This window comes from Pongo abelii, chromosome 5 (assembly GCF_028885655.2).
Source record: "Pongo abelii isolate AG06213 chromosome 5, NHGRI_mPonAbe1-v2.0_pri, whole genome shotgun sequence".
In the NCBI taxonomy this organism is placed as follows: Eukaryota; Metazoa; Chordata; class Mammalia; order Primates; family Hominidae; genus Pongo; species Pongo abelii.
The window spans coordinates 169746664-170291680 of record NC_071990.2 but is presented as its reverse complement, the minus strand read 5'-3'; the positions used below and the strand labels follow the sequence as shown (position 1 = coordinate 170291680).

At 46.7% G+C, this 545017-nt stretch overlaps 5 protein-coding genes, 2 long non-coding RNA genes and 2 pseudogenes across 45 annotated transcripts; 5 read left to right on the top strand and 4 right to left on the bottom strand.

Annotated features, from left to right (window-relative positions):
- Nucleotides 1–97400: 97400 nt before the first annotated feature.
- Nucleotides 97401–102834, bottom strand: LOC129060152 (uncharacterized). Its single transcript, XR_008526601.2, has 3 exons — nucleotides 101036–102834; nucleotides 99977–100112; nucleotides 97401–99863 (listed from the first exon to the last, which is right to left on the bottom strand). It is a non-coding gene; the product is annotated as an uncharacterized LOC129060152 (long non-coding RNA).
- Nucleotides 102835–225786: 122952 nt separating this feature from the next.
- FRMD1 (FERM domain containing 1) lies at nucleotides 225787–252219 on the top strand. Its single transcript, XM_063725105.1, has 14 exons — nucleotides 225787–225999; nucleotides 229900–229990; nucleotides 237912–237991; nucleotides 238666–238742; nucleotides 240462–240648; nucleotides 241763–241918; nucleotides 242358–242423; nucleotides 243535–243709; nucleotides 244258–244554; nucleotides 246179–246243; nucleotides 247954–250697; nucleotides 250872–251088; nucleotides 251359–251630; nucleotides 251868–252219. Exons 1-11 carry the CDS (start codon nucleotides 225787–225789, stop codon nucleotides 248194–248196), a joined length of 1650 nt encoding a protein of 549 aa, XP_063581175.1. The 3' UTR covers nucleotides 248197–250697; nucleotides 250872–251088; nucleotides 251359–251630; nucleotides 251868–252219.
- An 8099-nt stretch (nucleotides 252220–260318) lies between these two features.
- Nucleotides 260319–331608, bottom strand: KIF25 (kinesin family member 25). 8 transcript variants are annotated; one of them, XM_054558480.2, is made up of 15 exons: nucleotides 331383–331608; nucleotides 317877–317942; nucleotides 313646–313768; nucleotides 310971–311109; nucleotides 308186–308289; nucleotides 304921–305009; nucleotides 301914–301950; nucleotides 287529–287596; nucleotides 274930–275004; nucleotides 271742–271891; nucleotides 266324–266500; nucleotides 264835–264986; nucleotides 262909–263100; nucleotides 262345–262500; nucleotides 260319–260587 (listed from the first exon to the last, which is right to left on the bottom strand). In XM_054558480.2, the coding sequence occupies exons 1-15, from the start codon at nucleotides 331452–331454 to the stop codon at nucleotides 260418–260420; spliced, it is 1770 nt and encodes a 589-aa protein (XP_054414455.2). In that variant the 5' UTR covers nucleotides 331455–331608; the 3' UTR covers nucleotides 260319–260417. The 8 variants fall into 8 exon arrangements, with proteins under 8 accessions (XP_054414455.2, XP_054414456.2, XP_054414460.2 ...); XM_054558481.2 differs by having other exon boundaries at nucleotides 260319–260544; nucleotides 331383–331522; XM_054558485.2 differs by lacking the exon at nucleotides 271742–271891 and having other exon boundaries at nucleotides 331383–331528.
- Nucleotides 308295–309284, top strand: LOC100460382 (putative uncharacterized protein KIF25-AS1). Its single transcript, XM_003776965.5, has 2 exons — nucleotides 308295–308623; nucleotides 308726–309284. The coding sequence occupies exons 1-2, from the start codon at nucleotides 308370–308372 to the stop codon at nucleotides 309015–309017; spliced, it is 546 nt and encodes a 181-aa protein (XP_003777013.2). The 5' UTR covers nucleotides 308295–308369; the 3' UTR covers nucleotides 309018–309284.
- On the top strand, nucleotides 331489–333399 carry LOC103891039 (SUMO-interacting motif-containing protein 1). The gene is given in 7 exon segments (XM_063725302.1): nucleotides 331489–331668; nucleotides 331805–331854; nucleotides 331887–331978; nucleotides 331981–332139; nucleotides 332263–332390; nucleotides 332475–332562; nucleotides 333176–333399. Coding segments are annotated over 7 exon segments (921 nt in total).
- Nucleotides 333400–336769: 3370 nt separating this feature from the next.
- AFDN (afadin, adherens junction formation factor) lies at nucleotides 336770–490136 on the bottom strand. Of its 31 annotated transcripts, none has more exons than XM_054558455.2 (35): nucleotides 489470–489835; nucleotides 450847–451042; nucleotides 445167–445282; nucleotides 443291–443454; nucleotides 440162–440322; nucleotides 435168–435325; nucleotides 418053–418164; nucleotides 416324–416491; nucleotides 413488–413532; nucleotides 410422–410516; nucleotides 408940–409202; nucleotides 405012–405081; nucleotides 400122–400240; nucleotides 396246–396307; nucleotides 395919–396124; nucleotides 393938–393958; nucleotides 393047–393192; nucleotides 392616–392710; nucleotides 391925–392190; nucleotides 390117–390260; nucleotides 388407–388605; nucleotides 384409–384512; nucleotides 382258–382344; nucleotides 365414–365479; nucleotides 365134–365207; nucleotides 364550–364668; nucleotides 361688–361882; nucleotides 360636–360727; nucleotides 360104–360289; nucleotides 356421–357422; nucleotides 354121–354156; nucleotides 346072–346206; nucleotides 342399–342918; nucleotides 339491–339575; nucleotides 336770–338900 (listed from the first exon to the last, which is right to left on the bottom strand). In XM_054558455.2, the coding sequence occupies exons 1-35, from the start codon at nucleotides 489572–489574 to the stop codon at nucleotides 338747–338749; spliced, it is 5766 nt and encodes a 1921-aa protein (XP_054414430.2). In that variant the 5' UTR covers nucleotides 489575–489835; the 3' UTR covers nucleotides 336770–338746. The 31 variants fall into 31 exon arrangements, with proteins under 31 accessions (XP_054414430.2, XP_054414432.2, XP_054414431.2 ...); XM_054558457.2 differs by having other exon boundaries at nucleotides 445167–445279; nucleotides 489470–489824; XM_054558456.2 differs by having other exon boundaries at nucleotides 443291–443451; nucleotides 489470–489810.
- LOC129060151 (uncharacterized) lies at nucleotides 409165–413354 on the top strand. 2 transcript variants are annotated; one of them, XR_010140402.1, is made up of 3 exons: nucleotides 409165–409274; nucleotides 411837–411858; nucleotides 413031–413354. It is a non-coding gene; the product is annotated as an uncharacterized LOC129060151 (long non-coding RNA). The 2 variants fall into 2 exon arrangements; XR_008526599.2 differs by having other exon boundaries at nucleotides 411837–412033; nucleotides 413031–413288.
- Nucleotides 490137–490358: 222 nt separating the features above from the next.
- Nucleotides 490359–494806, top strand: LOC100435881 (putative uncharacterized protein AFDN-DT; annotated as a pseudogene).
- A 25744-nt stretch (nucleotides 494807–520550) lies between these two features.
- Nucleotides 520551–526005, bottom strand: LOC129059837 (uncharacterized; annotated as a pseudogene).
- Between the last annotated feature and the right edge of the window lie 19012 nt (nucleotides 526006–545017).

The following is a 545017-nucleotide window of genomic DNA, read 5'->3' as shown; positions in this document are numbered from 1 at the left end:
GGACCAGAGGGAGAAGGAGGAGTGTGAGCCGGAATGGAAGGTGCTGGAAGTGCCTGTCTGGTAGGCTGTGGCTCTGTGAGGAAGCAGGGCTGGCTGCATCTGCATGACTCTAGACCTCACCCCGGCTCTCCCCAGCCATGCCCCTCAGGTGAGCATGGAGCACCCTGCACCCAGAACATGCTTCTACCTTCCACGCCCAGAGCCGTGCCCCTCAGGTGAGCATGGAGCACTCTGCACCCGGCACACGCTCCTACCTTCCATGCTCAGGCTTGCTGCTCAGGTGTCTACATGCACACCACTGGCGCCATCGGGATATGGGATTGCCGAGCGGCTGGGTGAGCTGGTGGGCCTCCGTGGTGACTTGTTCATCTGGCACCTGCTGTCTCCTTCATGCAGGCTTGCAGGTGTATCTTCAGTGATGCATTTCCAAACCCCAAACCAAGCATCAGGCCATAGCCAATCGACATGAGTAGCCAAGGGTCTAGCAAGCATCTGTGGGTTCCTCTCTCCACGCATGCTAGGTGCACCTCTACCAGCACCTGCAGAGCCCTGGAGGGCCCCTCACCACAGCCTTGCAGGAGCCCCCGCTCCTGGGGCTGCATGGGCCTGTCTGTCCTTCAGAACGTGTGTGTTCCCAGCTGTGTGTCCTGGGCTGCTGCAGAGGACACGACCTGGGGCTTCAAGCAAGAGACTCATTGCCTGCGGCGCTGGAGCTAGAAGTTCAGAACCCAGGTGGCGGCAGAGCTTTCTCTCTCTCTCATCTTCTGGGGTACAATATACTGAGAGTTTGTGTCCCTCCAAATTACCGTGTTGAAGTCCTCCCCTCCCCAAAGTGACGGCATTAGGAGGGGCCTTTGGGAGGGGCTGGTTTCTTGAGGGTGGAGCCTCATGGGCAGGGTGAGTGCCCTTATGTAATGTCCTACAGGAGGCCCAGAGGACTCCTCACCCCTTCTACCATGTAAGGGCACTGCAGGAAGATGACATTAGGAAGCAGCGCTCCCCACACACTGAACCTGCCCTGGCCTTGGACTGCCAGCCTCCAGAACCGTGGCGGGTAAATGTCTGCTGCCGATTGGCTGCAGAGTCTATTCTCAGAGCTGCCTGAGCAGTCTGAGACGTGGTGGTCTCTGGCTCTTCGTGGCATTTCTGGCTTCTATGGAGACAGGCCCTGCAGTCTCTGCCCCCATCAGGACCTGGCTGTTCTCCCTCTGTGTGTCCCACAGTGCTCCCCTCTCAGGTCTGTCCTCTTATCATATGGACACTCTCATATTGCACTAAGGGCCACCTACCCCACTGTGACCTCATCTTAACTTACATCATTTTTTTTTTTGAGACAGAGTCTTGCTCTGTCACCCAGTCTGAAGTTCAGTGGCACAATCTTGGCTCACTGCAACCTCCACCTCCTTCAAGGTTCAAGCGATTCTCCTGCTTCAGCCTCCCGAGTAGCTGGGATTACAGGTGCCTGCCACCATGCCTGGCTAATTTTTGTATTTTTAGTAGCGACAGGGTTTCACCATGTTTGCCAGGCTGGTCTCAAACTCCTGACCTCAGGTGATCCACCCACCTCGGCCTCCCAAAGTGCTGGGATTACAGGTGTGAGCCACCTCGCTGGACTTCATTTGCATCTTAATTGTAATTGCAATGACCATATTTACAAATAAGAACAGATTCACAGGTTTCAGGGGCTAGGACTTCAGCATATGGATGGTATGAGGAACAATTCATTCCACTGCACCAGGCAAGGCTTTCTGACCCTCTGGGCTGGACACACGTGCAGTCCTTGCCACCTCTGCCCTCCTCATTCCCGATGTCACACCGTCCATGGATAAACCTCCTGCCTGGACCATGAGCACCTGTCATTTAAGAGTGTACAAATCGGAGGGAGTTCTATGTGGGACACTGAAGTACTGGGCCTTGTTTCTAGGGGAATGCCAGGGAAGACACATTCTGGAACTTTCTGAGCACTTAGGATTTGCAGTCAAATGAGAGCCTCATAGTGTTTTCATGTAGAGAAGAGAAAATCAACGCTAAGAAAGTATTGCTCTTAAATGCACAGCCACACAAAAAGCCCTGCTAGATGCGATGGAGTGGTTTCCATGAACGTGCCCTGTGCTCCATGTGGGTTGACTCATGCCTGGGCGCACTGACGTCCATACCCCGACCACAGCACACGCTGACCCACAGAGCCCTTCAATGGAGCCTCACTGAAGTTACCTCCAGAGAGGAGAACACCACACAGTCACAATTTATGTCAGCAGAAGGAAAATAAAGTGCATAGTTGAGGCCAACATACTAAGTTAAAAAGTAGATTAGAAAACAGATTTTATGGAGCCAAATGTGTGATGTATTCAGAAAAACATTCGTGGCAGTGACGATGTGATGTGGTAAGATGATGGGTGTCCCACACATTTGTGTGGTGATGATGTGATGTGGTAAGATGATTGATGTCCCACACATTCGTAGCAGAGACGATGTGATGTACTAAGATGATTGATGTCCCACACATTCGCGTGGTGACGATGTGATGTGCTAAGATGATGGGTGTCCCACACATTTGCAGCAGTGACGATGTGATGTGGTAAGATGATTGGTGTCCACACATTCACGCGGTGACAATGTGATGTGCTAAGATGATGGATGTCCCACACATTCGCAGCGGTGACGATGTGATGTGCTAAGATGATGGATGTCCCACACATTCACAGCGGTGACGATGTGATGTGGTAAGATGATGGGTGTCCCACACATTCGTGGCAGTGACGATGCGATGTGCTAAGATGATTGGTGTCCACACATTCACACAGTGACAATGTGATGTGCTAAGATGATGGATGTCCCACACATTCGCGGCAGTGACAATGTGATGTACTAAGATGACTGGTGTCCCACCTGCTTTCACATTTCCCAGCATAGGGAGGTGTTTCTCAGAGAGATAAGTGTGCTTTTCCTTTTCAAACTTCCTTAGGACCAGCTGCAACCTAGCCTGAGGCATTCCTTGAAACTTCCAAAATAGGATTTTAAAACTTACAGAGAAACAATGATATTGCAAGTCAGGCTTTGCTAAGGAAGAAAAGTGACTTCTGAACCCCAGAAGGCCTAGAGGAATGGAAGCCAGGACTCAGGCCCCAGGACACAGCTCCGGCTCGGCAGGGGATGATTAGGGAGCTCTTGCTGCCAAGAGAAAGCTTTGGAATGGCTGAGTGAGGGTTGACCAGGCTTTGCAGTGGCAGAGCATCACTTCCCATGAGACCGCCTTCCCTCCCCACCTGTGGATGACAGAGAGGCACAGAAGTGAGCACACACAGAGTGGGTGGAGAGGTGCGGCCCCAGGGCTGGACCTGCCAGGCTGGACAGGACCGCGTGCAGCCAATTGACCCTGCATTGACCCTCCCTGACACCTGTGTTCCTGGTTCATAAATAAGAGCAACGGTCGTGTTCACGTGACTTGAAGAGGAAACTCGGGGATCCGGTGTTGTGCCTGCTGCTCTGAAAATGAGGCGCTGCTGTTGGGAGGCTTGGTCTGCATGTGCAGCCCCTGGAGTTTCCAGCTCTGAATATGGACTTGCTTCGCCTGTTTCTCATGTGTACACTAAATGATGAAATGCTTGCCACTAGCTTACCCTTCAGAGGAAAGGCATTTCCCAACACGGAGTCAATGATGTTGATGAGGCTTTCAGAAACTCCACACAGACCATCAACATCAAACGACAAGGTGGTGCTCGCGTTTTCAGTGCAAGGCGCCCCGTGTGTCTTGTGCTGAGCTCGGTGTCGCTTGTGTGCCACTGTCAAAGGCATCAGTCGGCAGCCCACGAGGCGTCTGTTCCGCTTTTACAATTAGTGCTGGGACTCTTTGAAGCTGCAGAAGATGCCTCCGAGGGCTTCTCTGAAAGGCCCAGTTGTATTCAGCGTGGTTATTTTTGGAGCTGGCTGGAAGAAAGATCTGTCTAGATGTAGTGCCTAGAAATCGGCGTAGATCACAGCTCTCACATCTTCATTAATTCCAAATGAATTAATTCACATTTCCATCAGCATAAGGCACTGAGTGAAGGATGATTGATGTGCAGTCCCAGCTGCAGCCCCCACAGGAGCACACAGCGGCCTTGAGCACGCCCTCCCCATCCCCCAACCTCTGTAGGAGGGACATAGACAGGATAGGGCTGGGCCTGGGGCGGAGGACTCTGAGGGGGGAACGGGAGTGACACTGGATGCTGGCAGAGTCTCTACATCCTGTGGCTGCCCCCCAGGGCTGGGCCTCACCCTCTGTGACATTACCCACCCCAAGCACCCAGCCTGGGAGGAGAGGAGGAGCGAGCCCAGGGACCCTCTGACCCCGCCCAAGCCCAGGGACCCTCTGACCCCGCCCAAGCCCAGGGACCCTCTGACCCCACCGGGAGGAGAGGAGGAGCGAGCCCAGGGACCCTCTGACCCCGCCCGAGCCCCTGGTGCTGCTTTTTGCTATTGCCCTGGACAAGGGAGCCCAGTTCTCAAGCTTCCTTCTCCGCGGCAGTAGAATAAGGGGACAAGTGTGACCGATGGGATTGAGGCCAGAGGAGCCCAGCCTGGGACCAGCGGGCCATGGAGACTCTACCCAGCGCAACCTCGGCCGTGTGTACAACAGACAGCGAAGCCCAGATTCCGAGGCTCACTCAGCATGATGGGTCAAGGATTGCAGATCCTGCTCAGCCTAGGAGGCAGGAGACCGGGCGGCGAGTTCGCACAACCTTGGCAGATGATGAGCTTGTGGGGGGAGAGGCTGCCCCGTGGGGAGGGTCCTGATGAGCTTGTGGGGTGAGAGGCTGCCCTGTGGGGAGGGTCCTGTCCTCGCAGGTGGACACCCAGGGGGCTCACGGCACCATCCTCTCCTCGGCGGCTGTGGCAACACCACGGGGGCTGCTGAGCTGTTCTTGACACTGCCTGTTCCATCTCCATGGGTGGCACCTGCTTTCGAGGTGGCAGAGGAGATTTGCCACCACACAAACGTAACTTGCCTGACATGTGATGCTTCCTGCCTTCTGCAAATGCCTTCTAGTCCCTGGGAAAGCCCAGGAAAGGGATTCCACTGTTGGCATTTCTGGGTCCCACTAACAGAGACTTGAGACATTTCTAACTATGCTCTGTGGTGGGTGAGCCAAAACTTGTCCACTCACGCGACGAGGTCTCTGGGGTGCTGGGGAGCCTCCCTCTCATTCTGTTTCCAGCCCTCACAAGCTCTTGCTCCCTACAGTGAGCTCAGAAGCAAACACGCACCATTCTCCTCCTTCCTGTTCTCTCTGGAGAGTACTCGGGAGGGTGTGGTCTGGATGGGAGGGTGTGGTCTGGATGGGCGGTGCCTGTGTACCACTTGCAGAAAGCAGGAACTCACAGATGACCTGGGCTTGCTAGTTAGATGCTCCTTACCAGGACAGGAGCAAGTGCCCCAAGAGACGTGAAATCACGCCAGTGTTTGTGGTGACTGGAGAGACCTCTGCAGGAGAGGAGCGGGCCGCTCCGTGGCTCACCCTGTCTTAGATAAACCACGGTGGTGACTGAACAGATCCCCTGCAGGAGAGGAACGGTCTGCTCCGTGGCTCACCCTGTCTTAGATAAACCACGGTGGTGACTGAACAGATCCCCTGCAGGAGAGGAACGGTCTGCTCCGTGGCTCACCCTGTCTTAGATAAACCACGGTGGTGACTGGTCAGACTCCCTGCAGGAGAGGAACAGGCCGCTCCATGGCTCACCCTGTCCTAGATAAACCATGGTGGTGACTGGTCAGACCCCCTGCAGGAGAGGAGCAGGCCACTCCGTGGCTCACCTTGTCCTAGATAAACCATGGTGGTGCCTGGACAGACCCCCTGCAGGAGAGGAGTGGGCCACTCCGTGGCTCACCCTGTCTTACATAAACCACGGTCGTGCCTGGACAGACCCCCTGCAGGACAGGAGCGGGCCGCTCAGTGGCTCACCCTGTCTTAGATAAACCACAGTTCCTCTGCCTCCACTTCTGGGCTAATGAACAACAAACACATAAAACAGACAAGGACATTTGGTCACAATAAGTATTACTGAGATTTAAAATGAGGTGGGATGACAGCAAGTGACCAGCCACCTGGCCCCTCCTGCTGGAGAGAGGTGTGGGGTCCCCCACTCCCGCCTGGTTCACAATGCAGCTGCAGGAGCAGCACCCCCAGAGCTGCCGTCTATCACCTGCGCAGCCTCGGTCCTGCACAGCCCTGTATCATGCGGTTTTGCAAGATGGTGCTAGGGGTTTGGTTTTATTCTAACTGTGTCAAGCAATCAATGGACAGATTTTGAGCAGAGAGAGGCATCATCTAATTTAATTTTGCTTTTCAGATGCTCCTATCTTCTGTGTAGACGACGGATTATCATTGAGAAGAGTGGAATCAGGGAAACCAAGATGCAGCCGAGGCTATGGCCATGGTCCAGGTGACAGGTGATGGAGACGTGGGCCAGAGGGGAAGGAAGAGGGATGAGAGAACTGGATGGGCATGGTGCACGTGATGCCATAGAATAAGGTGGTGCATGCAATGTAGAATAATATGGAAAATGTGATGATAAAGTAGAATGAGCATGGCCCATGGGTGTCGACGGAGAAGAGCGTGGTGCATGTGACGTGGGGTGAACGTGGCTAATATGATGTTGTAGAATAGCGTGGCTCATGTGGTGTAGAATGGCATGGCCCATGTGATGTAGAATAACATGTATTTTTTGGAATCTCATTAAGTTTACATTGACTGTAAGTCTATCCATTGGAAATGCTGAGTAGGCAGTTGGAATTCCTAACTGGAAGCTCCTTGGAATACGAAGCACTGGAGAGAAAGTTTGGGAAGTCACTGGCACTTGGATAGAACTGGTTGAGGTCACCCAGGGAGATGGCATAAAGAGGGGAAACGGGGACCCAGGACTAAGCCCTGAGTCACTCCACTCTCTGTGGGTTTAACAGAGGAGGAAATACTGCTAATAAGCGTGAGGAACCAAGAGTGAAGAGGCAGGAACCCCGGACACTGTGCTATCAGAGACAGGAGAAAGATGCTACTCTCAGGAAGGGAGCTGCCGCTGGTGAAATGCTGGAACGCAGCCCAACTAAGGCGACCCATGGGCTCCTGAGGAAGGATGCTCCTGAGGAAGGATGCTGCTAGACTGGGCTGGGGAGGAAGTGGGAACCCTCACACCTGCTAGCTCTCCCAAGAGCTACTGCTGCTCAGGGCTGGGGAGAAGGGAACATTGCGTGGCGTGCGGTTTGGGGTCCAGCTAGCGGCCTGTTTTTGCAGGTGTTGGCTCCTGGGGCCAACACGTGCTGGTGGCCGTCATCGTCTCATCATCCAGCCCTACAGGGAACCCTGAGGAGAAGACAGGCCAGGTCCGCGGAGCAGGGTCTTTGCTTTGTGGACGCCGTACAGCAGCCGCAGAGCTGTGCTTGACAGGCCCTCGCCCTCATCCAGCGAGGAAGAGACGAGGAGCTCCCCTCCAGTGGCCCTGTTTGTTGAGACGTGTGGGGTTAAAGTATCAGCTAAAAGTGAGGAGGGGGAAAGGTGTGTGTGTGAGGGCAGAGGAGAGCTGTGCAGGGATCGTCCTGGGACGGGGAAGACGCTGGCGGTGCCGTGCCACTTTCTCCGCAGCTGCGTGGCCGGACCCAGAGTGCGAGGCTTGCTCCCCTTGGATGGGTGGAGACTTAGAACGAAATGTCTCCAAATGGCAACCAGCACACACTGTAGCCAAAATTACGAGATATTAGAAGTCTAAATTCATAAAATTGAAGACAACGAAATGTTCTGCCGATGGTCCTGTGTCACGCACATGCTAATAGGCGCGGCCTCGCCGGCCCTGGAGCCCCCTGCACTCTGCTGGGATATTGCAAACCAATCCACGGAGCGGGGCAAAGGACCCAGGGCAGACGTGGGCAGTCACGGTGAAGTAACAGTCACGCATCACGGAGCACGAACTGCCGCTTCCCGTGGCTCCAGCACATGTCAACCTTGAGTCCTCCTCGTGGTTTTGAAAGCAAATTTAATAATCATCTTAAAGACTTTGGTGGGATATACAGGAGTTGAAGCTTTGGCAGTAGTTCCTTTGTTCGAGAGCAGAGAAAAATTGGAGCGAATAATTCAAATACAGCAGGAACTCAATTCTCCATTGGAATTATTTTTCATCCTTTCAGTGAGGATTAATCCTGATTACGTAATCTTTCAGAATTAAGATTCAGTCTATTGTGATAAAAGAAGGCTTTAGAATCTCTCTGAGCATCCTGTCACTGAGCACCGGAGAGCCAGCCCTTGGCTTGGTCCACCGCCCCCAGCTCACATCCCACCCATCCACGTCTCTCTCCTCCTGTCCCCTCAGCCCTGGGCCTCTCTGAGCTAAAGGCAAATGTCCCTCATCGTTTTCCTGTGGTGTGACTCTCAGGCCTCGCAGAGAACAAGACGGAGTCCAAGGCACTATGGAGGAAACTGGGGCCTGTAGGGGATCCTGGGGACAGGCACACCAGAAACTTTAGGGGACCCTGTGGGCTGTAGGGGACCCAGTGACTATAGGGGACCTCCAGACTTTAGGGAACCCCAGGGACTGTAAGGGGCCCTGCAGACTACAGGGGACCCAGGTCTATAGGGGACCCCCAGACGGTAGGGATGTTGGAGACTGGAGCAGCCAAGAGGGGCCCCTTCTCCCTGAGACTCGTGCTGTCACAGAGTTGCTCCCTCCAGGCTTGGGAGCGTGGCAGAGCCAGGTCCCAGCACACAGACGAGCTCTCCTGGCTCTCAGAGGGAGTCTGGTTAGTACCATCGTGGCATCTCTAGAATAAGGAATCAGGCAGGAGTGCAGAGACGAGAGGAAGGACACTGTTCCGGAAAGGCTCTGAAGGAAAGACACTCTAAACATCAGAGAGAAGCTCTTAACTCTAACAGGAGCTGCAGTTACACAGAGAACAGAGACTCCTCCGCCCCGAGCTGAAACGCCGCCTGCACTTCCCAACACCACCTGGAGAAAGTTACCCATCCCTGGAACCACAGGTGTCCCCCTGTAAGTCCAGCTGAGGCTGCCTTGGCTCACTGAGGGCCAGGCTGAGAGGGGAGGATGCTGGCCCAGGCGGCCCTTCAGGCAGCACCTCTGGAGTCTGAAGCCCTGAGTTTAAATCTACACCTCCACATGCTTATCTCGGGCAAAGGATGTTAGCCTCTCCGCCCCCAGTTCCTTCTCTGAAACAGGATGTTCACCGTGTCTCGAAAGCAGGGCTTGGAGAGGAGGGAATGCCAGCGTCGGTGGGATGCTGTGTTCCTGGCACACAGGATGCCCTCAGAAAGCAGTTATAGGGCCAGGAAGCCCGGCTGCTAATTCTGATGCAAACTCCCTTTGCCTTAGTTTCTCTGCACACAAAATGAGGGATCTGGACGAGTAGATCCGTGTGATCCTCCCCACTGTGGGGAGGTCCCTAAGCTGTGCAGCTCAGGCCCAGGGCATGTTTTTAAAGAGAAAATGCAACTGAAGCAACACAAGTATGCAGAAAGGAAGAGAAAGAAGAAAGAAAGAAAGGGAAGAAAGAAGGGAGGGAGGGAGGGAGGGAAGATTAGAAAGAAAGTTTATTAATGAAATCAGCAATTGCCATCCTGCAGTGGCAATTTGCAGTGCCTGCCTCTGCAAACCATCTGCGGCCTTGGCTTTGCCTTTCCTCTTCCAGCTGCACTGCTCCCTCTTGCTCCCCCATTGCCTGGGGTGCAAGGGATGTGGGAAGCTAAGACTCATGCTTTCCCGTGGTCTCTGAGGTGCAGATGCTGCCCTGTCCTGCAGGCCTCAGGCTGGAAAGGCCACGCAGAGGCCATTGCAGGGCGTGAAGGGGTGTGTGTTCCTGGGAGGGGCATGTGCAAAGGGCAGCTTCAGCTTCAGGTGCCAGAACCTAACTTTCTGCCCCTATTTGCAGACCTGTCCAATTCAGACCCTTGCCGAGATTAAGATTTCTCAAGTTAAACAGTCAATTAAACAGGATTGCATTTAGCCAGTCCTGTGGGTTAAACATTAAACCAGACCAGAGGAAAAGCAATCCACAATGAGACATTCTTCCCTCGTCAGGACGTGCCCCAGCTGTACCATGTCCTGTGGGAGCTGTGGACACATTTATAGGAGAAGACAGAGACCTGGTGGCCATCCTGTCCATCCAGACTGGGACAAGGGACAGGGATGGGGTGTTCCTCACACTGACTTAGGGAGAGCAACCAGGTGCTCTCTGAGGATGGCCACCTCGTTTCCCTGTCCTACTGTCCTTGTGTCCTGGGGAAAGGCAGCAGCAGAGTTGGGGGCAGGGCGGGGCTGGGACCTGTTCTTGTGCCAGGATGGGGGGGCTCTTTGATCCACCCCTGGGCATTGTAAAGGGTGGGAGGGGAGTCTCTGGGCTTGGGTAAGAATACTCCCGTGCGGGATCCGTGCCGGGTTTTCAGGAGACTGGTGACAGCTCAGTGGGTGACTGGGGCGCTGTGTGCTGTGAAGGGAACCCAGCCCACCCCCTGCACCCAGCGGCTGTAACTATGGTTCTTCCCATGGTGCTGGGCTGGGTGGAGCCCAGACGGCCAATGGTGTGGAGAGAATGGAGTGGCTCCCTCAGCAAGCCCGGTTTTTCCTTTCATTAGGCTCTCGGGGGGGACTAGGACAGTTGACGTTGAAACAAAATGCCAGGGTGTGTCTCCCCAGGCAGTCTGATGGCCGCCTGCTCTTCCCAGGGTGGCAACTTCTGCTGAGTCCCGTGTCCCACCCCACACCCCCAACCAGGGCCCTGGCCCGGGGACACAGCCAGTGTGGACAGCGATGCAGGTGGGGACCCTGGATGCTGGCCTAGTTACCTCTCATTCTGATGCAGCATAAAAGAAAACTCTTGTTCCTGCTTTTGGATGGGAGAAGCAAAAGCAATTGCCACTGTCCCCGTGAAATATGAACATGAAACATGAAGCAATCGGCACCGTCCCCAGGAAACATGAACTTGACTGTGAGCTGCAGGAGAGTTCTCGGTGGGGACCTTCCTTCTCCTGGAAGCCGGGGGTCCCCAAGGCCCAGGCCTAGCTCTTCAGGCATCAGCCCGAGGGTGGCTGTGGGGGTGGCTCCTCACACAGAAGTCCAGGCCCCCCCTTCTGTGGGCTGCAGAAATCTTTAAAGAACCCGTCCCAGTGTAGGACTCATTCACACAAAGGGCCAGGGGCGTTGGCTCAGGTGTTTTGGTGAAAGGAGAACCAGAGCAAACGCCTTGCAAATCACACCACAGTTTATCACTTACAGGAAAATCCCTGAAGAAGAAAAGATGTCATCACAGGAATGTCAAAACTGTTGTTATATAAATAAGAGATTTAGTGGAAATACCTTCCTCCTCTTAAGCCTCTGCACAGACTTGCTAATTTGACAGACAAGCCAAGCGTGAAGACTTCCTGGATGCTTAGTAGAGGGTCACAGCTCTCTTGGAAATGGAACAGGAAACTTCTCGGCACCATATTCTATTTGACTTGTAATATGCCACTTAAATCTCCCATGCAGTACTGTGAGACGAATTTCTATAAGCTTTTTGTGTAAGGAGGGTTTCATACCTCACTTTTGTTTTTTAAAAACACATTTACTATAAATGTGAGATTTTGGTACTAAAGAAAACAGGATTTACTGTGCTTTGTCCATTCCCAAACTAATTTTGTGTCTTTGCTCCAGCAGCCAAGCAGTTAAGTTGCCCCATGAAAGGGGGAGAGATGCGCCTGCTGGAGTTTATCTCTTATCGGCTTCAACAGGGCGGCACGGACATGAATAAGCTGGTTTCTGCAGCTTTTAAACTGAGACAACTACGAAAAATTCTCTAGAATGGCGAAGAGTTGCAGGAGACGATTGGCTGGACTTTCAGTGAAAGGTTTTCCAGCCTCTAAAAGAAAGCAGAGACTAGTTTTCAGCTTGTAGAATAGTGCCTTTGTAGGGCTACTCCTAGTCAAACCGCATCACACGCGTTCCCAGCACTTCCTGTCAATCAGGGATCATCTCCAGCAGGAGGGTTGGGTCCCCACAGGCAGAGAGCCAGGAGCGGCTCTCGGAGCATCTCTCAGGGATTTCCTCTAGGGCTTTACCTGTGGTTGTGTGTTTTGTTTTAGGGTCGAAACATTTAAATGTTTAAGGATGTTTGGGGAGGGCAGTGCACAGGCTGGGGTTGGATTGTGCAGTAAACAAGTGAATGCAAACCTCATGTATGTGAAGTCCAGTATTTTATTCCATTCAGCAAACAATAAAGTAAGAGACCTGCTCTGTCTCTTAGAGCCACCGCTGATGCCTCCATTGAGAGGCATCGATATGAACAGACATCAATATCATGTCAATAAAAGGGGCAGAGCCACGTCCTTTCACTGCCTTCGCCTTCAGCCCACCCAAGCCAGCCCAGGCTGCCTGCATTTGCCACAGCCCTGTGGAGCTGGGTCGCCACCTCTGGGGCTGTTCCTGTGACGCTTCCGTGTTGCTGCTGTGCGTGTCTAGACACCATGGGATTCTGAGCACTGGCGTTGGGCTCTGCTGGGCCTGTGAATGAGATTTCTCCTGGGCCAGCTGGGACCCCATCCTGGGGGGCGGACAGTTCCGAGCTTTGTTTAGACAGGTAATACGACAGCATTTCCACATTACATGGATGTTCTCGGATTGTCTCTCACTTCTACTGTCCCGGGGCGAGGTGCCTGGAGGGAGGGAGGATCCCTCGGCAAGACACCGTCCTCCAGGTCCCTGCAGCCTGCACAGGAAGCGTGTGGCCACCCAGGCAGATTTCAGCGGGAATGAGGATTCCAGCGTGTGTGCGTGGCCCTGTGTGCATATCTGGTTGGGAAGGGAGTGGCCGCCCAGGGATTTCAGAGGGAACGAGGATTCCAATATGTGTGCATGGCCCTGGTCCTCCAGCACCTGAGTCTCACCTGCCTTGTCTGGCTGCTTGGTCAGCCCAACCAGAGCACAGGTCCTCTCAGTGGAAGGATTGGGAAGGTGAAATGGCCGGGCACGGTGGCTCACGCCTGTAATCCCAGTACTTTGGGAGGCAGAGGCGGGCGGATCACCTGAGGTCGGGAGTTCGAGACCAGCCTGACCAACATGGAGAAACCCCATGTCCACTAAAACTACAAAATTAGCCGGGCGTGGTGGCACATACCTGTAAACCCAGCTACTCTGGAGGCTGAGGCAGGAGAATCGCTTGAACCCGAGAGGCGAGGTTGCAGTGAGCTGAGATCGCGCCATTACACTGCAGCCTGCGCAACAACAGTGAAACTCTGTCTCAAAAAAAAAAAAAAAAAAAAAGAAGGAAGGTGAAGGCAGATGTGGACAAAGCATCTTTCACCCTCCCAGAGGGTGGCCACCTCCCTTTACGAAGTACAGAGAAAATGTCAGCTTTTTACCTAGTGAAGCCCAGCTCGATGGGGACAGGCTACTCTAAATCCCCTCACCCTAGAATCAAGGACAAGCCCCATGCACTTGGCAGGAGGGAGCAGCCTCATTGATCTGGGTTCTGTATCCCATATCGAGAGCAGTCCCTCGGGCACATGGACTGGATGCGTGGGAGCCTGAGCTCTGGATAGAGAGGTTTGTTTTTTCCTGGAGGGGCAATGGTAGGAACCTCTATTGACCAGACCTGTGATGCCGGCTTGTGTTTTGTGTCGTTTGGCAGGATTCCCACCTGTAGCTTGTCAGGCACGGCTGGCCTGTGGGGGGTTTTGTGACCGCAGTTGATGGGAGTTGCAGGGTGTCCACTCAGAGGAGCCGGGGGGCAGGAGTCTCCCCCATCGCTGAGAGACAGGACAGCTTCCCCTCCTAGGACAGCTAGAACCCACTCAGGAGGCTGTGAGATCGGGGGCCACTCGCTGGTCCCCCACAGTGGCCATGCCCTGTGACGACGCATGTGTGTGTGAGACGACATGGGGTGTATAGTGTGTGTGGTGTTGTGTGTATGTTGTGTGTCGAGTATGTGTGTTCTGTGTATTATGTGTGTGTATGGTCTGAGTTTTGTGTGTGTGTGTGTGTGGTGTGGTATACATGCTGTGTGTGGGGTGTGTAGTGTGTGTGTGTGGTGTGCATATTACGTTTATCTACAGTGTGGTGTATATGGTGTGTGTAGTGTGTGTGGTGTAGCTTATATGTTGTGTGAGAGGAGTGTGGCGTGTGTGGAGTGTGTATTATGTATGTGTGGTGTGATGTATATGATTTGTATGGGGGTGTATGTGTGTAGTGTGGTGTATATGATGTGTGTGAGGAGTGTAACATGTGGCATTGTGTATTATGTTTGTCGTGTGTGTATATGTTGTGTGTGTGGTGTATGGTGTGTATGGTGTGATATGTATGCTGTGTGTGGTGTGTGTATATGATGTGTGGGGTGTGGTGTATTATGTGTATATGGTGTGTGTATGGTGTGGTGTGTGTGGTGTGGTGTGTATGTATGTGTATATGGTGTGTGGGGTGTGGCATATTATGTATATATGGTGTGTGTGGTGTGGTGTGTGTGTGTGGTGTGTGCGGTGTGGCGTATTATGTATATGGTGTGTGGTGTGTGTGTGTGTGCTGTGAGTATATGGTATGTGGGGTGTGGTGTGTGTATATGGTGTGTGTGTGGTGTGTGTATATGGTGTGTGTGTGGTGTGTGTATATGGTGTGTGTGTAGTGTGTGTGTGTGTGGTGTGAGTATATGGTATGTGGGGTGTGGTGTGTTATGTATGTATAGTGTGTGTGTGGTGTGTGCACATGTGGTGTGTGTGGTGTGTGTGGTGTGCAGGGTGTGTGCACATGGTGTGTGTGTGATCCTGTGGTGTGTGTGGTGTGCAGGATGTGTGCACATGGTGTGTATGTGATCCTGTGGTGTGTGTGGTGTGTGTGGTGTGCAGGGTGTGTGCACATGGTGTGTGTGGTGTGTGTGGTGTGTGTGGTGTGTGTGGTGTGCAGGGTGTGTGCACATGGTGTGTATGTGATCCTGCGGTGTGTGTGGTGTGTGTGGTGTGCAGGGTGTGTGCACATGGTGTGTGTGGTGTGTGTGGTGTGTGTGGTGTGCAGGGTGTGTGCACATGGTGTGTGTGGTGTGTGTGGTGTGTGTGGTGTGCAGGGTGTGTGCACATGGTGTGTGTGGTGTGTGTGGTGTGTGTGGTGTGCAGGGTGTGTGCACATGGTGTGTGTGTGATCCTGTGGTGTGTGTGGTGTGCAGGGTGTGTGCACATGGTGTGTGTGTGATCCTGTGGTGTGTGTGGTGTGCAGGGTGTGTGCACATGGTGTGTGTGGTGTGTGTGGTGTGCAGGGTGTGTGCACATGGTGTGTGTGTGATCCTGTGGTGTGTGTGGTGTGCAGGGTGTGTGCACATGGTGTGTGTGTGATCCTGTGGTGTGTGTGGTGTGCAGGGTGTGTGCACATGGTGTGTGTGTGATCCTGTGGTGTGTGTGGTGTGCAGGGTGTGTGCACATGGTGTGTGTGTGATCCTGTGGTGTGTGTGGTGTGTGTGGTGTGTGTGGTGTGCAGGGTGTGTGCACATGGTGTGTGTGTGATCCTGTGGTGTGTGTGGTGTGTGTGGTGTGTGTGGTGTGCAGGGTGTGTGCACATGGTGTGTGTGTGATCCTGTGGTGTGTGTGGTGTGTGTGGTGTGTGTGGTGTGCAGGGTGTGTGCACATGGTGTGTGTGTGATCCTGTGGTGTGTGTGGTGTGTGTGGTGTGTGTGGTGTGCAGGGTGTGTGCACATGGTGTGTGTGTGATCCTGTGGTGTGTGTGGTGTGCAGGGTGTGTGCACATGGTGTGTGTGTGATCCTGTGGTGTGTGTGGTGTGTGTGGTGTGTGTGGTGTGCAGGGTGTGTGCACATGGTGTGTGTGTGATCCTGTGGTGTGTGTGGTGTGTGTGGTGTGTGTGGTGTGCAGGGTGTGTGCACATGGTGTGTGTGTGATCCTGTGGTGTGTGTGGTGTGTGTGGTGTGTGTGGTGTGCAGGGTGTGTGCACATGGTGTGTGTGTGATCCTGTGGTGTGTGTGGTGTGCAGGGTGTGTGCACATGGTGTGTGTGGTGTGTGTGGTGTGCAGGGTGTGTGCACATGGTGTGTGTGTGATCCTGTGGTGTGTGTGGTGTGCAGGGTGTGTGCACATGGTGTGTGTGGTGTGTGTGGTGTGTGTGGTGTGCAGGGTGTGTGCACATGGTGTGTGTGGTGTGTGTGGTGTGTGTGGTGTGCAGGGTGTGTGCACATGGTGTGTGTGGTGTGTGTGGTGTGTGTGGTGTGCAGGGTGTGTGCACATGGTGTGTGTGTGATCCTGTGGTGTGTGTGGTGTGCAGGGTGTGTGCACATGGTGTGTGTGGTGTGTGTGGTGTGTGTGGTGTGCAGGGTGTGTGCACATGGTGTGTGTGGTGTGTGTGGTGTGTGTGGTGTGCAGGGTGTGTGCACATGGTGTGTGTGGTGTGTGTGGTGTGTGTGGTGTGCAGGGTGTGTGCACATGGTGTGTGTGTGATCCTGTGGTGTGTGTGGTGTGCAGGGTGTGTGCACATGGTGTGTGTGTGATCCTGTGGTGTGTGTGGTGTGCAGGGTGTGTGCACATGGTGTGTGTGGTGTGTGTGGTGTGCAGGGTGTGTGCACATGGTGTGTGTGTGATCCTGTGGTGTGTGTGGTGTGCAGGGTGTGTGCACATGGTGTGTGTGGTGTGTGTGGTGTGCAGGGTGTGTGCACATGGTGTGTGTGTGATCCTGTGGTGTGTGTGGTGTGCAGGGTGTGTGCACATGGTGTGTGTGTGATCCTGTGGTGTGTGTGGTGTGCAGGGTGTGTGCACATGGTGTGTGTGTGATCCTGTGGTGTGTGTGGTGTGCAGGGTGTGTGCACATGGTGTGTGTGTGATCCTGTGGTGTGTGTGGTGTGTGTGGTGTGTGTGGTGTGCAGGGTGTGTGCACATGGTGTGTGTGTGATCCTGTGGTGTGTGTGGTGTGTGTGGTGTGTGTGGTGTGCAGGGTGTGTGCACATGGTGTGTGTGTGATCCTGTGGTGTGTGTGGTGTGTGTGGTGTGTGTGGTGTGCAGGGTGTGTGCACATGGTGTGTGTGTGATCCTGTGGTGTGTGTGGTGTGTGTGGTGTGTGTGGTGTGCAGGGTGTGTGCACATGGTGTGTGTGTGATCCTGTGGTGTGTGTGGTGTGTGTGGTGTGTGTGGTGTGCAGGGTGTGTGCACATGGTGTGTGTGTGATCCTGTGGTGTGTGTGGTGTGCAGGGTGTGTGCACATGGTGTGTGTGTGATCCTGTGGTGTGTGTGGTGTGCAGGGTGTGTGCACATGGTGTGTGTGTGATCCTGTGGTGTGTGTGGTGTGCAGGGTGTGTGCACATGGTGTGTGTGTGATCCTGTGGTGTGCTGAGCAGAGCGGCTGCTTGAAGTGGGGGTGGGGAGTGAGGACTGCAGTCACTGTGTTCACTGGCGCTCACATGCTTAAGGCACAAAACAGATGGCCTGAGGAGTTGGCCCCTGAGTTCTTAAATAAGAGAACCAGGGAACAGGTAGGGCAATTTATTAGGGCAATATTTTTCCTAGGGAAGGAAAATAGGACCCAAGGAAAAAGAATCACAGACTGTCATACGTGCTGCCATACGGCTGGCGAGGCTCCCTCCAGGAGGCACAGCACGGGTGTCAGCGTGGACACGGCTCTGGCTTCTCAGGACCACAGCCTGCTGCCCGCAGCCTGCCAGGGAGAAGTGGGAACCAGGGAGGCCGGGCACAAAACACCTCGCCCGTGTCCCTGGATCTGGGGTCACCGCATGTTGTGTGGGTCCTTCCCTACTCTACTGTTAGCTGTAATTGGCTCTGAGCTTCTACTTTCCTGCCCCAAATCAGCAATTCCTCATGTCCCCCATAATCCTCATGTCCCCCCAACCCTCATGTCCCCCTAACCCATCACTCTAGAATTTGGCCACATGCTTGACAGACCTCTCAAGTGCTTCCTGAGAGCCCAGCACATCCCGGGGACCCTCACCCAAGGCCCTCCTGGGAGACCCAGCTCTCCTTTCCTGCATCACAGTCACCAGAGGGGCTTGGGGCTCCCTCACCCTCCTGGAGCTTGGGTCCCTCTCACTGTCCCTGAGGCTGGGGTCTCTGTCACCATCTTCAGGGCTGAGGTCTCTCTCACCATACTCAGGGCTAGGGTCTCCCTCACTGTCCTTGAAACCTGCATCAGCTCCACCTCCCACCGTCTCTCTTCTGTCCCGAGGCAAACTCCTTGAAAATTGTGTCATTTTCACAGCCCACGTTTCCTCCCTCCAATTCACTGTTTGGTTTTGCCTTTGGTTAATGAGTTTTAACCAAATAAGCTATGCATAAACATCATGACTCTACCACTACAAATGGCTTCAAGTGTGGCAGAAGACCAGGAATCCAGCACCTTGTCAACCCACATAAGAAGTGCTAGGCCTTGTAGGTCCTTCTGGAGGGACTCCTCTCTCTCCCCACCCCCAGTGGTGGCTGCTGCCCTCAACTTTCCATTGATCTTCCCCAGCCTAAGCCCTGCCCCCCTAGGCCAAGGACTGGACACTCTCATTGGCCACGCACAGTTCTGTTGATCAGCATTTCCCACACTTGTAAATTTGGTCTTTTGATGTTCCACATCCTGCTGTCTCATTTTGGTTTTAACTTGCGTTTCCCTAATGACTGCTGACGCTGAGCTCCTTTTCATGTATTTGCAGGCCATGTGGACAGCCTCTCTCGCGCTGTTTCTGCTCAAGTTCTCTGCTGAGATTTTCTTTTGGTTTGTCTTCTTACCAGTTTGTGGGAAATCTTGTTACATTCTTGGTGTGTGGGTGTTTATTGAATGTGTGGATTGCAAGTTGCCTTCCCCATGCGGAGCTTGCCTCTTCCTCTCCTAATGGTGTATTTTGATGAACAAAAATTATTAATTTTTCATAAAGTTCCATTTTTTTCAAACTTATTTATGATTAGTGCTTTCTTTGTCCCATTTAAAAAATCTTTGCCGAATACTTTCACACTGTTGTTGGGAATGTAAATTAGTTCAACCATTGTGGAAGACAGTGTGGCCATTCTTCAGAGACCTAGAACCAGAAATACCGTTTGACGCAGCAATCCCTTTACTAGGTATATACCCAAAGGAATATACATCATTCTATTATAAAGATACATGCAAATATATGTTCATTGCAGCACTATTCACACTAGCAAAGACACGGAACCAACCCAAATGCCCATCAATGATAGACTGGATAAAGAACATGTGGTACATATATGCCACGGAATACTATGCAGCCATAAAAAAGGAAGGAGATCGCCTCCTTTGCAGGGACATGGATGGAGCTGGAAGCCATTATCCTCAGCAAACTAACACAGGAACAGAAAACCAAACACTGCATGTTCTCACTTATTAAGTGGGAGCTGAACGATGAGAACACATGGACACAGGAAGGGGAACAACACACACTGAAACCTGTCAGAGGGGCAGAGGGAGGGAGAGCAACAGGAAAAATAGCTAATGGATGCTGGGCTTAATATCTTGGTGATGGGCTGATAGGTGCATCAAACCACCATGGCACATGTTTACCTATGTAACAAACATGCACCTTCAGACATGTACCCTAGAACTTAAAATAAAAAATAATTTTTAAAAATCTTTGTCTGCCCATCTTCTTGAAGACAGGCCTGTGTTTTCTTCCTGATTGTTTAGTGTTTTACCCTCCACATCTACACCTTCAATCTACATGAAATCAACTTTCAGAATGGTAGTTTGAGGCAAAAGAAAATATTTATTTTTCCCCTAAAAATACACAATTGATCCAGCCCTAGTGTTTTTGAAACTGTCTTTTCCTCAATCTGTTGCAGTGATCACTTTGTCGTATATTAGGGGACGTGGGGGGTCTGTTTCTGGAGCTCTGGTTCCCTGCCTCGGATCTGTTTGTCTTCTAGCCTGCATACTGGAAGAGTCTGACTTCCAGCTTTGTGATCTAAGATCACTTATTTTCTGTAACTGGCCCTGTACATTTCAACATACATCTTAAAATATTGGAATCACCATGTCAATTTTAAAATGTGTGTCCCTCTCCCTGCCCCCTCCAAAAAATATCACTTGTGGATTCTTTTGAGGGATTCCATTGAACCTGAAGGTCTGTTTCTGGAGAATTGGCATTGTCAAGTGGTCGAGGCCATGTCGAGTGGTTGAGGGTCCCGCAGCAGCAGCTGCTGCTAGGCTGGGTGCACATACTTCCAGAGATGTGCCTGGCCTGGATACGAGAGCACCTGTGGTTTTAACATTTATTGCACACCCTGCACACAAGCAAGATGGCATGCTGCAAGCTCTGTGTCTCTGGTCCCACAAGACAACACGGAACCAGAGCCCCCCGCCTCACTGTAACCAAAAACCAGGTGAGTTGCTTGCCGCATCCAGAGTTCCATCAACAAGAGTGAGTTCTGATACAAAAACAGTGAATTTATTCTGAAGCTATAACTTGGGGAAGGGGCACAAGACGTCCTGCCTTTAAATGTGCTGCTTTACCTTTGCAGCAGAAAGTGAACTCTTTTTTAAGGTAAGAGCAGAGGGCCTCTGCTAGCCTGGTGCCTTATCTACCAGACATCTGAGGTGGCACCTTCCTGGTGCTTGGGCAGAAATAAGTTGTAAAAGTGGCCAAAGGGGCATGCTTTCCCGATGGCTCCTGGTGGAGGAAAATCTGGGGCAGCTCGCTGGAGGGTATGCTTTCCTCTGCAAATCCGGAGAGAGCTGTCTGGGCACACAGGGTTAGAAGAACTTGCCCGTGGGGAATGTCTGGTGAGGAGGAGGTGAAAGGCTAGATTTGCATTTCTGAAGGGCTTAGTAGGAAGTGAGCAACCAAGGAAAAGAAGAGAGAGAGGGAAAAACTAATAAACCACCTCTTAGGAAAAGGGGGTACTCGGTTACACCATGACTGCACGAGCAGCCAGAGGCTCTGCTTTCGGGAAGTCCCCCCCATTCTCTGGCAGTGGACTCTGCTGCCGGGAAGTCCCCCCCATTCTCCAGCGGCAGACTCTGCTGTTGGGAAGCCCCCACTCCCCTCCCCCTTCTCCAGCAGCAGATTGGAAGCCTGTAGCTGTCCCCTGCGGGGGTGAGGTGGAGACTCCCACCCTCATTAAAAGCAGGACGCTACTCCTCCCACAATCTCCAAGGGTTAGAGGCCACTTGCTAAGACCAGCCAGACAACGGCAAGCCTGACCTGTGGCCGGTGTGGGTTCCTGCAAGGGTGTCAGGTGCCATGGCAGAGCCAATCCCCTACAGAGACCCTTCTGCACTGGTGAAGCTTCCTGCCTCTCTGTCTCACCTGTCCCCCACTCACAGTGACCTTCCAAAGTTTGCTGACAGCGTGTCAGTCCCCAGACACAAAACATCTTTAATGTGCAACTCCTAACACCATCAAGTCTCCTCCAACAAACCATCACTTCTGATCCACGGAGAATGTTAAATCCTAGTATGGATATGAATCCACTTAGGTCGCATCTATTCCAGGACAATGGAAAGAAGGGTGGGAAGGAGAGTGAAGAATGAATTCCAGATGTAGCCATCCCATTGGGTTTTCACACATCCACAACCACCAGCCCACATGCTTTTGCCTTTAGATTTGGGGCATTTGGGAAACAGCCTTGGTCTTCGGATCTCTGTCTCCTCTCAAGCTACAGAGAGCAGGTGGGAGTGGAGTGCCAGGATGCACCGACCAGGGGTCCCACAGAGGCTGTGGTGTGTGATGTGGGGGGGAGGCTGCAGCGTTTCCTGATGTGCCCACGTGTTCCTCGCCATGTCCAGTATTGTCTCGGGTCAACATCCTTCATGATCCACATGGGACAGTCGCAGCCAGAGCCCCTCCTATAACACAGAGCCTGAAGCTCCTATCCCTGAGTCAAGACGGCCACCTAGTGACGTCTCTAACCCTGGTCTGCTGATGCCCAGGGGGTCTTCTTGTTAGGAAGGGACGATTCTTCCAGAATCACAGTTCTCTGCCTTCAGGAAAAAGGGGCTGAGAAGGTAACAAAGCATAAAACGCAGTGTAAAGGTGCAGGAAAGCTTTGGGATTTAAAACAGAGGGAGAATTGGAGGAAGGATGTGAGCCAGGGTGTCAGTCCAGTGCCTCCCAGGAGGACAGTCGCTCGGCCTGGGGGGTGGGCCGGGCACCTCGAACTCCTTATCTGGCTCAGGTGGGCCCATCCCTAATCCTCTAATTAATCGGTGTTTGTAGAGAAAGACCGTTTTCCTGCGTGGTGTCTTCCCAAATGCCTTCAATTCCACAGCACTTTGGTAAATATGTTTAGCAATCCTCTCATCCAACCAGCATGTCAGGGCTCAGCACACAGGGGCAGGGACTGCCCAGAGTACGAGGAGCCTTTTTACACGGCTTGTCATGTAGATTTTAAAAAATCACTTGAGGTGGAAAGTGCTATATGGTTTCCAAAGACAAGTCCCAACTCCTGACCCTTTCATGAGCTGGAAGCGGAGCTGTCAGGGTGCCGGTGGTTAGGAGGCGAGGAAGGAACGGAGGCCTCTTCTCCGACCGTCTGCATGTGCCACCAACAGCTGTGAGTAAGTCAAAATAGACAACGTGCAGGAAAACAAAGTCAGCCCCACAGTTTTGCGACCGCTATGGGGAGAGTCACGTGGCCAAAAGCCAGCTGCCTACTTTGGAGAGCGTTCTGTGTTCTGGGGCCTGTTTCATCACATTTTTTTCAGTTATCCCTCATGTTTTTAGAATTTTTTCCCCTCCTTTACAGTATTCTAAGTGAGGAGGAACATTTGTGTTTTCTCTTGGTGGTGAACGTGCACGTTTCAGGTAATTTACAACTTAAAATCCTGGAGACTGGGGAGGGAAAGAGCTGAGGACAGGTGGGCTGCGGTGAGGGGCGCTGGTTCACATGGGCGCCTTTAGGAGAATCCCAACAGCACTAACCTAAAGTGTCTGCATAATTAAATTAATGACTTTTAAAATGTTGGGGAATATATTGCTTATTACAGTTTTGTTCTCACTTTAACAGTTGTAGGGGCCCCAACACCTCTTCTTAAGAAAGTTAGTTTGGCTTCTCTGTATTAATATTTAATATCCAAGCCAGATAAATATAGTTTATAAATTTAACAGAAAATTTAACAACTTTATAATTATAAATCTAAGGAACTTAAAGAATCACAAAGTAAAAGACACTTGGATAATAAAAATGGAGTAAAACAAATTTACATTTAATTATGTTCACATCTAAAGAGAAATATTAGAAGGGATAGGTAGGAAAAATACGTTTTTAAATATATTTTGTTGTTTTAAAAAAATACACGTGCTTATTTAATTACAGCACTGTTCTCAAAGTGTGGCTCAGCAGAGAGCCTGGTCTTAGACCCTGGGAGGATGTTCAGGTCCCACAGATTGTTTCTAACAGGGAGATGGGGGGTGGGGGGCGGAGAAGGAGGTTCAGCTATTCTGAAGCTAAATATACATCAGTTTGGGAATAAGAGATGCGGAAAAACCAGAGCTTGTCTTGGGCTTTCTTTTCCACCTGGCAGTGATCATCTGCAGCAGCCCACAGAAAGGCATCAGGCCGCAGACAGACTTGAGGCTCTAGCCCGCCCGTCCCAATCCCCAGCAGCGGCATCTGTGCGGTCCCACGCCGGCTCCTGCTGCCAGCCGAGCCCTGAGGTGGGGGTGCGGCCTCTGAAGGCACCAGGCTAAGGGGCTGGAAACCACTGTCCAGTGCCCACTCTCCGCGCGTGTCTTCAGCTTTTCGGGGGAGACTGTGCCCACATCTCCACCTCGTTGGAAGCGTTAGGCAGTTAGAAATCAGCCTTCGGGAAGGCTTCGTCAATTTCCTTCACGGAGAGAACCCAGGAGCCTGGTGCACCTCCCCTCTGAGGCTGCGGGGAGCTTTGCGTCTGAATTCCTTCTCCAGCGTGAGACAAACCGCCCGCTCTGTGCTGCCTGAAGGGTACTTTTCAAAGTGAGGAACCCGAGGACACGCGTCATGGTGTCATAATCCACCAAACACATTTGTCGGACGGTTTTCCTTTTCATCTTAATCTCAAGGAACGCATATTTACCGCTCAAGTGCAGAGCTGAGCCTGAAATGCAGGCATCACCCGCCTGAGGCTCCGGCCTATTAAAATATTGACACTGCTTTGCACTTTTTTCATTGTAAGGAGTCTCTTTCTAGAAAATAATAAACTTGTATTTGCAAGCACAGGTAAAAGGGCACTTTAGGCTTTAAGATGCTGGTAAGTTTTAGTGGCAGAAGATGAATTTGCCCCAGTCTGGTGATTCCAGACTCTGGGATCCGGAATCAGGAGGCCCTCCCTTCCTGCAAGGTGAGTCCCTCTGGGCCTGGGGCCAGGACTCAGCAAAGTGTTAGCCCGTGTGACGAAGGACTCTGAGGAGAGCCCAGCAGAGCGCATGGCTGGTCTGAGCCCAGGCTAATTTTTTTTTCTATTTTAATTTTTTTTTAGACACAGTCTCACTCTGTCGCCCAGGCTGGAGTGCAGTGGCACGATCTTGGCTCACCACAATCTCTGCCTCCTGAGTTCAAGCAATTCTCCTGCCTCAGCCTCCGGAGTAGCTGGGATTACAGGTGCCTGCCACCACCCCGGCTAATTTTTTATACGTTTAGTAGAGATGCGGTTTCACCATGTTGGCCAGGCTGGTCTTGAAATCCTGACCTCAGGTGATCAGCCTGCCTCGGCCTCCCAAAGTGCTGGGATTATAGGCGTGAGCCACCATGCCTGGTCTCCTTTTTCTTTTTCTTAATTTGTTTTTTTTTTTTTTTTTTTGGAGACAGAGTCTCACTCTGTCACTCAGGCTGGAGTGCAGTGGCACGACCTCGGTTCACTGCAACCTCCGCCTCCCGGGTTCAAGCGATTCTCCTGCCTCAGCCTCCTGAGTAGCTGGGACTACAGGCACCCATCACCACACCCGACTCATTTTTGTATTTTTAGTAGAGATGGGGTTTCTCCACGTTGGCCAGGCTGGTCTTGAACTCCTGACCTCAGGTGATCTGCCTGTGCCTCCCAGAGTGCTGGGATTACAGGCATGAGCCACCACGCCTGGCCCCAGGTTAATTTTTAACATGACTGTGAACTCTCAGAGACTCCTGAAGAATAAACAAAAGCCTCTCCCACCTCATTGTCCCCGAGGGAGAGAGCCCGGTGCCCTGCGAAGGAGAGGCTGAGGGTCCAGAGGAAACGGGAGGCTTTCCACGGCCACTGCAAGTGTTTGCTTTAAACAAATATTTCAAAAGTCAAGATCCCGAGAGCAGCCATATGCCTCCTTCTGAGGACCCATGAGTCTCTTTCATCTGCAGTTTATTCAGTGGGACATTGGCCTTCTCAGACTTCTGAAGGTCAACCAGCCGAAGCCAACACACCCTCTTCAAATTGACTCACAGCGCAGGCCAAGTCCGCCTGAGTGGAACACACTCCTGAGAGTGAATTTCCTGGAAGAACGTGGGAAAAAGGCAATTTAAAGAGGAAATTCTGATTTTCTTTTCAGTGTTTGCCCAAGTAAATATCCACAATTATAGGATAATTTAAGTTTATCCTTACCTTTTCTTACATAACAAATCTACTTTTATAACATAAAAGTTATAACAAATTAACTTCTTGTTTGAATGCACTTTGTGTTTTGAGAGCTAGTAGTTTTTCAAAAAGGCTTCAAAGCTTGTTCATCCTCAGCCTCACTTGCTGTCCCACAGGGACTCTGGTTATTGGGATATCTGGGGTATCGTGGGATACACGTGGCTCAGCCCATGGGGCATTTGTATGTCCAGAAGGGACACGGCTCAAGGCAGCCTCTATGGTCAGGGGATCCCACTCTTCTTCTGTGGACGTCCCCCTTTCAGGGCGCATGGGAGCAGCTTTGACACAGTGGCTGTTCCTGGTGCTCTCCCCTCTCACTCTGGTGGACTCCCCAGAGCTCCGTATCACCTGCCTCTGCGGGGTATCACCTATCTCTGCGGAGCGTCACCTCTTGACCTGCCCTGGCAGAATCAGGTGCTCCTGCACAGAGGAGTTTGCTCCCAGTGATGGAGGTGTCACATGCTGTCCTGAGAGCTGAGATGGTCGATACAGTGTTCGAACTTCACAGAGCACATCAGGCCCACAGGAGTAAAAGGAAGAACTTTATTTTCCAAAGCGTCCCCTTGCCTCCCTCCTGGAGCTTGACCCTCTGTAAATGAGAACCATTGGCTCTTTCCAGTGTAAATCAAAGTGTGTGTTTACAGATGTCCCTGTGAAAATGAAACTATCTGGACCCTGCCTTTCATAAGCAAAAAACCAAAACGAAGTGTCTGGTGAAGGCCATTCCTTGGGTTTCATTCAGCACCCACGAGGCTCTGGGAAGAGCCCATCCATGTGGGAGATATTATTACCAATGGACCCGAAGAACAATCGGTGGATGACAGGGTGGACAACATGAAATAGACAAACCAGCATCGGAAGAGGGCCCGGGCCATGCCCCCTGCCCCGCATCCCCCACCCACCGCCCTACAAGGTCAGCCTGTGCAACGTCGGCTGCACGCACACGGCCCCTCCAGGTCGAGGGGTTTGGGTCGGTGCTCAGAGCCATGCAACTGCCCTTCCAGAGGTGGACAGGCTCCAGGGGTGCCGGCCAGCCCTGTGTGGGCCCGAGAGGGCCGTGGAGGCAGGTTCCAATGCGTGTTTTGTTTGGGGCTCTCTAACCTGTGGAAGGAAACGCCCAGCGGTTTAAGCCAAGTGAGGGGAGGGCTGGGGCTTTACCGGCAGTGCCAGGGTTCCCGCGGAGACCCAGAGAGAGAACTGGAGGCCCCACCCCTCCAGGACCTAAGCCTGAAGCCTCCACCACAGCTGACAGCTTTCCTGTGTTTCCCGGACTGCAGCTCCTGAGAGCATGCCGACGGTCCTGCTGCACACGCGGTCAGCTACAGTGTATACAGGATCAAACAACTTCCCTGATCTGATCTGAGTTGGTCAGGGAGCTGTGCAGGGACGACAGGCTCTGGGAAAAAGCACGATACGAACATTAAGATAACAGCCAAGGCCGGGCGCGGTGGCTCACGCCTGTAATTCCAGCACTTTGGGAGGCCAAGGTGGGTGGATCACCTTAGATCAGGAGTTCCAGACCAGCCTGGCAACATGGTGAAATCCCATCTCTACTGTAATCACAAAAATTAGCTGGGCGTGGTGGCGAGTGCCTGTAATCTCTGCTACTCGGGAGGCTGAGGCAGGAAAATCGCTTGAACCTGGGAGGCGGAGGCTGCAGTGAGCCAAGATCATGCCACTGCACTCTAGCCTGGGCAACAGAGTGAGACTCTGTCTCAAAAAAAAAAAAAAAAAAAATGCACCTAAAATGAGATGCACAAGGTGCTAGTCACTGATCTCATGGAGGGTGGAGGAGGAATCTGAAGGTGTCGGATTGTTATTTAATAGAGTTCTAACCTGGAGCTGAACAGGCACTTAAGGAGCTGAGCCAAGTCCTCACCTTCTCACAGGGAAGCCAGGCCCACAGGGGACAGTGTAAAGGAACACAGCAAACTTTCACCCACACTGGGACAGTATTCAAGGCCTCGTGACCCACAGACCCGGGCCGCGCTCTGCCTCCCTGGCTGGTCTGTAGGGTGGAAATGCTCCTGACAGGAAGGCTTGATGGACTGTGAGTATTTCTTCCATGACGATAATATTTGAGGTTTAAAGAAAAATCACAAGTACTGGAAAAAAAAAAAAAAGAAAGAAAACACTATGAAGTAGAAAAAGAGAGAAAAAGAGCTCCATGTTTCCATAAATACTTTTTTTTTTAACTTAATTTTAAGTCCTGGGATACATGTGCAAGATGTGCAGGTTTGTTTCACAGGTAAACGTATGCCGTGGTAGTTTGCTGCACAGATCAACCCATCACCTGGGTATTAAGCCCCACATGCATTAGCTCTTTATCCTGTTGCTCTCCCTCCCCCCATGTCCCTGCAAATGCTTATAAAATTAAACAAATAAGTTACCATATGTTAGGACATTAGGAGTGCTTTTGGGGCAGGCATATTATAATTAAGTGGTTATGTAAAACTTTAAAAAACGTGATTAGTTTCCACTGTTTCTGTTCTTGTTTTCATCTCTAGCAGAAAAGCAATTCAGAGTCAGTCTCAGGGAGCAGAGAGAAGGCTGGGAATCTCAGCTTTGCTGAAGGTAGTTGTGGGGCTTTGAGGAAGTCATTTAATTTCTTGACACGCCGTTTGTGCACGGGACTGACCCCATTGGCTTTCTCATATGCCTGTCCTGGGTAGCAAAGGCATCCGCACGCATGAGCTGTGGTGGGTATGGTGATACCTGGTGAGGCACGTGCTCCATGCACCACGGATGCTATCTTCTTTAGGTATGTTCTGAAAGACTTGACTTCTCGGCCGGGCGTGGTAGCTCACGCCTGTAATCCCAGCACTTTGGGAGGCTGAGGTGGGCGGATCACAAGGTCAGGAGATCAAGACCATCCTGGATAACATGGTGAAACCCCGTCTCTATAAAAAACTACAAAAAAAAAAAAAAAAAAATTAGCCAGGCGTGGTGGTGGGCGCCTGTTGTCCCAGCTGCTCGGGAAGCTGAGGCAGGAGAATGGCATGAACCCGGGAGGCGGAGCTTGCAGTGAGCCAAGATCGCGCCACTGCACTCCAGCCTGAGTGACAGAGTGAGACACTGTCTCAAAAAAAAAAAAAAAAAAAAGACTTGACTTCTCTACATTTTAGAATACGCTCACTTTTTATTTGAAGGATGGTCAATTGAACACACCCCAATTTTGGGCACCTATTTGCACAAAAATGACCTCATACAGCCATAAAGCACACACAGTGAGGCCAGAAGCATTTTAAGTTAAAGACATTCACTTCATTTATTTGTGTTTGCTATCATTCCCCTGCAGCTTTTGCATTTAGTAATTTTTATTTTTCCGTATTGGTTGTTTCCCACAAGCTTTGGGTGACTTGATGGGGGCTGTGTCACTGTGGACGTTCTCTCCTTTGTACGGTGTCATGGAGAAGACTGTCACATGGACAGGGAGGGGCCGGGGTCGCCATGCACATCTCTTGTCCAGGGAGGGGTCTGGGCAGCTGAAAGTCTGATTGTCCTACCCCCTGGGCCACGCTGAGAACCATCATCTGATGTCTTAACTACCAAGTGATTTGCCCTGCTATGAGCTCATATCCTTATAAAATGAAAATTACCCATAGGAAAAGGTCATTTGTTTACCTAAACAGGACTTAAATTGTGACTGATGTTCTGCACTGAAGGGATGGTCAGAGAACACCAATTCCCTCCATGGGTCAGCGTCCACGTGCATGCCTGCAGGTCCTCACCATGATTCTGAGTGACACAAACTCGCTGTGTTGAATGGACTCTTTTCCTCACCATTTCCATCCCCCTCCTCAACAAGCACAGCCCCCTAAAACCACCTCCATGTTTAGACCTTGGTCTACCATGGAGCAGTCCTCCACAACTGTATAGATCACCCCGACAGGTAAACTTGTGATCCTGGCAGAATTAAGGATTCTTTAAACAGACATTTTCTAGATTAAAAAAGAATCATCTTTCCCTGGGGTTACTAACCTGAGAGCATGCTAATCTGGGTGGGTCATCCAGGAATGTGGAAATTGTCTGAAGAATGAAGCCAAGAAGAAAATGACAACATGAGAGACAAATGGGGAATGGGGAGAGGAGAAAGGGAGAGAGACAGAGACAGAGGGAGAGAGATAGAGACAGGGAGAGAGACAGAGACAGAGGGAGAGAGACAGAGAGAGGCAGAGGGAGAGAGACAGAGACAGAGGGAGACAGACACAGAGAGAGGCAGAGGGAGAGAGAAAGATGGGGAAGAAACTGAGACAAAGGGAGAGAAACAGAGAGAGACAGAGGGAGAAAGACAGAGAGGGGGCAGAGGGAGAGAGAGATGGGGGAGAGATTGAGACAGAGGGAGAGAGACAGAGGAAGAAATACAGAGAGAGAGGCAGAGGGAGAGAGAGAGGCAGAGGGAGAGAGAGAGAGGCAGAGGGAGAGAGACAGAGACAGGGAGAGAGACACAGAGAGAGAGGGAGAGAGACACAGACAGAGAGGGAGAGAGACACAGACAGAGAGGGAGAGAGACAGAGACAGAGGGAGAGAGACAGAGACAGAGGGAGAGAGACAGAGAGGGAGAGAGACAGAGAGAGGCAGAGGGAGAGAGAGAGAGGCAGAGGGAGAGAGAAAGATGGGGGAGAGATTGAGACAGAGGGAGAGAGACAGAGAGAGGCAGAGGGAGAGAGAGAGATGGGGTAGAAATTGAGACACAGGGAGAGAGAAACAAAGGGAGAAAGAGAGAGAGGCAGAGATGGGGAGAAACAAGGATAGAGAGAGAGATTGATACAGGGGGAGAGAGACAGAGAGAGATGAGGGAGAGATTGAGACAGAGGGAGACAGAGACAGAGAGAGACGCAGAGAGAAAGAGACAGAGAGGGAGACAGAGAGAGGGAACCTGACTCTGCACCATTAGTGGTGCTGGCTCGAGACCCTGATTCTGTGCCTCTTCCTCTGATTCTGTGATGCATCTATGATCCTGCTCAGCTGTGAGCCCATAACACCCCTGGGTTCTAATCTGAAAGCTGAACATGTTAGCCTGTTTCAAGACGAGTTCCCATCACTTTGAACTAAGAGATTCTGTCAACTGAATGATGACCACATTGATACGTTTGGAAAGGAAAGCTTTATTTCTCATAAAGGGCTGCAGCCTGCAGGTGGCCATTCTGACCACTTGGGAAGGGTAGCCTCCAGCCAGAAGCTAGAAACAGACATGTAGAAGGTGGGAAAAATAAGACAGGGATTGATTGAGCAAGGTGGCCAAATATACATATTCAATAAGCTATGGGAGGAGTCATGAATATTCATGAAAGGAGAAATACATCCATGTGCAATTGAGTTTCATGCCCCTTTATGGGTCCCATGTTCAAAAATGGCCACATTAGCATAATCCAAGGGTGGAGTTTTTGTCCCTGTGATGTCAAAAAGTGAAGTAGAGGACACGAAAACCAACTGTGCATCCTCAGTAGACTGGCCAGAGCCACTCTGAGGTCAGTGGTCTCTGTCAGGAAGGAATAGCAGTCAGTGGTTTTGTCAAAACTGCAAAGGGAGGGGCAGTGTCAGGCAGTTGATTGATATCAATGGCAGAGCCTTTTGAAAGGGCTGGTTTCTACCCAGTCCTTAGGGAAGGAAGGCTAATGGTGATAAGGCATGTCTGATCTGTCCTATCATGGCCGAGAACTCAGTTTCAAGGTTTCTCTGGGGTCCTCTTGACCAAGAGATGATCTGTTCAGTTGGTTGGGGGCTTAAGATTTTATTTTTATTTCTCAATCCTGACTGATATATGGCCCTTGACTTGCACTACAGCCATGCCTCTATTTGTATGTAGAGGGCTATGTCTGAGCTGTCTGACTGCTCAGGACAAGTGAGATGGGGGTGCAGTGCCTGGACAGCAGCTTCAGGGGTCTTTGCATGCACATGGAGCAGGCCAGTGAGACCTTGAACAACAGCTTTCCTCAGGTCTAAGGAATAATAAGTAGGAAACAAGCCAGATGCCAGAAAAGCACATGAATTAAGAGTGTGGGAGCAAAGAACCCAAAGTCATCCTTCCGAAGAGGATGGAGCTATTGTCCTTGGTCACTTAATGCATAAGGATGGGTCAGCTGGCTTAGGTAGACACCAGGGTTCCCCAGAAAAACAGAACCAGTAAGATGCATACATAAGGTAAACAGAGAGGATTGGCTCATTCATTACAAGGATTACGGGGGCTGGCAAGTCCAAAACCTGCAGTGTGTGCTGCAGGCTGGGGACCTGGGAGAGCCAATGGTGCAGCTCAGCCTGAAGGCCGTCCACTGGAAAATCCCCTCTTGCCTCGGGAGGCAGTCCTCTTGTTCTCTTCAGGCCTTCAGCTGACTGAAGGAGGCCCACCCACATTACGGAGGGCAATCTGATTTACCCAAAGTTCACAATGTAACATCAATCTCACCAAAATCACCCTCCAAGTTAACACATAAGATTAACTGTCACAAGTCCATCCCATGTCAACTTGGCACCAGACACATTTCCTTACACCATGCCCAATCTCCAGGTAAAAACGATAACAAGGCTACACTTTTGCCTAAAATGGTACAACCATCCTACATGCAACCAAGTATGCACAAACTCCCTCCTCAGAAGAGGAGGCAAAGTCCTTTAGTGGCATTTAATCATCTCCCTGATATCCTGTGACTTACATGCTATGATAAAAAGGGGACAAAAGAAGGAAGGAAACAAAGATATTTGATACCACATATTCATAGCAAAATAGAGAGGAAACACTCAAGACAGTGGAGCCCTTGATTCTGTAATTGGTCCAATGGGCAGAGCTGGTACTCACAATGACCTTCTTCTGTGTTTCATTTGCCTGCAGCAAGACCTTAGCTGGTCGCAGTTCTGTATTTGCTGGGGTGACCCAAACCTTCATATGTGGAGGGTCTGGGCCATTCGTAGTCTGCCTGGATTGGGTTGAGGTGGTTTTCCATTGACAGTAATCACAGGCATGGTAATACCAAGAGAACACCCTAAGGGTTCTCCTGTATTCCAGACACAACCTTCCTTGCCTTTACTCTAAAGTAGTAGCCCAATTTACCCCTGGTAGTCAGGGTCAGGCACCCAGCCAGCACTATAACCCTCTTCTTACTTAGTCTGTTGACTCAGAGGCATGAGAATCCCTGAGTGGCAGGGTAGTATCTTAATTTCCAGTTCAGTGGATCATCACTGTGTCTCCTGGTGGAAGCATGCCTCCCTCTGGAACTCAGTCCTTTTGTAACTAAGCATTCCTCCCCTTGGCACCTATGCTCTAGGCCAGCAGATAATAAGTTTACAGGACAGGAAGCAAACGTGGTGCTCCTGGGTCTCCAGTGGGTGACAGTGAGTGGTGCCACTCCCACTTCCACCCAGGATCAAGCCTTCTGGTAGACAAACCCTCCCTCCATCAAACACGCTCTGAAAATAAAGGCTGAGTATCTAAGACAGAGATGTCATCCTTCATTCCCCTCCCACTAGGGAAATGAAGGGAACATCTCAGAGCACTGGGGAAATTAACTTTGAGCTTTGATATGGTTTGGCTGTGTCCCCACCCAAATCTCATCTTGAATTGTAGTCATGGGAGGGACCCAATGGGAGAACATTTAATCATGGGGGAGGTTATCCTTATGCTGTTCTCGTGATTGTGGGTGAGTTCTTGGGAGACCTGATGGTTTTATAAGGGCCTTTCTCTTCACTCAGCCCTCACTCTCTCTCCTGCCACCCTGTGAAGAAATGCCTTCTGCCATGATTGTAAGTTTCCTGAGGGCTCCCCAGTCCTGTGGAACCACGAGTCAATTAAACTTTCTTCCTTTATAAATTACCCAGTCTCAAAAAGTTATTTATAGCATCATGAGAACAGACTAATACAAGCTTCTTCCGAGGAAAGTGAGAAGACTTCACTTTTCTAAATTATGTCTGGATTTGGCTGGGCATGGCAGCTCATGCTTGTAATTCCAGAACTTTGGAAGGCTGAGATGGGACGATCGCTTGAGAAAAACAAGTAGGACAATGATTTCCCACTGACTCCAGGCCAGGGTCATGGGTGGCTGGAGCTTGTCCCGGCAGCCCAGCCCATCCCACAAGGCAGACCCTGTCCTGGGCAGGTCTCACTATGTTGAGCCTGGTCAACATAGTGAGACCCCATCTCATAAAAAAAAAAACAAAACTAAAAATTTTTTTAAAAGTCTGTTTTAATTTTATAAACCAAGACCATAAACCTGTCCTTAAACACTTCAGATTGAGAGAAGCAACTGGTCCTATTACCTTGGTTTACAGGTGGAGAAACCAGAGAGAACCATCTAGTTGAGCACCACATTGAATTGATATTGATTCCAGCACTTGAACTCAATTTTTCTCATTCCTGGTGAAGTGTCCTTTGCAACACACACAATGAAAAGCATCCAATCACATTCATCATGCTTGATACTCCTTATTAGTAAGGTTCAAAAGCCGATAAGAAAGAGAGACATGGCTTTGATTTCCAATTTGTTTGTTGAGGAGACATATCAGATTCATTGTTCAGAGGTGACAGTGGTTGTGAGACCTGGGGGCCCTGAACACACCCTAACTTGTATTATCACAACAGGGGCACACTGCTCCTGATTGGTGCTTTTCAGCTTGGCCATTCCTGTCCTTCACAGCCCCTGGGGGAGAGAGGGAAACACAGCTTTTCCTTATGTTTGGAAACTTGTGCTTCCTGACGCGATGTTAGGAATTGGTCATCATGCTGCTTGTGGGAACAGAGATGGACAAGGGAGACCCAGAAGGCCCATCCACGGCCTGCAGTGTAGACGCAGCAGGTCCTCAGATGATGTCATTTTGTTCAATGTCATTTTGGTATAATGTTGATATGAAAAAAATAGAATTGCCACCAGGGCCACTCTCTGGGTGGAGCTCAGGGCCCTCTGGGTTCCTCCCACATCCCACAGATGTGCACAGGCTCCAGCCACCCATCACCCTGGCCTGGAGTCAGTGGGAAATCATTGTCCTACTTGTTTTTCTCAATCCTTCTTAAATGTCTGTATAGCTCACATTTATTTCCATGTTTCATATGAGGAGTGTTTTGGTCTTTGTTTCAAGGTATGGTGATAATGTTTTTTGGCCAGAAATATGTTGTAGAAATGTAACTCTTGTTTCTATCAATTAACCAACGGCAAATTGGTTTTGTTTTATGTCATTTCACCTCAAGTTGCCATTTCCGAGTGTCAGAGCAGGAGGAACACCATCATCTTGGACAAGCCCCACCCCTTTCAGTTCCAGCTCCCTTTCCAGCCTCCTGCATTTCAAGGAAATCATTTCTCTTCCAACTACAAGCAGCCAGAAAGAGCAGACAGTAAAACACAGATAAGACAGCTCTGGCACCAAGGGAAGTGGGGGAAAGTCTCTTGGGTAATGGCCAAACTTCACCCTCATACAATGGGCCCCAGTAAAACAGTAGGCCTTAATAAGCACGTTGCTTTCCCTTCCGGTGCACTAAGATAGGGAAGCTAAAGGCAGACTAGGGGGTGGGGTGGGGGAGTGTATGCCTGCAGCTGCAGAAAGGCACAACTCTCCCTCCCAAAGAAGCACAACAAAGAAACACAGAAGCAGCCCAAGCCTCTGATAAACTCTCCCTCCCTAAATCCTTAAAAACTCTTAATCTGTAAGTGGTGCGTCTTCTGACCTAACTTGGTCAGAGTTCCCTCCCAGGTTTGAAATGTTGACTGTTAAGCCACCCTTCGTGTTTCTCTCCTTTTTCTATAATTCTCACACTGAGAGCCTATCCCTGATGTCCAGTGAGGACCTACTGTCCCAAAGCTCTGTCTCTCCAGCACCTTCTCCAGCAGCATTCACACTGGCTGAAGGACCCGGAGCCAGCTGGTGAGGGGTTGTCCTCTCTGAAAATGACCTCATGTGGCTCTGGAGCCTTGAGTGTGAGACCAGAGGAAGGGCCCAAGGTCATGGCTCCCAAGAGGAAGAAGCTCGTGTCCAGCAGCCTGTGATGGTTCTCACTGGTACTGGTTGAGGGTGCCTTGCACGGCGGGCACTGTGCCAGCTGTGTGGGCATTGCCCCATCTCCACTTCTCTACCCTGCACGTCAGCAAGAGCAACTCTGGAAGAAATCAAGACAGAGGTGAAGGGCTGCCCAAGCTTTCCCACAAGCTCGCATTCAAATCCAGTTCTCAATTTAAAACTAGAAATCTTGATGATCACCCCCTCATACAACCTCTAAGGTGTGGGTCGGTGAATGACAACATACACATATTTCAGGTTTCCTTTATACAATTCCAGGCTTTCCACTAAAACAAAGAAGGACTAGGCCTTCTGGAGAAGGAATTTTCATGGTAAGATGCCCACCTCTAATCTCCGGACTCCTGTTAGCAAAGTGTGGTCCACTGGCCAGCATCACCCAGGACCTTGTTAGAAGGCAGAATCCCAGGCCCACCCCAGACCTTCCAAATCAGAGCCTGCATCTTAGCAAGAGCTCAGGTGGCTCAGATGCACATGAGAGTTTGGGAAGTCTTAGGTCATAAAGGGCAAAACCTTTGGTGATATTGAAAGATCGAATGCCTACTATAAAGTGTTTGATTGGAAGGCAATGCTCCGGAACCCTGAGTGTCCATTTAATATGCTCTCTCAAGTTTTTCCACAAAAGATTGAAAGAGAACTCAAAGAATTAGGTCATTCTTTGTCACTTGAGGTGCAATCTAGTTTTGTAAGTTTGCTAAGAGATTGAACAATTAAATAGTTATAACTACAAAACATTAAGATGATGATGATCAACAGAAAGAATGAGAAAAGGTATATGATTAAAAGAAAAGCACCACTTCCTTAAAGTCCTGGATATTTTGATTCTCTTTTTCTATTTTTCAATTCAGAGTAAACATTCTCTTCAGTTTGATGTTTTATAGTTACAGAAGAATATGTAATCATTGTAGAAGGTTTAGAAAGTACAGGTAAGCAAAGAAGGAGGGGGAGAAGGAGAAGGAGGAGAAGAGAATGGAAAGGGAGAGAAGGGAGGGAAAGGAAAACCTCTGTGGTCTCACTAGCCAGAGAAGACACAGCAGCTCCCATTTTGCTCTAGGTACTAATACTTAAACACTGAAACGTGTGCATATTTACAAATGAGGAACTGGATGATGAAACTATTGTAAAGTAAGTTTCCACTTAATAAATGGATCAAGGACTTCTTCCCAAAGAACATTTGCTTTTGATCTGATGACAAATAATAGAACTACTGATATAATAGTAATAAAACTATAGCAATTTTTCAGGTAGTAAGAGTAGAGGAAAAAATTAAGGTCAGAAAGGGCAAGGCATTTTTTTGAAACTTGTCAAAATACACAGTCCTTCTGGGAAGCCGTGTTCAAAACTACTTATTGATAGCAATTAAAAGTCTTTACAATGATTTAGAGCAGTGAAGTATTGAGGGAAAACTAAAAAACACACATTTGTCAGCAAAATGCCTTTTCCAAGGGAAGGCATGGTGCAGCCACCTTCTCTTTTGGGATGACTTTGTTACTGCTCAGGATGGGAATTCCTGGATTCCAGGATCTGCGTTCTGGCAGGAGCTCCCATCTGGGTGAGGGGTCAAGGAGGGGCTGACCTACGAGATGAGCGAAGGTTGGCCTGGACTTTGGTGGAGAGCTCTGGACCCGTGAGATTTTGAGGTGTATGGGACATGCATCCGTGTCCCAGTGTCCCCGTGTCTGGGATCTCCAGGCTACCTCTGAGACAACACAAGGTTAGGGCAAGTGACAGCCTGTTTACTGCCCTTCTTTTCTAAATTTGAAAGAAAAAAAAACCTCAAAGATATGTTATATTCTGGCCATAAAAGCCACAAGCCTTTGTCTCCTGGCTGGTGTGTCCGTCCCCTTTAGCAGCAAGTCTGTACCTTTGTCCTGTGGAAGAGCCAACATGGATTCTCAGGCTGTGAGCAAAGCCCTCTATGCAGACAGAGCTCCAGCCGTGGCAGGCGGCTTCTCATCACTGCCCACCGGTTCCTCTTGGGCCTTGCCCAGCCCAGGTGCTGGGAGGTCCTCAGACAGCGCTTGCTGAGTGAAGCTGAGGCCTGGGGTGGTTTCAGCAGTGGCTGCCTCCAGGCTGCCCAGGCTTCTTGCCCTCACCTCCCAGATCACGAACCAACCCACAGTCCTTGCTAACTGACAGTCCTTCCTAACCCACAGTCCTCCCTAACCGCCGCCCCAGGTGCTTCTCATCTGTCACCTTTGTGTTTGTTCTGGAAAAATTCCCGAGCTGCATGGAGCTCCCTGCAGCCTTCATAGGTAGGTAGAGTAGGTCCTGGGAAGGAAACAAACCCGGGAGATGTAAGTGACCCAGACAGTGGCTTGCACTGATCCGGGGCCCCCTACACCCCTCCCTCCCTGGGCGAGAGTCCTCGAGATGGGAAAGGCTCCGAGACGGGAAAGGTGCTGGCTTCTCCTGTCTTCCTGAAGTGCAGGCGTCCCCCACAAGGCTGAGCTGTACCAGCGGAACTGCACTGTGGAAATGTGGGTTCCCATCACACTGTCATAGCCAATGCCAGCTCCCCTGGATTTCTGTGGGAGCGACTTCCCATCCCTGAACTAAGACAGCACAGGCCTCATGATGTTTGGATACTGCTCCTGTTCACAATAAATATACCTCATGGACAGGTGCACTTTGGCACCATATGGCACCCACATCTTATTCATTCATTTATTCATGAGAATAGTTTCTCACCTACCAAGTGCTGTGCACTGCACCAGCCTCAAACAGTTGGGAGAGGACGTCCTGCCCAGGAGCAGCTTAGGCTCAGAGCAGAAATGGCACTGTGAGTCTAGGGCCATTAAAATGGACAGGGGCAGAAACCCAACTGTGCGTGGAGGATTAGTTACAATGGAGACTGTGACGTGGACTCAGGCCCTGCCCCACTGGGACAGGAGAGCACTCACGGTGTGTTGAGCAAATGACTTAATAAAATCATGAAATCATGTATAAATATTTACAATAATTCAGTAAGTCATTAGATTGTTAGATTTAGATCCTGTGTGGCAATGAACCAGCTTTATTTTTCAAAGCAATTATCCATGTATTCTAATCTTGTCCTCATGCTTTATTTCATTAAGATGATCTTCAATCTCTGATATCCTTTCTTCTGCTTGATCGATTTGGCTGTTGAGACTTGTGTGTGCTTCATGAAGTTCTCGTGCTGTTTTTCAGCTCCATCAGGTCATTTGTGTTCTTCTCTAAGCTGGTTATTCCAGTTAGCAATTCCTCTAACCTTTTTTCAAGGTTCTTAGCTTCCTTGCATTGGGTTAGAACATGCTCCTTTAGCTTGGAGGAGTTTGCTATTACCCACCTTCTCAAGCCTACTTCTGTCAATTCGTCACACTCATTCTCCGTCCAGTTTTGTTCCCTTGCTGGCGAGGAGCTGTGATCCTCTGGAGGAGAAGAGACATTCTGGTTTTTGAAATTTTCAGCCTTTTTGCACTGGTTTCTCCCCATCTTCGTGGATTTATCCACCTTTGGTCTTTGATGTTGGTGGCCTTTGGATGAGTTTCTGAGTGGACGTCCTTTTTGTTGATGTTGATGCTCTTCCTTTCCGTTTGTTAGTTTTCCTTCTAACAGTCAGGCCCCTCTGCTGCAGGTCTGTTGGATTTTGCTGGCGGTCCACTCCAGATCCTGTTTGCCTAGGTATCACCAGCGGGGGCTGCAGAACAGCAAAGATTGCTGTATATTCTTTTTCTCATAAAAATTTAGTCCAAGGAGAAAAATAATCCTCCAACCAGTCAGTTACCATCCTTCTAAAAGCCACCAAAAAGCCCCAGGAAAAGCCGCCAGTCATCAAAGAGGCCAGTTCCAATCAATGGCCTTTGGGGGCTGGGGGAGGCATAGAGCTCCTCGGCATCAGACCTCCGGACGGTGTCAGTAAGTACACAGTCACCCCCCACACAGGCGCCAAGGCAGTCGGTTTCACCACCGCCCAGGACGCACGGGCACCCCAGGAAACACAGCCAGCGGGTCGAAGCCCACCTCGAGGACCTACTGAGCTCTAGGCTGGTGGGACTTCTAAGTATGTTTTTCTTTGTTTGTTGGTTTAATGCGGCAATTATTTCTAGCCTAAAACCACAAACTATGTGAGGTTTGCTTATTCTAACTTAACAACAATTTGAGGTTTCCAGTTTAAACACTGTTATCTAAAAATGTATGATCTAAGCACTGCAATGTAAATTTTTATTTCTGTTTGTTGCCTTATTGATTTCATTACCCAACGGCATTTTCCAAACTTGACATATTTGACACCAAAGATGCTCTGTGGACTCTGTGATACGGATTTACACAGCAACGGAGATGCCAGGTGCAAGCCCACATCTGCAAGGAGCACGGGTTGCTTGGCAGCCAGTTTTCTCCAGGATGAGGGCTGTCCACAGTGACGTGGCACGGTGGGGTGGGGGGAATCCTGAATTTCCTCTTCCTTGGCATCAGGTGGCTCTGCCGAAGCTGAAGCCGGAAGCGAGGGTTGAAAAGCTCCCTTTCCACAATTATGCCTCAGGCTTTTATTGCCCTAACAGAGCAGCCATCTCTCTGGCATTATCAAAGCCTCACAACCTCCCTTTGCAAGGCAACACTGGCGTGAGGGCGGTGCCCAGAGAGCTGATGTTGATCCCTGGATGCAGTGCAGCCCTGGAACTAATTTCCTGAGCTTGCAGAGAAATGGCAGCACGAGAGCCGCTGACCTCCCTGGCCCTCACCCTCCATCTGTCCCATGGACACCAGGATTTTGCTCTCCTCTGAGAGCCATTAAGGTAGCTAAAAATAATTAGAGAGCTCGTCATAAACGCGCAGTGTTATGTAAACAGTGCAGGAAATCCCCCATTGAGCAAATAACACTAAGACAGTCTTTATGAGCCAGCGATGGGTGAGAAACAGAGCTCAGGTTTTCTAGCATCAGCCCTTTACTTCAAAAGTAAGTTGTAATACCAACAACTCTAATAAAAGTTATTCTCGTTTCGATCATTCTCACCTCATTCATCAGTGAAAAATAGAGAATTGGCACAATTCGGTGATATAACTGGAACTATGCGTTTCAGAACAGCACTGCATTTCACAAATTAATAACTTTCCCAAAGACTCTTAAATTCAATAGAATGTTCAGCTCTTAAGCAACATCTCTCCAGTCCGTGAATTATAGAGTCTTAATATAAAGTAACAGGACTTTCTGTATGGAATGCCTTACTCTGAATACCTTATCAAAAATATTTTACAGCATCAATTACACCTTACACACTGCCAAGGGCTCAGGACACAATTGTGTGCATATTTTACAGGAGGCTTTTTTGCAGATAGAGTGGAGTCCAAATTTACACACACCCAATGTATATGCACTGCTTTCCCTATGCATCTCTTAGGTGTGTCACTCTAACAATGCAACATGAACAACTATGATGCTCGGATATGAGAATTACCAACTCTCTAGAAGTAATTCTGATTTAATTGGGAAGCAACATGGTCTATTAAAAATTAACACAGACTTTGGAGACATCCAGTTGTGGATTCAGTTCTCTGTCACCCTTTGAGCCTACATTTTCTCCTCTATGAAATGGGGCTCACCCTCCTCCACCTCCATGTTTCTGGCTGAAGGTTGGATTCGAGGCTGTATTTGAGGTGCAGGCTTGGGAAGCCTGGGAGTGTAAGCCCATGATGTGCAGGTTGCATTTCTGCTTTTATGGTTTACAGATAATAATAGAAACATTAGGTGTAGTGCTTGTGCTGTGCATGTCTGAAGCAGTCATAGCTGCCACACGAATAAGGAGGAATCAAGTGGTGTGTTCCTGTGATTCTGGGCATCTGAGAGCTGACGTGTGATGTCCTCAATCCACACAGCTTCTCAGATTCAAAAGAAATCCACCTTCTTGCCCCAACCCTCCCACACTAGCTTGGTTGTAGGAAAATCACTCAGTGGTCATTCAAGGCTACAAGTTGTATTCAGCTGCTTAAGTGAATATTGGATTATATCTTTGATAAGCTGTTTTTCCTACCTCTCAAATACACAGTATGCTTTAAATAGAAGAATGGTTTGTAGCAGATTAGATTCGGTTCATGAAAAGAGTAATAAAAATTCAGTTCACTCCCAACTGTGTATTTTTTTTAAATGATTCGATAATAGCCACTTTGGGGGTTGCTTCTGATGATTGAAAATTCCTGAAAGTTGCTTTGAACATCCCAAAGAAGGCTGCTCTAGCCAGAAATTTCGGGTGCAGGTTAGAACATCCCAAAGACGGCTGCTCTATCCAGAAATTTCGGGTGCAGGTTAGAACATCCCAAAGATGGCTACTCTATCCAGAAATTTCAGGTGCAGGTTAGTCTGACAGCCAGCTGCCCCGGGGCTTTTGCGTTTTTGTGTGAATTGGATTCAGATTTCTTTTTTTTTGAGCCATGTACTTTTGCTGAAAGCCTTGCAGCTTTGAAGGGCTCTGAGTTTACTCAGCGCTGGAGCCAGTATTGTTTGAACTTGGTGTGTACATGTTAACAGACAAAGTTTTGTTTCCAAGCGTGACTGAATTTTTCAAGTAGTGTAAACCAACTTCAGTCCATAAGCTGTTATTTCCATTTCAGTTAACAGTACACACAGCCAGGCCTGTGGAGAGCATCCTGTGTACTAAGGCCAAAGCTCATCTTTGAAATTGTGAACTGGGTCGACGCTAAGGGACCTTAAACAGTGAGCAGTTGTACAGTGGCAAGAGTGGGGATGGGGCCGCATGATTGGATCCGTCCGGTTTGGGGATGGCCCAGAGCGGAGGGGGTAAAAATTGAGGAACCATGAAATATTGGCACTGCCTGGTTTCTATATGGAGAGTATCATCCCCTGTAACTCAGTGCTGTCCTGATGGGGCGGGCACCCCTGGCCCTGTGAGCCCTTCAGCCACGAGAGCATCTGCAGCGTCGGCTGCTGCACTTGGCGACCCTGAGACGGAAGCAGGCTCCTCGAGAATCTTCGGAGAGCTACGCAGGGAAATGGAGTTTATGTTGAAGGGGTAAAGCATTTGTATGACTTGCCGGGGTAGTGTGTATAAAGCTGTAGCATCTCAACCTCTTCAATATAAAAAATACCACCTCTTCCTTTAAGAACTAATCTTTTCTTCAAAATCAGAAAAATAATAGGCAAATCTGTCTCACTGTGCAAAGTTGTAGAATCTATTAAGACCACCCCCACTCACTTCTTTTTTCATAAATTCATCCAACCCTGGGATTAACTAACTCTTTCTCACCATCTTACAAAGCCAAGGAAAGTCAGCTTTTGCCCAAAGTGAAGCTCAGCTGAGACAGGACCATCCCAGTAATGGAAGCGTTCGCACATATGGTTGGAATAGACTGGACCATCCCAGTAATGGAAGCTTTCACATGTATGTTCGGAATAGACTGGACCATCCCAGTAATGGAAGCTTTCACATGTATGTTCGGAATAGACTGGACCATCCCAGTAATGGAAGCTTTCACATGTATGTTCGGAATAGAAAGGGTAGTTTACAAACACTGAAAAGGTGCCTGTGTTGTGTTCATATGAGTGAGAATGAAAAAGAAAACCTCCGATGGTGCAACAGGTGCCCCCCCACTTCCCCACGAGGGCCTTGTGCTTCCAGGAATCCCCCTTCCCACTGAGGGTGAAGCAAGGGCCTCATGCTTCCAACCCCCATTCCCACTGAGGGTGAAAGGACAAGGGCCCTGTGCTTCTAGGAACCCCCATTCCCACTGAGGGTGAAACGACAAGGGCCCTGTGCTTCCAGGAACCCCCATTTCCACTGAGGGTGAAAAAAGGACCTTGTGCTTCCAGGAATCCCTCTTCCCACTGAGGGTGAAACGAGGGCCTCGTGTTTCCAGGAATGCCCCTTCCCACTGAGGGTGAAACAACAAGGGCCCTGTGCTTCCAGGAAGCCCCCTTCCCACTGAGGGTGAAAGGAGGGCCCTGTGCTTCCAGGAACCTTGCCTTCAGCTACAGAAAAGGGGCCCTCTCCATGACAGTGGTTGCACGTTCATCTTCATTTCCAAAGGCTCAGGTCAAGGGCTCAGATTCAGAAGGTTAAAAATCTACCCAAAGCATTAATTATTCACAGCAAAACTGGTATAGGAGGTGGGGTCGGGGACAGAGTGAGTATTTTGTGGAATCTTTAAAGAGTTTGATTCCTTTCATTAGTGCCATTGTTTGCTGCTGTGCACTGTTTCTGGTTGGGATGGAGAGGAAGGCTGGGCAGAGAGAGGGAGAGAGAGAGGATGGAGAGGAAGGCTGGGCAGAGAGAGGATGGAGGGGAAGGCTGGGCAGAGAGAGAGAGAGGATGGAGGGGAAGGCTGGGCAGAGAGAGGGAGAGAGAGAGGATGGAGGGGAAGGCTGGGCAGAGAGAGGGAGAGAGAGAGGATGGAGGGGAAGACTGGGCAGAGAGAGGATGGAGGGGAAGGCTGGGCAGAGAGAGGGAGAGAGAAAGGATGGAGAGGAAGGCTGGGCAGAGAGAGGATGGAGGGGAAGGCTGGGCAGAGAGAGAGAGAGGATGGAGGGGAAGGCTGGGCAGAGAGAGGGAGAGAGAGAGGATGGTGGGGAAGGCTGGGAAGAGAGAGGGAGAGAGAAAGGATGGAGAGGAAGACTGGGCAGAGAGAGGATGGAGGGGAAGGCTGGGCAGAGAGAGAGGATGGAGGGGAAGGCTGGGCAGAGAGAGGGAGAGAGAAAGGATGGAGAGGAAGGCTGGGCAGAGAGAGGGAGAGAGAGAGGATGGAGAGGAAGGCTGGGCAGAGAGAGGATGGAGGGGAAGGCTGGGCAGAGAGAGAGAGGATGGAGGGGAAGGCTGGGCAGAGAGAGGATGGAGGGGAAGGCTGGGCAGAGAGAGGGAGAGAGAGAGGATGGAGAGGAAGGCTGGGCAGAGAGAGGATGGAGGGGAAGGCTGGGCAGAGAGAGGGAGAGAGAGAGGATGGAAGGGAAGGCTGGGCAGAGAGAGGGAGAGAGAGGATGGAGGGGAAGACTGGGCAGAGAGAGGAAGAGAGAGGATGGAGAGGAAGGCTGGGCAGAGAGAGGAAGAGAGAGGATGGAGAGGAAGACCGGGCAGAGAGAGGAAGAGAGAGGATGGAGAGGAAGACCGGGCAGAGAGAGGGAGAGAGAGAGAATTGTTTCCTGATGAGAACTGATGCACACGCAGGCAAAGGGGAAAAAGGTGCCTGCATTGCACATTCTCAGAGGAGCCTGCATGTTTGATGATAAATAAAATATTTTTTCCTTCATTTCCTTACCTAAGCCGAACTTGCTCCTCTTCTCCTTTTTATTTTTGTTTATGTATTTGTTTCTCGAGAGCACAGCTTTCTTTGTGATCCTCAGGGTTTCTTTTATGTTTCTTGGGATTTGCATTTTCCAGACCTAGTGCTGCTGGGAGACCTCAGGTTGGGGCAGTGGCTGGGCCACCCAAGCTGCCTCTGCCCTCTGCCCTCTGCCCTCTGCTCTCTGCCCTCTGCTGTGTGCTGGGCAGCCTCGCGGAGCTAGATCCTGGGACCCAGCTGTAAGCGCTCGGCTCAGTGCTCAACTCTCACTGGGCCGAGATAACCAGGAAGGCATGAGTGATAGGCACAAGCCCACCCTTGCAGGCCCCGTCGGGGTGGTGGCCCTGAGCTCCACATGGAGGGCGTCCTCCAAGCCACTCACCATGTGAGAGCCCTGAGGGTGGGACGGCTGCGGCCTCCTGCTTGCTGGTCACAGAGCCAACCACACACTCCAAGGCAGGGTTCCTGGAAGCCGAGGCCTGCGCAGGAACCTGGGGGGATGCAGGGGTTGAAGAGGAACGACCAGGGCTTGGTGGGTGAAGGGCAAAGGCCCGAGAAGAGAGGAAGTTCTCACCATAATTAGAATAATTAGAATGCTGACTCCATAATTAGAATGCTGACTCCAGAGCCCGAGGAAGTGAACTTAGCCCCGGCCCTGTTTTTGAGCAGGCTCTGTGGAATATCACCCAAAGGCCACGGTTCTTCAGCAGAGCATGTTTGGGACCTACTTGTTGAAGAAACATGGAATCCAAGGAATGGGAAGCTGGCCTGAGAACGGATGTATCGATGCTGTAACCACACATGTATATGGTGGATTTGTGTTTGGTTTTTGTCTTCAACAAAACCTCACATACTCCTCAGGAAGTTACCTTGGGAACAAGTGGCTATGGCTGTTGGGGGAGAGCCAGGCTTCCTGCAGAACTGCTCCCTTTTAACATGTGTATACACTGGAGTTCCACACAGGGTCTCCTTGGCAGAAGCCAAGCAATGACAGCCACCTTCCCAGGCCTCATTTCACAGTGGGAGACCCAGGACCCGGTACAAGCAGGGACTCGGTGACCTCCTAAAACCCCCACAGCTGCATCACCACACTGAAGGCCTGGCCTGGGTGCTGCACTGTAGGGGCCCAGCCTGGAGCCCTCTGGCTGCTGCCCTCTCCATGGGGCACAGGCTCCCCAGGGCAGAGGGACTGACCACCCACCCAGCCCCATGCCCACTCTCTAGGCCAAGCCAACACCTGGACCTGGAATTCCTGCCCCATGTCTTGGGCTGGCAGGGTCTGTGCCAGCCTACCCCTGCTCAGACAACCAAGGCCCACCCGTGCTGCCAGTGTGCACCCCAAGTCCCAACAGGAGGCTCTGGTGGAGGGGTGCTTGGAAGTGAGAGTGGGGGTGTTGATGTGCACACATGCATTCGAGACCCCCTGCAGCGTCACTGGAGGGAGGCGGAAACTGAACCCAGAAACAGACAACGGCGCCATGTGCAAAGACGGAACTCCAACCCGCAGCCCAGGATGCCAAGCGGGAACCCCTGTAACGACTGACCCAAGACGGCCGGGACTTGATGAATAGCTGACAGCTGCTGTTTGTAATCTGGGTCTGCAGATATTGGAGAAACCTGAGAGGCGGCAAGACCCCTTGGTTTTCTTGCTGGGACACTTCTCATTTAAATTAGGCCCAATTCCTGAGGAATTAAAAAGATACTTACTGATTTTCCAAATATCTCCTTTTCAGACCACCAACTGAGATGAGGAATGACTGTGCTCTTTCTAATTAGACATGGGATGCTTCCCTAGGCCCGCTGACCTGATCCCTGCCCATCTCCTCCACCAGCACCTGCCCTACTCCGGACACCATGGGAAGCTTCTCTGGGTGACCCTCCCTAGGCCCAAGGGCTCCCCTTGCTGATGTCATGTTTCCAGTTCATCAGCCACACAGACTCCGGAGGGAGGTGCCAGGTATGGGAAAGTGAACAGGTCAGGCCCTGTTTAAAACTCTCCAAGACGTCCCTGACAAAGCCCAACCGCTCAGGTGGCTCAGGCCCTGTGACCTGAGTGGATGTGATTCAGCTCACCAAGTCCGTCTCACATTCATTCCCCTACTTTAGCTGACCTTATTTCCTTCTCTTGGACGCTCCTCTCTCCTACTGCAGGTTTGCATAGACATTGGGACATCCTCCCCCACACACCCTCTTTATCCAGCTGATTCTGGTCATTCTCAGGTCTCAGCCAAAATCATATTTCCTCCTGACACTTCCTTGATCACAGGAGGCTCAGATGGACACGGCGCTGCTGCACCTTCCCCATTAACACCTGCATACTTATTGGAAGGGCTGCTTTAACCTGTGTCTCCCCCACTAAACAGCAGGCTCTGCAGATCACAGAAAAGACCCATCCCCAGCACCCAGCTCAGTGCCTGGCACAAAATCCACAAATGCTGTGGGTAAGCCTTGTTGAGAGTAGCTGGGATCTCATGATTTTACTGTATGCATATTTGAATTGTGCTTGAATGTGACCCTGTGGGAACAGGGAGCCTTTCGCTCCACTGAGTTTCACATTGCCGGTGATGGTTGAGGGAAAACTCGCCATCAGCTCCTCTAATGCCAGGAAACCCCCAGACGCAGCCCCCAGGGCTGGAACTCTGTGATCCTCCTTTGCTTTGTCAAAAGAGGCGCTTCTTTTCCTGTTCCAAAGGTTTTCTTTCTGTGTCAGTCCTTGTGAAAGCAAACAGAGAAAGTCGTGGACTTGGATCTTCCTTTCTAAAAATAAGCTCAGTACTGGAAAATCTCTGGCTTAAGCTTATCATTTCTCCCAGAGCCACGTGCAGACACATCGCACCAGGGAGAAACCACTTACAGTTCACAAAAGACACTTCCAAGCCCTCACTCAGTAAAGGGCTCCCATAGTTACTTTGTACACAGCTAATTCATAGCCTCGATAATCTCTAGAAAGTCAACAGTTCTGTCTCATGTAGCGATCTTAGGCCAGGGTCCACATAAACCCCCCAGAAAAGGATGGAGCAGGAGGGCACAGCAATGTGGAAACACCCTACAAGCAAATCTCGTCTCCCCCTGGGGATAAAGTTTGAAAACAGATTCTGCTCACACAGGTGGGCCATGATTCGGCTCTGATCCAAATTGCATCCTGAACAATTCCATCTCCTCAGAAATGGAGATGTGTATCAGTTAGGATTCAACTGTCAGTGACAGAAAACCCAAAATGCCAGTGACTTACACAAGATAGACATTGATCTCTCTCTCTCACGGTATGAAGTCTGGGGGTCGGCAGTTCTGCACCTGGCCAGCAGCACCATGGGCACCTGGGGCCAGCTCCTTCCATATAGCTCCACCATTTTGAACAAGTGGTCCATCTGTGCAACCATCCATCTGCCCATCTAAGCATCTGCCCATCCATGTGTCCATCTCTCTGCCCATCCACCTACCCATCCACCTATCCGTCCACTGCCCATCCACCTGGCCATCTGTAAGTCCATCTGTCTGCCCATCCATCTATCCATCCATCTATCCATCCACCTATCCATTCATTTGCCCATCCATCTTTCCATCCATCTATCCATCCATCTTTTCATTAGTCTGTTCATCCATCTATCCATTTTCCATCCATCTTTGCATTAGTCTGTTCATCCATCTGTCCATCTGTCTGTCCATCATGCATGTTGATGCATTTATCATTGGTTGAGTGCCCATGATGTGCTGGCACTTGCCAGGAGCTGGGTTATATCCCAGTCATCCAGCCAGGGATAGAATAGTAAAGAACGGCCCACCTCTCCCCTTAGGGACACTCTGTGGTGTCACCAACATATCTCCGACATCATCACATCCCGCCAGACTCATCATGTCACCATGCTTAGCTGCACGGGAGTCTGGGGAATGGGATCTTTGCTCCTGGGGATCATATAACCAACTAAAATTTAGGGTAACCATCTAGGGCATGAGCTCCTCTTCCCCTACCTGCTAGCAGGGGAAGCCACGGGTGCTATGAAGGGAGCCACTCCTGCTCTAAACTCAAACCCCTGCCTGCATTGGGGCTCTTGCTTCAAGAGCAGAGGAAGTGTCAAGCAGAAGGCCCCTGCCTCGGCGCCTCTCCTCTCCTCTCCTCTGTGGTGTGATGCTGCTGTGTGCCACTGCAGCACGATGCTGTTTTTACCCGCTAGGCAATTCTCCATAGGATAACAAAGATCCCAGTTGGCCTGGAAACACCTCTAAGAGCCTCCTGGGGTTGTGTCATGGTTACAGGTTACATGTGTACGTGGCTGTGCCACAGTGCCCAGTTGTTTGATTGAACCCCAGTGTAGATGTTGCTGACAGGTATATTTTAGATGCGATTAACATTTAAATCAGTTGACTTTGAGTAAAGCAGGTGACCCTCCACAGTGTAGCGGGTCTCATTCAATCAGCTGAGGGTCTCCAAGAGAGAGGCTTCCCAAAGAGGAAGGCATTCTGCCTCAAAATTGCACATAGAAACCTGCCTGGGCCTCTAGCCTGCTGGTCTGCCCCATAGTTCTCAGGTGTGTAGGCCCCACAATCGCATAAGCCAACTCCTTAAAGGGAAAGTCTTAACATACATATATGCTGTGAATTTTGCTTCTTTGGGAATCTGACTGATACAGCCCTTATCTTTAACAGCACTAACTCTCCATTTTCTAAACTTTTATTTAAGAAAGACAAAGTTTTGGAGGGCCTAGGGATGTCAGTTTAAAATAAAAAGATGCTGAGGCCGGGCGCAGTGGCTCACGCCTGTAATCCCAGGACTTTGGGAGGCCTAGGCGGGCAGATGGCGAGGTCAGAAGATCGAGACTATCCTGGCCAACACGGTGAAACCCCGTCTCTACTAAAAATACAAAAAAAATAGCCGGGTGTGGTGGTATGCCTGTAGGTGGGACCTGTAGTCCCAGCTACTTGGGAGGCTGAGGCAGAAGAATTGCTTGAACCTGGGAGGTGGAGGTTTCAGTGAGCAGAGATTGCACCACTGCACTCCAGCCTGGGCGACAGAACAAGACTCCATCTCAAAAACAGAAAAAATAATAATAAATAAAAAATAAAAATAAACAAAAGGATGCTAAAGTATAGTTGGTCCTCTGGCATTGATTTGGGGCCCAGAGCCCTGAGAACAAATATTTATTACTTTCAGTCCATGAAGGGGAAGGGCATGGCTTCACAGCTTATCCCAGTTTTAACATAAGCTTTGAGTTGGAGGAGAAGAAAAGAGCAAGTTGCCTCATTTATTCAGACCCCAGGCTTAGAGCTCAGAAAAACCACTGGAACTATCAGGAAAATATCCAAGCACCAAAAAGATGCTGTTTTCTTTAAGCCAGCTATCTTCTGAATCTAACACACTTGAAAAGAAGGGATGTAAAAATGCATTATGTACTTCAGGTCCTGGGCCAGATTTTGTGTGTAATGTTCTTAAGCTCAGTTACAAAAGTGGAGACCGACTAGCTGAGAGAGCTTTAGAAATTTCAATGGACACGTTTCCTAAGGAAAAAGCAAAATAAGCAATTTGAAGAGAAGCTGGGAGTTGATTGAGGAAGCTATTGAAATACAGTTGACCCTTGTGCAACGTGGACTTGGACTGCATGGGTTCACTTACTCACAGCACTTTTTTCAGCCAAACACAAATGAATATACAGTGTTCATGGAACTTGAAACCGGCATGTACAGAGGGCAGACTTTTTGTATATTCAGGTTCCTCGAGCTGATTTTGGGATGTGGGTGCAGGTTCTGTTCTATGAAGGGGTCCTGGCTCCAATGCCTCACCCCCTCCAGGAGGTGACTGTCCTTCAAACTGAGCTACTCTGTGCCCAGCACCTGCAGGGCGGCTGCAGAGGAAGCTTCACAATGCCTCTACAGAATCCCTGCACTTCCTGCATGGCCGTGCTGTGATGGTGCCGTCCACTGGTTGCCACCTGAATGTGCAGCTGGGGCTAGAACCCTGTTTGTCCTCAGACACCGTGTGCAGCCTGACACAGGGGTATCCTCTGTCTAAATCCCTTATTATCCAGATTCTGAAAAGAACCCATCATGTTACCTATTTTAGAGACAATTGCACCGCACACATATCAGTGACATTATTAAGGGCTTTGATAATTTTTTCAAAAATCCAACCAAAGCTGCAAACCTTTGTCAGTGGCCCTGCAGACTTGGTCTTGTGTTTCCTTGGTGACGATAGTTTGACGTATATTTGCTATGTGAAAAACAGGCCAGGCTCCTGAGACGTCTGGATGGAGTTGAGGGAGCCACACCCATGCATTGGTCTCAACACCAACCCTGGCAAGAGGGTCCCCAGAGGCAGCCGGTGCACCTGCGAGAAGCACGCCCTCCACAGCCCTCCGCCTCCTACTCAGAGGCAAGGCCTCAGGCCGCGTTCCCTGCTGAGCCCCCTTTGTGGTGAGGACTTTTCCACATCAAACTCTGCTTCCAGCCATTCCTTCATCGCTTTGCACCTGGGAAATCCTTCAAGGTAATGCTTCAGCTGAAGAAGCACCAGGAGGACCGGCTTCCTGAGTGCGGGCTCCAGGGTGGAGTCCAGGGCCAGCTGGGTGCAAACCCGGCTTTCCTGAGATCTGTTCTAGCGTTGATCACAGGAGACGCTGTCCTGCCGCCACCACTGTCATCCTGTCGCAAACCCGCCTCCCCTCCTTGCCCTCCGCAGCCCCCAGCCCCAAGGCATCTGTTTTATTCCTGAACCAAGGCTGTCGGAGAAGCACCTGTTTCCCAATAGACGCAATGCAAGGTGGAGGGTGTAGGCCACACCTCACCCACCCTTCAACCCGAATGTCCAAGGAGATGTGTCTTTATTTCAACTGAACTGACGTGGGAGGAGGGGTTACTGGCTGATCATTAGTCCATGGCGATTTAAAAACCAGTCAATGAGCAATGCAGTCCTCCATTTGGTGGTGGTCAGCCCTTGGGTGAGCTGACCGCAGGCCCCTCTGCTGACCACAGATCCTCGGTTCTCATCACAGACCCTCCCCAGTCCACAGGCCCCTCTGCTGACCCTGAGCCCCTCTGCTGACCACAGATCCTCGGTTTTTATCACAGACCCTTCTCAGTCCACAGGCCCCTCTGCTGACCACAGGCGCCCGGCTCTTCAGGGCCCTGCCTCAGGACACTCACTCAGTGCTCTCCTTTCCCTGCCACACGGGCTGAGGGCAGGATGACTCACTCTGCCCTCGGCCTGCAGGCCGCTGAGGCCTGGAGAACGTGGCTGGGAGCCCACACTGACCCCTTCAAGCCTGCCCAGACTTCACAGCGTGCTGCCAGCCGGGCCTGCAGGTGGGAGCAGGGCTGCCCTGACCAGCCTTCCCCTCAGCCCGTGCCCCGATGATTTCCTCTCACCAGGGAAGCCTGGCCCTGCCTTCTCCCCTGTGTCTCTGTCCCTTCCTTTCCCAGTGACTCCCTGGAATGTGAAGGGTGGGCTTCCATGCCCAGCGCCTCTCTCCTTACTGCCAGCAGCTCCATGATAGGGACCTCACAGCCTTTCCACCGAGCTGGTATTGATGCTAACACAGGCAGTGATATCATTGTGTGTTCTCTCTCTCAGGCTTCCCTGCCTAGCATCGTTCTGTTTACCTGACTTGCATGTCTGAAGTGACTGTCCACGCTGTCTCTTTGCATTTACCTGGCTAGCGTGTCGGAAGGGACTGTCCACGCTGTCTCTTTGCATTTACCTGGCTAGCGTGAGGGAAGGGACTGTCCACGCTGTCTCTTTGCATTTACCTGGCTAGCGTGCGGGAAGGGACTGTCCACGCTGTCTCTTTGCATTCTTTTGTAATGATCTTCATCTCACCAGGGATGCTATTTGCTAAGCAGGTTGTATATAGAAAATGCAAAATAGAAATGCTCATTAATATTTCTAAAAAATATTGGCCATGTCATAAAAAGTAGAGAAGAAATAGGACCTGTCGTCGAGTCTCAAGGCTCCCTATGCAGTAGGTGGAGAGGGTTGTGGGGGTGACCCCTGGGGCCTTGGAAGGGACTTCGCCCTCACTCCCTCATCTCAACAGCGCACCCCATATTTCTTTCTATGGAACAAAGTTTTGTTCCAGTAAGAGATAAAACACAAATGCCCCAGGGAGACACAATGCAACATTTAAATACATCCTAAAATGCTTCTTTCTATCAACCACAAGATGTAGTTTTGACTCGTTCTGGGAAATACTCACACTTGGCATTTCAGAGAGTTTCCCAAAAGACGCCGCTTGTATATAAAAGATACAATTCCCTTTATATACCCTTCACCTCCCACCAGTGTTTCTGTTTCTAATGCTAAGTACAGCTTTGTTGTTAAGATTTTAAAGTCTAATTCAGCCTATGGACTTTATGAAAGCAATGTTGTTTATATGATTCAGTCCTTCAAGCATGGAAATGGTTCCACATTGGTAAGAATTCACTAAAATTTCCATAAAAAATCCCCACCCAGTGCCATGCCAAGTTACCAGACACTGATGGTAAATTCTGAGTAAGTCAAGCCTGTCGGCATCATCCACAGGGTGTCAGGTTGTGACTCGTCCTAGTAAACACACTTGCGTTTCAGAGATTATACTTTGCTGGATTTTAGTGAAATTAACATGCATGTAAAGCTGATTATTTTTGCAGCGATGATTCCATAGGCTCAACCCCCAACCAGGTCAAAGGGAAAAAATAAACCAAAGGAGAAAATGAGACTTAAACCCTCTCCATACAGAGAATCATTTGTATAAACTCACTCAGTTCCTCCACTATCCTGATACTTGAAACCATACACATTTTGTCGAAAAGATGACAGAAATTTGGAAAAATTAAGGCATTCATCTAGATGCTGTTTGTAAAATCTCCAACTCCTGGAATCGTTACTCCTCCTCCCCTAGTTATCACACCATGATCCTTCTGCCCTAGTTATCACACCGTGCTCCTCCCCTAGTTAGCATACCATGCTCCTCCTCCCCTAGTTAGCACACCATGCTCCTCCTCCCCTAGTTATCACATGTGCTCCTCCTCCCCTAGTTATCACACCGTGCTCCTCCTCCCCTAGTTATCACACCGTGCTCCTGCCCTAGTTAGCATACCATGCTCCTCCTCCCGTAGTCAGCACACCGTGCTCCTCCTCCCCTAGTTATCACACCGTGCTCCTCCTCCCCTAGTTATCACACCGTGCTCCTCCTTCCCTAGTTATCACACTGTGCTCCTCCTCCCCTAGTCAGCACACCCTACTCCTCCTCCCCTAGTTAGCACACCGTGCTCCTCCTCCCCTAGTTAGCACACCATGCTCCTCCTCCCCAGTTAGCACACCGTGCTCTTCCTCCCCTAGTCAGCACACCGTGCTCCTCCTCCCCTAGTCAGCACACCGTGCTCCTCCTCCCCTAGTCAGCACACCGTGCTCCTCCTCCCCTAGTCAGCACACCGTGCTCCTCCTCCCCTAGTCAGCACACCGTGCTCCTCCTCCCCTAGTCAGCACACCGTGCTCCTCCTCCCCTAGTTATCACATGTGCTCCTCCTCCCCTAGCCGGCACACCGCGCTCCTCCTCCCCTAGCCGGCACACCGCGCTCCTCCTCCCCTAGCCGGCACACCGCGCTCCTCCTCCCCTAGCCGGCACACCGCGCTCCTCCTCCCCTCGTCGGCACACCGCGCTCCTCCTCCCCTCGTCGGCACACCGCGCTCCTCCTCCCCTCGTCGGCACACCGTGCTCCTCCTCCCCTAGTTGGCACATCCTGCTCCTCCTCCCCTAGTTGGCACACTGTGCTCCTCCTCCCCTAGTTAGCACACCCTACTCCTCCTCCCCTAGTTATCACACCATGCTCCTCCTCCCTTAGGCAGCACACCGTGCTCCTCCTCCCCAGTCATCACACCGTGCTCCTCCTCCCCTAGTTAGCACACCGTGCTCCTCCTCCCCTAGTTAGCACACCCTACTCCTCCTCCCCTAGTTAGCACATGTGCTCCTCCTCCCCTAGTTATCACACCGTGCTCCTCCTCCCCTAGTTATCACACTGTGCTCCTCCTCCCAAGGTTGCCACGCTGAAAGCTGGTGTTGGCCATTGGAGGCCCTTGCATGGGAGCATGTGGGGGTGGCTGTTCTCAGTGCGAAAGAGGAGGAACTGAACTATTCTTCCTCAGAGTACAATTGGAGACAACTAAGCGGATGGGTGTCCATGCTGTAAGTCCCCCAGGGGAGCCCCCCAGGGCCTCCAGGTCTGGCCCATGCAAGAAGGCACTTCTTCCCGAGGGTCATGCCCCAAGAAGACCTCAGCCGGCTTAGAGAGACACCTGTCATTGGAACTGAGGACTGAACTGGTTTCCACACTGAGCTTGTGTGGGTGTTTTCTTATTCCTTACATCTTACTATTCCTTGCATCTGCCTGCAGTGACAGTGATGTTTTTTACGTGCATGGAAGCTTGGTGAGGGTGAAGCCTCAGTGAGAAATACCTTTATCATAACAGAGCTCTCTGCGTGAATTTAACATCTTGAAAAGCAGTTGTTTCTCCACTTACAATAACCTGTGTCTCAAAAGGAGCCTTGAAAGATGGGGATTTCCACAGAGATGTGATAATACAATGATACTTATTTCAGGTATGGAGCCACGAGGAAATTCGTAGGGAGGATTGTCACTGCACTTGTGCTTGGGTGACAGCGACAGCCTGTGGCATGGTGCGGTTTCCACCTGAAAGTCAAAACGAAGATGACTGTGCCGCAGCCCGTGACAGACGCAGCCGGTGTCAGGGGAGGCAGGGGCAGCCCCAGGGAGCCGGTTCTGGTTACGCCACTTTCTGATGTGTGTCCAACGCTCGCCACATCTCATCCAGCCTCTCCATTCCACTGTTAATAAATAATGGAGTTATTACTGCTATTTTAAAATATTTAAAATTTTTCTGTTTTAATTCTTAATATGGTAAATCTTGACATACATAATTTACATATATACATTTTTCTTGGAGAAATCTTTCAAAACGAAACAATTAAATGGGGGTTGGAGCTGAGAGAAGGCTGGGTGCACTCGCCTCGCTTTGTGCCCTGAAGGTCGGGCTGCACCACGGAGAGATTCTTGGCTGAGGAAGTGGCTCTGACAGCATCAGGAGCCATGGATTCGGGGCCTTGGTTTGTCTCCCAGAGCTGCCTTTGCTGCTGGAAGAGGACAGCCTCTCCTAAGCAATGCTCCCGCAGGAGCTCCCTCAGGCTGTTTTCCCTGCAGGACTTCTGAGCTCAAGGACAAAAACCAAATTTAAGTAGCAACACCTAATTTACTCATTTATAGGTCTTATTAGAATGCCAGATGAGCTAAGAATCTCCTCTTGTAACTCAATACATTAATGTTAAACCCCTGTATGTTCTGAAATCCGAGATGGCCAGTGAGTATTCCTAAGTAATTCAGAAATTGCAGTTTAAATGCGGACCCTCAAGAGCGTTAGAAATTCCTCTCTTCAAGGTACTAAATGCAGATGAATTGGCCTTATGTTTGGGTTGCCTGGGAAAGGAGGAGACAAGGAGAGGAAAATAGGGCATGGGACCTCCGGAAAGTGCTGGCTGGCCAGAATTTCGCTGCAGCTGTTGCTAGTAGCTGACCTTGGAGCTGGTCAGTCCTATTCACATGACAGCTGTCACCCTTTAGTATTTCCGATGCTGTCCCCTAAACTGATGCCTCTTCACTTCTGTTTCTCTTTCATTGATCACAGTTCTCAGATGTCTCATAGAAATTTTAGTCATTTTGCCTTATAGACCAAAATACCCCACAAACTAAAACTTGAAGAAACGTATTTAAAGCTTAAAACTGCATGAGGGCTTTGGGACCCCTTCACATTACACTCAGGCTGTAACAGAAGGTTAACCAAACCCTCTTGCCAAGTCCCCGCGTCTGCTATCCACACTGCTGGGGTCCCGAGACCCCTTCAGGGGGCCCACAAAGGGAAAACTATTTTTATCATAATGCTAAGCCTTTTTTTAAGCTGTGTAGATATCCTACTGCTGGTGTATAAAAGCAATTGTGGGTAAAACTACTGAATCCCTAACCCGAAGCAAGCTGAGTGCCAACCGCACAAACAGCTGTGGTCTTCACCACCTCCCGCCTGTAGGAAAAAGAAAAGCCGTTTTCACCTAAGAGTGTCCAGAATCAAGCAGTGAGGCTCGTTATTAACTACTTAGCCTCAATCCATGCAGGCTTGTCTTTTTAATACTCCGCGCTGTGAAGTGGGAGCTGGATGAAGCATTTCTCCACATCAGAGTCACGTGATCGCTGTTGTGGGAAAAGCACTGAGGCCATCGTTCCAGTTACCCGCTGAACTCGCTGTTTTGGTTATCTTTTTTTCTTTAAATGGAACACAGTTTTTACTTGAAAGAACAACCGATAGACAAACTATGGTATTCAGACCTAGCTAGTTAACAGCCTGTTTCTCCAAGGGAAAGAACTAGTAGTATTTGTGGCTCATGATAAAATCTGAGCGTTTGAGAAATGTTAGAATTTTGGGTCACTTTTATTCATCACCTTGAGCTTGACAGTTTTACAATATATAGAGGCTTTTTTTGTGAGATGGGTGGCAATATTAACAACTGTGGTTTTTTTTATAATGTGTAATTTAAGTGTGAAAGTAAACAAAGACCAACTCAGTAGGAACACGCAGAGGCTGTGTATTCGGGGCTTGCTGTGGTGGGAGCGTCGGTCACCACTGCGAGTGTTCAGCACAGGCTCAACGGCAGGGGTCCGGGGTGTGTGTCCAGCGGAGACTCAAAGGCAGGGGTCTGGGGATTTATGATGAGAAAACTGAAGGTCCCAGGTGAGCCCTGCCGGAGGCTGCTGTCTGGGACACTGGAGGCGAGTAGCTGGAATCGGAGCATCCTATGGAACTGGCCAGGGAGTGTATTCAGCTTTCTCTGGTTGGTGCTAAGTGGGAAGCAGGGAAACAGTGGAGAAAGCTGTTAGTCACTGATCAAGCCCTGCCATCTTGGGTCAGCTATGGTGGGGTCCTTGTCCCACCTCCTGCAGTCCTGACTCCTGGACAGCAGGCTGGCCTCTGGGGCTGGCGTTTGCAGATACTAGGTTAGGGTCAGGTTTCCTGGGCAGGCTGCTGCAGGTGTGGGTGAGAGTTCGGGCTTTTCTGTGGTCTGCCCAGCGTCCCTTCGTATATTCAGTCTCTCGGAGACGTCTGCATTTGGAATTTCTGCACATCTCAGTAAACCGATATTTTCCAAATGGTGAACACATGAAGTTACAAAATTAGGCCTGGGTAAAAGGCCCATTCAAAGGGCAAGATAGACAAATGAATATTAGCGTAGGAGAGAAGGAAACGTTCACTGATGTGGCTTCGGATTCTATGTGGCCATTAATCACTTTAAAAACTATCACTTTTCAGGTTTTTGTAAAGATTAAAATAAGAATATCCATAATAATCCAAAAAAGTTCTTAAAATATTCCTTTCTCCCCCTACATACATGTATGTACACACACACACACACACGTCTGGATTTTCCTCATGTATTCCCCCAAACGCACCATAACAGGTGGAATGCAGAGGCAGCTGGGTGAGTCCAGCTGTCTTCCATTAAAGCCAGACAGAGATTGACACACATGTAGATTAATGCCACTCTTCTCACTGATTTCTTTTCTCTTTTGAAAAATATAGTTGGTTTTAATAAAAATATGTTAACACATAATGGATTTATTATTGTTATTTTAAAATGAATTAGAATATTTAAAACATTTTCTGTTTTAATTCCTTATATGGTAAATATTGACATACAATTTACATAAACAAATAATTTGGGATCCTCAATGACTGTTAGACCATAGAGGGCACTGAAACCAAAGTCCGGACCCACTGTGGGTTCCACACAGCCTGAGGTTCTAACCCAGTCATTTTATTTTTCATCTTAGACCAGCATTGCTGAACTTTGGCTGAAAAATTGAGTTATTTAGGAAGATTTTTAGGAAAATGCAAGTACCTAGAGTCTCCTCCCAAAGTTCTTATTCAATTAACCTGTGTTGTGTCCTAGGTACTGATACTTTTTAAAAGCTTCTTGAGTAAATTTTTAGTGGTTAGCCAGGGTTGAGAATCAGTGCCCGAGGCCAGTGTTACTTGAGGTGGGCGCCATGAGCTCGCTGAGACCGGAGTCTCTGGAGGGCCCCAGCAGCCTGCATTGTGAGTCGCGCCCCCAGCGAGTCTCATGCGCAGGCGGTTTGGGAGCTGGTGAGTCTCAGGGGCAGGCGGTTTGGGAGCTGGTGAGTCTCAGGGGCAGGCGGTTTGGGAGCTGGTGAGTCTCAGGGGCAGGCGGTTTGGGAGCTGGTGAGTCTCAGGAGCAGGCGGTTTGGGAGCTGGTGAGTCTCAGGGGCAGGCAGTTTGGGAGCCGGTGAGTCCCGGGCGCAGGCGGTTTGGGAGCTGGTGAGTCTCAGGGGCAGGCGGTTTGGGAGCTGGTGAGTCTCAGGGGCAGGCGGTTTGGGAGCTGGTGAGTCTCAGGGGCAGGCGGTTTGGGAGCTGGTGAGTCTCAGGGGCAGGCGGTTTGGGAGCCGGTGAGTCCCGGGCGCAGGCGGTTTGGGAGCTGGTGAGGCTCAGGCTCAGGCAGTTTGGGAACCCCTGAGTCTCAGGCACAGGCAGTTTGGGAACTCTTGGTTCCACGTGAATCCACTCATCCGCTCTGTGCCTCTCACCTGTCAAACAAGTTCCTCATCAGACACAAGCAGCCCAGACGCCTTTTCCATCCTGGGAAGAAGCAGGTGAGCTTCCAGGATCCTGCCCAAGATAGGACCCTAGTGCGGAGGCCAGGTGAAGAGGAGCCCTGAGGGAGGGCCTCTGACTTTGATCCAGGTGCCCGGGACAGACTGAAATTATCGGACAGCAGCAACCGCAGAGATGCTCAGATGCAGAGATGTCGGCCAGTGAGGCTCGCCCAGGTGGCCACTCATGATTTTCCCACTTCACAATCATTGCATATAAGAGCACTTCGTGGAAACACTGAAGCCAGGGTGATTACTGTCAGCGTGGTTCCTTGACTTGCCCTCTGCTGTCCACTGCCCCCAGGCCCATGTGACAACCGCAACTGCCTGCGCCGAGGGAACACGGCCGACTTAGCGCCGTGCGGAAGCAGAGCACGTGCTTCGCAGACAATGAAATGACTCTCTGCACTCTGAAATCTTTGAACATGTGCACCTCCTGAGGCTTCGCTGTGGTTTTAACTTCTATATGCCTTAAATTTCCCAACAAACGAATAAAATTATGAATATAAAAATAAATGGAAAAGCGCTAGATGTGCAGATATTGGTCTTCCTGTCTATGTTGTTACAGAAGGGTTTTGAGAATTAAGGTTTGCAAGAGATTTTTAAAGTGAAATGTTGGCAATTAGAGGTCTCTGGGGCAAAACAAAGCAAGGGACATGTTCATCGCTTTAACCAAGATCCTGGAGAGAATACAGGACCTTGTGATTGGAGTTCTGGTGCTCCTGGATTTAAAAACTAGTCAAGGCTCATAAGATTAGAAGCATCGCGTTAGGGACCAGAGCTACATTAAAAGGGTGGGGCTGGGCTCCCCTCTGCTCATTGCTGGAGCATTTAGGATGCAGCCATGGCCTCAGGACCTTCATGCGCTAATTCTGGCGGTAAATTTGTTTTTAAAAAATCATTAAACAAACAGGCAGTCTTCATATTGAAATATTTAACAGGAAATTGTGTCTTGGATGAAGGTAGTATAAACAAAAGTACTTCCTCATCAATTAGATTATCATGAAGCCATCAAGTCAGACTTTTACTCAGTTGGAAGCAGACAGGTGGAGGTCACTGAGAAAGAACGAAGACGGCCAGTGCCTGCCCTCCTCCAGCTCCTGTAATTAAATCCACACCCTGAAGCTAGTTTGGGGTTGTTACTGCTGCTGCCACAATTCAGGTAAGCCAGCTGCTCGGGCCCAGCGCCGTCCTGCACTGTGTGTGATGCCAGAGAAGGTCTGCACAGGTGCCCAGTGGTCGGCCCCTGTCTGCCAAGTCAGACGGGCACACCCGACTTCACCTGTGATTCATTTAAATGTGTGTTTTAAAACATCCCTGTTACTAATTGTACTGGCCAATACAGTAGTTACTACCCGCACGCGGCTATTTAAATGTTAATTAAAATTACATGGAATTCAACATTCAGCTCCTCGGTGTCACTCGCTTCATCTCCAGAGCTCAGTAGCCATGTGGGAACAGCAGCTTTGGCGTGGGACGGCGCCACAAAGGAACGTGGCCTTCAGTGCGGGCTTCTGTTAGCCTCACTTCTGCAGTGACTCACACAGATTGGGGTTTAATGAATGACTCCAGTGATGTAAGGTTGGGGTAGTGACGGCATACTACATATTGAAGGTGAAAAGTAGAAAAAAGTAATAAAGTATCATCTAGAATCTGCCACCTCCCACACCTGGTGATCTTTCTATTAATATATGTGTATTTCCTTTATGGAGACTTTCTTTTTACAAAAAAAAATGAGATCACACACACAATCCTGCCTTTTTCCACTTCACAATATTAGATAATATCTTGCATTTATTAATATCTTGAACTTATCTCCAGCGGCAAGAATCAAGACTTTGTTTCTAAAACTCAGGTGGGGATGGGGGTGGGGCGTTGTATGGACTGAGAATGAAACAAGAAACTCTGAGGCAGACAGCCCTGCGTTCGAATCCCTCCCCTGCAGCTACCAGCAGTGGGCCTCTGGCCAAATCACTTTGTGTCTCCAAGTGCAGCATTGTGAATGGCAACACTAAATTTAAGTGATAGTGTGTAGCTGAAGGGGTCCCTTGAAACTCAACAGTTAACATTGTTGGGCAAAGTTGAAAAGGAAAATTAGTGTCTTCAGTTTGGCCGGGAGGATACAATTTCACACTGGGTGGAGAGGCTCTGAATTCCTGCTCCCAAACAATGTGTGCTTTGATGGATTTCTGCGGTGTGTTTTGATGGATTTCTGTGGTGTGTTTTCTTGCTTTCCTTTTAACTGTGCAGGTTGAAACCTGGGTTTCCCAATTGGCTCAACTGCTTACAGTGTTTTGTCTATGAAAGTCTATTAAATTATTCATCTGAACCAAAAAAAGATTGTGTGAACAACAGCATGGCCTTGCTGGGCAGATAAATAGAAATAAAAACATATAAAGACAAGCAAATGGGTTTTGTGACTAAGGAGCTCGCAGGTTCCTAGAACCAGGTACTCAGGACCTCCCTGAGCCATCAGAATAATTCGCATGCTTCAGGCAGGGAAAGTGTTGGCCAAACTTTTAATAACCTGTGTTCAGCTTAACTGGGAGAGCTGCCATGGGGCTTCTCCCTCCCTTCTCAGTGCAAGGGGCCATATTCAAGCCCACGCTGGATAATAGGGTGCTAGCATACAGCGAAACCAAGCCGGGCTCTGGACATGTTACTGCGACAGCAGCCTGCACATCCCCAGGAGCCAGACCGGGGCACAGCCTCGGAGCTCCGCTCCCAGGCTGAACCCTGCACCTGCTCTATCACCTGCACCATCTCCCTCCTCTCTTCTGGACCTCATACTTTCTTACTTTCCTATGCCTGTAAATGGTTTGCTGTGACCAGGGAAGAAGAAGGAAACACATTGAAGTCCTTGTCCTGCAAGGCCTGAGTCTGGAAAACTGTCTCAGCAAAGCAAGAGCCAGTGGTGAGATCACTTGGCATTTTCCTGGTTCTCCTCACCGATATCAGAGTGAACGCAGGTGGTCTGAAGCCCCTTGCACATTCTGTGTGTGTGTACGTATGTGTGATGCTCTACATGTTCAATTGAAAATAACAGAAAAGTACATTATTTTGTTTGTTTTATATGTAAGGAGTTGAGAACTTCGGAATTTAGAATTCAAACATATGCCAAAATATGATGGAAAGAAATGCATTGGGCCAAGTCTTACAAGAGGAGGAAGGGTAGGAGGAGATGAAGGAAGAGGAGGAGAAGGAGGGGGAGGAGGAGAAGGAGGAGGAAATTCTTTGCTAAGGCTGCTCAGGGAGGAGTGGGTGAGTTAAGAAGCCGTGAGCAGTATAACATCTAATGCTCATAGCATTTAGTTGTCCAGCCCATTCTGCAGGACAGAAGCTGACAGCTGTTGCACCTCGGCCAGAGTAAGTGCACGCAGATGCTGTGACGGGAACGGCAAGCCTCACTCCCCTTCCTGAGAGAGGTCACGTCCCAGTCCCAGCACCTTCAACAATAGAAGTGGGGCCTGGAGCTGATGCAATGAAAGGGTGTCACGCTGGGCGGAGGTGTCTATTTGATAGTTGTGAGTTGCTATAGCAATAACAAACATGTCTCTCTTATTTTGAACAGAAGGGACACATTGCAAAGAGCAGGAAGTCTTCCGTCATGATCCACAGTCTCTGTTGGGTTGCAGTAGTCATCGTGATGCTCATAAACTGAGAAAAAATATATATGTCTTTTTCACTTAATTGGCAAATATTACACAAGTATATAAATTTCACTTTTTACAGCTAAGGGCTGCATAGCCATAACTTCTGAGCAATTTATTAAGGTTGAATAAAATTGATATAAGGAATCATTTTATAAAATAAAATCTTGTGCAAATGTGTATGTTTTTATTTTATAAAGTGCATAGCTAATAAATCTGTGTCTGCCCCACACATCGCTTTCTCGTTTCTCGTTATTCCGGCATTCAAGCACACACATGCACCAACATGCACATACACACATGTGCCCAAACACATACATATATTTATGCATGTTCACACATACACGGACAAGTGCACAGCACACTGTGCCTCACTACTGGACAACGAGGTTAGGTAGGTCGACTGCACAGGAGTTTCTGTACCATCTTACGTGTCAGCCCAAAGACCTAGAGGCCACTGAAACAGAGCGAAGTGGCATTGCTTTTATTTCACGTGAGAGTCTGTTTTTACATATACAAAGCCTGCCCCCCTTTGATTGGATTACCGTGTTTATCACTCAGTTTTGGCCACATTTGGGCAGTCTCTCACCCTTTTTAAGTTGTATTCTTGATGTAGATATTTGAAAAGATGGAGTCTATGATGATAGGTTTTAGTGAATCAGCTGAAAATGTTTGATATATCATTAAATAAGAACACAGTTCAGGAAACCTAACTTCAGATACACCAATTGCTGAGACCCAGGGAGAGTGGTTACTATGCTGGCCTCAAAGTTGCAGGATGAAGATCGGTCAGGTTAAGATGAAAGGAAACGTCTCAGGAGTTGGAGACAAACAGAATGGTTAGAAAAACAATTTTTTCATTGTGTCCAGTGACCTGGCTGCCTGCTGGGTCACCGTGTACTTTTCATTCAGGTGAGTCGCATAAAACCATGGTGCGGCTTATGGAGCCAGACCCAGCCGCCCTCCCCAGACCTCGGGGGACTCGGGGTGAGGAAGCTTCCTTGGCGCATGGCATCTGGGCTTGCTGAGGGGCTTGCTCTGCCTCAGTCCTCATATCTGTCGGTGACCGTACCCTTATTTCTGTTCCATGCCATTCCAAGCACAGCCTGGGGGCCTGTGTCGGCTGTAATCAGAGCCTTTGTGGACCAGCCTGCTCCATTCTGCATGATTCTAGTGGGGCTGCTCACCAGTCCCACTGTCCCTGGGCACAGCCTGGCTGTCCAGAGAGTGCTGCACCCCTGAACACAGCAACTGGGCCAAAAAGCAGTGCATGTCCCTAGCAAGCCAACTTCCTTTTTCTAGAATTGATACAAACACTGGAACAAATAGAACCCTTCGGCTTCTGAGATTATCAGTTGTACACATTACATCCACCTGGAGTGGTAGGTGTGACATAGAAACAGCCTTCTAAAAAATGAAGACAATGCAAAGAAGAACAAAGGCAAGAGATAAAAGTAGGGATATGCCTGGGTTGAGCACCTACATCCAACCATGCCTGAAGTCCATATTCTTCTTAGAATTCTGTTACATGAGACAATAAATTAATATTTTTGCTTGAGCTAGTATGAATTGAGTTTTATCACATGCACAGGAAGAATTCTTGCACTTTTCCTTAATGTTGCCCAGACATCACTTGCAGGAGGTATTATTTACAGGAGAGTTTTACTCCAAGTGTTCAAGGGCTTATCACACAACATCAGAACTAAGAGCTTACATTTTAGGAAGACTTATCTTACCAAGCTCTTTGGCTATTTCTATTCCTCCAGCCAGCTCCTCTCTGTCTCTTTTTCATGTCCCCAGAATAGCCAGGCCATAGCCATTCCCATTTTTAATGTGACGACCTCTTGAACAGAGACTGAAAGCTAAAGTCACATCTCCCATATGACTCAGCAGCTCTGATTGCAGGTAGCATTTAGGTTCTCTCCATCAGAGGCACCTGTGCCAGACTCGCAAGGTGGGATGGGATACAGGCTTCTGCAAGAACAGTCCCTAAGGACACGGAGGAGGTTCTGGGGCCCAGGCATTGGCTGCATGAGGCTGTGTAATTCCAAAGTTGAAAGCTGCAGCAACACCTTCTGGGGACCCAGTTCTGGGGTAACAGCCCCCAATGCACCAGGCTTCTGAGTGAGGAAGAGGCAGCTGCTTCCTTGGGATCCAGTTCTGGGGCAAGGCTGTAGGAACTGTTTCTAAAAGCTCAATGTCAATTCTACTTCTTTAGCTCCTCCAGTGCCTCTATAAGCCATTGAGTGCCCCCAAAGTAAATACCCTTCTGCTTAGAAGTGCAGATTCTGATTCTGTCATCTGAGCCTCAACCCCCAGCCAGCAATTCCCACAACTTAGGTGGCTCAGGGCCCTCTCCCATTTCAACATCCTCCATTCCTCCATAGCTCCCGCACTGGTCCCTGCTTATGCCTTGTGTGGGTTATTTAACCCTCTCTGCCTACCTCAGTGAGGCCCTGGCGGTCACCCTCACAAAGCCTGTTTCGGCCCTGAAGAAGTTTTGCTGAATCGAGCTCCTGGAGTCCCAAAAGCTGTGCCGCCAGTCCGGAGCTACCCACACTGGCTTCCCGCCCCACAGTAGCGGCCTCTGGCATCAGTGAGGAAGACCAGATGGAAGATCTGAAGCCCTTCCCTGCCACCACCGTCTCCCCTTTCCCACCCCTTCCTGCCACCACTTACCACTCTACCCTTTGCTAAGCACTGAGTGGGCATTATTTTCCTTATCCATCAGCCCGAAGAGGCAAATATTCTGGCAGTGTTCCAACAGATGGTGTCTATTCAGGGTCACCTGAAAGAGTTCCCACTGTCACCTCCATGCCTTCTGCCCTCTGTGGCTGCCCAGTGGTGGGGGGCCCTCACCCCACACTCAGAAGCTGGAGCTCTGGGGTAAGCCCGAGCCTGAGGGGGAATGATGTGAGGAGCCTGGAGAGCACTGGGGAGATGCTGGGCCCAGAGAGGCATCAAAGACAAAGCCAGGTGAGCACAGGGCCGGGGAGGGCACCATTCGCTGATGGCAGGAGGAGCAGGTGCAGCCACCACAGTCACACCTGAACTTGACTCCGGCTGCCTCCCCCCGACAGGAGGATGCCAAACCAGGGCATCTCTGGCTTCCCTGTTGGCCGGACACTGAATAGTGGTAGGGCTGAAGGATTTCAAAGGAAAATAAAGACCTAAGCCCAGCCATACGCTTTGTGTTAATTTTCAGAAGAGATGCATTGACAAACAGAGGTACAGAACCCAAGAAGAAAGGAAGACTGGTTTGAGGCACTAGATATTGGCAGCAGGAGGAAACTAGCCCAGAGTGAGCCAGTGAGCAAAACGCTGAACAAAACCTGAAGCTGCCGAGTCCAACATTCACCAAGTGCAGGCCCTAAAGGGGCATCATCGGGTTCCTGACTGAATGTGCTCTGTGGGCCTCTGGACAGCACTTCCTTTCTCTTCCCACCCTTCTGGAAACTTCCCATCTCCCACCCATCCCTGGCACCAATGGCCTGCGGCGATGCCAGCTGGGCCCCCTGCCCAGACACATGTGTGCACTGTAGGGCCCTTCGGCCTCCAGGTCCATGCTCTTTCCATGCCTCCTGCCAGCTGCCCTCACTGACCTGGGGCTCACACCACAGTGTGCTCTACCCTCAGAAGGAAGATCCACTGAGGGGCTTATGCAGACCCTCGAGGGGCTCAGGGCTTGTTGAGTAGGGAATTCCTGGGCCCAGGATGCCTGGCCAAATCTACAGAGTGCAGCAGGCTCCAGGGCTCCCAGGGACGCACCGTGGGGTGGGGCTTGGTGGCCAAGCAAGGCCAGGGTGAGGTCCTCCCAAAAGCAGGCCCAGAGCATGGCCCTCTTGGTTAGATCTGAGGGCAGAACTAAGAGGCATGTCCTGATGGGATGTTCTTTGGCAGCCTGTGAATACTGGAGGAGAAATTAGGTTTAAATATAAGGAGCTAGAAACAATCTATAAAGAATTCTTCCAGTCATTGAGAGTGTGAAACTGTACACAGTGGACTCAGGTCACATTGCCTACCCAAAATAAAAACGCAGTCCTCCAGGATTGCTACTGATAACACAGCGTCTACAGTAAAGAGGACATCAGGCTTTTCTTTTCTTTACTGACATGAACGGTGCCAAATACAGTTTATCAGAATTCCTGTGTATGTGGTGCAAAACTGTAGCTGGGTTACACACAACACGTGCCTCTGTGTGTGTGGTTTGTGTTCTACGCATCCCTGAAAATCAGACCATGTCTCAGGATGTGTTACATCTTGTCCTCAGAAAGTCTGCAAGCACCTTGCAATCATACACACTCAGACTATACATACAAAAGAATGCATAAAAGAAAGAGGAATTGCCAGTAGAAGAAATTCATGGGCTCCTGAGCTAGTTGGTAATCCAAGGGATACAGGAGAGTTACTCATGGGAACACAATGGACAGTGTTGACGTCGAGTTTCACACATAATAAAAATGAGGGCACTAAAAGCAAATTCACTAATGGATACGGCCAATTTAAAAGGGGTCAGAGCAGAGGAAGACTTGAACAGCTCTGAAATCGTATCGTTATGGACAAAAGCAACTTGGTGGAGGTTTTCCCAAAGGAAACGAAAAAATTATAAAAAGTTGCATGCTATTACAACGAAGTTTTCTATATAAAATATTTCCTAAAATCAGTAATAAAAATCAATTTTGGTAATGCATGCTAGATTGCTTAATTAACTTTTAATTTTCTCTATACAAGATTTGGCACATGAAGAGTCAACCAAAGGATACACAGACAACAATTACAGGGGAATAGTATTTTAGAGGTGTGTCAGCAGCTAATTAGTCAAAATATGTTTTTTTCTGGAAGTTTAATATGATTAGCTTTTCATTAATTGGATTATCAAATAGTCCATGAGCCCATTTATTTCTTCTACTTGTAATTATAGGAAGGAGATGGGCTGGAAACATAGCACCACTACCTGTCCTGGGGGCCCAGGCTGTGCACCTGCCTCCATGGAGCCCCAGGAGCTTCAGATGCTTCCTAGGAGGAGAGGCTGGGAGGAGGAGGTAGCAAAGCTCTTGAGAGTGATTGACAGTGGGGGCAACCCATCTCTACACCAGGTCACATTGATTCCACAAAGGCCTTAACATAAATTGAAAATCAGAAAACACTAGGATGCAGACATCCTATTTAATGAATATTATATTTCTTAGGATCTTGGATCATTTGTATTTTTTATCACACAGTGGACCATAACAACTATTTCCCCAGATGGGATGCTGTTGATTTTTCTAATCTAAAAGCATTAGATCATAAATAATTGGTATGACTTTCCACAGAACGCCAGCTGTGCCGCTCCTGATATCTGGGTGTCTCTGAAAATCCAGGGTCCATGGGAACAAACGTCTTTACATTGGCTCAAAAACCCACAATGAAAAGCCAGAGCGCTTCAGCCTTCTGCGTTCATCCGATAACAAGCCCAATGGGAACGGATGCAGAGACTGGGGAGAGGCAAAGGGGACTCCACCTGTTTCTGAAGGTCCCACCGGGCACACTCTGTGTTTTCTGTGGGCACCATGGTTCATGCTGTAGTCAGGGTACATTTTCTGAAATGTGTATGATGCACCCAGCATAGTGCTGGGCCCTGTGCAGAAGCTGTTTCATTTACTCTTCACAAATGAGTGGCTGAGATGCAGAGGCCAGAGGACCCACCAGGTTCACAGTTCAGATGACTTCTGGTCTTGCCCACTGGAAGCGGGGATGGCTCACAGCATTCCTTGTACATAGACTTTCTCCCTGGCAGGCACCCAGCTCTGTTCCATGTCACCTGGGTCCCTCTTGCCGTTGTCTTTCAAAAGGCAGTTGAGATGGGAAATTCTGGCTCTGAGCCCATCAATCACGGCCCCACCAAAATGAACATTTCAGGTTCCAGAAGCAGGAGGCCTCTGGGAAAGGGCGTGGGGTGGGGGGGGGGACCCAGTGGAGGGCGGAGCCCAGCAGTGGAAGGCTGTGATCCAAGGCTGTTTCCGGATTCCGCCTCCAGGACTGACCAGGCAGAAAGACTCCAGGTCCCCAGACTGTATTTGGTGAAATTCCTAAAACCCAGTGGGGAGTTGTGTGAAGCAACTCTCACATTCACTTGTTTTTTTAAGCATTATATCAGAAGACATTCTTACAAGATGAATATGCTGAAATCATTTCCAGAAAAGTTTGATTTCCTTCTGCTAACCATTCCTCATCCCTAGAGAAACTGAATATTTCTCTTAGTATGAAGAGCAAGCATGTTAATGCTGCCTCAGATAGGAGCTGGTTCAGGCCTCCCAATGCTTAGCATTGTAAAACTCAGGTTTAAGTTGAGTTTGGCATTTGAGTAAATCCTTGCCTGTGCAAGATACTTCATGAACGTTATACTTACCAGTCCTTTTCCCAGGGGTAGGGTAAGAGAGATTAAAAAATCTGCAGTAATGGTGTCTTATGAGCAAGCTGTTGATTTATAAGTAGTAAGCTGCACACACTGTTGTGTGCCATCTGTGCAGCCTGTGCAGTGAGCTGGTGAAATCTGACAAATCAAGCTAGGGCAGGTGAGGGTTGTGCTACCATCACGGTGCTTGAAAAACACCCCAAAATATAAATAGAAATTTCCGCAGTTTCTAAAACAATATCATATTGCATAGATTCCAGACTCATGCTTTTGTTTTTCTAGCGAGAAAGAGAAGCATGAAGGTTGCTTTCTTTGTTTTCTGTACAGGTGATGAACAAGGCACGTCTTTGCCGTGGATTCTGCCTGCACAGAAGACCTGAGATTTGTGATGTCAGGCCAGTCCCTAACAGGAGGAATTCTCTCCATGTCGCCTTCATTTAGGATTTTTTTAAATTATAGTAAGTATAATAAAAAGAGGAACAGCTGATTTGACTCCATCCTCTTCCAAATGAACTATTTCTGTATATCTTTTGCTTTGGTGCTTAATTGGAAGTGAACTGTTCATGGCATTGAGAGGAAAACTAAACTACCCCCCAGGGAAGGTGCCCTCCAGCGGCACTTGCCAGTCACAGGGTGGGTCAATTCCACTCTCCCTGAAGAAGGTGGTACTTTTGCTTAGAATCATAAGAGACAAAGGACTCTCAACTGGATTTGCATGACATCTCATGGCAGGGTTCCCAGACTTTCTAAGGAGCTGTTTGATGTCAGAATACATTGTGCTGGCTGCTCACGGGTAGCACAGGTGTTCTCACTGTCCACTAATTGAAATGAACAACCAACAAAAATGACAAAAAGCGAATGTGAAATCAAGAGGACTCTGAAAACACATCTCTACTTTGTCAATCTCATGTGTATCTACGGATACTGACATCACAGTGTTAAGTGTCTGAGTGAGGTGTTGTTTCTTCTGCAGGTTGTGATGTGCACTTGGGTCCCGGGACTCTTGGGAACCCTGGCTCCAGGCACCACCGGCTCAGGGAGAGGCCTGTATTGTAAATATCTTACATCAGATGTTTTGCACAACCTACTTAGTTGTGTATTTTATAAAAGTAAATCTTTCCAAGGTTGAGAATATTTATAGGTATTATACTGTACTTCCTAAATAGGCTAATTTCAGAAGAATAAAAATTAAAAAGAGAAGATACGAAGGTCACTAAACAGGTGATGGGAAAGGCAGCCTGAGGTCCTCAAAGACCCCATCCCTAGGAGACATTTGTAGGTGCCTGGAGCCACTCCAGACTCTCTTCCCCCTACCTTGGGGCCACAGCAGTTCTCTCTGCCTTGCTCCATTGTGGCTTGGGGATGTATGATGAAGGAGGCCACGTGAAGCTACTGACGAAGGGGTCTGGGGAGCCCGGGCATCCCACACCCCACAGTTACCCCAGCAGCCTGGCGTTTTAAAGCTCTTCCAGCCCACTCCCAGGCACCCCTTTTTCATCAGGACTTCCCCCCAGTTTCCCAAACAAGCGTGAGTGACAGCCTTTATCCACCGAGCTTGCCGGGCACATGTGCTCGTGTTCCAACCAGCAGGAGACCTGGGAGGGAAGCGGGCGTGTCCTGCCCGTGACGCGTGGCCTGATTCACCCTGTGCTCTCCCTCACCTTCCTTCTTCTGCTGAACCTATGAAGAGTCCCCTGCCCCCAACACCCACCCAGATCCCAGGCTCCACATCAACTCTGTGTCCACCCTCGACAGGGCAGGTGTGATTTCTGTCCTGTGCCGCCTCAGATCCTGGAAAGCGAGGGTCATCCATTGAGGGTTCCTGACCCTTCCCCTCCAAAGGCCGATCCACATGCAACCAAACAACTCACTTCGGAGACTAAGCGGAGATGCAGACACGCTGGGAGGAGGCCGGGTGGGCACTCCACGCTGCCCTGAGTTTACCTTCGATTCTATCGTGAAGAGATTCGGTGCAGACATGCTAGAAGTTGTGAAAATTGTCCTAGTCGATCATGATAAACCTCCACCAAACTCAACACAGTGACGAGGAAGGGGCATTCAGTGCCTCTGCACCTCATCACACAGGCGAGCTTGCGGCAGAGTGCTTCTTGCTGCTAATTGTTCTACCCATTGTCTACAGGAAAAACAGCAGCCTCTTGGAATGAAAACCACATTCTCCCGCCCATCACAGTAAGTGTGGCCATGTGTGTAATTTCTGGACAAAGGATGGGAAAGAAATGAGGGCACGGCTCTGGGAGCCCTGCCCGAGGCTGCGTCCTGGCCCACAAATTTCCAGAGCAGTCTGGGCCCTGTGACCAGCCCCGAAGTCTCTGCACCTGACCTTCAAGAGAGACAGAAATAAACTTCTGCCCTGTTTAAACTCCTGACATTTTGAATATCTGTAACCAGAGCCAAACCTAATTTTTAACAAATGCAAACTCCATCTGATGGTGAGATGAGTAAAAAGGAAAATTTATTTATTCAACAAATATTTATGTATCAGGCACCTGAAACATTGCTCTTTAGTGTAGTTATACACAATGATAATCTAAACAGACAAAAGTCCCTGTCCTCATGGTTCTTGTGTTCTGGAAGGAAAGAAAGATGATAGGCAAATGAAAGCAGAGAGTTGAGTGATTGCAAATGATGGGGCTGCCGTGGGGAAAGACAGCAAGGCGAGGTGTTTGGGGTCTGGACGCAGAGAGCCCTGAGCCGACAAGAGGTTCCCATGCTGCTCCGAAAGAAGCGAGGTCCCTCAGTGACTACACGGGGCCAGGAATTCCTGAAGAATTCTCATTTACTCTGTTACAAATTAGGTAGTTCATTTAAACTGTGCTTGAAGTCATATGTGTTATTATTGAAAAATCAAAGAGAAAAGACTGGAGGTGATTAATACAATAAGATAATATGATATCTAAGATGCAGAGCATGAAAGGAGAGAGCTTTGTTTCTCTCAAAAACTAAGGCGAATGCTTTGGAAAGATAGAAACTCTGCCTGCTTTACAAAAATTGCTGTTGACTTAGGACCAGATGGAGAAATCATAAAAGTCCCAAAGCGTGTTTGTCTCTGCAGGGTTGTGAAGTCCTCACCCTACTCTGCGGAAATGAGCAGAAAATTGTCGGAGAGTCATTCGGCGTTTGTTCATGCAAGAAAGACACAAACCCCAGTGAGTTCCTGCCGGAGAAAAAGGCTGAGTCCCCAACAAAATATTGTGTCTAAGTGGCCATGGAAATATTTAGTTTCTGTTGGTATTTCTCTTAATGATTTCATGTAATCGACAATGAGCCATTTGGAAGATACCGAAAGGGAGGGCCCTACGGTGTCAATGTAGCTCTGTCCAGTGGGCTCCCTGTCCGTGATGGGGTGGGGCTGTACCTTCTCCGATACCGGCAGGCGGGGGTGCGACAGCAGCAGGCGGTTGGTGGGGGTCTCACCCCACACAGGGTGTCATGGAAGCTTCCAGAGGAGAGGGAGTGGGAGCTGCATCATGAAGGACACTGAGGTTGTCCTCAGTAGCGTGTACACAGACGGAGAACATGAAAGAACTCAGAATCTTCTTAGAGCCCTCATGTGTTCTGTGAAATGGAGCCCAGGGCTCCCCTGGAGGGGCAGAAATGGTGAGTGACTGGGCTGGGGAGGTGAACGGGTGGATGGGGTCAGATCACCAAGGCCATCACCTGCCCATGCCTCCGACCTTCCCCGCCAGGCCCAGAGGATGTTTGGCAAGGTGGAGGCCTGCTCACCTCTGAGTTTGGCGAGGTCCCTCTGGCAGGGGTGGAGAAAGGGTCGACAGGTGACTTGTGCAGGGCAGGCACTCTCCAGGGAAGGTCATTTGGTCGAACTTGTGCTTGGGAGTTTTTGGTGCACAGGGGATAACTGGAGCCATGGAAATGAGAGGGAGAGGCAGGGGTCAGGTGCAGGAACAGAGCCCAAGGAACACCCGCATTTAAGGGACAGAGGCCCCACAGACAGGAGGAGAAAACCCAGTTCCACCAAGGTCACGAAGCCTAGGAAGCCGGGATTCCCATGGTCAGTAGTATCAAGTGCTGCAGAGATGCTGAGTACGGGTGTGGTTAGGCGGCTGGGGAAGGGTGAGAGGCACCCCCAGGGACCTCGATGAGAGCAGTGTCAATGGGAGGCAGTGCGGAGACACAGGGCCCAGCGGCTTCCAGGGCAGGTGCCGGGAAAAGGTTGCCTGGCAGAGTGGCTGCGCAGAGCTGCACCTGTGCACATTGCAAACGTGGACAAGAGTGTGAACAGCTCCCCTGGGGCCTGGCCACGTGCGTGTCCACCACGGCGCTGTCCTGAGTAGACGCGCTGTGAAGGGAAGGCAAGAATTAGAGAAAGAAGGGGACCCAGTGTTGAGGGATAATTTTCTAACCACATATGAAATGTGACTATTTCTACGCACCCAAGGAAAGGCCCGTCACAGAAGCAAACGTGGAGACTGAGGGAGGAATCGCTGGTGGAGAGTGAGCCCGAGGAGGCCTGAGACAGTGCTCAGGCAGAAACGTCCTTAAGTCAACGAGCATCAGTCAAACCTGCGAGTGACCCATGGAGGCGTAAGGCCACATCTGCTGACCACATCAGACCAACACCCTTTTCTCTCTCATTTGAGCTCGCTGAGCTGAGGCTGGACAAGAACATTTACGTGGAAAAGTGTTAGAAGGAGGAGGATTTTAAATCTTATGCATGACTGGCTTTAGAAAGTTTAGCCTTGGGTTTTAGATCTATTTTCAAAACCTGACCTGCGTGACTCCTTATTTCTTTTTTGTGACGACAGCTTCAGAAATGTTGGGAAATTGCTTATGAAGTGATGTAAGTGCAGTGATTAATGTTGAGTCAAACTGACATCATGTTATAAATGCCATGGCTGATTCCAGGCAGGGCCACTCATTCTTTTTCTCCAGCTTCTATCAAATGGAGTAAGTAGTGTAAAATACGTCACAGGTTGGACTTGGAGACTTTGCCGCGTGCCTTTCCTTTTTTTTTTTGAGACAGAGTCTAGCTCTGTCGCCCAGGCTGGAGTGCAGTGGCGCCATCTCGGCTCACTGCAAGCTCTACCTCCCAGGTTCACGCCAGCTCTACCTCCCGGGTTCACGCCATTCTCCTTCCTCAGCCTCCCGAGTAGCTGGGACTACAGGCCCCCACCACCACGCCTGGCTAATTTTTTGTATTTTTTTAGTAGAGACGGGGTTTCACCGTGTTAGCCAGGATGGTCTCGATCTCCTGACCTCGTGATCCGCCCGCCTTGGCCTCCCAAAGTGCTGGGATTACAGGCGTGAGCCACCGTGCCCAGCCCCTATATTTTTTTAACATTAATGTGAAGTGAAGATACAACATGGCTGTGAGAGGGGCAGAAGTCACAGCTCAAATGATGGGCATCCCATTTTCCAAACCACCGGGGTGGGAAGTCAATGAGGCAGCTCAGCAGGTGCCTCGGGGAGAAAGAACTGGCTGGCGTGGCTCCGTCGGGGCTCTTCAGGCGTCTGGACTTTGCAGTGTCATCTCCCATGGGGGAAGCCAACGCGATCCCACTCACAATGGGCCTGAGGGGGTGCTGCCCATCACAGATTCATCTGTCCTCCAGGGCCCACGAGGGGCTCTCAGAGCTTTCATCCTCAGATCCCCGGATCCAGGCGGTGGCTCTGTCTGGAGAGGGGCTGACTGCAGAGAGAACTCCCACAGGACAGGGTTGAGAGACAAAACGGCTGGTGAAACTGCTGGAACATGAACACTCAGTAGGCGCTCAGCATTGTGTGCACTGCTGTATCTCAGCTTCATTTTGTTTCTTTTTTCGGAAGCTCCACCCTGTCTCAGCCTTCTGCTCCAACTCACCACACTGGCCTGTCAATTTCATCTCTGAAACTGAAAATTTCTCAAATCCGCTCATTTCTCTCTGTTTAAGCTGCAGCCTCCAAGACCCCGGGCCCTCACCCAGCCCCAGGCTGATCCTCGGTCCCCCTGGGCATGAGGACCCACATCAGGTCCCCGGCCACCCCAGGACCACAAGGAAACCTCCAGAATCCCAGCAGGAGGGTGGTTTCTACCCCTTCAGGATTAAGTCGGGAGAAGCCTCCCTGACCCTCCAGATGCCCACGCAAGTGTGGACCCCGACCCCGCCCCACGCAAGTGTAGACCCCGCCCCCGCCCCACACAAGTGTGGACCCCGCCCCCGCCCCACGCAAGTGTGGACCCCGCCCCTGCCCCACGCAAGTGTGGACCCTCCTGCTCCCTGCCCCCCACGCATGCTGTGCTACGTTCCAAAGTGTCTCCAGACTGGGGACCCTGCAGCGCCTCTGCCCCTCTCACGCCCTCCGGCCCTGCCCGCTGCCCCACTGCCCCCCTGGTTAGCCAGTGAGCACCAATGTCCTCTGTCTGTTGTTCTGTATTCTCGATGGGATAGGCACCAACAAGCGCTTACACAGTACAACGAGGCAGTAACGAATATCCTTGCCCTGCCACCAGCTTAAGAAAAACAACTCTGGACCCAAGGCGGGGCTCCTACCCCTGCCCTCCCCTGAGAGCTGAGCCCTGCCCTGAATTTGTGCTCGTGACGGCCTTGCTTTGTTATAGTTTATAGCATACGGCTGTGCCCCAAATATGTTCATAGTGGGTTTTGTGGAGTCACCTCCGCTAATTAAGAGACATTCATTACAGAGTAGCTTGATAATCTAACAGTTCTCATACCAGTAGACAAGGAATAAAAATTACATTGATTTGCTAATTATTCTCCTGGGCCTGACTCTTAGAGGTGAATTCTGTGAAGATTTGGTTGAAGTCAAGGAAAGACGACAAACTTGCAGAGACGCTGAGATGTGCTTGTGCTTCTCGCTTTGGTTGTGTGGGAAAGGCCTGGTGGATTCCCTGAGACCTGAGGTTCCCGAGGCCACGCCCCTGATCTCTGATGAATTCAGGGTGACAGGACTAGGTCACACTTCATTAGAATCGTGAATTCACGTGGCCATGTTATTCTTTGTAAAATAAAGACAGCTTGAATTCTTGATTTAAAATTTGATGTTGTATTTTTGATTTTCTTTTTTTATTTCAAAACTTAATTATGTCTAAAGATACAAGCAGCATAAACAATAATCGTGGGACTCACTGATCTGAGATTCCCCAGCAGTCAAACCACATAGACTGAAAGGAGGGTGAGGGCTGCAAGGAGCTGGGGAGAGGGAAGAGGAGTGAGTGTTTAATGGGGACAGAGTTTCCATTTGGGAAAATGAAAAGGTTCTGGAGGCTGGGCAAAGTGGCTCACACCTGTAATCCCAGTACTTTGGGAGGCAGAGGTGGGTGAATTGCTTGAGTCCAGGAGTTCGAAACCAGCCTGGGCAACATAGTGAAACCCTGTCTCTACAAAAAATACAAAAATTAGCTGAGTGTGGAGGTGCATGCCTGTCTCCCGGCTACTTAACAACAGAAATTGTTTTCTCACAGTTCTGGAGGCTGGAGTCCGAGATGAAGGTGTGGGCAGGGCTGGTTCCTGGAGAGGGCCGCCTCCCGGCTTGCAGAGGGCTCTGCCTCCCTGCTGTGCCCACACAGGTCTTTCCTTCTTCTGTGCACAGAGAGAGAGAGAGAAAGAGAGAGCTCTCCAGCATCCCTTCCTCCAAGGACACTAATCCCATGGGGTCAGGGCCCACCCCCATGACCTCGTCTAACCTTAGTGATCTCCCTCAAGGCCCCATCTCCAAAGCAGCCACACTGGGGCTTAGGTCAGCCTAGGGGTTCTGGGGCACAGAGTCACTTGGGGCACCAGGGAACAACGAGGCAGGCTGTCACTGCACCCTCTGCTGGCAGGAAGCACAGTGCCAGGCAGGACCCAGCAACGCTGGAGGGTGGGATCCGCAGGGCATGTTTGGGGCTGCAAGTGCACACCCAGCTGGGGGCCAGGGCCCCCATAAGGAGGAGACCCCAGGCTCGGGCACACCCTCCCATGGCCACAGGTTTTTAGGGCCCCCACCCTCACTGGCCTGATCACCTCCAGGGGCCCGAGAGCAGCACATGGAGGGGCCTGGCTCCAGTCTCCACCCAGCACCCATTTTGCTGCTTCCTGCAGCAAAAACACAGCAAGGAGAGGCCCTGCTCTGGGCACAGGCTGCAGAGCTCAGCTTTCAACTGTGGGTCCGGGCAGCATGAAGGCAGCTCAGTGGGAAGGCTTGAGCAACAGGACCCTGCAGAGGCGCCTTCCTAGGGAGCTGCCACATGTGGCAAACAAAGCAAGGTCTCACATGCACACATGCAACCTGCACAGACACACACAGAGTGTACAGACACACATGTACAGACACACATGCACATACACATGCACACACACATAGCGTACAGACACATGTGCAGACACACAGAGTGTACAGACACACATGCACAGACACACACATGCATACATACATAGCATACAGACACACATGTGCACAGACAAACACAGAGTATACACACATGCACACACACCTGCACACACACATAGCATACAGACACATATGTACATATGTGTCTACATAGCATACAGACACATATGTACAGCATACAGACACATAGCATACAGACACATATGTATACATAGCATACAGACACATATGTACATAGCATACAGACACATATGTACACAGACACACAGAGCATACACACACACACATGCACACACAGCACATATAGACATGCATACACACAGGAACATAGAGACACATGCACAGAAACACACATGCACAGATACACACAGAGCATACAGACACAAAAATGCACAGACATACCACACACAAAAAACACAACACACACATACACACAGACTTGCAGCACACAAACACACAGGGACACACAGCACACACACATAACAGACACATGCCCATATCACAGACACTGAAGATGGAGCAGAATGTAACCTCTAGGGGGGAAGCTGTGACCCAAGCCCGGCCTTGTCTCTGTGGGGAGCAGGAGGCCGGGAAGCAACGTGCTCAGCCCCCTGAAAACACGGAAGGATGAATGCGAACTCCAAGCTTGCACCAGAGGGTTTTGAGGCTCTGGCTGTCAGTGTTGGTTTAGTAAGAGTTGCAGAGCCAGCACGTGGTAAGCTGAGGCCTCTCCCACCAGGCTGCCCCTGCTGCCGCTCAGGTCCAGCTGCCCCAACTCGGGCCCTATGGTGGCAGGGGCCCTCCAACATCCTGACTGTCACGGCAGAATCTGTAGCGGCTTGTTCCATGGAGGTGTCATAGGCACAGCCAAAGCTGGTTCTGCAGGGGCAGGGCTGAACAGGACACCCCTTTCATATGCCAGACCCCTGCCCCATCTCCACTGGCCGTGGTGAGGAAGTGAGGCAGTGTCTCCCATACCCCCGACAGCAGTGGGGCCAGGGAGGCAGGGCGGCTGGGCTCTGCATCCTCCGCTTAGTGATTGCATCCCCCCGACCTCACAGGCCTAGCCCACCATCCCCAGGAGGCCAGGCTGCCTCCGAAGATTTGGACGAGAGAGAGACAGAGACAGAGATGCAGAGAGACAGAGAGAGATCGAGGCTGTTTACTGGTCACTTGGGTCCAGGCCCCTTCAGCCCCTGAGCCACTGGCAGGGGCGTCAGGCCCAGTGCAAAAAGTTTAATAGGCAAGAAAGAAGGAAGGAAGAAGAAAGCAGCTCCCCTGTACAGAGCAGAGGGAGGGGGATTCAAACAAAGAGAAAACCCCCGTGTGGGACGGAAAAGTGGCTGCTTATACTGGGATGCTGGAGGAGGCGGTGTCTGGTTTGCCTAAGGCCGAGGGGATTGGCTTGACCAGGTGTGTCATTTACATAGCCTGAGAAAACCCTGGCCCTCCCACCTTAGTCCTTTAATATGCAACTGCAGGTCGCCATGATGTTCCCAACGTTTGGTGTTATCTGGAGGTGGCCATGAACTTGGTACACGTGCTGGCAAGGAGAAGACAGCGGGAATTGCCATATTGAGGGACCCAGTTTCTAATGGCCAGCATTTGCATATCAAAGCTTGCCAGTCCGGCCCTTCAAGCCGCCTTTTCTGTTGGAAAAGAGATGGTTCGGGTGTTTTTTATTACAGGAAAGTTTACACCAAGAACCTTTACCTTTACTATCTGCCTAAACATTATTTCTTAATAACTCCTGTACAGGGTCTTGGCCTCTGGAGCCAGCAGGGCTGAGGTTCCATGGAGCTGGGAGAGAGGCCTAGCCTGGGACCCTCACCTGGGCTCTACGCCTGGCCCCTGCTCACTTTTCCGGAGTCCTTCGTTGGGGCACTGGGAGACACAGTCAGCAATCCTTTAAATTCCCATTTTCCTGCGTGTGTCCCTCCTTGGCAAGGGACCCTCACGGGGCAGGAGAAATAATCCCACATTGGAAGCTGGCCCTTTGCATCCTTGCATGGAATATGAACATTGCTCCAAAATCCACAGTGATCAAAGGTGAGTACCATGTGTATTTTACTTTAAATGAACTTTTCCACTAATAAGCAGCATTTCCTTCAAGTTAGTCTGAGTTAACAGTGCTTTACTGTAATTTATTTTTTCAAGCTTATAGAGATAGATTTATGCTTTCATTTTTCTCTAGAGATGTCTGTTTCCTAGAAAGGGTTTAAATCCCAAATTAAAAAAAAAAATACTATCTACCAGATGAAGAAATGATGCAGGCTACCTCCAGCCTGGAATTGAATAAATGAGATTTTTGTTAAACCTCCAGTGATGGTGCAAAGTCATAAGCAAGTTGCCCATAGGGACACACCAGCTGCCACGTGGATTCCGCCCTGAAGAGGCATCCACTGCCGTGAGTGATATTTATGTAAAACAACCCTCAGTGCCGAGCAATGAACAGAGCATTCTCCTGGGAGTGCTCGCAGCGGCTGAGCGGGGACAGTTGGGTGGATGAGGGGAGTCAGGGATGGGACGTGAGGGAGGGTCCGCCATGCTAGGCCATAGCAGAAGCTGGGCAGAAAGGCCTGGAGCGTGAGGCTCGCTGTGGACACAGCTCAGGGCATGCCAGAGGACACAAGCCAAGGACAGGGGAGGGCGCTCCGGGAAGGAGGAAGGGACTGTGTTTCTCTCCAACGGACGCCGAGACAAATGGCACTGACTGGTGGCCTTAACCAGCAGATCTACCCGCTCACAGAACTGTAGTCAGAGACCCATGATCTCGGTTCCAGGTGCAGGCCGGTGCACAGAACTGCAGCCAGAGACCTGTGATCTCGGCTCCAGGTGCAGGCGAGGCGCACAGAACTGCAGCCAGAGACCCGTGATCTCGGCTCCAGGTGCAGGCAGGGCAAGCTCCCCTGAAGGTCCAGGAAGGCTCCTTCCAGCCTCCTGACGCTCTGTGGGGCTCTAGGCCTCCCCTGGCTGCAGCCGCACCTCCCGGCTCCATCTCCACACTGCCCTCTCTGTGTGTCTGTGACCAAACCCCTCTGTTTTTCTCCCACCCCGAGGCCTGTGATTGCATTTAGGGCCCACCAGGCAAATCCAGGATCAACTCCTCCTCAAGAGATCCCTCACCTAATCCCATCTCTTACCATGTAAGATATTTGTCACAGGTTCTGAAGATTAGGAAGTAAAAATACCTTGGGAGAGGTCACTTTTCAGGGCTCCACGGTGAGAAAATGAAAGAATTGGGCTTCTGCCCCCTCTCCCTTCCTTAGAAAGATCAAATACAGGAGACCACAGTAAGTGGTCCCTTAGCGGGTAGAGTTCTAACCCTCCTGTTCATGAGTGAGCACAGGACTTATGCTGGTTCAGAGCCCGTGCGAATCTCCCGGCAGGTAGAGGGAAGGGCTTACTGGTTCCACGTCAGAGCAGCCTTTCCTGATGAGCTCTGCAGGAAAATGAAAGGGCTGTGGCCAATGGCCCTGGCTCACCCGTCATCCGTCATGCCTGCTTAGCAGGATGCCATAGAGGGCCCCGGCAACCGTGCAGAATTGAAAGACTTGTTACATAAATGCTGCTTGTGTTTTTTTAACTCAAAGAACCAAACGAGTCACTGGACATTATCCCAACTCATTCTAAACGTAAACCCTTCTCATCCTGATCTAGCACCCGAGGTCCTCCGAGGACGTGGCCTCCTTCGACTGGAGCCTCTGTCTTTCCTGTGCCATCAGGTTGGTCTTTGCCAGCCCGGCTTTGTGTGCCTTGGTGATTTTTCATGCATAACTCATGAGGTGCCTGTGCTGTGTTCCTTGAATCAAACGCTTTCCTCCGAGCAGCACTGAGGAAGGGCAGTCTTCCCAGGCCTCGATGGTGTCTCAGAAGGCAGCTCCTAAGTCACAGGTAAAATCCCCAGAGGCACTAGATTAATTGCTCTGGAAATTGAATCCCTTTATTGCGTTTTTCCAAGAGAAGGCAAGTTTCTCCACTCCTGGTAATCATTCCCCCTGCTCTCCAAGCAGGAGAGAAACTTAGTCATCCTTTCAGTGCCTGGATGCTGCCAAGACACTGGCCACAGCCATCTCCAGCCAGGAACTGGCTTTGGCCTTCCCGAGAGCTCTTAAAGCCACACCATCCTCCCAGGCATCTGGAAGTGCAGGCCAGGGTGGGGCAGGGGTGCTGACCTGCCGGTCGCACTTGGCTTTCAGCTACTGATGGCCTGGAAACCCTAAGGTGGCCCCACCCCATCCCTGCCCAGCCTGACTTCGTGCTTGAATCGATGTTTGAGTCACTCGACGCTCAGGCTCAGACAGAGGCCTTAGGTCACTGACTTGCCAACACCATGACTGAGCTTGTGGAATTAATTATTTAACTGGTGTTAACATCTGCTAGAAACTGTTTGCTCTTCCGATCCAAATCATTTAAGTGGAGAGATCAGGTTGGGAGGGGCTATCCATTTTTCCTTTCCTGACACATTCTTCTACCTTCAATGATTTCTTTTGTTGTTGTTACTACCAAAGTATCTTCAGTATTTACACTGAGGGCACAATCAAAGAGCTTCAGGGATTAGAAACGGGCTGAACTGGCTTAAAGAGAAGGAAACAGGCCGGGTGTGGTGGCTCATGCCTGTAATCCCAGCACTTTGGGAGGCCGAGGTGGGCAGATGACGAGGTCAGGAGATCGAGACTATCCTGGATAACACGGTGAAACCCTGTCTGTACTAAAAATGCAAAAAATTAGCCGGGCATGGTGGTGGGCACCTGTAGTCCCAGCTACTCGGGAGGCTGAGGCAGGAGAATGGCATGAACCCAGGAGGCGGAGCTTGCAGTGAGCCGAGATCACACCACTGCACTCCAGCCTGGGCGACAGAGCCAGACTCTGTCAAAAAAAAAAGAAGAAGAAGAAGGAAACACTGATAAATTCTCTCCAAATGCTTTTCTCACCTCACAAGCACCTAGAAGGTACAGCTGTGTGCTGGTTCCAGAGCTGCCAGCCCTTGGTGGGGTCTGATCTTGGTACCATGAGGAGGAACTCACGCTTACCACCAGGGATTTTAACTCGCAAACATTCATAGCAACTCCACTTCAAAAGGTTACTTTTACCCCACTTTGCAGATAAGGAACTGGAGACTCAGAAAGGTTATTCCAAGTTCCCCAAGGTCATACAGCAGGTCCGAGGTGGAACTGAGATTTCAACAAGGCCCACCTGACTTGGAACCCGGCTCCTGGACCACACCCGCACCCATGTGTGTGCATGAGCGTGTGCTTGCACGGGTATGGATGTGATCTGCGTGTGAAAGTAGATATTAGGAAATGTACCATCCTGGCTTCCTATTGGAGAGAAGTAGGTGTATTTGAGGAACTGATAAACTATGTTTAAAAACTATAAATTCACGTATCTCAATGTTTTTTGTCTTCACAAAAATCAAAGAAAATAAAGGTAAACACTCTTAATGGTTGTTCAGAATCCAATAGTTTGTATCTCTGTGGTCAAGAAGGGTGATTTATCTGTACCTATCCTTGTTTCTGAATCATTCCCTGTTTGGACCTGTGTTTTAAATATCTTTCTGTCAAAATTTCATAGTCATGCTTAGATCGAACAATTCTCAAGGCCGAATCCATGTTGCAAAGAAATCTTTCAAAGAGATGTACTCTCTGCTGCTGTCTTTATTCGAGGCATGAATCATGAATAAAAGGAGAAAGTCCATTTATTTGCAGTAGGGAGCCACCATACCACACCCAGTTGGGGACATAGTAATCAGAGGTTATCAAGGTTCCCAAGTCCTTCTACCAACAACCTAAACAAACAGAGGAGTTTTCTAAAACACAGAAAAGTTACAGTATGTTGGATCCTGTGTGTGCATGTGTATGTGCACGCACACATGTGCATGTGGGAGGGGTCCGTGTGTGGGGGGGGAGTGCGTGTGTGGGGGTGTGTGTGTGTGCGTGTGTGTGCTGGGCTGCTTTCTTTATTCTTTGGCCAGGCTGCTCTTTTTAAATCAATAGAGGAAAGGAAAGAGAATGGTCACATCTGTTCCTAATGAAAACACATGTAAGGACCAGGAAACAGCTTCTGATTGAATTCAGATGCTTTAATCAATAACCATCCCCACCAGGAGGCACGATCTTCCGCTGCAGAGGCATGGAGAGGAGGTGCCCCGTCAGGGCCCCCTGCTCCTGCATCAGCCAGGGCCAGAACCTTAGGTCCCAGGGAGGGGTTGATCTAGAAGGACAGGCAAGCAGCCCATGGACAACATCAATCACATTTCACGGGAACAGAAAAACCGTTTGACCTGGAGATGAGCTACCAAGGCTTGGAACCTCCTGGAAGCAAACTCCTGAAAAATATTGCTCCAAAACAGGACAGAAATGTAAGGAAAGGCGAGAAGACGCAGAACCCTTTGGGCCGTGAGGCTGACTTCTTGCAAGTCACCAGCATGCCCCGGACCTCGGCATGGTGCTGAGTGGCACCTGGCAGGGCTGTATTTTTTTCTGTTAAATATAAGATCCACAGCACAGGGATATGACAACTGGACACTTTATACAACCTGAAAAGAAAGGCAGCAAAACCCCATATTTATGATGCTGGTTTCTAGAAATATTTTATTGATTTTATTTTGTAATAAAGTTAGTGAATATTGGCAAAAACGTTGTAATATGTTAAATGCTATGAGAAAAATTACCTACAGTCTCATCACTCAGAATTATAAAATGGTAACATTTTGATGTAAGTTGAGTGCATGTATGTGTGTTATCAGGCACACACAGGGGTGCTCATGGCCACATAAATACTCATACATTGATAGTATTGCTAGAGTATGGTGTACAGCTAAGGTATCCTGGAAAATGGTATTACATCATGACTTTTAATAGCTGTGTAACGAATAGCCCACCCCACATATCCCAGGTGCAAGGGTAACATGGTCCAATCTGTTATCATCAGACTTCTGCATTGTTTTTAATATTCCAGATAACTCCAAAATAATTATCATTATTATAAAGTAACAATTCTTTATGGGAATTACTATAATAGAAAATTATGTTTTCAATGAAGCCTTGACTGTCCTGCCATTGCAGGCAAAGCAGGTGTGAAAACCCCGCCTGCTGCAGAAGGCTGGACTCTGTGAGCTCGTCCGGCTGCCCCCTGCACTCTGGATTTTGCTAGCATGACATTCACCACACAGGATTGTTAAGATCTGGTAGTTACTTTCTTACTAGACTGCGAGCTTCAGGAGGGTGGAATCCCACTCCTCTTTTCACTGCTCCCAGTGCCTGTCATGAAGAATCTGAGTAACACACGTTTTGTTTAACTCACAGGTATGTTTGTCAACTATCCACTGAGGGCACAGCATGTTCTGGGCATTGTGCCAGCTGCTGCAGACACGATGGGAAACGAGAGCCTCCCTGCATTCTAATAGGGAGAGAGAACATTCATGTGCACAGACACGCACGTGTATATATGCACATGCACGTGTGTCCACACACTTGTGTATATGTTCACATACCTGTGCATGTGTGTGCATGCACTCACATGCACACAGATATACGCACATGTACCCATACACTCGCATGTGACACACACATGCACGTGTGCCATGCACACTCACATGTGCACGCACATGTGTACCCACACACATGCAACACATACCTACACATGTGCCCATACACACTCACATGTGCACGCATGCACATACGTACACACTCACGACATACATACGTGTGCCATGCACTCACATGTGCACACACGTACATTCACGTGACACATACCTACACGTGCCCGTGTGCACTCACATGTGCACACATGCATGCACACCTGCTCTGCCAGTGCTATGAGATAAGATGCAGCACAGCAAGGGCACAGGCAGCAGCAGACCATGGGGCTGCCGTAGTGGGTGCTGAGGGAAGCTTCCCAGGGAGGTGACATTTAAGTGGGACTTGAGGGGAATGAGTGAGTCTGAGGAAGAATGTCCGGGACAGAAGGCAGCGCGTGGTGAAGGCTGGGAGGTGGGAGCATGGTTGGCGTGCTGGAGCAGCAGTGGGAAAATCAGTGTGCACAGAGGGCAGGAGGGGCCAGGGCAGGGAAGCAAGCACAGAGAGGCAGGCAGACACCAGGTCATGCTCAGCTTTCTGGGCCATGGTGAGGGCTAAGAACTTATTTGGAGTGATAAGAAGCCATTGGAAAGCTTTAAGTAGATTAACATAACTAGATTTAAAATTTTAAAGGCCACTTGGTTGTTGTGTTGAGAATAGGCTATCAGGGAGTGTATCAGTTATCCACTGCCGTGTAACAAATAACCCCCAAATATAGGGCTTAACACAACAGTAAAAATCTGCTATGGACTGAATGTTCGTGTCCCCCTCCAACCTCACAATCATGTTGAAGCCCTAATCTGCCATAGAGGGGTATTCGGAGAAGGAGCCTTTGGGAGGGAATCAGGTTTGGATGAGGCCATGAGTGTGGAGCCTCATGATGGGATCAGGGCCCTTGCAAGAAGAGGAAGAGATCAGAACTCTCTCTTCACCTTGTGAGGACACAGCAAGAGGTGGCTGTCTCCAAACAAGAAAGGGAGCCCTCACCACACACAAATCTGCTGGCAACTTGATGTTGGCCCTCTCAGCCTCTAGAACTCTGAGAAACAAGTGTTGTGGTTTAGGCCTCCAGCCTCGTATTTTGTTACAGCCGCCCCCAGCTGACTGAGGTCCGTCTTCACCTTGCACAGCTTCTGTGGGCCAAGAACCCAGGAGCAGCTTAGCCAGACTGTGATGGCTCAGGGTCTCTCATGTGGTTGCAGGAAAGACATCAGCCTCATCTTAAGGCTCAGCTGAGGCTGCAAGATGCCCTTCCAAGGTGGCCCACCCACATGGCTGGTGGGCTGGTCCTGGATCTTGGTGGGAGGCACCCGTTTCTCCCCACAGGACCCTCTCCACGGGACTGCTTGAGCGTCCTCACAACATGGCAGCTGGCTTCCCCCAGGTACAGCAATCCAAGAGACCAAGTCAGGAGCTGCTGTGCCCTGGGACCTGGTCTTGGGAGTCACCTGTCACCTCTGGGAGCTGCTGTGCCCTGGGACCTGGTCTTGGGAGTCACCTGTCACCTCTGGGAGCTGCTGTGACCTGGGACCTGGTCTTGGGAGTCACCTGTCACCTCTGGGAGCTGCTGTGACCTGGGACCTGGTCTTGGGAGTCACCTGTCACCTCTGGGAGCTGCTGTGCCCTGGGACCTGGTCTTGGGAGTCACCTGTCACCTCTGGGAGCTGCTGTGTCCTGGGACCTGGTCTTGGGAGTCGCCTGTCACCTCTGGGAGCTGCTGTGCCCTGGGACCTGGTCTTGGGAGTCACCTGTCAACTCTGGGAGCTGCTGTGCCCTGGGACCTGGTCTTGGGAGTCACCTGTCACCTCTGGGAGCTGCTGTGCCCTGGGACCTGGTCTTGGGAGTCACCTGTCACCTCTGGGAGCTGCTGTGTCCTGGGACCTGGTCTTGGGATTCGCCTGTCACCTCTGGGAGCTGCTGTGCCCTGGGACCTGGTCTTGGGAGTCACCTGTCACCTCTGGGAACTGCTGTGCCCTGGGACCTGGTCTTGGGAGTCACCTGTCACCTCTGGGAGCTGCTGTGCCCTGGGACCTGGTCTTGGGAGTCACCTGTCACCTCTGGGAGCTGTTGTGCCCTGGGACCTGGTCTTGAGAGTCACCTGTCACCTCTGGGAGCTGCTGTGCCCTGGGACCTGGTCTTGGGAGTCACCTGTCACCTCTGGGAACTGCTGTGCCCTGGGACCTGGTCTTGGGAGTCACCTGTCACCTCTGGGAGCTGCTGTGCCCTGGGACCTGGTCTCGGGAGTCATCTGTCACCTCTGCCAAGCTCCATTCATCACACACGAGCTCCAGTTCTGTGTGGGGCAGGCTGCACGTGAAGGGGTACTAAGAGCTGTCCTGGAGGCTGACCCCCACAGAGAGGAAAAGCAGGGGTGGGAGACTGGTGAGCAGGTGCATGCAGAGTGTGGGAGCAGGACCCACGGTGGTGCCGGTGAAGAGGACAGGAGTGGGTACTCTGAAGGCACCATGTGGAGGTCAAGTTAGCTGTGAAGTATTGGCTGGGATTGATGTGGTAGTAAGAGAGCATCAGGGATGACGCCAGCATCTTCAGTGGGAGCCCAGTAGAAGGGCTATTTACTGAGAGAGGAAACTCTGGAAGAAAAGCACTTTTTAGAAACCACTTATTTTTGTGAAGCTATATCTATGTCCAGTGGTACTAGTTTTCCATGTAGATAGTTCATAACCAGGTTGAGTCAGGATAAGTATCCATGCTCCTTCTCTGAACACCTTCATTGTGGAAGAATTTGGCTGGATCAGCAGCAGGAAGACCAGATTCTCACCCCTGTGCTGTCCCTGCTTTGCACAAGCAGTTCAGCCCCTTGCAGGGCCTTGGTTTTCTCACCAATAATATAAAATACTGGACTGGGTGTAACGTTCTCTGAAAGTTTTTGACAAAGGCCAAGAAGAATTCATTGCTGACAGGATTGTTATGCTTTGAAACCTATACTTAACATTATATGCATCTGTGCACGTGGAGCAATTAGATTACTAAGGCAGAAAAATGAAATTAAGCTGCTAAGAAACATTATTTAGATCTTGAAAATATTCTTATCTTTTGCATGAGTCTCTAATTTCAAGCAATTGATTATAACAGAAAGATATAGATTGATCCATGACAGTCACGAAATAAAACTGTAAAGAGGGGAACCAAGCTCTGAGATTTGTAGTTTGGGCCCCAGTTAAAGTAGCATCAGCAAAATGGAGGAATAGGTGGCTCCAAACTGTCCCCCTTCCCCTCCCAGAAACATCAAAAAACAAGCAGAGGCAGCAACTAAGCAAATGTTGACAAGAAACAGCAACTTGAAAACAAGAAGAAACCTCTTAGGCCGCTTTACTCTCCCTGCCCCCAGCCACTTGAAGAAGAGGCTGTCCATGTTCCCAGTGTGGGAACCCAGCCCTCATTGTGGAGGGAGCAAGCAGGCCTTCTTCACAAATCACTGTATCTGTGTGTTCTAACCTGCCCAGGAGCTACTGGAAGGATGAACACAGATGTTCTTTGTTTCACCTAAATAGGAACTGAGGCTGGAAAAGCTGCAGGCATGAAATCTGGAGCTGAAAAGTATAATAACTGAAATTAAAAATTCACTAGAGGGCATCAATAGCAGATTCTAGCAGCCAGAAGACATAATCAGTGAACTTCAAGATAGGATAATTAAAACTATTGTCTAAAAAACAGGAAAAAAAAACATGAAGAAAAATAATCAGGGCCTCAGGATCCTGTAGGACACCACCAAGTAGGCCAATGTACATCATCTCTGACCACTATGAATTGAAGCTAGAAATCAATAACAGAAGTAAAACTAGAAAATTTTAAAATATTTGGACAATGTTTTAATTGACAAAATTTTTAAAATACATATTTATGGTGTACAACATGATGTTTTATGGGAATCCTAGAAGAGAAAGAGAAAGGGGAGAAAGAATATTTGGAAAAATCATAGCCCAAAACTACACTGTTTATTCCTATTGTTTAGAAGACTAACTCATTTAAAAATCATTATAAATCTTTGGGGGCTCACATATATAAATATGTAGTTTGTAACAGTAACACAAATAGGGAATGGAGCTGCAGAGGGGCAGAGTTTTTGTATCCTTCTTAAGTTAATATCAATTCAAATTAGTGTTATAAATTTAGAATATTAAATTTAATCCCAATAATAACAGTAAAGAAAATATTCAAATAATGTCTAGGAAATGAAAAGGGAATCAAATGGTTTACTACCAAAATAATGTCAAAAAGAAGGCAGTAATTAAGGGAATAAAAGGAAAATCTATAACATACACAGAAAACAAATAGCAAAATGGCAGAAGTTCTTTCTTATCAGTAAAAATGTTAAAAGTAAATGAATTAAACTGACTAGTAAAAAAGCGGTGATTGGCAAATGGATTTTAAAAATGATTCAAATATATGCTGTCTTCAAGAGGCTCACTTTAGCTCTAATAACACCAGTGTGTTGCAAGTGAAAAATAGAAAAAGATAGTTCATAAAAACAACGACCAAAATAGGCTGGTGAGCCTGTTACTAACAGACAAAAATAGGTTTTAAGCCAAAAACCATTAGAAGAGATAAAGAAGAATATTTATGTATTGATAAAATAGTCATTTCCTCAAGAAAATTAACTATTATAAAAATATATGCACCAAACAAGAGCCCCAAAATATATGAAGCAAGCACTGACAAAATTGAAGGGAGAAATAGAATTCTACAATATGAGCTGGAGACCTTAACACTCCATTTTTAATAATGTATAGAACTCCTAGTCAGAGATCAATAAAAAGATAGAGGACTTAAACGGCACCATAAACCAGCTAGACCTAACAGACACGTATAAGAACATGCCACACAACAACAGCAGAAAACACATTTTTCTCAAGTGCACATGGAACATTCTCCAGGATAAACTATATGTTAGGTCACAAAACAAGTCTTAATACATTTGAAACGTGAGCACTGCATGTTCCTGATGGCATTAAGCTTCTTAGTGTACACAGACAGGCAGCCTAGAGGTTGGGCTACACAGGCTGCGGGACAGTGCATAAGACAAGATGGTGGCTCCTCAAAAAGTTAAATGTAGAATGACAATTTGACTCAGCAATTCCACTACTGGGCGTAGACCCAAAAGAAGTGAAAGCAGAAACTCGAAGGATGTCTGTCCACCTGTGTTCACTGCAGCCCTGTGTCCAACAGCCAAAGGTGGAAGCAGCCCCTGAAATAATACAAAGCCTCACCTCTGACTACTATGAAATGAATCCAGAAATCAATAAGAGAAATAAAGCTGAAATATTTATAAATATTTGAAAAGCTTCTTGACAGATTTTTAAAAGTATATATTTATGTTTTATCACATGATTTTTTCATATATGTGTACATTGTAAAATGGCTAAATTGAGCTAATTAACATATGCATTAACGCACATACTTATCATTTACTTGCAGAGAGAACACTTATTGTCTACTCTCTTAGCAATTTTCAAGTATATGATACAATGCTATTACTATACAGTCAACCCTGGAACAACATGGGTTCGAGTTGCATGGGTCCACTTAAATGTGGATTTTTTTCAATAAATACAGTTGGCCCTCCGTATCCATGGGTTCCACATTTACAACCAAGTGAGGACAGAAAATACAGTATTTGCAGGGTACAAAACCTGCAGATATAAAGGGCCAACATTTTGGGTATGTAGGTTTTACAAGGCTGACTGCCAGACTTCAGTTTGTGTGGATTGTGGCATACAAAGAGGGTCCTGGAAGCAGTCCTCTGCATATACTGAGAAACAACTGTTGTCACCATATTATACAATAAATATGTTGAAATTATTCCTCCTGTATGACTGAAATTTTGTATCCTTTGACCAATATCTTCCCAATCCCCCTGTATCCTCCAAGAACCATCATTCTACTCTCTTCTCCTATGCATTTACCTTTTATAAATGTCACATATAAATAAGATCATGCAGTATTTGTCTTTCTGTGCCTGGCTTATTTCACTTAGTATAATGTTCTCCAATTCCATCCATATTGTCACAAGTGACAGAATTTCTTTCTTCTTAAAGGCTGTATAGTATTCTATTGTGCATATACAGTAACATTTTCTTTATCCATTTATCTGTTGGCAGACGCTTAGGTTGATTTTAGAATCTTGGCTACTGTAAATAATGCTGTAATGAACATGGAGTGCAGATATGTCTTCAACATACTGATTTCATTTCCTTTGGATATATACTCAGAAGTGGAATTGCCAAATCATGTGGTTGTTCTTTTGTTAATGTTTTGAGGAAGCTTCATGCTGTTTTCCACAATAACTGTACTAATCTACATTCCCACCAACAGTGTACAAGGCTTCCCTTTTCTCTTCATCTTTGCCAACATGTTATCTTTTTGATAATAGCTATCCTAACAGAAGTGGGGTGATATTTCATTGTCCATTTTCTTGATGATTAGTGATGTTGAGCATTTTTTCATATACCTTTTGGCCATCCAAATGTCCTTTTGAGAAATGTTTGTCTTCTTTTGAGAAATATCCATTCAGGTTTCTTGTTCATTTTCTAATCAGATTATTTGTTTTCTTGCTATTGAGTTGTTTGAATCCCTCATATATTTTTTATATTAACCCATTATTGGATGCATAGTTTGCAAATATTTTCTCCTGTTCCATAGGTTGTCTCTTCACTCTGTTGATTATTTTCTTCGCTGTGCAGAAGCTTTTTAGTTTGATGTAATTCCATGTATCTATTTTTGCTTTTGTTGCCAGTGCTTTTAGGATTCATATTAAAAAAATTGATCGCCCAGGCCAATGTCATGGAGCTTTCTCCTTGTGTTTTCTTATAGTAGCTTTACAGTTTCAGTTCTTATGTTTAAGTCTTTAATCCATTTTTAGTTGATTTTTATATCTGGTGTGAGGTAAGGGTCTAATTTCATTCTTCTGTATGTGGATATCCAGTTTTCCCAACACCATTTATTGAAGAGACTGTCCTTTTCCCATTGTGTGTTCTTTGTTGAAAGTCAATGAACTGTAAAAGCATGGATTATTTCTGGGCTCTCTATTTTGTTCCATTGGTCTATACATGTGTTTTTTGTGCCACTGCCATATTGTTTTGATTACCATAGCTTTAAAAAACTGTTAGAACAAATAAACAAATTCAGTAAAGTTGAAGGATAAAAAATCAACACACAAAAATCAGTAGCATTGCTGTATACTAACAATAATATATTTAAAAAAGAAATTAAGAAAACAATTCAATTTACAATAGCTAGAGAAATACTTAGGAATAAGTTTAACTAAGGAGGTGAAATATCTGTACACTGAAAACTATAAAACACTGGTGAGAAAAACTGAAGAAGTTTTTATAAAAAGATATAAAGATATTCCATGTTCATGAATTGGAAGAATTAATATTGTTAAAATGTCCATACTCCCCAAAGTGATTAAAGATTCAATAGAATCCTTAACAAAATTCCAATAACATTTTTCACAGGATTAAAAAAAAAACCCTTAATTTCTTATGGAACCACAAAAAACCCCAAGTAACCAAAGCAATCTTGAGCAAAAACCACAGAGCTGGAAAAATATCACACTACTTGAATTCAAAATATGTGGCAATTAAACCATACACTCTTGACCACCATTGGATCAATAAATCACAAGGGAAATAGCAAATCCCTTAAGGAGGCCGCGACCTGAGCCACAGGGTCCAGTAACACCTTGATCTTGTATTTCTAGTCTCCAGGACAGAGACAGGAAGTTTCCATTGGATAAGCTGCCCAGTTCATGGTACTTGGTTGTGGAGGCCTGAGCCAGCCAGGACAGACCTCAAGTGCTCAGATATGCTCTGGTCTCTCCTTGCCCTCCCCTAGATTATCCCTCTCTGTGCTAGCTCCCTTCTGAGACCACACCTCTCTTGTCACTGAAAAATGGCAGGACCACATCCTGCTGCTTCATTCAGTTCACACCAAAACCGCAGAATTGAATCCTGATTCTGATTAGTCTAACTTGAGCAAAACATTCATGGCTGAACCAAACCCTTTCTTCAGAGGGTTCCAGGCTTGACCCCTTCCTCCCCTGGAGATGGAACCCGAATCCATTCAACTGAACCTGCGTGACCCGAGAGTGGGAGCAGGAGGAATCCCCCAAAAGAAGTCAGGGGCTGCCAGGAGTCGGATTCGTGGAGGCCAGGCACCAAGAAGCCACAAGTCCGCTGCAGTGCAGGAAGGTGGATTCACAAAAAGGCAGGAATCTTGACTGAGGTACCACAACTGTATTCACGTTGCAATTGAAGGACCACTTGGGACGTGGAATTCCAGGGAGGCCACCCAGGTCTGCCACCCACATTCTTCTTTTTCTTCGTGGTAACTGTATCAGTATTCAGCTGTCAACTATGGAAGGAAAATGGTGCCCAATTATTCCAGTTCTCTTCCGTTCCTAGCTTAACTGATTGACCCGAGTTGGGTGGGGGTCTTGGGTTTGAGGCCTCCTCACAGGCCTATGGAGAAGAGGTTTGGATACCAGTGGAGACAGCTTGGTCCATATGCGTCTCTGAGAGGAGGGCATCCCCCCTCTAGACGGGCGAGGCAGCAGGTGGCCACCTGGCTCTGAGCTCTGAAGCCTGGCCTGAGTGCTGAGGTCTTCCTGTGGCCATCATAAAAACAGGCCGAGGCCAGACGAGGACAACAGTAAACAAAAATACATGTAAGACTCCACAGCCAGCAGGGGCTTTTGACCTTTGACCACACAAAACTGCCTGTCATTTTTGTACCTTCAAAGATAAAAGGCCACGTCCTTCCCTTGGAGGCCTCCTTCACAATTTGTTCACAGGGAAATTCCTCGTGGGCCCCACGATCTTTACCCTAAGAGTTTTGTTGAATTTCACCCTGACAACGTAAATTACCAGCTTATCTTCACAGGTACAGGAGAAAGATGGGGCCAGGAGTCATCCCTCTGCCCACCTGAGACAAATGCCTATTAGTGCAGGTTCACAGAGTGAGACAATGTGTAATTGACTATTCCTCTGCTGCCTCCTTTCATATGTAAAATGTGGATTCAGTGAATGCTGATCAAGGCCTCAAAAGAATACAGCCATTGCTCCTTTTTTCCATTCGCCCCTCCCAACTTTTTTTCCCTCTTTCCCCGGCTGCCTTCTCTTTCCACTTTATATATTGAAGTCCCCAAACCCTCTTTGGACAAAGCAGAAATCTCAGATGTTCCTGTGGTTTTGTGTTCCTTTTTCCCAGGCACATCCTCAGTCTTGGCAAAATAAACCTCTACATTGAGACCTGTCTCGGATACTTTCTGTTTATGGTAGGTTACAACTGTGCCTTATGATCTGTGCACCAACGGTTCATTTCTGATACGTCATCGTACTTGCAGCAGGATTGCCCAAGAAGGTCAAAAGGCCTTTGCCCTGGCCTCAAGGGTAACCTGCAATGTTTTGCATTTTTCCAGGAGTTTGGTGGGAATAACTCGGACAGCCCCGTATAGGTCTGGCCTGGCACTGTGTCAGCCGCATCCCTCCCACTGTCTGCCTTAGACTCCTTGCAGTCGTCCATTTGCTTCTGTCCAGGACTGTCCCTCAGATTCAGAGCTCACAGCAGCTCAGCTGCCACAGCCCTGCCTTAGGAGTGTCAATGAAAACAGCCAAACTCTAAAATACTTGGAGAGATTTATTCCGAGCCAAATGTGAGTGACCATAGCTCGTGACACAGCCCGGGAGGTCCTGAGAACACATTCCCAAGGTGGTCGGGGCAAAGCTTGGTTTGTATGCATTTTAGGGAGACAGAAGACATCAATCAGCACATGTGAGGTGTACGTTGGTTCAATCCAGAAAGGTGGGACAATTCAAAGGGCAGGGAGGGCTTTTGGGTCATAGGTGGATTAAAAGATTGTCTGATTGGCAATTGGCTGAAAGAGTTTATCCAAAGACCTAGAACGAATAGAAGGCAGTGTCTGGGTCAGGATAAGGGGTTGTGGAGACCAAGGTTCTTATCATGCAGATGCAGCCTCCAGGTAGCAGGTTTTAGAGAGAACAGATGGTTAGTGTTTCCTATGACTTAAAAGATGCCAGACTCTTAGAGGATTCTCTCCTGGATCAGGAGAAAGACTTGGAAAGGGAAGGGGGTTCTCCAGAGAATGTAGACTTTCCCCACAAGAGACAGCTTTGCAGGGACATTTTAAAATATATCAAAGAGGCTGGGCACAGTGGCTCATGCCTGTAATCCCAGCACTTTGGGAGGCCAAGGTGGGTGGATCACTTGAGCTCAGGAGTTCAAGAGCAGCCTGAGCAACATGGTGAAACCCTGTCTCTACCAAAAATATAAAACCTTAGCCAGCTGTGGTGGCACGCATCTGTGGTGACAACTGCTTGGGAGGCTGAGGTGGGAGAATTGCTTGAGCCCAGGAGGCGGAGGTTGCAGTGAGCCAAGACTGCACCACTGCACTCCAGCTTGGGCAACAGAAAGTGACCCCATCTTAAAAAATAAATAACCAAATGGTAATAATAATAAAAATCTGTCAAAGAAATATATTTGGGGGTAAAATACTTTGATTTCCTTCCTTTCTGAGGCTGCTTAAGACCCCATCCTATGTGTGAACTATACCATGTTAATCCATCCGCCCACCCAGGAACACGGGGCTGCTTCCACCTTTGGCTGTTGGACACAGGGCTGCGGTGAACACGGGTGGACAGATGTCCTTCGAGTCTCCGCTTTCACTTCTTTTGGGTCTACGCCCAGTAGTGGAATTGCTGAGTCAAACTGTCATTCTACATTTAACTTTTTGAGGAGCCACCATCTGGTCTTATGCACCGTCCCGCAGCCTGTGTAGCCCAACCTCTAGGCTGCCTCTCCGTGTACACTAAGAAGCTTAACACCGTCAGGAACATGCAGTGCTCAGCGTGGGTTTTAACTTGTCTCAGTAGAATGAGGATTACTTTAACTCAATACCAGTTCTGACTGCACAAGGGGGCCTGCCCTCTTCCTTTCTCTCCGGCATGGAGACCCAGCAGCTGGGTCCCGGCTTCTCCAGCCCCAAAAGGCCTGAGCCCCTGCCCTGGTCCATCCCCTGGTGCGGTGGCTAAGGAGGGCAGGTGGATGAGCTGCACCACCGGGCCCTGGCCAGGGCCTCCACCCCAGAATGTCTTGGGGCGTGGCTGCCGCCTCCACTCAGCACAGCCATCTGTACTTTAGCGATGCCAAAGAGAAGCCACCAAGCTCAGCAAACACCCTGCCTGCCTTTCACACAGGATCCCTGAGCGACACCTGTGCTGGGAGCAAGCCCTCCTCTGAGATGGCGACACCATCAATCCTCAGCCTTTTAGTCCAGGAAAATATGTCCTTAAGGGATCACCTCCCCAGGTGTCTGACGGGGGTTGCAGAGCAGCACTGAGGCCTGTGTGTCCATGGGCAGGGTGGACGAGTGGAAGAATTCTAAACTCCCAGAGGACGCCTGGGGTGAGGTGAGCCCTGGGGGTGAAGGAGAAGGGAGCACGGCCAACTTCTCTACCTCTTTTCCGTGCATCCTCTGGGATGCTTCAAGAGGCAGCTCTTGAAGGCAGGAGCTGAAGGCTTAGTGCTTTGCAGGACCAGCTGTGATGGTCACTGGCAGACAGCACCAAGGGACCTGGGCACAGGACTGAGGGAGGCCACTGGGCAGGGCTGAGGGCATCCCACGAGGGCCACCTGCACAGGGGGTCCCTCACAGACCCTTCGGCCCTTAGACTCCCAGTAGGAGGGTTTTCCAAAGAAGTGAGGGGAGACTGGGCCAGAGGTGACAGTCAGGACATGTACAGCACACGAGCCGTCACCACGGAGTGCACCTGCCGTTTTGTGGGAAGCGTGGCCAGTGCTCCAAGTGGGCTCCTCCCTGGCCACATGTACCTCCGTTTCCCCATCTGAAAAACGGGCAAGACAACAACAGCCGCTTCCTCACAGGGTTGCGGCGGGGATTATCCGAAAAGCCCACACTGCCACTTGCAACGAGTGAAGGGGCCAACACACCGCAAGACATGGCACCTCCAGCCAGCTTCCCTTCTGCAGAAAATTCACAGGACATGAGACAAGGGAATCAACCCAGTTCCTCTCCTGCTTCCTGAGGGCAGCTCTCCCTGAATGCCGGTTATAATAAGATCGGTGAGTCCCCTCAATCACAGAAATATAAGAGACCATGGACGCCACAGGGCTGGTTCTCTGCTTTGCAGTCTTGCAGTGGGTAGCAATGCTGAACACCACACCGTGGAGGAGGCTGAAACACATGCGCACTGAAGCCAGGAAGAGGCTGATCTGTTCCTGGGATTCCTGGACTGAGCAGAATGAGGAAGGGACCACAGCAGAAGCTCCTTCCCACCCTCCCCACCCCCACAGACCCTGCTTGGGAGTGAAGGGGTCACCAAGCTGCTGGGGCCCTGCTGGCCCCCAGGCTGGCTGGGCTGTGGCCTGTACTTGTGAGATCTCAGAGAGTGGGTCATTCATGTCACTATGGAGGGTGCAAATCTGCAACGAATCGTGTCGTCTTCAAGAGCCTCCACCCCCAGATCACAGCGAGAAACATATCTGTTTGGTCCACTCACTCAGCTCACTGCAGCTGAATCATCTTCACCTGCTCAGGTAGCACGGGGTCCTCAGGTAGATGCTTACCAAGTTCAGTAGCACAGGGTCCTCAGGTAGATGCTCACCGTGTTCAGGTAGCATGGGGTCCTCAGGTAGATGCTCACCGTGTTCAGGTAGCATGGGGTCCTCAGGTAGATGCTCACCGTGTTCAGGTAGCATGGGGTCCTCAGGTAGATGCTCACCGTGTTCAGGTAGCATGGGGTCCTCAGGTAGATGCTCACCGTGTTCAGTAGCACAGGGTCCTCAGGTAGATGCTCACCATGTTCAGGTAGCACAGGGTCCTCAGGCAGATGCTCACCATGTTCAGTTCCACCTGATGCACAGGGAAGGGGCTTCCAAAAGGCAGAGGGGTGGCATGGACTTGCCGGAGTCTGGTGTCTCTGGTCTCCTGGCAACATCTTGCCAGCCCTTAAGCTCACCCGGACATTCATGGCCAAGCACAACTGGAGGCCACGCAGCCCATTCCCTGGTCCAGCCTGGGCCTGTGCCCACGGAGCCCCTGGCTGCAACTCCATTCCACTCAGACCCTTGCCTCCCTGCTCCTCCCCTGCGTCCTTTCTTCTCACAGCAGCTTTTCCTCCCCACGCCACCTCCATGTGGCACCAAAGCTGGTGGGAGAGTTCCCAGCATCGCCCTATGCTTGTCTAAAGTCCACTCAGTTCTGAATCTCGAATTCTGAATCCAGAGTTACTACGTGTTTGGTTGCCAGCTGGCCCAGGGCAGGGGAATGCGTTCACGTATTCGGGGGGACGAGACGGGGTCGCTGCACTCAGCCACATTATGCGGAGTTCATCTGGGGAAGGAGACAACTTTCTCCTCAGTCTGGGAGTTTTCTGGGGGCAAAAAAGTTTTGTGCGTATTGTTCTTCGTATTGTAATACAACAGAAGGTCGAATACTTTTTTAACAACGTGGAAACTTCCATCGCGATACTGCAGGTGGACCTCTTGCTCTCTTCCTGCCTTTCCTTTGGGCTGGCTCTCAGGAAGTCACGGCCAGCTTCACGTCTTTGTGCTGGGTAAACACACGGGCTATTTATGTTGGCACCAGCAACCGTACCTGCCACAACCTCGAGTGATCTAAAGCCCTCTGGGTCTTCTGGGCACAATGCACTATTGACTCAAAACTCTGCCTAATAGCACATCCTGCCTAGGTAGAAAGCAAAGCTCTAAAAGCCAAATTGACAAGCACAGATTGCTCAACTTCACGGGCTGTTATCTGCCCTGTATGTTAAAGAAAAGCTGGTGCCATTGAGCAATAGCAAGAACATGATCCGTTTAAAAATCAAGCTAAGAGTTTCAGTAAATAAATGACATTTTTAAACTAAAAACTTAGTAATAAAGCTTTTATAAGAACATGCCCATCACATCACCATGCTTTTTTATCTGCCAGCAATTTAACATCTATGGCAGAACAAGGAAAACAATTAAAATAATCAGGAGACATGGATTAAAATCTCAGCTTTGACTCTACCAAGCATTTGATCCCGGCCTTTCAGTTTCTGTAAAAGGGGGTGATGGTGCCCACTTCCAGGCAGATGTGAGGACTTAAAGAGATGGAAGATGCCAGCCCCCATCCCAGGGCTCAGCATCTAGAAGGTGCCCAATCCGTGTCTCCTTTTTAAGGTCTTGGCAGACAGAAGCTGTGGTCCCTGAGGAACTTACATACCCCCAACAGGAATCAGCCTCCAATTCTAACTCACAGAGGAAGACAGGGACCTCGGGGTGATCGGCACACGTGATCCTGGGCTCGCGGGAGCCACAAAACTGCAGTTCTTATGCTTCTTTGGGAGCCAGAACCCATTGAGAATTTGATGAAAGTGCCAGACTCTATTCCCAGAAAACAATAATAATAACTGTGATAATCCACACATCCAGAATGGGGGCCTTAGAGACCACTCCCCACATGAAGGCTCACCCCTGGAACAAGCTCCAAGCCCTACCTTAGGGGGTTCACAGAAAGGGAACTCCAGAGACCATGTGGCCTGCCCCACCTGAGCACCTGAGCTGGAAGTGTGCTCAGGGCTAGAGAAATATCACGGCAGGGTCAAGATGAGATTCGGGCTTCCTGCGCTTCATCTGTGGAGCAGGGGGAGGAGGAGGGAGGAAAACCATGAGAATGTTGTTGGCAAAGCCAAAGAGAGCCTGTTTCTGTTACTGGAAGGAGTGGAGGCTGCCATGGTAGGGCTGCTGGGAGCACTTGCTGAGCCCAAGGTCCACCCTGAGCCTGGCACTGCCCTTGCTGGAGGCAGGGGAACCACTCAGACGCCGCCCAGCCCGTGTGAAGCAGAGACTGTGGCAAAGACGGGACACATCGCCATTTACTAAGTAACTCATTACGCAAGCTGTTTAACAAGTGACATCAAGGAAAAGTTGCAGGAGCTATGAGCGTGTCTAACAGGAGATTCTGACCCCAGGGGGGTTTAGGGCTGGAATTCGCCTTACGTTAACCAACCCTCGGGGGTTCGCTGAGGACCTGGGGGGGAGCAGCTCCAGGGGGCTGCAGGGATGCCACATGGTAGGTTGAGGTCATGGTGGATTTGCAGACACTGCATGACAGGGATGGGGCGAGGCCATCATGGAGTCGCAAGCCACCAAACATCTCACGTGCAAACACTCTGTGAGGTGTCGGGGGCACGACTGGGAAGAGGCCCCAGGGTGCCTGGCCTTGTGGTTTACAGGTCGGTGTCGGGGGCACGACTGGGAAGAGGCCCCAGGGTACCTGGCCTTGTGGTTTACAGGTCGGTGTCAGGGGCAGATGTGCCAGGCAACCAAGGAGGAGGCCCAGGAATGGGGTAGTGAGGAAGGTGGCGTGAGCCGACAGCTTGCTCAAGTCGGCTTCCAGGGAAAGGGAGAGGCTGTGCCAGCAAGGGGGACTCATTGGCAGGGACCCTTCCCATCCTCAGGATGCCATGGCGGGTGGGAACCGGGCACTGAGGTGTGGGAAGCTCCTCTGAGACTCTCGAGCCCCCAGAAGCTGCACTCCTGTTTCTCTGCCTCACCTGCTTGTACCTGGCTGCTGAGGTTTGAATGTGTCCCCTCCATGACCCAGGCGTTGCCGACGTGATAGTGTTGGAAGATGACTAGCTCCAGGTCTCCTCCCAGTGAAGGGGATCAAGGCCGTCGTCACACAAGAGGCTTCCTGCCACCTCCAGCGCCCTCTAGCAAGAACACAGCCAGGAGGCCCCAGGGACGCCGGCGCCTTGACCTTGCACCCCCAGCCTCCAGAAATGCGGGAAGGAAACTTCTGCTCTTCACCCTCACCCAGGCTCAGGATTCTGCTGCGGCCACACAGCAGACTTGGCCACCAAGGCCCCCCCCGGACCCACTCGACCAGAGGTTTCCCTGCTGCAGACTGCCCGGGGCTGCTGCAGAGAACCGCGGCCTCTGAGGACACCACTCAGGGCAGGGACGTCCAGCCTGGCGGGTCCTCAACCCGGCACATGCACAGCACAGCACGTCCCCAGCCGCCAGGCCCGCCAGCTTCTCACCCTCTGAGGAGTCAGCCTCCGATTCTAATTCACAGAGGACACCGGGGACCCCTCCCTGCAGGGCGACCTGGAGCTGACGGCGGCAGTGTTTTGGAGTTGCGGGACCCAAGTCACATTTGAACTTGCGGGAACTGCACGGCCTTGGGAAAACGACCTGTCTAGGAGACTCACTCTCCTCACCCGTCAAATCACAACATCCCCCGTGGGGACTGAAAGAAAATGGGCAGCCCCTGGGCAGTGCCTGGCGGGAACAGCGGTCACCGTGGTGGACGCTCCAACTCCGGCCTCCCCTCTCTCCTCCCAGCTCCAGGTCCTTCCTTCCCGAACTTTGCTCCTCGTCCTCCTCCCACAGCACGGGCCCTCCTTCTTCCCAGCAGCTCTGCTCCCTGGTTCCAGGACGCCCTCCTGCCCACCAGGCCCATATCTTCTGCAGGAGTCCCCCAACTCCACCTTTCTCTTCAACACCAGCTCCCTGCACCGCAGGGATTCGCCTCTTCTCCCGCCACAGACTCTCCCTGGACAATGCCTGAGCGTTTACTGCCCCCGTTCCCAAACCCTGTCTCCAGCCCAGTCCGTCTGCCGGGTTCCGTCCCAGGGCGTCCCCTGGTTGCACCCCGGCCCCTCTCAACCACCTGGGGTGCTCGTCTAGGCCACAGCTGAGTTACCCCTCCCTCCGCTCTGCTGAGGTCCTCATCTGGTCCGTGGCTTCAGAATCACTGCTCTGTTGAAAGTGGGGTCCTCCCTCCTTTCTGCTTCATGTGGAAGGATCAGCGTGTCTGAGCCTCCTGCCTTCGTGTCCTGACGGTCACTCACAGAGACCTTCCTCCCCCTCCTGCCAGCCCATCTCCTGCCACACTTGTTGGACTCGCCGAAGTTGGAGGCTGCCCATGTGATTTCCTTATTTGTAAACTTTCAGTGGCTCCCATTTTCTAGCTGAGGGGGGCCTCGCTCTCCGACAGGGCATCTCATCTCAGATGCCTGCGGCCCCACTGCCCGTCCCACCCGTCCTCCCTCCCACCGCACGGCCAGGCCAGGCACTCATCCCTCCGGCTGTCCTTCCCTTCCCACTCCCGCCGCCTCTAGGAAGCCCCCGCACGACCCCACGCGGCGCCCTCGGGAGCTTTCGTATCGCTCTGGACCCACCACCTGAAGAATGTGTGTGCGCGTCTGTTTCCCCAGCGCTGCCGCGAGCACCCAGCATTACGCTGTCACAGGGCGGGTACTCCTTGACATCTTCTATGACGTTTTGGTAACTAACATATTTCCCATGACATTAATTAGAGATTTAAACATGCAACAGGGATGAGACATCTACCTTTTTAAATTAATGCCGAACTCCTAGATAAACTGCATTGGAATCCATCGCGGCTGTGACTTTCCAGGGTTCCCCTTGTTTCCTGGGACTAGGAAACGATTCAGAGATGCGTGGACACCGCTGGGGGCTGCGCCCTGGGCTTTCTGGAAACAGGCAGGTGACACCTCCCTCACACAGCACCGGGGCAGAGGCTCCCATTGTTTTCCATGTGACGTTTCAAGTACAAATCTGCTCTTGTGGCTTAGCCTGAGGAAATTAAGTTTGCTCTTGTTAAGAGAAAAATATACTGTTAGGGTGTTGGTATTTCTTTCCGTGGCCTATAATTAAAGATGTCTTAGGCTAATGCAGCACTCCCAGTGAGAGGGAAGCGTGATCTTTAGAGACCTGGGTGCTTAAAAACAAATTTCCGGTGGGATGATCATCTGAGCACTGCTAACAAAAGGCTCATTCTTAGTGGAAGGGAGCAGGAAGAGTAAACTGTAACTAAGGATGCCCACGGTGGGGAGGGCGGGGTCCCAGGGAACGGCTTCTTCATGCCCACAGCTGCTGAACTCCAGCGGTACCGAGCATGTAACAGGTGGCGAAACTCTGTTTAATTTAATTACATGGGAAATTAAATACATGTAAATATTTTAAAGATAATTTAACAACAACAAACAACAAAAAAGCCACATAGCACTTCAGCCCCAGAAGTCCTCCAAGGACCAAAAGGTTGTCTTTAGGAGTCGGAAGAAGCGCAGCAGCCCCCGAAGTCATCAGCCCCAGGCACTCCCGCCAGAGATCACAGCACTCCCCTCCCAACCTGGGACTGTGCAAAACCTGCCCTTAGGGTGGGGGTGGGAAGGAGGTGGTGTTTGCTTTTTATTCCCAATGGAGAAGAAAAAGTTAGTATGTATTCTAATTTTTTATAATGAACGGACTATATCCTTCTGAGCAGCATTTAATCATATGGTGTGCCTGGGACGCCTCAAAAGGCAGATTCTTACCAGCCAAATGCTGGTATGGGGGTGTCACTGTGGCCCACACTCAGGACACAGCCATGGCCTGTCAGCTTTCAGCTCACAGAACAGCTGCTGGGCAGAAACCCCAGGAGGATGGCTGCCCACCTTTTCCTCAAGGCTGTAAGTCCAGAACATCTTATGCCCTCCCCAAGGAGCCTCCCCAGGCACTAAGTCACCCCAATTAAAGGAGGCTATTCATTAGGTGAATATATGACTCAAATTTATCCTCATATCGTTCCTATTTCTCCCTCTCTCTCACACACGCGTACACACACACACACTCACCATAGTTTTGGTATCTGAAGGGGCAGAATGGCTGGACCATGCACACCTTGTAATAACCCTCCAGTTAAAAAAAAAACAAAAGAAACAAAAAAACCCAAAAAACAGCGAACCCTCCCCTTTCTCTCCACAAGCCCAGTGATTTTAAACCGAAAAGAGTTCAGGGCTCCTGAGTCCGTCGCAGGCAGTGGCTTGAGCCCTGCATGGAGCCTGACCCTGGAGCTCTGCTGAGGACCTGCCCAAGGGCGAGGGGCAGGGGCAGAAAAGCCAACTCAGGACACTTACACGAAGTTTTAAAACCAGCACCTTAAACACAAACTATTTACAATGTGGCGATTCTTTTCGCTTCATCCTAACAGTTACCTCCCTCAAGCGGCCGCAAGGGTAACCACATGGCTTCTGGAGTCACGCAGGTGCGGCTGACATCCAGCCCCACCTCCTGCGAGCTGCCTGCATGCGCCCAAGCCACCATGTCTTCCTCTGTCACGGGGGACTGTGGAGATAATCCCACCTCCCGAACCAGCCTGAGCCCTCCACGAGAAAGTGACAGTGCCAGGCAAATGCCATGCTCTCGCTAAGTGTTGGCAACCTTACTCTTGGCATTTACTGAGCACCTACAGCTAACAACATACTAAATGTCTCAAGGCCTGCCTCAACTATCACCTCCTCTAGGGAACCGGCTGTGCCCTGACCTCGAGGTCCACCTGCCACCTGCCTCCACCCCATCAGTCTCCCTCCTGGATGGTGGCATGACCGCCAGCCTGCCAGATTCCTGAATTCCAAACCTTCCTACCTGCACCCGGCCCAGCCCCCATGCCATGGGAGTGGAGCTGACTGAACACCTACAATGTGCCTCCCAACACTGGCTGCCAAACGTGCAAAGTTGAACAGAGTGCAGGACGCACACGAAGGCAGACCCTCGCAGGCGGGACATCAGGTGCACAGTGCAAGACACGTGAGGCCGCCGACCCTCGCAGGCAGAGATGTCAGGTGCACAGCGCAGGACACGTGAGGCGGCCGACCTTTGCAGGCAGGATGTCAGGTGCACAGTGCAGGACACGTGAGGCGGCCGACCTTTGCAGGCGGGATGTCAGGTGCACAGTGCAGGACACGTGAGGCGGCCGACCTTTGCAGGCGGGATGTCAGGTGCACAGTGCAGGACACGTGAGGCGGCCGACCTTTGCAGGCGGGATGTCAGGTGCACAGTGCAGGACACGTGAGGCGGCCGACCTTTGCAGGCGGGATGTCAGGTGCACAGCGCAGGACACGTGAGGTGGCTGACCTTTGCAGGCGGGACGTTAGGTGCACAGTGCAGGATGCATGTGGGGACAGAGGCTCGCAGGAGGGACATCAGGTGCACAGCACAGAAGTATGACCACCAGGAGGGAGTGAGGGCTGAGTGAGGTTCCGGAGCCAGCTATGCAGTGTAACCACAGCCTCGGGGGCTCAGGGAGAAGGTCTAGAAAAGCCATCGTAAAGTCTGGGCAGAACCCCAACTCGCAGCACCCTCACAAAGCTTCTATCACACCCCGGTCCATGGGAAGGGGCTTCTGCCTGGGTTTCATGAAGTGTGTCCAGCTCCATCCTGAGACCCTAATGCCAGGACAAATGCACCTGCCCGGGTTCCTGCCTCCCACCTTCCCAGCAAGTAGCTGGATTCCATGCCCATCCAGAGAGCCGTGAAGCACCGCACACATACTCATCATGGGTCCCCACTCCCTGAAACTCCTGCCTGCAAACAGCATATCCCCTTGAAGGCAGTGCTGGCCCAGGTCAAAGTCAAGCCAAGGTTGCATGGCCTTTGGACGTGGCTCCCCTCACCCTGGATGGGCACGCTGGGCCCAGGGCCACCTAGCTTCACTGTCCTGCTGAGGTCCCTGGCCACAAGGCATGGCCTTTGAGGGGGGACCTCTGCTGAATATCCACACCTGTGTGTGCTCCATGCTGCCCTGTCCACACCGCAGTCTCTAGTTACTTCTCTGTCTGCAGCACCCACTCGTGGGCAGCTGACAGCACAGAGGATCTGACCTGTCTTTGGTCCCCGATGCCTGGCAAGCAGCAAGCCAAGGGTGCACCCCATCTGTGTGTCAGCAATGTTGTGAGACTGTTAGCCTGATGTCATTTTGTATCCCCTAGACTAGGACATCCTGGTGCTCCCACCTGTGAACTCAGGAGGCACTGGTGGCTGGGTAAAGGGAGGGGGCACTGCTCAGCTGGGGAAGTCAGAACTGAACTGTGGTCCTGAGTGTGGGCACAGAACCCCAGGGTGGGCTTCCTGACCAGGGAAAGTGACTTCTCCCCTGGAAATGGCTCCCTTACACCAGAAGGACATCTGGTTACCGGGACAGACTGAGGGAGCACCAGAGATGCCAGGGAACTCTGCACCCAGCGAGACGGCAGAGGAGAAGGGACAGAGAGGACGGACTGAGGGGCTACTTCCTCCAGGGCCGAGGCCTCCTTGCCAGGAGCGAGCTGGCATGGACCTTTCTGAGCCATATTTGTCTATAAGATGCTGCTCACAGGTGTCTGGAAACCTAAACGCCATGCAGGACATTTCCATCTCACACGTCTACACCAAAGAAATCACTTTATTTGGGATGACTTCTGGAACTGTATAAGCCTGGTGTGTAAACAATTTGGACTTTTCCAATGAGCCTCAAATTATGTCACTTACTCCTTCAATTCATGAGGCCATCCTCCATCCTCCCACTGAGGACACTGCTGACATTTTTCCTACAGATATTAATTATATGATTGGTGACCCAGTCCTGTGATTTCCACATCAGTGACTGGAAAAAGCAGCCTAAGGCATCCACCCCATGCCTCTTCCCAGCAGGCTCTCTGAGTCTGTTCCTGCAGCTTTTAACATAATCTGACCTTCAGCTGCTCCCCCACCCATCCCCGCTTGCTGGCCATGCCTCATGGAGGCGGGGCGGACTCGAGCATATCATGTCTGTCACCAGCCTGAGATGCATAGGATTCTTCAGAATTGCACCTGTGTTTCTAGCACCTCATTATTCTCCCTTCACCTGAAACAGCCTCCCCAGCTCAGCCCCTTCTTCACCAAGAACACCTAACACCACGGACCTGGAATCATTCTTCAGACCAGCCCAGACATCCCCTCGATGTGCCCGCCCCCACCCTAGCTCACATCCTCTGAAAACAGTGAGTCCAGCCATCTGATGGCCCAAGAGCCCTGCCAAGAGTGAACCAGAGCAACGGGCTTTTCTCAGGACGTTTCTGCAGCCGCAGGGCCCAGGCACAACACTCAGCTCCTAGAAGTCAATCAGAAAGAGTTGCTGAATGCATTTTTAAATTTGCAAATGTAACATAAATCTTGATTTCTCATTTCATCAAGATTTCTCATAAATCTTGAAAATAGATCATTTACAATAACCAATAAGATGGTCACCTAAACACAGCTAATATTTCTATAGGTTATTTTAGAATCATAATCTTTATATTAATTAAGATAATTATGTATCATCTTATTACATAATTATTATCCTTTTGCACATAAAGTCTAGGGATAGATAGGTTTTTATGGGAAGTTCAACAAGAAACAAAAGACATTTCTTTCAAAGATTTTCATTCAAGAAGAAAAATATTAGTGTATGAAATAATGAAACTGCCTCAAAAAGCTTAAAAAAAGACTAATAGAAATTCTTGATTTTACAGGATGACAGATTAAAAAAAAACAACTTGAGAAACACAAGCCCTCCCTCCACTCATGAGATGAAGGAGCTGGTGAAAATGGGCTGAGCCCAAATGAACACTGGAGTCTGCGGAGAACGCATGTGCTGACATCACAGCCTGAATTTCCAGCACGGGTTTCGTGCTCACTCCCACGAATTTGCACATGTGACTGAGGAGGTAGCATGAAGAGGTAACTGCCTGATATGGCTAGGCTTTGTGTCCCCACCCAAATCTCATCATGAATTATAGTCCCCACAATCCACATAACCCCCACGTGTCAAGGGACAGACCAGGTGGGGGTAATTGAATCATGGGGGCAATTTTCTCCAAGCTGTTCTCATGACAGTAAGTGAGTTTTCATGAGATCTGATGGTTTTATAAGTGGCTCCTCACACTTTGCTTGGCACTTCTCCTACCTGCCACCTTGTGAAGAAGGTGGCTGCTTCCTCTTTGACTTTTGCCATGATCATAAGTTTCCTGAGGCCTCCCCAGCCATGCAGAACTGTGAGTCAATTAAGCCTCTTTCCTTTATAAATTACTCAGTCTCAGGAAGTTCTTTACAGCAGTGTGAGAACAGACTAATATAGTAAATTGGTACTGGGAGTGGGGTACTGCTATTAAGATACCTGAAAATGTGGAAGTGACTTTGAAACTGGGTAATGGGCAGAGGTTGGAACAGTTTGGAGGGCTCAGAAGAAGACAGGAAAATGTGGTAAAGTTTGGAGCTTCCTAGAGACTTCTTGAATGGTTTTGACCACAATGCTGATAGTGATATGGACAATGAAGTCCAGGCTGAGGTGGTCTCCGATAGAGATGAGGAACTTCTTGGGAAATGGAATAAAGGTGACTCTTGCTATGCTTTAGCAAAGAGATGGGCAGCATTTTGCCCAGCCCTGGTGGAACTTTGAACTTGAGAGAGATGGTTTGGGATTGGAATTTATGTTTAAAAGGTAAGCAGAGCATTAAAGTCTAGAAAACTTGCAGCCTAATGATGGGATAGAAAGTAAAAAAACATTTTTCTGAGAAGAAATTCAAGCCGGCTACAGAAATTTGCATAAGTAACAAGTAGCCAAATGTTAATTGCCAAGACAATGGGAAAAATGTCTCCAAGACATGTCAGAGGTCTTCATGGCAGCCCCTCCCATCACAGGCTGGGGGGCCTAGGAGGAAAGAATGGTTTGGGGGGCTGGGTCCGGGCCCTTGCTGCTTTGTGCAGTCTTGGGACTTGGTGCTCTGCATCCCAGCTGTGGCTAAAAGGGGCCAACATACAGCTCAGGCTGTTGCTTCAGAAGGTGCAAGTCCCAGGCCTTGGAGGTGTACATGTGGTATTGGGCCTGCAGGTACACAGAAGTCAAGAATTGAGGTTTGGGAACCTCTACCTAGATTTCAGAGGATGTATGGAAAGGCCTGGATGTCCAGGCAGAACTTTGCTGCAGGGGCGGGGCTTTCATGGAGAACCTCTGCTCAGGCAATGTGGAAGGGAAATGTGGGGTCAGAGCATTCAGACAGACTCCCCACTGGGGCACTGCCTTGTGGAGCTGTGAGAAAGGGGCCACCGTCCTCCAGACCCCAGAATGGTAGATCCACTGACAGCTGCACAATGTGCCTGGAAAAGCCATAGTAACTCAATGCCATCCCATGAAAGCAGCGGGGAGGAGAGCTGTACCATACATAGCCACAGGAGCAGAGCTGCCCAAGGCTGTGGGAGCCCACCTCTTGCATTAGTGTGACCTGGATGTGAGACATGAAGTCAAAGGAGATTATTTCAGAGCTTTAAGATTTGACTGCCCCACTGGATTTCAGAGTTGCATGGGGCCTGTAGTCCCTTCATTTTGGTCAGTTTCTCTCATTTGGAATGGGTGTATTTATCCAATGACTGTAACCCCATTTTATCTAGGAGGTAACTAACTTGATTTTGATTTTAGAGGCTCATAGGCAGAAGGGACTTGCCTTGTCTCAGATGAGATTTTGAACTTGGACTTTTGGGTTAATGCTGAAAGGAATTAAGACTTTGGGGGATCGTTGGGAAAGCATGATTGATTTTGAAATGTGAAAGAGGCATGAGATTTGGGTGGGGTCAGGGGCTGAACGATATGGTTAGGCTTTGTGCCCCCACCCAAATCACACCTTGAATTATAACCCCCATAATCCCCATATGTTAAGGCAGAGACCAGGTGAAGGTAATTGAATTATGGGGGTGGTTTCCCCCATGATGTTCTCGTGATAGTAGTGAGTTGTCATGAGATCTGGTGGTCTTATAAGGGGCTCTTCCCCTTCACTCAGCACTTCTCTCTCCCACCACCATGTGAAGAAGCCCCTTGCTTCCCCTTCACCTTCCACCATGATTGTAAGTTTCCTGAGGCCTCCCTAGTCATGCTGAACTGTGAGTCAATTAAACCTCTTACCTTTATAATTTACCCAGTCTCCAGCAGTTCTTTACAGCAGTGTGGGAATGGACTAATACCCTGTCCAGGCCCAAGGACTCTCCAGACCTCCCCTTTCCTTCTACCAGTCACCCACTAATCCCAGGATCCACCCAGTGAACCTTTTTCAATAAAATTACTGCCATGCAGCCAATACGGAGAGGCAGATATGAGCTGGACGACTTTCAATATCAAGCTTTTCTTTTCTGAGAAACCCGGTGTCATAGTATTGGCTTCTAGCACATCATGCAATGAGCCCCTTTTACTAGATACCAATAGTAGGAAACTTATAGAAAGCAAAAGAGCCAATTTCATGGCACAAAATTATATGAAATAATTTGTCAACTAATTCAGTTTGTTTTGTGTACAACAAAATGAAAAGGTCTTGTCCCTCTGACACTCTCACTTGGAAATCCTGTCTTGTCCTATATAGGAAATGTGAGACTGACATCAAGAAACACAAATCCATCACAAGGTGATGTTAGAAATGCACCTGCCAGGAGACAGGAGGCCATGCTCCCATGGATGAGGGGAGGCAAGGCTGAGCTCACTCTTCCTGCCACGGAAGGTGGAAGTGTGGATAAATTGGCTCTGCAAGAACAGGCCACCTTAAACCAGATGCACTGTAGAACAGCCAGTTAGGGAAATGTTCACTTTAATGGAACATTAATACTAATAGACAGGCCGGGCACCATGGTTCACACCTGTAATTCCAGCACTTCAGGGGGCCGAGGCGGGTGGTTCACTTGAGGTTAAGAATTCCAGACCAGCCTGGACAATGTGGTGAAACCCCCATCTCTACTAAAAATACAAAAATTAGCTGGGCATGGTGGTGCACTCCTGTAATCCCAGCTACTTGGGAGGCTGAGGCAGGAGCATCGTTTGAGCCCAGGAGGCAGAGGTTGCAGTGAGCCCAGATTGTGCCACTGCACTACAGCCTGGGCAACACAGCGAGACTCCATCTCAAAAAAAAAAAAGTAACAGATGACAGAAATATTCCCCAGAGAAATGAATTCCTCCCCCACAGAATGGGAGGGGGGAAGCGGCAGCAACAGCTTTCAAGTTTTATCCTGAATGAGTTCATTAACAACTCCTCAGCACTGACTGATCTAAACATCCACTTCTTTATCCAGGGGTGTGCAGAGACAACTTGGTGAATAGCCACTGCTTCAACTAAGGGGCTGAAACCAGAACATTCTCTCGCATTTTTAGGAGAGGCTGAATGAACTCTGGGCAAGGGTTCATTCAGTTGGGGTGGGCCCCATGGGTGGTGAGTTCCCCCCAGTCCAGGGCCAGATCTTCATCCTTCTGGTCCCAGAGCCTGAAAAATGAGCCCTGGAGTGGATTTGCCCCTCAAAGGCAGACTGGCATTAGCCCAACACAGAGGCCTGGTGTGGAGAACTGAATTCCAGAGGAATCCTTTGCACTTGGAGAAATAAAGCAGCTGCTCTTCACGGAAGGCGGCCGTCAGAGCGCGTGGGGCCAGAACACTGCTGGTTGTGCAATGGATCAGAGCTATGTGGAAAGTTCCATGATTTAAACATTTAGAAATAAGAAACACAATTCTCTCAAAGTAAGCAAAAGGTGGTGAGAAGAGAACGTAGTGCTTGATCCAGCCCATCTCTCCGAGCGCAGTGCTAACGCCTGCTGCCGCCCTGAGCATCCCTAGCAGTCGACTGTGGCCGGAAGTCCTTTTTTTGTGCTTATTCTAACAATGTCATCCTGCCACATCCTCCCCCAAGTCTCTCCCAAAAGACAAAAACAAATACTCTTCCAAAAAGAAACATCTTTAACCATTAAAAAAAATGATCAGCAAGTTGGACGTAAAATGTTGGCACATACTTGCAATTAATTTGCCTGAGGGTTGGGTGACAGTGATGCCAGGCTGGGCAGCATCGACCTTCACAGCAGGGCTGTGCCTGGGTGGTGCCCCTGCCAGGGCAGGCTCAGAAGAGCCCCCTCCCGGCCAACCGTTTCTGCCCTTCCCTGAGTCCTTCTCTCCAGGTGCACCTGCGCTCCGGGGTCACTCCAGTGTGCTCGGTTAGGTGAAGGCCTGGCCTGGACCTCACACATCCCGGAGCCCGTGAGCCTCACCTCACGCATCCCGGAGCCCGTGTGCCTCTTAGGTTGATGCGGCCTGAAGCTGTTGAGGCCCAGTGTCAGTATGTCCTTGAGTCTGGCTTTCAAAGGCCATCTGTTTGAAACCCTGCCCCAAAGAGTTAAAGAAACCAATGACTAAAAGAACTTCTTGAGTTTACGGGATGGCAGATAAAAAAGGAAACAACTTACTGAAACGCTGCCACTCCCTCCACATATGCGATGAAAGAAGTAGCCGAAATCAGCTAGAACCAAACGGCCCACTGGAGTCCGCAGAGAATGCGCTTGCTGATGTCACAGCCTGAATTTCCACCGCAGGCTTCATGCTCACACCCTCGAGTTCGCACATGCCACCCTTGAGGCAGCGTGAAGAGCTACTGCCCAGGCCCAGGGACTTTCCACCAGTCACCTGCTAATCCCAGGATCCAGCCCCCGAGCCTTTTCTAATAAAATCACTGCCATGAAGCTAGCACAGGAAGACAGATCTGAGTGGACTCGTGTCTCCCTGGACGATTTTCAATAGCAAACTTTTCTTTTCTCAAAAATCCAGTGTCATAGTATTGGCTTCCAGTGCGTCAGATAGGGAACCCCGTTTGCTCTACAGGGTCCTTGATTTCAGGACTTTCAAAGGAGGTTCATCCTACAGGGATGTGGGGCCGTGTTCCCGAGTTCCCCCACAGTCTAGGTACTGATGGCAACCACTCGGAGGGGATTTTGGGAGCTGGTGGAGAATGTTTCTGTGTTCAATTTCCACATTAGGATGAAAGTATTATTCTACTAATGAGATGAATTTGCTCTCCTGCTGCTCTTTTTTTCCCTTTTCTTCCGTTTCCCCCAAGCACACAGCGTTGGTGGTTTGGAGAAACACCCCTGAGCCAGCCTCAGTGCCCCTGGTTCCAGTTCCAGCTCCGCCATTCGTGTTAGGGCCTAAGGCAAGCTCCTCCGCCTCCGTAAGCCTTGTTTCCTCAATACAAAGTGAGAAATAACAGGAGTTTGGTTCTAACATGATTCTGAGGAGTAAACAGAAAAATTGCATGTGAACCACTGTGGACTGCCACCCTCGAGGCAACGTGAAGCACTGGCCACTGTGGACTGGAAAAGTCACAGAATCTATAAATTTAGAAGACAGAGCTTTACTTCTAAAGGAGGGTAGCTTAGCCTGTGGGCCAGAAGAAAGGCCTCCAACCAAAACCAAAACGCAAGCACTTCAGGAGAGGGAAGGAGACAGGAATTCATGCTGAACAGGCTGGCTGGGTGCACATACTCACCAGGCTGCAGGAAGAGCCATGGATATTCATGAAGGGGGGGTTGCAAGTGTGTGCAGTTGGCTAACACGTATGTTACATAAGACCCATGCTCATTTGGGTGTGGAAACTTAACATTTAACTGTATTTCAATCAGACGCTGTCCATCAAAAGGTGAAGCAGGGACAGGAAGATACTCAGCACACAGCCTCCGTAGAGGGCCAGAGCCACTCTGAGGCTGGTGGTCTCTTGTCGGGAAGGGATGCTGGTCGGATGTTTAAGTCTGCAGTGGGGGAGGCTTTCCAAGGGGCCCGTTTCTGTATAGTCCTTAAGAAGCCTGGTGGTGTTAGAGAGTGAGGCAGGGAGGGGGCAGAGCGAGGCATTTCGTATAAGGTTTCTCAGGGATCCCCCTGACCAAGAGGGGTTCATTTAGTCAGCTCTGGGGCTTAGAACATTATTTTTATTCCTCACCACCTGTGCAGGTGCTCAGTAAATGCTGGCTTTACCTGGTGTGAGTTCCCCCAGGTATGTAGGACCAGCTTTGGACTTCAGCAGTTAACAGAAAGGTTTTTGATTGTAGAAAAGAAGCCCCAGGGACCCGAGGTGGGAGCCCAGGAGCACAGGCCTGGGGGCATTTCTCTTTCCAGGGGCTGCTGTCCCCATTGTCCTGAGCCCACACATGGGCCTTGCTGTTCACTCACTGTGGATCATCTGTGCTGCTGCCCCACACGTGTGCTACGTCTTTGACATATGTTCCCTCAATCCCAGGATTTAAAAAGCAGGGAAGTGGAGCCAGGGGGAAATGAGCAGCCAGGGACATCACATCCCTGGGGTCCACAGCACGGGTCCCCATGGCCTGAGGTCTGAGAATCCTGCTCCCATGGGACTTCCCCAGCCCCAGCACAGAGAGAGATACAGGGAAAACCCAGGCTTCAAAGTCCAAAAATCTCTAGGTCATAGCTTGGCCCCTCATATCTGTGTGATCCCAGGCAAGTTAGTCAACCTCTCTGGACCAGTTTCCTTAGCTGTAAAATCCGGGTGATACCAGTATCGTAGGCTAGTAATCAGGATTTAGATGAAGTGGATAAATACACAGACAAATAAATAAATGAGCGCTCATCAAACTGTAGCTGGTCATTACTATCAGCAAGAGAAAAGTGTGGGGCTCACAGGAAAGCTGGCCCCGCAGACTGTTAGTGCAGAGACGTCTTAGAAGCCGTGACCCCAGCACATTCTCCGGAGCATGACTATGGATCGCCTTCCACAAAGGCGCACCTCTCACCGTCCTGCCAAGGGGAGGCCCGCTTTATCCCAGGCACAGGCTAGAGGCCTAAGGCACGACTCGGTGGAGGGACTTCCCTGGACTTGGGCCGGGATCATGTGTGGCTCAGGCTCTGATGCCCATAGGATTTACGTGAAGCCAGCTCAAGTCCAGAAATGACTCACCTGCTTGCTGGGCAAATTCTGATTCTGCCCAAGTGGCCTCAGCCCTGACTGCAAGATACCAGTTTTAATCTGCACCTGCCCATTGAACGGAGACAAAGCGTCGGCCAGGGGCTATTTTAGGGTCTCAGCCGGGGGCTATTTTAGGATATCCACCAGCACCCACAGCCCACTGAAACCTGTGTCTCTCTGCAGGCAGGAGGCAGCCCCGTTTGTAGGAACTCTTCTTTTGTGAATAGTTTCTCAGCAGGCATTCTGATTAAGAAAGAAATCCCTTTAAAAGCAGAAAAATCACACGCTAGAATTTCTAGGTATTCTCATCAACTCTGCTGGAGCAAACAGTTACAATCATTTACATATATTTAAATAGATTTAAGTTAAATACAGTTTAACATTTTTTAGGATTAGATTGGCCAACTCAGCTTAAAAGGCTGAATAGATGGAAACTATTAACAGTTGAAAATATTCTTAAATAATCGCTTAGCTGCTGTTGGGACTCAGAAGACAATCCCCCAAAATGCAGGCCTCAGCAGCAGCCTCAGAAGCGAACGGTTTCCCCCACCTTCTCCTGCCCTCCGTGCCTCTCAGCCCCATTCTCCGCTGAGGCGCCACAGAAACAAGACTCCCTGTTCCTCCAGGAGAGTCATAGGAACCAGGACCCTTCTCCCCAAAGCCAGCCATAAAACCTGGAAATAGGACTCCCACTTTCCTCCACCTTTCTCTGTAAAAACTGGCTGTGAGGAAATTATTAGACCTACCTTGTTTGACTGAAGGTCACCAGACCCCCGTTCCAGAGAGGGCCCTGCCCCACAAAGGGAAGGGATGCTCCCCAGAGGGGCCGGGAGGAACCTGGACAGAGGGGCCCTGCCGCCCCCTCCGCCCGCCCGCGTTAGGCCCTGCCGCCCCCTCCTCCTGTCCGCGTTAGGCCCTGCGCCTCCTCGGCCCGCCCACGTTTGGTCAGGCCCTTTCTGTCCAGGCACATTCCTACACGGTCGTCCACACTGCCTTGAGCCCAAGTATAGAGATGGTCAATTCCCCTCCAATTCCCCCGCGTCTTTGGGTCTTCAGTCTGAAGGCCTCTGTATACAAGTTAATCAATTTGTGTGACTGTTCTCCAATTCACCTGCCTTTTGAGAGTTGATTTTCCAGTGAACCTTCGGAGGGTGAAGGGAGAGCTTTCCTTTCACTCCACACCTCAAAAGCTCCTTTTTCCCCCCAGGCCTGTTCTCTAGCTCTGATGCTGGGACTCGCAGCTGGGACTTAGAAGGCTCTTTGTTTGACCCAGAGGGGCGCGTTCCTCCCAGAGGAGAGAAGCTGGCACCGCACCATCTCCCTGGCCAGGTGGCCCCACAGGTGGTCCTCGCCTCAGCTGTGACTCCTATCAAGGGTCCCTCTCCTGTCAGTTCAGTGGCGGTGGAGGGGTGCGTTCTCCCACAGTCAGGGGAAGCTGCTCATCAAAAATTCCCTCTGGCGTCAACCACAGGATCTTTATCCACCGCAAAAGGGAACAGAAGTCAACCCCGGAACCAGGTACTGCGGGGGCCCAGGACGGTCTGACAGAGCTTTGGTGTGGAGGGAGAGTAGGGCAAAGCCCAGAAAAGTTCATAGGTAGAATTCAAATTCGTTGGTGATTAATTGGATGTTAAAATTAAGAAGAGGAGAAGGTCCAAGCTAATTTTCAAATTGAGACTTTGGGCAAAGGGGAGAATTGTTCTGTGACGAAGGGATAAGCTGTAGAAAGAGAAGCGGGTTTAGATAGACAGCAGGCCAGGGAGAAGAGAGAAGGGTGATTTCCATTTGTAGGCAACACTGGCTTTGAGCTGCTTAAGGAACATTTAGATGAAGATGCACTGGAAGCCATTGGATTTGTGGGTATTGAGCTCAGGAATGAGGCTGACCCGGAAATGCTGCAAATCTGCTGCACAAATATTCACTACGCCGCAGGCAGGCGCTGCATTAGAAACACAAGAGCAGGCAAGCAGACGTTACTCTATGGGTCAGATAAAAGAATAACAACCACCGCTTCATTTATAGGGCGCTTATAATCTTCCCCCACTGGGCTGACTGCCTCATTATTTCACGGACTCCTCCCACGAACTAGCTGAGGTCCAGGACTGCTTTACAGTCGGGGAGACGGAGGATTGGAGTCATCTGCCCGGCACACTGAGTAAGTGTGTAGAATGGGAAGCAGATTCCCGACGGTCTGACCCCAGAGATGTGCACAGCGCTTGTGGTCAGCACCGGTGGATGCTCGCGAGGAGTCTAAGGAGACAGAGACCGAAAGCTGCTGAGCTTCGCCACGTGGATCTGCTGCGGCCCCCAGGGGAGGGTCGGGGGGAAAGTTACTTATAGTGTGAAACCATCAGCTTCTCCTGGTTTGCGATTTGAATGCCCACAGGTCAGGGCACGCTTAGAAAAAGTTGGGCCGGGCATGGTGGCTCACGCCTGTAATCCCAGCACTTTGGGAGGCTGAGGCTGGCAGATCACTTAAGATTAGGAGTTCGAGACCAGCCTGGCCAACATGGCGAAACCCCATCTCTACTAAAAATACAAAAATTAGCCAGGCGTGGTGGTGCGCATCTGTAGGCCCAGCTACTTGGGAGGCTGAGGCACGAGAATGGCTTGAACCCATAAGGCAAAGGTTGCAGTGAGCCAAGGTCACGTCACTGCACTCCATCCTGGGCAACAGAGCAAGACTGTCTCCAAAAAAAAAAAAAAAAAAAAAAAAAAGGAAGAAAAAGAAAAAGTTTGACTGTAAGAAAAGAAGAGTTTGGGGCAGCATAGATCATAACGCTGGGCCCCGGGGAGAAGGTTTCTTTCTTTCTTTTGGAGGAAGAGATGCAAGCAGGTGAGAAGAGGAGCGATGGGAAGAGCGAGGGTAGAGACACAGAAGACATTTGGTGGAGACAGTCTGAGAAACTGCGCTCCAGGTGCAGGAGAGAAGGAGGAGCCTGTGTGGGGAAGGAGGCAGGAAGGCGCAGGTGCGCCAAGGGCAGCCGCCAGATGGGGCAGCCAGGCAGGGCTCTGGGCAATGGGGTTATCTTGCTGCCCTCAGTGTATCAAATAGCACTCAGTTTCCCCTAATGACAAAGGACAGATCAAGGTGTGTCAACCTAAAAAACACACAGAGAGAGGCCCTCTAAAAGCAAATGATATTTATTCGGGAATAGGGCACTGCAATGGGAATAGCATGCCATAGTAAACTATGTTTGTATTCCGAAGGATGAAGGAAGACAAAGTTATTAAAGGAAAAATGAGAAGGATTATATCATTGTTTTGAGAGAATTCTCTTTGGCTACTGGGATCAACAAAAAGAGCGGGGCCAGTCCAGGGTTGAACAGGCACTTGCTGGGCAGATGTGCCTTTTGTGTAAGGTGCAATGGGCCTTTGTGCAGGCTTGCATCATTCGCAGAGTCTATCTATCGTGATTGTTTTCATGCTTAGGAACCCTCCTTTCATGGCTTTTCCTGTATTATTTGTCAGGGTTTTCAACACAAGTGACTCCATTTTGATTCTGGTAACTTTCACATTCCTCTTTTGATCAAGATCTTTCTCTGATCAACCATCCTGCAGTTAGGTTTTGATTTTCCCTCGGTGCCAAGATGGACCTGTCTTGATTTGGTCTGGTCTGCTTTACTTTGGAGGGAGTGACTGGTGACAAGGAGTCAGTGTTGAAATCCATTCAGCCACATTTGAGGAAGAAGGGAGGCCTGGAGGGAGTGGTCCTCAGACTAAGCCTGCTTGGAGTTCAATTTTGTTAAGTTGTTATTAAGCTCAATTCCGTCTGTTGTGTAGGTGTTGGCTATCAACTCAAAGTGCTGGGCCAGCATCCTTCTGTTAGGAGTTGTACTTCTGTAGAAATTTGACAAGCAACAGATACAAAATGTAAAAAGGACAATAGAAAGTAAAATTAAGAGTAATCTCTCAAACCCAGGTTATATCATGGTTTTGAGACATGAACGTAGGCTGAAAGGCCACCAATTAAATACATTAAATGACCACCCTCTGTCAAGTTAAAAAGGCGTTAAGACAAGTAAGAGTGTCATTGCAACGTACAGTCTTATTTCCATAATCTTAGGAAAGGCTGTCTATAGTGTGAAACCATCAACTTCTGCTGGTTTGCAAAGTGAATGTCTCTGGTTATGGCATCAGGAGGTTTGGTGAATTTTTTGTTTGACTTATACATTGGGGATCAGATTTGTTCCTTAAAATTAATCTAGGTTCAGCGTACAGGACTTCAGGAATGGTTTCCATTTTTAGTACATTTATGGAAAAAAATTGGATTGGAAGAACCTAGAATTTAGGATTTAGTCTAGTCTGTAGGTAGAAACAAGAACTCTAAAACAATGCACAGAGCTATAATCTAATAACAGGTGTATTGGCAGGTTTTCTCAGAAATGTAACTTCTTCTCTCTACATTAATCACACAGGAATCTCAGACTTTAAAATCTCTTGAGGCTAGAAAGTCAAACTAATACTGACTATAGTTCTACCTACTGTCTCGAGGTTCCTGGGCCTGCCAGAAAGTGACAATTTTAGTGACTATAAGATCCTACTAACCCTTATAAACAGGCATTCTATGCACATCCCCAAATGTGATATTTCAGACAAAACCTTGGCAATATAACCAATGTTTTCAATTGTATCCTCTTTTCAAGGGAGAGTGAATCCATATTGAACTTATGCGAATAGCCATATTGCCAAAAAGTAATGAGAATAAGAATACATCCTGACAGTTTCCAATCCTGGCAGAATCAAGTAGGGAGAAAAAGGAAATACTTCCATCTTTGTTCACAAAAGTATACTTCACCGAGTTACCATAAACTGTAGATAGCTTAAGAGAGAAAATTTCCTTAAGTCTGGAGAACAAAAAAATTTCCAACAATGTCCCAGATGAAAGTCATAGAAATATTATCTCCATCAGTTATTCAGCTTATGTGATTAATTTTTGTTCTGCTTGATGTCCATTAGCAGCTTCATGAACCCATCCATTTCCTCATTAACGTTCTAAAAAATCTTTAGTCTATTGATCTTAAAGTTATAAGAAAACTGTAATTAAGAGTAGTTGTTAGAGTCTTTTCACGAATCTGACTGCACATGCTTTCAGACAGAGACTTAAAACAGTAACTGTGAATGACAGAGGGTTAGAATAGCCATGGTTATAAATCTGAACAAAAATTTACCATTATCAGAAATTGACAAGAAAACTTGGTTATTTTGTGGCATACAGCATAAAAAAACAGAATTAGGACTTGATGATATACTAGACTTCTCAGAGTTTTGTGCAATTTTGGAACATTCGTATCAATAACATACCCATCAATGTAACTGAAGGAATTGCTAGCATCTCTCACCATCTGACAGTGCTTACCATGCAATTTGCCAAAAAAGCCTAATCATTTAATATTTCTACAAGATGAGAGAGACATCTTTTTAGACTCCCTAAGGGCCTGAATGGACAATCTATAATTTTAGGTCAAAACTACTTAATTTAGAATTTTGATATTGGGGAAGCCCATCAAAGATACCAAAAGTGTTAAAAATTTGATAAAAACAGAATCACAAGTCATTGTGGAAGTAATAGTCATTCATTTAACCCACGTGATAGAGACTTTAATAGCAATACAGAAAGTTACATGGATTTATAAAGAAACCTTAACCCTTTCAAAGCACAGTTTTTCTAAGTAATCAAAAACCTAATAAAGACAACTGAGGAAATTATCTTGATAACATGTAAAATCTTTGTTTCTTTAGGCATGTTACCAAAAAGTTAAAGAAAATCCTCGCGCAATGTGATGGCTTCTCGGAAGCCCATTTTGATAAACTAGAAGTCAAGCCTGATGGAAAAGCGACTTGAATTTAATAAGACACAGAAAGAGTGTGTGTCCAAGGTCATTAGTGTAGACCACGGAACACGAACAACATCGCTAGTATCTTGAGCACGGGAACACATGGCCTTTAGTAACAGCATGATGAGCTTCCTGTTCCATGGAACAATTCAGACGTACTGAGAAAAGCCAGGAGTTCAAGTTGTACTGAATTTATATGCCTTTCTAGGGTTTCAAGACAGAATTTTCAGTGTCAGGTTATAACAGCAGACAAAACCAGAGAAAAAAGTTATAGGAGCTGACAAAAAAATTAAAGGAGAGAGTCAGTACTGGAGCCTTCTCAGGGGAGAAAGAGCTGAAGGCAATGGTGCATGGCTGGCAAATCACATACAGCAAGAAACAGCAGAAGGGACACTTCTGAACATGAACCTGAGAAGCTTCCGGAGAGAAATTCCACCCTGAGAAATAAAATCATTATTCTCAATGAAGAAAACAGCATTCCTAAGCTGAAACTAGGGACATTAAATGGATCTCAGAAAAAAAATTGGCAGAAACAGTAACTAAAACAGGAAGAAGCTGCCCTTCAGGAGATGGTTGAAAATGTAAAGAAATAGACTTCAGAATTAGAAATCAAAACCTTTTGCAATATTTACCAAGAGCAGATCAATATTCTTGTTTAAAATCTTGTTGTTCTAACATGGGGGGAAAATTTTAGCTTTGTATCAGTGTATTTTTTTTTCTTTCCCCCTCGTAAAAAAAAAAAAAAAAGAGAGAGAGAGGTTATTGGGTGGGAGAAAGGAGAGGAGCAGAAAAGATAACTACTGGGTACTGGGCTTAATACCTGGGTGATGAAGTAATCTGCACAACAAACCCCTGTTATATAACAAACCCTTCCATGTACCCCTGAGCCTAAAATACAAGTTAAAAAAAGATACAGATATTGCTATGTTGCCTAGGCTGGTCAAGTTTTGTATCAGTGTATTTTTAATATCAAATCTCAATCTTTAGATGGACATATAAATAATTTTCTTTTAATTATAGCCAACTTGATTACACACACATTCCTTTGATAAATTTATCCTTCATGAACCATTTGTGACATGCACAGACCTCCCACTACACACTTAGACTTTCTGCTCTGCCCCATATGTCCTCTTTCTTACATAACCAGTTATTTTACTTTAAGACAAAAATGCACCACTCAAGATTCTTTCTCCTACAAAATTACTCTCTTTTTAAACTTTTTTTTACCATAAATACAATTTTATGTTTAAAACTCTTTTCATATCTTTGTCACCTATTTACCAGTTTCTATCTTGCTTCTATTTTTTTCTTTAATCCATACTTTGAAACAACCTTTTAAAATAAGCTCTGAATTAGACAGAATTGCTCTTTTTTCAATAAAAAACACACTTTATGCCTTCCTCATTTTTGTCATTAAAAGCACATCTTAATTTTTGGCACACTTTGTATATAGAATCATATATATATGCACACACACATACACACATAAATATATAAATCTAAGTTTTAACTCTTAGTAACCTTAATTTTTAGTTAAAACCAAAGCAATTTTGAACTCTGTCCAATATTAACATTTTTTCTTATTTGAGAATCACCCAGACATTTTATGGGTATCCACAACTTAATTTAACATGACGTTAAAACTTTACATGCAAAGCTCATTCATAAATGTTTATCCCATTTAAATTTACCTAATTTGTTTATTTTTAATGGTTTACCTATATTACTTATGAAAACTAAGATATTAGACAAAGCTAATCATTTTGTTATTTTCCTAGTAACCATTTTTCTAGCCTATGAATATAATGTACTTCACCTAAGTAAGAAACTTAAAGTAAAATACATGGATATTTTGGTGATGATTCAGAAGATACAGCTAATTTTCTTAAATCAATAACATTATATTAGCCTTATTTATCAAAGAGTTACACAAACAAATATTATTCTGCTTTTAGGCTGAGTTTATAGTTTTATAACCTTGTGTCAAACCGTGACACCTTAAGTGAAGACAAATATAAAACTGTCTGACCAGCAACCTCAGGAAAAATGTATGCTGACAATTTTAAAAACATTCCTATTTTTATTTTAACAACAATTTTAAAACCAGCTTATTTATCAGTTACTGAAGTCATGTGAACTAAAAGATACTTAAGTTAATTACTATATAGTTTAACAACTTCTATGAGCACTTATTTAAGCCAAACTGAATAAATTTTCTTAAGGAATTTTTAGCTGATTATGCAAGATTTTACTATGTAGACGTAATACATAACATCATACACATGGATACATATAAGTACACCTAAACACACATATGTACACACAAAGATCTTACAGTTTGCATTTTAGGATTTTAGTCATGAGACGGTAAACATACCAACTCATCAGTATAGAAAAGACAGTTAGACCCAAATTATGTTTCCGACAAATTGGGACACCTTCACGTGGCTAAACTTTTTTTTTCCTGACAGATAATCTAATGAAGGTGGTGGACCAATGTTTTGGGTAAAGCAGTTTCCATAGCAGTTTGACTTTTAAAGAAAACTTTGTTCTTTTTTTACCGTTTGTTCAGTTTCAAATGAGTTTAGGGTTAAATTTTCAGTGTTTACATTTCTGCTAGGGCTGGCTGAATTATATACAATAAATTCTCCAAGTGGCCTTGGACTAGCAATAAATCTATCTTGTTTTACCAGTCTGGTTTGGATGACTAGTCTATGCAGGCAGGGAACCATTTTAGCAGAGTTTTTTTACTTTTCTGCCCCTTCATGGCAAGACAAAACAACTTTTATGCCAGACAGAAATATTTTTATATTTTTTCTGTGAACTCAAGATTTTGACCTGTTTGATCTTAGGGCCTAACTTTTATAAACAATTTCTACTACTTTTTCTTTTGTAATGTCATTCCTTCAATTAACTGTTACATTACTCTAAGCAATTGTTAGTCAGGCAAACCTAAATTTACATTTCCAAAAGGTGTCTTGGTTGTTGGTTGCCATGGAGGTATGGTAATTTGTAAAGTCAGTAATTTGAAAGCCCTTTAAGACTTTTTTAAAACCTTGTCTGGCATGTCATAAGCAATGAATTTTATCTCAACATCTGCAGAAGAGTCAGCAAATGCAAAGTAGGAAGAAAAAAGTGTGTATATATAGAGAGAGAGAGAGAAAAGTTAGAAGACTCTACAAGTTAACTCTGTAGCTGTAGCCTGAAGGAAAAATGAGCTTGGGGAGTTCAAAAGATCCCCATTGCCGGAGCGGTAGCTCACGCCTGTAATCTCAGCACTTTGGGAGGCCAAGGCAGGCAGATCACAAGGTCAGGAGTTCGAGACCAGATTGGCCAACATGGTGAAACTCCGTCTCTACTAAAAATAGAAAAATGAATTGGGCATGATGGCACGTGCCTGTAATCCCAGCGACTCAGGAGGCAGAGGCAGGCAAATCATTTGAATCCAGGGGGCAGAGGTTGCAGTGAGCCAAGATCGTGGCACTGCACTCCAGCCTGGGCAATACAGCGAGACTCCATCTCACAAAAAAAAAAAAAAAAAAAGGTCCCCATGATGACCAATGATGTAAACACATGCGCTGGAGATGCTTGTAACCATTTGGAGTCCCAGAAAGCTTGGTGGGCCTTAGTATTTGAGAATTCCATTTCATTTCTTCAAGAGCCAAGAAAAGCCCATAGATCCTGTGGAGCAGTGTCAGGAGCTTGGGTCAGTGTCTTAGACGGCGGCAACTGCCGAGTGGCTTCTAGTTAGCCATCCCACACCCACCATGAAGAACGTTTGTGTTTGCTCTGGGAAGATTTTTTAGAAACAATCAAGGGGAAAAAGAGCCAAATTATTTACAGATGCACAAAACTAAACCAAAATGAGCCAACATCAGAGTGCTCACAAAATTCTAACCAGACACTTCGATCCAACAAAACATTATGTCGGGCAGAAAGAGTCCAAAGTCAATCCACCCAAGAAGACAAGAGCCTCAGAGGCAGAAGGTAAAATCCACAGGAAGCATGGCACTCAAACCAGAGGGGCACTGGCCTTTATACCCGAGAGAACTTGCCAAGAAGGCAAAAAGTCCCCCATTATCCCAGAAGGGGTGTGAGCTCTTTTATTTCAGGTGGTCTTATAACCCAACCAAATCCCAGACAGAGTAAAAAAGCTTCTACCGAAATGAGGGCGGCTCAGCCTGAGAGAGGACTCACCCAGGCAGAAGAGGTGATGGAATCCCCATGGAAACAGAGAGCTCAATGGGGTCCAGTGAGAACTGCACACAGGTCCAAGAACCGCCCATCATTCCAATCGTGATGTTTCTTCAGCTCCTGCACTGCGCACCATCTTTGTCAGCCTAAAGAACAAACAGAGACAGGCCCTCTAAAAGAAAATGACATTGATTTGGGAATAGGCATTGCAACCAGAATACGTGTGCCATAGTAAACTATGTGCACACTCAGGGAGGTAAAGGAAGACAGAGGTTTTTAAAGGAAAAATGAGGATGGAGGTCACATCATTGTTTTGAGATAATTATTCTTAGCTACAAGAATCAATAATAACAAGGGTGGTGCCAGTCCCAGGTTGGACAGGCAGCTGCTGGGCAGATGTCTGTACTTTTGTGTAAGGTCTAGATGCTCTTGTATGAAGCTGTGGGTTTTGCAGAGTCTTTTGTGACAGTTCCTATTGTCAGGCATTCATACATAAGAACCCTCCCTTTACAGCCTTTCCTGGCTCTATTTTTCAGGGTTTTAACGTAAGTGACTCCATTTTGATTCTGACAACTTTCACAGGGGAACTGCTTCTGAAGACACAACTTAGTGAGCAGGTCACTTCCACGTGTCATCTCTGATCTTTGTCTGTTTAAATCTAAGCAGAACCTCATGGGTGATTGGGAGAGACCCTGGGAGTGAATCCAGCTCTGGATTGTCACATCAGAGAAGCCCAAGAGTAAACCCTGTCCAAAGAAGGAGGGACCAGGGTGGCCTGGGCCTCCCTTGCTACACCCCAGGGATTCTGCAGAAAAATCGCAGGCCACAAACACCCTCAAAACATGCGAGAATCACCAACACGCCACTCAACCCACGTGGAAAATCACCAACACGCCACTCAACCCACATGGAAAATCACCCACACACCACTCATCCCACGTGGCATTCATTTTCCTGAGACAGAGTGGTTCATGGGGACAGAGGACACACACTGGCCCTGCCGAAGCTTTATTTTTAAGTCAGTGAATGTTAACATTCACCTGAAGAAAACTTTACATTTACTTCATTAAAGCAGTTAAGCTTTTCCAAAATGAGGATCTTTTTCTTAGCACACATTTCCTCCACCAAGGCGAATATTTTGTAAGTGCACCACACTCTGCCCTCCGGTTCTTCTTCCTCCCAGGCCGTAATGCAAACATCCAGCAATCTCACCTGCTCACATTCATTGCTCAGTGTTGAAATGTGATAAAGCAAAGTGTGATTGCCACCACAGGAGTAACGAGGACCGGTGTCCTGAGATCCAAGCTACAAAAGGCTACATCGACCTGGGGTGTAGGGAATTCTGCATGGAGAAGCGACGTCTGTGCCAGACTTGGCTGTAGGAAGTCTCTGCTGGAACACCTTGCTCTGTAATGTAACGGGCAATGCCCCACGTGGATCGAGTTTCCCATTTCAGTCCTCATCCTATGCCGTCTGCCTCAGTGGGTGACACAGCCACACGCTAGCAGTGCAGGCTAAAGCCTGAGCATCAGCCTTGATGGGCAACTCAGGAAGTCTCTCACTTAATGACCGTATTCAGGAAGTCCGCCGCTTAATGACCGTATTCAGGAAGTCCCCCCGCTTAATGACCGTATTCAGGAAGTCCCCCTCTTAATGACCATATTCAGGAAGTCCCTCGCTTAATGACTGTATTCAGGAAGTCCCTCGCTTAATGACCATATTCAGGAAGTCCCCCCGCTTAATGACCGTATTCAGGAAGTCCCCCGCTTAATGACCGTATTCAGGAAGTCCCCCGCTTAATGGCCGTATTCAGGAAGTCCCCCGCTTAATGGCCGTATTCAGGAAGTCCCCCGCTTAATGGCCGTATTCAGGAAGTCCCTCGCTTAATGACCGTATTCAGGAAGTCCCTCGCTTAATGACTGTGTTCAGGAAGTCCCCCGCTTAATGACCATATTCAGGAAGTCTCTCGCTTAATGACCGTATTCAGGAAGTCCCCCGCTTAATGACCGTATTCAGGAAGTCCCTCGCTTAATGACTGTATTCAGGAAGTCTCTCACTTAATGACTGTATTCAGCGCTTTCTATGAGCAACCCTTATACAAGCTTTGCAGATAAAAAAGCTAAGAATGTTGACAAAATCATTGTCTTTGTGGAGCTTACATTTTCTCACCCCCATGACTCGTCGATCCCCAGGTCCTCTGGACTTCACTTCCTAGGCCTCTCTCAAATCTGCCCCCACTCTCCAGCTCCAGGACCACCCTGCAGCCTCTGCAGCAGCTCCCCAGGCCCCAAGGTCCCAGCTGCACCCTCTCAAATCCATTTCCCATGTTGCAGGAAGAGTAAACTTTCTGTACAGAGGCTTGTTCATGTCCCCCCAATGCCTTCTCAATGAAAATCAGCCCTTCAGTAAAGCCCTCTGGGTCCCCTGAGGCTGGTCTCCTACCTACAGCTCTGGTGGCACATCCTGCCCCTGATTGTCCTGCCCCTGGCTGCTGGCTGCTTCACTGGCCTCGTCTCTGTTCCTCAGACGCTCTGTCTCTTCCCATCCCAGGATAACCCAGACCAGTCTATCCTCCTGCAACCCGCATAGCAACCTCCTATCCCTCGCACAGAGCCCCCGTCACCCCTGGAGGGAGGCTGCCCCTGTTATTCACCCTCTATGTACTGAGCTTTGACAGTTTGTCTAGAATGTCTCCTCCCATTAGACTGCACAACCACAGCAGCCAGGATGTCACCATTGCTTCCCTGGGGCTCAGCCTCGGGTTCCCTGGAAGGGCTCCATTAATATGTGGGTTGTCGTTCTGTTCCTACAATTGTTGGACTGATCATCACTCCCCTCGTTGCTGCCTTTAGAAGCCATGCAAGAGACAATGGATACACTAATGTGACTCCATCTGGGACCTGAATGGCCCATCTGACAGGTGGAGGCTGGGTGGAATGTCCCTGGAAATGCTTTCTAACTCGCTTCCAGAGCACTCACCCCCGGCACACTCACCTCCCCTGCACCTTCACCCAGTGCGTTGTGTGTATCTCATCCTGACTCTGATTCCTGCTGGCTTGGCTACTCTATGACCCTCTGTCCTGGGATATCCTAGCTGAGTTTAAGGAGAAAGGTCTCTGTGAGGTGGCCTCTCCCTTCCTCTCCACAAGGCTGGATGATTCATTTGACTGTTTTATTAAAATGGTGATACGGTTTGGCTCTGTGTCCCCAACCAAATTCATCTTGAATTGTAATCACCGTGTGTCAAGGGAGGGACCTGGGGGTGGTGATTGGATCATGTGGGCGGTTTTTCCCTTTCTTTTCTCATGATAGTGAGGGAGTTCTCATGAGATCTGGTTGTCTGACAAGTGTCTGGCGTTTCCCCTGCACACTCTCTCTCCTGCCACTTTGTGAAGAGGTGCTTTCTGCCATGATTGTAAGTTTCCTGAGGCCTCCCCAGCCATTCAGAACTGTGAGTCTTGTGTTCATAAATTACCCAGTCTCAGGTAGTATCTTTATACCAGTGGCAGAAGGGACTAATACAAATGGTTTTATAAGTTGTTTTCACATTATGGAGACATGACCTTGGGATGAGTCAAGGCAAAGACTCCGTTGAGTAAAAAGCCACTTTACGTCCTCATGCAGATTTGCCTGCAGGTTGAGGTCACAGGCAGTGGTGCTCTGGGCCTCTGGCTTCACCTGTGCAGAATGGGAACAGGGCCATGTGCCTCACATTGGGATTTACAAAGACATAATCCTAAGAAGGCCACCCAGCTATGACAGATGCCTGTGTGGGGCACTGAAGCCTGCTTCTCTGACTTTGCCAGGGCTGTCCTCACACAAGATCGCACACCGGGTGACTTAAACCATAGAGAGCCGTTGCCTCACAGTCCTGGCCACTGGGAATCTCAGATCAGGGTGTCAGCAGGGTTGGCCCCTTCTGAGCCTAGATGGAGAATCTGCTCCAGGCCTCTCTCCTTGGTGTGTAGACGGAATGTTCTCCTGTGTCTCTTCCTTGCATGTGTCCAAATATCCCGTTTTTATCAGGGCAGCAGTCGTACTGGGTTAGGGTCTACCCAAATGACCTCACTGTCACTTGATTACTTCTGCAGAGACCCTATTTCAAATAAGGTCGCAGTCAGAGATACTTGGGGTTAGAACTGCAACATATGAATTTTGGGGACACAGTTCAACCCATGACAAGGTTGGCATAATAACAGTAATAATACCCCAATGCAAGAGGGCCTGGATTTCAGTTCTGAGCTCAGTACCTCTGTCTCAGTTTCTCCTATATAAAATAGGCCTAAATATATCTATTATATGCGATTGGAAAGACAGAGTCATAAATGTTGCAAAAATGTTCTGAGCTGTTTGAAGCCCTGTACAGCCGTACAATTCACAGCATACCTGGCTGCCTTGTGTGGTCCCGTTGACAGTGCTGGGTCTGTCCTGGACTTGGAATACAGACGACACACAACCACCATGAGCCACAGCCTCTGGTTGAAGTAAGACCCCTGCCCATAGCCACCCAGGCTGAGTGGGTGCCAGCGTCCGAACAGGGCTCTCCAATCACGGAGCCCCTGCGTGGCGGAGGGTCTGCCGAAGCCCCTGCGTGGTGGATGGTCTGCCGTGTTTCCTCACTTCTGCTTTTTTAATGAGAATTGAATCAAAATGAAAGGAAATTAATTGCATGGTTGAGGCAACAAACCATCAAACAATCTTCAGCAGACTTTAGTTGTTGATTTATTTTTAGATAATTATTGATATGGGGACAGATAAAAAGACACATTTATCATAAGGAGCCAACATTAGGAGCAACACCAAACTCAGGCAAAATGATCACAACGTAGTGACAGGGGTGGTTCTTCGAGCACTTTGGTTTCTGTGCGCTTCATCCCACGTGCCACACCGTGCCACACGCTGAGCTCTCCATATGGTGACTGCATGCTGTGGAGATTTGTGCACCCCACCCAGGGAGTGGGCAGGAAAGTCAAGCATGAGGTCAGTTCTTGGGTCCAGGATGATGACGAGGCCCAGCCCTCCTCACAGGAGCGGCAGGAGTTTCAACATATGATGTCAGCGAGAAAACATCCCTCATAAAATAAAAATGACATAACAGAATGATGTGGTCCTGGTGGCTGAAGGGAGTGACTCTCTTTCCAAACACTCTTCCATGCTCTCAGAAACCATTAGTCATGGCCCATCATCTCCTGCCATCCACCCTTTAATTAAATTTGCTCTGCTGATGGCCTCATTAGCAAACATGACAGCAGGTTAAAAGAGGGAAAATAATTATCAGAGAGTCCATGCTTTCACAGTAACCCAAATAAAAGCTTATATTTGGCAGAGAAGCTTTCACCAAATAGACAAGATCCACCTGACCACAGGAAGAGACGCACGATGTTGTTTCTCCTCCCTGGAGTCTGAAAAAATAAGACCAAATCCACAAAATGCCAAGTCCTATTTAGTATTCCAAAAACGAAAGTGCCTAATTGCTACCTCCTCTGTCAAAACATACTCTGCTCTTAGTTTTCCAAGCTGTATTGTCATACATGTCATTTCAAACTCTGGAAATCCTCTATGACATGCACCAAATGGACCTACCCACCTTCAGGTAAATCGATGTTCATTCAGCTAATATTTCTGTGTAGCTTCTATGTGCCAGGCCTGGTGCTAGACTCTAGAAACACTATGTCGAGAAGACAACACTATCCCAGACCTCAGGGTGATACTTGAGTTGCAAACGTCTCGTCTTTAACGAGGGAGCTGGGAGTGTAGTGCTGGAGGCTCAAAGCCTGACTTCCACCCCGGGCTCTGCCGCATTCCAGCTCTGCAGCTGTGGGCAAGATTCGGTCTCACTGCCTCAGCTTCTTGGTCTATAAAATGGTGATAATAGTCCCTGCCTCATAGAGTTACCAAGGGAATGAATGTGTTCAGACATATGAGGCACTTGGAATGATGCCTGATGCTTGCCAAGTCATGAATAAATATCAGTCATTCATCACCATCATCATCGTCGTCATCAGTGTTGGCTTTCCAGCATCGTAACTCTTTTCATAATATTCAGTGGAGTCCTGGCAGCAAAGAAAATCTAGAAAGAAAAGCTGTACTAATATGGCTGAACGGAAATAATTTCAACACTTCATTTTAAAAAGCCAAGTGCTTTTTAAAAAAATCAGGCTTTATTTACCTATCAAATGATTTGTAATCGAATTTGATTACTCATTTTTCCCATGAATGAGATAAACAATGCTTACTTAGAAAGCAATCTTAAAATTATTTGTTTAAAAATCTAAATGTCATCAAATAACCCTGGAAGTAACTCTCAAAATAAAATAAATTTCCAGAAACTTTTTACCATCCATGCAAAACTAAAGAAAGTATTCTCTCAATTATGCCAATTTACGTGTGATAAGTAAATGGCAAGAAACTCCATGAAAATGTGCAATGCTTTTCTGAGGTCTGCATAAAAAGTGATGGAGGGTGCTCTTGGAGTAAATAAATCAGCTTCTAGTTCCCCTAAGTGATAACGACAAGAGGCAGACAACCCTAAAATTAAGAACTTCGAATCACTGACCCCTGAAGAATTCACTGATACCTGAAGAATTCACAGAGCCCAGCCCAATTACCATGTTAGTCTCCAAAGCCCCAACGTGACCTATCCGAGGTGAGGGCAGCAGCCAGCGGACCTCCCTGGGCTGTTTGGAGTTTTGCAGACAGTCCTGCAGGTCTTTCTAAAGCTCAAAGTTATCCTACATTCCTCAGTAGTGAGGGGACTGAGCCCAGTCACAGTCTCAAAGTTTACAATTGTTTGTTTTAATCATATTTCTGGTGCTTACATGAAATTAATTTAAAGGTACTGGAAAGTAACCCACAAATTTAGGTTTCCAAAGAACTGTACAGAAACTATTATGTTTCAATCCACAAATCACTGGAAGTTGGGAGTTTTACGAAGCACTTTGTGACATCAAAGCTGATGTTGCCCCAGCCCTGTTTTCTCCACGCCGGCCTCTCTCCTGCCTCCCCCGGAGGGCACTGCCACAGAGCAGCTTCCTCAGTGCTTTGACCTCAGCTTGTTTGTGCAGTCCAGCAGCAAGCCTTTATCTGGGGAATCTCCAGCAGTCAGAGCGCCAGCCCTGCACACAGCAAATGCACACCACAAGAACCAGCTGACCTACATACTCTAAAAGCAATGTGAGGGTTCTGATGTGTCAAGCCATTAAAAAGCCCTGTTTTCCATAACTTAGCCTTTCCCAGTCCTCACCATGGGCTGTTGAAATCTCTTCTTGCTCCAAACACCAACAGCCACGTTTGCCTCTCCCGTCTTTCCAGGAGAATCTGCTGCATGTGGTAGGTTGTTAGACATTCTCCTCCCACCGTCAGCCAGCAAGCCCCTCAGTGCAGCAGTGAGATTCTGCTCGCCTCTCGACACCTTTCTGTGTCAAATACGAGGCCCTGAGTCAACAAATACCAACTGACTTGAATTTTACTTAAAAACAAGCAGGCCAGGTGCGGTGGTCAAGCCTATAATCCCAGCACTTTGGGAGGCCTCGGTGAGCAGATCACCTGAGGTCAGGAGTTCGTAGACCAGTCTGGCCAATATGGTGAAATCCCGTCGTGAGAATCGCTTGAACCTGGGAGGTGGAAGTTGCAGTGAGCTGAGATGGTGCCATGGCACTCCAGCCTGGGCAACAAGAGTGAAATTCCACCTCAAAAAATAAATAAATAAATAAATAAATAAATAAAAACAGGCCAACTCTTGACTGACCAAGGTGAACCCACTCATTCCTTTTCCACTCCCAATATCTTCCGTAACTCCCAAAATTCCATGCTCCTCAGTTCTTCTGGAAAACAGAGACACAAAGAAAAAACTCAACCTTAGGAATAAGCAGAGGTGCCTGTCAGCTTAGAGGTCTAAAAAGAAAGTCACAAAAATGTGTAATATATCCAAGTAGAAAAAAGCCACTTTCATTCTCTGTGTTGGAAATACAAACATATAAACACACGCTTGAATTTATCGTGTGTTAGACAAAGGGAAGTGCACACAGATCAGTGTTTGTGAACACATCAACCTCACTAGGTCTGAGACTTGAGCCAGGAATTCCGCATCACAGCTGCATCTGAGGGAACCGCCCCACTGCTCACCTCCATCTAAATGAGTGTCCCGCTAACCGCAGGGCTGGAGCCACTTCAACCTGGGCAAGCTCAGATTTTCAGTTCAATCTGCACCAGCCATACCAAGAAATCATCACACTTTCCTCTTGAGAATGTGGAACGGTGGCCAACTAGTCTTACCTGGAAAAAAATATTTTAATATCTTTTATGTTTGAGTGATCAGGAGAGGCAAAGAATAGGGCGATTCTAACAGTGAGGGCAAGAAGATTGCCTGGTGCATTCAGTAGCTCGTTCCTTTCCTTTATTCTCATTTGAAGAGAGCTTTTTAGATGGAGCCATAATGTATTTCCCGTAGCCTTTTCAAGTTTCCATCCCAATTGATGGAATTTAAGGTGTTAAAAAGCATTCTCTAATGGTTAAAACATCACCGAGATCAGAGCACAAATTACCACTTCTGCCTGGGAGGGTTAGCTGTGTTTAACCTGTAAGCCCTCAGTCCTCACCACAGGTGGGGCAGATAGACCCTCAGAGGGAGGAAAACCGCAGTCGTAATTGAGAACATGGCGCATACTCGTGCGGCAGGAGGATGCTCTGTTCTTGGGGTTGGCATTGCCTGAAACACAAAGAACCTCCTCGTTCATATTCTAACGACATTCACGGAAAATCAGAAGCAAAATTGCCAGGCTGAGGAAGACTCGTGGTGCAGGACTCAAAGAGAACTTCGAAACTATCTTGAAAATAAAAATAATTCCTCATCATCGCTCAAATAATTGATATGCCCTACGCTTTGGTTGTCAGTGTTCAACATGGGAAAGCAGCAGGCACCAAACGCAGTCTTGACCCAAACAAGTACCCGGCCCGTGATTCCAAAATGAAGACCTGACCCCAGTGTCAGGGCAGAGCTGAGGTGGGCAAGGGTCGCTGGGGGGCCTGGCAGGGGCTGCTTCTCCCACCCCACACCCAGAGAAGGGCCTGCCAGGCTGGGGGGAAAGGGGGGCACTGGGGACACTGGGGAGGAGCAGCATGGGGAGGGGAGAGACTCAGCCCACCAAGGAAGCCGCCCCGTCGGGGGATGGAAGGACAGCCAGGGTGACAGTGAGGCTCCTCACAGACCAGGTGGAGTTGCCATGTGTCATTGATTATTAAACCCATGGCATTCCCAACATTCTGGCCTCTCTAGAGTCAGGCTGCTTGTTACAGACGATGGGGAGGCGGTCGTGACTGAACATCCTTGCCTCCTCACGAGTGACCTCGGCCATGCTGCCGTTACCGCCACTGAGCCATGGGCTTTGCCTGGCAGAAGCCTCAGCCCGCAGAGGAAGGGGCCTCTCAGGCACTCGAAGATCAAAAAGAAGAGCCACGGGGTGGGGCCCAGCACAGGCCCCTGGGCCAGAGCCTCTGGGATGAAGACTTCTGCCCTCCGGGTGCTCCAAGGTCTTGGCCCCAAGTTAGGAACAGGTGACATGGTTGTTACCCCATAACTCCTTCACCAGACAACCACGCCCCCCAGTGCTTTCACCCGTAAACTGCATAAGGTTTAGGAAATAAAATGTAAGTCCTGGTTGTTGGCTGAAAGCATTCGGTGGACGCCACCAGGTAAGATCGAAGAGAGCGAACATCAACACCTGCAAAACTGTTGTCAGGGCGGGAAGGAAACCCTGGAGGCCAGGCGGGTGCTCTGTTAAGAAGTGCGTGTCGACAAAGCCTTCAGGGACACAGAGGACGGTTGCAGACACCACCCCTCACCCAAGATGACCCAGCCTCCCGGCTTCCCAGACTGTCCCTGTTTTAGCACTGAAAGCTCCTCTGTCCCAGGCAATCCAGACGGCTGCTCACTCTGTCATCAGTGACTTTAAGGAACGGGGACAGGGTCTCCCACCATGCTTCAGGGAGCCCTTCCGTTCTCACCACTACAGTTTCCTTTTTATGCATTCACAAGGATGACATCTGACAATCTGGACCCGAATTAGCCCTTACTCTTTCTGTAAGAAAAAATTTTAAAAGTCTAAATGGTAAGAAAGATTTGACTCGATTTAATTGGCACCATTTTTTGTAATGAAATAGGAAATTGTGGTGTCCATCTCCCCATCGATGGCTCTTAGATGCAGTCATATGTAGGACTCACTCCAATTATCAAAGTAATTAGCGGCTGAGGAAGAAAAGACTCCTCCTTCAGAGCTTTCAAACTGCGTTACTTTAATTGAATATTCTCCTTTAGTCCAGGAAAGGGGGTACGATAAAAATAACAAACATATCAGAGAGGAAGAAAAGTGAAGAGATTGAACAAAAGAAGGCCGAGGGGAAAAATGCATTTTCCTATAATAACAACCATGACTAACATTAATACAGCCCTCTAAGGAAGGCACTATTACCCTCCTCATTTTATAGACAGGGAAACTGAGGCACAGAGGAAGTAAGCCGTTTGCATAAAGTCCCATGTCCGAATGAGATTGGTGTCACACACAGGCTGCCTAGAGCCCGTGCTCCCAACCCCAGGAGTTCACCCCAAATAGCCCAGAAGAAAGTGTTCTTCCCCACACCACTGGCTTTGTCCTGGAGAAGCCCCTGAGCTCACCTCAAAAGGGAGCCTCCTCCCTGCTAATGGAGTTTCCAAATCAATATTCAACCAATTCAATCAATACTTGTTACAGGAGAAAGCGGAGCGAAGCTTGCAATTGTCTCTCTGTTGTGTACCAGATGCTCTCCTGACACTCCGTGCAGGCCTCACAGCCACTGTGGAGCAGATGCTGTTTGCTCTCTTTGTGTATAAACAGACTGGAGAGGTTAAATGGCCCAAATTTACAGAGGTGCTGAGTGGTGGAGCTGGAATTTAAACTTAAATCCATCTTGGCAAAGCCCAGATCTTTACATCACATCAGTGGTCTTCAGCTGGGGTCTTCAAACATAGCACTCAGAGTGATGAGTGAGAAGATAATCACGTGGCCGTGCGTGGTGGCTCACACCTGTAATCTCAGCACTTTGGGAGGCTGAGGCAGGTGGATCACCTGAGGTCAGGAGTTCAAGACCAGCCTGACCAACATGGTGAAACCCCATCTCTACTAAAAATACAAAATCAGTCAGGCATGGTGGCACATTCCTGTAGTCCCAGCTAATCGGGTGGCTGAGGCAGGAGAATGGTTTGAACCCAGGAGGCGGAGGCTGCAGGGAGCCAAGATTGCACCACTGTACTCCAGCCTGGGTGACACAGTGAGACTCCATCTCAAAAAGAAAGAAGATAATCACATGTGTATGCATGGGTGTGTGTGCATGTGTGTGCACGTGTGCATGTGTGTGCATGTGTGTGAGTGTGCGTGTGTGTGTGTTCACTTCACTGGTAGTTTTTTTAAATTAGTGATTATAAAGATGAAACTTTTGATGTAAACATTTACAGTTGAAAGACATTTTAATAGACTGGCTTTTTAAAGTCAGCGTTAAATTTTTTTTTAAGTCAGTGTTTGTCAACATTGAACCCATTTTAAGGGGATTCTTACATGACTCAGCTTTGAGACTCCAGGCACCATTGCACCTGCCCCACTTGCTGAGGGCTGGCATTCAACGACTTCTTCCAGTGTTTGTGCAACCAGCCCCACCATGCCAGGGAGAAGACAGACACGGTGAGCATTTCTGGAGCTCCACCTCTTCGCCTTGTGGGAACACTTCATTTGGAGAATCAATAAAATCCAGCATTTTGCACCTACTTCCTTTACCAAGCCCATGCTCCGGCAATGATAGGAGAGGATTAGCTGCTTTTGTGGAAAACTGTTTGCTTAATCAAAAACAAAAAACAACTAGATTATTAAATCACTTCGCGTCTTGCTGGGCGGCAGAATCTGTCACGTCAACGCCAATTTATTTTTTCCAGAGGGCAGACGTGTCCATTTCAGAAGCACTGGGGTTTGGTGTTGTTGCTTTCTTCTGCCCTGTGGGGGCTGTTGCTTTAGCTGCAGAAGCTGGAAGCGGGTCTAACCCATCCCTGTGGTCACGTAGCAGCCTGCCGAGTCTTGGCTCTGTGGAACCCTCTGCTTGGCGACCCCTTCCTGCTTGAGGGAAGATGACCAAATTAGGAGCAGCTGCTTCCACTTCCAATGTAACAGCGTAGGAACATGTTCAGCCCACTGTGTTTCATGGGCTTGCAAATGTCTGCCTTTGTTAAAGGAGACAGAGGGGGTCAGCCCCCTAGCGAAGTGATGTTACAGTGATGAGCTTTATGCAGTTTAACCAAATGGAAGGATGACTGGATGAGCTGTGTTGACTTAGAAATCAAACAGTTTCTCCAGGTTTACCAAGGCTCCTGAAAATGTGAGTGTTTAGCAACCATAGACATCTATTCTCTAAAAAGCACACTTCACTGCCTTTAAAGGAGACCTCTCTTTTGAAGTCTCTGCAGCTTTTATTCTAGGTCGTCATGCAACACTGTTGGCAAGTCCTCTGGCAGGTGGGTAGGTCCTGCCTTGAATACCAGAGCTGAGCTCTGGGAGCTGGGGCATGGGGGACCCCGGGCCCTTCTCTGGGGGAGTGGAGAGCGGCAGCCCGTGCTGTGCTGGCTATGCACTAGTCAGCACAAACCCATAAATGAGAGATTAGCAGTCTGACAGCAAATCTGAAGAATAAATCTCTGGTGTTTACAAGGACGTTTTAGAACAGTGAGTAATGCAGAAGTGTCTGCTCCTCTGAGTCAGGAAGACTGACCCACAGGGAGCCACAGCTTACAGACACAAAGCAAAGGACCATTAACAAGCACGGATCAACACTACTGCTGGATGGGGGGCTCATCCCCAGGTGGGGAATTTTTTTTTTTTTTTGGCAACACCTGGCAAGAGCTTAAAGAAGTCACAAGAGAAGATGGCCTCATTTCTGTAAGTGCCAGAAAAAGTGCGTCAAGTGAGTCAAGTTTAAAATCACACCTAAGGTACGTTTCAGGAAGTGACTGTTGTACTTTGTAGGACATTAGCCTCCTCTCGGTCTTCTAAACACTTCCTCACCAGGCCACACTCCAGCTGTGTGAGCTGCAGTCAGACCTCATTTTAGCCTGGGAATAAGAGTGGGCTGCCAGACCCTCTGATAACCTCCACCTGCCGGGGCCACCGAAACGTGGACTTGTGGCTACTAATTCAGGATGTTTTCAGTAATTTGAGTCTGGCTTATCCTACTGTACAACATCTCCCCCTGGAACTGCCATTTTACACTGAAGAGGTTGAGGCTTAACGTGGAAGTGACTATGGAATTCATACCTGAAGTGAGTAATGTATCTGAAAGTAAAGCCCAGGACTCTTGAGGGACAACATTTTCCTGGAACTCATCTCATCTGGGCAGACTCCAGGGCACTGATGCTGTTGGAGGGTGGGTAAATCTCCATGACTGTTCTTCGGGGTTGACAGTGATGTATGTGTTGTTAGGACCGAGGGCTCTCTGTGCACGTGGCTTAGAACATCTGGATGGTACATGCATCAAGCATCCGGGCTTCTGAGCAAGGCATACCTCCTGGTCACAAGGTGGCTGCAGCCTGCTGACAACCGTGTCAGCAGCCACCCTTCCCCATCACCTTTGCCACTGCCCCACCCTGTGCCCGTGGCCTTGCTTTTCCTCTGCCCGGGATGTCCTTTAATGCAATTGCAGGTGCTGAATATAGATTGGGACTGCTTCCAGAAATCTCATGACTTCATTTTGCTGAAAGGAGACAGAGGTGGAGATTGTAATATCACTTTTCTAGGGAGGCTGAACCCTCTGCCTCCTCCTATAAGAAAGGCAGACATTTGCAAGCTCATGAAAGCTATTTAATTCATTTTGAGAAGTTGAATTGCTTCCTGAAGTCTCGTGACTTTACTTTGCCAAAAGGCAACAGAGGTGGGCAAAAGATGAATCATTTCTGTGTATTCAGCTGGGGCAGGATGGAAGAGGAGTCCTGATTTGAAGCATTTGTCAACTTTCAGGGTGCAAATTTTTCTCTCATGACCACTTCAAGCTACCTTAACATCAGCCTCTCAAACTTCCTGAATGTTTAGCTGATAGGAGCCTGCTCCAGTGCACCTGACTTTGCACTGACCCAGGAACGTGGTGCTCGAAAGGCAGACTCCTCCACCTGCCAGCTGCCATGGATGGCTCCTACCAGGCAAGAACTGCAACAAGCGTGTGCACCGGGGGGATGCGAGATGCAGCAACACAGCATGTGCACCAGGGGAATGCGAGATGCAGCCTGGTGGGGCAGAACTGAAACACAGCGTGTGCACCAGGGAGATGTGAGATGCAGCAACACAGCGTGTGCACCGGGGGGATGCGAGATGCAGCAACACAGCGTGTGCACCAGGGGGGATGCGAGATGCAGCCTGGTGGAGCAGAACTGCAACACAGTGTGTGCACCAGGGGGGATGCAAGATGCAGCCTGGTGGAGCAGAACTGAAACACAGCGTGTGCACCGGGGGGATGCGAGATGCAGCAACACAGCGTGTGCACCGGGGGGATGCGAGATGCAGCCTGGTGGAGCAGAACTGCAACACAGCATGTGCACCGGGGGTATGCGAGATGCAGCCCAGTGGAGCAGAACTGCAACACAGCGTGTGCACCGGGGGGATGCAAGATGCAGCCTGGTGGAGCAGACCTGAAACACAGCATGTGCACCGGGGGGATGCAAGATGCAGCAACATAGCGTGTGCACCGGGGGGATGCGAGATGCAGCAACACAGCGTGTGCACCGGGGGGGATGCGAGATGCAGCCTGGTGGAGCAGAACTGCAACACAGCGTGTGCACCGGGGGGGATGCAAGATGCAGCCTGGTGGAGCAGAACTGCAACACAGCATGCGCACCGGGGGGGATGCGAGATGCAGCCTGGTGGAGCAGAACTGCAACACAGCGTGCGCACCGGGGGGGATGCGAGATGCAGCCTGGTGGAGCAGAACTGCAACACAGCGTGCGCACCGGGGGGGATGCAAGATGCAGCCTGGTGGAGCAGAACTGCAACACAGCGTGCGCACCGGGGGGGATGCAAGATGCAGCCTGGTGGAGCAGAACTGCAACACAGCGTGTGCACCGGGGGGGATGCGAGATGCAGCCTGGTGGAGCAGAACTGCAACACAGCGTGCGCACCGGGGGGGATGCGAGATGCAGCCTGGTGGAGCAGAACTGCAACACAGCGTGCGCACCGGGGGGGATGCGAGATGCAGCCTGGTGGAGCAGAACTGCAACACAGCGTGCGCACCGGGGGGGATGCGAGATGCAGCCTGGTGGAGCAGAACTGCAACACAGCGTGCGCACCGGGGGGGATGCGAGATGCAGCCTGGTGGAGCAGAACTGCAACACAGCGTGCGCACCGGGGGGGATGCGAGATGCAGCCTGGTGGAGCAGAACTGCAACACAGCGTGCGCACCGGGGGGGATGCGAGATGCAGCCTGGTGGAGCAGAACTGCAACACAGCGTGCGCACCGGGGGGGATGCGAGATGCAGCCTGGTGGAGCAGAACTGCAACACAGCGTGCGCACCGGGGGGGATGCGAGATGCAGCCTGGTGGAGCAGAACTGCAACACAGCGTGCGCACCGGGGGGGATGCGAGATGCAGCCTGGTGGAGCAGAACTGCAACACAGCGTGCGCACCGGGGGGGATGCGAGATGCAGCCTGGTGGAGCAGAACTGCAACACAGCGTGCGCACCGGGGGGGATGCGAGATGCAGCCTGGTGGAGCAGAACTGAAACACAGCGTGTGCACCGGGGGGATGCGAGATGCAGCCTGGTGGAGCAGAACTGCAACACAGCGTGCGCACCGGGGGGGATGCGAGATGCAGCCTGGTGGAGCAGAACTGCAACACAGCGTGTGCACCGGGGGGATGCGAGATGCAGCCTGGTGGAGCAGAACTGAAACACAGCGTGTGCACCGGGGGGATGCGAGATGCAGCCTGGTGGAGCCCGGGAACCCAGGACAGAGTCCATAGATCGGTCTCACCACATGAGCATTTGATAAACAATGTCACACTCAGCTTACCGTGCACGTGGGCTGCTTGACCAACACAATCAGTGTCCTGTTTTCCTGTGAATTATCATTGGATTCTGATGACATAATTATTTTACAATCTTTTTTTCTAAAAATGATATTCATCTTCAAAGAATGCAAAATGAGATCACAAAAACATAGAAAACGCCTTCTTTATGTTGACTATCACCAAATAAAAGGCGTGCTTGGCCCTTATTTTAAACCACAAGGAGTACATGTCCAAATACTGATGGACGTTTTCACTCTGCTGTATGAATTCTTCAGGAGCCGACAATGAAATTAGATCACTCCACTTCATTTGAAACATCTTTCACAGACAGCAAAGCAAACACACTGATTGTTCTTTTTTCCTTAATGGAATGTATAATGTCTTTTGTTAAAATCAATTGAAAACATCTATGTTTACAACATATGACAAGACAACACGTGTTCAAAACACGTGGCAAGACGTCCTGCCTCCTGCAGTAGAGTTTCTAACCAGGCTTCTCACCAGACACCTGAGTGGGGAAAGACTTTGAGGATAAGAATGAGTCACTGTGACTCTCTGGTGAACTGTGTAAGGCTGGAAGAATGTTTGGGAGTCCTGGGATCCATCTCTTGCCCAAACACTGAGTCACTGTGAGGCTCTGGAAAAGGGGGCACACATGCCCCTCTGTCTAGTTTCTCCATCTTCCAATGGGCCATGGTCATCTCTGTTCACCCAGGTTAAGGAGCGGAAGGTGGTGCGCTACAGAAAATCCCCAAAGCTCACTGAAACTGGAGGCCCCGCCACCCATGACTGTTGTCAGGGGCCTGGACAAGGGAAGCTACTAAGGTGAGGACACAGCCCACTCTGAGCCTGATTCCCAAAGGGGCTTGGCTTCTGTAGGATTTAATCATTGGAGGGAGTAACACAGTGGCAGCCATACCCCAGACCTGTGAAAAAGAAAAGAAAATGCCTCTGTCTGTGGCTTCGCCAACTTCCCACAGAGGTTGCAGTCATACAGATGAACAGCTCAGCATGTCAGTACCTGCTTTGAAGAAATGGGAAGAGTTCTTGCACCTGAAAATCAACCAGTCCCCCAGTTACCATCACACTGGCCCACCATGCAAATCCCCCGGATACCATCCAACTGGCCCACCATGCAAATCCCCCAGTGACCATGCACTGGCCTGCCATGCAAACCCCCCAGTGACCATGCACTGGCCCGCCATGCTGTCCCATCCTTCTGCCTGGTGCACGCCCACACTCTCCTGCTGTGACTTTTTCAGCCACAGGTGCTACCCTGCGTGCACACACTCACACACTATAACTTTCTCATTCATGGATGCTGCCTACACACTCTGCACTGTGTTGAATTAAGTTTAGCCTAAAGCTGCCTTCTTACACATTTTACGTTTGGCCTGAAGGTTTCTGTGTACACAGTGAACTGTCACCTAACTGGACATGGAAACAGACCTAACCCACTCTTGTACCAATCACTGAGTTTCAGCCAATCACAGGCAGCAAACTGTTCGAACTGTGTTCAAAAGGGCAAACACTGAGCTGTAACTGACCAGCTGTTTCTGTCCTTCCTCTCTGTTTTCTGTGCCTCACTTTCCTTTTTTGTCCATAAATTTTTTCCACCCCGAGGCAGTGCCAGAGTCTCTCTGAGCCTATTCTTGATCAGGGGCTGCCTGATTGGTGAAGCATTTTTCCTCAATTACTCTCTTAAATTTAATTTGTCTATGATTTTTCTTTTCTTTTTTTTGAGACTGAGTCTCGCTCCATTGCCCAGGCTGGAGTTCAGTGGCGCTAATCACAGCTCACTGCAGCCTTGACTTCCCTGGCTCAGGCGATCCTCCCACCTCAGCCTCCCAAGTAGCTGGGACTACAGGCGTGTACCACCACATCAGGATAATGTTTTTTAAAAAAAAAATTTTGGAGAGACAGGGTTTTGCCGTGTTGCCAAGCTGGTCTCCAACTCCTGGGCTCAAGCAATCCTCCCGCCTCAGCCTCCCAAAGTGCTGGGATTACAGGCATGAGCCACCGTGCCTGGCCTTGTCCAAGGTTTTTCTTTTTAACAGTTGTCTCGCAGACATAACACCCATAATTAGGAACATCATTCTGAAGCACAAAATCCAATTATATGAAGTGGAACTTAATTGGAAATAAGACGTTCATTATAATTTCACTGGGATATTCTGGGCTTTTTTTACAACGTGGGGTTTATGTGCTTAGGAGGCCAGATTTTTTTTTTCTTTTTCTTTTTACACAACCTGGTCATCACTAAGAGAAGGGGCCAGAACCGCTGTTGTGAGAATCGTTTCACGAGGCAGAGATGCTTCATTTTTCCACTAGAACAAAGTTCTCAAGAGAAACCACATTCATTGCCATCTAATCCACGAGCACACGTGTCATTTCATTGTCGTAGGTTCACCCCTGCAGATGATCAGCTTAACAGTTTGCTGAAAGGCCCTGTTTTATGTACATATGTACATATGCCTCTATGGAAACAAGTCTACAATATTTGTAAGAATTTAAAATACACTGCATTGCACTAGCAAAGCCTAGTTATGGCAGTGACTTTTGTTCTGACAAAGAAAGAAAGAGACTTAGACATCAAAGTGTAAATTGGATCCTACCTAATACGCTCCCTTTAAGTAGTTCTCCCAGCTGTGAGCAGGAGCTACACACTGTCCATTCACTAGAATCGCTGTCTTCAAAGATGGCCCTAAAAGCTGGTCACCTGCAGAGGTTCATAGAGCATCTATTCCAAAGCTCAAGGTCAGGAACTCACTTCTTCAAAGCTGAAATGCTCTGTCTAGTGCTGTGTGGTCTTCGGGCTATTCATTAGCAAGCTCATGCTGTTCTGTGGGGCCAGGGCTGGGTGTTTCCTCTTCAGTGTCATTTAACCCTGCTGGGTTTCAAGATCCTCACCTAGAAAATGAAGGAGTCATTTTACATGGTCTCTAGGATTCCTCCTACCACAATGTGATGAAGTTGAAATTCTGTCTGAGAAAATGCAACTGATGGTAACTGAGACAGGCAGCAGGTTATGATCGTGGAGCTGGGGTGACACATGAACACCAGTGGTGTTTTCTGGCACGGAGCGGGCCTTGGTAAGCAGGCCGAGGATGGGGAGAAGAGACACAAAACCTCCCTCGACGCGCTCCTGCCACTGGCCCTTCTGCCAGCTGAAGAGAGGGCATCACCTCTGGCAACAACACCTGTGATGTCAGGGATGCTTCTGAAAAGATAACCCTAAGAACCTCATCAAGTAATCCGAGCAACTCTGGCAGGAAAACTGCAAAGAAGAGAAAGCAACCCACGAGACAGCAGTGGAGCCGGAAGACCCTCCAACATGCGTTAGAAAACTTTCAGCTTGGGGTCCCCACATAGCTGCAAATTCTCCGCTTGTCGTGCTTCCCATATGAGGTCATAAAATCCCAGGATGAAAGCCAGAGCTTTGATTGATTGCCGAGCTGAGATGATGTGGAATTCAGTAAGAGAGCAAACATTCCTTTCCTTGCCCTAAACGTCCAGGGCAGGACAAATATTTATAAGATTTAGCACTTAGTCCATTTCCATGGCTCAAAATGCATTATGTCTGTCCCAAGTAAGACCACACATTTCTTTGTGACATTACTAATTCTTGGGAGCCCTGTGAAGCTGAAGTTTAAGGAGAGAAAATGACCCATGTTGTTGGTGTGAAATGATGTGACCCACTATTATGTTGCATGGTCTAGACCCCAAATCCAAGGTCTAATTCACCATTCACCTCCATTCTGGTTTGCCTGGAAGCTCTCTGCCAAGCAACAGAGCAGGAACGAGGCAGCGTTCCCTGCCTCCACTTCCCAGTCTGTAGAGAAGGAGGCCACATGTTATCATAGCCCACCTGCCTTTGAGTCTCTACACTTTGTGTTGCTATTTCAGACAAATTCTGCAATAAACATCTCTGTGCAAATGGGCTGAGTTGTTGAGTCAAAGAGCAAAAGCGTTCATCATTCTAAAAGATAATGCCAATTGAGCTCCAAAAATTAGGCCAATTTACCCTCCCCCAGTGGTAAATGAGAGTCCCTGCTTGCACCTCCCCTCGCCAGTTATGGGAAGGGTTTACCTCTCTACCAGTGGATGCGTGAAGACTGACTTGACATCACTTGAACAAACTATCCTTTATCATGTGAAGTTCAGTATATTTTTAAATATTTAATGGCTCTTGGTCTCTTTCTCTGTATCTTTGGCCATTTTTCAACATTTCATTCCTTGTTAATATGTATGTGTATTGGAATCATAAGTCTTTTATTTTCATATTTGTTAAAATATCTTTTGCTAGTTGAATGTTTGTGTTTGACTTTGTTTACACACTTCTTCCTGTCAGGAATGTTTTTATTTTTATATGGTAAATGTTGTCAACGTTTTCTTTCATGTTTTTTGGGATTTGGGTCATACCTTCTGTACCCCAATATTAATCGTATATTTTTTGTTTTCCTTCTAGGATTTTGTGGTTTCATTGTTAAAAGTTGCACCGTGATCCAGTCGGACTTAGTTTTGGTGCAGGGAATGAAGTATGCTGAGGCGTTACCGGAAGTACAACATTCACTTCCTGCAGTTGTAAGAGTGTCAAGAAAACTGTGAATTTTTGAAGGAAAATACCAAGAAACTGCAGATTTTCTATGATAGATTTTTTTCCCCTTTTAACCAACTCAGAGAACTCAATGAACAATTCCCTCCTGCTAAGAAAACTCCTATCTACACGATACCCTGGGAGGTGCGGGTCACCCGCGTACGGGACTCAGAGCTGTGCCTAGGCAGGGATCTGCGCCCACGTGGCACCCAGGGCACGACAGAGGCCTCAAGACGCCCTTTCTTCAGCTCGACGTCCAGCCGTGCCTCAGGGTGCCATCTGCAGGCTCAGGCTGCCACCTGCTGTGTGCACAGGCAAAAACAAGCCGAACCAAAACAGGTTTCGCCTAGAACACCTTTGACTACAGACAGCAATCATCACTACCTCTAAGGTTTTGTTCTGCTTTGTTTTAATTTTTTTGCAGTAAGAACACTTAGCATGGGCTCAACCCTCCTCACATAACTGTAAGTGTTGACCTCACGGTGCTGTTCGCTCTGGGGACAACGTTGCACAGCAGATCTCAGAGAGTGTGCACTCGCGTCCCTGACACTCCCATGGAACAGCAGCCCCTCTCCTCGCTGCCCCTGCCCGGCTCCCGCCGCTGCACGGCTGCCTCTGTGGCTCTGGGGACTCTAGGGGCCTCACGCAAGAGGAATCACACAGTGTTGGTCTGTTTGTGATTGGCGCATTTCACCAAGCGGAACGTCCTCAAGGTTCACCTCTGCAGGTGACATGGGTGAAAACGGCCTTCCCTTTTAAGGTGGAAGCATATTGCATTCTCCGTCGGCACGTTTTCTTGATCTAGTCGTCTGTTGACACTCACAGGTTGATTCTGTATCTTGGCCACTGTGAACGGTCCCACATTGCACATGGGAGCGCAGACATCTTTCTGAGATCCTGATTCCCATTTTTTGGATAAATTGGAACCTTTGCACACGTTGATGAAGCCACTGTGGGGACGGTGATATGGAGGTTCCTCAAAAAATTAAAAACAGAACTAACAAATGATCCAGCAACCCCGTTTTTTGTATTTTGAAACCTACAATGTGCCAGGCACTGTGGTAAAAACTCTCCCGGCGCCACAGCAACCTCTGTAGGTGGGTTCAGTGGGGACCCAGCTCGGAGTCCTCAGAGACTTTCTGTGATGCCACAAAACCCTGTATTTTAACATTTAACACCATGTCAACGGACACAGAGATCCCATTCCGAAATGGAAATGCTGGGGAGAAAATCGATGTTTGAGTGACTCTTGCCACCAAGGGCAATATCACCCTGCGTCAGATGAGCACGTGCCCCACCCAAGTGTAAGGACAGATGCACAGGTATTAATTCTCCCAACAATTCCTCATCGCTCAGTTCTGTGTCCAATCTGCTGTAAGACTGAGATGTTTTAAATATCCTCAGAGAGAGGCTCACAATCCCATCATCTGCTAAACCCCCAGCAAGCCTTCTCTCCTTACACTGCAATTAAGTGCACGGTGGTGCTGATGACAATGGAAATGATGTTGGTGACAAAGACGGCTTCTGTTCATTGAATGCTCTCACAACCAGCCGACATATACTGTGTCATTTAAACCTCATAACATCACTATGAAGGAGGTGGCCCTGTGATTCTCTTCATTTTACCAATGAAGAAACTGCCGTAAAGAAATTAAGACCTTTACCCTGAGATACACACATCTAGGAGTGACCGCAAAAGGTTAGCCACTTTAATCATTCCTTTGCCAAATTTAATCCTGGACATCTTATACTTTCCATAGATGTGTGGCTCAGAGAATAATGAGGCTTCAAATATTAAACCAATGAACAAATTATGGAAGATATTTTTTCAAAGCAAGGCAAAAATTACAGAATGCCCCTCAAAGCGACATGTGAAAGGCATTCTTACTTCTGTTACTTAGGGTGATTCACACATTGTTCTCCTTCAGAAGAGATATTTGGAATTTCATTCTAGAATGCTTCCCTAGTCGTCTCCCCATTTCAAAGCACAGCACATAACACGTTTCTTAGTTCCACACCTCCTTCAGTGTGAGAGGCTTATAGTGCTATGTCTCATCTACATCCGCCACTCCATCTGGTCAGGAGAAGCCACTGCGTTTGAGGTGATTTGTTTCAACAGCCGTGGGAAATGCATCCAGCAGGGCCAGGTCCGGGTGGGGCTGGGGCCAGCACCTGCTCCATGCTCCCCCAGTGATTCTGAGATTCCATGTGGAGACTCCAGGGCTGGGAGACCTCTAAGCCTGTCTTAAACTCATATGATCCATGTGATTTGGAAAGGAACATGATACTCTCGACTTGGAGATGAAAAGGACCTATGACAGGAACCTGTTTTTGGAATCTGTATTTCTTTTTTTTTTTGAGATGAAGTCTCGCTCTGTCACCCACCCAGGATGGAGTGCAGTGGTATGATCTTGGCTCACTGAAACCTCTGCCTCCCAGGTTCAAGTGATTCTCCTGACTCAGCCTCCTGAGTAGCTGGGACTATAGGCATGTGTCACCACACCCAGCTAATTTTTGTATTTTTCTATTTTTAGTGGAGATGGGGTTTCTCCATGTTGGCCAGGCTGGTCTCGAACTCCTGACCTCGTATCACATCACTTTTGACTTATGTTGTTTGTGTTTCTCTCACCTCTTGCTAGACTTTAGGCTCCTGAACTCTGAAGTCAGCAAGACTTCACATGTGGTCTGTGCATGTGCTTCAGATGCAGTCGGCACTCACCACATGCGTGTTCAACACGACAAATACTAGTTTAGTGTCTACCACAGGCTGAGCATCCTGAAAATTCAAAATCTGAAATGCTCAAAATCCCAAAATTTTTTAGCACAGATATGCCGCCACAAGCAAAGAATTCTGCATTGTCTTCATGTGACAGGTCACAGTCAAAACACAGGTGCAAAATACACCGTTTATTCAGCAAGGGGGTTCCAGCGTACGGTCACATTTTAACCAAGCCCAGCACTGTTGGTGGATACTGAAGATGCCGCTGTTCCCTGCAGCTGCTGTCTGATGGCTGATGCTTCTGTGCTGCTACTAACCCTGGACTCGTTACTCTTCACTGTTTTAATGGGATGGAGTGTTCCTTACTGTTATGTACTCTGTGTAAGTAAGCATGAGGAAATGACTGCTTATTGGTAGCAGATAAATTCAGAGCCAGGAGTGATGGTGATGTGAAATATTCCCAGCTTATCCGTATATGTGGCTGAGATAGTGACACCTTTGCTTCCTAATGGTTTGATGTACATGAATTTTGTTTTATGTCTCAAATGATGTAAAATGTATACACTTACCTCTAGGCTATGTGTACACGGTGTACATGAAGCATGCATTTGGGCTATGTGTACACGGCGTACATGAAGCATGCATTTGGGCTATGTGTACACAGCGTACATGAAGCATGCATTTGGGCTATGTGTACACGGCGTACATGAAGCATGCATTTGGGCTATGTGTACACGGCGTACATGAAGCATGCATTTGGGCTATGTGTACACGGCGTACATGAAGCATGCATTTGGGCTATGTGTACACAGCGTACATGAAGCATGCATTTGGGCTATGTGTACACGGCGTACATGAAGCATGCATTTGGGCTATGTGTACATGGCGTACATGGAGCATGCATGAATTTCATGTTTAGGCTTGTGCTGGACCCTCAAGATATTTTACTATGTATATGGAAATATTTCAAAAGTCTGAAAAAACTCTGAAATCTAAAACACTTCTGGTCCCAAGCATTTTGAATTAGAGGTTCTCAGCCTGTATGAGGCAGGATTGGAAGAATAAGCCCCGGATATTCTGCACACCATTTGGGAAACCTGATCTTCCACGATAGAAACCACCTCCCTGAGTCTGTGTGAACCTCTGGTAGAAAATGTATAGAGGAAGAAAAATAGATGCAGCACTTTTCACATGCAGTTATCAAAGCTTCCATCCAGTCCACCCAGAGAAAGTGGGCAGTCCTGCCCGGGAACGCCCATCACATCCATTCCAGAAGAGCTCAGTTTTCTACCGCCCACATGTTCCCAAGAGCCAAAGTTCTCCAGCCCCTAGAATCTTTAATTAGGCTCTCTAGATTGTCACAGGAAGAGTGATTAGTGGGGCCACCTCCCAGAAGATTCTCAGTTCTCAGTGGGAATCCAATACTGTATATTTACATTTGGGGTGGGAAGGAGATTAGGTTAACCTCCTTTGATATTTTCACTTAATCTTCAAAGCAATCACAATATTATTATATCTTTCTCAAGATCACTGCTTTGCTATTCTATTTAATCCAAGCAATTTGATTAATGGAAGGATTTAGGATGGTTTAGGGCCTGCTGTGAGCCAGGCTGTTCATTTAGCGAGTGGAGCCATAATGGATATGCCTGCCAGGGCCGCAGCCCTGGGGACACTTCCTCTCTTCTCATTTCCAAAGCAGGACTTCTCAATCTTGTTTGGATTATTAACTAGACATGAGTCTTTTATGGAGTTGATATTTTTTGCATATTCAGAAAAAATGGATCACCCCTTGGGGCTGCATTGCGGTCAGGAAGGTGCAGAATGAGGCCACTCAGGTGTCCTCAGGCATCTTTCCTTGGCACCGTGGTAAACCTGCCCTTGAATAGACCCACATCTGAGATCAAGGCTGCTCCGGCTCAGCCTGATCATGTTGTGCAAAAGCCCCAGCCCAGTTGGAAACTCCACACTCTCCAGAGCTGTCTCAGCACAAGAGCGCTGCCCTGAGGCAGGAGAGTTGCTTGAACCTGGGAGGCGGAGGTTGTAGTGAGCCAAGATCATGCCACTGTACTCCAGCCTACGTGAGAGAGCAAGACCCTGTCTCAGGATAAAAAACAAAAAACAAAAAAACAAGTGCCCTGTTGAAGGACATGGTCCAAGTAGGAGCCATTACCTACTGACTGAGGAGGTGCCCTTGGGCTCTGAAGGAGCAGCAGAGATACCCAGTAGTTTCAGGCCTTGGGTGAGACTCAGAGATGTGCTGGCTTCAGGTGTGACCTGGCACATTCCCAGCTGTGGTGGCTACAGGGCGAGACTCCTTCTGCTTGAGAAAAACAGAGAAAAAATAAAGGGGACTTTGTCTTGCACCTTAAGTCCCAGCTCAGCCACAGTGGGACAGAGCACCAAGCGGGCTTTTGGGGTCTCAATTCCAGGCCTTGGCTCTCAGGCAGCATTTCTGGACCTGTCCTGGGCCAGAGGGGAGCCCCCTGCCTGGAAGGGTGAGTGCCAGGCCAGGCAGCATTCGCCACAAGCTGACTGAAGAGCTCCTGGGCTTGAAGGGAGCACTGGCAGCAGCCTGGCAGTATTCCTGTGGGTCTGTGGTGGTGGTAGCCATAAGATGCGGCTTCTCTCCCTGCAGAAAGGGTGAAGAAGAGGGGGAAGAACTGCATCTTGTGTTCTGAGTGTCAGCTTAGCCACAGCAGAATGCAACACCAGGTAGACTTCTAAGGTTTTCTGTTCCAATCCCTGGCTCCTGGACAGCATCTCTGGATCTGCCCGGGGCCTGGGGGAACTCATTGCCCTGAAGGGAAGGACACAAGCCTGCCTGGCTTCACCACCTGCCGATTGCAGAGTCCTAAGACCTTGAGCAAACATAGGCAGTAGCCAGATAGTGGTTATAACAGGCCTTGGGCAAAACCCAGTGCTGTGCTGGCTTAAGGTCTGACCCAGTGCCATCCCAGTGGTGACCCAGTGCTGTGCTGGCTTAAGGTCTGACCCAGTGCTGTCCCGGTGGTGACCCAGTGCTGTGCTGGCTTAAGGTCTGACCCAGTGCCGTCCCAGTGGTGGTAGCCACAGGGGTGCTTGTGTCACCCCCCTCCCAGCTCCAGGTGCCTCAGCACAGAGACAGAGAGACTCCATTTGTTTGGGAGAAAGTAAGAGAAGAGAATAAGAGTCTCTGCCCTGGTAACCAGAGAGTTCTTCTAGATCTTATCCAAGACCACAAAGGCAGTACCTTTGTTGTCTCTAGACAACATAGTCTATAATAAATACCTATCTCTTCAATGCCCAGACACCAATGAACATTCACAAGCATCAAGACCATCCAAGAAAACATGACCTCACCAAACAAACTAAATAAGCCACCAGGGACCTATTCTGGAGAAACAGATATATGACCTTTTAGAGAAAGAATTCAAAATAGCTGTTTTGAAGAAACTCAAAGAAATTCGAGATAACACAGAGAAGGAACTCATAATTCTATCAGGCAAATTTAACAAAGAGATTGAAATAATTAAAATTATTAAAAAGATTCAAGCAGAAATTCTGGAGTTGAAAAATTCAATTGACATACTGAAGAATGTGTCAGAGTCTCTTAATAGCAGAATCAATCAACGAGAAGAAAGAATTAGTGAGCTTGAAGCAGGCTATTTGAAAATACACAGTCAGAGGAAATGAAATAAAGAACAAATAAGAATGAAGCATGCCTACAAGATTTAGAAAATAGCCTCAAAAGAGAAAACCTAAGAGTTGTTGGCCTTAAAGAGGAGGTAAAGAAAGAGACAGAAGTAGAAAGTTTATTCAAAGAGATAATAACAGAGAAATTCCTAGACCTAGAGAAAGATATCAATGTCCAAATACAAGAAAGTTATAGAACACTAACCAGATTTAACCTAAAGACTACCTTAAGGCATTTAAGAATCAAACTCTCCAAGGTCAAGGATAAAGAAAGGACCCTAAAAGCAGCAGAGAAAAGAAACAAATAACATAAAATGGAGCTCCAATGCATCTGGCAGCAGACTTTTTAGGGGAAACCTTACAGGCCAGGAGAGAGTGGCATGACATGTTTAAAATGCTGAAAGAAAAAAATTCTACCTTAGAATAGTATGTCCAGCAAAAACGTCCTTTAAACGTGAAGGAGAAATAAAGACTTTCCCAGACAGTCTTTAATGAGGGATTTCATTAATACCAGACCTGTCCTACAAGACATACTAAAGGGAATAATTCAATCAGAAAGAAAAGGATGTTAATGAGAAATAAGAAATCATCTGAAGGTACAAAACTTAGTGGTAATAGTAAGTAAACAGAAAAACACAGAATATTATAACACTGTAACTGTGGTCTCATCTTAATTAGAAAGACTAAAAAATAGATCAACCAAAAATCATAACTACAACAACTTTTCAAGACATAGACCAGACAGTATGATATAAATAGAAACAATAAAAAGTTAAAAAGTAGGGAACAAGATTAAAGTGTAGAGTTCTTATTAGCTTTCTTTTTTCTTGTTAGTTTGTTTGTTAATGCAAGCAGTGCTAAGTTGTTATCAGCTTAAAATAATGGGTTATAAGATATCCAGCCTCATGGTAACCACAAATCAAAAAACATACCACAGATACACACACAAAAAAAAGAAAGAAATTAAATTATACCACCAGAGAAAGTCACCTTCATTAAAAGGAAGACAGGAAGGAAGGAAAGAAGGAAAAAAAACTACAGAGGAGAAAACAAGAAAGAAATGAAACAGGAAACAATGAAATGGCAGGAATAAGCTCTTTCTTATCAATAATAACATTAAATGTAAATGGACTAAACTCTCCAATCAAAAGACATAGATTGGCTAAATGGATAACAAAAACAAGACCCGATGATCTGTGGCCTGAAAAAAAAAACACACTTCACCTATAAAGACACACATAGACTAAAAATAAATAGATGGAAAAAGATATTCCATGTCAATGGAAACCAAAAAAGAGCAAGGGTAGTTATACTTACATGAAATACCGAGTAGATTTTGAGACAAAAACTATAAGAGACAAAGAAGGTCATTACGTAATGACAAAGGTGTCAATTCAGCAAGAAAATATAATAATTTTAAATATATAGGCACCCAACTATGGAGTACCCAGATATAGAAAGCAAATATTATTAGAGATAAAGAGAGATAGATCCCAATACAATAATATCTGGAGACTTAAACACCTCGCATCCATCATTGGATAGATCTTCCTGACAGAAAATCAATAAAGAAAACATTGGACTTAATCTGCACTAAAGACCAAATAGATCTAATAGACATTCACAGAACATTTCATCCAAAGGCTGCAGAATAAACATTATTTTCCTCAACACATGGATCAGTCTCAAGGATAGATCATATATTAGGTCACAAAACAAGTCTTAAAACATTAATAAAAAAGGAAATAATATCAAGCATCTCCTCTCTGATGACAATGGAAAAAAACAGAAATCAATACAAGAGGAACTTGGGAAACTATACAAACACATGGAAATTATACAAACACAATATGCTTCTGAATGACCAGAGAGTCAATAAAGAGGTAAGAAGGAAATTCAATAATTCATTCCTTGAAACAAATGATAATGGAAACCCAACATGCCAAAATGTTTGGGAAACAGCAAAAGCAATACTAACATGGAAGTTTATAGCTATAAGTGTTGGCATCAAAGAAGAAGAAAACTTTCATATAAATAACCTAACAATGCACCTTAAAAACTAGAAACGCAAGAGCAAACCAAACCCAGAATTAGTAGAAAAGAAATAATGAAGATGAGAGCAGAAATAAATGAAATTCAAATTAAAAAACAATGCAAAAGATCAATGAAACTAAAAGTTGGGTCTTTGAAAAGATAAACAAATTGACAAACCTTTAACCACACAAAGAAAAAAAAAAAAGAAGACCCAAATAAGAAAAATCAAAGATGAAAAATGAGACATTACAATTGATACCACGGAAATTCAAAGTATCATTAATGGCTACTATGAGCAACTATATGCCAATAAATTGGATAATCTAGAAGAAATGGATAAACTCCTAGATACATACAACCTACCAAGACTGAACCATTAAGAAATCCAAAAGCTCAACTAACCAATAACAAGTAATGAGATTGAAGCCATAATAAAAAGTCTCCCAGAGAAGAAAAGCCCAAGATCTGATTATTTCATTCCTAAATTCTACCAAACATTTAGAGACAAACTAAAACCAATCCTACTCAAACTATTTCAAAAAAGCAGAGGAGGAGGAAATACTTCCAAACTCATCATATGAGGCCAATATTACCCTAATACCAAAACCACACAGACAGATTTAAAAAAAAATCTACAGGCCAATATCACTGACGAATATTTATGCAAAAATCCTCAACGAAATATTAGCAAACCAAATTCAACAACACATTAAAAAGATCATTCATCATGTCCAATTGGGATTTATCCCAGGGATGCCAAGATGGTTTAGCATACGCAAATCAATGTGATACATCAGATCAATAGAAAGAAGGACAAAAACCATATGATCATTTCAATTGATGCTGAAAAAGAATTTGATATAATTCAACTTCTCTTCATGATAAAAACCCTTAAGAAATCAGGTATAGAAGAAACATACCTCAACATAACAAAAACCATATACAACAGATCCACAGGTAGTATCATACTGATTGGGGAAAAACTGAAAGCCTTTCCTCTAAGATCTAGCACACGGAAAGAATGCCCACTTTCACCACTGTTATTCCACATAGCACTATAAGTCCTAGCTGGAGCAATTGGACAAGAGAAAAAAATAAAGAACATCAAAATTGGAAAGGAAGAAGTCAAATTATCCTTGTTTGCAGATGATATGACCTTATATTTGTAAGAAAAAAAAACAACTCCACCCAAAAACTATTAGAACTGATCAAGAAATTCAGTAAAGTTGCAGGTTACAACAAAATCAACATACAAAAATCAGTAGAATTTCTATATGCTAACAGAGAATAATCTGAAATAGAAATCAAGAAAGCAATCCTGTTTATAATAGCTACAAATAAAATTTAAATCCTAGGGATTAACTAAAGAAGTGAAAGATCTCTACAATGAAAACTATAAAACATTGACAGAAGAAACTGAAGGGGACACACAAAATTGAAGGCTATTTCATGTTCATGGATTGGAAGAATCAATATGGTTAAAATATGTATACTACCCAAAGCAATCTACAGGTTCAGTGCAAACCCTATCAAAGTATCAATGACATTCTTCACAGAAGTAGAAAAAAAACCTAAAATTTATATGGAATCACAAGAGACCCAGAATAGCCTGAGCTATCCTAAGTAAAAAGAACAAAACTGAAGGAATTACATTACCTGACTTCAAATTATATGATAATACTGTGGTAATCAAAATGGTACTGGCATAAAAATAGACACATAGACCATCAGAACAGAATAGAGAACCCAGAAACAAATCCACACACCTACAGGGAACTCATTTTTGACAAAAGTGCCAAGAACATACATTGGAGAAAAGACATTCTCTTCAATAAATGGTGCTGGGAAAACTGGATATCCATATGCAGAAGAATGAAACTAGACCCCTATCTCTTACCATATGCAAAAAAAAATCAAAATGAATTAAAGGCTTAAACCTAAGACCTCGAACTATGAAACTACTAAAATAAAACCTTGGGGAAATTCTCCAGGACATTGGTCTGGGCAAAAAATTCTTGAGTAATACCCCACAGAAAAGGTAACCAAAGCCAAAATGGACAAATGGGATCACATCAGGTTGAAAAGCTCTTATGCAGCAAAGGAAACAATCAACAGAGAGACAACCCACAGAATGGAAGAAAATATTTTCAAACTACCCACCTGATAAGGGATTAATAGCCAGAATGTATAAGGAGCTCAAACAACTCTATAGGAAATAATCTAAAAATTCTATTAAAAAGTGGGCTGAAGATCTGAGTAGACATAGAAAAGAAGACATACGAATGGCAAACAGGCATATCAAAAGGTGCTGAATCAACATCATTGATCATCAGAGAAATGCAGATAAAAACTACAATGAGATACCATCTCACCCCAGTTAAAATGACTTTTATCCAAAAGACAGGCAATAACAAATGCTGATGAGGATATGGAGAAAATTGAACCCTTTTACACTGTTGGTGGGAAAGTAAATTAGTACAACTACTATGGAGAATAATTTGGAATTGCCTCAAAAAACTAAAAATAGAGCTGCCATAGGATCCAGCAATCCCACTCCTAGGTATATATCCAAAACAAAGGAAATCCGCATATTAAAAAGATATCTCTGCTCCCATGTTTATGGCAGCACTATTCACAATAGCCAACATTGAGAAGCAATCAAGTTGTCCATCAGCAAATGAATGAATAAAGAAAACATGGTACATATACACTATGGAGTACTATTCAGCCTTAAAAAAGAATGAGATCCTGTCATTTGCAACAATGGATGGAACTGCAACTCATTATGTTAAATGAAATAAGCCAGGCACAGAAACACAGACTTCACCTGTTTGTGTTATCTGTGGGAGCTAAAAATTGAAGCAATCGAACTCATGGAAATAGAGAGTAGAAGGATGGTTACCAGAGGCTGAGAACAGTAGTGAGAGGGTGGGGTGGTGGGGCAGGGGGAGTTGGGATGGTTAATTGGTACAAAAAATAGGAAGAGTGAATAAGGCCTAGTATTTGCTAGCACAAGTGACTATAGTCAATAATAATTTAATTGTACATTTTAAAATAACTAAAAGAGTATAATTGGATTGTTTGTAATACAAAGGATAAATGCTTGAGAGGATGGATACCCTCATTTACCCTAATGTGATTATTACATATTGCATGCCTGTATCAAAATATTTCACGTAACCCGCAAATATATATACCTACCATGTACCCACAATCATTAAAAAATAAAAACTAAAAACAAGTGTCCTATATTCCAGGACAGAACCCAATGTTTGAAAGAAAATAATGGAGAATATGAGACGAAGAATTATTCCGAGCTTTGAGGCCATGTAGCTACCTGGCTGCCTCAGAAGAATTCACTCTGTTGTGCAGCAATCTCTCCCATGTGTTCTCAGCATTTGGGATAGACCAGTGAGCAGAGCAGTCATATCTGCCCCTTGGAGCTCCGCTTTAGCAAAGAAAGAGAAAATAAACAAAGATGTAATAAATAAGCAAGATTATTATCAGAAATTGGCAAATAGAGTAAGAAGTGATTTTCCTGCCTTTCCTGCACAAATTGTACTTCAACATAACCAAATAACCCTGGATGATGACACTATTTCTTTTTTGAAAATTAATACCAGCTAATAATGATGTTGAAGGAATAACAGAAATAAAAAATTTCCACTTCTAATTTTAAAAATATTAATTCATCAATAGATAAAACCACTGGACAATAGGTTGACACAGAGCCTCATAGCAGAGAGCTCCAGCTGTCCCAAGAGCCCAGTGCCAGCCTCAGCATCCCTAAGAGCGGGCCTACCCAACATAGGGTGCTTCCACCCTGGCACAGGGGAAGATCACAGCCCCACCAGGAGGTGTTCTTGTCAAAATGTTCAGCCTGAGTCTCATCAAGCCTTTAGTGCTAACTTCCAGAAATGGGAGTCACAGAAATAGGGGATAGAGGAACAAGCTAAATGACACCAAAAAAGGGAGCAAACAGAAAGATCCAGAAAGTGAGACCTTCCACAGTACCATTGACTAGTTATCAACAAATGCATGGCATGAAAAAAAGGAGAAAAGGGTAGGGAAGCTCAAGAGGAAAAGAGACTTGTAAGATTTCACATTGAAATGCACCTGAGGGCTGTCAACATCCAGACAGTTTTCAGCCAAAGATGTGTGGAACACATTGTGGTTGAAAAATGAGTTTATTACTTCCTGCAGGAAGGGTGACCTCTCACTGGTGGGGGGTGGGAGTGTGTCAATGAAAGGGTGTTAGAAATAACCTGTCACAGGATGGGAGTTTGCTGGAGTAATTTGGGGAGGGTCTCAGGAAGATGAGGCCCTTCCCCACTAGGTTAGGTTCTGTCAGGAAGTGGGGGCAAGTCTATGAGTTGGGGAGGGCCAGTGAACCTCCTCCTGGGGAGGGCAGAGTGGAGTAAGGGTAAGGCTGGAGCCAGCACTCATTTAATCAGAGAGGAGCATTTGATGTCTGTGGGTTGCAGAGTGGCTGGGCCTCAGGTGGGTTTCTGTGAGCCTCTGCCCATCCACCAAAGCAGCAGGTTCAGCTGGGAGCTCCAGGGAAGCTCCTGGGTGCTTCCAGCTGCTTTTGTTCTTTCTCAGTATCAAGTTTAAAAACTGAATACAATCGTTAAAAGACACTTTTAGTTCATCAAAAAAGATAGATTATGGGCCGGTCACAGTGGCTCACGCCTGTAATCCTAGCACTTTGGGAAGCCAAGGCGAGTGGATCACTTGAGCTCAGGAGTTTGAGACCAGCCTGGGCAACATGGCGAAACTTAGACTCTACCAAAAATACAAAAATAGCTGGGTGTAGTGTCGCATACCTGCAATCCCAGTGGCTTGGGAGGCTGAGGCAAGTGAATTGCTTGAGGCTGGAAGGTAGAGGTTGCAGTGAGCTGAGATAGTGCCACTGCACCCCACCCTGGGCAACAGAGTGAGACTCTGTCTCGAAAAGAAAAAAAAGAAAAGAAAAGGTTGATTATGGACGAATTACTAGATATAAAAGAATTGATAACGTTACCAGGTGTGATCGTAGCAATTTCTTTGTATAAGAAAAAGTCCATGTCTTTTAGAGAAGCAGATGGAATTACATGGCAGTAAAAGGACACGGGATCTGAGATTTGCTATAAAATCCTATGTAATAACAAAAAATATGGGTAGATGAAGCAAATGTGGGGAAATTGTGTAGACTCCGCACCCCCAGAGCATGAGCGCTTTCCTCAGGAGGCTCCCTAGCCCTTGTGGGTGGGGGGCACCCTCCCGAAACTCTGCCAGCCATTTTTCATATTGAGGGCAGGGCCATGCTGAGGCCTCCTGGGAGCCGCAGACTGCAGAGGGCACCAGCTGCCTTCTGAGAGTGAATGTGATGTTGGCTCAGCTGAGTGCCTGGTGGAGGACACAGAACCTCCGGAATCTGGGGCCGGCCCCTGTGCCACTCCCTGGGGGTTCACTGCCTGGTTACTCTATCCCTCCTTGTCTCAGGAAGACAAGAGGTGGATGAACTGACCTCTAGGTTCCCTCCCCGTTTTAGGTTTCTACCATGGGTTTCATGCCTTCCTCACTGCTGACAGAGAGCCTTTGCTTGGGCGCACTTTAGTTGGGCTCCTGAACCTTCTAGGCCCACCACCGTGCACCTCCTCGCAAGGTCCAGTTTTAGTAAGAACCCTGCAAAGTCAGTTTGGCAAGAGCCCCCACCCCTGATATCTGATCACCTTCAATATCCAATCTGTTTCCTTATCATACACCTTCTCCCAGGTGACATCTGATCACCCTGCCTGGACTTCAGCAAGAATCCTGCTGGGTCAGTTTAGCCAGAATCCCCTGACCCCTGATGTCTCCTCTCAGTCATTTTCTATCCCGGAACCACCCCCCTGCCTTTTGGCTGTAAGTTCCCACTTGTCCGTGCTGTGTTCTGAGTGGAGCCCACTCTCTCTTCCCTACTGCAAGCCCTGTTGCCATGGTCCCTGTACCTATGGCATTGGTCCTGAATGAAGCCTTCCTCACCACACTTTAACAAGTGTCACTGAATATGTTTTGTTCAACACTACTAAGATTCTCTTTAAAGAAAATACTGAATTCGTTTCCAGATCTTTTACGTAGGAATATGCCTTCAATCTTACAATGTTCTCGTTTCCTGACTACTTCTGATTTTTCCCCTCTTCCTTCTTAGACGTCCTGGTCTGACAGTGAATTCTGCAGATGGTGAGGGTTAACGCCTCTATGCACATAACTGTTTCATCTCCAAATGCAAAGGTTTTGCCATGAATCATATACACAAATGAAGCAAGGAAAAGCAATAACATCTTTTAAATGTTTTAAAGTGGAAGTTTAAAAGTCATTTCTGACACTTATTAAGAACACACAAACTTTGTCTGAATAAATGACAAATTCAACAAAATTGCATCCAAAAGTGTAATCCCTATGAAGTCACCATTCAACACAGTTTATGTATGGTCTTCTGTGCTAGGTGCTGGGTGTCCAATAGCAAAAGAGATGGACATGATCCCCCAGCTACAGGAGGTGTGAGGAGAACGTGGTTTGAAACAAGGAAGAAATGGTAAGGAGGTGCCTGACCAGCAAACGGGCACATCACAGAGCTCAGGTGTCTGACCTGCAAGCGGGCACATCACAGAGCTCAGGTGCTCAACCCACAAACGGGCACATCATAGAGCTCAGGTGCCCGACCCACAAGTGGGCACATCACAGAGCTCAGGTGCCCGACCCGCAAGCGGGCACATCACAGAGCTCAGGTGCCCAATGAGCAAACAGGCACATCACAGAGCTCAGGTGCAATCCTGAAGTTGGGAAGACATCGAAATATGTGTTACAAGGGAGTAAGCAGCCCAAACTCTGTCATGAAAGGCTCCGTCCAGCTGCATGAAGGGTTAGGAGAGGCGTGTCTCAGACAAGGGTTCCGTAAGGTCACAAGCCACAGTTTTAAAGAGTTAGAGGTTATGAAAAGAAAAGCAAAAGAGCCGCACTCTCTCCTTTTAAAATCTTGACAGATGAACCTTTATAATACCAAAATTTTTTTAAAGTATTTAAATATATAGGTTTCATATAATTAAAACATTGACAAAATATCAAAAATGACTGAATTTAGTTATTATAGCACAAATCTGAATATTTTGTTGAGCAGTTGGTGATATTTGGATAAACATGGGGACAGATAAACATAATAATTATATATTTATTCTATACTCTTTCTTGCCTTTCAACAAATACTAATTAAGTTGCTGTAATTAAGATGTTCATACAATCTATGTTCCATTGAGAGTAACAACAAATTAGACAGCATTTATGGAACCATTTTAATTCTAGATGGATTTTGCTAATTATCATAGAGAAACGGTGCTCTGTTGAAGCAGTAGCAATGGAATTGTCAGTGAAATTGTTAAAGCAATACCTCCTGTTTTGTGCCACCTCCTGTTTTGGTGGCGTATGGACTGCATCTAAAACAGCGGTCCCGTAAGATGATACGCCGCATTTTACGGCCCCTTTCCTATGTTCAGATGCACTTAGATACACAAGTACTTACCGTTGTGTTACAGTTGTCTACAGTGTTGAGCAGCCACACCCTGCACAAGTATGTGGCCTGGGAGCAATGGGCTGTACCGGACAGCCTAGGTGTATAGAGGGGGGCTGGGCCTCCCAGGTTTGTGTAAGTGCACTCCATGGTCTTCCCACAAAGACAAAATTGCCTAATGATTCATTTCTCAGAGCATATCCCCATTATTAAGTGACTCCTGACTGTATTTAGATTGAGAGATACACAATTTTTTAATTTTTATGACAACTGACATAATAATTTTGCATATTTATAGGATATAACATGATATTTTGGTACATGTATACATTGTACAATGATCAAATCAGGGTAATTAGCATACCCATTATCTTAAACATTAAACATGTATCATTTCTTTATGATGAGAACATGCAAAACCCTGTCTTCTATTTTGAAATGTACACTGTTGTTAACTCTAGCCATCCCACCATGTGACATCAGAACTTATTCCTCCTAACTGTAGTTCTATGCCCTTGCCAATCTCTCACCATCTCCACTCCCTGCAACCCTCCCCACACTCTGGTAACCACTCTTCTATCTCTCACCGTCCCCACTCCCTGCAACCCTCCCCACCACCATCCCCACTCCCTGCAACCCTCCCCACCACCGTCCCCACTCCCTGCAACCCTCCCCACCACCGTCCCCACTCTCTGCAACCCTCCCCACCACCGTCCCCACTCCCTGCAACCCTCCCCACCACCGTCCCTACTCCCTGCAACCCTCCCCACCACTGTCCCCACTCCCTGCAACCCTCCCCACCACCATCTCCACTCTCTGCAACCCTCCCCACCACCGTCCCCACTCCCTGCAACCCTCCCCACCACCGTCCCCACTCCCTGCAACCCTCCCCATGCTCTGGCAACCACTCTTCTACTCTCCACTTCCATGAGAACAACTTTTTAGCTTGCACGTGTGAGTCAGATCATGTGGTATTTGTCTTTCTGTACCTGGATTATTTCACGTGACACAATGTCCTTCTGGTTCATCGTGCTGCTTCAGATGACAGGATTGGAGTCTTTTTATGGCTGAGTAGTATTCTCTTGTCTATACATATCCACCACATTATCTCTGCCCACTCCTCCAGTGTTGGACATTTGGGTTGATTTCGTGTCTAGGCCTTTGTGAATGGTGCTGTGGTGAACGGGGGAGTGCAGGTGTCTCTTTGATGTGCTGACTTGAGTGGTGCCCAGACTATGGCCTTGTGTGGGAGAGACTGGTCTGTGAAGGAGAAGTGCGTCACTCAGTCCCAATCGCCAGGCTGTACCGAGGGCCTGCCACCTGCTCTCAAGGGTCATAAACCTCCTCTAAAATAAAGTTGTAACACCACAGGGATTTCAAGGGAAGCTTGGGTCTTCCTTGCTCACACACTGCCATGCGTTGAGTGTATGTGTCCCTTCAAAATGTAGATGTTGGAACTTAAGCCCCAAGGTGATGGTATTAGAAGATGGACCCCCCCGGGCTGGGCGCGGTGGCTCAGGCCTGCAATCCCGGCACTTTGGGAGGCTGAGGTGGGCGGATCACAAGGTCAGATCGAGACCATCCTGGCTAACACAGTGAAACCCTGTCTCTACTAAAAATACAAAAAAAATTAGCTGGGCGTGGCGGCGGGTGCCTGTAGTTCCAGCTACTCAGGAAGCTGAGGCAGGAGAATGGCGTGAACCCTGGAGGCGGAGCTTGCAGTGAGCCGAGATCACACCACTGCACTCCAGCCTGGTTGACAGAGCGAGATTCCGTCTAAAAAATAAAAAAAGAAGAAGATGGACTCCCGGAAGGGGATTAGGTCATGGGGGCTCTGCCCTCATAGGTGGGATCCGTGCCCTCATAGGAGGGCCTGAGGGAGAGAGTTCGCCCCCTTCTGCTCCTCCACCTGCTCTGATGTCAGGACACAACCACAGGTGCCAGCTTGGAAGCAAAGAGGAACCCTCGCCCCACACTGAACCTGCTGGCACCTTGATCTCGGACTTCTCAGCATCCAGAACTGTGAGAAATCAATTTCTGTTGTTTAAAAATTACCCAGTCTAATGTATTAGGAGTGGAAATGGATGGAGACATACACATCACTCACTTCACTTACTTCACTTCTCTCACACCCAACCCTGTATGACTCCTACCCTACACCCCCGAGTCCCGTACATACACCCAGGCTGGACGGGCTTGACCCACTCACCCCTGCACCCCCGAGTCCCGTACATACACCCAGGCTGGGCGGGCTTGACCCACTCACCCCTGCGCCCCCGAGTCCCGTACATACACCCAGGCTGGGCGGGCTTGACCCACTCACCCCTGCGCCCCCGAGTCCCGTACATACACCCAGGCTGGGCGGGCTTGACCCACTCACCCCTGCACCCCCGAGTCCCGTACATACACCCAGGCTGGACGGGCTTGACCCACTCACCCCTGTATCCCTGAGTCCCGTACATACACCCAGGCTGGGCGGGCTTGACCCACTCACCCCTGTACCCCTGAGTCCCGTAGATACACCCAGGCTGGGCGGGCTTGACCCACTCACCCCTGTACCCCTGAGTCCCGTACATACACCCAGGCTGGGCGGGCTTGACCCACTCACCCCTGTACCCCTGAGTCCCGTACATACACCCAGGCTGGGCGGGCTTGACCCACTCACCCCTGTATCCCTGAGTCCCGTACATACACCCAGGCTGGGCGGGCTTGACCCACTCACCCCTGTATCCCTGAGTCCCGTACATACACCCAGGCTGGGTGGGCTTGACCCACTCACCGTTCTGGCCCAGAGTCGGAGAAGCAGGGACTCTCGGGCTCCAGCCCTGAGATCAGGCCCAGCAGCGGGGCTGCACTGTCATCACAGGGACTGATGGGGCCTGCCTGACCACCAAGTGGCTGCATCTGACGGCTGGATGTCCACGCTGGAGCAGCGACTTCAGATCACCAGCCACAGGGCTCCTCTTCTGCGCCAGTCCTGCTGCCTACACTGGAGCACGTCCTTCAAATCACTGGCCACAGGGCTCCTCTTCTGCGCCAGCATGCCTACCGTCCTGCACACCCTCCTGCGCACCCTCGTGCCCCCCCTGCTCTCCTTTCTGTAGGGATTTCACTTGCCTCGTCGGGAGGTGAGGAATGGAGGATGTGACCATTCCTGCAGGGACTGCTTCTGGCAGTGGGGAGCACAGCTGCAGGACCTCGCACCAAGGCCATGGCTGGCCTCAGGTTAAAAGCATTCTATAAACCAATTTGGCTTCTCACCTAACCCAAAGTTCTCCAGGCTTTGTCAGTGTTTAGCAACAAACACGGTCGTGTGAACAGCAATCATTGGAAATGCAGCTTCCCTATCCCCAGCGGCTGCAAAGCCCTCCCCTGGGTGCTCCTGGGTCCTGGGATGTGTGGAGAGAACACGTGCAGGTCAGCCCTGCAGGTGCAGACACTTCTCCAATCCCTGTGGCCTCAACCCAGAGGCTGCAGTGTCCACCCCTCACTCGGTCCACGTACCAGTGGCTGCAGTGTGCATCCCTCACTCGGTCCCCGTACCAGCGGCTGCAATGTGCACCCCTCACTCGGTCCACATACCAGCAGCTTCAGTGTGCATCCCTCACTCGGTCCACGTACCAGTGGCTGCAGTGTGCATCCCTTACTCGGTCCATGTACCAGCGGCTGCAGTGTCCACCCCTCACTCGGTCCACGTACCAGCGGCTGCAGTGTCCACCCCTCACTCGGTCCACGTACCAGCGGCTGCAGTGTGCATCCCTCACTCGGTCCACGTACCAGCGGCTGCAGTGTGCATCCCTCACTCGGTCCCCGTACCAGCGGCTGCAGTGTGCATCCCTCACTTGGTCCCCGTACCAGCGGCTGCAGTGTCCACCCCTCACTCGGTCCCCGTACCCGCAGCTGCAGTGTGCATCCCTCACTCGGTCCACGTACCAGCGGCTGCAGTGTGCATCCCTCACTCGGTCCACGTACCAGCGGCTGCAGTGTGCATCCCTCACTCGGTCCCCGTACCAGCGGCTGCAGTGTGCATCCCTCACTCGGTCCCCGTACCAGCGGCTGCAGTGTGCATCCCTCACTCGGTCCACGTACCAGCGGCTGCAGTGTGCATCCCTCACTCGGTCCACGTACCAGCAGCTGCAGTGTGCATCCCTCACTCGGTCCACATACCAGCAGCTGCAGTGTCCACCCCTCACTTGGTCCACATCCCACGTCCCAGAGCCTCATGGGGATGCAGCTGCACATTGGCCTCTGTCCAGAGTGTGCAGGAGGAGAGGAGAGTGTCCGGTTGGGGGGCTTGGCCCCTGTGACACCCTAGAGAGGCACCTGAGGCTGTGCTCCACCATGCTTTCCAGGGTTCAGGGCATTTTCTAGGATGGGACTTTGTGTCACCTTCACCCCTCTTTGCTTTGCATCCCAGCCATGTGTCCAGAGGACAGACAGGGGCTGGATTTCCACCCAACGCCAACCGGTTCGGGGGCATCTGGTCCAAGACCTCAACGTGTCTCTGAGTTCTCCAGGCACGTGACACTCAGCGGCCAGCAAGGGCTTCACAGACCCAGGGGCAGCCAGCAGGGGTGTGACACCAGGAGGAGGCCATGCCCGCAGAGACTCCGGCTCTGAGTAGCCAGCAGGGGTGTGACACCAGGAGGAGGCCATGCCCGCAGGAACTCCAGCTCTGAGTAGCCAGGAGGAACCTGCAGTGGACTCCTTCACGGATGACGGTGCAGGAGGCAGAGCTGAGAACCAGTCGGTCAGCAGGGGGCAGCTCCGACGGCACAGTGAACACCTGAAAGAGAAAGTCACCATTGCAGGTTCATCCACTCTGCCTGAGGACGTGAGCAAGTGTCCCCAGTAATAATGTCCATTTGACCCTAGACATGCTTTCCCAGTATTCATTAGTGTCCACTGGACCCTAGACACGCTTTCCCAGTATTCATTAATGTCCACTGGACCCTAGACATGTTTTCCCAGTATTCACTATCAGATGAGAGTGTGCAGGTTAGAGTTTGCCAACAGAAGGTGTTCTACACAGTTGAGATTTGGTTCTTTTGTTTTGTTTTTTGTTTTTAGAGACAGGGTCTTGCTATGTCACCCAGGCAATTATTATTGGATAATAACTCTTCCTGCAGAAAATGAAACTGCAGCTTGGGTTCCACAGCCTTATTCCCGTGCTGCCTCCAGTTCTGGGTGTCTGAGTCAGAGGAACAGCCTGGCCTGCAGACCTGACCCTCTCTCTCAGTTGCGTGTAGGCATCTGCAGGCTTATCCAGGGGGTCTGGCGGGCCCTGAGCCTTTGGCTTCCTAGCCAGCTCTGGACAGTGGTGCTGCAGGCAGGCCCAGCGGGCTGCGCTTTCCTGACTCAGCTGCTGGATGGCGGCCTGCAGTCTGTGAGCAGCGCCGGATTGACGGCCCTGCCAGTAAGCTCCATCTGACCCCACAGCTGCTTCTTTAACTCCTCCTTTTTCAGCGACCATGCAGTATTTACAAGGCACATTCAGAGTTTATCTTTGAGACCAATTGCAAATCAGAGCGATTATATTTTAAATGTTTTAATTAATTCTTCTAAAGTCCCTTTTCCTGAGTTACTGTCAGTATCAAGGCAGAAAGGGACCCCAGCTCGCCTGGAATCTCAGGCATCAGACAACGGTTCCGGGACAACCCAGTAAGTGGAGAAGCACCGAGCAGCCACCAGATGGCAATGTGGAGTCGACGAACAGGACTGGGCACAGGGGGGCCGCCAGACAGGCGAGGTGCCCGGCACCCTGATGTGCGCCGCATTGCACCTGCGGCCCGGGCAGGCGTCCGATTGCCTCACATCCCACCAGTCGTCTTATCAGCAGGCGGCTCCAATGTCTATGAGGAAGGCAAGGGGTGATTCATACTGTGCAGCTTTCAGTAAATCCTCCCAGCTTGTTCCCAAACCCTGAGTCCCGGCGTTGAAGTTTGAGAAACAGCCGCAAAGCAGGATGAAACGGTGCAGCCCATGGGCTGGACGCGCTGATCTTACAGGGATCAGCCACGACTGGAAAACACAGACGTGCTGTTTCTCCTCAACAGGAAGCCCGATTCTGGGGAGTGCCTACAGCCCCGAGTGGGGACAGCAGTTCCAGGTGGAAGGTGGTAAGTCGCCCTCTGTGATGCAAAAGCACTGAGGTCAAACCTTAGGATCCCAGCGCAGCTTGAGGTGAAGGTCCCTGTTCCCTTCCAGCCTTGAAAGGAGAAATTCCCAGGAAGACACAGGAAACAAGTTTGCATCTTACAGGAAAAGAAGCTGAGCCATCAACAGCCAACTCCTGTTAAAGAATCCTGTATCCCTCATGCATCTTTATTGAGTGCCTGCTGTATGCCAGGCAGCTTTGGCAATGGGGTTACAGTGAGCAGAACAGCCCTGGTGCCCACCACTGGGGAAGGTGAGACAGCCCACAGGTAACTCCAGGTGTGGTCAGTTCTAGGAGACAGGATGCAGGGTCAAGGACACCGAGTGGGCCCTCCTCCAACAGCCAGGTGACCTGAAGTGCCGACTTGAGGAATCAGATCAGCTGGCTGAGAAGGAGGCAGGAAGAAGGCTTTCCAGGTGGGGGGAGAGGGAGAGCCAGACAGAGGCCAGTGCGGCCGGAGCTTAGCAGGCAGGGAGGAGAGCAGCAGGAGCAAGGCGGGCAGAGAGGCAGAGCAGACAATTAACCCTTCCTCGGACACAGGAATCTCCTAACTTCTCTCCTCCAAACTCTTCCCCAACCCACTCCTGGCCTCAGCCCCCCGCCCACCTGAACCTGCTGCTATCAAGGTCACGGTGACCTTCTCATTACAGCAGAAGCCTCTCTGTCCGCATCTATGTGACCTCTGATTACCTTCCCACTTGCTGACCATCGGCTCCTCCCCAAAACACACCTGTCTCAGCTGCCCTGGAAGATCCCCCCTCCTGCTTGCAGAAAGAACTGAGCTTTGCCTCCACCTGGAGACCCAGAGCTCCTCCCCGCTCTGCCCTGATGCCTGCACTCAGTGAGCCACTTCCATGAGCCTCCTTTCCATTTAAATGCCTTTGCTGTAAAATGGCGCGGGGAGCGTTGAGTTTGAGCTGGGTACAGTGTAAGACCTCGGTCCTGACCTGGGAGCTTACGATCACAGGAAGCAGGCAATCAGCAGAGCAGCTCCCAGGCAGCGTGACGGGCCTGGAGCACAGGTGGAGAAGCAGGGCAGGAAGGCTCACAGAAGGGGATGTTTGGGCTGTGTTTTAAAGGATGTGTAGGAGTTCGTTGCTCACAGGAGAGGCAGTGAAGAAAAAGAAGTGGCAGGGACAGGCCCAGGGGTGTGAGACGGTGGGAGTTAGGGAGGGTGCTGCAGGAGCAACTGGGAAGATTGGGTGAAAGGCACATGGGGTCGACCTGGAGATGAGCTTTGGAGCCAGGACACAGGTCCTGAGCTGGGCTCTGGCCTCCTGTGAGAGCTGCCTCCTGTGCTCCCTCCAGCCACAAATCCTCAGTAGGTCTCCTTTGAGGAGGGTGGGGCTATGGTTAGACAGGGGTGCCTGTCGCCCACGGACAAGGCATGATGCTATGTCTATAGAGAGCATGGCACAGCTGCTGGCACCCCGTCAGGTGCTGCTCTTCTCACAGGCGCAGCCCTGCTAGCTCCCACCGCTGCTCCGCACCTCCCCTGCACCCTGGAGCTCCTCCAGCGCCACGCTGCTGCTGAGGAGATGAACTCCCCACAGGACAGGATGGGACCGTGCGGGAATCACCTTCGCTTCCCCAGCACAGAGGAACATTACAGATGCTTGCTCACTGCCTGATGAATGAATGAAGGACGGCAGGAAGCCCTGGGGAGGCTCCAAGGTGCAGTGCGAGGCCCAACGCGGGGAAGCTCCCGCCAAGTCCCTGCTGCCCCAGCACAGGCAGGACAGGCCCCCGCCTGCCTCTCCCCCAGCTCAGATGCTGACCTGGGGGTTAATTGCTTCGGGTCTTTGAAGTCTTTGAAGTTGAAACACCTGAGCCTGCTGTGGAGCCCAGTTAATCATGGCCCTTGTCGCTAATTGCTGTGAGCACACAGATGGCCAGATAAGAACTGGGAAGAAATGCCAGGGTCTGGGGGCTGCACACACCCCCACCTCACAGGCCTTGGTAGGTGCCGGTGGACGGTTTCCTTCAGGGAAGGCTGATCGCAGCCACGTCACCAGATGGTCCCAGCTGGGACGGCCCCTGGCGTCAACGCTGTCAGGGTTGCCAACCAGTGGTCTTCTCGTGGCCGACCACGCGCCTCCACACTCAGCCGCCAACGTGTCCACATTTCCTGAGCCAGGTGCTTTGGGAGAGGCCATCTCCTGGGTCTCTGGCCTCGCAAGTTTCTGGGGCAAACCCTCACATGCATCCCGTCCGATCTCATTGGTCAGCCATGTCTGCCTGGGTCAGGTTCATGCATGGTGTGAGGGGGCAGCAGCCGGAGAGCTGGAGTCAGACCAGCCAGGGCCTGGCTGCCTGTCCTGGCTCTGGGACTTTTGGTATCATCGACGCAGGTAGGGAGCAGAGACTGGAGCTCAGCACAGGGATTGCCTCAGACACCCAGACACCGTCGGCTGGCTCAGAGGCCTCCATCAAGGGGAGTGGCCAACCCCTGCTCCTCAGAACTCCAGGTTAAAGTCATCAAAGCCTGACGTGGAAGAGGAAAGGAAGAGACAGTCTCTTCGCACCTGTCTCTGGAGAGCGAAGGACCCTGCCCGCAGCCTGCTGGTGGTGCCTGGGCAAGCTGTGCTTCACTGTCAGAGAGAGGGAGACAGAGACAGAGACCCCTTCCCTCCATCAGAGGCAGACAAGGGCACCACCTCGACAATCAGCTTCCTCAGCCAGAGCTGGGGCCACCTGGAAATGAAGCCCAGGAATTTGCTCCTCAGTATTTTCCAGGGTAGCTGTTCTTTCAACTACTGCGTCACTTAACCACACGTCACAAATAACTGATGACCATTGACGGTTGGACGGTAAAGCTGACCTGAGGGGTGACCAGCCCTCAGCCACCCCTGACCCGCGTGGTGGCCGGCCCTCAGCACCCCCGCCCTGTGGAATCGGTGCCCTTGTGCCACCCCCCTCATTTGGCTTTTTGACAAAAAGAATGCAGCAAAAACGGCTTTGGAGATGAAGACATGAGAGGCCCTGCCCGGCCTCTGGAACGCTCTCTTCGGGGGTGGTTTCGGCAGAAACCAGCAGGTGTGAGGACGTCCAGGCAAAGGAGGAGAAAGTGCTGGTCAGGCGCGTGGAGGCAGGGGCCCAGCTGAGGCCTCAGACACTCCAACCAAGGCCTCCCCGTAGGCCTCCAGCTGGGTCAAGTGTCCAGCGGCCCCGGCCCTGGCTGCCATCTGACGGCAACCACATGAAGGACCTCGAGCAAATCTGGCCCGCTGTGGCCAGAGCAGCCACACAAACGCTGGCAATTAATGAACCATGTTTAAGCCGCGGCACTTGGTGGCGGTTCATGCACAGCACAAGGTAACTGGAACAATGATCGATTCACTTTTCCAAAATAAGTGGCAGAGTCAGAACATGCTTCCCACTGAGAGGCAAAGTCTGTGCCCCCACACCCTGCCCTCCTCGTAGACAGGCCTTAGCAGCTAGCCGGTGCCTGCAGAGGAGGTGAGGCCACCTGACTTCCAAGGCCTAGGCGGGGCCGGAAAGGCCAAGTCACTTCCACCTAGTTTCCTTCAGGTGTGGGAAGTCTGACTGCCTGGGGGCGCCAAGTGGGAGAGGGCTCAGCCGGACAGGGCTCAGCCAGATAGGGCTCAGCCAGACAGGCTTGGAGCATGCCGCCTGCCAGCCGCCAGCCTAGACCACCAACACCTGCTCTCAGCAGCTGTGCTCCAACCCTGCTTCTCCTCCCCTTTGTTCCCGCTGCTGCTCGTCAATACGCACTGTCCTCCCACACTGTCCTCCTGCGTTTCTCTCTGAGAAGCGAGGATTATAAATGGGGCATGGGCTGAGTGGCAAACACTGGCTTCCCTAGGCCTGGCATCTGCTGCAGGTGAAGCTTGTTCCAGCAGCCTCTGCACTCACATTGCACCTGGAAAACCACCCACCTACTATTCCTGCATTTTCATCTCAGAGCAAGTGGGGCCAGGGAGGGGGCCTAAAGTCCCCCAGACTCAGCCCCCCATGCCACCCTCTCTGTGGAGAGTTTCCCCATTTTACCCCACCCTAGGGGTGAAGCGCCTCTGAATCCCGAGCCAGGGATGCCTCTGGGCTGCTGCTTAGAGGAACGTCCTCTGTCCAGCAGACGGGCTCAGCAGGGTGCTTGGAGGCCAGAGGCAGGGTCACTGCTGGGGATGATGGTTCTAAGACTTCGGCTCTTGCAGGCGTCCTAATGGGAGCTCACACTCCTTGAGAACCTCCTGTTCCTGCCACACCCCTTGGTTTCATCTAGTGCTTCTGGCTGGTCTTCCAGTCACCCTCCGCCTTCTTCCAGGCTCTCAGACACCAGGCAGCTGTCTCTGGGAATAAAGGGATCAAAAGAGCCCCCCAGCACCGCCAAGGCCGGGATCCCCAGGCTCCACACGGAGCCTGCGTGGATTTTGTGTGCCCAGGGCCCCTCTAGCCATCCATGGGGACCCTTCGCTTTTGTCACCATGGAAAGTGCCCTCTCCCACTGTGAGGCCCCGGGCACGGTCACTGCACATCAGCTGTACGATGTGGCCTTGCTGACATTTCCAATCCTCTGAGGGCCTCCCTGTGTTTTTAGGGACTAAGGTTTTATGACAAATGAAAATCCCTTTGTGTCAAAACACCCAGGAGGCACCCCGGGAAGAAACTGCTGACGAGAGAGCCGAAGGGTTGACCGCAGCTGTGCAGCCACCACTGCAGCTTTTAATCAACCTTCTGGAGGAGCCATTTCATAGATGAGGAAATTACAGAGGGAGGTCACTTCTCACACCTAGAAGGAGCCAGAGGCAAGACACCAGCCCGGGGCCAAGCAGCCACGAGGAGGTGCAAGCTCCCCTGCCATCGGGCTGGAGGGAATGTGACCTGTGAGTCTGTGATGGTCCCATGCACGCACACTGCATGGCTGTCTTTGCTGGAGGCCTGGCTGTGCCGTATTGACCCTGATGAGTGTGGTGCACAGGGTGCCATGTCCCTATCTCCACCCACTAGTGTAGCTCAGAGCCAGTGTTGGCATTTGTTGAAGGCACATTTTAACCTCCACCCAGGCCCACACTTGTGCTCCAGGGAAGCAAGCCAGCCCTCTAGAGTGACGGGCAGCTGCCTGTGCACCTTGGCAGGAGGTGTTTTTTAACTTGCAATTTAAATTGTAGCTTTGCTGGAGGCACTAACGTCAAACAAGCCCTTGGAGACGCCCTTCCTTGTGAGTTCTGAAACCCTGCAGACTAGCACCTGGCCTGCACCAGCTGGGGAGTCCCTAGAACTTCCTCCACCTAAAATGGGAGCAAACGGGGGAGCAGATGAGGCCCCACCAAAGAGGAGCCCCCTTTAAGAGGTATCATCGCTCACTGCCTACCCCTCATCCCTCCGAGTGCTCTCCCAGGCCGGAACATTCCAGAACATGCCATTGACCACGCAGCTCCTCCACTTATGCCATCTAAGAGCTAGCTGCTGTAGGAATGGGTCCTCTTTGCTTACCCTGAAAGTCCTCAGACCTCCACTGGCACTCACACCCGAAGCGAGGGAGTTAGGGAGCAAAACCACACAGGCCGTCTCCCTGGAGCCTCCTGGGGGTGGGCAGTGCAGGCCTCCTGCATCTGTGCAGAGCTAACTGCACAAGGGGGCTTAGAGCCAGTGCCTTCTGGAACAGAGCAACACACCCGTCTCCCAGGTGAGACAGGTCACTCCCAATGCAGCTCTTCAGAAGCCATGCCGCAGCCGGATTCAGGACGTCATGGCGTTTTCTGCCTGGATAACAGGCCACTGTGTGTGCATCACACTCTGCTCATCTGTTCCCCTGTTGGACACTCGGGTCGCTCCCACCTTTCGGCTGCGGTGAATGGTGCTGCTGTGAACACGGGGTGCAAGCATCTGTCTGCACCTCCATTCGGATGCTTGGCTCGCTCCCACCTGTCGGCTGCTGTGAATGGTGCTTCTGTGAACACGGGGTGCAAGCCTCTCTCCGCACCTTTATTTTCCATTGTTTGGGGTGCACACCTAGGAGGGGAATTACTGGATCATATGGTAACTCTATACTTAATTCTGAGGTGTGGCCAAGCTGTTTGACAGCGGCAGCTCCGTTTTCTGCTCCCATCGACAATGTATGAGGTTACCAACTTCTCCACATCCTCCTCAACTCTCGCTGTTTTCCATGTTTTTGATAAAAGCCATTCTATGCTGAATGAAACAAGCCAGAAACAAAAGAACAAACACTGTGTAGTTCCAGTCACACAGGCGCCTGGAAGAGTCAGATTCCTAGAGATGGAAAATAGAACAGAAGTTCCCAGGGCTGCAGGAGGCGCAGGAGTCATGATCCATGCGGATGGAGCTTCTATTAAGGATGATGAAAACGTCCTGGAAAGAGACGGCGGTGAGGGCCACGCCACACTGTGAATGTACTTAATGCCACTGAGTCGCACACTTAAAACGGTCACAATGGCAAAGCGATGTACATTTTACCACAATAGTAGAAAGTTAAAAGAAAAGTCATGCCAAGAATTCTCCACTGGCGACTTCCCTTCCTTTCCTCCTGAGCCAAGCCCACTACTCATCATGAGTTCAGAGCTGCGTCCTTCCTAGAGGGGCCTCCCAGGGCCAGGATTGAGCTGCAGACACAAAGTCGAGAAGGCTCTGCAGCCCTGGCCTGGCTCTGCCACCCACCTCCAGATTCCAGGAAGCGTGAGGACTCCTGGGCCCAGGGATTTCGGTGAGCCGTCTGGTCATGGTGACTGGCAGGTGCACTTTGATGCCCTCCAACCTGAGACTTCGCATCTTTCTCGAGTTTTTCTCAGCCAAGCCTCCTGTGCCCTGTGTGCGCCTCTGGAATCTTCCAGTCAGTCCTGCCTTTGCTTTCAATGATAAAGGTGTGGCCACGCTCACCCCGGGGGGCAGGATAGAGAACTCCTATCTTGGAAAAAACACAGGGTTAGGAGGTCCTGAGAGGCAACGCTGTCTGGCTGTGACCTCTCCCTACCTCGCACCTGCCCCTGCGCTCACGATTCTCTCTGTGAATGTGTGCAGTGCGTCACCACTTCTGCCAGAGAACTCTGGGGTTCTGGGGTGCCCCAAAAGAGCCTCTTTCCCTTTTCAAGGCTTTCAGGATGTGAGAACCAGAGACAATCGGGCCAGTAAGCCAGGACCCATGTCCTCTCCCCCTGGGGAGCCGCAGCCCCTGCTCAGGGAGGAGAAAGGGGAGGCGTGAATAGTGGGGTGGGGGTGCCGGGCACCGAGAGCTGTCAGGGCCTGGGACAGTGACCCCCTCTGTCCAAATGACCTGAACCTCTTGTTCACGTTCTTTCCCTCACGAATTAATGAACTCCCCTTCTATAAAATAGCAATCCCAGTCATGGTCTCCTCTGAATTTCCCAGTGTCATGTTTGGCCACCCTGCCCTTCCAAATGCTCCTCCCGCCAGCTCCAGCCACAGCCAAGGAGGCCTGAGGACTCACCTGTGGCTTTGCCAAGCCAGGAGAGGCAGGGTGGATGGTCGGGGGTCATCCATGGACTCCTGGCCTGCGTCTGAGGTGGGTAGTAGAAGTCCCACCAGGTCACTCTGTCCCCTGGGTGAGGGGCGGGTACCCCCAAATATGTGTGGTGAGGGATGGGAGGCATTGTTTATCCCGGGGCCATCTGAAGAAACGTTGGAAACCCATGCACGGAGACAGGCCGGTCGAAAACCACCCCTTTGCATCTGCAGTTCGTGGGTCCCATGCTCTCATTGTCATCTTTATACCATGTGAACAATGTATGACTCAGGTGAATCACTGCAGTATCATTTACATCAGCTCAAGGTGGAAACAAGCCACATGCCCATCAAATTCACAAAGATACAGCCCATGCACTGATACAAAAATACCTCTAAGACTGTGTTAATGCCGAAAGCAAGAGTATATGTTTGTGTTTCCTTATACCTGTATAAATCACCCGGGAAGGTTCAGAAGAAACTAATAAATGTGGTTATTCTAGGGGTGGGGGGGCAGGTGAGGGGGGTTTCACAATGTGTATCTATTAATATCATTTTTATTTTTGAATCATGAATATATTACCTATTCAAACATTAAATTCTTTTTTAATCCTGTTAAAATAATCACCTTATACAAACTGGTTCTTGTCTGTTTGGGACCCATGTGGATTCTGAAGGTGAGGAAGGTGGCAACACAGTCCTCGTTGGCTGAATGTGTGTGCGTAAGCTGGGGTAGGCGTATTTGTTTATCTGCATTTTTATGCAAAGCAGCTGCACATTGCCAAACCTCTGGGTTCATTTGCATAATTGAAAACCACACCATGGAGAGCGTGGGGCAAAGTGTCAATAACCAGCTCACTCTCCTGTTGTGTTTCTTCTGGAAATACAATTTTCTAGAAAAACTCCATCAGATTAGGAAAAAATGCCTGAGCCAACCATCAGCGTTTACACATAGTGCTCTGAAAATCAACAGCCTCTTTATCTTTAAAGTCAACAGGCTCAGGTAAATTGCCTCAAATGCTCAATACCTGGTGAGAATAGTATGTATATATCATCCCATATATAAATACATCTATGTATCAATATAAGTAAGTGGGTAAAACCCACAAATATAAGTGGCTGTAGCCCATAAGCAAAAGCTCTTTGGAGTCCCTGATATGTTTGAAGAGGACAAAGGGATCCTGAGATCAAAAAGTTGGAGACCTGCTAGAATAGTGGATCTGTAAGTGTGATCCAAACCCAGCACATCAGCCTCACCTGGAAGCTGGTAGAAAGGCAAATTCCCAGGCCCCGTCCAGCCCTCCGACCTCCCAAATCAGCCACTCTGGGGTGGGCCTAGTCATCTGCGCTTTAACAGGCTCAGCAGGTGACCGTCTTACAGGCTGAAGTTGGAGAAACACCATCCAGAGAAGCACCTCCCACAATGGACCTGATAGGAGCCCCAGGAGGGGGGCTTGTTAGGATGATCCTGACTGGGTCTGGGGTGGACCTGAGAGTCTGCAGTTCTAAGCAGCTCCCAGGGAAGCTGAGGTTGCCAATCCTGGGACCACACTTTCAGTGGCAAAACTCATCAGTGATAAAAATCCTCCCAATTTGAAGGCATGAAAAGACAGTTTGTAACACCTAAGAGGACTCACAAGCCCCAGTCTATAATCCCCAGATGGGTTTAATCCCTTGAGTGAATCAGGCTGAGATGAAAACTTGGGTGAGGTTAATTCACTCCCGCTAAGGGGTAAATGAACTTAGTGATTGCTCCCCCATGCTGCTGTGCATTGGGACTGAGTGGATGGGTGACCCTGAGCCAGCAGGAGTCTGGTCCTCATTTCATTCCCTGAGTGCACCACGATGTGAGAGGGGTGAGAACACTGGGGTGCGGTCTGATGTGGTATGAGTCCATTCTCACACTGCTATGAAGAACTACCTGAGACTGGGTAATCTATAAAGAAAAGAGGTTTAATTGACTCACTGTTCTATAGGCTGTACAGGAGGCATGGCTGTGGAGGCCTCAGGAAACTTACAATCATGGTGGAAGGTGAAGGGGAAGCAGGCACATCTTCACATGGCAGCAGGAAAGAGAGCAAAGCGGTGTTATCCCCTTTCAAACAACCAGATCTCATGAGAACTCACTATCACAAGAACAGCATGGGGGAAACTGCCCCCATGAACCAGTCACCTCCCACCAGGTCTCTCCCACAACACATGGGGATTACAATTCAACATGAGATTTGGGTGGGGACACAGAGCCAAACCATGTCAGCTGTTGAAGAACTGGGATCCATCCCAAACTTGCCCCATGGAAGCTGGTGTGTCTCTAGGGCTCCCAGCTGTCAATGCAATCAGTGATCAGATCAGGCATCACTCTCGGACTGAGAAAGGGTAAGAGTCACCCCCAAGCACAGAAAAGGCCACAGAATCAGGACTCAGCCATAAGCAGTGGCCAAGGGGGCTCCTGGCTCCTGTGTCAAATGCATCTCTGGACAAAGAGGAACAGAGCAGGGTGCAGCATTAAGTGTTCAAATCATCCAACCAGCTCCTGCCCGTCAAGAACATTTCAAATCAGAATGACCTCAGAGAAGGGGACACAGATGAGCTCGTGGAGGGCACATCATGACAGTGGTCGTCCTGGGGTACAGGAGTGTGCCAGTGAGTGGCCACAAGAGGTTAGAACCAGAACCTAGGCAGGCCCCAGGCTCCTGACTGCAGCTTAATGCCACGTCCATAATGTGACATGATGTTTCCATGCGAGGCTTAGAAAATCCTATAAGCAGAGCATCGAGTCTAAGCACAAAGTCTCCCAGACAAGCAGGTGTGGGAGGTTCTTGTGACTCTCTCCCAGCCTCAACCTCCCTCCAGCCTGGCCCAACCCTCTTGATGTCCACGAAGCCATAGGTGGCCTTCAAAGCGACAGCACCAACTTGAACCCAAGCCCTCCTGAGATAGGCGACAGTGCCACTGCGGGACCCAGACCCAGCTGGCAATGTAAACCCTGTGTGAATCCCTGCTGGGAGGTTCGGCGACGCTTGACGCAAATGCTTCTGCTCTAAGAGATGGTTTAATTTCCAAAGCCTGGGTTAAATTCATGGCCTCAGTTTGTCGCTAGTGACACTGAGACCTATTGGAGTCTTCGCAGCACACTCAGCTTTGCATATGCATTGATCCCTTTCCTTGAGGCAGTTAACAGAGAATCTCTCTCTCTTCTCCTGTCTCCCCACTCCTCCCTCTCTCCCCCTCTCTCTCCCCCTACCTCTTTCTCTCCTTCCCTCCTGCTCCTCTCCCTTTTCGACCTACCCTGCCCCTTCCTCTCTCCAACCCTTCCTGTCTATTAATCCGGATGGGGTACACTTAGCAGGCCATTAAAAATGACCACAAATTCTCAGGGGCTTGAATCAATACAAGCTTATTTCTTGTTCAACCAAAGTCTACTGTGGGGACAAGTGAAATTGGAGAAATCCATTTTTGTAGCAACCTTGGCCCCAGGTGGTTTCATCTCTTGGCTGCAGAATCTCACCGTCAGGCTTCTCCATCTAGGAAGGAGGGGGGTGCGGGACAGTTCTGTCCCCCTCATGGTGAACTGAATGGCCTGTCCACTGTCAGGGGCTAAGAAGCTTCAGTTTCCAACGGATAGGAAATTACCCTGATGCAGGGGCAAGCCCAGGCCCACCACAGGCCAGCTGCCCCCAAGGTCACCACAGAAGGGTGCCCACAGATGCAGACATCCATGGTGAGGCAGGCAGGAGGTGGGGCTTGTCTCTCTCTGCAGGCTCCAGGACAGAGACACCCACCTGCAGGGAGGGCTCTGTGGGAGAGCTATGATTTTATTTGCATTTCTTAGGCAGAACACAAGTGGGCCAGAACGAACGATGTCCACAGGTGGTGCTAAACAGGTCACAGGTATCTGGTGACCTGAGGCCTGGAGTAGAATCTGCCTGGCCTCCCTTCACGGCACACAGATGCTCCTCTCCTTCCTGGCTGGCTTCCATTCTTATACCTCTCTCTCATCTTACTCATTTCTTTCAGTTCCTGTGGCAGAATTGAATCACCCCAGTACTTTGGAGATACAAAGGCAGCATCTGTCACCGGAACTGAGGGCAGGGGCACTCTGAGGCACCCCAGGGCTCCCCAGGCCACCCACGGCCTCTGGGCTGGAGGGGAACCCAGCACCAGCACCTCAGGCAGGGCCGCTGTGTCGTGGCCACCCACGGCCTTTGGGGCTGGAGAGGAACTCAGCACCACCACCTCAGGCAGAGCCGCTGTGTTGTGTGCTGAGTCCCACCACCCCATGGCCCTCCCTGTCACACTCAGCTCCAGATAGGATCTGAACAGCAGGGAGGGAGGTGGGGAGGACCTGCTTGATCTGCTCCAAACCCCTCATTTGACAGATGAACAGACAGGGCCACAGAGGCTAAGTGATGTGACCAGCTTCAGAGAGTGAGCCCCCACGAGGGCTGGTTCTAGCACACATTGCTGGGCCCACACCCTGGCACCTGATTCACGGGATCCGGGCTTGGGCCTGAGAATTCACATTTCCGATTCTATCTTCGTAGGTGGTACTGATGCTGCTGGTCTGGGACCACACCTGCCAATCACAGAACAAGAGGCCTGGGGCTCAGAACCCAGGATGCTTAACTCCTCAGCCAGTGCTCTTTCTGTTCCACAATACACGTCTTCTGATTCTGATGAACAAAAATTCTATTAATAAGTGAATTTACAGTATCAAATAAAAGGTTTAAATTTGAATAAAAAGCCAGCGTCACACTGTTTCCATAGAGGGTTTGTCAAACAAACAACTGGGCTCACAGACTAACACTGACTAGGTGCATATTAGACATCCTGCTAGGCGTTTTATACGCACGATATCACTTCATCTGCACAAAGCCTCCATTAGGGAGGCACTGTTCCTATCTCCATTTTAAAAATAGAGAAACTGAGGCAGATAAAGTTAGCAGTACAAGAGAGTGCAGTGAGGAAGAGTGTACACTCTGGAAGCCACCACTGAAGCTTAAATCCAAGCTCCACCATTCATTAGCTTTCTGCTGATAAAAATAATGATGACAATAATGGTAGTGGTGATGGTAGTGATGATGATGGTGGAGATGATGGTGATGGTGATGATCATGATGATGATGGTAATGGTGGTGATGATGGTGATATTGAAGATGATGGTGATGGTGAAGATGGTGATGGCGGTGATCATGATGATGATAGTGATAGTGAAGATGGTGGTAAAGATGTGTTGAAGATGATGGTGACGATGATGCTGATGATGATGGTGATGGTGGTGATGGATATTGAAGATGACAGTGATGGTGATGAGGTTGATGATAATGGTGACTGTGAAGATGGTGGTGAAGATGATGGTGGTGATGATGGTGATCATGATGATGATGATGTTGGTGATAGTGAAGATGGTGGTAAAGATGATGGAGATGATGAGGGTGATGTTGAAGATGATGGTGGTGATGATGGATGTTGAAGATGATGGTGGTGATGATTGTGATTTTGAATATGATGGTGATGGTGGTGATGATGATGGTGACAGTGAAGATGGTGGTGAAGATGATGGTGGTGATGATGGTGATCATGATGATGATGATGGTGATAGTGAAGATGGTGGTAAAGATGATGGAGATGATGAGGGTGATGTTGAAGATGATGGTGGTGATGATGGATGTTGAAGATGATGGTGGTGATGATTGTGATTTTGAATATGATGGTGATGGTGGTGATGATGATGGTGACAGTGAAGATGGTGGTGAAGATAATGGTGGTGATGGTGGTGATGCTGAATACCATGGTGATGGTGATGATGATGAAGATGGTGACAGTGAAGATGGTGGTGATGATGGTGATAGTGAATATGATGGTGATGGTGGTGATGATAGTAATAGTGAAGATGGTGGTGAAGATGGTGTGTTGAAGATGATGGTGGTGATGATGGTGATGTTGAAGATAATGGTTATGGTGGTGAAGATGATGATGGTAATAGTGAAGATGGTGGTGATGATGGTACGTTGAAGATGATGGTGGTGATGTTGGGTGATGTTGAAGATAATGGTGACAGTGGTGAAGATGATGATGGTAATAGTGAAGATGGTGGTGATGATGGTATGTTGAAGATGATGGTGGTAATGACGGTATGTTGAAGATGATGGTGGTAAAGATGGTATGTTGAAGATGATGGTGGTGATGATGGTGATGATTAGTGATGATACTGCTTTGAAATGAAAGCTGATGGTTACAGTCAGACACTCTGTGCTCCTGGGAAAACTTACTGACCAGAGGTACAAGAACATTACTGAACTTTTCCAGAAAGAATAAAATATTAGCAAAGAAGATGTCTGAACCAAGAAGCAGAGCTCTATCAGTGTTGGACATAAAGGTACCTATAAGTGACATGCATGGTGGACAACACAGACCACCATCAGAGGGCACATGTACATTTCCCAGTGCTTGGCTTTGCGGGTGAGAAACAGCCCAACAGATGGATGGTTTCCACGGCAGTGGGCAGGCTTATCCTACCATCTCTGTTTGGAGCCAGTCGGCTGTGCCTCTGAAGAGCCGCTCTAATTGGAGAGGCCAATTGCCTGACTGTGGGTAATACAGACTGCAATACAGCATACCTGAGTCTTCCGGGCAGCCTTCAGCTGGGGTGGGAACCATTCCTGGGCTGCCGAATGGTGAAGTGAGCACAAAGCTGGCGACTCTCTTTGGAAGGCAGTGCAGTGCAGGAGTAGTGCACCGGTCCACAGGCCCAAGGGAATCAGAGGCGGCTCCTCAAACATGTTCCCATGGGCTGATGTGAAGCTGTGGGTGCAGGCTGTCTTCGCCCATGTTGGCTGCTGTAATAAAATACCATGGACTGGGCAGCTTAAACAGCAGAGATTTATTTCTCGCAGTTCTGGAGGCTGGAAGTCCAAGACCAAGGGGTCAGTAGATTTGGCATCTGGGGAGGGTTGCTTCCTAGACTTTTCCTTTTTTTTCTGTCCTTTTGCTGTAACCTCATGTGGGCGGAAGGGATGGGAGAGCTCTCTGGGTTCTCTTTCATAAGGGCAGTAATTTCATTCATGAGGGCTCTGGCCTCACGAACGAATCCCCTCCCAAAGCCTCCACTTCCTAATACCATCCCCTTGAGGGTGAAGATTTCAATATATGAATTTTGGGGGACACAGACATTCAGCCCACAGCATAGTCCTAGGTTAATTTACAGATACCTATTTAATACACAATGAGATTATTTAAAGTGGAAGCTGATGTTACAACAATGATAGTATTAAAATGAGAAAATATAGAGATAGAAAAGTGCGTATTTATTTTGCAGGCCAGGAAGAGAAGCAGGCCTGCTCATATGGCATCCAAGCCACCAACATCGCAAGCAGGCTCAGGCATGCAGAGGGTTCAGAGGCTTTTAACCACCTTCACTCTGCCGGTGTAGCTATTTCTTTTCAGAGCTATTTTCCTTTCTCTTGGCTCAGATATTCTGCATGACTTGAAGTGGAATGTGGACAACTAGGAGAATGCCGTTGCCCAGCAGAAAATGACTCCGCTATGAATTGTGGAGAGGAGGAAAAGAGGATTTTGGCACAGGGACATCAACCCAAAGAAAGGAGTCAAAAAAACACATGGGGCAGCTCTGCATGCGACCAACAGAGGGCGCCATGAGCCCACCCAGCTTGGTGGCTCCAGGTAATTTGCAAAATTAAATTAAAATATAATTAATTTCTGGGTGTAACAGGGCACTGATAATTCAGTTGTTCGGACCTCAATGTGATACAACCTTGTCTCAAAATCCCATAATTCCATAAAAAAGTGATTATTTTTGAAAAACATACCTTCGTGACCCTAGATTAAATTACAGTTTTTAATTTGTGATTTTTTTATTCAATGGCAATCTGTATTTTATTTTCTGTCACTCAGACTCTCAAACTGTCTTCATTTCAATTTCCAGATCACTCTACTCGACCTCAGAATAAAACATGTTTTAGCTCCGACTGCTGCTCTCAGAAGACTTCCCATGTGCTGGGAGTTTCTTGTCTTGCCCTGCATGGTCTGTGGTCCCAGGAATCCCAGGTGCCTGGCTGAGTCGGGACGGTGGTGGAGGAGTTGCCCCCTGCCCTGCTTATGATGGGGCCAGCCCTTGGCTGAATCTGCCCTTATGGAAGAGAACCTGGTTCTGTCTTCTGCTGTCCTGGATCCATGGGAAAACAGGACACAAAACTGTCAATAATCGCTAGACATGCTGAGCAGGCTGGAACCCAGCGCCCTCTGGCCCAGCAGCAGCTCTCCTGAGCTCCTATCACATCGCAGATGGAGCTGGGGACGCTGTGGAGTCCTCACAGGCAGCCGGCCCCTCCCATACCACAATCAGATCTAAGGCTGACAGCCAGGGAGAGAAACGCAGGCCTCCCTCAACACGCGGAAAGCACAGGGAACACGTGAAGCCCAGCCCTAAACAGAACACTGGAAAACAACGTGGGAATACGTAACTTGTCCTACTAACTTAATGTGTGTGCACACTTGAAAAACAGGGCATTTCCTGTGCCTTGGAGGGACTGACAAGCACCCGGGCTCACTCGTGGACTCTGCCCATCAGCCGCTGCTGCTCACGGCTGACTCACTCTGAAGAGCTGACCTTTGACATCTGACTGGGAGACCGATCAGATTCCTCGCCCTCCGGTCCTTTCATTTGCTCCCAGCGTGAAGGTGGTTTCAGCCTCACGGTTTCACAGCACACTCTCGGCCTGTGGAGAACGCATGGTGTGGCGGGAAAATCCCGCTGTGCATCTCTGGCCACCATGAGCTCCAGCCCCAGATCTTGGCTCTGTCATCCACAAAGTGAAAACTGCAGAACCACCACCAGAATTCGTGCTTGGAGTAAGTGTGACTGGCTATTCATGAGCTCTGAGCATCATGGAATGGCAGCAAAGTCACCTGCTCCACCTCTGTCCCACCATCTTAGTGGACAGAGACCATGAACAACGCCTCCTCTTCTCAGCTCTGTGGGCTGCCGGGCCCAGCGTGGACAGAGACCATGAACAACGCCTCGTCTTCTCAGCAATGTGGGCTGCCGGTCCAAGCTGGGGGACACTCTCCAAGGTTTCTCCTGGGTTGCCCACAGTGGGTGACGAATGTCCGAGACAGTGCCTTCCTCGAGTGGCCTGGACTCCAGCAGGCAGACGTTGAAGCCATGGGCTTGGCCTTGCCAGGGAGCACAGTGCTTGGGGACACCACCAGTATCCCCCTTGAAAATAGGACCAGTGTCAGGACCCGGTGGGTCTCCCACCAGAAGAGAGAGGCTGATATCGCTCCAATGGAAGCCCTGTCTGGGTCAAGAGGGACTTGGTCATTTGTAGCAAGAGTGAAGTCTGGGCTTCCCTGAGAGAGACGCATCTGGCTTAGGAGGGAGGTGCTGCCCCTGCCTGCTTGAGCAAATGTCCCATGACCACAGGGAAGAGGACACTGGACAGAAGACCCCGCCTTTCTCCCTCACAAGAGTGGGGGTGTCCATGACCCAGGCTAGCAGCACAGGTCCTCTGGCTCCGACACTTCCTGAACAGTGGGGGTAATCACGCCTGTCCTTCCCTTCAGCCTCAGAGACATCTGGAGACCCACATGAACTCCAGAATCCTGTGGATTATGTTAGATCCAAAGGGATAGATCCTACATGAATTCCCAGACAAAGAGACAGATGATAGACACATGGTATATGATAGACAGATGGTGTATGATAGACAGATGGCATATGATAGACAGATGGTATATGATAGATAGATTTTTAAAATGGTATATGATAGACAGGTGGCATATGATAGACACATGGTGTATGATAGACAGATGGTGTATGATAGACAGATGGCATATGATAGACAGATAGATTTTAAAAATGGTATATGATAAACAGGTGGCATATGATTGATAGATAAATGGCATATTATAGATGGTTAGACAGATGACATATAAGAGATAGATGATAAATGACATGATATAGATGAAAAATGGCATAGGATACATAATTGCATAAATACATGACATATGATAGATGGATAGGTGACTTGATGAATAGATGATATATGATAGATGAATAGATAGGTGAGATAATAGAGGGCATATGACAAATTGATGCATAGATTATATATGATAGTTAGATAGATGACATATAATGGATGGGTGGATGGATGGATGGATGGATGGATGAATAGGTGGATGGGTGGATAGATGGATGGGTGGATGCATGGATGGGTGGGTGGGTGGGTGGATGGATAGATGGATGGATGGATGAATAGGTGGATGGGTGGATAGATGGATGGGTGGATGCATGGATGGGTGGGTGGGTGGGTGGATGGATAGATGGATGGATGGATGAATAGGTGGATGGGTGGATAGATGGATGGGTGGATGCATGGATGGGTGGGTGGGTGGATGGATAGATGGATGGATGGATGAATAGGTGGATGGGTCAGTGGGTGGGTAGATAGATGGGTGGATGAATGGGTGGGTGGATAAATGGGTGCCTAGATGGGTAGATGAGTGAATAGGTGGGTGGGTGGGTGGTTGGATGGATGGATGAATGGATGGATGGATGGATGGTAGGTTGGTGGATGGGTGGATAGATGGATGGGTAGATTGATGGATAGATGGGTGGGTAGATGGGTGGATGGGCCCTGCAGGCTGCCCATCAGTCTTTGTCTCTCGCTGTCTTTTCCTGACCTGGTCTCCTGGATCACAAGGTGGCAAACAGGAAGACAAACACAACACTTCCAGAGAACAGTTATTCCCGGTATCATCACCAGGTTAGACGTCTTGAAATGATTCCCCATCCCATTCTCTGGGAGCGCAGCAGTACCTGTCCTTCCCCAGAATGCAGTGCCCGCCAGCCATCTTCCTTCACTGGAGACGTGGCCTCTCTCATACCGAGGGCAATTCTTCCCATTTTCAGATGATATGAAATTGACATGAAATTGTCCAAATGGCACCGGGACACTTGCTGCTGGGGCATTGTGACCACGCGCTGTATGTTTCTCTCATCTGGTTTTTGCACCGATGTTATGAGGGTTGGTTCTTGTTGTTTTGCTCTGTTTCATCCTTAACAGATCTTCTCTGTATCTTCTATCAAACTCACTTTTGTTCAGGGTGAAAAAAGGTAAAACGTAAAAGGCCTCAGCGAAGGTTGAGAATGATGTGTGTGTCTCTGCATTCCTCCGACACACCCCACATCGTGGGTCTGCAGGCTTCTTTTCCTGCCACAATGAACAGAAGTCATTCTGGGATCCAAGCAGATCTTGTGGCTTATGCAAAACTGTAAATAAATCTGCATAAATACAAAATTTTGAGAGATGGAAAATCTCTACTGGTAAATAAGAATCACTCACCGGTGTTCCTGCTGATGAGGTTAAACACTGCACTTCTCATAAGCTTGGGCAACCCTCTGTTGGTTACTTACAGGCAAAAGCTGGCAGAGCACATATCCAGAGCCGTGGCAGGGCCATGGCAGGTGCCCTGGTTGTCGGGATTAGGCGCTGCCCAATTTTCTGAGCCGAGTCTTGGCACAGCGATGCGCACACAGTTGTCACAGTTTTGCTGTATACATGGTTCGGCAGAAATCACATAGAAAGGTCTCTAAGTCAATATCCACGTTTCCATTTGACAGCAGTTGTTTGGACCACACACACATAGAGAAGTCTAGATCCAAGGCCATCAGTCATCCATTTAAGCCCAAAGGAAACTTTGCCTCAACACCTTAAAGGGAAGGAGGCTGATTTGACTTCAGGACTTTCCTTTGTTATAAAAGTAACACAGAAAACAAAATTCTATGTTCTGATCATGACTGCTAACACTTTAATGTATTTCTTTCCACTTATTAAACATAAAATTTGGGTTGTATGATACTTTTATATCCTGTACTTTCATAAAATAAAAATTTCCCATGTGAAAACAATGTTATAAAATGCAGTTTTTACAATCTACAGAAATATTCTGTCATCTCGATGCAAAGTAGCACTTTAAAACTAATTCTCCATTGTTGGTTGTCAATATTTTCTCCACTTCTGTGATCATAGAAACAGCAACGCAAGAAGCATTCCATGGAAATATCCAGGTGAATGCGTGTTAAGGCCTTGAACAGTGTCTAGTGCTCCTAACTACCTCTTATTGTTTTGTGGCTTACTTTTTACATCTTTAACTCTTTGACTACGATGGGAATTATTTTAGTGTATAGCATGAAGAAAGAATCTAAGTTTTTCTTATGCTTAGTGGGCCTCCTGGCACTGTCTGTTGCACGACCCTCTTCTGGCCGCTTCGCCCGTCGTGACCTTCCACACAGTGGATTCGTTGACCTCAGGACCTGCACCTTCTGCCCGTCAGCCGCCACCCCGTCTGTCTGTCCTCTGCTGATGTTTTGCCCTGTCCACCTCCTCCGGCATTTCCTTGGCTATTTTCATCTATGTGTTTATCGTTAAATGTTTTAATTGGATATTTTAGTTAGAAATTCAGTACACCTACAAATTATTTTTTTTAAGAATTGAACTCCTTACCATATTTAGGTTTTTATTTAAATAAATGATTATATCACCTGCAATCAGTTATATTTTTGTGTCTTCCTTATTAACAGTGGTGCCAATAACTTCTTTTTCATATTTTATGGTGTTTCTAGAAGTTCCAGAACAATGTAATATACCAATAAGAGTCAGGAGCACCCTGTTTTGACTTTAATGGGTCTATGGCCAGTGTCTTGCTGTCAAGAATGATGTTCATTGGTTGAAAGAATCTTCTGTTTAGGAAAGCATCATTCTATTCCAACTCTATCAAATATTTCTATCATGAAAATATCAGGAGCTCTTACAAGTAATTTTAGAGCAACTGTCAAAACACCCTATAACTTTAATCCTTTGCTCTGTTGAGAAACTGTATTCGATTAAGGGATTTCCCAATATTAAGCCACATAGATAATCCTAGAATGGGCATAGTTAGTAATTCTTTTCATGTACTGCAGGGTTCTTACAGACACTTCATTGAGGGCGGTTGCATCTCAGTCTCGCGGGAGGACAGTCTGTAGCAGGTGTCTCTGTGTGTGTGTATGTACACGCACACGGTTGTCGTGTGTACACATGGGTGTGCTTATGTGCTCATATGCATGTACGTGTGTGTGCACTTATGTGTGTGTGGTCCAAACCTCCTCTTTTATAATTGTATAGGATTATTCGTTATAAATTATATAGTGTTTTATAATTTATAATAGTCATTGGATTAGGACCCATCTGAAGGACCTCATTTCCCCTTAGTCACCTCGTTAAAGGCCCTATTTCCAAACAAGGCCGCATCCTGAGGTCTCAGGGGTTAGGACAGTTCAGCCACAGAGGGACAGCTCTGACTGCTCCCTCCACCATCTCACATGCCTCTTTATCATCTGTCACAACCGGAGGTTTAAACCAGAGCTTTTCTCTTTCCATCACATCCAGTCAAACCCCCTTCATTTTGAAGCCAGGGTTTAGGGAAAGGTCCACAAAGCCCAGGAACTGAACAGACCCCTCCCCCTCTGACTGCATAGGCCTCCCCTCGAGACACCAGCCACGGGACTCCCATGTCTGTGAACCACTTTCCCTCTCACTCCCCTGAGGCCCGGCAATTCCCGCTCACCCTAAGAGCCTAAGTCTTCTCCTTCCAGAAGCTTCCCTGCCTCTTCTGCCCCCTTTGATGGCTCCTCAGGGAACATCTGAGGGGTAGCAGCCACCTCCACTGCCATGATGGCCACATGGAGGGAACAGTCGTGGAGTGATGAGGCCTCTCCAGCCAGGCCCTTACTACCAAACCTCTCCCATCAAAATGTATGTGCTCCGGGGGTCCACCCAGAACACTGCACGCTGCCTCTACTTGAGTTATTGGATATCTCATAAATGTCTTAAAAGTAACATAAACCAAGGTGAACTCCAATCTTGGAATGCTCATCCACTTGGTCTTCCTTATGTGTTCCTCACATCAGCAAATGTTTCTACTGGTCACCCCGTCACTGAATTTAGAAAACTGACTCATCCTGGCTTCTTTCCTGTTGACCCCATGGATTGAGCCCCTCGGTGGGTCCTGGTGACCAGCCTTTCCTGGGGCTGGACTGATGTCTGCTGGAGGCCCACAGGAAAGCAACTGGACTCTCGGGTCTGTGGTCCTCTAGAGAGCGGTCTATATGATTTCATATTGATTAGATCCAGGGTCTGTGGTCCTCTGCGAGAGTGGTCTACACAGTTTCATATTGATTCGATCCGGGGTCTGTGGTCCTCTATGAGAGTGGTCTACATGGTTTCATATTGATTAGATCCAAGGTTTGTAGTCCTCTAGAGAGTGGTCTACACGATTTCATATTGATTAGATCCACGGCCTGTGGTCCTCTAGAGAGTGGTCTACACAGTTTCATATTGATTAGATCCGGGGTCTGTGGTCCTCTATGAGAGTGGTCTATACGATTTCATATTGATTAGATCAGGGATCTGTGGTCCTCTACAGAGCGGTCTACACAGTTTCATATTGATTAGATCCGGGGTCTGTGGTCCTCTGCGTGAGTGGTCTACACAGTTTCGTATTGATTAGATCCACGGCCTGTGGTCCTCTAGAGAGCAGTCTACACAGTTTCATATTGATTAGATCTGGGGTCTGTGGTCCTCTATGAGAGTGGTCTATACGATTTCATATTGATTAGATCAGGGGTCTGTGGTCCTCTAGAGAGTGGTCTACACAGTTTCATATTGATTAGATCCGGGGTCTGTGGTCCTCTATGAGAGTGGTCTGTACGATTTCATATTGATTAGATCAGGGGTCTGTGGTCCTCTAGAGAGCAGTCTACACAGTTTCATATTGATTAGATCCGGGATCTGTGGTCCTCTACGAGAGTGGTCTACATGGTTTCTTATTGATTAGATCCAGGGTCTGTGGTCCTCTATGAGAGCAGTCAACATGATTTCATATTGATTAGATCTGGAGTCTGTGGTACTCTAGAGAATGGTCTACACAATTTCACATTGATTACACTCCGGGGGTCTGTGGTCTTGTATGAGAGTAGTCTACGCAATTTCATATTGATTAGATCCGGGATCTGTGGTCCTCTATGAGAGCAGTCTACATGATTTCATATTGATTAGATCTGGAGTCTGTGGCCTGTAGAGAGTGGTCTACACAATTTCATATTATTAGACTATAGGGTCTGTGGTCTTGTACGAGAGTACTCTACTCAATTTCATATTGATTAGATCTGGGGTCTGTGGTCCTCTATGAGAGCAGTCTACAGGATTTCATGTCGATTAGATCCAGGGTCTGTGGTCCTCTAGAGAGCAGTCTACAGGATTTCATGTTGATTAGATCCGGGGTCTGTGGTCCTCTAGAGAGCAGTCTACAAGATTTCATGTTGATTAGATCCAGGGTCTGTGGTCCTCTATGAGAGTGGTCTACAGGATTTCATATTGATTAGATCTGGGATCTGTGGTCCTCTATGAGAGTGGTCTGCAGGATTTCATATTGATTAGGTCCAGGGTCTGTGGTCCTCTATGAGAGCAGTCTACAGGATTTCATATTGATTAGGTCCAGAGTCTGTGGTCCTCTAGAGAGCGGTCTACAGGATTTCATATTGATTAGATCCAGGGTCTGTGGTCCTCTATGAAAGAGATCTACAGGATTTCATATTGATTAGATCCGGGGTCTGTGGTCCTCTATGAGAGCAGTCTACAGGATTTCATATTGATTAGGTCCGGGGTCTGTGGTCCTCTATGAGAGAGGTCTACAGGATTTCATATTGATTAGATCCGGGGTCTGTGGTCCTCTAGAGAGCAGTCTACAGGATTTCATATTGATTAGGTCCGGGGTCTGTGGTCCTCTATGAGAGAGGTCTACAGGATTTCATATTGATTAGATCCAGGGTCTGTGGTCCTCTAGAGAGCGGTCTACAGGATTTCATGTTGGTTGGACTGGTGAACTCATTCACAGCCAGAGTCAAACACCATTTTCTACAACAAATCTAAGTAAGTTCCACCAGTTACTTTCCATCGTAACTTTCTACCAATTTTCCTCCCAACATCACAGTTTATCAATAATACATTCATTAGTTCACCTATGCCAATCTTCTGTCATTCAAATGGGTATGGTCTGGGGTCCAGACATTGCCCCCCTTGCTCGGGACATGGTGGCAAACAGTGAGGATTCAATAAATAATTGTTGATTGAATTGAATGAATCTTCAATTTGATGTAGGATTTGGGTGGGAAAATGCTTAACCTCACCCAAAATTGCATTCTCTTTTCCCTTTCTGCTGGTACCAAACATGCCTTCCTAAGTATGATGACATCTGAGTATGACACTTAGTCATGCTGTATGAAGTTTACAGAGTTATTAAATAGAAAACAATTTAAAATTTTAATTTTTAACCACAGTAATTGGGAACTCTAAGTCACTAAGATATAATAGTCTGTTATAAAAATGTCTGGCTTTTACTGAGACAACATTCTTTAAATTCATTTTATTGCTCACAATCCTGCATTTCATAACAGGTTGGATTTGAGTGTTTTTTGAGACACTGTAGGTGACATGCATCCTATCTGAAAGTCCTTTCTTGGAGAAGCTCAGCTGTCCATAACACAACAAAGAATTAAGAAGTGGGCTGAAAAGATCGCCCTGAATAATTTTTCTAAAGGCCCCAAAACTCATGTACAAGGGTCATTCATTTTACTCAGCTAGCAATGGCTGGCCATTTACACAGAGCCAATTGACCATTACCTAAGGTTCCATTCTTACAGCCTTTCTTGAGCTGGTTTGCCATGGCAGACTGGAAAAAGGAAATTAAGGGGGCAAGAGAAGAAATATTGATCATGTCAAGAAGTGATAACTGATGGGCTGATAATGAATGGAGAAGAAAGTTAAAATGAAAGATAACGGGAATTTTTGTTCATGTCACAGCATCTGGAGGCCTTAGGGTGGGAGCATTCAGCGACAGGCACCTTATTCATCCTGAAGGCATCGCTGTGCAACGTAGCACATCTTAAAAACTTAGCTCCATCAATTAAAAAAATAAAACATAGTCATTATACTAGAGGTAGCCAGAAAGGCACAGTGCATATACTACCGAGGTGCCCATCTATCACGGACAGTGTTCTTAAAGCTTTGCAGTTGAGTGACCACATATCTGTTACCTGGGCATTTGCTGACTTCCCAAGGCTGCGTTACTGAAATCTCCCCACTCTAGATCTCAGCATAGAGATGAATTCCATCTGGCTTGATTCTGAGCTCAGCAAAACCTCAGACTCTGGTTCCCACTTCCTGCTATTCTTTATTTGATAAAAAGACAATTCAGTGGGGTCTCCGTCCTTCCCAGTCACTCCACCTTGGGCATGTGGAAAGCTTGGCTTCATCTCCCTAATGCAGTGCTTAAATTTCACTTTGAGCTTTTTCCATTGGAACAAGAGCACTTACCAGTATTTGATGACGTTGATAATGTCACTTTGCTGCTGAGCTGGAACTGTCACCCTACACAGCTTGTGGGGCCCATAGAAAAGGTAAAGTGAGGCGTCCCTTGTCACCGATACAGGGCCAGCTGCCTGTTAGGCCTGAGTGCCATCGGCTGGCGGCGGGGTCTTCTTTCAGTGAATATCTTAGCTCAGGTGGGTCAGAAGGCAGGTGTGTTCCTAGAAAATATGGCCAGAAAGTCAATCTGCTCTGGGAGAAACCAAGGCCCTCCACCCATGGATCAGTGCTGCGAACTCCCGCATTTACCCTAGAAACAAGCAGTACGCATCACGTTAGCCTGGAAAACGGCCGTTTCTCTCTCCCTCTGCTCTGCTTTTCCTCCCTTTGACCCTGGTCCTGGTGACAGCAGCCCCAATCTTGAAATAAAGAATCACCTGCCCTAGGGATGTATCATACGGGTTGAACTCTGTCCTTTCCCAAAAGAGCTGATGTCCTAACCTCCAGAACTTCAGGATATGTCCTTGCTTGCAAATGGGGTCATTTCAGAGATGTAATTAGTTAAGACAAGGCCACCTGGAGCAGGGTGTGTCCTTAATTCAATATGATGGTGTCCTCATTAGAGAGGAAACGAGACAGAGACTCACAGAGAGGACCACCCGTGATGGGAAGGCGGAGCTTGGACCAGCGTGTCTGCCAGCCAGAGAGGAGCAAGCATCGCCAGCAACACCAGGAACCAGGAAGAGGCAAGAAGGATCCTCTCCAGAGACTTCGGGGAGTGCAGCCCTGCCCACACCGTGGCTTTGGGCTCCAGCCTCCAGAGCTGTGGGACAGTAGAGTTCCACTGTTTTAAGCTGCCAGGTTTGTGACTCTTTGTCACCGCAGCCCTTAAGAAACTAATGTCATGGGCAACTCGCTGCGGCTTGTGTCTGTGAGGCAAAAAGCCAAGCCCTCCGCACGAGGCCAGGTGTCCCCTGGAACGCTCAAGGATGGGGCGTTGTTTACTGACTTTTTGGAATTAGAAGTGTAGCCCCCTCTCTCTCCAGTTTAAGACACACCCTAGCTGTCTACTGGAGGCTGGTCAAGGCACCTACTGCCACCCTGAGCAACTCCCCTCCAGGGGCCTTGGACACATGAGGAGGGCACAGCCTCCTGAAGCTCGTGGCTCCAGACAAAGGGGACCGTCACTGAACCTGGCCCATGTCCCACAGAGTGAACCGGCCCCAAGGGTCCCAGAGCTCCCGTATTCCTCTTTCCCTCCTTCCCCCTCTCGCTTCCTCAAGAACACGGGGCCAATGCCAAAGCCTTTTCAAAGCTGGAACACTACGAAAATTATCTTCATGAAATGTTCTAGAGGCATGCCTCTACCTTTCAAGACAATATTTGCAAAGACTCGGAAGGTTGCTGTAGTTAATAAAAATATTTTTTACTTTACTAATCAAAATTGAGTTTGCAAAATCTTGCTTCATTTAAGATTTAAAATCTTAATCTTAAGTTTGATTTGCTTAAATGTTAATTTTGATTTGTTTAAATGTCTGCTAAACAGTTAAATTTTGAGGTGAGATTAACAAATTAGTAATTAGAAAGAAAACACTGCTCACATTCTGTTACTAAATGTTAAACTCACACAAAATTTTAAATCTTCCAGATCTAGTGCAATGAAGAAATGGTGAAAACAGTTACATATTTCCTGGGAACAGAAATACATGGCTGGATGTTTTCCAAATATTCAAAGCCTCTCTCAGTCAGGAAGGGAACTGGCCTATGCTGACAGCATTTGGGACAAGCTGCAGGTGGGTGATATAAATGTAAGCAGGTGGATATCACCAGGACACTCCACATCCCGACTGTGTAAACCTGACCCAACGCTGGGAAGAGAGTTCTCTCAAACCCCCACCAGCTTCCACATTTATTTTTAAGAAAGGTCAGCATGAAATGTTCTCAGAGATTATTAGGCAAATAATTGGATTTTTGTCATACAGAAGCCTTATTGCGTTGGGGTGATAGGATACCTGACTCACAACACAAAAATTCAGAATCGATGGTAAGTGGGTTCTTGTTGGACTCAGTTTGCAAATGTCCCCTGAGGGGATGCTCAGATCAGAGTGGGCGCCTTGGGCATCCTGCCAGCTGCTATTTGGGTGCAGGGCCGCATGGGAAACACGGGGTCCGGCCCGGCCAGGCCTCAGGGGGCTGTAGATTCCCACTTCTCATGGTCCTCCCCCGCTCCCCAACTACCTTGTTTTTTGTTTTTGTTTTTTTAGACTGAGTCTTGCTCTATCGCCCAGGCTGGAGTGCAGTGGTGCAATCTCAGCTCACTGCAACCTTCGCCTCCCGGGTTCAAGCGATTCCCCTGCCTCAGCCTCCCGAGTAGCTGGGATTACAGGCACCCACCACCACACCCGGCTAATTTTTATATTTGTAGTAGAGACGGGGTTTCACCATATTGGCCAGGCTGGTCTCGAACTCCTGACCTCTAGTGATCTCCCTGCCTTGGCCTCCCAGGGTGCTGGGATTACAGGTGTGAGCCACCACACCCAGCCCCTTGTTTTTAAATTCTGCTTAAACACAGCTCACAGGGTGGTGTCATGTTACTCGCCCGTCACCCAGCACAAACATCCCACAAATGACAAAGAAGAAAACTTTTGTTACCAAAGGAATGGCAAAGAAATAATAATTCTGACCTTTGCAAATTGTTGAGGAAATAACTCATCATTTTTCAAATTACTGGATTGTTAGTGCTATGAGGTGAGAAACTTTTGTGAAAATTCCACCCATCAGGAATGAGCTCCATCTCACAACAGACGAGCTCCTACAGCCTGCTTGTTAGGGATGCGTGAGAGGAACATGTTTCCTTCATATGTTTCTCCTTGTAACGTGGCCTTCAGTGGTGGGTGCAGGGAACTGTGTTTGGAAAGACTTTAAGTTGTTTTGATGTCGTCTTTTGAAAATGAAAGGGGGAAATTTTCTCCCAGGAGCCACCAGACCTGACGCAGCACCCGCATGGAGTGTCTGGCACAGTCCCACCCTCGTCCCTCCTCCGTCCTCCATTCTTCCCCTCCTTCCTTCACATGTCCTCCTCACACAGAGATCAGCCCCAGCTGAAGCATGGCAGCCTCTGCCATTCACACCTCCTTCCACCCCTGGAGCAAGGGTGCCGCCCGCCCGGGCTCCCTCCGCCTGGCTGGAACCTGCCTATGGCCCAGGGAGCAACCATCAGGCAAAAGCCTCCGACAGCCCCATCACTGTCTATTAACTCGTCTTCAAGTCTTCAAAATGCCCCCTCTCTACTCCTCCCCCACCCCACCCTTTTTTTTTTTTTTTTGAAACAAAGTCTGGCTCTTGAGGAGAGCAAAGATCGCCTGGTGAGCATCAAGCAGGCCATCCAGAGACAGCACTCCTTATCTGAGAAATTCAGAAGCCATTAGGCTTCCCTGTTATCTAAAGCCAGCATCTGGTTCCAAGCCTCTTTCCAACAATTCATCAGTAACTAGGATTTCTATACATCTCTGGAATGCACGCATGTTGAAACTCACTGGGCAACCCTTGCTGACGTCAAGGCAACAGAACGTCTACAGATGTAGTCATTTATCACGACCCCCGTGGCTAGTGTGGCCCAAATTACCCTCAGCTCCTGCTTTAAGGTCCATAAATGCCCCTAAGAAAAATCGACCATTGCACGCTCCGTCCCCTCACTGAGATGCTCACTGCACTCCTCTGCAGCGTTCTTTCTTTCTCCTAAAACTTTCCTTTTTCAAACCTATGCCGTTGTCCGTAAATTCTTCTTACTGCCTACCACCCGCGAGCTGACTGTTTTTCTGATGCTGGGGCTCTGGCACCTCTCCTGGCAGCTCTGTCGCCCAACCTGGAATGCAGTGACGCCTCAGCCTCCCGAGTAGCTGGGACTACAGGCGTGAGCCACCACACCCTGCTAATTTTTGTATTGTTTTTTGTAGAGACGGGGTCTCACCATGTTTCCCAGGCTCGTCTCAAACTCCTGGGCTCAAGCAATCTACCCGCCTCAGACTCCCAAGTGCTGAGATTACAGGCATGAGCCTCCGCACCCAGCCAGTTCCTCCCCCCGTAACACTTATTCACAGGGACACACACCCTTGGTAGCTAAAAGTACAACATCCTACTCCCGTTTTTCTAATAGGCTTTATTTTTTTTAGCAGTTTTAGGTTCACAGAAAAAATTGTGCAGAAAGTACAGAGTTCCCATGTACCCCTCTCCACACCCCAATTTCCCTTATTCTTGACATCCTGTGTGGCTATAGCACAGCTGTCCTCACTGGTGAGCTGACATTGGGACGCGGTTGCTGACTGAAGTCCTCAGTACACACCGGGGCTCAGTCTCCGTGTGCGCATCCCTGGGTTCCAACAAACATGCGATGGCACATCTGTACCATCACCATGTCATAGGCAAGGGTTCCACTGCCCTAAAAATCCTCTCTCCTCCACCTACATATCCTTTCCTCTCCCCAAGTCCCTGGCAACCACTGATCTTTTCCCCATTTCCATCTTTTTGCTTTTTCTAGAATGTCACGTCCTTGGAATCACGCTGTTGGAAGCATTTTCAGGCTGGCTTCCTTCACTGAATGAGCCCTGCCTGGAAGTCTCCTCTACACCTTCCCGTGCTCCGTGGGTCCACCCCTTCCACTGCTGCACAGCACCCCATTTTTTGGGGGTCCCACGGTTTATCCATTCACCTCCTGAAGGGCATCAGGGTTGCTTGCAAGTTTGGCAATAATGCGTAAAGCTGCTATAAACAGCCACATGAAGGTTTTTCTGGATCTAAGTGTTCATTTCCTTGGGGTAAATACCAAGGAGTGTGATTGCTGGATCCCATGGTCAGAGTACGTTTAGTCTCGTGAGATGCTGCCAAACTGTCTTCCAAAGTGGCTGTGCCATTTTGCCTTCCCACCAGCAATGAGTGAGAGTTCCTGTAGCTGCCCTTTAAAAAGCAAGACACCAAAAACAAAGAAAAAAATCTCTTCACAACTGTTCCATTTAAGAGAAAACTCTCATGGTGAGGCGTGGCAGCCAAGGCCAGTGTCAGGAACATGGATTTCAGGCAGGTGTGATCCAAAGACAAAGCTGACGTTCAGAGAAGGGCAACGGGAGCTTTTTAAAGCCACAAAATATAACACACCTGGGGCCAAATTTTACTGCAGAAGCTCTCCCCGAGGAGGAACTGACACAGGTGCTTTGGGGTGAGTTACTCAAGAAGCTGCTAGAGACCAGATGACTGACAGTGAGAGGCTGCACCTCTCCTGGCCGCAGCAGGTGTGAAGAGCCAGGCTGCTGGCTCCTGGTCCTAAAGCTCTGCTCCGTTTGCAGCCAGAAATCAAACACAGGGAAACTGCCTTGTTTCCTAGAATTAAAGCATTTACTTTTCAGCAAGGTTGTTTTCATTTTTTTTTGTTAATTCTTATTATACAAATAACTATCTGTTTTTAAAAATCAACAAGCCAAAAGAAAAAAAAAAAGCCTGGACATCTTACTCCTTTTGATGTATTTGATATATTTCCCTCCAGACATTTTTCTCTGTAAATATTAAAACAAGATTTTTACAAATTGTCTTCCTTGTCTTCTCCATTAAAATTTGAAGTGATATCTTTGTCCTCCTCCTCTTCCTCTTCCCCAGACATAAAATTTTTATCTTTTTCTAGGGAGAAAGAAGCATTAAACTCCCAATCCGAACAGTCAAGAGTCATTTGCTGTTTTGTTATATAAATGTCACATAAGACATCCCCTCAAGCCAGGGAACCACGTCTCCAGGTGGGTGGCATCACGACAGCACCAGCAACTGTTATTCTAGCACCTTCTGGACAGATGAGGATTGACGAGTTGTGTGTCCTGTAAGTTAGGCCAGGCAGGGCCACTGCTGCCGAGTCGTTGTAACACTGAAGAGGCTCCTGAGTTAAATCCCAATTCACTCTCTCCATCAAGTCGCTGCTGCCACGTGTGATAACTCTGCGTACACTGACACACTTATGTACTGGGCATCAGCAATACCTGGCATTTCACCACCCTTTCCACAAAGTAACCTCATAATCTCACATGCAGGTGATTTTGTGGCAATGCAGAGAATAAAGAGATCTACACGGGAAAGAGGCAACGCTGAGATGTGATTCAAAGATGAGATCACAGCCAGCTCCAAACAGCAGGCAAGCTGTCATCCGGGGCTATGCGGAGGACTGAGTCCACTCGGCCCCATCTCCACAGAGGACAGGACCAGACGCAACGACTGAGCAAGGGCCCCATGGAGATCAGAGTGGACCAAGAGTGGGCTCACTGCCTGGGTGAAAGGTGTGACGAAGAGGCTGCTTCCAGACTATCAGGGCAGGTGAATACAGAAGTCGTCACCTGTCTGCTACCAGCTTATAAATAAACACAAAAAGCAAAAATCACCCAGGGCAGATACACAACACTCAGGCACCACAACATCAAGCCCGTCTTAGTTTCTGGCTCCTGCTGGTCTGTGACCTCTTGATTCAACCCTCGAGCTCTTTGCCACCCAGTCGTCCTTATTGTGCAAGTGTGTGGATGGCATGAACCACCTTCATTTAAATGGTGCATTGCTCTGTTCCTGCTGGAGTGCAGAAGGAAGAGGAGGAGAAGGGAATTAAATCCACGTGGGAGCTACTACCCCTAAGGCAAGGTGCCAGGTGTGCTGACATGACTGAATGGAGTGGGAGGACTCTACCTGAGCTGCTGTATTTGGTCTGGGCCCTGATACATGAATTATTCATTCCGCCAAGAACTCTCCAGTGCCAGCAGCTCTTGGAGGTGCTTGGGTTTCAGCAGTAAACAAAATAGATAAAAAAAATCTGCCCTGCTGGCACTTAAATTCTAACCGGGGGAGGCTGTCAAAATGAACGGCTAAATAGTATCATATGCTGGAAGATCAGCATTGAAGGAAAACTGCGAACATATGAAGCCTGGGGCCGCGGGGGAGGAAGGGGAAGGAGAAGTCCGAACCAGGACGGTAGAGAAGCGCCCTGAGCCCTGATGCCCGGCGGCTTGGAACCTGGTTCCCCAGAGCCTCAGAACACAGCCAAGGCTGGGTTCTGGGCGCTCAGCCTCAGGGGTCAGGAATGACGCCCTCTCTCCCTCTTTGCTCTCTCTCAACCCCCAGCATGCGTGGGGCCTCTGCACTTGCTGGTGGTCAATTTGGGACCCCTGACTTCCCCCAAATATCCAAGAGGCCTCCTCCCTCGCTCCTAAAGGTGTCTGCCCAAATGTCACCCTCAGACGGGGCAAATCCCCCTGGGCCAGTGAAGCTTCAACTGCCCTCCTGGGCGGTGGTCTGGTTTTGCACGGTGATAACAGCCACCCCTTCCTAGAGCTCCACCGCCGAGTCGTCTTCCCGCTCCCGGGGCTGGAACTGTCCCATCACCCATGCAAACCCCAGGACCATCCCCTCCCCGCCACTGTTCCCCAGGGCAGGTCTCCCCTCCGTGCTCCGCACTACCCGCCCAGGGTCCACCGCATCCACAGACAACGCAGGCAGCGATGGGTTCAAATGCACGCCGCCGTTCCGAGTGGGCTGTCCGGGCCGTGAGGTCCGGGGAGAAACCCGGCAGCGGGGTCGCCAGCAGCCTGCAAGGCGCAGAACCCGGTGCGTCCGCGCAGGGGGCGGCCCGTCTGGGGTGGGTGGCGCGATCGCCTCTGCAAGGCTGGGATGCTGCAGCCCCGGGCCGGGCAATCGGGGGACGTGTGACCCGGGGATGGAGCGACCCTCCGGACTGGCCGACCCCTGGGACAGGCAACTCTGGGGCCGTGTGACCTCCAGGACGGTTGGACCCCCGAGGCACTGCACGGCCCGCGGTCCTGCCGGGGAGGGTCTGCTGGGCGGGGAGGGGGCGGGCGGCGCCGGCCAATCCGGAGCCCGGGCAGCGTCACCCTCCGGGATCTCCGCTGCCTCCCCACGTGGTCCCACCCGGAGGGTACAAGAGCGGCGGTCGCTTCTACACCGCTGGCGGGACCACGGCCCGGAGCCAGGAGCCGGACGAGGAGCCGGACCTCGGCCCCCGGAAGGTGAGCGCGTGGGTCTCCGCGGGCGGGGTGCGCCCTTCTCCAGCCGCCGCCCCCAGACGAGGGGACCCCGGAGGCGGGGAGTGGCGCAAACTGTCGAGTTTCAGGGGTTGCGCCCCAGGGCCCGGAGCGCAGGGGCCAAGTGGCTTCCGCTGTCGTCCCCTCGGGGTTTCCAGGACCGAGGCCGGGTCTGGGAGGACCCGCCGGCCCACGGGGGTCCCTGCCCCGCGCTAAGTGCACCCTGCCTGCCTTCTGGAAGGAGCCCTGGCCCTCCGCCCCTGCCCCCACTTCCTCCCCACCTCCTCCCACCTCCTCCCTACCTCCCACTATTTCCCCCATCTCTCCCCACCTCCCCTCCAGTCCAACACCCTCCCCTTCCCCGTCCCCTCCCCTAGCCTCCTGTCTGCCCTTGCTGCGGCTCTGCGCTCAGAAGCAGGTGCTGGCCAAGGGAATCGGAAGCTCTGCCTGCCTTTGCCCCCTTCCCCACCCCACCCTCACCCTGGCGTGAGCTGGAATTTGGTTTTTGGAGCGTGTTTCTAGAGGGCGTTGGACCCTGAAAGGTGCCCATACAGGCCTGGAGGATCCTGGAGTCAGGCTCTGTCCTGCCTTCTACAAACCAAGTTTTCTCCTCTCCCAGCAGCCGTCCTAGCTGTGGCTGCTTCCAGAGCCAAAAGGCCGGCACCTGAGATGAGGTACCGCCAGTGCTGGGAGCAGGAGGTGCGGACCCTGGCCAGGGTGCAGGTTTGAGTGATTTGTGTGCTGTAGGGGCAGGAACAGACATCAGGTCACAAAATGACATCTAAGCATTTAATTACCAAAGTGAAGACATCCTCGCCTTTGTTCCATGAGGTCGTCCAAAGCTCCCCCTTTCTCCCGTCTTTGAAAGTAAGGCTGGAGTAGGAGGTGAGCGAACTTGGGAGCAGGACCTCCAGAAGGGTCTGGAAGGGTCCGGAAGGGTCTGGAAGGGCCTAGGTGGTGACGTTTCCTGAGTAGACTGAGCAGGGGTGGTGGGGAAGGGGAGCTGTCACTGGGTGGCCCTAAATCTCGTCTCCCCCCACCCATGCCGCCTCTCCCCACCCATGCCTCTTCAGAACTTCAGCCCTTCTCTGTGGGACCTCCCCACCCCCTGCCGCATTAAGTATTAAGGAAAAGACGACTGAAAACCAAAGTGGGCTGCGCCTTCACCTACCCTGTGTGCTCCCGCAGGCCGGGGCAGGTGCAGTCTGTCTTTCTGCAGAAAGAGGCAGACAGAACAGGAGCTGGGGAGGAGCCGTCCCCAGCACCAGGCACTCTAGGTGGGGCGGGGAGTGCAGCCTGGTTGGCCGGGGGCACAGGGGGCTCTGTTAGTCTTCCCCCACTCAGCATCATTTGTGTCTCCTTTATCCCCCGTGGGCTTTTAGAAGGTTTCTCTGGTGCCCAGGATTGCAGCGCAAGAGGTCACCAGGCACCCCGGGATTGGTCACACAATGGGGAGGCCTCTTGAGACCCAGGGTGCATTACAGGGCCCCTTCCAGTCTCTGAGCATGGCTAGAATGGCCTGGTGGGCTTGTATGAGCTGCACAGTTGGGAACACATACACCGGAGGTAAGCAGGGGGTCCAGACCCATGGAGAAGTTTCCAGAGACAGTCGAGTGGTCATTGGGGTGCCAATTCTCCAGGATTCTGGCCTGGCCCCTGTCAGACCCCTTCAGATATGAACTTGAACTTGAACTCAGGAAACCTTAGGCCCCGAGAAGACTAAGGAAGTTGGGAACCTGAGGACCGCAGGGTGTTCTCTGCAGGACGCAGCAGGAAATGTCTCCCCAAAAGCCAGGCCGGGCGGGGCCGCCTGTCACCGAGATCCAGTTTAGCCAGGACGTATCGGCTCTGCATTGACTGTCTTTGGTGAAGTTCCTCCACTGAGACCCCACAGCTCCTCCTAAGCGCCTGGAGAGGGGCTGCATCTCATTTCTTCTGGAGAGGGGGACTTCCAGACTCAGCCTCACAGATCACTGCTTTCCCTCCGAGGAGCTCTGTTCGGCCCCTGCTAAGGGAGGGGCTTCGGCCTTGCCAGGGTTCACTGACTTCCTGCAAGCACAGCCACTGCCTCGCATAGCTAAGGAGGCACAAGAGCTGGTCCGCTTGTCCACGCTGTCACTCGCGGCTTCTAAGCTTTTAAAATCAGTGCTGGGAGCGGTGGCAGGGCAAGGCTGTTTACAACACAGATTTTGTCTGCTGTTTCACAATTTTGTTTGTTGTTTTAGAAGCAGTAGGGTCATTTTCTTGACATGTACAAGGTGTCTGTTTGGAAGGCTCAGTATTCTAAAAGTACAGTGGCTTCCCAAGGACACAAACTTCCCCACCCAGAGTCACTGCCTTGAGCTTTGGCCGAAGCGTCTTCACTGAAATGCAGACCAGGGCTTTGGATTTGATGGGAATTTTACCTTCAGTTTTGAAAACGGCTGTATTCTGAACAGGCTCAGGTCTCCCCTCCTCATAGGTGGACCCCAGGCCTGTCTTGCCCAGGACAATCTCAGGTGGTGCCTGTCCCAGTGCAGACATCACCGCAGCCATGGTCACCCTGCCTGGGCTGCTCTCCCGTCCCCTTGAGCATGTGGGCAAGGCACCAGGCCAGGGGCAGCGGGGGCTCTTGCTGTTGCTGCTGGCAGGGTCAGTGAGACCTCACCTCTCCTAGGGTCCCTCCGGGAACATTTGGAGGAGCACCAGGTGACAATGGCCATGGGCCCGGGTGGAGTGGTGCTGGGGGTTCCATCAAACATCAGGAGTCCTTTCGGTGTCGCCCGGGCCAGGAGCACCCATGAGTTCAGCACAGGATCTGCGTGGGCCCCGGTCACCAGGGCTGGTTGGGGGTCATTATCCACGGGAGAGGTGTTGCGGCCCCACACTCATCACCCAGGGTGCCAGAAGCTGAGGGCCCACAAGGCTGAGGGCCGGGCCGGGTGGGCTCCTTCAGTCCACGTGGCCTACAGCATGCAGCCCCCGCCCCAGGCAGACATCCCTGCTCCTCCTAGCCATGACGAGAGCTGGCGGCTCACCCAGACCCTGTCTCTCTTCCATCCCAACCCCACCTGGGGAGGGAGAGCAGGCGTAGGCTCAGTGTGGAGAGTGCCACTTGGAAGGCACCGCTGAAGCTGGAAGGTCACTTGTTTCTTTGAACAAATATTTATAGAGCCTGGGCGGGCAGTGAGCAGGAGCGCGCCATCTCTGCTTGCGTCTCCTGCCACCCGCTGCCCGGTGGGCAAGCAGCCTGCAGCAGATTATTGCGGGCATGAGTGACACGGCACAGTGCCAGCTGCTCTGGGAGCCATGTGGAACCATTTGCCTTTCAAGGTCAGACATTCAAATGACAATGGGGCCTGCTGATAAACCCCTCCTAAGCCAAACATATTGTAAGTGCATAAACGCATTTGATTCCCTGATAAACCCATTGTCAAGTCCAAATTTCCTAAGTGGAACAATTAGTCAGAGTCCATCTGTGTTTATGGAGTGGCGGCTGCCTGCTGGGCTGTCCTGGGCCCGGGACGGTGAGCACAGCACACAGTGGCAGACGGACTGGGGGTGGACAGCGGGAGGGGCCTGGGCCCAGTCGAAGACTTCCAAATAGGCCATTGCCTGTCACGATGTGTTCAAGACCCCTGGGGCAGCCAGTTGGGCTGGAGGGCACAGTCAAAAGAGGGGGAGGCTGCTGTGTCTGCAGCCCAGCAGGAGAGTCGGGGTCAGCAGAGACCCAGGGTGGACAGCGGAACTGGCCAGGGAGGGCGTTGCTGGAAGGGAGGGCGGTCTTGCTCCCGTTGGGCTCCATGTTCTGGAGAGGGCAGAGGCGTAGGCACCTCCCCCATGTTCTCCACTGGGTGCCCCCAACCAAGCCTCAGGAGCCCACCTGGCCCCACCTGTCCCGTCAGCGGTGCTGGGGCTGCCTGGTGCAAGGCTGTGTGCCCCACCAGTGACCCACGGCCATTGGTGTATCATGGAGCTGTGCACTGGTCAGCACTGGCTGCCAAAATGTCACATCCCAAGCCAGCACCGTGCATGGTGTTGTGCAGGGAAGGTGGCCTGGCGGCCTCACACTTCCTACCACGGACACACTGGGGCATGGTGTCCCAGTCACAGTGTGAACTGTGTTCTAATGGTGGTGATCAAACACACGGAACAGCCGGTGGAGTGTGGCCAGGTGCTCTGGGCTCAGCAGGCTGAGCTGGGCTCCGGTCTCGGCTCACAGTGGTGTTGGGACGCTGGGCAGTGTGAAGAACCTTGCAGGTTACAGCAGGAATTAGGAAGAGGTGACAGTAAAGCACCTGTCCCAGCTCTGCCCCACATAGGAGATGCAAAATACATGGAAATGGAGCCTCTTCTGGGGTCTTACCTGTGTGGGACCCCCCCATCCCCCACTCTCCAGGGAGCTTCCCCATCCCCCCGACTGGGGCCAAGGCGATTGTCACTGGCACTGAACTCACAGGATGAATCTTCTTCTTGCTGCCTTTGTGCCCCTAGGCCTGGAGACTTCTGTGTCCCAGAGTCAGTGCACAATTTTGTTTTGTGAGTGAACGAGTCAGAGATCGGCTAGGTCCTGGCCTCCGCCTGGCAGCACACACTCAAAAGCCGCGCCCCCTCCATCCCTGGACCAGCCTCCATGGCCAGAGCCGCCAGCCCACTGCTCTGATGCCACCTAGGAAGGGAAACATATCCTGACAGGAGGCTTCAGTGCATCCGGCCGGCATTCCTGATAAGGCCGAGGAGCCCTGAAGGCAACAGCCGCCACCTCTCCCCTTCCTGGGAGCCGGGCTCAGGGCACCCACCCCAGTTCCTGGTGGGCCAGCCCTGTGTGGCCTGGACATCCCCTAGAGTCACGTTGGCTCCCATCTGCAGGGCGCCCAGCGATGACCCGATGACCCAGCCATCTGAATGTGGGCAGCACACTGTCCTGGGCCCCCGTCAGGGTCAGGGCATCTGAATGTGGGCAGCACACTGTCCCGGGCCCCCGTCAGGGTCAGCCTGGGCTCTTCTCTGTCTGCCCAGTGGCTGCTGCATGCCCGAGGTCTTGCTGGGGGACTGGCTTGTCCATCTGATCAACAGGTCCTGCTAAGAGGTGCAGGCAGCCCAGCCTTCCCGAGTGGGAGGTGGGAGTGAGGAGCTGGCCTTTCCCCACCTGAAACCAGCCAGGGGTCCTCCTCTTCCACTGTCCTTGTCTTAGGTCTAGAATTACCAGCGTTGCCAGCTCCAAGCTGATGGCTTCCCCTTCATCCAGGTGCACGTGTTGAAGTTACTCTGTCTTAGAACTCTTCCATTTGGGCTTTTGTGGAAAGAGGGTGCCTGCTTCCCAATGCTGGCGCCGGAGATGGGAGCTCTTGGGGCTGGGCCATCCTCACGGTGTTCCGTGTGCTGCCAGATGCACAGTCCTCGGTAAACTTCAAGGGCCTGGAGAAACCACATCTGTGCCTGGAAAGTGGACCAGACCTGTGGACTTCAGATAAAGGGAAGGCGCCGGCCCCCAACCCCGAACAGCTGTGTTGTCCTTAAATGTAGCAAAATTAAATGGATGGCGTCGTGTGGGGTTTTAAAACTTAACCGGGTAGCGCTGATTGGAGGTTCACATATTTTAAATTGTTTTGGTGCCTTTTCATGAATAACACAATTTGGGTCAATGGTTTCCTTCAAGACTCTGGAAACGTACAGGGCACCTTCCCAGCTGTTCTTCTGGGTTTGCAGAGGGAGACCAGGCACGAGGCCCCTTACTCCATCGATGTCGCTGAGCATTTGTGTCTGAACCCTGGGCCCTGGGCCTGCTCCCCAGCAACAGGGGCCGGGTCCCGGGAGGCCTGGTAGGGAGCAGTTCAGGGCTGTGACAAAGGCCCCTCTGGGGTTCTGGCTGAGCTCACGGACGGAAGGACAGTCAGAAGACTCCGGTCCAAAGCCGGGGGCTGCCAGGGGTCTGGCAGGGGCTGGGTGGCTGCATTCGCCCTGTGGTGGGTGTAGAGGCTGAGAGGAGACTTGCTTTGTCCACGAGGACAGGAAGGCCCAGGTCAGGCTTGCATCTCACTGACTCTGTGAGCAGCTAACAGGTCAGCTCCGTGCTCCCGCTGCCTGGGAGGGAGGGAGCACTACAGTCTGTTGTGCCTGTTGGGGGAAGATGCCTCTTTTGGGCATGGGAAACTGCCACAGAACCGGGACGGGCAAGTGCTGCCCCCAACATCCTGCCAGGTGGGCCCCGTACTCTGTCCCTGGGGGCTCGCACCACATTGCTGTGGTCACTCGGTGCCGCTTCTACAGTTACAGTTTGATCCCTGATTTTTCAATTCATGATGTGAAGCACAGAAAAAACAGTCACTCTCCCTTCTGTTAGATGAGGCTTTGTCAAGTCTCTCTAAACACGCAGGGGTAACTCCACTCTCTGTTGAGGGTCCAGGACGCCTCTGACCCCTCGCACCCCTTGTGCAGGCACCAGGGCGTCCTTGGGCCCAGAACTTGCTGTGGCCCCTGGGGACACTGGACCTGCCCTGGGGCTCCAGTCCCTGGTGAGTTACAGAAGGGGTTGCGGCGAGGGAGGGGCCGTAGAAGTAACACCTGGCCGGGTACTTTGGTTCTCGTTTCTGTAATTGTTTCTTGGGCAATTTTTGTTTTGTTTTGTTTTGTTTTTTGAGACAGAGTTTTACTCTTGCTGCCCAGGCTGGAGTGCAATGACTCTATCTCGGCTCACCACAACCTCCTCCTCCTGGGTTCAAGCGATTCTCCTGCCTCAGCCTTCAGAGTAGCTGGGATTACAGGCACCCATCTTGGGCAATGTTTTTATTCCTCTTGGGCCTCGGTTTCCTCCAACTGTGAAATGGGGGTAATGTAAACCCTTTGCTCGATGTGACTGTATGTGTGAACACATCTGGAAAAGGTGTAAGCACCTTCACCCTGTTCCCCAGCTGTTCTGCCTTGGCTGAGAGTTGGGGACAGTGGAACTGCTCTGAATGGCTGGCACTGAGAGTAAGCCCTGGTGTCACCATGGACTCTGGGTGACGGTGGTCAGTCAGCACAGGCTCATTGATTGTAACCCATGCACCACTAAGTGGGGGAGAACATGTGTGGGTGGCGGGAGAACATGTGTGGGTGGGGGAGGCCGTGCGTGGGTGGGGGAGGCCGTGCGTGGGTGGAGGGAGGTCATGAGTGGGTGGGGGAGACCGTGTGTGGGTGGGGGAGACCGTGCGTGGGTGGGGGAGGCCGTGCGTGGGTGGAGGGAGGTCATGAGTGGGTGGGGGAGACCGTGTGTGGGTGGGGGAGACCGTGCGTGGGTGGGGGAGACCGTGCGTGGGTGGCGGAGGTCATGAGTGGGCGGAGGATGTCATGCGTGGGTGGGGGAGACCGTGCGTGGGTGGGGGGAGGCCGTGCGTGGGTGGGGGAGGCCGTGCGTGGGTGGAGGGAGGCCGTGCGTGGGTGGAGGGAGGTCGTGCGTGGGTGGAGGGAGGTCGTGCGTGGGTGGGGGGAGACTATGTGTGGGTGGGGGAGGCCGTGAGTGGGTGAAGGGAGGTCATGAGTGGGCAGGGGAGGTCATGCGTGGGTGGGGGGAGACTATGTGTGGGTGGGGGAGGCCGTGCGTGGGTGGAGGGAGGTCATGCGTGGGTGGGGGGAGGTCGTGCGTGGGTGGAGGGAGGTCGTGTGTGGGTCGGGGGAGGCCGTGCGTGGGTGGAGGGAGGTCGTGTGTGGGTGGGGGAGGCCGTGCGTGGGTGGAGGGAGGTCGTGTGTGGGTGGGGGAGGCCGTGCGTGGGTGGAGGGAGGTCATGCGTGGTTGGGGGGGAGATCATGCGTGGGTGGGGGAGACTATGTGTGGGTGGGGGAGGCGTGCGTGGGTGGAGGGAGGCAGTGCGTGGGTGGAGGGAGGCCGTGCGTGGGTGGGGGAGGTCATGCGTGGGTGGGGGAGACTATGTGTGGGTGGGGGAGGCCGTGCGTGGGTGGAGGGAGGCCGTGCGTGGGTGGAGGGAGGTCATGCGTGGTTGGGGAGGAGATCATGCGTGGGTGGGGGGAGGTCATGCGTGGGTGGGGGGAGACTATGTGTGGGTGAGGGAGGCCATGCGTGGGTGGAGGGAGGTCATGCGTGGTTGGGGGGGAGATCATGCGTGGGTGGGGGGAGACTATGTGTGGGTGGGGGAGGCCATATGTGGGTGGGGGAGACCGTGTGTGGGTGGAGGCAGGGAACACACGGGAGCTCCCTGCACCTTCCTCTCAATCTTGCTATGAACCTAAAACTATTCTAAAAAATAAAATCTATTTTTAAAAACACAGCTTGCCAGGGAAGAGGGGCAGGTGGACAGAACAGAGTGGGCCAGGCCTTGCTGAGCAGGGAGGGTTTCCCGAGCCGGCCAACCTAGAGAGAGGGGTGGCTCCTGGGTCATCTGCTAGGGAGAGTCTGGAGAAGCACAGGGGTCAGCCGAGGGCGAGGGTCCCTTACAAGCATCCCACACGGAACATCAAGCCCTGAGGGCTGCTGTTTAGAATCACCACACCAAACCAACCACATAGCAAAAAAACAAAACCTAGGCCTCATTTTCCCTCGAACAAAAGAAGTTGCTCCCTGCTGGAGTCCACCTGTGCCAGAACCCACCTTGCTTCCTAAGGAAGAGGCAGAAAGCGCTGATCACTTCTGAGAAGCCGCTGTCCCTCAGCTGCTCAGAGGGTCTAATCATAAAGGTCATGTTTATCCTGCTCTGGACATGTGCTCAGTGGACAGTCTCCGAATAGTTCCAGAGGCTTTCTGGCCTCTAATCCCCATGGTCTGCCTACGCAAAAATCTGAGAACCTCATTAGAGGTTCCTTACAAAGATTAAGTTTGCCTTGATTTAAATTCCTAGGATGCTGCCGGGCCTCGGGCAAGTGGCCAGCCCCAGACTAGGTCCAGGAAGCCTGAGTCCCCTGTGAAAGTTCAGCCAATGTCTACACTGCAGGCTGCTTGTCAGGTCCGTGGCAACATTTCCGCAGGGCTGGCGTGGCTGAGTGTGAGGTGGGGCCGGTCAGCTCACAGCCATCGGTGGTGCTTGCTGACAGGCCGGGCTGTGAATGTTTGATGAATGATGACCGTGACCCTGAGTTCTGAGAGCTCTGGATCCCAGGACCTGTTTTCAGTCACCTAACTGATATGGCTGAGCTGTGTCCCCACCCAAGGTTATTACCTTGAACTGTAATCATCCCCATGTGTGGTGGGAGGGACCTGGTGGGAGGTCACTGAATCACAGGGGCGGGTTTTTCCTGTGCTGTTCTCGTGATAGTGAATAAGCCTCACAAGATCTGACGGTTTTATAAAGGGGAGTTCCCCTGCACACGCCCTCTTGCCTACTGCCATGGAAGACATCCCTTTGCTCCTCCTTCACCTTTCACCATGATTGTGAGGCTTCCCCAGTCATGTGGAACTGTGAGTCCTCTAAACCTCTTTCCTTTGTAAAGTACCCATTCCCGGGCATGTCTTTATGAGCAGCGTGAGAACTGACTGATACACCGACGTTGTGTGCATGTCCAGGGTCAAGGCTGCCTCTGTCCTCTCGTCCTTAGCCAGGCCTGCTCACAGGGTGGCTGCTGCAGAGGTCACCCTGGTGGTGACTGGATTGGGACAGTGTCTTAGTCCTTTCAGGATGCTGTAGCAAAATCCCACAGACCAGGAGCTTAAACAATGGACACTCAGTCCTCGCAGTCTGGAGGCTTGAAGCCTGAGGTCAAGGCACTGGACAATTTGGTGTGTGGTGAGGGCCGCTTCCTTGCAGATGGCACCTTCTTGCAGTGTCCTCACATGATGAAGGGGCGGAGGGTCTCTCTGGTCTTTCTGATAAAGGGCACTAATCTCATTCCTGAGGCCCCACCCCCATGACTGCATCACCTCCCAAACCTCACATGATGAAGGGGCAGAGGGTCTCTCTTATAAAGGGCACTAATCCCATTCCTGAGGTCCCACCCCCATGACTGCATCACCTCCCAAACCTCACATGATGAAGGGGCAGAGGGTCTCTCTTATACAGGGCACTAATCCCATTCCTGAGGCCCCACCCCCATGACTGCATCACCTCCCAAAGGCCCTGCCTCCTAACACCGTCCCCCTCAGGTGAGAATTTCCACGTGGTGAATTTGGGGGACACAGACCTTCAGTCCAGAGCAGCCTGGTGTGCATTTGTTCAGTGAATCTTTATCAAGAACATTTTGCAAAGTCCTGGAGATGCACAAGGACTATGGGGTGGAGGAGCTGCTGTGACACTGAGCAGGACACATGATAGACAAATAAGGAAGACCATCCTGGTCCCATCAAGCCTCGGAGCAGACAAGGCACGGTGGCACATGGGTGCATCCTTGGCGAGGCCCCTGGCTGGGTGGTCGGCAGCGCTCTGTCCACAGAGATGGCATTTGAGCCGACAGATGAGCCAGCAGCAGCCCAGCAGAGGGCCAGGAAGTGCAGTGCTGTGAAGGCCGGACACAGCCTGGCTCATTCAAGGACCTCACAGGGAAGCCGACTGGCCCGATCTGGACACCTGAACACGGGGCTAGTGGTCACTGGCCACTCTTGACCATTTCTTCCTAGCGACACGCCTGCTCCAGAGTGTGTGGAATGAAGGCAGGGCTGGGCCCGTGGCAGTGAGTCTATTAGTCTGGGACCTGAGGGCACAGAACAGAGGCCGTTTTGTTTCTGGGTGACTGCGTTTCGCTTCCGCGGAGTAGCCTCCCAGCCTGTCTGTCTGAGGAGCTATGATTCAGTTCCAGCCCGTGGGCCTCTACTGGGCCCATGTGTCACTCGGAGGCCGTGTTCTCAGGGTCCCTGGGCCGGCAGCACCAGTACTTTCTAGGTACAAGATGCTGGGGCCCCGCCAAATGCAGTTGCCGGCCTCTCCCAGAGTTTCTGCATCAAGATCCGCCCACCGGCTCCAGAGACACTGCTCTGTAGGGCGAGGACGCACAGTGGAGATCCGACCTGAGCCATCCTGCTGCCACCTGACCGAGGCCACGGAATCCCCAGGAGCCTGACCCTGAGACAAGAGGAGGGACGAGGACCTGAGGAGGACTCTGCTGGGGGCCTGGGGGGACAGAGAAGGCTCTGGGCAGGGACACAGGTGGAAAGGACGTTTCAGGCAGAAAAACCAGCCGGAGCAGTTTTGGGGCACAGAGAGCAGAGTCCGTGGAAGAGGATTCAGAGAAGGGGCCTCTCCACCTGCAGGCTGGCCCTCTGTCGGGAAGGCGCACACTGTGGGGTCTCCAGCCCTGCGGCTCCTCGGCCTTTTATTATCGGCTGGCAGTAACCACTTTAGTTACCAGGAAGTTGTCTGGAACCAGGAAGAAGGTGTGGGCTATCTTTTGTCTTTTTGCACTAAGCTCTGAAAAGTTTGCAGTTCACGTTCATGATCATTTTTGCGGTTCACATTCATAACCCCCCATAGTTTACAGGCACCTTCTCCCCACGGAGCCCAGGGCAGGGAGCGGAGCCGGGAGTCCGCTCGGGCGGCCAGTGAGGGCTTCCTGCTGACCCGAGGTCTCCAGCAAGTGGCCAGGATCGGTGGGCAAGCCTTGAATGGAAACCAGGAGACCTGGATTTTGGAGTTGGCTTCGTGAGCCCCGAATGGCAGATCAGTAAAATGGACAGAGTAGCCCCCAAGAGAGCAGCTGAGAATCACGTGGAAGCACCATGCATGGTGGAGGTGTGCCCTGGGTGTCATCTGTTTCCTCCAAACTTCAGCGCAGCACACATTGCTGAGCACGCGCCATGGCCAAGAACTGTTCTCAGCAGTGGGGAGACGGAAGGGAACAAAACAGCAGCAAGTAAGACCTTGCAGAACTTTCCTTCCAGGGAGAAACAGACAACAAACAGGCAAACAGGCACGGGTCAAATTACTCTAAATGCCGTATGCAGCCATGAACATGCAGGCTTGCGACGGGCCTCCCCATAAATGCAGCATCAGAGTGGGCAGTGAGAACAGGGAGGAGATGGGCTGGGCAGCCACACTGGGAAAGAGCCCCTCAGACAGCATATGCAAAGGCCCAGGGGCAGGGAGGCGAGGGGCCAGGGTGGCTGCAGCCCAGGGACCCCTTAGTGGGAGCAGACGATGAGGCCAGAGAGCGAACAAGTCCAGCCCACAAGGGACTTGAGGCTTTGGTGGTTCTCAGGCCTCTGGCTGCTCAGGAGGGAAGTGGGAGCCGTTTGTGGGCTTTGAGCGGGAGTTCTCTGCTGTGGTCTCTGTTTAGCATGATCGTGGGGCTGAGAGCGTGGGGGGCAGAGGGACAAGAATGGCAGAGGAGACTCTGGAGCCCGTTGCCACCATCCAGGAGGGAGACAAGCCAGCCAGGGGTGGGTCCCAGTGGTGGACGTGGAGGTGGGAATGGGGTCAGACAGAGGCTGGGTGGGTTTTGGGGGTAATACTGCCGGGATTTGCTCACTGTCTGGACGCGGGGTGGAGAGCCAAGCTGAGACTGAGAGACTGAGTCCCGTGTCCTGCAGCCTGAGCAGGTGGAGGATGGGCTGCGATTGCTGAGCAGCTGCTTTTCCTGCCAGCGAGGAGGGCAGCACATCCCTTAAATAAATGGATGACGGGGTACCACCAGCTCTGGCGGGATTCGTGCCCCTCCATGGGAGCGTCTGTTCTCACTGCGGGGCTCATGTGCTTTCCCTCACCTGCCCCAGCTTCCCACTTATTTTAGGAGCAGAATTCCATTTTCTAGTGAAACCTGAGCAGTGTCTCTGTCTAAAACAGAGTCGCTGTGCCCGTCTGCCTTCGATTTTCCACTCCCCGCTGGGCGGCCCTCAGGAACTTCCCAGGGACCTGAGGACAGATGGGGCCTGCCCCAGTGCTGCTGGAAGGGGTGCACCCTCATAGAGAATTCAGAAGCAGTAGTGAAGCTGCTGATGGTCTGTCTGCTGTTGATTATCTGTGCACAGTGATGGTAAACAGTGTGAGTGATAAACACAGCTGTCTGGAGGCGGCCATTCCTGCCTCGGTCCTCCTCCACCTGTGTCCTGGAGGTCTGCTCCCCATGGGAGAGGACAGCCGACCAGAACCCAGCTGCCTTCTCGAGGCTGGTCCCTGAACGGAAGAGGAAGCGGCCACAGCCTCCTGAGAGTCCCTCCAGGGCCACGGGCCTTCGAGGAGGAGCTGGTGTTGCTCCACAAAAACGTTCTCTAAAAACAACAGTGAGGCTGACAGTGACTCTGTCCCAGGGGCTGTGACACACCCTGGGTCCCTTCACCCACTGGCAGCAGAAGGATCTCCCTATACAGCTGAGGGAGCAAAGGCAACAGAAATCCAGGGACCCCCAGGGACCCACTGGCGGAGGCTGATCGGGTTTGAACCTGTGCCTGATGTCAGGGCCCACCCTCACCACCCAGTGCAGCCCCCCAGGCAGGCTGCTGGCCCCTGTGTATGGCCCTGGTGTGGGGCCAGCCCTGGGATGAAGTTATTTTACTTTCCAAATTGTCCCCTTCCCCTAAGCCACACCTCCTGTTCCCCAGGAGCCAAACTGGCGGGGAGGACTTGGGCTCTCAGCAGGGCACGTGTGATCAGTGTCTGAGAGCAGGCCCAAGGAGTGGGGAGGTTGAGAGGCAGGCCCGTGGGTCACACGGACACAAGGAGTGGGGAGGTTGAGAGGCAGGCCCGTGGGTCACACGGACATAAGGAGTGGGCAGGTTGAGAGGCAGGCCCGTGGGTCACACGGACATAAGGAGTGGGGAGGTTGAGAGGCAGGCCTGTGGGTCACACGGATACCTGGTTAGTAGCGCACGTGCTTATGAGAATTAACATTTGCCTTGCAGTGGAAGGCTTGTGCTAGCTGGTGCTGTGTGCACGGGACAGGAGTAAGAGGGTAGCCTGGGGGTTCTGTCTACACAGCCCTGCCACCTGCCTGGCTGCGGCTGAGCCCGCCTGAGCCTCTGGCCCTCTGGTCCTGATGGCTTCACAGCTCCTGTCTTCCTTCCAGAAGGTTAGAGCACTTTTAAGTGCTGAGCTGACAGCGGCAGCAGCTGAGGTTCCACAAGGCGAGTGTTTATGCCCGGGAAGATCAGATGCCGGGGGAGGCAGCAGGGAGAATTCCAAGCATCTGCCCTTTGAGTGGAGGGGGAAAAGTCCAGAGCTGAGGCAGCAGTAGCAGCTGAGAGGCCTTTGTGCTTGCCTTCCCTCCCGGCCACTCCCCCGCCCGTAGTTTCTTTCTAAGAACAAAAGCCAATGACTCTGGGGAGCAAGCACTGAACCCCTGCACCCAGGGGCCCTCTGCCTCCCAGCAGGGGCAGGTGACCGTGGGAGGGTGGTGGCTGCAGGCTTCGGGCTCACATGGTTCCCACCCTGAGACGCCAGCTGGAGCATCCCAGAGGCAGCGTGAGCCCTGACGTCCCCCACCAGCTTCTCTCAGCCCCGTCTTTCTTATCTCTAAGATGGGAATGAAGAGCGCCCTAACCCCCAGCTTGTTGTGGGGTGAGGGCCTGCGGGGGAGACTCGGAACCAGAGGGAGAGAGCCTCTTCGGGGCAGGGTCCCGGGGGCTGAGGGGCCCTGCTGGGAGCACACACAGAGCCCCGCCCTCACTGACACCCTGTGTCTGAGCTGCTGGCTCATGCCGCCCCTCCCAGGTCCTGGGGTTCTCAATCTGTGATCTGGGGCCAGGGTTGGAAGCACGGTGGGAGGGGTGGAAGTGTGAGGGTCCGGGTATCTCTGTGCCCAGAGAGGTGGCAAGGTCAGCGTCCTTGGGGACGCTGTGAACAGAAGTAGAAGAGGATGGACCTAGGAATGGGTCCTGCTTCAGCCCCTCTTTAAGGGACATGACCCAGGAGCCCGATCTCCCCAGAGAGTAGCCTGAGAGCCTGGGAGTGGGATGTCCTCGCATCACACATGCTCCACACGCCAGCCCGTGCATCTCACATGCCAGCCCATGCATTGCACACGCCAGTCCACGCAGGTCAGAGCTCTCGGTGGTGGGAGGAGGGCCACTGCACCCTCACCTGGACAGCAGCCTGTGTTCTCCCCACAGAGCCGTCTCATGACGTGTGGCTGACAGGGCCCTTTAACCTCTCAGTGCACCTGGGTTGACTGACATTGTTATGGGAGTGGGCGGCTCTGCTGACCAACATGTACCCCACTCTGTAGGAGGAATCACTTGCACTGTCTGCAAAATTTCTCACATAAAAAGGTGAAATAAGTTCTGGCACAGTGGCTCATACCTGTAATCCCGGCACTTTGGGAGGCGAGGTAGGCAGATCACTTGAGGTCAGGAGGTAGAGAGCGGTCTGGGCAACATGGAGAAACCCTGTGTCTACCAAAAAATACAAAACATTAGCTGGGTGTGGTGGCTCACGCCTGTGGTCCCAGCTGCTCAGGGGTCTGGGATGGGAGAATCGCTTGAGCCAGGAGGCAGAGGTTACAGTGAACCAAGCCCGCACCACTGCACTCCAGCCTGGGCAACAGAGCAAGACACCACATGAAGAAAAAAAAAGTGAAATAAGACTGAAATCAGCGGTTAGAAACCAGGCCCAAGGAAGCATGGGCGGGGAGAGGTGAGTGGCTGGTGAGTGCGGGGCTGAGGGGGCCACAGGATCGGGGACTGCTCTCCGAGGCGGCTGGGTCACTCCATCAGGCCTCGAGGAGGAGGAGGGTGGCTCGCTCCGGGCAAAGAGCAAAGGTCCTGGCTAACAGGTGCCCAAGGGCACAGCCAGGGCAGAACGGGGTCACATGGGCTTCCCCCGGCCCCCACAGTTTCCATGGAACATCGTGCCATCCAGTGTGGGGAGACAGGGAGAAGCCCAGCTTGTTCCACAGGACAGCAGTGTGGGGATGCCGAGGGGGGTGACAGACGAGGGCCCAAGGGACGCATGATCAGGCACAGCCGGTGGCCCATGTCCACAGTGGGAACATGTGCGGCATCCATGCTGGGGACATGGGTGTCCACACTGAAGATGTGGGCGTTCATGCTGGAACGTGGGCAGCATCCATGCTGGAACGTGGGCAGCATCCATGCTGGGACATGGGCATCCATGCTGGGGTTGTTGGTGTCCACGCTGAAGATGTTGGCATCATGCTGGCACATGGGCAGCGTCCACACTGGGGACGTGGGTGTCCACACTGAAGATGTAGATGTTCATGCTGGCACGTGGGCAGTGTCCATGCTGGAACATTGGTGGTGTCCATGCTGGGGTATAGGTGTCCATGCTGGGGACATGGCTGGTGTCCCCGCTGGGGATGAGGTGGCTCCAGGGCCAGAAGGCAGGCAGCATCCCACGGACCCCTCATGACAGGGAGGTGTGGGGCCGCTCTGTTTAATGTGTGTGAATTCTGTGTTCTACTCTTTGTACTTTTTTGTCAAACTTTGAATTTTGAAGTGATTTGCCATTAGCACCCAGCACAACATTCCAGAAGGTCTGCCCTAGTCCTGCGGCTCTGCGGCGTGCCGGGGGACCACACGGGCTTTGGATGCTGTGGCTGGGCGATAGGGAGCCATAGAAGGCTTTGGAGCAGGGACACCTGGGAGGCAGTTGAGGATCCCCCTGCAGTTCTCACGGTGGCCATGCTGGTGGCCACGCCCTTCCGTCCAGGCCTCCTTGGTCCCTTTGTTCTCACAGAGGTTGTGGCTTCATTGAAACTGACCGACCCCCTCTGCACACCCCCTGGAGCCCAGTGGCCCATCCTGGGGAGCCATGGCCGGGTGTGTGGCTGTGGGTGGCCATTCGTAGAAATGGCAAGAGGGGCACATTCCCAGGGGCTGGAGTGCCCAGAGGCCCCCCAAGGCTGTCCCAAGCCTTTGAGAGGGCTCCTCCGATGTCCCCGCCACAAGGTCTCCCTCCCTCCAGGCGGCCTCACTATGGCCATGTGGAGGGAGGCTGGAGTGTTGGCCATCCCGACCCAGGCAGCTGCTGCTTTCTGGAAAGCCTGGTGGAGTCAGTTCCTGCAGCTTCCACACTGTGCGTCAGGTGAGAATGGCCCAGCTCCCCACAGGTCCTCAGGTTGGGGCCTTTCTAGTTCTCTAGGATCCAGGTCACCCCTGCATCCTGGTTTGCAGTTAATGACTGCCTGGCTCGGAGACTCTATTCAGGGCCAACTGACTGCCCCAAATATTCCTTATAACCGGAAGCTGGGGACTGTGGAGCTCAGTGGTGGTGGAGGGACCTGCCAGCCCTTTGTGGGAATATGCCTGCTTGGCACAGACCAGGAGCATGGGAGGGAGTGACACCCACGTCCACGGGGCCTGCAGTGGGTCCCACCCTCCCCCAACAGCCCACTCCGCTGCTGCAGCCCCTCAACCTTTTCTGCTGCCAGCCCCCTGCTCTGGCCGTTTGGTTGCCACCCTCATTTGGGGCAGGCCCTGCTCTGTCCCTGTGACAGGGAGGAATGAGGTGGGAGGCGGGACCTCTCCCCCATGGGATGCCTACTATGTCCTGGTCTCAGAGTCGGTCTTGGTCTTGGGAGGATAACACAGAAGGGACAAGAGGGCTTTTTCCCTACGAAATTCCACACTGTTGTCATTCCAAAGGGCAGGTGAGTTTGAGCCAGCGGGGCTGAAGGCGCTGTCACGGAGGGAGCCAGGTCCTGCATGCTTGCCTTTGTTTGGGAGCAGCACAGGGAAGAGGCAGTCTGGGGACCAAGCTCGATGCACCTACCCCACGGGACTGCGTCTCTGGGGTTTTCTTCTTGTTCCAGGGGCACCCCAAAACCCTGCCGTCCAGCCCCCTTCTTTGTGGGATTTGTTCTCCTCTAACAGATGGCAGGAGCAGCATGTCAGGGGCATTCTGTAATTGTTGGCTGTCTATGGCTTTTTTAACTCAGTAGTTAATGTGTTTAACTCAAGACACACAAATACACTGTCCATCATAATCTGACATGTGCAGCGCTAAGAAATAACTTACCTTTCCCACCTGCAGTGGCCCCGGTGGCTTCTAATCCTTTTTCCTTTCTAACCAAAGCGTGGGTTTTATGCCCTCATGATGCCCCAGGCTTCCGTCTAATCCCTAGAAGCTGGGGAGCTCCCAGGGGCGAGCTGTTTCCAATGGGAAGAGGCAGACCCCTGAAAACGGAGTTCTTCTTCACCCCACCTGCTGTCTCTAGTCTTCTCCCAAGAAGACACCTCACAACTTGCACCTTGGGAGGCTGTGGGGGTTGCTAGAAGCTGCAGGCCATTCTTCCTCAGTTTGGACCCGCAGGACTCGGGGTACCCTCTGTCCCCAGGCCTGCAGTGAGGCTTCAGAAGAGGGGCCAGGTGTGGGAGACCCTCATTTAGGAAGCCTTAAATAAGATGAGACTTCGTAACAAGTTAATTGATTTACATTAAAGCCTGGAAAGGGAGAGATCTCCTCCCCCTCACAACAAAAAGAGAAGGAAAGAAGCCATCAATAAGCCATCTTCCTGCCCTCCTAGCTCTGCTGTCTTCCCTGGCCAGGGACAGGATGAAAGTCGCACCTTCCAGACCCCAGATAGGTGTGTGTTTGCCAGGGAGGCTGTCCACACCTGAAGGCTGGGGCCCCTGCCCTGCCGGCCCCATTCCCTGGGACAGGCCACCCTGTCTCCTGAGGGGCAGAGGGGCCTTTCGAGTCTGCTCTGTGCCCGGCCACCTGATGGGGACTGCACAGCTGCCCTTCACGCCCTCCTCCCATGGAGTGTCCTAACAGGCGGACTTCTCGGTCATCTTTCCCATTGGGGTTAATTTCTTGGTTTAACCTCTCATGCAAGTCGATGGGAGATTGTTCTGGTTTCAAGGCACTTAGTTCACAGCGGCTCCTTTCTCCGAATCACTTTTTGAAGTTCGGTCAGGGCGATTCCCGCTGGCACCGCTGCCTCCCCTGCAGGAATGCGTTACCCTCCCTGCTGCTCAGATAAATAAGGCAGGCAGGTCACGGCCTTTCCAGCGCCCATCCTGTCTGAGACAGCAGAGACACCCTGCAGTGCGTCACTGACCTTCTCAACAGCCAAAGGTCAGTTTGGAAGACCAAGAAGCTGGCACCACAGAGACGGGTGATGGGCTTGGGCCCTGTACCCTCCCACCCTGTTTACTGGACTGAGGGTGTTCGTGGACCTTACGATGTCTGAGCAGGTGGTGAATAAATACGGCCCCGCGGCGTCCGCAGAGCTGTCTCCAGCTGCCCTTTTCCTTTTCTGGCAAGCACCTCCTGCGCTCCACATGTAAACTCGCCACGGGTAAGGGGCTCCTCAGAGCATCTGCCCTGGGCCAGGCTTGGATTCCTCGGCTCCCGTGGCTGCCTGGGACACTCGCCAGCCACCCTACCTGGACCCTGCAGTGCCTCGGGAAGAACTGGGGTGGGGAGCACCCTGCCTACCTTGCCCCAGGCCCTGTACCCTGCTGCACACCCCAACCCAGGCCCTGCACCCAGCTGCGCACCCCAACCCAGGCCCTGTACCATCCGCTTGGGCAGTGCAGCAAAAGTCAGATGGTGCATCTCCCAGATACCAGCCTCAGTCATCCCAGAAGACGAGGCTTGCGTCGTTCGTTCATAAGAATGAACTCTCTCTTCTGAGATGATTTCCGAAGAGAGGGTCAGTAGATTCAGGGAGGAGCTTTGCGGCGGGTCTCAGGAATCCTGGAGCCTGGGGCCCTGAACAAGTCACTTAGCTGCTGTGTGCCTCAGTTTCCCTACTTACCAAAGGAGCAAAATGTGCTGCATCTGGCCAACATTCTTTTCTGGGAAAACATGTGAGGAGAGGAAGTGTGTTACTGAGCATGGCGAGAAGCCCTCACGGTGCTGACGGACAGCAGGGACCTCCCGGAGACCCAGCGGGCAGCCTTGGGCTCCTTCCAGCAGACACCTGGTTTCTTTTTGGATTTCAGCCTGGCGGGGTCGGGTGGCCGAAGGGAGAGAACAGAGTACAGGCTGGATGGTGGGGGTGGAGGCTGAGCATGGAGCGAGACCCCGGCCAGCCACTCACTGAGCAGCTTGGCCTCTGAGCCCAGACTCCTCATCCACAGACTGGGTGTTGCAGCCATCGCAGCCAAGTCGGTAAAGGGCCTCGCCTGGTTCTGTGACGTGCAGAAAAGGATCAGTCCGTGTTGCTGATGGTGCAGAGGAGAACGTGGAGGAGCGGGGGGCAGCCCTAGCATTCCCGGACATTAATGCTGCATGCGAACATACGTGCGCAGGCGTGTGCCCATTCACATCTACAGAGGCACACCCTTACACAGCACCCGCCTGTCTCACACTCACGCCCACATGGTGGAATGGGTTGAGCTATGGTGCACGGGTGCACTTCCTGCCGTATCTTGAAGGCTTTTTGCATGACCGTTTTATAACTTGTGGTGTACTTTAACAGCTTTATTGAGGTATAGTTTGCATACGTAAAATATATTCCTCTAAAGCAAAACATTTCATAAACTTCAGAGCATTTAGGAACTGTGCAACCATCACTGCCATCCGACCGCCCCCAGAGGAAACCTCGCCCCTCTGCAGTCCCTGCCGCCAGCTCCCTGGCCCCGAAGATGCTGCCTTTGCTGGACGTCTCAGAATGGGGCCAGGCCTTTTGCGTCCAGCTTCTCCCTCGCAGTGGGATTTTTTAGACCCGTCCCTGTGTCAGTTCTGCCTTCCTTTTCACCACGGAACAGCATTCCCACATTGTTTTCTAAAACCTGTGCTTTGTGGACTTAGATCTCCGAAGCTTGAGTTCTAGAATGTTCTCAGCAGGCCTATCTCATGATAGAGGATGGAAACCAGCTATCCAGAAGAAGGGAGAGTTGGGCCAAGGAGGACTCCAGGGCTCAGCCATGAAGAGACCCGGGCGGTGGCCTCGTCTTCCTCGTGGCCTCTGCCTGTCCACTGCCTGGCGCTGACATCACGAACATGGCAGGCCAGCCTCTTCCGTCACAAACAGGCCAGTTGAGAAGACAAGACATTCAGAGGCGGGGTCTGTGTTGGGGCCTGGTCACGCTTCTGCCTTCTCAGGGTGCAAAGTTGTCTTCTTGATGAGCTGAGGACAGAGGTTCTGGTGTCCCCTCAGTGCCCTGGCAGGAGGTACTCACGGCGACCACCCTTGCCTTGGAGCCTCAGCACGTTTTCAGGAAAAAGTCGCGCTCTCCCAGGAATACGACGGGGGCTTCCTAAGCCCAGCTCTCCCTGGAACTCGGATGGACGGCGGCCTTCACTGGAGGACTGAGCCTCAATGGTGTGGCCCTGAGACTCCGGGTGGGAAGGAAAGAGCTGGGGCCAGGGACATCCTGCTTTGACGAGAATCCATTTATTGTGTTTATCAATACAAATGTGGAGTTTCCATTCCTTTTCCTTTTCTTCTCACTAATGATGTTTGGAGCTCATTGGCCCAAGGTCACCTGTAACACACCAGCACCCACACACACCAGCACCTGCACACACCAGCGCCCACACACACCAGTGCCCACAGACACCAGCACCTGCACACACCAGCACCCACACACACCAGCACCTGCACACACCAGCGCCCACACACACCAGCACCTGCACACACCAGCGCCCACACACACCAGTGCCCACAGACACCAGCACCCACACACACCAGCACCCACACACACCAGCACCTGCACACACCAGCGCCCACACACACCAGTGCCCACAGACACCAGCACCTGCACACACCAGCACCCACACACACCAGCACCTGCACACACCAGCGCCCACACACACCAGCACCTGCACACACCAGCGCCCACACACACCAGTGCCCACAGACACCAGCACCCACACACACCAGCACCCACACACACCAGCACCTGCACACACCAGCGCCCACACACACCAGTGCCCACAGACACCAGCACCTGCACACACCAGCACCCACACACACCAGCACCTGCACACACCAGCGCCCACACACACCAGCACCTGCACACACCAGCGCCCACACATACCAGCACCTGCACACACCAGCACCTGCACACACCAGCGCCCACACACACCAGCACCTGCACACACGTGGAGCACTATCGCTTTGATCATTAGTGTGCCCAGCACAACTCCCCACCGTGTCCCTGGCTCTCCCCACCGAGGGGTCCTGGTGCCTGTTGTCCCCTCTGTGCTGTGTGTGCCAGTGGTGTTCTGCCAACCCCCACCCTGGCCCCTGCCTGCCCTCTGCCACTGTCCTGCGCCCAGGCATCCTGAGAGGTGCAGCTGCTGCCGCCCTTCCTGATACGCCGGCACTGTGACTTCAGGCAGCGGCTGAGGGCACCCGGCACGGGGACAAGCTGCTCAGCACTGTGACTTCAGGCAGCGGCTGAGGGCACCCGGCACGGGGACAAGCTGCTCGGCACTGTGACTTCAGGCAGCGGCTGAGGGCACCCGGCACGGGGACAAGCTGCTCGGCACTGTGACTTCAGGCAGCGGCTGAGGGCACCCGGCACGGGGACAAGCTGCTCGGCACTGTGACTTCAGGCAGCGGCTGAGGGCACCCGGCACGGGGACAAGCTGCTCGGCACTGTGACTTCAGGCAGCGGCTGAGGGCACCCGGCACGGGGACAAGCTGCTCGGCACTGTGACTTCAGGCAGCGGCTGAGGGCACCCGGCACGGGGACAAGCTGCTCGGCACTGTGACTTCAGGCAGCGGCTGAGGGCACCCGGCACGGGGACAAGCTGCTCGGCACTGTGACTTCAGGCAGCGGCTGAGGGCACCCGGCACGGGGACAAGCTGCTCGGCACTGTGACTTCAGGCAGCGGCTGAGGGCACCCGGCACGGGGACAAGCTGCTCGGCACTGTGACTTCAGGCAGCGGCTGAGGGCACCCGGCACGGGGACAAGCTGCTCGGCACTGTGACTTCAGGCAGCGGCTGAGGGCACCCGGCACGGGGACAAGCTGCTCGGCACTGTGACTTCAGGCAGCGGCTGAGGGCACCCGGCACGGGGACAAGCTGCTCGGCACTGTGACTTCAGGCAGCGGCTGAGGGCACCCGGCACGGGGACAAGCTGCTCGGCACTGTGACTTCAGGCAGCGGCTGAGGGCACCCGGCACGGGGACAAGCTGCTCGGCACTGTGACTTCAGGCAGCGGCTGAGGGCACCCGGCACGGGGACAAGCTGCTCGGCACTGTGACTTCAGGCAGCGGCTGAGGGCACCCGGCACGGGGACAAGCTGCTCGGCACTGTGACTTCAGGCAGCGGCTGAGGGCACCCGGCACGGGGACAAGCTGCTCGGCACTGTGACTTCAGGCAGCGGCTGAGGGCACCCGGCACGGGGACAAGCTGCTCGGCACTGTGACTTCAGGCAGCGGCTGAGGGCACCCGGCACGGGGACAAGCTGCTCGGCACTGTGACTTCAGGCAGCGGCTGAGGGCACCCGGCACGGGGACAAGCTGCTCGGCACTGTGACTTCAGGCAGCGGCTGAGGGCACCCGGCACGGGGACAAGCTGCTCGGCACTGTGACTTCAGGCAGCGGCTGAGGGCACCCGGCACGGGGACAAGCTGCTCGGCACTGTGACTTCAGGCAGCGGCTGAGGGCACCCGGCACGGGGACAAGCTGCTCGGCACTGTGACTTCAGGCAGCGGCTGAGGGCACCCGGCACGGGGACAAGCTGCTCGGCACTGTGACTTCAGGCAGCGGCTGAGGGCACCCGGCACGGGGACAAGCTGCTCGGCACTGTGACTTCAGGCAGCGGCTGAGGGCACCCGGCACGGGGACAAGCTGCTCGGCACTGTGACTTCAGGCAGCGGCTGAGGGCACCCGGCACGGGGACAAGCTGCTCGGCACTGTGACTTCAGGCAGCGGCTGAGGGCACCCGGCACGGGGACAAGCTGCTCAGGCGCGGGTGCCACAGGGCCGTGAGAATCCAGCCTCTGCTTTCTGGGGCTGTTTTTTTTTTTTGCCATTTTTAAAACTTTCTGTGCTCTCGGCTAAAGGGATCCCCACATCTTCCATAGTGAACAGCTCTACATTTGCTGTGGAGAGAAAAGAGACCACCGCTGCTGTCTTGGGCGCACATGTGTGGCCTCGAAGGTCTGGGAAGGGCCTGGATCTGAGTGGAGGGAGGGAGGGGAGCCAGTGTCAGTCCAGGGGCCAGGGAAGGTGAGGCCTGAGCCTCCTAAATCTTCTAAACCCACTGGGCCAGGCCTTAGGGCAGCTGGAGTGCGAATTTCCTAAGATGAACAACGGCCCGTTCGGAGGTCCAGACCCCTTACTAGAGGAAGGTCCCAGAGCATCCCAGACTCCATGGCAGGAAACCGAAGGAGCCCACGGCTGAGGACAGAGTTCCACAGCCCAGGCCGGTGGGAACTGCGTCTCCTGACCTGCAGCGCCCAAAGGTCTGGGTGGTCCCAGGGCCAGGCAGGATCCTGGGGTCCCTTTCCTGTCTAACGCTGTGCCAAAGAGCTCGAAGGCATTGCTCATCTCTGCTGAGTGGCCTCAGGGGCTCCAGGCCCTGCAGGAGATGTCCCCACCCCTCATGCTGATGCCCCCGGCTGCTGTCTACCCGAGCCAGGACCCTCTTCCTGGCCTTCCAGCCGCTACAGGCAGGAAAGGATTTGCTGGCCCTAGGCAAGGAAGGAAATGTCCTCAGTTTCCAGCCCCTAAAGGGAGCCAGGGTCCCTCCTGGCAGAACCTGTCCATGAACGGCAGCTGTGCTGCTTCCTGAGGTCGATAGCAGATGCCACAGGAGGTGTGTGGGGCAGGGTGCCCACCCAGGCTGCCTTCCTCCTGCCCTCCTCCTCCTCCCCCGCTGCTCCATCATCCCCAGCAGCCCTGGCTCTGGCATCTGTGCCCATGGGGTTTGCATGGCCCTCTCCACATTATAGAAGAAGGAGCAGGTACTCAGAGGAGCTAGGGGTTGTCAGGTGGGGGAGTTGGGTCCTGTCTCCCCCAACCTGGTTCTCACGGGGCCCACACCTCGAGGCTGGCTGCTGAGCTGCCCTGCATGGGAGCGCTGCATGGTCATTGCCCAGCCTGAGGTTGTTTATTTGCATTCCAGGCGCCCTCCACACACCCAGCTATTTGCAGCTCTGACCCTTGTCCTGGCTTGGCCACGCTGGATTCCCAGCCCAGGCTTCCCTCTCAGTTCCCTTCCCAGTGAGAAGCTCAGCAAGGGCGGGTCCCGGAAGGCACAGCTGTGATCTGGGAGGTGCTGAGCACCCACCTGCGACCCATGGCGGGGGAGGGCCAAGTAACGACAGCATGGCGGTGCCCCCGAAAGGGAGGGGCATAGACCCTGCCCGGACAAACTCTGACACATTCCCTCCTTCAGGGGCGCGATGGATGGAGCCCAGTCCTGAGAGGCCTGCATGCAGTCGGCAGGAGCCGACCCTGGGAATGGACGCGATGACCTCGGAACACAGGGATGTCCTCGTGCTGCTGCCCAGCCGGGAGCAACTGCGGCTGGCCGTGGGGGTGAGCAGGGCCCTGGGTGGCTGTGGGGGTGAGCAGGGCTGTGGGGGTGAGCAGGACCGTGAGGGTGAGCAGAGCCGTGGGGGTGAGCAGGGGTATGGGGTGAGCAGAGCCTCAGGACACAGCCTGTGTATGGGAAGTCCCTGGACCGCCTCACTCTGCTTAGGCCAGGTACCTGTGAGGTGAGGTGTCGGAGGGCCAGCCCTTTCACTGGACCTGTGAAGGAAACATCCCTGATAGACGTTGCTGCCAGAAATAAGTTTATGGTTCAGCACATCCTTCCCGGGAGGGAGCGCTGAGGGAAGAGTGCCAGGAAGCCGGTTTCCAAGGAGTAGCTCCTGTCTTGTGTTCAGATGTCACCATCTCTGTGCTTCTCTATTTCCTTTTCTTTTCCCTTTCCCCCATTTTGTCTACCTGTTTTAGTTGAGTTTGTGGGGACAGGAGTTGAGATGGTACTTTCATTTTAATGATTAATGTGGATAATGAAAATGTGGCAATTAAAATGAGAGTGGTTTGTTGAAGAACGATGACTTTCTGCATAGCTAATTTATCAATGCTACCTGGAATGGAGTATGACTTGCTAGTAATATCCTGGTTCAAGTCCCCTGGGAATCTGGGAATCTCTTGTCTGCTTCGGGATAGAGTTCTGTGTTTACGTAAAGGCCCACCTCTATGTTTGTGGCAAAATCTACCCCAAGACTCTGTGTCCCCACCCGGCAACAAGAAGCTGGAGTTGAACTAATGGGGGATGTCCTGTAGTTTCCTGGGGTCCCCAGCGGTGCCTCGGGCTGGGGGAGGGGTCATAAGAGGACCTGTTGAGGGGAAGATGCTGGGGCTTTGGCCCCCTGCACCATAAGATCTGGCACTTTAAGGTTTCTTGCACTGAACTTCATGGTAAGATTTTAACTGAGGGATCGTGCAGCCAAAACATAGTGAACCCCTTGGGTGAATTGTGCTCATCTGTTTTTGATGGAGCCCCCTGAAGTGCCTCTGAAACTCCTGTGGCCCCTGCTGGGCCCGGCAAGTTGGCAACCACAGAGCCACTTCCCATTGGGGTGTGCGCACATCTGTGTCTGCAGTTGGACAGGAACCCCTCACTGGGGTGTGCAGTCATCTATGTCTGCAGTTAGCCAGGAACCCCCCCATCGGGGTGTGTGCACATCTGTGTCTGCAGTTGGACAGGAACCCCTCATTGAGGTGTGCAGTCATCTATTTCTGCAGTTAGACAGGAACCCCCCCTCATCGGGGTGTGTGCACATCTGTGTCTGCAGTTGGACAGGAACCCCTCATTGGGGTGTGCAGTCATCTATGTCTGCAGTTAGACAGGAACCCCCCTATTGGGGTGTGTGCACATCTGTGTCTGCAGTTGGACAGGAACCCCTCATTGGGGTGTGAAGTCATCTATGTCTGCAGTTAGGAACCCCCCAACGGGGTGTGTGCACATCTGTGTCTGCAGTTGGACAGAAACCCCCATTGGGGTGTGCACACATCTGTGTCTGAAGTAGGAGAGGAACCCTCTATTGGGGTGTGCACACATCTCTGCAGTAGGAGAGGAACCCTCTCTCAGGTGTGCATGCATCTGTGTTTGCAGTAGGAGAAGAACCCTCTATTGGGGTGTGCACACATCTCTGTGTGCAGTAGGAGAGGAACCCTCTATCAGGTGTGCATGCAACTATGTCTGCAGTAGGAGAGGAACCCTCTGTTGGGGTGTGCACACATCTCTGTCTGCAGTAGGACAGGAACCCTCTGTTGGGGTGTGCGTGCAACTGTGTCTGCAGTAGGAGAGGAAACCTCTATGAGGTGTGTGTGCATCTGTGTCTGCAGTAGGAGAGGAACCCTCTGTTGGGGTGTGCACACATCTGTCTGCAGTAGGACAGGAACCCTCTACTGGGGTGTGCATGAATCTGTGTCTGCAGTAGGAGAGGAACCCTCTACTGGGGTGTGCACACATCTGTGTCTGCAGTAGGACAGGAACCCTCTGTTGGGGTGTGCGTGCAACTGTGTCTGCAGTAGGAGAGGAAACCTCTATGGGGTGTGGGTGCATCTGTGTCTGCAGTAGGAGAGGAACCCTCTGTTGGGGTGTGCACACATCTGTCTGCAGTAGGACAGGAACCCTCTACTGGGGTGTGCATGCATCTGTGTCTGCAGTAGGAGAGGAACCCTCTACTGGGGTGTGCACACATCTGTGTCTGCAGTAGGACAGGAACCCTCTACTGGGGTGTGCGTGCATCTATGTCTGCAGTAGGAGAGGAACCCTCTATCGGGTGTGCATGCATCTGTGTCTGCAGTAGGACAGGAACCCTCTGTGGGGGTGTGCATGCATCTGTGTCTGCAGTTGGACAGGAAACTTCTATCAAGTGTGCACTCATGTGTGTCTGCAATAGGACAGGAACCCTCTATTGGGGTGTGCATGCATCCATGTCTACAGTTAGACAGGAACCCTGTATTCAACCAAATATGTGTCAAGCCCAGTTATTAGAAAGGGACGGGCTGGGAAGACCCTCACTGAAGATCTGTGTTATTGTCATTGTGGGGCCTGCCCCTCACCACGTTAAGCAGACAATAATCGTATTAGTCTATTCTCACGCTGCTAATAAAGACATACCCAAGACTCGGTAATTTATAAAGGAAAGAGGTTTAATTGACCCACAGTTCCACATGGTTGGGGAGGCCTCAGGAAACTTACAGTCATGGCAGAAGGCACCTCTTCACAGGGTGGCAGGAGAGAGAATGAGTGCCCAGTGAAGGGGGAAGTGCCTTATAAAACCATCAGATCTCATGAGAACTCACTCACTATCATGAGAACTGGATGGGGGAAACCACCCCCATGATTCAGTCACCTCCCACTGGGTCACTCCCACAGCACAGGGAGATTATAGGAACTACAATTCAAGATGAGATTTGGGTGAGGACACAGCCAAACCATATCAATAAGGAAGCCAGTCTTACAGTAACTCAGGATTAACTCAGGATTAGTAAGCTGGATACGCCATTTGACTGCAGACCATGCAAATGAAGAATCGCAAAATGGCCTGCAGATCCAGCTGCCCCAGCTGTGCCCTGCCCTGAGGTTTCCTCTTGGAGCCCCAAGTGAGGATCCTCGGGAGAGTCTGAGAGCAGAGCGCACGGCTACCGGCCTGCACCCTCCCTCACAGGCTTGGCGCGGTGTGATTCTGCCCGAGAACGCCGCCTCTGCGGCCCGGTGACCATGGATGGGCCCCAGCGCTGCAACAGACAGGACTCAGGGAGAGCTCTGCGGGGGATGCCCGCCAATCCCATCCATGCTGGGGCCGAATAGGCGTGAAGTAGTGTCATGTGCGGGACGCTGGAAATGTGGACACAGGACACCGGAAATGTGGACACGGGGCACCGGAAATGTGGACACGGGACGCTGGAAACAGGGACACGCACCAGACGCTGGGTGTTTAGAGGCTGCTGTGAGAGGCTCAGCTGTAGGAACACTGTTGGGATCACTCGCATCAGTTGGGCGATGGATGATGAGAGACACGGATGCTCGCGCTCATAGGGGACCAAGCATTCATTTGTGCCGTGCGAGGACAGAGCCCAGAGGGCGGCCCTGGAGGTGACGCTGCATCATGTGTCCCTGACTGGTCTCGGGAAATCCTCACACCAGGGACAGACAGGGATGGAGGGGGCAGCCCTGATCCACTGTCCAGAGCACCCCATCCCCTCCACCCTCACTTCCCAGCACTCACAGGCGCTCTGATGGGCATGCGGCTGGTGTTTAGCTTTGGGAGAGAGTGAGGGACCCAGACCTGTTACCTGCAGGGGGTGCGTGACTAGGTCGTACCCCTGGTGCCCCACTGGGCCTTGTTTGCCCAGGTGGCCTCCCTGGGGACAGGTGCTGGCCCCTCCCTGAACCCCTCCCCACCTCTTTTGCAGGTGAAGGCCACTGGCCGCGAGCTTTTCCAGCAAGTGTGCAACGTGGTGAGCATCAGAGACGCCCAGTTATTTGGCCTCTGTGTGGTCAGAAGTAAGCATCGCTCAGGCCCCACCTGCAGGAATATCCAGGGGCCGCATCTGCTGGAGGTCGAGGGGGCGGGCACACCACACACATCCATAATGTACACAAATAGTTACACACCACTCTCATATGTACACATGCACACACCATGCACAGTGCACACAGTTACACACCACTCACATGTACACATGCACACACCACACACGTGCACACAGTTACACACCACTCACACTTGTACACATGCGTACACCACACACATGCACACAGTTACACACCACTCGCACGTGTACACATGCATACACCACACACATGCACAGTTACACACCACTCGCATGTGTACACATGCACACACCACACACATGCACACAGTTACACACCACTCACACTTGTACACATGCACACACCACACACATGCACACACACACCACTCACACATGTACACATGCACACACCACACACATGCAGGTACACACCACTCGCACCATGTACACATGCACACACCACACACATGCACAGTGCACACAGTTACACACCACTCTCACGTGTACACATGCACACACCACACACGTGCACAGTTACACACCACTCACACTTGTACACATGCATGCACCACACACATGCACAGTTACACACCACTCACATGTACACATGCACACACCACACACATGCGCACAATTACACACCACTCACACGTACAAATACACCACACACATGCACACACACACCACTCACACATGTACACATGCATGCACCACACACATGCACACAGTTACACACCACTCACACATGTACACATGCACGCACCACACACATGCAGTTACATACCACACATGTACACATGCACGTACCACACACATGCACAGTGCACACAGTTACACACCACTCACATGTACACATGCACACACCACACATGCACAATGCCGACTGTGCTGTTCTTGGGGGCGGTTGGCTCCAGAGGCTTCTGGAAACCTCTGTGCAGTAGCAGGACCCTGGATCTATGTGAATTCTTACCTGGAGTTCTAGTACATGCAGACAGCAGGTGGAGGGGGAGGTGGGGCCAGCCCCCTGGGCTGCACAGACCCTGCAGCTGGATTGTGTCGCGTGGAAGAGCCATGAGAACCCAAAGTGCTTCATGTGCACTTTTTGCTGCCCCAGGAAGTGAGTGGCAGCGCCTGTATCCAGTCTTACAAAGGACTGGTGGCTTCTCATCTATAGTGGGGGCTTGAGGTTGGCAGCACAGACAAGCCCTGGCCCCCTCTCCCCAGCCAAGCCAAGGGAGGCTACATGGGGCATGGACAGAAGGAGATGAAGCTCAGTGCTGACCAGTGGTGGCTGAATATCCCCCTGTCTTGCTGCCTGGGGAGGACAGGGCTGAGCTGACCTCTCCCAGGCTCTCCCCAGATCAAGCCAGCCTCTGTCTAGGGGAGTGAGTGAGCCGGGGACCCTGCACGGGACACCGGGAACCATACTCCATCCTCCCAGGGTCTGCAGCGCCTTGTCAGGGGCTGTGAAGGGAGCGTGAGATTTTAGGATCCTTCTGGACGAAGCCGTCTTGCTGCGACCGTCCCATGTGGTCCCCTGGGGTTCCATCCCAAGTTTCTCTTCCGACCATCGTGAGTGTGGACAAGAGCCAGCCCTTCCCTCAGTGCAGGTGGCCCCGGCCCCTTCTGTGCCTCAAAGTAGAGGCGAGAGTGCCCCTGTCTCAGTCTCCTCCTTCCCTAATCTCCGCCTGGAGCAGAACCCTAGCTCCATCTCAGGGCTGCTCTGGGGGCTGTGGGACCCCTGGACGGTGTGGAAGGAGGACTCTGGGGGGCAGAGGGAATAAGATGGGGTCCAGCAGGCCAGCCTTTCTGATGTGACCTCATGCATTTAGACCCAGTCCTGAGTCCCCCAGGGGACCTGAGTGGGCACCGTGAGCCCCTGAGGGCAGGTGTGGATTTGGGGCTTCCTGTGCCAGACTCTCCAGGCAGGATGGGGAGCAGGGAGAGCTGGAGGGCGCCTCCCTTTGTTGCTGTGTTTGTCAGGCAGCCCCCACCCAATTCCAGCCTCCAGCAGCTTCACTCGGTGTTGCGGGGGGGTGGGAAACTACACCCAGCACTGGGCTTACACCCGGGAGCAGCAGATGTCAGTCTTGCTGTCAGCGTTGAATACTGGTGGACTTTTCCCAATTTGCAGGGAAGTTCTGGCCCAATTAATATGTTTGTCCACAGCTGCCATTCATGCCACCCTGTGCAAGAGCCCGGTCAAAACACGTAGCTTCCCAGACCCCGTGCCCCCAGGGGAACCTGAGCCATCTGAGGGCTGTGGACAGAAGTCTCCGGGCCCCACTTTTAATCACAGTGAGAGTCACTCAAGGGAGGGCGGGATGTTGACTTTGGGGAGTCCAGTTTTGCCATTCGGTTTTGTGGTTGGTGTCATCTCTCTGTGATTTTAGAAATGAAAAGAAAATTAGTCGGGACGGAATGAAGGAAGAAAGTTCAAGCGTCCCAACCCTGTTCTTGGCATCTTTTATTTCTCAAAGGCTTAAAGTCTCTTTGACAGCCAAAAAACAAATCGAGGGTGGGGTGGGGATTGGGGGGATTTCAGGGGCTGCCTGGAAAACCCGGGCCAGGACCCATCGCTTTGGTTGTGCGTCATGTCCGTCACCTCCGGACGTTCACCGACGCATTGGAGCTGCCGTGTTTGGGGGGTGAGCTCTGGTCCGCGCTCCACTCTGCTTTGTCTGTGCCCAAGTTCTCGGCACTGAGGCTTCACTGCTCTCCCAAGGCGAGAAAAGCCCCGGGGCATCCTCCTCCCCTACGGGAAGCCCTGCACAGTGTGGGTCGCTGTGGTTGAGACGGCCTCTGGGAGACGTGGTTCGCAAGGCAACTGCGGGTGTGAGGGCTCGGGGACTTCACCCCTTTCTGGATTTCAGGCACAGCCCTTGATGTCCCTGAAACCTAGAGACAGCAGGTGGTGTTAGGGGGTTCTGAGGGTGGAGTGTGGGGGTCCCCCCGAGGTCCAGTGGCAGCTCCTTGAGGAAGGACCTCCCCTCCCAGTAGGGGGTGCAGGGCAGGGCATCTCTCCTGTTGCCCAGGAATCCATCACCCAGGTGGGGCAGGTTCCTGGTGGCCAAGGATTCTCCCGATTTATATGCTGATGATCCTCGGTGTTGGGGAATTGCAGACAGGTCAGGAAGCTGGCAGCCCCGGCTTGGACACCATCGGCTGGCTTCTAACCCTGTTTCCCTTTTGACTGAGGCACAGTGTCCGTGTCATCAGCTGCCCAGATGCTAAGGGGAGAGCTCACGGGCATTTGCCATGTGTCTGAGCACAAGGGCCAGCAGGGGGGAGGCCCAGGAGGCAGGAAGCAGGGGTCCTTGAGTCCTGAGGGTCAGCGCAGGTTGAGGTCCTGCAGCGCTGGGACAGCCTCGAGCAACAGGAGGGGCTGGGAGGGTGGCCTGGAACAGCTCCCACTGGCGGCCAGGCGGGCGCACACAAAGGGAGATTGCTGGCTCATCAGCCAGTGTTTGCCTTGTCTTTACCCTGCGGAGGGAGTTCCCAGGTGGGCGGGCTTTCCAACTCCTGCCAACCAACCCTTTCTCACGTCCCTCTTGACGCTGTCCCCTTTCTCCCTGTCCTCTTGACACTGGACATTTGGGATAGCCTGTGGCTGAGCTCACTGGCCTTGGGGACAAGAAAGGAATCTGGGGTCACCTTTCCTCCTGGTGATCCAGGAATCCGCCTCTGCAGGAGGAGGACAGACTCAGAACCAGCCCCTCAACCTCTCTGGGGCTGCGGCTTGGCGCCTCCACCCAGCAGAGCCCCGTGGCCCCAGGGCCTTCTTGACCCGAGGACACCCTTCTTGGTTCTGGCCAGAGCCCTTGCTTTGGAGATTTGGACTTTTTTAAATGGGAAGTGCTTGGATTTCTTACTTTAATTATCTCGTAAGTTGTAAATTGTGTACATTTTTGAGACATTTTGTAAATTGTGTACATTTTCGAGGCCTATAGCAAAAAACAAGAGATGCGATTTGGGGCTTGGATATAGAGACAAGGCAAAATAAGACAGAGACAGGAAAAGAGAGAGAGTGGGCTCCACCTGGCCTGGCCTTGGCCCTCGCTGCCTGGAGCTTGCTCCTGTGGCAGTGAGCGAGGGTGCCGGCGTCCAGCCCCTTGGCCAGCCCTGCAGGAGTCTCATGCCGTCACGCCAGTGTCAAGGGTAGCAGGGCACAGTGGGGGAAGCTCAGGCCTTTTGTTCAATCAACAGGCACCTGTGGACTCCATGGTGTGTCCCGATCTGCCTGCCGGGAGCTGAGAGGATGACTCTCACCGGGAAGAGAGTGAGGAGGCTCTGGAGAGTGCATGTGATCCTCACCCTGCTGGGTTCAGGGGAGTCTGTAGCCAACGCCAGAATCTCCCCTTCCAGCAGCAAGATGCCCGTCCTCCAGCAGACAGTCATGTGCCGGTCAAGGCCCTCCAGAGAAGCAGGACCAGCAGGACACACACGCACACTCCAGAGAAGCAGGACCAGTAGGACACGCACGCACACTCCAGAGAAGCAGGACCAGTAGGACACGCACGCACACTCCAGAGAAGCAGGACCAGTAGGACATGCACGCACACTCCTGACAGATGTATGCGTATGTGTATGTCTGTATACACATATCCTTCCAATCCCATTTCTCTCTACAGATAGTGTGTGTGTGTATAGATACGTAGAGGGAGAAAGAGAGAAGCTGATTTATTGTAAAGAACTGGCTCATATGATTGTTGGAGGCTGGCAAGTCTCAAATCTGCAGGGCAGGCTGGAGACCCAGGGGGAGCCGCTGTTGCCATCTCGGGTCTGAGGGCCATCGGGAGGCAGAGTTCCTTCCTCCACAGGGGACCTCAGTCTTTCCCTCTTAGTCCTTCAACCGACTGGACGAGGCCCACCCACAGTATGAAGGTCATCTGCTTTACTCAAAGTCTACTGATGTAAATGTCTCCCTCCTTCCCTCCCTCCCTCCTTCCCTCCCTCTCTCCCTTCCTTCCTTCCTTCCTTCCTTCCTTCTTTCTTTCCTTCCTTCCTTCCTTCATCTCACTCTGCCACCCAGGCTGGAATGCAGTGCTATGATCATGGTTCACTGCAGCCTCAACCTCACGGGCTCAGGTGGATCCTCTGGCCTCAGCCTCCTGAGTGGCTGGGACTGCAGATGCATACCACCACAGCCAGATACCTTTTGTATTTTTTTGTGGAGTCGGATCTCATTATATTGCCCAGGCTGGTCTCAAACTGCTGGGCCCATGCAATCCACCTGCCTCTGCCTCCCAAAGTGCTGGGATTACAGGCATGAGCCACCACACCAAGCCTGAGTGTCGCCCTCATCTTAAGAATGTCTTCACAGTGACATCTAGACTGCTTTGACCATACAGCGGGGCACTGTGGCTGGGCTAAGACGGGTGCGCCCATCACCAGAGGTGATGATGTCTACTGTCCCACTTCTAGGGGTGCAGGGGTTTAGGGGGACAGTGATGATTTTGAGAAACAAGTGGCTTTGTCTTCTAGATCGGTGTTGCCACAAGAATTGTTCTTGTAGTGTTTGAGGTTAAGTACTAGGAAGTACTAAGCTTAAGGAGTTCATTTTCTGTCCTCCTTATTATGATTTGAAATGGAGTTTGGAAGGATATGGTGGGGTGATTTAGGTAATGAATGTACAAATAAAAGGCCTTTTGCTGACCTTACCGAGGCAAAGGTAACCCCAGATCCTTTAGCAAACATTGCTAAACATCCGCCACTCATGCTGCAAACACTGAGTTCAAGCTCGAGTACCCAAATGGTGAATTCGGGGGAGTCAGGACCAGAGAATGGTGATCTAGACCTTTTCACTCGGCATTTGCTTAGACCGGGCATTGGCAGACTTTTTCTGTAAAAGGCCACATAGTAAATATTTTGACTTTGCAGTATGAAAGCAGCTATGGACATGATGTAATAGAACGATTGTGGCTGTGTCCCAACAAGATTTTATTAACAAGAGCGAGTGGGTGCTGGGGTTTGGCCTGGGGCCCTGGTTTGCTAACCCCTGGCTCTGAGGGTCCTTGGCCTGTTATGGGGTGGGGTGGGGACTCCCCTAGGAATGGCCTCTGCAAGCCTGGGCCTCCCTGTCTGTGAGATGGGGATAGATAACAGTGCCATCAGGTTAAAGATGTAGGGATTGGTTCAGAGTCTTTAGCACAGAGCATGGCACCCAGTGTCCGAGCAGTGAGTTGCTGTGGTTGTTACCGATGAGCCAAGTGTTTGATCCTCCCTGACACAAAAGGAAACTGGGGCTGGTGACACCCTGGAGCCTCCCCCTGGGTCTAATGCCGTCTAGAAGAGCCGGGTACTAAGGATTAGAAAGACAGGCAGGGCGGAGAGGGGCTGAGCCACACACCCGGCCCTGGAGCCTCCCTTCTGGGTCTAATGCCATCTAGAAGAGCTGGGTACTAAAGATTAGAAAGACAGACAGGGTGGAGAGGGGCTGAGCCTGGCACCCGGCCCTGTGATGCCCTTTCTGCAGGCCTCTGTGGCTGTCTTCCTCACTGGTGTCTTCATTTATCTGCAGATGTGCTAGCACTTGGGGATGGAGTATCCTCATATGTAATGCAAGTGGCTGTAAGGGAGTACTGCCTTATCTGGGAGTAACTTTTCCCTGTGGCTTTTATTCTCAGGACTGCAGGTTTTCTAATATAAATAAGAGTAGACGGTGCTCTGTATCCACGGGTTCTGCATCCTTGGATTTAACTAACCTCATGTTGAACATACTCAAAATAATAACAATAAATAGTACAACAATAAAATAATACGAGCTTAACAACACAGTACAACAAAGACTTCCACAGCATTTACATTGCATCAGGTATTATAAGGAATCTCGAGATGATTTAAAGTGTACACGAGGATGTGCGTAGGGTACACGCAAACTCTACACCATCCCCGGGTTTTGATATCCGAGGAGAGTCCTGGAACCAGTTCCCAGCAGACACAGAGGGATTGTACGTTGTTTTAAGTCACAGCAGGAAGGGTGTCTCTCTAGGCTTTATTTTCCTCTCTAGGAAAATTGTTTAATTTTTCCAGGCCATAAAGAAAACACATGCTGGTAAATATTTTTAAAATATAGAAACACCTAATTTAGAAAGAAGCATCTCTTGTAGTTTCCAGGGAAACTAGGTTAACAGGTAAAGCTGGTATCATTGACTTGAAGTTGATCAACTTGGTACTAGATTATAGACATCTCTATTTTTATTGATTGATCGCTTGATTGTTTGAGGCAGGGTCTCACTCTTATCACCCACACTGGAGTGCAGTGGCGCGTTCATAGCTTTCTGCAGCCTTGAACTCCCAGGATCAAGCAATCTTCCTGCCTTAGCCTCCTGAGTAGCTAGGACTACAGGTATGCACCGACACACCGAGCTAATTTTTTTTTTTTTTCCTGTGGTGACAAGGTCTCATTATGTTGTCCAGGCTTGTCTTGAATTCCTGGCCTCAAGCAATCCTCCTGCCTTGGCCTCCAAAATTGCTGAGATTACAAGCTTGAGCCACCGCATCCAACCCTGACATCTCTATTTTTTAAACGACTCATTCCATAGCTGAGAGAGGGGTGCCTGGGTTGCAGAGGAAGAGGGTAGGGATACGTGTTGCTAAATTGCTTTCCCAAAGGGCGTGCCCGGAGCATGTGCCAGTTTTGAATATCAGCTTGTAATATTCTCACACGTTGGAACATTGTTTTAGTAAGCAAGCATTTGACACCTGCATGTGTGTTAAGATGCTTTCTGCGTTGTCAGCCAAGGAAAGCCCCGTACGCAGCATCAGCTGGAGATGCACAGTTTTCAGCTGCGCATCTCTTCTCTCCAAGCCACACTCAGTTTTGAACAAACAGTGACACCTGAGAAGCATGGTGACTGCTCTGATGAAGCCTTTTGTTTTGCTTTCAGACAATGAGTATATATTTATGGATTTGGAGCAAAAGCTCAGCAAGTACTTCTCAAAAGATTGGAAGAAAGAAATAAATGAAGTAAGTGTAGAGTGTCGGGTGGGAGAGGGCAGGCACTGCGGTGGGCTGTGCTGGGCCGTGGGGACACATGGGGTGGGAGAGGGCAGGCATCGGGGTGGGAGGGGGCAGGCATCGCGGTGGGCTGTGCTGGGCCGCGGGGACGCGTGGGGTGGGAAAGAGCAGGGCACCGCGGTGGGCTGTGCTGGGCCGCGGGGACGCGTGGGGTGGGAGAGGGCAGGCACCGCGGTGGGCTGTGCTGGGCCGCGGGGACGCGTGGGGTGGGAGAGAGCAGGGCACCGCGGTGGACTGTGGTGGGCCGCGGAGATGCATGAGGTGGGAGAGGGCAGGCACCGCGGTGGACTGTGCCGGACCAATGTGCTGCCTTCTGTCCACGCAGCTGCTCCGTCCAGAGTGGCTGTCCGCAAGGGGGACTGCCATGAGCCCTGAGGCTGCAGGCAGGTGCGCCCGCCTGAAGCCCGCCTTCGCAGATGTTCTTGAACACTGTAGACCACGTCCCACTCAGGGTTTTCCTGGTAGAAAATACCATGAGTCGAGTTGTCAGCTATGGCTGCAGACACCTGAGCTTCGACTTTGAGCTGAGTGTGAAGCAATCCAGGCCCCCCCACTGGGAAGACAGGACAGCCGGGGGCACCTCCCTGCAGCTGATTTGCTCTTTCTTGCATTTTCCCTACCAGGGAAATGAGAAACCCAGAGCCCCCTTCGTGGCCTTCCTCCGAGTGCAGCACTACGTGGAAAACGGAAGGGTCATAAGGTAACGGATGCTGACTGTAAGGGGTGTTTCCTGGAATATTGAAAATCTGCCACATGACATGGAAGTCCTGTGAAGGCCGCACATTACATTTGAGTTTATTCTAAAAACAAAACAAAACAAAAAAAACAACAAAAAAACTCCACTATATCAGCTGTTTGCTTTGGGGTTAACACAGGAATTCTATTTAATTCAAAGGTATACAGACGGTGCCATAAATTGGTACTTCTTTTTCTTTTTCTTTTTCTTTTTCTTTTTTGTTTTGTTTTGTTTTGTTTTGAGATGGAGTTTCACTCTTATCACCCAGGCTGGAGTGCTATGGCACAATCTCGGCTCACTGCAACCTCCACCTCCTGGGTTCAAGCGATTCTCCTGCCTTAGTCTCCAGAGTAGCTGGGATTACAGGCGGGCGCCACCACACCTAGCTAATTTTGTATTTTCAGTAGAGACGGGCTTTCTCCGTGTTGGTCAAGCTGGTCTCAAACTCCCGACCTCAGGTGATCCACCCGCCTCGGCCTCCCAAAGTGCTGGGATTACAGGTGTGAGCCACCGCGCCCGGCCTAAAGTGGTACTTCCTCAAATGCCAGGACTAGTACTCTCTAGGGTGGGTATACCATCCAGGGGTGGGTGAGGCTTCTGGAGGTTGCTGGGCTAAGGGCTGCTGCGCTTTCTGCATGGCGGTTCTCACTGTTCACTGCCCACTCTGCAGGTGTCTAGTGGGAAGCTTTCCCTGACAGGAGTGGGTAAGTTGTACATCTGGTGGGCTGCACTCTAAACCAACAGGGGCTGCTTCTTCCAGAGCTGCCTTAGAGCTTCTAGGGTAACCAAGACGTCCCTCAGGAGGATCCTGAGACTTACTTCCAGAACAGAGCTTCAGGGGTGCGTGAACAGGGTTTTCCCTGGGGGAAAACCTAAGGGGGTTTCCCAGGAATTCCCTAAGTAGGCACAATCCTCGCCAGTTCCAAAAGGGATGTGTGCAGTTGTGTGGAAGGTTCTAGGGAGTGAGGGGCATGTGGTTGTGTGGGAGGGTTCTGGAGAGTGAAAGGTGTGTGGTTGTGTGGAGAGTCCTGGAGACACTGGTGTGTGGTTGTGTGGCAGGTTCTGGAGAGTGAGGGGTGTGTGAATATGTGGAAGGTTCTGGATAGCCTTGGAGGGAAGGTCTGGAAGGTGTTGGGTTGATGGATGGAGCTACCTGGTGCTATGGGGCCAGTTCGGGGGAATTATATGAGAAGATCTTGCACCTGCATCTTGGGCGAGCCTCCGCCCGACCTCTGTGATTAATGAATATCAGCCATGGCCAGGCCCCGTGCTGGGCGGTGAGCTCTGGGAGCCAGGTCTGTCCACATCCAGGGATTCGAGTCGCCCAGGCCCTGTGCACCTCCAGGGGTTTGAGTCGCCCAGGCTCTGTGCACCTCTCCTGCACTGGGGCCTGGTTTGGTGAAGGCCAAGCTCACTGGGGAAGGAGTGGGACCTCGGCAGGTGGAGCCTCATCTAGTGGCTCCTTGGTAGCAGCAAGTCACCTGCGTCCCGCTCCAGGAAGAGTGCGGGCCTGTGCGGTGCCGGCCCTGCAGGGACACAGCTGTGGGTATAACAAGACAGGAACTAGGTACCAGGGGCTCAGGACAGCCCTGGGAGCTGGCGTGGGGAGGGACAAGACAGGGCCAGAGGGGCCGGCAGTCCTCACGCCGGTCGTCCTGGAACTCACTCCCTGCCAACTTCCAGCGACCACAGAGCACGGCACCTGTACTACTGCCATTTGAAGGAGCGCGTGCTGAGGTCACAGTGCGCCCACCAGGAGGAGGCCTACTTCCTGCTGGCCGCCTGTGCGCTGCAGGCCGACCTGGGTGAGCACCGGGAGCCAGCCCATGCCGGGAGGTACTTCGAGCCACACTCCTACTTTCCACAGTGGGTAAGGTCGAGGCCCACCTCCTCCCAGCACCGCTAGCCTGGCGCCTGTCCACCTCCACTGGGTGCCGTCCGTGGGAGCAGGGGGCTGGGGCCCTGGCAGGGGCTGCTGGAGGAAGGGTCAGGGATGGAAACAGGGCAATCATCTGTCCTTTTCTCCTGAAGGCCCAAGGGTCCTTACCACCCCCAAAGGCAGGCGGTGTGGGAGGAGTGGCCCTGAGCAGGCAGGTCCGGGTGCCTGTGCTCCTGACGCACCTGGCCAGCTGTGTGGCCTTGCTCACTGGCCTCACCTCTCTGAGCCCCTCAGCTGCCTGGCTGTGGAATGTGACCCACACGGGCCTTGTGGCTGCGAACCTTCCCACTTCTCTCTAAGTATCCTGGGACCCATAGGAGCCTCTGAGCCTCAGCTTCCTCACCTGTAAGGGAAGAAGTGCCGTCCCCCTGGGAGGAGGGCCATGGAGAGGTATGGGCTGTGCCGCTCTGTGCCCAGTCCCAGGCTCTGTCTGGCCTGATGGCCGCGCGGGTTGATGGCTGTCACCCCGGGGATGCAGGCCCTGTTCCAGGTGAACTTTTAGGTTTCTCTCCTTGGCCGCTCATCCCTGTGGACCTCTCTATCCTGTGCACCTTGGGGCCTTCTCACCTTTGCTCTGAGGCAGTCGCTGAGGTCAGGGTGGGGCCCAGCCAGGCTTCCTCCCAGCGCTGTGGACGCCACATGTGCCCTTGGCCTCTGAGCACTTTTCCACCCTCAGTGATTCCGTGTCCCTGCGGTTCTTTCCCCAGTCCTGGTGGGGGCCCCAGCCGGTCCTCACTGGGCAGGTTCCCAAGAGCCAGGGCTCGTTGGGAGTGGAGTCCCCACCTGCAGACATCTGAGGAGGGCTGGCTGCTGCCATTCCCCTTCGGGAGGACCCGAGGGAGATAGGAAATCGGACAGGGCCCTGGGCCAGAGCGGTCACCGAGATTTCATCTCTGGGTCTGGGCTCAGCAGCCAGGCCCCGGCCCTGCCCACCGAGGTCGGCACCAGCTGCAGGAGTCTGGGGAGGCTTCTCGGAGCAGGGGGCTGGCAAGGAGGAAGGGGGGACCAGCAGGGGTCTGAGCTGACCTCCCGGCTCTGTCCTCAGATCATCACCAAGAGGGGGATTGACTACATCCTCCAGCACGTGCCCGCCCTGCACCGTGAGCGCCAGGGCCTGAGCCCCAAGGAGGCCGTGCTGTGCTTCATCCAGGAGGCCTGCCGGCTGGAGGACGTGCCCGTGCACTTCTTCAGGCTGCACAAGGTCGAGCCAGGGCGGCCAGTGACGGGCTGGACTGACTCCAGGCCAGGGATGCACGGAGCCCCCATGGCTAACAGTGGGATCAGGACCCCAGGCCAGGGATGCACGGAGCCCCCATGGCTAACAGTGGGACCAGGACCCCAGGGCAGGCATCGCCAGAGCCCCCCAAGCTGGCAGTGTCACCAGGACCCTGGGGCCGGCATAGCCAGGGCTCTCTTAGGTCGTGGCTGATGTTTATTTAGCATGATGAAAGGCATGCTTGTGCTATGACAACTATGCCTTTGATCTGATGCTGGAGTGAATGAGACTGTCTGTAAATGGGCCCCAGAGCTCTGCCTGGTCCACGGAGGCCTCAGCCCCTAGCCAGACTGACCATACTCTGCCATCAGTGAGGCCCAGCACCCCCAGGCCCGCAACTTGACCTCTGACCTGTGTCCTCTAGGATAAGAAGGAAGGTCGCCCCACCGTGATCCTGGGACTGGCCCTCAGGGGAGTGCACATCTACCAGGTGACCGAAGGGGCTCCAGCCTCACAGAGCCCCTCATCCTGCCCCCACCCCCTCCTCCCTTCCCCGCTGGGGTCTGGGCTGTGTAGCATCCCTGCAGCAGTCATGGGTGCTGGCTGGCCCCGTCTGGACGCGCCCTGCCTCTGCTGTCCCGCAGGAGGTGGACCGTGCTCCGCAGCTGCTGTACGACCTCCCCTGGCCCCACGTTGGGAAGCTGGCATTTCTGGTGGGTGTCTGGGGGGTCCCCGTGCCCTGGAGAGCCTGGGCAGATGCAGCTTCATCCTCAGGGCATTTTTCTGGGCATTTCTGCACCCGACGAGGTGCAGGTCCCTTCCTGCCGGCCTCTCGGGGGTATCAGGGCCGTCCTGGCCTCACGGGCTCTGCGCCTGGCCCTGGCCCTGCAGACATGGGGTGTTTAGCTGCCCGGTGTCAGGGGCATCAGGGCCGTCCTGGCCTCATGGGCTCTGCGCCTGGCCCCGGCCCTGCAGGCGCTGGGTGTTTAGCTGCGCCTGGCCCCGGCCCTGCAGGCGCTGGGTGTTTAGCTGCGCCTGGTCCCGGCCCTGCAGGCGCTGGGTGTTTAGCTGCGCCTGGTCCCGGCCCTGCAGGCGCTGGGTGTTTAGCTGCCCGGTGAGGTCTAGTAGTTGTTATTGCTTGAAAACTTCTGGCTCCCAGTTGAGAAAATCAAGGGAGAAAAGAAGAGCAGGTCATAGAAACGCACCTGTGTGGCCTCTGTTCCTCTCGTCCCGGCCCCAGATCTGTCACCCAGGGTCACCCCACAGCCCGGGTGCCAAGGATAGAAGGGCAGTGACTGTGGGGGCTGCTGGGCAGCAGGCTTGCTCTGGACAGCCAGACTGAGGTCTTCTTGTCCCACCCCAGACCTCCGCTCCCCTCACACTGCTGCGGGCACTTTCTAGCCAGGAGGGCTGTGTCCTCTCAAGCAAGGGCAGAGCAGAGCATGCCCTGGGCACAGTGTCCGCGAACAGCCATCTGCACTGCAAAGTGAAAACCTGGGCCTCGTCCCCTGGGGGCCATGGCTGACATTTAAAATCATCCTTTCCTGTTGCTAGCGTGGTTTTCCACCTGTGGAGTGGCAACTTCTCTCCTGTTTGTTCAGGGGAAGAAGCTGGAGATCCAGCTGGACGGGCTGCCTGCAGCACAGAAGCTGGTTTACTACACGGGCTGCACCTGGCGCTCCAGGCACCTGCTGCACCTGCTGCGCGCCAGCCACCAGCTCCACCTCCGCATGCGGCCCACTCTGCAACAGCTGCGGCAGCGGGAGGAGGCAGAAGGTGGGGCTGGGCTGGGCACGCTGGGCTCCGCAGCCGGACTGCGCCTTCTGGGCTGGGCTGGGCACACTGGGCTCTGTGGCTGGACTGTGCCTTCTGTCTCTCATTGTTGTTGCCTCCTGACTCCCGTGTCCCCCAGATACTCAGGTCGAAGGGTGAGGTGGTGGCCCCCCAGCTCTACCTGGAGTGGAATTCTATAGATGGGGCTGGGGGAAGCTGGGAGCTTGAGAAGCCGCCTGAGGTTTCCACTTCTCAGTTTCCTGCTCTGTTTCCCACTTCTCCTCCCATGATGTGCCCACTAAGAGCAAGAAATGCATGTTCCAACAAGGCCTCAGCGTTTACCCGCAGGCCTGGTCTCCCTCCCTGTTCCACGTCCTCACCTGAGCACAAGGCCTGGCCTCAGCGTTTACCCGCAGGCCTGGTCTCCCTCTCTGTTCCACGTCCTCATCTGGGCTGTGGGTGTGCATTTCTGTGTCCCAGGCTCTTCCTCCTGCATCAGCAGGGCTGGTCCCTCTCCAGCTCGTCCTCACTGTGCTCCCCACTCCCCACAGGGAAGCAGCGCTACCGGGAGTCCTATATCAGCGATGGGCTGGAGCTGGACCTGGCCAGCAGGAGCTCCCCGGGCAGTGGAGTCAGCAGCCAGCACTGCCCCCACTGCCTCTCACGCCACTCCGCCGACAGCCACAGCAGTTCCTACACGTCAGGCATCAAGGCCGACTCCTGGCTCAGGGAATCCAGAGAGATGTCTGTGGACGTGCCCTTGGAGGTCCACGGGCTCCATGAGAAGGAGCCGTCCTCCAGCCCCAGGACCAGCCGCAGCCACCCCAGCACACATGGTGACAGCCAAGGTGGGCCTGAGGGAGATGCCCAGGCCCCAGGGACTGTGAGTGCAGTCCAGCCAGCCCCAGCTTGGCTGACCCTGGACACCGAGGCAGCAAAGCCCTGGCTTGCCCTCCAGTGGCCAGACATGAGGGGCTGGGCTGCCTGTGACCTGAGTCCCGGGAAATGTGCCAGAACATGCCGGAAGAACAGAGATAGCGGGGAGGAGCTGCCTGTAACCTGCTGTGCCCGAGTCTCCTGTTCTCGCCAATGGGCAGCCGCAGGCTGGGATCAGAGACAGGAGAGGTGGGGTCCTCTTGGGGTTGCAGATGAGTCCAGGTCCTTTAGCTTTCTTGGAAGCCCATCTCAGGAGCCCCTCCCACTCCTAGGAAGCCCCCCCGGCCCCTAGGAAGCACCCCCCAACTCCTAGGAAGACCCCCCTCCCAAGGAATGCTCCCCCTACCAGGAAGCCCCCCACAAAACTCCTAGGAAGCTCCCCTTCCAGGGAGCCCCTCCCCCTCCCAGGTACCCCATCTCCACACATAGGAAGCCCCCCACTCCTAGGAAGACCCGCCACTTCTAGGAAGCCCCCCATTCCTAAGAAGTCCCCTCACTCCTAGGAAGCCCCCTGGACTCCTAGAGACTCCCCCAACTCTTAGGAAGCCCCCCACCCCTAAGAAACCCCATGGACTCCTAGGAACCCCCCCAACTCTTTGGAAGCCTTCTGACTCCTAGGAAGCCCCCCACTCCTAGGAACCCCCCTACTCCTAGGAAGCCCTGTCCTACCAGCTTCCCTCCCATCAGAAAGCCTGGGTTAGACGCGTGTCTTTTTACACTCAGTTGAGTAGGAGTGAGAAGACAAAGCCATTCAGAGTGTTCTAGGACCATGTGTCCACCTGGCCCAGGACGCAGCACCCTGTCCTGAGGGATGCTTCCTGCCCGGTCCCTGTGTGTAGGACCGTGTGTCCACCTGGCCAGGACGCAGCACCCTGTCCTGAGGGATGCTTCCTGCCCGGTCCCTGTGTGTAGGACCGTGTGTCCACCTGGCCCAGGACGCAGCACCCTGTCCTGAGGGATGCATCCTGCCCAGTCCCTGTGTATGAGGCCCTGAAGAGCTTCCTCATTGCCCCAGAAGGGGGACCTCAGCTCTGCTGGTCTCTGAGTGTCCCCACGGCCCTGACGGTGGATGTGATGAGATCAGGTGGGACCAGCCCCAGGGCTCAGTCACCCAGGACTGCCCAGCATCACCTCCAGTCACCCAGGGCCATCCAGGGTCACAAAACATCACCCAGGGCCTCCCAGGGCCAGGCATTCCTGTCACTAACCCACTGTGTCCACTGTTGCCCTTGGAGTGTCTGGTCCACCAGTAAGGGATGGTTGGCCTCTGTCTCTGAGGTTTTATGCAAGCTCTGTGGCTTGTAACCCAGCGGGAATCACCGTGCTAATCCCGCATCTGCACAGCAAGGGGCCGTTTTATCAGAGGTCAGGGAATGGAGCAAAAGCAGTCACCGCACTGAGAGCAAGGGGGTGGTGTGAGCCTCAGGAGATGCTGGGCCCAAGACCAGGGCCCCAGAAGTGCAGGGAACTGCCCTGGGGAGGAGCCATGTCGGGCAGAACCCAGACACCTGTGCTCACGGCTGCCTCCTCCCACAGCCGCTCGCCAGGAGCCCTGTGCCAAGGTCAGGACCAGAGGCCAGAGCGCCGAGGCCATGCACCAGGTAGAGTCCCCGCCACGGGCCAGAAGCCTGGGCCCTGCTCCTCCGCCCCCTTCTCCTAGGCCCCGTCAGGGGCCCTGGGGACCTTCCTAGGCCTATCAGAGGATCCCTCGACTGCCACCCCCAGAGACGCAGTGGGCAAGTCAGGGAGCAGCAAGGCTCTCGGGCACTGGGGCAGGTGAACGTGTGTGGAGGCCTCGGCCTCAGGGCCGAGTGAGCCGGCTCGCTGTGGGGAGGGAGGGGTCCTGCCTGGGGCTGGGGTGGCTGGGCCCTGAGTGTCACCGGGCCACTGTAGGCAGGACCCGGACACCTGGGCCCTGCGACCTGCCGTGCAGCAGACTGGCTGTCCCATCCCCTTTGTCCACCTCCTCCCCCCAGGGCCTGGTCCTGTGTGTGCAGGGGTGCTCCAGGGCTTCCCCCACTTCCTGTAGAGCCCCTGAGCCTTAGGATCCCCCAGAGGAGCTACAGGAGAGGCAGAGCCAGTGGTTCCTGGATGCCCAGGTGGGGAACAGGTGGTCTCAGGGTTCCCAGCCAGGCTCCAAGTTGCCCTCCCCACCCCCCAACCCCCGCCCCCGGCTCCACCACAGGAGGGTGAGGCCCCCTCTGGTCAGCCCTGTCCAGAATCCCCCTGGAAAGACAGAGAAAATCGGTTGTGGCTGATTAGTTATCGTGATGCTGGATGGAGAAAGAACAGGGCTGGGGATGGGAGGCTGGATGGAGAGAGAAGTGGGCTGGGCACGGGAGGCTGGATGGAGAGAGAACAGGGCTGGGCACGGGAGGCTGGATGGAGAGAGAACAGGGCTGGGCACGGGAGGCTGGATGGAGAGAGAACAGGGCTGGGCACGGGAGGCTGGATGGAGAGAGAACAGGGCTGGGCACGGGAGGCTGGATGGAGAGAGAACAGGGCTGGGTACGGGAGGAGGGAGGGGAGGCTGCAAGTCCTGGCAGGCACGGTCCCATCCCAATGGGGGCGATCCCAAACCCAGGTCAGCCCACTCAGTGGAGGAGATGGCTGCCCAAAGCCGCCTGAGCTCTGGGCCAGGGACTGTCACTCTTGAAAGACGTATTGATTAAAAACAAGGAAACACGCGTAGAAGGGCAAGTCAGACCCTGGCACTGGGCAACCTTTGGTGTGGCCTGCCGCCTGCCCCTGCCGCCTGCCACCAGGGGCCTCATCTGCCTCCTGGGAGCACAGTGGTCCAAGGCAGATCTGAGGGGCCACAGCAGCTGAGAAGCTCGGGCTGGAGGCGTCACTTAAGGGCGATGACTCTGCCCGCTGGACGCCCACCTGGACGGGACCTTGGACAGTCAGCTCTGAACCCAGACAGTTTCCTACCTTGTAAAATAGGAGGCCATTCTTGACGTCTGAGGTGCTTCCAGAGCTGGTATTCAAGGCCCACACTCAGACCTGATCCTAAATTACACCAAACGCTAAGAGTCCAGGTCCACTGAGTCAAAAGGCAGAAAACAGCCCCAGGAAAGAAGCTGGGCAAGGAGGGGGCCCCCCGAAATGCATCAAAAGAAGATGCCAAGCCTCTCTCGCAGAGGTGTGTGCTGGGGGAGCCCATCGAGGGGCAGGCTGGCTGTGCACAGCGGCGCAGGGTGGGCACTGGCAGGGAGTGCGGCTCTGTGGCCACAAGCAGCGTGGCTGCCGTCTGCAATGGCGAGAGCGAGAGGGGGCGGCAAGCCTCACCCCATGGCCTCTCCCTGCAGATCCAGGAAACGAAAGCCGGGGTCAGTGAGGAGCAGCACAGCTGCAGCCTGGACGACATGCGTCCGCACCAGCTGGCCCTGCACCCAGCACCCGCCTCGCTCAGCCATACCTTCCACTGCACCCTGGACTGCAGGCTGGCGGGCCCCTGCGAGACCAGGGCCACTCTCCCCAGCAAGAGGTCCAGCAACTGCCTCGCCCTGGACCTGTTCGGAGAGGCCCCACCACAGGAGTTTGTGGTGTAGGCACCACCCACCCAGCAGTGCCGTCTGCACCGCCAGGCTCAGCCCCTGTCCACTCCACTGCCACGTGGTCCTCGGCCCTTCCTGCCCGCCAGATGCTGCCCGCACCTCTGCAGCCAGCACACGCCACAGGTTCACCTGTAAGAGGTGTGGAGCTGGCTCTGACATCAACCTGGGAGGTGACAAACAGGTCCTGCACCTAATGCCTGTCTGCGGTGCACCCGGGAGCTCCTTCCCTCAGGGTCTCCAGGGAGCAGGTTCAAGGTCTGGCTGTCGAGTGTCCAGAGAGCCATGGTGTTGGCCCCTGAGGCAGCCTGTCACCCATCCTAATCTGGGAGAGAAGGTGACATAGCTGGGCCCAGACCCTGGAGAGAGAGCTCTGTAGTTTCCCACACTGCCAGCTCCCCGAGAGACTGTCCCGATGGGCACAGGCTGCCAGAGCTCCCGAGCCAGAGTTCATGGTCGTCATCACTGTGCAGGTCCCAGGCTCCTCCTAGACCTGAACCCCTCTCTGCAACTCCTGTTTGCAAGCACTGGCCCTGCCAGACAGAGGCCCCTCTTGCGGTGCAAGCCCAGCTCTGTCACCTGAGATCCAGCCAGAGACCCTCCTCCACCATCCACAGTCAATGGCTGTGCTTTCCCTTCCAAGCCAGGGCTTCCAAAGACCCCACTGCCCCGGAGCTGAAGCCAGCTCTGCTCCCATCTCAGCCATGAGGTGTCAGGACCTGCTCTGCTCACAGGTGGCTTCCTTAAGCCATTGCCCTGGCTGGGGTGGGGCTGGTGCAGCCCAGCTGGTAGAGGGGCGAGGCTTCGGTGACAGATGGAGAGTGGGGTACTGGCTGTGCGTGGCACCTGCTCTGATCCGGTGGGCTCCACGGGTAATGCAACCTTGGTTCCGTGGGCTCTGGAAGGCCACCGGGGTAGGGTCTCCCCAGGGCTCCTCGCCCTGCACAACACCCTGCACACGTGCAAACCTGCTGTCCTCTGCGTTTAGAGGAACGGCCCCTGCATCCCTGCTAGTCTCAGGCCCATCCCAGAGCACTGATAGGCCACAGTGGTTCAGCCCTATGCCCTGAACACCACTGCCCCCTTCACTGGCTGTGTGTGGTGAAGACCAGGCCACACCACCCTCCAGCTCACTGGAGACAAGCATGAGCTTGAGCCCCATGGCCTGGTGTAGGCCTGCGTGCATTGAGGCCGCCTCTTTGACGGGTCCATCCAGGGGGACCCTCTCCTTTCTGTGAAAGGGAATCATGTGTGTGCCCCAGGCACGTGTAATAAAGAACCCGAGCAGATGCCTCCTGCTTGAACCAGGACCAGCCTGCCTGGGGGGCTGGTGAGACGCCGGCTGTAACTCACTCAGGGGCATCAGCCACGGAAGGCTGCATTCTGTAGATGGCCACGAGCCCCAGTGCTGCCGAGGACAAGACCGCCCACAATTCCTGTCAAACAGGAGAGGGGCGCCTAGTGCTGGCTCAGATGTGAGCATGTGGGCACTTCCCAAAGCCATTCCCATTAGTACAAGATGATTGATTTGTCCCGGTCCGGGGCAATGACTGTCTTCTTCCTTTGAAGAAACTTGAAAGCAAGAGCCCAGTCCTGTGGACCGTGAGGGAAGGCACACACCAGTGTTGGGGAGATACAGCAGGCGGTGTCCACCATGAAGCAGGGTCTGAGCCAAGACCTACACACACACATGCACACATGCACACATCCACACATGCACACACACGCACACATCCACACGCATGCACACACATACATGCACACACACGCACACATCCACATGTGCACACACACATCCACACGTGCACACTCCCCATGTCCAGGCTTCCCCTGCCAGTCACCTTCGCCACACGCTATAGACCCCAGGGACAGCAAAGGCCGGGCCAGCCCACCCCTAACTTGTGGAAACGTCACAATGCAGCTGGCCCAGCGCCTTGTGTCCTGGCAGAGGCGAGGCAGCCATGGCCCCTGGCTGACCCTAGAAACCGCTCTGGCCCCACTGGGGATTCCTATTTCTGTCCTTCCTCTGGGCCTTGTGGACAGACATGGAGAATTATGCCAGATGCCTGTTAACTACCGGGTAGGGCTGCTCTGAAGACTCTAATCTCTGGTGTTCAGGGTACTTGGAGAGGACAATTAGAGGCCCGCTGCCCTGAGACTTGCCCAAAAGGGGACGGCCGGGCAGGCCACATGAAGCCCATGTGGGCTACCAGCTCAGACACACCCAGCCAGGGCTGGGGCAGACTCCCCTGAGGCTTGAGCCTCAGCCTTGCTCACCGCCCCTCCCCCCAGCCCCCTTCCACGTCACCCACACCTGGAGGGGCAGGAGCGGAGCTGGAAGCAGAAGGCCAGCCTGGGAGGGGGCTCCTTCCCAGACAGAAAGCAGCAGAGAGCGGGGCTGCGGGAAGTCGGGAAAGCCAACCTTTCCTTTTGCACAGATTGAGATCAGAGGTCTTTTAGGCAACACAGCTATTTTCCAGGAAAATGGACACCGACTGGTAGGCACAGGGATGTTTCCTAAGAAGGAGGGTAGGGGGCAGGGCTGGGGGTGGCCTGCAAATGGACAAAGGCCTCTGTGTACAGGGGGGCTTGTAGCCTCCAGGTGGCATGAGGCAGGCAGGTGGGGGGGGGGGCACAGGGTAAAGTCCCCAATCCCTGTCTTACCCTGTCAGTGGAGAGGAAAAGAAACCCACCTGTCCCAGTCCCTGTGGACCCCCGAGGAGCAGGCCAAGGACCTCCAGCATCACAGCCTCGCATGACCCCATCTGGGGTGGCCGGTGCTGTGGCCGGGGTCAGGTCAGCAGTCAAGCTGGCAGGTCCAGACTCGCAAGAACCACCCAGAGGGCTTGTTCAGGCTGCATTTCTCGGCCCCCCACTGCGTCTGCTTCTGTGGGTCTCGCTGGGCCCTGGAACCTGCATTGCTGCCACGGGGGTCTGGGTCTGAGGGCGCAGCTCTCCCTGCTGGGTGGGGTGTGGGAGGTGGCAGACCCTGCTCCTGGGGGCAGTTGGTCTGGAGCAGTGACAGGGTGGCCCCGGGCAGGGTGGGGCTGGTTCCCTCTTGCCTGTGTTGAAACATGGACCCCTCTGGGCCCCCAGCCATCAGCCCAGACTCCCTCATGGAAGACGGAGAATTCCAGACAGAGCTCATCCTTCCTCCAGGAAAGCCTGCTCCATCTGCGGTAATCGACAGCCTGAGAAGCTCTGCTCTTGGGCTGAACCCCAAGCAGGAGGAGGCCGGGGTCCTCAGGGGCCTGTCTGGGAGGCCCGGGGCAGCCGGCAACCGCCTCTGCGTCTGGGATCTCACAGGAGAGGGGGCTCCCAAGCCGAGCATCAGCCCATGTGATTGGGCATTGTGGCCCATGGACTCTGGGTTACCCAGGCAGCGGAAATGTGCCACAACCACAGGAAGGCTGAGCTCTGCGGCCCTGCGAGTGCGTTCACAAAGTTTTATCAGTTCGTAAAACTTGCAGAAAACTCAGCCGTCCGTGTTTGGGACCGTCGGCCCCTTCCACTCAGGGTTCATCCGTTACGCTCCTTTCGCCTTGAGGGGCACTGAGGGCCCTGTGGGTGTGTGGGGCCCGCGGAGGGGAGGCTGAACTGGACACGCACTTGGCTCGATCTGCTGGGAGACGTTTCGGGGTTCCCAGTCATGTCGTCTCTACCTGTAGGAGCAGCAGGGAGTGTCGGGACAGGATGGCCACGGCCAGAGGTCACCTGGTGAGGCGGACGTGTACTCCCAACCGGGAGGTGTGGGGACTGCAAGAGAAACAGAGCTGGCAGTGGGAGGCCGGATGTGGTAGGCAATGCCGGTCCTGCAGCCGGGCCCATGACCATTCTCACGGCAGCGAGCTGTGATGGGGAGGCTGCCCTCCAGGTGCCAAGGTTAGAAAACAAATCCCGGGCAGCCCTGCCGGGAGAAAGCTGGTATTCTACAAAGGCACGTGAAGAGGCGAACACGCAGTGGGGAAAATGGCATGAGTTAATTGTTTATTAATCACAGGCATCTCACCAATAAAACTGTCACCGAATATTGTGTTACTGTGTTTTTCAGCTTTTTAAACTTTGTGATGTGGTGGTTTTTTAATGTTTCTGTATTTAGATTTATCTTCATACTTTAAAATTTGTAATCTTATCTTTTTCCCTGAAGGAGGGCTCCCCATCACCATCCAACCATGGAAGTTTCAGGCCTCAAAACGGGGCCCAGGGTGGGGACTCTGATCTCAGAACCTCGGGTCACATAGCGGCTGCCACTCCCTGCTCACATCCCCTGGCTATGGATGAGGTCCCTGGGCCACCGGGCACAGGCTGGGTCTCCCTCCCGGCTCGCCACCGGCCCGTGCCTGGTTCTCCAGCCACCCCAGTGTGGCAGTGTTCATCCCGAGTCCCCTTCTGGCTCTGCCCTGGTGTCTGTGCTCAGGTGACCAGCCAGGCCTCCCGCTGGCAGGGGTGTGGTTCCAGCCACTGCTGCTGTCACCAACCAGTGCACGCAGCAGGAACTGGACATCATCGTCACCAAGTGGGGACCTGTTCGCTGCACCCTCTGTCGTCTGTCCTTGGACATCAGGGCCATTGTCCGCCCACAGCCCTGGACATCCACGGTGTTGGGGCAGCGGCAGGGCCTGGCGCAGTGGGAGAAGAGGAAGAAGCGCATCCTCAGAGCCAGATGCAGGAGTGTGCCCTGTGGGGTGCGGGCCAGGCTTCCTCCTGAGCGGACATGGGAACACGTAACAATGGGAACAGGCCAGCCTCCAATGGAGGTCTCTGCAGGAGGTGGACGCGCCTCAGGAGCCTCCAGGATGCTCTTTATGGCCAGGCACGGTGCCTCACACCTGTAATCCCAACATTTTGGGAGGCCAAGGCGAGCGGATCACTTGAGGCAAGGAGTTTGAGACCAGACTGAGCGACCTGGCAAAACCCCATCTCTACAAAAAATATAGAAATAAAATCAGCCGGGCATGGTGGCACCTGTGGTCCCAGCTACTCGGGAGGCTGAGGTGGGAGAATCACTTGAGCCCAGGAGGTCAAGGCTGCAGTGAGCTGGATCATGCCACTGCACTGCAGCCTGGGTGATGCAGCAAGACCCTGTCTCAGAAAAAACCAAAATGCTCTTTGTTCTCTGAGGAAGGGGCTGCCCAGCAGAAGGTGGTGGGAGGGCATGAGGCTCTGGCAGCCCTGACAGTGCAGGGGTGGAGTGCCCACCTGTGGGCTGGGGCGCAGGTCTGAGAGGCCGGCACTGTCCCCCACGGTGGCAGGTGTGTGAAGCCCACCTGTGGGCTGGGGCGCAGGTCTGGGAGGCCGGCACTGTCCCCCACGGTGGCAGGTGTGTGAAGTGAGGCATCCAGCGGGGGTCTGGGGCCACGTCCCCGCAGCCTCTCCTTGTGTTTTGCTTCTCACGTGTGATTCCTGGGGGCAGGCGCCCTGGGCTCCCAGAGAGACTGCAGGACACACAACAGCCCGGCGTGTCCGCTGCACTGTGTCTTCCCTCTGGTCACTACAACAGATCCTCACAGACCGTGTGGACTCACTCTGCCCACACCTCACGGTTCTGGAGGCTGGAAGTCCAGGATTGAGGTGCCAGCCAGTTCCATTCCTGGTCCAGGCCCCCTCCCTGGCCGCTGCATCCTCTCAGGGCGGAAGGGGCTTGGGAGCTCCCGGGGCCCCCCTTACAAAGGCACTAACCCCATCTGTGAGCCTCCATCCTCACAGCCTCACCGGCTCCCACAGGCCCTAACACCATGGCCTTGCTGGTGAGGATTCCCACACAGACGTCGGGGGGCGCACTCAGCCCACCCTGCACTACATGCTGGGACACATCCGGCACATCGGTCTCCATCCCGGTCTTGGGATCTTCAAGGCAGGAGCCTCCGGCATTGACCGCGGTTTCCTCGGTGCCAAAGCAAGACCCCAGTACAGGAGGCAGCCGATAAATGGGCACGGAATGGGTGAAAGAGGGAGGGCGGGCCAGGGGATTAGTGCTCTGTGCATCTCAGTGGGCAGGGCTGGCTTGCTCTGGCTGTGCCAACTGTATACACCTCCTTGTCCACCCAGGCTGAGCCAGAGTCCACATGACTGTGATGGAGCTGAAGCCCCTGCGGAGGGGCAGCTGGCGTCCGGCCACTCCCACCCACCCACCCACACCACATTGTTCTGGCCGCACCCCCTGCCCCATCCCGGGGTTTGCCCGAGGAGCGTGACTGAAACTACAGAGCGTCCCTAGCACTTTAGGGAACAGATGTAAAATGTCCATGGGTTTTGGCCAAGGTCCACCAAGAAAGGAGAAGGTCCAGGGAGTTATGAGACCCCCAGGGCGTCGGTCACCCAGGTCCTGCCCACTGGGCTAACAGCTCACTGGCCTCCCACAGCAACACCCCCAGGGTCAACATTCCACCACCTCAGTCTCCACAAATGAGGTGTCTTCCATTTCTGCTAACCAAGCAAAGTCAGCAACTGGATTACAAGTTCCCAGGCCCAGGGCCTTGGCCACGGCGAGGCTGCTGGGCTCACACTGTGCTGAGGGGGCCACGGCTGCCCCAGCCACATGTGGGCCCCCGGCTTGCCCTCCGTGCACTCCTCCTGCCTTCTCTGACCTCTGCTCTTTCCCCGAGTATCAGGGCTGGGCCAGGCTGTTCTCAAAGTGAGGTCTGCCGTTAATTCGGATTCCGAGACGAGCCTGGTCCCAGACAGTCCTGAGGGAGCGTCCAGGGCCGCAAGCCACACTGTGCAGCCTCCCACCACTCCCCAGGGCCTGTTCCTGACTATGGGGGGCGGGGTGCACAGTCAGTCTGCGGAGGAAAGAGCAGATAAGAGAGATCTGGGGCAGCCGTGCACAGTCAGTCTGCGGAGGAAAGAGCAGGTAAGAGAGATCTGGGGCAGCTGGGCGTCCCCACCGTATCTGGCCCCCTCCTGCCTCACACTAAACGATGGCCAGGGCGGGACTCTGGGCACGCAGGGACCTCTGGCGAGTACCATCAGGCTCGGGGACTGGTGTCTATGACGCTCTAGGACGGCGGCGTGCGCCCCTCACAGGGTGATTATAGTACAGATCACACGGTCCTGCACAGGCAGACACTTTGTCATTCCCCCTTTTACACTGTGGACCCTTCAGGCCTCTGCACAGAGGCCGCCTCTGCAGGGAAGCCACCCCAGACCCCGAGATGGGGCTGGGCCCCTGTTGTTCCACTCTAACAGGCGCCTGTCACAGCTCTCGCACCCTGGGTGGCTGTGGTGTCTTCTGTCCTCCCCATGTGGGCTGTATTCCCTGCGCAGCCTCCACGTGCCGCCTAAACCTCTGCTGAGTGTTTCCTCCCACAGATCACTAGCAAATCTCTTCAAAACCAGCGGTCTCTGACCTGCTACAAGCTGAAGAGGGCAGGGTGTTTTATTCCAGCCTTGCAGTGTCCTCCAGATGAAACCACGTTTGGCACCCAGAGCTGCCCCAGCCCTGGGCCCTGGGCCCCCACCCCACCCCACCCCTAACCCGGCCCCCGGCAATCTTCCCTCCTCGGAGCCTGAGCTCCTTCCCTTCCTCCTCTCCTCTCCTGAGCCTGCCCATGTCACAGGTTCTGTGGCCAAACGGCCTGAGGGAGGCAAGGAAGGGGTGCTGTCCAGGTTCAAGGCGCCCCTCCAAGTATGCCTTGTCCAGCTGTGAAGCGCCCAGATATGTCAGCCCTGGGAACACAAACCTCGCATCAGAGTCACGCGCTCACCCCATAAGGCGACTCTCGTGCATGAACAATTGTGCCTGAACTCCAGCGCTGAGGAGGTCTGGTTGTGCTCAGTTTGCAGAAGCCACGAGTGTTTCTGGAGATGCATTTCTCCGTGGCGCTGGGACTGCCCTCCAAAGGTCCACTTCTGTGAGAGAAGGAGCCGGACCACGACTGAGGGGCAGACGCTCCTTCCCGTCTCACAGGCACTGCAAGTCAGTAAGTACGCGGACTTCCACAGCCTCAGCGTCCTTGCTTTTCAAATGGGTTGATCCTAAACACCTTCAAAGGCCCTGAGCCAAGAGGAAGAAGCTAATGAACATGAAGATAGCAACCCCAGAGCAGAGCTGTTAATTGATAGGACGTCTTTGAGTTTTAGTCACTGACTAGTTTTGGGTTTTTTTCTGTATGTTTCCTGGGTCCTTCCCTCCCTCTCCCTTCTTAGGGGCAGCGCATCAGCACCACAGTGATGGGCCATTGAAATCACTGGTGGTGGCCAGCTGTGGGGTGAGTGCCTGCAGCCCCACACCCTGGAGACTGGGCTGGTTTGCTCTGAAACCCTGGCACTCTGGGTGTGGCCAAGTGGACCAGGGTGAAGACTGGACCCAGGCTTCTTCCTTCCAGGAAATGAGGAGTTGGGAGTGAGAGGCAGACGAAAACCTGGGAAGCGAGGACTCAGCTGCACGCCCTGTGATGGGGCAGAGGGTTCCAGTCTGCAGCGTGGGGGCGTCGAGGGTGGCAGAGAGTGGGGTCCGGTGCCTGGGGCCCAAGCGCCCCCCACGCCCGCTGCCCCGACTCCCAGTCTCTGTAGACGCCCTTGCTCTAGGCTGTGACTGGCAGGTTCCTGAGTCACTTGCTCCTCTGCCATCCCGCGTAGAGGCTGGCCAGAGCCCATCCAACACTTCCCCAAAGGGAAGCTCTGCCATTTTCACACAGTGACCGTCTCAGGGGCACCACTGTGGGCCTCACGCGGCTGTGGGGTGAGGCGTCCACGAATCCTCTACAAAGGCAGCTTGGTTATCACAACGCCGGCCTTGCTTAGAGAGGAACTTCATCAAACACACAAAGAAGCCTTGTCGAGTGTCACGAGTATCAGCCAGGCTGTCCCTTCGGTCACGCTATGGCAGCAGCTTGGGCCCTTCAAGGTCAGAAGGAGGATGGCAGGGCCTGGCGGAGGTTGTTGCTGGGCGCTGCTGTTCAGTGCGGGCTCCACAGAGAAGCTTCCGTCTCACCAGGGCTGCCACCTCCTGAGTCCATCATTTGTGCGTCAGTATCTCTGTCCTACTAAAGGAACTTTGCGCCTCAGCAAGCCGGTGAGGGGCTTCCTGAGCCGGGGGCATCTGCCTGCCTAAGGGCCAACCCTAAAGAGAAATTTGATTTTATTTTGGGCACTGAGGGAGCATCTCAGAATCTGTGGGGTCATTCAGGTCATCACAATGATGAAGGGACACAAGTGACATTGAGCAGATGGGCACCAAGGACGCCAGGTCCCCACAAGGCACAGGACACGCCCACCCAGCAAATACTGTCCCGGGGGCCACGTGGCTTTAGCCCCTGTCAGATATTCACAGGTGGAAATCCTGCATTCGGTGATCCAGGCCTGAAACCTCACACTGCTCTCCATAAAATCAGGAAGGATTATTTCTGCAGTTTTAATGTACATTATGTGTCAGGAATGCAACAGTTGTGTAAACCAAGAGAAGCTGAAACTTAGTAACATTACCAAGAGGTTTTCACCATGTACAAAATTATATCACGTTGCTACACCGCTCGTGACTTGTGAGTCACAAATGGGACACTTGTGACAATTCCATGTCTGTGTGTCTGTCTGCTTTTTGTAGCGGCCACAGTCCTGGAGATTTTACATGCATGTGCATGCACACACACACACAGATACAGTCACTTGGCCCTTATTTTTAAATTGTTGAATAAACATAAATTGAATATTGTCTTCCTTCTTATACCCAAACTCATTTACTTCGCTGTGTGTTCAGATGTAGTTGTTTTGAAATTTTTACAAATTGAAATATACTTATGTGAATATACACAGAAAAAAAATCTTTTTATTTCTCCATTATATGTTTATTTTTATTATTTATTTATTTGAGACTGAGTCTCACTCTGTCGCCCAGGCTGGAGTGCAGTGATGCGATCTCGGCTCACTGCAACCTCAGTCTCCCGGGTTCAAGTGATTCTCGTGCCTCAGCCACCTGAGTAGCTGGGATTACAGCTGCCACCATGCTCAGCTAATTTTTGTATTCTTAGTAGAGACGGGGTTTCACCATGTGGGCCAGGCTGGTCTCAAACTCCTGACCTCAAGTGATCTGCCCGCCTCGGCCTCCCAAAGTGCTGAAATTACAGGCATGAGCCACCGCATCTGGCCTATTTCTCCATCATATTATAGCTACATCATTATATTGATTCTTTTGTTTTTTTTTTTTTTAAGAAAAGGCGTGCTGTTAGGATTATATAATCCATGTATAATTTCACTTTAGGATAATCAAGGTATCCTTAAAAATAGGTGGTGTTACGAAATGGAGGCATTTGTCTGTGGGGTTCAGCACAGGGCTAGGTGGGCTGCCCACCTGTGGCCCCTGAGCTCGCAGCCAGCCTGTGCTGAGGGGCGCTGTCAGTCAGTGGAAAACATACACCAATTCTGAAGACTTAGTGTGGACAAAGAATCTTGAATATCTCATTAATGTCTTTATATTGATTTCATATTGATTACACATTGAAATGATTTTTTTTATATATGAGATTAAATCTATCTATCTGCCGATGAGTTCATTATCCATGGATCTACAGATCTGCCATCTGTTCACTGACTGATCATCTACCATCTCTCTACCTATCTATTGTCTATCATCACTACCCGATTATATTAAAAACCATGAGTTGAAGCAGATGTCTCTGCTTTCAGCCCCACCGTTTGGCTGAGTCCTTTCCTGGCAGGGAGAAGGCCAGCATCTCTGTCTTCAGCGCATGACACCCCATGCACCTGCCCTCCTGGCCACTCTGACCAAAAGCTGGACCCCAGCAGCCTGGGCCAGTTCCCCACTCCCAATGAGGCAGAACGCTCCGCCCTGGGAAAAGGAGTACAGGAAAAGGCTGTTAGCACACTGGGCTCTGAACACCCCCTGACTGTCCCCACCCCTTGCTCTGGGCTCCCAGGAAGGGAGGAGGTTCCTAACCCACCATGAGTCAGGACCACCACAGCTCACGCTCCTCACCTGAGCCGCATGTGGGCACAGGTTTACTTGGTTTGTGCTAACTACTAGAAAAGACATTTTACCTCCCTCTCGCATAAACAGGATAGAGTAAAAAACATTTTCCTGGCATTGAAACCATCTGAAAGCTACCAGCTGTGACTCCTCTCCAAAACCTGCTTCCCAGCCAATTCTCAGAGCCAAAATGATTGCTGGTAAGAAATGGGGTATTCTTGGTCTGTGCTTGTGACCCCCCGTTCCTCCGCACATGCGTTCCTCCTGGGACCCTGCTCTTGGATCTGCTGGGTCCGAGAGGGCATGTCTGTCACTGTGGACCCCGTGGAAATGGGGGCAGCCCCAGGGGCCACCCTTCCAGCAGAGGACACAGTGGGCAGCTGTCTTTACTGTCCATCCCCTTGTAAGGCGGAGAGGAGCCCTGTGGTGGGGTGGGGCTTAAACATGCCAGTTCAGCTCCACGGCAGGGGAAGTCACAGGCCAGTCTCCAGAGCTGCTCCTTGTCTCCTTTAAGGTTCCCAACCCTCTGGTCTCACCTGGCTTTGCCGAGGAGGAAGCCGGGCTTTAGAGGCCAAGCAAACCGTCCAGGGATGCAGAGCTGGGAGGTGGCACAGCCACCATGGAAACCAGAGTCCATCTGGTCCTGCAGCCTGTGGTGGGGAATCCTGGGGGCTGCGTTTGTGTCAAATGAGATGACAGGTGTGATGCTGTCCCCAGATGCCCCCTCCCTCCTTGACACAGCTCCTCATGCGGAGTGTGGTGGACAACCAAAAACAGTGGTGAAGAAAGAGGGAGCCCAGGGGGGAAGGAAAAGCATGAACTCGAGGAGGCAGAGGTGGCAGCTGTGTGTGAGGTCTGGTGGCTCTGGGGCCGTACATGCCAGCAGCACCTTCCCAGAGCTCACAGGTGGGGTCCGCACTGGGCCCAGGCTGACCAGCTCCCACTGTGGGGCGCTCACGCCCCTGCCCTCCTGCCCACAGCCGTTTATGCCGGCTCCCGAGTTTCCGGGGGCAGGGCCTTCAGGGCCCAGGGTGGCCTCTGGGGAGAGTCTGATGAGGACAGCGAGTGCCTGCTGTGACACCTGGTGGCCGCCGCTCTGCAAGGAGCTCCTCTGTGAAGCCTGCCCTGCCTGATGGTCTGGCAGGAGTTGGAGGTCCCATCCACATTCATGAGGGTGCTTTGCAATAAAGCCAGGTTTATCGAGTCCACGTGAAACCTGTTTATTTCTAAGCACATATGCATTATAAAGCAAGGACAAGAAACACAGTTTTAGGAGAAAAACTCGTTAATGCGTTCAATCCGGCCTCCTCTTCCCCTCCGTCTGGGAGCTGGGCGGCCTCTTTCGGGCAGGGCCTCGCTGGACTTGCCGAGCTCGGATCCCGAAACCCAGGCCCTGCAACGTCTGCGCCAGGTGCCTCTGGCTGGGAGAAATGCAGAGAATCACCAGTAACTTCGCGTCGCCTCCTTTAAAATAGAAAAACAACATGCAAGCTGGAAAGAAGAGCAGCATCTGGAAGTGCCAACGTGCCGGCAACCAGGGCCCGAGATGGGCGGCTGCAGAGAGGGCCGCCCGGCGCCCCAGCGGGAAAGTGGCCACGTCTGGCAGGCTCCTGGAACAGGGGGTCCAAGAGGGTCAGCAGCCGGTCGCTAGCACCCCTCACCCGGGTCCGGGAGGGTCAGCAGCCGGTCGCTAGCACCCCTCACCCGGGTCCGGGAGGGTCAGCAGCCGGTCGCTAGCACCCCTCACCCGGGTCCGGGAGGGTCAGCAGCCGGTCGCTAGCACCCCTCACCCGGGGAAGCTGCAGGCCTGCTACACACACTCCTGTGTTCTGGGAATTGGGAGGCATGAAGTCAGCTCTAGGTTGAGTCTGCACGTGACCCTGCGGCACGCTTGGGCCCCTGGGACTGCTCTTTCCAGATCTCCCTCACACCCACACCTGCTGCTCACGGCCCATGGCCCTGTGACTCCCTCAGGCCCCCCTGGGGCAGGGGCCATGTGCCCAGGACTTCTCCTCCTGGGGAATGCTGTCTCTTCCTCTTTGTCAGGACCCGTAACGAGGGTTAAGCAGTACAGATGAAAAACAAAAACAACGGAAAAGGAAGGAAGGGAGAGCTAAGGGGGAGGAAAAGTGCAGACCCCAGAGGCCAAGGCCGGGGCTCCATGAGGGACCTGCTGGCTCTCGGGCACTGTTTGCCCCACGGTGCCACCCCTGAGATCACGGGTGGGCTGCGCACCTGACCCAGGTCGCCCTGTCTCTCTATTGGGGCTGCGAACTTTAGAATCCAAGAGTACCAAGTGGTCTCTCTCCTAGAGGCAGAATCCGAAAATAGGCTCCTGTGAACAGCCCTGTTATTCACCGTGTGGAGGAAGCCAGTTTGTCATGAGAGGGGGAACACCCCACAATGAGAGACAGGGAGAGTGTCTGGAACATTCCGGCCTCCCCGAGCCCCGAGCACCAGCGGCCCCTCCACCACCTCCCAGGGTGGCTCTCCCAGGAAGGAGGAGCCCCCCACTGTGGTGGCCACGTGCCCCTGCCGTCCTGCAGTGGCCGTTTCTCAGAACAGGGCCTACAGGGCCCAGGGCCACCTCTGGGGGACTCTGCCTGGACCCTGAGTCAGGAAGCCCAGCCCTGGCAGAGGCCACTCTACAGCCGCAATGCTTCCTCGGGTCCTCCCTTTCAACCAGTCTGGGTCAGGGGAGGGGGCACTAACTGAGCTCCCCAAAAACCGCAAAGCCCAGATCCAGCCACAGCTGGATGACTCTACACAGGGGCCGCCTGTGCCCCACCTGGCAATGGTGCTTAATCTGCTGCGTCCAGGCTTCTGGCACCTGCCCCCAAAAGACCCAAGGAACTTGCGGCCTAAGCAGGTCTACACAGCCGGAGGGACCCAGGCCACACATGCAGCAGCAGCCTAGAGAGCCCTCAGCTGCCCTGGGGGACGCCTGGTGAAGAGAGAGGCCAGGGCTGCCACCCTTGAGAAACTGAGCCCCGACCAGGAGGCAAGTCACACACAGACCGAAGAAGCAAGCAACCAGGCCAAGGAGAGATGGCGCAGGAGAATGACCACTGTCCCGTGGGAGTGCCAGCTAGCCACAGCAAGGGCACAGGAGGTGCAGGGGGTGCACGGGTGGCCCTCGAGGACGTGCAGGCCAGACCTGTGTGCACGTGTCCTGGGGTACGTGGTTCCCCATCCTGGGGGATTTTGGGGAAAACGGTTACCGAGGCAGTCCTGAAGGAGGTGGGTGAGCCTGCTGTTCCGGTATGGGACATGGTCGCGGTGCTCCGACAAAGCTCCCAGGACGTCTGCCAGGGCCGCAAGGCTGCGGTTGATGCACGCCGTCTCCCTCAGGGCTGACCCGGTCGCCCCAGACATACCTGGACAGGACCGCCATGCACCATCACCATTTGCACCAAGAAAAGAGGCAGGAAAAGCAAAACCGGCTCCTTCGGAGGAGCGGCTCTCAGGCAGGTAGAGGGGAGGCCATGGACGGGACAGGCATTAGAGCAAGGGTCTTTCATGCTCTGCTCACAGCTCAAAGCGAGCTCCTGCTGGGAACTCAGGTTTTCTCTTCCCAAAGGGCCAGTGTGAGGAACACAACTCTCGGGTTGCTGGGGTCAGAGAACCAATCCCTAAGAATGTAACGGGATTTGGAACTCACCTGTGGAGGGGGAAATGCCTGGCTCGCCCAGAGCTTCCTGGGCTGCCTGGTTGCACATCCAGCTCTATCAGATCATAGGCTTCTGCAGCATCCACCCCCCAGGGAAATGCCTGCCCCCGCTCACCAATGCACTCGCTGCCGGCCAAGTCCACGAGCTGCAGTCGGGCCTGCACCTGCTCCACACACCCTGCGGGGTTCCCGGGAACCGGCTGTGGAGCCGAGGCCCCTTGAGAAGCTCTGCGGCTCCTTCCGGCCCTTCCTGCCCTTCCCGCCTCTGTTTGCTCCCTGGGGAGGGTGGCACTGCAGGCTTGGTCTGCTGCAAGGGAGCGATGAGGAGGAAAACAGTTGCATGAAGCCATGAGGCTGTGCTTTGCCTCGGTCAGACCCGAGAAGTTTCTGAACTGTACCCTCCCGCCCACACCTCCCACCCAGTAAGAAGTGGGATTTCTGCAGAGGTCCAGGGGATAGTGGCTTCTCTGGGGGAAAGCACAAGTTAGAAAGCAGCTTTCTTCACTGTGGAAGGTTGAACTAATGCCTAATTGGCCCAAAGGAAATCAAATAATGCTTCTTAGAAAGACTTGATAATCATGTTAATTAAAATCCCACTCAGAAAATCTATGAGCCCTTTTAGAAATAAATCCTACAATCTGTTTGACAATCTTCCACACAAATCCTAACAAAAGGGCTCTTCATTTTAATGCAAATGTCTTTGTAGTGTGTATTCCTAAACAAACTTCTTAGGGTTTTTAAAAAAGCAAAATAACATTTACTCACTGTGCAAAACATAGAAAGTATACACAATTGTTTCTAAAGGACATGAAATCCAGTCTTATTCCCACCACCACTGGCAGCCACACCTCCCCTGTATCGGGAGTGTTTTTGGTAGAGATTGTTGGTGCTCCCTAAACATCACACGCCTGTGCCTTTCCAGCCCCTGCGGGTACAAGGCCCTGTGCCCAGCTGTGGCCCACTCTGGGCTGGCAGGGGCTATTGTCAGCACCTCCCCGTCACCTCTCCTTCCCTTGCCCGAGCAACCTTGGAGGCCAAATGTTTCAAGTGCCACGGTGGCAAGAAGGATGGGGAATGTTCAGCCACACTGGCCTTCAATACGAGTGAGAAATGGCCTTTCCCGTGTCAACCCACTGAGACCAGATTTCGACGGGACTACAGTCTCATGTTCCGGCCCCAGACCCGTGGCTCTCCAGGTGTGGTCCCCGGAGCCGCATCCTTGCAGAAACGCACATTCCAGGTCCAGTCCCAGCCCTGCTGAACCTGAGCGTGGGTGGTGTCTGCTATTAGTTCCCACCACCTGCTGCAGGGAATTGGACACAGCTCAAGTTTGAGAGTTGCAGCCCAGCCTTCACAGGCCTGTGTTCTTTCTGTTACATAACTGGAATCATTTTATACACTACATAGTTTGAAATTTTGGTTTTAAACTGAAATTACACTCATTGTTTCTTCCATGACAAATGCATGTATCCCAAGGTGTATTATGCCCTGCTTTTCTTTCTGCATTATATTTTATTTAGCAGAGTGTTTTCCTCCCTCCCACTCTCATTTTTTCTTCTCAGCCTAGGATCCCATTGGACTTTTGGGTTTGGGATGCAGAGAGTGAAAAGGTGTGGCTGCTATTCCCATGCTGGGTCCCATGAGAAGCCTTGGATGCTGCAGGCATGCTGATTTTTCTTCTTCTTTTTTTTTTTGACAGTTTTTGCTCTGTCGCCCAGGCTGGAGTACAATGGCACAACCTCGGCTCACCGCAACCTCTGCCTCCTGGGTTCAAGCGATTCTCCTGCCTCAGCCTCCTGAGTAGCTGGGATTACAGGTGTACACCACCGTGCTCAGCTAATTTTTGTATTTTTAGTAGAGACAGGGTTTCACCATTTTGGCCAGGCTGGTCTCGAACTCTTGACCTCAGGTGATCCACCCGCCTCAGTCTCCCAAAGTGCTGGGATTACAGGCGTGAGCCACTGCACCCGGCCTGATTTTTTTTCTTCTTAAGTGGGGTTTTCTATTACTTGCCACTGACCAAGCACAAATGATGACTTACCAGTGCTGTTAGAGCAGGCGGCTGTGGTTAGAGTCACCGTAATTATCAGGTGAGACCTGGAGGAATCCGCGTGCACCAGGGTGGGGTGCTTTGCCCTGAGCTGCAGACCTCCACGAACGAGCTCCATCAGTTTCGAGGCGCTGCCAACAGCCCTACAGACAAGGCAAGCAGTGGAGAACACAGCGAGGGCAGCCCCCCTTACCCAAGGCGACTTCCAAGCCTCCTCGGCTCAGGGAAGCCTCTCACATGAGCCACGCGTGCCAATGGGGTACTGAAGCCAGTCTCAGGCACAATAAAACATGGTAAAGCAAACTTTTTCCTTTTGAGGCCTAACCAACCTATAGCATCTCTAATTGCTGACCCTGAAATAATGGACTGTTTCAGAACAAAATCAGAAGTTGCTAACCTTTTCAATATCACCTATTCCTTTATTTATTAGAGCCTCCAGGAACCATGTTTTAAAAATATTTTGTGTATCAAATCTGATTTACGAAATAAAGGTTTAACCCATTTCCCCATGTTAGTGGATGAGATATGACTGCTAATCAGAGCTCTTAATCAGCAGGAGATAACATTTCCATCACAGTCTGTCAGTCAAAGGCTCAAATTTTGGGTGACTTTGTGTAACCGTATCAGGGCTGCATGGATGATTTCCTTCAGCTCTGTGAAATATTCAGCATGGCTGGCGGGCCCTTCCCTTGCTGCCTCCAGGGCCCAGGATAGGCAGCCTGACCAGGCCCTCACTCATGGGGAGGGTTCCCTCTGTCACCTCCCAGCTGCACCCCGACTGGGGTAAACCCAGCACATGCATGTGGATTTGAAAATAGGGAACTTTGAGGAAAATACTTAATATGGGGGATCCTCACTTTTACAAGAGGATTCATTATTGTATTCTATGAAATACTGATATTTACAAATGTGGATGAGTTCATCTCTCCTAGCCTGAGTGGGGTGGGCAAGTTCTTTCACCTCTGCAAGCCTGCTTCCTCATCTGTGAGATGGGATGATGCCCATCCAAGGGGCTCTTATGAAGATTTTTTTAAAGATACATTTATTTGTTTATTTTAATTTTGATTGTAAAAAATATTTTGTTTTTTTTTACTTTTATCTCTAACAGCTTTAAGATATTAATGACATTTGAAAATTGTATATGTTTAAGGTATACACCTTGATATTTTGATATGCGAATACATTGTGAAATGATCACTCATTCCAGCTAATTAACAAATACATCATCCTGACATAGCCACCTTTAAAGAAAGATCATTCTTACAGCAAATTGAGAGTTGTGCAACACATACGAAGCATGAAAACACACAAGGAGCCATTCAGTGACAAGGAGCACTGATCGGGCCACCACGGCCGATTCTCCTTGGGATCCTTGGGTGTGGGGAGCTCGTTTAGAGACGTGCAGCCTCCTGACCAGGTGGTAGGGGTAGGTGCCGTTCTCACTCAGAGGCCAGCAGCACGGGGCAGGTGCAGTACTCACTCAGAGGCCAGCAGCGCAACCTCTGTCCGTCCGTCCTTGGCTGTCATCACCTCACGCTTGACCCCCGACACTGCTGCAATGCTGTCTTTGGCCAGAAGGTCAAAAATGTCATTATTGTAAACTTCCACTATGGAGACTTCAACCTTTGGGTTTCTTGAGGGATTTTCTGAAATAAGTCTGCGGGAAGACACACAAGAGAAATTTACAGAAAGTCTCACAGAGTGATTTTCAGTGTAAGCCAATCACAGCCCCAGACGCCCTAGAGGACGCTCAGTAAGACTGCTGGGGTCCAAGCAGGGCGCTGCACGTTACACACCCCAAGATCACTCAGGGAAATAGGGTGTGCCATTTAGGTTGTAGGGTGAATACGTGTCTTGGGAGCAGTTATTTTATCAGAGTTATATTTAAACCAACACCTTTGCAACTAGTACACTGAGGATTCTAAACACACAGGGCGAAGAAGCCTGAGTATCACATGGCTGTGGTCTAGCAATTACCACACCCCATTGATTGATCACTGCAGACACCCAAGGCAAGCTGCAAGGATGTTCGGGCCTCTAGCACTTCTCCAGTGATGGGGTTTGTTTATTTTAAAACTTTTCCACTTCAGGGAAGCTTGAGTCCAGAGTTCTTTATTCCAATTCCACTTATGCCTTCCAACTGCAACTTTCCTGCAAGACCCATAAAACCAGCTCAGACTCTTTAAAAAGCAGCTGCACAGTCCGGCACGGTGGCTCACACCTGTAATCCCAGCACTTCAGGAGGCTGAGGTGGGTGGATCACGAGGTCAAGAGATCAAGACCATCATGGCCAACCTGGTGAAACCCCATCTCTACCAAAAATACAAAACTTAGCTGGGCGTGGTGGTGCGTGCCTGTAGTCTCAACTACTGGGGAGGCTGAGGCAGGAGAATCGCTTGAACCTGGGAGGTGCAGGTTGCAGGGAGGTGCAGGTTGCAGTGAGCTGAGATCATGCCACTGCACTCCAGCCTGGCGACAGAGCGAGACTCCATCTCAAAAAAAAACAAAAAGCAGCTGCACATCTTATTTTGCTCCATGTTTTAAAGAACTATGTGCTGACTTGTAGGAATGTTTTTAAATAAAGATACTACAGAGAGAGAGAGAGAGAAATAAAACCATAATCCCACAACAAGAAAAAGGTGAGTGCTAACCCTGGATTCCCTCCCTTCCTCTCTCCTCCCTCTGGCTTTCTGGTTTATCTCTGACAAAACTCCCCTTCCGACCTTGTCACCAAATAACAAAGGCCTCTTTCTATCTGCTGGAGGTGGCTGGCTGCCTCTCTACCACCTGCACAGTGATGTCAATCCGATGGTGAGCATTGTGCTTTTCTTGTTCCTAAGGCTATTCTGAGAACTGGGTGGGAAGTCCCGAGTGACAGGATGCTGTCTGTACCCGAGGGAAAATCCAGCAGGGATGTTTCCCACCCAGGCGCTGCCAGGCTGAGTTTTTCATCCAGATCTAGAGGAGTTTTGTCTTCTAATGATAAACAGTAAAAAAAATGATGAAGACAAATGAAAGAGAAAGTAAGTAAAACTATTAAGGTAAAAATCACTATTGGCAAAGCATCAAGATTTGGATTAGACAGGTTCAGCACTGGGGTTTGCTGAGAACACTCTAAGAAGAGTGTGTGTAACAGTGAAAAATGAAGTTAGCTAAGCTACAGATTTTATTTTACTTTATATTTATTTATTTTTTTGAGACAAGAGTCTCGCTCTGTCACCCAGGCTGAAGTGCAGTGGCACATTCTCAGCTCACTGCAACCTCTGCCACCCAGGTTCAAGTGATTCTCCTGCCTTCGCCTCCTGAGTAGCTGAGATTACAGGTATGCGCCTCCACACCAGGCTAATTTTTGAACTTTCAGTAGAGACGGGTTTTCACCATGTTGGCTAGGCTGGTCTCAAACTCCTGGCCTCAGGTGATCCACCCACCTAAGCCTCCCAAAGTTATGGGATTACAAGTGTGAGCCACCACGCCCAGCCTAAACTAGAGTTTTTACATTCTCCTCCTCTCCACACATTAGGCAAAAATGCACCACATATCCAGAAACTTAACCTCCACACTTGGGCCCATCCTTTATGTGACAGTTTGTCTCTTTGAATGTCACAAAACCTAATTTAGAAATTTCTCAATTACGTAATACTGAGGAGTTAATTTGAGAGATTTCCGACAACTAATTATTGGGCTGTTGACTAGATTCTAGGGACAATGGTGAAAAACACAAGCTTCAGTCTTAGCCTTTAAGAAGCAAAGTGTTGAGAAGGCGAGACACACACGCAAAGGACTCCAGGTAGTGCGATGAACAGTGTGATTCAAATGCACGCAGCTCCCCTGACTCTCTGGGGCGGGGAGGGGCGGGGCCATGCTTTGTCTCTGCCATCTGTTCCTGCCCATTTCCCACTGGGTCATAATTACCCGTTTCCAATCTAGACTTTTTAAAAGCAGAAAATTGATCACATGCACTTTTGGATCCCTTGTGCCTCTGACGGTGTGCAGCAGGTGGAGAAACATCACACACTCCTGTTGATAAGGATGACAGCGGAGAGCAGTCGGGAAGGAGGCGGTGTCAACAACCAGGTTTAGAAGGAAGGAGAGAGGCGTGCAGAGCCAAGGAATCCAGGCAGTAGCATTTTATTTACTTTAAAACGACAGGAAATGGCTTATCTGGTGACTTCAGCAATCTAAGAGTAGCCCTTTTCAGGGTAAAGGGTTCCTGTAAACTATCTCTGATATCAGCACTGATGTCATTGTGGTTTTGTATCATTTTGGGCAAAGGGCCGTTTGCAACTTGAGTCACGAACACCCAAGCTCACCCCCAGGCCTGGCCCAGCGCACCCCTCTCCAGGTCGTGTGTGGATGTGATGAGGGAGGGAACACGGTCCGTGTCTGCTCCTATTCTCGTTTCTGCAAACGATGACAGTGAGGTGTAGGAACAGTAGGGCCTTGCCCGCGGCCACACACTTGGAAAAGCAGAGATTCTGAGACTCAGACTGAGGATGCCAGTGCCGCAAATCACTGTGCCCTGGAGGGAGACGCACAGCACCGGAGACTCAGAACAGCAAAACGGAAAAACCATTTTAGAAACGAGGCGACTGAAACGCTTGCCAGTAATGCGATGGGACCATTGGTAACGCTGATTATCCGGTTTCTGGAGAGGCGCAGCCGCCTGGCCATCTTCCTGATGGATCTTCCGTAACACTTTTACGCTGCTAACAGCCCTTCCCAGCGCTCCCTCAGCTCAGTTCCCGCCCCGGCAGCTGGCAGCACAGTTCCCCACTCCCCCCCAGGGCTGTCCCCCCCTCCCCCGCAGCGCCGTCCCCGCCTCCCCCGCAGCGCCGTCCCCGCCTCCCCCGCAGCGCCGTCCCCGCCTCCCCCGCAGCGCCGTCCCCGCCTCCCCCGCAGCGCCGTCCCCGCCTCCCCGCAGCGCCATTCCCCCCTCCCCGCAGCGCCGACCCCACCTCCCCCGCAGCGCCGTTCGCCCCCCGCAGTGCCGTTCGCCCCTCCCCGCAGCGCCGTCCCCGCCTCCCCTGCAGCGCCCTCCCCCCTCCCCCGCAGCGCCCTCCCCCCTCCCCCGCAGCGCCCTCCCCCCTCCCCCGCAGCGCCGTCCCCGCCTCCTCCGCAGCGCCGTTCCCCCCTCCCCCGCAGCGCCCTCCCCCCTCCCCCGCAGCGCCGTCCCCCCCTCCCGGCAGCGCCGTCCCCCCCTCCCCCGCAGCGCCGTCCCCCCCTCCCCCGCAGCGCGGTCCCCGCCTCCCCCGCAGCGCCGTCCCCCCCCCGCAGCGCCGTCCCCCCCCCGCAGCGCCGTCCCCGCCTCCCCCGCAGCGCCGTTCCCCCCCGCAGCGCCGTCCCCCCCTCCCCCGCAGCGCCGTCCCCCCCTCCCCCGCAGCGCCGTCCCCCCCTCCCCCGCAGCGCCGTCCCCCCCTCCCCCGCAGCGCCGTCCCCCCCTCCCCCGCAGCGCCGTTCCCCCCTCCCCCGCAGCGCCGTCCCCCCTCCCCCGCAGCGCCGTCCCCGCCCGGCAGCCCTCTGCCGTCCTGGATATGCTTCCGTCGGTAAATTCCAGAGCCAAACGAAAACGCAACCACGGAATGTACGACGCCTGCTCTCACGGGCTGTGCATCGTGCATCTCTAAGCCCAGCTGAGGGAGGAAACGGCCTCGGAAGGACGCGTGCAGCTCACACTGGGAACACTGCAAAGCCGACGTCCGGGACGTGCTGCCACACCGCATCGCCCCCTTCCACCACGGTGTTCCCGCTCTCACAGACGAGAAGAAACGCGGTGGGGGGTCTTGAAACTCCCACCATTCTCTCCCGCTTTCTACCGCAGTTCCCCAGTGCCCTTGCCTTAGCCTTTGTTTTTTCTACCTCAGTTCCCCAGTGCTCTTGCCTCAGCCTTTGTTTCTGGAACTCAAAGAGTTTGCTTAGCAGAAGTAAAAATGACTGGTCGAATATGTAATGACATGCACCATCCATGCAAGCTCGAACTCCTGACCTTGTGATCCGCCCGCTTCGACCTCCCAAAGTGCTGGGATTACAGGTGTCAGCCACCTCGCCTGGCCGCTGAGACGAGTTTTTACTATTATTTTTCCCCTAGAACCAACTGTGTTGGTGAAATCATGACACGGGCAGTGGGTCTCTTTCGAGAACGTGCTAACGGGTCGGGAGCATCTTCGCAGGCCATGTTGGCTGGACCCCTAAAGAGAAGCGGATGATGCATGCACTCCTGATGGCGGCAGAAGGAAGGGTGACGGAAGGACGGGAGTTTTCCCTATGTGCTTCCCATTCCAGGACAGAAAACCTCCATCCCTCACCATCCCCCACCTCCACCCCTGCCTAAGGAACCCTCTAACTCGGGATCTCTTTCAAGAAGTTTTGTCTTAGCCAAGCACGGAGACTCATGCCTATAATCCCAGCACTTTGGGAGGCCGAGGGGAGTGGATCACCTAAGGTCAGGAGTTTGAGACCAGCCTGGCCAACATGGCAAAACTCCGTCTCTACTAAAAATACAAAAATTAGCTGGGCGTGGTGGCACACACCTGTGATACCAGATACTCGGGAGGCTGAGGCGGGAGAATCGCTTGAACCCAGGAGGTGGAGGTTGTAGTGAGCTGAGATCTCGCCATTGCACTACAGCCTGGGCAACAAAGCAAGACCTTGTCTCTAAAAAAATTTAAAAATAAAGTTTAGTCTTAATGATAGAATTTCAATATAATTTCATCACAGGAATTGGTAGCAATAATGCCCAGAAGTGTGGAAGCACTTGGTAGTGTTGAATGTATCTGATGAGATTATGGGGTTCGATCACCTTCTTCATATGGTAATAATTTTTCCCACGTGATAACCAAGGTGCTGACCGCCTGGCTTCCCTGCCATATTTCTCTGCCCCACTCATCACCATCAGCAGTACCTGAAGAGCTCCTCAGCCACTCTAGGGATAATTCCTAAGTCACTCTGTGGGTCAAGCGGCAGAACAGGGCCATCGTCCGAATGGGGTCCCAGCATGGTATAGCTCTTTCCACTGCCCGTCTGTCCATACGCCATAATGCAAATATTGTACCTAAAATTCAGAGCAGATTCAGTCCAGCAAAACACACGTGGGTGCCAAGAAGATTCCAGGAAAAATTTTCACTTGTATAAGAAACTTCAATAAATTTCATTTCCTATTCCCCTGTTACTCCATTTCTTATAAATTAGGTTTTCATTTAACTACAACTATTTTTTGCATAATCCATCCTTGTTGCTATCTTGTTGTACGACATTGGATTAAACGGTATTTGCACTGACACACACACAGCGTGGGTTCATCCATCCCGGTTTCTCCTGGGTGTTTTCATCTTCCCATCCACCGGCTCAGCATTCACACGGGGATTCTGACCTTAGCAAGGCCTTCCTAAATCCCCACACCTTCATTGTAACTATCTATTTTTTTTTTTTTTTTTGAGACTGATTTTTCCTCTGTCACATAGGCTGGAGTGCAATGGCACAATTTTGGCTCATTGCAACCTCTGCCTCCTGGGTTCAAGCGATTCTCCTGCCTTAGCCTCCCGAGTAGCTAGGATCACAGGCATGCATCAGCACGCCCAGCTAATTGTTGTATTTTTAGTAGAAACGGAGTTTTGCCATGTTGGCCAAGCTGGTCTCAAACTCCTGGACTCAAGGGATCCTCCTGCTTTAGCCTCCTAAAGTGCTGGGATTACAAGCATGAGCCATTTTTGTATATGTTTCATACAAAAAAAAAATTTTGTACTTTGTAATTGGAAGGGACTTTGAGGTGTTCATGTCCACAGTCAATCCACATGTACTGAGGTCCTCTCTGTGACAGTAGCACCTGCTGCCTCTCGGCCCCAAGACTCTCAATTAGCTGACTGCAGCTTATTTCAGAGAAGATAAGAACTACCAACAGATCCCTACATTTCCTTCCAGTTGTGCTATTTAGCCCAAAATATCAATGGGAGGATCAGAAATATTTGGAAGAATATTTAAAATAAGTATGATAGAAAATCATCTTCTTAGTCATGATGTTTAAGATGTTCATGGTTGTAAAGGTATGGGTCCACCTGGCCTGATGCTAAGTGGGTTCATGCCTCAGAGCAGGATCTCCAGCCCTGATCCCCCGTCTGAGTCATCTGGGGAGATTCAGCAAGTCCTGCACTCAGAAATTCTGACTTAACTGGTCAACTGTGACTCCGATGTATCAATACCAGTTTAACGTGGTGTACCCACCACAAGTCAAACAAATAAAGGTTGTTGTTTTGACAAAATGATTGCAAGACAGTGTTCTGATTGACATCCAAATCTCCCCTAGAAAAGGACAGGAAAAGCAGCAGACCCCAGTCCTGGGGCTGACGGTTTGAGTCACTAGGGTTGACTGTTACATTCCAGCAACAAGAGCCTGGAAACCACATGCTCCTGCCAAGCTGATCAGGCCTCTGCGTTACCATCCTGCGAGTTTTCCTTCCAGGATTATAAAGTCTCAAGGCATTCATAACAAAACCCCACTTCAGGCTATATCTCTTCCAGCTTCCCTGAGTTCATTTACATGCATTTCTTTGTGTGGAGAATATCTTTGACTACAACAGATAAATGGATTCTTACAGGAGTCTTTCAACCATTTAAGAATGAACAGTAAAAGGAAACTTCCCAGAGAAGGAAGCTGTAAACCAAAAATACAATTCTAAGGCCCCCCAGCCATCTGAATGGACTTCCTCCTCGGCCAGGGCACTCTAAAATTTAACTTCAGAGTCTGGTTCAGGCCACGACGGGAAGTGGGGGCTGGACAGGCCTCATGATACCCTCCAGCCTTAACATCGACACAGATCTTACATCTGATAAGAAACGTCTATGCTCTGTTCTCTCTGAAGCTGCTACCTAAAGGCTTCCTTTGCAAATGAGAACTTTAGTCTCCATAATCCTTTATCTTAACCCAGACATTCCCGAGCCAATGTATTTCTTAAATGAATTGGATTGAAGTCTCATGTCTCCCTGAAATGTACAAAACCAAGCTGCGCCCGACCACCCTGGGCATGTGCTCTCAGGACCTCCTGGGCCGTGTCATGGGCCACGGTCACTCATATTTGGCTCAGGATAAATCTCTCCCAATATTTTACAGAGTTTGACTCTTTTTGCTGACAAGACTCAGAACTCAGACTAACTCCATCTGTTTCGCATTATCCTGGAAAGGCAGTTCTGGCAGTGGTCACTGTGACCACGATGTCTTTTTTATTTCTGGAATCTGCTTACTTAAAAGATGCCTACTTAAAAAGAGACTCCCCTATCATTTTCAAAACCATTTTTTCAGATGGGTATAAAAATTCCAGCCTTCTGGAGGAAGAGTTGAAGCAGCAACTGCATCATGATTGGCGGAGCGGCCCCGCGTGTGTGCGTGGTCAGACGCAGGAGCTTCCTGAGTTGACCCTACTCGTCAGATCATGTGCCTTTGGGACGCGCAGCACACTGTGTAATTACAGTTTCTAGGTCCTTGAGGTTCCTTGAGGTTGGCTGTGCAGAAGCCTTTGCTGGACAAATGCAAGTAAGTCTTCATCAGGAACTTTATGTGGACTTCTGCCACAAAACTGAGATTCTTCAAAATGCCCCGGAGTGCAAAGTATTGGCTTAAGGTGTCTCCATTAAGTAAAAAAACTTCTTCATTCCTAAATTACAGCCCGCTGCCTTTGACATCAGTAGTTGTATATTGCAAGAATAGAAGGCTGATTCCCAAAGGGAAAAGTACCTCAATCTGACATTAACATTCCTTACAGATTTTTTTAAAATTCTGAAATGTTGGAATCCCAGAGAGAATGGCAGCTGCACTCACAGGTTTAAGCCCACATACACTGTAACTAAAGTGGAGTTTGGAATCCCGGGTGGATATGCTCATTTAACAAGCATTCTCCAAATCATTCTCACTCCTTTTCCCAGGGTGCAGAAAGTCTCCACGGATGCAAGCAGAGTCCACGCTGGGTGACCCATGGGCGTGCTCTGCAGTGCTGTAAAATGCTCAGACTCTAATGCTACATTCTCACTCCACAGCACAGTGAGGCTTCTTTATATTCAAATGTAACTATGATGACTGGCCTTAAAAATATTTTAACTCACCCATCCAAGAGAGACGTGAGTAGGGGGCACACATCTCCAAAGACTGCGCTCTGAGACTCTGCTGGACCGTAAACCCTGAGAGACAAAGTGAAAATGCTGCATTAATAGAAGAAGCAGAAAGCTGCTCTAGCATGCAGACTCAGAAACCTGGGAACACAATGCCCCGTGTACTTTCCATCCCCCCAACGCCATCAGGATTCTTCCGCAAAAGATTAATTTGTGTTATTTTTCAAGATAACAGAGGTTAATAAAGAGTAAAGATAGTACTTTCTTCTATGAAAAGGTAACAAGCATAAATGAAGTGACAGATGCTTGCAAGAAAGGAAGGAAGGAAGGGGAGGAGAGGGGAGAGGGGGAGGGGAGAGGGGAGGGGAGGGGAGGGAGGAGGAGGGAGGAGAGAGAGAGGGACAGAGGGAGGATATAGTTATCCCATAACTAAATTAGCTCCACTTTAGAGGGCCCAGTAATCACAATGTAAAAATCCCACTCTGAGCAATATTTGATATATAACATTTGATTTTTAGGTTCAAGCTCTTAAAAATCTTGTTTTCCTAGGCCCCAGGTCAGTTCAGCAGAACTTGAATCAATATCATGGGACTGGATGTCCGCTCTGAAAAGGAAACCTCATGTGGTTCTGGGTCTATAAACAGGTACACATAAAATAGGAAGCAATGTCCAAAAAATGCCGTTTCCTGCACAATTTGAAAAAAGCCTGGAGCACGGTGAGAGAGCAGGCTCCCTGGCAGCTGCCCAGCACTGGTGGTTGGTTGCACTTGGGTCAGGTATGCTTTGATGTGAACCTCAGTTTCCTGAACTACAGGTTTTGACTTAGCTGGAACCAAGTTTTTTCCTTCCTTCATTTTCAAGTGTGTCCTGACGCTCAGTTGATCCAAGTTGTCTCCAGCAGCGGCATTAATTTGACACGGAGGGGGGACCCTTATGAGGTGTTGCCACGTGCATGATGCAGAGGGTGTGGTGAGCACCGTGTGGGAAGATGCTCAGGGCTGAGAACTTTTTTAACTTTTCACTCAGAAAATACACCAAGATACAAAAGTAGAAAGAATAGAAAAGTGAGCCCCATGTGAGCATCGCCCGGCTCCAGACCTAGCCCTGGCCTGCTTCTCACGCCGCAGCTGACCTGAGGTCCATGTCATCTGGGAAGGCCAGTACATCTGTAAAGGATTATGACTTTAAAACATAACAACAGTATTACCACGACCATGCCTTAAAAATGAATGTTAGTTATTCCTTAACACCATCCAAAAGTCAGTGTTCGCATTTCCTTAATTGTCTAGTAAGTTACTTTTTCCAGTTGGTATTTTAGAAATAATAATTCATCATGGATTCATCATGGCATCTACATTGCACAGGGTTGCCACCTTCTAAATTTCCTAATCTATGGCAAGGGTTGGCAAACTATTTCTGAAAAAACTAGATCGTAAATATTTTAGGCTTTGTGTACATCTTACCTTTAAAGAATACTGGAGTTTTTCCCAGTAATAGGAGGGAAAAGTCCAAGATGCCAACTACCTGCAATACTATTTAATATTGCATCGAGCTATGATTGGCTTATGCAGTTGGACAAAAGAAATCAATTAGTGACATAAGAATCAGAAAAGGTAAAACAATCTCTGCTTGGAGCTAATATGGCCATACATCTGAGAAATCCAAAATGAAAAGACAAAGAAAATTACTAAATCAATAAAATAATTTAACAAAACAGCAGGTCATAAAATTAATGTGAAAACATCCATAGCCTCTATATATACAAACAGAGTTAGAAGACATGTTGGAAGATGAGACTCTATCAGTGATAGCAACAAAAATATGCCTGTGAATAAACTTAATAAGAAATGTTCTAATCCTTCATGAAGAAAATGATAAAAAGCCTCCTGAAAATACATGATTAAACTCAAACAAGTGAAAAGTCCCGGCATGTTCCTGAATAGAAGAGTCAACTCATGAAGATGCCAGTTTTTCCAAAGCTGGTTTATAAACTTACCTCAATCCCCCCCAAAATACTATATATGCTGTCAGATTTTTCCTGGAGCTCCACAGTTTTGTTATAATTTTTTTTTGGCAAAATAAAACAACGAGAATAGAAAGAAGCCCTGGAAAATAGAGGAACTGGGATGGGACGGGCTCAGACACTGGAACCTTCTCTGAGACTCTATCTACGACAGCTTGGTCTTGCTGCGTGAATTAGTAAGTAGGCTGAAGGAAGAGGGGGAAATGCTAGACAGATGCAACTCCATGTGGCAACGGGCTGTCAGATAAAGGGGCATCTTAGGTCAGTGGGGAGAGAGGTGTTTTAATAAGTGGTGTTACAGGCCGGGCATGATGGCTCACGCCTGTAATCCTAGCACTTTGGGAGGCCAAGGTGGACGGATCATTTGAGCCCAAGAGTTTGAGACCAGCCTGGGCAACAGGCAAAACTCCATCTCAATATCCTTTTTTTAAATAAATAAATTTTAAAATATTATTTTAAATTAATATTTTTAAAAATAAGTGGCGTTGCAGTAAATGATTAGATTTAAAAAGATAAAATAGGGTCAATTCTTTATAAAATGGACTAGGACACATTCCCAACAGACCACGAGTTTAATGAAAACCACCCGGCCGTGCGTGTCCCAGCAGAGTCCACGGGTAGGTTCTTCTAGAACCTGGCAGCCTTTTTACCTACGATCATGTAAAAACGTTCGTGTGGCTCAAACACACCAGAAGCAAACAACAGACTGAGAAAGTAGTGGCGGCTTAAATATCTCTGCTCTATCAAGTGCTCCTAGAAATAGAGAAGGGAAAGGTCAGTCCTTGTAGAGAAGTGAAGAATGCACAGAAAAAAAGATGTGAATGTTGGAAGCACACGAAAAGACTCAACTTCGCTCTGAAGAGACGCGACACAGAGAACCCGTTTCTCACCCACGGACCGGAACAGCCCATGCATCTGACCTCGTGCTCCGTGGGGATGTGGAGGGAAGCTGGCCTTGCCCACGCGGCTGTCCGGGGAGGAGGGGCGGTCCTGGTGCCAGTCCCGGTGCCAGTGGGAAGCTGGCCCTGGGACCTGGCACTCCCAGCACCCACCTCCCACAGTCATGCCCAGCCACACCCAAGGCTCCTGTGCTTGGAGCCTGTCATTCTCATTCTTTTTCTCCATAACTTTGACCACTTTTCCCCCAACCTGGAATCTCCTTTCCCTTTTTCTTTTTCTCTCTCTCTTTTTTTTTTTTATGGAGACAGAGTCTTGCTCTGTCGCCCAGGCTGGAGTGCAGTGGCCCGATCTCGGCTCACTGCAACCTCTATCTCCTTAGTTCAATTGATTCTCCCTGCCTCAGCCTCTCAAGTAGCTGGGACTACAAGTGTGCGCCACCACGTCCAGCTAACTTTTTGTATTTTAGTGGAGATGGGATTTCACCATGTTGCCCAGGGTGGTCTCGAACTCCTGAGCTCAGGCAATCTGCCCGCCAAAGTGCTAGGATTACAGGCGTAAGCCACCACCCCCGGCCGTCTTTCCCTTTTTCTCTGCCTGGTTAACTCCTGGTTAGCTGAGCTGTCGAGCCCCAGGTCGAGGGCCTCCCCCATCTCTGCCTCCTGCCCCACTGCTGTGTTGGTGGCGTCTGAGCTCAGCGCAGCCTCCCGGGAACTGTCCCTACAGCTCTAGGTCTTCGTGGCAAAAGTGCTGCCTTCCTCTCACCTACATCCCTTGTGTCTAACAGGGTGCCTGGCACATAATAGGTGCTCAGAAAAATGCTTGAACTTGAACGACTATAGAAATTTAACACAAATGTATCAGTTAGGAATATCATATTGTAAATTCCTGTTCTACAAGAACACGGCCAAGAGTCCTTCAGCTTCCTGATCAATGAATTATTCTCAAAACAATGAACATGACTTATTCTTTTTCTCCTTGCATTTTGGATCGGTGGCATTACTTTTGGTTTGTCTTTTTTTAAATAATATTTTTATTTCACTTAGAAAATAACCTTCTTCTGACCCTGGACCTATTAATATTTTTTCTGAATAGTAAAATTGAACTTTTCCCCTCATACAAATTTATTTTTAAAATAAGTTAAGGGCTGAAAGTGTTGGAATTTTTTTTAGAATGGAAATAAAATATTTTGACATTCGTTAGTTCCATAAAAAGCTGTTATAAAAACCAACAGTGTTCTGATTTCATAAGAACCATATGCTCCACTGTTTATAAAAACAAGATGATCCTGAATGCTAAACAATATTACCCCAGAATAAATTCTTGCAGAGATTTAAAGTCTCCCCTACCTCTATAGATAGACAGCAAGTTGCACAAATTCTTACATTTTTCTGTTCACGTCTAACAGCACAATTTTGACCTTTCCCTTCGAGCCTCAGCGTATTCATGTTGAGACAGGGCCCTCTGAGAAGACATGTGTCGGCATGAACTGTGCTGCTCCACTTCCTTCTTCCCCAAAACAAGGTCACATGATTCCCGAGGGTGGTTTCCGCACCACAGTGCCCTTGCCTGTGCTTCTCCACTGACCTGAGCAGCAGCCTGGTGTAACCCAAAGACTGAGACCTTCTGCCCAAATCCAGTGCTTACTGAAAGCCATCGTTTAACTAGACTGGGCGGTGGTGCCCCCCGCAGCTTCCTCTTCAGGTCCTGCTGGGACGATCAAAGGCCTGAAAGTACTTGGAGACTGCCAAGGGCTATGTGGTATAGGTGACATATGTAACTAAACTCCACCCAGCTAAAGCTCTAGCCACTCTGTGAGTCTCCTGCCCACAGGAATTTCTCTGCCGCTCAGCACTCGGCCGCACACTCTGTGAGACTCTGGCTGCTTTGCGGTGATGACTTGTGTAAGCCGCGTGGGGAAGGATCATACTTTAAACTTTTTATCCTAATCCGACCCTACTTTATTCCTTCTCTGCAGCTCTGTGCTAAGCACCCAAAGGTGCTCATTAAATCCTTCAGCACTTTAACCGAAGGGTGCATTTGGCTGTAAACATTCAGCCCGGTCCTTTATCAGTAGGCCACATGCTTCCTTAAACTGGCGCTGTTTACTTCCCAAGTCAAGTCTACGGTGTGTAACAGTAAAGTGCAAGGATTGGAGGTGGGGTCGGGAGGAAGGGAAAAGCTTTTACCACAATGTGTCTACCGCCGACGCCAGCTGACACGGTCTAGCCATCATCCAGCAGCCACGATTTTAAACACAATTTAAATGAAATGCTCATTTATTGGGATTCAAGGTAAGACCTTGTCCCCAGCCCCGCGGGGCTCCTGTTCCAGTTGGGAAGATGACAATAGAAGCAGATACTATAAACACTATTCCAAGAGATGAAGCAGGAGCGGGAAATGAGAAGTCGGAACAGCTGCCTCCAACTGAGGGACACACGGAAACTGAGAAGAATTCATCACGAAGGAGCCATTCCCAAGCCACACCCCCAGGTCTTTCATCAGTGAGCGTCCCCGCGTCTCTGATGAGTCTCTGTCCTTTGTTCGGATGCCTGTCCCACCTAAAGCTCCAGAGCTGAGTCCAGGCTCAAGGCCTCTTCCCCAGAGGTGCTTCCCTCATTAACCCTGTTCCATTCCAAACATTCCTTTCTTTCTTTTTCTTTTGTTTTGTTTCGGTTTTTTTTTTTTTTTTTTGGAGACAGAATCTCACTCTGTCATCCAGGCTGGAGTGCAGTGACACATTCTCGGCTCACTGCAACCTCTGCCTCCCGGGTTCATACGATTATACTGCCTCAGCCTCCCGAGTAGCTGGGACTACAGGCGTGCACCACCACGCCCAGCTAATTTTTGTATTTTTAGTAGACATGAGGTTTCACCATGTTGGCCAGGCTGGTCTCGAACTCCTGACCTCAGGTGATCCACCCGCCTAGGCCTCCCAAAGTGCTGGGATTACAGGTGTGAGCCACCGCGCCCAGCCAGCCAGGCTGGTCTTGAACTCTTGACCTCAGATGATCCACCCGCCTTGGCCTCCCAAGGTGCTAAGATTACAGGTGTGAGCCACCGCGCCCAGCCCCGAACATTCCTTTCTTCTCCATCCTTGGCCAATTATGTCACCTATTTTGATTGCTTCACCTTATTCTGCCAATGTTGATACTACTTATCATTGTGAAGATCTCCCAAGCCTCCCATCCCATGCCTAGTTCTCGACGAGGGTATAAACTCCTGGAAGGAGTCAGGCCAACCCCATTTCCCTCCTTACCTAGCCCAAGACCAAATTACTCTGAAGCACAGTAAAAAAAAAAGAGAGGTTTTTACTAAGATTATTCCCCTGCATAATTGAGTTATCAAAAGAGGACAAAATCAATAGTGGAAGAAAGGTCAGCCCAGTGAAGGATTGCTAAAAAACCGTGTGTCACGAGGAAGCGAAGTTCCACAAGTGTTTGCATAAACAAACATGATGAAGCTAAGCCATGGGGTCATTACTCCAAAGTGCTCATACATTGCTTCTTTTCTACACTGATAAAAAGTGTCATTTTTCTCTATACTGTTTTTAGTGCACAGACATGAGAAAAAGCTTTTGCGCGTGAAGACTGGCTTTGCTCTTACAAATCCATTGAACCACCAGCACCGGGTATGGAAGTTTCTTTAGGAAGCTACTTTATTACATGTGAAACTGATGCAAATTTTCTTGAGTATTCATAGTGAAATTTTAAAATATGATTATTTTAGGGAAAAAATCAAGTTATTTGGTTTTAGATATACAAAGTAAAATGTTTTTCAGTAAATAAATAATAAAAATGCATGAGACTATACAGATGCTAATATTATTGCAATCCTTGAGTAATAAAACACATTCTGCAAAGTGCACTGTCTCTGAAGCTCCGGATCTCGACACATGATGGCTAAGATACTACAACTCCCTTTCTCTCCCCTAACCAACATGTAAGTAATGCAGATAAAATAGAAACAAAATATGTTTTAAAATATGCTGCTGACATTGAAGGGAAGAAAGAAAGGAAACTGGCTGGGCACAGTGGCTCACGCCTTTAATCCTAGCCCTTGGGAGGCTGAGGTGGATGGATTACTTGAGGTCAGGAGTTCAAGACCAGCCTGGCCAACATGGTGAAACCCGGTCTCTACTAGAAATACAAATATTAGCCGGCACGGTGGCTCACGCCTGTAATCTCAGCACTTTGGGAGGCCAAGATGAGCGGATCACTTGAGGTCAGGAGCGGATCACTTGAGGTCAAGGTGAGTGGATCACTTGAGGTCGGATCACTTGAGGGCCAACATGGTGAAACCCTGTCTCTACTGAAAATACAAAAATTAGTCGGATGTGATGGTGCATGCCTGAAGTCCCAGCTACTCGGGAGGCTGAGGCAGGAGAATTGCTCGAACCCAGAAGGTGGAGGTTGCAGTGAGCTGAGATTGTGCCACTGTACTCCAGCCTGGGCAACAGAACAAGACTCCTTCTCAAAAAAAAAAAAAAAAAAAAAAAAAAAAAGGAAGAAGGAAACTTCCTAGGTGCAAGAAATGAAGAGTGGAAAAAGGCTGAGTAGAAGGCTTGAGTTGGTTCTGCAAGCACCCAGGCTGAGGAACCAATCCAGACAGAAGCAACAGGGCTTACAAGGCAGGGTTTTCTGCCCTCTGGAAACAGGAGGCAGGACATGGAGGTACCATGGCTGTACAAATCCAGGGCACTCAAAGACAGGCCTAGTCCCTGAAAAGGGGGTCCAGATAAGTGGTAAGAAAGTATTCCACGTGCCTCAGAGTCTAAATGAGGAGTCAGGTCTCCTGGGAGCAATCAAAGCCCCACACCTGCACCACAAGTGAGCACGGAATCCAAATGCACGGAGCCCACAGGGCAGAGAAATCACAAGCAACAAACGTTACCTGAACACTGATTCCGAACTTTTGTGAAACCCCAGGCCCTTGCAGGAAAAATTATAGTTGCAAACCCACAGCCAAGAGTACACAACTCTCCTACAAAAAAAAAAAAAAAAAAAAAAAAAAAAATCCTCACCGAAGATAAGTTCACAATAAAAACTTACAAAACACAAAATAAATAAATCACTACAGTCAGTGGCCACAAAGATACAAGTAATACAGCAGCCACCACAAGAACCAGATACAATAGAATATTCTGAAAGAGACTCAAGAAAACAATGTTAAAAATGAATAAAGTCATGCCTGTAATCCTAGCTGCTCAGGAGGCTGCGGTGGGACAATCACTTGAGACCAAGAGTTCAAGGCTGCAGAGAGCTATGATTGCACCACTGCACTCCAGCCTGGGTGATACAGTGAGAATCTGTCACTAAAAAATAAAAAATAAATCAGTAAAGATACAAAATAAGGAACACAAAACATAAGGAAAATGGAAGATTATTTTTAAAAGAATAAGAAGATTTAAAAATGAGCCAAATAATTTACAAACATGAAAAACAGATGGGTTAAATGGAAGTTTACCCATGGATGAAGAGACAATAAGTGAATTAATTAAAAGATTGTCACAGGAAAATTTCCCAGAATGCAGCACAGAGATACAAGGAAGGTGATCATCTCAAAAGCAGGTAATGGTAGAGACACAGATGGTGGAATGAAAAGGTCTAATCTATATCTAATAGGAATTTCATTAAAAGAGTATAGCTAGAAGGAGAGAAAGTACTTTAAAAAAGATTTTGCCTGATAATTGTTCAACTTAAAGAATGACATTAATTCAAAGATTAAAAGTCCCAAGCAGTATTATAAAACAAAATAAAACAAACAAAACACTCAGCAACTGCTGTGAAACAGTGCAGCTTCACTTTGATTTGGAACACCAAAGTCAAAGAGAAAACTCTTAAAAGCATCTAGAAAAAAATTGATAACGTTGAACTTTACCCATGCTCTGAGATCCTGAACAACCACAAAGGCTAAGAAATCCCAGCACTATCTGTAATTTCCAGAATAGCTTATTGCAAAGAACCTCCCTTCCCTACCAGACTTAAATAAAATGCACAGATGCCTTAGATAAGAATTCTCAGACAGAAAGTGTAACAGTGGCTACCAGCAGCTGAGGGAGGGGAAACGGGCAGTTCAGTGTTTAATGGGTTTAGAGTTTCAGGATGGGATGACAAAAAATGCTCTGAAGATGGATAGTGGTGATGGTTGCACTAGATCATACTTTATCCCATTGAACTGTATACTTAAAAATGGCTAAAATGGTGAACTTTTATGTCATGTATATTTTTCCACAATAATAAATTTTATATATAAAAGCACATGAATTGTATAAACAGAAATAGGTTAGCACCGTATGTAAACTCATGCATCATTTGAAGCAAAGAGAAAGGGGAAAACTTCACCATAATCTGTCTTCGTGGGAGCTTCTCCTGTGAAGCAGCAGAAGCTGGGGAGGGAGGGTCGGTTCTTGCTGCTTCTTTTGATGACTTTGATGTTGGGACAGATATTTTATAGAAAATGGGTTTCTCCAGCTCTTCCAGAAAAATTCTCTTAACAATATGGAAGGTAGATATCTCAGAATACTATACATTAAGAGGACAGCCCTCACCATTAAAATAGTAAAACTATTAAAGTCAGCTGCCTGGATCTGTGTGGGTTTATTTCTGAACTCTTCTCTGTTCCATTGATGATGTGTCTGTTGGTTTGCCTCTATCATGCTGTCTTAATGATTTTAAGTCTTTAAATCGGTTAGTGTGAGTCCTCCAACTCTGTCCTTCTCCCAAGTTGTTTTGGCTATTATAATTCCTTCACCTTTCCATATAAATTTTATCATCAGCTTTTTCATTTCTACAAAACATCCTGCTGTGATTTGGGTGGCCATTGCATTGACCACCTTTCTTTATTTCTTTTTTTAAATAGCTTTATTGAGATATAGAACAGCTTTCCTCTGATTAATGTTAGCATTCAGGTAAATATATCTTTTCCATCCTTTTTCTTTTTCCATCTTTTAAATCCTTTTTCCCTTTTTCCTGACATTTATTTTTGATTGAGGATTTTTTATGATTCCATTTATCTTTTTTGTTAGCTTATTGTATATACCTCTAGCTTGTTACTGTTTTTGGTGGTTGTTTTAAGGTTTACTGTATGTAACTTAGAGGCTGCCTGCAATCGGATTCTATCACCTAACATACCAAATAAGGACCATACGAAAGTACACTTCCATGCCCAGTCCCAGCCTCCACGCTGTTGTTCACGTGCATTTTATGTCTGCATGTGTCATGAGCTCCACAATCCATTGTTATTTTTCTTTAATCAATTAACTAGATTTGGAAGAGATTTTTTTTTTTTAATAAGAAAAAGGGTCTTTTGCCCACATGTCCTGCAGGACAGAATCCATTGTGGTGTGTGTCTGGCGATTAATTCTCTCAGCTTTCGCATGTCTGGAAATGTCTTTGTCTTTGAAAGACATTTTCACTGGCACAGAACTCTGGATGGACTGTTTCTCTTTCCGTACTTTAGAGGTGCTGGTCCTGTATCTTCTGATTTGCATTGCTCCGTGGAGAAGCCTAAGGTCATTTTCATGTCTGACCCTGAGTCTTCAACGTGTCTTTTCACTCTGGTCATTTTATCTCTGGTGTTTGTCTGTTTGTTTGTTTGTTTGAGATGGAGTCTCACTCTGTCACCAGGCTGGAGTGCAGTGGCACAATCTCAGCTCACTGCAACCTCCGTGTCCTCAGTTCAAGCGATTCTCCTGCCTCAGCCTCCCGAGTAGCTGGGATTACAGGTGTGTGCCACCGTGCCCGGCTAATTTTTGTATTTTTGGTAGAGATGGGGTTTCACCATGTTGGCCAGGATGGTCTCGATCTCTTGACCTTGTGATCCGCCCTCTTTGGCCTCCCAAAGTGCTGGGATTACAGGCGTGAGCCACTGTGACCCACCTCCGGCCGACTTCTTCAAATGTTCTCTGAGTGCCCACTCCTTCACCTTTTGAGACTGCAACTCCCTCTGTATTTGGCTTCTTGGAGCTGTTGCACGGCGCCGTGATGCTCTGTTCACTTAATTGTGGTAAAAAAATACATATAACGAAATTGACCATTTTCACCATTTCAAGTGTGCCGTCCAGGGGCCTCAAGCTCATTCACACTGTGGGGCTTGCGTCAGCCCCAGCCATCCCCGGAGCCCACTCTGGCCACTCGCTATGGAGTCTCCCCGGTTTCACGTTGGTCATTTCTGTTGCTGCGGCGCCAAGTTCACCCGTCTTTCTCCTGCATCCCAACCAGTACGTTCGCGTCTCCTCTATGGCTTTTTTTTCATCTCCAGATGTTTTATTTGGGTCTTTTTATAATTTTTCATATCTCTTCTCAACATGTTTACATTTTCCTCTACTTCCTTGAACACACATATTTATAACAACTGTTTTCACCTTCTTTACTGATTCTATCATTTGTGTTATTTCTCGCTCTGTTTCCGTTGCCTGAGTTTTCTCATTAGAGGTCATATTTTCCTACTTCCTTGAATCATGTCTGGTAATTTTTGATGTCAGACTTTGCTAATTACTCCTAGTTGGCTGCGCCATGTTTTGACCCTCAATCCCGGTAATTTTTCTTCAGCTTTATTATGGGATGCCAGCAGTTATTGGAAACAACTTGATCCCTCCAGGCTTGCATTTAAGTTCGGTCGCGTGGCACCAGCAGCCTTTACTCCAGGGCTAACTTCTCGCTCTACCCAAGACCTCGTGTATCACGAGGTATTTCTGCCCCGGAGGGAGCACTCACGATTCCCAGGCCTGTGTGAGCTCTGCAGACTTTCTCCCAGGCCCCTCCCCGGTGGTTCTTTCCCGGCCTTGTCCTTCTTACCACTCCTGTGCTCGTCAGTGCTCAGCGGAGGCTTGAGGGGAACCCTCTACCCTTCTCCAGATGTGACCCTCTCAAGCGACACAGGCTGCTGCCGGGGAGAGGAAGAGGCCTCAGGCACTGACGTCCTTCCGAGGAGCAGGAGGGCAGAGCCTGGGAGCAGGACCACTCAGCCAGCCCTTGGTAGCTGAAGGAGGATGAGCAGGGCTTTCCAAAGGCCACGCACATTGATTCTGAGCCTTCCGGGGCTCTCCTGCCACCCTGGGAATACACCACGACCCAGTGCCGAGGAAGGCATCTGACAGAAAGCCTTATAGTTAGTTGCTATCATCGCAACGAAATTACTATCAACAAACTGGATATATAAAAAATGTCTATTTACTTAAAACGATGAACATATGGATTACAGATGTCCCTCGACTTATGATGGGGTGGCAACCTGAGAAACCCATTGTAGGTTGAAAATATTGCAAGTTGAAAATGCATTTGATACACCTAATTTACCAAGCATTGTAGCTCAGCCTAGCTTGCCTTAAATGTGCCCAGAACACACACATTAGCCTACAGGTGGGCAAAATCACCAAATGGAAAGCTTGTACACTAAAGTGTTGACTGTTTCACATAGTTTATTGAATACTGTACTGAAAGCAAAAACCAGAAGGGTTGTAATGGGCACTCGAGACACAGTGTCTACTGAATGTGTATCTCTTTCACACCTTCCTAAAGTTGAAAAATCTACGTCAGGGACCATCTGTACTTATAATCATAATTAGTCAAATGATAGGATAAATTGCACATTTCATTACTCAAACCCCAATGCAAAATTTGTATTTTTAATGTGGAAGTTTGCTTTATAGGACATCTTGAAAAGCACTTACCTTTCAAAATGATATGTCTTATTAATCAGAGGGTGGCCAGGACGATCACATTTCACCAGAACTGTTTCCTGAGAGAAAAGAGTAAAACGATGTCGTAAGACTTTGTGGGCTGAGTTAATTAAACACAAGCCCCACCAACCCCAGCCTGCCGCCTGTTTTTGTAAACAACAAAGTTTGCCTGGAACACAGCCCCGTCCTTTGTTTACATACTGTGTACGGCTGCTTCTTCCTCAAGGGCAAAGTTGGATGATTGAGTTGGAGACCGCAAGGCCTTCAACGACGAAAATATTAACTCCCTGGCCCTTTCCTGAAAAGGTTTGCCAACCCCCATAAAGAGAAGAAGAAAGTCGCATCTACTGAGGAACACACAACAGAGCTCCTCAATCTGCCACAGGCTGAAGGTTCAACACCCAAATTACTGACTCTAAGGGCCCTTGATAGTTCACAGGAGAGGTTTTCAAATGGCAAAAAAATCACATCTCAGACATCATTGTATTCCATTGTAACCAGTGGAACTAACAAGTCTGTTTCAAAAACAAATTTCGATCTTGCTGGACTGTATTCTTAAATTACATCCTGTGTAAGGGAAGCAAAGGCATTTTTCAGCAAGAAATCTGAAATTAGTTTTGTTTCACTTAAGCAAAGAAAAGATGAACCTGGATTGGTTCCAGTTCTAAAACAAAATGTGTATTCATGAAATAGCAGGGGTGATAGGAAGAATGAAAACCACAACTGCAGTGGCGAATAACCCAGAGGCACTGGATTTTTTGCATAACAGTGTTTAGCGGATGCTAGGATGATACCTCCACACCTTCTTCTTAGTAGTGTGTGTCTGTGTGTATGTGTGTGTGTATCTGCAATAACATGTCAAAGAAGTGGCCTATTTTATAAAGACAAAAGCTGTAAGATTCAACAGCTGTTTGTGGTTGTTGTTGCTGTTTGTTACTCGCTTACTGTTGGACGGGCAGTCGTGGGCAGCTGCCGGACTATTGTTGCCTCTGGATTCTGTGAGGTCTCCGATGTGAAATGCTGATATAATCAAATAGTGAACTTTCCTGTCTTGCCAGAGGTGAAAGGCTACAGGAATCCCCGGCATGCCTCTCAGTGGGGCAGCTCAGGAAGCAATGACGGAACGCCAGCCTCAGCCCCGCGCTGCCTGGGGACAGAGCCTCGGCTGTGCCTCGCTGCCTGGGGACAGAGCCTCGGCTGTGCCTTGGAGGCAGCCTTGGGTTGCTCCCTGCCCCATGCCTGCTGCTATTGTCCAGTGTAATGAAACAGCGCCCTGGCTATCCCCTAACTGGCCTCTGCCTCCAGTCCAGCACCCCTCCCACCTGTCCTTTATGTTGTTGCTGTAGAAATCTTTCTCAAATGCAAATTAGAAAAGAAGAAAGCAGATGAAGTCACTGAAGCCAAAGAAAGAAAGTTAAGAGGGAGGCAGTGGGTGATGCAGAATGCCACCTGTTGCCGAGAGGTCGCTTGGGTCCTTGTTTAAAACTCTTGATTGGATTTGGTAGACTGGGAGGTCACTTGCTACCATGATTTGTATCCAGTTTCCTGGGATGACCTTTGGGACAGCGGGTGGGGATGCAGGCCCGACCACAGTGATTCTGGCAATGCCGGGAGGAGCAGCCGGTGGCTGGGGGCGGTCCGTGGTCTCCATTGCAGCACAGAAGCGACCACCAGGATGTGGAGGTTGCGTGTGCTCGTGCTCTGGCACGGCTTTCACAGAAGAAGCTTATGTCTCTGCTGAGTATTTACTGGGCAGTCATTGTGTACCAGAAACTGTTTCGGAACCTGCATGTTCTTACATGATAATGTCACATCCCCTAAGCCAGAGGCAGCTCTTCGGTTCCCTTCAGGCTCAAAACACCGAAGCAAAACTCCGACACCCATCAGGACCAAGCCCCTGGCCTTGCCATAAGAACAGACCTCCCAGTCCCTAATCCAACCGCCAGCCTAGGCCCCTTGCTCCTTTCTTGCGGCATATTTTCATTTTTCTGCCATCCACTTAGGGGACTGTTCCTTTGATGCTATGCCAGAATATAATCCTAGTGCTCTCGTATGAACTGCACAGGAACACACACCCCATAGTGTTTTACTGCTGTCTTCAAATGTCCAAGTTTTAACCATAAAGAAAAGCAAATGAAAAACGCAAAGGTCTACAATGTCTGACCCGAAAGCTCAAGGGACACCATACAAGAAACATGCAAAGCCATAAAAACAAGCCTGAGTCCAAAGGGTCCCCATGCTATTTAGAACTTCATTCCACAGTGAGATCGTTCAATTTTAAACATCTGAAATTATTCCACAGCAAAGTTTAATTTTTCCAAACAGCTTCAATGCTTTCCTGCCTGTCCAAAAACCCTCCCCACTCATGATACTAAATACCCTTAATCTCACAAGAAGGATTCATTTCTCTTGGCTTTTTAAACAACTTTCTTTTATCCAAATTTTCAAGCTCTTGACAGCATCCTTCTTTTCAAGATGGGACTGCCCATCTGGAGCCACTTCCCTGAAGAGGCCTGAACACACCTGCAGGGGGGACGCATGGCCCCTGCCTCAGGAATCACAAGGTCCCCATGAAACAGCCTTTGAAAAGCACCTGGCTCAGAGGCAATGATCAGTAAAAACTGTTTTCCTTACATTTACATACTGTAGCATCTAGTTTTTTATTTATATTCAATTTCCTAGGATAACTTTAAAAGCACTTGGGGCATAAAATTCTTTGTCATCAAATTTTAGAGCTAAAAGTACATTGAATTCACCCTCTCCATTTTAAGTAAGGAAACCTGAGAGGAAGAGGAGACCCATGAACAACATGCAGACAGAGTCAGGGACTCTCCCAGAGGCAGACACAAAACAGCCAGGAGGGAGGGACTACGCGCTCCGTGCAAGCCGAGACTGACTGCTGCGGATATCAACAGTCCTGTGGATGGCGGTTCAAGGCCTGGTGAACCCACGTTAAAAAAGAACAAGTAATGTATTAAGGACCATACAGTCTCCGACCATTAAAAATTTTGTCTCAGGTGTATCAAATCTATCAATCCTGCCAAGCACCACCAGAAAAATATGCTTTACATTGGCTGCATGTAACTAAATAAGTGTCATTTGATACATAGGCTCTGTTGACTACATTCAGACACTCAAGTCAGTAACTGTCAATCTTAACAATAAGGGAGAATCAGGGACGAACAAAGACAGTTCAACAAGAACTTGATACAAAGCCAGAAATCTGTTCTCCCATGTCTGATTATCAACAGAGTGGATATAAATTAAATGAAAAATGAAAATAAATAGCCTTTAAGACAGCTACCAAGAACTAGGGCAGCAGCCAGATTCTCCATCTGAGATCAACTTTATTAATAGATTGAATCCAAACGATGAAATGCTGAATTAGATTGCAAATGGAAATGAACTGCCGTGTTACGCGTCCAATACAAACTCAGACTCTCTTTAGACTTTTGGAAATAAAAACATAAAGTGGGAGCCAGGAGACACAAGGTCACAAAACGGATCATTGCTTTCTCAGCAGATTTGATGGCATGAAGCCCTTCAATGAGCAGGCCTATCAAATTAAAAAGCAACATCTTGGATTCTGATTTAAAAACAGAATCCAAAATGCCCCAATAAAATTTTATTCTATTTTGACGAGTAAGATGGAAAACCTCAAATATCCAAATCTGAAGATTCAGTGGAACTTTGGCAGGAACGGGAGAGGACTGCCAAGAGAATGAATAAAGTAACAAGGAACGGTAACAATAAAAAGTGATGTTAATAATCATAATAAGCTTTCCCCAGGGGCTGGGGCCAGGCCTCAGCCTCAGGATGCATTTCCTCACTGAAAAACTCCTTCAGGTTAACCAGGATGCAAGCAGGGAAGTGTAGAAAGGCAATTACTAAACCACAAATACTCTGTGTGTTCACTTATAAAAGGAGGGGATTGATAAGGGGAGGGGATTGATAAGGTCCCGAGGGCTCCTATTAACACGAAGTCCTGATCATGAGGATTTAATCTGTCTCCTTTTGTTTGACTCAAGAATACTGGTGCTTAAGGCATCAAGTGAGATAAATATATATATATATTTGCGTGGTGGGAGCAAAGTCAGCAAGATGCTGACGAGAGAGAGCTGGTGCTCAGCTCCCTCCGCCCAAGAAAGGACCAAGGCAATGACTACACAGCTGAGCTCGGACCGTGTGGAAGGAAGAGAGCTAAGATCTGGCAGAGTGTGCAGCGCAGCATGGGAGTGGAGAGGCACCTGTGTTGACCAGAAGTCCAGGAGGGCAGAGTGGAGGCACCTGGCTTCTGCAGCCCCATCTCCCCTGCCTGGGTCAGATCTGCCTGGAGTCAGAAGGGACTTCCCCTTGCAGGGAAAGAGAAGCAGCAGATCCCCACCAGCCCCTACAGAAAATACCTACAGTCCTTACAGCAGGGGAATCCTGCAGTCCTCACAAGCCCTGAGCCATTTGGGAGCTGCAGGGAATTCACGACACAGCTCCATGGCCCCAGATTAGGAGCACAAGGTGTGCACTGCTCACCCCCCAGCCATCCCTGTGAGCCAAGCTGCTGCAGCACAGCCCCATCTTGAGACCAGAGCCACCTCTGGAGCATGCCCTGCTCTGGGGAACGGAAACCACGGCCATTCTCCAGCCTTGGAGCTCCATCTTCATGATGCCAAGCCTACACGGGTGGTTGAACGTCACAACCCCAGCTGCATGGAGCCCGGGCCCAGGATCGGCTGTGACTCCGGCCTTGCACAGCAGGGAGACCAACCCCCATCACTGCCCTACCAGCTGGAGGAGTCTGGCAGTCCCACCCACAGCAACCCTGCCCTTGAGTTAGCCAAGCTGCTGTTCACCCTTCCCTAAGTAGGAGAGGCCCCTGAGCCTCCTAGTGGCTAATACACCTCCGGGCCAGAGGAGGGGCTGTGCACCTGTGCTCAGGACATGAGAAACAGCCCCACAGTACCCCAACACCCTACAGACATGCTCCTCACCTGCCCAATAAGAGCCTGAGAAACAGCCCCGTTGGCCACCATCAGTAAGCATATCCCCGAGCCAGCCATGCAGCCTTGCACCTGTACCCCAGACCCAAGAAACAGCCGCATAGTTCACCCCTGGTGGACACATCCCAGGCCAGCCACACAGCCTGAAACCTGTACCCCAGACCCACGAAACAGCCACACAGGTCACCCCTGGCAGATATACCTCAGGCCAGCTGAGCAGCCATGTGCCCTTGTCCCAGGCCTGAGAAGCAGCCCTGTGGGTAGCCCCTGGCAAACACACCCTCAGGCCAGCCAAGCAGCCATGCAGCTGTGGCCCAGACATGGGCAGCAGCCCCTTGAACAGGCCCCAGCAGACACACCCCAGACCAGCTGAGCAGCCTTGTATCTGTGTCCTGGATCAGAGAAGCAACCCTACAGGTCACTCCTGGCAGGCACACTCCCAGGCCAGCTAAGCAACTGTGTGCCCATGCTTCTGGCCAGAGAAACAGCCATGTGGCTCCAACTCCAATGAGCCAGACCCCATGTTGTGTGACCTACTGTGTGCATGTGTGTATCCCCAACCTGAGATATAGCCTGAGGTTATATGTGGAAAAGCCACATCACTGTTACCACAGACTCCCTCACTGTAGGCCACTGAGAAACTCACAAACACCACTAGTGTGTATGACAGCTAAAGGAACAATATGGAGACTACATTACTGGGTCCATCTAGAACCATGCACCCTAAGTCTTTCCTCCTGAAACCTACTCCATAAAATTGGAAGAGACAATTTTTTCACCAGATGTATAGGAGTCAATGTTAGGGACACAGGAACCATGAAAAAGCAGGGAAATATGTAACCTCCAAAGGGAAGTAATAATCCTCTAGTAACAGACCCTAATTATAAGGAAATATATGACATAACAGAAAAAGAATTCAAAATAACAATCTTAAGGAAACTCAGTGAGATACAAGAAAATACAGACAATTCAATGAACATGGGAAAACAATTCATAATTTGAATGAAAAATACAATAAAGGGACACAATTATAAAAAAGAATCAAATCTTAGAGCTGAAGAATTCAATGAAATATATGATACAATAGAGAAATAAAAAATATAATAGAGAGCTTCAACAACAGACTAGACCAAATAGGAGGGAAAAAATTCTAAACTTGAAGACAGGTCTTTTGAAATAACACAGGCAGACAGAGGGAAAGAGAGATAATAAGAAATAATGAGGAAAGCTCACAGGATTTATGGGACAGCATTAAGTGAATCAATATTTGTATTATGGGCATTCCAGAAAGAGAAGAGAAAAGCTCAGGAAAACACATTTAATAAAAATATAGCAGAAAATTTCCCAAGTCTTGTGAGAGAAATGGACATTTAGGTCCAGGAAGCTTAAAGAACCCCCAGGCAGGTCCTCTCCAAGGCACATTGTAGGAAAATTGTCAAAAGTCAAAGACAAATAATTTTAAAAGCAGCAAGAGAAAAGCATTAAGTCACACATAAGTCCATTAAACCAACAGTGGATTTCTCAGCAAAGACTTTGCAGTCCAGGAGAGAATGGGATAATATAGTCAAACTACTGACTGAAAGAAAAAAATACTTCAGCCAATAATATTATACCCAGCAAAGCTATCCTTCAGAAATGAAGGAAAAATAAAATCTTTCACAGACAAGTAAAAACTAAAAGAATTCATTACCACAAGACGGGACTTACAAGAAATACTCAAGGGTGTCTTACATCTCGAAGTGAGAAGACAATAACCACTGTCATAAAAAATACAAAACTATAAAAGTCACTTGTATAGCCAATGCAAAAAGAAGAAACCAAAAGGAATTGGACTCACTATAGAAAACCACCTAAATGCAAAAAATAAACAATAAGAGAGGAAGTAAGAAGCAAAGGATATACAAAACAATCAAAAAGCAGTCAATAATATGACAAGAGTAAGTCCTCACCTATTAATAATAACCTTGAATGTAAACAAATTAAATTTCCCACTTTAGAGATGTAGACTGCCTGACAGATTAAAGAACAAGACCCAATTATATGCTGTCTACAAGAAACTCACCTCACCTCAACTGTAAAGAGACATATAGACTGCAAGTGAAGGGATGGAAAAAAATATTCCAAGCAGAGAGAAACCAAAAGCAATCAGGAGTAGCCTCACTTGTGTAAGACAAAACAGACTTCAAGTTAAAAGCCATAAAAAAGAGGACAGGAGGGACATTACACAATAAGGGATCAATTCAGCAAGAGAATATGACAATTGTACATATATTTTCACCCATATATGTATAAAGCAAATATTATTAGATCTAAAGGGTAAGATAGGCCCCAATACAATAATCACTGAGGACTTCAACACCCCACTCTCAGCATTGGATAGATCATCTACACATAAAATCAACAAAGAAACATTGGATTTAAACTGCACCATAAACCAAAAGGACCCAGCAGACACTTAGAGAACATTTCACTTAACAGCTACAGAATACATTTTTTCATCAGCAAATGGAACATTCTTCAGGATTGACCACGTGTTAGGACACAAAACAAGTCTCAACAATTTTTTTCCAATCAAAACCACATCTAGTGTCTTATTTGACCATAACAGAATAAAAGTCCACATCAATAACAAGAGGAACATTTGAAAATATACAAATACATGGAAATCGAGCAACATGCTCCTGAATGACCAATGGATGAAGGTGGAAATTAAGAATGAAAATTTAAAATTCTCTGAAACAAATTAAAATAGAAATATATCATACCAAAACCTATGGGACACAGCAAAAAATTTAAAATTCTCTGAAACAAATTAAAATAGAAATATATCATTCCAAAACCTATGGGACACAGCAAAAGCAGTATTAAGAGCCAAGTCTGTAGCAATAAATGCCTACATAAAAAAACTAGAAAGATTTCATATAAATGACATTATGATGCACCTCAAGGAACTATAAAAGCAAGAACAAATCAAACCCAAAATTAATAGAAGAAAATAAATAAAGATTAGAACCACAATAAAAGAAATTGATACAAAAAATACAAAAGATCAATGAAACAAAGTTAATTTTTAAAATAGATAAACAAAATCAACAAACCATTAGCCAGACTAACAGAAAAAAGAAGGAAGACCCAAATAAAATCAGAAACAGAAAAGGAGATGTCACAATGGCTACTACCACAAAAATACAAAGGATCATCCGGAACTACTATAAACAACCATATGCCAAAAAATTCAAAAACCTAGAAGAAACAGATAAATTCCTGGATACATATAATCTACCAAGATTGAATGAAAAAGAAATAAAAAATCTGAACAGACCAATAACAAGTAATGAGACTGAGTCAGTAATAAAGTCTTCTAACGAAGAAAAGTCTAGGACCAGAAGACTTCACTACTAAATTCGACCAAACCTTTAAAGAATAATTAATACCAATTCTTCTGAAACTATTACAAAAAAAACTGAAGCAGGGGAAATTCTTCCTAACTCATTCTACAAGGCCAACATAACTGGGATACCAAATCCAGACAATGACAAAACAATAACAAAAAACTATAGGCCAACATTCCTGATGAACATAGTTACAAAAGTCCTCAGCAAAATACTAGCAAACTTCATTGAACAGCACATCAAAAAGATAATACACCATGATGAAGTGGGATTTATTCCAAAATGCGAGGACAGTTCAAAATATGCAAATCACTAAACAAATTGGGTCACATCTACAGAATGAAGGACAAAAATCATGTGATCATCTCCAAAGATGTAGAAAAAGCTTTTCAAAATATTCAACATCCTTTCATGATAAAAAGCAACTCTTAATAAATTAGGTATAGAAAAAAAACAACCTCAATATAATAAAGACAATATAGAACAAACCCACAGCTAACATCCTAACGTCTTTCAGCTTTTTCTTTAAGGACTGGAATAAGACAAGGATGCCAAGCCTCACCACTCTTATCAATATGGTATTGGAAGTCCTAGTCATAGCAATTAGGCAAGAGAAAGAAATAAAGAGCATCCAAATCATAAAGAAGGAAGTCAAGTTGTTCCTGCTTGAAGATAACATGATCTGATATATAGAAAATCCTAAAGACTCTACCAAAAATCTCTTAGAACTGATCAACAAATTTGGTAAAGTTGCAGGATACAAAATTAATATTAAAAAAATCAGTATTGTTTCTATATATGAGCAATGAACTAAATGAAAAATAAATTTAAAAGGCACTCCCATTTATATACAATAGCTGCAAAAATTTTAAAATGCCTAGGAATAAATTTAACCAAGGAGGTGAAAAACCTCTAAAAGGCTAATTAGAAAACACTAATGAAAGAAATTGAAGAGGGTGCAAACAAATGGAAAGACATCTCATGCTCAAGAATTGGAAGAATTAAAATTGTTAAAATGACAATACAGCACAAAGCAATCTAGAGATTCAATGCAATCCTTATCAAAATACCAATGACATTTTTCACAGAAATTGAAAAAATTGTAAAATTTGTATGGATCCACAAAAGATTCCAAATGGCCAAAGAAATGCTGAGAAAAAAGAACAAAGCTGGAGGAATCACACTACATGCTCTCAAAATATATTACAAAGCTATAGTAACCAAAATAGCATGGTACTGGCATGAAAACAAACATATAGACCAGTGGAACAGAATAGAGAACCCAGAAATTAACCAACATATCTATAATCAACTGATTTTTTAACAAAGATGTCAAGAACACTCATTGAGGAAAGGATGGTCTCTTCAATAAATGGTACTAGGAAAACTGGAAATCCATATACAGAAGAATGAAACTAGACCCCCACCTCTTACACTATACAGAAATCAACTCAAAATGGATCAAAGGCCTAAATGTGAGACACAAAGTGATTAAACTACTGGAAGAAAACATAGAGGAAATGCTTCAGGAAAAGATTTTATGGGAATCTTTTTTGGCTTCAAGGAAGAAATTCCTTCATAAGGTAGGCCAAATCCATACAGTATTCCTTCATAAGGTAGGCCAAATCCATACAGTAAACTAAAGAGAATGTTCTATTAAAGGAAAGAACAACAAATCCATGAAGTTCTCTCTCAGGCCATTTAAGATAAGAGTGATGCAGTAGGGCCTATGGGCCCACAGAAATCCAAGCTATGACTGACCACAAGAGGGACATGTGATCTGAGAGACCAATAGATGCTTCTTTATCAACTAAGATGGATCCTAAGATTAAGGAAATAAGAGGTACCTGAGTCAGGGGTTCAGGGCTTGGCTGCCTGACAGCTTCCTAAATTCCTATGGCTGCAAGGAAAACCACACTCTTGCTAAACTCCCTAACAACAGGAGTCATCAGGAAAATCCCTAACTGATTTACAACCCAGACCACTGCAACCCTGATTAGGCAGAGGATCAGCTTTGCACAATTCTTTCCTGAGAAGCAGCTGCAGACTTCCAGCTATTTTCGGCTAGCTTATACAGACTGTGCACAAACTCTGTGTCCTGCAGTTCACCTTTTAACAGAGAGAGCTGGAGACTGTCTCTTCTCAGTTTGCAAACTGATATCACCGATAAAATCCCCCTTTCTACTCTTTAGCCATCCTGGTAGCCATTACCATTGACTGTGGTAATCATTTTACTCATTGTATGGTTTTGTTTTTGTTTTTGTTTTGAGATGGAGTCTCATTCTTGTTGCCCAGGCTGGAGGGCAATGATGCAATCTCAGCTCACTGCAGCCTCTGCCTCCCGGATTCAAGGGATCTCCTACCTCAGCCTCCCAAGTAGCTGGGACTACAAGCGCCCACCACCACGCCCAGCTAATTTTTTGTATTTTTAGTAGAGACAGGGTTTCACCATGTTGGCCAGGCTGGTGTCGGACTCCTGGCCTCAGGTGATCCATCTGCCTCGGCCTCCCAAAGTGCTAGGATTACAAGTGTGAGCCACTGTGTCCGGCCTTCATTGTAAAATTGATTACCACATGTGTCATCCAAAGATGGATGGCAATCATATACATCTGTATATAAAATTACCATGTTGTAGATGTTGAATGTATACAATTTTTGTCGATTTTACCTAAATAAAGCTGAATCAATCAATCAATCAATCAATCATACTTTAAAATAAAGAATTGTAAAAGTTTTTCTTCCCAGGGACATAGTAAGAGCAATTTTAAAGTACAGCTATAACAATTTTCTTGGCCTTTTTAAAAAGTATAAGGCTATCAATCTGTTAACTAAAACTACCTTTTAAAAAAGAGTTTCTAAAGTTTACAATATGTAACCCATCATCAGACTGATTCAGGTGACGGGCCTTGTAGAACCGCAAACGAGACATATGGTAATCAACGCGACACAAAATCATCTTCAAAATGGCATTGTGTCCTACATGACCTGAGACTTTCCTGTTAAATTCAAAATTATCAATGTTAGTGAAGTGTTTAGCATTTTATGTGCTTTCTAAATTCATCTTGTGATCACCATAATAAGCTGAATGAAGGAGAGGCCCAGCATTTTTTTAACTGTTCTCACTGGGGACTTTGTAACATACACAGAAATGGGGGAAACAGCATAAGACGTCCTCAGGTGCAATCACCCGGCACCACAAGTGTGGAATATCCGGCCAATCTTGTTTTACAGATACTCCTGCACAACCCACCTCCCTTTCCTCAGCATACTTTATATTCAAAACCAGACAACAGATCGTTTTATCGCTAAGTATTACAGGCTGCATTTTTAAATGATAAGAACACTTTTAAAGCACAATTTGCCCTGTGGTAGCTCACGCCTACAATCCTAGCACTTTGGGAGGCCAAGGCAGGAGGATCACATAAGCCAGGAGTTCAAGACTAGCCTCGGCAACATAGTGAGACCTCCCATCTCTAAAAAAAAAAAAAAAAGAAATTATAGAATACAATCACCATGCCATTCATCACACTTTATAAAATTAATGTCACATGGAGAGTGGCAGAATATGTCACCCCAAAATATGCCACTTTGGCATCAGGATTATCTTTACTTAAAGGCTCCTGAGAAGCAGGAGGCTCACACAGAGCACTCCAGCTTCCCCTCTTCCTCCTGCACTGAAGGCAGGACCTGACCCTCCCGTGAGAGCCGCCCTTGCTGGGCCAGGAGCAACGCATGTTCTCGTCAGTAGATGGAGTCTGTGATGGTTAATACTGAGCATCAACTAGATCAGCGGATTAAAGAATACAAAATATTGATCTTGGGTGTGGCTGTGAGGCTGTTGCCAAAGGAAATTAACATTTGAGTCAGTGGGGTGGGAGAGGCAGACCCACCCTTAATCCGCATGGGCACCGTCTAATCAGCTGCCAGTGAATATGAAGCAGGCAGAAAAATGTGCAGAGAGAGACTGGCCTAGCCTCCCAGCCTACATCCTTCTCCCGTGCTGGATGCTTCCTACCCTCGAACATCGGACTCCAAGTTCTTCAGCTTTGGGACTCGGACTGGCTCTCCTTGCTCCTCAGCCTGCAGATGGCTATTGTGGGACCTTGTGATCGTGTGAGTCAATACCTAATAAAATCTCCTCTACATATGTGTCTATTCCATTCGTTCTGTCCCTCTAGAGATCCCTGACTAATACAGGGTTGAAGCTGAGCATCTCTGCACAGACAGAACTGTTAGCAGAGCCCTCGCCTTCCCTCAGTCTCCCATCTCGTTTGGTGGCTTGTCCACAGTGGCCTCTGCCCAACCCTGCAGGGCAGTGCGCAGGCTGTGCCGCTCCTCGAGTCTTCATTTCCCGGGGGACTCCGTGTCAGGTAGACCCCACATTCAACAAATCTGATGCTCTTCCCCGTCAACCTGCCTTAGGCCAATTCCATTCTTAGGCCCTGCCAGGGACCCTAGGAGGATAGAGGAGAAGGTTCGCCCCCCTGTACACCCAGGACACATTCTGACTTCCCCCACTGTCCCAACAATGCCTGTGACAGTCGGCTTGTGCACACCAGGCTCCAAACCAGGACGCACTGAGGCTGACTCATCTCATTCTATTGCGTTCTCCCGCCTTTAAAAACAAAAGTTATTATTAGAGAAGCCAGGCAGTCTGGCTTCTCTGTGAAATGTCCACATTCTGGACTTGGCAGATGGTTTTCTCTCCTTTAAAATGACCATCCTCGAGACTTGATTAGATGCTGGTTTAATTTTGAAGCAAAAGTGCTTCATCAGTCCCACTGTGTCCCATCTGCTGCACCATCTCAGGACATCATGTCTCTGCATCCCAACTTCAGGGAAGCTGAGAGTGCTTAGAGGGTTTGAGGCAACCCTGAACCCTCGTCGTGAAGATCCCATCAGCCCTGAGCAGTGTCCACTCAGGAGCAAGTGCTTAGAGGGTTTGAGGCAACCCTGAACCCTCGTAGTGAAGATCCCATCAACCCCTGACCAGCGTCCTCTGAGGGCCTAGAGTCACTATTTCATTGAGGGTTTCAAATGATGGTTTTCCAATTTTATCATTTGTTGAGTTTATTACCTACAATCTTCTGTTCCCTCAAAAACCACGCATCTGTCGTGAGTATGTTTCCTACAGGAAAGACGTCACAACCCTTTTCTCTTTCCATCACTTTTCAGAATAATGAGTTGATGTTCTAGCACCCAAAAAAGTAATGTGAGGTCTTTTTAAAAACTCATTATTATGAACTCAAGATTGTACATATAATTATATATTTCAATCTGCTTTAGTCCCTCCTTAATCCCCAGGCTTCTATCCCGCGTTGAGGGAGTGCCTGCCGTGGGCTCCATGTGCTGGGACACAGCCCCCGTTCTGAGGCCTCCCTTCCTGTCCAGCCCCCCAAGTGCCCCAGGCTCCTCCCACACACTTCCTTTTCTGGCCCAGACGCAAGGTGTCGAGTGAGCTTTTCTCCTGCAGTGGGCTTGGTACTCAGAGACCCCAGCTGGGGTGTTGGGCTGCTCCTTCTGACTTCTCGGCCTTTTCGTGGATAAAACTAAAAAGCAAAGAGGCTTTCAAGAGAAACAAAATCATGCTTGATTCCAGTTTAGAATCACAAAGTTCACACTTGATATTACTGATTTTCTATTTATATCTCTTTTTGTGGTGCTCTAAATTTTAGAACTTGCTCATATTTGCACTGATTGATCATTTGAGCTGGAAAATAAATGGAAGTGAAGTAACTTCCTCACATAGAACTACGGGTCAGGAGCTGGTTTCCCACAAGGAAAGCGTGTCAAATGCTTAATTTCATGTTCCAATAGAAATCAAGGAACTAAAACAACTCTTCTTAACTAAGAAAGCCTAAAATAAATTATTTTCTATTTATTCAGTCTCTGAGTTGCTCTCCGTTGTAGGGATCTGTGGGGACTACGGAGACCCACCAAGCAGGAAGCTGCTCTCTGAATACAATTTGCGAGGAAAACTGTATACTCACGTCATCAACAGCATGGGCCACTTCTCTAGAGATGGAGCTGAAGGAATGAAACAACATTGAAAATACACATCATGAAGAAATTGCTTTCTGAATTCCTAACATTCAGCCTCTAAAACACCCTTGTGTTTCTTCGCCATCATCTCTGTCTCTGTCCTGGTCACTCTAAAACACCCCTCTGCTTCTCTGCCATCATCTCTGTCTCTGTCCTGGTCACTCTAAAACACCCCTCTGCTTCTCTGCCATCATCTCTGTCTTTGTCCTGCTCTCCCAGGACCCTGGCTTGGCTCCTCTTCCCTCTCTTCCTGTGTGCATGGAGCCACCCTTCCATCCTTTTCTAAAACTCCACTCGTCCTTTTTGACCTTATTCTTTTTATTCTTTTTACTCTTTACCTTTTATTTATTATTTTCTTCTCTTCCCCACCCCCTTTTGTCTTCTCTTGATTTTTTTACTCCAATACCCCTGTTCTTTATTTCTTGTTTTCATCTTCCCTGTCTGCATTGCATGGGAGAGTCATCCATACTCCAGTAATAACGCTTAAATACCTCCTTCATGTGCAGTTGAGAGCGGTGGTGATACAGAACAAGGGTCCCAAACCCCCGGCCATGGAGGCCTGTTAGAAACCAGGCTGCACAGCAGGAGGTGAGCGGTGAGCAAGTGAGCAAAGCTTCTCTGAATTACAGCCGCTCCCTATCACTGGCATCACTGCCTGAGCTCCACTTCCTGTCAGACCAGCAGCAGCATTAGATTCCCTTGGAAGCACAAACCCTACTGTGAAGTGTGCATGTGAGGGATGTAGGTTGCACACTCCTTATGAGATTCTGATGCCTGATGACCTGTCACTGTCTCCATCACCGCTAGATGGGACCCTCTAGTTGCAGGAAAATAAGCTCAAGGCTCCTACTGATTTTACATTGTGGTGAGTTGTATTATTATTTTGTTGTATATTACAGTGTAATAATAATAGAAATAAAGTGCATAATAAATGAAATGCAGTTGAATCATCCTGAAACCATCCCCGCCCCAGCCCGCCAGTCCATGGAAACCTGGTGTTCCATGAAGCTGGTCCCTGGTGCCAAAAAGGTTGGGGACCACTGATCTAGAAGACAAGCTCATTAGGTTCTCCCCTTCAGGAAATCAAGCATCTGCAAGCCATCATGAATCCGAAAAAATGCAACGTTTCAAAACCAAAAGCCGATGAACACAAACAATGTGACAGTCCACACACATGTTTATGGAGCCTCTTAGGAAGCTCTGAGAAGCCGAGCAGCCCAGAGCCGCACCATCCAGTAGAAAGAAGCCTCTGGGACTATGGAAACTTGCCTGTCTTTCTCGCCTGCCCGAGGCCACGCCTCAGATGTTTTCTCACCTGCCCGAGGCCACACCTCAGGTGTTTTCTCACCTGCCCGAGGCCATGCCTCAGATGAGGCTGCTGCAGCTGAGCAGCCCCATTTCTGATGGGATTTCATTTGCATTCATTTGCATGTATTTGCCTCTTGTGGTGGGAGGCTCGCAGAGAGGCTGGTGTGTAACAAAAGCCATCTGGAAGTGCCATGTGAAAGGCAAGTTCAGGAAAGCTGATCACAGCTGGGAGCCATTAACTACAGGCTGAGCATCCCTCATCCAAAAATCTGAAATACAAAATGCTCCAAAATCCAAAACATTTTGAGCACTGAGATGATGCTCAAAGAAAATGCTCACTGGATTATCTTGCTGAACCGGTACATATAAAACATGAACATTTGAAAATATGAAAAAATTCAAAATCGGAAACACTTCTTCTGGTCCCACATGTTTTGAATGAGGGCCCCTTTCCTGTCCCACGCCACACTGACGTACCCGACAGGCCCAATTTCCAGTCCTTTGACAAGTGACAAGTGGCCACCAGTCAAGAAAGTGCAGAAAGTACTAGAGCCAGCACAATCATGTCTAAAAACTTTGAAAAGAAAAAGTTTCAATGACTATCAAAAGATCCGAATTTCTTGTTTCACACTGTAGGACCAGCCAAGTGCTTTCTGAAGACCTTCTCAAGTCAAGTGCTAAACTGCAGGATGCAAACACGGTGAGACTCAAGCTAGGCCCTCCAAGGAAAGCTCATTTGGACAGATTAAGTGGAGGAACCCAAGACAACAAAAACAGCCTGAGCAAAGCTACAGAGTCAGGAGTGGGACCCAGTGCCCCCCGCAAACTGGTGGATACGGCCAACCCCATATGGCGTCGGGAAAGCCGGGAAGCACAGCCCCTTGGAGTGGCAGGAGGGTCAGCAATGGGAGTGGGGAGGGGCAGGTTTATGAAGGGAGGGCGAGAAGGTCAGGTGTGGTCGGCAATGGGAGTGGGGGGGGCCAGGTGTGGTCGGCAATGGGAGTGGGGGGGGCCAGGTGTGGTCGGCAATGGGAGTGGGGAGGGTCAGGTGTGGTCGGCAATGGGAGTGGGGATTTCCAGGGGGGTTGTTTCATGGGGAAGGAAGTAAGAGTCGTATTGAGTAGGGTTTTCAAGTAAGCATTTGAGTAAATGAACTTCAGATAATTTTGCTGTATCCATGAACACCATCAAAACTTTCTCTAAGTCAAAAGTATCAGTTGAGTCAATACTCATTGACTGCCTGCACAGCGGAGTGGGTGGTCTTTGGGGTTCATAAAGAAGGCAGGGCGCTCCCTTTTTGATGTAGTGACATAAAGGGAAAAGTCCATTCAAAGCCTGTCCCTGTTCGGTCGGACCCCGCAGAGGCAAACCACGAAAAGATGGATGCCCTCTCAGGTGCAGAACCACTACTACGCACAACAGGCCTGCTCAGGCAGTTTGGCCTTTTGCAGGCCGTATTACAGAGGGCTGCAGAGTGTCCACTGTCAGCAAGAAAGTGCCATCCTTAAACACAGCCCCCACCTACAACTGGAGAATGTCCTGTTTGGGGACCGGCGGCAGGACAGTAGATGGCATTTAAAATTGTGCCACTCCTCTGTCTTTTCCCTGAGCACACAGACATACACACACCGTGCAAACACAGGTTACCTGCTCTGCAAAACTGGATCATCAGATTCACTATCAAAAGGCAACAAAGGACGAATCCGACAGTGAACTCTGATATTTCCTTTCAGCTCCTGCAATGATCAAGAGGTCTGCGTGTCAACCCGGGCACAAGCCTGCACTGCGGAGCATCCCCCACTGAACGTGCACCGAGCACCAGCTCCTGAGACGCGGCTGTGAGATCTGCAGCACCCGTCTCCACTTCGAAAGACCCCTGCAGGGTAGTGAACAGTTATTTTATTTATTTATTTTTTGAGCCAGAGTCTTGCTCTGTCACCCAGGCTGGAGTGCAGTGGCGCAATCTCAGCTCACTGCGACCTCCGTCTCCCAGGTTCAAGTGATTCTCCTGCCTCAGCCCCCAGAGTAGCTGGGATGACAGGCGCCCGCCACCACGCCCAGCTAATTTTTGTATTTTTAGTACAGAAGGGTTTTCACCATGTTGGCCAAGCTGGTCTTGAACTCCTGACCTCAGGTGATCTGCCCGCCTCGGCCTCCCAAAATTCTGGGATTATAGGCATGAGCCACTGTGCCCAGCCATGAACAGTGATTTTAAACTTCCGGATTCATACTTCACAAATGTGTTCACTTGGCAAAAGGGTATCCCTTGGTAATAAGTACCAAGGAAAATCCCTTTGAATGGCATCCTGGGCTCAACCTTTTAGGCATTTTAGGGGGGATTTTGGAAATTCAGTATCTGTCATATTTCCTTGATTTAATGACTGGAAGGAAATTAGAAGCTTTTTATTCTCATAAACTCCACTGGTTTCCAGTGAGCAACACATCTTCCCCATATGTGCTTAGAACTTGCCAAATCTGTTCTGAAATCCTGTCTTGGATTCACAGCAAGTTTATTCACCCTGTCATGCTGAGCAGCTCCTTCTACGTTTTGAAAACCGAGTGGGTGTCATAGGCCAATGATTTACAGCCTCTGTCTGGTCTCTATGAACCCACAGAAGCTGGGATCAGCCTCTGCCTGCACGTTCTCCACGGGCCACACACTGCACACTCCTCAGCTAGACCAGGAGACCCAGGCTCGAGGTGGAACACTCAGAACCTTCCACAACCAATTCTTCCCTGCGGACTTCACTCCATCTTAGGAAGGTTCATGTTGTCCTTTTCATGCTCCAGATAAAAAAAAAGAAAGAAAGCTGCAGCGTAGTGAGACTTTCTGAAGTGCCAGGTGCTTCACTGATGTCTCCCTTTGTCTTTATAGCAACCCAGAGAGGTGGTGCTGTTGTGAAGATTAAATAAGAAAATACACCAAATGCTTTCAAAAGTACTTGGTACACAGGAAGCACTCAATAAATGTTCTCTTATATCAATGTTTGAAGCACTGAACTACATAAGTAGATGCTTAAAATGAGAATTATTCTTTGACACATCTAACAGCTGGAGAACCTCTCAGCACCGCCAGAGAGGAGGAGCTTCGCAGGAACACCGGCTTCGTGGGCCTCGGGCAGGTGGAATTCGGAAAGACTGGCCAAAGTGCAACCATTAAAATCAAACCCCACAGAAGTGAGGGTCACCCACTCAATCATCCACCTTGGCATCCTCGTGTTGTAAAATCAAACCCTGAGACTTTACATTAAATTTCATGGGATCTCAGGTCTCATACCTTCGACCAAGTAAGCACGAGAGCCTCTGGGTCTTGTTAATGGGCAGGGAGAGACGTGGCTGGAAGGCGCTGGTGAGGAAGTGGCAGGGGCAGTCTCCACTGGCATCTCCAGTTACAGCAGAATCCTTGCTTTTCCCGTGCGAGTCCCCATCTCTGCAGATTCCCCCGCCCCCGATCTCTGCAGATTCCCCCGCCCCCATCTCTGCAGATTCCCCCGCCCCCATCTCTGCGGATTCCCCCGTCCCCATCTCTGCGGATTCCCCCGCCCCCATCTCTGCGGATTCCCCCGCCCCCATCTCTGCAGATTCCCCCGCCCCCATCTCTGCAGATTCCCCCGCCCCCATCTCTGCAGATTCCCCCGCCTCATCTCTGCAGATTCCCCCGCCCCCCCATCTCTGCAGATTCCCCCGCCCCCATCTCTGCAGATTCCCACACCCCCCCATCTCTGCAGATTCCCCCGCTCCCCCATCTCTGCAGATTCCCCCGCCCCCATCTCTGCAGACTCCCACACCCCCATCTCTGCAGACTCCCCCGCCCCCATCTCTGCAGACTCCCCCGCCCCCATCTCTGCAGACTCCCCCGCCCCCATCTCTGCAGATTCCCCCGCCCCCATCTCTGCAGATTCCCACACCCCCCCATCTCTGCAGACTCCCCCGCTCCCCCATCTCTGCAGACTCCCCCGCCCCCATCTCTGCAGACTCCCCCGCCCCCATCTCTGCAGATTCCCCCGCCCCCATCTCTGCAGATTCCCACACCCCCCATCTCTGCAGACTCCCCCGCTCCCCCATCTCTGCAGACTCCCCCGCCCCCATCTCTGCAGACTCCCCCGCCCCCATCTCTGCAGACTCCCCCGCCCCCATCTCTGCAGACTCCCCCGCCCCCATCTCTGCAGATTCCCCCGCCCCCCATCTCTGCAGATTCCCCCGCCCCCCATCTCTGCAGATTCCCCCGCCCCCATCTCTGCAGATTCCCCCGCCCCCATCTCTGCAGATTCCCCCGCCCCCCATCTCTGCAGATTCCCCCGCCCCCCATCTCTGCAGATTCCCCCGCCCTCATCTCTGCAGATTCCCCCGCCCCCATCTCTGCAGATTCCCCCGCTCCCATCTCTGCAGATTCCCCCGCTCCCCCATCTCTGCAGATTCCCCCGCTCCCCACTACCCGCTACAGCTCTTTCCTTGTGCCTCACAGCGGCCGGTCCCACTTCCCGCATCGCCACCAATGTGGCCCAGGCCGCCGGCCCCTGTGACACTGCAGTCACCCCCTTGCTCCCCGTCGTGGCCTCCCGACCAAGCAGCCAGAGTGACCCCCAAAGCCTAAATCAGCCTGCAGCGCCCTCACCCCTCCTCCAGCTGCCACCTCCTCCTGGGTGAAGAGGACGCAGGTTGCAGCCCCCGCAGCTCTGCCCCTCTGCCCTCCGGCCAGGCCACCTCGCTGTCCCCCTTACTGTCCACCCCGCTGTCCACGCTGCTGTCCCCCCTGCTGTCCCCCCGCTGTCCCCCCTGCTGTCCCCCCGCTGTCACCCCTGCTGTCCCCCCCGCTGTCCCCCCCACTGTCCCTCCCGCGAGGGGCTTCTGCACGTTCTGCGTGGGCCTCTCCTCAGGGCCGCCCCAGGTCTCCCCTGACGCCCACGCTCACCACCAGGCTGTTGTGCAGGACCTTCCTTCTCTGCCTCTCCAGCTGGTGGCGCGCACTGACGTCCTGCAAGGCCCGCTCCAGGTGCGCCACCTTTGACTGGCATGCTGAAAGGACAAAGGGACAGAGGCATTTTACCAGAGAGGACATTCATGGGGCCCAGCAGGTCAAATTCTTTTCTCTAAGTATGGGAGACATTTTTAAAAACAATGGAGTCCTCCAGGGCCGGCTGCGTGCTGTGGCGTGTGCTCCTGACAGCTTTGGACCCAGGCTGCCCTGTCCCCACCACGACCAGGGACTCAGAGAGCTCGCCTGGGGGACCCGGCCCCACAGTCACCGCGTCCGTCATCAGCCTGAAACGCCATCAGCCCGTGAATGCTGCCCCATCGTCTGCATGGCAGCCAAGGAGGTCTCTGCTCCTAAAGCACCTGGGAACCCTTGGTGACGGGGGAGCGGGGCAGGGAAGGAGATGCTGGGGCCCAGCTCTGCTGCCGTGGATTGTCACAGTGGCCTGGGCCTCCACTCCCGCCTCTGTCCTACCAGGATGGTCCCAGGTGATGTGGCGATGGGTGGGCACTGCGTGGGGGCCTTGGCCAAGCTTGGACACCCCAGTCCCCAGACTGGCCATTGCCGTGGAGGCAGCACGAGGGTGACATGGAGCTCGGTGTCATGCTGCAGGGGATGCCTCGCGACTGTATGTGTCATGATAGCCAGGGGCCCCTCCACATGTCACTTCGCCAAAGGACGCAGCCCGGCCCGGGGCTTTCTATCCCAGGCCCGAGGACCTGCGGGGACAAGGCCCCCTCAGCACAGATGCAGCTCTCATGAGGCCTGAAAGCAAGCTGGACTTGCAGAACCGCGCACACTCCCTTTCTGAAAGAAACACCTGTTACTGGCTCCAGACTGAATGAGGGTGTAAGAAAGCGGGAAGGGTCCCCCACAGTGAGAGAGAGACCCTCCCAGTCACTCGGTCATCTGAGCCTTGACTATGTCGGGCCCCAGCCACCAGCCTGTCCGCACTATCCCTCTTGTCAGCGTAGCTGAAAGGAGCTGCCTGGGCACCTCAGGTGGCTGAGGCTCATCTTTGAGGAGCATGGAACTCAAGGGGAGAAGTCGCACCCCCAGGGAAGCCAGGTAAGGAGGCCCCGAGCCCCTGAGCCTAATGCCTGGGCACAAATAAGCCACCTGGGGACACCTCTGTGTGGCAGGACTGCACCGTGGCTCCCACAGGCAGGGTCTCAGCAGGCCCTGCCTCCTCACACATCAGCATTCCCTCTGCGGGAGAGCCTTGGCTGCTGCCTGCTTCTCCCTTTGAGTTTCACCTTTTCAAAGCTTAGGTGCTTTTCACAAAATAACATGATTGTCCCTTTCCCTGCAGCACATGGCTTATAAGAACACAGGCGTTGCCGGCTGTGGTGGCTCGTGCCTGTAATCCCAGCACTTTGGGAGGCTGAGGCGGGCAGATCACCTGAGGTCAGGAGTTCGAGACCAGCCTGGACAACATGGTAAAACCCCATCTCTACTAAAAATACAAAACTAGCCAGGCGTGGTGGCAGGCGCCTGTAATCCCAGTTATTCGGGAGACTGAGGCAGGAGAATCGCTTGAACCCAGGAGGCAGATGTTGCAGTGAGCTGAGATGGTGCCACTGCACTCCAGCCTGGGAGACAGAGCGAGATTCTGTCCCCCGCCGCCACCTCCCGCAAAAAAAAAGAACAGAGGCGTGCACACGTCACTCCTACAAACACAGCCTCAGGGGAGTTACTGAGCAGAGTGCACTGAAGAAAACTAGGCTACAGCAGTGATTTCAATAAAACATCATGTAGCCTCGCAGATCAGTACAGGTTCCAAAGTTTCCACACACCTATTTTGGAATAACAGCAGAACAACACTTGACCAAGTTCCTAACTTGACGATCATCTGTTTGGCCTGTGGACACACTGAACACTGGGCAGAAGCTGTGAGCATGAGACGAATGTGGGGATGGTGCCATTTGGTTCTTTTGTTTTTTTGAGACAGAGTCTCACTCTGTCGCCCAGGCTGGAGTGCAATGGCGCGATCTCGGCTCACTGCAATCTCCACCTCCCGGGTTCAAGCAATTCTCCTGCCTCAGCCTCCCAAGTAGCTGAGATCAAAGGTCTGCACCACCACACCCAGCTAATTTTTGTATTTTTAGTACAGACAGGCTGCTGTCAAACTCCTGGCCTCATGTGATCTGCCTGCCTCGGCCTCCCAAGGTGTTGGCATTACAGGCATGAGCCACTGGGCCTGGCCGGATAGTGCAATTTGGACGATGAGTTTAAAACTGCAGAACCAAAGTAACCTCTTCCACAGGCTTCAAGCACAGTAGCTGAAGATAATAAATCCATTATAACAAAAGAGTAGCCAAAATGCCGTGGCATTCTTAGAAATGAAGAAAGAACTGAACTGATAAGACAAAAAAAAAAAAACACCTCATGTCATATTATAGGAAACTCTGACACAGAACGCCCAACGTGGACACAGGTGCCAGTTCAGCAGTGACCGTCAAGGCCAGGGAAGTGCCCTGTGGTGATCAGGAGAACAAGAAGCTCCTCCAGCAAGCGGGGCTGCAGTGGGAGCTGGGAGGGAGCAGTGCACACACCAACGTGGCCGAGTCACACAGTGCCTGCCCTCGCCTGTGGAATTTGGTGTCAGCTAAAAGGAAGAAGAAATGGAAACTTAAATTCTAGCCGGTCATTGTCTTAAAACTGCAAACATTTCTCTCGAGCGTGGACTGGCCCGGCTTCGGTGAAAGGCGCCCCCTCCTACCTAGCAGGGTCTCCGCACTCTGCTGTGTTCTTTGCACCGCGGTCACTATTTCAGAAACACGGTCCTGATACTCATCCTGATAATCTCTTAAGAGTGCCCAAGAAGAAGAATGAAATGCCTGTATATCCTGGTTAAGTTTCTATAAAATAAGAACACGATTCATAAAATTATATGATTAATGATCACAGTATAATTACATAAGAATTCGTTATATATGTTTGTATAGAATAATAACATACCCACACAATTAATATAAGGGATGTGTTGTTAACTGGAAGGGTTTAAAGCAGAAGTTCTTCGGCCCAGGCGTGTCAACGCCCGCCAGGACTGTTTTCATGCTGCCCGCGCCTCGGCTCACTTACAGAAGTTCTGACTCAGTACATCTGGGATTCGTACTTTCAAAGCAGTACATGTGATATGCCCTTAAAGTATTTAAGAAACGGAAAGTGAAGTATTTCACCAATTTCCGTAGGAAGGGCCGCTCACTGCACGGTGGGGCGATGCTGGGCGCGAGCCGTGTTTCTGTCTGTTGTTGACTTCCTCAGGATGCTGGCTCAGGCTCAGAGCCTCTCATCACCGCCTGTGAAATGGGGACCACCCTGCTAATCTGCTATGCAGACCTGCCTTCTGGAAGCTCAATTATCACGAGCACATGGTGGAAAACATTTGGGCCGGTGAAAACAACTTAACGTGTAAATGTACATAATAAAATTCCAGGCACAATACATATGAACGCTTTTAGAGGACTTTGGGGGCAAAGCAACTGATGTCTTGCGTGGAAAGTCCTCTTCTCCCCCTGAAATTATCTCAAGGATCTTCCATGGGAAGATGTGACAGAACCAGGACACTACTGCTTAATATTTAATCTCAGACGCTCTTGAATCACAAGAGCATAACTAAACTTAAATAGGTATTCATCGTTTCTTTAGTCAAATCTCTCTTTTTCTGTAAAATGGAGATGGCTTTCATATGTTTGGGAAACATTTTAATAACAAATTAATAACATTTTAATATCAAAACTAAAGTGTTTTTCTTATATGGAGTACAGATAAAGTTATACATACAACTTATTCAATTAATTTTATTCAGTTGGAAGAGAATGAAAATTAATTTTGTATAAATCTATTCTAAATACACTAATGCAGCTTATGAGGGGGTGGGATATCTCTAATTCTGACTAACAAAGAGAACAGATTAATCCTGTTTACAGATGTTTTATTGTTGTAGTAATTATGCTGGTCACATTGTTTAAAACAAAAGGTTAAACAATGTTCTCAACCAAAGGTATAAAAATATCCTCCTACAAGTTCGCCCTGGAGAATTGCCAAATATACTATAGGGAATAACAATTTTTCTAACTTTCCTTTCTAGAAATTATTAGTAGTTTAACAGGAGCTGTTCACATCTGATGACATGCTGTACCAGATCTATTTAATCTAACATGTATAAACATGTTTTCTACCATTTAACATTAAAATTAAATTGAGAACTTTGGTTAACTAAAGTAAGATTTTAGTTTAATGATTTAATTTGATTAATTAAAATGAGAATTTTGACTCAGAAAATTGAACTACTGCCACAGCGATTTGAAATAATTCATTTCATCGCCAAAATGTATTTTTCCTTCTGATATTTGCTTAGAATCCCAATCCTATGTTTTGTTTTGTTTTTAGGTTTAGTCTTCTGTTTAGTATGTATTAGAAAGCGTAACTCCCAGAGTGAATACCATCTGCAATTGATTATGAAAATAGTAACGATTTTGGCCTGGCGAGGTGGCTCACGCCTGTAATCCCAGCACTTTGGGAGGCAGAGGCAGGCGGATCACAAATTCAGGAGATGGAGACCATCCTGGCTAACACGGTGAAACCCTGCCTCTACTAAAAATACAAAAATTAGCCAGGCATGGTGGCAGGCACCTGTAGTCCCAGCTACTCAGGAGGCTGAGGCAGGAGAATCGCTTGAACCCGGGAGGCCGAGGTTGCAATGAGCCAAGATCGTGCCGTTGCACTCCAGCCTGGGTGACAGAGCGAGACTCCATCTCAAAATACATAAATAAATACATAGAAAGAAAGAAAAGAAAAAAAAGAAAGAAAATAAGCTGGGCACGGTGGCTCACGTCTGTAATCCCAGCACTTTGGGAGGCCGAGGCGGGCGGATCACGAGGTCAGGAGATAGAGACCATCCTGGCTAACACGGTGAAACCCCGTCTCTACCAAAAAATACAAAAAATTAGCCGGGCGTGGCGGCAGGCGCCTGTAGTCCCAGCTACTCAGGAGGCTGAGGTAGGAGAATGGTGTGAACCCAGGAGGCGGCGCTTGCAGTGAGCCGAGATCACGCCACTGCACTCCAGCCTGGGCGACAGAGCGAGACTCTGTTTTTTTTTTTTTTTTTAAAGAAAATAGTAACGATGGTATACTCTTTTTAAGAAGGGCAGATTGGGCCTGTGATGGAAACTTGTAACGATGGTATACTCTTTTTAAGAAGGGCAGATTGGGCCTGTGATGGAAACTTGTATCTAAAACACGAGGGGCTTTCCTGGTTTCAGTGAGGGCTTCTTTTACTTCCATAAGATTACATGTCTTTTGACAAGCATAATTTAAGCCATTTCACCAGAAACAAACATAAACATTCCCTGCATCAGTTAAAACTCTGGCTTCTGGTGAAGCTGTTTTTACCTGAATGACAAGACCCAGCTGGCTCAAGGCTGAGCGTGTGTTTCTCTGCAGACGCTGCTGTTTGTTGTACAGGGTGGAAATCCGAGTGGCCTCACTGCGACTCTTTTCAATCTTTCCCTTGTACTATTGCAAAGAAAATAATCAAAGACAATTTGAAGTCTTAAAACCTCGAAGCTGAAGCAGAGGAGAGCTGAACCTCTCCTCTTTCCTCTGAGGAGAGACTGGTTGCTGATGGTCCCGGGTGCACCTGCCCACGTGAGAGAAGACACCTCCCCTGCATGGGACTCACTGCAGCAGGGAACACGATGGGGGCAACTCCAGGCGAGCCAGGGGCGCCCGGGGCACGAAGCCACAGGAGCCGTCGGGGAGGCCTCCCCAGGGCTGAGCCTGAGGGTCCCGGCCAGGTGCGGGGAGGCAGAACGTCCTGGAAGAGGGGCTGCGTGTGAGGCCGGCGATGCCCACGTGTGACTCGGCGATGCCCGCGTGTGAGCTCCGGGTCGCGCGCTGCCTACGGTGCCTCCGGGGAGCTAAGCCCAGGCCCGAGTCCTGGCACAGAGACGGCCAAGCTCAGTGCCTCAGGAGCAGAGGGACGGGGGCGAGCCGGGCCCAGCTGGGCAGGGAGGCTGCAAAGTCACCTAAACTAACTGTGGAGCAAAGACGGCCGCGGAGGGGGGTGCGATTGTATTCTCCGTGTGAAGCTCCTCAGAAGTGGAAAGGTGTTAACAGAGAACTGCAGAAGAGGGAGGCTCCTGAGAGCCCCGGGGGGTGAAGAGGCCGCCAAGAGCGCCCGGGGGATCCGTGGGGCCTGAGGGGGGGCCCGGGAATGCTCTCCCACCCTCATCTGACTAAAGAAGAGGCTGCAGCAAAATTCAGTCCCCGGCCCCCAAAGGCTCAGATCCTCTCTGGGGAAGAAAGAAATACCACGCACATGAGTGTTAGAAATCATCACCCTGCGCGTTAGAAGCCGTGTTCCAAAGCCTCCGGGACTCACCGGGAGTGGAACGGCAATTCCGAGAAAGTCCATGGCGCCAGGATGGCCTGCGCTCAACGTGGGGCTGCCCTGGGCTTTGGGGGATTTGGCCGTGGGCAACAGAAAGACGGGGGAGCGAGCCTGCGTGGGCACAGGGAGGCCGGATTGCGCTGGGGGTGCTGAGGGATGGAGTTGGATGGAAATAAAGTCACCACCTGTTGAGCAAGGGACTCGGGACTTGTCTTAGGTGAGGGTGACATGGGAAGCAGGAGCATGAGTCACGGGCAGGAAGCTCCACTTTGGGGAGGGTGAGAGGCCGGGAGGACCAGGAGGACCTGGAGGCCTGTGCAGCCGCCAGATCTGCAAGGTGCATGTGGTGGATGGTGCTCCATCTGCGTCCCGCCCCAGGAGTCCCAGTGGAAAAGCCGTTTCATTGCAGGGCCCTTGACGCCAAGCACATCACACACCAAGGCCGTGGTCTGCGTGGCAGTGGAACATGCTGGCCTGGGGGAGGCAGCAGGCAGGGCCACCACGTGGAGATCCGCCTTCCAGTGACTAGAACCACCACAAGGGGCTCACATTGCAGACGCCAGGGCTCCACGGCTGCATTTCATACTGTGTGCCTAATGATCTTACATGTTAAAAAAGATCCTTTAAAAAGCTCATCTAAATGATACTGGAAAAGTCGGTGGGCTTGGGCAGCGCCCTCACCGACAGTGCGTGGTGGACAGCACCAGGCTCTGGACCAGACCCAAATGGGAAGCCTGGGCGTGCACTTTGGGGTCAGCGGCCACACCGACAGCCGCTCCTCGACTCACTTTGGGGCTCGGCGGCCACACCGACAGCCGCTCCTCGACTCACTTTGGGGTCGGCGGCCACACCGACAGCCTCTCCTCAACTCACTTTGGGGGTCAGAGGCCACACTGACGGCCACTGCTCGACTGGCTGCTGGCGCCACAGAGGCTGTGACGTCCTGGAGAGCCACTCATCCTGAGGGACCCTGAGCACGGGCCGTCCAGGTTCCGCTGGAGAAGGCTTTGGTGGAATGTGATGCCGAGGGGTTACCTCTGCAATCTCAGACACTCTCAGGCACTCACGTGCAGGGGTCTGAGGTCCCTCCTCCATGGAAGGACCTGTGTTCCTGGCCAAAGATGGAGACTGGAGTGTGACTGTAGAGCAGCAACACCTCGGGCTCCTTGAGACCTTGTTGACCAAGAGTCTTGACCCTTCTAATAAAGCCACAAAATGCTGTGAGGCCCTCAGGCTGGACGGGGTTACAATTTCCAACTGTTTTCATTATGTAGAATGACACCGTGCACTCCCAGAGAACAATGTGGCCTGGAATTGGGTGACGAGATTTGATGCTCGGTCCCACAGCTTTTTGTCATTGTGAATGTGGGAACGTTTTTCACCTCTCTGGGCCTCGGTGTTGCCGCCTGTGTCTTCAATGCCTAGGAAGGGCATGATAATGCACTCACACCCGGGCCTCAACGCCCCAGGAAAGAACGAGCTTAAAAATGAACGCAGAAAATATTCACTTCATTTCAGAAGTAGTATGAATATCCCTTAATTAATTTGCAAATTTTGTGCAACTGCATTTTTTTCCCAACGAAATTCAACAGGGTTATTTAAGGACAGTCAAGAAGAGTGGAAGCCCACTTGGCCCTGATTCTGCGAAGATTCCAAGAATTCTAAAGGGGTAATAATTTAAAGATGAGAACACAATAGTTTCCTATTTCCACCGTTACAAATTACGGGAAACTGGGGGCTTCCAACAGAAACTTTTCGTCTCATGGTTCTGGAGGCCAGAAGTCCAAACCCAAGGTGTGGCCGGGCCTCCCTCAGAAGGCTCCAGGGGAGGGCCCCTCCTGCCTCCTCCCGACTCTGGCTCTGCTTACAGTCCTTGGCCTGCGGTTGTATTGCCCAGTACACACGGTCACATCTGGAATGCTCCCTTCCTCCATCCCCATGTGGCCTCTCTGTGTGGAAACTCCTCTGCCTCCCTCCTGTAAGGACACTCACTCACGGTGGCATTTAGAGCCCACCAGGATAACCCAGGACACTCTCCCATTCTGAGTCTTAATTTAGCCATATCTGCAAACCAGTTCACGTCCTGATGAGAAGCGTCCAGGGACTCAGGCCTGCTTTCTTTCCGCGGCCGCTTCTCAGCCTAACCCAAGTAGCAACAGCAAACGGTAGAAAAGAAACACCTGAGTCCGTGTGTGCCAAAGACGTTCTCCCTTTGTGCTCCCTTCCTTTTAAATTCCGAGAACAAACCTGCGAGAAAAACTGAGCGGAGTCATCTTCCAGAGACGTTTTTCTTTGGTGAGGCAGACAGATGATATGCGTAGCATCGTTCAAGTGTTCTGGGGCTGATCCCGGGATGATGGATCACTCGAGTTACCAGAAGAGCGGCTTCCTGGAACAACGGGGTGTGGGAAGGGGTGGAAACATGCCGGCGGAGGGCCTTCGGGGTGAAGGCTGGGCACCTGGCTTGTGGAGCCTTGGGGGCGATGGAGACGCTGGGCACCTGGCTTGTGGTGATGGTAGCTGCTGCGGTTTGAATGCGCCACCTCCAAAATTCACATGGAAGCTTAACCCTCGATGTGGTGGCGTTGAGAAGCGGGGCCTTTGGGGGCGGACCCGTGCCTCGTGGATGGACTGGAGGGAACTGGCGCAGGCCTTCTGTGCTCCCCACTGTCCTGCCAGGCGAGGACAGCACCAGAGATGGCACCATCGGTGAGGAAGAAGGGCCCTCACCAATGGCCCCGCGGCACCAGGTCTTGGATTTTCCAGCCTCCGGAACTGTGAGTGATAAATCCCTGTTCTTAATAAATGTCTCCATCGCAGGTATTTTGTTATAGCAGCACAAATGACTAAGTCAGTTGCACAACTACACATTTCCTAAACGTTGACTTGTACACTTAACATGGGTAAATTTATGATACAGCCACCTGGTACACTAAACCTCAAGAGAGCTGTTTTGAAAAAGCGTGAGTTCCTGATGAATTGTTACTCATTAAATACCTGTGAGCACAGAGACACACAGGAATTTGGAGCTCAACCTTGATCCAGTGTAAGAAAACACTTCACACAGCAACCGAGGAGTCCCTGATACCTCACTCGATGGCAAAAAGAAAAGGTCCCAGGGAGTCACCCCCAATGTATTTCTTCCACAAGGGCTAAAAGCTGACTTCAACACGAAGTCACTCCCCACTAGATACGATTCCACTCAGCCTGCAGGACATGTAAAAATATTACCTCTGCCAATTTCAGAAGGAGGACAGCGTTTTCCGTTTCCAGTTCTGCTATCTTGTCTTCTTTGGCCTACAACCAAGGATCCAAAAAGGACAGTGACCAACAGAGCACTTACCTGGTCGTACTGACAACATGAGAATTCTGTTAATCGGCCATCATTTTCATCAGAACACAGCGTACACCAGACACAAACACACGGGCCGTCGGCGAGGAACTGCCGTCCTGGGCTGCACAGCTGTGCTTTGGTCAACGACAGCCTTCGTACCTCACAGTGGCCCCTTCAGATGGTAGTGTCTTATTTTTACTGTAGCTTTTCTGTGTCGTGATGCACAAATCCTCGCTGTTGTGTTACAGCCACCCGCCGTGTTTGGCACAGTCCCCCCTGCACAGGTCTGTGGCCTGGCTGCAATGGCTGCACCCTATAGCAGCAGGCAGGACCTTCCCAGTTCGTGGAAATGCACCCCACGATGTTCCCACAATGACAAAGTCGTCCAAGGACACATTTCTCAGAACACAACCCCGCCATTAAGCGATGCCTAACCGATGCTGGGCTCGGATGACGCCACCGCCGCAGGACAGGGGGGAAAGGCCATCTCCACCCCCAACAGGCCCTGCTTCCCTCCCACCGTCCACGCTCATATCCACCACCTCTCCAGCCTCCAGTGTGGCCCCTGACCAGCAGTGGCAGCCGAACCTGGGGGCTTGGACCCTCCCACTCCTTGTCAGAAGGGGACTCGGAGAGGCCGGCTGGGAGGGCTGAGGGCTGTCACAGAAGCAGCCGGTGTGAAGGCCCCGAGCTGGGAATGAGCGTGGCGTGTTGAGGACGGGGCAGAGGCCTGCGAGGCCAGCGAGTGGGTGAGGGAGGCTGAGGTGGGAAGGAGGCTGGGGCATGGCCAGGGTGTGTACAAGCCAGGTGCAAGCCCGGGTTTGATCCCACACAGATGGGATGGCACTGGAGGGTCTGACGTAGGGCAGTGACATATCACCCTATCAACAGTGAACACGGAGACAGCCAGCGACCAGAGAATTTCCTGCAAAGACAACCACCAGTTTTTTAAGAAGGGGGTTCAGGTGCAGCCCCTCCTACTGGGGGTTCAGTCCTCTGCTGGGGACTCCTCCTCCCCTACGCCTGCTGATACACCCACAACCAGCTGTGATGAGTTTAGGACAATCTTACTTGTAACTCCAAACTCTTTGGGACTGGTGACATGACCTGAGGCCTTGGGAGTCATCTACACCAGAGGTCCCCAACCTTTTTGCCACCAGGGACTGGTTTCATGGAAGACAGTTTGTCCACAGTCTGGGGGTAGGGTGGTTTTGGGATGAAACTCTTCCACCTCAGGTCATCAGGCATTAGATTCTCATAAGGAGCGCGCAACCTAGATCGCCCGCACGTGCGGTTCACAAGAGGGTCCGCATGCCTCTGAGACTCTAATGTCGCTGCTGATCTGGCCAGAGGCGGAGCTCAGGAGGGAATGCTCACTGGCCCCTGCTCACCTCCTGCTGTGCACCCCGTTCCTAACAGGACACGGACCAGTACCGGTCCATGGCATGGAGGCTGGGGACCCCTGATCTACGCTATCCATTGCTATATGCAGTCTATTTAACCTCTTAAAAAGAAATCTCTGGAATATTTCCTCTCCAATCCACTTAATTCCGAGAGGGCACCCTCTCTTCATGGACAACTGCAGGAGCGGACACCACCACTCTCTGCCAGCTTCTTCTTTCTGGAATTAATTGAAAACATTTCCATATGCTGACTGAGGTACAAATCACATGCCAGACAATTTACTCATCTCAAGTGCACAGTTCAGTGAGCTTTAGTGTACTTTGAGTGCAACTCACCACAATGAGTCTCAGAATATGTTCATCTTCCTCAAAAGAAACCCTTAGACATTACTCCTAATTACTTCCTACCCCAGTGCCAGGAAACCACTGATCTAGTTTCTGTCTCTATTTGCCGATTCTGGACATTTCATGTAAGTAGAATCACACAACACGTGATCCTTCGTGTCTGGCTTCCACTCGGCATGTTTTCAGGGCTCAACCATGTGTAGCAATATCAGAATTTCATTCCTTTTTATTGCCAAATAGTATTTCATTTTATGGATGTACAACATTTTGTTTATTCATTCATCAGCTGATGGACGTTGAGGTTTCCTCTTCCTTTTGGTTATTAAGAGTCGTGCTGCCAGGACGTTCCCGTACAAGCTTTGTGGGGAAATGTTTTCAGTTCTCTCGGGTGCATATACCTAGCATTTTGAGGAACTGCTAGACTGTCTTCCAAAGCAGCTGTGAGGCAGGAGGATAGGGAATTGGGGTAACCAAGGGTGAAGGCATAAGCAAAAGAACAGCAGGTGCAGCTACTTCCAGGCAGGACTGGGCGGCACACAGGCCACAGCCTCCCTCCGGTGAAAACAAGACCGACAAGTTTGCACGTCAGCCTCGGATTGACCACGGGTTACATCTCCGCTTCAGCCTCTGATTGGTCACAGGCCTCTAAAGGGCACCCAAGGGTGTTACCAAATTCTTTTCGCTTAGAAAAGCCCTAAAGAACATTGCACCTGGGGATCCTGAGCCGCTTGCTTGAGCCGCTCCCACTCTGTGGAGTGCACTTCCGGTTCAGTACATCTGCGCTTTCAATACATCTGTGCTTTTGTTGCTTTTTTCTTTTGTTGCTTTTTTCTTTTGCTGCTTCTTTCTTTTGTTGCTTCTTTCTTTTGTTGCTTTGTCTGTACCTTTTGTTCAATTCTTTGTTCAACGCACCAAGAACCTGGACAACTCACAGTCAAGACGTCCCATCCGGTAACAGCGGCATTAGTTTTACATTCCCACACAACTGCATGAGGATCCCGATTGCTCCACCTCCTCTCGAACACCTGTTATTATCTCTCTTTTTTATTATAGTCCTCTTTGTGGCAAGCAGTGGTGTCACACTGCAGTTTTATTTGTCTTTCCCTGGTGGCTAATAATGGTGAACATCATTTTCAGTGTAAAAGTCTTGTTAAGTCTTATACCTTATACTTCTTTGGTTAAAGGTATTCTGAAATGTTTTGATATTTTTGATGCTATTGTAAGTGAAATTGTTTTCTCTTTCTTTCTCTTTTTTTTTTTTTTTTTGGACAGAGTCTTGCTCTGTTGCCTGGGTTGGAGTGCAATGGCCTAATCTTGGCTCACTGCAACCTCTACTTCCCAGGTTCAAGCGATTCTCCTGCCTCAGCCTCCCAAGTAGCTGGGATTACAGCTGGGATTACCCGCCACCACGCCCAGCTAATTTTTTGTATTTTTAGTAGAGATGGGGTTTTGCCATGTTGGCCAGGCTGGTCTCGAACTTCTGACCTCAGGTGATCCACCCACCTCGGCCTCCGAAAGTGCTGGGAATACAAGTGTGAGCCACCGTGCCCAGCCTTTTTTTTTTTTTTTTTTTTTTAAATAGAGACAGGGTCTTAATATGCTGGCCAAATTGGTCTTGAACTCTTGGCCTCAAGCAACCCTCCTGTTTCAGCCTCCCAGAATGCTAGGATTACAGGCGTGAGCCACTATGCCTGGCTGGAATTGTTTTCTTAATTTCATTTTCAGTTGTTCATTTCTATAGTATAGAAATACATTTGCTTTTTGTATATTGATCTTATCTTCTTCAACCTTGCCAAATGTGTTTATTTCTGTGAATGAGTTTTCTTTTAGTGGGTTTTGTTTTGTTTTTTTTTTTTTTTTTTTGAGATGGAGTCTCGCTCTGTCACCCAGGCTGGAGTGTAATGGCGTGATCTCGGCTCACTGCAACCTCCACCTCCCGGGTTCAAGTGATTCTCCCACTTCAGCCTCCCGAGTAGCTGGGGTTACAGGTACCTGCCATCATGCCCGGCTAATTTTTGTATTTTTGTAGAGATGGGGTTTCACCATGTTGGCCAGACTGGTCTCGAACTCCAGACCTCAAGTGATCCGCCCACCTCTGCCTCCCAAAGTGCTGGGATTACAGGCATGAGCCACTGCGCCTGGCCCCTTTTTAGTGGATTTCCTAGAATTTTCTGTCTATGAGATCATGTCTTCTGCAAATCGGAGATCATCTTCCTTCTTCCTTTCTGACATAGACGCCATTTCCTTTTGATTTCCCTGCCCAGCTGCCTGACTAGTGCTTTCAGGGCAATGTGGACTAGATGTATTGAAAGTGGATGTGTCTGTCTTGCTCCTGGTCTCCGGGGAGAGGTGTTCGGTCTTTCAGCATTGTGACATTAGCTGTAGTTCTCTCACAGATACCTTTTATCAAGTTGGGGAATTTCCCTTCCATTCTTATTTGATTTTTTTTTTTTTTTTTTGAGACGGAGTCTCGGTCTGTGGCCCAGGCTGGAGTGCAGTGGTGCCATCTCGGCTCACTGCAAGCTCCGCTTCCCGGGTTCATGCCATTCTCCTGCCTCAGCCTCCCGAGTAGCTGGGACTACAGGCACCCACCACTGCACCCGGCTAATTTTTTTGTATTTTTAGTAGAGACGGGGTTTCACCGTGGTCTCGATCTCCTGACCTCGTGATCCTCCCACCTAGGCCTCCCAAAGTGCTGGGATTACAGGCATGAGCCACTGTGCCAGGCCGATTGAGTGTTTTTATTATGAAGAGGTGTTAAATTGTGTCAAATGCTTCTTCTGGGTCTATTAAGAGAATCATAGCAGTTTTGTCCTTTATTTTATTGATATGGTCTATTACCTTAACCGATTTTTGAATGCTGAACCTGCTTTGCATTCCTGGAGTGGGTCGCGCTTGGTCATGATGTGTAATCCTCTTTATATGTTGCTGGATTCTGCTTACTCATCTATTGTTGAGCTTCTGCACCTCTATTTATAAGAGATACTGCTCTGTAGTTTTCTCTGCTCATGATATCTTTCTGTGGCTCTGGCTTCAGGGTAATATGGCCTCATGGAATGGGAAATGTTCTCTCCTCTTCTAGATTTTGAAAGAGTTTGTGAAGGACTGGTGCTAATTCCTCTTTAAGTGTTGGGTAGAATTCAATGATGCCATCTGGGCCTGAACTTTTCTTTGTGGAGGTTTTTGGTTACTAATTCGATCTCTCTACTCATTACAGTTCAATTCAAATTTTCTATTTCTTCTTTAATCAGTTTTGGTAGTTTGTGTTTTTATAGGAACTTGACCATTTCATCTAATTTGTTGGCAATGTTCATAGTGTTTTCTTATAATCCTTTATATTCTGTAACATAATAATCCCTTTTTTTTTTTTATAGAGATGGGGTCTCACCATGTTGCCCAGGCTGGTTCCTAACCTCCCACCTCAGCCTCTCCTTTCTTTTCCTTGATTTTAGTAATTTGAGACCCTGTTTAGTCAGTCAAGCTAAAGGTTCATCAATTTTATTGATATTTTCAAAGAGCCAATTACTTGTGTTGATTTTCTCTGTAGTTTTTGTATTCTCTATTTCATTTGCTCCTGTCCTAATCTCTTTTGTTTGCTTCCTTCTACTTGTTTGAGTCTAGTTTGCTATGCCTTGTCCGGTGTCTTAAGGTAGAAGAGTAGGTTGTTGACGTGAGATCTGTCTCCTTTTAAAATATAGGCTTTTACATCTATAAATTTCCATCTAAGCCTTGCTTTAGCGTCATCCCATAAGTTTCTGTACTGTGATATCTTCATTTTCATTTATCTCAAAGTACTTCCTTATTTCCTCATGGTTTCCTCTTTGACACATTTGGTTATTTAAGAGTATCTCGTTTAATTTCCACATATTTGTGAATTTCCCAAATGTATTTTTGCCATCAATTTCAAATTTAACTCGATTCTGAACATGCTCCAGGATAAACATGGTAGGTCCCAGAACAAGCCTGAATACATTTAAAGGATATAAATCATATATGATTCAGGCTTGTTCTATGACTTAGCATGTTTATCCTGGAGCGTGTTCAATGCGCACTTAAGAATTTTCAATTCTGTTGTTAGGTAGCATGTTCTACAGATGTCTGTTAGGTCTGTCCAGTTTATCGCATTCTTTGAGTCTTCTGTTTACTTGTTGATTTTCTGTCTAGTTGGTCTACCCATAATTGAAGGTAGTGTATTGAAGTCTGCAATCCTTGTTTTTGAATTGCCTATTTCTCTTCCATTCTGTTGGTTTTTGTCTCACTAGTTCAGGAGCCCTGTTGTTAGGTGTATTCTCCCTTCCTTTTATATTATTATAGTTATACACATTATATGTATATATATTATAAATATAATAATACATTGTTATAATTATGACTTTACATAATTTCACGTTCATTAAAGAAGGTGAGAAAAGGAAGGAGGATACATATTTATTTATATGCAATTTCTATTTCTCTTTTTATTCACCATGTTTGTTTCTCTTCATTTGGTCCTGTGGATTCGAGTCACTGGCGTCCTTTCCTGACTCCAGTAAAACTTTGCCTTCATCACATCCTTTGTGCTATTTTTGTCAAATACATTACATTTCTACATGTTACAGGGCCAACAGTACAATTATACACATTCTGTCTTATACAACTGCTCTTTAAATCAGTTATGAGAAGGAAAACGAAGAAATATACATGTCTACTGTCTTTTATAATTACATCATTACCTTTACTGATGCTCTTTGTGGATTTGAGTTTCCTTGTGGTTTCACTTGCTTTCAGCCTGAGGGATTTCCTTTTCACAATAAATTCTCTCTGATTTTTTTTTCGAAGAATGCTTTTATTTTGCTTTAATCTTTGAAAGACAGTTTTCCCAGATATAAGACTCTTGATTGACAGTTTTTTTTTTCTTTCAGCACTTTGAACATGTCATTCCACTGCCGTATGAGTCCATTTTCATGCTGCTAATATAGACAAACCCAAAACTGGGCGAATTACCAAAGCAAGAGGTTTACTGGACTTACAGTCCCACGTGGCTGGGGGGCCTCACAACCATGGCAGAGCCACACCTCACACGGTGACAGAGGGAGACAGAAGGAGCTTGTGCAGGAAAACTCCTCCTTTTAAAACCATCGGATCTTGTGAGACTCATTCACTATCATGAGAACAGCATGGGAAAGATATCTGCTCCCATGATTCAATTACCTCCCACCGGGTCCCTCCCACAACAGTGGGAATCCAAGATGAGATTTGGGTGGGGAAACAGCCAAACCATATCAACTGCCCTCTGACTTCCATCATTGCTGAGGAGAAGTCAGCCATCAGTCCTTTGGGGTTCTCTTGTACACGGCAACTCGTTCACCCTTTCTGCTTTCAAGATTTTAATGTTGGCTTCAAACATTTGTACTATGACATGTGTGAGTGTGAATCTCTTTGCATTTATCCTACTTTTGGGATTCATTGAACTTCCTTGAGAGATTCACATTTTTAAGCAAATTTGGGAAGTTTTCAGCAATTATTTCTCTGAATATTTTTCTGCCCCTTTATCTCTCTTCTCTCCTTTTGCTTTCATTATGCATATGCTGGGGGGCTTAAAGGTTTCACATATTTGTCTGAGGTTCTATTTCTTTTTTTCAATCTATTTTTATCTCCGTTTTTAAGATAACGTAATTTCTACCAATCTATCTTAAAGTTTGCTGACTTTTCAGTTGAAATCTACTCATGAGCCCTGCCAGATATTTTTTTGCCATTTCAGTTATTTTCAGCTCCAGGATTATCATTAAGAAATAATTTCAATCTCTGTATTTTTTTTTATTTGATGAGACATTGTCATGGTTTCCCTCACTTCTATGAGCACAGTGTTGTTTAGTTTTTTGAACATGGCTGTAATGGCTGCTTTGAAGTCTCTGTCTCCTCAACATCTAGGCCCTCCTGCTAATCAGAGTCAAATTAAAAAAAAAAATCTAGGCCCTCACAAGGCAGCTTTTGTTTCCTGTGTTTTCCTCATGTCTCATTTTCCTGTTTCTTTGAATGTCTTTGCATGTCTACATTTTTATTGAAAATTGGATGTTTTAGGTAATAGTATACAAACTACATGCTGATTCCTCTCTTCCCTCTGTCGCTTGGTTTTGTTGTTCTTTGCTTATTTGTTGAGTCACTTGGCTAGACTATTTCAGTGAAGCTTATTTCCCCTGCAGTGTGAAGCCTCTGGGGTAGCTCCTTGGAGGTCTCAGCCTTGGGCATGCATGCAGCCACCCTGGGTTGTGGTGGTTTTGGTGGGGACATTGGCTGTCTCTTTCCTCGATCCCTCTGTTAAGCTATCTACCTTATGCGGCATCACATCTACCTGTTAAGCTCCATTAATTACTAACTGATTGCTCTATGATTTTCAATAATGACCTGGGCATACATTTCTTCAATGTGTGGTCCAATTAAACTGGAGCAGTGAACATTTTTTAAGGCCAGTCTCTGAGGTTTGTTTTAGCTCCAGGAGGGCTTTTTTTTTTTTTTTTTTTTTTTTTTTGAGACTGAGTCTTGCTCTGTAACCAGGCTGGAGTGCAATGGCACGATCTCAGCTCACTGCAACCTCTGCCTCCCGGGTTCAAGTGGTTCTCCTGCCTTGGCCTCCCGAGTAGCTGGGACTACAGGTATGTGCCGCCATGCCCAACTAATTTTTGTATTTTTAGTAGAGACAGGGTTTCACCATATTGGCCAGGATGATCTCGATCTCTTGACCTCATGATCCACCCACCTTGGCCTCCCAAAGTGCTGGGATTACAGACGTGAGCCACTGCACCCAGCCGAGGGCTCTTCTTAGTGTCACCTTGGTTCTCTTTAGCAACCTAGCAGGGCTATGAATTAGTTTGTTGATCATATGCTGAATTTTGTCTTTACCCCCAAATTCATATGTTGAAGTCCTAACCCCCAGCGTATTAGAACACGATTCTGTTTGAAGATAGGACCTTTAAAGAGGTGATTAAGTTAAAATGAGTCCATGGGGGTGGGCCCTATTCCAATGTGACTGGTGTCCTTAAAAGAGGAGGAAATCTGGACACATACAGAGACACGAGGGATGAAAAAAGACCACGTGAGGACACAGTGAGAAGGTGGCCATCCACAGGCCAAGGAGAAAGGCCTCCGAGGCAACCAAACCTGCCAATGCCTTGAGCTCAGACGCTTGGCCTCAGAACTGTGAGGGAGAAATTTCTGTTGTTTAAGCCCCCAGTCTGTGGTGCTTTGTTCTGGCAGCCCTCACAGACCAATTCATTGCTCCTAATTAAGAGGAACAATCATTTCAGAGCATGCCTTCAGGCTTGAATGTCTCCACGCTGTTTCCAATAAAGCCAGTTCCTTTGGGAAGAGCTTCAGAGCAACCTTTTCTTGCCTGTGGACTGCCCTGCTCTCTGGTCTTTTCAGTTTGCCTCTTTTTACAGAACTGTGTCCTACAGTGGAGCTGGGCACAGCAATTGGATCCCAGCCTTCTTAGCCCGCTGTTCTTGGGTTAGAGCCCCATCCGATGAGTAAGGACTGGCTGGAGGAAGGGGTCTGTCCGTCATGCTCACCAGGAATTTAGCCTCTTCAACTGGGTGCTGGGGTGAGAAATGCTGGCATCTGTCCCTCCTGGTGAGATAAGGGGACCCTCGGGCGGGAGCTGAGGGGAGAGCGAGCCCTCTCTCCTTGGCCACAACCACCAAGAGTGGGGCTTCTGTCAAGATGAGCTGGGGTGGGGGAAGGAGGAACCCACAGATGACCATTATTCTTACGGAGTTTTAGCAGACTTTCTTGAATAAGTATTTGTCATCTGATGTATGCTGTGAGGACTATGCTCTGATTTTTTGTAACTCTTACTCAAATTCCTATCTAAGGGGTCTGGGGAGTCATGCCCTACAAATCATAAATTCTTATCAGATGGATTTTATTTAACCCTATATATTGTGACTTACTTTCCAAATCTGACTCGGGCATAACATTATGAGACAAGGAAGAAAGTCAAAATATTTTACCCCAAAAGCATGTTTCTTTGCCATATTTTGAAATGGTCCTGCAAAGCTGTCCTTTGTTGGGGGACGTGTACATCTGTAAAGAATCTCTGTTAACATGGTTAGATCTTTTTCTTCCAGGCCCTCCCAATCCTGAAGAAATGAACTAGAGTCTGGCACCCTTTAAAGATCTAAATAGGAAACATTTGTCACCTACTGACTCTAAGAGTAGCCACTATGAGGCTTCAAAAGAACTTTGGTCTCCACAATCTTTTATCTTAACCTGAACATTTCCTTTCTACTGATCCCAGGTCTTCAGACAAACTCAACCAATTGTCAACCAGAAAATGTTTACATTTACCTAGAGCCTGGAAGCCCTCCCCCTGCCCTTTGAGTTGTCCCGCCTTTCTGGGCAGAACCAATGTATTTCTTAAACGTATTTGATTGATGTCTCCTGCCTCTCTAAATTGTATAAAACCAAGCTGAGCCCCGACCACCTTGGCACATGTTCTCAGGACCTCCTGAGGGCCGTGTCACAGGCCGTGGTCACTCATATTTGGCTCCGAATAAATCTCTTCAAATATTTTACAGAGTTTGACTCTTTTCGTTGACAGCTGTTCGCACAATTTCCATTAAAACATGGGTGGTTTTCCCCATTTTGTGCTTTTTGCTCAGGTTTCCGGAGCTCCGGTCCCTGCCACCCCGGGTGTCCCCGGGCAGTGTTTTCCCTCCATGGCCATTACTGCGCTTGAACCACTGCCCTCCACAATGTGACATTTTCAGAATAGGAATTTAATCTCATCTTCCCACCCTTCTCACAATCCCTGCAACGGTGGCTCCGTGCCCTCAAAAGAAGGATGATCCCTTACTGGTCCCGCCTGACCAGCGGACTCGGCCCCTTGCTGTGCTCTCAGCCTCAAGCAGTAGCTGCTTCCTGCGCTGCCCCAGCCGTCGGCGCTGACCCCTGCCCAGCTCACAGCACTGCTGGCCGCAGCCTCTCACCGAGAGCTCCTGCCCTCAGCCTCCAGCCAGAGAAGGACTCCCCATCTCAGCAGAGCTCAGCTCAGCGGGCACAGGCACGATGCAGAAATCCTTGATTTCTCAGATTAGGCGACGGCTGAATTATAAACATGTGTAAGACCACGCGCCTCCACTTCCCAGCGTTCTGCATTTTACAATCATTCTGTGTTTATTTCATTGATCTACTTCCTGGAGTCAACTGTATACTCCAAGCGGGCAGTGACTAGAAGAACTTTATCTGTCCCGGCTTAACTACTGTGCTCCCAGCACGTGCACAGCACACAGCAGACGGTTTTAAAAGCCGTGGAGGCCCCAGGTGGGAGGGGAGAGGAGGCCCCAGGTGGGAGGGGAGAAGAGGTCCCGGGTGGGAGGGGAGAAGAGGCCCCGGGTGGGAGGGGAGGGGAGGTCCCGGGTGGGAGTGGACAGGAGGCCCCGGGTGGGAGGAGAGAAGAGGCCCGGGTTGGGAGGGGAGAGAAGGCTCTGGTGTGGGAGGGGAGAGGAGAAAGGGGGTAGGAGGCCCCGGGTGGGAGGGGAGAGGAGGCCCCGGGTGGGAGGGGAGAGGAGGCCCCGGATGGGAGGGGAGAGGAGGCCCCGGGTGGGAGGGGAGAGGAGGTCCCGGGTGGGAGGGGAGAAGAGGCCCCGGGTGGGAGGGGAGAAGAGGCCCCGGGTGGGAGGGGAGAGGAGGTCCCGGGTGGGAGGGTAGAAGAGGCCCCGGGTGGGAGGGGAGAAGAGGTCCCGGGTGGGAGGGGACGGGAGGCCCCGGGTGGGAGGGGAGAAGAGGTCCCGGGTGGGAGGGGACGGGAGGGGGGACGGGAGGCCCCGGATGGGAGGGGAGAAGAGGTCCCGGGTGGGAGGGGACGGGAGGCCCCGGGTGGGAGGGGAGGGGAGGTCCCGGGTGGGAGGGGACGGGAGGCCCCGGGTGGGAGGGGAGGGGAGGTCCCGGGTGGGAGGGGACGGGAGGCCCCGGGTGGGAGGGGAGAAGAGGCTCCGGGTGGGAGGGGAGGGGAGGTTCCGGGTGGGAGGGGAGGGGAGGCCCCGGGTGGGAGGGGAGGGGAGGCCCCGGGTGGGAGGGGAGGGGAGGCCCCGGGTGGGAGGGGACGGGAGGCCCCGGGTGGGAGGGGACGGGAGGCCCCGGGTGGGAGGGGAGAAGAGGTCCCGGGTGGGAGGGGAGGGGAGGCCCCGGACGGGAGGGGAGGGGAGGCCCCGGACGGGAGGGGAGGGGAGGCCCCGGACGGGAGGGGAGGGGAGGCCCCGGACGGGAGGGGAGGGGAGGCCCCGGACGGGAGGGGAGGGGAGGCCCCGGACGGGAGGGGAGGGGAGGCCCCGGACGGGAGGGGAGGGGAGGCCCCGGACGGGAGGGGAGGGGAGGCCCCGGACGGGAGGGGAGGGGAGGCCCCGGACGGGAGGGGAGGGGAGGCCCCGGACGGGAGGGGAGGGGAGGCCCCGGACGGGAGGGGAGGGGAGGCCCCGGACGGGAGGGGAGGGGAGGCCCCGGACGGGAGGGGAGGGGAGGCCCCGGACGGGAGGGGAGGGGAGGCCCCGGACGGGAGGGGAGGGGAGGCCCCGGACGGGAGGGGAGGGGAGGCCCCGGACGGGAGGGGAGGGGAGGCCCCGGACGGGAGGGGAGGGGAGGCCCCGGACGGGAGGGGAGGGGAGGCCCCGGACGGGAGGGGAGGGGAGGCCCCGGACGGGAGGGGAGGGGAGGCCCCGGACGGGAGGGGAGGGGAGGCCCCGGGTGGGAGGGGAGGGGAGGTCCCGGGTGGGAGGGGAGGGGAGGCCCCGGGTGGGAGGGGAGGGGAGGGGAGGGGAGGGGAGGCCCCGGGTGGGAGGGGAGAGGAGGCCCCGGGTGGGAGGGGAGAAGAGGTCCCGGGTGGGAGGGGAGAAGAGGCCCCGGGTGGGAGGGGAGGGGAGGGGAGGCCCCGGGTGGGAGGGGGGAGGAGGCCCCGGGTGGGAGGGGAGAGGAGGCCCCCGATGGGAGGGGAGAGGAGGTCCCGGGTGGGAGGGGAGAAGAGGTCCCGGGTGGGAGGGGAGAAGAGGTCCCGGGTGGGAGGGGAGGGGAGGCCCCGGGTGGGAGGGGAGGGGAGGCCCCGGGTGGGAGAGGAGGCCCCGGATGGGAGGGGAGAGAAGGCTCAGGTGTGGGAGGGGGGAGGGGAAAGGGGGTAGGAGGTCCCTGGTGGGAGGGGGGAGGGGAAAGGGGGTAGGAGGTCCCTGGTGGGAGGGGAGGGGAGGCTCCGGTGTGGGAGGGGGGAGGGGAAAGGGGGTAGGAGGTCCCGGGTGGGAGGGGAGAGGAGGCTCCGGTGTGGGAGGGGGAGGGGAAAGGGGGTAGGAGGTCCCGGGTGGGAGGGGAGGGGAAAGGGGGTAGGAGGTCCCGGGTGGGAGGGGAGGGGAGGCTCCGGTGTGGGAGGGGGAGGGGAAAGGGGGTAGGAGGCCCCGGGTGGGAGGGGAGAGGAGGTCACAGGGAAGTCCAGGGCCTCAGGTGGGGGTCAGTGGTGGGAGGACAAAGCAGGTCCACCACCCCTAGGTCCTGGAAGCCTAGACGGGAGGGGACAGATCACGTGGGACCTCTGCGTCCAAAGCTGGCTACCATCCAGTGAAAGCCTCAAGCCCACCCGATTCTCCCAGGCTTCCGCGTGGAGCCTGAGGGGGGGTCCCTCCTCCCTCCCCCACTCACCCGCACTCGGCTCTGCAGCTGCTGGGTCCGCTGCTCCCAGAAGCCCCCCCACCGCCCGCTCCCCGCCGGCATCGCCTCTGCTTCTGGCCTCCTCTCACTGCCCCCAATGACCAGCGCAGGAGCGGACGTTGGGGAGCGCGAGGGGGTGGCTCGAGGTGGGAGCCAGGGACAGGAGGAAATAGCAGGAAGACCCAGGGGCGGGGGGGCCGCTGTTCAAGCGTTGAGGAACGTTTCATCCCTTCTGAATCTCAGGCCTCGCTGGACCACGGACCCGCCTGGTTCTCCCGTAACTTGCGGGGCTCCTGGACCGGCCCTTCCGAGAGGCGCAGCCCTGAGTCCCAGGAGCCGGACCTGAACCAGGAAGAGGAGGGGCGAGCACAGTCCTGCCTCCTCCTCCCCGCACACTGCAGGGGGAGTGACCCTCCACTGCCTTCACCTCACCACACACTGCAGGGGGAGTGACCCCTACTGCGTCCACCTCCTCCCCACACACTGCAGGGGGAGGGATCCCACTGCCTCCCCCCCACACACTGCAGGGGGAGTGACCCCTACTGCGTCCACCTCCTCCCCACACACTGCAGGGGGAGGGACCCCACTGCCTCCCCCCCACACACTGCAGGGGGAGTGACCCCTACTGCGTCCACCTCCTCCCCACACACTGCAGGGGGAATGACCCCCACTGCCTCCCCCCCACACACTGCAGGGGGAGTGACCCCTACTGCGTCCACCTCCTCCCCACACACTGCAGGGGGAGGGACCCCACTGCCTCCCCCCCACACACTGCAGGGGGAGTGACCCCACTGCCTCCTCCTCCTCACACACTGCAGGGGGAGTGACCCCCCACTGCCTCCTCCTCCCCACACACTGCAGGGGGAGTGACCCCCCACTGCCTCCTCCTCCTCACACACTGCAGGGGGAGTGACCCCCACTGCCTCCTCCTCCCCACACACTGCAGGGGGAGTGACCCCCCACTGCCTCCTCCTCCCCACACACTGCAGGGGGAGTGACCCCCCACTGCCTCCTCCTCCTCACACACTGCAGGGGGAGTGACCCCCACTGCCTCCTCCTCCCCACACACTGCAGGGGGAGTGACCCCACTGCCTCCTCCTCCCCACACACTGCAGGGGGAGTGACCCCCACTGCCTCCTCCTCCCCACACACTGCAGGGGGAATGACCCCCGTATTTTAATGCAGTGGCTTCTCTGATCACTCACAGTCTAGCACTAGCATGCAGCAGTCGGGGAGATGCTGTGGGTGTGAGACGCCCTGGATTTTGAAGGCTCTACATGAAAAAGAATGTAGAGAATCTGAATGCATTTTATGTATAGATTGCATGTTGAAATGATGCTGTTGGGATATATTAGGCAAAATAAAATCTATCACAATTTATTACACCTCTTTCTACTTCTTTCACGTGACTCCTAGAAAACGGATGGTCTCTGGAGGGGCTGGTGTCAGGTCTCAAGGGGACTGAGCTGCTCTGGGCCCCTCCTGTGTCACAGAATGTGGCCAAAGGCAACAGAGTCGGTGGCAGTGCTGGACGGAGGCCTCGTCTCCTGTTGCAGTGTGTTTGTAATGCATCGGGTCCGCATCACTGTCTTTGTTTCCAAGCTTATTTACGCAGCAGCTGCTGGCTAAGCATGCACAGGCCAGGAGAACAGTGGCGAAAAGGCTTGCACGGCATCCCAGCTCATGGCCTGGCAGAGGTGACAGGACACGCTATGTGACGTGATCGCGGCGACAATGCGGCATTATTGGTTAGGAACATGGACACCCACTTCTCATGGCCCCAGTGCCAAGGACGCCCTCCCTGACCAGACCCTGGGCTTCTCCACACCCTTTTTCAACTCAGCCTCAAGTCTGCATTGCCATGAGAATCCCCCACGCCTGCGTCCGACATCTGGCCGGTTCTGCGATCCCCCAGATGATGCTGGGTTCCCCAGACCTGACTTTAGGAAGACTCCCCATGGGTCAGTTTAGCCCGAGTGCCCTCCAGCCTTGCTGTATGCAGCGTTGAGTCCAGCTCTAAACTGCGGTGTTTTCGTCCCACTATTACAAAGCTCTGGAATGCAACCTGCTTTACCACCGTAATGACTCGGCTCTGCCCATGTCATTGGAAACCCTGCCAAGAAGTGTGACAAATCTGTTCCACCTGAGACAGCCAGAGGCCCCGTGTATGTACACAAATCAACCCCGCAAATGGTGTCCTCAGGAGCAAAGACTATTCAGGGCGACCCATGTCCAGTGCTGCCTGAGAAACTCCTCTTACAATATGAGGCTGAGCCAAATCCCCTCCGGAAGGCGCTTGCGTCTTGCTCCTCTTCTGAGTACACGGAACTGGTTGTGGTACGGAGCCTCCCCACGCAGCACGCCCTCGCAATCCAGTCGGCCTGTGTGGGCCTCACCTTTGCGCTCTCCTCTTCCTTCATTTTCTATTTTTGTTTGTATTCCACCAATCCCTTTTCTTGTCTTGCTACAAGAATTCTTCTTGAGAGAGATCTGATCAAATCATTTATAGACTGCAGCATCCAGCTGTCTTTGAGCAATCCGCCTACTGTACTGAAGATAGCATTCCTCTATGTTTTCTTGCATGGAAAGCTAATTTCAGAAAGTTGTATTTAGTAACACTAAGCAAGATGTAACTGGATGACTTGCAGGAGAGAAAGTATATGCAAAAAGTGAATTTTTAATTCCACGATTTCATCCAGTTTATTCCAAAAAGTCACACAACCCCAAAGATACATACTAGACTTCAGATCGAGAAGAATTTACCCAACAAATATTTATGGGTGCCTAGTCTGCAATGGGTGACGTATAATTAAACAACTGGAAAGAGAAATAAACATCTCACATCACAGGAAAGAGAGGCTGCTTCATTAAATAAGTCACTCTTTGTCCACAAAGACTTAGAGGGCTCTGGACAGTCTCTGCATCGATGTCAGCAATTTTCCAATATTTAGGTAACGGCAGTTACAGAAATCAGACAAACCCAAAGTCCCGAGACTCCCTAGCTATGCTTCGCCTGTTCAGAACATGGTATGTATTTTGCTCAACTGAGCTAGGCTGTTTTTATATTTTGGGATCTATTCTTATACAAAAAAGATTGACGGGAGGAAGGTGGAACATTTTTAAAGCAATACAATTGACCCTATAGTTTCCCAGGTCTCTCTGTGGGCTTATATCTTACTTAATATCTTATAATCATTTTTAAAGTTCCAAGTTGAAGTTGGAACCACTGTCTCCAATTTAACATTCATTTAAGCCTGTAGTCTCTATCAAAGAATAAAACGTAAGATTTAGAAGAGCAGAGAAAAACAAGATCTAACCCACTGAAGACATGTGAAAGTAGTTTTCAATCTGAAAGCCATGGTTAGCAATTTCTGTTTGAAAGCCAAGTTGAGTTTTGTCCTCTTTCCTAATCTGTTCTTTGGCATCTCTGTAACTATGCAAACAACTCTAGAGCTGTGCCCACCCCAGCCCATGCCTCCACGCTCTCCTGTCTGGGTGGCCACACCACCATCTGGTTCCTCAAAGCCTCCAACTCCTGCAGAAGCCTGCTCCGTGCTTCCATTCCTTCCCTCCCATCCCGGCAACCAGAGCGACAGCCACTGACATCACCTGGGTGGCCCCAGCCCCTCCTCGAAACCCTGCAGAGGCTTTGCACCACGTGAAGAAGACAAGGCACATTTCCTGCCATGGTCTTAGAAAATGCACTTTTACCGCTGGGTAGCGCCAGGTGGCCCCTGGCTCTCTCCAGCCCCTGCCTGCACCCTCCTGTTCTGGGGCTCTGGCTCCGGGCTCCCCTGAGGCTCCAGCTTGCCTGCCTCAGGCTTCTCCTTCCATCGGCAAGGCTTCTCAAGAGCATCATTTTCTCAAAACAGCCTACCATCTCCCAGGAACTTTATTACACCTCCAGGTGTCCCCTGCACTTCTTTACTGTTAACAGTTACTATGTATCTGCACATGTAAATGGAACATGTGCTTCTGCCTCCTGGAATGATGCTCCCTGGGGGCAGAGCCACACTGTTTCAGGACAGCAGGTAAGCGCTGTGAGACCCGTCACCGAGGCAGAGGAGGCACCCGTAGCCTCCCATAAACATCTGCTGAATTAAACAAGAAACTGGCTTCAATTCCCAGTCTCAAGTCTAGTATGTCTCTTTTGACGTTATGTGATTTTTGGAATAAACTGGATGAAATATTGGAAATAACAAAACTATGACTTTTTGTACATCCTTTCCCTCCTGCAAGTCATTCGAATTAAATTTTGCTTAATGTTTACTAAATATAACTAAATCTTTGAAATCAGTTTTCCACTCAATGAAGGATAGAGGAAATTGTGTCCAACGGCGCACACCAGAAAATGATCAAGTGCTTTCTGGTCCGTATGACAAAAGACCACTGTAGGGCAGTACCATTATTTCCATTGACAGCAACAGAAACACAGGCCTTGAGAAGAAAAAGGAATCTGTATTAATACTCAGACTTCCTAAGTTTTTGTATTCCCAAACATTAAAGTCCCCTTTTAAGCATTAAAATATAGTAAAAGTGAATACTATAGTTCTAATACATAGACATCTCGTTCTATCAAAAAGGTCTCCACAAATTTCTACAACCCTAAGACACACTCTTTCCTTCATGAACATCCTTATTTTTACAATACATGGACTACAGTCACCTTGCTGTGCAGCAAATGGATCTGAAAACCTATTCCTTTTGTCTATCTGAAACTTTGCATCCTTCAACCAACAACTTCCCATCCTTTTCTCCCCCCATGAAAGCTCTAAAAACTCTCCATGCCTGCCCTGTCCAGTCCTGCTCACAGGCCATTAAAAGGTACACTGGAAATGGGCAGAGGCAGGAGATGGCGCAGAGGCAGCGCTGAGCCCTGTCCACACAGAAGGTCCCGCCCGCACATGCCCAGGCCTCCCGCAGCTCCCAGGTCCTCATAATGTGACTTGTGTAGTTTTACAATCAAACATACCCTTTTACACGAGGCTGTCCCGAGTGGGTTCTTGCACTAAGACACAGCTCACCAGGATGCCTTATGTACACCATTTACTTATTACTAGGGATATTTTAGGAATTTCAAAGAGGCCACCAAGAGACAGTGTCACTGAGAAATGGCTCGAATGCCCACCTGAGCTTGCTGGGATCAAGGAAGCATCAGGAAGGCCCGGGCAGCGGAACGGCTTATGAGACTCAGACACCACCCGTGAGCTGTGTGACGAGGCACATGACACGTCCCCACAAATGAAAACCACTGCCTGACACAGAAATCATACTCATTAAGTGTTTAGTGAAGAATAGACAGATGCAGAGATGGGCGAGGAAGGCCGATGTTACAAATATAAACTTTGTCAGCACTTTCAAAACAATAGCAAATACACTTAAATACATACAAAGTTTATTAAAAATAGGTTGCAACTGAAATACAGTAGAAATGGAAAACTACAGCAGTTTTGATGTTTTCTCATAGTAATGCACAGTTCTGAAAAGCACTTTTACACATATTCACATTTGACCTCACTGCCCAAAGATGGCCAAATCCACTTGTGTATGGGTTTCACAACCACACATACAAATATCACTGTATGTAGATATTTACACGTATCTGCATGTTCTCCTGTGTATTTTTCTATATATTAACAGAAAAGTAATTCATCTGCATCTCTTTAAAGAAAGTGTGGATTTAGTCACCATAAGGCTGCCAGTGTTCTCAAGGTATTTGGGAGGCGCTTGCTTTTCCTAGAACTGCTGCTGCAAGCAAGCAAATCCTTCCGAAACACTCAGAACTATTTCACTCTCTTACTCAAACAAGGAAATGGTAACAGCACACTTTCAAATAAAAACCCTGATAGACGTAAAAAAATATTTACACTCGCATTTTTAATGATTTATCATACAACTCTTATTAAAAGTGATTTCGAAGGCAGTAAAAAGCCCTTATACCTCTCTCTGAAAGTGTGCCTATTTTCCTAACATATGTATCTGTAAGAGAACATTCTCTTTGAAAGTGTGTCTATTTTCCTAACATACGTATGTGTTAAGAGAACATTCTCTTTGAAAGTGTGCCTATTTTCCTAACATACGTATGTGTAAGAGAACAATATGGTACAGAAAAATCATTTGGACTCCACCAAGGGCTTTGTCAAATAGAAAATTTGCTTGTAATCACAAAGTAATTTATCATCTTAACACCAGACAATATAAAACACACTGAGGTCCGTCTCCCCAACATCAGCCACATATCCATAGCTGAAGAAATGACAGTGGTAACTAATAATTCAACAAATTAAAATTAAATAACTCTATTATAGTATAAAAATAGCTTGAACTTCCATGAGTTATTCTTAAAATATTTAAGTTACAGATGCCCTGTAATTGAATTCCTTCCTTGACGGCATACAGATGAAAATCTATTTCTTTTTCAAATTTAAAATTTCTGAGTGACAGCTGTGCTTGAGGGGTCCCTACTCATCTCCCATTCTTCTGTCATTCCCAGTCACATGAACATTGCTCCAATAAAGATACCTTCTTTTACAGATGCCTTGGAACAGCTGAAGTATTAGTTAACTTTCTAATGTAACTGTCATCTTTAAATTTACCAGTGGTTTATTAAGTCTAACAATAATCTGGTATTTATAAAAATAAAATCCCCTAAGCTTAAATCCTCAAAATTTTCTTTCAGAATTAAAATTAATCAAATATTTAGAATTGATCAGAAGAGCTCAAATTTGTGAGGAATGAGAGGGAACAGTCTCGGATGCGTGTCATCGCACAGGAAGCTTTGGCCTAAGCCGTTTCACGATGCAGACTAGGATATTGTGGGGACAGACACCATCAAGGGGACATGGGAGGAGCATGTCGTCATGTGTTCCTTCCTGGGTAGAAGAGTGTGTGGTCACTACTAAACAGTGCCAACAATAGTCTGAATAGTTCAAGCTATTCTCTGCTTGACAGCTAAAATAAAGTTTCTGAAAAAGACAGAAACAGAACTTCTTTGTGCTCCTCGGTCGATGATGAAGGGAAGATGTGAGGGAAGACACATCCATTCTCTCCTCCGGCCCTTAGTTCTGTCCCCTTTGAACTCAGGACTCCAAAAAAGAAACCAACAAAAAACTTACCCTCATGTGAGTTAGATAATTAAGAAACTAGACAGTGTTTAAATTACATAAATGGCAATCTCATGGTAAAGTAAAATTTCTTGGAATTGAAACATTTCTAAATCCCAACAATTTTAGAAACAGAAATTGTAAATCACTTAGAAATATAACACCCTTCCTCTTTCCTCTTCAAACTCGCACCTACAAACCCACAGCTGAAAAGATTTTGGGGTAAATACAAAGTGTTCTCCTCATTTTCTTTCACTTTGTGTTCAGTTCATTCTCCAGTTCTGTTAATTTACGAGAAGCTTTCACTTTATTGGATACATCTTGACCTTGTGAAAAAAGACGCTGGCGTTCCTTGAATGTCAAGTTTTCAGGGGCCCCAGAACTTCCAGGTGAATCTGCATCCTGGCTGCAGAAGAGGGCAATATCAAAGATTACTGGACAAACTAGAAACAACCTGTCAACAATTACATACGTTTGCATAATGGGCGATTAAAATTTTCACTCATTCTTTGTTAAATTGTGCTATAACCTTTCCTATAATTGAAATCACAGAGGCTGTATTTAAACCCATCTAGAAAAAAAGGGCAACGTGTTCTCTTGGCTAAAGCATTAACTTTCCCCAGTCATAGTCAACTCTCGAAAAACTTGTAAGTTAGATTTTAGCAAGCAGGCAATTCTTCCCAGTTAAACAAGTGTAACCTGATGAGTACAGTTTTAAAATAAAGCATTTTAAGGAATCTTACATGTACCTGAGAGGCATCTATAAATATGCCAAATTTAATAGTAAGTTATAGAATGGTACTGATGATTTTTCTGGTTAGTTCAAATTCAATGTTTTAAGAACACTTGAGGCAAGAGCATTTCTAACTAAAATCCAGGTGAGGTCATAGAGTGAAGCCATGAAGTCTGTTTACATAACTTAAAAGTGCCGTGAAGAGTTTTCAAAGGGCTCATCAGGTACAGATGAAGTTCCTCGTCTAGTGCAACCGTCCATACCTTTTAGAGCGCTTCTCTTTTGCATCCCGATAGGCGTCATGGGCTCCAACAGCTGCTCCAGTAGATCCTGGGTAAGAGTTTGGTCCTTTTCCACGAAAGAAACAGTACAAGTTAAAGTACCTGATTATTTCTAAGCTTTACTCATGATAAAGATGCAGTGCTCAGAGAATAAAAAAATACCTTTACTGAATAAGTAGGAAGGTAAAAGACCCTTCATATTGTATCAAAGTTTCATCAATTTGAAATTCATCCCTGTTGGTGGCCTGAGTAATCCAATTACTACTCTCAAAAGGTGCTAAAATATTGACCTGACGCCCTTCGTTATTAGAGAGGAATACTGCCCATTGGCCCAGCTCTGCCTCTGACCGGCAGAGCAACTCTGGGTGAGTGTAACTTCAACCCATCGGCAACATTTGCCCTGTTCCTACAGGCTTCAGTGGATTGTTGAGGATCAAAAGATGTGATGCAGATACAAAGTTTTAAATGTATCCAAGTAATATGTCATCCAAGTAATAATGTCACTAAGTGTATCCAAGTAACAATCAATGTCATATTGTTAAAATCATAATGCAGTAAATCAGTGTTAATGTATTTCTATTAACTGTAGCATTAGAAAAATTCACACTGGAAAAATCTGACAGTGTAATACGGGCTGCCATAATAAATGCTCAAACTGTTTAGCAAATACTGACAGCAATGAATATTGGATTAAACAGGCCACAAAAGTAGTACAATATTTTCACATTAAAATTCTTTTTCAAACAACTTGCACAAAAATACATTTTTGTTTCTCCTCTTCTACAAAAGGACCTGCTGTGAGAACTCATCTGATGTGCTGCAGACGGGACACAGCTGCCTTTTGAAGGCGCCTCTCTGCACTGCACCTTCACTCAGGTTTCCCACTACCCTGCAGAGGGCGCCATCCTCAGCAAAGACTCAAAAGATTCAGCAGAAACACATCTCTACCTTATGACAATCTATAGCCGGCCTTTAGATAAATTACCGCATGGAGACTTTTTTTTCAATTTTAGTTCCAAATTTTTTATCTTGCTTAGTTTTAAAAACATTGTATTATATCTTTTGAGCTTTGTTTTAAGAATACTGGCTTTTTCCACTGGTAAAATTAATTCTTCAAAATTTTCAGAACTTTTAGAGTATCAAATACCTTCAGCTGACTCTCTATGAATACTCCAAATCACAGATCATTTTCAAAAAGCTTTAGTGATGAATCTTTCATATAGTGCTATGTTCAAATCTGGTATTACTCATTCATATCCTAATGCTGCTCCTCTCACTGCCCAGTGGAAGAAGCCCAGTCCATCTGCAGAAGCATGCTTTACCAGAGTGCTCGCGACAGAAACAGAGCTGAGCAAGGAATGAGACCATGCTAGTGAAATGAGGAGGACACAAGGTCAGAATGCGCTCTGCACACGGTGCAGACGGCTCTGTACATTACGAAGAAGTCTTCAAAGAGGCGGAGCCATCAGATATCGGCTACGACCTGGTCCTGTGAGGTACTTCACGTGTGCAGTAAAATAAGGGTTAGTGGTAGGACTGAGAGCCAAGATGGTGAGTAGTGACACCTCACTATAATACTTGGCTACCAAACCTCACATCTCTGTCATGACACATAAAATATCTGAAGTTCAGCTTATAAAATTCAATACAATGAGACTGATGGCATCCTGCTTCAAAATTTACTATTATTCTGTAAATTTCTCTAAAAGGTACCAAACTATAGATATTTACAACAGATATTTCATAAAATGATTTAATCCTGGCTTCCGAAGTGACTCAACCTAAATATTATTATATATTAACCTTCAAAGTAGATCAAAGCTCTGATCCGGGGGTGGGGAAACAGAATTCTGGCAAGGGTGACAGTTACACTGAGGCTTAGAATATTCAACAATTTCAGAATTGTCGAGTCCCATGCATTGCTTATGCAGAATGATGCAGGATTTAGAAGACTCTCATACACTCATTAAAAGTAATACTCCTGTATTTGAAGATATTTAGTACCAGAATTCCAGTTTCATTTAAGGTAATATTAGTGTGAAATCTGAATCCTTATGAATTCAGCTATATTTTAAACATGCTGTCTTGAAAACACTGACTACCGAACCCATGCCTGTGACAGCCTCGAGGCCCTGTCCCCTGCAGAACTGTCCTGCTCTACAGTCAGTGTAAGGGGTTTCCCTAATGGCAGCTGCACGCCTGCTAAGGTCTGGCTGCTGGTGTTACTAGGTGCTAAGAGTGCAAGTAACAGGAAGGAGTGAAGCCAGTTAGAGGAAAAGGGAATGGGAGGAATTTCACTGTAACTGGGGTCTCTGGACCCTGGCGTGAGGCAGCCTGCACGGAGGTCATGAAGCCAACAGTTAACCAGCTTAGCAGATGCTCCCGCCACACCAACCAAACCACCATGACAGCACGTGATTTATTCCACAGGCTACTTAATCCAGAACAGAAAGTTCTACCAACATTAAATAATGGAAACTTATAATGTAATTATAACACTTTGTCTTTAGAGACACTACAATGTGTGAAAAGGCACTTGTTCAAACAAATATAAGATCATTTGTAGAGATAGAAAATGAAAGCCAAGACCAACAGTACTTCAAGTGATTCGGGAACAATAGAGAAGGACTGATTGTCAGCTGATCAAAGAAATGGAACTTTTTAAAGTGTAAAAGAAATCGGAGTACTAAGATATCTACCAAAGAGTATTAGCACAGAACATCACAATCAGAGGCAGAGGAGGATCACCATGCTGAGACCAGTGATCACATGACATCCAAATTCCAAGGCAAGTACGATCGCCATGGACCATACTACAAGGGCAAGTATGCAGAGAGATGCTGAGGTTCCAATCATTAAGACAAAGAGAGCTGATTTGTCACTCTTTTACCTCTACCTTTGCAGTGGCTGGGATGGTAGGAGCTGGATTTTTTTGGAGGGGGCGAGGGCTGGCCTTTTTTGTGAGCAGTACTGTTGGCTTTGGCTGAGGGTAGCTGGAATGAGTTGGAGAGAAAGATGCCATCGGAGGCCGGGCGTGGCTGGCAGGGGGGTGGCCGTGGTTTAAGAGGGGCAGGAAGAAGGTCCCCATGAGACTTTCTTGTGCTGGAGTACTTATCCTGACCTGCTAGGCTGCAGTCCTCCTCCTCCTCCTCCTCATTGTATGCAACAAACTTGGCAGTGAACAGCGAGTCGGGGGAGAGGACCTGTGTTTTGAGGTAGGAGGCGTTTCGCTGAGGCGGGGGAGGAGGGGCGCCGGGCGCGGGGGACGGGGACGGGGGCTCGTAGTCCCGGGGAAGCGGAGGGCGGCACAGACCAGGCGCCTCGGGCTCCAGCAACCTGCGCGCCGCCTCGTCGTGCTGTCTGCGCCTCTCAGCTTCCAGGCGGCTGTAATACCCTTCTTCCTGTCGCCTCTGTGGGCGGGAATAGACAAGAGTGCAAAGGTCAGAGGTGAGAAGGGAACAGCCGACCCACTGGGCCTTCAAAGGGAACAATCCTCATCATCACACTGGCGTCAAAGTTTAATAGTTAAATTACTATATAACACAAGCAGCAGGTCAATCCAGTCTTCTCCCTAGACTTACAAGTACATTAATAACTATTCTGGATTATTTGACAGAAAACTGCTCAAAAGCACAGAATGGATTCTCAGCCTCCTGCTTCCCAGTCACTTAGGCCTTTCCATTATCCCAGTGGACTGAATTCTCCTCTGCTTTCCTTCTTTCCTTCCTCCACGCTCCTGCTACTTCCTTCTCTCTCTCCTCTTCTGATTTTGGCAGGATATTAACTTACCTGTTACTGCTGTGTTTAAAGATAATGCAAAACTAAAAATAGGCTGTCACTGGCTTTCTACGGCCAGCACTTTCCAAAAGGCAAACTTGCACTCTTTTTCACTGAGCCCCCACGAATGCAGAAGAGCAGTCCTTTCTGGACAAGGAGGACGTGAGTGAACCATCCTGTTTACTTCCGGTTATCAGGAAGGAGATTAACAGGAAACCAGAAATGAAAAAAAAAAAAACACTCATTCTCCCAAAGTAACAATCTAACAAATATGCTTTCCATAGTTCTTAACTTGTATTTCAAATCTTAATAAACTCCCTAACAGACAGAAAATTAGAGAGCCAGGAATTAACAGCAACAAGATATTCAAATATATTTTGACACATACTGTACATTTTTTTCTGACATACATCTGCACAAACTACAGTTGACAGTGTTAAAATTCTTTTAACATTAAAAAAGGTAACAGCACAGTTTTGTTAAAGATTGACAAAAGTTTTAGAGCACAAGAAAAAAGTAAATAAGAAGGGGGATGAAAGAGCAAACAGAATAAACTGCCTCGAGTAAATGTTTAATGCTGTGAAATGAAGTACAATGAATCGTAAATTCGTTCAACCAAAGAAAACTAATTTTAGAGACCTTGCTGGCATTCAGTGAAAAGCTGTTAGTCCCTATTTTCAATTTCATCCTGTATTTTCTCCCTACTCCCTCTAGAGCTACACACACACACACACACACACACACACACACACACACACACACACAGAGTAAATACGCAATGTCACTCCTTCACATTTGAGGGAGAAAACTCTTAAGAATAAATGCCAGCCCCAATTACTGCCCTGAGCCCAATTTCTCATTGAATCTTCTTGCTCTATGTTTAGAAATCCTGAAGGAAAGACTCTCATCTTCTTGTCTACACAAAGTAAGTGTTCCCTTGGAGTGAGGAATAAACCAGAATGACTTCTTGTGGCTTTTAAATGGAACTATCAAGAATCTTAGTATTAACATGAAGAACAGTTGCTTGGTAACATTTTAGGGAGAAATCAAAACATCCTCTTTTAGTTATACCAAGAGCAGATACAATTACAAGACGACTTTATTCTAACCCAACAAATGAATGGCACATTTTTCTATAACAAAGCAAACCCATGAGTTTTGGACATTCTGATATAAAAATAGGTTATTCGCCTTTTTACAGTGACCACTTAATTATAGAAGCAGTTACTAACACAAGTGTATTTGACATAATCATGAGTTATGAAAACACATTGGAAAAATTAAATAACCCGAGTTTCTCAGCATAGGAAAAACATGGCCTGGTCCTCTCTGCATGTGCTGCCCCCGCCGAGGCTCCGGCGTGGCCAGGACTGGGCCCCGCTATAGCAATGGGCACTGTGCAGGGCCTGGGACAGCCAAGCTGGCACTGACCTGGAAAAGCACAGCCCTCCGAGCAGCCAGGGAGCGCTTTCATGGAACAGCAAAGCAACAGCAAACACCATCAACACTTAGACATCAAGCGGCTCAGCATTTTGGAAATCTGATTTCCTTAGAAAGATCATCAATGTTGACTTACCATTACACAAGTGAAAGACTCACAGGGGAACCTAATTCTGAAAGCTCAAACTCTTTGAGAGGACTTCAAATGCCATTCAGATTCAACAGATAATATGATGATAAACTTAGAGGGCAAAGGTCTACAAAATGCAGAAATCACCAATTTCAACAGAGGTGAGTGTCCTTACATTATTCACTCTACTCCATTTAAGTGAAGTCACATCATGTCTCTATCAAGCTTACTCTTAGATTGTTCTGTATCCTAATAGATCATATCATTACAAAAAACTCTCTACAAGTTCTTTTCTGTGAACAGTACACTGTTCTATTAATATAGTTCACTAGACTATCAAAGAAGAAATTATCAATAAAAACTAAATTTTCCGCTATCAGAAGTTGTAACACTGAAAGCTTCTACCTTCATAGAAGGGAAGTAACAGAGAAGAGCAGCTTCTCTCAAACCACACAGAGCAACACGCAGTCCCCTCAGGATGAAACAGGCCCCCACAGGGAGCTCAATGGCTACAGCCTCTTCATCCAGAGGGCGTCGGCCACACACACAGCACAAAGGGAGATATGGAGAGAAACATCTCAAAATCCCCATTTCTCAGAATGTCAAAATTCGCTGTCATTTTAAAATTTCAATTAAAAGGGTTACTTGACTTAAAAACACACACACACATGAAAATAAATAACTTAGGATATTTACTGGATTACATACTAAATTTTCCTGTATCATGTTTTCTAAGCCATCTGCTCTCTTTACCATCAACCAGAAGTGAGTGGTTTGAATGAACCATCTATTTGAAATGCTGAATGGCAGCCAACTGTCTTACTACGCTCCTACTGCTTCCCACCGTCCATATGCCATTTAAGCAATCACTGAACAAATGTCACCTTCACAATGACAAGCTGGGCCACGTCCAGTAAAGATGAGTGCCCGAGGAAACGAACCCTTTGCAAAGAGGCTCACTGCTACACACACCCAAGAGTTCAGAAGTTTGAGGGAGACAAAACTTGGCAGATAAGGGGATCTGGAGACAGTCCAGAAGAGAGGTAGGTGGGCCAGATGGGGTAAAGTTGCTGGTCCAATCACAAAGCTGGGGGAGCCAGGCCCTGCTCTGCCTTGTGCTTAAGACACACAGAACTTTCAGCCCGCTCTGCCCCAGCCAATCGATTACGTTCAGGCTAACTTGGTAAAATTCTAGCTGCCCTTAGAGGACCATAACCTTTTCTTCAGCGTCTCGTTTTGTTCGCTCCTCCTCCTGCCGCCGGCGCTCTTCCTCTTGCCTCGCTCGGTCTTCCGCTTCCCGCTTGCGCATCTCTTCTAACTGCTGCTGCCGCCTCCGCTCCTCGTCCTGCAACTAACAACAGGCTGACATTAATCTCCCTCCACAAACTCCACCAGCACAAGACATAAAATGCACACATTAAGACAAGTAGACACACATATACACATACACACACACAGAAAGTTAAATACAAAATACCAGGTTAAAATCACTGTTGGAAGATAAAACTTTTTACATTTTTTTAGCGCTACAATTTTAAAATAAATTACCTAAAAACGGCTGCCACAAATCCCAGAGTTATTCCTCCATTAATCATGGCTATAAGATGGAATTTATCATCTACATTCACACATTCAACAAGCACAATTCTTTTACTGGAACAAATTTAGTTAACCCATTCATGTAAATTAACAGGCTCAAACAGGCCCCACTTGATGGACCTGCAGAACACACTTAAACACCTCCTTTCCTCTCCCTTTTTAATTTCCACTATGAATGTCTTGTAGAAGAGGGAGGCCCCCACTCGCCTCTGCATAGGTGGGACAGAAGCAGCATATGTGAATCCAGTGGGCCGGGCAGTCGTCCATCTTTCCCAGGGACCAAGGCCTGCCACTCTCTCTCCTCTGCCCTTTACCATCAGCTCCCTCCAGATCCCACCCTGGACTTCAAGAATTCCCTCCCAACTCAGGAGTACCCTACACTCTGCACCATGGACTCTGAACCTGAGATGGGAAGGAGCCCTATCTCAGCTCTCTTCTGTCTGGACCTAATATTGACCTCTCAGTCAATACAATCCATTCTGTTCTCAGGTAACACTAGTCAAGAAGTTCTTATGTTAACAATTCATTACCTGATTGTTTTTCTCTTTTTGGTTATTCCAGTTCTGCCTTTTTGAAACAACACAAAAAGATACCTTTCCTTCATGTCATTCAAATACTTAAGGATGTCCTTCAAATACCTAAGTCTCTTCTTTTCAATTTTTAGCTCCTTTATCCTTCTGCTCACATCTCTATGCACTACAGGTTGAAAATACCTTTTTTAAAGAGGAACCCTGGATTAACAAGCAGTGCAGAACAGAAAGACTCTCCCTTTTGGTCTTGGATACACACAGCTTTTCTGTTATTCTAGTCTAAGATAATGGTAACTTTGAAAATTATGTTCTCCATTTACTTCTTATCTGGTATAGACCTGTGCTACAGGAATACCCACAGCTGCATTATCATACATCGTGAAGAAGTAATCAATATTTATAGGATTAAAATGAAACTTAAAGCCATCTAGTTCAATCTCTAACCACTGCAGGAATCCCTTACATAAAATTCCTATGTGTTTCAATTTCTACAGAATTACCAGTTTGTCTATAAATTGTTTGTAGCAGAAATATAACAATGTTAACTGCTGGAATTTGAATTGATTTTGTATTTTGTTTTTTTTTAATAAAAATCAACTTCACTCTCCCTTGACTTCTGTGAAAACACTGTATCTGGTGAGAAAGAATAAATTAACCTGTGTTATTAGGCTTTTTCATGTCAATAAACAATAATAAAACATCTTAGAAAAAAATTAAAATTGCCTTCTCAAAGAGACAAATAATTGAACTGTCTCTTTAGGACAACCTATCCATACCCCAGAGAGATGTTAGGATGACTGGCTTTTAGGGGGCTTATAGCAGGAGTAGATGCCACTAAGAACCCACAAGGAAGCCGTCGGTGATGCCTTGCCCATGAGTTGACAGAACCAGCCACAGCTCCCCGCAGGCTTCCTGCACGAGGGGCCAGTGCAAAGGATGGAAACGTTCAGCAAGGATTTCAGGGGTCAGGAAAAACTAGGAGAACTAGGAGAAACAGCGCCAAACAAAAATAGCAAAATAAAGCAAGTGAGAATATTAAATATTCTACAGAAAAGTAATTTAGGGTAGAATATAAAATTGCATTAATGCAACATGGGTCTTTTCCTTATCCCACAAAGCACAAACTAATTTATGTTAATATTTTCTAGCCCTAATTAAAAATAAGTGCTGAGCAAGAAAGTGTTACACAATGATAGAGCCAATTAAGTTTTTTTAAATAGAAGTATATTTTAAGAAAGCAGAACAATTATCATTTTCATAATTTTTTATAAATCTATAAACAGGCATTTTCTTCTTAAAAACCTCTATTCTTCTAAATCTGGAATGCAGTAAGCAAGGAGTGTCTCCTCGTGTTCAGCTCATTAGTTACTATTCGTAAAGGAAGGCAAATTAACCAACACCAGTGTAATCAAGGCAGTTTCTTTCCACTCTGGCTAACTCAAGTATTTCCATCTCCAAAACATAAATTGTTTTGTTCTTCAAAGCTATGTTGCTTTACTCCCACCATTCACAAAGCATTAATGAGAAAAACGAGAAATCTCTTAATTTACTCAAAATAATAGCTTAAAACAGTACACTGAATTGTATGGGTTACTTACATTCAGTAATAGTTAAAGGATATTTTAACTTAAATTACAAATTTAATCACCCAGCAATCCAGTGGCAAACTGCCTATTAGATTAGCACTTTGATTAAAAGAATGAAAAGTTACATGCTACCAAAACAGCCTTGCAGGAAGTGATCTTTGAGGAGAGAGCAGAATAGATGAAAAAATAACTATTACCCCATGAATCAAGAACATGCAGACTGAAAGTCATTCTACATCGAGAACTACACTGGGATTTGAAAGCCAGTATGTAGCAAACTTGAACCAAGGTTCTGCTATATGGGTAGTCCACATTCCCCAAAACAGGTACTTTCAGGTTATATATACATATATATATATATATATATGTGTATATGTTGAGATCTGTGCGTTTATAATTTTGTAACATGAAAATGAAACTGGTATCTGAACATAAAATGGGGTCATAATACCCTTTACTTTTTGACAAATTACTGAAAACACAACTCAGTTAAAGCCCTTAAAAAGCCTTTTTCTCTACAGACTTTTTCTGCGTATGCTCCCTCCCTTTAAAAATGTCCACCCTAAAAAAATTTCAAGGACAAAACATGAAGAAAACTCCTGATTAGATCATTTATTACAAATTAATGACTGAATCGGAGTGCCTTTGCTAAGTGACTTAACACCTGGTTTTTAGACCAAGCAAAAGCCTACTCTATGTCTTAGGGACCGATTTCCTCATTAGGAAAGTGAAGTCCTCTCTCACAGTGGTAGAATGTATTAAATGATGCAGGAAAAACCATCCACTGCAGCACCTGGTCCTCAGTAAGTGCTAGCTCCCTTCCTGTAGCACAGCCCACACACTTTTTCCAGATTTAACTAAAATGACCATTTTATTAGAAGTTGTAAGATCTAGAGCTTAGCTGGTGAAACGCCCTTGTGGCAGAGACTTAACAGTGTAATCGCCAAGTAAGACAGTGTGGCTCAAAGTGGCCTACAACAGAAACTTGAAGTTCTTTTAGGGCAACTGTTTTATGCAATCATACAAACTTTGTATTCCATTCTGTAATATATACGTGTTGGTTTTAATACGAACATATTTCTTCTCCTAATTCTTTGAGTAAAACCGAGCCTTCCTGAAGATGCACTGTGACTACACTGTGGCTTTGATATTCTGGGCAGGGCCCATTTTCATTCTAGAGGCACTCCAATTTGAATAGACAAAATACAGTCTGACTTCCCACAGATAGATTTCTCTGAAGAAACAATTCTGAAATTAGGCTTCCTACTAATTCCTGCTTGAAATTTTTATAAGGCTTTTAATTCAACCCCTTCTATACCTGGGATGCTCAAGAGGGGCATGCCCAATTTCTACAGTTCCATGCAAAAACAAGCAAACAAACAAAAACAAGAAAGCGGAGGAGGAGGGAAGACCTAGCTTGGGCTTTCACATAAAGCAAGCAGAACCACTGAACTCTTTGAAAACATCTTTTCACTGGTATTACCCCAACGGGGGGAATTTCTCCTGTGAGTTCTCTTGTTTTCTGAGTCAGCAGATGACCCATTAAAACGTGTTCACAAGACAAACCTAAGCTTAGCCACTGAGAGATTTGTCAAACCAAGTAAATTTCGAGAAAATGGTTCCTGCCACTACAGTGTTACAAAAAGAGGCATTTTTGTGTCCTAGAAAGAGCAGTTAATATGAATTCAGAAAGTTCTTGTTAAAACCTTGACTCTCACTTGATCCACGTGATACAAAGCAGAGTGTCCCTCATCCAAAATGCTTGGAACCAGAAGTGTTTCAAATTGTGGATTTTTTATTTTTGGACTATTTGCATACACGTAATGAGATATCCTGGAAACAGGACCCAAGTCTAAATATGAACTGATTTCTGTGTCATATACACTTTATATATATATATATATACATATATATATAGCCTAAAGGTAATTTTATATAATATTTGAAATAATTTTGGACATAAAACGAAGCTTTGACTACAACCTGTCACTGAGGTCAGGTGTGGAATTTTCTACTTGTGGCATAATGTCAGTGCTCAGAGTTTTGGATTTTGGATTCTGGATTTTCAGATTAGGAATGTTCAACAGGTACTGGCCAAGTCTCTCCCATGGTGGGTTTGGGGACCCTGGCTCTCACCTGCTCTGTGTGATACTGGGTCAATCTCTTCCATGCTAGCTTAGGCCCTTGTGCTCTGCCACAGAACATGTTTGTCATAAGGAAATGAGAGGAATATATGCAGTTATGTGGCAACCCGGAGCAATGAAGGCACGAGTCACACACCTTGTCATCAGGTGGAAGGACTAGCTACTTCTCGAGGCTGTAGCCAGGCAAAGCTGCAGCCGCAGTCACGGCCACCTCCATGGTCCTAACTGACCGGCTATTCAAGTTAGAGACAGGTTCCAAGGCTAGGACAGAGTACTCTGCCGGAGAAAGCAGACATTCTGACGAATTCCAGGTGTCCCGGATTTGCCCATGGGATATAAAGGAAAAGCCCTAAAGACACAATGGGCTTCATCATAATCTAGTGCTGAAGGAGATCCCTCCAGCAAGTCAGACTTTGGTTTGAACATGACTTACACACCATCTCAGTCATTAAAATAGGAGACAACCTAGTAACAGCTTTACTCTTGAGATGCTGTCAGGAAGGTCACATACCTTCGAGAGCTTGGGACCTTGGCCTGGAATCTGATCCCACTCACTCGACTGCCTACCACACTCCAGAACTCTTCTAGAAATTTGGACAAAGGTCCCTGTTCCCATGGAGGTGGCGCTACACAGAAGAGACAAACATGCCTAATGGTGAGTAATGTGTATAGCATGTCCACAGAGAAACACACAGGACACAGTGAGGCCAGTGGGCCCCTGATACAAAGTAGCATGGGCAGGTGGGCCCCCCTAATATGAAGCAGTGGGGGCAGGTGGGCCCCCCCGGAAAGGTGGCATCTGAGAGACATCTGCATGTGCCAAGAGGGTCAGCCATGGAGACGGGCAAGGACCCTCCCGACGGCCCAGCATGTGGAGGTTCACTAGAAGGCAGGCAGGCAGGCTGGAGGGCCAGTGGGCAAGGGTGTGAAGAGGAGATGAGACCCGAGCTAACTTGGACTGCCTGTCTATGTGAAGGGAGAGACTTAGGAGGGCTGTGAGGACATTCTCATGGGACTGCTGTATGCTATGTCAAGGCTGTCCTGTGAAGGGACTGGGGGGCAGTACCGAGGGGTCCTGCCAGTCTCTCGCAGTGACCCAGGCAGGAAAGGAGAGAGATTCTGGTCACAGGGGCACAGAGGTTGGTCAGGTTGTGAGGAGGTCAAGCCAGTAGAGTTTCTGAACAGAAAAAAAAGCGGGTCATGCATGACTGAGGTTTCTTGCCTGAGCAACTCGAAGCATCAGCTGAAATGGGGAAGGCTGAAGGCAGAATGATAAGCAGTGCAAGGTGAGTGAAGGAGACAAAGATTTCACTTTGAGCATGCTGCATTGCAGAAGTCTTACTTGACTCCATGTGGAGATGTTACATGGGCAGGTGGATATCTGAGTCTTTAGTGTGCGAGAAGTTCGGACTAGAAATCAAATGAGGACATTGCTGGCATCAAAGTGGTGCTACCGTCTCAGGTCGCAAGTGAGCACAGAGGATGGAGAAGGTAGGCCCTGGACTGACAGTGGTGATGGGTCACAAAGACCAGAGGAAAGAACAGAAACCAGTGCAGGCAGCCTCCCAACTTTATGAAACTCAGCTGCTTCCAAACAGGAAAAGAACTGCCTCATTTATCTAATTACCTACCTGAATTAAGAACCATACTGGGTAGTGTCACTCCCTATATAGTCACATATTTGCCCTTATCCTTATTAAGGAGAAGGCTAATATCTTCAGAGATGAGGGTCTCCTAGGGTAACCTGCCAATTCTTACATAAAAATAATTCTATAGTTTTTTTTTTTTGAGCCAAAGTCTCGCTCTGTCCCCCAGGCTGGAGTGCAGTGGTGCAATCTCTGGTCACTGCAACCTCCACCTCCTGGGTTCAAGCAAGCGTCATACCTCAGCCTCCTGAGTAGCTGGGATTACAGGTGCCCGCCACTGTGCCCAGCTAATTTTTGTATTTTTAGTAGAGATGAGGTTTCGCCATGTTGGTCAGGCTGGTCTTGAACTCCTGGCCTCAGGTGACTCACCTGCCTCGGCCTCCCAAAGTGCTGGGATTACAGGCATGAACCACTGTGCCCACCCAAGAATTTTATAAATAATGAGGTACTGTTAATAATATGTACTGGGGAACTGGGCTAAGAAATGCTCAGAAACATGTGGTTAAGGTCAATATTAATACTCAAAATAATTATCTTTTAAAGAAAGAAACTCTCTGAATTATTTCTATGGAACAAAAACCTTATTGCAAGCATTATTTTACTGTTCATGTGTCACAGAATTCTTCATAGTATAAGAAACTCTCTTTGGGCCTGAGAGCTGGCTGGTATCTTCAATGCCTCAGGTCAGTGCCCACCGTGTCATGGATGCTGAGCAAGTATTTGCTGAATGAATATCTCACACTAAGGTGACTCTGATCAATATCTTCCAGCTACACTTACGTACACCAAAACACACAAAGAAGTAGGGAGAAAAATTTATACTTTTAAATCTTTGTTTCATGTAAAAAAAAAATGCAAAGCTCAGAAAATATGCCTTCCAATCACCAAGCAGGGGAGGTGTTTGTAAGAAAGGTTCCTCTCTAAGGTGTTATTGCCACTGTTAAACTGAGGGGGGAAAAGGAAAAGGGGACTATTATTTGGTGAAAAGGCCATTAAAATCAAACCTTGATTCACAGGTTTTAAATGTACCGTCTGATATTGGCTTTTGTCTTTATAAGTTGACTAGAATTTGTCTTCAAGTTTATATAAATATATCAGAGTATAGTTGTCTAGCAGGTGATAAAGATACCATATGCAAGCATAATGGGCCCTAAACGATGAGCCAAACTTCCCCAATATGACAATGAACACTTTGAATTTACAACAGACCATGAACCTCAAGTATTTTCAGCAGACTGATAAATTGGCATGGCTGATAAACTGAATTAAAATCCATGTTATATTATTAAAGAAAACATAGAATACATGTTCACTGGAAATCTCTTACTCTACCAATAGACAGTTATATCTTAACTGGCAAATAATGTCAATACCCTTTCAGCTGAGTTTATAACAACTGAATATTTAAAATCTATGTCTAATGTGAAAAAAATCAAATAGATTACTCATTACAAAATTTATTTCGTTTGCTCATGTATTTATGACTACGTAAGAATACACGGAATCAATTTATGACTGAAACTGAGAAAAGGTCAAAACCATAAACAAACAGTAACACTTAAAATTAACGGAGAAAAGCAAAGAGTAACTAAATCTAGGAACATTCAAAGGCATGCTTCTAAAGCGTCAGGGACTCCGCCTCCTGATGGAGGCCCCCCCTAAGGGAACTGGATCTACTGAAAACATAAAACAGCCACCACCGAAAAAAAAGAAAATCAAGACAGGAAAAAAGGACCAAAGGGAAAGAAACAAGAACATACCAAATCTAGAACAGAGATTGCTGGCATAGCAGTCTGCTGCAGGTAACAGAGAAAGAAAAAAAAAAAGAAAGATGAAGTGTGGAAAAAAAAGTTAGGTTTAGACCTGTAATCTGCCATCGGCATATTTTCTCACTATCATGCGTCATCTGTGTTTCGACAACTTGATGAGAAAGATAAAGAACTACAGACTAACTTCTAGTATTCAGAAACAGAAAAACGCCCACATGGTATTAAATGAGTTTCATCATTAGGATACATAGAAAATAAAAAATAGCAGAATTTCCCTTATTTGGAGACTAAGATACTAATTGTAACAGAACTACTAAGCAAAAACCAAATATTTTTTACTAAATTTTCATAAGAAACTTTCCAAATATCGCAATTCATACTAAAAGGCTTTGAAATATTCAGTGTTTTAACCCATTTGGAAAAACTCTGAGACCTTTAAATAAAATTTTAGTCCTCACAGAAAAAGATACTTACAGAAATGCTACAAGGCTAATTTTTCATTATTGTCAGGATACAGTTATAACAATAAGAAACGCTGATACTGTTGACTCATTTGCCATACACAACAGTTGTATATTCAGAGCTGAAAATGCAGTGAAGGAAAAGCCATCCTTTCGTCTTTTCGGGTGTGGGCGACACAAGGCCGTGAACGTCCTTAGGTTCCTAATGAATCCATCTTAGTGCACCCAGGAGCGACAATGGCCAGAGCAGAGGAGCATGCACCTGGCACCAGCAGGCCCAGCACCTTTCGGAGAGCTCTGATGGGGAGGGGAATGCATAGTACTTTTAAAGTACTATATTTTTTAAGCTACTTTTAAAGTAAAATAGCTATTAATGTAGTGGTTGGTTTTTCAAATAAAACAGTGCTTACAGTAAACACAGCTACTCATCAGGAAGTTTACTACTGATGACTTGAGGAATACTAATAAAAATAGTAGTAAAACAATGTAATAATTCACACTTCGGCCTCATTTAAGAAACTTAAGTGTCTAAGGGGATTCAAGCTGAATTTTGGGCAAAGTTTTATATATACACACATTTTGGCTGAGATATGTATATATTAAGAAGTATGTGTAAGAGAGACTTTTCAGGAAAAATTCACAGAGCAAATCGAAAAAGAATCACACTACTGAGCTCTAAGGATCTAAGGACTCACAAATTATTATCTAAGGTTAAATTTCACTGTGAGGTAGAAAGATTAAAATGTCTGACCTAATAGCCCCTGGTAGAGCTTTACCATTAACGGCATAAAAAAACAGTTGAAATTAGAAACAGAATCCAAAAGATAAAAAGAACATGGCTCTGGCCATCTTTTCTCAAAATATTGCACTGTGTCTAAAAAAGAAAAAAAATCACTAAAACTCATGAACACAATATGGTCAATAGCATTCTCTATAAATTAGTATTAATAAATGCCCAAATTAATAGCAGTAAATGCCTCTTAACAGTTCTCTTTATAGAGTAACAAAGTCTTGCTTTTATCTAAAATTTCTGCATCACAATTTATTGTGTTAAACGAATTTATATTTTTGTTAGTTTACTTAAAACAAAAATCATTTTCATACTATGGAGAAATAAGAATAAAATCAGTTCTCAATATCTTTATGCTACAATTGGAATATAATTGTTTATTACCTTAACAAATGCTTGCTTCATCAACAGTACAACTACTGTGAAGATTCTATTTTTGGTAATGACTGTAAATGTAATGATCTGAACAGTTTCTTTTGTTAATCACCACAAAATGCTGACAAGACCAGGGGCCAGCCAGTGATCTGCCCTGTGTTTCTGTAAATAAAGTTTTATTGGTACAGAGACACAACTATGTGTTTACTTGTGCCTGTGGCTGCTTTTGTGCTACAACAGCAGAGCTGGGGGTTGCCAGAGTCCCCACGGCCTGCAAAGCCTGACGCATCAATCTGGCCCTGGAAGAAAAATTTTGCCCACCCTGGATCAAGATTACTACTGGTCATTAACAAATACTTGTTTTTTCAACTGGAAGTGTTAAGGAAAAGGATAATTATGAGTTTGGTAATGAAAACAATCAAGTTTCATTTGAATTGTATTTAATACTTGTCAAACCATGTCTTAAAAAATTTAGCCTTAAACAGCCCTGACTCATTTCTCTATGACATCAGCCAAGAGTAACACATAGAATAAAACAGTATAAGCCTAGGTAGGGGCCCTTTTAATCCTTATCATGATCAGGGGCCTCGCTATCCCCATAGGAAACACGCAGAAGCTAAAATAGGGACCACAGATGGGCACAGCCAAAGCACTCCCCCCTTTACCCTTGCTCTTCGTTCAGCCTCCAGGCGCTGCATGATCAGCATGGTGTCCACATCGTCGTCCTCCTCCTCCTCGTCATCTTCGTCCTTCTGCTTCGACTCCTGGAGTCTCTTCTGGAACTGCCACTCCAGCATGAGCTTGCGCAGCCGGTCGCTCTCCTCGGCGCTGCGGTCCGGTTTGCTCTGGAGCTCCTGGATCTCCTTGCTCAGCATGTCCACGATGTGCATCTGCTGCTGCTTCTCCAGCTTCTCCTTGGCGTCCCGCTTCCACGGGTCGGGGGACAGACTGTCCCCTGAAGAAAGCTCCTCTTTGCTGACTGTGATGTACTGCAAGTCTCTGCGCTCGATCGTGCGGGGCTGCTGCTGAGGCTGCAGCTCCCGAATGACTGTTTCCTGGGGCCGCTGGAGTGTGGAAGGCTTTTCGGGCTTCATCTGCTGTGCGGTCAAGGGAGAAAACGGAGCAGGGTTTAAGGACTGAGTGCGCATCTGGCCCAACTTCCTCTCCTGCTCTCTCCGCTTCCTCTCCCGCTCCTCCTCCAGGCGGGCCTTCTCCTTCTCATACCAACGCTGATGTTCTTCTCTCTTTTTCCGTTCGGCAGCAGCCACCTGCGCAGACGGCAGCCCTATCTGGTTGGCAGAAGGGGGTGGCGGGAGAGGCAAATCCATGGACATTCCATCGAAATCACCGGCATAGTGGGCGGGAGGTGGCGGGGGTGGCGGAGGCAGGTCTGTTCGGATTGGCTGGGAGACGGCCACAGGGGTGGCCGGTATGGCTGCTGGTGTTTTCCAACGGCCAGGGCCACTTTTGGTCAGTGTGGAAGCAGGGGTGACCGACTTAGAGGAATGGTTCAGATGCTCTTGGCTAGAGGTACTGGAGTCCAATGAGGAGCTCTGATTTATCCACATATCACTATCAGACTTTCGGTCCATAGCTGCCTCTATTCGATGCCGCTCAAGTTGGTAAGCTTTATCTTCTCGAAGTTCTTCTTGGGAACGTGTAACACGCTGGAAAAAGAAAAAGAACTATTATATTTCAGCCATTTACTAGAAATTACCAAATATCCACAAACATTTTATCTTCGGACAGAAGAAAAACTGTTAAATGAGTGTACAGAAAGAGACTGAGACTGCCCTACAAGGCTCATTGGCTAACGTGGAGTAACAGTGCATTTATCTGTGTAAAGAAGGAAAAGCAGCCAAGCGTGGTGGCTCACGCCTATAATCCCAGCACTTTGGGAGGCTGAGGTGGGTGGATTGCTTGAGCCCAGGAGTTCGAGACCAGCTTGGGTAACATAGTCTCTGTCTTGACTAAAATTTAAAAAAAAAAGGAAAAGCTGTACTTCCTCTCTGCATCGAGGCCCTTCAGTGCCAGTGCCCATCCTCATCTTCACCCTCCTGTGGCGCCCTGCACCATCTCCAGTGCAGAGCCAGACATGCGACTTGGACTTCAAAGCAATGAGTGTGTTTATTCATAATATGTAAAAATCAACAACAGGTACTTCTCTAATTACTACTACGAGTAATTATTAAATCTTCACCATTTAACCATCCATGACTTTCTGCATTATACAAGCTAAGGACTGGCTTTCTGGGCTCTGACAGAGCTGTGCACAGTAATGCAAGGACAAGTCCCACACATCTGAGATACGTCCGCTCCAATACCAGAAAGGTCCAAAATGTATTGCTACAAATGTGTTGAACACAAAGGTAGGGGTGTGTGTGTGTGTGTCTGTGACAGACAGAGAGAAATGACACACACACACACACACACAGAGATAAATGAGTACACTTTTTCCAAACGGCTAGTCTAAAATCTGAGAAATGGCACATATGAAAGGAGTCTACTCAGATAAACATGATCACTATGAGGTCTGAATCAAGCATCTTTTTCCTGCCCTGTTAATGAATACAAATTAAAGATGTAAACCGGGAAAACAAATTATTTCCTTTTCCTTAAAAAGCAAACCAACAACAAAGATGAAGTATCACTTCAAAAAGCAGTAGTCTCACAGAAAAATGGAACATTTACTCCCAACATTTTGCTAGAGCTTTACTTAGTACACAGAAAGTGTCTCATTACTGGGGTATGAAATCTATGGACCACATAAAAACAGAGACTGTGCCTATCGCCACTCCCTGCTGCTGTAAGGGCTGACCTGAGTCACTTCTCTGCTCCCTTAAGACTTTGCACTGGCCCCGGCTGCTGGCTCGCACTCTCCACCTACCCGCTTAAACCCCATCTTTTCATTCCACACTCTGGCCTGCCTCTCAGTTGCTCAACTCTCTCCTCTAGGTACTGTTTATCCATGTAGTGAGGTAGAAACAAGTAGCAGCTGTATACTATAAATGTGAAGACGTAATGCCAGCCCCACAGAACAAGAAATACTGTGCATAAAAATGGGATTCAATGTATGCACTACAAATTGGGTTGTCTTGACATATGGGAAGCAGATTCTCCTACGTTCTAACAAAAGATACTAGAAGGACTAGGGCACAAAATTACTCAATTTTTAAAGAGAAATTTGGAGAAAGACACCTTCTCCCAGATAACTCCAGCTTTTGGTGACAGAGTACGTCCAAAACTCCCAAGACTGGGCCGTTGTGGGTGATCAGGCCCACCTAGGAAAACAGCAGGATGGACCAGCACACCAGACAAAAGGCCAAGAAGAAATCTCCTGATGGCCAACATCTGTGGCCTGAGGAGCATTTTCAGCCCTCAGAAAACAGGCTCCTCCTCATCTGTATCACAGCGTCCATCTCCTCAGTGCAATCCTCTCTCCACTGCCTACTGTTCTCATTCTTCAAGGCTCAGCTCAAATTTCCATCTCAACTCTGAATTTTGTCTTTTCCAACCACTCTAAGAATGCTGATCTTCAGAATTCCTAGAGCATTTGCGATCCAGGGCATGTATTTGTTACAGATCCTAGACTGTAACTATTTTTAAGCATACCTTTAATTTCTTCTCCCAGTCTTTCACCAAACAGTTATCTTTCTAAAAAGAAAACCACATTTGATAACGTTCCCCAGCTTAACTACTCAGATTGGCATCTCCCGTCTACTAATGTGCACAAAAATCAAAATTCCTTAGCTGTCACGTCAAGCCCTTCTGTCTGGCTCCGCCTGTCTTCACTGCCTTAGATCTTGCCACCCCCTTCACCTCTACCCAGGGTTCCTGCTGAACTACTACACATCTCTATGCCTTTCCCTCCTCCTGGAAGGCCCTTCCGTGCATACAGCTGTGCCCAGGTTCTCGTCCAAGACTGAGAAGCTCCATCCCCTGCTGGGGCCTCTTCTCCCACAGCACTGACCATGCTGTGTCTAATGTGTCTGTCTCATTTCCCTGCCACACCATGAGCTCCCACAGGCAGGGACAGCTCCTGATACAGTACAAAATATACCACTGGAGTTCTAATTTCTCACTTCTAGAATCAGTGAACTTTGTCTTAAAAATTGTAAGGCCTTATATTCCTAACATTTTGTTAATCAAACATCAGAGAACAAATAATCCTTTTTCTTATTAAGTATTCTATCCTGTCTCCTTTTTTCCTCAAACTTAACCACAAAACCATTAAAGGAAAAACAAAAGGCCAACAATGCTGTTCTATAGAAAATATTAATTGTGTCTCAGAACTCAGTGTTTACTCCTTGAGAGGTGAGAAAAGTGTGTGGAATCTTTGATTTCTAACCTGAATTGCAATACTGGAATGATTACTGTCTGTGTGCACATGTGGCTTTTCCTCATAATTTGGCCACTGGTTCTGAGGAGGAGCCATCCGATCCTGGGATTTGGAAGCTGGGAAGGTAAAATACTCTCTGGTGTACGTCTGAGTGGGGATGGGGTAGGCTTCAGGTCTAGGCGGAGGAGTCTGTTCCTGTAAAATGTGAAGAACAAAAAAAGTGAGCTTTTTACAACCATACAGACTAACTTGATTTTCAATGATCTGTTTTAAAAATTAAAAAATAGTTTATGTTAAATACTGCATTAAAAAGTGTTTGATCCATACTGAGAATAAATAACATTTCATTTTGCCCAGACTTATTAATTTAAAACTGATTTACCTGACTAGTATATTAAAAATCAAGATAAAACACTGCAAATTTAGAAATTATAATCAATGCTAATTCAGAGTAAAAATTGTACTAGATAACTGAGATGTCCAAAGGGAACCCTAAGTATGCAAATGCAGTAGAAGCCTTTTGCTTATCAATCAATCAGACCTCAGTGCAGAGGTTTCCAGTAGAGACAGATGTTATCTTCGCTGTTGTTCCAGGGGCATATGCACTTTTCCCTCCAGGACTAGGAGGCTGATCTGTTCAAGTCAGGGGGGAAAAAAGAGTTTAATATTAAATAAACAACCTATATATAACATAACATTTCCTTAAAGACCTCATTCATCTTCATACTGCTAGTGAGTATCTAGCATAGAGACAAAAAAAAAAAAAAAAAAAAGAATCAAGGCAGATGAGAAATCAGGTCTTGTCATATCCACATCCATCTTTTAAATCATCAGAGCCCAGAGCTACAAAAAAACCTTTGTAGCTCTGTGTATCAAGGTCAGGGACTGGTAAACATTTTTGGTAACAAGCCAGAAAGTAAATACTTGAGGCTTTGTAAGCCTTTGTCTCCTGCTGCATATCCTTCTATTATTTCTTCTTCTCTTTGTTAACAACCCTTTAAAAATGTAAAAAACATTGGCCGGGCATGGTGGCTCAAGCCTGTAATCCCAGCACTTTGGGAGGCCAAGGCGGGCAGATCATGAGGTCAGGAAATCGAGACCATCCTGGCTAACATGGTGAAACCCCGTCTCTACTAAAAATACCAAAAATTAGCCCGGCGTGGTGGTGGGCGCCCATAGTCCCAGCCACTCGGGAGGCTAAGGCAGGAGAATGGCGTGAACCCAGGAGGCGGAGCTTGCAGTGAGCCGAGGTCGCGCCACTGCACTACACTCCAGCCTGGGTGAGAGAGCAAGACTCCATCTCAAAAAAAAAAAAAAAATGTAAAACATATTTTGGTTTATCTTGGTAATTTACCAACCCCAAATAGAGATGTTATTAATGTATTTGCTTATGGGATCAACTGAATGTAAAGTTTTTCCATTTTAGTTTTTGTTAGAGAAATGTTACTTACGACATCCCTTATGAAAACCATATCCTAGTTAGCCAACGTTTGCAGAGAATAATTTTAATAATTAACAAACCACAAAGTGCCTTCTCTCACTTCAGACTGTGACCACAAGTGTACTTAGGAAGCAAAAAAGTGTCACTCTTACTTGCTACGTTGGGGCTGGAACGGTGATCAGCTCTATTTTTCATCAGTCTGTCATCACCAGGCAATTTCTTTGGTTCACTATATTCTGCCCAAGGCAGCTGAGGACTCTCAGGAGACCCATTTTGAGTTGAATTATTATAGAGCTCAAAGCCTTCACTCTTTGGTCGGGGTTTACCTGAGCCACGACGATCTGAAACTGGAATCAAAGCACATTCAGTATCTCTTAAGATTTTATTTTCAACACCCTGATTATCATTAAAATTCCATAAGAATTGTTCTTAGCATAAGAAATAAGGTGATAAAGGTCAACTCTTCCTACAGAATCATAAAACAGCTTTTAAGTAAACATACTGAGAATAAAGAAAATATTTTTACTTAATTAGTAATGATGGGAAGATAAACACTTTCAAAGCTTATTTTCTCGTTAACTGAAACTTCACTGTTTTAAGCAACAAATCTAACCATTTTTAAAGTATCTTTTAACAAAATAAATAAAGATATATATGCTTCCCTGACTTCGTAGAAAAATATCTGAACTTTTAATCGCCCGGTGTCGTCGTTCTGAGCAGCCATCATGTTACATGAGCAGCCGTCACGTGACGTGAGCCTTCCGCTCCTGGCGGCCGCTTCTGTCAGTTCTCCTTCTTTTTGCTTGCTCACCCTGGTTTATCATCTACTGTTCACAGCTTCCCTCTGTGATTTCTAACTCACATTCTAGTTTGCTTCTTTTAAATGACCACAAACTAAGAAATCAGACAACCAAGATGTTAAGTTCTATGTTGCATAAAAAGTAAAAAACATGCTGAGTAAGGCAGACAATACCACACTAGGTTTTGTTGAGATGCCCCTTGGGTGGTGTGTGTTTGCTTCAATAAGCAGCAGGTCACATTCTCTGATGCCTTGGCTGTGGCTGTGATTTGTTACTCTCAGGTGCCAACTTGAGGTTCTGGGTTGTGAGGTTTCTAGAATCCTGCCTTACGGAGGAGAAAGCCATAAAGGCCATATCTAGAAGTCTATGTATACATTTAACAAGGTGTGCTATGAATCACAACAGTTTTCTCCTATTGTGTCTGAACTCATTATTTTAAAAGCCCTAAATCTGTATTGATTTTATCCTGAGATTCTTTTTGATGTAGCTATAAAACCACAGTTCCAAAAAATAAATTATTTAAATAATTAAGATGTTTAAGTGAATTACAGTCATGAACCAAATAAGCCCATTTTGGTCAATGATGAACCACATCCGTGACAGTGGCCTCCTAAGATTAAAACGGAGCTGAAAAATCCCTATCTTCTAAATGATCTTAGCCAGTGTAAAGTTGTAGTACAATGATTCCTCGTGTCTGTGGTCATGCCAGACTGCACTGCTAGCTGTATACAAGTATAGCTCATACAATTATACACGGTATATAATACTTGATAATACTTGATAATGTAATATGTGACTGGGTTGCTTGTTTATATATTTTACTATACTATACTTTTTATTGTTATTTTAGAGTGTACTCCCTTTACTTATAAAAAGAGTTAATGGTCAAGTAGCCCCAGGCAGGTCCATCAGGAAGCCTTCCAGAAAAAGGCATTGTCACCACAGGAGGTGATGGCTCCATGGCATGTCACTGCCCCTGAAGACCTTCCCGTGGGACCGGATGTGGAGGTGGAAGACAGTGACACTGATAATCCTGACCCTGTGCAGGCCGAAGCTAATGTGTGTGCTTATGTACGAGATTTTAACCAAAAAGATGAAAAGATAAATTAAAAAAAAATAGAAAATCCCTTATAGAGTAAGTATAGAAAGAACGAAAATATTTTGTACAGCTGTACAACATGTTTGTGTTTTAAGCCAAGTTTATATAGAAAAAAAAGTTATAGCAAGCTAAGATTAATTTATTATTAAAGAAATATATATATATATATATATATATATATATATATATATATATATTTGTAAATTTAGTGTAGCTTAAGTGTACAGTGTTGATAAATTCCACAGTAGTCACGGCCATGTCCTGGGCCTTCACATTCACTCACCACTCACTTGCGGACGCACCCAGAGCAACTTCCATCCTACAAGCTCCATTCAGGGTAAGTGGCCTTCTACGGGTCTAGCATTGTTACTCTTTTACACCTTTTTTTTTTTTAACTGTAGTTTTTCTATGTTAAGATATGTTCCCACTGAATTACAGTTGCCTGCAGTATTCAGTACAGTGACAGGCTGTGCAGGTCTGCAGCCTAGGAGCAATAGGCTACACCATGTAGGTTTGTGTAGTACACTGTGATGTGTACACAATGATGAGATAAACTAAGGACGAATTTTTCAGAATGGATCCCCCTTGCCAGGTGAGCATGACTGTATACAGAATGAGATCATCATGCCTTATCTCAGCAAATGCAGGACTAAGGTAACTACTCATATACAAATAAATGCCTATTTCTTCAGTGAAGAACTGAACTTATTCTTTAAACATTTTAAATCCTGAGTCTGCCTATCAAAACTGAAAATCCATTCATTCATTCTTTAGTTTTTTTCCCAGTTCATCCTTAACACGTCACATTCATTCTCTATTGAGCACCTACTATGTGCCGGGCCTACGGAAGCTCACCAGCAGTCAACCAGCCCTGTGGGGGTGAAGTTAAATGGCTCCTGGTGACAGGGAAGGGGCCTGGTGACTCACAGTGTGGGCTCCAAGGTCAGAAGGCTCACATGGGAATCCCAGGCACTGTGCTGAAGCGCTCTCATCCTCAATTTCTTTATCTTTAAAACTGGGGCAATAGTAACACCAGTACCTCCTCCATGGGGGTTTTCTGACTATTCAAAGAGGCCATGACTGTAAAACACTCTTGTTTCCCTACTGGTCCTTACTTCTCTGCATCATAGGGGATGGCTGATTGAGAAGGGTGGCCAGACCGTGGTAGATGGCACCCTGCTTTGCTACTTCCAGCGTCACCACAGAGCTTGTTCTTGTCATGAGTTCTGCTGCCCTAGGAGAAGAAGATTACACATGTAAGAAAAACAAAAACGCAGTGCCTGCTCTGTCATGAATCGCTGTGATCACAGCAACAGAAAATCATGTTACACAGCCTCATCTATTATTTTGAGTAATGGTTCTGACTTCCAGACAGCTTACTCACTACCCATTTTCTCCTTTGAAAACTGACTATGAAAATAGGCAAACACATCTCCTGTTATCATATTAAGAACAGTAAGATAATATTCAGAAATTTAAAGAAGTGTTGAATATGTTTCTTTCAAGTTTCAAAGAAACTGTACTAGATTAAAATATATATTTATAATTTGATAACAAGTGAAATGTCATGTACACTAAAAAAGGTAAAGAGTAATATGAGCACGTTTTAGCATAGTTTTTATCTTCCAATTTCAACATTTAATGCAAAAATCACCTAAAAATGCTAATACTAAGCTTCAAGCAAATAAATCAATGATACCTTTCCTGAGAGAGTCCAACCAGACTTCGTCCATCCACACTGAGGAGCTGATCACCTGCAGCTAGACGTCCATCCTAGGCAAATCCACAGGTGTGTGCATAGATTGGGGTGGAGAGCAAAGAGAGAGGGAGGAAGAAAAGGTAATGATGAGTAGATACCCTATTTGTTCTTCCAACAAACACTATAGTGTTAAATAACTAAAATTATCAGCAGAATCTCTCACATCATTTGCTGAATATATGACACACTGAAAATTTACTTCTTTCAAAATGATACTGACCACATCTGCAGCACCTCCTTTCACAACCGACTTCACATAGATTCCTAGTTTATCTTGACCAGCACCCTATTGCAAAAACAAGGTGAAAACACTGCATTGAAGATATACTGTAAGAAATGCACTATGCAGGAAAGTAAAACAAAAATAAAACCACCCAACATGTACACAGATAACTGCAACAAAGTCCTGGTTCTCATTTTTACATGAAAATTAGAAGCATGAAAAATCAGTTATTCATGCATCAGTTAATGATGAGACTAAAATAGAGACTTGGAATCCTGAAGTTAATTTAAGAATAGTTCTGAACAGCCACAAGTGTAAGTGAACTAAAAACTACTTGCATGATATATACTATTAATCATTTTAATACAAAAAGCAACTTAGTACAGTATTTTTACATTTCACCATTTACCTATATCCTCCCTTATACCCTTGTTCTTTTCATACGTATAGTTTAAGATTTTAAATGATAAAAAAACTTCTTGTGGCAAACAGTAAGAGGAACTTAGTAAGAGAAAATCATACAGAAAATAATCAGTTATAACTCATGTACTGTAACTGTAAATAAATATCAAAGCAACAAGACCCAATTCACATAGAATTGATATATTATGAAAGAATAAAATTCTGTTAGATAGACTTAAGTACTATACATAATTATTTTCAGAATCACCAATATTCTACTTGGATACCACGACTATACTAAACCTAACCCTATAACAATCAAAATTTTGGGTAATTTATTGCAACTATCAAAGAAAGCACTCCTATGCATGAAATCTTACTTAGATATTATGGACAAGATTATACAACTGAGCACAATTCCTTAGGTCACAACGATTGAAGGCAAATACAAATCCATTTCAATCATTGCGAGGCACTGTATGGTAAGAGTAAAAATACAGCACAGAAAGGTACAAAGATATGATTCAACAAATGACTTAATTAAAACAGATTTTCTATAACACCCTGGAGCTATGTAATTTTCACTTGGAAACCACTCACATTTGCCCCCTTTAGTTAACAAGTTAAGTTTACAGAAGACAGCCTGATTGGCCAGCACTGTTGATCCTGACTCCCTTTATCCCCTCAGGGAAAAACCAAACCAAACCAAACCAAAACAAAACGCCTGTAGCAGGTCAAATTTTGTAAGCATAAAACCATCCATTACATATCTCATTTTAAAAACAGTACAGTATTTCTTAATTTAACAAAGCAACTCCATTTTGGAGAGTAGTATATACTTCAAATTTCATGTGGTTACATTATCTGGCAACTAAGTTTATAAAAGTTCTACGGAAAGCAAAATCAAGTATTCTCCTTTGCAGCTTTTGATCTGAATTTTCCATCTGTTCACCTCGTCATCCCTCAGTGTCTATCCACACATCTCTCCTGTGGATGGTTTCCACCCTCACCCCTACATCCCTCTGTGTCTGTCCACATCTCTCCTATGGATGGTTTCCACCCTCACCCCTACATCCCTCTGTGTCTGTCCACACATCTCTCCTGTGGATGGCTTCCACCCTCACCCCTACATCCCTGTGTCTGTCCACACATCTAACCTGTGGATGGTTTCCACCCTCACCCCTACATCCCTCTGTGTCTGTCCATACATCTCTCCTGTGGATGGTTTCCACCCTCACCCCTACATCCTTCTGTGTCTGTCCACATCTCTCCTGTGGACGGTTTCCACCCTCATCCCTACATCCCTCTGTGTCTGTCCACACATCTTTCCTGTGGATGGCTTCCACTCTCACCTCAATGCAAGTCTCCAGCCCAGTCCCAGATGCCTCATGGCCCACTTGCTACCTCCCTCTAGAAATCATTCACCACAGTCCACAAACCACAACAGCCAAATACAACCTGTGGTCCTTGAATAGATCCTTTTGCCATAAAAAGCATGACTGGGATAGTTGGCAAAGACTGAGCTTTTTGTAAATTTAAAATTTCAAAAATAAAAGATAAAATATACGGCAGGCACTCAAAAAACGGCAACTTTCTGAATTTTAGCATATCACTTAGAAAAGAATAATAAATATGCTTTTTGCCTCACTCTATCTGTGACAATGCTGGGTTTCCTTGAATCTAAGGACCTAAGACACACTACGGAAAAATACTTCTACGACATAGCACCCTCCCGACCGCCCCTATTTGTTAAATCAGGTAATCCCTCACACATAATCTAATTAACTGAATTTTTTCACACATTTAATAATTTCATGTGATTCATGAATAACTTTAATTCTACAACTTGGCTGTTTAAACGACAAATTTCATTCACGGAACAAATATCCATCCAGCGTCTGTATTGTCCTAAGCTCCATGTACACATCAATGAACAAAACAGACAAACACCCTTGCCATTTGGGAGCTTCTTCTATTCTTCAGCAGAGTTCATCTGTGGTCATCCACTAATAATTCTAGTTGGAGTGCTGCCAGTCCTTCTTTTCCTTTTCCTGAAAAGGCTGCATGCCTATTCCCTTCCAGCTGCTACCCTAGGTCAGGTTTTTAAAAAGTTCTACAAGCACTACCTATTTTTTCCTCTGCTTTCTACCTGACTACAGAAAAGCAATGATTACTGAACATCACAATGCCAACTGTCAGTGAGAATGGGCATCTCACAACATTTTCACATGGCATTATCTTCCGGTTAATGTAATACTGACCTTGTAAAGAATAAAAATCATCCCTTTACTAAGATAACCAATTATTAACATCTCTGACAAGAAAAATGTTTAGCAATAATATTAGTAATACAGCATTTTTAGTGACACTATTATAAACAAGGAAATACCAGATATATATTTTAGAACAATAAATCAAGCCTCCTTCCTCCATTTCTGGTATGCTTTACATGATCACAATTAATACAGACCAAAAAAATGACAGTTACTTAGACAAACTGTAATAACAAAACTCCCTTTTTAAAATCATAAAATAGAATGATATCAGAAATGAAAACAGGACTGTTTCACTTCTCCCTAAAACCCAAGCCCCTGCACACAGTTGGTGCTGCCTGCCAGTCAGCTCTTCTGCCACTCCCAATTTTCATTTTTGGAAGTTGTCTTTGTTCCAGTTTCACAATAAACTTCAGTTTAGTGGCACCTGTTACTCCATGTTTCAACTCCTTCATTCAGAGCAGTAATCACATACCTGAGGGCAACTACTAGGCTCTTTTCCTTCCTAGCCACCCTATACAAGCAGACAGCCGACGTGCAAGGTGAACATGTGGGCTCCACATGAACGGCACATGGCATTTAAAGAACCCAGAATCCTCTACCATTTTAAGGTAGGTAATTTATGATACTATATGCAATATGAAATTTAATGCCTAAATTTAAATCCTGAAGCAAAATTGATCATGTACTACTGATGTTTGACTGCACTCCCTATCTTTAAATAGGTTGAAGTTTACATTATAAATTTCAGACAAATTCTGGCAAAATGAGGAAGCTCTCCTCATGACTGATCTTCTGGTCTCTCTACATCCAATCGCATTTCCTGAAGCATAGCTCAGCTCACACTATGCTGACCAGACTCTTGTAACTGCCAGCTGCTGTAAAAATTCACAGCAGCTTCCTGCATAAGTTATTCACGGCTCCATGAACCTCTCTCGTCATTCTCCACCCAAATCACCCCTCACCTCTTCCCATTCTATCTGACTCATGTTCATGACTTGGTTGATGTTCTCTCTACACCAACTGTCTTTCTGATGTAAGATATATGCCCAAATCCTCTCCATCATTCACCTCCGAGGCTCACCTGCCAGCCCACTCACCTTCCCAGTGTCAGGGAAGGTATCATCTTTCACTTATGTTCTCATCACATTGGATTCTCTTTGTTCTTTGTGAGCAGTGAGTCACTGTGTCCTGCATTACAGCTACCTCTGCAAATGGCTCCTTCCTCCAACTCCATTAGAAGCTTCTTGAATGTAAGGAGCTCTATCCCTTCCAGAAGAGCTTCTCAATTAGGTTGACTTATAGTTTACCAACATTGATCAATAAGGAATTTGGTCAATTTCCTATTTTAAAAACCTAAGATGAGGAGGTCTGTAATTTTACTGAATGAATAGTAAGTTAAGAAGCAACTGATATGCCCATTATATATGGGTTAGCAATAAAACTGTAAAATTACTACTTTAGAAAGACAGATACAAAAGCACTTCAGGTTCTGGCACCCAATGTGCCCTTTCAGGAAGGGAACTCAAATCCATGATTGTCAGGAAAGGCACATATAAGACACATCCTATTTTCTTATATATTCAGAATTTATCTGAATTCTAAGTAATAACCACTTCTTTTAATTCCAAGTAAAATGAATTTATAAGTATATCTGCTTGTCACAAAAGGAGGTTTTCATTTAAGGAAATAAGCATTCATGATAGGGCCAGGCATGGTGGGAGTCATCCCAACACTTTGGGAGGCTGTGGCGGGAGGACTGCTTGAGGCCAAGAGTTCACGACCAGCCTGGGCAACATGGCGAGATCCTGTCTCTACAAAAACATTTTAAAAAGCATTCATGATTATGAGAGACCTCAATTCAAAACACCCATTAAAATCTAAAAGGTCTATTCAAGGTTGGTCATAAAAATGGAATTTGATCAAAAGTCAAGACAACGCATCACGGAATATTTTTTGAAAATACTCTTAGAGAGACACAGGAAGACAAAACAATGTGCAAGTAAAGAATACGGATCTGGATAATGTCACAGGTTATCCACGTTTTCGTGGGCATTCGGGCCTCCACTTCACGGACTGCTCTGCTTCATGGATGTTTCCGCGGACACATTCCCTGTCCACTGACCCTGCACCTTCTGTACACACTCCTTTCCTGCAGACCCACTGGCCCCATTCACATGCCCTTCCCTCCTACCACCTCTGGTTGTTTGGATCCTACTTATACTTCAGGTGCAGCTCACAGTCATAAACTGATCATAAAAATTCTAACTACAACTGCTGTATGGAGAAATTATAGTTTTACCGGTAATTATCTTAGCAAAACAAAATTAGAGATGACTACCCAGAGATGAAAGAACTCTAGGAAATGTCTACTTGTATCACATCAATATGGGCAATTACCTTCAACCCGAACCACCACAGTCTCTGTCCAACTACAAGGTGTCCACTTGTCCAAGGTTTCTCAATCTGGCTATGGCAGTGCAGGCCTGGAATGTGCACCCTGACTGGGGGAAGAGCCGAGTAAAGAAGCTCTGCTGCATCCCTGCCTCTGCTGCTGGTCAGATGCCTCAGCAAACTGTCGTCTGTCGAGCCATAACAATTCCCTAACATTATGGAGCTCTCACTACCTACCCCACTTCATTTGAATAAATGAGAATTGTACTGCCTACGGTTAAAAAAAAAAAATGTATGAAACAATTTATTAATTTCAGAAATATTAAACCACTTAATTTAGGTCTTATTTCTAAACAATAATGGACAATCTATGTAGTCTATTAGGGCTGAACTCAAAATTTATTAAAATAACTAGTGTCTTTATATTTACATGTGCACACAATTAAAATTCATTTTATGGTAATTCTATTTCTTTTCCAACTAAGAAAGAACAGCCAGGCCTAGAAGCTCTACGTTCGTTGCTGCTGTGTGTCAGCATGTAGAACATTCGAGTGGAAGCTATGTAATTACCAACCAAAAACAATCACAGAAATGTAGAAACAGTTCCAAGAATACTAGTGAAATGGTATTAAACACTGTGCTGTTCAGTATGGCAAGTCAGCAGGCCACAGGTGGGGACAGAGCACTGAAAATGTGGCTCATCCAAACTGAAATATGGAAATGCAAAGACTTAGTATGGAAAAAAGAATGTGAACTACCTCATTGATTTTTATATTGACTACATGTTGAAATAACATTTCTGATGTATTAGATAATATAAAATATGGTATTAAAATTAACTTCACTTTTTAAAAAAACACAGCTAGTAGAAAACTAAAAATTCCCCATGTAGCTCATATTATATTTCTATCGGACAGTGCTGCACTAATAATGTAGATTTTCATAGTATGTTTGTCATGAGTAATGATAGGTACTAGCAACACATTTGCAATTACACAGATAACATGGCAAAAACGAGATTTTACCATACTACAATTTACATGCTAACATTACACATCCTGATTTCCAACCAAAAGAAAAAAAAAAAAGAAAAGCAAAAGAGCCATTAAAATTGAGAACACAATATTATAGATAAATCCAGAAAGGCTAAATAGTTTTAAGGATTACTTGCTTAAAGGTACCTAAATATGGTATTTGAAAAGATATTATTGCATTTTAGTCCATTTATTCTTTGCAAAACAAATTATTCAGGATTACTCATTCCTCATTTAACAAATCAGTTCCTTTGAAGAAAAGTTGAGGCAGAGGTCTTCTGAAAAGCAGTTACAGATTCAAAAGGCATCAGGAATTACAAATTTCATTAAGTACAATTTTGGAATTTAATTAACCAAACTTAAATACCAGAAGTAAATTTTTAAATATACTTTTCCCCGTCTGGAGGTCCCTGAGAACATTTGCAGTACAGCATCCAAACTGCTATGTTCAGCCTTTGTGCCCTTCAACGTAATTTCAGCGTATCAGAGGATACCCAACGTGTAGCACACACTGGCAGAAGATTTAGATCTTGTATCCTTTTAAAAAAAAAAAGGCAAAAAGGAAACACAAAGATCACTGCCTGTTTGATCTTAACATTTTAATCTTAAAATGCCTCTTGAAACTGCCTTTCTTTCCATTAAAAAGGAAAGAAGGGGGTTTGAGAGGGGGGATGGGACTAATGAGGGAGAGGAGAGAGAAGAAAGGAGGACAAAAAAAGGATGAACCAAAGCTGTATCTGAAATTTACCTGTAGAATGAGTTACAAGAGAGCATGGCAATAAATGAACAAAAAGTTATCAAAAATTATAATAAAAAACAGAAATAACTCAGCTGCTATACATTCAACTTTCCCTAGAACTGAGAAAGAAGCACGCACCTATAAGTTGCTTTGTACATCCGATGAGAAATGGCAACAAGGAAAAGACTGCTCCCCAAATGTCTTCTCTAATTCTTTTACTGCACCTTTTCAGAAGAGGTTTTATAGAAGTGTAGGTAGTCTCCCCACACGCACAGGGAGGCTCGGTCAGGCGGAGCCTAGGCTTCAAACATTCCAGTAGCAAACCCTGAGTGCGTGTGGGAGTACAACGTGATAAACAGCATAAAGACATCATTAAAACACAATCCAAAAAAAAAAAAAAAAAAAGAGCAGGAGGAAGAAAGATATGCTGGCCAAATCATCATGAATCCAACCCTATTGTTCTCAGGTAAGAAAACCTAGCCTGGGTTCTCTGGCTGGTGATTTTAGAACAATAAGTGGCTGGAATGACCTCAGAGCCCAGAAGTATTTCAGTCATCAGGCATGCTTCTGTTGACACTCTGCCCGCTTGCTGCTCTCCTCAGGGTTTTTCAACTGCTTTATTTCTAGTCAGATAAGTAAATCCAGGCTTGGGTTTTAAAAACATTCTAAAGATCTCTCTTATTGGGTAGGAATTACCTTAATTTTGAAATAATCAGTTCTAAAATTCACTTTGTATATGAATTCTATATTCAGCAACCTTGGAAGTCCATGGTAAGTTACCCCTAGCAGGTTTGGTGCTGTAAGCAAGGTAACTAAGCTTGATATCTATGAGCAAGGCTGTAGTTCCAGCTCTGGTTTTCGTTTATGCTTTGTATAAAATACAAACCCAACAGACCACATCTATCTCTTCCCTCTCCATAAAATGAAGGGAACGAAGGTGGTCCCACAGATGGGATGCAGGAGGCCCATAAACCCCGAAAGACCACATGCGACATTTGCAGGTGTGTGAACTTCACCAGGGAAGAGTGCACAACTCTCCTTAGCCTCGCAAAGTGGTGTGCGACTCAGCAGATTTTCAGGCACAAGAGACCACTGGAGGCGACCCTGACACTCCTGACAAAGCTCCCTAGAGTCCTGGTATGTGCAGGGGATGGGTCTGGATCACTTAAGATTCCACTGAGAGAGATGGGGCAAGTCCGGGGCAGTCTGAACCTCTGGGCTACCCCCACAGCCAATATTCTACATCCAGGTAAACTTGACAAATTATCATCATTTTCTATGATGGCTCTTTAGAGGATCAACATTTTATGTTCCTATTATGTTATTTTAATGTTGTACTTGAATTCAGTATTTCAGCCAATCCAAGAAATCAGCACTTAGGCCAAAATTATAAACTAGGTAAAAATAGTATTCTTTCATATAATTTACTATTTTGCTTTTGACACAAAAATATATTGTTTCCAAATTCATAAGAAGCCATGAGGGGCAGTGTCACTTCATACAACTTAGTGGAAAGATGTTTCTGGCATCTCCATGGAAGAAACTGTAAGCACAATAGGTCTTTGGAACTGACTAAAAAGGAACCCGGAATTTCCTGACTTCATTTGTTTGACTAGGTGTTTCCCACGTGGTCATAATTAGACCATTAAAGAACACAAGAGAAGGTCTCAAAGTCTTCAAAGGACTAAATTACAGTTTATGCAAGAAACTGACTCTCTAAACGGGGAGAAGGCATGCTAATAAACAGTCTTTACCCTCTCATTTTTAGGGCATAGGAATCTTATGTTTTAAGCTAAGATTTTAAGATTTTAAAACTTTAAATCAGTACATTGTCTAAAAGCATAAACTTGAACATACTTAAGGCATTAATTAACCATTTATTTTTAAATAAAACAGTAAAACATCCTAAGTACTTTTAAAAGTGTCATTTTTATGTTCATTTTTAGAAAAAACAGGTTTTAGAGAAAGGCTGTAGTTAAAACCACCTAATGGGGCCAAATATAGGTTACACCATGGATATTCTTGTCCATGTCTTCAGCAAGTTACATAGTGGCAGTTATCATATTTAAAGCAACCTTCACCATATTATACCTAACAGGATGAAATATCATGGCTGTTTTCTTAAATAAGCAGCATACAGAAGGCTTATGTTTTTATGAAGCTTAAGAATTTGCAGCACAAAAATAGCAAAAAAAAAAAAAAAAAAAAATGAGTGTGTAATTACAAGCTACATTAAATGGTTGTTGCTTCATGAGCAAGTTAATTATTGACAGGTTTAAACAAGTTATATTGAAAGAAAAAGCATTCTTTCAAGACCACAGCGAGCATAAGAACACCGACAACTGCCCCCTGAAGAAACTCACCACTGACTGTGTTCTTCCAACAACAGAGAACCACATTTTCATTTCCGGGACCACAACAACTTCATGAACTGAAAATCAACCGTCTACTTCTCTCAGTTTTCAACAGCAACCAAGACAGCTGGTTTTTCAAGACCGGGATCACCACATTCTGCGCTGGATGCTACGACCCTGTACGGCATTTATCAACACGACCTAGAACCAACGCAATATTCAGGCTCTTACGTAACCAGTCCACGCTGACTGCTACTCACTTTGTACTTTTAAACTTTAAAAAGACTTAGAAAAATAAAAAGGAGGGAACTGTTTGTAATTTTAAAATCCAAATTAAACAGGAAGCATCATGTTGTCCCACAGATGAGCAAGAAGTAGCCTGCTGATCGTCCCCAAAAGCAATGTTTTAAAAAGTAAACTGCATACCCACATTGCTTCCAAATCATCTGGATTTCATAAAACTTAACCACCATGTGGAAGGCGAGTCAGGGAACTTAACATCAAAACATGGTTCAGGGTTACAGCAGCTAACCCATACACCAATTTAGAAAAGGAAAAAAGAACGGGCCAAATACAAAAACCACACAGCTTATAGAAAACAACAAAAGCACACAAATGACTAGGGGTAAAATTTAACTACACAAGTCTATAGGTTCCTCTGCAGAAAAAAAACATATACCACACACTCATGAGACTAACAAGAATACAAACAGCAGGTGATTATCCAATACCAGGCTCAACATGCCTGACACAGCTTCTCTCTCTGAAGAGCTGAGGTAACTATAACTATTACTACTATATTAAAGGCAAGGAAACTGAAGCTTTGAGAGGGGGTGCCATGTGCTCCGTGCTCCAAAGCAGCAGCGTGACTGCAAAGCCCAGACATGAACAGAATCCTACGTGACGCCGCCACACCAACAGGCTCAGTAAGACGCAGGGCAGGGCTAACGGTGAGATCCCCCTGTATACTGCCCTACCCTGCACTCAGAATATACCCCTGAAATATCAAAAATACCTCCACTCTATTATAATAATTTAAGCAGACCCACATACCTATCAACTACACAGTGTTATCTTGGCAGTGTGTATGTATTAGATGACTTTCCAAGTACCAGAAATTACAAGTAAACTGGAAAAAAATGGACTGTATTTAGTAATCCAGTATGCCAGGGAACTGCTAGATTCAATTCTCTCATTTCAAGAAAAGGCATTAACAGATGCTTCATTTCTGAAAATGTTACACTGTCCAATTAACAGGTCATTTTCTTTATTTCCTTCAGAGCATCTGTATGCTGACATCCAAATTTTATCTCTAGCTCTAACCTTCTGAGTTTCACTATCCAACTATGTACTAGATAATCTATTCACTCACCTCAACAGGCATCCCACATCTCCAGTATGACATGTTCAAAGCTGAACTCCTGATGCCACCATGCCTGCCCCCTTCAGTTTCCCTGCCTTTGTAAATCACACCTCCATATGTCCAGCTGCTCAAGACAGAATCAAGATTCATCTTCTTGAGATTCATCATACTTCCCTCTTTCATCCACTACTGCAACTCATAAGCCAATCCAAAAACTGCCATTCAACAAAATATGTATCAGTACCCACCATCACCAGAAACTGTCAACCTTTCAATAGTGGATAAGAGAAGATGCCTGCCTTCACGGGGTGTCTGTTCCAGAACGCCTTTGTCCTCTGCACACACAGCAAACCATCCCGTCATCTCCACTGCCGCGACCCTACTGTAAGCCTCCACGACCTCTCATCTGGAAACCAGTACAACTTACTTACTAGTCTCTGGCTGTACTTCCGATCGTCTCTAATCCATGTTCCAGAGTTGTAAAAATAAACTTTAAAAACTGCACTCTAATCATACCATGCCTCATTTAAACCTCAAGGGTCCTTATTTCACCTATAATAAAATCCTCCGCTCTGTCCAGACCCACCATCACAAGGCCTTTCTTTATGAAGTTTTATTGGAACACAGCCACGCTATGCCACAAACTGCCCTGTGGCTGCCATGATAGCAGAACTACTCAGGGCAACAGATTCCACATGGCCTGCAAAGTAGAAAATCTCCACAGTCTGGCCCCTTGCAGAAAAAGCTTGCTGACACTGTACTCTAGGATCCGGTCCTATCTGCCTCTCCACACACCCTACATGGCTTCCCCTGACAGCCCAAACTGGGCTGAGCCTGTGCACAGGGCCCGGTGCCATCCTTGACCTGGCTAACACTGACTCATCCTTCAAGTTCAGCACTGACTTCCACTCTGGAGTGCAGTTTAGACATTCTGCAAACAGCCATGGATAATGACCATCGATCATATAATTCCTCACTCATATTTTTCTGTCTCATCTTTCAAGTGGTCAAGGGGCATGTGCTGATGAAGTGACTAAGATCACAGACATCTCGGCAGGAGAAGAAAACTTTTATCACTAGGTAAAAAAAACTTTCATGAGCGTCAAATCCACACTTAGTCTCACTAAATCTATTTTATAAGCTGATGAATTAACCATTTTATTATTGTTATTATGAGACAGGGTCTTGCTCTGTTACCTGGGCTGGGGTGCAATGATGAAAAAACAGTTCACCACAGCCTCAACCTCCTGAGCTCAAATCATCCTCCTGCCTCAGCCGCCAGTGTAACTGGGACCACAGGCGCACATCATCACACTCAGCATACTTTTTGATTTCTGTGTAGAAATGGGGTCTCACCTTGTTGCCTGGACTGGTCTCGAACTCCTGGGCTCAAGTGATCCTCCTGCCTCGGCCTAAACCCAACTGCTGGGATTACAGGCATGAGCCATGGCGCCTGGCCAAGTTAACCACTTTAGAACTAAATCTGAACTCCCTTTTCTTTCTTCCAGTTTTCAATTTATACACATTATTCACTGTGGAAGGTATTTGAAAAGACCAAAAACAAGAACAAAGTGAACATCATCTACAAGTTAGGGAGGATCACCCCCCACTTTAGAAAAGGGACACACAGGTCTATGTCCCCAGCAAAGGGAAGAGCAGGGCCTTTCCAGTCATTCTCTACCTCTTCCCGCCTGACTCCCCACGGAGGCAGCAAAGCCACGCACGGTAGAGTGAGACAGGGATGCCAAACAGAGTGGGTGTTCGAAACCTCTTCAGGCTGTCTTTTGGAGTGTCCTGCTCTAAGGGGACAACTAACTACCTTCAACTTCCTCTTACCAGGGAAGACTTGCTGTGTGAGTGACCTGAGGAGAGGGAGGGAAGCATGTTTAATTCAGGAGTCACAAATTTGCAGGTGCAGTGTAGACATGCACATTAGACACATCCCCAATCTAGCTTCAGCTGGTGAAAGGTCCATCTTTTTTATTGTATGTACCTAACCTTCTACGCTGTTACTATGCCCCATTAAGCCCCAATTCTATTAATATAGCCTACAACCCAGTTAGAAGTACTATTAACATTGTTATTTCCTGGTCTTTTCTACAAATGTTTTTAAACGTCTTTTGTTAATTTTTTTTTAAATGCTGGAGATTTAAAGTTTAAAAGTGAAAATTTACACTCTGCTTTTCACATGATAGGCAGTAATATTCTCTTCTGAAATATTATTTTAACAATTAGCCACTACTTTCATATCAAGTTTATCCTAATACTAGTAAAAGTACAAAGAACCTAGTCTTGAAATGACAATACACCCTGAAGCTAACCCCTGCAGGCTCCTAAATCACATTAGACTCACGGAAGCCAGTAATTGTGCTACACTGATACCTACTGTACCTTTTCACCACAAATGACAAATATTTTTGTAATAGCAAAGATTCCAGAGTCAGTTATTTTTATGACGAAATTACTTTCCATTGAAGATACAGAGAGAAGGTTGTGTTTCTTCTGAGGCTTCCTTGTGTAAGAGCAAATGCAAAGAGGACATACAGCAGCTCAGGGGACTTCACACCCCACAGAAGAGGGGATTAGGGAATAGCAGAGGCTGGGTGTGGAAGAGGTGACCAAGTGCAAGGATCTAAAAACAAGCAAAGATAGGTGTGGGCAGCAGCATGGATGCACAAATGGGCAGAGGCCAGGTGGAGCCCATTCAAGCAGCATGGGCTCCCTGGACTCAGGCACAGTCGGGCACTCCTAGGGCTCTGCACCCGTGCCTGAGCGTCTGAGCTGAGGCACTTTTCCTGACACCTTTTGCGCTCCTTCCCCTCTCCCTCCCAGGTTCATAACTGGCAGAACCTTCCTTCTGGAGCTCCTCCCTGAAATGAGAGGATTCTCCTCATCTGGGCATCCTCTGACTGTCACCTGACACTGGGGCTGGCACCCTGTCCCTTAGCCTCTTGCCTGCATTGCCACAGTAAGACTGAACAGAGGCTCAGGTGTGACTTTCAAGCTGGCTTGTTGTCCTAATTGCCCCGTCACCCTGGCAAGGACAGAGGTCAAAATTCAGAGACAAACAACCAGAGGCCAGAGGCCACCCAGGAGAGGGTGAGAAAGTGGCAAGTGAACCCAGAGCTCCACTCCTTCTTCCCTGCTTGTAAGGTAATGCTGGTTCCTTTATACATCCAGAAATCATGCAAAAGAGAATACCAAAAACTCTGACAGACTGAATGCTGAAGTAAATTAGACTTGAATCTATAGGAAACAAATAGTTTTGTACTGCAAGATACTTCTTTTAACTGGAAGAGGCGGACACTGATCGTGGAAGTCCCCTACTTCCACCTCCAACACTCTTAAAACCCCAGGTAAGAAGAGCATTTAAAATAAGGTTACAGGATGAACATAACAGAAAATATGGAGGTTACATTCTGCCCACAGATTTGAGTACGGTAGGGTAATTTGTGATTCTGATTTTTTCCTGAAAATGGGCACTGACTCAGTTGGTAAGCAAAGAGAAAACATAGCTCTATGGCTTATAGTTCCCCTTTTACATCTCCAAATGTTTGAGTCCTGGTCCCTTAAATTGCAACAGCCTGGAAATATGGCCTGTGAGCAGGACCCTTACCAGGAGTAAGCAGAAATTCTGGATGGTGAGGTGGACTGAAGGGCCCTGGACTACCCTCTGCCTGCACAGGTGAACCCCACGTCTTGGTCTCTGAGAGGCAGCTTACTATGCCCCACCCAGCACCTTCAACCCATATGCTAAAAGGGTTCAGGTTCCTCTGACGAACTCCTGAACAGACGCCCACCTTTCGTCCCAGGTTCTTCTAATCCATCCTGCACACCAGACCCAGATAAAGCCTCCTAAAATGTCAGTTTCATCATGTTCCTCTTTTGTTCTAAATCCTGCATTTCTTTGTGGTGCCTACAAGATAAGGCACAGACTCCTTAACCTGTCAATCAAGAGTTTTAAAACTAATTAAGCACTGCCTTCCTTATTCTGCTCTCCTTAGTAATCGCACAGGTTTCACCTTATCCAAAAGTGGCCCACACAAGACTCATTTCTTCTATCTCTGGTTGTGCTCTCACTCCCACCCACGATATATCTCCCTTATTCCTTTATTCCAATTGTTTGTTCCAAGGATTAGCTGAAACTCCACTTCTCCCAAGATGCCCTCCACAACTGCTACAACACCCATTCATCTTCTTAATTTCTCCAAAACACACAAAGGTAAAGTTTTATGGTACTTGCACTAGATCTTAATCACATATTGTTTCATAGGCATTTGTGTTGTTATGACTAAGATTATGGATAACAAATTTTCCTCATAGCTAATTCAGTGAGAGTTGTGCTAACATAGCTGGTAATGTGTTATTTTAAATAAATTAACTTCCAGGATTAAACCTGTATAACAGCAAATCAAATATCCACTCGGTAAAATTGTTCTTATTTGCTGTTTTTCAACAAGTATTTTTTGCCTACTATATGCTGGGGACTGTGTCTGGGAGTGGGGATAACTACAGTGAAGATGCTACAGAGTCAGTCTGACAGGAAAAAAGATACCAAACTCCTCATGATTTAATTCCAGTTCTAAAAGTACCCTGATTTAGGGGACAGAGATGAGCAGAGTGAGCTGCCAGGAAGTCCTTGCAAAGTAGGACACAAAAGCTTTGTTAGCACTTTGGGAGGCCGAGGTGGGAGGACTGGTTGAGGCCAGGAGTTTGATCGAGATCAGCCTGGGCAGCATAGCGAGACCCTGTCTCTAAAAAATTTCTAAAATTAGCCAGGCATGGTGGCATGCTCCTATAGTCCTAGCTACTTGGGAGGCTGAGGCCGGAGGATCACTTGGCCCAGGAGTTCAAAGCTGTGATTGTGCCACTGCACTCCAGCCTGGGTGACAGAGCAAGACCCAGCCTCTTTTAAAACATAAAAATAAAAAAGGCCTCACAGCATGATGGGACAGTAGATGCAAATATGCCCAGCCAGGCAGAGCCCTGTGTACTTGTTAGACCACTTATTAGCTCACCATCTAGCCTTCAGTTCAAAGCCAGGACCTCAACATTTTTTCTCACACTTCTGCATTTGTTCGCTGCAAAGCTGACCTCATGGCCTGTCCCTATACCCTCATTTCAAATGGACCCTTCACCAATTAGAGCAGCTGAGGAAGAAAAAGCTTCGGTGAAAGCTTTTAAAAATCACATGTTTGCAGGCAATGGGAATGGCAAGGTTTCAAATGATAGTCCGTTTATTTCCAAATTAATATTCAGGATAATATAATTCTGGTATAAAGAAAAATAAACTAAAATTCTTGACTATTAGCAATTAAAATATTTCTCAGGGCACATTAACTGTATAATTCAGAAGGCACTTCTATCATACTGCATGTAACACTTTCAAGCTTTTCATATATTCCCTAGAGACAGAAACAAAAATACAAATTATAGTGGCCAAAGTGCTATTTTTAAGCAAAATATCAGCAAAGTTGACTGAAACATTAGTTACTGAATATTAGCTAAAAACATATTTGTTTCATGGAAAATATCTAAATATGATTCAAAGCTAAAATTCATTCTAAGCAAACATAATTGAGACTCCATATTGGAAGAGGCTCATGAGTGAGTAACACCAACTCACAATACTCATTTCTTTAACTCAAAGGAAAGATGTGTGTAGCTTTAAATATCCTGCCAAAACTAGCGGGTGAAGGGATTCAAACCCCAAGAATTCCAGGAGGGTGGTCCAGCAGTCAACACCTATCAGAACTATAGAAGGCCTAGGTTAAGAATGCCATTTCCTAAGCTCCACGCCAGACTTACTGGAAGGCACCTGGAAATGAGAACCAGAAATCTCCTTGCGTAGCAAAGTCCTTAGTGGTTCTTATGTGCACTGGAGTCTGAGAAAGGCGTCCAGTGGCCCACTATGATGAGGTGACAGCCCTGTGCCCCACTCCCACGATGCAGTTTTCTACTGTAGCAATGCTTTCTCTCTTCACTGTGTGAATCAAGTTTTGACTATGCCTTTAAATTGTTTCCTTCTGAGCACCATCTGCTCAATCTCAAAGTATCACTCTAGCTACATTCTCAGAGTAGGAGATCATCCCTCAACTAATTGGGCCCAGTGAGCACACTGGCTTCATTCATGTAACACCATTCCTCTCCTACACAGAAACAGAACTGAACAGGCATGTTATACACAGGTGGTAAAGTACTCCCACACGATCCACTCTGACAACCACTGATTCAATGCTGAAAGACTGGAGAGAACAACTCTCACATGACTAATTGGCCTACCTTTGCTGCAACAATGCTAAGGCCCATTCCATTCTGCTTTTTTAGGGTCACAGTGATTATTTCAGGTTCTTTCCTCAGAGGCTGAGCCTAAAGGATGAAAACAAAGGTTTATTTTATGACTGAAATGGAAGTGCTTCTGTATATGGTTAGACAACTCATGATCTAGTCAATCATGTTCACTGGAGCAAATGGGGAAAGAAAAAGGGTGAGAAGATAAACAGTAAAAAAAATTTCAATTAATATAGATACTCTTCAGGTATTAATCTGGTAAACTAAATCGATATTCTTGACTCAAGTCTTAAAGACGAATTTAGTCATAAATGCTATTTAAATGTGATTTGAAGAACTTAGTTTACAAAACAAAATTAAACCCCCATTACTATCAGGTAGAAAGCCTGATCATAAGGACAAAATTCAATTTTCACTTTATTACCTTTCAAAATAAATTACCAGTCTTTTTGTGTTTTCAAAGAAGAAATTTAAACTTATTTTACACTATCCATGGGGAGGACTGGACTGCAAAAAATGGTTATAACAAAGATGACCTAACATCTTTGTCTCTTGCGAAAACCCAGCAGTCATTTTATTTTAAATCGCAGCACCAACGCCGCTGCAGGACTCATGCAGCAGCATCCAGAGCGCACTGCTATTGAGTGAAGCCCGCCTGGCCGGGTAAGGAGCCTAAAACTGACAGACTGTAAGGCAAGACAGCTCCTGACAGACTCAAAGAATGAGAAAGCGAAATTACTCATTGAAGTTACGTGTTCTATACATGTCATTCCTATACACCAAAGAGTAAACAAAATTCAAGAAGAAAATTAACAGTGCATACACACTAATGAGGAACTTAAGTAATTAAATATATAAGCAGGAAGGTACCTTGCCAAGAGGTGGTAATTACACATATGGCTTTTTAATTTAGAAAGATAATAACTAAAGCTTGTAAGAGACTATTTTAAGGAAAATAAAATTAGTTGACATTAGAATTATTATTTCTTTTAAATCAAAACCTGAAATCTCCTGAGGAGTCTTAGAATAAACTAAAAAGACGAGGAATGAGTGAATCTACCTAGAAGGTACTTGTTTTTCCATAAAATTGGGTAACCAGAAGTTGCTGCTGTTATTTGGGACTTAACAAACAGCAGTTAGTAAAGTCAATAAAAAGTATTAGCGGCCAGGCGAGGTGGCTCATGCCTGTAATCCCAGCACTTTGGGAGGCTGAGGTGGGCGAATCATTTGAGGTCAGGAGTTCGAGACCAGGCTGGCCAACATGGTGAATCCCCGTCTCTACTAAAAATTCAAAAAAATTAGCCAAGTGTGGTGGCGGGCACCTGTAATCCCAGCTAGTGGGAGGCTGAGGCAGGAGAATCACTTGAACCCAGGAGGCAGAGGTTGCAACGAGCCAAATCGTTCCACTGCATTTCAGCCTGGGCGACTGAGTGAGACTCTGTCTCAAAAAAACAAAAAAAACAAAAAAAACAAAAAACAGTATTAGGGGTATGTTCACTTTGTCAGTAGTTCAATGTGATCATCTATTTGGTACAAAAGAACGATCATCAATTAATTCAATTTCTGGAGATGGCCACGATATAATGCTCAAACCTAAAGTATGCCAGGAAGCCAAATTAATTACTTTGAATATACAAAAAATTCCTGTTTGTGTTTAAAACTATCTATATGAAGCAAAGTAGAATTATTCTTAACATGTATGAAGCTGGGAAATTTGGGGATTTACCACTCTTTCAAAAAGATATAAAATACCTCTAAATGGCTTGATATATATTTAAGACAAGGCAGAACTGACTATAAAAGAATGAAATATTTCTGCCAAAGAATTTTAAGAAAATATTTTAAGGTTATCATATTAATATGTTTTAAAATATGTATTAAGACTGGTATAACCATGGGTATAAGTGTTCTTTATTTTAAAAAGCACCATTGCTTACAGACAAAACTGTAATAGACATGGCTTGGGAGGAAAAAATACATATATATGAATTATAGCTTAAAAATTTTTGAATATCAGTATTTAATGGTGATTTTAAAACTCTGCTATCACACCAATCTTCAGTGTAAGAAAGAAACAAATCTGCATCACATCTTCAAGTCCTAAGGATCCATTTCACTTCATGGTACCCTCAAAATACTTGCCAGCTCTGTGTTCTCACGCAGAAGGTGACTTTCATAATCTGCACCTTCAAAATATATTGTCCAAGTACCTGGTGAACGTGTGTGAGGAATTAACCTGCAAAATCCTACGGAGGAAACGAGAAAATTCTAAGTGAAAAAGCACATCTTGTCAAGATAAGGGAAGCAAGATTAATTATCGATTGCTTAATATCCAATACAGTATTGATTTTTCTCACTCTACACCTTTAATCCCCTCTGCAAACTGAATTACCAGACATTTAAAATTATCCATTTGTTTTGGTCCAAGAGTATTTCAGCACCAAGCAGTAAAGTAAAATTGGCCTCCTACTCCTCTGTGTTCCAAAAGAACTTTTTTCTTACTCCTATAAGAAACTATCAAATAGCCTTGTCATTACTTCCTTGCAGAACTGTTTACTCCACTACACTAAGAGACCCTTAATAACATTCAGAATATCTACTTAGCAAAGGGAAAGAAAAGAGGGAAGGAGCCAGAAAACAACACGAGCATGGGGGTGTCTGCCAGCATGTCAGACTCTCAGTTCAACTACTTACATTCAAATTATTGGGTAACTTGTACAACAATTCTAGGATTCCTCCTCATTACTCTTTGTCCAAATTTACTTTTAAGTTCATACGAATTTAAATTTCTTACAAATAAAGTTCAGAATCATTTTATAATGTTCTCAAGAATATCTCTGATATTTTCATCAGGGACAAATGACATGCTTTGTAAAAAAGTAAGCCTTTCAATTCAAACTAGGTCATTCCTCATTTAGTCAAATCCTATTTTGTTTCTCAGCAATGTTTTTGACCAATTCCTATCTATCACACGGGCCCTGAACAATCCTTGGTACATTTTCTCTACTGCCATCTTCTTCCCACTATCAGCACCTAACATTCATCAAGAGCGTCCTGTGTGAGACTCTGCACAGCTTTTCACCACAGTCTCAAGTGGTCTAATGGCTTGGACTGGTGAGGAGTTTTCCCTGGCAGTAGCTGACAGTCTCACCCACTCCAGTGCTTCAACAAGGAGAAAATTCTGACCGTTATTTGTGGACAATTAGGTTATTTATGGTAGGCAAAAAAGGAGATGTCAAAAACATATTCAGTTAAAGTATACAAAGTAATTTTACTTAGTTTTTTTTTTTTTTAATTTTTTAAATCACTATTTCAATTCAGATTCATGAAAATATAACCTACAACTTGCTTCTCTTTCTCATGTTTCAGGGAATCACGAATTTATCATGATTTTGAAATCTGAACAATTATAAATTATTTTCTTATTTTTTTCAAGGGCCGCATTTCCATAACAAGCTCTGGACCATACTACAAATAGAGGTTTGGCTTTATTAGCTTAAGGAATGCATCTCAGACCAGGTATGAGTCCAGGCTGGTCGTACAATCTTTTCTCACAGAACTGTATTGTACGAAGGAAACAAAGGAATATATATTGAGGGCACAAAGTAATTCTTTAATCAGCTTGTAAAGAATTGAGTGTGAAGCATTAAAAACACTGATGTCATGAAAGAAAACACTTGATTCTTTGTAAGTCTTCTAAAGGCATCTGTGTACTAAGCTACATGTACAATGATCATCTAACACATATGAAGTAATGTGGTGATGCCTAGGCCATGGAAATATCACATATGTCCTAAAATTAATCATTTAAGAGAGCTTATGGGGAGGTCACAAAGAATACTCCATCATCAAGTCAAGAGCTCACTATTTCCAACTTGGTGAGGATCCGCCCTATGGCACATGTGACAAAACTGGCAGTTGCTTCTAAACTATAAACCATACGCAACTGCAAAATGCTAGTAGTCACCTTGCATGCTTATTTGCAAGGTATTAATTATAAAAACAACTAGTTACTGAGCACTGAACATACAGCAGGCCCATGTGAGGTGCTGAGGATCAGAGAAAGTGCAGCTGGCCAAGCCCAGGCTCTCAGGGACCACCCTCACTAAACGTGGAGGACAGACAGCAGCACGCGTTTCAAACACAATGTGACCAGTGCAAAAACAGAAGCAAGTAACTAAGAATCACTCCTGGGGGAAACATGTTAAGTGTTAGGAAGACGCTGAGGTTTTCCAGATAAAAGGACGCCTGATTAGAATTAAGAAAATAAGTAAGTGTGTAAGTTCAACAGCGGGAGTAGAGTACCGACAACGGTAACAGCACAGATATTCATAATATACAGTTCAATATTAATAACATATATAGTGTGCGTATTTCAAGGTGAAGAAGTAAGGCTGGAAGATGATGTCATGCTCAACAGTTTAAATTAATCCCACACGACAGAGGAAGAGTTCCTGGCAGGAGAGCGCCATCCGCAAACCATGGTTTTAAGATACCATGGCAATATGAACAATAGAACAGAATGAAAAAATGGAGTGAGGAGACCATCCGAGGACTAATGCTGTAAGTAACCCGTGTGTGGGGGAAGCCTTTGGGAAGGAAAGCTGGCTGTGGTTTCTGATTTGCTGAGATGCAGCACACTGGGAAGGATACTTCTAAGCAGTCCTGTGGTGGCCGAGTGCCTGCCACTTGGAAGCTGTGCTGCTGCCTCTAGGTCCACCAGTGTGTGGCATGAGGCTTCTTCCAGGGAATGGCAGAGCACGGAACTAATGCTCTGGGACTAGTTCAGGCCCACTCCATTTCTCAGACCTGCACGGAAACCCAGCCTTCCTCCTTCCCCAAGCTCGTCACAGGTGCACCTGTACCAAGACTGAAGGCTCTCCCTGCCTACTCCTGCTCCTACCCCTCCTCCTTCACACACTTTCCTAAAAGACCTCATCCCAGCCTCGTCTCACCTTGGCCTCTCTCTGCTTCTCTGAGGATGGCACTGAGCCTTGAGCACCTTTTGGAAAGGCTCAGAGGTAACTGTTTTGCAAACACATTTCATTAAAGAAGCAGCCTTTGTAAAATGATTTTTTTTAACTATCAGAAACTTTGAAGATATCTTGAAAGGTATAAAAACATATTTATTGTGGGGAGTGAAACATTCACTGAAGTTAAAAATCACACTCACCAGATTTATATACCTACGGGCATAAAACCTCTAACGTTATTACTTTTATGTGTTTAAACAAACCCCTACACTTTGGGTCTAACTTTCTACTCATCTGAGCTGTCTTCCACTTTATGAAAAAGTGGTAGACTGGGATTAAAATTTGGTCTAATACAAAACCTCATATATCAGAAATAACTGTGGTGTTTTTGATCAGTATGGATCACAAGAAAATGTAGTAAAGGTGACATAATAAAATCCAGGCAAACCTTTCAGGGCTATAAGCCCTTCACACAGAAAAGCACACAACATGCTGGAGTTTGGGTCTCGCCAGCACACAGGCGCACGCCAGCTTGGCACTGGTGGCCACAGCAGCAGCAGCAACAGCAGCACTCACACCCCCTCGCTCTGTGCTAGAGTTCTGCATGCTCCACAGGAACCCATTCAGTCCTCCCAAGAATCTCTTAGCTGGGTACTATCAACATGCCCACTTCACTGAAAAGAAACTGAGGTGCCAAAGTCACCTGCCAATGGCAGCACAGCCTGTAGGTGACAGAGGTGGGTTTAGAATGCAGGCAGTCTGCTTCCAAAGCTTGTGTTGCTCTTAACTGCTATGCTGGTATCAACAAAGTTTACAATTTAGTGCTAAAAGAATGAATCAACCTACTACGCTCATAAAATACCAAGAAGGGAGAACAATAAAAGGTCCCTTGTTATCAGCCCAGGCAGAAAATGTAACCATGACATCAAGTGGGCAGAGCAGATGCTCACTACAGGGTCACAAAACATGCCCGAGGGCTCTCTGTCTCGACACTTCTGCCCTTACATCACCATGAAATATTTCTCCAAGTCAGTGGAACACAGACTTCTCCAGACAGCATGAGGGTGCACTCCCACACAAGTGGACTACCCTATGAGATGGACAATGAATAAAATGCTCGCTTCAACCTGGGGCGTAGCTCAGACTCAGGCATGTAGACTAATTTACCTCTCTGGCACAGAGGGTCTAAAAATTCTTGTAAACCATTTGGAATGTTTCTGACAACATCACAAGAATAACCATCTTCTGGCAAAAGAAATGGCAGCTGCAGATCAGGATCCTCCTCCAACTGCACTTCCCTTCCATCGCTGCGGGCCAGCTCATCAGCAGTGTTTTCAGCCACAGCCACTACATTTTCTATAAGATCCTGTTTGGAAAACAAATGCAAAATTAAAAAGAGATGCTCCCTGCCTGGTGCATGTGACCAACAACTATTCAAAGCCTGTCTGGTCACTGCAGCACAGCTTATCCCACAGACACACAGACACAGACAGATGCAGGGTTACGGAGGGAGCACAGATTCCTGTAGCACACCCATCATCAGTTTTCTAAAGCCAGTAACTCTGGGCTGCACACATTTTATAGATGAACCAAGATTTTAATTATTAATTTTAAGTAACTTGTAGCTTTAAATAAAAAGAAATTGTTCAATCACCAGAAGTTTTTTTCTTTTCTAAACTAATCATTTTTTTCCTCGCACAATTCTTTAATTTTCAGCTGTTAATAACTATATTTGTATAGAATGTTTAATGATATAGGGAAAAGCCCACACCATGTAAAATATAAAAGACCAGAATAAAATATCTACACAGTATTTTTGCCAGTTTGGAAATATATCAATATATAGAGGTTATTTCTGAATTATGGGTTTATGGGTGATTTTTATTTAGAAACGTTTTATTGATATATTACCCACATATAGGAAAGTCCATAAATCCCAACTGTACAGATCAATAAAATGAATACACCAGCTCAACCACCAGGTTCACTTCTGTTCATGAAAGAGAACATCGTCACCTGAGTAGCCACCCCATTCCCTATCACTGTCCCCTCCTTCTCCTTCAAAAAGAATGACATGGTTTGCAGGCTTCTATCACCAGAGTGTGATTTTGACTGTTCCTAAAGTGTACACAGATGGAAGCGTATTCTATGCACTTTGCACAGGGCTGCCTTTTTTCACATTATGTCATAATGTTCATCCCAGTTGTTGTAACTGTAATTCATTCTTTCTCACATACTTCTTTATATGACTATGACATGATTTATGTATATGCTGTGCTTTAGATTTGGTGATTTCCAGTTTTTGGCTGTTTTGTGCATGTCTTGTTAGCATAAACTCAATGCTGGTCAATCCATCCATCCACATACATAGTTCTCATGACTCATATTTACGTCTACAGTATTTCTCTTTATAAATAGCTAACAGTAGTAGATACTATTTCTCACCCTCTGTTCCTCCTATTGAGAGGCAGGCATGCCAAAACTCCTGGCTCCATTCCGGATGAGAAGGGACAAGCCTCTCATTTCAGCTAGGCTGTAAGAGGGTGATCTGTGACAGAGGCACCGGCCCTCTACACTCAGTTGCGGCCATGCACACTGGAACCCAACAGTCCTGGGCAGCCTCCTAACCTCCTCTCCTCTAGTCCTTCTGATGACTTCCCAAGAACCTAATTTCCTGAATAAAATCCCTTTCTACTTAGGAGTATAGTTTCTGTTTTTTCATTGAACTCTTAACTCAGACAACAACATGAAAATGATCTTGTAAGATGAGAATAAACAAGTCAACTTATTAAATAAGATTTCCTTTTGTTTTTTCATCCAAATTTCCCCGTGCAAACATGTCCCGCACTGTGCGGTAATGTGGCAACATCCACTCACCGTTGGGATAAAAGGCTCATCAGGTGCACAGTGATAGTTCTGTAATAAGGCTTGAAGTTGTAGTGAATTTAACTTAAAGCAGGTGCTGTTTATATTTGGAATGTCATCAGGTGCATACTTATCCATGGTAAGCAAAGTCGTTGCCTATGTAAAAGAATGAAGGACATAAAATATCACACTTGTAAAGTTATTTCATAAATATTATCCTTTATGTAATATTTATAAAAATATAACTTGCTAATTTAACTCTGAAATGCAGAATGATTTCAGGAAACAGACTTCCATTTACAGTAACTATATACATTAAATAGAACTAAAAGCATTATCTTGTAAAGGGCATCTTTTTAGATGCCCTCTTAATTTTATGACATGCATGTATAATTAGATTTAATTATGTTCGTAAAGCATTTTAAAAACTCTCTTCAAAAGCTAAACATTTACTTGACCATTCAGATGACCAACTACTGGTGTTTGAATAGTTTCATTGTCCTGACTTTTCATAACCAGCTGTTTAGCCTCTATACTAAATCTCTTTTAAAAAAAAAAGGTTAAAAAATGGAGGAAAAAATTATACATAATACTAAAAAAAAAGTCCTAGGTTTTTAAGCTGTAGATGACTCACTATGTTAACTGCAAAACATCACCTCCTAGTTTTTCAGATGTAATAAATTTCCTCAGAGCTGGTTAAGCCACTGGGATATGATTTGGCTTTGTATTCTTGAGGGTTAATTATCATCCATTTTAAAATTGGTACTCATTTTTCACTGTAAAGTGTTCTGAAATACATCTTACCGATCTCAATATAAAGAACCCTTTAAGGATATTTACAGTCCACTGGTTACCACTTATGAGTTAAACTGTGTCCCCTAAAAATTTGCAGGGCTAACCCTCAGTAACTCAGAGTGTTATCTTTTTTCAAGACAGCATCTTTCCAGGGAATCATCAAGTTAAAACAAGATCAGCTGGTCCAATGTCGGCTGTCCTTATAGAAAGCAGTCTTTCGGACACAGACAGGCAAACGAGGAGAATGCCATACGAAGACAAAGGCAGGGACTGGGATGATGCATCTACAGGCCAAAGAACGCCAATTGCGTGCAAACCACCAGAAGCTAGGGGAAGGCCTGAAACAGATCCTTTCCTCAGAGCCCCCAAAAGGAATCAACCCTGCTGACATCCTGATTTCAACTTCTGGCCTCCAGGGCTGTGGAGCAATTGTTAAGCCACTCAGTTTTTGACACAGGTTCAGTATCCCTTACCTGAAATGCTTAGGACCAGAAGTGTTTCAGATTTTGGAGTTTTTCCAATTTTGGAAGATTGACATAGCTGAGATATCTTTGGGGATGGGACCCAAGTCTAAATATGACATTTGTTTCATATACACCTTATACACACAGACTGAAGGTAATTTCATACAATATTTGAAATAACTTTGTGCATGAAACAAAGTTTGTGTACATTAAATTATCAGAAAACAAACTACGTAAACAATCTGCGGTTGCTTGGTGTCACCACCATTTCTAACTCTGAATTTTTATGTATCTATAAGCAATCATTTTCTTAGATTTATTCAGGCTTAAGTACTTAACAGTAACAATTATGGCATACAATTAATACAGTGAAAAAATAATCTGTACTTTGTAATGGCAGCCCAAGTACTAACACAGCACTACTTCATTATTTGTACATATGAAAAACCCCAAAAAGAGGGTAATGAGGTTTTGCTTGCTGCATTGAAGCTCTTGCTCATCATAAAGATCAGATGCCTTTACCATAAAGCACATGAGCTGGGGAGTGGCACCAGCACTCACCTGCACGATCCTGCTCAGGTGACAGTCCGCAGCCAGTTCCAGCCCCTGCTTCTCAGCCCAGGCTTCAATATGGCCCAGCTGCTGACGGATAATTGCACCCCAGTAATGGGAGCACAGCCCTGAATCTGGGTCAGTCACCAATCTATTGAACAGCCACATATTGATAAAGTGGAAGAGCTGAGAGAAGAGCTGGATGGTCAGGGCGGCATTGACTCTGCAGCGTCGTAGCAAGGACATGGCTCCTGTGAGCGTGTGCAGCACATCATCTGCCCAGACAGGATGAGAGGACAAGAGGACCAAAATGTCATCCAGGAAGAATCCTTTGAATGTGCAGCAGATTTAGATAATGGTACCTATGGTAGTAAGTGCTGTTTAATCACTTTAAAAATATCAACTTCATTCCAAGAGGAAACACTGACATGATCTTAAACTACATATAGTTATTAACTAATTACACTTAACATCATTAATTTTGCCTTAAGAGACTTTTTAAAGAGTATGGCCAGCGTGACACACCAAAATGAGATCTGTAAACAAAACAAATAGTAGTTAAAATTTATTAAAGATTGCCAAACCCAAAAGGACATCCCATTTATCTTAAAAATATCTCCACTTACCTATGCTAAGCATTACAATGATGCTAAATGTGAAGGAAGAGGGATAGAGGGAGAGAGTCAAAAAACATCCTAACCTATTTTTGGTCTTTGCAGACTGTTCTCTTCAGGGTCATCTAGAAAGGCTGGCATGTAATTATTAAGTTCTGATTGAAGACAGTGAACCAAGTATCTGAAAATACATAGACAATTTTAGTAATCTTAGCATGACAGACAGCTATTGTCAGACATGTTATCACATGGGAAACAATCCGGACTCTTAAAAAATATTTTCCATTAAAAAAAATGTGTTTTAGGAATCTTGAAACACAGCTTACTGAATTCAGTATAACTATATTAAGTATATAACTATAGGTAGTTAATACATTTTGCAAAAATGTATGCTTCTTGATATTCATCTTCAATCAAGGTAAATATAAATCTTAAAATTAGTTTGGAAAACTGAATAAGAAAACAAATGATTTAATTATTTACAGAGTAGTGCCACCTTCAAAAATATGTTCCTTACTTAAATGCCATTTGAACCAAATGTGCTAAAACATCTTGAGCATCCAATGTGATCCGACTAAGGTCTCGGTCTTGCTTAATGAAGTTGAGAAGTTCAGATGCATTTGCCATCCAGAAGGCAAGTGCCCCTGCAATATTCTTCTGTTTCTGTAGACAGAACACATTTCCATAAGCAATAGAGAATAAACAAAAGTAATAAAAATATAAAGGAATGCTCTTGAAAAGCTGCTGAAGATAGACCAGTACCTTCCCATTTCACCAAGGTATTTACCACAGATACCAGATATTTGCAAAATAATTTGGGTGCATACATAGCAATGGGAAGTAAATAACCACTGCAACTATTTCTTAGGATTCATGTACATAGACATATGGATTCAGTTAGCTACAATTTATAGATGGAATCAGCAGAGAAATGGAGATATCAAATAATATAACACCAAATTGTAGACCGTGCATTATCTGGTAATCTGTGCAGTATACATACATGTATCCATGGTTACCCACAGCCACCCTGATACTTGTAGTCACTGGCTTGGACACCATGCAACTCAGTATCAAGTACTGATCTATCACATCCTCTCCCGACCACATGTGCAGGCCAGGCAACCTCAGATGAGATCCAAAGAATAGGAACCAAGGATAAATAATAAAGAGAAGAAACAGAACTTTTGTCATTTCATATCCACACTGAAGTGCATTAAGCAGAAATTATGAAATGCCGATAAAGGTTGCACAGTCAAAAAGGGTTTTAGTACTGCATGTCTCAGTTGCTGAATGAGTGTTATGAGCTGTTCAGTCCAGCTGTTGTATTACTGTATTTGACATGGGAGCAGCATGAGAAACTTGGCTAAGCAACACAGCTAGGATCAGCTCCCAGCAGATGTCCTACCTGGTCAACCTGGTCTACTTCCTGGAGAAAAACAGACGAGGGGAAATCAAGCAGAACGAGAGAAAGAAACTTGTAAACAATCATGATAGTTTAAAAAAATCAAAACACTAATATGAAGGTACGACATGAAGGTACGACATTTAGTTATGTTATTCCCAAAATAACATTTTCATTTATGGTTCTGAAGCATCTTTAGAATTTTATGAAGCATCTTTATGGTTCTTTCATTTATGGTTCTGAAGCATCTTTAGTTTTATGTTCTTACCGCTGGCACAATAACTAACTGAATTTTTAGAGTTTATCAATAAATATGATGTTACAATAAACACACATGAACACACTGATCTCTTTAAAAGATTTACAATGGAAGGACTTGTGAACGAACATCTTTCAATGATATGGTGTGCTTACTACTTACTTAAAGATACCTAATAAGGTGAAAGTCCATTCCCCTAGATTAATTAATAGGAATGGAAGAGACAGGAAAGACCAAGAAACAATCAAAATAAAAGCTGAGAAGATTAGAATTTAAAAGTGTATAAATAACTTATACCTATACTAAAGGGTGTAAATTCTTTGTTTTTTGAAAATAGAATTTAAATTGTTCACTACCATAGTTCTTTTCCACTACTTTAAGATTCCCCCCATTGGATACTAAACCTAAATCTGAAGTTTAAAAGACTTGTTTGATAATGGTGATTTCACTGACTAGTTCACATCAATAAGGAAAAGGCTATCAAGGGTAGTTTTATGATAGGTGTCTCACAATTTGAAACAGGCTTAGTAAGTCCAAACATGATAGAAGACAGACAATGGCTTTGAATGACAACTGAAAAGGAAATCCATGTTTGTTTATAAAATAATGATATGAAAGTAACAAAACAGTATCCAAATAAAATGACTTTCTTTTTTACCTATTTCCTAACTTGGGTAAAAGAAGCATAACCCTATCAAACTCATGCTAATCACTCAAATATAAAAGAAACATTTCTTGAAAAATTTTGGCCTTTGAAAACAATTCTGAATGAACTAAAAGATCTTAGTTTCCCTCAAATGATCCTGCCAGGAGAAAAGCAACCAATCTATCTATGTTATTAACATTATATAATTAGAGTTTTATTAAGTTGAATAACAACACTGACAAGTGATTCAGAAAAACTGAAAAAATCTGTACATTTACTGTTAAAAACTTTAAAGATTAAATCTTCAAATTATCTGTAGATGAAAAACTGCTATGAAAATTTTATCAACTGTAGATCGGGACAGAAAGTCCATAACGGAGTCAAACCATTCTACCAACAAAATACCTTTATCTTCTGAAATTTTGAAAACAGGTTTATGACGGAATTTCATTTTAAGTGAGAAGTATGTTACAATGTCCATTACACCTATACATGTGCTATCAAAAAGCCCAATTACTACCAACGTCTAGGCTCATTACACAGGAGCAAGTGACTTTTGATAACCATTTTAAAAAAAAGTCTAAGAAGGCGTTACCAGGGAATGGGGGAAAAGAAAAACACCAGGAACTACTTAAGGGGTATCACTCTGAGGTGATGGAGATGTTTTGGAACTGACAGAGGTGGTGGTTGCACAACACTGTGAATGCACTAAATGCGACTGAATTGTTCACTTCAAAAGGGTTAATATTGTATGAATTTCATCTCAACAAATTATTTACAGAAAAAATTCTACAAAAGCCCACAACAGTCTCAGCACTTTCTCACAACTATTACTACAAGTTACCTTCACTTACGCTGAAGTTTACAGGGAAAACAAAATAGAAAAAAGCTTACATTTCCTTTCAACTCTTTAAAGTTATACATTTTCCTATAATATTTATATAACGTCTATGTTAGAAAAAAATCTTTATAGAGTCAAACATGTAACCAAATGAGAAGCCTTAAAGAAGCTGAATTCACTGGCTTAGCAATTACAACCACAATCACCGGAGGAGCATGGCTGGCCGGCTGGAACGTACCTGGATGACGCCCTCCATCATGCTCACCATCTTGTTGACGACTGCAATGACTTTATGTGTGCGCTCTGTAGGGCTGATGTCAGGTCTGTACTGGTTGGACAATACATACCGGCATGCCATATATAATACATATGTAGGGGACAACTTAAAGTGGACTGTAGAGCTATTAGTATAATTTATAATGGCAGACAAAAATGAATCTTCAGCTGTGGAAAGATTTCAAAAACAAAGAAAAAAAGAAAAAAGAACAAAAACGAATGTGAAAATCAGATGGAGTAAAATGGATCAAGAAATAATTCACTGACAATGAAATCTGAAATTACTCACAACTTTCCCTGAATTCAATGCTTGCAGGTAGTATCAGTTCAGGCCCAGAAGCATCCTGCATTCTAAAAGAAGAAAGCTGACATCACTTAAAATAAGGTCACATGGCTAACAATATTACTGTCAACCTGTGTAGATTTCTGCAACTACTTTTTAAATCTATATACTAATCTTTCCAATGTAAAATAATAAAATATCCCTTGTTTTCAGATGTAGCCTAATCAAATAATGTATTGGGAGTGATCTTATCACGACTCCTCTAAGAAGGTTAGTTCCTTGAAGTATATGCCGCCGCCATGACAGCAGATCTGACGTGATTCTGGATTATTAATGAACACTTCATGTCTAGTACAGGCATCGGTCTGTCTTGCATCTGCTACAGCTATGGCTCAGGTAACACTGAAGAGAAAGTACTAAGTGACACAAAGAAAAACTAACCATGCCAAGCTTGAAACGGAGTTCTTATACTGAAAGGGAAAAGCTTCCTAAGACCTGGACGTTGTCTTTCTCTGCTGACACAGGGTTAGACAAGCTGACCACGGCAAGTCTCCTTCAGCCATTACTATCATCATTTTCCAATGCTTACAGTGATGCACGCCTTATAAAGAGATGTTCTACTCACTCACATTTCTTCTTATGGTCACATAAATTCCAGGTCCCTTCTACCATTTAGCCTGACACTACACAAATAAGGAACTGTCAAAAATTATAAATACAAAGAAACTATAATTTGGAACATTTACAAAAACTAGCATTGTGTTAATGTTTATCTATTTCCAGGTATTCAGATCAAATTAATTCAAAAGTTAGGTTCATTTCTATCTCTATAAAAATATTCTTCAAACAGTGTGTCATCACCCACTGGCAGGGCAGAAGGCTGTTTTGTGAAACTACTCTTTCAGTTGAATATACATTTGTATGTGTGTTCACCAGAGCACAATGTAAGATATAATCTTGTGTTATAACCACAGTTCAAAAGCATTTTGAAAGCCATTGCTAGGCAGACTCTTTAAAATGTGTAAGATAATAAATTACAAATCCAGTTTAGATTTCCTTATCTTTGTAGATTTATGCTTTTCTCAATGAATAATGCTCAGCTTATTCTTTCACTTAGCCATGTGATTAGAACTTCAAGCCATTTACTTATTACTCTAAGTTTGCTACCCACTGTATTTTATATACAATATTTACCAAAAACCAACGAAACACATAGTCAAGTGATTAGCTTCCTTAACATTTCAATGTCTTTATCATTTTAGTTCAACTTTAACAGAGATAACCAGGAAGAATTCTCAAAAATGTCTCTGAAAAAATAAGAAAATTTAAAATGACAGTAAGACCCAGGGAACATGTGTTTTGCCTTCCGCAAACTTAACGAAAAATGAAACTGTGGGGATATTAATGACTTAAACTGTGACGAACATCTCTACTGAGTTAAATATTGACTTAAACTGAGACTAATACTCAAATAAATCTTATTTGGTGAAATGGAAAGTCAACACAGTTATCTTGATATTGGAATGAGAAATACTCATTAGTGACTTAAACAACAGTCATTTCAGCAGCAATGTGTCTGTTAATCTTAGACAACTGGTAATGAACGGCCAGAATTAAGTGTTTGGAATTGCTGGTCCACTCATTAAATAGGTTAATATAGATAATAAAAAACTTTCCTTCAAAAATAAAAAGGAATAACTTATGATGATTACAGATTTATAATAGTTTACAGACTGGCTAACTAATTTTTTTTTCAACAGCAAACCGTTCTCTTCTCTCCATCCTCACCTTCTCCATGCACCAAAAAATGAATAAAGAGAAATGAATATATTTATACAAAATAATAAAAATATAACCAAATATTTTACTAATAATAAATATAACCCCAAATCTTCTTTTTTATCAAATTATATGTTTCAGAGTTGATTATTTAGTTTATGATCTAATGATTTAACTCAACAATTAAGGAAAAGAAAAATGCCTCTATAAACAATGTAATTTAAATGATCAATTATTTTAACACATCTCCCTTACATTCCCATATTTACAGACATCTAAAATTGCAGCTAGGCAGTTATATATCTCATAAAGTGAACCTGAGTAAACTTTACCAATTATATTTTAACAAAGCTGGTAAAAAAGGGTTTAAATTGTCAATGATAAAAGAAAAAAAAATTTAGTGACAATTAAAAGTCATCCCCTCCATTCAAAACGGTTTTTTTCCTTCACTAATATTAGCATCTTAAACACGTTTAAATTTTTCATGACTGCATCAGTTAAATTAAGTAGTGCTTATTACAACACTGCCCATGTGAAAAACAAAGAATGGAGGAGAAAGGCTCATCTGTTCTCATCATTGTAGTAATAGCAACAAAACAACATAGTTTATAATTAAAATAAAGCCTTTAATAACTCTGCAAACTAATCTTACCTTGTAAAATTAAATTATGTGTTTATGGTAAAAAATAATTTCTGACATACAATTAACTATATTACTATTTTGACACTATATTAATCACTAATTTTGCATATATTAAAAGCATTATCCTAATCAATCCACTCCCTCGTGTGAATTCATTTACTCAAATATTTATGAGCTAAGAACTATGATTCATACTTCTCAGTCACACCTTGTAAATACACAGAGGTATTCCTTACAATACCAATTTACCATTCTGAACATCCTACTCCATAATACACCACCAAAAACAAGTACAAACACAGAAAGTAAACTATTTATTTTCACATGTAATAAGATTCACATAGCCAATAAAAATCTTGCATTAGAACCAAAAATCCACAATAAAAATAAAGTTAAAGCCTGGGATTCCCTTATGAGTCTACATATGTAATAACTGGTGATGAATGATATTAAAATCCTGCAATATCCAGTGCCCTCTGCTGGAAGTTGGGAAACCGAAGAACTGTGTCTTCGTCACCTGCAACTGAACTGATAGGTGACCCTGGGCAAGTCGCCTGCCTCATCTAACTGCCTCACTGACTGGATCTTTGAAGGAAACAGAATGGCCTCTTCAAAAATCTATCTGAAAAGCCCCAAAGGGGGAATGCTGCCGGTTTCACTGCTGATAATGAGAATGCCACAGAAGTCATGCAGTCTTTCTGTATTTCTGTCTGAGTTCCCGCAGAGCTCTGGGGTAGAGGTGTTCAGCACCAAATCATGCTGCTGGTTCCACTAGTCAGTATCTGTTATTTATCCACCATGTTTAATGCAAAGATATTACTCTGCAACATTTAAATAATTCTGGAGGTCAGAAGGAAATAGGATTCTGATTAAGGTGACAGGTTAAAAATCATAAGACAAGGAAATAACAAAAGACAATTCTCTGCCCAGAAAAATCGGCAATAACAATGTCAGAAAAAAAAAAAATAATTCATCCTCCATCTATCTCCACAGGGAGACACATCACATTAGAGCACAAGACATAATGTGGCATTTATAATTCTTAAAATCTGTTTCAAAATCATTTTTGGCCTTATGTATTTTTAAACAGATGAAGATTTCTTCTAGAAATGGGTGAAATGACCAGATTTTTCTAAATATAAAAATCATCAAATATTAAAATCCTATAAAAACTCCCTTTCTCTATGTTTTTACAAAGTAGCAAATTTTAAATGGCAACATTTTAATTCAATGTCCTCTTATTTCAATTTGATAACACTGTGGCATATAAATGAGGGATATAATCATTGGTAAAGCATTTCTTTCAATTCAATAACACAGAAAGGAAATGCCCTTAAAATATTATTGCTAACATTGTAAACATGTCAGCTGAACCTTTATAAATTCAACAATCTTTATCCCAACCCTCCTTCAGGAATACTTTCAGTACTTTCACCACTGAAAAATGATGTGTTTCCTACCTGCTTTCTTGCCTGTGATAATCTGGCTGCTGCTCTACTCTGATCATCGGCTTCACCATTCCCCGCTCGGCTGTGCTAGAGGCAGACGACACTCTGTCGCTGTCCAGCCTAGTGGTGCTCTACATGGAGAGAAAGCACAGTGCGTTTAGAACCTCACACAGACTAACCAAGCTTGACACTCAGCGTTGCAAGCAGAGATCTGATATAGGGCTGCCAAGCAGGGCAGGCAAGAACACAGACCAGGAAATAACAAAGCAATGCTGGGGACACTATGTCCACGGGGAGTGCCCAAAGCACACTGGTATTAAAGCATAGGAAGACGCACAGCCACTTTCATTCTCAAAGAGCTAGGAGTTGCCTTTAAAACACAGGCATGCAAAGCTGGTACACACACACGATGATTTTTCTGAAAGTACATTAATAGTAATTCGATTTCAACAAGTTATTTTAAAATCAGGATAAGAGATAAGAAAATATGTATAACATGAAGAGGCAGGGTCTTTTTAAAGTTTATTATTTCTCGGAACAGATTTAGAAATCCTACTCCTTATAGCTCAATACCTAATGAATTCAGTACAGAAACTGGCTTCTTTCTTGCCCTTAATCAACACCGGGGAAAACACATATTATATGGTAACCCAATCGGGTATATTTAAATACTTCTAAAAAGTATACAATTCTAACCATTTGTATGGAATTTGTAGACAGACAAAAGGATGAGTTACCTACATTAAGAAAATCACCAGAAAAGAAAAAATTTTATACAATGAAATTCACTGTAGAAAAAATTTCATGTAAAATTTCTTATTACATCTTCTTACTACAGAAACTGAGCACAAGTGGTAAATAAAAAATCATGTTTCTCTTATCACCTAGCAATTATTACTGTACTGTACATATCTTTCCAGCTTTTCATATTTTCCATAAATGGGATTTACAATCTTCTTGATAAAAAAACACTTTTTCAGATGTTATAAACATCTTATAATATCACTTATTTTTATATTACAGACTTGTAATGGCTGTTTAACATTTTGTTGTCTATTCATTATACTTCATTAAACCAATGCTTTATTACATCATTTAAAATGTTCATCAGTACAGAGTAACAAGACAATTGTGCTTGTAAATATGTTTATATACACACACAATGAATCCTTCCATAAGAGTTTTTTTTTTTTTTTGAGACGGAGTCTCGCTCTGTCACCCAGGCTGGAGTGCAGTGGCACGATCTCAGCTCACTGCAAGCTCCGCCTCCCAAGTTCACGCCATTCTCCTGCCTCAGCCTCCTGAGTAGGGGGCTACAGGCGCCCACCACCACGCCTGGCTAATTTTTTGCATTTTTAATAGAGACGGGTTTTCACCATGTTATTAGCCAGGATGGTCTTGATCTCCTGACTTCATGATCCGCCCGCCTCGGCCTCCCAAAGTGTTGGGATTACAGGCATGAGCCACCACGTCCGGCCCATAAGACAGATTTATAGAAACACAATTGCTGGTCAATGGATGGCAATACTATTTACACTATTAAAAAACTGTTATAAATGACTAGTAATAGGGCAATGGATAAAGAAATTAGAGTATGTTTATATGCTTACATACTACAGAATGGTTTTCATTTGTTTTTAAGTGACTTTTAAGTACTAAAAAATGCTCACAGAGTAACAGCTGAAGCAAGCAAGAAAGCAAGAAAGGTGTGTGTGGAGACAAATATAACCAATCGTGTTAAAATGCATACATGAACATATAGACACATACCAGAGTTCAGAAAAGGACCCCTCACAACATTACTTTCAAAGGTCAACTATAAATTGTGGATGAAGGATTTTCATTTTTACTTTTTTCCTCTATTTACCAAGTCTTCTTTGTGGACTACATATTTTTTTAAGAAACGAAAATTTTTATAAAGACAGTTCTCTTCGGCTCATTCAATTATTCATGAGATGGTTCCCAAGAGTCTTCTACACAGCAGGCATTTTTTAAGCAAAGTGCAATAGAAACACAGCAATGACGTATGAAACAGGAGCCCCACTTGCAGAGTTCACATTCTACAGTTGGTCAACAAACAGAGCAAGTATTGGATGGTAATAAAGACCACATAAATAACTTACATCAGGTGCTGTGACAGTGACAGGATGCTCAGGGACAACCTCTTCAGGAATGTGGCTTTAAGCTGAAGTCTGAGACAAGAAGGGGCCAGAGTGTGACAAGCAAGGACAAAAGCACAAACACTAGCACGAGAAAGGCCTTCCAACAGGAGGGAAGAGGCAGGCATGGACACAGAATGGAAGCCGTGTGTGGCCTCAGTGAGCAACAGAAACACACTGAGAGGGAAGCAGGCTCAGGGCGTAGGCGGCTGAGCAAGTCAGGGTGAAGACTGATATATGGGTTGAGAAGCCACCAGGGGCCTCGAAAGCAGAACAGTAACTAGAATCTAATTTACATTTTTTAAATGTGAGGAGAATGATGAGCTGGTAGAATGGAAGAGGCTGCTCTTGGGGCCGTGTGGTCCTCCCGCTATGTGATGGCTGCAGCCTAAGCCAGAGAGGCAGAGGAACGAACTCCTGCACGCAGAGGCTGAGAGAAGGAAGGGACCAACGGGGAACGGGGAAGAGGTTTCTGTTGGAGCAACGCTGCAGAGGGTAGTATTGTCTTCTAAGGTGGGGAAGGATCAGGGAAAGTTTGTTAAGAAAGAAAATCTATCTTCTTTTAGCTAGGTTTAATTTGAAATATGTACAGGATATGCAAGTGGATATGTCAAGTAAACCTTTAGAGATCTGAATCGGGGCTGGGTGCCGTGGCTTACGCCTGTAATCCTAGCATTTTGGGAAGCCGAGGCAGGCAGACTACCTGAGCTCAGGAGTTCAAGACCAGCCTGGGCAACATGGAGAAACACCATCTCTACTAAAAAATACAAAAATTAGCCAGGCATGGTGGCAGGTGCCTGTAATCTCCGCTATGCAGAAGGCAGAAGCAGGAGAATCACTTGAACCTGGGAGGCAGTGGTTGCAGTGAGCCGAGATCATGCCACTGCACTCCAACCTGGGAGACAGAGCAGACTCTGTCTCAGAAAGAAAAAAAAAGAGAGAGAGAGATATGCGTCTGGAGAGGTCACAACCAAAGGTACACATTAGTGGATAATTAACATTAGATGGTATTTAAACTCAGGCAACAGGGTAAGCTCATCTAGGAAAGATATAGGAAGAGAAAAGATTGGTGCCCTACATCTGAAACCTCCAAACTTTAGGAGTGAAGCATAAGAGGAAGAGGTACCAACAAATCAAACCGAGGAGAAACCACTACTAGGTGGTTTATAGGAGGGTGATATACCCTAGAAGCCAAAAGAAGAAAGTGCATCAAGTACATGGTTGTGGCCTGGCTAAAAACTCCTGCAACAAGTAAGACAGGACAAAATGCATGCCAGATTTGGGACCTGGGAGGTCATCAGTCCCCCTGACAGACAGTCCCTGTGGAGGGAGGGGCAAGAATGAACAGGAGCAGAAGAAAGAACATGGAATTTGGAAGTGGAGGGAACAAGCATAGATGATTTTTTTTTTTTTCCCCAAGAAGCTGTGTAGCAAACAGGAGTAGAAAAATGGCGTCAAAACTGGAGGGGTATAAAGAGTTTTCTAAAAGAGAAGACACTGTAACGTGTTTTGATGCTGATGAGAACACTCCAGGATCACAGGAGTTTGTGGCACCATGGCATTCAATAAATCACACCTTGCGTAGTGCCTTCCTCCTAAATCTGAACTGGGCCTGTATTTGCTTTAACCAATGAAAGGTGGAGGAAATGGGGTTGTGTCAGTTCTGGGTCTAACATTCAAGAAGGCCTGGAAGCTCCGTGGTTCTTGTGAGGTCCCACAACACTATGACTTCTGGCTGCCCCAATGGGGCAAAAGATCCCATGTAGAGGACGTGAGATAGCACACAGAGAGGGTCAGTGGGCCCTGCACTCCAGCCACTGGCCACCAACTGATCTCCTAGGTGAAGGTGGTCACACCAGTCACCACCAGCAAGACCAGCAAACAAACTGCCCTGGTAAGCTCAAACCAGACTGCACAATGGTAAACAAATAAAATGGCTGCTGTTTAGCCACTAAGTTTTGGAGTGGTTTGTTATCCAGCAATAGAGAATGAAAATGAGAAAGGAAATGAACTGATTATTCCAGAGATAAGGGATCATTATGGAAGCAAAGTGTCTGAGAAGGTTAACTGATGAATAGGATTTAGTACTAAATTGAGGGGTTAATAAAAGCAGGAGTGTATTAAGGGTACTCTGACTGAGCAAGGCTAACTACACAGGAGAAAGCCTAGCAAACATGAAGGCTCTGCTTCATCCTGGCCTTAGAGAAAAGAAAGGTCTGGTAACTTTCCTTTATGTATCACTAACAAACAACACAGCAGATTAGGACAACCCACGTTTGGGGCCACTGTGAAGTCTGCTTTTACAAAGACGTTTTATAAGTGCACCTATTACCAGTTTACAGGAGTCCCCCTTATCCGCAGTTTCACTTTCTACAGTTCAGCTACCTGCAGTAAGCTGCAGTCCGAAAACAGGTGAGTACAATACAAAAAGATATTTTGAGAGAAGAGATAGAGACCAAATTAACATACCTCTTATTTGAGTATATTGTTATATATTGTTCCATTTTATCTTCAGTTATTGTTGTTAATGTCTTAGTGTGCTTATTTTATAAATTAAACTTTATCACAGGTACATACATACAGGAAAACAACATAGTATCCACAGGGCTCTGTACTATTTATGGTTTCAGGCAGTGACTGGTGGTCTTGGAACACATCCCCCACAAATAAGGGGAGACTACTGTATTCATCCATGGTGTCCTATAGCAAGCACACTTCTATCAGGTAATCCATAATTACCTACCTTGCTTGTCGGTAATGCTGTCTCACTATGAATATCTCCTCCCAAATCAAAAGTTGTCTCCTGAACAATTCTGATGGGATAAAACAAGAAACACACTGACTTAATAACATTCCAATGACAGGCATAGTCTCTTCTTAATACACAAGGAAGAACTAAAATACCAAATGTGAAAGATTTTTAAGAAATTGCTCTATTTTCAGCACACGAACTTAAAGAATTAAAAAACCACCTTATGAACTTTCTTTACTGGTATATACTCAATATTCCCAGGATCTTTTTTTTTTGAGATGAAGTCTCACCCTGTTGCCCAGGCTGCAGCCTAGTAGCACGATTTCGGCTCACTGCAACCTCCGCCTCCTCAGTCCAAGTGATTCTCCTGCCTCAGCCTCCCAAATAACTGGTATTACAGACAAGGGCCACCATGCCCGGCTAATTATTGTATTTTTTGTAGAGATGGGGTTTCACCATGTTGGCCAGGCTGGTCTTGAACTCCTGACCCTCAGGTGATCCGCCCACCTCAGCCTCCCAAAGTGCTAGGGATTACAGGCATGAGCCACCGCGCCTGGCCCGATCGTGTGTTTTTTTTTTTTTTTTTTTTAACTATACAAGAAACGGAACATAAAAAACCAGGTTATTTCATTATGTAAGTCTATTCTGGCAGCAAATGGCATATAAATGAGGTGTACAAGGTTGAAGTGCCAGTGGCCCTATTTATGGACACAGGGAAAACGACACATGAGGAACAGGGGTGAGCTTCTCTCCTATTTGAAAGTCAATCTGATTATTTTTGTAAAGCACATGAGTATCACTACTTAGGCTACAAATTAAAAAGTGGGACATTTTTGATAATGTTAGCAAGCAAATCAAAAATTATCCTACTTTAAACTGATTTTTCAATTATCTCAAAATATCAAAACTTCTAAATATGTCACTTTGAAAAATTAACTCATAAGCAAAATCTCATTATGAAGACTGAAGAGTCTAACAAGCTGGGACCGACTACATTCTTCAGCACAAATGAAGAGTGAATGCAACTGTCCCAGCTCATCGGAGAGTGCCCTCCCCACCTCCGCAAAAAAAGCCCTAAAAACACCTGGAAACCAACAAGGATGAATTAGTATTTAAATTTCCTGGATTTCTGCAAAACATAATTTAAAAAGAATGAAATATCCTGTTATAATACTTGAAAAATATTAATATATGGTCTAATTTCAAAGCAGCATGGTAATGTGAAACTTTTATTTAAACTCAACCAACAGAAAGAAACAAGGAAGTAATGTAAAAGTTGAAAACAACTTTTCAGATTAGAAGAGCAGGTACAAATTTCTCCTCTATCTCACCATTAAGAAAATAAAACCATCTTGTAATGCAAAATAATACCATGCTTTAAAATAGTAACTTTTGAAAGAGTAAAAGTTTTTACTAAAGGCTAAATAACTGTCAATTTTCTGCACACAACTTTCTGCCATATAGCACCAATTTTCTGAAATTAAATACTCATAATCTATCACCAAGATATTCACAGAAACATGGAAATGCCCTGCTGGCTCCCATCAGTTCGAGTGGGAGATTCAGTCCAGCTATCGGCTCTGACAACAGGAGTAACAATGACGGCAGGCCAGCTTCTCTGCCACCTACCAAAGCTGCACACAGCAGTGTCCACCCCTAACTTCCTCTTGTGGGTAGTATGTGAATAGAATCAAAGCCTTCTTGATTCCACTTACAATTATCATCCTAGAACAACAAATTTCCACCATGCAAAATTCTTTAACTTTTCCCAGCAAAGCTACCTCTTTCAAGCTTTAACATGGCTCGTTTTTACTGTAGGCTGGATGTGTGGACAAGACCAACCAAAGTGACTTTATAACATGACTTTGAAATTATCAGACTATGACCTTTGACTGTAACAATCATATGTCACTCCTCTCAACATTCAGAGAATAGTAACTCACGCCCTGGGTACTTGATAATTGTAAACTAGATTAATAAATCAATTAATGAGTCAGTGTATCACCAGGAGGCCCTAAAATTCCCAAACTGACTATCGGTATCAAATTTTGCTACTCGTTTATAACCATCAGTAGGATTTGAAGACACACCATGAAATCTGCATTGGAGGGTATGTGAGTTATCTAGCCAGAATCTGTCACAATCGTTTGACACTAGAGCAAAATCAATGTTCCTAAAAAAACAAGAGTCCTTTCTAATTTATGGATGGTATGTTCAGCCACCAAGCAGCTTTCACCAGATTTGCCAGAAAAATACCTAATAATAGTAACAAAATTTCACAGCACATTCTCCTCATTGAAACCTAAGCCATATTCTTCAATGATCTCTGTTTTTGGCCAGAAATATGGTAGGAAGAGACATCTGCAGGCTTCCAAAGCAGGATCCACGTGGCAAAAATACAGTAGGAGACTGTCTCACACCTGTAAAAACATTACAAGCAAAACCAAAGGGCAGACTAGGTGTGGGACACAGGCTGCTCCTAGAATTGTGTTTATACAGAGAACAGAGATGGACAGTAACACTAGGAGTAACACATGTCACAAAAAATATATTACAACTCAAGAATAAAGGGCATTTGTATCTAAGGGGCAATAACTATAGGTACTATTGAGAGACCACATGTAACACACAGTGGAAGAAACTGTTTCAGACAATACATAATCTCTTTGGACCAACCTCAATGAGCCTAAAAAATAAACAGGGAGTCAGGATATACCAGATCAAGATTTTTGATGCTGAAGGGAAGAAAAAGGGCTGAAGAAAAGTTGATGACTGAAATGAACATCTAAGCATGAAATCATGACTCGCTACTGAAGGAAAGAGCCCATGTAAAGCTAATGACAAGGGACAGGAAATAGGGACACGGCTGATCAATGAAAAGCATCACCTTCAGAAAGAAACAGTTAAAAGCTGTGAAGAATGGAAGGATGGGTTTAAACAGACACTAGTTTAAAGATGAAAGTGTTAGAAAGAAATGGATTTTCTTGGGAAGCAGGGAGGAAAAGCACATGCTGGTCCCCTTTGATGTCACAGGTATGGTCATTTGCTGACACTTGGGGCGCAAGGTGAGGTGAACAGCTGGGGATGGATCTTCAACAGCTGTGAGCTTTACAAATAAATAAACATATGTGATAACCCACCAAGTATTCATCTTGGAGAAAGACATTAATTCTAAATAGTCATATGTAGCCCAATGTGTAAGGTCTGGGTGGCTAATTAAAGGCATGCCATGGAACACAACAATGGGAAAGGCCAAGCAGGGAAGACCACGCGGGTTTATGTTTGTGCTTCAGGAAGAAAGCCTATGCTCTAGGGGAGTTTTCAGTTGTCTTAAGCAGCATGACTGAAAAATAGATAATGAAGTGGCTTATCAGAATGTTTTAAAAAGTAAAACCAAAGGAGGAGTTATATTCCCTACCTACAAAAAAATTTACTAGATCGTCATTAAGAAAGGCTTTCTGTTTTCCTTTACTAAGCCCACAATGCAAGTCTTCAGAAAAGCACTAGGTGGAGCTAAAATATTCTGAATTCCTTAAGAGATCTTAATGTGTTTCATTATCAGTCATAGAAAAGAATACTTCAAAAAATTTTATAATCTTAGTTACACTGAATAATTACAAAGAACGCCATGTTTTTTCACAAAAGAAAACGTACTGTTTTAGTATATTGACTAAAAAAACAAAGTTTAAATATAGACAATTTAAAACCAGTGAGAACTTCCAATTTTAAGACAAAGTCAAGACCTTTCTTCTTTCCTCTAAAACCAACCCAAATTAATAATAGGAACCAAAATCACAAACTTCACTTTGATATTTTTTAAAAAACTGAAACAAAAATAAAAAGCCAAGTTATCTATGAATAATCTGAATTACTTTAAGTATAATCAAAACATTTTAAATCTTAAGGTTAATCTATTTACCCAGGTTTATGTCTCGGGCCCTTAACCATCAGGCCTCCATCCACAGATCTTTTTGCAAGAGCATGATCCTGACTGGGGTCCACAAACTTAAATACATGGGACGCCCCAAACTGCACTTTCATGCCACTCTGCAGCATGGTGGTTTCCGAGATGCGCTGGCCTTCCACGTAGGTTTCTGCGTCCATACTTCTGGGCGTCACAGTGACCACTCCATCCATGTTGGTGAGGTCACAGTGATGGGGCTGAATTCCTGGGCCAAACAACTAGAAACAGAAGGAAACCAAAGAAACTTCCACCACGAACTTCACAGCATTTAAACACAGAATGTTAAAACCGTGAGTACCCCTTTTATGACAAACATAACCTAATAAGCTCTGGATTTTTGGTGCCTTTTAAAGTGGATTTCCCTCAATAGTATAAAAATAATTAAACTGTCAAAAAAAAGTCAAACCAATCAGACCTTTTATTTTTAGTATCCAGTGACTTAAGGCATACTGTAACTTTGCATTAAAAAGCATACAGTCAGCCAGGTGTGGTGGCTCACGCCTGTAATCCCAGCACTTTGGGAGGCTGAGATGGGCGAATCATGAGGTCAGGAGATCGAGACTATCCTGGCCAACATGGTGAAACTCCGTCTCTACTAAAAATACAAAAATTAGCAGGCGTGGTGGTGCATGCCTTATTATAACCCCAGCTACTCAGGAGGCTGAGGCAGGAGAATCGCTTGAACCAGGGAGTTGGAGGTTACAGCGAGCCGAGATCGTGCCGCAGCACTCCAGCCTGCTGACAGAGCAAGACTGTCTCAAAAAAAAAAAAGCATACAGTCATCTTAACCAATATTTGTTAGACGGTTAATGGACAAATCTAAGCAGACCATTAGCATCAGAGATTCCTATCTATTATTATTTTTAGTGTTGTGCTAAGAAAGAAGAAATGGTAGAACTGAAAATGACATTAACAATCTGAACCCATCATCTTACAAATTGAGAAGTACAGAGCAAGGGTGATTTGCCTGAATTCAACTTCAAAAAAGTGACAAATTCTGACTTCATTTATTCAAATAATGTGTTAAGTTCTGTTTTAAGTACTTGAGAACCATATTAAGCTAAATTTAATTAGAATTTACCGAATGCCTACTGCTATGTGTGTCAGACCCAGTGATAAGCACTTTTGCATAGGTTATATCCTGTAATCCTGAAATAGACCTATAAAATTATCATCACCATCTTTTAGAGAAAAGGAAGCAGTTTCAGAGCAATGTCATCACCAGCCCAAATTTCTAGTGGAGCTTGAACATAAACTCACATTCTGCTGTTTTCACACTAAAGCAGAGAAAAGTGACCCAGAGTAGATAAATTATTTATATTTAAATACAAAGTCTGTAATTATAATTCCTTCTTTCATTACCATGTGGCAGGCTCTGTACAATACGTTATGCCTCCTGGAATGTCAGAGTTGCAGCAGGAAGCTCAGACTACGTACCTGGATAGAGTTGTCATCCAACTTTTCTGTCCCAACTTCAGTAACACTTAACTGAAGGCGGTAAAGCTTTGGCTTATCTCTAGAGTCAGAACCATCTGTGAGAAAAGAAGGAAGACAGCTCTATTTGCAAAATCTAATATTACTGTCATGTTATTTCAAACAAACAAAAAGTTATCTCAGGCACTACAGTTCTCACTTCTCAGGATTTCTTTTCAAAGAATTCTTCAAACTTATGTAACACAATTTAACAAATTGGATACAGAAAATTCAAAATAAGAAATAAGCGTATCAGTTTCTGATTAATACGAAGTGCTAACACTAGCATTAATTCCACCACATTCTTATTACATTAAAAAAAGTCTTCTCTACCACACTGCCCTGGATTTTTGTTCATGATTCTGAGGAGCAACTGTAGTAGCAAAATGAAGCTCATCAAAGACACACAGGCCTTCCCTTTGGATCAGATCTTTCCTGCAGTATTCTTGCTGCCCTTATGGCACACAACACAATACAGGTTGAGGGCACAGCTAAATCACTGACGGAGGTTTTTAAATGTACAATTCTCATAGCTCTCCCCAGACCTCCTGGATCAAAATCCTTGGGGATGAGGCCTAAGCATGTGTCCTCTGAAAAATCTCCCCAAGTAATTCTGCTGTCCATTACTGATCAAGAATTACTGTTAAAAGTGGTTAGCTCCCTGGAGTAGAACTGGAGTAAAAGGAAGACTGAGTTTTTTGGCTTTTTTTTTTTTTTGTCATTTTATACCTTTATGAACTGTTGGAATGTTTAATTTGTATGAGCATGTGTTTCCATGACAGGGAAGGAGTGAGGAGGAGGAGGAAGCTGCTCTGCCAAAGCCCTCTAGTCCCAATACACCTAGACATGTTTTCTCATTCTTCAACTACTGTATCCCAGATGAGGACAATGTCACTTCATTACCTTAACTAAAAATGAGTTATTTGATTTCAGAGTTGACATATGAGAAAATGTGCCTTCCAGAACCCATGAATGATGATGTAACTGCAGAGCTTAGCGCCTGCACCACAGCCGCAGCAATCAGTCTAGTGTGGCAAGCACACCACCCACCAAAGCTTAGGAAAAGGCCAAACTAGTAAGAGTCTCCCTGATCTGCTTTATGAGTGCCTTAAAACTTTCAAACCCGCTGATTCTGTTACCTGTTAAAATCTCTAGTCACTGTGATTAGGAATGTAAGCTTTGAGAGTTTCACAGGTTCAACAATTTGAGTATGAGCGTGCAGAGTTTGAGACTGCTAAAATCTCTCAGCAGTGGTACCGCTAAACTCTCACAGACAAAAGACACCATAAAAATGCAAGTCCTGTTAGAATTGATGTTAATTTTAGGGTATACAAAGTTACATTCTAATGACAAAATTTTCTATTTCTGAAATATTTCAGAAATCTGTGACATCGAGTAAAGGTAAGATGAGACTGAAGTACCTGAGAGACACTAATGCCTAATACCCATTAAAAAATTGATTCATCATCTGTGCTGCTTCACATCGTGTTGAAACATTTATTTTCAACTCTAACTGTTCTAAAGTCCTGATCTGAACAAGACATCAAAATCATCTGGCGGCTTTTCCTGGACATAGGTAGCTCCCTTCCAGACGTGCTGAGTCCAAATCCTCCAGTAATGTTTACTATTTTGTGTGTTTTAACTATCAAAGGCAGTTCTAATGAACTCCCCCCTAGTTAAGAAATGTGTCCCCCTTATCTACTCCCAGAGCACCCCATCTGTTACATTAATTGTACCACTAATCGTATCGTATGATGATTTCCAACTACTTATCTCCCTCATCTCTGAGCTCCCTGGTGGCTAGGTTTAAAAAAAATATATTTTTACCCTGGCGCTGATCACTCCACATATGGTCCATAGTTAGCAATCAATAAAGACTTGATGTGTCAGCAGTGAATACTTATATAAAAATAAAGAAAACTGAATGCAATATAGTCACAGAGAAATGACACAAATAAATTATAAAGAAAGCAAAAGCAGTAAATAAGTAATCGTGTGAAACAAGAACATTTCAACGCAAAGTTAAAAACAGAACACGAAAAACGTGTTTAGAGATGAAAGAAAAATTCACATTCATATTCTTCCAAATTCTGAATGCTTCTGAAAGGTCTCTTGTGAGACAATAAAGAGCTATCACACACCTTTCTACATCAACAGATTTCAAAATAGAGAAAGGGAGATAGAGGCTGCTTTCTCAGTCTCTCCCTTCTCCTCCCCTCACCATGGTAACAGAAATCTGTCAACAGATAGAGAGATAAACATCCTTCCCAGGCTCTCTTGTTACTTCACAGTAATAATAGGAAACCATAGTTCAAGCTGTTATAGATTCTGAAGAACCTAAATGGTGGCCACAGGATTTAGTGGATAAAGGGATGTTTGGTTTGAGCTGGGGAGGAAAGGGACAGTGCAGTAGTCCATTCCCTCTCCTCATTAGAAGGACAGTTATCTCACAGGGAGTAACATATAAAACTGTTGCCAAAAACAAAAATCCCAATTTTCTCCCCTTCCTCAACAAGTATTCTACAAATAGTCAATTTCTGCCCAAAGTGCCTGAGTCTCTTTCTTTCCCGTAGATAATGACAATAAATCTGGAGCATCTTGAAGAGCAGAGATAAATCTAAGTAACCCCACAACAGACAGTAACAGCACTGCTACCAGAAAGTTCTCCTATTCTACAGATGAAGGGAGGCAGACTGGCTGAGCATCGCCCAAGGAGTGCTTTGAAACGGCACTCTGTCTTTACTCCCCAGCATCCCTCCACAGCCATTGCTGCTTTTGCCTTCAGTTCCTTCCCAGGGTGAACCTGGGAAAATAAAGACACAAAACAAGCTTCCAGTAAATGAAATGAGTTCTAGATATGGAACACTTACTAGGTACAAATAAAATGACAGTACATTAAATTTCTTATAATAGGTTATTTATATCAACTAAAAAACTTGATACATAAGATATTTGGTCATTCAACACTATTCTGCCCATGAGGTTCTATTAGTGCTTTAGTTATAAAAGTAGTAGTAAGCATAGCATTACCTTCATAAGTGTGATAGTTGTAGTAGGCAAAGTGATTCCTTCTCCCTGGGGTTAAGACACATGCCAGGACCCAGGTGAAGGCAGCATCAGCAGGACAGAGACCATGCAGAACACGCGGAATAGGGAAGGAGGAGAAGAGACGCAGAGGGTGAACTTCAGTGAGACACGTTTCAAAGGAAGAAAAGGTACACTTCACCCATCAGCTTTTGTGAGGACAAGACTATACTAGTGCCCCAGTCAGTGTTTTAGAAACCAATGCAGACTGTTAAGGGAAACCACAGGACAACAGGTGAGTCACCAAGCAGCAGGACAGCAACAGTGAGTTAATCATATAGAGGGCTACCACCCCACTGGGCTGGTTTCTTCTGTTAAAGAATACATTCAAATCCAAAGCAAAGAACGAAATAATGTATTTCTCCCCATTTCTCCAAAAGACAATGCTGAGCTCATGACCACATCTCATAAAACTCCTAACCACACCCAGCAGAACCTCAGCATTGAGGATATAATGCTTGGCTGACAATGTGCCCAGGGGAAATACAGTACTTATCCATTCATAACAAATCATTACGTATGAATATTATTTTCTCATAAATGGAAAATAGATCAATTTCATTCAGCATGCTGACTGTGAGCAATGAATAATAATGAAAACCTAAAACGACATCATGACTTAGTGAAAGAACATGGCTTTGGTGCAGGGAAGACCCTGGCCTTGCATTCAGGCCTGCCACCAACCCTTAGGTCACCCTTAAAATAGTGGTACCAGACCTGAACTTCAGACATTTGCGGAACAAGTTAAGCTATCCCACAGGCACAGGGCTCAGAAGTCGGGATTAGAGGCAGAGTCACTTGTCACATGGCACTGTGATTCCCTCCCACTGTGTGAATTACCTGAAGGCAGGAAGGAACTTAATCCTTTTGTATCCATTGTTTTGCCTAAAGTAGAAAGGTCAATGAATGCTGACTGAAGGCAGCAGAGTGCCATGAGGAATGCAGTGTATTAATAACCACGTAACAAATGCTGTTGCCAATATTTGGTGAAAAGTAGTACAGAACTGTGATCTACCCCACATCTACAAAAAAAGATTCTATATATTTGATTACCTGAGAGACTATAAGTATGAAAGAAGCAGTCGAAATAACAATTCTCACTAGAAGAGAAATTCTCAAGGTGAAGGGGTTTAACCTGTTTTGGTGCTCTACCTCCAAGGCCCAGAACACGGTATGACACACAAGTATTCAATCAATATTTATCAAATGCATGTGTGAATGAATGAATTCTCACCCTGTCTCTGCTACCTACCAAAATAAACTGTCCATTACTCATCTGAAAATTATTCTGTCGGCTGCTATTTATCAGTTTCTCTAAGGACTTCACACTCTTAAATCCTCAAAAATTTGGATTTGGAGAAAACAATCTTTAGTTTCTAGAATTTAAAATAAAATTTTAAAGGGCAGACCCAATACCCAAAAAAGAGCCTAAAAAATTTTAAGTTCAAAAACTAATGGCTGCTTCACAGTTGCCATTCATTACCTCAGATAACCAAACATCAATGCTCTCACACACATTATAGACACACAACAATACTGGGATGTGTTTCCAAACTACAGTGAGATAATAAAACTTCAAATAAACTTTCCACTCAGAGAACTGAGGTTAGCAACACCAATATATTCCTCACAAATAGCTAATCAACTAATTTTTTTGAAGTCCTGAAGCGTAATTAGGTATAAAAGTTACTACCTAAAGCCACACTGCCACTAACTGTGGCATCAAAATGATACCATCACTTCCTGTATTTATATAACTTACTGTACCATGTGACTGCTGGACAACAAATATCGTATGTAATCATTAGTTAATTACAATAACCTAGCTGTAAGAAACTAAACAAACCTTGTAAATAAAAATAAACTCTCAAAAATCAAAGAAGAAAAAATGTAATTCACGTTCATGGAGGCATATATCACACACGTAACTGGTTCAATTTTCTGCTAATTTGTTCTGTGATTACTACTCGGGCTTTCTTTCAATGCAGCTTGGGATGGGGGTGCAACACTCTGATCTTCACAGTATTGTATAATGCAGGTCACATAATAGCATTTAATAATGAAATAAGAAATGAAGTAATGTTAACTGAATGATAAATGTCATGTACAGTCATGCACAGCATACATATGTGCAAATATACACTCTACCTAGGAATGTGTGTGTAAAACATTTCTTTAAGAATGCCCACGTATTTCTCTACTCAATGGCTAACCTGAAACAACAGCTTTAGCGTATTAGAATTCTACAAACAAAACACTTAGAGGACTCGTGAAAATAAATGTAGTCTGTTACTTTAAAATCAAATAGCCTTCCTCTTACTATAATGGGTTTCTTAGATATAAAATTTAAAGATATTCTTTTTAGACATTGTCCATGCATCAGAAACAACAGCCACACACACACACACCTTTATCAAATCTGCCCTAGGTAAATATCAATTTGTCATTTTTGGTAGATTAACTATTTTACTAAAGTTATCTTGGAAAAAAAAAATTTAAGGGATTAAAATAATTTAAAATTGTCTATACACTAAATTTTGTTTCTTAATACTCATTTTTGTCCATGTGAACCATTTTTATGTAAACATATACGCATTTTATAACCTTAAGTTTTAATAATTTAAGAGAAATAAATGTTATGAGAGTTACTTTTAAAAAAATAAATGGCTAAAAATTTTAAGTCAGCCAACAGAAGACTACTTGAAGATGCATTAGAAAGTACAAAGATTTGAAGCTAAAAATGCACATTAATAATGTGTGCTGGTGTGATCAGTTTTCTCACCTGGGCTTAACTCTACTAAATAGGGCAGCTTCTCCGGAGGAAGGGTGGAGCCATAGCCAGACCCGTCAGCTCTCTCCTTTCCCTTGGGTGTCTTGCCTTCCAAGTGTTTCTTGGTTTTCTTTGGGATGTGGTCTGGTGGCCTCCTCTTCAACTGAAAGACTAAAATCCCTAGAACAGCAGCATGGGAAATCATCAGGCAGACTCAGGTTGCTCAGGATGGCCAGCTGACTGGCAGTCAACTGTGCAAAACTTTCTCAAAAAGATGCATGTAATTTAGGAACATCTGCCAAGGAATCACTGCGTAAAGCTTACCCAATTCATACTTTTACTCAACAGAGGAAATATTAGCCTCTTGGTGTGTTTGAAAAGCTCTAGCAAGCAATTTCCAAAGACTACTCTAAATTAACAGCTACCGAAACACATCATAAGCTTGAAAAAAACACACCAGGTTAAGAATAAATGCTTACATTAGTAAACAACTCTATGATCAGTAAATACATTCATACATATAAAAACCACATTCACACACAAATACACATATAAAAATGTACTTTTAGGGTGGTAAGTACACCAAAATCTCAGAAATCACCACGAAAAAATTTATTCATGTAACCAAATACCACCTGTTCCCGCAAAAGCCTATTGAAATAAAACAATTCTATTACTAACAAAATAAATATGTACATTTTTAGTTGACCTGATTTTTATTAAATTCAACTTAAAGAATCTAGGCAATTTGCCTTTAATAAAATTTTAACTTTATACTGTTTTTAAAAAGTACTAAACAAGTGTTTTAAGGAGGATAGAAATTTGCTTGCTGAGAAAGATTTTTTCGGTGTTTTAAAACTACCAATCTACATTCCATATTGACACGATTAAATGGCAATACATTTTTATGTCGTTATTAATGCAAGGCCCTCTATGGAGTTAACAGTTAACTTATGATGTGAATTTGAAAGAAAACCGTATTTTCTTAAAAACACAGCTTCAAACTTAGACTGCTTTGAAATAATAAGGGAAAATTGTTTCAGTAGTGCAAAGTGTGAATTCATTATTTGAAATGACTAAATCACTGGACAATCTATAGGGTTACAGCAGTCATTTTCTCTATCATAACAAATTTGTCTAAACATCACACAGTTAATCTAGTCAGCATGAAATGTGTTTTCTACTACTGGTAGATACCAATGATCTTTCGCTTCTTGCTGTAGTGCTAATATTCTGGTTTCTTAATGAGATGTGTGATTTACCTGCAGTATCACCATTTGTGAGTATCTCATGTGTTAGACACCATTATCTGAGTGTCTAACACATGAGACTCAGATAAGTTGAGTGTGGTCTTAGCGACAATGGCAACACTCAGGAATCATCAAGCAAGTTAATGAAGGAGGCAGAAAGCTCTACAGCAAAAAGCCATCCACGTGGAGAAACCCCATCTCTACTAAAAATACAAAATTAGCCGGGCATGGGGGCGGGCGCCTGTAATCCCAACTACTCGGGAGGCTGAGGCAGGAGAATCGCTTGAACCCGGGAGGTGGAGCTTGCAGTGAGCGGAGACTGCGCCACTGCACTCCAGCCTGGGCAACAAGAGTGAGACTGTCTCAACAACAACAGCAACAAGGCCATCCAAAAACATTTACGTACACATCTCCTACATCATGTGATAAGGTGAACACCTGGTATATCACGTAGGAATCTGGTGTAAGTAATCCTTTAATAAGGTTACTACCTTTGTCACTCGGCCATTCCCTGAAGATTTGTAAAGGACACTCATCATCATCAAGAATAATTTCTTTAGCACCCTTTTCATCAGAATGCTGGGCTCCAGGAGGAAGCATAACCTAAAAAAAACAAAAATCATTAACTATGAATGTGCCAAAGTAACTAAGTTAACAAGTACTTAAAAGAACACATTTATTGCTTTTGAATGAATAAAATGTCACTGTAGAATTAAGCAGTAGAAACAATTCTCACTCATCATCAAAATAATCATCAATAAAAGTGAAAGGTAACAGTCTATAATACAAAGCTAAGCCAGCTGATTTGGCTGCTTTTAATCACCTGGTCCCTAAAAAGAGCTAGGCTGAATATTTTTTTTTACAACCTTTTATATGGAAAGGCAGTATGTAACGGTTAACTTCTGCGGAATTTCTTCACTATTGCAAATTTCAATCTCTCTAGTCCTTAACCCAGCTTTTCACATTCAAACAATTGGTTTTATTTTTATAAAGTGGGTTCATACAATATGAGATATCTTAGGATAACCACCACACAACAAGCCAGAATAGTTTTCGTTTTCTTGTAAATAATCTCTCTTTATGATTAAATTTTAATCAGACCATTTAAATATATTACAGGGCAAGTCATTCATTCAACAAATGCTTTTAACCACCTGTTTCAATATACTGTATTCACTGAACTCTTAAAAATTCATAATGCTGTATTACTTTTTCATTATGTTTTCACTAGAGCCAAACTATTTTTTTAATCATCTAAGAAAGCCCCCAAAACACTAATACGGAGGAGAGTGGGAGATGACGGCTGTCCAATATTCTTCTAGACTTTGGGCTGGTGCTCCGTCTTCACTCTAACACACTGCTAACATGAACCAAAACAGGATTAGAGAGAATAAGAAAAGAAGGCCAAGTCACTGGCATGTGAACATTACTTCCAACCTGTAATTAATGTAATGATGTTATCTTAGCAGACCTCACCACCCAAATGTATCCTCATGCTCACATACCAAATGGGTTAGACTCTTCTACAGAACCCTGTAATTTCTCTCTACACTGCTTCAATTACCTTAAAAAGACAAATAGACTATAACACACCTTATCATAAATTAACCAATCTTTCTTCATAGTGTTTCATATTAAATTCAGTATCTTGGCTTAGAACACATACTACTTCAGGATCTGACCTTCACTCATCTCTTTAGTCTCAATCTTTATCAAACATTTACAGCCAAGTCACATGGAATCAGAATCCTCACACTGGCAACATATATTATGCTTCCATGATTCCTCCTGCCCCAACTTTCACGTCTAATAACATCCATTCATCCTTCAGCTTAAGCACAACTTCTCTAGAAAGCATTCAATGATTTTCATTCTAATAGAAAAGCGCCCTGTTTTTCTATTTCTTAGTCTTTCTGTCTCCCTTTATTATAAGCTCTAAGGGCAGCTTCTTCTTATCCTAGGATAATATCTAACAAGGAGAAAATTTATTGAATAATTAAATAGATAAAATAATGAATAAAGAATACGAAAACAGCTACAATTTATAAAATGGCAACCTGGGCCAGGCACAGCGGCTCATGCCTGTAATCCTAGCACTTTGGGAGGCCAAGGCAGGTGGACTGCCTGAGCTCAGGAGTTCCAGACCAGCCTGGGCAACATAGTGAAACCTCGTCTCTACTAAAAAATACAAAAAATTAGCCGGACATGGCAGCGTGCGCCTGTAGTCCCAGCTATTCGGGAGGCTGAGGCAGGAGAATGGCTTGAACCCAAGAGGCGGAAGTTGCAGTGAGCCGAGATTGTGCCATTGCACTCCAACCTGGGTGACAGAGCGAGACTTCATCTCCAAAAAGAAAAAAAGAAAAAAAAAAAAAAAAAGGCAAGCTGAGAAGATAAAGAATTTCAAGGCAAAACAATAATTACCTCCTGATTTGTATTGCCTAACCTTGCAAAAGAAAACTGGTCAGGAAATAACAGAACAGAAAACCAAAACTAGAAGAAACACTCAATGGAAATTATCAAATGACTTCATAAGGGACCGTCAATAAAATCCCAAGATAGGCTTTTATAACTTTAAAACCCCAATTAAGGTGCTCTTTCACTTTCTCATTTTCATCAGTAAAAATCAGCCAAAAATTACTGAAAAGAAAAAGATGTTAAAAAGTTTATCAGATGCAATTTTATAGAACAGTTTATTATTAAATAGACTTATATACACTTATCAACATCAACATTCCCTTGGCAAATACTGGAGCAACACCAGGTATCAGATGCAACACTAGGCATTCTTTTTTTTTTTTTTTTTGATACAGAGTCTCGCTCTGTCATCCAGGCTGGAGTGCAGTGGTGCGATCTCAGCTCACTGCAACCTCCACCTCCCGGGTTCAAGTGATTCTCCTGTCTCAGCCTCCCGAGTAGCTGGGATTAGAGATGCCCACCACCATGCCCAGTTAACTTTTGTATTTTTAGTAGAGACAGGGTTTCAAGTTCCTGCCCTCAGTGTTCACACCACAACAGCTGAGAGACACAGCTCAGAAAGCATTAGGCCTCTGTTCAGTAGTACAGACCCTATGTACACTGCTGTTTTACTAATAGTATTCTGACTTAGAAAACTTTGTACAGTGTTACTAGTGTTACTAATCAATTGTAAGTATACGGAACACTTAAAAAACCCATCATATCCATGGACTTAATTATTCTATAGGTAAATTATGTCTCATATATACAATCATGCTTGCTACACAGTTCTTGTGAACAGTAAGTGATTATCTTATAAGGCCCAGGATTATAACAGAGCTCTCTTATACTTCAAGTAACTGTCAGGGCAACACACCACAACGTCCTCTAGCTCAGGTAATTTTCCTTCAGAGAGAATGCACAATTACCTTGACTAAACAACCTTACACCCTTACCCCATCAATGCCCCACAGAGTATGGCAGAACTAGTTCATGACACTGTTTCTTTATCTATGAATTCTCATTTAGAAGTATAAATTTTAAAATTTCACTTCTGAGACGACTTTTTTTCCTTCAATTTTATCAATACGATTTCTTACTACTTCCTACTAAAGGCCAAAGAAATAAAAAGGTGCACACCAAATTACCAAATACCCATGCTCATCTATCTTCTCCCATCCCAATGAAATGAGCTTTGCTGTATTTCTTTCTGATTCTGAGTAACACACATTCACTGTAAAAAAAAATTCAAATACAGAAAAAGCACAAGAAAAAAAAAATACTGTGAGATTACTATATTTTTGTGACCATACTTTCAATAATTATCTTTATGCATTTATTTTATAATGAGATTCAGATCTTAATCATGTAACACATTTTAAAAGTCTTTTCCTCCCTCTTTCCCTCACTTAGTTTGTAAGCTAGTATCTTTTCTAGGCATTTAACTTTTTCTTTGCTCATGTAAACATATACACAGCATTGTGTTATCTGGTTTTGTTTATGATGAATGACTGCTTTTACAAAGACAGGGTATTTGTAAATGCACAGGCATACCTTGTTGCTTTATTGTGTCTCACGGATATTGCTCTTTTAAGAAAAAACAAATATAAGTTGAAGGTTTGCGGCAAGCCTGCGTTGAGCACGCCTACTGATGCCATTTTTCCAACAGCATATGCTCACTTTGTGTCTGTGTGTACATTGTGTTAATTCTCACAATACTTCAAACTTTTTCATTATTATTATTAAATCTGTCATGGTGATCTGTGATCTTTGATGTTACTAATGTTTTAGGGTGCCATGAACTGCACCCATATAAGATGGCAAGCTTAACTGATAAATGTGTGTGTTCTGAATGTTCCACTCCCCATCTCTCTGCCTCTCCTTGGCCCTCCCTATTCTACGAGACATAATATTGAAATTAGGCCAATTAATACCCTAAAATGACCTCTAAGTGAAAGGAAGAGCTGCACATCTCTCACTTTAAATCAAAAGCTAAAAATTGATTAAACATAGTGAGAAAGGCATGTCGAAAGCCCAGACAGGCAGAAAGCTAGGCTTCTTGGTGCCAGTCAAGTTACGAATGCAATGGAAAACTTCTTAAAGGAAATTAGAAGTGCTACTCCAATGAACACATGAATGGTGAGAAAGAGAAACAGCCTTATTGCTCATATGGAGGAAAGTCTGAATGGTCTGGTAAATGACCAAATCAGCCACAATATTACAGCCAATTCTACTCTACAGCAAGGCCCTAACTCTCTTCAATTCTATGAAGGCTGAGAGAGGTGAGAAGGATGCAGAAGAAAAGTCTGAAGCTAGCAGAGGTTGATTTGTGAGGTTTAAGAAATGAAGCCATCTCCATAAAAGTGCAAGGTGAAGCAGCTGATGGAGAAGCTGCAGCAAGTTCTCCAGAAGATCTAGCTAAGATCACTGATGGTCACTACACTAAATAACAGATTTTCAATGAAGATGAAACAGCCTTCTATTGGAAAAAGCAGCCGTCTAGGACTCTCTAGCTAGAGAGGAGAAGGCAATGCCTGGCTTCGAAGCTTCAAAGAACAGGCTGATTCTTTTGTTAGGGGCGAATGCAGCTGGTGACTTTAAGTTGAGGCCAATGCTCACTTACCTTTATGAAAATTCTGGAGCTTTTAAGAATTATACAAATCAACTCTGCCTGTGCTCTATAAATGAACAACAAATCCTAGATGTCAACACATCTATTTACAGCATGGCTTACTATTTTGAGCCCACTGTTGGGACCTACTGCTCAGAGGAAAGAAGAAAAAAAAATAAGAAGAACCCTTTGAAAATATTACTGCTCACTGACAAGGCACCTAGTCACCCAGGCTCTGGTGGAGAGGTACAAGATTAACATTGTTTTCATGCTTACTAAAGCAACACCCACTCTGCAGCCCATGGAACAAGCAGTGATTTTGACTTTCAAGTCTTATTATTTAAGAAATACATTTCATGAGGCTATAGCTGCCATAGATAGTGATTCTCTGATAAATCTGGGGTGAAAACCTGGGAAGTATTCATCATTCTAGATGCCATTAGAACATTCATGATTCATGGGATAAGGAAAAATATCAATAGTGAAAGGAGTTTGGAAGAAATTGATTCAAACCCTATGGATGATTTGGAGCTGTTCAAGACTTCAGTGAAGGAAGTACATGAAGATGAGGTGAAAACAGGAAGAGAACTAAGATTAATAATGGGGTCTGAAGATGTGACTGAAATGCTGCAATCTCATGATAAAACTTGAACAAACAAGGTGTTGCCTCTTATGAATAAGCAAAGAAAGTAATTTCTTATGGAATCAACTCCTGGTGAAGATGCTGTGAACACTGTTGAAATGAAAACAAAGGATTTCAAATATTATATAAACTTAGTTGATAAAGCAGTGGCAGGGGTTGGGAGGCCTGACTTCAATTCTGAAAGACATTTTACTGTACATAAAATGTTATCTAACAGTATCGTATGCTACAGAGAAATGTTTTGTGAAAGGAAGAGTTAATCAATGCAGCAAACTTCATTTGTTGTATTTTAGGGAGTTGCCACAGCCAACCTAACCTTCAGCAACCACCACCCTGGTCAGTCAGTGGCCATCAACATCCACGCAAGCCCCTGCACTAGCAAAAGATTATAACTTGCTGAAGGCTCAGATGACTGTTAGCATTTTTTAAGCAATAAAGTATTTTTAAATTAAGGTAGGTCCATTTTTTCTTAAACACAATGCTACTGCACACTTAAATAGACTACAGTATACTAAAAAGCATAACTTTTCTATGTATTGGGAAACCAAAAAACTCATGTGACTCACTACACTGTGATGCCAGATTTACTGTGGCGGTCTCACATCAGACCTGCAGCATCTCTGAGGTGTGCCTGTATATATCTCCAGGTCAACTGGTAGAGATTTACTGTGGCGGTCTCACATCAGACCTGCAGCATCTCTGAGGTGTGCCTGTATATATCTCCAGGTCAACTGGTAGAGATTTACTGTGGCGGTCTCACATCAGACCTGCAGCATCTCTGAGGTGTGCCTGTATATATCTCCAGGTCAACTGGTAGAGATTTACTGTGGCGGTCTCACATCAGACCTGCAGCATCTCTGAGGTGTGCCTGTATATATCTCCAGGTCAACTGGTAGAGATTTACTGTGGCGGTCTCACATCAGACCTGCAGCATCTCTGAGGTGTGCCTGTATATATCTCCAGGTCAACTGGTAGAGATTTACCGTGGCGGTCTCACATCAGACCTGCAGCATCTCTGAGGTGTGCCTGTATATATCTCCAGGTCAACTGGTAGAGATTTACTGTGGCGGTCTCGCATCAGACCTGCAGCATCTCTGAGGTGTGCCTGTATATATCTCCAGGTCAACTGGTAGAGATTTACTGTGGCGGTCTCACATCAGACCTGCAGCATCTCTGAGGTGTGCCTGTATATATCTCCAGGTCAACTGGTAGAGATTTACTGTGGCGGTCTCACATCAGACCTGCAGCATCTCTGAGGTGTGCCTGTATATATCTCCAGGTCAACTGGTAGAGATTTACTGTGGCGGTCTCACATCAGACCTGCAGCATCTCTGAGGTGTGCCTGTATATATCTCCAGGTCAACTGGTAGAGATTTACTGTGGCGGTCTCACATCAGACCTGCAGCATCTCTGAGGTGTGCCTGTATATATCTCCAGGTCAACTGGTAGAGATTTACTGTGGCGGTCTCACATCAGACCTGCAGCATCTCTGAGGTGTGCCTGTATATATCTCCAGGTCAACTGGTAGAGATTTACTGTGGCGGTCTCACATCAGACCTGCAGCATCTCTGAGGTGTGCCTGTATATATCTCCAGGTCAACTGGTAGAGATTTACTGTGGCGGTCTCACATCAGACCTGCAGCATCTCTGAGGTGTGCCTGTATATATCTCCAGGTCAACTGGTAGAGATTTACTGTGGCGGTCTCACATCAGACCTGCAGCATCTCTGAGGTGTGCCTGTATATATCTCCAGGTCAACTGGTAGAGATTTACTGTGGCGGTCTCACATCAGACCTGCAGCATCTCTGAGGTGTGCCTGTATATATCTCCAGGTCAACTGGTAGAGATTTACTGTGGCGGTCTCACATCAGACCTGCAGCATCTCTGAGGTGTGCCTGTATATATCTCCAGGTCAACTGGTAGAGATTTACTGTGGCGGTCTCACATCAGACCTGCAGCATCTCTGAGGTGTGCCTGTATATATCTCCAGGTCAACTGGTAGAGATTTACTGTGGCGGTCTCACATCAGACCTGCAGCATCTCTGAGGTGTGCCTGTATATATCTCCAGGTCAACTGGTAGAGATTTACTGTGGCGGTCTCACATCAGACCTGCAGCATCTCTGAGGTGTGCCTGTATATATCTCCAGGTCAACTGGTAGAGATTTACTGTGGCGGTCTCACATCAGACCTGCAGCATCTCTGAGGTGTGCCTGTATATATCTCCAGGTCAACTGGTAGAGATTTACCGTGGCGGTCTCACATCAGACCTGCAGCATCTCTGAGGTGTGCCTGTATATATCTCCAGGTCAACTGGTAGAGATTTACCGTGGCGGTCTCACATCAGACCTGCAGCATCTCTGAGGTGTGCCTGTATATATCTCCAGGTCAACTGGTAGAGATTTACTGTGGCGGTCTCGCATCAGACCTGCAGCATCTCTGAGGTGTGCCTGTATATATCTCCAGGTCAACTGGTAGAGATTTACTGTGGCGGTCTCACATCAGACCTGCAGCATCTCTGAGGTGTGCCTGTATATATCTCCAGGTCAACTGGTAGAGATTTACTGTGGCGGTCTCACATCAGACCTGCAGCATCTCTGAGGTGTGCCTGTATATATCTCCAGGTCAACTGGTAGAGATTTACTGTGGCGGTCTCACATCAGACCTGCAGCATCTCTGAGGTGTGCCTGTATATATCTCCAGGTCAACTGGTAGAGATTTACTGTGGCGGTCTCACATCAGACCTGCAGCATCTCTGAGGTGTGCCTGTATATATCTCCAGGTCAACTGGTAGAGATTTACTGTGGCGGTCTCACATCAGACCTGCAGCATCTCTGAGGTGTGCCTGTATATATCTCCAGGTCAACTGGTAGAGATTTACTGTGGCGGTCTCACATCAGACCTGCAGCATCTCTGAGGTGTGCCTGTATATATCTCCAGGTCAACTGGTAGAGATTTACTGTGGCGGTCTCACATCAGACCTGCAGCATCTCTGAGGTGTGCCTGTATATATCTCCAGGTCAACTGGTAGAGATTTACTGTGGCGGTCTGGCATCAGACCTGCAGCATCTCTGAGGTGTGCCTGTATATATCTCCAGGTCAACTGGTAGAGATTTACTGTGGCGGTCTCGCATCAGACCTGCAGCATCTCTGAGGTGTGCCTGTATATATCTCCAGGTCAACTGGTAGAGATTTACTGTGGCGGTCTCACATCAGACCTGCAGCATCTCTGAGGTGTGCCTGTATATATCTCCAGGTCAACTGGTAGAGATTTACTGTGGCGGTCTCACATCAGACCTGCAGCATCTCTGAGGTGTGCCTGTATATATCTCCAGGTCAACTGGTAGAGATTTACTGTGGCGGTCTCACATCAGACCTGCAGCATCTCTGAGGTGTGCCTGTATATATCTCCAGGTCAACTGGTAGAGATTTACTGTGGCGGTCTCACATCAGACCTGCAGCATCTCTGAGGTGTGCCTGTATATATCTCCAGGTCAACTGGTAGAGATTTACTGTGGCGGTCTCACATCAGACCTGCAGCATCTCTGAGGTGTGCCTGTATATATCTCCAGGTCAACTGGTAGAGATTTACTGTGGCGGTCTCACATCAGACCTGCAGCATCTCTGAGGTGTGCCTGTATATATCTCCAGGTCAACTGGTAGAGATTTACTGTGGCGGTCTCACATCAGACCTGCAGCATCTCTGAGGTGTGCCTGTATATATCTCCAGGTCAACTGGTAGAGATTTACTGTGGCGGTCTCACATCAGACCTGCAGCATCTCTGAGGTGTGCCTGTATATATCTCCAGGTCAACTGGTAGAGATTTACTGTGGCGGTCTGGCATCAGACCTGCAGCATCTCTGAGGTGTGCCTGTATATATCTCCAGGTCAACTGGTAGAGATTTACTGTGGCGGTCTCACATCAGACCTGCAGCATCTCTGAGGTGTGCCTGTATATATCTCCAGGTCAACTGGTAGAGATTTACTGTGGCGGTCTCACATCAGACCTGCAGCATCTCTGAGGTGTGCCTGTATATATCTCCAGGTCAACTGGTAGAGATTTACTGTGGCGGTCTCACATCAGACCTGCAGCATCTCTGAGGTGTGCCTGTATATATCTCCAGGTCAACTGGTAGAGATTTACTGTGGCGGTCTCACATCAGACCTGCAGCATCTCTGAGGTGTGCCTGTATATATCTCCAGGTCAACTGGTAGAGATTTACTGTGGCGGTCTCACATCAGACCTGCAGCATCTCTGAGGTGTGCCTGTATATATCTCCAGGTCAACTGGTAGAGATTTACTGTGGCGGTCTCACATCAGACCTGCAGCATCTCTGAGGTGTGCCTGTATATATCTCCAGGTCAACTGGTAGAGATTTACTGTGGCGGTCTCACATCAGACCTGCAGCATCTCTGAGGTGTGCCTGTATATATCTCCAGGTCAACTGGTAGAGATTTACTGTGGCGGTCTCACATCAGACCTGCAGCATCTCTGAGGTGTGCCTGTATATATCTCCAGGTCAACTGGTAGAGATTTACTGTGGCGGTCTCACATCAGACCTGCAGCATCTCTGAGGTGTGCCTGTATATATCTCCAGGTCAACTGGTAGAGATTTACTGTGGCGGTCTGGCATCAGACCTGCAGCATCTCTGAGGTGTGCCTGTATATATCTCCAGGTCAACTGGTAGAGATTTACTGTGGCGGTCTGGCATCAGACCTGCAGCATCTCTGAGGTGTGCCTGTATATATCTCCAGGTCAACTGGTAGAGATTTACTGTGGCGGTCTCACATCAGACCTGCAGCATCTCTGAGGTGTGCCTGTATATATCTCCAGGTCAACTGGTAGAGATTTACTGTGGCGGTCTCACATCAGACCTGCAGCATCTCTGAGGTGTGCCTGTATATATCTCCAGGTCAACTGGTAGAGATTTACTGTGGCGGTCTCACATCAGACCTGCAGCATCTCTGAGGTGTGCCTGTATATATCTCCAGGTCAACTGGTAGAGATTTACTGTGGCGGTCTCACATCAGACCTGCAGCATCTCTGAGGTGTGCCTGTATATATCTCCAGGTCAACTGGTAGAGATTTACTGTGGCGGTCTCACATCAGACCTGCAGCATCTCTGAGGTGTGCCTGTATATATCTCCAGGTCAACTGGTAGAGATTTACTGTGGCGGTCTGGCATCAGACCTGCAGCATCTCTGAGGTGTGCCTGTATATATCTCCAGGTCAACTGGTAGAGATTTACTGTGGCGGTCTCACATCAGACCTGCAGCATCTCTGAGGTGTGCCTGTATATATCTCCAGGTCAACTGGTAGAGATTTACTGTGGCGGTCTCACATCAGACCTGCAGCATCTCTGAGGTGTGCCTGTATATATCTCCAGGTCAACTGGTAGAGATTTACTGTGGCGGTCTCACATCAGACCTGCAGCATCTCTGAGGTGTGCCTGTATATATCTCCAGGTCAACTGGTAGAGATTTACTGTGGCGGTCTCACATCAGACCTGCAGCATCTCTGAGGTGTGCCTGTATATATCTCCAGGTCAACTGGTAGAGATTTACTGTGGCGGTCTCACATCAGACCTGCAGCATCTCTGAGGTGTGCCTGTATATATCTCCAGGTCAACTGGTAGAGATTTACTGTGGCGGTCTCACATCAGACCTGCAGCATCTCTGAGGTGTGCCTGTATATATCTCCAGGTCAACTGGTAGAGATTTACTGTGGCGGTCTCACATCAGACCTGCAGCATCTCTGAGGTGTGCCTGTATATATCTCCAGGTCAACTGGTAGAGATTTACTGTGGCGGTCTCACATCAGACCTGCAGCATCTCTGAGGTGTGCCTGTATATATCTCCAGGTCAACTGGTAGAGATTTACTGTGGCGGTCTCACATCAGACCTGCAGCATCTCTGAGGTGTGCCTGTATATATCTCCAGGTCAACTGGTAGAGATTTACTGTGGCGGTCTCACATCAGACCTGCAGCATCTCTGAGGTGTGCCTGTATATATCTCCAGGTCAACTGGTAGAGATTTACTGTGGCGGTCTCACATCAGACCTGCAGCATCTCTGAGGTGTGCCTGTATATATCTCCAGGTCAACTGGTAGAGATTTACTGTGGCGGTCTGGCATCAGACCTGCAGCATCTCTGAGGTGTGCCTGTATATATCTCCAGGTCAACTGGTAGAGATTTACTGTGGCGGTCTCACATCAGACCTGCAGCATCTCTGAGGTGTGCCTGTATATATCTCCAGGTCAACTGGTAGAGATTTACTGTGGCGGTCTCACATCAGACCTGCAGCATCTCTGAGGTGTGCCTGTATATATCTCCAGGTCAACTGGTAGAGATTTACTGTGGCGGTCTCACATCAGACCTGCAGCATCTCTGAGGTGTGCCTGTATATATCTCCAGGTCAACTGGTAGAGATTTACTGTGGCGGTCTCACATCAGACCTGCAGCATCTCTGAGGTGTGCCTGTATATATCTCCAGGTCAACTGGTAGAGATTTACTGTGGCGGTCTCACATCAGACCTGCAGCATCTCTGAGGTGTGCCTGTATATATCTCCAGGTCAACTGGTAGAGATTTACTGTGGCGGTCTCACATCAGACCTGCAGCATCTCTGAGGTGTGCCTGTATATATCTCCAGGTCAACTGGTAGAGATTTACTGTGGCGGTCTCACATCAGACCTGCAGCATCTCTGAGGTGTGCCTGTATATATCTCCAGGTCAACTGGTAGAGATTTACTGTGGCGGTCTCACATCAGACCTGCAGCATCTCTGAGGTGTGCCTGTATATATCTCCAGGTCAACTGGTAGAGATTTACTGTGGCGGTCTGGCATCAGACCTGCAGCATCTCTGAGGTGTGCCTGTATATATCTCCAGGTCAACTGGTAGAGATTTACTGTGGCGGTCTCACATCAGACCTGCAGCATCTCTGAGGTGTGCCTGTATATATCTCCAGGTCAACTGGTAGAGATTTACTGTGGCGGTCTCACATCAGACCTGCAGCATCTCTGAGGTGTGCCTGTATATATCTCCAGGTCAACTGGTAGAGATTTACTGTGGCGGTCTCACATCAGACCTGCAGCATCTCTGAGGTGTGCCTGTATATATCTCCAGGTCAACTGGTAGAGATTTACTGTGGCGGTCTCACATCAGACCTGCAGCATCTCTGAGGTGTGCCTGTATATATCTCCAGGTCAACTGGTAGAGATTTACTGTGGCGGTCTCACATCAGACCTGCAGCATCTCTGAGGTGTGCCTGTATATATCTCCAGGTCAACTGGTAGAGATTTACTGTGGCGGTCTCACATCAGACCTGCAGCATCTCTGAGGTGTGCCTGTATATATCTCCAGGTCAACTGGTAGAGATTTACTGTGGCGGTCTCACATCAGACCTGCAGCATCTCTGAGGTGTGCCTGTATATATCTCCAGGTCAACTGGTAGAGATTTACTGTGGCGGTCTCACATCAGACCTGCAGCATCTCTGAGGTGTGCCTGTATATATCTCCAGGTCAACTGGTAGAGATTTACTGTGGCGGTCTCACATCAGACCTGCAGCATCTCTGAGGTGTGCCTGTATATATCTCCAGGTCAACTGGTAGAGATTTACTGTGGCGGTCTCACATCAGACCTGCAGCATCTCTGAGGTGTGCCTGTATATATCTCCAGGTCAACTGGTAGAGATTTACTGTGGCGGTCTCACATCAGACCTGCAGCATCTCTGAGGTGTGCCTGTATATATCTCCAGGTCAACTGGTAGAGATTTACTGTGGCGGTCTCACATCAGACCTGCAGCATCTCTGAGGTGTGCCTGTATATATCTCCAGGTCAACTGGTAGAGATTTACTGTGGCGGTCTCACATCAGACCTGCAGCATCTCTGAGGTGTGCCTGTATATATCTCCAGGTCAACTGGTAGAGATTTACTGTGGCGGTCTCACATCAGACCTGCAGCATCTCTGAGGTGTGCCTGTATATATCTCCAGGTCAACTGGTAGAGATTTACTGTGGCGGTCTCACATCAGACCTGCAGCATCTCTGAGGTGTGCCTGTATATATCTCCAGGTCAACTGGTAGAGATTTACTGTGGCGGTCTCACATCAGACCTGCAGCATCTCTGAGGTGTGCCTGTATATATCTCCAGGTCAACTGGTAGAGATTTACTGTGGCGGTCTCACATCAGACCTGCAGCATCTCTGAGGTGTGCCTGTATATATCTCCAGGTCAACTGGTAGAGATTTACTGTGGCGGTCTCACATCAGACCTGCAGCATCTCTGAGGTGTGCCTGTATATATCTCCAGGTCAACTGGTAGAGATTTACTGTGGCGGTCTCACATCAGACCTGCAGCATCTCTGAGGTGTGCCTGTATATATCTCCAGGTCAACTGGTAGAGATTTACTGTGGCGGTCTCACATCAGACCTGCAGCATCTCTGAGGTGTGCCTGTATATATCTCCAGGTCAACTGGTAGAGATTTACTGTGGCGGTCTGGCATCAGACCTGCAGCATCTCTGAGGTGTGCCTGTATATATCTCCAGGTCAACTGGTAGAGATTTACTGTGGCGGTCTGGCATCAGACCTGCAACATCTCTGAGGTGTGCCTGTATATATCTCCAGGTCAACTGGTAGAGATTTACTGTGGCGGTCTGGCATCAAACCTGCAACATCTCTGAGGTGTGCCTGTATATATCTCCAGGTCAACTGGTAGAGATTTACTGTGGCGGTCTGGCATCAAACCTGCAACATCTCTGAGGTGTGCCTGTATATATCTCCAGGTCAACTGGTAGAGATTTACTGTGGCGGTCTGGCATCAAACCTGCAACATCTCTGAGGTGTGCCTGTATATATCTCCAGGTCAACTGGTAGAGATTTACTGTGGCGGTCTGGCATCAGACCTGCAGCATCTCTGAGGTGTGCCTGTATATATCTCCAGGTCAACTGGTAGAGATTTGATTGACGTTGCAGAGCAACATGTCACTGAGTGGTAGAAGCACTCCTTAGTGCTGGGCCTGTTGTCTGCTTTTTTATTGCTATGCACAGAATACTGCAAAAATAAATGCTCATAGAAATATCCTCAGGAATTTACTGGCTATTTATTTTAGATGTCACAACTAGTATTTACCACCATATTTCTAAACAATGTGTCTTTATTGCTATTTACCTTCAGTCTTGGACATTATCTCCAATCTCAAGTGTGTGCCGTTCAGCACTACTGCAGAGGAATCTTCTGGACTCTCCTTCCTCATCATCCTTGGAATTCCCTTGTCCTGATAGATTCTATTCTTGAATTCTCCCTCTCTCTCTTTCTTGGCCTACTGCATCATTCTGCTGGACAATGTCCTCCAGCACTTTTTTGAGATAGGGCACATGGGAGGTAAATTTTTGCCTTGTATGTTTTGAAATGTCTTTATTCCATTCACCTAACACCTGGCTGACAGTCTGGATGGGGAATCATTTCACTCTGCATTTGAAAGTACACGGCATGCCAGATACCATAGTTACTGTTGAGAAGACTAGCACTAGCCTTACTCCCCAAACCTTTATATGCAACTTCAATCTTTTTCTTTTGAATCATTCTTTTTAATACTAGTTTTCTGCAGTTTCAAAATAATAAGCTTTGGTTTGGGTCTTTGTCAAAGCAATTATACCATTATTCAGCAGGCCTTTTCAACCTAGAAACTAAACTCCTTCAGTCCTGAGAGATTCTAGCAGTATTTCCTTGATAACTTCCGTCGCTCCATTTCCTTTGGTTTTGTTTGTTTGTTTTTGAGACAGTCTCGCTCCATCGCCCAGGCTGGAATGCAATGGCGAGATGAAGGCTCACTGCAACCTCCCAGGTTCAAGTAATTGTCCTGCCTCAACCTCCCAAGTAGCTGGGATTACAGGTGTGCGCCACCATGCCCAGCTCATTTTTTTTTTTTTTTTTTTTTTTTTTTGTATTTTTAGTAGAAACAAGGTTTTGCGATGTTGACCAGCCTTGTCTCAAACCCCTGACCTCAAAGTGCTGGGATTACAGGAGTGAGCCACCATGCCTGGCTTCCTTTTGATCCCCCTTTAGTATATGTTAGATATTCTACACTAATAATCTAAATATCTTGTCTGTTTTACTTCTTTTTCTCTTTGATCTGTATTTAGGTAGATTTCCTTATTTTCTACCTATCTTATTAACATTTTCCCCCTCTATCCCTTATTTACTTATATATATTTTTTATTTCTAAGAGCTCTTTCTCTGTCTGTTTCTTTTTCTGGCATTCTAGTCTTATTTCATGGATGCACTATTTTCTTTATCTCTGTAAGTCTTAGTGTTGTCAAACTTCCATCTGTTCTCTCCAGTTTCTCCCTTTTAGCTCCAGTTTTCTTAATGTTTGTGTTATCTGTGCCTATTTTAAAGGTACTTTTTTCAAATGTCTGTTGCACCTTGGCTATCAACATTTGACAGCAAGTCCCATGAAAGCTGAATGTAAAGGCTATATACGTGGGCAAGGGTTACTGTTGCTAAGTCTCAGAGTGATGTTATTAGACTAGAATTTCCAAAGGTCCGTTTTTATACAGATCTTTCTTTCAACAAGTGCCTTCTGAGAGGGATCCATAAATCTTCTAGCCATCAGTATTCTGGGTACAGTCTTTCACTTCATCCTCCTGTTTTCAGTGAAGACCCTTGTCACCTTGTGCTATTCCTGTTACCTCCAAATCCAAGGACTCCATTCAATACCCACCCACCTCCCATCAGTTTTACTCTAGCCTTCAGCAGTTAGGGTAGGGAAGTGAATCTGGTGGAGTCTGCCACTTCTTATAGAAACTTTCAGCCCAATTTCTTCTTTTCAGCCCAACTTTCAACACTGCCTTAGAAAGTTCCAAAGCCTCTAATTCCTGAGTCTTCCTGGGGCTGGGATACACTTGCCTGCTCTGTCTTGATGTCCTCCCAGCAAGATTTCTCTGGTCTGGCAAGTTAGAGACCTCTCATTTACATCTGCAAAATTCCACAGACTAATCTCTTGTCATCTCATCTCTCATTCTCCTTGTTCTTGTGCATTTAAACAAATTTTTATTCCTTTATTGTCATTTTAATGTGAGAAAAACATGATTTCCCATCTACTGACAGCTAAAGTTGGGCTATATTCATAAGCTGCAAATCACTAGTTTTTCCAACTCAATGTAACTTCTTAGCTTCTCAGCAAAAACATAAAAGTTATAAAACTCAAACAACAAGCCCTTTTATTTAATTCTACCTGTAGCTAACAAGAGAGGCACAAGACCTCTACACTGAATACCATGAAATACTGCTGAGAGAATTTAAAGCACTAAGTAAATAAAGAGATACACTCTGCTCACAAATTGGAAGACTAAATATTATTAGGATGAGAAGTCTCTCAAAGTTGATCTACGGAGGCAATGCAAACCCAATCACAATCCCAGAAGGTTCTGGGTAAACACTGACAAGCTGATCCTAAAATTTATAAAGAAACATAAACAACCTAGAATAAACAAAGCAATTTTTTAAAATAATGAACAAAATTGGCACATACTTCACATAATTTTAAGACTTATTATAAATCTACAGTAATTAAGGCAGCTTGGTATTGGTAAAAAGATAGACACATATATCAGTGGAACAGAAAAGAGACCAGAATAAGAACCACACGTATATGCGGTCAATTGATTTTGGGGTAATTTTTATTTTCTTTAATTTGCCTTTTAATATTTTTCTTATTTTATAATAGAAACATATATTACTTTTGTAATGGAAGGGAGGCTGCTTTTTAAAAATATATATTTATCAGATTCTAAATGATATGGTAGGCTGAAAATCTAGGTTTAATTTGATTTAAAGAAAACCTTCCACTTAAATGCAAAGCAGAAAGAACTGCTGATTTGATAAAGTTCCTTACCCGGGCGATGCAATAATCCTTAGGGTTTTCTTTTTCCAGACCATACTTCTCTAAAGCTTCAGCCACAGCAAAGTCTGCAGGATCTGTAGTAGACAGCAGGATTGTCTTGTAGGGAATATTTGGTTTTAAACTATCTGCATAAATTCTCAATGTTCCACCTGAGAAAAACATTTTGACATCTTTGAGTACAACTTACTTTATGCCAATAACAGAGATAGCGAACATTTACAGTCACTTGAGAAAAAGGTACCTGCATTCTAGCTAAAATGAGTGCAAAGACAATCTGCCTAATAACTATTGTTTTATTTCCTGTTAGATAACATATAATAGCAGTAACTAGTTGATCTAGTGACACTTAGAAACCATGAACAATCCAGTATGACAAAGATCATTTTCATCTTCTCTCTTCAAGCCAAAGGAGTTTTTAAAAACAATGAATTGATTTTCGTATCTATAGTGAGGAAAGAAAAGGAAGGAACTCCAGAATTTCTCTATGGTGCTGCTCTTTATTCAACTGCTTTGCGATTTCCTTACCTATATATTATAATATACCTATTTCTCCCATTTTCCTACTTCCTGATCATCAATCTGAAAAAAACTAAAAACCCAGATAAAGTTAAATATTAACCCACAAAATAAATCCATTTTTAAAAAGTGAAGTAGGAACCAGGAGATCTCAGGTGCTCAAGGCCAAAGATTTTTCATAAGAGATTTGCCAACAGAGCAGAGTTCTATTTTCACTTCCAGGCACTACAAACTACAATGTCCTTTATAGCTGTGAACTTATTTAGGAAAAAAAAAGAAAACCAACTACAGCAGAGCAATTTGGATATCCTGACATTTTCTTTTGTGTTTCTTTTTAATGAAAATCTACATGTATATGTCATAATATTGTCACTTTTGGTGTCATAACCTGCTTTCTACCTATGGTCCAAGATTAATATAACCTGAAATCTGAAGTCCAGATGAAAGGATACTGAGGGAAGAAATTAAGATAGGCTCCACAGTCCCATTATGACAATGTGACCCTAGGTACGCACTCTAGCTTCTTTAACTCTCAATTTTCTCACCTGTAATTTAAGAGAGCTAGATTAGAAAATCTGTGGGTTTCCTGAAGGAAATTCTTAATTTCCATGATTCTATTACTTTTTAATTCTAATGCAGTTATTTCAGTTACTGAATATTTCTCATACTCTCTTTTTCAACAAGTCTGGCATGAATTGCATTTTGATAACTTAGCTCACAGTAAAATCATGTTGGTCTTTTAAGAAACCAACTAGTCCACAGTAGTATTAGAATATGGACCTGCTAAGCCAGACCAGGGGAATCACAGGTTGCAGCACATCTTTACCATGTGCACACTCACACTGCCCAGGGGCTCCCCTGTTCCAATGCAGAGGAACAGCAATAAGCAGGTCACATGACATTCCTGCCTCAACAGCTTACATTCTGTGGTTGGGAAGTAGGATGCAGAGGAAGAAGACTAACAAGAAAACAAATAAATACCTTTAAAATAGTGACACACATTGTGAAAAATATAAGGTTGTGAGAAAGAACATGACCGAGAGCATCCTAAGCTTGGGTGACTGGCCAAGAACTCTCTGAAGAATAAACATTTGAACTCAGACCTGAACAAGCAGACAGAAGTGACCATGTGAAAATCTAAAGGAAGGGCTTTGTCTCAGCGGGGGACCAGCAAGTGCTAAGGCGCAAGGCTGGGGTGAGTCTGGTTGGGTTCACTGGCCAGTACGCACACAGCAAGGGGAAAAGGGGCAGATGAGGTCAGAAACCAGCTGAGACCAGATCATACAGGACTTCCCAGACCATGATCACATCATGAGTTTGAATTATTCTAGTTAAAGTGAAAGCCACTGGAAGGGTTTAAGTTCTATGTGTATGAGAGAGAGAGAGTGAGTGTGTGTGCACGTGCAAGAGTGCACATGTATGACTGTGTGTCTGCGTGCATATGTCTAAGGAGGTGGGCAAAATGTCACCTGTGCTTTCCAAAGAAGATCCTGGCTTTTGGATGAAGATAGGGACATTAGCAACAGGAGTGGAGTCCATTTAAACTGTGTTTTAAATGACACCAGAAGGCACACTCCTTATTTAATTACACTCCACATCCAAATACAGGCCTCAAGTAATTCACAAAAAACCCATTTGTACAATAGGATGAGTAAACAGTTGGGTAGGCTGCAGTAGCATCTATATGATTTTGGTTAGTGCCCCGTTTTGAAGATGAAGAAACTGTTGGTTTGTACACAGTGGTTCCGACTGCACCCTGACCCCAGGGCCATGTTCTTCTGCACTTCGCAGTGCCCCGCTACTTGCAAGACTGCGCGCTAAAAAACCCAAGAAGAGGAAGAATCAACTAAAACTTCTCTTACAATTCTGTTAATTTATCAGTGGAAAAAAAAACCATAACAATAAATGGTAGCAGAGTATTTGTGCCACAAATGAATTAACTGAGATATACAGGGCATTTTGGGGTCAATTACATTTTGAAGCCATCATGAAGCAAATATAACTGAGTGTCAAAAATACAAAGTTCAGGGGCAAAGCATGTTATGAATTATGATGCCTGATCAGCTGTGAGGTGAGTTTAACCAAAACAAATTATGGGGGACATGCAGGTTCTGTCATTAGAACTTGAGAAACTAATCCTTGGGGTAAAAGAGAAAAAAATAACAGACACAGTTGTCACTCTCAGAGAAGTGGTATTCACAGGTGCCCTTGTCTCCAGCCCACACTAAACAATCAACCTGATAGCTAAGCTGATAGCTGCAGTAGGCTGTAAGGATATATTTTTTCAAAGCAAGTTATTTGTTAAAACTAACAAATAAAAACCTTAGACTTCATCAATACTTTTGGCTTCCTTAGTATTAACCATAAAGGGTCATTTTTTGTTATCAATATTTAGTTAAGAATTTCCTCAGTCTACATATAGAAAAATGCTCCTTCTACCCCCAATCACCTCTTTAATAGACAAGCTGTACTGTGATGTTCTGCTATTTCTCCTCCTAATTCTTTGCAGTTTTTCCTGTTTGCTTTGATGACTCCTCTTAACAATCAATGGCTTTCCCTTAAGTTTCTGAATCACCTATACATTCTCCTAACACTGATCACTCCCAAACCCTAATCGGCATGTGCCACTGAAACACTAGCCTAAAATATATCCCATATCCCACCAGCACTTCATGTGACAAACATAAACAAAACCTACCTTCCACCCCCAAACATTCTTTCATTCTACAGTCCATCAACATCTTTCCAATAAAAAGCAGAGGGGCCATCCTAAATGCCTCCCCTCCTCAGTAAAATCCAGTCTATTGCCAGTTCCTGATAATTCTACCTCTTAAATATTTCTTCAGACCCTTCTCTCTTTACAGTCTCACCGTCAATGACAGAGCTCAGAGGCCCCTTACTCCTTATATGGGCAAAGCAATACTTTTAATGGGCATGCCTGCTCCTAATCAGAATTCTCTCAAATCCATCTTCCACTCTGCTTCCACAGTAATCTCTTCAGACATAAAGCTTAGGCTACAATGAAAGCTTTCTAAATCCCTAGCTTAAAACTCTTCAACAGCTTATTAACAAAGCATATCAAATTTTTCCATCAAAATACTCCCAATGGCAGTGCAAAATACATGGGGGAGTGTGGGGACATAAGCTAACTGACATACAAAAGCTTCCTATTTTATCATAAAAAAAACATGTACATGTTACATTCTAACCACATTAAAGCATATTTCATTCTAACCAATATTTTTTAAAGTTAGATATAAAAATTGATACGCTAAACTAGCTATGTTTACCATGACTCACTACCTCTAGCCCATACTTGAATATTCTTTAAGGGAACCACAGAATACATTTAGAAAAATTCATTCCAGTAATAATGTCAAACTCCTTCTTACAGCATACAAAGTGCCTTCAGGTCTGGTATGTGGTTAGCACATGTAGCCATTTCTTAACATTCCTCTTGACTTTTAAAAACTTTTTACTACTCTTCTTCTTTATATTTTCTTTTAGACTCCTTATTTTGTCTTTTTGGTGCATATATTTAAAAATTATTTCAAATTCTTGACAGAGCAAGACAAAATATATATAAACAAAGAATCATTTGGGTCTCAAATGTAATCTATTAGAATATTTATGGAACCAAGAAGTCCCGTACTCTCTGAGATCTTTTTTGAATCACTGGCACTACAAGTCCTGTGAAATATGTAATTACGACTCAGTTACAGGGTGCTATGGGTCAAAATAAGCACGAACACTAGGGTGGGCCAACGTTTCCCCCAGATGGTGGCTGTCTGGACACTAGGCTGAAATGTGCTCAGGAGAAATAGAGTCCTGAGCAGTGTCTGCGATGGACGCAGAAGCAAGTGACCATGCATTCAATGTGTTACGTCTCATTTACATCCCATCCCAAACAGAAGAATCATCTGAGGCAATCAGGAAAATTTAAACAATTACTAGTTATTTGATAGTATTAAGGAATTATTATCAATTATTTTATATATGATAATGATACTATGGTTATATTTTGTTTTGTTTTTAAGGAATCTTTATCCTTCAGGAAAATATACCAAAATATTTATAGTTGAAAGAATGAGAAGTTAGGGATTTGCTTCCCAATAATAGTTTGAGAATGGGGGCAATGTATTTTGGAGTACAGAAGAAACCTCAGTGACACGTACATGGGAGTTTATCGTATCTTCCTCTCTTTTTTTGTATATACTTGAAATTTTCTATTTTTTTTTTTTAAGAGCTGTACTGGGGAAAAGTATGAAACTAAACACATCCCTATGTGAACAGAACTCTTGTACATAGGGTAGGCTGATTTTGTACCAGAAGTATATGGTACACATTTGTTATGAAAAGGTTACATCACCCATTGCTTTAGTTAAAGCAAGTCTCACGCATGTATAAAGAGTGTAATTAAACAATGCTCTTTGTAACAGGTAGAACAGAGAAAAAATACCAAGTTGCACCTGAATCAGGCCGCCCATCTGAGCTCCGAAATTCCTGCATTCTCTTTTCCAATTTTTGCTGCCTCCGTCGTTTCATAACCACCTCAGGATTAGAAATGGTTCGAGTAAAGCTGGTTTCAGGCATGTCTTTGTAAACCTCAGCAGCCAGTCGAGAATTTTCACTGTAAGAAAAAAAATACCAACAATATTTTGAGCACTGTTTTCTTATTAGAAATAGACACATTGCGACCGCACAAAAAACAAAATGGCAGGTGCTATTTGGCTACATCTGTACCTAACAGGTCTGTTATGTACTATTTACCACATGCTAATTACTATATGATAAAGAATATAGTTTCTCTCAACACAAACTAATATATTTAACTAAGCAGACATCTATCATTAAAAGTTTACATTAATAGTGAGTTTATTCATGAATAATGCTAAAAGAAAAATACACTGATTATACATTTCAGTAACTTCCACCAGTGCTACCCTAAAACAGACCAATATTTTACCAAGACCTTCCAACCACAAGAAAGAAATATAGGACTGAATATACTTTAATTTCGCAAAAATCTGTCTTAACATTATGGCAAATTTAGGCCGGGCGTGATGGCTCATGCCTGTAATCCCAACACTTTGGGAGGCTGATGTGGGTGGATAACCTGAGGTCGGGAGTTCAAGACCAGCCTGACCAACATGGAGAAACCCCGTCTCTAGTAAAAATACAAAATTAGCCGAGCGTGGTGGCAAATGCCTGTAATCCCAGTTACTTGGGAGGCTGAGGCAGGAGAATCACTTGAACCCAGGAGGCAGAGGTTGCGGTGAGCCAAGATTGTGCCACTGCATTCCAGCCTGGGCAAGAAGAGCAAAACTCCATCTCAAAAAAAAAAAAAAAAATAGCAAATTTTGAAAAGCCCAAATTAATTGAATGGAATGATTTTTTTTAACACCTAAAAGATTTAAAAGCATTAACTTTCTTGAAGTTAAATTTTCAAAAAGAATGAATTGCTCCAACAGTTTCTGTGAACAAGTCAAATGTATAGAATGATGAGCTGAAAACAATACTAGGTAACTGACATACTTAACTAAATTTTGGTAAACATACTTTAAAGATACAATTTTTAATCATAAAAAATAATTTAATTAAAAATAGTCAAGGTTTTAATCAAGTTGAACAACTTAACTCATTTTAAGTTAAATAATTTATCACCCCATAAACAGGATGATAAATAGAGCGAGTCATAAAGTAGAAGCTTTTGGTTTGCTTTGGTTTATTTTGAGACAGGGTCCCACTATGTAGTCCAGGCTGGAGTGCAGTGGCACAGTCATTGCTCACTGCAACCTCAATCTCCCAGGCTCAAGCAATCCTCCCATCTTAGCCTCCTGAGTAGCTGAGGCTACAGGCATGAACCTAGCCTAAGTTTTAAACTCTCCTTTTGATTTTTTTCATGTATGAGCAACGTATCTTTGTACATTTTTTTCTCTTGCATAACTGCATTTAATAGAGTCTTATTATGTAATACTAGACTCAAGTGATTACATAGGCATCACTGTCTAGTAGATTCCTATCTAAACCCCCTTTGATGCAACACAAAATAGGCTCAAATTCCACTTTAAAGTATACCTTATTCACTGACAAATGGTTAATATCCTCAATACATACAGGACACTTAGAATCAATTTTAAAATGGGAAAAAGCCTTGGACAAGCCACTCCAACAAAAGAATATAAATGGTTAATAAATATGTGGAAAGATGTTGCCTTATTAATGATAACAAATTCAATTTATGGAAGGTATTATATACTGTAGAGATAATATACTGTTCTGTGACACCTAAGAGTTGCAGGTGTAAGGAAAAGAGAAGTCTCCTGGGCTCCATGACAGTACGGGGCAGTCTGCCGATGGGTTCAGAACACATGAGAGTATCTGAACCCTATCACCCAACCATTCTTCTAGAATGCACCCTAAGAAAATAATCAGATGAGTTCCCTAAGTCGTAGAACAAGGATATTCACTGGAACATTTATTTAAAAACAAAACAAAGAACCACTATAAACAATCTATACGTACACCAAAAATGGACTAGTTACATAAATTATGGAAGAACTATATAATACTGTACAATCATTTAAAAATGTTTTTGTGAAATATAAACATCTTAGTGGAAAAAATATCAAGTGTTAAAATCCAGTTGAAGAAACTGTGGTTACATTTCTGTTTAAAGCCTCTCCAGACAAGCATATGAAATAGAAACATTTATAGAGAAAAAACAAACTAGATTATGATTCTCTCTGGGTTCATGTGATGACAGGTGAGTTCTTTACGTTCTTCACCCTTTTTGGCAAATCTATATATTCTGACTTTCTAAAAAGAGTGTACATTATTTGATTACGGAAAAGTAATGTATAGAATACCATGCATTCAAGACCAAGGCAACAGCGAGCTGCCTAAGAACAGGCATATGATAACCAAATGCACTAACTACAAAACCAAAAACTGCTGAGGGTGAAAACAGGAACTAGAAACTCCACATTAAGGGAAAAGTCTAGTTTCTCCTAATGACTCTTTTTGTTATAGTAAAAATGCAATGATTTAACTTATTCCCTCAGCTCTGTGTCAGATCCTTAAACACTTAAATAGGTAACCATCTACAATGGAACTGGTGTGACAAAATAAGAAATGGGAGGTGGGAGTGGAGGGAACTAGATGGTAATCTGAAGCTTAAAAGGGAAAACCTGCTTTTCACCTTGTCAGCCTCTGACTAGGCATTAAGTGTATCTGAGGTACATAAGAGACAACTGCTGCCTCATGGCCAAAACCACAGAAATGAGGAAAAAACCCAGCTGAAGATGAAAAAGAAAAATAATAATGTTAACTAGAGTTTGCTTATTGAAGATTAGCAAGACTGTGGGCGCAGAGATTCTTCCCAAGCATAGCAAGACAGGCACTGCCAGCAATGAACCCTGCTTAGGGAAGACCCTCTATCCTCCCTCCACACAGAAGAGCAGGGAGTAGACCCAAACACATTTCCTGACTGATACTCATCCTTTTCATAATTTATCTGAAAATTTAACAATTTTGGTGCAACAAAAACATCTGATTTGGAGCACAAAGAAAGGGAAACATTTCCAAAACTGACTTACACGTCCTCCCCTTGGAAAGGTCTATCATCTTTATCAGATGCCTGTCGCAATGCCTCTTTTTCTCTCTTCTTTTTTTCCTTCTTTTCTTTCTTTGAGAGAGTTCTCTTGAAGTTCTGGATAACCCCTTCTTTTTCCTGCTTTTCAGGTCCATTACTTTGAGCCTTCTGATGAAAGTAACATTATCACTATATTGACTACTACACAGAATCACATAAAACTGCCTACGGCTTAGCTAACTTCATCTCACACGCTGCCGAACATGTGAACAAGCTACTGAAACAAAGGAAGGTCTGGGGTAATGAGAATGGTCTTTACATTGATTCAGCTGACAGTTACATGAGCGTATTTATCAAAATCCATTGAACTGCACACTCAAGATCTGTGCATCTCACCGAATCTGTATTTTACCTCATTTTAAAACTAACAAGCAAGCAAGCTAAGAAACAAAAATCAAAGCCAGTTAGAAAACTGGGGTAGAAATGATGAAATCTGATTTTCAGTAAATAAAACTCCAAGTAATTTACATAAAGTAACTTGAATAAAAGAAACCTAACAAAATTATAAAAACAGTGAATAATAGACAAATCGTCTATAGTAGTTTTTAACTTTAAAGGAATTGTTAAGAGTAGCCATAATAAATTGGCTTTTATGAAACAGTTGTAAGTATTATGTTTGCGCAAAAATCTCTAACTTCATTTCCAGATCTGATTTATTTGCTTGCTTCTTCTTAATTTGTATTTTAACCTCGAACAATGGCCTGCTAGCAGATGACAGAGATGCATTATTTTTACGGATAACTTAATAAGAAAATGACTATGAAAAATAAGGAAAACAACGGCTATTGTGATGGGAAAGAAAACTACCTTCTGCTTTATGAGTTATGGGAGAAAAGCATGTGAACATTGCCGTTTGATTCATAGATACTTGGAGCACTGCACTGGTCTTAGGAGTTCCAATACATGTCAATGAGGGTCTGTGGTCCATAGCAAAATATACAGAATGAAATAGCATCTGCTGAAATTGTGGAGCAGAAATGAAATAAAACACGTATAGCAAAACAATAGACATGCATTCTTAACTTTTTTTTGTATTTGCTGCAAATACGACACATCACTAAGCACAGTAACAAATAAGGTCAAGAATACATTTTGTACATCTCCATGACTCTTCAACATGGAACAGTGACATCACACAAAATAAAAAATTTCTGCTGCTGAAAGTGATTAACGACAGCCTTTTCCCAATCTGTTGTGGGGCAGGGCGGCGGGGAATGAAATGGAAGATTTTTATAAAAATATTCTTAACCTTTGCATTTGCTATCACTTGTCCATAATGAATTCTCGTGTAAGATGCCACTTGATTTAGCACAAAATAAACACAGCAGCACAGAATTCCAGACCTCCCACCACCTAGAAAGTTTTAGAATCATTATATTCCATCATTCAAGAAAGCTTACTAATTCCTAACCCTGAACATAATGAAAAGGTTTTAAATGAGCCAAAGTTGCATCTAAAAGTTCACAAATAGATATAAAAGCGTCATTTTCCCTTTTGATCCTTATTAGAACAATTCTGATTTTATATTTTGGAAAAAAAATAACTGCAGCTGATCACCTGATCATTAAATCTCACAGTAACAAGTTTACATAAATATTCTTTGAAAAGGTGAGAAACAATATCTGGAATTACTAGTTGAGACAAAGGATAAAGTAAGGAGAAAAGGGCTTCTTTTAAATTATTTTCTGGGAGGAGGGTAAAAGGGTTTACAAAGAGAAGCAAAAAAGAGAAGGAACTCCTGTAACAAAACATCAGTCTCCTGTTTATCAGTCAGACCTGGCCCTGGACCAAGACCGGTATAAAATACTGAGGGTTCCTACCTTAGGAGGAATGGCGTCATTCTCATTCTTAAGAACAAATCTGCCTTCCCGATCATCTTTGTTCCAATTCAGTTGTACAACTAGAGGTTTCTCATCTATATCCAATCTTCTTTCTTCTTCAAAACATGAAATGAAAAAAAGAATAAGCTATGGTTATTTCATGGAACTAGCTAATACAAGCATTCCGATATACATTTAATTTTATAGACAAAGCACCTACTTGCAGACTGAAATGTATTGTTCAAAATGTAAAATCATTTGTTTTAATTAATTCAACATTTTGTTGCTACTGTATGTTTATTACCACATATCCAGTGCCAAACACTGAACAGAGGCAATTCCCTCATTTAGATCTAACTGGGAAAATAAGAGAAATATACATGAAATAAGAAAAAAAGTATACATGGTTTTTGCTAAAAGCTTATTTCTGTAAATCAAATTATCTCATATGCAACTGGAAAATAAGCACATAATGTTAATACCACACAGAAGTTCCACTGATTCTGAGATTGTTCTCATCACATTAATGTTATACCCCACACAAAGCGATGGCAGCAGCCCCCAACAGTCTTGGAAGTGATGACTGCACTATTCTTCCTATCTCTGTGCATCTGATCCTTGTCTCCAAAATTTGCCCACTTCAACACTTACCTCTCCTTCCACCATAAAGTTACCATCACTTTTCTTATGTAAAGTACTATGTTTGGTATATTACTTCTTTCATTAGCAAGCCTCCCCGGCACACTTATCAGCAACATGGTACTCCACGGAGGGTCTCCGTGAGAGCCTCACACAGCCTGACCACCTCGCAGAGGCCTACAGTCGCTGGAAGCTGTGGAAAAAAGGTGGCACTGAAGGATGGACCTGCTCCTACTGGCCAAGACACCCATCCTAGGCTGGAGAAGACTAAGGAAGCAGGAGCTGGCAACAGATTTGAGGCTGCAAGCCCCACACACAAGTCAGGCTACATTCCCCAGGAATTCTCCTTGTCGCTCGGAGAAATCCATTCACTCTGCTCAAACCTTCAACTGTTCTTTGAGCCACTGCTACAAATTTAAACAGGTATTGAGTGACCTACCCAAATCTTTCTTTATCTTAAAGTCCCTACCTTTTAGTGTACAATTTGGCAGAATTTGAGTTTTTTAAGAAATGCCTCTTTCAGAAACATCTGTTACAGGAATGCTCTGTAACCTGAATATCAGTAACACAAGACCCAGCACTTTCAGGGTTGAGTAAGAAAAGTAAAATTCACCATAAAATAAAATCACTGACTCCCTATCCAAACATCACTCCCTGTCCAGCTCTGCCCACTGCCCAGCACCCCATCAGTCACATCACCTCACAGTCAGAATGCATGTGACAGTGCCCTGTCACACAAACTGCAAACTGCTACACTTTGCAGAAAAGGACAAGACTGCACAATGCTGGCTGGTCTCACACCTATAATACCAGCACTTTGGGAGGCTAAGGTGGATAGATCGATTGAGCTCAAGAGTTTGGGACCAGCCTGGGCAACACGGCGAGACCCGATTTCCACAGAAAAAAAAAAAAAAAAAAAAAGAAGAAGAAATTAGCCAGGTGTGGTGGTGTGTGCTTGCAGTCCCAGCTGCTTGGAGGGCTGAGGTGGGATAATCACTTGAGTCCAGGAGGTTGAGGCCACAGTGAACTGTGATGGCACCACTGCACTCCACTCTGGGTGACAAAGTGAGACCCTGTCTCAAAAAAAAAAAAAAAAAAAAGATTGCACAATGCTGATGAAAGTGATAGTAAAAACTCCATCAAGCACAAACTCGGCCACTGATAAATGAGGATCAGACAGACCAATTAATAACTAAAGAGATAACTGATAAGGATGATGATAACATAGACTCCTTGCAAGAGAAAGATGTGATTTTCCAAGGACTGGAAGACGTTCTGAGAAATACTGGTTCAAGTCCTAAACTCAAAGTGCTCTTCATAATCACACCCCAACAGTCACACAGAAAGTCAAGAAAGACAGCCCAAGATTAAGTCTTTGTTTTTTCAATTAGTCCATATTTGAAGTAATAAATGATAAATACGAGATAGACTCTGTTTTTCTAACAAAGGTCTCCAAACGTTGTCACCATTTACTATAAAATCTGATTCCAGATGAGAGTCTCACTATGTTGCCCAGGCTGATCTCAAACTCCTGATTTTAAGTAGCCCTCCAACCTCAGCCTTTTGAGTAGCTGTGACTATAGGTACATGCTACCACATTCAGCTTTGATCCTAGTTTTAAATGTGTTTTTCTAAGGGGACTTTTACAGATACTATCTCTGGAAAACAGTACTTTGCTGTATTAGTAATAATATATTACAATAAAAACACTAGGTGAGGCAGTACAAACGATCACTTTGGTTAGGTTATTCAACGAAAAGATGCCCAGAGACTATATGACCAGGTCAGCCCTTGAAGGAAAGGATAAGTATAGGTTGTTCCAGAAAACTGTCAGAAAGACAGGCAGTAACGGCATGGTGAGGGCACAAGGGTCTTACTACAGCCTCAAGCAGGGGAAGATAACTATTAATTTGAAAAAGCACTTTCAATGCTATGCCAAAAATTTAAATTTTAAATGAGCAATACTTTACCACCACCCTCCCCATAAAAAATGACACCATAGTGATGACAACAATGATGATATTGACAGTACTACTAATAGTGTTAACAAAGATTATCCAGGTAATTATATACAGGATATGCTAAAAGGAGGCTGGTAAAAATAGGAGGCCATGAGACTAGCTAAAGAATTATCGTGTGGCCGGGCGCGCTGACTCACGCCTGTAATCCCAGCACTTTGGGAGGCCGAGGCAGGTGGATCACGAGGTCAGGCGTTCAAGACCAGTTCAAGAGCCAGTGAAACCCTGTCTCTACTAAAAATACACAAAAAATTAGCCAGGTGTGGTGGTGTGCGCCTGTAGTCCCAGCTACTCAGGAGGCTGAGGCAGGAGAATCGCATGAACCCGGGAGGTGGAGGTTGCAGTGAGCCAAGATCATGCCACTGCACTCCAGCCTGGGCGACAGAATGAGACTCCGTCTCAAAAAAAGAAAAAAAAGAATTATTGCGTAATGGAAACAACAGAAATGCTAGTTATCAAAAAAATACAGAAATAAAAAATTTTGGATAATTATTTTATCAACTGAAAATATAAGAAATTAAAACCACAGTAAAAATTAGGGATAGAACAGTAAGTCTGAATTCTTTCCATAAACCAAAATTACCAAATCGTTCTTGTTGCAAAATTTTTACTAGATGAAAATCCTTCAGAGAGCAACTTTTAGAGAACATTAACAATTATGTATAAATCATAAAAGTAAAGCAAGAAGAGGGCTGAGATATTCTAAAGCACGTGTGAGTAGGCACTGAAGGTAAAGAGGGAACTGGGTGCTACTTTATCTTTACGCATTTAAGATCTCTTCTGCCTTAGTGGTTTCGTTTTACGTTTTTAAAGTAGCATGATCCTTTTTGTTTCCTACTGAATTCACACAAAGACTTGTACTATATAAAAAGAATAGATGCAGAGCTTCCCTGGTGGCTGAAGGTTTGGGGCTGGGGCTTTAGCTCACTAGGGCTGCAGTATGCAAACGTGCTGAGGTGATCCCAGTGCACTGAGGAGCATTTAAATATTCAAGAGAAACAAGGTGCATGTGCCAGACACCAAAAGAACTGGTTTGGGTGGCTGCTGGACCGCAGCAGACTGCACAGCATCTCTTCTGTTGGCATCACATACATACAAAGCTGGGTTTTCCGTAACGCTGTAATAAACAAGCAGCACTGCCTGAAAATCAACATGGACAAGAAGTGAGGGCTCCCGGGGTCTGAGGAGCTCGGAAAGGCCCGAGAGGCACAACTGTCCCAGCAGACAGCAGCTGTGATTAAGAATAAAATGAAAGCTTTAGTTTTCCATCATTTTATGTGTACTATTTTTCAAACATCTCCTAACTGTTCACTGTTAAACACTTACTAAACCTGTCTGAATCTAACTACTTAATGAAATGGACTATTAGGTATTTCCTCTGGCCTAGTGGTGCCATTATTAAAAAATTACTGAGACGCTAAGGGTTCTGTAACCCAGAAAAGACTGAGAACCTGCATGCTAGGGCTTTCCTCATACCTGGGGCACTGGTGAAAAAACCAGCACTTTAAGCCCAAAGGTGTGGAAGGGTACCTGAGGGAGTGGGGAAGACACTATTTCCTTCTTCTTTAACCATCTTTTTGTTTTCACCTTTTTCTTTAAAAAATCAAAATCATCCAATTTTTAGACCTCAAACTCCAATCTTACATATTATTCAAAGACTTCACACTTGACAGTATTCAACTAACTGAACAGCACAAACTAGAAAGAAAAAAAGGTGGAAGTGAGAGAGATTTTATTCTACTTTGTAACCTATTTACAGATTCTAAGGTAAAGGAAAAACTCAGCTTCAGAAAAATCATCCAAAATTGAGAACACCTTCTATTGTCAAATTTAGTTTTGGCATTAATGATGAAGGTGATAACCTTAGAAAAAAAGTAAACAACAACAACAAAAAATGGCCTGACTTACATACTACTGAGGGAAAAAGGATTTAGTCACACCTGAAAATCTCACATATTACAAACACTTTAGTCTATTTTCACATGTACAAAGAAAGCAGTATTTTTTAAGTTTTAAAAAAAAAATGTTCAAAAAAGATCTGTGGATGGAACTTAAAAGAGGTATTCAAATTAGGTTTGTGCTATACATAAATCCTTTATTTGCTGCACCAATTGTAATTTGTATTTTATTAAAACAGGTTACTCAACATTTCCAAAACACCAATGAAAAAATTTAAAAATTTCTACATTTCATTTTATTAATTTTTTTAGAGACAAGGTCTCACTCTGTCACCCAGGGTGGAGTGCAGTGGCATGATCCTAGCTCACTGAAGCCTCAAACTCCTGAGCTCAAGTGATCCTCCTGCCTCAACCTCCCAAGTAGCTGGGACTACAGGCATGTGCCATCACGCCCAGCTAACTTTTTTTTTTTTTTTTTTTTTGTGGAGACGGGTCTCACTATGTTGCCTCAAGCAATCTTCCCACCTCAGCCTCCCAAAATGTCAGGATTACAGGCATAAGCCATGGCACTCACCTACATTTCCACATTTCTTAATCAGTCTAATTTTAGTTGTCATTTGATATTGCTATATAAGATATTTTCCGAAATGTCTAATGTTAATTCAAGCAGAAATTACTAAATACATAAGGAGGTTTCCTTAAGATACAACCGCAAGATTGATGACTCATACCCATATAATATTTAACTGTGTTACAATTATAATATTATAATCTCTACATAAAAGCCACATAAAACATTCTCAAAAAACAGGTAGCATACTACACAATGTATGAGACACCCAGATATGCTGGATAAATGTAACGCTACTTATCTTTGGAGAAATAAGCATATGCAAAATTAATATGTTCATTCTAACTTCCAACAGATATATGTACCAGCGATTTATAAGAACACTTCCCAGACATAAAACAGTTTTATCAGCCTGCCAGCTACTTCCCTACCCACCAAAAGAGAAGAAAGATGGAGACGAGCAGTAAACCTGACATGACCACAATGCCCCTGGACAAGCTGTCTCTTCACAGGTCAGGTCACGCCTCTAGCAAACCCTTCCTGTATACACTGACCTCCGCTGACATGCACTTCATAGAGTGAATACTTGGGAGAGGACAGCATTCGCATATCAGGTCGAAATTTCTCCGCAAGCGTTTCGATTACATCTTGAGTGGTGGCAGTACTAGAGACCCGAATACATTTTGTTGCAAAGTTTCCAGCAGCTTTATCTTGAAAATAAAATCTCATCACTCCATGGAACTCCAAATCCTAAAAGAAAACAAAATGGTACATTTTTGGAAAACAACATTCTGAAAAGGATTTACTTTTTGTAATAATAAATGAGAAAGTCTGTTCACTTTTTTAAAAAATGCTTCTTTATCATAAACATTTGAGACTAACTTAGATGGGTTTTTAGTCTTCAAGTTTCATTTCTGACTTTAAACAAGTTACTTACAATTTCTCTTTGCCTCACCTGTCTCATGTATGAAATAATGGCTGTCAAATAGATGATGTTATCAACAGCTAACATCTATTGGTCCTTGGCAAGTGGTAGGCACACCATGACACTCAATATTTATAAGAATGCAGCTCAACAGATACTATTATTTAACCCTATTTCAAGATCTAGTCGTCCAAACTCATAGAGTTGAGTTCAGTGCTCAAGCTGGTATGTGGCAGATCCAGCATTAAGACCCAGATCCACCAGACTCCAAAGTCCATGCCTGTACTGCCCGTGAGGTCCCTTTCCAGCTCCAAGGGTCAAAAGCCTAAATGAACAAGTTCCTTTTAAAAAGCAAGAGGGAAATGTTGGTCCCAACCATTAATGCGAATAAATGAAAACTCTTAATTTTTGAAGAATATATTATGTTGGTGCAAAATTGTGGGTTTTGCCATTATTTTCAATGGCAAAAAGCACAAGTACTTTTGCACCAACCTAATAGTTGTAACTAATTTTCTAAATGAACTACTTGCCCATAATCAATGAACACATTTTAGATTTGTCTCAAAATCTCACCTCTAGAGAAAAAGCACATTGGAATTCCAGCCAAAGGTATCCCCTCCACAGGTATCATCTACTGCAATGTGGGTTGACGCTCACAACTGTGGGATGTCCTTTCCCATTATTTCCTTGCACACAGAAAAAGTACAACTCCCAACAAAAATTCCAAAGAATATTTCTAACTCCTAGGTCACTTTTACTGTCTCAAGCAAGATTAAAGATTCAGTTGTTCAACTAAAGTCATCCTTGGTTCTTCTTTCTCTCACCCTCCACATCTGATCCATCAAAATACACCCAGAATCCAACCAAAGTCCTGTTCAAACTAAGTCACAACACATCATTCCTTGGCTTTACATTTTGCAGGAGCTTGCATGTTCTCAAAAGTCAAACCATTACTGCGGTCCTCAAAGCCCATCACACTGAATGAAGCCTTTCTTTACTTTTCCCCAACCCACTAGCCTCTTTTTGACTAATAAGTATGAATTAAGAAGTATTTATTTGAAGAAAAATAGGAGAAATGGGATACAGGTTGAGAATACCTTATTCAAAATGCTTGGAACCAGAACTATTTTGGATTTTGAGTATTTGCAGATTTTGGAATATTTGCATTATACACTTCAGCATGTCTGATCTGAGAATCTGAAATCTGAAATGCTGCAATATATGCATTTCTCCTTTGAGTGTCATGTTGGCGCTCAAAACGTTTCAGATTTTGGAGCATGTCATATTTCAGGTTTTCAAGTTAGAGACACTTAACCTGTATTAGAACAGGGTTAACAACTATACAAATTTATGAAAATCAAAACAAAAAAATGAGACAGTAAGGCACATTTCTAGCCCTGAAACTTTACAGTGCTTGCTCAGGGTGTCTTGCTACCCACTATACCAAGAAAAAATACAAAATAAATGAGCATGTATGTTCAGAAACGATACTTACCCATAGATTCTGGAGTAAAGGAGTGCCATAGTTTTGGATGTGAGACCTGAGAAAGCTTAAAGAGTTGGCAAAATGGGAGCTACATGAGTAGGAGTCCTGCTGTCTCTCAGAAATTCTATCAACAACCTCTCGGTCTGCTTTGGGTCAAGTAACAAAAAAAGCAAAGCTGACATCCTTTTAAACATCTCCATCTCTATGTTAGTCTGGCAACCCTAAAACCTTTATAACTGCCGGGCACGGTGGCTCATGCCTGTAATCCCAGCACTTCGGGAGGCCGAGGTGGGCACATCACCTGAGATCAGGAGTTCGAGACCAGCCTGACCAAGATGGTGAAACCCTGTCTGTACGAAAAATACAAAAATTAGCTGGGCGTGGTGGCAGGCACCTGTAATCTCAGTTACTCAGGAGGCTGAGGCAGGAGAATTGCTTGAACCCAGGAGGTGGAGGTTGCAGTGAGCCAAGATCGCGCCACTGCACTCTAGCCTGGGCGACAGAGCAAGACTTCATCTAAAAAAAAAACCAAATCTTTATAACTAAAAATGCATGTGAAACATGCTCCTACACTATAAACTTGTGAGTCTTAGGTAATATTAATGACAGGCCACGCTCACCACCTCTGTGCCAGGTACTGTGCTGACCACACCCTATGCACTGTCTCCCCAGCTTTCCTTCACCTTCGTTCTCCCCACATCTGCTGGCTGTACCTCTTAGAATCATTCAAGCATCTGCCGCTATCTACCCCCTTCCACGGACTCCTAAAATGACACTTTAGAAAACAAAAATTTCTATACAAATTTAGCTGTATAAATTTAAGATTTTATCATAGGAGCTGTATTTCTATTCCAGGATTCCAATACTTTCACACTACCACCCTGAAACCATCTTTATATTAAACCTAATAGTCTCCAAAATATTCATTGGCAAAACTACCCCCAGGCTTCTCCAAAGGCTCACCCTTATACAAGAAGTTAAAGCAAAAAAGCAATTAATCTCCACAGTACTCAATCATTTTGCTAACGAAATAGTTTTACATTAGTTGTAATCAGAATAAAACAGGCCAGATGTACCAAAGGATGACAAGAAATACAAAAGCACCAGTTTCCCTGAGAATTGTCAACAAATAATTCCAAATTACCAGATATTAAAGAACCAAAAGAAAAACAGAAGCATCATCTGTGGCTGGCAAGGGTGAGAGGGAATGCCCATTAACATCAGCAACACAAAGGAAAGAATCCAGAATGAGCTGATAAAGACAAACAGGGAAAAGAGGAGAATCCACTTAGTCACCCTCATGAAAATTCCTTACATATAAATTACTGCCCTTCACTGTAAAAAAGGAAACTGCAAACATAAAATCTTTATTACCAATGTGGCCCAGCTACTTACCTTACATAAAATGTTAAGAGATCAAAGAGAGAAAAAAAAGAAACCCAAGGGAGTAAGGAGATACTGATGTCCTCATCAAGCAGTAGCATTCCTGTGTATAGAAAAGGAAGAGTATTCCTGGAAACAATGTTCCAGGTTCTACCAAGCCTCAATAAAGCCTATGAAAACTACGTTTTATTATATTTCATTTGTACTACATGTTAATAAATATTAATTTAGCTTGACATCACACAAGAATGTATTAATATCTGTTCCCAGAATATTCCCTCAATAAACAGGTTAACATTCTGCTAAATTATTTTGCCAATCATGTTTGGCTGGTGTGAATAATTCCACAGAATCTTATCAAAACTAGTCAAATGGATAAAATCAAGTTCCTAGACCTGAAAACTGGGTATGAAGGGAGGGGAGAGGAAGGGTGCAGAGGGTTGGGGAGAGGAGGGGAGGTCCAAAGAAGTACACTGACCACCATCACCTAGCTTGCCCAGCAGCAGAGCTGAGGTACAGCCAGCATTAACTGGCCCCAGACCTGCCTACATCACCATGCTCTGCTGGGAGTTTGACACTAATTATTTTTCTTTGATCTTACAACAGGTACAAGAAAAGTTCCAGAAGAAACAAAAGAATGAATGGTTAAATGAGAGAAAGAAATTGTTGGTGACTTGAGACCATCACCTACCTAGACAGGCCTGGCATTCAAATACAAGTATTCTTACTGCTCACAAGGGACTCCGAGGTAGCTCACGCCCCACACAGTGCCTAATCAACCGCATCTACCACGTCTAAACATCTGTCTGTTCTACAGTGCAGCGGAAAAATCTGGGGGGCTGCAACAGGACATGAACAGGTTCACATTTCAACATGACAGCCATATCCTTGAGTGAGTTATTTAAAGTCTACGTGAACTCAAATCTCCCCATTTATAAAATGAAAACAAGCTTGTTTTGAGGATTAAACAAAATATATAAAGCAACTCATGCTACCTGACACACAGGTAAGCGCTCAACAATGAGAAGTTTTCTTCTTTACAGTCTCTCCCACTAGAATATAGCTTTTCTGGGACAAGGAAACCTCTTTTATTCATTATTCTAGGTCCTCCCTCAGGATCCAATACAACGCTCTGCATATAACAATAAAAACAAATGTGAGTCAAGATGCCCAATAACAAGATCTAATTCTGCCAGCTGTGGTTGTCTGTTCTCAATTGATAAGAACTCTGGAAAGCAAAACTTAAATTTACAATAAACAGCCATAAAGTCTCAAGGGCAGAATTAATAGTCTAATATGTTGCAGCCAACCTAGTTATAATCTTACAAAGACAAAGGTTTCTTAAAAAAAAAAAAAAAAGCACTGCTATAGGTACTCTATACCTAAATGAAGAGCTTACTTGCAAGCAGCATGTTTTCAGAAAGAAGTTTCTATTTAGAATAGGTAAGATAATAACTGCCTATGATCACTTTATCAGTACAGTCAGTGTACAATGCTCATCTCAGTATGTCTCAATAATTTAACTCAAAAGGAAGGAAAAAATACAATAATCACGTTTCCTTTCCTTAATGGTTATTTCTCCTGCCAGGAAAACAAGTTTCTTTGGTAAATATTTACCTTGATATAAACTTTTCCCTGAGAAATATTATCACCAATGATTACTGAAACAGAAAAACTGCTTTAGGTCAACTCCAAAACAAAATTCTTTTCATGCTTATCAAAAGAATACAATGATCCAAAACTAAAAAAAAAAAAAAACAACAACAAAACCAAGCTACACTGTGAAAATACTAGAGTCAATTAAAGAAATAAACAATTAAAGATGCAGATTTTCTTTTAAATATCAGTATTTCATTAATAAAACTGACAACCAACTGGCTGTATTCTCCAAGCCAGTAGAAATTCACCAGGACAACCCTAAACCTCCTTTTGATAAAGCTGATCAGAATCATTCTTTCTAAAACTTAAATAGGTCAACCACGCACAATTTACTTTTCTTCTATGGTTAGCACTTACAGGAAACCCATGTCCTAGCCAGTAGCAAAACAATGCTAACTTCAAACAGATCACCAATTCCTACTCCCCACAGAGGAAACTGACAGACTGTCCACTTTATTACACACGCACACAACCAATTTATTTCTTATGCTGGTGTCTACAAAATATGTGCAAAGGTTAAAAAAAATACAGCTGTGCCTTCAACACACACCAGTTGCTAGTACACAAAACAACCTGATGGCAATAGCCATTTGACCTACTTAACATTAAGGTGTTAACAGCTTTAGGCAGAGGACAGAAGAAATATTTGAATATGGGCTTTTGAAATCTTTTCTATGAACACTATTTTTAAATACTAATACTTCAAGAACACTATTTGAAATGAAATGCATTTCATTACCTAAAATTTTTACAAGACAAATAATATACCTGGAAGCATTTGAAAAAAAAAAAAAAAAAACCATAAAATTTCTTCACCAGGCTAACATTCTTTCCACTGTATTCATTCCCAAGAAACCGTCTTCCTAGCCCTTTCCTCCCACTCCTCATTCCTATAAAGCTCCTAGAAACCCAGTTTTCTATTAGCACGAATTCCATTACCTTAGAATTTTCTGACCTTCCCAACCACAAAATAATTTTCTCTAAAAATTCAATCCATTTGCTTTGTCTTTAACCTTGGTTTCCTCATCTATAAAATGAGCACAGTAAAGTATGGACTTTCACAGGGCACTATTATTCTGTTGCTGGCAATGTAAACTGGCAAACAAGCAACTGAGAGCAACTTAGCAAACACAATCCAATTCTAGAAAAAGAATTTATACCTTCATGTGTACACGAGGTCTTTAAAATCAAATAACTTCATCAAATTTTTGTCTGAAAATAAAGGCATAAGCTTAACACACAGCAATGCACAATTGTGTAACGTGAACCAACCACTGTACTAGAAGTACATCTTAATGCTTATTCACCAAATCTGAGAAAGACCAAGTTCACTGAAAGTGGGAAAAGGTCGTCTTCCAAGCAAAGAACAAAACATTTCTGGACTTAAGAAAACTAACAAAACAGAGAGAAAGCACACGATTGCATAGATCTCTCTTTTTATGAACTCTAACAAAAATCCATCCAGTACCCAAACACCTAAATGTTATAAATAAAACAAAATTCTCTGCCAGAAAACACAGCCTGCTGTGAAAACCAACAAGCCAACATACTTTTAAAATTGCCCCAGTTATAACTGCCAACATTATCTACTTAACAATCATCTGCTCACAGCAGCTACACATTTGTAAGCCATAACCCTGCCAACTTTCAAAGCAAGTGAAATCAGTGCTCTGCTGCTAGACTTCACTGGAATTAGAAATCTACCCAAACTCTTAGTCAGCATTATGGAAGGGGGATCAAAAAGTGAAAGTCTTCCCTACAGTACTCTTAAAAATTTTTAACTGTCTATTTTTAAATAACTACCCACAGAGACATACACTGGGAATTTGAAAGATAATCAATTAAAAACATTTTAAACCCTCATGACAAAAAAGCAATGATCACATCTGTGATTAAAGATTATGTTTACAACTCAATCGTAATCTTTAAATACTATATTTGTACACATGTACATAACACAGAACCCTAAAGCCAACTATCTAGTCTAGGGGTATAACTGATTTTGCCATCACTGTTTGGACATCCAGTGAAGGCTATGAGTTGGTTCTCAAAGGACTACATTAAAACGTAACTAAAATATCTGTAAAACCTATAATGTAGTAATATAAGTGCTTCTTTATTAACATATTACATAAGATCTACAGTTGGTTCAGGTTCATACAGCTTGGATTTTGAAGTAATGAGTATAATAAACTCATGAGTGAAGAAAATGCTACATTATCATCAGAGGTTAATAAAGACGTATTTATTGGAAATACAAATGTAATCCTCCTCTCATCCAAGTTCAAAGGCCCCATGAATCATACTCATAGACTTCAACTTAAGAACCCCCTGAAAAAAATCTAGTGACAGGGAACTATCTAGCCAAGCAATATATCCTTTCTTGGTATAGATAGTTAGCTAGAAAGTCCTGCCTTTTATTTAAAGCAAAATCTTTCTCACACAGCTTGATCAATTGGGCTTAGTTTTACCCACTGGTATCATTTAGACCTAGATTCAAACCATGGCTTCTTGATCATCATTTTTTTTCTATTTATACATGAAATGGATCAGGGCAGATGATTTCTACCAGGTACAATGCACTCTGGGGTAAGAAAACAGGGCAAACACTGTCTCACAAAATTTTAAATTCAGTTATTCCTGTGTACATCCTGGGCTGCAAGGCAAAATACAATTTTTGTCTTACTATGGGTCACAGTTAAACCAGTTTAGATTGAGAAAGGGGTTTCTCAACCTCAGCACTACTGACATTCAGGGCTGAATCATTTTTTCTTATGGGGGCTGTCCTGCATATTGTGAGACGTTGTGAGCATCCTGGCCTCTATGCAGGAGGTACCAGCAGCATCACACCCTCAGGTGTAATAACCAAAAACGTCTCCAGACACTTTTATATGGCACCTGGGGGAACAAAATTGTCCCAGCTGAAAACCATGGATTCAGAACAAGTCTAGAACCTCTTCAGAACGATGTTCTAATTCTAGTTTCTTCCACTGTTCTCCTTCCTGTGACATAATTTCAAATCCACGCCCTATATTGATCAGTTCTCCTCTGAACCCCCTCATGTTCCATCCTCCTAGCCTAAAAGAGTTCTTGGAGTTGATCACAGAACTCCAGATGTGGTCTGACCAGCGGTAAGTACACAAATTCTACATGCTATACCTGTAATTAATGCAACTTGAGATTAAACTAGCTTTTTAGTGACCACATAATATTGTTGATTCATAAGAGTTTCCAGTAAAATTAAAATTCCCGTCATTTTCATGTTAGTTTACCAAGTAACATTTCTCCAGCTTGGCAAAAATCTGCTAAACAACAGTCTTTGAGTACAACTAATCAACTGGTTTCTACTTCATCTAATTATTTTAGATCCAGTCCTTAAACACAATAACATGGTGAAAAACATTATTGAAGTCCTTGATATAGTCCAGATACATTATGACTAACTTCCTGAACTTCCCTGAACTGCAAACCTGGTAACCCTCTCTCTCTCTCTCTAATATCAACTATCCCAACCCCCATCCTATCTCTCGCTCTTTCTAATATCAACTATCCCAACCCCCATCCTATCTCTCGCTCTCTCTTTCACAGGAAATGACAACACTGTATTTAGTAAGCCATGCTGCTTCCTATGAATGGAATTACACAGCTTTTACGCCTCAAGATAGTTTCCTCTTCCATCTTACCATAATCATAGCAAACATTTCCATGAACAGTTCAGTTTTTTACAGTGTGAGTATAAATAACTAGGTTAACATTGCTTTTAAACTTTTTACTGTGCAGTAAACATCTTTCTTACAAAGTGATGCTTCAAAAGTTATACATTAAGATATATAAATATATGCCATCATATGTGACAACAAAACTATACACGATTTTATAAATATGTACAAAAGCTCATAAATAGTCCTTTTTATGCACCCAATTTCCCTCAAACATAAAACAGGCTTAATAAATATATTTGGTTAAACTACTACTTGATATATATGACATTAAAACACTCCTTTTTCACAAACTGAAAGTTTCTGTTTTAGCCTTGTTTGGTATTCAGCCTCAGATACCTCTTCTATAAAAATGGAGATAATAGTACCAACTTCTCCATGTTACAGTGGAGAATTAAATAGACAGTATGCACAAAAGGAACTAGCACAGTACAGTAGGTACTACATATTTCATCAGTATGTTACTTTTTTCAAATACATGGCTATCCAGTGACCTATAGTTCTTTCTATAAAAGAGTGAATTATCCAATTTCTAGCCAAATACTATAGTAAATTAGAGTAGGTCAAGACTTAATTACCAATTTAATAGCACCTAAGAGTAAGTGCACATAAAGAATTATACTTCACTTTTCTAGTTCAAAGCCTTCCAACCATAATGTGTATAGTAGTTCCCCCTTATCTGTAGGGAATATGTTCCAAGACCCCCCACCCCACTGGACGTCTGCTATGGCAACTAGTACAAAGCTCTATATATACCACGGGTTTTTTTTCCGTATACATACAAAGCTATAATGAAGTTTATAAATTAAGCACAGTAAGAGATTAACAATAATAGATTAGAACAGTTATAACAATATGTCAGCATCACCCCTCTTGCATTTTGTGGCCCTTAAGTAAAATAAGCGTTACTTGAACACAAGTTCTGTGACAGCGCAACAGTCTATCTGATAAATGAGGCAGCTATAAGTGACAAACAGGCAGGCAGCATATACAGCGTGGAGATGATAGACAAAGGGATGATTCACATCCCGGGTGGAACATAGCTGGACAGCCAGAGGTTTCATCACACTATTTAAACTGCCATGCAATTCGAAACATATTAGTTGTTTATTTTTGGATTTTCCATTTCGTATGTTCTGACCACAGTTGATTCTGGCTAACTGTAACCTCAGAAAGTGAACCAGTGGATAGGTGGGACTACTGTATTATGACTTATCATTTCTCAGAAAAGTAATGATGCATCACAAGTGAACACAGTTTGCTTAAAGCAGAATTTTACCCTAAAAGTGTTGTATTATCCACTACAATCCTGAGGTTTAAATAACACAGGCCCTTGTCTAAACATTCAGGTCACTATTTGGTGTAGCTAAGTGACCAACAGAGTCTAAAATTCGTGATGTTATTCCAGCTCTGAGAAAAATCAACCACAGTTGTTAAAGCTATAAGCTATCTTCCTACTGTCTAGAATAAACCAGGCTGTTCTAGTACTCTCAAAGTCAATGAATGCTAGCTAAGGGGGGAATCCTCATTTTAAATTAAATAAGAAAGGTGACTGACTGGACCTGACTGAACTGCAAGAATAAGTTCAATTCACAAAGATTTAACTTTTGGTCAGGAATGCAGAGTGGATTCTGAACTCACCTACTTTTTTCACTAAGTAATGTGGCCAGACTTATTACTTCGTTTTGTAAGATTAAACTTATCTTCTGATATATAATTTTTAAAAATATTTTAAGAAAGAAGACATTTGCCAAGGTATTCCTAGAGGCAGGAGACAACTTGGTTCATTTCAACAAGTAGTCCAACTGTCCAATTAACTAGATCAGTATTGTCAAGGACATGAAAAACAATTTTTCACAACTGTATTCATTTTAATGATAGTTTTAAAAAAGATTGATTTATGACTTCCATGTCACTTCAAATACTTAAGTAAACTAGAATACCTTGAAAACTGTGTCAACTAAACTCAATTTCAACATAAAATTGTAGTTATCAAGGACATGAAGACAAATTTGAAGTCAAATTACACTGAATATCATCATTGAACAGTTTGTTTTTCAAAACAGAATTTCTCTTGTAATAAACAAAACCTTTTGCTTATTTTCTTCTGAAAAAATTCAACTTACACACTTAATTTGTAAATTTAAGAAAATAGTAACTAAAAATACAATGGTTTTGTTGGTTTTTCTTTTTTTCCTGGAACTAAACAAGCTAATTTAAAAGATTTTATTTCCTATGAGGAAAATAAGCAAGAAATCCAGAGCAATCCAGGAAAAGAAGAATTATAAATATGAAGGGTCAGCCTACTAGATGTTTAAAAAAACTATAAAAATCTCTATTTAAAACACCACCTTGACACAAATGAAAGAAAAAGTCTAGACTTTTAGGTGGGTCTCAAATCAGTGTGGAAAAGACGAACTTCTTCATGAATGTGTTGGGACAAACAGACAGACGGCAAAGAGAAAACTGGATCTATACATCACACTGTGCATTAAGATAAATTTCAAATGGTTGAGGGATACAAAAAAGAAACAACACAAGTACAAGAAAAAAATGGATGAATTCCATGAAAACTTAGAAATAAAAAAAGCTTCCTAACCATGACTTGAAATCCAAAGTCAATTAAAGAAATGTTAATAAGTTTGACAATATAAAACTCTGATATCACAAAAAATTCAAAAAGCACACAATAGGTAAAGTACCAAGACAAGTAACACACTGGGGGAAAAAAAATTTCCAACTTGTTTCACAGAAAGAAATATAATTTCTTTAATAGATAAAGAGTTTCTAAAATTTGTGAAGAGGGAACCCAATAACCCAATAGAAAAATGGGCACCCAAAAAAAAAACCTTCAGGCAGCATACAAAAGTAGTGAATCGGCCCTTAAATATACAAAAAGATGAACAACCTCACCCACAATAAAACAACTTTAAAATAGACAATACTAATAGTAAAATGCCATTTTTCAACACCCAAATTGGCAAAAATCTGAAGGTTTGAAAACAGTCTTTTTGTGGGGCTGAAGGGAAAATAAAAAGTATATATCCAAGGTGCAGAATTTGGCAACATTTGGTAAAATTAGATACTCATGTACATTTTGAAACAGCAATTCTTTTGTGGATCTATACCAAAGATACACTAAAAAAAATATATATGAAATGCGAAAGGCTATTCACATTCACTGTGGCAATGTTTATAAAAGCAAATGTTTGAAAATGATCCAGCAGTAGGGAACTGGTTAAAAAAATTCTCGTATATTCATTGAGTGGAATAAAACTGTGCCATTAAGAGTTATGGCAAAACTCTTTATACTGTGATATGGCATGATGCATAAGATACATAGTTAAGTGAAAAAAGCACAATGCACAACAGCATGTGTCATAAGCATCTATTATATGAAAAGACAGGAAACAAACACACAACCTGTATTTGGTTATATCTTCAAAAAGATGCCTTCCATGCATGGACAAACCAAAACATAATCAAGATGGAAGCAAAGCTTTCCTAAATGTAATTTATTACACAGTTTCAGCTCTGGAACCATGTAACTACTTAACAAAAAAAAGACAATCGTTGGAAACATAAAACAAACTGAAATAAATGAGTCTTAACTCTCTATCAAGTTGGTCATATTAGCATACAGAAAAAAGATTTTTTTCTGAGCGATTTTGGACAACAGCTTTTGACTTTAAACTGCCAGCAGACTAGTCTACTGACAAGTATCTGCAAAGAATTTTGCAGAATTTTTTAAATCCCCATTCAGATATCCTGTTGTTAGTAATAATATTGGCAATATGTTGTAATAATAACCATATGATACAATAAAGCCAACAGGTAGTTGTGTTTATATAGTGACAAGGTTTTCAATCTAAGAGAAAAGAGATATAAAATTAAATAAATTAAGTAAAAGCCATATAAGGCCATTCTGAATTGGAAACATCAGTAGAAATATACAGATTTTTCTCCCCACAAAATATAAATATCTCCTAGTTTTTCCCACTGAAAAGGTCCAGAAGCAAACAACAATCTGTAAAAATGAACATCTCTAGCACCTAGACTGTACTCTCTTAAATACCACTAAAAGAAACCACAGCTACTTGGAGAAATGGCTTAATCCAGGTCTAGGTCAGAAAATGTACAAGATGAGTTTGGGACATCTTGTTATGCTGGAAAACAAGGAAGTTCTCAAAGACTAACTCATATCAAAAGAATCCTCTAGCCAACCAAAAACTGCAGCTGGACAAATTTGGGACAATCTGAATACCAGCAGAAATGACCTCAAGTTACTGAAACATGGAATACATAAAAATCCACCAGTTCATTATACCAAAGAAAAATGAGAACACCAACAAAACAAAATCAATGTTAGCACTGACGGTAACTAGAGCAATCAACTCCTTACTCTGGAAAATAAGCAATACAGGAGCTCAGAATTTATGTCTACATATCTTTTAAAGAATTCCAGCCAATAAATGTAAAGAGAAATAATGGAATTAGAAAAATGCCATTTCGTAGCCACTAACTGATTTAGACAAAGATCTTTGAATGAAACAGCGATAAGGAACTTGACAGTACAGAGGCGGTCACCACTTGACCTTCTAATGTGATTCAATATGAAATACACAGCACGGCTTATAAAGCCTTGTCCAACAATTGGACCTGAATCCATTCAAGCCTTTAAAGCTAGAGAAACATGTCAAACCACCAGCACCCTGAAAAAGATAAAGCCAAGTCTAGAACAGAGGTGTTCTACAGAAAAAGTAGCCCAATATTTTCAAAGTGTATGGCATGAAATAAACGCTCTAGATTAAAAGAGATGTAGGAGAAGTAAATATAATGTGTGGCCCTTGTTTGGATTCCAATTCAAATAAATTAACTGCAAAACCACATTCTTGAGAGATATAGGGAATCTCAGTATGGACCAAACAACAGATAATAACAAAGAATTACGGTTAATTTTGTTAATGAGATAATTGCATGATGGTTGAATTTTTGTTAGATGCACACTGAAGTAGGGAAGAAATAACATGACGGGTTTTAGGATCTGCTTTAAAAAACAATGCACCTAAAAACAACAAAATTAAGAAAGACAAACTGAAAATTGTGAAGTCTAGGGAATGAGTTTCATTTGTGTTTGAAAATTTTCACGCTAAAAAATGTGTAATATGAAAACAATTCAGTTATAATTACCAACTATTAAATGCAAAATAAAGTAAACCTGTTTTTTTTTTTAAATGCTCTACTAAAACTCAAGAAGAACTTTGGTTCTGTAAATGGATAATGAATTATTTAACATCAGAAGTCAAACACAGCTTGCTTACACTGAACAAGCAACAGGTATGTCATACAAAAAGCGAGGCAGAGCCTTGGAAATAGCCAGACATTGGGTAAACTCCCAGTTAATTTTACTTTCACTTAATACCCACATGACTGTGCAAAACACTTGAGATCTCTCAAGTTCCCTGTCTATAAAGTGGAGGGGCTACTATTTCACAGGGTTTGGTGGTTACTAACTGATTCACACTATATAAAGGAACCTGCCACAAATAAGGCACTTGATAAATATTACTTCCTGTCTAAAAATTCTCAAGTGCCTACACTTACATAAGAACTAGTTTAAAAGGTGGGTGTGCATAGAGGCGAACAACACATTGGGACCTATTGGAGGGTGGAGGGTGGAAGAAGAAAGAAGATCAGAAAAAAAAATCTAATGGATACTAGGCTTAATACCTGGCTGATAAAATAATCAGTACAACAAACTCCTATGACATACATTACCTATGTAACAAACCTGCATATCCTGCAGATGTACCCCGAACCTAAAAGTTAAAAAAGGGTGTGTGTTTGTGTTTATGTGTGTGTATAAAAAACCTATCTCTAGCAAAACTAAATACAAAAACAAAAAATAACAGAGTATATATTAAAGATCTGTATGTATGATGTGAAAAATGAAAACTATCAAACTTTGTAGAAAAAATAGAATGGCAGTATACATATTTAAAATTCTATTGTTGAAATTAGCTCGGCATGGTGGTGGGTGCCCGTAACCCCAGTAGGAGGTTGGGGCAGGAGAATCGCTTGAATGCAGGAGGCAGAAGAATCGCTTGCAGGAGGCTGAGGTTGCAATGAGCCGAGATCGGCTCCAGCTATGGGCAATAGAGCGAGACTTTGTCACACACACACACACACAATAAAAAATTATATTGTTGAAATACAATTTCTGAGAGTTGAAATCATTTCCAATGATATAACTCATCTACCCAAATCAACCTATACATAAAATTATAAAATGTTTTGGTGTCTACAGAAAATAACCATGTTCTTAAATTCAGCCTCAAAATTATAATACTGAAAGAAAACCCAAGAAAATGCTTTATAATCTTCATCTTGAATCTGCAACTAAGATTCTTCTTTAAGTATGTGAAATAATAAGAAGGTTCTAAATTTGAACGATGAAGATAAAGTACCATACAAATTATATACACGAACATTGGTAGATCATCATTTACTTGGATTTACAGTGAGTTTCAGATCAAAGTAAACACTCAAACTATAGCAAGTGATTCAAAGAAACTTCCTACAAAGTGCTTCCATCTATCTTTTTATAGTACACTAAAAACTGAATTCACAGCACTCAACCTACTCCAATTAAGAAAAAAAAACTTAAAGCAACTTACCTAAACCTAAAATATCTTCAAAGTACTGCATTAGGAAACAAACACAAGCACATTTTAAAACACAGGCAGTTTTTTCAAGCCACTATCTTAAGACCTTTCACATTTCACACAAAACACATCCATGAGAGAGAGGGTTGGGACAGAGGTGAAAAGAACAAATGAGAAACAAAATAATTTTGAGGTAGAGTAACATGACTATTACTGCCTTATAACTGGAATTTTACAAACTAAAACAATATGTTGTTCTGGTTCAAGTATTTGACATTCTCTCCCTGGTATCATGAGCGATCTTGAACTGCATATTTGGTGCCAACCGGTACCTCCTGCCTACCTTTCCAGTTTCACTCTTTGCATTACCAAATGACTACAGCAGATTGGAATGTCACTTAGTACCAGGCATGAGAAAAACAAAAAGGTAAGCTGTGTAAATCAGCACAGGCACTTCTGAAAGGAGGTCAAGCTGTTCAGGAGGATTCTTATCAGTAGTAACTTACAAAAGGAACCTTGAACCTCGACAAGAAAAGTGACACTAATGAAACTAGCTCACTGTTCAATTAAGTTTTCTTAATTAATTCTCTTTGCAAAACAGAATTATGGTGAAAAGAACCAATCAGTGAAGTAGATTCTCATTCAATTTTATGGAAACACTCTCTTCACTAGAATAATATTCTCAACTCCTGTTTTTGAGAATCTTCTATACTGTTAAATAAATATCCTAGGCTAACACATACACATACAGATTTCTAAAAAGTACATTCTGGAACAAATTCTTTAGGTAAGTAATGGAATACACAATAGGCATGAACTCAAAGACAGGGATACAGAATATGACAAGAATATGGTAAGATGTGTAAAGTTCCATGAAACAAAAACCTCAAAATCACTGATTCAGTTTTTATAATGTTACACTGTTCAAGAAATCTCATATAAGGATACTTTTGAAGAAGATACTATCATTTCTAGATATAATTGAACATAAAATAAGAAACGGCAACAAGAATGCAGAGCCAACCTAGAACATACAATACTAAACCTAAACATGTTGCTGGAAATCTCTCCTCCCCCACAAACTACATTATATGATGTAAAGATAAACATATAAAATCAAGGGAAAGAAAAAAAAACCACAAATAGTAATGATGACAATGCACTACAAATAGCAACAATATAAATGCCTGCCTTATGCTAAACATTGTGCTAAGTACTTTTTATGCGTTATCTACTCCAATTTTCACAACAACCCAATAAGGTAGGTATTATTACTGTTCCTGTCTTACACATGAGGAAACGGGGCCTAAGAAAGATCAAGTAAGTTGACCATGTTCACAGAGCTAATACCAGTGGGCCAGAATTCATACTCTGGCAATTTTGAAACAAGTCACTTTCAACCACTATGCGGCACTGCGTCTCATCCTGCTGTATAAAAATAAGGGTGGAATACACCCAGTTCCAGCAATATGGCAGACTAAACAATCAGTAATCATTGGACTATACAATAAAGAATACAAAATGAACATTCTGTTTAATACAAAGCTGAGTCTGTAAAAAAGAGAAATCCAATTAAAGGGAAGTAAAGGCTAGATAAACATATGAAAACATGCTCACTTACGGAAATCAGGGTAACAAATTGGAATGATTATTTCAAATACTTTAGAGCATATCAACAAATCTGAATATATTGAGGAGGGTGAAAACTGAAGTTTGGAATATAAATCGGTAGAACCATTTCCATGATCAATGTTGCAGGACCTAAAAAATCTGAATCTAAATATTCCACTTCTAGGTATTCATCCTAAAAATTCTACATCAGTACAGAAGAAAACATGGACAAGAGTGTTTGTTAAATCCACATTTGTAACTGTGGAAAAGTATACACAATTTATTAATCTCTGGATAGGGATAGAGATAGAATACAGACAACAGAATAATGCAAAGCAGTTAAATAAACTATATCTACTCATATAAAGTTTCACGTCAGTAGTTTTCTTGGGGGAGGCAGAAAGGGAGAAAGAAAAGCCTTTCGCTATGTCTGTAACTCTTAATTCCTTAAACTTTCTGGACGCTATTTAACTGAAAGAAATGTCAATAATAGTAATATATCCTTCGCTGATGTGGGAATCAAATGAAATAAGAGACTGGTTGTAAGGCCTGAATCACTGCTAGGCATGGGACATGCTGTCAAAGAAATGTGACCGTGACAGTTCCAAATAAACTCAAGCCAAGTCGCCATTTAGGGAGGAGCTCCTGTTTCACCAAAGTGCCACCCCCACGGTTTCACATAGGGTAAATCAACAAAGACTTCTGGGATACTTGAGCAAAGCCTAATTGTAGGGAAAGAACATTCTAAGCCCAGGGAACAAGTACTAAGACCCCAGGCAGAATCCTGATTGGCATAACTGACAAATAGCAAGGAGACCCCCTGTGGCTATAGCAGAAGGAGAAAGCGAAAAAACGGTATGATGAGTAAGGTTTGTAGGTCAAGGTACACTCTGAGTGATTAAAAAAAAATTGGCGAGTCTGAATAGAAACATTACATTATTTAACTTAAGGTTTAGAAGTGTATGTCTGTGTAGGAAACAGACTATAACGGGGCAAAGGCAGACAACTGAAATAAATTAAGACTAAGTAAGAGGTTACTGGAACAACCCAGGTGGGAGATATGAAGTTAGCCTGGATTAATTCAGTAGTAAGAAGCAAAGATGGTGAGAAGTGGTTAAATTATAAAAATATTTTGAAAGTAGAGCTGACAGAATCTGCTGCTAAGATTACATATGATCATGGTCTGAGAGGAAGAAAGGAATCCAGAAGAATGCCAGGCTGTGGACACGAGCAACTGGTAAAGTGTGCTGCTGTTCACTAAGACTTAGGAGAAGGCTGAAGAAGAAGCAGATGAGAGTGCGGTGCCGATGAGAGTGCGGTGCCGATGAGAGTGCGGTGGTGGGAAATCAGAGTTTAGTTATGGACAGGCTCACTTTGAGATGCCTAGAGTGCATGCACCTCAGTAGAGATATGAGGGACTGGCTATATGGGGCTGAAGTTCAGAACAAGGGCCAAACTTAGAGATATAAATTTGGAATATATTAGCACTTAAAACCACAAAAATGAAATATTTCACCTAGGGAATAAGTGGAGAAAAGAGTGTGTATTGGGATCAGACCCTGAGGTCAGGGCAACAGGCCAGTCCTGAAGACCAAGTGAAGGAAGAATTTGATGGAAGATGTGATCAACTGCTGCTGCATCAGAAGACAGACGACTGGATGTGGCAGCATGAAAGTCTTTAATGACTTTGAGGAGAGTGGTTTTCGTGAAGTTAAAAGCTGCTCCCACTTAAGGTAAAAAAGCAAATGAAAAGGGTTCTAAAATTTAACTTTCATCTTTAAAATTAAACAAACTGACAGAGTATAGACATACCTCACTATTTTTTTATTGTATAGATGACAGGTTTGCATCACTCAAATAACTAAACTGGCAAAACAATAATACAATTATTGAATGTCTTAACGCAGATTCAGATGACGAATTATATTAAACAATATTTGATTTCTACTAACTCAGAGTTTTAATTATGACTTTTCTAATAGATTAACTCCCCTGAAAATGCCATTTCCTAGACATCCTATACTCCTCCCCCAAATCGCATAGAAGATTCTAAGATACATCAGAAAAAAAAAAAACTTGTTTTTTTTTTAATATTATACTTCTTTCAATCTTCAATTATTTTCTTTACTGTGATGTTTGTGGAAATAAACTGAAAAAAAAAAGCCATTTCATAAATATACATCACAACAAATAAAAAGTTAATGAGAAGTTTTAAGTAACCAGACAACCTTAACTATTTACAACTATCAGTAAGGCTAATTTCTTAGAGTATTTTTTTTTCTTTTATTGTAATAATTATTATTATTATTATTATACTTTAGGTTTTATGGTACATGTGCCCAATGTGCAGTAAGTTACATATGTATACATGTGCCATGCTGGTGCACTGCACCCACCAACTCGTCATCTAGCATTAGGTATATCTCCCAATGTTATCCCTCCCCCCTCCCCCCAACCCACAACAGTCCCTGAAGTGTGATGTTCCCCTTCCTGTGTCAGTAAGGCTAATTTCTACAAAGCTCATGGCTTATTTTTGAACTTTTAAAAGTTCATGCACTGATTTTCGGGGAGTTTTGTTTATGTTCATTTATCCCAAAACAGAAAAAAACACCCCTATAGTTCATTTTGAGAATCTTCTCAATGTCACTGAAGTAAAATTATTTTAGTATTTTTGTAGTCATATTAAAAATTAGGAACTTAAAACATCTAAACTAGTCAACATTTAAAGATCTCATTAACAAACCTACATCCAAAGCTTCTTCCAATACCATGCAGTCCAGTCATAGAGAGTTTAATAGATTTGAACCTCATTTAAGGAAAAAAAAGACCGCCCAAGCTCTGATAAACTGGTACCTACTAAATGTAAAAGGAATGGGGTCCAAGCTATCAGCTGTAACTCAAGTGATATGGTTTGGCTGTGTGTCCCCACCCAAATTTCATCTCGAATCATAATCCCCATATGTCAAGGGAGGGAAATGATTGGATCATGGAGGCAGTTTCCCCCATGCTGTTCTTGTGACAGTGAGTGGAGATCTGATGGTTTTATAAGCATCTGGCATTTCCCCTGCTTGCACTCACTTCTCTCCTGCCACCTTGTGAAAAAGGTGCCTGCTTCTCCTTTGTCTTCCGTCATGATTGTTAAGTTTCCTGAGGTCTCCCTAGCCATGTGGAACTGTGAGTCAACTAAACTTCTTTCCTTTATAAATTACCCAGTCTTGGGTAGTTCTTTATACCAGTGTAAAAACAGACTAATACACTTAAGATGTTTTGGGTTTTAAAAAATAAGTGCTCACTCAGTCTTTTTAGTTAAATTTCAAGTCCCCTAAAAATAAGAAAACAAAGCATTAAGAAATATTCATTTAGGCCAGGCGTGGTGGCTCACGCCTGTAATCCCAGCACTTTGGGAAGCCGAGGCAGACAGATCACCTGAGGTCAAGAGTTGGAAAGCAGCCTGACCAACACGGCGAAACTCTGTCTCTACTAAAAATACCATCTGCCTGTAATCCCAGCTACTAGGGAGACTGAGGCAGGAGAATCGCTTGAACCTGGGAGGTAGAGGTGCCAGTGAGCCGAGATCGTGCCACTGCACTCCAGCCTGGGCAACAAGAGCAAAACTCTGTCTAAAAAAAGCAAGAAAAGAAAAGAAAAAGAAAAGAAATATTCATTTAATAGCAAAAATACCATAAAACTAGAAGACCAAAATGACTGAGTAGGAAAAACTATTTATAAACACAGTAAAACATCAAAATGTTTATTTAAAAAGGATTTTCCATAAAAATTGACGAGAATAAAACAAATTTCTTGACAGAAAAACAGGCACTTCGCATAGAAAGAAAATAAAGATGGCAAGAAACATTCATGAAAGATGCCCTGCTAAGTGCAGTGGCTCGTGTCTGTAATCTCAGCATTTTGGGAGGCCAAGGCAGGCAGACCGTTTGAGCCCAAGAGTTCAAGACCAGTGTGGACAACATAGTGAGACCACATCTTTATACAAATTTTTAAAAATTAGCTGGGCATGGTGGCACATGCCTGTAGCCCCAGCTACTCAGGAGGCTGAGATGTGACAATCATTTGAGCCTGGGAGGTCGAGGCTACAGTGAGCTATGATCACGCCACTGCACTCCAGCCTGAGTGACAGAGTGAGACCCTGTCTCAAAAAAAAAAAAGGATGCTCATTCTCAACAATGAATAAGGAATTACAAATTTTAAAACCAATGACACATTACTTTTTACCTGTCAGACTGAAAAGTTTAATTCATAATATGCAGTGTTAGGTAAAGGGTCATAGTCACAACAGTGGCAGCATAAACTGGAGGGCCCCCTACCTTTTGAATAATAACTTGGTAGTCTATCAATATTTTCAACAAGTATAGCCTTTGACTCAAATTCCACTCATAGGAATCTATTTTATGGAAATACGCAAGTATAGAAAGATATGCGTATAAAAATGTTCACAGCAGCATTACTGAAACAGTGTACTGTGGAAATAGTGTTCATTAATAGTTAAGAAGATGATTACTACATGGATTATACAGCTGCTAAAAAGATAGAATTATATTTATACATACTTTTGTTTTATATAAATATGGGAGAATTTCTTTAATAAAGCGTGCTGCAGAAAAGTATATATCCTATGATCCAATTTTTGTAAAATAAAATACAAATACAGCTGTGCTACAATGGTGCATTCCTGTAATCCCAGCTATTTGGAAGGCAGGAGGATTGCTTGAGCCCAGGATTTAAGAGACCAGCCTGAGCAACACAGCAAGATCTCATCTCAAAACACACACACACACACACACCACACACACACATTCATTTTTGAGTCTACAAGAGCAAAACTGGGAAAGACACACTGTAAAAATTCCTTACAGTGGCTATGTCTGGATAGCTAGAATTCAGAGGCGAAAGGGAGACCTTCAAATTTACCCTACAGACTCAATTCAAAAAACATGAACTAAATTTTATCCACATAAATCTTAATAAATACAAGCTCTCCATATCTCTTGCTATAAAACTTAAGTTTCCCTTTGAGTAAAACAGGTCAGTTACTGCCCACCTGAAAAAGCTTACATTAGTCTTCAACAGCTTAACTATCCCAAGGTGTTTCTCCTTTAGTCAGATATTGAAATGTTAACACAAAAGGTTCTAATTATATGAGCAGATTATAGTACCAGGTGAAAAGTAGCAGCATAGTCTCAGAATAAATCTATTATTTCTTACAATGTACTACCAAATCATGAATATCTGCAATGAGCTATTTATATTTAATAAATTTTTGCTGTTAAGTTATATAATTTCTAAAGAAATCTACACAAGCCCAGCAAGGGGCCAGACTTTTAAAGCTTTAAATAAAAGGCTTCAAATTTACTGTGCTGAGTTTATGTATGACAGTTATGTCCTTACCGATCAACTTTCATTAATTTCTTAATGCATGCATTCTTCAATTATCCACTGTGCCCATCGTGTCCTCCTCTGGAAGACCACACAGCCTGGTCTCTGTCCTCAAAGAGCTCAAGTTTAGTGCAATACCTTTTTAAGTGCATTAACAATGTACTAATGCCCATTCGTCAATCTTAGGAATAAAATAGCTCTCTTATACTTAGTGCTTAATTCAGTGAGGAATAGTGTCACATCCTCGACTTTAAGTAGATTTCCCTACAGCAACTTTTTCTTCTCATATTGTAGGGAGAAGAGGTCAGGAATTGCTAAAGGGGCATTTTGACAGTCTGGAGTCCTCCAGGTGATGAAATATGGGGGAAATTAATGTAACATTTTAGTATAGAATGGACTAGAAGCAAAGAGACCAATCAAGTTTACGATGTGGGGGTAATATTTCCACATAGGCTAATCTGAGAGAGAATACTGGAGCAATAAGTCAAATCCCAACTTTGTCAGCTACCCAAGTGCACTTGATTCCTACTGAATCTCCAGGATTCAATTTATTTTCCTCCCCTATCCTATGCCACTACTCATTAACTATTGTATTTCTTCAATTCCTCTCTTCCAAGACTGGCCACCAAAATCAAACATAGTTTTAGTTTTGTTTTCTAGACCTTTATTTACAGATAGCAGCAAATGACTAAAAGCTCATGTGTTTTTATAAAACTTTATTGGAGATGCTAAAGACAACCACCAAGGCAGAGGACTTGAAAAACAGCAAAAGCCAGCATTTCCTGAGCAATATTCTCAATTGACTGCCAATCTAAAATTGGAAATCAATACTGGATTTTAGTATAGGCAAACCACCACCTAGATTACTTCACCTAGAAATATGCAGTCCAGATTCTGTGATGAAAGCAATATGTCAACATAGTGAGATGAAACCAAGTATGTGAAATAATACATCCTAGTGGAGGAGAGAATGGAAGACAGCACAGTAAATAGCACCTACCATGAAATCAGGCCCTCCATCAACCCATCTTGCAGAGGATCCTGTGACCCAGGAATGCCAGCCAAATTTTTAAATATCTAAATAAGCATACACAGTTTGAAGTCAATAAATGCTAAGTATATTATGTCAGCTAGAGTCATTATCAATGTGCCTCCTTGACCTCAGGATTGTGGCCCCATAGTTAATTATGGGGCATTTTTTAATTGAGAGAATGAGTAGAAGAACATCAAGAATCCAGCATTACAATACACATTGCCCTGAGAGATGAGCAAAATGGAGTCAACTAAGGGAGATAAGGAAAGAATAGCTCCAGAAAGAGGCTAGTATCATTACCAAGAAAAAAAAAAGGGTGGTAAATAAAGCCTTTTATGGTCCCACAGTGGGCAACCGGTTTTGGTAATCAGGAAATCAAGGCTATCAAGAAAGGCAGTTCTAGCAGTGTTTTCGGGATAGAAGCAAGAAAGGCAAGGGTTAAATGAGTCAGGAGCAGATGGGGGAAAGGGATAATTCCTGCAGTAAGTTGGAGTAGAAATGTTTGTTGAATGAATGATGAGACAAAACATGAAGAGTCACAAAACTTTAGCAAAGTTTTTTTTTTAATTAAAAAACAAAACCTGAGTGCCTTTTAACAGAAGAGAAAAGCCCAAAGATGAGTGAATGGGAGGTAAGAAGAAGAAAGGACAGAGAGGAAGGGAAGTAAGATAGAAGGAATGAAGGGCAGCTGCAAAGTCCCAGAGGAATGGGATCTCAAAAGAAGAAAGGCATCGGTGAGAATCCAGAGGGCTCTTGAAGTAATAAAATAGATAACAATTATAAAAATGTTTCCAGTAGTAGAAAAAAAATTAGCAACATAAATTGAAACACTCTAACTGATATATTACCGACATCACAGATGATCAAAGAATAGGAATCTTTACAGAATGCTAGGAAGTGGGGCATTTAAGAGGATACCGAAAAAACTCTGAAGCAAGATCAGAGAGTAGAAATTAAATTAAATGCAATTTAACAAACTTTAAAGCAAGATCATGGAGGACGAAGTTTAGTAGGTGACACTTCCTAAACTTTCCTCTCCTGATCTGACATCATTGTACAGTATTTTTTTCCCCTGTATTGGACTTCTATGCCCATTCCCTTCCAGTACACTTAGCCAGTTCCCCTTCCCCAGCTCACAGATATTTTGTTCTCAGGCTCTCTGTCCTAGGTTCTTGTCTCTCTTCACACAACTTTTTCCTTGTAGTCTCCTCCACGCCTTGGCTACCTGCTACCTGCCACAATCACCCTGAACCCCTTGGCTCTCTTCCTAAGGGCCTGTGTAGGTGCCTCTGGGAAATCCACAAGTACTTCAAATTTGGCGTATCTCAAAGAGAACTTTTTATTTCCCCCCTCAAATCTAATCTACCGCTGACATTTTTTATTCTGGTTAATGACACCATCACCTACCCAAAGTAGCCAAGCAAAAAACTGGGGTTTCCCTGGGCTGCTTTCCTTTCTCTCCTCATCAGTCTCCAAATTCCAGTTTACCTCCTTCAGTTTCATTTTCTCCTTCCCTGTTACCTTAGTTCAGGCCTTTACCTCACAGACACAAGCGCAGGATGGCCTGAAGGCCCCGCCTCCAAGCGTGCCCTCCCTTCACGCCACAGACTCAGCTGCCACGGAGGTCCATCTGAACTGCAAACTTCCTCACATTCTTTCATCTCGAATGGTCTTAACTTCCCTCCCTTCACTCCACAGACTCGGCTGCCAGGGAGGTCCATCTGAACTGTCAACCTCCTCATGTTCTTTCATCTTGAATGTTCTTAACTTGGCTTACAAGGCCCATAAGAACTGACCATGATTTACACCTTTGGTTTCATAACTGGCAACTGGCTCCTCAGCCCCAAACCAACTAGTATGTACACTTGGATGTACATACAGACACACATGTAGTACTCTTCTCAGTCACAACAGGATGCTATGAAAACACATGGCCCCAAGATCTTAGCAGCTTACAACAACAAAGCTGTATTTCTTTCTCACAATAACATATCATTCTGTGAGTAGCTGGAGCTCTGATCTAGTCATCTTCATTCTGGTACTATGGTTCAAGAATGAGCCCCAGCATGGGACACACTGATTCACGGATGACAGAAAAGGGCAATGACAGAACCATGAAATGGACTTCAAGCTTCTGCTCAGAAACCGTATCTGTCACTGGCCAGAGAAAGTCACATGGTCAAACTTGATGTCAAAAGGGCAAAGGCCATATAATCCTCTTACAAGGAGGACAGTGAATAACGAGGAACAGTACAATCTGCAAGCCACAAAATGGGCCTGCATATTCACACATGTCTGTGCACAGATTCAACCAAACTGAATGTTTTTAAATAAGGTCTCAAGCCTTACCCCTTTGCCCAGCTATTTCCTACAAATTTTTCAGGATTCAGAATAAACATCACTTCCTAAAATGAACTCAGTTAAGGTTCCCTGACTTGACAAATCCTGGAAAGGTCCACTGCCCATGAGCTACCTACCAGGTCTCCCCTCTTCACAGCCCTGAACACACTCTGCTTGCTTGCTGTGCCTGTCTTCCACCACAATGAGATTCTGCCGCAGCTGCAGTGCTCCTCTTGCTCAGTGCGGCACCACTGTGCTAGTACAGTGTGTACACACAATGGGTACAAAGAGGATACATCTCTGCTGCAGGAATGCCGGTCCCCTCTTCCCCACAGAATATTCCTTCTCATCTAAAGACTCCAGTCTGTAAACATGTGCCTGATTCCCACCACCCAAACAGAGTATTTACCATACTACTGCCATTTTCCCACAATTTATCTCCCATACTGAAATGGGAGCTTTTTGAGAAAAAGACCATGTGTCAATTAAGCGTCGCATGCTCAGCAAAACTCACATATAGTGGGCAACCACTCAATGAGTGAACGTGGAAATGGAGACAGAAAGGAACACATGTACTGAGTGGGAGGGCTAGGAGTCAACCTCAAGCCCCAGATCTCAGTGCCAGTTACCGCTCCCTCTTCTTAAGGCACAGCAAGCTCATTAGGTAATTGTTCACTTCCTCCCTTGAGATCACCGATTACTTCATTCCTTCATCTCTGACAAAGTTTGACTCCTAACAGGCTCTCAATAAATACCAGTCTGAATGAATAAGTACATTATCCTCAGATAAATCCCTACAATTGAAGAAAAATGTTTAAATGTCCATAATTTTAATAGGGCTAAGCCATTACTGGAAAAAAAAAAAAAAGTAAACAACAGAAACAATTTCCCATGCTTCTCGGCCCATGAAATAGGCACATAACTATTTCTGAAACATTTGTTGTTCATAGGCATCAGTTCATGAAAACAATAATTTCCATCACATTTAATGTAAAATCTGAAGTGTTTCTCAAAAACATGCACTTGTAATTACACACTAAAATAAAATCTCTAAGATGCCATTACACTAATAAAACGTTAGCATTACTGATTTATCAGAAGCTACTGTTCAGCAGCTACACAAATTATAAACAGGTAGCACTTCATGGCTGGGTGCCACTTGGTTAAAAAAAAAAAAGTTTTTGAAGTTAAATTATATTTTATGCAAGAATATTGGCCACAAGAATATAAAGGCAAATGCTACATTAAACTGATACAAATAAGGAAAATATAATGGGTGAGCAATTGAAGTCACCTGCATCTAAGCATCTTACAACACTAGCAGAGTGAGTAGTCTTATTCTCATCACAAAATCAGGTAGGCTAACATGTGGTTCTTAAAATCAAATATTCAGAGCACCCATGATTCATGAAAGAAAAATATTCCTAACTTCCTACCTAGAAACCTCCTTCAGGGCTACTCGCCAAGCTTCACTGTTTCTTATAAGAAGAAAAAACAAAGGCTCATCACCAGAGAAGACGGGCTGTAGGATGTAAGAAGGTACAACAGGCCACTGTGAGATTCCCCCTTTTCATTTGGAAATGCAAGTATTTGTTCAATAGATGTTGAGGAACTGCTGGTAATAAAGAATAACCTCTCGAAGACTGTTAAAATTCAAATGTTATCTGGGGAAAAACTGCTAGTTAATGTGTAAATAAAACTTTATGACACAAAATTAACTGAGTGATGGCAGTAAGGAGAACCAGAGTCTCCAAGAGTCACAGAATAAACATATTTTGTTTATTGTTTAATTGTAAGCACAGACCAGGGAAGGGCTAGGGCAACATCCAGAGCAAAGTCAGGCAGGGCAACACCAAGAGGAAGCCCAGTAAAAGGACAGGGACTAAGCGAGATAGCGAGACGGCATGGGCAGGCACAACAATCTCCACAAACGCAGCATCACAGCCAATGCTGTCAAAAAGGCATCTGAACCTTGGGTAGGTCTTGACCTCCTTTCTTTCCTATAGGCCTAAGAAAGTAATCAGTGAAGCTATCAAGACTTCTTCACTGAACTCCTCACTCATATTCCAATTTCTGGTTGCTATATAAGATACAAGGTTTGTATATAGTTACAAAATAAAATATGGCATGTGTCACCTTGGCTACAAAACACAGAATCTACTATCACAATGATAAAATTATAATAGGGCTTTAAAAAGTCTAGATGAAAATCAATACATCATGTATTTATGTATGAAATACATATATATGCACATACATACATGATCCAAATAAAACAGAAGAGATGTTTTATTACGTCTGTGCTTCTTCCTGAAAATTATGTTCTAAATTTTCTACTTAGATATTATTTTCCTATAAAACTTCCAAACACTGGTTTCATTGCAGTGACCTTAAATTTTTGGATTTTACAAACATAGTGCTTAAGAGAAGGTTCCAGAGTCAGAGGATCTAGGTTCCAATCACTGCTCTGTGGCTTACTAGTTTTGCATACCCTTAAGCAAGTTATTTAATCTCCCTGTGCCTTGGATTCTTCATCCAGAAATGGGAACAGCAAAAGGACATACCTCACAGGAGAATGTAAAAAGATAACATACACAAAGCATTTACACTAATGTCAGGTATATATCACATGTGTTCACTACATGTGATGTATTACAATTACTATCAGAATAACTTAGGTGACTTTAAAAACTAGATTCCTGACAGACGCATGGCTGGTTAAGAAACACGATTCAGTACTAAAGATGCAAACAACTAATAAGCAGATACAGCTAAACATACACACAAACTTTTTTCCAAAATAAAATAAAATGTTAAAAAAAAAAAAAAAAAAAAAAAGCCTGAAAAGCAACTCATTTCTTCAGATGGCAGAACACTGGGTAATTTGTTACCTTCATTTCTGTTTGTATTTTCCAAATACTCTAAAATAAGCATATTTGAATAATGGAAAGAAGCAAATTTTTTTAATGTATCTTACTATAGTGAAGCAAACATACTAGCTCCTTCATGTCTAATCACATTTTCAAGAATATACTTTAAAAATCAGCCATAAAATATCATAAATTTTTTTAATGTTTTTCCTGATTTACTAGTCTTAATTTCACTGTCCTTCATATTCTCAAAACTAACAATGTCATGAAGGTAATAATATTTTTTATAAATTAAAATCAGCAAGTTTGTCACAAAAACCACATTAACTGTACTATGAACCCACTGAAGTCACCTTTGCCAATCTTAAATTAAAAACACATTTTTAAATATTCAAGGTCATAAACATTAAATTCAGTAAAAACACTGTCCATGGTACTCCTGGCAGAGTTCTGAATAAGCAAAAGCTTAGCTGATTTACAAAAGAATCATTACAAATTCATATACTCACCAACTAGGATTTGTTATCTGTATTATATTGTTCTGATAAATTAAAACAATGTTTGCTAATAAGCATGATGCACTAAATGGTTAAAAATTGTGTACCATCATAATAGTTTAGTAATGCTATCTATAATAATTAAATTGATGACTTAAAAACTCAAAATGCATTTGCACTCATCCATAAATTAACAACACAATATATTTTGTGGAAAACAAGGTGCCACTATGTAGAAATAAAACTAATCTTCAGTGATGCTAATCTTAAATATAAATGCAGTACTCTGATATTTTGTTTTTACTACACGTATTTTTTTAATATATCCACATATTTTGAAATATTAAAAATCCATATGTGCGTGACTGGTCTTAGGACATAAAATACTGCCTGTGTTTGTATGTCTGTTTCTCAGGAAATAAACCAAGGGAAAATACAACTAAACATAGTAGGAGAAAAAGACGTCCTTACACAGCCAATAGTTGGCTAACTCAAGAGTTTATATTTGGGAGATGGAGACTGAAGGGGCAGACAAGTGCCAGAAGGCCTAAGCCACATTAAACAACAGCATAACTCCACATTGTGCTGAACACATGAGACGCCACTGCTCCCTGAACTACAACATATATAAGTAGAACTTGAAAATGTCCCATAAGTAGGTGTGGCTTAGGTCACATCCCGAGTGAATTCAAGTAATAAAACTTGATGGTCTTCACTCTAATAGCTTGTAGCCAGTATTCTCAAGTAACAAAAATGTAAATGTGTGCATCTTAGCACCGATAACTAAAAATTAAAAGGAGGCATTTATAAATACAGAAAATATATAATGCATAAAATAAATATGTTGAAATGTATACTTCCATAATAATGAGCCCTATGTTTACATTTTAAATATTATACATTTATATTACAGCCTTACTTGGAAAACACCATAATATCTACCTTAGAACACACATATTTTTTAAGTCAGCCCTAAAACTCATCACCAAACATTCTAGGGCAGCAGCTCATAAACTGCAGTCCATGAATCCCCAAGGTTCTCTGAGACCCTTTCAGGTCATCTGTGAGATCAAAACTATTTTCTTAATAATATTTTGACAGTATTAGCCTTTCTCATTTTGTTGGAATTTGCATGAATGGTCAAAGCAATGATGAGTATAGCTGATGGCACCTTAGCACCAAATCAAGGCAGTAGCATCAAAATGCACTATATACAAAACGTATTTTTTACTACTATGCAAACTTTTTTAAAAAGCCAGTTTCACTTAAGAATGTCTTTGATACAACAGAAAAAAATGATTGATTTCCTTGAAAATTGAGTACATGTTTCTTTGTTCAATTATGTGCCAAAATGGAAGGCATACATGAAGCCCTTCTACTTCTGCATACCACAGCTTGACAGCTGTCTCAAAAAAAAGGATATCAGCAATTGTTTAAGTTGTGAATTGAATTAGTCACATCTTTCATGGAACACCATTTTTTCACTTGAAAGAACAACTATGCTTATTTAGGCTTAGATATTTGACAGACATTTTGTCAAAAATGAAGAACACAAGCTTATCTCTTCAAGTGCTGCCTGTGACAGTGATGTCAATAATAAAATTTGAGCTCTGAAATGAAAATTTTTAAAAAACTTGTATCCACTACTGAGAGTTTGAGAGCTTCCCTATACTTACAATTTTTCTGATGAGATCAGTGGTGATATTAACGAAGGTTAACATTTTGATATTATTTAAGGAAATTTATCAACATTTAGTAGATCTGCATAACTCAGTGAATCAGTACTTTCCTAATAATCAACACGAGGGAAGAAAATCACACGTGAGTAAAAGAACCATTCAAAGTGCAAGGCAGACAAATGTTTTTTTTTTTGAGACAGGGTCTCACTCTGTCACCCAGGCTGCAGTGCAGTGCAGTGGCTCCTTCACAGCTCACTGCAGCCTTGACCTCCTGGGCTCAAGCAATCGTCCTGCCTCAGCCTCCCAAGAAGCTGGGAACACAGGTATGTGCCACCCTGCTTGTTAATTTTTTTTTCAGTTTTGATAGAGACAGGATCTCACTGTGTTGCCCAGACTGGTCACAAACTTTTGGGCTCAAGAAATACTCCTGCCTTGGCCTCCCAAAGTGCTGGGATTACAGGGATGAGCCACTGTGTAGAGTATGAAAAGTATTTAAAAGAATCTTCCAAAGGAGGATAGCACAAATGAAAATAAAGTAAGCTCAAACTAGAATCCTTGACACAACTGATTTTATTCCCAATGCCTCTTAAAAAGAATCGTTCCATGGGTGGCAGGAGGGGTGTTTTCATGGTGTGATGCACCGTGACTTATTATTCAAGATGTAGTCCACTGTTCCTCCTATCACGTTTTATACCTTTCCAAAAAAAAAAACAAACCGAAACAAAAACAACAACAACAACAATCATTCCAATTAATGACATTCACAGCAACCTGGATGGGACTGGAGACTATTATTCTAAGTGAAGTAACTCAAGAATGGAAAACCAAACGTATGTTCTCACTCCTAAGTGCGAGCACTTATGAGGATACAAAGGCATAAGAATGACACGATGGACTTCGGGGACTCGGAGGAAAGGGTGGGAAGAGGGTGAGAGATAAAAGACTACTAACTGGGTTCAGTGTACACTGCTAGGGTGATGGGTGCACTAAAATCTCACAAATCACCACTAAAGAACTTACTCAAGTAACCATATACCTCCTGTTCCCCAAAAACCTACAGAAATAAAAAATTAAAAAAAAATAATTCCAAGTTTTTCCCAATGAAATTAATGTAAAAAGTGTAATGTAATGTAACCTAATAACTCATTCTAAAGCTCATCTAAAATCATATTATTGAAAAACAAATGTTCTTTGCAACCTATGTAAAATCATGGTATACTATATGAGCATCTAGGAGTCTGCAGCACTCAGAATTTTATTCGGATAATAATAACAATATTTAAAATAACATATTTGAAAGATATTTTCTCAATCTATGAATTTTATACTAAGCATGTTTATAAGATTATAAAACTTAAAAATACAATGTTTTTAATATAGTGGATAGTGTCTGAGAATGACCATATTGTTACTCCCATTTCATTTTCTCTACTTAACATACAGAACCAAAGTCAAAGAAGAGGAGTGAAACTGGCTATCTCAAATCTCAGTACCAAAAGCCGGTAACAGTGAAAAAAATGACAGAATTTTTGTTGGTTCTCCTATAAAAAAATCAGGAAGTAGAATAATAAGTAGACCACAATGGAAAGTACCACTATGAGCAAACAACAATAAAGAGAAAGTAAATTCTTGGAAGAACCAAAAGTTTTAAGTTTGCAAAGAGCAGAAACCACCTGATTTTCCTTTAATAGAACATGTATGAACTCAAGCAAGAGAACTTGCTAGGATTCTGTATAAAACAGCCCACTGCACCACTCAGCCAATAAAACACCCCCCAAACAACAAACAAATGAGCATTTTTTTTATGGATCATAATGTTGGGTCAATCTTTCTTCTATTCTGAAAATCAAAGGCACTTTCAGGTGGAGTTTTAGGAGGCAAGGCACGACTTCCTAATTTGGAAACAACCTAGCCCACTGTTGTTACTATAGTCAGTGGCAGAGCTAGACTAGAGCTAGCCTCAACTGCAATATGTACTTATCAGCTTGCTTCCACCCTATCGAAGAGGAAGATGGTTTTTAAAACACATACAAAAAAATCTGAATATTCTGTGAAAATGGTCTTGTCCTGTCAGCCTAGGTCAATCAGCCACTAATAAACTTCAGGAAGTTTGAAACTGCAGAAACTGAAAAAACAGGCCAGCAGGTCCACCCTGTTCATACCTAGAGTTAAAGGAGATAACTCCAGTTTATGGCTGTTGTCCTGGTATAATTATTAATAGTGCCCACTTGTACTCACAGGGTTCCATATGGCCACTCTAACTAGAAAGGAGTGATGCTTACAAGGTAAAGCAAGTTGTGTATATTCAGCCTAAAAACATAGCAAAATGTAAACATGTGCAACCAAGGTTGACATTTCTTATTTTCTGTAAGCCACACAATTTTAACATTAAATTTCTTGTGAGCAAAAGCACAAAAATTTTGGCTCTTTTCCAGCCATAGTAAACTATTACATTTCAGTTCCTCAAAAGAGTTTCACTCATGACACACATGCATAAATTTGTAAGTATAAAACTTCAGATTATCCTTTACTTTTGGAAACATATACTGGGAAAATATCTTCCTGCTTATATTTGAACCACCTCTCTATATGCTTATTCTCACTATTAAGCACATTCACTTTCTAAATTAAATTCTAATATGGTTTTGGTCAATCACATACGTCAAAATGATTAGTGAATTTTATGTTTTTATGGTTGCTAGAATAAAATCTCGACCAGATGACTTGAGCTAGGCAAAGATCTCCCTTGCCACCTCTCAGCCTGCTTAAGCCCAGTTACACACACGAGAAATGTTCAGAAAAATCTTCTACTCATGAACAAAGACAGTACAATTTTTAGAACATGCACACACCTGCTATGAACTCCTACATACAGAGACACGAACTGGAAGCCCACCAGTAGATTTTTCAGGCCCTATCAGCATATCAGCATTAGCCAACTCTGACATGCCCAGAACTGGTTAAAGGGTCTGTGGGATTTGGCACACTGCTTAGTATCCAACTTACAAGTGTAAATGTAGGCCAGACAGATACATCTGATCCCTGTCTTAAGTATCTACAAGGTGAATGGGTATATCCTATATACAATCAGCCAGAAAACTAACAGAAATAGCAAACATTTGAACAACAGCAGAAATCAAGACTCAATCTAACCTGAAAATAATTTTCAACTGAGAAGTTCAGTCTCTTATGTTCAATAACTGCTACCTGCATATACATTTTATTTATAATAAAGAAACATGTTTATACCAAAATAAATGCTATACTACTTATTAGTACATACTGCCTGACATTACACCAAAATTCAAGTCTGGTAAAACCGTTTATAAACAAATTAGTCTATGCCACCAGATTAACCAACACCTAGAAATAATGCTTTATACACTACAATTGCCCAATCAAATCCTTAATGACAATCATAAACACTTCTTAAGCTTCCCACCAATTTGGTATCATATCCTGATCATTTATGATCCCTGTTTTTCAAGAATATGAAAGACCCACTTCTGCTATTCTGCCACTATTAATTTAACCACAATCACAGTTTGATAGTGTTATAAAAGTCTATAGTTATAACACTTATTTTCCATCAGGTCTGCAAATTATGTAAAATAAAATTATTTTTCACTGGCAGGAGGATAGCAAATTGAAACTAGCCTAGATGTAGTTTCAACTTAAGATGACTCAACACGGTTAGATAAGAGCTGTCCCTCAGACTCACAAGAACACACCGAACCAAACATAAAACTTAACCAGTTATTAAAGGAAATAAAAGATTTTAAAAGGTTATAACCACCAATGAGATTCAACTTATCAAAAATAAAAAATACAGACGCCTATAAATACTAAAAATACATCATTGGCAATCATCCATCTCATTAAAACATCAGTCACCAGAAAAAGATCTTCAGCAGTACCAATATTAAAAAATACAACTATTGACAGCCAGGCACAGTGGCTCACGCCTGTAATCCCGGAACTTTGGGAGGCCAGGCAGATCACCTGAGGCCAGGAGTTGAAGACCAGCCTGGCCAACATGGCAAAACCCTGTCTCTACTAAAAACACAAAAGCTAGCCAGCTGTTGTGGCACATGCTTGTAATCCCAGCTACTCAGGTAGCTGAGGCACAAGAATCACTTGAACCTGGAAGACGGAGATTGCAATGAGCTGAGATCGTGCCACTGCACTCCAGCCTGGGCGAGAGAGTGAGACTCTGACTCAAAAAAAAAAGTTTCAAATATAGTTCAGTTGTATGATAAAGCATAGTCACAAGCTAAATATTAGTCTGGAATATAGATGTAGCTATAAGTTATGCAATTATTACCACTTCACCTGAAGACTTCCTACTCTATCTCTGCTGACAAAGTTATTTCTTACACACATCTCTGGAAAACATGAATCACCACATTACTTCTCGATTAATCAGAGTATTAAAATGTAATGTATTCACCTGTAATAAAGCATATGTAGGTGTCCACATAAATTCTGGGTTATTTTTACCATCAGGGCAAGAAGGAGGCAATAAATCCAATAAAAAATAAATGACTTTAAGAAGTATCTCATGAAGCTAAATAGTCAATTACCTAGCATAATTTCTGCATTTAAGTGTAAGCTTCTTGCAAAACTAAGAATAAGACATGAAAACATAAATACTCACTGGCCTAATAAACACTCTTCACTAAATGTTTAGAAAGCATATATCCCATATTTTGTTGTGAATAAAGGTATATACAATGAAGGCCATATTCGACATTCTTTCCACACAATATTTATTGAGCTCCTACCATGCACTACACAGAACAATTATTCAAGAAAATTCTACACTCTTGCCTTCCTGTAATAAGAGGGAGACAGACATAACAATGGCAATGACAAGTCATGGTAAGTTAAAACCAACAGGGAGACCTTTGGATAACCAGAGAAGCCCTCTTCTGAGGAGGTGACAGGAAAGATTAAAAGGACTCTGCTGCCATAATTATCCAGGAATCCCTAAAAGAAAACAAGCTGTAACATTAAAAATAAGCAAAGGAGGGACTATACATACTTTAAGGAGTTTCTGTGAGCTACAGCTTTCCATAGTAATCAAGACATTAAGTTAGCTTAGCATCAATCTCCTGGTTATAAAATAACAACATCAGGTTTAGATCAACTCTCATTTTACAAATTCCAAATGAATCTAGGATCCAAGTGACAAAGAGCCTGAAAAATACTCCAGTGATAGCCTGCTTATTCTTTGTAAGCCCTTCTTTTACACACAAATGTGAATACAAAGTAAAAAGCAAACTTAACCAGGATGATGTTAAAACATACTCTAATTTTCTTAAAAAAAGAATGTAATCCAAAGAACCAAGTTTATCATCTTCCTAAACAGAGAAACCACAAAATTATCAGTGGTTATCAAAGCTGCCTGAAACCACCAATCATAGATGATTAATGAAGTTATAAAATTTGAAAACAGATACTTATCACTGTACCCAAAAAAAAAAAAACAAAAGAAAACCCACAACTATACTCTCATACACATAAAAAGATTACCCAAGTAAATAAATACAAGGCTTAAATCTTATTTCTACAAATCAACTCCTGCAGTGAATTTGTTCAACATTTACTGAACATCTGATAAGGACCAGTACAATGCTTCTGTCCTTGCAGAAAACTAAAAAATTGGACTTGTGATGGCCAAATAGAGTAAAAATAATCATTAGATGGTTAAAAAAAAAAAAAAATTCACACGAGCTTAGACAAAGCAAATTGAAACTGCTGGCCTTGAAATACTGGCTGAGAGAATTACTCATATTAAGTTTACCTACATCATAATAAAAGATACAATATGTTAAATGCAAAGCTTAACTAGGACCAGAATAAATTTAATAGTACAGGAAGGTTCTCGAGAAAACAAAATAGAAATGTGAGCCAGCCACTATATAGTGAAAAAGCTAAAAAACCAATATATGGACATTCTTAAAAACCAATTCATTTCATTATGAAAGGCTTCTAATACAATTCTGAAGAATAATTTCTAAAAATAGAAATGTTCAGATATAAGTAGGGAGAAAAATTAGGAAATGAAATATATCTTCTTTTTTTCCAAGTCCTTCAATTCTTGTTTTGCTTCAATGTATGTACAAAGCAAACTTTCACCTACAGTATAACTGAAAAAATAGCTTTCCAAATGACAGGCCAATTTTAAAAACTAGTCATATCACTAAGAAATAAAAAGTTTCAATTGAGTGCTTAAAATAGAATTTAATTAAATCAATGAACTATGTTTCTGATTTGAGATTTTTTTAAATGCTAATTCAATTCAAAATCCCAAAAAGCTGAATTCTCTTTATTAAACTGAAAAAAGATTCCTTTCCACCAGACTTGAGAAATCTCTCAAAAAAAAAAAAAAAAAAATCCATTTAAACAAACAAAAAAAACCTACACACCAAGAAAATGTTTTATGGTCAGTTTTTTTTATCTTGTGATAAAAAGAAAACTGAATTTATTATTCTGAAAGAAAACATAATCCTGAAACCAAATTATCATGTCACCTTTCTAAAGATATACTAGTCTATGAAAGAACACTTAAGTACATAGTACTAACTCGCTTACTAGAACCTAACTCATAAAATCATTACAGAAGATGAATCAATCAGGAGTAACTTAACATAACATCTATGCTCAAATTGGCAACCCGAGCCTAATGACGTGTGTCAGTATTCAACTAAGGATTAAGACAAATGGCTAGCTACCCACGTCAAGTGCAGTCACAGGTACAGATGAAGACAGAAGAAATAGAGTCCTTCCCATGACTGGCAAAAACTCAAGAAATCAGAGAAGCAATAGTCAAATTTTCTCAAAAATATAAAGTGGAATTTAATGATAAAAGGATTAAATTTCATAAGAATGTTCAAATTTGCCAAACATGTTTTGTTGCCTAGGAGCTAGTGTTTTATAGCAAGTATTAACTATAACTCTCCTATTACAACAAATCAAAAATAGACGCTATTAAAATGATTTCCTAAACGGGCACAAATATTGAGTGAAATTTTTTTATGCTGTTCAAGTCTGTGCAGCCACCGAATGAACAGAGCGCGGAACCGACCCTTGCGGAGCGATTTACAGGGTTGCTCCCTGACCCTTCACCTCCCTCCCCTCTCCACAGAGCCCTTCCTAGTGGACTTGGACTCAAACATTTTTCTAAAAGCTGCTCGGAACGCTTTCAACAGCTTTGTTATAAACAACCCCCATTGTTACCAGGCCAGGAGCGAGCGTGATTTCCTCCTCCTCTCGGGGAGCCAGCTTGGGGCCGGCGCCTCCCTCCGGGCAGAGGCCGCCGCAGAGGGCCCTTCCTCGCGGCTCCGAAGGTGGAGAAGGCGCGCCTTTCCTCGGAGGAGTCCGATTCCGGGCCTATGCCATCAGGGAGCCCGCACCTCCCGAACTTTGTGATACTGACTTTCCCCTCCCAGCCGGCAGCCTGCAAGTTTATGAACCCGAAGCACGGCGCGCGTCACAGGCTCCATCCCGGCCACGGCTAAGGGGCGCCGCGAGCCACAACCGGGCTGCAGGTGGAGGGCGCCGGCCCCGCGCGCCGCCGGGGATGAGGCCGGGGCCGCACTGCGCTCGCGGGGGTGGGGGCGGCCGCCCAGGTGAGCCACCAGGTGAGCGGCCGGAGACGGGAACAGGTGACTGCCGCGCCCCGCCAGCCCCCGCTCGGCCCGCGCGACCCCGGGATACACCGCGGCAGGGGGACGGGGGCTGCGGGGGACGCCGGGGCCCGCGGTGGGCCTGGGGGAGGGGAGAGAAGGGCAGGAGGGGGGGAGGGGGAAAGGAGGGCGGGTCCGCGGCTGGCGGGCGGCGGCAGGGGGGGAGGGGCGGGGCGCGGCGCGGCGGGCGGGGGTCGCGCAGGCCCCGCGCCCGGCGGTGCTCACCTCGGTCGGCTGGCTGATCTCGAACAGGTCCAGCCGGTTGGCGTTCCAGTGGTGGATGATGTCGGCCAGCTTCCGCCGCTCCTCGTCACGGCCGCCCGCCGACATGGTCCCGGCCGCGCCTCCTCAGCCGCGCGGGGCCGGGGCCGGAGGACGGGCCGAGGACGACAGGTCCGCGGGGGCCCGGCGCCCCTCGCCACCCCCCGCCGGCCGCCTCCGCCTCCGCGGCTGCCTCCGCCTCCGCGTCCGCTTCGCGTCCTCCGACTTGGCCTCCGCCTGGGGCTCCGTCCGCGCCGCGCCGCCTCAGCCCCGCCGGCCGGTGTGCGCCCGGCGCCCGCGCCCGCACCCGCACCCGCCCGCGCCCCGCCCGCCGCCGTGCGCGCCCCCGCCCGCCGTGCGCGCCCCCGCCCGCGCGCCGCCGCCGCACCTCCGGGCCGCTCCGCTAGGTGCTGCTGCCGCGGCCGCCAGGGAGGGAGGTGCCGGAGGGCGGGCCCCGCGCGGTGCTAGGGTTCTGTCTGGACTGGCGGTGGTGGGTCCCAGCCGGCGGTGCCGGGTTCTGTCCCGACCAGCGGTGCTAGGTTCGGCTCGGACGCGCGCTGCTGGATCTAAATGGGCGGTGCTGGGTCCGATGGGTGGTGCTGTGTTCGGTCCGGACGCGCGGTGCAGTGTCTGGATGGGCGGTGCTGGATCCAAATGGGCGGTGCTGGATCTGGACGGGCGGTGATGGGTCCGATGGGCTGTGCTAAGTTCGGTTCGGACGGGCGGTGCTGGGTCCGACGGGCGGTGCTGGGTCCGATGGGTGGTGCTGTGTTCGGTCCGGACGCGCGGTGCAGTGTCTGGACGGGCGGTGCTGGATCCAAATGGGCGGTGCTGGATCTGGACGGGCGGTGATGGGTCCGATGGGCTGTGCTAAGTTGGGTTCGGACGGGCGGTGCTGGGTCCGATGGGCGGTGCTGGGTTCGGTCCGGACGGGCGGGGAAGGACGGTGCTGGGTCCAAATGGGTGGTGATGGATCTGGGGACGGGCGGTGCTGGGTCCGGACGGGCGGTGGGTCCGATGGGCGGTGCTAGGTTCGGTTCGGATGGGTGGTGCTAGATCTAAATGGGCGGCGCCGGATCCGATGGGCGGTGCTGGGTTCGGTCCGGACTGGCGGGTCTGGGTCTGGACGGGAGGTGCTGGATCCAAGTGGGGGTGCAGTGCTGGATCTGGACGGGCGATGCTGGGTCCGAACGGGCGATGGGTCCGATAGGCGGTGCTAGGTTCGGTTCGGACTGGCGGTGCTGGGTCTAAATGGGCGGTGCTGGGTCCGATGGGCGGTACTGGGTCCGGTCCGGACGGGCGGGTCTGGGTCTGGACGGGCGGTGCAGTATCCAAATGGGCGGTGCTGGGTCCGGACGGGCGGTGCTAGGTTCGGTCCGGACTGGTGGTGCTGGGTCTAAATGGGCGGTGCTAGGCTCGGCAGCGGACAGGTGGGCGTGGCGGCACAGGTACGGAGCGCAGGGCGGGAGCAGCGCCGGCGGGTGCAGCGCTCTCTCCGAAGGGCGCTGCGCTCCCCGCGCTCGCTGCCCCTCCCGCCCGCGCATTGCCCCGGGGCTGCTGCGTGTTTCTTCCAGGGTGATTCCTTTCCGCTGGGATCACTTCAAAGCTTACCTTTTCAAGCTATTTTCTTCCGAGGAGGACACGTTATTAGGCTTTGTGTGCATTTCAAGGGTCATGTTTTCTGAACCGCGCTCCGCCGCTCCTGGGGTGTTCGAGCCCCCACACTGCTGTGCGGTGTTCCTCTCACAGAGTGAGGTTGGAGGGTCCTACTGCCTTTGTGTGTCTCCTTAGAAAACGCCTCTTTTCTCAGACATATTGTTGTCTGCCAATCCTTCGCAGACGTAGAGAACGGACTGCAGAGTTAATAAACGTCGAGGGGAAGCTTTGATGCGCCCCATTTGGCCCTGAGAGATGCCACGTGAGCGTCATTTTAAATCCTGTACGTGTCCCCGTGGACGTGGAAACCTGAAATTAATTTCAGTAGCAAGCTTTGTGAATTGTAGGGATTTTTTTTCATTAGGTGTCTTTTTTGTAACTGCCCCTCCCCTCCCCCACCCTTTGTTTTGGCTGCAGAACACGTCTCAGCAGTCTCCCCATGCAGTGTTCAGTCAGGCGAAGTTGCGTTATCTGTGATGTGTTGTAACAAAAAGCGTTTATCTTTGAAACACTAAGGCAAGTAATGAGAAGAGTGAACTATATTTGACAAAGCCTTTTTATTTTTGTCATTACTTTTTTTTCCAATGTGGAAATAATTTTTCTCTCCACCAACTGGATTTCCTCTTTTGCAGACAATTAGAGAATTCTGTCATCCCCACTGGGTTCTGTCTTTTCTACTGCACTTGTCCAGTACAGCTACATAAGGAGGCTTCTCAGCAGAGGAGCCTGGGGTGTTGAACCAGTGCCATGAGGGAATGAATTATTCAATAGATCGCTAGTCTCCTTTCTTAAAATTAAAGTGTGGTGACTTGCAGAAAAGCATCTGTGTCTAAATGGCATCTTCATGTTCTAGCACTTGGTTTCTTTATGCCTTTCAGTTCCTGTGCTTCCCGATGGACTCGAGTTTTTACTATGTGAGCATCCCTGTGCCTGCACAGCAAAGGACTCTCACTGGGTTCCACACGTGCTGCACAGATCCCTGACACTGTGTTAACTGAACCTCAACTGCAGGAGCTTCATTCCTGAGGATGCTGTTACCAACAATGACTTGCCTCTTGAAGAATGAGTTTGCAAAGCCGGCAGTTACATTGCTGATGTCCAAAGTAAGTATGTGTAGCATCACTAAAGAGAAAATTCAGGATTCCTGGAAAACAGTTATGGGCTCTCTGCAGTGTTATTTTTGTAATAAAAAACATATAGCATATGTGAAATACCTACTGGGTGATACAGGACACATAGAAGGCTCTAAATTAATGTGAATCATTCTCGTTTTTCTGACTGTCATTAAAAGTCCCCATTTGTATTACGTATGAGTGGTATATCAATATCTAAACTACCCTTCATTGTAGGTCCCCACCAACATTAGTTTATTGATAAATGTTTAAGAGCAGCCAGAAATTCATAGAATACCTATGATTCTTAAATCATGAACACTCCCATAACTGATCTATGTTTAGGACATGGAAATTTCCACGCTGACAAATCATTTCACTGTCATTGGTCAAGACTCCAGGATGATATTCTGAGCCGTATGTTAATTTTGACACCACCTAGAACAATAAAAGGTAAACATGCTACCATCTTCTATTCTCATTGTACCACTGGATTCTGCTACATCTAAAAATTGTACTTAAATGATATCCAAGAAATGCTGTATAAAAACAAAATAGGGCCAGGCGCAGTGGCTCACACCTGTAATCCCAGCATTTTGGGAGGCCAAGGCGGGCAGATCATGAGGTCAGGAGATCAAGACCATCCTGGCTAACACGGTGAAACTCCGTCTCTACTAAAAATACAAAAAAATTAGTCAGGCATGGCGGTGGGTGCCTGTAGTTCCAGCTACTTGGGAGGCTGAGGCAGGAGAATGGCGTGAACCCAGGAGGCGGAGGTTGCAGTGAGCTGAGACCGAGCCACTGTACTCCAGCCTGGGCGACAGAGCAAGACTCTGTCTCAAAATAAATAAATAAATAAAATAAAAGAATGGGCTTTTCTGTTATTAATTCCATTTTATACATGGTGAGACTGAAATGCAAGATAAAGGACTGGACTGAAGCTAAACGAAGCTGCACTGGGCAAAGTTGAAAAAGACCTTTTTAATCTGTAAGTCAGTTTTTGAAAATTTAAGTTTCTACTTTATAATTTTAGTTTCCCTTTTAAACATATATTATTTTTAGTTGCACTATTCAAAAAGTTTTACAGCTTCTATTTCAATCAGCACTGATATACTAATATTTTTAAGTATCTCCTATCTAAAACCCAAATCTACATAAAACCTAAAAGTACCAGGTAATAAAGGACAACAGAGCAAGACTGTCTCTTAAAAAAAGAAGTATCACATAATAGGAATAAATATGAGGACAGAAAGTAATAATATTTTTGAATTTCTGATTAAACTTTGCACTTAACTTTAAAATTTTTTTCGAAATATTATGAAAACCGGGTTCTGAGACCAGCCACATGAAATAAACCTTTTCCTGCCCCAATTTTCACAGCCTCTAGAAAATAGTAGGTACCAGGGAAAAGATTAATACATCTAAAAAAAAAAGATACAAATATATCAACTATGTTTAACTATATCAACTATATTTAGTACCCTATAGGTCATTTAATTTTCTAGCCACCAATAAATTCCATATTTTATTAAATTAGTCAAATTTTGAAAAATGTCAATATTACTGTATAAATCATCATATAAGTCCTTTTAGTAGACATATCAATTTAGAGGATGGTCTTTAGCAAAAAAAGTAAAGTAAAAGGATTTAATAAAGGTCCAAATAGCAGACATTCTAGGGCAGGCAGCCTTCTACAGTAGCCCATGCATGTGAAAGTTAATCTAATTAGTTGATCTATAAAGTTAAATAACCAAACTCTCCTTTGCTTAACCCATTGCCAGAAAGGCCAGTGTTGTTAATTTCGTTTTTTAAACAAATAAGCAAAAAAGATAAATTCTAGAGGATTAGTTTTTCATAAGTAGGGTATGTGCTACTTTATTGGAAAATGAAGAAATGTATCTTTCAACTCTGCTTCCTTCATTGCTTTCCCATGTTCCTAATATTTAGTCACATTTTAGGTTAGAACTTTCAGGAAGTGAGTTTTTACACAGAAATTAGTGCTATAAACAGCCCTTAAAATAGGAATTTAATCGTACTTATTTAAAAAATATATATATATATATAATCTTACCAACCCAGAAAGACATTTGTGGTTAAATGTGTTCTCTGGCATTTTATAAACTAAGATGATACTGGAAGGAAAAAGCTAAATCTTAAATACATAAACAACATATTTACACTGTGATATGGTTTAGATCTGTGTGCCAAAGCCGAATCTCATATCAGATTGTAATCCCCAATGTTGGAGGTGGGGCCTGGGAGGAGGTGATTGGATTGGATCATGCGGGCGGATTTCCTCCTTTGGTGCTGTTCTGGTGATGGAGTTCTCACTAAATCTTGTTGTTTAAAAGTGCGTGGTACCTCCCTTCCCCAGCTTCCTCCTGTTTCAGCCAGGTAAGACATGTCTGCTTCCCCTTTGCCTTCTGCCATGATTGTAAGTTTCCTGAGGCCTCCCCAGCCATGCTTCCTGTACAGCCTGCAGAACCATGAGCCAATTAAACCTCTTTTCTTTATAAATTACCTAGTCTCAGGTATTTCTTTATAGCAATGCAAGAATGGAATGGACTCATACACACTGAATGCAAAGAAATGAAATGGTGTGTGGGTGGGGGGGATGGGTGGGGGGGGGCGGTGTGGGTGTGTGTGTGTGTGTGTGGAAGGTATTAGAAGGGGATTATACCGTAAACATGGGTCACTTACCTTTTACTGTGTTGGAGAATTGCTTTGCATTATCTTTTTATTGAGTACATGTTGCAGACTAAGTTAAAATGTGATCATATATATCCTGAAAATAATGAAAGAATATCAGGCTGTGAGTAGATTTGTGAAAGGGCGTCTCCCCTGCCTGCCTCCTTGTCCTCCTTTCCGCATTCTGTCCATCCTCAGCCCTGCGAGGTATCGCTGCATGCTGCTCTGGAAGTGCTCTCACTTCCAGAATTTCTCCGTCCAGTGGCCCATTTCGTCAGTTTCGGTTTCCCACTTTGAAAACCGATCAACTAGCCGGGCAGGGTGGCTCAAGCCTGTAATCCCAGCACTTTGGGAGGCCGAGGTGGGCGGATCACGAGGTCAGGAGATCGAGACCATCCTGGCTAACACGGTGAAACCCCGTCTCTACTAAAAAATACAGAAAATTAGCCGGGCGTGGTGGCGGGCGCCTGTAGTCCCAGCTACTCGGGAGGCTGAGGCAGGAGAATGGCGTGAACCCCAGAGGCGGAGCTTGCAGTGAACCGAGATCGCGCCACTGCAGTCCAGCCTGGGTGACAGAGCGAGACTCCGTCTCAAAAAAAAAACCGATCAACTAAACTGTACTAGTTCTTTTGTTGCCATCTCCCCATATTTTCCTGATCCCTTACACTTGGCACTTTGGTTTTAGCTGCTACCTTGAATTTGGTTTTGACTTAAAATTCTGAATGTGCCTTTTTCCTCACGAGTTCTGTTCCCCTTGGTTTTGGGGACCCATCTTACTGATGTTTGATTCCATGCCCCGCTTCTAGCAGAGAGCACAGTTCTGTGTACCTAGTGGATATTTAATAAACGCTCATTGGCTAGATTGAAGATGGTTGTGTACTGGGGGGCGGGGTAGGGGTACCCAGCACACAGCTTCTACAACTAGTCTAGTCCCAGCGGCTAAGACTAGACTTTACTCAGGTGAGTGGTCTTTACAAGGGTAGAGAGTCCACAGTCTGGAGGCCGTGGATGTTTTGCATCCAGCCTTTCACTCTTTTTCTTGATAATAAAAGGTACAGTTCTAAACAATGGGTCTAGAAGAAGAAAGAACTGTGCTTGTCTCATTCCTAAAATAGAGGGCTTGACCTACTGAGCAACTTTAATATGACTCTATGATCTTGCTGTCATTAATAGAACAAAGGCCAGAAACATTTAGGAGGCATTATGGAAACCAGGTGCTAAAGTGAACTAAATGTAATCTAATTCCCTCCCCAGTTTTCACAGGTTCTATAACATAGAAAGTACTAGGGAAAAGAGGAGGAACTTTATACACCTGAGAAGAGCAAAGGGTACAAATATATCAACTATTATTTTTTATATCTTATGCCCTTTTCTGCTAGAAAATTATATGTATAATATATAATATAAGCTGAATATATAAATTTTGCTAGGAAACTAATATTTTGAAATGCAAACTCCCATTAAATTTTGTTTTAACAAATAACATAACAAATGAAGGGAAATGTACTATTAACATGCTATTTACCAGCAATAAAAATAATAGAAACAAAAAAAAGTGTTGAGAAATGTGTTGTTCATGGCAAACCCATAAATGGAATACCCAAGGACTTCTCCCAAGAAAAATCTTTTCTTTATCCGCTAGTGTCTCTGGAAATAAAAATTACAAAGTTACAGGGTTTTGCTTGCTTTTGAAAATAGAGTGCAGCTTAGACATTTTTTCAAGTGCTTTCAACATTTGCAGTAGTTCTATGAGAAGGGAGAAACTTGGCCTAAGGACTTCCGCTAAGATGGTTCTATAAACATGTACCCCAAAGCACCCTTACCACACACACATACCTGCTCTAAATATATGCCAATGGTAGATGACAAATAAAGAGGGAAAACGTAAAATTGTAGGAGACTCGAAACAGCATGGGCATGGCTGAGGATCAGCATTGGGATGGAGATGCATGATGGTGAGAAGGAGCTGAAGGAAATGTCCTGCTGGAGTCTGGAACCCAAAGGCAGAACCTGCAAGGAGCGGGGCCTTGTTGGGCAGTGGGGACTATGATGGGGACCACAAGTGCTCATGGGAGGAGAGGAAGCTGCTGCCAACTGCAGCTGCCGGCACGACTGACATGAAGCCATGTGTCTGCGGGAAAAGAAAACAGGCATGTGGCCTCCTGCCAGGAACTGCCATGCAGCGCGTGACTGCATCTGATGCCTTCAACCACGGCAACACGGCTTGTTCCTGGACGAGGGCCCCACACAGATGAGGTGCCTTTGTTAAGCAGAGGTGTGAGCAGAGAGACACTGAGAAAGATAGACAGTAGAGAGAGAATCTCTCACGATGAGCTGGCAAAGAAAAAATTCCCATGCACATGAACACAGCAAATGCTAAGGGGCCACCTGAATCAGCAACCATTCTGAAAAGAGCTTTAAAATAAGCATGTTTGGGAACCTCAAAGAAATGTATGCAGGAATAACATGCATCAAAAGGGATAAGAAGTTATGAAGAAGAACTGGCAGAAATATATTATCCTAACTGAATTAACACAGAAACAGAAAACCAAATACTGCATATTCTCCTAAGTGGGAGCTACACACTGTGGACACAGGGACATAGGGATAGAAACGGTGGACAATGGGGTCCATGGGAGGGAGAAAGGGGCAAGGAGAGAAGAACTGCCTACTGGGAACTGTGTTCACTCTTTGGGTAATGGGTTCGATCAAGGCCCAAACCTCAGCATCACACAATAAATCCACGTAACAAACCTGCATATGTACCCCTGACTCTCAAAAAAATGGGGGGGGGGGCGCGGAGCCAGGCACAGTGGCTCAAGCCTGTAATCCTAGCACTTTGGAAGGCCAAGGCGGGAGGTCAGAAGTTCGAGACCTATCTGGCCAACCTGGTGAAACACCATCTCTACTAAAAACACAAAATTGGCCCGGCACGGTGGCTCACGCCAAAGTAATTCCAGCACTTTGGGAGGCCGAAGTGGGCGGATCACCTGAGGTTGGGAGTTCCAGACCAGCTTGACCAACATGGACAAACCCCATCTCTACTAAAAATACAAAATTAACCCGGCATGGTGGCATGTATGTGTAATCCCAGCTACTTGGGAGACTGAGGCAGGAGAATTGCTTGAACCCCGGAGGTGGAGGTTGCAGTGAGCAGAGATCACACCATGGCACTAGAGTCTGGGCAACAAGAGCAAAACTCTGTCTAAAAAAAACAAAAAACACGAAATTAGCCGGGCGTGGTGGTGTGTGCCTGTAATCCCAGCTACTCTGGAGGCAGAGGCAGGAGAAACACTTGAACAGGGGAGGCAGAGGTTGCAATGAGCCAATATCATGCCACTGCACTCCAGCCTGGGCAACAGCGAGACTCCATCTCAAAAAAAAAAAAAAAAAAAAAAAAAGGACTGGCAGAAATAATAAAACAAGAACATAAATAAATCCAATCAAAAGCAGAAAAGAAGAAAAAAGCTGAGAGATGCATCTAGAAAGTAAAATGAGTGGAAAGAAAAAAAGATTTATAAAAGCAAGAGATCGTAAGAAGCAAGAGCTGTAGGCTGAGGGAGTTAATCTCATCTCGTCAGAATTCCAGAGGATTAGAGAGAATGATGGAGAGGCATAATTAAGAGATCATCGCTGGGAATTTTCCAGAATGTAAGAAGCATAACAGTCTTCAAATTAAAAGTGCTTTCAAATATCAAGCAGGACACATGGAAGTCAATTTGCACCTGAATAAACCATAACGCAACTCTAAGGTAAAGCTCAAAAAGGAAATGCTGAAAGTCACCTGAGAAAGAAAAGAAGAAAATTGCCTGAGAGAGAAAGTTCCTGTAAAAGAAGGAAAGAGAGTGGACTCAAGAGGGGATCTGAAAACCTGTCTCTGAGTTTGAGACAAACCACAGATGAGAAATCTGAGGCCCAGAAGTGTCCCCTGCTCAGGACTCACTCACACTTGTCTATATTCCAGTGCCCTGTTTTGGTAAAACTGTTTCCTGATTTTAGCACCACTGCAGAGAAGGGCAAACAGGCGAGTGACCTCGAACAATACAGCTAGAATGTAGGTGAGTGCAGACATGGCAGTGTACAGGGAACCTCTGTAATTATAGTTATGTGGTTGGATTAGATCAATGATCCAACGGGTGATCATCAGAATTTCCTGGGGAGCTTTTCTTGCAACATATTTGTTATAGAAATGTGCAGTGATACGAATAGTATCGAATACGAATAGAATGCCAGAGGAAGTCCCTGTCTCCACTCCCCACTCACCACCTGGTTTCAGTTGTCACAGCCTGTTTCATTTATCCCCTTCCCTCTCCCTCCACTCCTGGATTATTTTTAAACACAAATCAGACTTTACATAATTTCATTAGTAAATGTTGCAGATGTATCTTCAGAAGACGCTCTTTAAAAGTATATTTTCTTAATATGATTTTCATACTTTGAAAAATGACAATAATTCCTTAAAGTCATCAAATATCAAGACACTGTTCAAGTTTCAGAAAACTGTTTAAGCATACACATCCCTTCAACTCACTGGCAGATGCAGAGAATCAGAATCTCAGGGCACGTCCAATAATCTCTTATTCTCAGTCTCCCTGAGTGACCCTGATGTTCAGTTGAGTTTGAGAATCACTGGCTCAGATGACCTTGTAGGTTTGACCTTGAGACTCTCCCAATGTCACACACCTCCTTTCTCCTAGGGGAAACTTCCACTAGCACAGAGACCAACTCTCTGTGGTCAGAGACATTGTCGTGGGAAAGTAGTCTTGGGTTAAGCGCCACAGTTCCCAACCTTGAGCTCCATCTCTTACACTAATTGTAGGGCAGTAAAGGGTCTGTACAGGTCTGAGACTCAGTTTCCTCATGTGAAAAATAAACATGATGGCCGGGCGTGGTGGCTCAAGCCTGTAATCCTAGCACTTTGGGAGGCCGAGGCAGGCACATCCCGAGGTCAGGAGATCGAGACCATCCTGGCCAATATGGTGAAACCCCGTCTCTACTAAAAATACAAAAAAATTAGCTGGGCATGGTGGCGGGCACCTGTAGTCCCAGCTACTTGGGAGGCCGAGGCAGGAAAATGGCGTGAACCTAGGAGGTGGATCTTGCAGTGAGCCAAGATAGCACCACTGCACTCCAGCCTGGGCAACAGAGCAAGACTCTGTCTCAAAAAAAAAAAAAGAAAAAAGAAACATGATGATGGCAACAGACCTTCACTGCCCCCCTTACAGAGCTGTTATAAGGATAAAATTAAAGTAAGGCATATGAATGTTCTCTCCAAGTATGCATTCACATAGAAATGTTTTCAGTCTTCATTTGAACATTGGCACTGCAGGGGTTAAAAATGTACTTGAGAGAAAAGGAAGTCCAGAAAAGTTGTTTTTTGTTTTTTTTTTTTAAGTAGTCCTGCATGTCGGAAACCATACAGAAGTATTCACCCTTCTGGAAAAAAAGAAAAATCATTCAATTTTAACATTTTATGCATATTTTTAATTATCAAAGGGCACTACATTAGAGCTTCCATTTGTTCAGAATATTGCAGTAAACTTCTAAAGTCTTTGGAGGCTTTCAAAGCCATACGTATATGTAATACTACATAGCACCCCACCCCCCAAAAAAACCACAACAATATAGTATTATAATTGTTTTCATTGCAATAAGTCATCTATGATGAATTTGGTAGATTATATATTGTGAATGTTTCAACTACATATTCTATAGGTAGGAGAAGACAAGTGCTCTGTGTCTCCCTCCCCATGACCTGCTTCCCAGTTGCTTTCCCTCTCTGAGTTCATCTGATCACTCCTCTGGACATCTTAGAAGCACGCCTCCGCTTCCCCGCCTTGCCTGCGGGGCTAGACTCTTCCCTCCACCCGGAGGACCGCTTCTCATAGCTGCGGGCTGAGATCCTGACCATCTCTGCTGGACACTCGTTTGAATTGTCCTCTCCTAAGCACACAGAATTTCACCTCCACCCTGGGAAGGCAGGCGTGGCCACGTGGCTAGTTTTGGTTAATGCAATGGCACAGGAACCGGTGTGTCACTTCCGTGTGGAAGTGTGCAGGAGCCAGGAGCGACAGTCCAGCCCCGTCTTTCCTTGCCTCAGTGCCTGTGGAAACGCCAGTATGGGTGTGGAGAAACTGGAAAGTCCAGCAGCCAGGTCTCAGCCGCTGCCCACCGGACAGCTGCCCTGGAGGGGCACTGGGTCCCACAGAGGGATTCGGGTTTTGCAGTTTACAAGAAAGAAGTTTTGGTGTTAAGACACTGAAATTTCAGGGTTGCCTATTGCAGCGGGAAAACTTGGCCCATCTGCTCAAATATCCTCGACTCAAGGCCCAGCTCAAACACCTCTCTACCACCGCCAGGAGGGCACCCTTCTGCTAAACCCTCGGAGCCGCGTGTCCGTTCCTCTGGTTCACAATCAGACCTCTGCGCCATGAAACATCTGTTGGGTTAGGGCCACACAGACCTGAATTCGATGTCAAACTGCCATCGGCCATGTAATAGCCAAGTATCTTTCTGAAACTCAGTTTTTTAATCTAAATGATTGATGTGATGCCTCATAGAATTGTCAAAGAAAAATGAACACTGCAATAATACATCTGTAGTGCTCACTGTTAAATCCTTTCATATTGATATATTTTTCTCGGTGTAGAAAACTTACAAAACTTAAAGCAGTTTCAAAGAATAACATTTTCTTTTTATTTTTCTGCAATTACAGGACTGCACAGACAAATTTCTCTGCCTAATATTTTTACCAAAGTATAATGTCTTTAAAGTAAGACACAGATGTAGATTTATTTTTAAGATAATTAATGAGGCAAAACATAGCTATGTACATAGTTTGATTAAATTGTTACATAGTAACACTCTTGTCTTTTTAAAAATAAATTTTTTTCTTTTTCTTTTTTTTTTTTTTTTTTTTTGAAATGGAGTCTCGCTCTGTTGCCCAGGCTGGAGTGCAATGGCGCGATCTCAGCTCATTGCAACCTCCACCTCCTAGGTTCAAGCGATTCTCCTGCCTCAGCCTCCCGAGTAGTTGGGATTACAGGCACCCACCACCAAGCTCGGCTAATTTTTGTATTTTTAGTAGAGACAGGGTTTTGCCATGTTGGTCAGGCTGGTCTCGAACTCCTCACCTCAGGTGATCTGCCCACCTCGGCCTCCCAAAGTGCTGGGATTGCAGGCGTGAGCCACCACACCTGCTAGAATAAGGAATTTGAAAGTTATTCAAATATATATCCAATAACGTTTGACCTGCATATCTATTTTGAAGTAAATGACCATTTTTGGTTTCAAGGCTTTTTATGTGTATTGTTTAATAGAGATTTACTTCAGTATCAAGAAATGAATAAATATGCATTCATTATATATTAACTCACATTTTAGACTAGAAGAAACCAATTTATTGTTTATCCGTTAAATTCCTTCTTTCTTTCTTTCTTTCTTTCTTTCATTTATTTATTTATTTTGAGATGGAGTCTCCCCCTGTCGCCCAGGCTGGAGTGCAACGGCTCTTTCTTGGCTGACTACAACCTCTGCCTCCTGGGTTCAAGCAATTCTCCAGCCTCAGCCTCCCAAGTAGCTGGGATTACAGGTGCCTGCCACCATGCCCAGTTATTTTTTGTATTTTTTAGTAGAGATGGGGTTTTGCCACATTGGCCAGGCTGGTCTCGAACTCCTGACCTTCAGTGATCCACCCACCTCAGTCTTCCAGAGTTCTGGGATTACAGGGCTGGCCAGATACTAAATTATTTAAATAATTATATATCAATACATATTGGAATCATGGCTTTTTCATTAGGCTAAAGTAAACCTACAATGTTCTGAGAAATGCCTTATTAACAACAGTGTTAGGTACTAGGGAGTTTCAATAATTTGTGGTTATAATTCCTATAAGAAATTTAATATATTATTAGCATCTTTTAAACCATAAATTTCAGAAGATAATTATAAGGCAATTGTATATGATTCTAGGCTTGGATTTGGATGGAGATTCCAGAAATCAACGCTTTTAGCTCAATAATACAATTATTTTTTCAGTCATTTTTAACTTTTAATTTCCCATACATACATTATTTCCCATTAAATAAAGATAAGATTACAGTTTAAATTTCAATGTCTAAATATAGTGAAGTGGCAATAGAGTAAAAAATATAATTTTAAAATGAGCTGTAGCCAAGGGTATAGATGACAAAATATCGAAAGTATAGATATTCAATTATGAGTAAGAGAAGTGTTTTAGCTAAAAACTATTTGTTTAAACATAGTAAATTCATGAAGAGATGCTTGTTCAAAGATTAATGTCAAAATGTTAGTTATTTTTGTTTAATTGTTTGGTTTATTTGTTGTAAGGCCAGTTGAGTATTCATTATCCAAAATGCTTGGGACCAGAAATGTCTCAAATTTCAGATTTTGGAATCTTTGCATGATCTATTTACCAGTTCAGCATCCCTAATCCAAAAATCTGAAATCCAAAATGCTCCAATGAGCAGCTCCTTAGCATGTCCTGTCAGCACTCAAAAAGTTTCAGATTTGGGTGCATTTTGCATTTTTGGGTTGGGAATACTCAACCTGTATAAAAGAGTGTACAGCCGGGTGAATTCCATCATTAAAAACATTCTAAATACGTTTAGATGTATGTCATTTTCAACACCACAAACTACATCTTCTCAAGCAGCTCCTATTTCTGGGGTCCCTTAGACTATGAATTAATATGTAGAAAATCCTTAATATTCTAGACCAGGAGTGGACAAAGTACAACCTGCAAGGCAAATCCCTCTTGCCTCCTGTTTTTGTATGGCTCACGAACTAACCATGTTCTTTACATTTGTAAATGGTTGGAAAAAAATCAGAATGAGAGGTGAACATGGCAAAATATTAATTTTGAAGCCTAGATATATCAGTTAAAAAAAAACAGATATTAAGTTACAGACAAGGCCGGGTGCAGTGGCTCACGCCTGTAATCTCAGCACTTTGGGAGTCGGCGGCGGGGATCACGAGGTCAGGAAATCGAGACCATCCTGGCCAACACCGTGAAACCTCGTCTCTACTAAAATACAAAAAATTAGCCGGGTGTGGTGGTACGCACCTGTAATCCCAGCTACTCGGGAGGCTGAGGCAGGAGAATTGCTTGAACCTCGGAGGCGGAGGTTGCAGTGAGCCGAGATCACACCACTGCACTCCAACCTGGCGACAGAGTGAGACTCCATCTCAAAAAAAAAAAAAAAAAAAAAGTTACAGACGCAAAAGAGGAGGGAAGCGTCCAATTCTTATCAGTGAAGAATCGTTTAAACGAGACTTGCTTTGCCGAAACCAAAATGGATGTCAGAGTTGATGGCTTTTCTTGGAGGACAATGGTAATTAACCCAGAAGAAAGTGTTTCAGTCTAAAATGATTCTCAAGGTTTTCTACTAGCAAACCAGGTGAGGGTTAAGGTTAGGATAAGGGTTAGGGTTAGGTATTTGCAAGTATGTATTTTTAATGATAACTCATTCAGAAAGATCCGGCAACCATTCACTACATGAAATTCCCCTGAAGTCATTTGGAGGTTTCCAAGGGAGGGCACTGGGGTAAAAGGATTAATCCTTAATTAGGTTGCCTGAGGAAACAGCTCTAGGGAAAAAGCTGAATCATCATTTTTTAGTTTACAGTTGTATTTTCTTAGATGGAAATAGACGATAGTTATGAATTCACCTCTAAATATCCTTGGAGAAATCACAAAGATGGATTAATGGGCATCCTCTGCTGATGCAGGCAGAAGAACGTTGAGAACAGGGCAGGGATGTGAAGACACAAAAGCAAGAACCCAGGCTCACCTGGGCATGCTGTCTTCCAGGGAAGAAGGCAGCACCATGGCACTGGGAGTCTTGGTGAAAAATTCCATCTCTCGAGTCACATTGCTCCCATCTGGACTAGGACTCAGTATCTTGTATGAGTTGTCATCCTGAGATCTCCCTTCAGCCTCCTCATGGGAGGTTTCTGTAAACATACCTCCTGTTTTCTATCTTCTGTTTCCTCTGTTCTTTCCTTGGCAAGAAGCCAGGCCAACCATGGCAGTTGATAATATGTTCTCCTCTGAGCTCTGCAATACTTTCTACCTCACCCATTTTCCTCTTCATAATGATTAAGTTATTATGATAACCTAATTGATTCCTGTTCTTCTATGTTGAACACATACAGGAAAGTGCATGCCCCATCACTATACAGCTTGATGAACACTTGTGCACACACCCAGGTTTAAACACAACAGTAGAATATGGCCAACACCCGGAGCCCCACTCGCGTCTCTTCCCAGTCACTCCCTTCACTCCCTGCTCAAGTTAAACGCTGTCCTGACATCACAGACTCATTTGTCTTGTATTTGAAGTTTATGAAAACAGAATCATACAGTATATATTTTGTGGGTATGTTTGGCTTCTTTTCCTCAGAATTGAGTGTGACTGTGCATGTATGAAAGATTCATCCGTTTGGTTTTATGAGGCAGCTGTTCTTTCATATAAATTGCTGTTTAATGTCCTATTGTTTGGCTACTGTGATGTCCACTGTTAGTGAACATTTGGATTGCTTCCAATGTTTGACTGCCCATAAGAGTGCTGCTGTGAATAGTTACGTGTGTGTCTTGATGTGCAGCACGAGCTCACATGTTGGTTGGGCATGTGCCTGTGAGTGGAATTGCCGAGGCATTGGGTATGCACATACACACACTTAGCAAATATTGTCAAATTCCCAAAGAGGTTGAACCAATCTACGTTTTCATCATCAGCATAGTGGGATGTCAGTTGGTATTGTCAGCCTTTAGCCATCCTGGTGGATGTGTGGTGATATTCTATTGCCTTAATTCACATTTTCCCCATTTCTAATGAAAATGACCATCCTCTCACGTATTTGTTGATCATTTGGATCTCCTCTTTTGTGACGTCTTGGTGTCTCTTGCTTGTTTTTCTATTGAGTTGTCTGTCTTAATTGATTTGTAGAAACTATTGATATATACTGGCTAGAGACTTTTTGTCTTGATATAACCACTCTACCACTCAGTGGCTTGCCTTTCACTCTCATTGTATTATCTTTTACTCTTAAATTTAAAAACAGTTTTTAATTTTAATATAGTCTATCAATCTTTCTCTTTATGGTTAGTGCTCAAAAGAGCATTATTCCTATTCAATTTTCTCTACCCCAAAATCTTAAAGGCTTTTCTCTTATATAATTTTCTCAAAGTCTTGTTATTTGACCCTTCAAATTTAAATAAGCAGTATACCTGGAATTAACTTTTGTGTATAACTCTTCAGGGAAGGGTTATATTTAATTTTTTTTCATGTTGTTATCCAAATTATTCAAGCACCATCTACTGAAAAAAAAAATCTCCACTACTTTGCAATGCTATTACTTTTACCGGAAATGGAATATCTATATGTGTGCGTCTGTATGCACCAATTATTCTATTTTTTCAGTCTATTTGTTTATCATTGCACAAAAAACTGCCTTAATTACTGAAGCTTTATAATAAATTCTGATATCAAGTAGACTAAGTCCTGCCTTGTTCTTTTCATTAAAGTTTTCTTGGCTCTTCTTGGCCCTTTGTGCATCCACATAAATTTTAGAATTATTTTGTTAATTACCACGGAAAATCCTGCTGAGGCTTTTATCAACATGGCATTAGATTTATAGACCAATTCAGGAAAAATGAATATATTTACAATAATAACATTTCTAATCTATGAACATGGTATATCCCCCCACTTAATTAGATTATCTTGAATTTTTCTCAAAAATGTTTTAGAGTTTTTTCTGCATAGCCCTTGTGAATCTTTTAAAGAAGTTTTAGTGTTAAATATTTAATATTTTATGCTTTTGTAAGTCAATCTGTTTTAGTATTTCATTTTCCAACTGTGCTAATACATAGGAATATAATTGATTTTTTAAAATATTCACCTGTGTCTAACAACTTTGCTAAATTAACTTCTTAATTCTAATAATTTATGCTTTCTACATCAAAATATTATCAACAAATAGTGGTAGTTTTATTATCTCTTAGCCAGTCTGCATATCTTTACTGCACTGGCTAGAATTACTAGTTTAATGCTGAATAAATGTAGTGATATAAAATATTCTTGTTTACTTCCTAATCTCAGATGGAAAGGTTTCAACATTTCACTATTAAATGTGTTTTTAAAAATACTCTTTACTATAATAATGATGTTGCATTCTATTCCTAGCTATTTAAAAGTGTACTCTGTATCATGATAATGAAGTTCCACTCTATTCCTAGCTTGCTAAGAGGTTTTTTTTTTTAACATAAATGGATTTAAATTTTTAAAAAATGCTTTCTCTTTATCAATTGTATGATTACTTACTTTTCCTCTCCTTTATAATGTTAAGACACTACTTTTAAGAATAAGCCCCAAATTATGTGATGCATTATCCTTTTTGTACATTGCTGTATTTAATTTCCTAATATTTTATTTATAAAGTTTACATACATATGTACAAGGGAGAGTGACCTACTATTTTTTTCTTATAATGTGCTTGTTAGTTTGATGCTTAAATTGTACTGATTTTATTAAAATTGCTGGGAAGCGCCCACCCTTTTTTATTCTCTAACTTTCCCCACACTCTCTTAAACATTTAGTTGGGCTGGGACTTTTGTTTTGTGGGAGGATGGGTGGGGTCAGACTGGGAGAGCTTTAAGTACAGATAATTCCTGAATATTTTTAGAACTGTTAAAATCTCCTATTTCTTCTTGTGTCAATATTGGTAAGTTTCACCTTTCTAAGACTATGTTCAGTTCATCTACCATTTCAAATTTAAATATATGGTCTTTTGTAATTGATTTCTTTCACTTAGCATAATATTTTCAAGGTTCATCTATGTTGTAGTACAACTTTTGTTTTTTTGTTTTGTTTTGTTTTGTTTTGTTTTGAGATGGAGTTTCACTCTTGTTGCCCAGGCTGGAGTGCAATGGCACAGTCTCGGCCCACTACAAGCTCTGCCTCCCGGGTTCAAGTGATTCTCCTGCCTCAGCCTTCAAGTAGCTTGGGATTACAGGCTCGTGCCACCACACCCAGATAATTTTTGTGTTTTTAGTAAGAGATGGGGTTTCACCATGTTGGCTAGACTGGTCTCGAACTCCTGACCTCAAGTGATCCTCCCGCCTCGGCCTCCCAAAGCACTTGGATTACAAGCATGAGCCACCGCACCCAGCCCAACTTTGTTTTAAAGTGAAAAAAATTAACATGAATTCTGTAATGTGATTGAAGTATATCAATTCTATTGCACAGGACAGGACAGTATTAGACTTTGTTATCCCTACTCAATATGCTTAACAAGGTGCTAATATTTATAACACATTTTCTAGATGTAAATATTCTCATCTTGGTTCATTTTGCTGAAGGGAAAAATCAAGCTGCAGCATTATGTTAGTTGTACAATTAATATTTCTGAAATATATCCTTATTCAATAGAAAATTGTTCTTAAATTATTAAACATAATTTCAAAAATAATATAACATATTTTTGTGGGATAAACATCAAATTGAACAGCTTTAGTTAAAAATGGAGTATAACGTGTCTTGCTTTTCTATACCAATTAATAATATAAAACTTCACAGCCATCTTAGAAGCTTTAATTTGGAAATATTTATGGCTGAGTTTTTTTTGAGCTATCAGGATTCTACTTCAGCCTTGAAGAAAATATTTGCAAACCATATATTCAGGGAAGGGGGAGAAGTAGGAATTACAATTGATCCTGAGGCATTATCTTGATGATCATGTTTTCATGGGTGCATGCATATGTTAAAACTCAACAAATCATACCCTTTAAATACGTGCAGGTTATTATATGTTAACTATACCTCAGTAACTGGAGAACAAGATTTTACCCAATGTGCAAATCAAATCCTGTTCTATATACCGCCATTCCACACACCTGGGCAGAGTGGTTCCCATTGTGGTTTTCACTTCTTGAGGTGGTTAGATTTAGCAAAAATGTGGCTACTTTATTCTTTCTGATCCTTTTTTAGACATTTAATTTTGGCATTTCACTCCCCTCCTATTTTTTTTTAAGTGGACACATATGGTATAAATATTTTAGCACTAAATAGATAATCATTGAGAATAAAAATCATACATTTCAATTGTGTAAAATTGTTTTCTATGTCTAGAAATAATCTATAATCTTTTAAGTTTAAATACAATTTTAGAAAGCATTTTCTAGTAAATTTCTGCAGAAATGCATGTATAATAATGACATAAAATTTTTTCAGAAACCCAATTTATTTCTTAAATTACCATATTATTAAAATGCATGAATATATTATTGTCTTTATAAGAAAAAAAATTCACAGTGTGCCCAAATGCAAGTACCACACACTATGGCATTGAGGGTGGCCTGTTTTGAACAGGTGATGAGTCGGGACAGAGGTGGCCCTGCTCCGCCCTGCACTCCCAGGTGGGACCAAGCACACGGAGGCTGTGCCCTCCAGGGGCAATGGCTCTGATTTGACTTTCTATATCTCATGCTCTGCATATGAAGAATTCATATTGCTAGACTGTGGGGTGAGGTTAGAATGCATAATGCTAGATTGCGAGGCCTGGTTAAAGGGCTGGTGATCATAGGTTTGTTGTTGAAACGCTCTAAATATTCAAGGTGCCAGTGTGGTAAATTCAGGAGTTTGTGGTCATAATGCCTTTTATTTATTTATTTATTTATTTATTTATTTATTTATTATTATTTTTTGAGATGGGATTTCACTATGTTGGCCAGGCTGGTCTCAAACTCCTGACCTCAAGTGATCCGCCCAGGCTGGGGTGAAGTGGCATGATCTCGGCTCACTGCTACCTCCACTTTCCCAGTTCAAGTGATTCTTATGCCTCAGCCTCCCAAGTAACCGGAGTTACAGGTGCATGCCACCACACCCAGCTAATTTTTGTATTTTTAGTAGAGACGGGATTTCACCACCTTGGCCATGCTGGTTTTGAACTCCTGACCTCAAGTGATCCGCTCACCTCAGCCTCCCAAAGTGCTGGGATTACAGGAGTGAGCCCCCTCGCCTGGCCCATAATGCCTTTTATATATCGATTAATCATGCTCTAATGTGGAGGACTACTATTTGGCTGTAAGATACAGAGGGGAGAGTTCTGGAGTCAAACGCACCCGGATTTGACTTCTGATTCTTCAATTTAATAAGCTTTGTGACTTGAGCACGCTGGTTACCTTTTCAAATGCTTCCTTTATGAATCTGTAATAAGTGGAATAACACTGCCCGCCATTGAGAGTTAATTCTCCATGTGTCTCCACTTGCCACTCATCGTGTGTGCAAAGCCATCAACAGCCCTTTGTGACACTATCTTGGGAGATAGAGATAATGTCTCCTTCTGGGGCGAAGGTCAGGTTTGCTTGCAGCTCATCATAAAAAATGGGGTTTCCCAAGCTTGGACTTTGTCAGCTATGACACACACTCACCAGATATGCAGGATCCAACTGGAACTTTCCACTTCACCCCCATGGGACTTGGAGAGCAAGGGGAACTGAGACACACATACAACTCCTACTGCCTGCTGTGTGGGAGTAATGAAGCTACTTGTCCTGAGCTGAGGGGGCTCAGGTCTGCTGCCAGCGTGCACAGAACCACTACTGCCTGCTGTGTGGGAGTAATAAAGCTACTTGTCCTGAGCTCAGGGGGCTCAGGTCTGCTGCCAGCGTGCACGGAACCACCGCAGGTCCACCTGTTGGCTTGCAAGTAGGGTAAAACCCCGTAGCCTTCAGAGTCCTGGCACCCACCTTTCAGGGTTACTGAGAGAATAGGCAGAGGCTGTGTCATCTGCCAAGCAGCTTGGCAGATGGCAGTCCTTCAAAAATATGCTTTTTTTTTCTTTTTGACACTAAGAATTTGGGGGCGGGGATGTAAGTATTTGTCAACACATCACTAACTTTTTTTTCAGTTTCAGATGGTACTTGTAATTATAAACAAATACCAGTCTGATTATATCTACATAACAAACAACCAGATGAAAGGTTAATGCATTTCCAGCATTTTCCTCTTAGTTCAAGTCGGCTATTCAGATACTTCCAAACAAAAAACTAAAACTTTCACTTTTGGGTAGGCAGCCTGAATATCTGGCATCGGCGCATATTGAAATGTTATCAGAGCTCTGCTGTGTTGTGCGGTACAGTGTCTGTTTATAAGAAAAAAGACTAAAGAATGCTCAATGATTGTTCAATGATTCTGACTTACTGTGTTTTCTTATTGTAGCTTATGGGAAATAGGAGAGTAGACTATGAATAGAGAATGACAAGAAAAATGGAAAATCAATCTCACTGAGAGAGAAAAATTGGCTCTTCAGGCTAGCCATGCTGTAGAACTCTGACGCTGTATTAATGATGATGCGTACCTTTTCAGTAGTAAATTCTGCTTGGAGATTCAGTAGTACTGGAGTAGTTTCTTCTGTTTCTAGTTCCTATTGGAAGAAAGAGCAGAATCCTCCTAACCTTTACCTCCTGCTCCTCACCTGCTGGCCATCTGCCAATATGAAATATCAATCACACACAGTAACATTGCCACCAAACAAGAGTTTACTGTGTTTAAAAACTCCTACCAGAGCTTCTTGTAAAAATTTCACAGGGAGATCAAAATAGCACTTCTTCTTTGTCAAAACATTTTATTTTAACTTCTGTTTAAGGAAAGAATCCAAACCACCACATTCTCCTTGATGTTTACTTTCTCTGAAAAATGTCTTTATGAAATGTTTCTGGAGGCTTTTATTTTCAAGCTCTCCTCCCAGAAGATATGTCCTTGCATGTCGTCTTCAGTTTGTTGGAAAAAAAGAAGATTCAAGTTTCCTTCTTGTCCGTGGCAAATTTCCCAATCTAAACCGCTCGTCGCTAACCTTTCCACATTGATGATGCTTGTTTTTTATTGTTGGGAAATAAACACTAGGAACCCAAAACTTCAGCCTGTTTTATGTGTTCCAGACGCCTGGTGGTTGGGTGCACTGTCTTGGCCACCGTACCTGAGCCGGGCCTGGTGGCAGCAGGTGACTGAGTCAGGCGCCTGTCCTGACTGCTGTGTGAGTGCTGCTGACCTCCTAAGACTTTGGGTTCCTGGAGTGGAGAGCTCTGGGGGACAGGCAGTCCTAAGACCACACTTTCTTGAAGTTTGACAGGGGTGGGTGACCTTGCTGTTTTCCTAGCCTCGTGGCCATTTCCTCACCTGTGGAACAGAGATGTCAACGCGGCTCCTGGTGATGTGTGTGAGGCCTGGTGTGCCCGGCACTGAGGCTGCTTTTCCACCCGCCTCCTGCCCGCGTGGCCTTCCTCGCCCCACGAAAGGCTCTGCTGCAGCAGGTGATAGGGTGCGGGTCGCAAGGATGTTTCCAGGACACTCTCTCTCCTTCTGACCTCCTTTGACTGATTTTCTTTTTGGCACCAGGCTGGACTGCAGGTGGGCCCAGGGAAGACCAACCCATGGCGTGCACAAGGAGTGGGGTACAGGGCCCCCCTGCATGGGGCAGGGCAAGGACACCTCAGGGCTGCCACATGTGGGACTGAGAGGACGGGTGCCACAGGTGTGGACATCACGAAAGCCACAAGCTGAGGCCTGTTGGCCCACAGGTGGGCCCTTCATGGAGAAGCCACCGCCCTTGGCACAGCCCTGCAAGGCCCAGCATCCTCATTCTACTTGTGATGGAGACAGTGACAACGGCCAGCCAAGGGGCCGCGTGGACACTATGCACGGCAAGAGCCTGAGAGAAGAGTCAGGGGCTGAGGACAAGCCGGCATGTATCTGCCACCACACAAAGCCCAACAAGAGGCGACTGGTTCTGGGTTCGAGAAAAAAAAAGAGGAAAGCAAATGGTTGGGACAAAGCTCTGAAGATTCTTGCTACCAGCCTAAAGGAACACAGGTCAGCAGTCAGAAGCTATGTCCCCCTGGGAGGTGGGAGCTTTGTGTTTGGGGGTCCTTCGTGTCCTTCTCTTCCCCAGCACAATGCTTACCCAAGAGGACCCCGTTATGACGCAGGTGGCAGTGGGTCCAGGAGCCCTGCATTCCTGCTCCCCGGCTCTCTCACTGGGCAGAGGTGGCCAATGGGCAGCCCTCAGGCTGTATAAATGCTTTTGCTTCGTGGTCTGCATTGACAGGCCACGTCTTTTATTATTATTTTTAATTGCATCTACAATCTGGGAAACCTGGCCACCCCGGGTCAGCATTTCCTCTTGGGAACAGCCTGTGGAGACTGACCTGATGAGCACGTGCCACCCACCCCAGCACCCCAGTCACCCCAATGTGAGGAGATGTGGATTGCTGAGAGACCGGAGACAGGATTTCACGGGGATCTTGAGAAGGTGGTGACAGTAGAGACGGAGATGGCCATGTGCAGTTTCTCAGCCAACAGGGCTGGGGAATGGCTGCTCTCCTCTGCGGGCTCTGGCAAAGCCAGGAGCCTGCCTTTCCTCTGATTCGGAAATATGGTCTGGGCCAGAGCCTGGGAGCCGGGGGAGGGAGCGTGGGGTCTTTCTTTCTGTTTACTCCCTGGCTTTCTGGGTCTGGCTGTGACTTTGTTCTTTTCTGCCTGGGCGACCCTCAGGCAGGTGGCTCCAGGTTTCAGAACCACTGGTCCCTCCCCTCTGCCTCCAGGCCCACAGGCTGCTGGCTCCTCAGTCCCTATTACTGCTCGGTCTGAATGCTCCCAATGCCTCCTCCTCTTCCCTGTAAACAACTCTCACAGTTTTATCGAGATGTAATTCATGTACACGCAGTTCACTGGTTTACACCGTGCCATTCATTGGTGTCAGGCACATTCACAGAGTTGTGCAGCCATCGCTACGATCCATTCTAGAACATTCTGCAGCGTCACCCCCGAATGAACCCGTACCCCTTAGTGGCCACTCCCCATGTCTCCCAACCCCTCTACCCCAGGCTGTCACCAGTCTGCTTTCTGTCTCTAGATTGCCTATCCGGACATGTTCTATGAACAAATTTCAACATTTTGTCTTCTCTTTTGTGTTCCCTCAGCCCCGCCCACACTCATGTAAATAGTCCCTTCATAAAACTCTTTTCAGTTACACCCTCTAAGTGGGCCACCTTGTCCTGCCAGGACCCTGGCTGATTCACACTTGTGTGCCAATAGGATGTGAAGAATAAGAGGACAGAGAATAGGAGGAGACAAGACCTTATGGGGTCCCAGCCTTGGCCACTAGGTCATGGGTAATGTCACTAACAAAGATCAGAAAGACAGAATTAGAGCATTTTTGAAGGTGAGGAGACAGTGGGTGCTGTTGGAATATAGCAGGTTCAATTTGCTTGCAGGGGTTTTGGGGAGAATGTCTACCAGGCAGGTAGATACATGGAAGCACAGTTCACGGATGCAGGTAGAACCATTAAGCTCTTGCCACCACCACCAAAGAGGCCAAGCCCTGGCAAAGAGAGACTCCACAAATACCCGATTGCTTCTCTGTGCCCCTTGAACAATGTGAAGACGTCAGCACCCCAGGGGAGCATCCCCATCCACCTCCCCCACCCTCCATAGGCCCAGCAGCTGGTGTCTTCAGGAACATTTACAGTGCCCTTCCCTTTCCCAGGTACTTCTACCTTTTCAGGCCTGTCTCTCCACTGATTCTTCACAACAGGGGGCTGGCTCCGGCCTGACCACAAGGAGAAACGTATTTGCAAAGAGAGAGGTAAAGATGACAAATTAGATGGACAAAACCATAATCTCTCAACAGATGTCTTAGTCCATTTCATGCTACTATGACAGAATTCCACAGACTGGGTAATCTATAATGAACAGAAATGTATTTCTCACAGTTCTGAAGGCTGACAAGTCCAATATCAAGTTGCCAGCATCTGGCAAGGGCCCTTGTGCTCTGACATCCCATGGTGGGTGGTGGAAGGTGGAAATGCAAAGGAGGGGGATGGGGGCTGAACCCATTCACCTATCAGGAGCCCACCCCCCAGATGTAATGACGACAGTAATCCATTTATGAAGCAGAGCCCTCATGACCTAATCACCTCTCAAAGGTCCCACCTCTTAGCATTGTTGCCTTGGGGATTAAGTTGTCAAAACATGAACTTCAGTGGACACATCCAAACCACAGCACCAGGATAGGGCCCCTGTTAATAACACTTCTCAGTCAGTATGGAGTTGGAAGAAGATTGTAGATTAATCTTTGGGGAAATCCCAACACTTAAGGAGCAGGCAGAAGAAGAGAAAGCCATAAAAGAGTGTGGCAAAGAATCTATCATAAGAGATATAGGAAGAAATCCAGAAAGGGGAATTTTTGTGGAATTGAGAGAAAAGCAGTTTCAAGAAGGAGGGTAGTCACTTGTACCAAATGTGGAAGAAAGATCAAAGGCCTTGAGATGGGAATTGTATGCACCAGATTTATCAATTAGGAAGCTGTGTAAATACCTTCAGCAAGGGCAGTTTCTCCACTGGAGTGGTGTTTGGTAAATTTTATTTCTTTCCTGGGGGGGTTGGGGAGTGAAATTTCAGCTTTTAAAAGTGTGAATGAAGAGTGAGGAAGTAGAAAAGGAAAGTGTAAGGTGTTTACTGGGAAGCTTGCTGGTAGAGGAAGGAGAGGGAAGGCAGCTGGACTGAAGACCGCAGGTGATGGAAACATATGTGTTGATGATTCTGGGGAAGGTCAGAGGAGAGGGAAAGAGCAGGACAGGGACAAGAACAGGCATTTGGGGTCAGAAAAACTCTGAGCCTTGAAGGGTCTCTAACATCAGCAACAAGTCATCGGTCTTTTGATATTTTCCCTCACCTCTTTATTGTTTTCTCTGTTCTAAAAGGCATTTTTTTTTAACTTTTTCTAATTACTTGGCCAACCCATTTCTTATCCTAAAATTTGATGGAAAATACAGCAAGAAGTGTGAAGAAGAAGAGGAAGAAGGAGGAGGAGAAGAAGAAAAACTATAAGAAGAAATATGAAAGTTAAAGTAATTAAAGCCTGAGAACATTTAATGTGGGTTCAAAAATCCTTCTATAATTCAATGGACCCAATGATATAATTGCTCCAAAATTTACTTTCTTAACACTCGTACTGAATCACACACACACATTAAATTGCTATTTGTTGAAGAATGTAAAAAAGTTTCATATATTACAGACCATCTAAAATGGTTTAAAAGTTTTAAAGGAGTCAATTTCCATTATTTAGAAAGATAAATTATATGAAGCAGTTTAGTCTCCAATACTGCCAACCAAATAAAGTGTGAGGATATGGTTAGGATAATGAAATATTTGCTGGAGGTGTGGCAGTGCACATTTGTAGGATGCAACTGGCCGTGTGCGTGTGGCTGGAGCTGGTGGCATCAGAGCCGAGCTGGCGTGTTCTGTGTGGCTGCAGCCTTGGTGCCCAGGAGCTTCTGTCCAGCTTCACGGCTGGAACCTTGTGATTTCCTAAGCTATCCCATGCTCTTCTTTTTTTAAGTTTTTCTTTTTTTTAGGAAATGAACTAGAATGGCTCATAGTTTGCACCTGTGAACCCAGGTGAACGAATTCTGGCAACCCAGGTTGCTAGAATTCTTGCCAACTGAAATAACTTTAAACTTGGTTTGGTTTGTTACTAAATAATTTAACTGTTCTTGGGGCAAATGGGCCCAATATTAACAGGGTTTTTGTTTTTGTTTTTGTTTTTGTTTTTTGAGACAGAGTCTCTCTCTATCACCCAGGCTGGAGTGCAGTGGTACAATCTTGGCTCACTGCAACCTCCACCTCCCAGGCTCAAGCAATTCTCATGCCTCAGCCTCCTGAGTAGCTGGGATTACAGGCATGCGCCATCATAGTCAGCTAATTTTTGTATTTTTAGTAGAGATGGGGTTTTACCCTGTTGGCCAGGTTGGTCTTGAACTCCTGACCTCAAGTGATCCACCCGTCTTGGCCTCCCAAAATGCTGGGATTATAGGCATTAGCTACCGCGCCCAGTTGATCTTAACAGTTTTGCCTTTTAATTTTCCTCTGTGGACTAGTAGGTGTAAGGAAAGATAATTACAGCTCAGAGCCCTGCCCTGACACTAGGCATTAGGCACTCCCAGTGAGGGGGGAACGACAGTGTCCTCTCTCCTCTAAGGAGTCTTTTCTCAAAAACTTCATGCTGGCATTGTTTTCCTTTCTTCAGTTTTACTCCTATTGTTTCTGCTAGGTGTGTTTCCTGGTCTCACGTCTGAATTTTGAAAGGATGGTAACCACACCTGCCTCCGTCCTTCCTCATGGCCTCTCGCATGGTGCTAAGCGCGCTGTGGGCGGCTGATACTCAAAGCCATGGATTCGTTGATCTGGTAGAACATGGGCCTGGAAAAACAGGAAAGCTGGTGTATTTTAGTTGGTGTATACTGTTTGCATGACATCAGCACACTGCTTATTTTCTCAATTTCCCCGGTCACTGAACAACAAAGGATTCCCAAATGAAGCAGAGGAAGGGACCCAGCAATGTCAGTCAGAGGACAACCCAGGGGCAACCGCACAGCTAGAGTCGGGCCACGCCAGGCTCTGAGGGTGCGCCTGGGTCACCCTGCACTGGCTGGAGGCCCCTGGCTGGCTCGTCACTGTGGAAACTGTAAACGCTGTCATCTGTCTGCTGCATTGGGCTGTTGGGAGGGAAGCCAGATGGTGTCAGGGATTGTGGACCCACGGGGGGAGAAAGACGCCAGGCGGAGGTGCACTGCGGCCCCCTGCCCTGGGCTGATCCCCCTTAGCTGTGTGCCTGGAGCAGCGCCCACTCCTGTGGATGGCGAAGAGGGCCTGCTGCCAGTCACAGGAGGACATTCTGGGAGAGTGCAGGTCATCATTAGAATCTGAATCACCAGGAAATGGAGCAGAACTTGATGTGGCACATTCCAAAGATTAAAAAAAAACAACAAAAACACCTCATTATTAATTTGAGTCATTCTCCTCATAAACAAATTCACACGCTGACTCTTTGGGCAAAAGAAAGGCAAAGATTAAACAGGTGTAACCCAGCAGGATACACACGCAGAACTAGACTCCGTTCAACAACTCCATGCCACAGAAGGCCGCTTTCGGAACCATAAGGATCAGTTTTGGGTTCTGCTTGACTTTGATGATAAATATGGAATTAAAGAATCAATCTATGAAAATTTTATTTAATCTCAGAAATCTTTCCTGCCTTATTCATTAATGTGATTATTTGTTTCTTAGTCAATGCCACCTTTTTCTACAACTTTCTACCTAGAGGGGGAAAAGCCCCAGTATTTAGCACTCTGAGTTTTATAAAGCGTCTTCACACTTCTCCTGTCTCGCATCACTACCCTTTGATAGCACTGGGGAGGGACTTTTGCTATTTCCATGTTACAAATGGGTCACCCAGGCACCCGGAACTCGAATAACTAGCCCATGCCTGCGAAGCTCCCACCTGGAGTGGGGAACTGGAGCCAGATCACCAGACCCAAAACTGAGGCCTCGCGGAGGAGACTACGAACGTGGCGGTGGAGATGTTTATCTCTTCACAGCGGCTGAGTTGTCTCTACTTTATGAGGCTGCGAATACTTTCTGGCTTGTCATCTAGGAATCTCTTGGCATCTTTTTACCAAGTTTAATATCACAGAGCTATAAGGCTTAGAAGACCTCAGAGGCCATTATAGCCAACCCCCAGACTCCTATTCTGCAGCCAGATTAGTGATAACACGTTATATAATTCCACTAAAAAACCCAACCAACGAACCATTTAGTACCTTCCTAAAAGAAGAGTTTTTCTTGAACATGGTGCTAACTAACCAACTTGATTGAAGCCACCAGATATTTTGACATGGTAAAAAGCATATTGTGTAATAGAAATACAATGAGAGTCACATATGTGATTTAATATTTTATTGAGCCACATTAAAAAAGTAAAAAGACACACTCTCTTCTCGTGCAACACAGCACAGGGACCCCCGTACAGAACATTTTACTGTTTTCCCTTAATACCCAGGAAACACGCACTAACCTGGTAAATACCTGCTTAGTGGAGAGCTGTCTTTCAGGATTCATACCCTCGGGACACTGTTGCGGACCTATCAGACTGAACAAAGGGGGGCAACACGGGAATAAAAGACAAGAGACAAAAGAGTATATTTGGAAGAAGGGGTCGGGGGCACCTTGCCTTTAGTGGACAAGGGCCCTGAGCTTTACACAGCCCTCCGTATTTATTAGGCAAAAGAGATAGCGAGAAAGTGGGGGGTAACTGTAAGTCTGCCGTTTGGTTCACAGTAGGCTTGCATTTTTTGGACAATAGGCGCTAGATTTTTTAAGCAGATAACTTTAAGGAGCCCGGAGCTAGGGAGTGTTGTCTGTTAGCAAACCTTTTGGTGGCAGGGCAGTGTGAGTTTGCCCACATCCTGCATTCATGATAAACAGTTTGCTGTTTGTAGCCTCCAGCGGAATGCTGAGTTGGTCACGTTCCCCACGGGCCTTCGGCTCTGCTGAGTTGGTCACGTTCCCCACGGGCCTTCGGCTCCCTGCAGGACACCACCTCCTAGACATTTGCCCACATTTGCTGACCTACACTCAGACACTCTGGCTGGTCTAGACACTCAGGGCCTTTACTCCGGCTCCTGCCAGAGGCCTCAGAAATCCACACCTCACTGATAGCGCCATAGCTCACCAGCGTCCGTGGTGAGCCAGTTTCCTTGGCGGCAGCATCGTCCGCCTTGGGAGGGGCCGTGGGGACCGTACGGAAGAAACTGCCACTCAGAGGCATTGCTCCGTGCTGGGCAGTGCCATCGAGAAGTGCACCTAAGCGGCCACCAGTGAGCGATGACCACGCATGAACAGGAATGTTCTAGAGCAGAATGTACATATGAAGGCTGAGGCCTGGGCGAGAACCTGAACCTGGAAGCCACCCTGACATGCTCCTCACCCTGGGGCAACGTCCACCTCCTCGCTGTAGGATGCGGAAGATGCCGCCGGTGCTGTGGACCGGGAGGGCCAGCACGTAGGCGGCGGCCAGTGAGCTGTAGATGCTCAGTCGCATCCGCCTTTCTCACGCCCCTTCACTTTCCCATCCTCCCTCCTCTCCTCTCACCTGCATGGTAACAACGATTGTGACACTTGGTTTTCTTAACTCAAGAGGTGCACGTGATTGATTTTTAAAATTCCCTCAAAAGAACGTTTTCGTGAATTGAAACTAATGATCAAACAGAAGCTAGGCCGGAGACAATGGCACCACCCTTTCTGCTTCCCTCAGTTCCACTCGCCTCCCCGCCCACACCCCACCTTCCTGCTGAGTGTGGGCTGGGGCAGGCAGCAGGGAGGACAACGTGGAAAGGCAACGGCCAGGAGGAAAAGGCGGGCAACAGCGGGAAGGGAGGTTTGCCTCCCCGCTCTTCCTGTGCTGACCTCCCGCCTCGCTTACAAAAATCACCACCGACATTTGGGAACCGTGCACGCTGACTGAAAGCAAAGCTCAGCTGACCTGTGGGGAGTCCCCTGGGAGCTGCCGCGGTGTCGCCGTTGAGTCCATCCGTGCCGCTGGGCCGAGGCAGCTGGACGTGAGCATGTGCGGGCGGTGCGGCCGGATGGAGCTCAGCAGCAACCGGGTGGAGGGGCCCGCAGCTCTCCCAGCTGCTGCCTAGCTGCTCCCTGGCCTGTTTTGAGTTAGTGGTAGCAGAAAGAGATGGCGGAGCAGCGGCCCTCGGTGCCCGGATGCCTGGAAGGGCAATGCATCCTCTCCTTGTGCTGCAGGAGGTCAGAGCCAGCCAGGGAGGCAACTGCCTGCTTGGTCTGCTAGTGTCCAGTCCGTATCCAGAGAGGGTGTGGCTGGATCTGAGAAAAAGCTGGCACCGGCCAGACTGGGAGTGGCTCAGTCCTGCCTGGCAGGAGCATCCACGGACTGGCTGGCCGGAGTGCAGGACAGCCGCCCAGGTTCCGCCTGCTCCACCACATTCTATTCGTAAGGGGCCATGGGCACTGCCCGCCTGGCCAGGTCTGCCGTGTAGAGGCGTGCAGGTGGCCAGTGACTGGCTGGGCTCCCGAGGCTGCTGCCTTTGCTCTGGGAAGACCACAGATGCCTCCTCTTGGGAGGGGCCTTCTTGTATGCCGCTTGCTGGGAGACGTGGCCCACCTTCCTCGGTGCGGCTCCTGCAGGGTGGATCTCTGGCCATCAGGCCAGCTGAGAGGTGTCTCAGGGCTCACTCCGAAGCCTTGGCTTGTTCTTTGTTCTCATTTTTTCTTTTGACCTCAAACAGGCCACGGTTCATGACTCTCTCAGGAAAGGATTTTATCTCCATCATTTGCAACTTCTTGGAGCTGAAGTCTGCACAGCACTGTGGAGATTGTCAGATCTGTGTGGACAAGGGAGGGCAGGCCTGGTGGTTTGGAGGAGTAGGGTTATGCCAGAGTGAGGTGGCACAGGGGTGCAGGCGGCTTCTTTGAGGGGGACCCAGGGAAGCAGGAACAGGAAAGCCAGCTAAACTGCAACCTCAGTCCCCGTTGAAGACAGTGGGGCCTGAGGCAGCTGCACCCAGACGTCTCCAGAGTTCATGTTGGTCCAAAGGAGAGAGGCTGGGTGGAGACTCACCTGCTTCGGTCCCCATGGGCTGAGTGTTGTGGAGCTGTCAGCTCCCTTTGTTTGGGGGTCTGTCCAAGCCTGGGCAGCGAGCTTCCTTGGGCTGGGAGGAGCCCACAAGGTGGACACGGGAGGAGAGCACTGCCCCTCATTTGCTCCGGCTGCTTGTCTCATTAGCCGTCAATTCACAGAGAGCAGTTTCCAGTAGAACAATTCCAGAAAAAACCAGAGCCATCACCAGGGCCTGTGTCTTTCATCCCTGACCTGGGGAAGGTAGCAGAAGCTTTCAGCAGCAACTATCTAAATAACCACCTATTTAACACATGGACCTGTGAATGGCAGCCCTGGGTGCTTTGTCTCATTGTTTTTCTTCTTTCCTCTCCCTATTTCCTTCCTCTCTTCCCCCTCAAAAACACGTGTGCATAAACATTTGCATACCCCAGCCACACCCCCAACAGCTTCTCCATGGGCTGGGGTCTCTGCCTTGTCGAAATGATATTAATAAATGATAAAGCCAGGGTCATCTCTATCTCTCATCTATCTCTATCTATTAATTATATTAATTATCTATCTATTATCTATCTCTATTAACCTGTTATCTACCTACTAACTACCTACCTATCCACATCTACTGTCTATCTATACCTAAGTTCATTAGCATCATTATCTACCATCTATCTGTCTCTATTAACCTATTATCTATTTATCTATCTCTCATCCGTCCATCCATCATCTTGCTGACGTTAGTTCTGGGACTCCTCAAGCCTGTGTGTGATGATGAGTGATCATCCAGCTGTTTGACGCTATGATTCTAGTGAATTTGCGTCGGGCAACAAATGTTTGGATGAGCACATGAATAAACACTATTTATTTGCTAAGTGTTGTAGGGAGCCTGCGCTAAAGAACCTTATCCATGTGAAACCATGACGTCCCACCCTCCCCTTGGCAAGGCTGTTATATGACAACTCTCTGCAAAGGCTACCTCCCAGTGTGGCGGGAACCAGGGCCAGTCCCATGCATGTGCACATTCTCCAGGTTGCGTGCGAGGCTGCTACGCCTGCAGGAGGGCTCTGAGGTGGCCGTGTGCCCGAACCTCTGCAGAGGCTGCGGTGACAGAGGGCTCAGCAGAGTTACCTTCCACTGTGCACAGGAAGGAATGTGCCCTGAGTGCTGAGCTAAAGAGGAATACAGAGAGGTTTTCACCGACACCGGGCCCCTGTGCCACTACCATCTATTCATGAGCAGATGTTTATCGAGCAGTGACTGTAGTTCAGGCAACGTGTGCATGATGGTAGCAAAACAACAGGGGAAGAAAGTCCATCGCCTCTCCCTTCCTGGAGCTTCCATATTGGTGAAGGAGATGGAAAGTAAAATGAAAAGAAAATATAAAATTACAAATTTTACTATGTGCAATGAGAAAATATAAAGCGTGTGGTGACAGAGAATGGCAGGGAATGGATACTTAGTGTCATCAGGCAAGGATTTCAGAAGAATGCATCAACTTGGGGCTTATGAGAATTAAAGACAGTTTTTGAAGCACTGAAGTGAATGAATTAATTTGGGCATAGGGGACTGGGACAGCTAGAGGGGCCTCAGAATCACACTCTGAGATGTGAGCAGGAGAAAATCCACCAGAAGCATGATGATGACTCCCAGGATCTGGCTGGATCTTCTGGAATTTGAACAGAAACCTCAACAACACGTTTCTTTTGAAACTCTAAGATGCTGAATGTGAGGAGGACTTTGGGTAGGTTCTTATCAAACATTATTTCAAGTACCATCATAAAATAAAGGAAACTGTGGCCTCCATTGAGGCAATAAAGCATCAATATTTCAGCAGCTATTCACACACTTGTTTATACTGAAACCTGCTCCATTGACAGGTGGTGGAATCATTGTCAGGCTGGGCTCACAGACGTTGGTGTTACCAGGCGTAGATTATCAACGCCCATGCCCAGAGGCCCTGGAAAACTGTGACCGAGGATGAATTAAAGGAAATTACGCCAACAGGGCAACATGCCTGACATATTTCCAGAAACAGAAACAAAAGGGTCTGCATAGCTAGGCCAGACCACAAAACCATCTTGTAGAAGCACATCAGCCTCAAACTACTGCAGAAATGGAATTTGTACACCACACTTAGAAGAAGTTATTCTTAAGGACTGTATTTCAGTGTTAAACTTTATAGGCTAGGGAGATTTTTTTAAAAAAATAATAGTTCTTTGATTGTCTTTTTTTCAGCCGAATGGTTTAAAATCATCCAGCTGGTTAGAAAAATGTCAGCACTGTCCTCACATGAAACATTGATCCACGTGGGCACTGACACGTTTCAGCTTCAATATTTGACATCAGATCAATCTTGCCTTCTCCTGCATTAGCAGCCCAATATTCAGGCCTGCAGACTGGAGGCTGCTGCACCTGGCTTTTTGCCATACAGGCTGACCATCCCTAATTCAAAAACCTGGGATCCCAAATGCCCTGACATCTACACTGTTTAGAGCACTAACCTGATGCCACAAGTGAAAAATTTCACACCTGACCTCATGTATTAGTCCGTTTTCATGCTGCTGATAAAAACACACCCAAAACTGGGAAGAAACAGGGGTTTAATTGGACTTACAGTTCCACATGTCCGGGGAGGCCTCAGAAGCATGGTGGGAGGCGAAAGGCACTTCTTACGTGGTGGCAACAAGAGGAAAATGAGGAAGAAGCAAAAGCAGAAATCCCTGATAAACCCATCAAATCTCGTGAGACTTATTCACTATTAGGAGAACAGCACAGGAAAGACCAGACCCCATAATTCAATTACCTCCCCCTCGGTCCCTCCCACAACATGTGGGAATTCTGGGAGATACAACTCAAGTTGAGATTTGGGTGGGGACACAGCCAAACCATATCACCTCATGTGACAGGTTGCAGTCACAGTGTAACCAAAATTTCATTACATTTACAAACTATTAAAAATATTGTATAAAATTACCTCAGGCTATGTGTATATAAAGCATGAATTTATTTTGCGTTTCCACTTGGGTAGCATCTCCAAGATGTCTCATTATGTATACCCAAATATTCCAAAATACGAAACAATGAAACACTCAAAACCCTTCTGGTACCAGGCATTTCGAATAAGAGAGACTCCACTTGTACCAGCTCCGTATCCCACGGCTTTTGCAAAATCTCTATGGCCTGGTGCTAAGGCATCTTTTGGGTTTAAAGCACTGCTTGTGTTGCTTATTCTGAAAGGGTTAAAGGGAGAGTAATCATTGATGGTGTCCCGCAGCCATGCCCAGCAGCCCGTCAACCACAGGGAGGTTGAGAGAGAGAGCGGGTGGGTCCAGGCGCAGCCACCCGTTCACTACCAAGCGTGCACTCATCCCAGGAGCTGCCACCCTGCACGCGCCAGGAACTGATCAGGAGGGAACAAGAAGGACATGGCTCTGTCCTCAGGGAACTCGGGGATAAATAACATATGCAATTAAGATGTAAGACAAAATATATTCATATAAAGTGCAAAAACACAGGCACATCACTCTCTGCCTTCAGAAGTTAGGGTGCCAGAGCTTGGTGCCTGGGAGTGGCCCGCAGAGGGTTCAGGGCTGCTGTGTGTTCAGGTTGTTCATCTGGCTCTGATGATGAGGGTGAGCGCAGGCTGTGAAAATTCATCAAGCTGATACTTTAAGTGTACTTTCTGTATGTATGTTCTGTTTCCATAAAAAGGGAGAAGTGAAAAAAATTAATGAGAAAGAAGGCTCGAGTTACAAAATCAGAAATTTCATCAGCTAGTCTACCTCTCCGCCGCCTTCTTCTCTGCCTGGGGCCTCTGCCAGAGTGGGCAGCACAGGAAGGTGCTGGACTCTAGGTGCCTTGCCGCCCTCAGAAACTCCACATTTCACAAAATGGTCAGATGCCAATGCAAATTAATGACGTAAGTTTATGTTGCTAAAATGATGACCCCAGGCAAAATAAACTCTTGCTTAATCCATGCTTTTTCTGGCAGCCTCGTTTACCAAGGCACCAGGTGACACTGGGGTGTGCTGCTGGCCACTCACCTCACATGCTGCCCAACCTAAGCTTGGATCCCTGGCTGCCCCCAGACCCCACATGCTATTGCCTGTACCGGGGCCGCCCCATCACCTGCTTGGTGCACTGGTGCTCAGGGCCAGAGGCTGGTTCAACTTCTGTATCACTGTGATGTATTTTCCTTCAGCTTTTTGAAAACAAACTTTTCAAGAAGGAATTAAGATCATGCAGTGTTCCCAGCACTGGTTAATATTAGACCAACACCTGCCCCATGGTACATTTGATTGAACTGTGTTGTGGGGGAGATAACCGTCCTCCCTAAGTTCCCTGAGGACACAGCCATGTCCTTCTTGTTCAGTTCCTGGTGGGTGCTGGGTGACAGCTCATGGGATGAGTGCCGTGCAGGCTGTGGTTGACGGGCTGATGAAGGGGTGGCCGTGCCGAGACGCACCTGTCCTCCCCTCCTTCTCCCTGTGCCATGTAGATGTGGTCAATGGGCTGATGGGCATGGCTGTGGGACCCCATCATTCCCCCGCCCCTCATAACTCTGCTCTCCCAGCTCGACTGCTCACTTCAGACTTCCCTTATGGAAGGAGTTGCCAGATAGAGCAAGCAAAATACAGTGTGCCAGGTAAGTGTGCATTTACAATGACCATGGATTATGTTTTGGCATAATCTAATACATGGTAGTAGAGTAGGGTTGTATACAGTGTCATCTAAATCTAGTATAAGTTAAGAAATTTTTGTGGTTGATTGAAGTTCAGGTCGACCCAGGTGCCCTGTATTTGCCTGCTGCATGCTAGGGTACTGCCTAGCACACTATGCTGGGCCAATATGTGTGTGTCTTAAGGGAAGGGCAGCTTTTCATCACTAAACTCCTTGAAATTTTTTTAAGGGAGAGGGGACCAAAAAAGCCCTTCATTCCCTCAAGTGAAATGTCTCATCCACTGCAGTGGCGATAACTCGGAGGGTGAGTGGAATGGATGGAAACCCTTGAAGAACAGATAAGAATTTAGGTGGAGGGTCCTTTGCTCTCTCAGGCAGGTTGGTGGATGCATGGGCTTTGGGCAGGTGCCTGAAGTGGGGTGGATGTCCTGAGTAAGAGAGAGTAGGGTGGGTGGTGGGGGGTAGGGGCGGATGGTGAGGAGTAGGGGTGGATGATGGGGGGTAGGGGAGGATGGTGGTGTTGGGGAGGATGGTGAGGGGTAGTATTGGGTGATTGAGATGGGGTGGATAGTGAGGGTTAGGGGTGGATGATGGGGAGATGGATGATGGGGGTTAGGATTGGATGGTGGGGTTTGGGAGGATGGTGAGCAGTAGGGCTGAATGCTGGGGTGGGGGAGAATGGAGAAGGGTAGAATTGGATGGTTGAGGATGGGGTGGATAGTGGGAGATAGGAGTGGATGGTGAGGTGTAGGGGTGGATGGTGAGGGGTATGGGTGGATGGTGGGGAGATGGATGATGGGGGTTAGGATTGGATGGTGGGGTTGGGGAAGATGGTAAGGGGTAGTACTGGGTGGCTGAGGATGGGGTGGATGGTGAGGGGTAGGGGTGGATGGTGGAGTGCAGGGGTGGATGGTGGGGAACGGGGGTGGATGGTGGGGAGCAGGGGTGGATGGTGGAGTGCAGGGGTGGATGGTGGGGAGCAGGGGTGGATGGTGGGGAGCAGGGGTGGATGGTGGAGTGCAGGCGTGGATGGTGGGGAGCAGGGGTGGATGGTGGGGAGCAGGGGTGGATGGTGGAGTGCAGGGGTGGATGGTGGGGAGCAGGGGTGGATGGTGGGGAGCAGGGGGTGGATGGTGGAGTGCAGGGGTGGATAGTGGATAGTGTGCAGGGGTGGATGGGGGCATGGGGATGGATGGTGGCATGTGGGGGTGGATGGGGAGGGTGAGGCTTGCATCTCTGGTGAGCCTTGAGTGAGACTGGAGCCTGTGGGTTGGAGCTGCTTCATCTACAAGGAGACAGGAGAGTTTTGTGTGGTGTTGAAACTGCTATTGTATTATTCTGCCTGGATTGCTGTCTGTGGACTGGGTAGTTTCAGCTTAAACCACATACATTGATTCCTCACAGTTATGGAGGCCAGAAGTCTGAGATCCAGGGGGCAGCAGGCAGATTGCATTTTGAGGCTTCAGGACTTGCCCAGCAGCCCCTGTCCCTCTGTGCATGTGTGCCGAGACAGTTGCATTTTGAGGCTTCGGGACTTGCCCTGCAGCCCCTGTCCCTCTGTGCATGTGTGCCGAGGCAGCGAGCTCTCTGGTGGCTCCTCTTATATGGACAGCAATCCTATTGGCTCAGGGACCCACCCTTATGACCCCATCTAACCTTAACGACCTCCTTACAGGCCCCTGCTCCACAGTAGTCATGCTAAGGGGTGGGGCTTCCCCTGGGAATTTGCAGGGTGGGAGTGCTCAGTTCAGTCCATAGCAACTTTTGAGTAGAAGTTTCTGAAATACTTCTGTCCATTTTCAAAAGCTATCTCTCAAGCTCTATACTACATATTCCCTGACTTCAGAGGCTTAGTTTCTAGTTGGAAAAACAAAAGTAAACATCAAAAATAAAAAGAAAGAAAAAGGAAGGAAGGAATGATGGAAGGAAGGAAGGGAGGAGAAAGAAAGAAAGAAAGAAGCACAAAGGAGCTACCCTGAAATTCTTCAGCATCCAAACTCAGAACTATATTTTATTGTTAGGACATTTTAAAGTTTGGATTTATCAATCTGGAACATAAGTGTACAAATCATTTTATCTAATTAATCTTATTCTTATTCACTTATATCTTCATCCTATTTACTGAATTTTTAAAAAGTAATGTTGTATTTCTCTTAATATGTTTTGTAATTCAGATTTTAATGAATTAGATGAGGCTTACTAGTATAATTCTGAATTAATGAGGTTTGGTTATAATTTGCTTTAGTCACGTGTGAAAGTAGATAATTAGGGAAAAATAGGTATCTCTAAATCAAGACATTTTTACAATCATGATAACTATCTAGTTGAATCGTCTTAATTTGTAGACGTGGAGACTGAGTGTACAAAGGGTTAAGTGATGTGCTCAAAATTCATTCATTTGTGCATAAATATTTATTAAGTGTCTCCTCGGTGCCGAGCATTATGCTGTATGCTAATAAAACTAAGCCTGGCTCAAAAAGCCAGGCCTCGGAGTCTATAATAAATCCAAGGTTCTTTCTCCTGTTTGTCTTCCTAAGGCTCTTTGTTTAACTTGTTACAGATTAGACCAGCCTCTCCAGCAGTTGCCACCAAATTCTAAAAGAGAATCTGAAACGCTCTGCCTCTGTCCTACCTTGGGATGCTTGTTGACACGGTCTCCATTTTTGTGCATGGCCGTGAGAAGCCTCTCTCGGTCACATGAGGACAATTAGCCTTGCTTCAGCAAGGGCACCACAGCACACTGGGTCCCCAGATGGTGAGACCTGAATGCGCAGTGTCTCCACCCCACCCCCCGGCCCCATGGGCGTTCCTCAGTGGCTTTGGGAGGCTCTGACTCAGGATAGTAAAAGAAGCTCTGGCCGCAAAGATGTTGGAACATCAGCCTCCAGGCTTTAGTTACACCCCCCCACCAGTGTGGAAGAAGGCATTCTTCAAATTTATAAATTATAAGAAATCAGAAAATGAAAAGATCAAAATGCTAAATAAACTGGCTCTAAGGAGCTCTCGCTGTGTTCTTGCGTGTGGTAGTGGTGAGAGCAGGGCATCTGAGAGCCCTGGAGCTGTGACCGGGCGACCTCAGCCTAACACCTGCCTTTGAGCCTGTATCCTCGCCAGGTGGCTGGAAGAGTAACGATGGGATTGGAACAAAGGTCCCCACAGGCATCTTCTTAGTTTATATTCATTTCCTCATTCCAAGAGTGCTATTTTAGGGCGTTTAAAAGTGAAATGGTTCTAATAAGATAAAATTACATTTCCATGTAGAGAGAAACAAATTTAATAGAATTTTGTTAAATTGCACCGTTATTAAATGTTGAACAAACACCCATTGATGGCCACAGTGCAGCAAGTACTCTGGCAGGGAGTACCAGATACATGGAGACGGATTCTACGTTCAAAGATGTCACAATCTCGAAAGGGAAGTAGATCATCTATGCAACTTGTACTCATGGGTGGAAAACGGAACATGTTTGCAGAGAAATATAAGAAAAGCATCCTAATAGTTCATAGGAAAAGTCAGACAAATACCAAATTACAAATGAATTCTGTCTTGTTTTTCTTTTCTTTTGCAGACACAGGTTTATTTTAACACTGGGAAGGCTCCATTCCTACTTAAACCCAGCAGGGAACAGGGAGCGGTGTGCAGAGGAGGTGGCCTGCCCGCGAAGCCGGCCTTAGTGCTGGGACTGCAGGGAGAGGGCTGTGAGGAAGAGCACAGGCTTCATGCACATTGCACAGAGGAGGAGATTCATGGGGACAGCAGGCACGGTTAGCCACAGCGGGAAGGTTATCGAAGACAAAACAGATTTCTACCCAAGTTCAAATGACCCGCTATGCCCACAGAGCTTGATCCAGAAGCGCACAGGTAAGCATTTAGCAGGCTGGCCGATGTTGATTTGAACAATCTCAAGAATGTGCTCTTTAGTGCGTTAAACATATGTGATGAGAGCTGAGCACATTTAAAATCTCAGTAACTTTGGGGTTTGTAAGTTTTGTAGCTCATAGTGTCAGTTAAGGTTAGGCATCCCAATCACATGCTGTCTTGGCACCAGCTGTGGACTGTGCTTTGAACAAGATCTGTGACCTTACACCCTGAGATCTCAGGCTTAATTAAGAGACAAAACAGGCAATGCAGTATCAATGCAGATAGGAAAGAGAAAGCAGAAAGTATGAAGAGGGAAAGAAGGAGCACAAAGGAGTTAGCATTAGTCTCTACTGAGCAATTCCTATTCCAACCACTTCCTAAATGATTAGTTGGATCCTAGCAGAAAGGGAACACATGTTATTTTTAACTGGTTTTAACTTGATTTATTATAACTTATTAGGAGCGCTTAATAAATATGGCTCTTTATGTTGTTAGCAAGTGTGTTTGATTTTTGCCACTCTAGGAAGTGAGCTCTGTCCCTGTTTTCAGAGTAGAAAGTGATCTATGATACAATGAACTGTTTTTAGCTTCATGAGCTAGAAGTAGGAAGAGGAGAACGTATGAATTTGTCAACTGCCTTTTCCTGTTCAAAAGAAAGCTTTTTCAGCAAAACATAGTCCTTAAGTTTAAAAAGTCAGTGTTTATTATCTGACTGATATGTTTAAATTAGTAAAGAAAACATTACATTTTCATAAACATTGAATGAACATTATGTGAACATTGAGTTTAACTTTCGATTGTCTCTTGGGAAATTTTTGTCAATTTGAAAAATGATGAAAAGCATCAATAAAAGATGCAAGCAATTGTGTAATCTCAATGTGCTACCAAAGTGGCTGTCTGCTTGGGTATGAGAAGTTATCAAAGGAGAATTTGGTTTAAGAAAGGAAATCTAGGCCAGGAGCGGTGGTTCAGGCCTATAATTCCGGCATTTGGAGAGGTTGTGGTGGGAGGATTACTTTAAGCCATAAGTTTCAGACCAGCCTAGGCAACATAGCAAGACCTCATCTCTATAAAAATAAAACGGAAAGAAAGAAATGGAATCTAAAATAAAGAAAAACAATATTAATGGCATATCTTATGCCAGATTAAAGGCTTCATTTTGTACTTTTAAAAATTGCCGGCTGGGCGCAGTGGCTCATACCTGTAATCCCAGCATTTTGGGAGGCCGAGGCGGGCACATCACGAGGTCAGGAGATCGAGACCATCCTGGCTAACATGGTGAAACCCCGTCTCTACTAAAAATACAGAAAATGAGCCGGGGGTGGTAGCTGTAGTCCCAGCTACTCGGGAGGCTGAGGCAGGAGAATGGCGTGAACCTGGGAGGCAGAGCTTGCAGTGAGCCGAGATCGTGCCACTGCACTCCAGCCTGGGCAACAGAGCAAGACGCTGTCTCAAAAAAAAAAAAAAAAAAAGTTGCCCTCTTTTTTCAAATGATAAATGTACTAATGTAAGGCAAAACACAATGAGTGTTTTGTGGATTTTGTTTCAATATTTTGTATGCAGTAGAATTGAGATCATATGGCATATTGTTGGTTCTCAGTAGAGGGTATATCTAAAATATCAATGAGCAGAACTTTTTTTTTTTTTTTTTTTTTTTTTTTGAGACGGAGTCTTGCTCTTTCGCCCAGGTTGGACTGCAGTGGTGCTATCTCGGCTCACTGCAACCTCCGCCTCCCGGGTTCACGCCATTCTCCTGCCTCAGCCTCCCAAGTAGCTGGGACTACAGGCGCCTGCCACTGCGCCGGGCTAATTTTTTGTATTTTTAGTAGAGACAGGGTTTCACCATGTTAGCCAGGATGGTCCCGATCTCCCGACCTGGTGATCTGCCCGCCTCGGCCTCCCAAAGTGCTGGGATTACAGGAGTGAGCCACCGCGCCCGGCCCGGCACTTTTAATAAATATAAATACACAGGTAATTTTAACACACAATCCTGATGAAATCATTATTATCTGCAATGCTTTCATTCTGCTTTTTCTCTTAACAATGGCATAAACATTTTTCAAGGTCAATAAATGTTTTTCAAATTTGCATTTGTATTAGTGGCTGTATAGCTTTCTATCAAATGTGGAATAAACTCAATTTATTTCTCCCTTTTGTTCTTGAACATTTAAGATCATTGGTTCGTAGTTACTAATCATGTTACAACAAATATTCATGTATTCCAAATTTTGCTCATTCCTGATTATTTCCTTAGATTTCCAGGTATGGAATAATTATGTTGAAGTGTTTGAAATCTTTTTTTGTTTGTTTGTTTGTTTTGTTTTTGAGATGCAACTTCCCTCTGTTGCCCAGGCTGGAGTGCACTGGCATGGTCTCAACTCACTCACTGCGACCTCTGCTGCCGGGTTCAAGAGATTCTCCTGCCTCAGCCTCCTGAATAGCTGGGATTACAGGGGCGCACCAGTACGCCCGGCTAATTTTTGTATTTTTAGTAGAGACAGGGTTTCACCATGTTGGCCAGGTGGGTCTCAAACTCCTGACCTCAGGTGGTCCTTCTGCCTTGGCCTCCCAAAGTGCTGGGATTACAGGCGTGAGCCACTGCGCCCAGCCAAAGTGTTTGAAATCTTTAAGCATCCTGGTAAATATTGAGTTTTGTCAATATTTAGAAAAGTTGCATGAATTTACATTTCTTCCACCCATGTTTGAGAGCATCTGATTTGTCAGACTCTCACCAAAAATGGGCTTTTATCAAAAGGTAATAAAAAATAAATACAACTTTTCCAATGACAAAACTGGTTTCTCATTTTTTTGATACATGCTTCTTGAATTCTAGAAAGATTGAATATTATGAATATGTTTGCGGCCATATCTTTTATATTAATATAAATGCTATACATTTACATATTTTTAATTAGTTGGCAATTATGCCCTGGCTTCATTTTTTTCTCATGGGAGTTATCTTTTTTACTTACTGATTGTTAAAATAATCAAATATGCTAGAAAATAAATGTTTTGTTTTTCATGCATAGTGCAAGTATTTCATTTGGACTTTTGTTTGTAATTTTGTTAGTTGAAGTTTGGCATCTAGAGATTTTACACTTTTAGGTATAAAAGTTGTGACTGTTTTCCTCATTGTTTCTGTCTTTGCTTTTGTATTATTTGTAAAAAAAAAAATAGCCCTTCTTCATCAAAAGATCATATAAACATTCACTGAAATTTTTTTGCATCTGATTCCTTGTAGGCTAAACATATATCATCTCCTCATAGTTACTGATGAAATGATGTTCTTTCTGGGATGTCCTTGGAGTGATTGATGTGCTTCCAGTTGTGACACTGGACAGAACAGGCTTTTCTGGGGGAGCGCAGCGCAGGACTTGCTTTGACTTCATTCATGCTGAGTGCCTGGTGCAGGCATCTTGAAAGTTAAGTGTATGCAAACATTTTGAAAATGGTAATATTTTTCAAAGGATTCGGTTATGAGCAAGGCCTTAGATAAGTGGGAAAATTGGGAAAGCCTTTTAGATGGGGTGTAAATTTTGAGGAGTAGATTCAAAGCAGCCTACATTATTTCAAAAAGAGTCATTTTAGCTGTTGATTGAAACTCTTGGAGGTAAGAAGCAATTATGAAATATCTCTGCACTTACAAATTGGCATTCAATAGAAGGTCAAAACTTGCTTAGATATTGATAAAGACTTCTTTATCAGAGACTTCCATTGGAGCAGATGTCAATTCCTTCCATTCCTTCCATTGGAACATGTGTCAATAATATTCCAGAATGGTTAAAGTTACTGCTGAAGGTGACACTAAGTGCAGCAACATAGGCAAAAATTCAGCCCAAACTATCCCTTGTTATTAAGGAGGACAGAGCTTCCTTCCTTCCTTCCTTTCTTCCTTCCTTCCTTCCTCTCTTTCTCTCTCTCTCTGGATTCTTTGCCCTTCAGGTTCCAGATGAACTCCGGAGCTTTGCTGGGGACACCGAGTGGCAGTCTCTGCTGGAGACTGGAAGCTGTAAGCCACAGTCACCTGTCCGGAAGCTGGGAAATGAGCTGGTGGTGCCTGAGCACATTACCTACTTGACAATTACATTACAATGAATATTTTTAAACATTCAAAGATGAAACTTTAAAAATGCCAATTAGAATAATTTCAAAAGTTCTTAAGTCAGTGGCTGGTAGAAGGCCAAAGTGCAGGCCAACCTTCTTTCTGCGCTATGGACTAGACACAGGAGGAAGGCAAGCCCCAAGTGACTGCACAAACATCCTCCTGTCATAGAGCGCTGCTGTGGACATGGAGAGCAGGTGTGTAGAGAGAAAACTGTATTTTCCCTCCTCCGGTCCACTGAGGGCCTTAAGAGCCTTCACTGGGACTGAAGTTTCCTGAGGAAGAAGAATTCTGCCTCCAGATGGCCTTTGGACTCCAGACTGAAATATCAACTGTCACCTCCAACTCCAGGCAGCTGACCTGCCCTGTGGACTCCAGACTTGCCAGTTGCCCAAGTCACATGAGCCCCGATTCCTTAAACTTTCTCTCTCTATCTCTGTATCTATATATCTCCTGTTGGCTCTGCTTCTCTGAAGAATCCTGACTCATACAAAACTGAATCACAAAAATGAAAAGGTAGATTCATTCGTGTAATCAGGAAAGTTGTAGAAGATGTTTTAGAGGACAGATCAGAGAAGTACCAAGAGTGGAAAAGGGCTTTGTGGCTCCTAGTAAGGTTCGTCAACCATCAGCATGGGTTTTACCTGGGAGGTTGTTTAAGACGCAGATTGTCAGGCCCAGCCCACGTGCTTTCATATAAGATGTGAGGGGCACTACTGTAGCCTGGTCACTGGAAGTGTAGATGCTGGAGTCAGACCCCCACATCCCAGCTCCTCCCCTTCATGACTGTTTAACCTTGGCTGAGTTAGTTGCCTTCTCCGATGCTCAGGGTTCTCACCTATAAAGAATGTATCTTATTGCAAGGATTAAATTCCATTAGATAATTTATGGATCTAGCCGTGTTCAGAGACCTGTGCAGCCATCATCTGTTTTTATAACTTTGTAGGGCTAGGGAGGGTTGAGACAGGGAGCTGCCACGCTGAGAACTCTCTTCCATGGTGGGGATTTGCCGATCCGGTCAGTGGAGCAAAGACAGACCTAAGCCTGCAGAGCTCAGTGATTTATTCATCCAGCCACTTATGCGTTCACCAAGCTCTTGATGAGCCCCTACTAAGTGAAGGTGCTGAGTTACTCACTGCCATGATTCACAGATCTTTTACATACATCTGGCCAAATAGCCCAGCACAAAGATGTTGTTGTCTGCGTGGGCCCATTCGCATGCCTGGAAGGGCAAGCATCAGAAGCGATTTAATCTCGTGAGGTTTGATTCTTCTCATTCTCTACAAACAGTGATGACTAAGATCCCTGTCTTTAAACCAGAGTGCCATGGAGGCACTGACTAGGTGCAGGGATCCTTGGATGGAGATTCATGGTTTTTTTTACTACCTCCTGGGATTCGGCAAGAAGTCCCTAACTTTTATCTGTGGGCATAAAAGAGAAAGAGCCTTTTGAAAGAGCATAACTGTTCCCGTTGTAGCGGTCCAGACCGGCTCTGAGAGGTGCTCCTTCTCTCTTCTGAACGTTCACCCTCAGGAGTAGTGGGTGGCTGTCGGGGCAGCTAATGCAGGCAATTTTCTTTACCTGTAGAGACATAAAGAAGGATGGATTGAGGTGGGCGTGAGCCTGCGAGTGGAAAGGCAGGTGACTCATCAGCTCCCCGGGAAAACGTGATGTGTACAAGCAATTAAAGGTTCATTTGCAGCAGATGGAGAAGGCAACCCGATTCTGCAGCTTGCATTCATTTCCAAGCAAGAAGGGCATTGACAGGAGGCTCTAAACACCTTGAAGCCATTCTTTTCATTCTAGAAAACAAATGGGGAAAAGTATTTCCCTGAAAAGGTAACTGGCAACCTTTAGTTTCCGATTCTTCCTTTGCCCACGTGTGACGCAGCAACAGTGAGTATGGGAGTGGACAGGCGGAGGGTGTGGCTCCTCCACCTGATGGCGCATCACTGTGGGAAAGGCCTGGGCCTGGCTGTCCTTGTGAGTGCTCAGGCAAAGCCGGAGTCATTCTGTGGGGAGGGCAGGTGCAGGATGGGCTTTGAGAATCATTCAGGCCTTCTTCCTCTGTACGTATGCTTTTAGAAGTATTAACTTATTTTTGAGACACAGTCTCGCTCTATAGCCCAGGCTGGAGTGCAGTGGCACAATCATGGCTCACTGCAGCCTTAAACTCCCAGGCTCAAGCGATCCTCCCACGTCAGCCTCCCAAGTAGCTGGGACCACAGGCATGCACCACCACGCCCGGCTAATTTTAAATATTTTTTTGGAGAGATGGGACCTCACCGTGTTGCCCAGGCTTGAGCTTCTGGGCTGGCCTCAGCCTCCCAAAGTGCTGGGGGTCCACGTGTGACGACCACATCAGGACTTCCTCTGTGTTTTGACCTCTCAACTAGCTCTTTTTACATTCTCATTTTTACATTTGACAATCAGGGACTTATCTGGTCTAATTTTATTGATTAGTAATTACCAGGATTATAAATTCACATCTTGATTGATAATGAGCTGAGTAGGAATGCATACAGTTTTATGGTTGGGGTGGTTTTTGCATTTCTGCTAAGATTCATGTTCTACCACAGCAGACAAGGGGATGGCTGCTAGTGGACGGATAACCCAGAGCTGAGGTCTCTCTGCCGGCCCCTGCCGGTCAGCTATTCACAAACAGTCCCTGAGGATAGGCCTGGTCAGCCTGGTCAGTGCCCAGTGTATGATGCCACCAAATACAGACCTCCTGCCTTAGGAAAACAGCCTGGTGGGGAGAAAGACCATTGGGGCTTAAAGGCTGCCTTGGAAGTGCATAGGAAAGCCCCTAGACCAGTCTTTGAAGGTCTGGAGGGCTCCGAGAGATGGTCGTGGCTAAGCTGAGATGTGAAGAGATGGTGTAGGCAGGCAGATGAGAAATGCTGGGTGAAGGGGCCATCTAAGCTGTGGGGGCAGCAGGAGATGGGCAGTGGGTGGTGGGTGTGGAGGTTCCTAGCCCAGGACCCCAGGGAGAGTGAAGGAGGCCCGAGAGTGAAGAGGTGCATGAGGCTCACAGGAAACCCACAGCTGAAGGCCCAGTGTCAGTCCAGACAGGAGGCTGGCCTTTTGCTACTGAAATTGTGACCATTTTTATGTTTTGAACTATCCTTTCCACTGCGTCTGCTGTGGCCTGAATGTGTCCACCAAGACTCATATGTGGAGACATGGTCACCAGTGTGATGGTGCTGAGAGGAGGGATGTGCAGGAGGACTAGCTCCTTATTAGAAAGTGACTCGAGGGGTGAGTCTGTTCCTTCCTCACCTCCTGCCATGTGAGGACATGGAGAAGGCGCTGTCTGAGAGGAGCCGCCCTGACCGGACACTGAACCTGCCGGTACCTTGATCTCGGACCCCGCCTCCGGAGTGTGAGAATCAACGTCTGTTCTTCACAAATGACCCAGCCTCAGGTATTTTGTTATAATCACATAAACAGGCTAAGACCTATTAATCACTGCGCTGAGTTAAATCAATGCATCTGCCAGGCAGCTATTAATATTTCCATTCACCCAGAGTTTGGAGGGAGGCCCAAGTCAACCATCAGCTCTTCATGGGTCCCTTGCTAGAGGCCCCAGCACAATTCCAAGTTCCCTGGGGACCAGGAGCTGCCAAGTCCCATGCCAGCCCTCGCAGTCACACTGCAACCTGGCTGTGAAGGAAATGGAAGTGTATATTTTAAAAATTTGGGCATTTTTATATTTGTAAGATAACACCTTCAGCGTTGTTGGGGAGACAGACTGAATCTTAGGAAACCATTATGCAGCAACACACAGAAACACAGTGCCGAAGCCCAGGGCTCAAGAGGATGCTGTGGTCCTTCCAGTGGAGGCCTGTACCCCAGGGTCACAAAGACACGGGGGCATGCCCACTCGCCAGCCTCGCTCAGAGGCCTCCTTCTCCAAGAAGCTTTCTGCACCACACCAGCCTCAGGCACATATTGTCCGTCTTCCACAGCAACTACTATCTTTGCCACTTCTTTGGTATTAATCATTTGCTACCTTATATTAATGACAATTCTTTATATTACTTCTGTCTTTTCAGCTGATTAATTCATTACCAGCTCTTTTAAGCCAGTGACTCTGCCTCATATCTAGTCTACGTCCTGCACATCAGGGGCTTTTGGTCACTGCCCCAGGAACTAGAAGAGAGCGAGTCCTCCGGGCTTCGGAGGAGGTTGCACGCTATGGCTGTGAGGAGCCACAGGCTTCTTAGGAAGGGTGGGCCAGGCTGTAGCTGTGGAATCCTGTGCAAACTGCTAGACTGTTCTGAGGCTGTTTTCCAGTGTGTGAAATGGGAACTGAGCTTGCCTGTCGTGTGTGGCTGAGTGTGGCGATCGGGTGAGGTAAGAGGCACTGCAGAGCTCTGGATGCAGCGTTCTCACCATACACAGTGGACATTGCTATGGCATCGCTTTGGTGGATGGAGCCACGGCTTGGGGGAAGGGAGAGAGGCGTGGAAGAGGCTCAGAGGTGACCAAACTCACACGGGAGCCAAGATCACATGGAAGTCTCCAGAACAAGACAAACAAGCTGGTGACCTGGCGTGGCCAGTAATTACCAGCCTGAATGCATTCCTGAGCAGAGGAGGGCCAGTCAGGCCCTGTCTGGGGAGGTGCGTCTGGCCGTGGCTTTGGGAAGCAGAAGAGGATGAAGCAGGCAGGTGGGGGTGAAGGTAGGTGGGCCTGTGGGGGAAGTTAGGGACCTGCACCCAGGAGGGCGGCAGCTGCAGGATATCAGGACGCTGGAGGTGCACTGGGGTTCTGTTTGTTAGTTTGTTTTTTGAGACAGAGTCTCGCTCTGTCTCCCAGGTCGGAGTGCAGTGGTGTGATCTCTGCTCACTGCAAACTCCGCCTCCTGGGTTCAGTCGATTCTCCTGCCTCAGCCTCCCAAGTAGCTGGGATTACAGGGGCATACCACCAGGCCCAGCTAATTTTTGTATTTCTAGTAGAGACCAGGTTTCACCATGTTGGCCAGGGTGGTCTCGAACTCCTGACTCAGGTGATCTGCCCGCCTCAGCCTCCCAAAGTGCTGGGATTATAGCTGTGAGCCACCGTGCCCAGCCTGGGGCTCTTTTATTGCAGTGACAGTGCTAGGGGCAGTGACAGTGCTAGGGACAGCGACAGAGTGGAGTGGGAGTGTTTCCAAAAGTGAGATGGTAATCACTCTAGGCGGATGACTCCAACTAGGGCAGCTGAATACAGCTTCGGAGCAAAGGAAAGCAATGTCACCTTGGCTGGCCTGGATGTTGTCGGAGACACGTCTGTCTCTTCATCAACAGATAATGACAGTGCGAGGCGGCATTAGAAACACTAATTAATATTTGCACCACACTCAGAGGGTTGTAGACAAGAGAACATTGGGAAAAGGCTCGTAGTCCTGAGCGTGTGGTAAGCCTCATCCTCAGAAGTGGCTAGCTGGGAGGCCAGGGAGCTTAGTCTGCTGTTGTTTTTGACAGAATTGGGGACAGTCACATTACTCCTGCATGGCCAAGTTGATGTGAGCTTACTTCTCAACCAGAATAAGCCCAGTTAAACAAAACTCACACCTCACCAATCACTCATTTTATTTGTGCTGCATTTCTCGATGAAAGCTAGTTTAGACAAGCTCACGGGTACTTTTTGTTTGCTCGCTCTTGGCCCGTAAATCCAGGTTGTATTGATCAGGAGATGAAGGAAAATTATAGGGAAAGAGCTTCACTCGAAGCAAGAGGAATCTAGGCTGGCAGAGATGAGGCGAGGCCAGGCGAGCCATGGATGGGGTCATGGATAAAGGCGGCATCAGGTGTTTAAATGACTGTGGCAGATATTTATCTCTCTGGGATTACCTCACTAACATTTCTGACTGCAAGCAGATTGCTTCCAGATCTATGAAACCAAAATCAAAATGTAGGCAACTGCAGGGGTAGGCAGGAGACGGTTAGTGTCATAGCTGGTGGCGTAGCTAACTCGCATTGATATTGGGGTAGACACTTTTAAGTTCTGGAGTCTGAGCTGCATTTTCCCCACGCTTCCATTTCCCTTTCCCTGCACCCTCTGTGCTTCGGGGTGAGCCGCCAGACTGCCCTTTGCTCTCCAGCCTTAGGGATAATAGGCAGCCACGTCTATACTCAGCTCATTTGTTCTTTTCTCCTTGTCCTCCTTGGGCCAGGGGCCTCATAACTCAGGGCTGGCAGAGCCTCAGAGCCAGTGCTTTTGCTGGAGAGGAAGTGGGGCTCAGGGGTCTGCTCTAAATGTGGTCACTTGTAGGAGTCAGGACTGCTGTGCTCACAGTCTGCAGAGTCCTGGCAGGTGGGGCAGCATTGCTCTGGAAGTCCCGGAGCAGTGAGTGCCGGTCTGATGTGGAGACTGAGCGCCAGTCTCAGCCTTGAAATACCCCTTGGGCTGATAAAAGCTCCCTGCTCTCCACCTGACTTCAACAAATCCCTCCACTTCCAGCAACTCTCCCACCTTCAGAAAGAATCCCAGCCGGTTTAGAAAGCCCCACTCTCTGTAGCGCTCTAAAAAGGCCTTTCTTCTCCACTCTAAACAAAACCCTCATGCTGTTTGAGGGCCAAGCTGGGAACTCAATAACTGGGAAGAGAAATATGTATGGCTCAGATACCACACATCTAAATATTTAGACAGTTGAGAGGGATAGCAAGAAATCCCGCTTCTGTGTAATAATTGTCATGCTCATCAATCCTATGGCAATAATAGTCAGCAAATGACACAGTTAATGAGAACAGCTTTACTATGTATTCTCCTTCCAGCCGCCTTCTGTTTGGATGCTGGACAATTGTCTATGTGGAAACATCAGAAGAAAGAAGAGAATCAGAATATTTAATTAATTTATTTATTTGAGACAGGATCTCGCTCTGTTGTCCAGGCTGGAGTACATTGGCGTGATCATGGCTCACTGCAGCTTTGACCTCCTGAGCTCAAGCCATCCTCCCACTTCAGTCTCCCAAGTAGGTGGGATGACAGGCACGCACCACCACACCCAGCTAATTTTTGTATTTTTAGTAGAGATGGGCTTTCGCCATGTTGGTCAGGCTGGTCTCAAACTCCTGACCTCAGATGATCTGCCCGCCTTGGCCTCCCAAAGTGCTGAGATTACAGGCATGAGCCACCGTGCCCGGCCCTAAACCTGTTAATCTAATGCTACAATGACTAAGCCCCCAAACACATGGAAAGTTACGGCATAGCCTCATATACAGAATAAACGATGCAGTCTGGTTACTGGGCCGGAATGGGTATAACAGAGATCAAGTCTATCAGGACACAGCAGGGCTAACACACCAACACCTCAGAACAGCTGGTGTAGGCAGGGCTCGGGGCTAAGGCTTGGTGATGGTGGTAGAGGGACAATGGCTGTAAGCAGCTCCTTGCCCTTCTATTAGGTGAAGACATCATCTGCAGTAGGTGGATATTACAATGGGGATGTGTGTCATTATTATTTGTCCAAACCCATAGAATGCACACTACTAAGTGGGGGGCTTTCCTGTAAACTGCCGACTTTGGGTGACAATGATGTGTCACTGTAGGCTCAATTGTAACACATGTGCACTGTGGTGGGGATGTGGGTTTTGAGGGAGGCTGTGTGTGTGTGTTGAGGGGCAGAAGGTAGATGGGAAATCTCTGTGCCTTCTGCTCAGTTTTGCTGTGAACCTAAAACTACTCTAAAATACAAAGTCTATTAAAGAGAAGTACAGACACATTCTCCAACACAATGTACCCTGAAAACGTGCCTAGGGGACGAACCAGGTACAAAAAGCCACACACTGTCTACTTCAATGTGCATGAAAGTCCAGAACAGGCAAATCCAGAGGGAGAGAAAGTCAGGCAGTGGCTGCCAGGGGCTGAAGGATGGAAAGGGACTGCTAAGGAGAATGGGGTTTCTCGTGGGAGACTGGAAATGTTCAGGAGTCAGGGAGCGGTGATGGTTGCACAATCTCGTGAATGTACTAGTACCACTGAATTATACACTTTAAATAGGTAAATTTAGGGTATGTCAATTATATCACAAAAAGTTGGTTAAAAAAAGTCATGTGCATATTAAAAAGGATAGCCCTTAAGAATGATAATGAACTCCATCCAATGCAATCCAGAATCCTCATGCCAGGCGAGCATTCCCACCGATGTCCTTGCATTAACACGCCGTCAGGCCGGACTGTTGGTGAAAACACTGAAATATTTCCATAGTGCCTGGTACGTAGTAAATAGTATAAGAGTAGCTGCGATAACAGGCAATCTTTAATTATAATATAAATTCTAGGGTAAGCTCACTGGGTCACACTGATATTGACCATTGCAATTAGTATAGATACATGGGCTTTCTGTTGCACTGTCTTCTGAGAAACTTTTGGTTTTATTGTTATGGTGCATTGCATTTTTTATGTAAGTGGTAGCTATAGAATCTACAATAAAATATTGTAAAAAAATCACTCTGGATAAGTGTAGGAATGCTGGTTTTAAATTTCATAAACATGCATCTTCTGAGAGAGTGTGAATCAAATCTACTGCCTGGAGCATCTTCTGGTGTTGGAAACACCAATCTGGCCTGGAGCAGGGTTTGATTGGCAAGAATTAGTTGTTTTTGTTTTTTTTTTTTTTTTTTAGAAAAAGCTGCATTGCTGGAATTAAAAACAACTTGATTATTTCAACAAAATTGAATGACTTATTATTGATACTGACACAAATGCCAGATGTAAGTGGTGCCAACTGTGTAATGTCAAAAATTAAAGTTGCCAACCATTTACACACTTAGTGCAGGGATAACCATGTTGTGCAAAAGACTCACGATTTCCATATGGAAATGTGTAAAATTAATGAAAAAAATTAGAAGAATAATTTTCTTAATTCATAATTCAATTTCACATGTAAACATTTCAAATCATAAAAAATTATTTTAAAATTTATTAAAGAGTGTTAATAAAGAAACTGAAAAAATGTTTAGAAGTGTTGCTTTTATAATCTTTTATACCACCTACTCTGTGGCTAAAAATAATCAGGCATTTCAGACATAAATAGTTTTTTTGTTTGTTTGTTTTTTGTTTTTGAGACAGAGTTTCACTCTTGTCACCCAGGCTGGAGTGCAATGGCGTGATCTCAGGCAGAGTGAAACCTCTGCCTCCCATTGTCAAGCGATTCTCCTGCCCCAGCCTCCTGAGTAGCTGGGACTACACATGTGTGCCACCACACCCGGCTAATTTTGTGTTTTTTTACTAGAGATGGTGTTTCACCATGTTGGCCAGGCTAGTCTCGAACTCCTGACCTCAGGTGATCTGCCTGTCTCAGCCTTCCAAAGTGCTGGGATTACAGCTATGAGCCACCGCACCCAGCCTATAAATAGTCATTAGAGCTTCAAAAACAGAATAACGCTAATATAGATGGATTATTGTAATCTAGATTTATTTATTCATTTATAGTTGGGGTCCTTGCTCTGTTGCCCAGGCTGGAGTGCAGTGGCACAATTATAGCTCACTGTATCTTCAAACTCCTGAGCTCAAGCATTCCTCCTGCCTCAGCCTCCTGAATAGCTAGAACTTCAGGTGCACACCACCATGCCTTTTTTGTAGAGATGAGGTCTCCCCGTGTTGCCCAGGCTGGTCTTGAACTCCTATCCTCAAGTGAACCTACTGCTTGAGCCTCCCGAAGTGCTGGGATTACAGGCATGAGCCACTGCACCTGGCCATAATCTAGAATTTTGACTTGTCTACTTGAAAACGTACATCCATTGAAATATGAAAACAATTTTTAAGGAAACTTACAAGTCAAGGCAGTACATTTCAATCATTATCAGCCAAATTTCATTTCTTTCACATAAGACTATTGTAATAATTTATCTGAAATACAAAATTCAGAACTTTGAAGATAGGTTAATGGTTTTATTGATTTTGTGAACGTCATAAAATTAAATGTCAATCAATTCTTTTTAGTGTCGGAGAAAAATAATTTCCATGAGAAACTCCTTATGTAGAACACATTAGGTATGTATAAACAGTGTCGGTGTAATTGTGTGAAGAAAATATGTCATTTCTGCCAAATTTTTATAAAGTTTCAACATGTTTTAATTTAAGTTGTCTAATTTTGATTGTCTACTCAATTTAGACTAATTTATAGTCTGAAATGACTGTATTCAATTATAACTGAATGACGCAATAAAATATGTAAATCAATCACTGTATCTTTTCCCAATAAGCTTTATATTTGTATTATACATCAAGTAAACAGCAGAGAGAATTAAATACTATGTCTGAAGATCTAGAATAAAAACAAAAACTGGAAGATAGCTGAGATTGTAATGGGTACCCTGTGCAGGCTAGAGCTTGTTAGAGTGTTTTTTGTTTGTTTGTTTTTTTGAGATGGAGTCTCGCTCTGTCACCCAGGCTGGAGTGCAGTGGCATGATCTCAGCTCACTGCAAGCCCTGCCTCCCGGGTTCATGCCATTCTCCTGCCTCAGCCTCCTGAGTAGCTGGGACTACAGGCGCCTGCCACAAGGCTCGGCTAATTTTTTTGTATTTTTAGTAGAGATGGGGTTTCACCATGTTAGCCAGGACGGTCTCGATCTCCTGACCTGGTGATCCGCCCGCCTCGGCCTCCCAAAGTGCTGGGATTACAGGCGTGAGCCACCGTGCCGGCCTAGAGTGTTTTAAAAAGTATATCAAGATTCATATAGTCCATCTGATAAAAACTGTGTCAGGGAGTGGTTAAACATTTGAAGACTGTGGCTTTAATAAACACCATTAATGCTTTGTTAGCATGGCAAGAAAAACATATTTCTGTTATTAAAGCAAAGATGAAAAAGGTTTTCACATGCATATTCCTCTAGGTGAGTCCCTCCCTGACTATTAAAAATTCCAAGGAACAAAACTCCCACTGTCCCACAGAACTCCGGATTCCCTTCCCTGGTC

Excerpts from the sequence above, each read along its gene's own strand:
- KIF25 (XM_054558480.2), bottom strand. The coding sequence starts at position 331,454 with ATGCCGGCGGGGAGCGGGCGGTGGGGGGGCTTCTGGGAGCAGCGGACC. Across the intron at positions 263,101-264,834 it reads CGCCTGCTCTAACAGCACTG|CAGACCAAGCCTGCAGTGCC; the intron begins GTAAGTCATCAT and ends GCTCCCTTGCAG. Across the intron at positions 260,588-262,344 it reads CCTCCTTCAGGACTGCCTCG|GAGGCGACGCGAAGTTACTG; the intron begins GTAACCGTTTTC and ends TCTATTTTAAAG.
- LOC100460382 (XM_003776965.5), top strand. The coding sequence starts at position 308,370 with ATGGGAGACATTTTTAAAAACAATGGAGTCCTCCAGGGCCGGCTGCGT. Across the intron at positions 308,624-308,725 it reads AAAGCACCTGGGAACCCTTG|GATGGTCCCAGGTGATGTGG; the intron begins GTGACGGGGGAG and ends CTGTCCTACCAG.
- FRMD1 (XM_063725105.1), top strand. The coding sequence starts at position 225,787 with ATGGCGGTGCCCCCGAAAGGGAGGGGCATAGACCCTGCCCGGACAAAC. Across the intron at positions 238,743-240,461 it reads GAAAACGGAAGGGTCATAAG|CGACCACAGAGCACGGCACC; the intron begins GTAACGGATGCT and ends GCCAACTTCCAG. Across the intron at positions 242,424-243,534 it reads GGGGAGTGCACATCTACCAG|GGGAAGAAGCTGGAGATCCA; the intron begins GTGACCGAAGGG and ends CTGTTTGTTCAG.
- AFDN (XM_054558455.2), bottom strand. The coding sequence starts at position 489,574 with ATGTCGGCGGGCGGCCGTGACGAGGAGCGGCGGAAGCTGGCCGACATC. Across the intron at positions 451,043-489,469 it reads AGATCAGCCAGCCGACCGAG|GATTTGGAGTTCCATGGAGT; the intron begins GTGAGCACCGCC and ends GTTTTCTTTTAG. Across the intron at positions 405,082-408,939 it reads GGCCCGAGACATAAACCTGG|AATTGTTCAGGAGACAACTT; the intron begins GTAAATAGATTA and ends TTATCCCATCAG.